Below are 576,716 nucleotides of genomic sequence, written 5' to 3'. Positions count from 1 at the left end.
CGAGAAAAAGATCCTGCGCCCCCAGGGTCTGCAACTTAGAACCCTCACTGCCAGCGTCCAAGGGGGAATTTATTCAGCTTCTGCACCCAGACCGAGGCTTCTCTCTGAGACGGAGATCAGGAAGTGATCCAGGGTGCACCTTGACTGCACCAGAGTTGATACATCCAGCTACATCTGTTCAGTCTTCTCCCACCAAAATGACTAGGAGGAGGAATGCCCAACAGAAGAAAAATACACAGGATGGACCTTCTGCAACAGAGCTAACGGCTATCAACATAGACAATATGTCGGAAAGAGAATTCAGGCTAACAATTATCCAGGCAATAGCTAGGTTGGAGAAAGCCATGGAGGACCAAAAGAATTGATTAGGGCCGAACTGAAAGTACCAGACAGGATGTTCACAATGTTAGGGCGGAGCTTAAAGCTACCAGGGAGGAGGTCCACAATGCTTTCAATGAGTTCCAATCTAATCTAAACTCTCTCAAAGCTAGGGTAACTGAGACAGAAGATAGAATTAGTGATCTGGAAGACAAACAGATAGGGAGAAAGGATCAGGAGGAAGCTTGGAACAAACAGCTTAGATCCCACGAAAGCAGAATCAGGGAAATAAATGATGCCATGAAGCGTTCCAACGTCAGAATTATTGGAATTCCTGAAGGGGAGGAGAAAGAAAGAAGTCTAGAAGATATCGTGGAACAAGTCCTTCACAAAAACATTCTGAATCTCGCGAATTCTGAATCTCACGAATGAAACCAGCGTTCATGTACTAGAGGCTGAACGGTCTCCACCCAAGATTATACATTCCAAAAAAACACCACGACACCTGATAGTCAAATTGAGGAATTATAATTGTAAGTATAATCTCTTGAAAGCCGCCAGGGCAAAGAGGCTCCTTACTTACAGAGGGAAGCCCATCAGAATAACGTCAGACCTGTCCACAGAGACCTGGCAAGCCAGAAGAGGCTGGCAAGATATATTCAGGGCACTAAATGAGAAGAACATGCAGCCAAGAATACTTTATCCAGCAAGACTGACATTCAAAATGGATGGAGAGATAAAGAGTTTCCAAGACCGGCAAGGCTTAAAAGACTATGCAACCACCAAGCCGACACTGCAGGAAATATGAAGGGGGGTTCTAGAAAAGAGGAAAAATCCCAAGAATAGCATTGAACAGAAATATAGAGACAGTCTACAGAACGAAAGACTTCAAAGGTAACTCGATGTCAATAAAAACGTATGTATCAATAATCACTCTCAATGTGAATGGCCCAAATGCACCCATAAAACGGCACAGGGTTGCAGATTGGATAAAACGACAGGACCCACCCATATGCTGTCTACAAGAGACCCATTTTGAACCTACAAGAGACCCACTTTCACGCAGACTGAAAGTGAAGGGGTGGAGAAGCATCTTTCATGCCAATGGGACTCAAAAGAAGGCTGGGGTAGCGATTCTCATATCAGATAAATTAGACTTCAAACTAAAGACTGTAGTCAGAGATACAGAAGGACACTACATAATCCTTAAAGGGACTATCCACCAAGATGATCTAACAATTGTAAATATCTATGCTCCCAATATGGGAGCAGCCAATTACTTAAGAAAACTGTTAATCAAGATAAAGAGTCATATTGATATGAATACACTAATCGTAGGAGATCTTAACATGCCTCTCTCAGAATTAGACAGATCATCGAAGCAGAAAATCAATAAAGAAACAAGAGCATTGAATGACACATTGGACCAGATGGACCTCATAGATATATACAGAACATTCCACCCTAAAACAACAAAATACTCATTCTTCTCAAGTGCACACAGAACCTTCTCCAGAATAGACCACATACTGGGTCACAAATCAGGACTCAACCGATATCAAGAGACTGAGATGATTCCCTGCATATTCTCAGATCACAATGCTTTGAAACTGGAGCTCAATCACAAGGAAAAGTTCCGAAGGAACTCAAACACCTGGAAGTGAAAGACCACCTTGCTTAAGAATGCTTGGATCAACCAGGAGATCAAAGAAGAACTGAAACAATTCATGGAAACCAATGAGAATGAAGACACTTTGGTCCAAAACCTATGGGATACAGCAAAGGCAGTCCTAAGGGGAAAATGTATAGCCATCCAAGCCTTGCTCAAAAAAATTGAAAAATCCAGAGCACACCAGCTGTCTCTACACCTTAAAGAACTGGAGGATCAACAACAAATCAAACCAACTCCACACATAAGAAGGGAAATCATCAAGATTAGAGCTGAGATCAATGAGGGAGAAACCAGAGATACAGTAGAACGTATCAATGAAACTAGAAGCTGGTTTTTTGAAAGAATCAATAAGATCGATAAGCCACTGGCTACACTAATCCAAAAGAAAAGAGAGAAAGCCCAAATTCATAAAATTATGAATGAAAAGGGAGAGATCACAACTAACACCAAGGAAGTAGAAACAATCATCAGAAGTTATTACGAACAGTTATATGCCAATAAGCTTAGCAACCTAGATGAAATGGATGCATTCCTGGAAAAATATAAACTACCAAAATTGAACCAGGAAGAAATCGACAACCTGAATAGACCGATATCTAATAACGAGATTGAACCAGTGATCAAAAACCTCCCATAAAACAAGAGCCCAGGACCTGACAGAATCCCTGGGGAATTCTACCAAACCTTCAAAGAAGAAATAACACCTATTCTCCTGAAGCTGTTTCAAAAAATTGAAGCAGAAGGAAAACTCCCAGACTCTTTCTATGAAGCCAGCATTACCCTGATCCCCAAACCAGGCAAGGACCATACCAAAAAGGAGAATTTCAGACCAATATCACTGATGAATATGGATGCTAAGATTCTCAACAAGATCCTAGCCAACAGGATCCAACAGCACATTAAAAAGATTATCCACCATGATCAGGTGGGATTCATCCCTGGGCTACAAGGATGGTTCACCATTCGCAAATCAATCAATGTGATACAACAAATTAATATGAGAAGAGAGAAGAACCACATGGTCCTCTCAATTGATGCATTAAAAGCATTTGACAAAATCCAGCATCTGTTCCTGATTAAAACGCTCAAAGTATAGGGATAGAGGGAACATTCCTGAACCTCATCAAATCTATCTATGAAAGACCCACAGCAAATATCATCCTCAATGGGAAAAAGCTTGCAGCCTTCCCATTGAGATCATGAAGAATACAAGGATGCCCACTTTCACCACTCTTGTTCAACATAGTATTAGAAGTCCTAGCAACAGCAATCAGACAACAGAGAGAAATAAAAGGTATCCAAATTGGTAATGAAGAAGTCAAACTCTCTCTCTTCGCAGATGACATGATTCTTTATATGGAAAACCCAAAAGACTCCACCCCCAAACTACTAGAACTCATACAGCAATTCAGCAACGTGGCAGGATACAAAGTCAATGTGCAGAAATCAGTGGCTTTCTTATACACTAACAATAAAAATACAGAAAGGGAAATTAGAGAATCGATTCCATTTACTATAGCACCAAGAACCATAAGATACCTGGGAATACACCTAACTAAAGAGGTAAAGGATCTGTACTTGAGGAACTACAGAACACTCATGAAAGAAATTGAAGAAGACACAAAAAGATGGAAGACCATTCCATGCTCTTGGATCAGAACAATAAACATTGTTAAAATGTCTATACTGCCTAGAGCAATCTATACTTTTAATGCCATTCCGATCAAAATTCCGCTGGCATTCTTCAAAGAGCTGGAGCAAATAATCCTGAAATTTGTATGGAATCAGAAGAGACCCTGAATCGCTAAGGAAATGTTGAAAAACAAAAATAAAGCTGGCGGCATCACCTTACCTGATTTCAAGCTTTATTACAAAGCTGTGATCACCAAGACAGCATGGTACTGGCATAAAAACAGACACATAGACCAGTGGAACAGAGTAGAGAGCCCTGATATGGACCCTCAACTCTATGGTCAATTAATCTTCGACAAAACAGGAAAAAATATACAGTGGAATAAAGACAGTCTCTTCAATAAATGGTGCTGGGAAAACTGGACAGCTATATGTAGAAAAATGAAACTCGACCATTCTCTTACACCATACACAAAGATCAACTCAAAATGGATAAAAGACCTCAACGTGAGACAGGAATTCATCAGAATCTTAGAGGAGAACATAGGCAGTCATCTCTGATATCAGCCACAGCAACGTCTTTCAAGATACGTCTCCAAAGGCAATGGAAACAAAAGCGAAAATAAACTTCTGGGACTTCATCAAAATCAAAAGCTTCTGCACAGCAAAGGAAACAGTCAAAAAAACAAAGATGCAACCCACGGAATGGGAGAAGATATTTGCAAATGACAGTACAGACAAAAGGTTGATATCCAGGATCTATAATGAACTCCTCAAACTCAACCCACACGAAACAGACAAACACATCAAAAAATGGGCAGAAGATATGAACAGACACTTCTCCAATCAAGAAATACAAATGGCTATCAGACACATGAAAAAATGCTCATCATCATTAGCCCTCAGGGAGATTCAAATTAAAACCACATTGAGATATCACCTTACACCAGTTAGAATGGCCAAAATTAACAAAACAGGAAACAACATGTGTTGGAGAGGATGTGGAGAAAGGGGAACCCTCTTACACTGCTGGTGGGAATGCAAGTTGGTGCAGCCTCTTTGGAGAACAGTGTGGAGATTCCTCAAGAAATTAAAAATAGAGCTTCCCTATGACCCTGCAATTGCACTCCTGGGTATTTACCCCAAAGATACAGATGTCGTGAAAAGAAGGGCCATCTGTACCCCAATGTTTATAGCAGCAACGGCCACAGTTGCCAAACTATGGAAAGAACCAAGATGCCCTTCAATGGATGAATGGATAAGGAAGATGTGGTCCATATACACTATGGAGTATTATGCCTCCATCAGAAAGGACGAATATCCAACTTTTGTAGCAACATGGATGGGGCTGGAAGAGATTATGCTGAGTGAAATCAGTCAAGCATAGAGAGTCAGTTATCATATGGTTTCACTCATTTGTGGAGCATAACCAATAGCATGGAGGACAAGGGGCGTTAGAGAGGAGTAGGGAATTTGGGTAAATTGGAAGGGGAGGTGAACCATGAGAGACTATGGACTCTGAACAACAGTCTGAGGGGTTTGAAGTGGCCGGGGGGTGGGAGGTTGGGGTAACAGGTGGTGGGTATTATAGAGGGCACAGCTTGCTTGGAGCACTGGGTGTGGTGAAAAAATAATGAATACTGTTTTTCTGAAAATAAATAAATTGGGGAAAAAAAAGACATACAAATGGCTATCAGACACATGAAAAAATGCTCATCATCATTAGCCCTCAGGGAGATTCCAATGAAAACCACATTGAGATATCACCTTACACCACTTAGAATGGCCAAAATTAACAAAACAGGAAACAACATGTGTTGGAGAGGATGTGGAGAAAGGGGAACCCTCTTACACTGTTGGTGGGAATGCAAGTTGGTGCAGCCTCTTTGGAGAACACTGTGGAGATTCCTCAAGAAATTATAAACAGAGCTTCCCTATGACCCTGCAATTGCGCTCCTGGGTATTTACCCCAAAGTTACAGATGTCGTGAAAAGAAGGGCCATCTGTACCCCAATGTTTATAGCAGCAATGGCCACAGTCGCCAAACTATGGAAAGAACCAAGATGCCCCTCAACGGATGAATGGATAAGGAAGATGTGGTCCATATACACTATGGAGTAATATGCCTCCATCAGAAAGGATGAATACCCAACTTTTGTAGCAACATGGACGGGACTGGAAGAGATTATGCTGAGTGAAATCAGTCAAGCAGAGAGAGTCATTTATCATATGGTTTCACTTATTTTTGGAGCATAACAAATATCATGGAGGACAAGGGGCGTTAGAGAGGAGTAGGGAATTTGGGTAAATTGGAAGGGGAGGTGAACCATGAGAGGCTATGGACTCTGAAAAACAGTCTGAGGAGTTTGAAGTGGCCGGGGGGTGGGAGTTTGGGGTACCAGGTGGTGGGTATTATAGAGGGCACGGCTTGCATGGAGCACTGGGTGTGGTGAAAAAATAATGAATACTGTTTTTCTGAAAATAAATAAATTGGAAAAAAACATAAAAAAAATTTAAAATGAAGAAGAAGAAGAGGAGGAGGAGGAGGAGGTGGAGGAGGAGGAGGAGGAATAATACCTTTCCTTCTCCTCTTCCTAGGGAACCCAGCCTCACCTCTCTGGCCATCTAAAGAGCCATTCATTTTGTTCAAAACCCATCTTTTCATCCCGGACTCTCACTCTCACTTATCTTTTCCCATTCATCCCCTAGGAATCACAATTGCTCCCTCATCTATGCTGCCACTGCCTCTCGCTCCAGCACTGAACGTAACACTATAAATTATTATTTATGAACAGTCTGAACATGTGAGCTCCTACAAAGCTGAGGCTGTGCTGTATTTTGTTTGACCCCCCCTATTCATGCCCGCACAGAAACTGCAAACAATAAGAATGTAACAATGTAACAGTTAATAACAGCTAACATTAAGTGTACTTAAATATATGCCAGACAATTGCTTTATGAGTACTTTGCTTTATCTTCCCCCAAACCCTATTATTTAAAAACTCTTTATTGTTTCTATTTAACAAATGAAAATTATTGCCACAGAGAGGCTAAATAACAGGCCCAAGATTCCCGAGTCTCTCCCCTATAGGGAGATACTATGGCATTATGGTCAAGAGTATGACACGGGTGAAATACATCTCATCATTTACTGTGTGACTGGGGCCTAGGTCACTAACACTTTCTAATACCTATCTCTTCTATAACCTGCAGCATCTCAAGTATATGAAGTGAAATTCCTGGGGCACCTGGGTGGTTCAGTGAGCATCTGACTCTGGATTTTGGCTCAGGTCATCATCTCAGGGTTGTGAGAACAAGCCCTGCTTTGGGCTCTACACCAACGGGGCGTCTGCTGGAGAGTCTCCCTCTCCATCTTCCTCTGCCCCTCCCCCTACTCAGGCTCTCTCCCTCTCTCTTTCTCTCAAATAAATAAATCTTTTCTTTAATTAAAAAAAAAAGTACTCATGAAAGAAATTGAAGAAGACACAAAGAAATGGAAAAATGTTCCATGCTCCTGGATTGGAAGAATAAATATTGTGAAAATGTCTATGCTACCTAAAGCAATCTACACATTTAATGCAATTCCTATCAAAGTACCATCCATCTTTTTCAAAGAATTGGAACAAATAATTTTAAAATTTATATGGAACCAGAAAAGACCTCGAATAGCCAAAGGGATATTGAAAAACAAAGCCAAAGTTGGTGGCATCACAATTCCGGACTTCAAGCTCTTTTACAAAGCTGTCATCATCAAGACAGCATGGTACTGGCACAAAAACAGACACATAGATCAATGGAACAGAATAGAGAGCCCAGAAATAGACCCTCAACTCTATGGTCAACTAATCTTTGACAAAGCAGGAAAGAATGTCCAATGGAAAAAAGACAGCCTCTTCAATAAATGGTGTTGGGAAAATTGGACAGCCACGTGCAGAAAAATGAAATTGGACCATTTACTTACACCACACACAAAAATAGACTCAAAATGGATTAAGGACCTCACTGTGAGAAAGGAATCCATCAAAATCCTTGAGGAGAACACAGGCAGCAACCTCTTCGACCTCAGCCGCAGCAACATCTTCCTAGGAACATCGCCAAAGGCAAGGGAAGCAAAGGCAAAAATGAACTTTTGGGATTTCATCAAAATAAAAGCTTTTGCACAGCACAGGAAACAGTTAACAAAATCAAAAGACAACTGACAGAATGGGAGAAGATATTTGCAAACGACATAGCAGATAAAGGACTAGTGTCCAAAATCTATAAAGAACTTAACAAACTCAACACCCAAAGAACAAATAATCCAATCAAGAAATGGGCAGAAGACATGAACAGACGTTTCTGCAAAGAAGACATCCAGATGGCCAACAGACACATGAAAAAGTGCTCCATATCACTCGGCATCAGGGAAATACAAATCAAAACCACAATGAGATATCACCTCACACCAGTCAGAATGGCTAAAATCAACAAGTCAGGAAATGACAGATGCTGGCGAGGATGCGGAGAAAGGGGAACCCTCCTACACTGTTGGTGGGAATGCAAGCTGGTGCAACCACTCTGGAAAACAGCATGGAGGTTCCTCAAAGTGTTGAAAATAGAACTGCCTTATGACCCAGCAATTGCACTACTGGGTATTTACCCTAAAGATACAAACGTAGTGATCCAAAGGGGCACGTGCGCCCGAATGTTTATAGCAGCAATGTCCACAATAGCCAAACTATGGAAAGAACCTACATGTCCATCAACAGATGAATGGATCAAGAAGATGTGGTATATATGCACAATGGAATACTATGCAGCCACAAAAGAAACGAAACCTTGCTATTTGCGACTACATGGATGGAAGTAGAGCATATCATGCTTAGCGAAATAAGTCAAGCGGAGAAAGACAATTATTATATGATCTCCCTGATATGAGGAAGTGGTGATGCAACATGGGGGCTTAAGTGGGTAGGAGAAGAATCCATGAAACAAGATGGGATAGGGAGGGAGACAAACCATAAGTGACTCTTAATCTCACGAAACAAACTGTGGGTTGCTGGGGGGAGGGGGGTTGGGAGAAGGGGGGTAGGGTTATGGACATTGGGGAGGGTATGTGCTTTTGGGTGAATTAGAGGGGGAGGTGAACCATGAGAGACTATGGACTCTGAAAAACAATCTGAGGGGTTTGAAGTGGCGGGGGGGGAGGTTGGGGTACCAGGTGGTGGGTATTATAGAGGGCACGGCTTGCATGGAGCACTGGGTGTGGTGAAAAAATAATGAATACTGTTTTTCTGAAAATAAATAAATTGGAAAAAATTAAGATATTACATAACTTTAAAACAAAAAAAAAAGAAAAGAAGAGTAAAAATAAAATAAAATAAACAATTTAAAAAAAAAAGTGCCAGCCATGGGCCTTAGACTTCCATAACATAGAAGGGCAGAGCACAACCTGTGTTCAATGCAACTTGTCTCCCTCTGTCAGTAAGGCTTCAAACGTGGTGAGAGAAGTTTGGTTTTGAATGGTCTCACAACAGTTTTGCGACCATAGCAATCTGGAAAGATTTGGAAGTGACTGTGCTGAAAACATGAAGAGTCGCATACAGGTGACCATGGGAAGTGCTGTGTTCAATGAAACATCTTCAGGTGGACACCCACTCATGGCAGTGATCCCAGTTCAGGAAAGATGTTAGAACAGGGACAGACTCAGGATAAGTTGTACACTCTGGGATAAGTGCAGACCAAGGCCCTTGGGCCTCCAATACATGGAATGGCAGAGCACGACCACAGGTCATCCAAACTGTTTTACCCCTGTATAAAAAGCTTCAAAGTGGTATGGGAAGTGTGGTTTAGGAAAGACTCGCTACTGTTTTAGTCAGTGGAAACATGGAATCTGCTCCAGGTGCCTGGGATGAAACCATGATGAGTCGTTTCCAGGGCCCTAATCTCGAACATCCATACCAGGGAGCTGAGCAGTTCTGTGACCAGTGAAACAACTTCAGGCAAACACCCATTTGTGGCAGTGTTTTCCCAGTAGAGGAAAGAAGATAGACGAAGGACGGATGCTGGGCAGATTGGAGACTGTGAGTAAAGAGCAGGCCATGGGCTCTCTACTCTGTTCCACTCGTCTATGTGTCTTTGTTTATGAAAGTATCATGCTGTCCTGGTGATCACATCTTTGAAATAAAGCTTGAAATCAGGTAACGTGATCTCTTCTTTTTTTTTCCCTCCAATTTATTTATTTTCAGAAAAACATTATTCATTATTTTTTCACCACACCCAGTGCTCCATGTAAGCCGTGCCCTCTATAATACCCACCACCTGGTACCCCAAACTCCCACCCCCCCCCCGCCACTTCAAACCCCTCAGATTGATTTTCAGAGTCCATAGTCTCTCATGGTTCACCTCCCCTTCCAATTTACCCAAATTCCCTACTCCTCTCTAATGCCCCTTGTCCTCCATGCTATTTGTTATGCTCCACAAATAAGTGAAACCATATGATAATTGACTCTCTCTGCTTGACTTATTTCACTAAGCATAATCTCTTCCAGTCCCGTCCATGTTGCTACAAAAGTTGGGTATTCATCCTTTCTGATGGAGGCATAATACTCCATAGTGTATATGGACCACATTTCCTTATCCATTCATCTGTTGAAGGGCATCTTTTTTTTTCTAAGATTTTATTTATTTATTTGAGAGAGAGATAGTGAGAGAGAACATGACGGAGGAGAAGGTCAGAGAGAGAAGCAGACTCCCCGTGGAGCTGGGAGCCCGATGCGGGACTCGATCCCGGGACTCCGGGATCATGACCCGAACCGAAGGCAGTCGTCCAACCAACTGAGCCACCCAGGCGTCCCAGTTGAAGGGCATCTTGATTCTTTCCACAGTTTGGCGACCGTGGCCATTGCTACTATAAACATTGGGGTACAGATGGCCCTTCTTTTCACGACATCTGTGTCTTTAGGGTAAATACCCAGGAGTGCAATTGCAGGGTCGTAGGGAAGCTCTATTTTTAATTTCTTGAGGAGTCTCCACACTGTTCTCCAAAGAGGCTGCACCAACTTGCATTCCCACCAACAGTGTAAGAGGGTTCCCCTTTCTCCACATCCTCTCCAACACATGTTGTTTCCTGTTCTGTTAATTTTGGCCATTCTAAGTGGTGTAAGGTGATATCTCAATGTGGTTTTCATTTGAATCTCCCTGAGGGCTAATGATGATGAACATTTTTTCATGTGTCTGATAGCCATTTGTATTTCTTGATTGGAGAAGTGTCTGTACATATCTTCTGCCCATTTTTGATGTGTTTGCCTGTTTCGTGTGTGTTGAGTTTGAGGAGTTCTTTATAGATCCTGGATATCAACCTTTTGTCTGTACTGTCATTTGCAAATATCTTCTCCCATTCCGTGGGTTGCCTCTTTGTTTTCTTGACTGTTTCCTTTGCTGTGCAGAAGCTTTTGATTTTGATGAAGTCCCAAAAGTTTATTTTTGCTTTTGTTTCCTTTGCCTTTGGAGACATATCTTGAAAGAAGTTGCTGTGGTTGATATCAAAGAGATTACTGCCTATGTTCTCCTGTAGGATTCTGATGGATTCCTGTCTCACGTTGAGGTCTTTTATTCATTTTGACTTGATCTTTGTGTACGGTGTAAGAGAATGGTCGAGTTTCATTCTTCTACATATAGCTGTCCAGTTTTCCCAGCACCATTTATTGAAGAGACTGTCTTTTTTCCACTGTATATTTTTTCCTGTTTTGTCAAAGATTAATTGCCCATAGAATTGAGGGTCCATATCAGGGCTCTCCACTCTGTTCCAATGGCCTATGTGTCTGTTTTTATGCCAGTACCATGCTGTCTTGGTGATCACAGCTTTGTAATAAAGCTTGAAATCAGGTAAGGTGATGCCGCCAGCTTTATTTTTGTTTTTCAACATTTCCTTAGCGATTCGGGGTCTCTTCTGATTCCATATAAATTTTAGGATTATTTGCTCCAGCTCTTTTAAGAATACTGGTGGAATTTTGATCAGAATGGAATTAAAAGTATAGATTGCCCTAGCAGTATAGACATTTTAACAATGTTTATTCTTCCGATCCAAGTGCATGGAATGGTCTTCCATCTTTTTGTGTCTTCAATTTCTTTCATGAGTGTTCTGTAGTTCCTCGAGTACAGATCCTTTACCTCTTTGGTTAAGTTTATTCCCAGGTATCTTATGGTTCTTGGTGCTATAGTGAATGGAATCGATTCTCTAATTTCCCTTTCTGTTTTCATTGTTAGTGTATAAGAAAGCCACTGATTTCTGCACATTGACTTTGTATCCTGCCACGTTGCTGAATTGCTGTATGAGTTCTAGTAGTTTGGGGGTGGAGTCTTTTGGGTTTTCCATATAAAGAATCATGTCATCTGTGAAGAGAGAGAGTTTGACTTCTTCATTGCCAATTTGGATACTTTTTATTTCTCTTTGTTGTCTGATTGCTGTTGCTAGGACTTCTAACAATATATTGAACAATAGTGGTGAAAGTGGGCATCCTTGTCTTGTTCCTGATCTCAACGGGAAGGCTGCAAACTTTTCCCCATTGAGGATGATATTTGCTGTGGGTCAGAGTAGAGAGCCCAGATATGGACCCTAAACTCTATGGTCAATTAATTCGACTAAACAGGAAAAAATACACAGTGGAAAAAAGACAGTCTCTTCAATAAACGGTGCTGGAAAAACTGGACAGCTATATGTAGAAGAATGAAACTCGACCCTTCTCTTATACCGTACACAAAAATAAACTCAAAATGGATAAAAGACCTCAACGTGAGACAGGAATCCATCAGAATCCTACAGGAGAACATAGGCAGTAATCTCTTTGATATCAGCCACAGCAACGTCTTTCAAGATACGTCTCCAAAGGCAAAGGAAACAAAAGCGAAAATAAACTTCTGGGACTTCATCAAAATCAAAAGCTGCTGCACAGCAAAGGAAACAGTCAAAAAAACAAAGAGGCAACCCACAGAATGGGAGAAGATATTTGCAAATGACAGTACAGACAAAAGGTTGATATCCAGGATCTATAAAGAACTCCTCAAACTCAACACACACGAAACAGGCAAACATATCAAAAAATGGGCAGAAGATATGTACAGACACTTCTCTAATCAAGAAATACAAATGGCTATCAGACACATGAAAAAATGCTCATCATCACTAGCCCTCAGGGAAATTCAAATGAAAACCACATTGAGATATCACCTTACAGCACTTAGAATGACCAAAATTAACAGAACAGGAAACAACATGTGTTGGGGAGGATGTGGATAAAGGGGAACCCTCTTATACTGTTGGTGGGAATGCAAGTTGGTGCAGCCTCTTTGGAGAACAGTGTGGAGATTCCTCAAGAAATTAAAAATGGAGCTTCCCTATGACCCTGCAATTGCACTACTGGGTATTTACCCCAAAGATACAGATGTTGTGAAAAGAAGGGCCATCTGTACCCCAATGTTTAAAGCAGCAATGGCCACGGTCGCCAACCTGTGGAAAGAACCAAGATGCCCCTCAACGGACTAATGGATGAGATAGATGTGGTCCATATACACTACGGAGTATTATGCCTCCATCAGAAAGGATGAATACCCAACTTTTGTAGCAACATGGATGGGACTGGAAGAGATTATGCTGAGTGAAATAAGTCAAGCAGAGAGAGTCAATTATCATATGGTTTCACTTATTTGTGAAGCATAACAAATATCATGGAGGACAAGGGGTGTTAGAGAGGAGAAGGGAGTTGGGGTAAATTGAAAGGGGAGGTGAATCATGAGAGACTATGGACTCTGAAAAACAATCTGAGGCATTTGAAATGGCAAGGGGGTGAGAGGGGGTACCAGGTGGTGGGTACTATAGAGGGCACGGTTGGCATGGAGCAATGGGTGTGGTGAAAAAATAATGAATACTGTTTTTCTGAACATAAATAAATTAATTTAAAAAAAGAGCAGGCCATGGGCCTTAGATTTCCAGAACATGGAATGGCAGAGCACAACCTGTGGTCAATGCCACCTGTCTACCTCTGTAACTAAGGCTTCAAACGTCATAAGGGAAGTGTGGTTTTGAAAGGACTTGCAACAGTACTGCAAACGTGGAAATCTGCAAGGTGTTGGAAGAGACTGTGCTGAAAACAAGAAGAGTCGGATACCCGTGACCATGGTAAGTGCTGTGTTCAATGAAACGTCTTCAAGTGGACACCCATTGATGACAGTGTTCCCAGTTCAGGAAAGAAGTTAGAACAGGAACAGACTCAGGAAAGTTGTATATTCTGGAGTAAGTGCAGACCAAGGCCCTTGGCCTCCAAAACATGGAATGGCAGAGCACAATCACAGGGCTTCCAAAGTGTTCTACCTCTGTCAAAAAAGCATCACTGTGGTATGGGAAGTGTGGTTTAGGAAAGAATCACGACTGTTTTAGTCAGTGGAAACATGGAATCTGCAGGAGGTGCCTGGAGTGAAACCATGATGATTTGCTTCCAGGGCTTTAATCTCGTACATCCATACCAGGGAGAAGAGAAGTTCTGTGTTCAGTGAAACAACTTCAGGCGAACACCCATTTTTGCCAATGTTTTTCCAGTAGAGGAAAGAAGATAGAAAAGGATGGAGTCTGGGCAAGTTGGATACTGTGAGTAAAGTGCAGGCCATGGGACTTAGAATTCCACAACATGGAATGGCAGAGCACGACCTGTGGTCAATGCAACCTGTCTCCCTCTGTCAGTAAGGCTTCAAACATGCTGAGAGCAGTCTGCTTTTGAATAGTCTCACAGCAGTTTTGGGACCGTGGCAATCTGAAAGGAGTTGGAAGTGACTGTGCTAAAAACATGAAGAGTCGCATACAGGCAACCATGGGAAGTGCTGTGTTCAATGAAACTTCTTCAAGTGGACACCCATTCATGGCAGTATTCCCAGTTCAAGAAAGAAGTAAGAACAGGGATGGACTCAGGATAAGTTGTATACTCTGGGGTAAGTGCAGACCAAGGCCCTTGGGCCTCCGATACATGGAATGGCAGAGCAGATGACCACAGGTCATCCAAACTGTTCTACCCCTGTATAAAATGCTTCAGAGTGGTATGGGAAGTGTGGTTTAGGAAAGACTCGCTACTGTTTTAGTCGGTGGAAACAAGGAATCTGCTGCAGGTGCCTGGGATGAAACCATGATGAGTCGTTTCCAGGGCCCTAATCTCGAACATCCATACCAGGGAGCTGAGAAGTTCTGTGTTCAGTGAGAGGACTTCAAGCGAACACCCATTCATGGCAGTGTTTTCCCAGTAGAGGAAAGAAGATAGACGAAGGACGGACTCTGGGCAGATTGGAGACTGTGCGTAAAGTGCAGGCCATGGGCCTTAGACTTCCAGAACATGGAATGGCAGAGCACAACCTGTGGTCAATGCCACCTGTCTACCTCTTTCACTAAGGCGTCAAATGAGGTAAGGGAAGTCTGGTTTTGAAAGGCCTTGCAGCAGTATTGCCACCGTGACCATCTTCAAGGTGTTTGAAGGGACTTTGCTGAAGACAAGAAGAGTCGCATACCTGTGAACATGGGATGTTCTGTGTTCAATGAAATGTCTTCAGGTGGACACCCATTCATGGCAGTGTCCCCAGTTCAGGAAAGAAGTTAGAACAGGAAGAGACTCAGGACAAGTTTTTTACTCTGGTGTAAGTACAGACCTAGGCCCTTGGGCCTCCAATACATGGAATGGCAGAGCACGATCATAGGGCTTCCAAAGTGTTCTACCTCTGTTGAAAGAGCAGCAATGTGGTATGGGGAGTGTGGTTTATGAAAGAATAGTGACTGTTTTAGTCGGTGGAAACACAGAATCTGCTGGAGGTACCTGGGGTGAAATCATAATGATTCGCCTCCAGGGCTTTAATCTCGAACATCCATAACAGGGAGCTGAGAAGTTCTGTGTTCAGTGAAACGACTTCAGGCAGACAGCCATTCATGCCAGTGTTTTCCCAGTAGAGGAAAGAGGATAGAAGAAGGACGGACTCTGGGCAGATATGAGACTGTGAGTAAAGTGCAGGCCCTGGGCCTCAGACTTCCATAACGTGGAATGGCAGAGCATGACCTGTGTTCAATTTAACCTGGCAATCTGGAAGGAGTTGGAAGTGACTGTGATGAAAACATGAAGAGTCGCATACAGGTGACCATGGGAAGTGCTGTGTTCAATGAAACTTCTTCAGGTGGACACCCATTCATGGCAGTGTTCCCACTTCAGGAAAGAAGTGAGTACAGGGACGGACTCAGGATAAGTTGTATACTCTGGGGTAAGTACAGACCAAGGCCCGTGGGCCTCTAATACATGGAATTGCAGAGCACGAACACAGGTCATCCCAACTGTTCTACCTCTGTATATTAAACTTCAAAGTGGTATGGGAAGTGTGCCTTAGAAAGAATCGTGACTCTTTTAGTCGGTGGAAACATGGAATCTGCAGGATGTGCCTGGGGTGAACCATGATGATTCGCTTCCAGGGCTTTAATCTCGAACTTCCACACCAGGGAGCTGAGAACTTCTGTGTTCAGTGAAGCGACTTCAGGAAGACACCCATTCGTGGCAGTATTTTCCCAGTAGAGGAAAGAAGATAGATGAAGGACAGACTCTGGGCAGATTGGATACTGTGAGTAAAGTGCAGGCCATGGGCCTTAGACTTCCAGAACATGGAATGGCAGAGCACGACCTGTGGTCAATGCAGCCTGTCTATCTCTGTCACAAAGGCTTCAAACGTGGTAAGGGAAGTCTGGTTTTGAAAGGACTCGCAGCAGTATTGCGACCGTGGCAATCTGCTAGGTGTCAAAGGGACTGTGCTGAAAACAAGAAGAGTCGCATACCAGTGACCATGGGATGTTCTGTGTTCAGTGAAACATCTTCAGGTGGACACCCATTCATGGCTGTGTCCCCAGTTCAGGAAAGAAGTTAGAACAGGCACAGATTCAGGACAAGTAGTATACCCTGGGTTAAGTGCAGACCAAGGCCCTTGGGCCTCCAATACAAGGAATGGCAGAGCACGACCACAGGTCATCCAAACTGTTTTACCCCTGTATAAAAAACTTCAAAGTGGTATGGGAAGTGTGGTTTAGGAAAGACTCACTACTGTTTTAGTCGGTGGAAACAAGGAATCTGCTGCAGGTGCCTGGGATAAAACCATGATGAGTCATTTCCAGGGCTCTAATCTCGAACATCCATACCAGGGAGCTGAGAAATTCTGTGTACAGTGAACAATTTCAGGCAAACATCCATTCGTTGCAGTGTTTTCCCAGTAGAGGAAAGAAGATATAAGAAGGTCGGACTCTGGGCAGGTTGGATATTGTGAGTAAAGTGAAGGCCACGGGCCTTAGACTTCCATAACATGGAATGGCAGAGCATGAACACAGGATATCCAAAGTGTTCTACCTCTGTGGAAAAAGCTTCAATGTGGTATGGGAAGTGTGGTATAGGAAAGACTGGTGACTGTTTTAGTCGGTGGAAGCATGGAATCTCCTGGAGGTGCCTGGGGTGAAACCATGATGATTCCCATCCAGGGCTTTAATCTTGACCATCCATAGCAGGGAGCTGAGAAGCTGTGTTCAGTGAAACGACTTCAGGCGGACACCCATTCTTGGCAGTGTTTTCCCAGTAGAGGAATGAAGAAAGAAGCAGGATGGATTCTGGGCAGGTTGGATATTTTTAGTAAAGTGCAGGCCAGGGGCCTTAGACATCCATTAAATAGTATGGCAGAGCACGACATGTGGTCAAAGCAACCTGTCTACCTCTGTCACAAAGGCTTCAAACATGGTAAGGGAAGTGTGGTTTTGAAAGGACTCACAGCAGTTTTGCTATCGTGGCTATCTGCCAGCTATTGGAAGTACTGTGCTGAAAACATGAAGAGATGCATACCAGAGACCATTGGAAGTTCTGTGTTCAAGAAACTTCTTCAGGTAGACACCTATTCATGGCAGTGTTCCCAGTTCAGGAAAGAAGTAGGAACAGGAACGGACTCAGGACAAGTTGAATTCTCGAGGGTAAGTGCAGACCAAGGCCCTTGGGCCTCCAATACATGGAATGGCAGAGCACGAACACAGGTCATCCAAAGTGTTCTACCTCTTTCGAAAAAGCTTCAAAGTGGTATGGGAAAGGTCATTTAGGAAAGACTCGCGACTGTTTTAGTTGGTGGAAACATGGAATCTGCTGGAGGTGTCTGGTTTGAGACCTTGATGAGTCACTTCCAGGGCCCTAATCTCGACCATCCATACCAGAGAGCTTAGAAGGTCTGTGTTCAATGAAACGACTTCCGAGGGACACCCATTCGTGGAAGTGCATTCCCAGTAGAGTAAAGAAGATAGAAGGACAGACCTTGGGCAGGTTGGATACATTGAGTAAAGTGCAGGCTATGGGCCTTAGACTCCATAACATGGAATGGCAGAGCACGACCTGTGGTCAATGCAACCTGTCTACCTCTGTCACAAAGGCTTCAAATGTGGTAAGGGAAGTCTGGTTTTGAAAGGACTCACAGTAGTTTTGCGACTGTGGCAATCTGGAAGGTGTTGGAATTGACTGTGCTGAAAACATGACGAGTTGCATTCCGGTGAACATTGGAAGCTCCGTGTTTAATGAAACTTCTTCAGATGGACACACATTCACGGCAGTGTTCCCAGTACAGGAAAGAAGCTAGAACGAAGACGCAATTAGGAAAAGTTGAATACTCTGGGGTAAGTGCAGGACTAGCCCCTTCGTCTCCAAAACATGGAATGTCAGAGTACACCTTCAGGTCATCCATACTGTCTACCTCTGTTGAAAAATCTTCAAACATAGTTTGGGAAGTGTGTTTAAAGAAAGACTCGCAGTTTGGGGGTGGAGTCTTTTGGGTTTTCCATATAAAGAATCATGTCATCTGTGAAGAGAGAGAGTTTGACTTCTTCATTACCAATTTGGATACCTTTTATTTCTCTCTGTTGTCTGATTGCTGTTGCTAGGACTTCTAATACTATGTTGAACAAGAGTGGTGAAAGTGGGCACCCTTGTCTTGTTCCTGATCTCAATGGGAAGGCTGCAAGCTTTTTCCCATTGAGGATGATATTTGCTGTGGGTCTTTCATAGATAGATTTGATGAGGTTCAGGAATGTTCCCTCTATCCCTATACTTTGAGCGTTTTAATCAGGAACAGATGCTGGATTTTGTCAAATGCTTTTAATGCATCAATTGAGAGGACCATGTGGTTCTTCTCTCTTCTCATATTAATTTGTTGTATCACATTGATTGATTTGCGAATGTTGAACCATCCTTGTAGCCCAGGGATGAATCCCACCTGATCATGGTGGAAAATCTTTTTAATGTGCTGTTGGATCCTGTTGGCTAGGATCTTGTTGAGAATCTTAGCATCCATATTCATCAGTGATATTGGTCTGAAACTAGAACTCATACAGCAATTCAGCAACGTGGCAGGATACAAAGTCAATGTGCAGAAATCAGTGGCTTTCTTATACACTAACAATAAAAATACAGAAAGGGAAATTAGAGAATCGATTCCATTTACTATAGCACCAAGAACCATAAGATACCTGGGAATACACCTAACTAAAGAGGTAAAGGATCTGTACTTGAGGAACTACAGAACACTCATGAAAGAAATTGAAGAAGACACAAAAAGATGGAAGACCATTCCATGCTCTTGGATCAGAACAATAAACATTGTTAAAATGTCTATACTGCCTAGAGCAATCTATACTTTTAATGCCATTCCGATCAAAATTCCACTGGCATTCTTCAAAGAGCTGGAGCAAATAATCCTGAAATTTGTATGGAATCAGAAGAGACCCCGAATCGCTAAGGAAATGTTGAAAAACAAAAATAAAGCTGGCGGCATCACCTTACCTGATTTCAAGCTTTATTACAAAGCTGTGATCACCAAGACAGCATGGTACTGGCATAAAAACAGACACATAGACCAGTGGAACAGAGTAGAGAGCCCTGATATGGACCCTCAACTCTATGGTCAATTAATCTTTGACAAAACAGGAAAAAATATACAGTGGAAAAAAGACAGTCTCTTCAATAAATGGTGCTGGGAAAACTGGACAGCTATATGTAGAAGAATGAAACTCGACCATTCTCTTACACCATACACAAAGATCAACTCAAAATGGATAAAAGACCTCAACGTGAGACAGGAATCCATCAGAATCTTAGAGGAGAACATAGGCAGTAATCTCTTTGATATCAGCCACAGCAACTTCTTTCAAGATATGTCTCCAAAGGCAAAGGAAACAAAAGCGAAAATAAACTTTTGGGACTTCATCAAAATCAAAAGCTTCTGCACAGCAAAGGAAACAGTCAAAAAAACAAAGACGCAACCCACGGAATGGGAGAAGATATTTGCAAATGACAGTACAGACAAAAGGTTGATATCCAGGATCTATAATAAACTCCTCAAACTCAACACACACGAAACAGACAATCATATCAAAAAATGGGCAGAAGATATGAACAGACACTTCTCCAATCAAGAAATACAAATGGCTATCAGACACATGAAAAAATGCTCATCATCATTAGCCCTCAGGGAGATTCAAATTAAAACCATATTGAGATATCACCTTACACCACTTAGAATGGCCAAAATTAACAAAACAGGAAACAACATGTGTTGGAGAGGATGTGGAGAAAGGGGAACCCTCTTACACTGTTGGTGGGAATGCAAGTTGGTGCAGCCTCTTTGGAGAACAGTGTGGAGATTCCTCAAGAAATTAAAAATAGAGCTTCCCTATGACCCTGCAATTGCACTCCTGGGTATTTACCCCAAAGACACAGATGTCGTGAAAAGAAGGGCCATCTGTACCCCAATGTTTATAGCAGCAATGGCCACAGTCGCCAAACTATGGAAAGAACCAAGATGCCCCTCAACGGATGAATGGATAAGGAAGATGTGGTCCATATACACTATGGAGTATTATGCCTCCATCAGAAAGGACGAATACCCAACTTTTGTAGCAAAATGGACGGGACTGGAAGAGATTATGCTGAGTGAAATCAGTCAAGCAGAGAGAGTCAATTATCATATGGTTTCACTTATTTGTGGAGCATAACAAATAGCATGGAGGACAAGGGGCATTAGAGAGGAGTAGGGAATTTGGGTAAATTGGAAGGGGAGGTGAACCATGAGAGACTATGGACTCTGAAAAACAGTCTGAGGGGTTTGAAGTGGCGGGGGGGTTGGTGGTTGGGGTACCAGGTGGTGGGTATTATAGAGGGCACGGCTTGCATGGAGCACTGGGTGTGGTGAAAAAATAATGAATAATGTTTTTGTGAAAATAAATCAATTGGAAAAAAAAGAAAAAAATAAAGACTCGCGACTGTTTTAGTCTGTAGAAACATGGAATCTGCTTGAGGTGCCTGGGTTGAAACCACGGTGAGTCACTTCCCGGGCCCTACGCTCCAACCTCCATACCAGGGAGATTAGAAATTCAGTGTTCAGTGAAACGACTTCAGAGGGACATCCATTCGTGGCAGTGTGTTTCCAGTAGAGGATAGAAGATAGAAGAAGGACGGACCTCAGAAGGTTGCATTCTTTTTGTAAAGTGCAGGCCTCGGGTCTTATACTTCCATAACATTGAATGGCAGAGCACTACCTGTGGTCAATGCAACTTGTCTACATCTGTCACAAAGGCGTCAAACGTGGTAAGGGAAGTCTGGTTTTGAAAGGACTCACAGCAGTTTTGCGACCGGGGAAATCTGGAAGTTGTTGGAAGTGACTGTGCTGAAAACAGTCGAATACCAGTGAACATTGGATGTTCTGTGTTTAATGAAACTTCTTCTGGTGGACAACCATTCATGACAGTGTTCACAGTTCAGAAAGAAGCTAGAACAGCACGGACTCAGGACAACTTGGATACTCTGGGGTAAGTAGACGAAGGCCCTTGGTCCTCCCATACATGGAATGGCAGAGCACGACCACAAGTCATCCAAACTGTTCTCCCTCTGTCAAAAAACTTCAAAGTGGTACGTGAAATGTGCTTTAGGAAAGATTCGCTACTGTTTTAGTCGGTGGAAACATAGAATATACTGGAGGTGCCTCAGTTGAAACTATGGTGTGTCGCTTCCAGGGCCCTAATCTCGAACATCCATACCAGGGAGCTTAGAAGTTCTGTGTTCAATGGAATGACTTCAGACAGACACCCATTCGTGGTAGTGCGTTCCCAGTAGAGGAATGAAGATAGAACAAGGACGGACTCTGGACAGTTTGGATACTTTGTGTAACGTGCAGGCTATGGGACTTAGACTTCCCTAACATGGAATGGCAGAGCCTGACCTGTGGTCAATGCAACCTGTCTACCTCTGTCACAAAGGCTTCAAACGTGATAAGGGAAGTCTGCTTTTGAAAGGACTCACAGCAGTTTTGCGACCGTGGAAATCTGTAAGGTTTTGGAAGTGACTATGCTGAAAACATGAAGAGTCACATACTGGTGACCATTGGAAGTTCTGTGTTCTATGAAACTTCTTCAGGTAGACACCCATTCATGGTAGTGTTCCCAGTTCAGGGAAGAAGTTAGAACAGGGAAGGACTCAGGACAAGTTGGATACTCTGGGGTAAAGGCAGGCCAAGAACTTGGAACTCCAACACATGGAATGGGAGAGCACGACCTCAGGTCACCCAAACTGTTCTACAACTGTCTAAAAAGCTTCAAAGTGGTATGGTAAGTGTGGTTTAGAAAAGACTCACGATGGTTTTAGTCGGAGGAAACATGGAATCTGCTGGAGGTGCCTGGGGTGAACCCATGGTGTGTCACTTCCAGGGCCCTAATCTTGAACATCCATACCAGGGAGCTTAGAAGTTCCGTGATCAGTGAAACTTCAGACGGACACCCATTAGTAGCAGTGCATTCCCTGTAGAGGAAAGAAGATAGAACAAGGACGAACACAGGGCAAGTTGGATACTTTGTGTAAAGTACAGGCCATGGGCCTTAGTTTCCATAACATGGAATGGCAGAGCACAACCTTTGGTCAATGCAACCTGTCTACCTCTGTCACAAAGGCTTCAAATGTGGTAAGGGAAGTGTGGTAGGACTCACAGAGGTTTTGCGACTGTGGAAATTTGGAAAGTGTTGGAAGTGACTGTGCTGAAAACATGAAGAGTCACATAGAGATGACCTTTGGAAGTCCTGTGTTCAATGAAACTTCTTCAAGTGGTCACCCAATGATGGCAGTGTTCCCAGATCAGGAAAGAAGTTAGAACAGGGATGGACTCAGGACAAATTGGATACTCTGAGGTAAGTGCAGACCAAGGCCCTTGGGCCTCCAAAGCATGGAATGGCAGAGCACGAACTCAGGTCATCCAAACTGTTCTACCTGTGATGAAAAAGCTTCAAAGTGGTATGGGAAGTGTGGTTTAGGAAAGATCGTGACTGTTTTAGTCAGTGGAAACATGGAATATGCTGGAGCTGCCTGGTTTCAAAACATGGTGAGTGGCTTTCAGAGCCCTAATCTCGATCATCCATACCAGTGAGCTTAGAAATTCTGTGTTAAGTGAAACAACTTCAGAGGGACACCCATTTGTGGCAGTGTGTTCCTTGTAGAAGAAGGAAGATACAACAAGGACGTACACAGGGCAGGTAGGATACTTTGAGTAAAGTGCAGGCCATGGGCCTTAGACTTCCATAACATGGAATGGCAGAGCACGACCTGTGGTCAATGTACCTGTCTAACTCTGTCATGAAGGCTTCAAACGCGGTAAGGGAAGACTGGTTTTTAAAGGACTTATAACACTTTTGTGCCCGTGGAAAACTGGAAGGTGTTGGAACTGACTGTGCTGAAAACATGTAGCATCACATTCCGGTGTCCACTGGAAGTTCTGTGTTCAATGAAACTTTTTCAGGTGGACACCCATTCATGGCAGTGTTCCCAGTTCAGGAAAGAAGCTAGAACAGGGACGGACTCAGGACAAGCGGATACTCTCGTGTAAGTACAGGCCAAAACCCTTGGGCCTCCAAAACATGGAATGGCTGAGCACGACCCCAGGTCATCCAAACTCTACCTCTGTCGAAAATGCATCAAACGTGGTTAGGGAAGTGTGGTTTAGGAAAAACTCATGACTGTGTTCGTCGGTGGAAACATGGAATCTGCTGGAGTTGCCTGGGTTGAAACCATGGTGAGTCGTTTCCAGGGCCCTAATCTCGAACATCCAACCAGGGAGCTTAGAAGTTCTGTGTTCAGTGAAACAACTTTGGAGGGACAGCCATTCGTGGCAGTGTGTTCCCAGTAGAGGAAAGAAGATAGAACAAGGACGTACACGGATCAGGTTGGACACTTTGAGTAAAGTGCAGGCCATGGGCCTTAGACTTCCAAAACATGGAATGGCAGAGGGCGACCTGTGGTCAATGCAACCTGTCTACCTCTGTCAAAAAGGCTTCAAACGTGGTATTGGAAGTCTGGTTTTGAATGGACTCACAGCAGTTTTCCGACCGTGGAAATCTGGAAGGTCTTAGAACTGAATGTTCTGAAAACATGAAGAGTTGCATACCGTTGACCATTGGAAGTTTTGTGTTCAATGAAACTTCTTCAGGTGGACACACTTCAAGGCAGTGTTCCCAGTTCAGGAAAGAACCTAGAACAGGGACAGACTCTGGACAAGTTGTATACTCTGTGGTAAGTGCAGGTCAAGGCCCTTGGGCCTCCAAAACATGGAATGGCAGAGCACGACCTCAGGTCATCCATACTGTCTACCTCTGTCGAAAAAGCTGCAAACGCGGTAAGGGAAGTGTGGTTTGGAAAGACTCGTGACTTTTTAGTCAGTGGAAGCATGGAATCTGCTGTAAGTGCTGGGTTGAAACCATGCTGAGTCACATCTAGGGCCCTAATCTCGAACATCCGTGCCAGGGAGCTTAGAAGTTCTGTGTTCAGTGAAACATCAGACGGACACCCATTCGTGGCAGTCTGTTCCCAGTACAGTTAAGAACATAGAACAAGGACAGACTCTGAGCAGGTTGGATACATTGAGTAAAGTATAGGTCCTGGGCCTCAGACTTCCATAACATGGAATGGTACAGCACGATCTGTGGTCAATGAATCCAGTCTACCTCTACCAAAAAGGCTTCAAACGTGGTAAGGGAAGTCTGGTTTTGAAAGGACTCACAGCAGTTTTGCGACCATGGAAATCTGGAAGCTATGGGAACTGACTGTGCTGAAATATGAAGAGTCGCATACCGGTGACCACTGGAAGTTCTGTATTCAATGAAACTTTTTCAGGTGGACACCCATTCATGTCAGTGTTACCATCAGGAAAGAAGCTAGACAAGGACAGACTCAGGACAAGTTGGATACTCGGGGGTAAGTGCAGGCCAAGGCCCTTGGCCTCCAAAACATGGAGAGCACGACAACAGGTCAACCAAACTCTCTACCTCTGTCGAAAAAGCGTCAAAGGTGTTATGGGAAGTGTGGTTTAGAAAAGACTCGTGACTGTTTTAGTCTGTGGAAACATGGAATCTGCTGGAGGTGCCTCAGTTGAAACTATGGTGAGTCGCATCCAGGGCCCTAATCTCGAACATCCATACCAGTGTGCTTAGAAGTTCTGTGTTCAATGAAATGACCTCAGACGGACACCTATTCATGGCAGTGTGTTCCCAGTAGAGGAAAGACGATAGAACAAGGACAGACTCTGGGAAGTTTGGGTACTGTGAGTAAAGTGCAGGCCATGGGCCTTAGACTCCCATAACATGGAATGGCACAGCATGATCTGTGGTCAATGAAACCAGTCTACCTCTTTCAAAAAGGCTTCAAACGTGGTAAGGGAAGTCAGGTTTTGAAAGGACTCACAGCAGTTTTGCGACCGTGGAAATCTGGGTGGTGTGGGAAGAGACTGTGCTGAAAACATGAAGAATCGCATAGCGGTTACCATTGGACGTTCTGTGTTCAATGAAACTTTTTCAGGTGGACACCCATTCATGGCAGTGTTCCCAGTTCAGGAAAGATGTTAGAACAGGAATGGACTCAGGACAAGTTGTATACTCTGGGGTAAGTGCAGGCCAAGGCCCTTGGGCCTCCAAAACATGGAATGGCAGAACACGACCTCAGGTCATCCAAACTGTCTACCTCATTCGAAAAAGCTTCAATCATGGTTAGGGAAGTGTGGTTTAGGAAAGACTCGCTACTGTTTTATTTGGTGGAAACATGGAATCTGCTGGAGGTGCCTGGGTTGAAACCATCGTGAGTCACTTCCAGATCCCTAATCTCGAACATCCATACCCATGAACTTAGAAGTTCTGTGTTTAGTGAAACGACTTTAGACAGACACCCATTCATGACTGTGTATTCCCAGTAGAGGAAAGAAGAGAGAACAAGAATGGACCCTGGGCAGGTTGGATACTTTGAGTAAAGTGCAGGCCATAGGCCTTAGACTTTTATAACATGGAATGGCAGAGCACGACCTGTGGTCAATGAAACTAGTCTACCTACCAAAAAGGCTTCAAACGTGGTAAGGGAAGTCTGGTTTTGAAAGGACTCACAGCAGTTTTGGGACTGTGGAAATCTGGAAGGTGTTGGAACTGATTGTGTTGAAAAAAGAAGAATCGCATACCAGTGACCATCAGAAGTTCTGTGTTCAATGAAACTTCATCAGGTCAACACCCATTCATGGCAGTGTTCCCATTCAGGAAAGAAGCTAGAACAAGGACAGATTCAGGACAAGTTGGATACTCTGAGGTAAGTGCAGGCCAAGGCCTTTGGGACTCCAAAACTTGGAAAGGCAGAGCACAACCTCAGGTCATCCAAACTTTCTACCTCTATCAAAAAAGCTTCAAACGTGGTAGGGAAGTGTGGTTTGGAAAGACTTGCAACTGTTTTAGTCTGTGGAAACATGGAATCTGCTGGAGGTGCCTGTGTTGAAACCATGGTGAGTTGCATCCAGGGCCCTAATTTCGAACATCCATGCCAGTGAGCTTAGAAATTCTGTGTTCAGTGAAATGACATCAGAAGGACACCCATTTGTGGCAGTGTGTTCCCAGTACAGGAAAGAAGATAGAACAAGGACAGACTCTGAGCAGGTTGGATACATTGAGTAAACTGCAGGCCATGGGCCTTAGACTTCCATAACATGGAATGGCATAGCAGGACCTGTGGTCAATGCAACCTGTCAACCTCTGTGCAAAAGGCTTCATACGTGGTAAAGAAAGTCTGGTTTTGAGTGGAATCACAGTAGTTTTCTGACCATGGAAATCTGGAAGCTGTTCGAACTGACTGTGCAGAAAACATGAAGAGTCACATACCGGTGACCTTTAGAAGTTCTGTTTTCAATGAAAGTTCTTCAGGTGGACACGCATTCATGGCAGTGTTCCCAGTTCAGTAAAGAAGCTAGAACAAGGATGGACTCAGGACAAGTTGGAAACTCCGGGGTAAGTGCAGGCCAGGGCCCTTGGGACTCCAAAACTTGGAATGGCAGAGCACGACCTCAGGTCATCCAAACTGTCTACCTCTATCAAAAAAGCTTCAAACGTGGTATGGGAAGTGTGGTTTATGAAAGACTCACGACTGTTTAGTTGGTGGAACATGGAATCTGCTGGAGGTGCCTGAATTGAAACCATGGTGAGTCGCCTCCAGGGCCCTAATCTTGAACATCCATTCGTGGCACCCATTCGTGGCAGTGTGTTCCCAGTAGAGGAAAGATGATAGAACAAGGATGGACTCTGAGCAGGTTGGATACATTGAGTAAAGTGCCTTAGACTTCCATAACATGAATGGCACAGCACAATCTGTGGTCAATGAAACCAGTCTACCTCTACCAAAAAGGCTTCAAACGTGGTAAGGGAAGTCTGGTTTTGAAAGGACTCACAGCAGATTTGTGACTGAAAATCTGGACGGTGCTGGAACTGACTGTGCTGAAAAATGAAGAGTCGCATAGTGGTTACCATTGGAAGTTCTGTGTTCAATGAAACTTCTTCAGGTGGACACGCATTCATGGCAGTGTTCCCAGTTCAGGAAAGAAACTAGAACAAGGACGGACTTAGGAGAAGTTGGATACTCTGGGGTAAGTTCAGGCCATGGCCCTTGGGCCTCCAAAACATGGAATGGCAGAGCATGACCTCAGGTCATCCAAACTGTCTACCTCTGTCGAAAAACCTTCAAACGTGGATGGGAAGTGTGGTTTAGGAAAGACTCGCAACTATTTTAGTCTGTGGAAACATAGAATCTGCTGGAGGTGCCTGGGATGAAACCATGGTGAGTTGCCTCCAGAGCCCTCATCTTGAACATCCATACCAGTGAGCTTAGAAACTCTGTGTTCAGTGAAACAACTTCAGATGGACACCCATTCATGGTAGTGTGTTTCCAGTAAAGGAAAGAAGAGAGAACAAGGACGAACTCTGGGCAGGTTGGATACTTTGAATCACGTGCTGGCCATGGGCCTTAGGCTTCGATAGCATGGAATGTCAGAGTTCGACCTGTGGTCATCCAACAGTCTACCTATGTTGAAAAGGCTTCAAATGTGGTAAGCGAAGTGTGGTTTAGAAAAGACTCATGAATGTTTTCAGACGGTGGAAACATGGAATCTGTTGGACGTGGCTGTGTCGAAACCATGGTCAGTCGCTTAAAGGGCCCTAGTCTCTAAAATCCATACTGGTGACCATAGGATGACCCGTGTTCAGTGAAACATCTTCTGGAGGGCACCCATTCATGGCAGTATGTTCCCAATGAGGAAAGATGCTAGAACAAGAATGGTCTCTGGGCAGGTTGGATATTCTGGGTAAATGCAAGCCAAGGCCCTTAGGCCTCCAAAACATGAAATGGCAGAGCACGACCTGTGGTTATTCAAAATGTCACCTCTGTTGAAAACACTTTAAACATGGTAAAGGAAGTGTAGTTTAGGAAGGACCCGTGACTGTTTTGAGACGGTTGACTCAGGGAAGCTGTTGTAACTAGGCGGACCCCCATTTGTGACAGTGTGTTCTCAGCTGAGGAAAGAAGATAGAACAAGGACGGACTCTGGGCAGGTTGGATACTCTGGGTTAAGTGCAGGCCAAGGCCCTTGGGCCTCCAAAACATGAAATGGCAGAGCACAACCTGTGGTCAACCAATCTGTCTACATCTGTCAAAAAGGCTTCGAACGTGGTAAGGGTAGTGTGGTTGAAAGCCAGTGTGGTTCTGCTGCCTAGGCCCCTGGTTCGGGTTGCGGCCGGGGAAAGGGTTGCAGCCGGATCTATGGAAGTGTGCCTGCCTCTTGCATGGGCTGGTAATCAGAGGGCTTTCTCGTAGATCCCCAGGCCTCAGCACCCGGCCTTTTCCTTAGGCTTCCCCATGCCACACACAAGCGGCTCTTCTTCTCCTCCTCAGGGAAGTGCAGTGCTTGCCAACGGCTGCTGGCCTTGGGCCTTGTTTCTCAGAGTGGAGGGCAGGGCGTTCTCATTGTGCTCCCAGGTGGAGGTTTCAGAAATCCTCCTTCCCCGTGTTGGCAGTGAGTGAAGGTACTTGTGGTCGCCTTCCGCACAGATGGCTTTCCTCACCGGGCAGCAGCTGGCCTTTTCTTCAAGCAGTTCCACACATTTCTGGGCAGCTTCTTTCCCCTTCAGGGCACCAGGTGGTGACCTGAGAGAGGGCAGCCTCAAAGCTTCATCATCCACCTTAAGGTACGCAAACCATTACCCGGGCATGGCGATGCTTGCCCCTTTATGGACGTGTTTGCAGGCAGGGGCTTTATCCCGAAGACAGTTGTTCCTCAGAGTTCAGGGCCAGCAAGCTCCCGACACTGCCAGGAAGCTGTGCACTCATAGTACCATCTCCCTAAAGGATGCAGTCAAGCCTGTGGTGCCTGCAGAAAAATATCTGGGGATGAATATCTGATGGAAAGAAGACAGTCTGTGAATAAACAGTGCTGGGAAAACTGGGCAGCTACATGCAGAAGAATGAAACTGAACCATTCTCTTAACCATATACACAGATAAACTCTAAATGGATGAAAGACCTCTATGTAAGACAGAAGTTCATCAAAATGCTATTGAAGAACATAGGCAGTAATCTCTCTGACACTGGCCACAGCAATGTCTTTTAAGACACATCTCTAAACACAAGGGAAACAAAAGCAAAAATGAACTTTTGGGACTTCAACAAGATACATAGCTTCCGCACAGCAATGGAAACAATGAACAAAACTAAAATACAGCCTATGGAATTAGAGAAGATATTTGTAAATGACATATCTGTTAATGGGCTAGTATCCAAAATCTATAAAGAACTTATCATACTCAACACCACCACCCCAAAAAAATAATCCTTAAGAAATGGACTGAGAAAATCCCCTCCAGCAGGTTGTGTTTTTGAGTTGGGATTATATCTTGCACACCTTTGGGCTTGAAATCTGGTCGAAGAAGGGCCGCTGGGTCTGTGGCTGTCTTTGTCTTGTCTTTTTGTTGTCTGTTGTGTTGTCTGTTGTGTTTAAAGAAATGGGGCAAGCAGAGAGTAAGGGGACTCTAACTTTCATCTCTCCACTCCTCATTTCTTGTGTTAATGGCTGGCTATAACTGGAGCCAACTGTGGTTAGTCTAACTCAAGACAGGGACTTTAAGGAATATTCCCAAGCAGCTGCCAAAACTTCCTTTGTTTCAGGGAAGTTCCTTGCCCTCTCTGGCCCAATGTGGACTGTTTAGGCCCCCCTCCCTTGCTGGTGGGAAAGCATGGCGTCTGCTCCTCTCTTGGAGCTGATGAGCTCTAAAACTGGGAACCCTTCCTCTGCCTTCTGGTGGCACTTTCTTCTGTTCTTCACTGTCGGGAAACAAGAAGAGCCACCCTGAGACCTAACACCCCCCAACTCTGGATCTTCCCACCCAGGTCTCAGGTAAACATTCAAAGTGGATTGGGCCCAGGTGGAACGTAAATCAGTATTTGAACTAAGTTTGTTGGGTTAACTAGGATGAACATGTCTTTTGAGTTAATAGCAGTAAATGTGAAACTCTGATCAAAGTTTAATTAAAATCAAATAAGCACATGTTATTTCTGTTAAAATCTATTCGCAAAGAGATGACTGAACTGGTGGTTAATTGTCTGTATCAAAGTTTTAATGGGTAATTTGTTAAAGTAACTTTTAAAGTCTTTGGTAACCTGAAACTTTAAAGTTTTGGTTGGATGACAAATGGTTTTAAATTATGGACATCTAGGTCTTAACCAAACAGGATGCTAAGTCATTAATTACTGGATGTAGGTTTGTGCTTTTGACGTCTTACTGCAAAGAAACTAAGAATATTTAAATCTGTTGGTAAACGTGTTTTGTGCTTAACTGATTGATAAATTTGCCATGTAAAAAATTCTGTTGTAACAATTCACAATTGGTTAATGTTTAGTTTTAGCTAGAGATTAAGGTGTTTCTAAGAGTACACAACTCTGCTAAGTATAACTAAGACTGATAAAAATAAGGAAAATCACTCTGTATGTGGAAAAGTAGAAGATATGTAAAAAAATAAGAAATGGGAATACATCTTGTTAAAAGTAAGAAAAGGATGCCCACTCCCACCACTCTTGTTCAACATAGTATTAGAAGTCCTAGCAAGAGCAATCAGACAACAAAGGGAAATAAAAGGTATCCAAATTGGTAATGAAGAAGTCAAACTCTCTCTCTTCACAGATGACATGATTCTTTATATGGAAAACCCAAAAGACTCCACCCCCAAACTACTAGAACTCATACAGCAATTCAGCAACGTGGCAGGATACAAAGTCAATGTGCAGAAATCAGTGGCTTTCTTATACATTAATAATGAAAATACAGAAAGGGAAATTAGAGAATCAATTCCATTTACTATAGCACCAAGAACCATAAGATACCTGGGAATAAATCTAACCAAAGAGGTAAAGGATCTGTACTCAAGGAACTACAGAACACTCATGAAAGAAATTGAAGAAGACACAAAAAGATGGAAGACCGTTCCATGCTCTTGGATCAGAACAATAAACATTGTTAAAATGTCTATACTGCCTAGAGCAATCTATACTTTTAATGCTATTCTGATCAAAATTCCACCAGTATTCTTCAAAGAGCTGGAGCAAATAATCCTAAAATTTGTAATCAGAAGAGACCCCGAATCGCTAAGGAAATGTTGAAAAACAAAAATAAAATGGGGGGCATCATGTTACCTGATTTCAAGCTTTACAACAAAACTGTGATCACCAAGACAGCATGGTACTGGCATAAAAACAGACACATAGACCAGTGGAACAGAGCAGAGAGCCCAGATATGGACCCTCAACTCTATGGTCAATTAATCTTCGACAAAACAGGAAAAAATATACAGTGGAAAAAAGACAGTCTCTTCAATAAATGGTGCTGGGAAAACTGGACAGCTATATGTAGAAGAATGAAACTCGACCATTCTCTTACACCGTACACAAAGATCAACTCAAAATGGATAAAAGACCTCAACATGATACAGGAATCCATCAGAATCCTAGAGGAGAACATAGGCAGTAATCTCTTCAATATCAGCCACAGCAACTTCTTTCAAGATATGTCTCCAAAGGCAAAGGAAACAAAAGCGAAAATAAACTTCTGGGACTTCATCAAAATCAAAAGCTTCTGCACAGCCAAGGAAACAGTCAAGAAAACAAAGAGGCAACCCACGGAATGGGAGAAGATATTTGCAAATGACAGAACAGACAAAAGGTTGACATCCAGGATCTATAATGAACTCCTCAAACTCAACACACACGAAACAGACAATCATATCAAAAAATGGGCAGAAGATATGGGCAGACACTTCTCCAATAAAGACATAAAAATGGCTATCAGGCACATGAAAAAATGTTCATCATCACTAGCCGTCAGGGAGATTCAAATTAAAACTACATTGAGATATCACCTTACACCAGTTAGAATAGCCAAAATTAGCAAGACAGGAAACAACATGTGTTGGAGAGGATGTGGAGAATGGGGAACCCTCTTCCACTGTTGGTGGGAATGCAAGTTGGTGCAGCCTCTTTGGAGAACAGTGTGGAGATTCCTCAAGAAATTAAAAATAGAGCTTCCCTATGACCCTGCAATTGCACTACTGGGTATTTATTTACCCCAAAGATAGAGATGTCGTGAAAAGAAGGGCCATCTGTACCCCAATGTTTATAGCAGCAATGGCCACGGTCGCCAAACTGTGGAAAGAACCAAGATGCCCTTCAACGGACGAATGGACAAGGAAGATGTGGTCCATATACACTATGGAGTATTATGCCTCCATCAGAAAGGATGAATACCCAACTTTTGTAGCAAAATGGACGGGATTGGAAGAGATTATGCTGAGTGAAATAAGTCAAGCAGAGAGTCAATTATCATATGGTTTCACTTATTTGTGGAGCATAACAAATATCATGGACAAGGGGTGTTAGGAGAAGGGAGTTGGGGTAAATTGGAAGAGGAGGTGAATCATGAGAGACTATGGACTCTGAAAAACAATCTGAGGGGTTTGAAGTGGCGGGGGGGGTGGGAGGTTGGGGTACCAGGTGGTGGGTATTATAGAGGACACAGATTGCATGGAGCACTGTGTGTGGTGAAAAAATAATGAATACTGTTTCTCTGAAAATAAATAAATTGAAAAATTTAAAAAATTTTTTTTAAAGTAATGAATACTGTTACGCTGAAAATAAAAAATAAATTTAAAAAAATTTTTTAAAAAGTAAGATAAAATAATTTTGTTCTAAATGAAATACTTGTTTAAAAGGAAATGGCTTGGAACAATACCTTCATGTAAAGAAAAATTATAGAAGGTTTGTGAAGGAAAATCTTCAGAAAAATACAAATTTAGATATGGTCAGGACAGACTAAGGAAAAAATAAAATAAGAGGAGAAAAAGACCAGATACGTGATCCTGCTTGAATAAGAAAGAAAAACAGCCCCCAAGGTGTTTTAACACTCTCCTGACATATCTCCACATAGATTATACTTCCAAGTGAAAGGGCCATTGGCCTTGAGAGATTGTAAAAACAGCCCAGCCTTGATAAACTGTGAAAAACACCCCATTACCATCCCCCATTGCCTGTAACCATAGGAATTCACCCTTATTCATATAGAATGGAAGGGGAAACTGATCACTTCCCACTAGCCAGGGATACGGAGAAGGGGGAGTACAATCTGTTTGAATCAGAAGAGTGCCTGACTGTATGAATCTGTCTGTACGGATCCACCATTCTACAGAGTCGAAGTGGGCTGCACCCTGAGTCTCGCGGGGCATCATATGGCATAACGGTCATCTACTCCACGGAGTAGCCTGGTCCGGGGCTTATACTAAGAGACCTTAGCTAAGATGCTCCTAAGTTCCCGCAAGGGATGAGAGCAGGACAGCATCTGAAAGATCCCCCTCCCTTTTGTCTGCAACATCATTCACAATGGGAGGGAAACCCAGAAAACCCATATCTTAAGACTGCATGCTTAAGAATTAAAAAAAAAAAAAAAAAGGAAAGACACTGTTATAGAAAGGCTGTTTTTCTCTCTGTTTAAAAGGGCAAAGTCTTCTTAGGTTAATTGATGTGTTATGGTTTTCTCTTTGCCTGCCCAGAAAACCCAGTTTCTATGTTTTGTTTTATCAGATGTTTAACATCTCTAATTATATTTAGGCATGTGTTTTAAAACTTTCTAAGGTTTTAGCAATTGTCGACAAGATTTAAATTGTAAATGAGATCTCTTTGACTCATAAGGCTTTTCCTTGGTCTACTAAGTTACTCAGTAAGTACTGCTAAACCAATAATAAACCTTGGGTTACATTTGGTTAAATGCTGTAACTAATCTAGAAATTCTATGCATTTCCTAAAGTTTTAATATTTTGATAAGGTCATCACCTGGTAATTTAACCATATCTATTCTGAGTTTTTGTCATTTATAACTGTTTTAATTTTCTTATAAGATGAATTCTGCCCTAAAAAAACTTCATATGGTAGACTTTCAGGACAAATACAGGTCTTTGATATGTTAAAATCCTGGGAACTGAAATGGGTAAAAATTTACAGAAGTAAGAGCTACATTTGGACTAAACCAGAATTAGTAACATGGGAGTAGATGAACTGAAAGGTTGTAATGTTGTGTCTCTTAATGTTTTAAGCATTACTGGTTCTGTAATGTTTACTCCTCTAGACTAGGGAAACTTTTTCTTAAGTTATCTGTAACTTACAGAAATGTAAAAGTACTCATTTGTGAATGAATCAAGGCATTCTACTTTTCTCTTTATCTGGACCCTCTGAAACCAAAAGGTCTCAGTAAGTATTCTTTCTTCCATGGCAATCAGTCATTTGCACAAGTTCAATAAGAATGCAAGTTGGTGCAGTCACTTTGGAAAACAATGTGGAGATTCCTCAAGAAATTAAAAATAGAGCTTCCCTATGACCCTGCAATTGCACTACTGGGTATTTACCCCAAAGATAAAGATGTAGTGAAAAGAAGGGCCATCTGTACCCCAATGTGTATAGCAGCAATGGCCACGGTCGCCAAACTGTGGAAAGAACCAAGATGCCCTTCAACGGACGAATGGATAAGGAAGATGTGGTCCATATACACTATGGAGTATTATGCCTCCATCAGAAAGGATGAATACCCAACTTTTGTAGCAACATGGACGGGACTGGAAGAGATGATGCTGAGTAAAATAAGTCAAGCAGAGAGAGTCAATTATCATATGGTTTCACTTATTTGTGGAGCATAACAAATAGCATGGAGTACAAGGGGAGATGGAGAGGAGAAGGGAGTTGAGGGAAATTGGAAGGGGAGATGAACCATGAGAGACTATGGACTCTGAAAAACAATCTGAGGGTTCTGAAGGGACGGCGGGGAGGTTGGGGGAATCAGGTGGTAGGTATTGGAGAGGGCACAGATTGCATGGAGCACTGGGTGTGGTGCAAAAAACAATGAATACTGTTACGCTGAAAAATAAAATTTTTAAAAAATCTGTTCTTTTTGTAACAGGATACCACTGGAAACACTGGTTATTTTACCCAAGCTTTGACTGGAATGTCATATTTGAAAGGACTCTGGTATGACCAGACAGCTTAAAGGAACTAAGGTTGACTTTATAAAACCTGGAGCCATAAAGCCCTTTGGAACTGTTGGCCTGATACCTTGCTTACAGAGTTCCCAGCAGCCTCACCAGGTGAGTAAAGAATGTCAATCCCTGGTAGGAGGAGGAGCCTCAGAATACTTTGGGTACCTCAGGGGGAGGAATTTGCCCAAGTCGACAGGTATTGCAGGCATGTCTGATGGCAACTACATGGCTTGGCTTCTGGTCCGGAGAGGCTACTAATAGTTCAACCTAGAGATTCTTTATAAGAAGTTACAGCAAAGCAGATTCTAAAAGATCTATATGATTACTTACTGTTCTTGCTGAGCTTATGTAAATAATTAAGACAAATTTGTTAAAACTGGACTTGTTTTCAAATGAATTAGTTCTGATTTGGATATCTCTGGGAATGATTATTTTAGAGAAAAAAATGTGTTTTTATAACATGCCTTTATGGGAGTTAAATTCTAGATTATATTATTATTAAATATTTGTTTACCTAAGCAAGACAGCTTAAGGTAAACTTCAGAGAAGTTGCACAATAACTCGTGTAAACAATCTTGCTTTTGCCAGTCAGTCAGCCCCAGATATAAGGAGGAAACTCCAGAGAATTTAAGGATTTGAAAGGAAGAATCTGAGTTAGTGGGAATAGTAGAAATAGCCACTGAAGACTAAGGGTCATGCTTGCAGGGGTGACTGAAAGAGTTTTGACTCAGACTCTGAGGCCTTGGCAAAGGCCAGTAACCTATCTTTGCAAGAAACCAGATCTAGTAGTGGCTGGGTTCCCCCTTGCCTCTGCATAATTGCTGCCATGGCCCTCCTGGTCAAGGATGTAGGTATATTTACAGAAATGGACTAAATTAGACTATAAAGGGGATTGGGCTAAGACTAGAACAGGAAACTTAATTCTTTCTCAGAAACTAGAAGAAATTAGTAAGCCAAATACATCAGGGCACTCATTTGGGGACACACAAGCTTAAGGAGATTATGGGAAAGCAGTTTCAGCTTTCTAAATTATGGTGTGTGGCTCAGGATGCGGTTTATAGATGTGCTCAATGTCAGGCAGTAAATGTGGAAAGAACTAGAATGGGAAGAGGGAAAAGAAAAAGAGATAAGGAGCCAAGAATTTATTGGGAAATGGCTTTTACAGAGATGAAACTGGGAAAATATGGACACAAGTATATGTTAGTTTTTGTAGATACCTTTTCAGGCTGGGTAGAGACATTTTCTGCCAAACATGACATGGCAGAAGTGGTAGCCAAAAAACTACTAGAGGTTTGGGTTACCTCTCGCAATTGGGTCAAACAATGGCCCTGCATTTGTGAGTTCAGCCTCACAGGTATTGGCCAAGGCCATGGGCACTAATTGAAAACTACATTATGCCTACCAGCCCCAGAGTTCCAGGCAAGTAGAGAGAATGAACTGGATTCTTAAAGAGACCTTGACAAAGCTAATTCTGGAGACTGGCGGTGGATGGGTGGATCTCCTTCCTTTAGCCCTCCCCAGGGCATGATGTACACCCTGCTTAAACAAGGTGACCCCATTTGAAATAATGTTCGGGAGACATTATTTCTTGTCTTGTATTTCTTGTAGCTCTGCCCTCAGCTACAAGAGGTAGCCCTAGCAAAAATGACTGGTCAGTCTGTACTCCAGTCACTGCAGACATTACAATCTGTCTAGCCCACACAGGGATCCGAACTGCCCACACTGAGACAGAGACAAAGCTGGAACCACATCTTTACCAACCTGGGGACTTGGTTTGGGTACGCCACCACCAAGTGGGAAACTTGGGGCCTCGCTGGAAGGGAGTTTTACTGTCATCCTGACCACCCTCACGGCAGTGAAAGTAGAAGGTATCCAGGCCTGGATTCATGCAGGTCACATCAAATGAGCCGAGGACAAGGATGCCCCCCTGACATGGAAGCTGCTGCCGATGGACCCCGCTGACCATGGACTAAAGCTAAGACTCAAAAGACTATGAGTTCATTGCTGCTCCTATTGTTACCTGTTTATGTAAGAGCTTCTAAGTCACCTCATAAGACAGGAAAGTATAGGTGGGAAATTAAACTAACAGAATTAGAAGTGGAAAAGGTTTTACAAAGGTGAATGGCTAACTCATCAGCCAACCATGCAATTTTATGTAACCTAATGCCAATTGGCACCCATTAACCCCTGTTTAGATGCGTTACAGTTTTACATGTGCCCTAACACTGGGCCTCCCCAATGCGGTGGGGGGAAGGGCCTGGGGGCCCACCAGATTACTATTGTGCACAATAGGGATGCTATAAAAGTTTGTTCAACTGGTCTCCATGGATGACTTCCCTAAAATCAGCAATTGCAGGCCCCCTGGTTTTATAATTACTAATGTTACTTTTTGGCCCCTGCATTATAAATGCCCTAATGTCATTTGTACAAAAAAATTTAGAGCAATAAACATGTTAATTTTACATGCTCAGTATAACCCCTTACAACAGAAGAACATAAAACTGGCTAAAAAGTTAAGGATTTGACTAATCTCCAAAGAAAAGGGGGGAATGTAAGGTCCTGCTTAGCCACAGCGAGCCATTTTGTTGTTTATGCAGTAAACTTAGATTGACCCTTCCCCCCGAGGAACTTACTTAGAAACAAGTCTGGGGAACCAGTAAAATATGACTGACCAGCCCCTGATAACAGAGCCCATATAACAGGATGTGTCAGGTCAGGGGGAAGTAACAGAGCCCAGAATACAAGGATGAGTCAAGACAGGTGGAGACATCCAATCAGGAAAGCACCTCCCTAACCACCCAAGAATGTGGGCCTTGCCTTTTGGGCACCAATTCTGACCAGAGTGATAGGCTAGTTCAAATAGCTACTATAGGATGAATTGTAATTCAATTGGTCACCTGTGTGTGCCCAGGCTCCACCACATGGCCTTTGCTTTATAAAAGTTAGTCTGTGAGGCTGGGAGGGGTCGCCTCTTTGCAAGAGATGGCCCTGGCTGGTCAGTTTGATTCTCGATGCTTGGTGCAAAATAAAGCTTTGCTTGACCTTTGCTTTGTATCAGTCTCACTCCTTTGACCTGGACCCAACACCTATCTATGGGTCAATATCGGCCACTTGGGAAATGTATAGGGGAGTTGTAAAAGACAGCATCAGCTGAGTACAGGATAGACTGCTCAAGTGATCTTCCCAAGTGTAAATGATCATCTGTGGAAGTTATGACAGTGAAGGAGTCAATACCAGGTGGGGAGACCTGGTAGAAAACAGAAAAACAAGATTAGTTTAACAAAAATAAAATGAAGCTCAAATAAGTTTTCTGCTAGTTGACAAGGGTTCTTTTCCAGTCCGGAGTTTAATCAATCATTAAAGGACAGAGGGACTGTTTAAAGTGCCAACTTGAGTATTCCAGAACCCCAGAAATATTTTGTGATAATCTGGAACATATACATAGTGTTTTGTTTTTGTGGTAGTGCAACTTCCACCTCGTGTAGCAGTTAAAACATCCAATGTTATTCTATTTTGCAAAGCTGCTTCACATTTGTATTACCATAGCATTTTAATAGAGAAATGCTACTTTGAGGATCATTTAGGGCGGACCATTTACTTATTAAGAGCTTTCATGTGTCAAACATCCTCCAGTCTCAAAGAGGAACAAGATGGATGCTAGGGGTCATACCAATGTAACAATATCCGTGTCCACCATTGTTTAAATTGGGGAAATTAACTGGAATAATGATGGTTTTAGAAATGCTTCCATGAATCCAGGCAAAACCTAAGGTGCAGCCACCTATCCATCAAGGCAGAGGAAGCCAGCACCACAGCAGGTTAGTTCCACATATCAATGGGTTCCATTTGGAGCTAGCCATCTGATGCCTGGTCACCTAACCCAATCTGGAGCAGACCACTATTACTTGGGAACATGTTTGAACCAACTGTTATTTGTATTTTTAATACAAATGCATTTATATTTAATACAAATACATCTAGTCAGCTAGGGAGTAAGCAAGATAAATAACCTCTGAACAGTTTTGCTCTATAGAGAAAGAAGTACAATGGTCAGGTTCAGACATACAGGTAACTAGGTTTAAAGTTTGACAAGTTTTAAGTATTATTTCTGGCATATCTGTAAGTGCAGCCGAGTATTTAGTAAGTCGACCTCCATCATCCACTGGTGGCTTTTGGTTTCGAAGACATTTTGGACCTGATGTGCAGTCTTTAGAGTCAGGGACTGTCCCATAATGAGATTTGAGGCTCCTTTTACCAAGAGCACTGTTATATGCTTAGCTAAAGCCTTTGTTTGCAATTGTGTTTCAGTAGAGGTGGCTTCTAGGATAAATATGACTAAATGAAGGAAACCACTAAGAAGCCCTTTTTGAGGAGTACTGGGGTGGTTCAATGGATTAAGCCTCTGCCTTCAGCTCGGGTCATGATCTTAGGGTCCTGGGATCAAGTCCCGAATCAGGCTCTCTGCTCAATGGGAGCCTGCTTTCCTCTCTCTCTCTCTCTCTCTCTCTCTCTCTCTCTGCCTGCCTCTCTGCCTACTTGTGATTTCTGTCTGTCAAATAAATAAATAAAATCTATTTTTTAAAAAGTCCTTTTTGAGTGATCCTGTTTTAACAATATCATAATTACAAAGTATAACTGGGAGAAATCTTGTCTCTGAGGATAAGGGCATCACCAAGTGCATCATCCAATCCAATCATAAAGAGGTAGAGCCCTCCATTATCTCCACAAGTTTGTAGTTAATCCTGGGGATTGGGGTATGCTCTGGCTTTTAGGAATGATGTCATCATCCCAACCACACAGAACTGGTCAAGGTGCTACTTGAGTTATATAATTGTTGGGGAATTAATCCCATTTTCCAGCTGTTTAAATAATTATGTGCCCATGGGGTTCTGTTATTATCCCCACGGAATAGTAAAAAGATTGTCTATATAAGAGTTACTGTGGCGGGGCGCCTGGGTGGCTCAGAGGGTTAAAGCCTCTGCCTTCAGCTCAGGTCATGATCTCAGGGTCCTGGGATCGAGTTCCACATCAGGCTCTCTGCTAAGCTGGGAGCCTGCTTCCCGCCCCCCCCCCCGCCTGACTCTCTGCCTACTTGTGATCTCTGTCAAATAAATAAATAAAATCTTTTAAAAAAGAATCTGCTTTGCTGGAACTTCTTCATAAGGAATCTCAGAAACCAAGCCAAATATTTGCCATCAGACATGCCTGCAATAGGTGTATATTGGACAAATTCCTCTTCCTGAGGTCCCCAGAGTATCCTGAGGTTCCTGCACCTGCCAGTAATTGACATATTTTAGTCACCTGGTGAGGCTGCTGGAAACTCTGTAAGCAAGGTACCAGGCCAACAGTCCCAAGGGGTTTATGGCTCCAATTTTCATAAAGTCCACCTTAGTTCCTTAAAGATGTCTGGTCATATCTGAGCCTATGCATGTCTTTCTCAAATATGACATTCCAGTCAAAGCCTTGTTATTTTAACCCATGTTTTCAATGCTGTCCTATTACAAGGAGAACAGATTCTTATTGAACTTATGGAAATGGCTAGGATTGCCATGGAAGAATACTTGCTGAGACCTTTTGAGTTTGAGGGTTCAGGTTGAGAGAAAAGTTGAATGTTTTGATTTATTTAGAAATGAGTATTTTTACATTTCTGTAAGTCACAGGTATCTTAAGAAAAATTTTCCTTAGTCTGGAAGAGCAAACATTAGAGAACCAGCAAAGTTTCAAACAAGAGTCACAACACTATAATCTTTTAGTTTATTTAGTCCCATGTTACTAATTCTGGTTTAGTCTGAATGCAGTTTTAGTTAGTTCTGGAAATTTCTACTCATTTCAGTTCTGCTCTTAAAGATATTGAATACCTGTGTTGTCCTAAAAGTCCTTTATATGAATCTCCATTAAGATGAAACTCATTTGGGGCACCTGGGTGGCTCAGTGGGTTAAAGCCTCTGCCTTCAGCTCAGGTCATGATCCCAGGGTCCTGGGATCTAGCCCCGCATCAGGCTCTCTGCTCCGTGGAAAGCCTGATTCCTCCTCTCTCTCTCTCTGCCTGCCTCTCCGCCTACTTGTGATATCTCTCTCTGTCAAATAAATAAATAAAATCTTTTAAAAAAATAAGATGAAACTCATTTTACAAAAGAATTATAACAATTATAAATGACAAAAACTCAGAATAGATATGGTTAAAGAGCTGATAAGATAAGAGTTTACAATAGAGCTGGCAAGGAAATCAGGTTATTTCTCTGACACATAACACTTCAATAATTAAAATATCAAGCAATGAACTTTTCAAAACACTAAAACTTTAGGAAATGCTTAGAGCCTCTAGAACAGTTATAGCATTTAACAAATGTAACCCCAGGTTTATCATTTGTTTAGCAGTACTTCCTGAGTAACTTAGCATACCAAGGAAACACTTAATAAGTTAAAGAGATTTCATTTACAGTTTAAATCTTGTCAACACTTGTTAAAATCTTAGAAAGTTTTAAAGCACATGCCCAAATATAATTAGGGATGTTAAAGATCTGACATGTGCAAAATGTGGAAAATGGTTTTTCTGGACAGGTAAAGAGGAAACAACTGTTTACATTTTCTTAACAGCAGATAAATTAATTTTAGAAAACTTTGTCTTTTTGAACAGAGAGAAATTCAACCTTATACCAGAACACTTTAAAACCCATTTGTTTTCATCTTAGTCTGTCCTGACCACACCTAAAATTCCTTTCCCAAGTTTTTCTGTCATAAACCTCCTACAACTCCTTTGCATTCAAATTTTGTCCCACGCCACTTCTTTCCAAACAACAATCTCATGTAGAACAAAATTACCGTCTTTTACCTTCAACAAAAATGCATTCCCATCAGTCATTCAGAATTTTGCATTCTTTTTTTTAAAGATTTTATTTATTTATTTGACAGAGAAAGATTACAAGTAGGCAGAGAGGCAGGCAGAGAGAGAGAGAATGAAGCAGGCTCCCTGCCGAGCAGAGAGCCCGATGCGGGACTCGATTCCAGGACCCTGAGATCATGACCTGAGCCGAAGGCAGCAGTTTAACCCACTGAGCCACCCAGGCGCCCCCAGAATTTTGCATTCTTTACAAACCTTAATTTCTAGTGAAGACTAAGTATTAACCAATTGTGAACTGTTACACCAGAATCCTTTAGATGGCAAATTTGTGAATCAGTTAAGCACAAAACATGTTTGCCAATAGATTTAAATACCCTTAGTTCCTTTGCAGTAAGTCAAAGCACAAACCTATGTCCAGTAATTAATGACTTAGCATTTTATCCTATTTGAAAGACCTAGATGTCCAATGAATTTAATTCCATTTATCCCCCAAGCAAAACATTAAAGTTTCAGGTTACCAAAGACTTTGAAAGCTATATTAACAATTACACATGAAAACTTTGAGATAATTAACCATCAATTTAGTCATCTTTTTGCTAACATATTGCAACAGAGATAACATGAGCTTATTTGACCTTCAGTATACCTTGATAGAATAAAAGTTTCACATTTACTGCTGTAACTTCAAAGACATGTCTATCTTAATTAAAACAACAAACTAATTTAGTTTAAATACTTATTTGTGTTCCACTGGGGCCCACAGCACTTTCAATTTTTACCTGAGACACAGGGAAATCTGGAGTGGAAGGTATTAGGTCCAGGGGGTGCTCTTCTTGCTCCTTGACAATGAAGGAAAAAGGAGCCATGGTGCAAGAAGCACCAACAATGGTATGCAGGCCATTTATGCAGGCCACACATGAGGTGACATAAACATAAGGGGGAGATAGAAGAGATAAAAGTGCTCCAGATGGCAGAGAAAGGGTTCCCGGTTTTAGAGCTTATCAACTCCAACAGAGGAGCAGACACCATGTTTTCCCACCAAGGGATGGGGGGGTGTTAGGCATTCCACGTCCAGCCAGAGAACACAGGGAATTTCCCCAAAACAAAGGGAGTTTCAGCAGCTATTTGAGAATATACCTTAAAGTCTCTATATCCAGTTAGTGGCTATACCTGGAGCCAACTGTGGTTAGTCTAGCTTGAGACAGAGACCTCTATTAGGAGGAACAGAGAGAGAGAGTCCCAGTCCCCTTTGCTAGGGATGGCCTGTGTATCCTCTGGCAACCTGGATTTACGAGGGGGAGGTTTATTTAGATAATTATCATCCAATACCTCAGGATGGGGTTTGCTAGACAGATATGTTCAGGCAAATGCATTCTGCAAGAGGCCCTTAGGTTGGGGTCTTGGTGTAGAGCAGTGAAGGTACCCTAGGTCCATTTGCCCTATTTCCTGTGGAGATCTAACTGATAGATCCCACTGAGGCCATAGAGTGTTCCAGGAGTTCAGTCCTTTCCTAAGTTTTGCAATGCAATTTGCTTCCAGTGGGTTAAAAGGCATTCCAAGGTAGAGTCCTTGGGAACTGAAGAAGCCTACTGAGGCCATGTTCCCATAAAAGTAAAGAAAGTCCATTACCAAATCCCCTGACTCCTGGGTGGCTTCCCACGCAGGATATGTCAGAGGTTCCCATGTGTCAAAAGCAACCGGAGGTGTTCCTCAAACAAGACATTGCTATTAAGCACAATCCTACCTTCTCATGAAGGCTTTCCTGCCATAAAAGGCCCCGGAGAAGTGCTGGCATCCCTCCCCTTCCCCAAAGCATCCTAGGCTACAGATAGGTGACTGGTGAGTGGACTGAAATACCGTGCTATGCCATGCCATGCCATCTTATGTCCTGAAGGTTTTGTACTGCCCTGCCATTTTAACCCATGGAAAATACTAGAAACGTTTTACAAGAGGAAATTACCCTATTTTACAGCTTTTAGTAGTTAGTAGAGGACACTGACAAGAAACAGTACAAGACTGAAATCCATTGTGGTTTAAGCGACATTCCAACACATGTGATCCTTACAGCCAACTTCCCTAGGAAATGGTTGCTGTTTTAATTCAATCAGGTACTGGTTTCCACTGGCTTCCAGTGGAGCTCCCGAGACCAGAAGTGGCTAGACCAGGAATATGGAGGGGATCACATTAGATCAATCAGGAGGAAAGCATACATACAAGTCTTAAGATTGGCAGCCCTCCTGGTGACTTAGGTGGCTGTCCTGTACCCAAGACAGACAACTTTGTATAAGAACAGGAACAGAGAGAGGGCATCAAGTTACTGGGTCTTATTACCATTCTGACCACAGCCAAACTTCCAGCCAAAAGTCAGACTTTCTCCTCCCTGTAGAATAGCCACGGACTAGAGGATTGCAGCCTGAACAATTGACATGAATGTGTTCCGATAAGACTGTACTCCTTGATGAGCCCCTGAAATAAGAGTAAAGGAAGAGGAGAGAAAGTACTCACCAATTTTGCACTGAAGCTCAGAGTCCAGATGTAAAGACTCAAAGCCCCATATTTGGCCACCAAATGATGAGGTTTTAGAATATAGGTGATGTTCAGTGGGGTGGAGTAGAGCCAAAGACCAAGAAAGAATTCTTGAGAAATCTTTGATGCAAAAATAGTGGTTTATTAAAGCATAGGACAAGACCCGTGGGCAGAGTTGCTGCCCCAGTTGTGAAGGGTGTACGATGGGGTTAGGGGGGGTAAGGAAAAATCTTTCAATAGAACTTTCATATGCTAAAAAGAACCAATGACAAAGAGGCCTTGGCACTGTCAGGGTTTTTCCCTTTAGCGAGGTATTAACGTTAAGATAGTTGGGAGATTCCTAAAGAATGTCACAATATGTCCACCCAGGAGTGGGGTGGGGGAAGGTTGCAGGATGTCAGCTTTTGTTTTGTCCTCAGCCAGCCTTCTGTTCCCTCATAAAAACCACGAAACAATGTCATACAGCAGGTCTCATTCACACACCACAATACAAAACACTGTCTTATATACATAATAAACAAAGTATCCACATGCACACACTCACACAACAGAACAGTGTCTCACACACATATCCCACTATACACAGCACCTCACAGTGTTGTGCAATGGCTATAATTACAGACCCATTGTCTGGATGTACATTTGGACAACAGGTATAGTACAGTTGATCCTTGAACAATATGGGCTTGAATCGTGTGGGTCCACTTATATGCAGATTTTTTTAAATAAAAACATTACAGAACTATAAATGTATCCTCCCTTGTGATTTTTTTTTTTGGCTGGACCCCAAGAGCTTTAGAGGTTTATATTTTGTTCACAATGGATGGAAATCCATGGACTGAAGGGTCAAATTTATGAAAGTCCTAGTGAAAAGATGTTGACAAGCACTAAAACCACTGTGGTTCCTCGGAGAGTTCTTAGAATTCTAGAAATAAGATCATAAACATTACTTAGGTCTTTTACATATCAATATCCAGTAAAGAGGTTCTCTACTAAACATTCCTCTAGTAGTATGAGACCTAGTCAAGGAAAACAATGATTCCCATCTTTTAACAGTTCAATCCAACATGGTAGGGCTGAATTGACCTCCCTGGCCACCCAAGGACAAAGCTTTACAGCAGAAAAGTATGTGCTTCAATACCAAAACACGAGTCTCATGTGGTTGGTCACTATTTTTAGGTTATTACCTTGGCTGTCTTTCTCCTTTAAAAAGGCTCTTCCATAAGTCTCTCTTCTCCAAGTTGGAGACACCTTATTTTTGAGTTATTTCAAATCACAAATTCAAAGACTTATAAACATGAGGCTTCAAGGGAAAGGATTCATTCTGATATTTATGGTTCAGAAAAAGTTGTAATATTATGGCTAGAACACACAGAACTGGTTATTAACCTCTTGCTACTATTACAAGAAATAATAGTTTAGTCCAGCTTACTGTGACCTCTGATAGATCAAGGAAGCTAGTTATTTTTTCCTGTTGTGATTATAGCACATTGCCAGACAAGCTTTTGCCTTTTAATAAATGTCCTGCTACTTTGAGCTCCCTTTCAATTCATTTAATTTCAACAATCTGTCAAAAAAGAGCCAATAATATTGAGTTATATTGTGTTGGGTTTTTTTAAACTCTCAAACTGCAGACTATAAAAACATCTTGTGACAAACGTAATGATCCAAAGGGACACATGCACGCCAATGTTTATGGCAACAATGTCCACAATAGCCAAACTATGAAAAGGGCCGAGATGTCCGTCAACAGATGAATGAATGGATAAAGAAGATGTGGTGTTACATTGAGATACCACCTTACACCAGTTAGAATGGCCAAAACTAACAAGACAGGAAACAACGTGTGTTGGAGAGGATGTGGAGAATGGGGAACACTCTTACACTGTTGGTGGAAATGCAAGTTGGTACAGCCACTTTTGGAAAGTGGCTGGAAAGCCACTTTGGAAAACGGTGTGGAGATTCCTTAAGAAATTAAAAATAGAGCTTCCCTATGACCCTGCAACTGCACCACTGGGTATTTACCCCAAAGATACAGATTTAGTGAAAAGAAAGGTCATCTTTACCCCAATGTTCATAGCAGCAATGGCCACAGTCGCCAAACTGTGGAAAGAACAAAGATGCCCTTCAACAGACAAATGGATTAAGAAGACATGGTCCAAGCTATATGTAGAAGAATGAAACTCGACCATTCTCTTACACCATACACAAAGATCAACTCAAAATGGATAAAAGACCTCAACATGAGACAGGAATCCATCAGAATCTTAGAGGAGAACATAGGCAGCAATCTCTTTGATATCAGCCACAGCAACTTCTTTCAAGATACGTCTCCAAAGGCAAAGGAAACAAAAGTGAAAATAAACTTTTGGGACTTCATCAAAATCAAAAGCTTCTGCACAGCAAAGGAAACAGTCAAAAAAACAAAGAGGCAACCCACAGAATGGGAGAAGATATTTGCAAATGACAGTACAGACAAAAGGTTGATATCCAGGATCTATAATGAACTCCTCAAACTCAACCCACATGAAACAGGCAAACACATCAAAAAATGGGCAGAAGATATGAACAGACACTTCTCCAATCAAGACATACAAAGGGCTATCAGACACATGAAAAAATTCTCATCATCATTAGCCCTCAGGGAGATTCAAATGAAAACCACATTGAGATATCACCTTACCACTTAGAATGGCCAAAATTAACAAAACAGGAAACAACATGTGTTGGAGAGGATGTGGAGAAAGGGGAACCCTCTTACACTGTTGGTGGGAATGCAAGTTGGTGCAGCCTCTTTGGAGAACACTGTGGAGATTCCTCAAGAAATTAAAAATAGAGCTTCCCTATGACCCTGCAATTGCACTCCTGGGTATTTACCCCAAAGACACAGATGTCGTGAAAAGAAGGGCCATCTGTACCCCAATGTTTATAGCAGCAATAGCCACAGTCGCCAAACTATGGAAAGAACCAAGATGCCCTTCAACGGATGAATGGATAAGGAAGATGTGGTCCATATACTCTATGGAGTATTATGCCTCCATCAGAAAGGATGAATACCCAACTTTTGTAGCAACATGGACGGGACTGGAAGAGATTATGCTGAGTGAAATAAGTCAAGCAGAGAGAGTCAATTATCATATGGTTTCACTTATTTGTGGAGCATAACAAATAGCATGGAGGACAAGGGGTGTTAGAGAGGAGTAGGGAATTTGGGTAAATTGGAAGGGGAGGTGAACCATGAGAGACTATGGACTCTGAAAAACAATCTGAGGGGTTTGATGTGGCGGTGGGGTGGGAGGTTGGGGTACCAGGTGGTGGGTATTATAGAGGGCACGGCTTGCATGGAGCACTGGGTGTGGTGAAAAAATAATGAATAATGTTTTTCTGAAAATAAATAAATTGGAAAAAATTTTAAAAATAAAAAATAGGGACGCCTGGGTGGCTCAGTTGGTTGGGCAGCTGCCTTCGGCTCAGGTCATGATCCCAGCGTCCTGGGATCGAGTCCCACATCGGGCTCCTTGCTCTGCAGGGAGCCTGCTTCTCCCTCTGCCTCTGCCTGCCACTCTGTCTGCCTGTGCTTGCTCTCTCGCCCTCTCTCTCTGATACATAAATAAATAAAATCTAAAAAATAAAATAAAAAATAAAAACAAAACAAAAACAAAAAGAAGACATGGTCCATATATACAGTGGAGTATTATGCCTCTATCAGAAAGGAAGAATACCAATTTTTGTATCAACATGGACAGGACTGGAGGAGATTGTGCTAAGTGAAATAAGTCAGGCAGAAAGAGTCCATTATCATATGGTTTCACTTATTTGTGGAGCATAAGGAATAACATGGAGGACATGGGGAGATGGAGAGGAGAAGGGAGTTGGGGAAAATTGGAGGGGGAGACTAACCATGAGAGACTATGGACTCTGAGAGAAAAACTGAGGGTTTTGGAGGGGAGAGGGGTGGAAGGTTGGGTGAGCCTGGTGGTGGGTATTATGGAGGTCACGTATTGCATCGAGTACTGGGTGTGGTGCATAAACAATGAATCTTGGAACACTGAAAAGAAATTTAAATAAATAAATAATTTTTAAAAAGATGTGATCTGTGTGTGTGTGTGTGTGTGTATACACACATATATACACAATGGAATATTATTCAGCCATCAAAAAAGATGAATATTTATTATTTACATCGAATTGAATGGAACTTGAGGGTATAATGCTGAGTAAAATAAGTCACTCAGACAGACAATTATCATGTTTTCACTCATATGTGGAATATAAGAAATAGCACCATGGATCAGAGAGTAAGGGAGGAAAAACTGAATGAAAGTCATCAAAGAGGGAGACAGACCATGAGAGACCCTTTTAACTATAGGAAACATACTTAGGATTGCTGTAGGGGAGGTGGGTTTGGGTAATGGGCATTAAGGAGGGCACATGATATGATGAGCACTGGGTGTTACGTATTATTGAACACTACATCTATATAGCATTGGGTGCTATATTTTTTTTCCAATTTATTTATTTTCAGAAAAACAGTATTCATTATTTTTTCACCACACCCAGTGCTCCATGCAAGCCGTGCCCTCTATAATACCCACCACCTGGTACCCCAACCTCCCACCCCCATATTTTTGAACACTACATTTGAAACTAATGATGTTGGATATGTTGGATAATTGATTTAAAGTTTAAAAATAATTAAGAAAATAAAAACATCTTCTGTGTCTCTCACCCTGACCACCCTGCTATTTTTCCATATACCACAGGCCACAAATAATTACAAATCCAGGGGGCAAAGCTGACATGTCCAATTTGGAGCCAGTAGGCAGGAGGGAAATGAGGACTGATGAAAGAGTTATGGACAAATATAGTCCACTGTGGGGTTGAAGTTCGTCACTATAAAGAAAGAAGCAACAATGACAAAGGCCAGAAATAGGAGGTTGTTATAGAGATGGAAAATGTTGTAGCTTCATAACTGGTAACTTTGTTCTTCTTCCACAAGATTCTTTCATCCTGTTTCTTTTGAGACATCTTTCTTTAATCATCTTCAGAAAGTTTTTGAGTCACTTCTTTGGAAACAGCATCCTTCCTCTTTTGTGCTACTTTGTGTTTGAGAATAAATTTCACATTTTTGTCTGCAAAGGCTACCAAATAAGTGCTTACTAGGATCATCACACTATAGAGAACAGCAGACTGACTAGGATCCATATGCCATGTTCACCAAGATAACTGGCCAGGGATGGTAGACATGATGAATGTATTCCCAAAAAAAGAGCACTGAGGACATGGCCAAATCCTGCAGGAGCAGGGCCTCCTTGGATTGATGCTTGGAACCACCTTTGGAAACCATGGTGCAGTTGAGGCATGAGCCTGGAAGCTCTTATGATTTTAGTAACATTTTCTTTTCTCCAATTTACCTTATTGTAGAATACAGTATACAATACATATAACATATGAAATATGATTAATCAACTATTTGTGTTATTTGCTAAGGCTTCTGATCAATAGTCAGCTATTAGTAGTTGTTGGGTAATCAAAAGTTATATTGGGATTTTCAATTGTGTGGGAACCAGAAACCCTAGCCTCCAGATTGTTCAAGGGTCAACTGTATGTGCTATTGGCATAATTTTATAGTATAGTTTTGCTGGGGAATACATAGAAGTTGAATAGCATTGGAGAAAATGGAATCCACTAGATGTGCAAGGAGTCAAGTTGAATAGTACATGTTGGCTGTGCAAGGAGTGATAGCTAAATGATACAGAATGGTTCTGAATAGAGTGGCTGAATCACAAGCAAGTTTGAGGGGCATGGTTTTTAGTTGGGAAATTGTTGATGAACAGTAATTGGAAGTCAATGGTACAGTCTACCTGGGTATAAGTCGAATAGCACAGAGGTGGGCATCAAAGGGAAATTGCAGTGAGTACAATGGGTGGGCAAGGAAAAGAGGGTTAAATGGCACCAACAAGGGTGTGCATGAAGTGTATGTTGGATAGTGCAGATGAATGAGCAAGAGGTGACTACTGAATCACACACAGTAGGAATGCAAGACTGATATCTGAATGAATGGCAGCAGGTGTGCAAGATGCAGACATCGGGGGGTGCCTGGGTGGTTCTGTCCTTAAGTGTCAGCCTTCAGCTCAAGTCATGATCCCAGGGTCCTAAGATCAAGTCCCACATCGGGCTCTCTGCTTGGCGGGAAGCCTGCTTCTCCCTCTCCCACTCCCCCTGCTTGTGTTGTCTTTCTCTGTCAAATAAATAAAATATTTAATAAATGCAGACATCGGTCATTGCCAATTGGTATTCAGACAGTGATTTTGAGTCAACATAGCACAGGTACTGAAAGTGAAAGTTGAGTCCAAGAAGCGGACTGTTTGAAGTAAATCTTCAAACAGCTAAAAGACAGTGTGCAATGGCTGGAAATGTGATGGCTCATAATGGGCATAAAGCATATAAACTGAATAACACAATTCATGAGCAAATTATTAGGTGCCTGGAACATCTATATGTGCAAGGAGTCAGGTTAGGATGATGTAGAATGGGTGAGCAAAGAGTTATTTCTCTGTAAATTGTAATTGAAAGGTACAGTGTGTAGGAAAAGTATGGAAATGGAGAAAACAGCCTGGCTGTGCAACAGGTGCAAGGTGAATTCTACAGAGGGGCTCCAGCAGGTGGGTCTTGGGGTGGAGGGTTTGGGATGTCATCCTAGGGATATAGCCTTATGCTGCAAAAAGCCATGCTAGAGTTTGGTCAAGTTTCTTAGTTCAGGGGTTTAGAGGGAATTGTTATGTGCTGAGAGTTCTGCAGTCTTCACCCCCCAGGGCCTCCCAAAATACTCTGTTTCTACCAACACAGAGGTGAGTGGGCCCCATGCAGGCATGTGATTGGGCTTGGAAATTCCATGACAAATTCCATGCTCACCCCTCCCTATCCAGATCATTCCAATGCTCTAGGAAATGTTTTTTGAGGTACGGCCAATCCTGGAAGTGGGAAGCTGGTACCCAGACACCCCTTCCAGGCCTCCCTGCCTGGTCCAGAAATGGACCTGGAAACATTTTCTAGATGGGCATGTGATGACAGGAGTCCATGCAGGACTATGGCCAGATTACTGACCACTCCACAGATGTCTCTGGCTGGACACTCCAGAGATCTGAAAAATATTTATTTTTTAAATTTTTATTTATTTTAAGATTTCTTTTCAGTATTCCAGAATTCATTGTTTATGCACCACACCCAGTGTTCCATGCCCTCCATAATACCCACCACCAGGCTCACCCAACCTCCCACACCCCCAACCCTCCAAAACCTTCAGATTGTTTTTCAGGGTCCACAGTCTCTCATGGTTTGCCTCCCCCTCCAATTTCCTCCAACTCCCTTCTCTCCATCTCTCCATGTCCTCTGTGTTATTTCTTATGCACCATAAATAAGGGAAACCATATGATAATTAATTCTCTCTGCTTGACTTATTTCACTCAGAATAATCTCTTCCAGTCCCATCTATGTTGATACAAAAGTTGGATATTCATCCTTTTTGATGGAGGCATAATACTCCACTGGATATATGGACCTCATCTTCCTTATCCATTCATCCATTGAAGGGCATCTTGGTTCTTTCCATAGTTCCACAGCTATGAACATTGGCCTTTCTTTTCACTATATCTGTATCTTTGTGGTAAATACCCAGTAGTGCAATTGCAGGGTCATAGAGAAGCTCTATTTTTAATTTCTTAAGGAATCTCCACACTGTTTTCCAAAGTGGCCGTACCAACTTGCATTCCCACCAAGAGTGTAAGAGGGTTCCCCTTTCTCCACATCCTCTCTGACACATGTTTCCTGTGTTGTTAATTATGGCTGTTCTAACTGGTGTTAGGTGGTATCTCAATGTGGTTTTGATTTGAATCTCCCTGATGGCTAGTGATGACGAACATTTTGAAAAATATTTAGAAGGCACATCAGACCACCTAAACACACCCAGGACTATGACCAAGACCATGCTATCACTGGGCCTCCTTGTCAATCCCAGGCTGATCTCTTCTTCAAAATGGGACTTAAAAAATATACAAGAGCCCTATCTGGTAGCCAGGCCTCTCAGAGGACTGTGTTTGGGTTCCTGCACCATCCCATGGCATCCCTACCCAGTGCAACCTACAGGACTCAGAAATGTTTTCCACAGGCACAATGAGTACCCACACTTGACCGTGGTCAGGACACTTTCACAAGGCTCTCTATGCACCGAAGCCAGGCTGGGTCTCCAAAGAGAGCTTAAGAAATGTGTTGTGTGGTACTTCCAATGACTGGCCCTACACAAGATCTCAGTAAGCCTGAAGGGCCATCTTAGAGTGTATCTGACCTGTCTGTAGTGCTCCCTTCTCTGGTGAAAGACATGAAAATATGTGGGGGGGCTACATGTGGCAAGTAGTCCCACATGGGAAACTGCCAGGCCTGGGATCCCCTTTTTGGTTCTCATTGGCTCCCCATCTTTCAGGTGGCACTTAGGAATGTTTTGGGAGTGCCTTATATGACTGGGTCCCATGCAGGGCCACAGCTGGGCCATAGGAACCCACTTAAATCCTCTCTGGCCAGCTTGGATCAATCTGTGTTTTCAAGGGGCACCTGGCAACCATGGCCAGGACCAAGATGCCCTGCTGTGGCCCCCATGTCAGTCACAGGCTCATGTCCACCTCGAGAGAGGACATAGATAATATTTCTGGGGGAACAACCTAGACTTCATATGAGGTACCCTCCCTGGACATCTCTTACTGGCCCAGCCAGTACCCATATCCTCCCAGAGGGATATCCAGATGCCATCCCATGACCACACAGGACCAGGGCATGATCCTCAGTGCCTTCTCAGACTTGAAAAAGTCTGAGTCTTGGTATGTTGTCAAGTCTACCTTCTTGGTAGGTTGTTTCCATCTCAGGCACTGGAAGTGGGTTGAGAAATATTCTTGGGAGGCATCTCTTTACTTTATAGGAATAAGCTCAAGCAGCTTATTTATTTATTCTAAATTCTCTAAGCTAGGGTAACTGGGACAGAAGATAGAATTAGTGATCTGGAGGACAAACAGATAGAGAGAAAGGATCAAGAGGAAGCCTAGAACAAACAGCATAGAAGCCATGAAAACAGAATCAGGGAAATAAATGATGCCATGAAACATTCCAACATCAGAACTATTGGAATCCCTGAAGAGGAGGAGAAAGAAAGAAGTCTAGAAGATATAGTGGAACAAGTTCTTCATGAAAAATTTTCCAATCTTGAGAATGGACCAGCATTCAGGTACTAGAGGCCGAAAGGTCTCCACCCAAGATTATACATTCCAAAAAAACATCAAGGTACTTGATAGTCAAATTGAGAAATCAAAATTGTAGGTATAATCTCTTGAAAGCCGCTAGGACAAAGAGGCTCCTTACCTACAGAGGAAAGCCCATCAGAATAATGTCAGACCTGTCCACAGAGACCTCGCAAGCCAGAAAGGGCTGGCAAGATATATTCAGGGCATTAAATGAGAAGAAGATGCAGCCAAGAATACTTAATCCAGCAAGACTGACATACAAAATGGATGGAGAGATAAAGAGTTTCCAAGACCAGCAAGGCTTAAAAGACTACGCAACCACCAAGCTGACACTGCAGGAAATATTAAGGAGGGTTCTATAAAAGAGGAAAAATCCTAAGAATAGCATTGAACAGAAATAAAGAGACAATCTAGAGAAAGAAAGACTTCAAAGGTAACACGATGTCAATAAAAACATATCTATCAGTAATCACTCTCAATGTGAATGGCCTAAATGTACCCATAAAACGGCACAGGGTTGCAGACTAGATAAAACGACAGGACCCATCCATATGTTGTCTACAAGAGACCAATTTTGAACCTAAAGATACACCCAAACTGAAAGTGAAGGGATGGAGAAGCATCTTTCAAGACAATGGGCCTCAAAAGAAGGCTGGGGTAGTGATTCTCATATCAGATAAGTTAGATTTTAAACTAAAGACTGTAGTCAGAGATACAGAAGGACACTACATCATTCTGAAGGGGACTATCTACCACGATGATCTAACAATTGTAAATATCTATGCCCCCAATATGGGAGCAGCCAATTACATAAGAAAACTGTTAATCAAGATAAAGAGTCATATTGATATGAATACACTAATAGTAGGAGATCTTAACACAGCTCTCAGAAATAGATCATCAAAGCAGAAAATCAATAAAGAAACAAGAGCCTGAATGACACATTGGACCAGGTGGACCACATAGATATATACAGAACATTCCACTCTAAAACAACAGAATACTCATACGTACATAGCCATCCAAGCCTCTCTCAAAAAAAGTGAAAAATCCAGAACACATCGGCTGTCTCTACACCTTAAAGAACTGGAGGAACAACAACAAATCAAACCTACTCCACACATAAGAAGAGAAATAATCAAGATTAGAGTTGAGATCAATGAGGTAGAAAGCACAGATACAGTAGAACATATCAATGAAACTAGAAGCTGGTTTTTTGAAAGAATCAATAAGATTGATAAACCACTGGCCACACTAATCTAAAAGAAAAGACAGAAAGCCCAAATTCATAAAATTATGAATGAAAAGGGAGAGATCACAATGAACACCAAGGAAGTAGACACAATCATCAGAAGTTATTATCAACAGTTATATGCCAATAAGCTTAGCAACCTAGATGAAATGGATGCATTCCTGGAAAACTATAAACTCCCCAAATTGAACGAGGAAGAAACTGACATCCTGAATAGACCGATATCTAATAACGAGATTGAAGCAGTGATCAAAAACCTCCCAAAAAACAAGAGCCCAGGACCTGACGGATTCCCTGGGGAATTCTACCAAACCTTCAAAGAAGAAATAACACCTATTCTCCTGAAGCTGTTTCAAAAAATTGAAGCAGAAGGAAAACTTCCTGACTCTTTCTATGAAGCCAGCATTACCCTGATCCCCAAACCAGGCAAAGACCCTACCAAAAAAAAAGAATTTCAGACCAATATCACTGATGGATATGGAGGCTAAGCTTCTCAACAAGATCCTAGCAAACAGGATCCAACAGCACATTAAAAGAATATCCACCATACCAGCTGGGATTCATCCCTGGGCTACAAGGATGGTTCAACATTCGCAAATCAATCAATCTGATAGAACAAATTAATAAGAAAAGAGAGAACAACCACATGGTCCTCTCAATTGATGCAGAAAAAACATTTGACAAAATCCAGCATCCGTTCCTGATTAAAACGCTTCAAAGTATAGAGATAGAGGGAACATTCCTGAACTTCATCAAATCTATCGATGAAAGACACACAGCAAATATCATCCTCAATGGGAAAAAGCTCGCAGCCTTCCCGTTGAGATCAGGAACAAGACAAGGATGCCCACTTTCACCACTCTTGTTCAACATAGTATTAGAAGTCCTAGCAACAGCAATCAGACAACAGAGAGAAATAAAAGGTATCCAAATTGGCAATGAAGAAGTCAAACTCTCTCTCTTCGCAGATGACATGATTCTTTATATGGAAAACCCAAAGACTCCACCCCCAAACTACTAGAACTCCTACAGCAATTCAGCAACGTGGCAGGATACAAAGTCAATGTGCAGAAATCAGTGACTTTCTTATACACTAACAATGAAAATACAGAAAGGGAAATTAGAGAATCGATTCCATTGACTACAGCACCAAGAACCATAAGATACCTGGGAATAAACCAAACCAAAGAGGTAAAGGATATGTACTCGAGGAACTACAAAACACTCATGAAAGAAATTGAAGAAGACACAAAAAGATGGAAGACCATTCCATGCTCTTGGATCGGAAGAATAAACATTGTTAAAATGTCTATACTGCCTAGAGCAATCTATACTTTTAATGCCATTCCGATCAAAATTCCACCGGCATTCTTCAAAGAGCTGGAGCAAATAATCCTAAAATTTGTATGGAATCAGAAGAGACCCCGAATCGCTAAGGAAATGTTGAAAAACAAAAATAAAGCTGGGGGCATCATGTTACCTGATTTCAAGCTTTATTACAAAGCTGTGATCACCAAGACAGCATGGTACTGGCATAAAAACAGACACATAGATCAGTGGAACAGAGTAGAGAGCCCAGATATGGACCCTCAACTCTATGGTCAATTAATCTTCGACAAAACAGGAAAAAATATACAGTGGAAAAAAGACAGTCTCTTCAATAAATGGTGCTGGGAAAACTGGACAGCTATATGTAGAAGAATGAAACTCGACCATTCTCTTACACCGTACACAAAGATCAACTCAAAATGGATAAAAGACCTCAACATGAGACAGGAATCCATCAGAATCCTAGAGGAGAACATAGGCAGTAATCTCTTTGATATCAGCCACAGAAACTTCTTTCAAGATATGTCTCCAAAGGCAAAGGAAACAAAAGCGAAGATGAACTTTTGGGACTTCATCAAAATCAAAAGGTTCTGCTCAGCAAAGGAAACAGTCAAGAAAACAAATAGGCAACCCAAGGAATGGGAGAAGATATTTGCAAATGACAGTACAGACAAAAGGTTGACATCCAGGATCTATAATGAACTCCTCAAACTCAACACACATGAAACAATCATATCAAAAAAATGGGCAGAAGATATGGACAGACACTTCTGCAATCAAGACATACAAATGGCTATCAGACACATGAGAAAATGTTCATCATCACTAGCCCTAAGGGAGATTCAATTAAAACTATATTGAGATATCACCTTACACCAGTTAGAATGGCCAAGATTAGCAAGACAGGAAACAACAGGTGTTGGAGGGGATGTGGAGAAAGGGGAACCCTCTTCCACTGTTGGTGGGAATGCAAGTTGGTGCAGCCTCTTTGGAGAACAGTGTGGAGATTCTTCAAGTAATTAAAAATAGAGCTTCCCTATGGCCCTGCAATTGCACTCCTGGGTATTTACCCCAAAGATACAGATGTTGTGAAAAGAAGGGCCATCTGTAGCCCAATGTTTATAGCAGCAATGGCCATGGTCGCCAAACTATGGAAAGAACCAAGATGCCCTTCAACGGACGAATGGATAAGGAAGATGTGGTCCATACACACTATGGAGTATTATGCCTCCATCAGAAAGGATGAATACACAACTTTTGTAGCAACATGGACGGGACTGGAAGAGATTATTCTGAGTGAAATAAGTCAAGCAGAGAGAGTCAATTACCATATGGTTTCACTTATTTGTGGAGCATAACAAATATCATGGAGGACAAGGGGTGTTAGAGAGGAGAAGGAAGTTGGGGTAAATTGAAAGGGGAGGTGAATCATGAGAGACTATGGACTCTGAAAAACAATCTGAGGGTTCTGAAGTGGCGGTGGGGTGGGATTTTGGGGTACCAGGTGGTGGGTATTATGGAGGACACGGATTGCATGGAGCACTTGGTGTGGTGAAATAATAACGAATACTGTTTTTCTGAAAATAAATAAATTGGAGAAAAAAATGGGCAGAAGATATGAACAGACACTTTTCCAATGAAGACATACAAATGGTTATCAGACACATGAAAAAATGTTCATCATCACAAGCCCTCAGGGAGATTCAAATGAAAACCACATTGAGATATCACTTTACACCACTTAGAATGGCCAAGATTAGCAAGACAGGAAACAACAGGTTTCGGAGGGGATGTGGAGAAAGGGGAACCCTCTTCCACTGCTGTTGGGAATGCAAGTTGGTGCAGCCTTTTGGAGAACAGTGCGGAGAATCCTCTAGAAATTAAAAACAGAGCTTCCCTATGACCCTGCAATTGCACTCCTGGGTATTTACCCCAAAGACACAGATGTCGTGAAAAGAAGGGCCATCTGTACCCCAATGTGTATAGCAGCAAAGGCCACAGTCGCCAAACTGTGGAAAGAACCAAGATGCCCTTCAACGGATGAATGGATAAGGAAGATGTGGTCCATATACACTATGGAGTATTATGCCTCCATCAGAAAGAATGAATACACAACTTTTGTAGCAACATGGACGGGACTGGAAGAGATTATGCTGAGTGAAATCAGTCAAGCAGAGAGAGTCAATTATCATATGGTTTCACTTATTTGTAGAGCATAACAAATAACATGGAGGACATAGGGAGTTAGGAGAATGGAGTTGGGGTAAATTGGAAGGGGAGGTGAATCATGAGAGACTATGGACTCTGAAAAACAATCTGAGGGTTTTGAAGGGACAGGGCTTGGGAGGTCGGGTTACCAGGTGGTGGGTATTAAGGATGGTCAGATTGCATGTAGCATTGGGTGTGGTGCAAAAATAATGAATACTGTTATGCTGAAAATAAATAAAAAATAAATTTAAAAAAAGGTTTCTAATTCCCCCTCCAAAGACCAGGACCAGCTCACTTACTACAGTCAGGCCTGGGGAGTGCACTGTCAGCTTCAATTCCCATATAACTCCAGGTCATTGACTCTGTCTCCCTAAACATTTCCAATTTCCCTTCCAGAGGGAGGCACTGCCTCAGGCTGGTCATGGATGAAGAGAAGGGGATTATATCTCTCCCAAATTTTGTAAGTCCCCTTCAGAAGCCAATACAGACTTGGGTGGGCACGCAGTTCTGTGATAGGTATCCCCTGACTGGCATAGTCTCAAATGCAGCATATTTGACAGAAACACCCTTTAAATATTTCTAAGAGCCTTTAAGCAAGCATGTGGTGGGAAGTATTGGGACAAGATGGACAAGTAGGGCGAGGATGGCTCTTTTGGCCAGGCTGTAGTCATGCATGGAGCCCAGATTTTTGAGTGCACTTCCAGAAACTTTATCTAAGTGCCATTCCAGAGGACAGCACTGATCCAGGTCAGAAGGAAAAGGTGGCAGTGTACTTGACTTGTTTGCTGTCCTATCTTCATCTGTACTTCCCAAAATTTCCATGTCCACTATAGAAGGGATGACCAGCAAGGGCCAGCCTAGAGGTCTACAGAAGGTATCGAGAGTCCTGTGGTATTTTGAATGGGGCTTAGTCATCCAGGGCACCTCTAAAAATTTTTCCAACTCCCTCTTCAGAAAGAAGATACTGACTCAGGCCAACCAGAAAAGTTCAGGAGAGGGGCTCAGTCTTTAAGAGGTCCAAATTACTGGGAGTAACCTGTGGAAAGTTTTCTAAGACTCCCTCCAAAAGCCAGGACCAACTATCTGGACAAGGAAATGGAGACACATGCAAGTGTGTGTACATACTTTGATTTTTAGAGATGTATGGTAAGCGATTATAGATTTGAGGAGCTAAGAAAAATGCAAACTTCTTACACAGATGTGAGAGTTATAAACATAGAGATGATAGGTGAAACTGGAGTAGAAAAGAATCCCCAGGAAAAGAGTAAAAATCCCCTTCCACAGAACCATTTCTAACACTAAGATTCTCTCCTTGTGAGATTTGTGCAATCGCCTGCAATCCACGTTTTAGGTAGTTGCTATGGTGTCCTGAATGGTACCCCCAAAAATTATATATTGAAATCTTTATGACCAATGTATTAGCAGATTGGGCATTTGGGAGGTGATCAGGTCATAAGTATGGAGCCCTCATGAATGGCACTAGTGCCCTTATAAAAGAGGCCTCAGTTAGCTCTCTTGCCCCTTTTACCACATTGAGGATACATCTAGAAGTCTGCTCCAGGAAGAAGGCCCTCACCAACTCCATGCTGACACATTCATCTTGAATTCCAGCCTCCAAAGCTGTGAGAACTATGAGCCACCCAGTTTGTGGTATTTTGTTTCAAGAGCCCCGAAGAATTGACAGTGGTGTATCAGCTATCCATTACTACAGTAATGCAATATGATAAACCACATGAAAGCCCAACAGATCACTAAAAGAAAAAACAGAGGTGTATGTAACAGGTTTCTGGAATGGTTATATACAATATTTAATAAAAAGTCAGTTCAAAGGTTTTAATTATGAACAACAAAGACAATACTCCATCTTTGATCAAGAGAGATTATAAAATCGCCTTAGGCTGCTCCCAATCGCAGTGGAGCAGCGCTCACTGTCTGCCTCTGCCAGACAAGTCTTTTTGCTGACATCTGCTGTAGTGTGGACCAGGTCGTGTGACATGAGTAGACAGAGTGAAACTGAGAGATCATTAGAGATCACCACTAGAAGGAGAAACTAAAGCTGGGATAAGAATGGTCACGGGATCTGAAAGCAGATGGTCACGGGATCTGAAAGGCAGATGCTAATAGGTGCACTGAATGAAAACTAACTGGCTTCTCTCGACATACCGCAAGTTAAACCACAACCAAGGTTTGCCAGAGATGATCGATTATTTTATTATTGTTGTTGTTATTATTATTATTAACCGAACGGCTAATTCTTTAAGCACGCTATTATTATTATCATCATCATCATCATTATTAATCTAACGGCTAACTCTTTCAACACGCTCCTAAACATACCGAGATGAAGCTGGAAAACGCCAATGGGAACCGCCAGCAAGGACCAGCGAGCACACTCAACGCAGCAGGAGCCCGAACTCTCGCGACAGCTTCCTGAGCCTCTCGGAGTCGCAAAGCACCGGGAGCGTGAACTCTCGCGAGAACGGGCACAACGCTGCCGAGGTGCTTTGCGGTGGGAGTTCCGGCAATATGTCGCGGCCGACAGTGCCTTGGGGCCAACTGGACCAGCAGCAGGAGCGCGACGTTCGCGAGCTCATTCGCCATGTGGCGGGCCTTCAGGACGAGGCGGACCCTAACTTCCAGCTCGCCCTGCACTTTGCTTGGTCCAACTTCAGGTGCGGGCGCGGCTCCCGGGCCGAGGCTAGGGACAGGAAGGGATCAAGCAGTATCCTGGGCGCGCGGCCGGGTTTCCCCACCCCCAGCAAAGCTTTCGCGGGCCCTGCTGCTCCCGTAGTAGCCGGGTGCCCTAATGCCTCCTGGATCCCTTTCGGTGTGAGACAAGCATACTGAAAGAGGAGGTTGTGGGTTATCGAGGTCCTTATCCTTAGAAGCGCGCTTCTGGAGAACGGGTCTGTGTTTGTCTGTTCCTTGCTCCACCAACACGCTTAGCACGTTACACTACAGATCATTTTTTGAATGGATTGGTAAGTGAAATTTTAGAGCAGGATAATGGTTACACTCTACTTAACACTGTATTCTTACTGATACCCTATCTCTTCTTGGGCCACTCCAGATTTCTCTTATCTTCGTCTTTTTTTCTTTTTCAAAAACACACAGCATAATACACTGGATAACTTATATGTTGTTTACTGTTTGTCTCCTTCACCGCTACCTCCAGCTAGAATCTAAGTTCCTCGAGGTTAGGGATCTTGGTCTGTTTTGTTTATTTCTTATCCCAACACGTAGAGCAGTTCCTGGCACATAGTCCTAAGCCACCCAATAATACAACTTCTAATATAGTTTCTCATGTAATTTTTCAAGATTTATCTGGTTTAGGTATTTAGGTGAAGTCAGAGCTCTTATTTTTATTTATGGAAGTTGTCTACTGTCATCATTATCTTTAATGGAAGTATGTCTAAAAGAATGTTCAGTGTTAATATTCTGCCTGTTTAATTTCAGTAGAAATCTTTTCTTTTTTTAAATAAAGATTTCATTTATTTATTTGTCAGAGAGAGAGCACAAATAGAGGGAGCAGCAAGCAGAGGGAGAAGCAGGCTTCCCCGAGCATGGAGCACAATGGGGAGGAATTTCATCCCAGAACCCTGAGATCATGACCTGAGCTGAAGGCAGGTGCTCAACTGAGAGCCATCTAGGCGTCACTTACAGTAGAAATCTTGAATAATAAACAGTTTTTCAGTATCTGTAATCTTGAATATCAGCCTTAACAATCATACATACAGCACCTACTTAGTTTATAATGAGAACAATTAGTCTAAAAGCTCACCAAGTTTCTGAAATAATAAGCTCAATTCTTAAGTGTAACCTATAACTGTCTGGATAGGTCATATAAGATGGAAATTTAAGTGCTATATCCCAAATAATTTCTCTTTTAATTAATTTCTCAATGGCATTAAGTAGATGGACGATTTCAGACTTGGAAGAGACATTAGAATTTACTATCTCCTTTTACACATTGAGAAACTAAAGATAAAAAAAAGAAACTAAATAATAATAGGTTGAAGTGGTGTTCTACTCAGCCATTTACTGTGAAAGAATTAAGTATATTATTTAGTATGTAAATTCTTTTAAATACAGATTGTTGTCTTTGGTACTAAAAAAGGAAAAGGAGAGTTGGTTGAGCTCTATTACAATTTTATAATGCTTTAATCCATCAGAAAAATGAACTATTCATGTTTGGTTTTATTTTTTAAAATTGTGGCCATGTTCTAGGCCCTAGAAATTCCGATAAGTGAGATCCAGCTTCTATCCTAAAGGCCTTAGAAATTCCGATAAGTGAGATCCAGCTTCTATCCTAAAGGAAAATAGAGACAAAAGTTCATTACATACGATGTATAATAGGAGTTTTAACCTGAGAGCCTGAAGATAGAATTCAGGTGTTATGAATTTGGACAAGAAAAAAATTCACACTAACCTCTAACTAAAAAATAGCATTTTCTTAAATTATGAATGAAAGCAACAAGCGATACTGGTTTACCTATGACTGTGTCAACTGTACAAATCACATAGTTCACATCACAAAGTTGTGGCAGATATTTCTAAATATTTTTTACTACTACTTTAATGATAGTTAAATATCTACTGCTAGATCTTGTTATTTAATGCTTTTATAAATATGTATCTTACTATATCAGCAAACTTTAAAAAATATTTCACAACTATATTTCAGTATACTTGGTTTTCTTTGTATCTCATTTTATGATTTAAAAACATTCTGAGAAGGGATCCCTAAACTTCTGTGGGCTTCACTGTGGCATAAAAAGATTAGGAACCCCTGCTATAGAATGTGCTGTGCTAGTCTTATATGCAGGGCATTAGGGGAAGATAAGGAAATCAGAGGACAAAGGAGGCTAAAGATGACATGTGCTTGAGCAGTCTGTAAGACCACTGAGTGGCTGTTTGCCTAGATGGTAGAGGTAATAGGAGGAGAGGGGCACTCCTGGAAGTAATATTGCTGAATATAGAATATCTGTAGGGATATGTAGGGCTCTGTGACTAGTCCACTTAGGTATATGACAAGATTCATATAAGAATTGCATTTTATCTTTTTTTTTTTTTTTTTTGCATTTTATCTTTTAGATTTCATCGTTTCTTGGATGTTAACAGCCACAAAGTGGAAAAGACAATAGAAGGGTAAGTTAGTTTCATATGTATATTTAGGAATATATGTATTTACTTGTAGATCTTTTTATTAATGTAAGTTTTTAACTATTGGTTTATTTTTTAATATATTTTAGAATTTATGAAAAATTCATCATTCATTCTGATCTCAGCAAAGCTGCTAGTTGGAAGAGATTAACTGAAGAATTTCTAAATGCATCACTTCTGAGCATAAAGGAAACAAAGGTATGCATAGATGTGACATCTATGTATTATACTGTTTCAAATCTATTATCATCACCTTTTTTCTGTTAACTATTTAAACATTCATTGTGTTTTACAATTATCTACTAATTGGAGCAGAACCTTCTGGAAATTGACTTAAGCATTGTCATCAAACCCAGTGTTGAAAAAGCATGTTTTTGTTTAATTCTCTCCTTAGCTGAACCTTCTTGGAAATTGAGATCAGAGATCAGCACAAATAATAGTACCATCTGGCTGTCTTAAAACTTTAAAATGGCTTTTCAGCACTTGGTAGTAATAACTACTTATGTAATGCTAACCAAATGCCATGTACTATCCTAAGCACATTCATGTTCAGTTTTGGGTCTCTAAGATCATCTCTCTTAGACGTGATGATTCAGTAGAAGGATTCACAGAACTTTAAAAATGCTGCTATCCTCACTGTTAGGTTTTTTTATAGTAAAAGGATATGAATTTAAAAATAATCAAAGGGACAAGATACATAGAATAAAGTTCAGAAGAAACCAGGTATAAGCTTCCAGGTGTGCCTTCCCCATAGAGTTGCATGAGGATGCACTTAATTCTCCCAGTGATAACATATGACAATATGTGCAAAGTGTGCAAACCAAGGAAGTTCATCTGAGCCTTGGTGTCTAGCATCTTGGTTGGGAGTCATTCACATGGATGTACAGTGCACATGTGGCTGACCATAGCTTTACGGTCTCCAGCCCCCCAGAGGTCAGGCATAAGAAAATACGTTCATGTAAGTCACATTGTTAGCATAAGCTAACTAGTCAAATTGATACTTCATGGCCCAAAGCTTCTGGCATACAGAAACACTCTCCTCAGGAGGATATTTCAAGAGCTCAAGAGGTTATCTCTCAGGAGCTAGTCAAGGGCCAGTCCTAACGACCTTTGAGATGTTCAGAGTTTGGGCAACTCAGGCATCCTGAGTAAACCCTTTATTGTACACATGTATTAACTCATCCTCACAATAAATATTTTTAAGTATTCTATAATCGTTAGGGTTTCCCTTTGTACTGTGGGACGTGGTAAAGAAGAGAGCTTCCTTCTTCATAAGGAAGAGAGCTTTAGATAATTTTTGAAACTGTCTGTCAATTTAGGGAAATGCTATAAAAATACTTCTGGAGGGGCGCCTGGGTGGTTCAGTGGGTTAAGCCGCTGCCTTCGGCTCAGGTCATGATCTCAGGGTCCTGGGATCAAGTCCCACATCGGGCTCTCTGCTCAGCAGGGAGCCTGCTTCCTCCTCTCTCTCTCTCTGCCTGCCTCTGCCTACTTGTGATCTCTCTCTGTCAAATAAATAAATAAAATCTTTAAAAAAAAAAAATACTTCTGGAAAAGAGAGCTGCATAGAGCTCTGAACCCATGCCCTAAAGATTAGAAATACACGTCTGTGTATTATTCCTGCAAGGACCACTTTTAAAGAGAAGGTAAATCTTTTTTAGATCTTTTCTTGATTTATTTTATATAGCTCCTTGGGTAGACTTTAGACTTTAGGATTTACTAATTTAAACCCTATGACACCATAATATTAATTTTTAAAAAATGGCAGGTCACCTGGGTGGCTCAGTCGATTAGGCATCCAACTTTTTTTTTTTTTTTTAATGTTCAGTTGACTACTGTGTAGTACATAATTAGTTTTTATGTAGTGATCATTGATTCGTTAGTTTAAGTATAACACGCAGTGCTCATCACAGCACATGCCCTCCTTAATACCCATCACCCTGTTATCCCCTCCTGCAACCCTGCTTCCCTCTGAAAACCGTGGATTGTTTCTTGGGCTCATAGTTTCTCATGGTTCATCTCCCTCTCTGATTTCTCCCCTTTTGGATTTTCCTCCCTTCCTCTATGGCCCTCTGTGCTATTGCTTATGTTCCATGTATGAATGAAACCATATGGTAATTGTCTTTCTCAGCTTGACTTACTTCATTTAACATAATCCTCTCCAGTTCCATCCATGTCGATGCAAATGATAGATATTCATAATTTCTAATGGCTAAGTAGTATTCTATTGTTTTATGTACCACATCTTCTTTATCCATTCATCTGTTAAAGGGCATCTCGGCTCCTTCAACAGTTTGGCTCTTGTGGACATTGCTGCTATGAACATTGGGGTGCAGGTGCCCCTTCTTTTCACTACATCTGTATCTTTAGGGTAAGTACCTACTAGTTCAACTAGTGGGTCATAGGGTAACTCTATTTGTAACATTTTGGGGAACCTCCATACTGTTTTCCAGAGTGGATGTACCAGCTTACACTCTCACCAACAGTGTAAAAGGGTTCCCCTTTCTCCACATCCTCGCCAACAGTTTGTATCCTGTTTTGTTAATTTTTGCCATTCTAACTGGTGTAAGGTGGTATCTCATTGTGGTTTTGATTTGTATTTGCCTGATGGCTAGTGATGTTGAAAATTTTTTCATGTGTCTGTATAGCCATTCATATCTTTTTTGGAGAAGTGTCTGTTCATGTCTTCTGCCCTTTTTTGACTGGGTTATTTATTTTTGAGTGTGAGTTTGAAAAGTTCATTATAGATCTTGGATATGAGCCCTTCATGTGTAATGTGATTTGCAAATATCTTCTCCCATTCCATGGGCTGCCTCTTAGTTTTGCTGAGTGTTTCCTTTGCTGGGCAGAAGCTTTTTTCTTCGTGAAGTCCCAACAGTTCATTTTTGCTTTTGTTTCCCTTGCCTTTGGAGACGTGTCTTGGAAGAAGTTACTGTGGCTGATGTCAAAGAGGTAACTGCCAGTGTTCTGTAGGATTTTGATGGATTCCTGTCTCACATTGAAGTCTTTCATCTATTTAGAGTTTATCTTTGTATATGGTGTGAGGCAGTGGTCCAATTTTATTCTTCTGTGTGTAGCTGTCCAATTTTCCCAGTACCATTTATTGAAGAGACTGTCTTTTTTCCATTGGATATTTTATCCTGATTTATCAAAGATTAGTTGACCATAGAGTTGAGGGTCCATATCTGGAGGCTCTGTTCTGTTCCCTTGGTCTGTGTGTCTGTTTTTGTGCCAATACCATGCTGTCTTTGTGATCACAGCTTTGTAATATAGTTTGAAGTCAGGCAACGTGATGCCCCCAGGTGTGGTTTTCTTTTTCATCTTTCCCTTGGTGATTCGGCATCTTTTTTGGTTTCATACAAACATTAGGCTTGTTTGTTCCAGCTATTTGAAAAATGCCAATGGTATTTTAATAGGGATGGCATTGGAAGTGTAAATTGCTTTGGGAAGGATAGATATTTTCACAAAGTTTATTCTTCCAATCCATGAGCATGGAATATTTTTCCATCATTTTGTGTCTTCCTCAATTTCTTTCATCAGTGTTCAGTATTTCTAGGGTACTGGCCCATATACAGAAACCTTTCTGGCTTTCCATGTGTCTGTGGACAGGTCTGACATTATTCTGACACTTCTTCCTCTGTACATAAGGAATCTCTTCCCCCTAACTGCGCTTAGGGCAGCTTCCTTGGTTCCAAGATTTGTGAGTTTTGGTATTACATGCAGGGGCATTGGTCTGTTCTTCCCAGTCTTAGGACACAAATGCTGTTTTCCTTCCCCAGATTAGGGAAGTTCTCAGCTACGATTTGCTCCAATATATCTTCTAGTCCTCTTTCTCTCTTCACCACCCCCCCAGGGATCCCCAAAATTGTGACATTGGAACGTTTAATGGTGTCATTGATTTCTCTAAGTCTGTTCTCATGGATTTTAAGGTTCCAGACCTCCTCCTGTTCCTTCCTATCAGTTTATCTTCTAGATCACTAATTTGTTCTTCTGCCTCATTTACTCTAGCAATTAGAGTATCTATTATAGACTCTTTCTCATTCATAGCATTTTTAAGTTCAGCCTGATTAGCTGTCATTTCTGCCCTTAGAGATTCTGTGTTGCCATCAGTGGTTTTCTCAATGCTAACTATCGTCTTCATAATTGTTACCATGAAGGCTATTTCAAACATTTTGCTTATATCCATATCCATTAGGTCTGCAGGAAAGGCCATTGTGTCTGTTTCTTTTTTTTTCCTTTCTTTTCTTTTTTTTGTTTGTCATTCTGTTGAGTGGTGGTTGAGGGGATATATGGAGTTGAAAATATCAACTACAATCCAGGCAAGGTGCACCCTGGGAAAATGTAGAGCAATCAGAAGCCTATCCAAAAAAACCCAGCCAAAATGAACTCAAGAATAAGATTTATAAAGTTCAAAAAAAGTGGGGGGGATGGTGAGGTGAAGGGGGCTATAATATCTCAGTTGAGGTAGGGTGTTTCAGTTCTTCCTGGGTGTATTTTTGTTCTCTTTGTTAGAGAGCACTACTTCCCAGAGTTACAGGGAGATTAAAAAAGGTAGTACTGAATAGGGAAAAAAGGACTACATGGAAGCTTATATCTCTATATATAAAAAAAGAAAAAGAAAAAAAAGTGTGGGTGTGAAAAAGTGCAAGTTAAAAATTACTCTGAAGTATGTTGTATTAAACATCTAGTTGGAATGATAAGTAGGTAAAAAGAAAAAAAAACACAGAAGAATCATGAGAAAGAATTTTTTAAAAATTGTGTCTAAGAAATACACAGGCTATGAGGCAAGACCAGTACTCAATATACTGTTCCCCTGGTGTTGGGGTTTTACAGGGTTTTTCTTCTTTCTTTTTTTTTTTTTTTTTTAATTTCTTTTCAGCGTAACAAAATTCATTGTTTTTGCACCACACCCAGTGCTCCATGCATCCGTGCCCTCCTTAATACCTACCACCTGTCTCCCCCAACCTCCCACCTCCTGCCCCTTCAAAACCCTCAGGTTGTTTTTCAGAGTCCATAATCTCTCATGGTTCACCTCCCCTTCCAATTTCTCTCAACTCTCTTCTCCTCTCCATCTCTCTATATCCTCCATGCTATTTGTTATGCTCCACAAATAAGTGAAACCATATGATAATTGACTCTCTCTGCTTAACTTATTTCACTCAGCATAATCTCTTCCAGTCCCGTCCATGGTTTTACAGTTTTGGAGGACCCTCAGGTTGTCTTCCTCTTGTTCTTCCAGCTTGTCTTCTGGGGGAGGGGCTTGCCACATTATTTTTCAGGTAACCCTGCTTGGGAGGAGTTGCTCTGCCCCCTATCAAGGGTTTGGGAAACTGGTGTTTTAGGCTTTTGTTCTCTGATGGCTTTTGTTCTCTGGCTTTTGTACCTTTTCAAGGGGTCAGAGCAAAGGAAAATATCTGCATCCAGACCTCTGCCCCAGAGGAGAGAAGCCACAGTCTGCTCCTCTCTGAATCCTCTGGAACACACAGTTTCTCCCTCTGTAAGCGCCGCTGGAAACTGCAGTCTCCCATAGGTGGTACACGTCTCCAATGATGCTCTCAGTGGTTGACCCAGGCCCCAGTAGTCTCTGCCCCTTGTGCCTCCAAAACCATGAGCGATCCCAGTCTGGCAGGTGGCAGCAGCTAGCCCCCAGGTCTGCACTGGGTCCTCTTGGGCATGGGCAGTCACAGAACTGGTGGTGGTGGTGGTGGGCCTCTTGGGTCTGCTGACACAGGTCCACACCTGCAGCTGCCCAGGTCTGACATTTTCCCCTTAAGCTCCTAGATTCTGTTTAGGTTCTGTTATCAAGCCCTTCCCATGCCTCTACCACTGCTCTGGAAGCTGTCACTGGTCCCCAGGCACAGGACGCTCTTATACTGGGGTATTGCTTTCCAGTGGCTAGCTTCTGGTAGCTCCCTCCCCTTTCTGTTTATCCTCTGACATCTGCCCATGCAGTCACAATTCTGTCCTTCATACCTCTTGACTCATCATCCCTCTGCCCTCGTAGAGATCCAGACACATAATCTTACGTCTCAGGCTAATTTCATGGATTTCAGAGTGGCTTGGTAGATAATCTAGCTAAATTCAGGGGACTGGTTGAAACGGAGTCCCTCACTCCTCTGCAGTCTTGCCTAGCTCAGGTAATGCATTTTTGACATGTTTTTTATGTGTACACATTTGAACTCTAAACAAGTTTTAGAGATTAGGATTTATTTAGATACAATTCACATTTTCTCAAGCTAGAAAAAATATTGGGGACATAATTGACAAGGGGTTATCTTTTCTTAAACTACTTTTGAAAGCTCTCACCAACCTCAGTGATTCATATCTTCATTTTTTGTTTTAAAGACAGATGCACATTATTCCATACTGTCACTTCTTCTGTGTCTATCTGATTCTCCTTCAAACAGCAATTATGTGGAAACACCAAGAGATAAAGAAGTGGGTATGTTGTCAAATGTTTAATATATAACAAAAGTGAAATTGTTTTTATTACTTATCAGACATTTTACAAAAACTTGTAAAAATTTCTCTTGCTTTGGATACATTTGCAAATTTTATTACAGATTTGTATTGCAAATAATTTATATTGCAAATTGTATCACAAATTGCATATTACAAATAATTTAAGATTTTAAGTTCTGACTTTAAACTAGTTTTGATTATATAAAGAGAAAAATCACTTTGAAGATAAAGTTAAATTTTGAAATGTATTAGAATATCAATTTATTGAGTGTTTCAGTATTTTTGAAATATTTTGAAACATTTTGTCATCTCCTGGGTGCATTTTATTTTGAGTTTTGTTAGACTTTTTTCCTATAGTTTGGGGGTCTTTTCCCCCACATATTTGTGATAATGCTGATAAAATTTTTCTGTTACATTTTAGAAAAGAAAGATGATTTTGACTGGGGAAAATACTTGATGGAAGGTGAAGAAATTGATCTTGGTCCAAATGTAGACACACCAGTAAGTGGCAATAGTTTTGTTATTGAAAATATAAATATATGCCAAGGGATACATTATTTTTGTGGCTCCTTCCACCCTAGAGCAACTTAATGAAAGCAAAAACACTCTTCACTAAATTAGTTTATTATCAAAGATTTATTAAGATTTTGCACTGAATCAATAGTACTAGGAAGCTGAATGGAATGAAAGTAAGTATCCTTGAAGGAGTATCTTTTAACCTTGGGGGTTTTGCCACCAAAAATAATTCCAGGCTATCATAGTAATTTTCAACACATTTTAGAAAGAAGTGTCATTAGGTGTAATTTTTGCTTTTTTTTTCTGAAATTTTGGTAATCTTTTCATCTAAATAGCTCCAGTCACCATACATTCTTAAGAGTAAGATGTATTCCCTTTTTAATCAGAATTGGTCTGAAGACAGCGAAGATGAAGATGGTCAACATCCCTTAAGTAGAGAAGACTCTGGGATTCAGGTGGACAGGACACCGTTAGAAGAACAAGATCAAAACAGAAAACTGGGGCCTTGTGTGAGCTGGAAAGGTACTGTGTATTCTCAGATGCATCATTTTCTTATGATAGTACAAGCACGCTTTGAGAATCAGTTCTGTGTGATTTAAGATATGAAAAGCTCTGCCATCATAAATCTTTTTAAACCATTAGTAGATCTGTAGTGTCTAAGAAGTGGCACTACAAAATTAATGTTGAAGTGATTTAGAGTGAAATTCTGTTTTGTTTTTTTTTTTATAGTTCCGAGAACTTTACTAATCCTAAATATTTCAGTTTGTTTTTTATTGGAGGAGGGTTGACTTTGCTAAAGTTAGTAACCAAATAAAAAGAAGAAGGATTGGTACAATTGAATTTCAAATTGCAATGTTTGAGTTTTAGTGAAGAACTATGAATGGGTAGACTCTGGAAAGAATTGGAAGCCACCTCAGAGATTAGATTATCTAATCCTACTCCTCCTTTTGTAGGTAAGGAAACAAAGCCCTAGTGACATTGGTATTTCTGTGATCATGTAGCTGTGAAACTAACCCCAGAAGGTGGGATATGTAACCGGACTGATCACTGAACTCGAACCTTGCTAAATAGACAAAGTATTTAAAGCTGATTTAGCATCCTAATGATTTTCTGGCTTGTTTTTTCTATCCTTTCCTTTTTAATTTTTATATCAGACCTTTATGGCAGAGTGTGGCCATTATTAGTCTATGCAGGAACTTTTAGTTTGGTTTATGTCATCTGTTCTGCTATTTCTGATTCTTGCTCCCCATTCCCTTTCTTGGCTAGCCCAGTTCTAGGTGCCTGTTGTAATGCATTTGATACCTGTGTTGTCACACAAGTCACATTCTTATAAAATACACTCTGTTCGTTGGTGCTTTCTGTTTTAAAATTATGTACTGGTATTATTCCATGTGCAGACTTTGTTCTATTATTTATCTCTGTTTTAAATCCGCCTCTGCCAACTCTATGAACATCTTTTCTGTTACCCTAACTGCTGTATAGGCTTCTGCAGTTTGCAGTACCACATTTAAATTATCACTTCCCTGTGGACAGTCCCTGAGCTGCTTTTGCCCCCTCTACCTAGTGCCATGCCCATTATGGACTTGGCCTACAGTCTACTCCCTACTTGGTAAGATCCACCTCTGATTTGGGCTGCTTTTGTTTTAATTTGCATTTGTCTGAGTGTTCAGTATAAGTACTTGTGGCACCTCAGGTCCTTTAGTCTTGCCCCTTCTGTGAAGTTCCCATTAATACCCTCTGCCTGTTTTCTTTTGGGTTTCATGATTTCCTTCCCAACCCCATCCTCCAGAGTTCGTTGTATGTCTAGATATTAATTCCTAGGTGTAGACATTGCAGTTATCTGGTCACCTTACTATTAACATTTTTCATGAGATACTTCAAACAAAATCTGTGATATTTTTCACTATTTTGTTGTACTCAGACCTGTAAATTTTTTCATGATACGGTAAACATTTAGGTCTTGATATTTTTTTCTACAAAAACATTCCCTTGTATTTTTCTTCTGTTTGCCTTTTTATAACTTATGTTTAGGTCTTTAGTAACCAGCAGGTCCATTTTTACATATGAACTGAGATTAAAGGGTCTAAATTACCTTTCTCTATTATCCAGAGGTACGATGGCAAGGGAGTAGGAGATCTTGGTTTCCCTCAGGGGCTCTTGGTCCCTTAAAAGCATCTAAATGGTTGTCAGATCATTCTGAAAACCTGCAACCAGAGATCTGAGGAAAGAAATGCACAATTCTACAAATAGAAAAACAACCACTTTGTAAGGTAGGAGGTGTGGAGACATGAATCTGAGGTGATATATGCCAAGATAAACCACTGGGGGAGAGACCCTCCATAAGCCAGGTACCAAAATGTCTTACAAGCAGCAGAGTTCAAAATTGGAACTTTTAGAAGTTTGCCTGAAAGGTGCTCAGGAGGCAGAGCAGGGTGGAATCCCAGGTGAGACAGCATGGTCTCAGGATCCCTGGGGTCACAAAAAAGAAAGGGAGTGCCTAAGTGCAGCAGAGATCCCAAGCTTTCCAGCAAAGAAACCGGTTACAAACAGTGAGTTCAGGTGCTGGCTTTCTGCTTGGTGTTGGCATAAACTGCAAACCGCTGCGTAGTCGTGCCACCACTTTCTGAGCAGGGGTCCAGCAAGAGGGAGAACCACAAGGAGACCCTCCTCTGTCTCCCAGGAGGTGTGGTATGGGTGCATGCCACAAAAGTCCATAAGTTTGGAAACTTGAATCAGGGTCATTTGTCTGAGAGAAAAATGTTCATCACAGGCTGGGTGAACACATAGTTTGGACAGAAGCCAGGGAGACATGAGTGATTGACTCCTCTTCTGTGAGGGCTCACTGACAAGTAGGAGGCATGAACTTTTAGCTCTGGGTCTAGAGATTGGGTCACTACCATTTTCATCCCCCACATCAGTGCAAAATGCCATCAAGGTGCAAAATAGCACTACAAAGTGCAGTCTGGATCTGTATACACTGAGCCTGGCCCCCTGGCAAGGGCGGTACAGTTCCACCCAGGCAAAGACACCAGGGAATATGCAACAGGCCCCTCGCCCAGAAGTCTATCAGTAACCTCTGGTAAATAGCAAGTTTACTGATAATACAGAACTGTAAAACTCCAGTTTATGTAGTATTTGTGGTTTATTCTTATTATTCCTTAGTCTTTGAGTTTTATATTTTATTTGCCTTTTCAGCTATTTTCTTATTTTATCAATGCTTTCTTTAAGTCATTTTTAATTTTTATTTTTACACTTATGGTTTATATATGTATTTTTTTATTTTTTGCTTCCTTTCATTGTATTCAACTAATTTTTTTTGTATATACATAAGTTTATCTTACCTATTTTAGGATCTAGTTTCTTCTAACAAACAGACCAAAATACACCCAGGATCTAGTTTAATATTCTGTTCAACTTCTTATCTGATTTTATTCCCATTTTTTTCCTTTTCTTTTCGGTTTCTGTTCTCTTCTGATTCATGTATGTTTTTCTGCTCTCATTCTTTAGTCCTTCAGTTTTATATTTTATCCTTTTCAGCTGTTTTCTTATATCAATTCTTCACTTGTGTCTTTTTTAATTTTCATTTTTTCACTTAAGGTTTATAAATATTTTTTTTTCATTTTTGGCTTCCTTTCATTGTATTCAACCACATTTTTGTGTGTATATAAGTTTTTCTTTCCCATTTTGGTATCTAGTTTCTTCTAACAAACAAAATACACCCACAATATAGTTTATTCTTCTGTTCAACTTTCTGTTTGATTTATTCTTATTTTTCTTTCTTTCCTTTTCTTTGGTTTCTGTTCTCTACTGATTTGTATAGTGTGTATTTTTCTGGTTTCATTGTTGCTGTTTTTGTATCTTCCCTCTCTTTCATCTTTAGTTCTCTGGACATAATGACAAGGTGGAAGAACTCATTCCAAAAAAGAGGACAAAAGGCATTACTCACTCCAGTTATTTATGGAGATAAGTAAGATGTCAGAACTAGAATTCAAACAATGAATATAAAGCTACTGCCTGGTTTGAAAAAAGCATAGAAGACAATAAAGAATCCCTTACTGGAGAAATAAAAGAACTAAAATATAATAAGGTCAAAATCAAAAAGGGTATTACTGAGATGCAATTAAAAAATGGAGATTCTAACTGCTAGGATAAATCAGGCAGAAGAGGGAATCAGTGATATAGAAGACAAAATGATGGAGAATAAGGAAACTGAGAGAGATAACTACTGAATCACCAGAGGAGGATTCAAGATATCAGCAATACTATAAAGGAAAATAATATTAGAATTATTGGGGTCCCAAAGGAAGGCGGGGAGGCAGAAGGTTTATTTGAATAAATTAAAGCAGAGATATTCCCTAATCTGGGGAAGGAAATAGGCTTTCAAGTCCAGGAAGCACAGAAAATCACCCTCAAAATCAATAACCTTGACATAAAATAGTGAAACTTAGAAGTTTCAGAAATAAAGAGAAAATCTTGAAAGCAACTCGGGACAAGAGGTTCTTAACCTCAAAGGGTAGAAACATAAGGTTGGCAGCAGACCTGGCCATTGAGTCCTGACAGGCCAGAAAGGACAGGCATGATATATTCAACATTCAACAATGCAGCCAAGAATACTTGATACAGCAAGGCTGTCATTCAGAATAGAAGGAGAGATAGAAAGCTGCCAAAACAAACAGAAACAAACAGAATTTGTGATCCCTAAACCAGCCCTGTAAGAAATATTAAAAGGGGTACTATAAGCATAGAGATAGCCCAAAAGTAACAAAGACCAGAAAGGAATAAAGGCATTACACTAAAACAGTGACATTACAGGTAATAACAATGGCACTAAATTCATATCTTTCAGTAATTACTCTGAATGTAAATAGGCTAAATGCTCCAATTGAAAGACATAGGGTAACAGAGTAGATTTAAAAAGAACCCTGATATGCTGTCTACAAGAGATTCATTTCAGACCCAGTGACACCCCCAGATTGGAGGGGGAGGGAGGCACCTGGGTGGCTCAGTCATTAAGTGTCTGCCTTTAGCTAAGGTCATGGTCCCAGGGTCCTAGGATCAAGCCCTAAATTGGGCTCCCTGCTCTGCAGGAAGCCTGCTTCTCCCTCCTCTCTCCCCCTGCTTGTGTTCCCTCTTTCTCTGTCAAATAAATAAAATCCTTAAAAATGAGGGGATAGAGAACCATTTATCATACTAATGTGCATCAAAGGAAGTTGGAGTAGCAGCCCTTATATCAACTTAGATTTTAAACCAAAGACTGTAATAAGAGAAGAATAGGGATACTGTATCATAATTAAAGGGTTTATCTAATAAGAAAATCTGTTATAAATATTCATACTGCTAAATTGGGAACAGCCAGTTATACAAACCAAATAAACTCATTGGAAATAATACAGTAATATTAGGGGACGTTAATACTCCACTCATAGCAAAGGACAGATCATCTAAGCAGAGATCAACAAGAAAAAAAGAGCCTTGAATGATACACTGGACCAGGTGGACTTCACAGATCTATTCAGAACATTTCATCCTAAAGCAACAGAATACACATTTTTCTTGAGTGCATATGGGACATTCTCCAGAATAATTAACATACAGGATCACAAATCAGGTCTCAGCTGGTACCAAAATATTGGGAATATTGCCTGCATATTTTCAAACTAGTGTGCTTTGAAACTTGAACTGAATCACAAGGAAAAATTTGGAGGAAACACAAATACATGGAGGATAAAGAGCATCCTACTAAGGAATGAACAGGTCAACCAGGAAATTAAAGAAGAATTTAAAAATTCATGGAAGCAAATGAAAATGAAAACGCAACAGTTCAGAACCTCTGAGAGGAAGCAAAGATTGTCCTAAGAGGGAAGTATATAGCAATGCAAGCCTTTCTCAAGAAACAAGAAAAGTCTCAAATACAAAACCTAATTTTATACCTGAAGGAACTAGAGAAAGACCAGCAAATGAAACCTGAATCCAGCAGGAGAAGAGAAATAATATAGATTAGAACAGAAGTCAATGAGAGACAAACAAAAAAATAAAAAAAGAAACCCAATAAATCAACAAAACAAGGAACTGGTTCTTTGAAGGAATTAACAAAATTGATAAACTCCTAGCCATACTTATCAAAAAGAAAGAGAAAGGACCCAAATAAATCATAAAGAGATCAGAACCAACACTGATAATACAAACAACAACAACAAAAGTTTAAGAGAATATTGTGAGCAACTGTGTTGCAACAAATGAGGTAATCCGGAAGAAATGGATGCATTCCTAGAAACATAAACTACCAAAACTGAAACAGGAAGAAATAGAAAACCTGAACAGATGCATAACCAGCAAGGAAATTGAAGCAGTAATAAAAAATCTCCCAACAAAGGAGTCCAGGTCCAGGGGGCCTCCCAGCGGAATTCCACCCATCATTTAAAGGATTAAAACATATTCTTCTGAAGATGTTTGAAAAAATAGAAATGGAAGGAAAACTTCCAGACTCAGTCTGTAACGCCAGCATTACCTTTTTTTTTAAAAAATATTTTATTTATTTATTTGAGAGTGTGAGTGAGAGAAAGTATGAGTAGGGGGTGGAGCAGAGGGAAAGGGAGAAGCAGACTCCCCACTGAGCAGGGAGCCCGATGTGGAGCTTGATTTCAGGACTCAGTCCTGGGACTTTGGGATCATACCCTCAGCCAAAGACAGACGCTTAATCAACTGAGCCATCCAGGTACCCCCCATTATCTTGGTCCCAAAACCAAAGACCCCACCAAAAGAATTACAGACCAAATCTCTGATGAAGATGGATAGAAAAATTCTCATCAAAATACTAGCTATTAGGATCCAATAATACATTAAAAGGATTTTTCACTAGGACCAAGTGGGATTTATTCCTATGCTGGTTCAACATCTACAGATCAAGCAATGTGCATACATCACACTAATAAAAGAAAGGACAAAAACCATATGATCCTCTAGATGCATAAAAAGCATTTGACAATATAACATCTGTTCTTGATAAAAAACTGCAGTGTAGGGTTCGAGAGAATACACCTCAGTATCATAAAAGCCATCTACAAATAGCCCACAGTGAATATCCTCAAGGGGGAAAAACTGAGAGCTTTCCCCCCCAAGGTCAGGAACATGACAGGGATGTCCACTTTCACCACTGTTGCTCAATATGGTGCTAGAAGTCCTAGCCTCAGCATCAGACAACAAAAAGAAATAAGAGGCATCCAAATCAGCAAAATAGATGTCAAAGTCTCACACTTCACAGATGGCATGACACTCTATGTTGAAAATCCAAAGGCTTCACCCCAAAATTGCTAGCTCTCATACAGGATTTCAGTCATGTGGCAGGATGTAAAATCAATACACAGAAATCAGTTGAATTTTGTACACCAACAATGAAGCAACAGAAAATGAAATCAAGGAATTGCTCCCATTTACACGTGCACCAAAAACCGTTAGATACATAGGAATAAACCTAACCAAAGGGGTAAAGGATCTGTACTCTGAAAACTATAGTACACTTATGAAAGAAATAGAGGAAGACACAAAAGAAATGGAAAAACTTCCTATGTTCATGTATTGGAACAACAAACATTGTTGAAATGTCTGTGCTACCCAGAGTGATCTGTACATTCAATGCAATCCTTATGGAAATATCATCAATATTTTTCACAGAAGTGAAACAGACAACCCTAAAATTTGTATGGACTGAGAAAACAACCCGAATAGCCAGAGGAAAGTTGTAAAAGCAAACCAAAGCTGGTGGCATCACAATTCTGGACCTTGAGCAAATTACAAAGATCTAATCATCAAGACAGAATAGTACTAGCACAAAAGCAGACATATAGATCAGTGGAACAGAATAGGTAACCCAGAAATGTGTGACCTCCTCTGTGTGGCTGGCTAATCTTCCTCAAAGCAGGAAAGAATATCTGATGAGAAAAGGACAGTCTCTTCAACAAATGGTACTGGGAAAACCGGAGAGCCATGTGTAGAAGAATGAAAGTGAACCACTGTCTTACACCTTCACAAAAATTAACTCAAAATAGATGAAAGACCTAAATGTGAGATAGGAATCTATCAAAATTCTAGAGGAGAACACAGTCAGCTCTTGACCTTGACCACAGCAACTTTTTGCTTGACACATCTTCAAAGGCAAGAGAAACAAAAGCAAAAATGAACTTTTGGGACTTCAACAAGAGAAAAGCTTTGCATAGCAAAGGACAAGTTGACCAAACCAAAGACAATCTACAAAATGGGAGAAGACATTTACAAATGTTCTATCAGATAACAGGCTGGTAATCTAATATCTGTAAAGAACTTTTCAAACTCATCACCCAAAAAACAATCCAGTCAAGAAATGAGAAGAAGGCATGAACAGATATTCTCCAAGGAAGACATGCAAATGGCAAACTGCCGCATGAAAAAGTGCTCCACATCATTTGGCATCAGGGAAATACAAATCAAAACCAGAGTGAGATACCAACTCACATAGAATGGCTAAAGTGAACAAGTCAGAAAACAGCAAATGTTGGCGAGGATGCAAAGAACAGGGAACCCTCTTACACTGCCTGTGGAAATGCAAGCCGGTACAGCCACACTGGAAAACAGTATGGACGTTCCTCAAAAAGATAAAAATAGAGCCACCATAGGACCCAGCAACTCCACCACTGAATATTTACCCGAAGGATACAAACTTAGTGATCTGAAGAGGCACCTGCACTCCAGTGTTTATAGCAACCACATACACACATATATACATACATACACACACACAGGAATACTACCTAACCATCAAAAAATTGAAATCTTGCCCTTCATAGTGATGTGGCTGGAATTGGAGAGTGTTATGCTAAGGGAAATAAGTCAATCAGATAAAGACAATTACATGATTTCACTCATAAATTTGGGATTTATGATACAAAACAAAGTATCATAGAGAAAGGGAGTTAAAAATAAAATAAGACTAAATCATAGAGGGAAGCAAACCATAATAGACTCTTAACTGTAGGAAGTAAATTGCAGGTGCTGGAGGTAAAGTGAGTGGAGGGATGTGATGAGCATTAAGGAAGGCATGTAATGTAATGAACCTGGGTATTATACACAACTGATGAATCACTAAATTCTACCTCTGAAACTAATAATGCACTGTATGTTAATTGAATATTTAAAAATTTGAAAAAATGTGGCACACTTACACACACACACGTACACACAATGGGATATTATTTAAGCATCGAAAGGAAAGCAGTCTACCATTTATAATAATATGCATAGAGCTAGAGTGTATTATGCTAAGTGAAATAAATCAGAGAAAGACAAATGCCATATGATCTAATTAATATGTGGAACTTAAGAAAGAAAATAGATAAGCGAGTGGGAAGGGGTAAAAGGAAAAAAAGGAGAGAGGAAATCAAGCCATTAAAGACTTTTTTTTATGTTCAGTTAACCAGCATACAGTTCATCATTGCTTTTTGATGCAGAGTTCAACAACTCATTAGTTGCATATAACACCTTTAAGAGACTCTTAATGACAGAGAACAATGAAGTTTGATGGAGGGAGGCAAGTGGGACTGAGCTAGATGGATAATGGGTATTAAGGAGGGTACTTCTTATGATGAGCACTGGGTGTTTCTTTTAGATAATGAATCACTGAATTCTAATCCAGAAACTAATATTGCACTATATGTTAACTATCAAAATTTAAGTTAAAAAAAAGGGAAAAAATTTATATACAGTATTTATATATCGTATATGTCATATATAATCTATACATGTATTTAAGTAATTTCAATGTATTAGAACAAAAATTTGACTTTATTTGTGAACTCTTTTTAAAAAAAAAAAAAACATTTTATTTATTTGACGGAGAAAAATCAGAAGTAGGCCAAGAGGCAGGCAGACAGAGAGAGAAGCAGGATCCCTGCTGAGCAGTGCCCAATGTGGGGCTCAATCCCAAGACCCTGAGATCATGACCTGAGCCGAAGGCAGCGGCTTAACCCACCGAGCCACTCAGGCACCCCTGACCTATTATTCTTCCATGACTTTTTAGAGGCAGTAAATTCTTCTTAAAAATCCAGCTGGAATTTAATGGGATTGCATTGAATTTACATATTTACCTAGGAGAGATTTGATATTTTTATTATGAGAATATCTACATTATTCTCATTTTTCATTTTAATAGATTTGGAAATTCTTTTTATAAAAATCGTAAGTATTTGTTAATTTTGATACCTGCTCATAGTTTTTTTTTTCCCCAATTTATTTATTTTCAGAAACAGTATTCATTATTTTTTCACCACACCCAGTGCTCCATGCAAGCTGTGCCCTCTATAATACCCACCACCTGGTACCCCAACCTCCCACCCCACCGCCACTTCAAACCCCTCAGACTGTTTTTCAGAGTCCATAGTCTCTCATGGTTCACCTCCCCTTCCAATTTACCCAAATTCCCTACTCCTCTCTAACGCCCCTTGTCCTCCATGCTATTGGTTATGCTCCACAAATGAGTGAAACCATATGATAATTGACTCTCTCTGCTTGACTGATTTCACTCAGCATAATCTCTTCCAGTCCCATCCATGTTGCTACAAAAGTTGTGTATTCATCCTTTCTGATGGAGGCATAATACTCCATAGTGTATATGGACCACATCTTCCTTATCCATTCATCCGTTGAAGGGCATCTTGGTTCTTTCCATAGTTTGGCGACTGTGGCCATTGCTGCTATAAACATTGGGGTACAGATGGCCCTTCTTTTCACAACATCTGTATCTTTGGGGTAAATACCCAGGAGTGCAATTGCAGGGTCATAGGGAAGCTCTATTTTTAATTTCTTGAGGAATCTCCACACTGTTCTCCAAAGAGGCTGCACCAACTTGCATTCCCACCAACAGTGTAAGAGGGTACCCCTTTCTCCACATCCTCTCCAACACATGTTGTTTCCTGTTTTGTTAATTTTGGCCATTCTAACTGGTGTAAGGTGATATCTCAATGTGGTTTTAATTTGAATCTCCCTGAGGGCTAATGATGATGAGCATTTTTTCATGTGTCTGATAGCCATTTGTATTTCTTGATTGGAGAAGTGTCTGTTCATATCTTCTGCCCATTTTTTGATGTGTTTGTCTGTTTCGTGTGTGTTGAGTTTGAGGAGTTCATAATAGATCCTGGATATCAACCTTTTGTCTGTACTGTCATTTGCAAATATCTTCTCCCATTCCGTGGGTTGCCTCTTTGTTTTGTTGACTGTTTCCTTTGCTGTGCAGAACCTTTTGATTTTGATGAAGTCCCAGAAGTTTATTTTCGCTTTTGTTTCCTTTGCCTTTGGAGACGTATCTTGAAAGAAGTTGCTGTGGCTGATATCAAAGAGATTGCTGCCTATGTTCTCCTCTAAGATTCTGATAGATTCCTGTCTCACGTTGAGGTCTTTTATCCATTTTGAGTTGATCTTTGTGTACGGTGTAAGAGAATGGTCGAGTTTCATTCTTCTACATATAGCTGTCCAGTTTTCCCAGCACCATTTATTGAAGAGACTGTCTTTTTTCCACTGTATATTTTTTCCTGTTTTGTCAAAGATTAATTGACCATAGAGTTGAGGGTCCATATCTGGGCTCTCTACTCTGTTCCACTGATCTATGTGTCTGTTTTTATGCCAGTACCATGCTGTCTTGGTGATCACAGCTTTGTAATAAAGCTTGAAATCAGGTAAGGTGATGCCGCCAGCTTTATTTTTGTTTTTCAACATTTCCTTAGCGATTCGGGGTCTCTTCCGATTCCATACAAATTTTAGGATTATTTGCTCCAGCTCTTTGAAGAATGCCAGTGGAATTTTGATCGGAATGGCATTAAGAGTATAGATTGCTCTAGGCAATATAGACATTTTAACAATGTTTATTCTTCCGATCCAAGAGCATGGAATGGTCTTCCATCTTTTTGTGTCTTCTTCAATTTCTTTCATGAGTGTTCTATAGTTCCTCAAGTATAGATCCTTTACCTCTTTAGTTAGGTTTATTCCCAGGTATCTTATGGTTCTTGGTGCTATAGTAAATGGAATCGATTCTCTAATTTCCCTTTCTGTATTTTCATTGTTAGTATAAGAAAGCCACTGATTTCTGCACATTGACTTTGTATCCTGCCACGTTGCTGAATTGCTGTATGAGTTCTAGTAGTTTGGGGGTGGAGTCTTTTGGGTTTTCCATATAAAGAATCATGTCATCTGCGAAGAGAGAGAGTTTGACTTCTTCATTACCAATTTGGATACCTTTTATTTCTCTCTGTTGTCTGATTGCTGTTGCTAGGACTTCTAATACTATGTTGAACAAGAGTGGTGAAAGTGGGCATCCTTGTCTTGTTCCTGATCTCAACGGGAAGGCTGCAAGCTTTTTCCCATTGAGGATGATATTTGCTGTGGGTCTTTCATAGATAGATTTGATGAGGTTCAGGAATGTTCCCTCTATCCCTATACTTTGAAGCGTTTTAATCAGGAACGGATGTTGGATTTTGTCAAATGCTTTTTCTGCATCAATTGAGAGAACCATGTGGTTCTTCTCTCTTCTCATATTAATTTGTTGTATCACATTGATTGATTTACGAATGTTGAACCATCCTTGTAGCCCAGGGATGAATGCCACCTGATCATGGTGGATAATCTTTTTAATGTGCTGTTGGATCCTGTTGGCTAGGATCTTGTTGAGAATCTTAGCATACATATTCATCAGTGATATTGGTCTGAAACTCTCCTTTTTGGTATGGTCCTTGCCTGGTTTGGGGAACAGGGTAATGCTGGCTTCATAGAAAGAGTCTGGAAGTTTTCCTTCTGTCAATTTTTTGAAACAGCTTCAGGAGAATAGGTGTTATTTCTTCTTGGAAGGTTTGGTAGAATTCCCCAGGGAATCCGTCAGGTCCTGGGCTCTTGTTTTTTGGGAGATTTTTGATCACTGCTTCAATCTCGTTATTAGATATCGTCTGTTCAGGTTGACGATTTCTTCCTGGTTCAGTTTTGGTAGTTTATAGTTTTTCAGGAATGCATCCATTTCATCTAGGTTGCTAAGCTTATTGGCATATAACTGTTGATAATAACTTCTGATGGTTTTTTCTACTTCATTGGTGTTTATTGTGATCTCTCCCTTTTCATTCATAATTTTATGAATTTGGGCTTTTTCTCTTTTCTTTTGGATTAGTGTGGCCAATGGTTTATCGACCTTATTGATTCTTCCAAAAAACCAACTTCTAGATTCATTGATACATTCTGCTGTATCTCTGGTTTCTACCTCATTGATCTCAGCTCTAATCTTGATGATTTCCCTTCGTATGTGGGGAGTTGGTTTGATTTGTTGTTCATTCTCCAGTTCCGTAAGGTGTAGAGACAGCTGGTGTATTCTGGATTTTTCCATTTTTTTGAGGAAGGCTTGGATGGCTATGTATTTCCCCCTTAGGACCACCTTTGCTGTATCCCATAGGTTTTGGACCGAAGTGTCTTCATTCTCATTGGTTTCCATGAATTGTATCAGTTCTTCTTTGCTCTCCTGGTTGATCCAAGCATTCTTTTTTTTTTTTTTTTAATTTTTTTTTAATTTTAATTTTTAATTTTTTTTTCCAATTTATTTATTTTCAGAAAAACAGTATTCATTATTTTTTCACCACACCTAGTGCTCCATGCAAGCTGTGCCCTCTATAATACCCACCACCTGGTACCCCAACCTCCCACCCCCCCCCACCACTTCAAACCCCTCAGATTGTTTTTTAGAGTCCATAGTCTCTCATGGTTCATCTTCCCTTCCAATTTGCCCAAAAGCACATACCCTCCCCAATAACCATAACACTACCCCCCTCCTCCCAACCCCCCTCCCCCCAGCAACCCACAGTTTGTTTCGTGAAATTAAGAGTCACTTATGGTTTATCTCCCTCCCTATCCCATCTTGTTTCATGGATTCTTCTCCTACCCACTTAAGCCCCCATGTTGCATCACCACTTCCTCATATCAGGGAGATCATATGATAGTTGTCTTTCTCCGCTTGACTTATTTCGCTAAGCATGATACGCTCTAGTTCCATCCATGTTGTCGCAAATGGCAAGATTTCGTTTCTTTTGATGGCTGCATAGTATTCCATTGTGTATATATACCACATCTTCTTGATCCATTCATCTGTTGATGGACATCTAGGTTCTTTCCATAGTTTGGCTATTGTGGACATTGCTGCTATAAACATTCGGGTGCACGTGCCCCTTTGGATCACTACGTTTGTATCTTTAGGGTAAATTCCCAGTAGTGCAATTGCTGGGTCATAGGGCAGTTCTATTTTCAACATTTTGAGGAACCTCCATGCTGTTTTCCAGAGTGGTTGCACCAGCTTGCATTCCCACCAACAGTGTAGGAGGGTTCCCCTTTCTCCGCATCCTCGCCAGCATCTGTCATTTCCTGACTTGTTGATTTTAGCCATTCTGACTGGTGTGAGGTGATATCTCATTGTGGTTTTGATTTGTATTTCCCTGATGCCGAGTGATATGGAGCACTTTTTCATGTGTCTGTTGGCCATCTGGATGTCTTCTTTGCAGAAACGTCTGTTCATGTCCTCTGCCCATTTCTTGATTGGATTATTTGTTCTTTGGGTGTTGAGTTTGTTAAGTTCTTTATAGATTTTGGACGCTAGTCCTTTATCTGATATGTCGTTTGCAAATATCTTCTCCCATTCTGTCAGTTGTCTTTTGGTTTTGTTAACTGTTTCCTTTGCTGTGCAAAAGCTTTTGATTTTGATGAAATCCCAAAAGTTCATTTTTGCCCTTGCTTCCCTTGCCTTTGGCGATGTTCCTAGGAAGATGTTGCTGCGGCTGAGGTCGAAGAGGTTGCTGCCTGTGTTCTCCTCAAGGATTTTGATGGATTCCTTTCTCACATTGAGGTCCTTAATCCATTTTGAATCTATTTTTGTGTGTGGTGTAAGGAAATGGTCCAATTTCATTTTTCTGAACGTGGCTATCCAATTTTCCCAACACCATTTATTGAAGAGGCTGTCTTTTTTCCATTGGACATTCTTTCCTGCTTTGTCAAAGATTAGTTGACCATAGAGTTGAGGGTCTATTTCTGGGCTCTCTATTCTGTTCCATTGGTCTATGTGTCTGTTTTTGTGCCAGTACCATGCTGTCTTGATGATGACAGCTTTGTAATAAAGCTTGAAGTCTGGAATTGTGATGCCACCAACTTTGCCTTTGTTTTTCAATATCCCTTTGGCTATTCGAGGTCTTTTCTGGTTCCATATAAATTTTAAAATTATTTGTTCCATTTCTTTGAAAAAGATGGATGGTACTTTGATAGGAATTGCATTAAATGTGTAGATTGCTTTAGGTAGCATAGACATTTTCACAATATTTATTCTTCCAATCTAGGAGCATGGAACATTTTTCCATGTCTTTGTGTCTTCCTCAATTTCTTTCATGAGTACTTTATAGTTTTCTGAGTATAGATTCTTAGCCTCTTTGGTTAGGTTTATTCCTAGGTATCTTATGGTTTGGGGTGCAATTGTAAATGGGATTGACTCCTTTATTTCTCTTTCTTCTGTCTTGTTGTTGGTGTAGAGAAATGCAACTGATTTCCTTGCATTGATCTTATATCCTGACACTTTACTGAATTCCTGTATAAGTTCTAGCAGTTTTGGAGTGGAGTCTTTTGGGTTTTCCACATAGAGTATCATATCATCTGCGAAGAGTGATAATTTGACTTCTTCTTTGCCGATTTGGATGCCTTTAATTTCCTTTTGTTGTCTGATGGCTGAGGCTAGGACTTCTAGTACTATGTTGAATAGCAGTGGTGATAATGGACATCCCTGCCGTGTTCCTGACCTTAGTGGAAAAGCTTTCAGTTTTTCTCCATTGAGAATGATATTTGCAATTGGTTTTTCATAGATGGCTTTGATGATATTGAGGTATGTGCCCTCTATCCCTACACTTTGAAGGGTTTTGATCAGGAAGGGATGCTGTACTTTGTCAAATGCTTTTTCAGCATCTATTGAGAGTATCATATGGTTCTTGTTCTTTCTTTTATTGATGTGTTGTATCACATTGACTGATTTGCGGATGTTGAACCAACCTTGCAGCCCTGGGATAAATCCCACTTGGTCGTGGTGAATAATCCTTTTAATGTACTGTTGAATCCTATTGGCTAGTATTTTGGTGAGAATTTTTGCATCTGTGTTCATCAAGGATATTGGTCTATAGCTCTCTTTTTTGATGGGATCCTTGTCTGGTTTTGGGATCAAGGTGATGCTGGCCTCATAAAATGAGTTTGGGAGTTTTCCTTCCATTTCTATTTTTTGGAACAGTTTCAGGAGAATAGGAATTAGTTCTTCTTTAAATGTTTGGTAGAATTCCCCCGGGAAGCCATCTGGCCCTGGGCTTTTGTTTGTTTGGAGATTTTTAATGACTGTTTCAATCTCCTTACTGGTTATGGGTCTGTTCAGGCTTTCTATTTCTTCCTGGTTCAATTTTGGTAGTTTATATGTTTCTAGGAATGCATCCATTTCTTCCAGATTGTCAAATTTGTTGGCGTAGAGTTGCTCATAGTATGTTCTTATAATAGTTTGTATTTCTTTGGTGTTAGTTGTGATCTCTCCTCTTTCATTCATGATTTTATTTATTTGGGTCCTTTCTCTTTTCTTTTTGATAAGTCTGGCCAAGGGTTTATCAATTTTATTAATTCTTTCAAAGAACCAGCTCCTAGTTTGGTTGATTTGTTCTATTGTTTTTTTGGTTTCTATTTCATTGATTTCTGCTCTGATCTTTATGATTTCTCTTCTCCTGCTGGGCTTAGGGTTTCTTTCTTGTTCTTTCTCCAGCTCCTTTAGGTGTAGGGTTAGGTTGTGTACCTGAGACCTTTCTTGTTTCTTGAGAAAAGCTTGTACCGCTATATATTTTCCTCTCAGGACTGCCTTTGTTGTGTCCCACAGATTTTGAACCGTTGTATTTTCATTATCATTGGTTTCCATGATTTTTTTCAATTCTTCTTTAATTTCTCGGTTGACCCATTCATTCTTTAGAAGGATGCTGTTTAGTCTCCATGTATTTGTGTTCTTTCCAAACTTCCTCTTGTGGTTGAGTTCTAGCTTCAGAGCATTGTGGTCTGAAAATATGCAGGGAATGATCCCAATCTTTTGATACTGGTTGAGTCCTGATTTAGGACCGAGGATGTGATCTATTCTGGAGAATGTTCCATGTGCACTAGAGAAGAATGTGTATTCTGTTCCTTTGGGATGAAATGTTCTGAATATATCTATGATATCCATCTCATCCAGTGTATCATTTAAGGCCTTTATTTCCCTGTTGATCTTTTGCTTGGATGATCTGTCCATTTCAGTGAGGGGAGTGTTAAAGTCCCCTACTATTATTGTATTATTGTTGATCTGTTTCTTTGATTTTGTTATTAATTGGTTTATATAGTTGGCTGCGCCCACGTTGGGGGCATAGATATTTAAAATTGTTAGATTTTCTTGTTGGACCGACCCTTTGAGTATGATATAGTGTCCTTCTTCATCTCTTATTATAGTCTTTGGCTTAAAATCTAATTGATCTGATATAAGGATTGCCACTCCTGCTTTTTTCTGATGTCCATTAGCATGGTAAATTCTTTTCCACCCCCTCACTTTAAGTCTGGAGGTGTCTTCGGGTTTAAAATGAGTTTCTTGGAGGCAACATATAGATGGGTTTTGTTTTCTTATCCATTCTGATACCCTGTGTCTTTTGATTGGGGCATTTAGCCCATTAACATTCAGGGTAACTATTGAGAGACATGATTTTAGTGCCATTGTATTGCCTGTAAGGTGACTGTTACTGTATATTGTCTCTGTTCCTTTCTGATCTACCACTTGTAGGCTCTCTCTTTGCTTAGAGGACCCCTTTCAGTATTTCCTGTAGAGCTGGTTTGGTGTTTGCAAATTCTTTCAGTTTTTGTTTGTCCTGGAAGCTTTTAATCTCTCCTTCTATTTTCAATGATAGCCTAGCTGGATATAGTATTCTTGGCTGCATGTTTTTCTCGTTTAGTGCTCTGAAAATGTCATGCCAGCTCTTTCTGGCCTGCCAGGTCTCTGTGGATAAGTCAGCTGCCAATCTAATACTTTTACCATTGTATGTTACAGACTTCTTTTCCCGGGCTGCTTTCAGGATTTGCTCTTTGTCACTAAGGCTTGTAAATTTTACTATTAGGTGACGGGGTGTGGGCCTATTCTTATTGATTTTGAGGGGCGTTCTCTGAACCTCCTGAATTTTGATGCTCGTTCCCTTTGCCATATTGGGGAAATTCTCCCCAATAATTCTCTCCAGTATACCTTCTGCTCCCCTCTCTCTTTCTTCTTCTTCTGGAATCCCAATTATTCTAATGTTGTTTCGTCTTATGGTGTCACTTATCTCTCGAATTCTCCCCTCATGGTCCAGTAGCTGTTTGTCCCTCTTTTGCTCAGCTTCTTTATTCTCTGTCATTTGGTCTTCTATATCGCTAATTCTTTCTTCTGCCTCATTTATCCTAGCAGTGAGAGCCTCCATTTTTTATTGAACTTCATTAATAGCTTGTTTGATTTCAACTTGGTTAGATTTTAGTTCTTTTATTTCTCCAGAAAGGGCTTTTATATCTCTGGAGAGGGTTTCTCTAATATCTTCCATGCCTTTTTCAAGCCCGGCTAGAACCTTGAGAATTGTCATTTTGAACTCTAGATCTGACATATTACCAATGTCTGTATTGATTAGGTCCCTAGCCTTCGGTACTGCCTCTTGTTCTTTTTTTTGTTGTGAATTTTTCCGCCTTGTCATTTTGTCCAGCTAAGAGTATATGAAGGAGCAAGTAAAATACTAAAAGGGTGGCAACAATCCCAGGAAAATATCCTTTAACCAAATCAGAAGGATCCCAAATCGTGAGGGGGGGATTTCTCCCCCCTCACGATTGGGTGAGGGATCTCCTCTGATTGGGATCTCCTTTGATTGGGATCTCCCAATATCTTCTGATTGGGATCTCTTCGATTTGGGGATAAAAAGAGGTTCAAAAAGAAAGAAAGAAAAAAAATTAAAAAAGAATTAAAAAAAAGAGATTGAATTAAAAATTCAATCAAGAATTTTAAAAAGAATTAAGAAAAAAAAAGATTGAAGAGATTAGAATCTCTTCTGATTTGGGGATAAAAAGAGGTTCAAAAAGAAAGAAAGAAAAAAAAAGAATTAAAAAAAAGAAAATGAATAAAGAAAAGTATAAAAAGAAAAAAATATATATATTAGATAATTTAGTTAAAAAACATTAAAAAAGAAAAGGGTAAAAGTTATAAAAAATTTTAGCAGAAGAAGAGAAAAAAAAATGAAAAAGAAAAAAATTAAATTAACTGCAAGACTAAAAAAATCACGGGCAGAAAGCCATGAGTTCCGTGGTTTGTTTTCTCCTCCTCTGGAATTCTGCTGCTCTCTCCTTGGTATTGAATCTGCACTCCTTGGTAGGTGAACTTGGTCTTGCCTGGATTTCTTGTTGATCTTCTGGGGGAGGGGCCTGTTGTAGTGATTCTCAAGTGTCTTTGCCCCAGGCGGAATTACACCGCCCTTACCAGGGGCCGGGCTGAGTGATCTGCTCGGCTTTGCTTTCAGGAGCTTTTTTTCCCTGAGCGCTTTCCGTAGAGTTCCGGAGGACGGGAATACAAATGGCGGCCTCCTGGTCTCTGGCCCGGAGGAGCCGAGAGCCCGGGGCCCTGCTCCCCTGTGCGCCCTCAGCGAACAGCTCCTAGTAACTCACGTCTGCCCAACCTCCGGCCGCGCTCCGAGCTCACCGAGCTTGCGACCGGTTCAAGGCAACTCCTAGCTGCGAGCTTACTGTCGGCTCTGTCTCTGCAGCCGGCTTTCCCGTTCCAATATCCGCAAGCTCTGCAACACTCACACACCCCCGATCCTTCTGTGACCCCGTGGGACCTGAGGTCACACCGACCCCGTGTGGGCTTCGCCCCGGTTTAGCCTCCGGAGCGATGTCCCTCAGCGGAGCAGACTTTTAAAAGTCCTGATTTTGTGCTCCGTTGCTCCGCTGCTTGCCGGGAGCCGGCCCCTCCCCCCGGGGTCTATCTTCCCATCGCTTTGGATTCACTTCTCCGCCAGTCCTACCTTTCAGAAAGTGGTTGTTTTTCTGTTTCTAGAATTGCTGTTCTTCTTCTCTTCGATCTGCCGATGGATTTGCAGGTGTTTGCAATCTTTAGATAAGCTCTCTAGCTGATCTCCTGCTAGCTGAGATAGTCTCAGCCTGCTACTTCTCCGCCATCTTGACTCCAATCCAAGCATTCTTAAGCAAGGTGGTCTTTAGCTTCCAGGTGTTTGAGTTCCTTCGGAACTTTTCCTTGTGATTGAGCTCCAGTTTCAAAGCATTGTGATCTGAGAATATGCAGGGAATCATCTCAGTCTTTTGGTATCGGTTGAGTCCTGGTTTGTGACCCAGTATGTGGTCTGTTCTGGAGAAGGTTCCGTGTGCACTTGAGAAGAATGAGTATTCTATTGCTTTAGGGTGGAATGTTCTGTATATATCTATGATGTCCATCTGGTCCAATGTGTCATTCAATGCTCTTGTTTCTTTATTGATTTTCTGCTTCGATGGTCTATTTCTGAGAGAGGCGTGTTAAGATCTCCTATGATTAGTGTATTCATATCAATATGACTCTTTATCTTGATTAACAGTTTACTTAAGTAATTGGCTGCTTCCATATTGGGGGCATAGATATTTACAATTGTTAGATCATCTGGGTGGATAGTCCCTTTAAGGATTATGTAGTGTCCTTCTGTATCTCTCACTACAGTCTTTAGTTTAAAATCTAATTTATCTGATATGAGAATCGCTACCCCAGCCTTCATTTGAGACCCATTGGCGTGAAAGATGCTTCTCCATCTTTCACGGGTGTATCTTTAGGTTCAAAATGGGTCTCTTGTAGACAACATATGGATGGGTCCTGTCGTTTTATCTAGTCTGCAGCCCTGTGCCATTTTATGGGTGCATTTAGGCCATTCACATTGAGAGTGATTATTGATAGATACATTTTTATTGACATCGAGTTACCTTTGAAGTCCTTCTTTCTGTAGACTGTCTCTATATTTCTGTTCAGTGCTATTCGTAGGATTTTTCCTCTTTTATGGAACCCCCCCTTAATATTTCCTGCAGTGTCGGCTTGGTGGTTGCATGGTCTTTTAAGCCTTGCCGGTCTTGGAAACTCTTTATCTCTCCATCCATTTTGAATGTCAGTCTTGCTGTATAAAGTATTCTTGGCTGCATGTTCTTCTCATTTAGTGCCCTGAATATATCTTGCCAGCCTCTTCTGGCTTGCCAGGTCTCTGTGGACTGGTCTGACGTTATTCTGGTGGGCTTCCCTCTGTAAGTAAGGAGCCTCTTTGCCCTGGCGGCTTTCAAGAGATTATACCTACAATTATAATTTCTCAATTTGACTATCAGGTGTCGTGATGTTTTTTTGGAATGTATAATCTTGGGTGGAGACCGTTCAGCCTCTAGTACATGAACGCTGGTTTCATTCGCGAGATTCCGAAAATTTTCATGAAGGACTTGTTCCACGATATCTTCTAGACTTCTTTCTCTCTCCTCCCCTTCAGGGATTCCAATAATTCTGACGTTGGAACGCTTCATGGCATCATTTATTTTCCTGATTCTGCTTTCGTGGGATCTAAGCTGTTTGTTCCAGGCTTCCTCCTGATCCTTTCTCTCTATCTGTTTGTCTTCCAGATCACTAATTCTATCTTCTGTCTCAGTTACCCTAGCTTTGAGAGAGTTTAGATTAGATTGGAACTCATTGAGAGCATTGTGGACCTCCTCCCTGGTAGCTTTAAGCTCCGCCCTAACATTGTGAACATCCTGTCTGGTCGCTTTCAGTTCGGCCCTAATCAATTCTGTTTGGTCTTCCATGGCTTTCTCCAACCTAGCTATTGCCTGGATAATTGTTAGCCTGAATTCTCTTTCCGACATATTGTCTATATTGATAGCCGTTAGCTCTGTTGCAGAAGGTCCATCCTGTGTATTTTTCTTCTGTTGGGCATTCCTCCTCCTAGTCATTTTGGTGGGAGATGACTGGACAGATGTAGCTGGATGTATCAACTGTGGTGCAGTCAAGGCGCACCCTGGAACACTTCTGAGCAATCAGGATTCCCCACCCAAATGAGAGACAAAAGAAAAGGAAAAAAAAGAGAGAGAGAGTGAGAGAGAGACAGGAAGGAAAGGGAAGATGAAAGAGAAGGTTCAGCTCAAATGGGCCCCAAGGTAAGATTTATGAAGTAGACAAACAAAAAGAGACAAAAAGACCGATACAAGTATATGGTAAGAGAAAAAAATATATATGCAAATAAAGGAAGAACCTCGTCAAAAAGAACCCCAAGTGTAAGATTTATATGCTATCAGGACAAACACAAAAACACAGAAACAATGGTGGAAGAAGATCGGAGAGTTCTTATAAATTCTCAGTGTGTGCGAGGAAGGTTGTTTTGATTCTTCCTGGATGTATCTTGATATCTTTGTTAAAGCACTCAACTTTCCTAAGATAAAGGGGATTAAAATTTGGTTTACCTATAGGGGTAGTATTGATTGGGGAAAGTGAATTACTTTGAAGTTTAACTCTATATGAATATTAGAGGATAAAAATAAAAAGGAATAAACTAGTCTAAACTAAACTAAAAATTAAAAAAAGGAATTAAAAAATGAAAATTCAAAAGAAAAACATAGGTGTATGTATCAAAAAGTTCATGTTAGAAGGGTATTATTGAATTATTGAATTTGATGTACTGTACAGCTCGCTGTGATGGTAAAAAGGTCAAAAAAATTACCTATGTGTAAAAAAAAAAAGGAACCGGAATAGTGGGAACAAGTGAACAATACAAGTTTTCCTATGAAGTAGTGGTTGTTCTCTCGTAGTCCTTTTTTTTTCTCTCTCTCTTTTTTTTTTTCTCTCTCTTTTTTTTTTTTTTTTTTCTTTCTTGGTTTATTTTCTGGAGGAGGGGCCTGCCACGTGGGTTGTCAGTGGTGTTTCCCGAGTTAAGTCCTCCTGCCCCCCTCAAGGGGGTGGGCTCTGAGGAAACTGGTTTTTTTTCAGGCTTTTGTTCTCTGGCAGTTTTTATGTTTGTTCACTTTTTTTCTCTCACCTTGACCGCCTTTGATGGTTTTTGTAGTTTTAGAGGAAAATAAACCGCACCCTGATCTCCCTCTCAGAGAGAAGCCTCAGTCTGGGTGCAGAGCCTAAATAAGTTCCCCCTTGGCCACTGACAGAGCAGGTTCCAAGTTGCAGACCCTGGGGGCGCAGGATCTTTTGCTCGTACCCAAAGCCAAGGCAGTGGCAGCTTTCTGGGAACTCCCGACCCCCAGAGAGGTTCCAAGCAGCAATCGCACACTGAGATTTTGCCCCCGGCCCGGGCTGGAGTGTCTGGTCTTGCTGGGTCAAAGAGTGCCCGGCTTGCGCGCACCTCTTTCAGGGGCAGCTGTTGGTCGCACGCGCTTCTCAGCCACTGAGAGCCGGGCGCAGGTCCGAAAGCACCAGCCTGGGCTTTTGCGCACCTCTCTCAGGGGAGAGTTTGGGGCGTGCGGCTTAGGCTTTGAAATAATGGCGCGGGTCAAAGCGCGCCGGCCGGGCCCTGGTAACTCTCTCAGTGGAGCATGAGGGACGTGCACGCGTATCTCAGGCTTTGTAGTAGGTTTCGCGCGCTCTGCCGACCGGCAAGGCTCCCATCATCCCCTCACAGGAGCTAGAACCCACTTATTCTCGGGTGCGCTGGCGGCTTAGGGACCAAGAGCTGGTTTCTCCGCTGCACTCTCTCTACCTCAGCGCCGGGGAGGCTGTCCTGGGACCAGGGACTTAAGCCCCTGTCCCTAGCCACCTCGATTCCCACAATTTCCCCCCGCGATCCTTTGCTCTTTTGGGTGCTTTCAACCAATCTCCAAGTTCATGCTGGTCCCCAGATGCAGGGCACTCTCGCTCGTATTGGGGTATTACTTTCCAACCGGTCACCTCTGGTGGCTCCCTCCCCCTTTTGTTTATCTTCTGATATCAGTCCGCCTTCCCACTCCACTTTGCCTGCCCACTGGCGTCTTCTGCCCCTGTAGAGATCCAGATGTGTATAATTCTGATCTCAGGCTGATTTCATGGGTGAATGGAGTACTTTGGTAGATAATCAGCTCATTTTGGGGTACCGACTGAAAAGGCGCCTCCTCCTACTCCCCCGCCATCTTGTCCCCCTATATCCAGCATTCTTACTAAACTTATTAATTATAGTTTGTTGGTTCCATGGGGCTTTTCTCTCTCTTTTTTTTTTCCCTTTTTTGAGAACTTAAGAAAGCTGAAGTTTTAAAGGAGTATCTAGAATTTTTAAACATTCTGTTTTCCTCACTACCCCTTCCCAAATTTTAACTGATTATTGGGTAGATTAATATTATGCTAATTTTATACCATTTGGGGTTGGAAATGGTAAGTTTTTTCATCCTAAGGACAAGTGAAAGTCACATGTTCTTTTTAGAACTGTGAATTTTCATGTATTTATCTATTCATTTAACCAGATTCATTGAGCTCTTCCTGTTCATCAGATGTTGTTGGGCTAAAGGTACAAAAACAAAAAGCATGATTACTTCCTATGAAGAACTCACAGTCTAGTGTGGGAAACTATATTGTTAACAAGTAAATTGTGATTCAGTGTGGTAAGTGCTATAAGTAAAGTGTAATAATTTAGAGAACCTAAAGGATGGAACACCTTTATCTGAGAGGCAGGAAAAGTTGACTAGAGTCAAGACAACTTAGGAGAATTTATATTTGTGGTCTTGAAAGTAATTATTTCTAAAGTTTTATTACGCATAAGAAGCCACCTGGAGAAACTTATAAAACACTGTATTTGGGGCTCCTAGGGGGTCTGATGTTTAGTAGGTTCAGCTTGAGGTATCTGTATGTTAAACTAACATTCCAGGTGATTATGAAGTCTGTCATAGATCACACTTTGGAAAACATTGAGATAGATGTTTATGAATTAGAATGCTACTTGAGATCCCAGAACTATTAGATCATTTAACTAAATGATTTTAGTTATTTTTGAAAGTAGTGTGGTTCTCAAAATGAGTATTTTGATATGTTAATAGCTTTTTACTATTTTTGCCTGAACTCTTCTTAATACTGATTCATATTTAATGCCTGCATATTTTGGACTCATAGAATTTACTGTTTGTAGAAGTATCCTAAAGTTAACCAGTTTTTCAGGTGAGCATAAGGGATTGAAAAATAAAATAAGAGGAAATCATAGAGAGAAACAAACCATAAGAGGCTCTTCAACTATAGGAAACAAAAAGGGTTACTGGCGGGGGGAGGTGATTGGAGGAATGGTGTAATTGAGTGATGGGCATTAGGGAGGGCACTTGATGTAATAAGCAGTTGCAAGTGATGGAACTCTTGAATCACTAAATTCTACGTCTGAAACTAAGAACACACTATATTTTATTTAATTCATTTTATGTTATAAAAATAAAGTCACTGTTGTTTGGTAATATTTAAATATTATTTGCACCAAAATTCAGTTTCACAGAAAGCCAACAATATGAAAAGTGATATTTTAAAGAATGAGTTTGTGGAACAGAGTAAAGAGCCCAGATATGGACCCTCAACTCTATGGTCAAATAATCTTTGACAAAACAGGAAAAAATATACAGTGGAAAAAAGACGGTCTCTTCAATAAATGGTGCATGGAAAACTGGGCAGCTATATGTAGAAGAATGAAACTGGACCATTCTCTTACACCGGACACAAAGATAAACTCAAATGGATAAAAGACCTCAATGTGATGGTCCTCTCAATTGATGAAGAAAAAGCATTTGACAAAATCCAGCATCCATTACTGATTAAAACGCTTCAAAGTATAGGGATACAGGGAACATTCCTGAACTTCATAAAATCTATCTATGAAGGACCCACAACAAATGTCATCCTCAATGGGAAAAGCTTGCGTCCTTCCCGTTGAGATCAGAAACACGACAAGGATGCCCACTCTCACAACTCTTGTTCAACATAGTATTAGAAGTCCTAGCAACAGCAGTCAGACAACAAAGAGAAATAAAAGGTATCCAAATTGGCAGTTAAGAAGTCAAACTCTCTCTCTTCACAAATGACATGATTCTTTATATGGAAAACCCAAAAGACTCCACCCCCAAACTACTAGAACTCATACAGCAATTCAGCAACATGGCAGGATACAAAGTCAATGTGCAGAAATCAGCGGCTTTCTTATACACTAACAATGAAAATACAGAAAAGGAAATTAGAGAATCAATTACATTTACTATAGCACCAAGAATCATAAGATACCTGGGAATAAGCCTAACCAAAGAGGTAAAGGATCTGTACTTGAGGAACTGCAGAACACTCATGAAAGAAATTGAAGAAGACACAAAAAGATGGAAGACCATTCCATGCTCTTGGATCGGAAGAATAAACATTGTTAAAATGTCTATACTGCCTAGAGCAATCTATACTTTTAAAGCTATTCCGATCAAAATTCCACTGGTATTCTTGAAAGAGCTGGAGCAAATAATCCAAAAATTTGTATGGAATCAGAAGAGACCCCGAATCGCTAAGGAAATGTTGAAAAACAAAAATAAAGCTGGCAGCATCACCTTACCTGATTTCAAGCTTTATTACAAAGCTGTGATCACCAAGACAGCATGGTACTGGCATAAAAACAGACACGTAGACCAGTGGAACAGAGTAGAGAGCCCTGATATGGACCCTCAACTCTATGGTCAATTAATCTTCGACAAAACAGGAAAAAATATACAGTGGAAAAAAGACAGTCTCTTCAATAAGTGGTGCTGGGAAAACTGGACAGCTATATGTAGAAGAATGAAACTCAACCATTCTCTTACACCGGACGCAAAGATAAACTCAAAATGGATAAAAGACCTCAGTCTGAGACAGTAATCCATCAGAATCTTAGAGGAGAACATAGGCAGTAATCTCTTCGATATCAGCCACAGAAACTTCTTTGAAGATATGTCTCCAAAGGCAAAGGAAACAAAAGCGAAGATGAACTTTTGGGACTTCATCAAAATCAAAAAGTTCTGCACAGCAAAGGAAACAGTCAAGAAAACAAAGAGGCAACCCAAGGAATGGGAGAAGGTATTTGCAAATGACAGTACAGACAAAAGGTTGATATCCAGGATCTATAATGAACTCCTCAAACTCAACACACATGAAACAGACAATCATATCAAAAAAATGGGCAGAAGATATGGACAGACACTTCTCCAATCAAGACATACAAATGGCTATCAGACACATGAGAAAATGTTCATCATCACTAGCCCTAAGGGAGATTCAAATTAAAACTACATTGAGATATCACCTTACACCAGTTAGAATGGCCAAAATTAGCAAGACAGGAAACAACATGTGTTGGAGGAGATGTGGAGAAAGGGGATCCCTCCTCCACTGTTGGTGGGAATGCAAGTTGGTGCAGCCTCTTTGGAGAACAGTGTGGAGATTCCTCAAAAAATTAAAAATAAAGCTTCCCTATGACCCTCCTATTGCACTCTTGGTATTTTGATAGGGATTGCATTGACTCAGTAGACTGCTTTGGGTGATATGGGCATTTTAGCAATATTCTTCCAGGAATGCCTGGCTCAGTCAGCTAAGCATCTACCTTTAGCTCAGGTCATGAAAGCAGGGTCATGGGTTGAGTCCTGCATCGGGCTTCTTACTTCTCAGTGAGCCTGCTTCTCCTGCTGCCTGCCTGCCATCCCCCTTGCTTGTGTTCTCTCTCTAACAAATAAATAAGTGAAATTTTAAAGAAACAACAACATAGTGTTCTTCCAATACATGAGCAGGGTATGTTTCTATTTCTTTGTGTCATCTTCAGATCCTTTTATCAGTATTTTATAGTTTTTAGAATACAGGTCTTTTACCTCATTGCTTAGTTTTATTCCTAAGTATTTTTATTATTTTTGGTGCTATTTTAAATGGGATTGTTTTCTTAAATTTTTTCTCTATAAAACACAATAGTTTTCTTTACATTAATTCTGTCTCTTGAAATGTTACTGAATTCATTTATTAGTTCTCTTTCTTTAATCTTTTTTTTATTTGGTTTAAATTCAAATAGCCAAGGTATAGTATGTCATTGTTCGATGACTCATCAGTTCAGTGTAACACCCAATGCTGATCACATCACGTGGCCTCCTTACTGCCCATCACCAAGTTACCACATCCCCCCACTGGCCTTCCTTTTTGCAACCCTGAATTTGTTTCCTAGTGTCTAGAGTCTCAAATGGTATTTTATTCTTATTTCTTCCCATTTAGTTCCCCCCAGCCCCTATTGTTCTCTGCATTAGTCTTTTATGTTCCCCAAGTGAGTGAAACTAAATGATAATTGTCATTCTCTGACTAATTTCATTTAGCATTATACTCTCTAGTTCCAGCCATGTCAGTGTAAATGGTAGCTGTTCATCCTTTTGATGGCTGAGTAATATTACATTGTATATATGAGTCATATCTTCTTATCTACTCATCCATTGAAGAACATCTTGACTCCTTCCACAGTTGGGCTGTTGTGGACATTGCTGCTATGAACATTGGGGTGCACGTGCTCCTCCTTTTCACTACATCTGTATCTTTGGGGTAAATACCTAATAGTGCAATTGCTGGGTCGAGGGTAGCTCTATTTTTTTTTTTTTAAGATTTTATTTATTTATTTATTTGACAGAGAGATCACAAGTAGGCATAGAGGCAGGCAGAGAGAAAGGAGGAATCAGACTCCCTGCTGAGCAGAGAGTCCGATGCGGGGCTCAATCCCAGGACCATGATATGATGATCTGAGCTAAAGGCAGAGGCGCTTAACCCACTGAGCCACCCAGGTGCCCCAAGGGTAGCTCTATTTTTTTACTTTTTTGAGGAAAACGCATAGTGTTTTCCAGAGTAGCTGTACCAGCTTGCATTCCCACCAACAGTGTAAGAGGGTTCCCCTTTTTCCATATCCTCACAACATTTGTTGTTTCCTGCCTTGTTAATTTTTGCCATTTTGAGTGGTGTAAAGTGGTATCTCATTGTGGTTTTGATTTGCATATGCCAAGTGATGTGGAACATTTTTTCATGTATCTGTTGGCCTTTTGTATGTCTTCTTTGGAGAGGTGTCTGTTCATGTGATGTCTCATGTGAGACATCCCTGTCATGTTCCTGACCTTAGAGGGAAAGGTCTCAGTTTTTCTCCATTGAGAATGATATTCTTTGTAGGCTTTTCATAGATGGCATTTAAAATATTGATGTATGTTCCTTCTATGCCTACACTGTGGAGAGTTTTATTCAAGAAAGCATGCTGTATTTTGTCAAATGCTTTCTCTGATGCAATGTTTTCTCTGATCAATTGAATCATATGGCTCTTTTCCTTTCTTTTATTAATGTATCACATTGATTAATACCTGAATGTTGAACCACCCTTACAGCCAAGGAATAAATTCCACTTGGCTGTGGGGAATAATCCTTTAATGTACTTTTGGTATTTGTTGAGAGTTAATAAGATTGATAAGCCTCTGGCCAGACTTATCCAAAAGAAAAGAGAAAGGACCCAGATTAATGAAATCATGGGTGAGAGGGGAGAGATCACAAACAACACCAAGGATACCGAAAAAATTGTTAGAAAATTTTTATCAGCAAGTGTATGCCAACAAATTAAGCTAGTATCTTGGTGAGTATGTTGGCATCCGTGTTCATCAGGGACATTGGTCTGTAATTCTCTTTTTTGATAGGGTCTTTGCCTGGTTTTGGAATCACGGTAATGCCGGCCTCATAGAACAAGTATAGGAGTTTTCCTTCCATTTCTGTTTTTTGAGACAGCTTCAGACCAATAGGTATTAATTTTTTCTATAAATGTTTGGTAGAATTCCCCTGGGAAGCCATCTGGCCCTGGACACTTGGTTTTTTTGGACATTTTATATTACTGTTTCAGTTTCCTTGCTGGTTATTGGTCTGTTCAGATTTTTCTTCTGTTTCAGTCTTGATAGTTTATAAGTTTCCAGGAATGCATCCATTTCTTCCATATTGCTTAATTTGTTGGCATATAGCTACTCATAATATGTTCCTAACATTGTTTCTTTAACCCTGGTGTTGGTCATGATCTCTCCCCTCTCATTCATGATTTTATTAATTTGGGTCATTTCTCTTTTCTTTGGGCTAAGTCTAGCCAGAGGTTTATCAATCTTATTAACACTTTCAAAGAACCAGTTTCTAGTTTTGTGGATCTTTTCTGTATTTCTGGCTTCTGTTATATTGATTTCTGTTTTAATCATTATTATTTCTCTTCTCCTACTTGGTTTAGGCTTTATTTGCTGTTCTTTCTCTATGTCCTTTAGGTATAAGATTAGCTGTGCACTTGGGATTTTTCTAACTTTTTGAAAGAGGCTTGGACAGCTATGTACTTTCCTCTTAGGATCACTTTTGCAGTATCCCACAGGTTTTGAACCAATAAGTTTTCATTCTCATTAGTTTCAATGAATTGTTTAAGTTCTTCTTTAAGTTCTGGTTGACCTTTTTGTTCTTTAGTAGGATGGTCTTTAGGCTCCAGGTGTTTGCATTCCTTCTAAATTTCTTCTTGTGATTGAGTTCCAGTTTCAAAGCACCATGGTTTGAAAATATGCAGGGAATAATCTGTTTTTTGCCTTTTGGTATCAGTTGAGACCTGATTTGTGACCCAGTATGTGGTCTGTTCTGGAGAAATTTCCCTGTGCACTTTAGAAGAATTTATATTCTGTCTTTTTGGATGGAATGTTCTGTATGTGTGTGTGAAGTCCCATCTTGTCCAATGTCTCATTCAAAGTTCTTGTTTCTTTATTGATCTGCTTGAATGATCTGTCCATTGCTGTGAGTAGGATGTTGAAGTCCCTTAGTATTAATGTATTATTATCAATATGTTTCTTTTCTTTGGTTATTAATTGGTTTATATAATTGGCTGCTCCCATGTTGGGGGCATAGATATTTACAATAATTAGATCATCTTGTTGGATAGACCCTTTAAGTAGGACACAGTGGCCCTCTACTCTCTTACTACTTTCTTTAGTTTGAAATCTTATTTGTTTGATAGGAGGATTATTATCCCAGGTTTCTTTTGAGGTCCATTAGCATGGTAAATGGTTCTGCATCCTCTCACTTTCAATCCAGAGGTGTCTTTAGGTTCAAAATGTGTCTCTTATAGACACATATTGATGAGTCCTGCCTTTTATCCAGTCTGATATCGGGGGGGGTTATTATCATTATTAGAGCATTCAGTCCATTTTCAATTTAGACTCACTGTTGGATATTTATTTAGTGCTATTGTATTGCCTGTAAAGTACCTGTTTTGTAGATTGTCTCTGACACTTTCTGGTCTATATTACTTTTGTTGTCTTTCTTTGCTTATAGTATTGCCCTTAATATTTCTTGTGGGGCTGTCTTGATGGTCCTATATTCTTCCAGTTCCTTTCTGTTGGGGAAACTCTTTATCTCTCCTTCCATTCTAAATGATACCCTTGTTGAATAAAGTATCCTTGGCTGCTATTTCTTCTCATTTAATACCCTGTATATATGTTGCCAGTCCTTTCTGGCCTGCCAGGTTTTTGTGGATAGGTCTGATGTTATTCTGATGTCCTCCCTCCATATGTGAGAAATCTCTTCCCCCTAGCTGCTCTCAGGATAGTTTCCCTGGCTCTAAGATTTGCAAGCTTCGCTAACATATATCAGGGTGTTGATCTATTTTTATTGATTTTGGCAGGAGTCCTTTCTGCCTCTTGGATGTGAACCCTTGTTTTCTTCCCCAGAGTAGGGACGTTCTCAGATGTGATTAGCTCAAATAGACCTAGCCCTCTCCACCCGCTCTTGGATCCCGATGACCTTGATATTGGTTCTTCTCAATGTATCATTAAATTCTCTTAAGTTTCTCTTCAGGTGCTATGAGTTGTTTTTATCTCTTTTCTTCAATTTCCTTCCTTTCCATCAGTCTGTCTTCTAGATCCCTTATTCTCTCTTCTGCCCTACTTACCGTATCCATTAGAGTATCTGGCTTAGACTACATCTCATTCATAGCATTTTTAAGTTTGCCTTGATTAAATCTCATTTCTGCCCTTAGAGAGTCTGTATTGTCATGTGTGCTTTTTTCAAGCCTAGCTATTAGCTTTATAATTACTATCCTGCATTCTGTCTCTGACATCTTGCTTATATCCATATCCCTTAGCTCTGTGGCAGAGGACATTGTCTCTGGTTCTTTTCTTTGTTGAGAGTTCCTCCTCCCTGTCATTCTGTTCAGGGGATGGTTGAGTGAATGAACAGCGTCCAACATATCAACCATGACCCAAACAAAATGCACCCTAGAAAAAAATTCAAAGTAGTCAGAAACTATCACAGAGCCGCATAACCAAGATGACCCAAAACAAAACAAAACCAAAAAAAAAAAAAGGAGGGAGGAAACTGGAAACTATAATCTCTTGGGGGGACAAAGCAGAGTGATCTGCCTGTTCTTGATTAATTTTTGGTCTCTGTGTTAGAAGACACTGTATCCCAAAATTGCAAAGAAATTAGAATTTATGTATATATCAAGATAAAATTGAATAGAGTGGACTTCTATGGGGAATAAATCTATAAAACATAGATGTGGTGGGGGGAGTTAAAAAGTACGTAAAAACATAAGTTGGGAAATAATCTATATGAAACCAGAAGAGGGTAAAAAAAGGGGGGGGAGACTAAAAAAAAAAAAAAAACTAAAAAAAAATGTAAAATCTAGCCTCAAATACAAATGAGTCATGAGGGAATACTTGAAGCTCAATATATTATTTTCTCCTGCACTGGAGTTTTATAGTCCTGTGGGAAATAAGCTTGTCATTCATCTGTTCTTCTAGTCTATCTTTTGGGGGAGGGGCCTACTGCTCAGCTGCTCTGTGTCTTTGCCTGGATGGAGTTGCCCCACCCCTTGTCAAGGGGATGGGCTGTCTGTGTGGCTTCTGTTCCCTGGCAGCTTTCCACTCCTTTTTAGAGAGTCAGAGAAAATATGGTCATGCAGGAGTGTCTGGCCCAGAGCTGCAGGGTTTCAGTCTCCTTTCTTCCGATAAAACCTCCAGGTCAAACAGTTTCCACATCTGTGTGTAACTCTCCATAGACTCGCGCTATTCACACCGCCACCGCTGCATCTTTCCCCGGGGGAGTTCCAGGGAACCATGAGTGTCTGTGTGCTTTGTACTTTTGCAATTGCAAGCAGCTGTGGGCTTGTACATGCAGTTCTCTTCCACAGCTCCCAGGTCATGGTTGGGTGCTGCCCCAGTGTCCTTTTGGGGCCACACCAACCTGTTGCCCTGTTGTGAGTGCAAGCCATTTCATATCTCCCTTAGGATATTAAACAGCCTGAACCTTCTAGTCCTTTTCAGGGTGCTCAGGCAGAGAGTGGTCTCCCTACCAGCCCGGCTCACAGTTTATGGTGACCAGACTAAGAGTCCCTTCTGGGCTCACTGACTGTAACCAGTCTCCCTGCTCCACTGCTTGGACACTCTCTCAGTTCAGGCACCTCATTCTTTCTGAGTCTCCTGGGATCCCGAGACCACAGAGATCCACTTAGAATTCTGCCCTGTTCTTCATACCCTATGCCCTTTTCAGAAAGGGATATCACTGGAGCAGATTTCTAAGGGTCCTGATTTTGTGCTCTCGTGTTTTATCATTTTCTGATGACCAGTTTATGGAGGCGCCCTCCCCGCTGTTTATCTTCCATTTCCTCCCAAAAATTCAAGGTTCTATACCTCCTACCATGCAAAAAGTGGTTTCTCTGCTTGTACAGATTCAGATAAACATATATCTCGGGTTGAATTTATATGTGTTCAGAATGGTTTGATAGATACCCAGCTAAATTTGAGGGATTAGATGAGACAAGGTCCCCTACTCTGTCAACATCTTGCCTCTTCATTTATTAGTTCTAATAGTTTTCTTTTGGTAGAGCCTTCAGAGTTTTCAATATATGGTATCATATCTGCAAATAGTGACAATTTTACTTCTTCCTCACCAATTTGGATGACTTTTAGCTCTCTCTCTTCTGGTTGCTATGGCTAGGACTTTCAGTATTATGTTGAATAAAAGGGGCAAGTCTTGTTCCTTATTTTAGAGGAAACACTTTCAGGAAATGGTAAGGGGAAAGGAAATGGCAAGATTTCATTTCTTTTGATGGCTGCATAGTATTCCATTGTGTATATATACCACATCTTCTTGATCCATTCATCTGTTGATGGACATCTAGGTTCTTTCCATAGTTTGGCTATTGTGGACATTGCTGCTATAAACATTTGGGTGCACGTGCCCCTTCGGATCACTACATTTGTATCTTTAGGGTAAATACCCAGTAGTGCAATTGCTGGGTCATAGGGTAGTTCTATTTTCAACATTTTGAGGAACCTCCATGCTGTTTTCCAGAGTGGTTGCACCAGTGTTCATTCCCACCAACAGTGTAGGAGGGTTCCCCTTTCTCCACATCCTCGCCAGCATCTGTCATTTCCTGACTTGTTAATTTTAGCCATTCTGACTGGTGTGAGGTGATATCTCATTGTGGTTTTGATTTGTATTTCCCTGATGCCGAGTGATAAGAACACTTTTTCATGTGTCTGTTGGCCATCTGGATGTCTTCTTTGGAGATGTTACTTCAGCTGATGTTACTTGTGGGGGTTTTTATATCCAGCCTTTATTATGTTGAGGTATGTTCCCTCTTAACTACTTTATTGAGAATTTTTATTATGAATGGATGTTGAATTTTATCACGTGCTTTTTCTGCTTCCACTGAGATGATCATAGGAGTTTTATCCTTCATTTTGTTAATGTGTATCATGTGGATTGATTTGCAAATACGTATCCATGCCTGAATTTCTGGGAAAAAATCTACTTGATGGTGGTGGGTGATCCTCTTAATGTATGCTGAATTTACCTTGCTAGTATTTTGATGAGGATTTTTGCATTTGTGTTCATCAGGGATGTTGGCCTGTAATTTTGCTTTGTAGTGTCTTTATCTGGTTTTGGTATCAGGGTAATACTGGCCTCATGGAATGTATTTGGTTTCTTTTTTTTTTTTTTTTCTATTTTGAAATAGTTTGAGAAGAATAATTATTCACTATTCTTTAAATGTTTGGCAAAATTACCTGGTAATTAGTTACCTAGTTATCTAGAAGTTATCTGGTACTAGACCTCTATTTATTTGGAGTTTTTGTATTACTGATTCAATTTTGTTACTAGTAATTAGTCCATCCAGATTTTCTATTTCTTCCTTATTCAATGTTGGAAAATTTTATGTTTCTAGGAATTTATTCATTTCTTCTAGGTTGTCCAGTTGGTTGGCATATAGTTGGCTTTTTTTAAGAATTTTATTTATTTATTCATGAGAGAAAGAGAGGCAGAGGGAGAAGCAGGCTCTACACTGAGCAGGGAACCTGATGCAGGACTTGATCCCAGGACCCCAGGATCATGACCTGAGCCGAAGGCAGACACTTAACCATCTGTGCCACCAAGGCGCCTGGCATATAATTTTTCTTTGTAGTCTCTTATAATCCTTTGTAGTTACGTGTTTTGATTGTAACTTCTCTTTCATTTCTGATTTTATGAATTTAAATTGTTTCTTCACTTTTTTTTTTTTTTTTGAGGATTCTGCCTGAAGGTTTATCGGTTTTTTTTATCTTTTCAAAAACCAGCTTCTAATTTCACTAATCTTTTCTGTTGTTTTTTTAGTCTCTATTTCACTTATTTCTGTTGTGATTTTTATTGGTGCTACTAACTGGGTTATATTTGTTCTTGGATTTTTGTTTTGTTTCGTTTTGTTTTGTTTTTAGTTCTTTAAATATAAGGTTCAATTGCTTATTTGAGATTTCCCTTTTTTCTTTAGGAAAGCCTGTACCATTATAAACTTCCCTCAGAGAACTACTTTTATGACATTCCACAGATTTTGAACTCTTATGTTTCCATTTTCTTTGTCTGCATGTATTTTTTAATTTTCTCCTTGATCTCTTCATTGACCCATTGGTTGTATAACTACATGTTGTTTATCCTGCATATGTGTGTGGGATGTTTTTCCAGTTTTCTTATAATTAATTTCTGGTTTCATACCATTGTGCTCAGAAAAGATACTTGATATGATTTCCATTGAGACATTTTTTGTGGCCTGACATGTGATCTGTCCTAGAGAATGTTCCATGTACCCTCAAGAACAAAGTATATTTTGCTGATTTGGGATGAAATGTTCTGCATGCATCTATTAAGCTCATCTGCTCTGTTGTGTGGTTCAAAGCTGCTGTTTCCATATTGATTTTTTGTCTGAATGATCTGTCCATTGATGTAAATATGGTGTTAAAGTCTCCTACTGTTATTGTATTATTGTCAGTTTCTCCCTTTATGTATGTTAATATTTGCTTTATATTAGGTGCATAAATATGTGTAATTGTTAAGTCCTTTTGTTAGCAATTGATCCCTTTATCATTACATCATGCCTTTTCTCTCTTATTACAGAATCTGTTTAAAAAGTGTTTTCCTTCGTGTACATATTGCTGCCCCAGCTTTTTTCCTTTTTATTTATTTATTTATTTATTTTGTCTTTTGTCCTTTGTCTTACATTTACATGGAATATCTTTTTCATCCTCTCATTTTTGGTAGTCTGAATGTGTCTTAGGATCTGAAGTGAATCTCTTGTAGGCAGTATATAGATGGGTCTTGTTTTTTATCCACTCAATTATCCTGTGTGGTTTTTTTTTTTTTTTTTTTTAGATTTTTAATCTTTATTATTTCTGTGTCTATATTAAAAGGAAATCAAGTTGGTGATGTGAATAAGTGAAATAAACATGTAAAAGTAGTCCTAAAACTTCTTTATATTCAGTCGGACTCTTCCGAATTAAATTTTTTTTTTTTGATTTTTTTTTCCCCAATTTATTTATTTTCAGAAAAACAGTATTCATTATTTTTTCACCACACCCAGTGCTCCATGCAAGCTGTGCCCTCCACAATACCCACCACCTGGTACCCCAACCTCCCACCCCCCCGCCACTTCAAACCCCTCAGATTGTTTTTCAGAGTCCATAGTCTCTCATGGTTCACCTCCCCTTCCAATTTACCCAAATTCCCTGCTACTCTCTAACGCCCCTTGTCCTCCATGCTATTGGTTATGCTCCACAAATGAGTGAAACCATATGATAATTGACTCTCTCTGCTTGACTGATTTCACTCAGCATAATCTCTTCCAGTCCCGTCCATGTTGCTACAAAAGTTGGATATTCGTCCTTTCTGATGGAGGCATAATACTCCATAGTGTATATGGACCACATCTTCCTTATCCACTCATCCGTTGAAGGGCATCTTGGTTCTTTCCACAGTTTGGCGACTGTGGCCATTGCTGCTATAAACATTGGGGTACAGATGGCCCTTCTTTTCACGACATCTGTATCTTTGGGGTAAATACCCAGGAGTGCAATTGCAGGGTCGTAGGGAAGCTCTATTTTTAATTTCTTGAGGAATCTCCACACTGTTCTCCAAAGAGGCTGCACCAACTTGCATTCCCACCAACAGTGTAAGAGGGCTCCCCTTTCTCCACATCCTCTCCAACACATGTTGTTTCCTGTTTTGTTAATTTTGGCCATTCTAACTGGTGTAAGGTGATATCTCAATGTGGTTTTAATTTGAATCTCCCTGAGGGCTAATGATGATGAGCATTTTTTCATGTGTCTGATAGCCATTTGTATTTCTTGATTGGAGAAGTGTCTGTTCATATCTTCTGCCCATTTTTTGATGTGTTTGTCTGTTTCGTGTGGGTTGAGTTTGAGGAGTTCATTATAGATCCTGGATATCAACCTTTTGTCTGTACTGTCATTTGCAAATATCTTCTCCCATTCCGTGGGTTGCCTCTTTGTTTTTTTGACTGTTTCCTTTGCTGTGCAGAAGCTTTTGATTTTGATGAAGTCCCAGAAGTTTATTTTCGCTTTTGTTTCCTTTGCCTTTGGAGACGTATCTTGAAAGAAGTTGCTGTGGCTGATATCGAAGAGATTACTGCCTATGTTCTCCTCTAAGATTCTGATAGATTCCTGTCTCACGTTGAGGTCTTTTATCCATTTTGAGTTGATCTTTGTGTACGGTGTAAGAGAATGGTCGAGTTTCATTCTTCTACATATAGCTGTCCAGTTTTCCCAGCACCATTTATTGAAGAGACTGTCTTTTTTCCACTGTATATTTTTTCCTGTTTTGTCGAAGATTAATTGACCATAGAGTTGAGGGTCCATATCAGGGCTCTCTACTCTGTTCCACTGGTCTATGTGTCTGTTTTTATGCCAGTACCATGCTGTCTTGGTGATCACAGCTTTGTAATAAAGCTTGAAATCAGGTAAGGTGATGCCGCCAGCTTTATTTTTGTTTTTCAACATTTCCTTAGCGATTCGGGGTCTCTTCTGATTCCATACAAATTTTAGGATTATTTGCTCCAGCTCTTTGAAGAATGCCGGTGGAATTTTGGTTGTTTTTTTTTTTTTTTTAGAAACAGACTCTTTAAGATTTTATTTATTTATTTGTCACAGAGAGAGAGCGAGCACAGGCAGACAGAGTGACAGAGGGAGAAACAGGCTCCCTACAGAACAGGGAGCCCGATGTGGGACTCCATCCCAGGATGCTGGGATCATGACCTGAGCCGAAGGCAGCCGCTTAACGAACTGAGCCACCCAGGCGCCCTATCCTGTGTTTTTTTTTGGAGGGGGGGTTTATATTGCTTTCTTTTTTTTTCTCCAAAATTAACAGAACAGGAAACAACATGTGTTGGAGAGGATGTGGAGAAAGGGGAGCCCTCTTACACTGTTGGTGGGAATGCAAGTTGGTGCAGCCTCTTTGGAGAACAGTGTGGAGATTCCTCAAGAAATTAAAAATAGAGCTTCCCTATGACCCTGCAATTGCACTCCTGGGTATTTACCCCAAAGATACAGATGTCGTGAAAAGAAGGGCCATCTGTACCCCAATGTTTATAGCAGCATGGCCACAGTCGCCAAACTATGGAAAGAACCAAGATGCCCTTCAACGGATGAATGGATAAGGAAGATGTGGTCCATATACACTATGGAGTATTATGCCTCCATCAGAAAGGATGAATACCCAACTTTTGTAGCAACATGGACGGGACTGGAAGAGATTATGCTGAGTGAAATCAGTCAAGCAGAGAGAGTCAATTATCATATGGTTTCACTTATTTGTGGAGCATAACAAATAGCATGGAGGACAAGGGGCATTAGAGAGGAGAAGGGAATTTGGGTAAATTGGAAGGGGAGGTGAACCATGAGAGACTATGGACTCTGAAAAACAGTCCGAGGGGTTTGAAGTGGCGGTGGGGTGGGAGGTTGGGGTACCAGGTGGTGGGTATTATAGAGGGCACGGCTTGCATGGAGCACTGGGTGTGGTGAAAAAATAATGAATAATGTTTTTCTGAAAATAAATAAATTAGGTATCCTATGTTTTTTGATTGGAGTATTGACTCCATTTTTATTTGAAGTAATTACTGACATGTATATATCACAAAATGATTTTGCCATTTTGTCAGTTGTTTTGTTTGTTCTTGTGGTTCTTTCCTGTTCCTTTCCTCTCTTGCTGTCTTCCCTCATGACTGATGTCTTTCTTTTGTTTTATGAAAGTTGGATTTTTTTGTGTGTATATCTTTTTTATATTTTTTTTTTGGTTTTTGGTTACCATGAGGTTCATATATAACATCCTAGGTATATAATTTTGTACTTAAATTGGTGGTTGCTTAAGTTTGAACACATTTGAAAGGCACATTTTTACTCCTTAATGTTTTATATATGTCATATTTTACATCTTTTTATTTTATGAGTCCTTAACATTTTTATGTAGTTTACTACTTTTGTCTTTTCAACTTTCATACTAGCTTTATAAGTGATTGATCTACCAACTTTACTGTTTGCTAGTGAAATTGTTTTCCTTTCATAATTTTCTTCTACTCATAGGCCAGTTTAGTCATGATGAACTACTTAACTTTTGTTTTAGATAATATCTCTCCATCAATTCTGAATGATAATCTTGTTAGGTAGAGTATTCTTGGTTGTATGTTTTTTTTCTTTCAGCACTTGGAATATATATATATGTATATAAATAAAATATGTTTATATATATAATGTTTATTTTATATATAATATGTTTATATGTGCTTTTAAATATATAATAAACATACTTAATATATTTATTATTAAACACATAATATGTTTAATATATATATATATATATATATATATATATATATAATGCCACTCTCTTCTTATCTGTAAGGTTTCTGCTGAAAAGTCAGCTGATAGTCTTATGGGGTTCCACTTGTACAAAACTAGTTGTTTTTCTCTTAATGCTTTTAAGAGCCTCTCTTAATCTTTAATTTTTGACGTTTTCCTTGTTATGTGACTTGGCGTGATCCTCCTTGGGTTCATCTTTTTTGGGGTTCTCTGTGCTTCTTGGACTTGAATGTCCATTTCCTTTCCCAGGTTAGGATAGTTTTCAACTATTATTTTTTCAAGGTTTTTTTTGCTCCTTTCCCTCTTTCTTCTCATTCTGAGATTACTATAATATTAATGTTAGTATGCTTATTGTTTCAGTGGTATTTTAACCTATCCTTGGTGGGCTTTATCTTAATTCTTTTTTTCTTTGTGCTGTTCAACTTAGATACTTTACAGTATTCTGTATTCTAGGTAGCTGCTCCATTATTATATGTCCTCTAATCTGCTGCTGATTCCTTATAATATGTATTTCATTTAAGTTATTGTATTCTTCAGCTCTGATTGGTTCTTTTTTATATTTTCTGCCTCTTTGTTTAAGTTCTGAGGTCCTCCAGTCCTCTCTCAAGTCCAGTGAGGCTCTTTATGATTATTACTTTCAACTCTATCAGCTAGATTGCGTATCTCTGTTTCATTTGGTTCTTTAGTCTTGTTCTCTCATTTACTTTTTTAAAGACTTATTTATTTTAGAGAGAGAGAGAGAGAATAGGAGGAGGAGGGGTAGAGGCAGAAGAAGAGAAGCAGACTCCCCACTGATCATGGAGGCTGATGCAGGGCTCAGTCTTATGATCCTGAAATCACGATCTGAGCCAAAATCAAGAGTTAGACACTTAACTGACTGGGCCACCCAGGGGGCCCTTTTTCTTTCATTTGGAGCATATTTCTTTGTCTCCTCATTCTGTTTTACTTTCTGTGTTTGATTCTATGAATTAAATGTAAGAGTTACATCTCCCAGTCTGGGAGGTATGGCCAAGTGTAGGAATATCCCCTGCATGGACTGTGTATGCCTGGCAACTTAGGCTGGCTGGCTGGAGCAGGTACAGGCTAGGGGCATGAGGGCACTCTACATCAGGGACACCCTGATGGACAGGTGAATAGCCACAAACCTGGTTGTGCCACATAGCGGGTGTCATTTCAGAAAAGCTGCTTCTGGACCAGGCACAGACCAGGGAGTCCCCGAGGTGCTCCACATCAGGGCTATTTTGGCAAGAGGGTTGGAACTATAATCAGTGCGGGCTAGGGTTGTTCCATTACCTACCACACTGGGATAGCCTTACTGGGAGACTAAAGCTGGGATGGTACTGGCAGGGGTACCACCTTGGGTATGCAGCTGGAGTTGGTGTAGACTGGGTGCCCAAGACTCACCAATGCAACAGGCTACCTGAAGCACCCAGACTCTGCTACCGTCTGAATATCAAGGTGGAGAAGGAACATAAACAATGGTGTTCACCAGCACCTCTGATCTAGAGAGAGTTCTAGCTATTCCTCTGCTGTTTGGTGGACACTCTGGGGTAGTAAAAAGGTTTCCATCAATTCTAATATAGTTGCCCTTTAATCTGCAGCTTTTTTCTGTGACCTAGGGTGGGCATCTCTTCTACTGGTCTCTTTTTTTTTTTTTTTAAAGATTATTTATTTATTTGACAGAGAGCGTGTGCACGCCAGAGAGCACGGCAGGGGAAGCAGCAGAGGGAGGGAAGCAGGCTCCCCGCTGAGCAGGGAGCCCGATGCGGGACTCGATTCCAGGACCCTGGGATGACCTGAGCCGAAGGCAGAGGCTTTAACCCACTGAGCCACCCAGGCGCCCCTCTGCTGGTCTCTTGGTACTTTCACCCCACTGCATTTCACAGCATCAAAGGTCAGATTCTTTTTTTTTTTTTTTTAAAGATTTTATTCATTTATTTGACAGAGAGAGATCACAGTAGGCAGAGAGAGGGGAAGGGAAGCAGGCCCCTGCTGAGCAGAGAGCCCAATGCGGGACTCGATCCCAGGACCCCGAGATCATGACCTGAGCCGAAGGCAGCGGCTTAACCCACTGAGCCACCCAGGCACCCCAAAGGTCAGATTCTTATCATTACTGTGTTTCTGTCTCTCCTATCCCTCTCTCCATGGTCCCTCTGTCTTTTGTTGTATAGAAGCTATTCAGTCAACCCTGTTCTTCAAGAGGAATTGCTCCATATACAGGTATACATTTGGTGTGTTTGTGGGAGGAAGGGAGTTCAGAGTCTTCCTACACTGCCATCTTGGACTTCTCTCCCATTAGGTTTTTAATATAATTGACGATTATCAGCTACAGTTTTGTCTCATGTAAATTCTTATATCTTGTATTTTCTTTGTGACACATTAATGGTGTCTGTTCTGGCCAGGCCTTTAGTCTGCAGAGGAAGCATCAGCAGTCAGAGCCGTTTTCCTGGAATGGGTCTCAGTCTAAGAAAGTTGCTCTTGAAATTCCTCTGTTAAGTGTGTTGGGTTTTGGTATAGGTTCTGGGTATGTGGTCTTTATCAAATTAAGATACTTTCCTTCTATTCCTCTTTTTCTAGGAGTCTTTAATCATAAATATTGAACTTTATTAAACGTTCTTTGTCTGTGAGATAATCCTATATATAATCTTTCTCTTTTGTTCTATTCCTACATAGATAGATTTTGATAGTGAATCATCCTTGAATTCCTGAGCTGAATTCACATAATGATTCTGTTACTTTTTACTACATTTTTTAAAAAATAAGCTCTATGCCCAATATGGGGCTCAATCAAACTCGAGACCCTGAAATCAAGAGTCACATGATCCACCAACTGAGCCACCCTGGTGCCCCTGGGTTAGCTATTCTTTAATTTAGGATTTTCCATTTTTATTCTATGAACTTTTTTTCTGTCTTTATCTGGTTTTAGAAGCAAGGTTATATTAGCCTTATAATATTAATAAGAGATTATAATTCTTTAAAGCTTACTACCAGTCCTGAGGGTTTGGGAGTTCTTGAGAATATCTTTGGTTACCATTTCAATTTCTTTCATGATTATTGAACTATTTGAATATACTGTTCATGTCTTCTTATTCATGGGGTCATTTAAAATTGAGTAATTTTTTTCTTTATAGCCAATGATACTTAATTGCATTTTTATATGTGCATTTCTATATATGTATATATAAAGAGCCTTTTTATTTTTTAATTTAAATTTTGTTAGTTAACATACAGTGCAATATTAATTTCTGGGGTAGAATTCAGTGATTCATCACTTTTATACAACACCCAGTGCTCACCACAAGTGCCCTTTTTAATTCTCATCTAACCCATCCCCCACCAATTTCCCTCAACCCTCAGTTTGTTCTCTGTTGTTAAGAGTCTCTTATGGCTTGTTTTCCTCCCTTTTTTTCTGTTTCCCCTTCCCATATGCTCATCTCTGTTCTTTTTAAAATTCCACATATGAGTGAGATCATATGGTATTTGTCTTTCTCTGACTTATTTCACTTAGCATAATACACACTAGTTCCATCCACCTGCTGCTAATGGCAAGATTTTATCCTTTTTATGGCTGAGTAATACTCCATTGTGTATAGATACCATATCTTCTTTATCCATCAGTTGATCAACATTTGGGTTCTCTCCATAGTTTGGCTGTTGTTGATAATGCTGCTATAAATGTCAGGGTGTAAAAAAAATAATAATAATAAATGTCAGGGTGTGTTATATACCCCTTTGAATCTGTATTTTTATATACTGGTAAATACCTAGTAGTGCAAGTACCAGATCATAGGGTGGTTCTATTCTTAACTTTATGAGGAACCTCCAAACTGTTCTCCAGAGTGGCTATACCAGTTTGCATTCCTACCAACAGTGCAAGAGGATTCCCCTTGTTTGTATCCTTGCCAACACCTATTGTTTCTTCTTCTGTTGTTAATTTTACCCCTTTCTGACAGGTATAATGTGGTATTCCATTATGGTTTTGATTTGTATTTCCCTGATGATGGTGATGTATCTTTTCATGTGTCTATTAGCCATCTGGGTGTCTTATTTGAAAACATGTCTATTCATGTCTTCGGCCCATTTAGTAACGTATTATTTGTTCCATAGATGTTGAGTTTGATAAGAAAAAGAGCCTTTCTCAATTGACTATTTGAATGGGTTCATAAATCCAGAATTGTGGCATAGTTGCTCAAGTGTTTTTTGTTAATTCTTATAATTTAAACTTTTTAAATATCCTTCCAGTAGATGAGACAGATGGCCGAAGCTGGCTGGAACAGCATGTGGTTCATCAGTACTGGACAGCCAGATCCTCAAGGTTTCCTCATAGTTTACATTTGCACTCCAATTTAGCTGCTGTCTGGTAAGAAGCTAAGTTTTTCATTTAATGTGTTAAGAAGCTTTTATATTTTAATATTTGCTTTTGATTTATGATTTAAATAAAAAACTTCCCTGAAATTTAAATAATTTTTTAGCAATTCTAATTTAACACATTTTCAGCTATTTATTTTTAAAATGAGATTATTATTTAATTATAGTCTTTTTTGATTTGTTACTTTCAAAGCTAATGGATTGGTAGCTAATGAATTAGGTCACCTATTTGAAATCTTTTTTAAAATCTAATGCACCTACTTAAAAATATAGTTACTCTTTTTCTAAAACAATACATAGTTTTAAACACTTGGCTAAATCAGCAAAGAATATAATAATTGGAATTATTCTGGGTTGCCTAGATGGCTCAGTTGGTTAAGCATCTGCCTTTACTTCCAGTCATGGTTCCAGCATTCTGGGATTGAGCCCCACATCAAGCTCCCTGCTCAGCAGAAAGCCTTCTTTTTTTTTTTTTTTTTTTTTTTTTTAAATTTTATTTATTTATTTGACAGAGAGAAATCACAAGTAGACAGAGAGGCAGGCAGAGAGAGAGAGAGGGAAGCAGGCTCCCCGCTGAGCAGAGAGCCCGATGCGGGACTCGATCCCAGGACTCTGAGATCATGACCTGAGCCGAAGGCAGCGGCCCAACCCACTGAGCCACCCAGGCGCCCAGCAGAAAGCCTTCTTCTCCCTCTCTCCCCATCTCACCACCCCTACCCCCAGCTTATGCCTTCTCTGCCTATTTCTCTCTCTCTGAAATAAATAAATATTATCTTTTTTTAAAAATTGGAATTTTTCTGAAAGTACTTCTCTGAGAATATTATGGTTGACATGTAGAAATGAGTATGTAAGGGCATTTAAAACATATTATTATGTGTATTTGCTTATTGATTACTGGTTAAATTACCACTAAATGCATGTATTCCTTAACGCATGTAATTTTACTTCATGAGAAACCATTTTATTGACATTTGATGTTTGCTCTCTAATAGGGACCAACACTTGTATAGCAGTGACCTGTTATATGTTCCAGATGACAGAGTTTTTGTTACTGAGACACAGATTATTCGAGAAACCTTATGGTAAGAGCTGTTAAGCCAATTACTAGTATAGAAGACTTTCTTACTAAGAGGCAGAATTTCGGTTTTTTAAGGAAAAGTCTTCATTTTTTAAGGAAAAGTATTCGTAAAGTATTCACATACATACTAGAAATAGGCCATTGGGTTTAACCCAAAACTGTTTCTAATGGGCACCTAAAGCATAAAATGTGGGACTGAGAAAACCTAAACTTCAAAGTCAATTGTAGAGATTGTGATAATTTGATATTTACTTCTTTTCTGTTTTAAATCATGTAGTATGCTATTTAATTAGGTTACGCCATTATTATTTTTTTTAATTACTCAGTCCGACTGAGTAAACAAAAGACTCCTAGTTTGCTAGGCAGAGTATATCAGTGAGAGCCTGTGTCCTATACCTGGAAACCAGGAATCTATGAATTTACATTGTGGAGAAAAAAAAATTTTTTTTCATTTAAATTGTGTTCACATAAAAATGAAAATGAGAAATGCAGCATGTAGTGCTAGTACTACTAAGATTTCCAGATTCTGGTGCTCTCAGCCACAAAGGATAATATTGACATTCTTTTTTTCTTTTTTTTCCCCCCCTGATACTTCTGCAACTTCTGCAGATTTATTTTTTTAATTCAGTTAGCCAACATATAGTACATACTTAGTTTCAGGTGTATTGTTCAGCAGTTCATCAGCTGCATGTAACACCCAGTGATCATCATATCACGTGCCCTCATTAATGCCCATCACCAAATCACCCCATCCTCCCACCCACCTTCCTTCCAGCAACCCTCAGTTTGCTTCTTATAGTCAAGAGTCTCTTATGGTTCTCCCTCTCTGATGACTTCCCATTCAGTTTTCACTCCCCTACCCCATGATCCTCTATGATGTTTCCTGTACTCCACATATGAGTGAAACCACATGATAATTGTCTTTCTCTGATTCATTTCGCTAGCATAATATCCTCCAGTTCATTCATGTTGATGTGAATAATGTGTTCATCCTTTCTTATGGCCAAGTAATATTCCATTGTATATACAAGCCACATCTCCTTTATCCATTATCCATTCAACTGTCGGGAGACATCTTGGCTCTTTCCACAGTTTGGCTATTGCTACCAGAACATTGGGGTGTAGTGCCCCTTCTTTTTACTCCGTCTGTAACTTTGGGGTAAATACCCAGTAGTGCAGTTGCAGGGTTGTAGGGTAGTTCTGTTTTTTACATCCTGAGGAGATAAGGTATCATGTCATCTGTGGAGAAAGAGTTTGACTTCTTTGCCAGTTTGAATGCCTTTTATTACTTTTTGTTGTCTGACTGCTGAGGCTAGAATTTACAGTACTATGTTAAACAACAGTGGTGAGAGTGGACATCCCTCTCATGCTCCTGATCTTAGAGGAAAAGGTCTCAGTTTTTCCCCATTGAGAATGATACTCTCTGTAGGCTTTTCATAGATGGCATTTAAAATATTGAGGTATGGTCCTTCTATCCCTACACTGTGGAGAGTTTTATTCAAGAAAGCATGTTGTATTTTGTCAAATGCTTTCTCTGATGCAATGTTTTCTCTGATCAATTGAATCATATGGCTCTTACCCTTTCTTTGGTTAATGTATCACATTGATTAATACCTGAATGTTGAACCACCCTTACAGCCAAGGAATAAATTCCACTTGGCTATGGGGAATAATCCTTTTAATGTACTTTTGGTATTTGTTGAGAGTATTAATAAGATTGATAAGCCTCTGGCCAGACTTACCCAAAAGAAAAGAGAAAGAACCCAGATTAATGAAATCATGGGTGAGAGGGGAGAGATCACAAACAACACCAAGGATACCGAAAAAATTGTTAGAAAATTTTTATCAGCAAGTGTATGCCAACAAATTAAGCTAGTATCCTGGTGAGTATGTTGGCATCCATGTTCATCAGGGACATTGGTCTGTAATTCTCTTTTTTGATAGGGTCTTTGCCTGGTTTTGGAATCACGGTAATGCCGGCCTCATAGAACAAGTATAGGAGTTTTCCTTCCATTTCTGTTTTTTGAGACAGCTTCAGACCAATAGGTATTAATTTTTTCTATAAATGTTTGGTAGAATTCCCCTGGGAAGCCATCTGGCCCTGGACACTTGGTTTTTTTGGACATTTTATATTACTGTTTCAGTTTCCTTGCTGGTTATTGGTCTGTTCAGATTTTTCTTCTGTTTCAGTCTTGGTAGTTTATAAGTTTCCAGGAATGCATCCATTTCTTCCATATTGCTTAATTTGTTGGCATATAGTTACTCATAATATGTTCCTAATATTGTTTCTGTATCCTTGGTGTTGGTCATGATCTCTCCTCTCTCATTCATGATTTTATTAATTTGGGTCCTTTCTCTTTTCTTTTTGATAAGGAGCTAGGGGCTTATTAATCTTATTAATTGTTTCAAAGAACCAGATTCTTTCTAATCTGTTCTACTGTTCTTCTGGTTTCTATTTCATTAATTTCTTCTCTAATCTTTATTATTTCTCTTCTCCTGCTTGTTTGGGGCTTTATTTGCTGTTCTTTTTCCAGCTTCTTTAGGTTCAGGGTTAGCTTGTGTATTTGAGATTTTTCTAATTTTGTGAGAAAGGTTTATATTGCAGTGTTCTCTTAGGACCACATTTGCTATATCCCAGAAGTTTTGAACTGTTATTTTCATTTTCGTACATTTTTACGAATTTTTTACATTGTTCTTTAATTTCCTGGTTGGCCCATTCATTCCTTAGTAGGATGCTCTATAACCTCCAGTTGTGTGCATTCCTTCCAAATTTCTGCTTGTGATTGAGTTTAAGGTTAAGGAATTGTGGTCTGAAAATATTAAGGGAATAATCCCAAACTTTTGTTATTGGTTGACACCTGATTTATGATCCTGTATATGATCTATTCTGGAGAATGTTTCGTGTGCACTCAAGAAGAATGCATTTTCTGTTACCTTAGGATGGAATTCTCTGAATATATCTGTGAAGTCCATCTGGTCTATTATGTCTTTCAAAGCCCTTGTTTCATTGGTGATCTCTGCTTAGATGATCTGTCCATTACTGTGAGTGGGGTGTTAAAGTCCCCTTCCATTATTGTATTATTATCAATGTGTCTCTTTAATTTTGTTATTAGTTCGTTTATATTATTAGCTGCTCCCAAGTTAGGAGCATAAATATTTATAATTGTTAGATCTTAAAGGGTTGAAAAGACCCTTTAAGTATGATATAGTATACCTCTTTATCCCATACTACAGTCTTTGCTTTAAAGTCTAATTTGTCTGATATGAGGATTGCTACCCCAGCTTTCTTTTGATGCCCATTAGAATGATAAATGGTTCTGCACCCCCTCATTTTCAATCTGAAGGTATCTTTAAGTTTAAAATGAGTCTCTTGTTGAAAGCATATCAATGGGTTTTTGCTTTTTTACCCAATCTGATACCCTGTGTCTTTTGATTGTAGCATTTAGCCCATTCACATTCAGAGTTATTGTTGAAAGATACAAACTTAGTGCCATTGTATTACCTGTAAAGTCCGTTTCTTTAGATTATCTCCATTTCTTTCTGGTCTTTTTACTTTTGGGCTCTGTCTTTGCTTACAGGATCCCCCCTAATATTTCTTGAACAGCTGATTTAGTGGTTCCATGTTCTTTCAGTTTCTCTCTGTCCTGGAAGCTCTTTATCTCTTTCCATTCTGAATGACAGCCTTCCTGGATAAAGTATTTTTGGCTGCATCTTTTTCTCACTTAGCACCCTGAATACATCATGCCAGTCCCTTTTGGCCTGCCAGGTCTTTGTAGATAGGTCTGTTGCCAGCCTAATGTTCCTACCAGTGTATGTTAAAAAGCTCTTGTCTTGAGCTGCTTTCAGGATTTTCTCTTTATCTCTGAAATTTGCAAGCTTCCCTTTACATGTTGGGGTGTTAATCTGTTTTTATGGATTTGGGGAGGGGCCCTCACTACCCCTTGGACTTGAATGCCTGTTTCCTTCCCCAAAGTAGGGAAGTTCTCAGCTATGATTTTTTCAAATATACCTTCTGTCCCTCTTTTTAATTTTATTTCATTTTTTTCAATGTTTCAAGATTCATTGTTTATGCATCACATCCAGTGCTCTATGCAATACGTTTCCTCCTCAATACCCACCACCAGGCTCACTTATCCGCCCCCACTGACTCCAAATCCCTCAGTTTGTTTCTCAGAGTCCACAGTCTCTCATGGTTCGTCTACCCCTCCAATTTACCCCAGTTTACTTTTCCTTTCATTCTTCTAATGTCCTCCTTTTTCTTTCTTTTCCCTCACGGACTCCAATAATTCTTTTTTGTTGTTGTTTGCTTTTTTCCCCTAAAATATCATTTATTGAGTACAAATTGCTTACATAGTATAATAAGAGCTCTTTACATGCTTTATAAATGTCTTAGAAACTATATAAGATCAAGTAAATAAGATCAAGTAAAACATTTATTTTTTTGTTTGTTAATCACTATACAGTACTTCATTTATTTTTGATGTAGTGTTCCATGAATCATTATTTGTGTGTAGCACCCAGTGCTCATTACAACATGTGCCTTCCTTAATACCCATCACCGGGCTACCCCATCCCTCCACCACCCTCTCCTCTGAAACCCTCAGATTGTTTCCCAGTGTCCATAGTCTCATGGTTTATCTCCCCCTCTGATTCCCCCTTTCGTTTTTCCCTACCTTCTCTTAATGTCCTCCATGCTATTCCTTACATGCCACATATGGAGACTTCAGTAATTCTAATATTATTTCATTTTATGGCATTGGTGATTTCTTGGTCCATTAGTTGTTTTTCCTCTCTTTTCCTTGGCTCATGGTCTCCTCATGGTCCATTAGTTGTTTTTCCTCTCTTTTCCTTGGCTTCCTTCCTTTCTGTCAGCTTGTCTTCTATATTACTCTTTCTTCTGCTTCATTTACCCTAGCTGTTAGAGCATCCAATTTAGACTGCATCACAGTTAGAGCATTTTTTATTTTGGCTTGATTAGATTTCATTTCTGCACTAAGATTCTCTTGTTTCTTTTATGTGATTTTCAAGCCTAGCTAGTAACTTCATAATTGTTATCCTGAATTCCATCTCTGCTGTCTTACTTATAGCCTTATTCATTAGATCTGTAGTAGAGAGTATTATTACCTCTTGTTCTTTCTTTTGTTGTTAATTCCTCCTTCTAGTCATTTTGCCCAGAGAAGAATGGATGAATGAATGAACAAAATAAAAAATATCAACCACAGCCCAGTAAAATACACACTAGACAATTCCCAGGAGGTCAGAAACCAAAACAAAAAAGAAAAAGAAGGGCAGAGGAAGAGAAAATATAATCTCAGGGTGGACAAGAGAGGCTGATCCACTTGGTCCTGAATATATTTTGGTCTGTGTGTTAGAAGACACTAGATCCCAAAACTGTAAAGAGAATTGTCTTACAGAGAGAACTTATATACATGAAAAATAGAAATGTGAGCAGAACCCAAAGTTGAAGAATATATCTCAAAAAAGCAAATGCAAAAAAATGAAAGGTAAGGCTTAAAAACAAAGAGTTTATAAAATAAGAAACTAGTTGAAAAGGGAAAAAGAGAGAAAAAATGGAAAATATTAAACTGAAAGATAAATGCATCATGAGAAAAAAACCTTAAATTCTATATACTATTTTCCCCTACCACTGGAGTTCTACATTCCTGTTTCATCCATAAACTTGCTCTTCACCTATTCTTCCAGCTGCTCCTCTGGGGGAGGGTCCTGCTGTGCTGACAGTCAGGTGTCTTTGCCTGGGTGGAATTTTACTGCCCCCTTAGCTGGTTCTCTGTGTGGCTTTTGTTCCCAGATGGCATTCCATTCACCTCTTTAGAGCATGAAAATAAAAATGGCTACACCCCCATCTGCAGCCCTAGAGCTGAAAAATTTCATTATGTGCCAAATTCTGCAGGCTTCTGCTGTGTGTGCCCACACTGATCCTTCTGGGGAAAGGCAGAGGGTTGCTGGGTCATTGTCCTTTGCGGGGCCCCCAAACGGAGAGCAGTCACCAGATTAGGCATTGGTTTGCAGTTTATGGTGAACTGAGCTGAGAGCACCCCCCCGTCGGGGCTCGCTGACCATAACTGGTTTCACAGCTCCAGTGCTTGGGAATTCTACCAGCTCAGGCACCCCCATTCTTCCTGTCACCCCGGAGATATTGAGCCCATCGTGCCCTACCTAGGATTCTGCCCCTTTTCATTACAGCACCTTTCAGGCAGGGATGTCTGTCACTGACGCAGATTTCTAAAAGTTCTGCTTTTTTGTGCTTGGGGGCTACTATATCACTTTCTAGTAGCTGACTTTCTGAGGCTCCCTGCCCTGCCATTTGTCTTCCAGTATATCCCATCAGTTTCATTTCTCCATACCCCTACCTTGCAAAAAGTGTTCACTTTTCTATTTGCAGGATTCCAGCAATTATTTTCTTATATCTCAGGTTGAATTAATAGACGCTTAGAATGATTTGATAGTTATCTAGCTTAATTCAGGGAACCAGATGAAATGAGGTCACTTACTTTTCCATCATCATTCCTCTCTGAGTACTGACATTTTTGAAAATGGGAAGATCTGTCCAACCCCCAGTTCTCAATCTTTCATTAAAATTTCTTAAGCATTGTTTGCAATCACAAGGATAGAGCTAAGAGTGTGTTATGCTAAGTGAATAAAATCAGAGAAAGACAAGTATCTTATGATTTCATTCATATGTGGAATTTGGGAAACAACAGATGAATGTGTGGGAAGGGTGAAAAAAAGAGGAGAGGTGGGGAGGGAAACCGTAAGAGCCTCATAACAATAGAGAACAAACAAGGTTATTGAGGGAGATGGGTGGGGGATGGGCTGATAAGGAAGTCAGTTGTTATGATGAGTGCTGTGTATTAGATGTAAGTAATGAATCACTAAATTCTACTCCTGAAACCAATATTACACTATATGTTAACTAACTAGAATTTAAATAAAAATTTATAAGAAAAGAATTTCTTAGGCATTACTGTAATATTTTTGTAAACTTAAAATACATTAATCTTTTTTATTTCATTTCAGGTTACTTTCGGGAGTAAAAAAGCTCTTTATATTTCAGTTGACAGATGGGAAGGTAACTGTGAGAAACAGTATTGTAGTAACTCATTTGACACATGTAAGTTATTTGTATTTATTGCAAATAATATTAAATAATAGGATTTATGTAAACTGTTCTGTAACTTTAAAACATTTTGCAATATTAAAATTAATTATGAAATACACTAAAGATCCAAAAGACAGAATTAAATTGTGCATCTTTACAGTGTTAAGAGAATTCTGAATATTTTTGTTATAGTTACATTTAGTTTCATTTTGTGTTTTCTCCTTTTTAATTCTGTCAGTTCTATATTGGGAAGCTCTGTACTATAAATTTTTTTTTATTGTAGTATATTTATTTACTTTATATGTGTTTTTTAAGCCAGAATTCTATATTCTGTAGAAATTAATGCTTAAATTATTTCCTTTGAGTATGAAACTATTTGTTTTCTTTTTTTTTTTTTTTTTAAGATTTTATTTATTTATTTGACAGACAGAGATCACAAGTAGGCAGAGAGGCAGGCAGAGAAAGAGAGAGGAAGAAGCAGGCTCTCTGCCGAGCAGAAAGCCCGATGCGGGGCTCGATCCCAGGACCCTGGGATCATGACCTGAGCCGAAGGCAGAGACTTAATCCACTGAGCCACCCAGGCGCCCCTGTTTTATTTGCTTATACTAAGCATACTATTTAAAACAGTCACAAAATAAATATTAGTGAAAGAGTATGTATATGAATGTTTATAGAAGGCTTCAAATGTTTGTGGTTTGCTTCTGTTACAGAGCTGTTTACAATCAGTGCTAGAACAAATGGCAGCATATGGCCAGGTTGTGTTTCGACTCCAGGAGTTCATCGATGAAGTTATGGGGCACAGCTCTGAAGGCATGTTACCTGGAAATGGTTCTCTTCCTAAGAAGTTAACTGAAGCTCCCTTTAGGACATACCAGGCTTTCATGTGGGCCCTATACAAATACTTCATTAGTTTCAAAAAGGAACTTACGGACATTGAGAAGTACATCATTAATAATGGTATTTAAATTTCCTTCCCTTTTTCTCATAGTACACATAAGTCATATTTTGAATGCCATCTATGTTATTAATTTATACAGTGTTTGTAAATAACAATGACAAGTAAGTAATACTAAGGATCATTTTAAATTTGTATTTTAAGCCATTCATTCTCTAAAAATGCAAATAGTACAGAAAGTTTACAGTGAAAATTATTCTTCCTATGTTTGTTCTCCATCCAGGTACTTGGTTCTTCTCCCCTGAGGCAACCAAGTCCTAAGTTTCTTTTGCATCCTTCCAGAAATAATGTAAACATATGCAAACAATGCATATTCATATATACATACCTAGTAGTCCGTTAACTTCTCCTTTCAAATTATTGTCTAATTTAAATTGTGAGGATTATACCATACAAAAATGGAAAGAGCCTCCTCGTTCTTTTTTACAAATTGAGTATTTAATTTTGTGAATATGTCATAGACCAGTCCTCTTTTGATGAACGTTTAAGTTGTTTCTAAACTTCAGTTGCCAACACTGCTATAGTGATAACCACTTACATGTAAGTAATTATATACATGTGCCGCAAGTTACAGCATGATTCTTCTTTTCAAGATATTTTTTTACTTTTTTTTTATTGTTGTGTTAGTCACTATATACAGTACTTCGCTTTTGATGTCGTGTTCCATGAACATTGTTTGCATATAACACCAAGTGCTCATTGCAGTACATGCCCTCCTTAATACCCATCACTGGGCTACCCCATCCTCCCAGCTCCCCTCCCCTCTGAAACCCTCATATTGTTTCCCAGAGTCCATAGTCTCCCATGGTTTTATCTCCCCCTCTGATTCCCCACCTTCTTTGTCCTTTCCTTCTCCTAATGTCCTCCATGCTATTCTTTATCTTCCACATATAAGTGAAACCATACTGTTTTTCTCTGCTTGACTTATTTCACTTAGCATAATCCCTTCCGGTTCTATCCGTGTCAGTGCACATGATGTGTATTCATCCTTTCGGATGGCTAAGTAATATACCATTGTGTACCACATCTTCTTTAGCCATTCACTGTTGAAGGGCATCTCAGCTCCTTCCATAGTTAGGCTATTATGGACATTGCTGCTATGAACATTGGAGTGCATGTGCCACTTCTTTTCACAATGCCTGTATCTTTGGGGTAAATACCCAGTAGTACCATTGCTGGGTATTTAGGGTAGCTCTATTTTTAGCTTTTTGAGGAAACTCCATAGTGTTTTCCAGAGTGGCTGTACCAGCTTGCAATCCCACCAACAGTGTAAGAGGGTTCCCCTTTCTCCACATCCTCTCGAATATTTGTTGTTTCCTGCCTTGTTAGTTTTTGACATTCTAACTGGTGTAAAGTGGTATCTCAATGTGGTTTTGATTTTAATTTCCTTGATGGCTAATGATGTCGAATATTTTTTCATGTGTCTGTTAGCCATTCGTATGTCTTCTCTGGAGAAGGGTCTGTTCATGTCTTCTACCCATTTATTGACTGGATTATTTGTTTTTTGGGGTGTTGAGTTTGAGATGTTCTTTATACATCTTGAATACTAGCCTGTTATCTGTAGGGTCATGTGCAAAGATCTTCTTCCATTCCATATGTTGCGTGTTTGTTTTGTTGACTGTTTCCTTTGCTGTGCAAAAGCTTTCTATCTTGATGAAGTCCCAGAAGTTCATCTCTGGTTTTGTTTCCCTTGCCATTGGAGACGTGTCTTGAATGAAGTTGCTGTGCCCAGTGTCAGAGAGGTTACTGCTCTGTTCTAATCTAGGATTTTGATGGATTCCTGGTACACATGGAGGTTTTTAATCCATTTAGTTTATCTCTGTATGGTATGAGAGGGGTCAAGTTTCATTCTTTTGTACATAGCTGTCAAATTTTCCCATCACATTTGTTAAAGAGGCGGTGTTTTTTCCATTGGATATTTTTTCCGGCTTTGTTGAAGGTTATTTGACCATAGAGTTGAGGGTCCATATCTGGTCTCTGTATTCTGTTCCATTGATCTGTATGTCTGTTTTTGTGCCAATACCGTGCTGTTACAGTGATTACAGTTTTGTAATACAGCTTGAAATCAGGCAATGGTTGAAACAGAGTATCCTAGTCCATCTTGCGTCTTCTTCAATTTCTTTCATAGTTTTTCTGAAGTTTCTAGAGTATAGGGTCCTTTACCTCTTTGATTAGGTTTATTCGTAGGTATCTCCTGAGTTTTGGTGCTATTATAAATGAAATTCATTCTCTAATTTCTCTTTGTACAGTTACGTTGTTAGTGTACAGAAGAGCAACTGATTTCTGTGCATTGGTTTTGTATCCTGCCACATTACTGTATTGCTGTATGATATCTAGTAAGTGGGGGGAAGAGTCTTTGAGTTTTCCACATAAAGTATCATGTCATCTATGAAAAGAGAGAGTTTGACTTCTTTACCAATATGAATACCTCTTACTAGACATCCTAGTACGGTGCTGAACAATAATGGTGAGAGTAGGCTTCCTTTTCATACTCCTGATCTTAACAGAAAGGCTCTCAGCTTTTCCCCACTTGAGAATAATGTTCACCGTGGGCTTTTCATTGATGGTTTTTATGATATTGAGAAATATTCCCTCTTTTCCTACACTCTGAAGAGTTTTAAATAGGAAAGGATACTCTATTTTGTCAAATGCTTTTTCTGCATCAATTGAAAGGACCATGTGATTCTTCTCTCTTCTTACTGATTTCTTCTGTCATAATGATTGATTTGTGAATGTTGAACCATTCTTGCATCCTAGGAATAAATCCCACTTGGTCATAGTGAATAATCTTTTTAATTTACTGTTGGATCCTGTTGGCTAGGATCTTGTTGAGTATTTTGGCGTCCATGTTCATCAGGAATATTAGTCTGTAAGTCTCCTTTTTGATGGTTCTTTGTCTGGTTTTGGGACCAAGGTAATGGAGGCATCATAGAACAAGTTTGGAGGTTTTCCTTCTGTTTCTATTTTTTAAAACAGGTTCATTAGAGTATGATTATTTCTTGTTTCAACATTTGGTAGAATTACCCAGGGTAATTATTAAAAATTATTATTAAATTATTAAAATTATTATTAAATATTAATTAATTAATATTAATTATTAAAAATTATCCATCAGGTACTGGACTCTTTTGTTTTTGGGGAGGTTTTTGATCACTGGTTCAATTTCATTACTGGTTATTGGTCTATTCAGATTGTCAGTTTTTTTCCTGTTTCAGTCTAGGTAGTCCATAGGTTTCAAAGAAGGCATCCATTTCTTCTAGGTTGCTTAATGTATTGGCGTATAGTTGTTGATAGTAATTTCTAAACATTGTTTCTGTTTCCTAGGTGTTAATTGTGATCTCTCCCCTCTCATTCATAATTTTATTAATTTGGGTCCTTTCTCTTTTGTATAAGTCTGGGCAGTGGTTTATCAATCTTACTGATCTTTCAAAGAATCAGCTTCTAGTTTCATTGATGTGTTCTATTGTATTTCTGGTTTCTAATTCATTTATCTCTGCTCTGATCTTAATTATATCTCTTTTTTATGGGTGGCTTGGGGTCTATTTGTTATTGTTCTTCTAGTTCTTTAAGGTGCAAGTTACTTTGTATATTTGGGATTTTTCTGTTTTGGGGGGTTGGGCTTATCTGTTTCCCCCTTAGGAACAACTTTGCCTTTACCCACAGGTTTTGGACTGATGTGTTTTTGTTCTCATTGGTTTCCTTGAATTGTTTGAGTTCTTCTTTAATTTCCTGGCAACCCAAACATTCTTAAGCATGATGGACTTTTAGGTTCCAATTGTTTTAATTCCTTCCATATTATCTCTTGTAGTTGAGTTCCAGTTTCAAAGCACTGTGGTCTGAGAATATGCAGGGAATAATCTCAATCTTTTGGTATCAGTAGAGACCAGATTTGTGACCCAGTATGTGTTCCATTCGGGAGAAAGTTCAATGTGCGTTTAAGAAGAATGAGTATTCTATTGTATTAGGATGGAATGTTCTATATATATATATCTATGAAGTCAATCTGGACCAGTGTGTCATTCAGAATTCTTGTTTCTTTGTTGATCTTAAGCTTAGATGATCTGTCTATTGCTGAGAGTGAAATGTTGAGGTCTTCTACTATAAAAGTATTATTATCAATATTTTTCTTTATTTTAGTTAACAGTTGGCATACATACATAAATAGTTGCCTGCGCCTGTGTTGGGGGTATAGAAATTTATAACTGTTAAATCTTCTTGTTGGATAGATCCTTTAAGAATGATACAGTGTCCTTCTGTATCTCTTTTTTTTTTTTTCATTTATTTATTTTCAGCATAACAGTATCACACCCAGTGCTCCATGCAATCGGTGCCCTCTATAACACCCATCACCTGGTACCCCGACCTCCCACCCCCCGCCACTTCAAACCCCTCAGATTGTTTTTCAGAGTCCATAATCTCTCATAATTCACATCCCCTTCAAATTTACCCCAACCCCCTTCTTTTTAACTCCCCATGTCTTCCATGCTTTTTGTTATGCTCCACAAATAAGTGAAACCATATGATAATTGACTCTCTCTGCTTGACTTATTTCACTCAGCATAATCTCTTCCAGTCCTGTCCATGTTGCTACAAAAGTTGGGTATTCGTCCTTTCTGATGGAGGCATAATACTCCATAGAGTATACGGACCACATCTTCCTTATCCATTCATCTGTTGAAGGGCATCTTGGATCTTTCCACAGTTTGCGACCATGGCCATTGCTGCTATAAAGATTGGGGTACAGATGGCCCTTCTTTTCACGACATCTGTATCTTTGGGGTAAATACCCAGGAGTGCAATTGCAGGGTCGTAGGGAAGCTTTATTTTTAATTTCTTGAGGAATCTCCACACTGTTCTCCAAAGAGGCTGCACCAACTGGCATTCCCATCAACAGTGGAAGAGGGTTCCCCTTTCTCCACATCCTCTCCAACACATGTTGTTTCCTGTCTTGCTAATTTTGGCCATTCTAACTGGTGTAAGGTGATAGCTCAATGTGGTTTTAATTTGAATCTCCCTGAGGGCTAGTGATGATGAACATTTTTCTCATGTGTCTGATAGCCATTTGTATGTATTTATTGGAGAAGTGTCTGTTCATATCTTCTGCCCATTTTTTGATATGTTTGCCTCTTTCGTGTGTGTTGAGTTTGAGGAGTTCATTATAGATCCTGGATATCAACCTTTTGTCTGTACTGTCATTTGCAAATACCTTCTCCCATTCCATGGGTTGCCTCTTTGTTTTCTTGACTGTTTCCTCTGCTGTGCAGAAGCTTTTGATTTTGATGAAGTCCCAAAAGTTCATCTACGCTTTTGTTTCCTTTGCCTTTGGAATCATATCTTGAAAGAAGTTGCTGTGGCTGATATCGAAGAGATTACTGCCTATGTTCTCCTCTAGGATTCTGATGGATTCCTGTCTCACATTGAGGTCTTTTATCCATTTTGAGTTGATCTTTGCGTCTGGTGTAAGAGAATGGTTGAGTTTCGTTCTTCTACATATAGCTGTACAGTTTTCCCAGCACCATTTATTGAAGAGACTGTCTTTTTTCCACTGTATATTTTTTCCTGTTTTGTCGAAGATTAATTGACCATAGAGTTGAGGGTCCATATCTGGGCTCTCTGCTCTGTTCCACTGGTCTATGTGTCTGTTTTTATGCCAGTACCATGCTGTCTTGGTGATCACAGCTTTGTAATAAAGCTTGAAATCAGGTAACGTGATGCCCCCAGTTTTATTTTTGTTTTTCAACATTTCCTTAGCGATTCGGGGTCTCTTCTGATTCCATACAAATTTTAGGATTATTTGCTCCTGCTCTTTGAAGAAGAACAGTGGAATTTTGATCGGAATGGCATTAAAAGTATAGATTGCTCTAGGCAATATAGACATCTTAACAATGTTTTTTCTTCCGATCCAAGAGCATGGAATGGTCTTCCATCTGTTTGTGTCTTCTTCAATTTCTTTCATGAGTATTCTGTAGTTCCTCGAGTACAGATCCTTTACCTCTTTGGTTAGGTTTATTCCCAGGTATCTTACGGTTCTTGGTGCTATAGTAAATGGAATCGATTCTCTAATTTCCCTTTCTGTCTTTTCATTGTTAGTGTATAAGAAAGCCACTGATTTCTGCACATTGACTTTGTATCCTGCCACGTTGCTGAATTGCTGTATGAGTTCTAGTAGTTTGGGGGTGGAGTCTTTTGGGTTTTCCATATAAAGGATCATGTCATCTGCGAAGAGAGAGAGTTTGACTTCTTCATTGCCAATTTGGATACCTTTTATTTCTCTTTGTTGTCTGATTGCTGTTGCTAGAACTTCTAATACTATGTTGAACAAGAGTGGTGAAAGTGGGCATCCTTGTCTTGTTCCTGATCTCAACGGGAAGGCTGCAAGCTTTTTCCCATTGAGGATGATATTTGCTGTGGGTCTTTCATAGATAGATTTGATGAAGTTCAGGAATGTCCCCTCTATCCCTAACTTTGAAGCGTTTTAATCAGGAACGGATGCTGGATTTTGTCAAATGCTTTTTCTGCATCAATTGAGAGGACCATGTGGTTCTTCTCTCTTCTCTTATTAATTTGTTCTACCACATTATTGATTTGCGAATGTTGAGCCATCCTTGTATCCCAGGGATGAATCCCACCCGGTCATGGTGGATAATCTTTTTGATGTGCTATTGCATCCTGTTTGCTAGGATCTTGTTGAGAATCTTAATATCCATATTCATTAGTGATATTGGTCAGAAATTCTCTTTTTTGGTAGGGTCTTTGCCTGGTTTGGGGATCAGGGTAATGCTGGCTTCATAGAAAGAGTCTGGAAGTTTTCCTTCTGCTTCAATTTTTTGAAACAGCTTCAGGAGAATAGGTGTTATTTCTTCTTTGAATGTTTGGTAGAAATCCCCAGGGAATCCATCAGGTCCTGGGCTCTTGTTTCTGGGGAGGTTTTTGATCACTGCTTCAATCTTGTTACTAGATACCGGTCTATTCAGGATGTCAGTTTCTTCCTGGTTCAATTTGGGGAGTTTATAGTTTTCCAGGAATGCATCCATTTCATCTAGGTTGCTTAGCTTACTGGCATATAACTGTTGATAATAACTTCTGGTGATTGTTTTACTTCCTTGGTGTTCGTTGTGATCTCTCCCTTTTCATTCATAGTTTTATGAATTTGAGTTTTCTCTCCTTTCTTTTGGATTAGTGTGGCCAATGGTTTATTGATCTTATTGATTCTTTCAAAAAACCAACTTCTAGTTTCATTGATACGTTCTACTCTATCTCTGGTTTCTACCTCATTGATCTCAGCTCTAATCTTGATTATTTCCCTTCTAATGTGTGGAGTTGTTTTTATTTGTTGTTGATTCTCCAGTTCTTTAAGGTGTAGAGACAGCTGCTGTGTTCTGAATTTTTCCATTTTTTTGAGGGAGCCTTGGATGGCTCTGTATTTCCCCCTCAGGACCGCCTTTGCTGTATCCCATAGGTTTTGGACCGAAGTGTCTTTATTCTCATTGGTTTCTATGTATTGTTTCAGTTCTTCTTTGATCAACTGGTTGATCCAAGCATTCTTAAGCAAGGTGGTCTTTAGCTTCCAGGTGTTTGAGTTCCTTCTGAACTTTTCTTGTGATTGAGCTCCAGTTTCCTGAGAATATGCTGGGAATCATCTCAGTCTTTTGGTATCGGCTGAGTCCTGATTTGTGACCCAGTATGTGGTCTATTCTGGAGAAGGTTCCGTGTGCACTTGAGAAGAAGGAGTATTCTGTTTTTTTGGGGTGGAGTGTTCTATATATATCTATGAGGTCCATCTGGTCCAATGTGTCATTCAATGCTCTTGTTTCTTTATTGATTTTCTGCTTTGATGATCTGTCTATTTCTGAGAGAGGCATGTTAAGATCTCCAACGATTACTGTATTCATAACATTATGACTCTTTATCTTGATTTACAGTTTTCTTATGTAATTGGCTGCTCCCATATTGGGAGCATAGATATTTACAATTGTTAGATCATCTTGGTGGATAGTCCCTTTCAGAATGATATAGTGTCCTTCTGTATCTCTCACTACAGTCTTTAGTTTAAAATCTAATTTATCTGATATGAGAATCGCTACCCCAGCCTTCTTTTAGTTCCATTGGCATGAAAGATGTTTCTCCATCCCTTCACTTTCAGTCTGGGTGTATCTTTAGGTTCAAAATGGGTCTCTCGTAGACAACATATGGATGGGTCCTGTCGTTTTATCCAATCTGCAACCCTGTGCCGTTTTATGGGCGCATTTAGGCCATTCACATTGAGAGTGATTATTGATAGATACGTTTTTATTGACATCGAGCTGCCTTTGAAGTCTTTCTTTCCGTAGACTGTCTCTATATTTCTGTTCAATGCTATTCTTGGGATTTTTCCTCTTTTATAGAACCCCCCTTAATATTTCCTGCAGTGTCGGGTTGGTGGTTGCATAGTCTTTTAAGCCTTGCCGGTCTTGGAAAGTCTTTATCTCTCCATCCATTTTGAGTGTCAGTCTTGCTGGATCAAGTATTCTTGGCTGCATGTTCTTCTCATTTAGTGCCCTGAATATATCTTGCCAGCCCTTTCTGGCTTGCCAGGTCTCTGTGGACAGGTCTGACGTTATTCTGATAGGCTTTCCTCTTTAAGTAAGGAGCCTCTTTGTCCTAGCGGCTTTCAAGAGATTATATCTACAATTATGATTCCTTAATTTGACTATCAGGTGTCTTGATGGTTTTTTGGGAATCTTTAATCTTGGGTGGAGACTGTTCGGCCTCTAGTACATGAACGCTGGTTCCATTTGCAAGATTGGGAAAATTTTCCTGAAGAATTTGCTCCACTATATCTTCTAGACTTCTTTCTTTCTCCTCCCCTTCCGGGATTCCAATAATTCTGACGTTGGAACGTGTCATGGCATCATTTATTTCCCTGATTCTGTTTTCGTGGTTTCTAAGCTGTTTTTTGGGTTTTTTTTTTCCAATTTATTTATTTTCAGAAAAACAGTATTCATTATTTTTTCACCACACCCAGTGCTCCATGCAAGCCGTGCCCTCTATAATACCCACCACCTGGTACCCCAACCTCCCACCCCTCCGCCACTTCAAATCCCTCAGATTGTTTTTCAGAGTCCATAGTCTCTCATGGTTCACCACCCCTTCCAATTTACCCAAAAGCACATACCCTCCCCAATGTCCATAACCCTACCCCCCTTCTCCCAACCCTCCTCCCCCCAGCAACCCACAGTTTGTTTCGTGAGATTAAGAGTCACTTATGGTTTGTCTCCCTCCCTATCCCATCTTGTTTCATGGATTCTTCTCCTACCCACTTAAGCCCCCATGTTGCATCACTACTTCCTCATATCAGGGAGATCATATGAAAGTTGTCTTTCTCCGCTTAACTTATTTCGCTAAGCATGATACGCTGTACTTCATCCATGTTGTCGCAAATGGCAAGATTTCGTTTCTTTTGATGGCTGCATAGTATTCCATTGTGTATATATACCACATCTTCTTGATCCATTCATCTGTTGATGGACATCTAGGTTCTTTCCATAGTTTGGCTATTGTCGACATTGCTGCTATAAACATTCGGGTGCACGTGCCCCTTTGGATTACTACGTTTGTATCTTTAGGGTAAATACCCAGTAGTGCAATTGCTGGGTCATAGGGCAGTTCTATTTTCAACATTTTGAGGAACCTCCATGCTGTTTTCCAGAGTGGTTGCACCAGCTTGCATTCCCACCAACAGTGTAGGAGGGTTCCCCTTTTTTCCAGGCTTCCTCCTGATCCTTTCTGTCTTATCTGTTTGTCCTCCAGATCACTAATTCTGTCTTCTCTCTCAGTTACCTTAGCTTTGAGAGAATTTAGATTAGATTGGAACTCATTGAGAGCATTGTGAACGTCATCCCTGGTAGCTTTCAGCTCTGCCCTAACATTGTGAACATCATCTCTGGTCGCTTTCAGTTCAGCCCTAATCAATTCCGTTTGGTCATCCATGGCTTTCTCCAACCTAGCTATTGCCTGGATAATTGTTGGCCTGAATTCTCTCCGACATACTGTCTATATTGATAGCCATTAGCTCTGTCGCAGAAGGTCCATCCTCTGTATTTTACTTCTGTTGGCCATTCCTCCTCCTAGTCATTTTGGTCAGAGATGACTGAACGGATATAGCTGGATGTATCGACCATGGTGCAGTCAAGGTGCACCCTGGAACGCTTCTGAGCAATCAGGATTCCCCACCCAAACGAGAAAAAAAAGAAAAGAAAAAAAGAGAGAGAGAGAGATAGGAAAAAAGGGAAGATAAAAAAGAAAGCCCGGCCCAAATGGGCCCCAAGGTAAGATTTATGAAGTAGACAAACAAAAAGACTGATAAAAGTATATGACAAGAGGGGAAAAAAAAAAAAAAACATATATATATATATGCAAATAAAGCATATATGTATATGTATATGTGTATATATATATATATATATATGCAAATAAAGGAAGAACCTCATCAAAAAGAACCCCAAGTGTAAGATTTATATACTATCAGGACAAACACAAAGACACGGAAACACTGGTGGAAGAAAAGTTGGGAGAGTGATTATAAATTCTCAGTGTGGGCGAGGAAGGTTGTTTTGATTTTCCTGGATGTATCTTGGTATCTTTGTTAAAGGACTCAACTTTCCTAAGATAAAGGGGAATTAAAAATTGGTTTACCTATAGGGATAGTATTGATTGGGGAAAGGGAATTACTTTGAAGTTTAACTCTATATGAATATTAGAAAATAAAAATAAAAACGCAATAAGCTCTACTAAACTAAAATAAAATAAAAAAAGAAATTTAAAAAATACAAATGCAAAAGAGAAACACAGGTGTATGTATCAAAAAGTTCGGGTTAGAAGGTTACTACGGAATTTGATGTACTGGACAGCTCACTGTGAAGGTAAATAGGTTAAAAAATTATCTATATATTAAAAAAAAAATGAGCCAGAATAGTTGGGATGAGTTAAAAATAAAAGTTGTCCTATGAAATAGTGGTGGTTGTTCTCTTGTAGTCTTTTTTTTTTCTTCTTTCCTTGTTGGTTTTTTGGGGGAGGGGCCTGCCACATGGGTTTTCAGTCAGAGATATTCCCTGAGTTAAGTCCTCCTGCCCTCCTCAAGGGGGTGGGCTCTGAGGAAACCAGTTTTTTCAGGCTTTTGTTCTCTGGAGGTTTTTATGTTTGTTTACTTTTTTTTTTTTTCCTCTCACCTTGACCGCTTTTGATGGTTTTTGTGTAGGTTTAGAGGAAAGCAAACTGCACCCTGACCTCCCTCTCAGAGAGAAGCCTCAGCCTGGTCCCCTGTGGGTGCTGCAGAGCCCATCTAAATTCCCCTTGGCCACTGGCAGAGCAGGTTCCAAGTCGCAGTCCCTGGGGACGCAGGATCTTCTACTTGTACCCAAAACCACGGCAGTGGCAGCGGTCCGGGCAGCTCCAGCCCGCCAGAGAGGTTCCAAGCAGCAATGGTACACTGAGATTTTCCTGCTGGCCCGGGCTGGGAGTGCCTGGTCTTTCTGGGTCTAAGAGCGCCTGGCTTGCATGCACCTCTCTCCAGGGAGGCTGTGGGTCATGCGCGTGTCTCAGGCTCTGGTAGCAGGGCACAGGTCTGAGAGCACCAGGCTGGGCTTTCGCGCACCTCTCTCAGGGGAGGGTGAGGGGCGCGCACGTCTCAGTCTCTGTAGCACAGCTCAGCGTTCTGCCATCTGTCTAGGCTCCCAGCCCCTCACAGGAGCCGGACCCCATGCGTTCTCGGGCAGGCTGGCAGCTCAGGGATCAAGACCTGGTTTCTCCGCCACACTCTCTCTGGCTCAGCACCAGGGGAGGCTGTCCTGGGACAGGGGACTTAAGCCCCTGTCCCTAGCTGCCCGATTCCCACAATTTCCCGCCCCCTGCGATCCTTTGCTCTTTCTGAGTGCTTTCAACCAGTCTCCAAGTTAATGCTGGTCCCCAGATGCAGGGCACTCTCTTATTAGGGGTATTACTTTCCAATCAGTCACCTCTGGTGGCTCCCTCCCCCTTTTATTTATCTTCTGATATCAGTTCACCGTTCCCACTCTGCTTTACCTGCCCACTGCTGTCTTCTGCCCCTGTAGAGATCCAGACGTGTATAATTCTGACCTCAGGTTGATTTCATGGGTGATCGGAGTTCTTTGGTAGGTAATCAGCTCACTTTAGGGTACAGGTTGAAACGGCGCCTCCTCCTACTTCCCCGCCATCTTGTCTTCAACCTTCTTCTCTATCTCTTATTACAGTCTTTAGCTTAAAATCTAATTTGTCTGATCTGAGAATTGCTACCCCAGCTTTCTTTTGCAGTCATTTGGCATGAAAGATGGTTCTCCATTCCTTCAGTCTGGATGTATCTTTAGGTTCAAAATTAGTTTCTTGTATAGAGCATATGGATGGGTTCTGTCTTTTTATCCAGTCTGCAACCCTGTGCCATTTCATTGGAGCATTGAGGCCATTCACATTGAGAGTGATTATTGAAAGATACGATTTTTTATTGCCATCATGTTGCCTGTGAAGTTCTTGTTTCTATAGATTGTCTCTGTAAATCGTCTATGTTATTCTGGGGGCATTTTTCTTCTTTTATAGAGCCCCCCCCCCTTAATATTTCTTACAGGGCCAGCTTGGTGGTCACATATGCTTTCGGTTTCTGCCAGTCTTGGAAGCTCCTTGTCGCTCCATCCATTCTGAATGGTAGCCTTGGTGGATAAAGTATTCTTGGCTGCATGTTCTTCTCATTTAGTACCCTGAATATGTCTTGCCACCCCTTTCTGGCCTGCGAGGTCTCTGTGGACAGGTGTGACATTATTCTGATGTTCCTCCCCCTGTACAGAAGAAGTCTCTAGGGGAACCTAGCCATTTTCAAGATTGTTTCCTTGGACCTAAGATTTCCAAATTGTACAATCATATGTCAGGGAGTCAGTCTGTTCTCATTGATCTTGGGAGGGGTCCTCTCTGCTTCATCGATAAGAATGCTCGTTTCCTTCTCCAGATTATAGAAGTTCTTAGCTATGATTTGCTCAAATATATTTTCTAGACCCCTCTAGAAAGACCCCTCTCTCCCCAGCCCTCAAGGATTCCAATACTTCTGACATTGAAATGATTCATTGCATTATTTATCCTAGCAGTCTGATTTCTTGGGCTTTAATCTGTTTTTCCCATGCCTCCTTGGTTTCCTTCTTTTCTATCATCTTATCTGCTAGCTCACTAATTCATTCTTCTGCCTCATTTATCTTGGCTGTCAGAATATCCAGTTTAGAGAGCATCTCATTCACAGCATTTTAAGTTCGGCCTGATTAGATCTCATTTCTGTCCTTAAAGATTCTATATTGTCACTAATATTTTTCTCAAGGCTAGATACAGACTTCATAATTGTTACTCTCAAGTCTATTTCTGACATCTTGCTTATATCCATATCCCTTCGGTCTGTGACAGAGGCCACAGTTTCTGATTCTTCTCTTTGTCGGGGGTTCCTCTTCTTAGTCATTCAGTTGGGGGGTGGTTGGGGGAATGTACAGAGTCCAAAGTATTAACCGTGACGCAAGCAAGATGCACCTGGTTTAAAGGAACCTTAGGGCTGTCATCGTTTTATTCTTCCAGCCTGTCTTCTGGGGTAGGGGCCTGCTGTACTGTTACTCAGGCAACCTTGCTTGGGCAGACTTACCTTGCCCCCTGGTGAGGGAGCAGGGGAAGGAGGCCCTCAGTGAAAACCATTTTTTGAGGGGCTTTTGTTCTCTGATGGCATCTCTTCCCAGAGCCAGAGCATAAGTGACTGATTACAAACCTCTGTCTCAGAACAGAGAAATCACAGTGTACTCTTCACTGAGCTCACCAGGCCACACTATCTCCCTTTCTGTCTGCGCTGCTAAAAACCACAGCCTCTCCAGTTGTGCATCCCACAGCAACCAGGCCTGGGCCCATCTCTGCCCTTTGTGTTTCTAAAACCACAGGCCAACCAGGTTCACACACACACACCCACGGCTCCTAGATCCTGTCTGGGGGCTCCTCTAAAGTCCTTCCCCACCACTACTGGTCTGCAAGTCTGTGCCCAGGCCCCAGCCCAGAAGTCTTTGTGCTCCAGTGTTATATCCCTCCCCCTTCTATTTATCTTCCAATATCTACATGCAGAATTGTGGCTCCCTGTATCATACCTCAAGACCGTGGGAGATATTCTGTTGTAGAGATCTAGATATATGTTCTTAGATGTGAGGCTGATTTTGTGGGTATTCAGAATCATTTGGTAGATATCCAACTAAATTCAGGGGACCAATTGAAATCAGATCCCCTAGTCCTCTCCATCTTTTCCCATCCCTATAGCATAAATTCTTAATGGAATTCCTATGTTATGTGATGGCATGTGATGTGTGTGTGTGATGGCATGTGTGATTTTGATACATATTGCCATGGCTCTCCATAGAGACTAGTTGCCAGCAATGTATATGAATATCTGTTTCCTCACCCTCTTGCGAATGAGCAGTGTGTTTTCAAAAGTATATTATCAAACAGGTATAAAATGTTAACCAGTGTCAGCTTTCCCTTGCCCTCTACTTTCATTTTCAACTACTACAAAAAATAGTACCCAGAAGTCCTGGGTTCCCATTACCTAACTTCTCAATAATTCTCACCCTAGCATAATCGTATTAGGTTATCCAAATTAGGAAATTGACATTGGCACAATACATTAATTAGTCTTCAGACCTGACATGAATTTCACCAGTTTTATAGGTATTTGCTGTTTTGTGGGGATGGGAGTAATATCTTCACGTATAGTTCTGTAACACTTTATCACATGTATATATTTGTATATCCTCTTCCATCTTCAGGATACAGAGTTCTGCCATCCCCATGAAAAAACTTATTCTTATTCCCCTGTGTAGTAACCACCCCCTCACTAATAAAGTAGCCCACTGAAGTCCATTTTTTATTTGCCCAGTATAGTTTTATTTTCTTTTCTTTTTTTATAATTGAGATTGAATATCTCTGTATGTTTAAGAATCACTTTTATTTCCTCTCCCCTTAACTGTCAGTTCCTTTACACATTATTTTTCTTCTGAGCTGTTTTTTCTTTCTTTAGGGAAATTAGCTCCTTATGATATGAGATTAAAACCCACCAGTTTGCCATGTCTTTCCATAAGTGACTTAGCATTTATATCACATTCTCAATACAGATATTCTTCCTTGCTAATGAGTTTGATTTCTTAATATTTTGCAGACACTACAATAACTCTTGCAATAGTGGTGGACAAGTTGGCACCTCGACTGGCTCAGCTCAAGGTTCTGCATAAAGTATTTAGTACTGGAGTAGCAGAAGTTCCACCTGACACTCGAAATGTTGTTCGGGCATCTCACCTACTCAACACACTGTACAAGGCCATTCTTGAATATGACAATGTTGGAGAAGCCTCTGAGCAAACAGTACGTAAAACCTTCATCCTAAGTTGTATGCTCCATTCTGTTCAGCCGAAGGAGTGGTGGATAGCCTATTATAGCTCTTTGTAAAAATTGGGCTTAAATCACGCTGTGTCAGACAGCTGTTCAGAGTTTTTAAACACTGAAAAAAGAAAAAGTTAGTTTAAAAATTAGCTTCTAAATTCAAGGCTACAAGAAACCAGCTTCTTGGCATTAATCACAGAGGTCATGGGGAGGGTGCAACAAGGACGAAGGAAAACATAAAAGCTAGATTTGAAAAATAGCTAGCTGACTTACATAGATATTTGCAACAGCTCTTTTTTCAATAAAAATACAAATCTATTATATAAGGTATCTAGAGTAGTCAAATTTCATAGAAATAGAAAGAATGGTTCTGCCACAGACTGGGGAGAGGAGAAAAGGGAAGATGTTTAATAGGTACAGAGTTTGGGTTTCTCAGCAGATCGCCAGAGATCTGTTTTCACAACAATATAAATATACTTAACACTACTGAATTGCACACTTAAAAATGCTTAAGATAGTGTATTTTTGTGTTACTTTTTTTGGTCACAATTTTTAAAAAATTCAAGAGAATATAATCTAGAAAGCTGCATGTTTGTTTGGATACACATTTTAGGTCTTTCCTAATTTATTGATATAACTTTTCTCACCATTTTGGTACTGCACTTCAGTGTAAAACAGGTTGATTTCTTTCAGCTATGCAGTTTTTTTCCTACTGGGAACTATATAAAATGAAATCATTTCCTTATTCTCTTTAAGATTTTATTTATTTGTCAGAGAGAGAGCAGAAGCAGAGGGAGAAGGCACCAGAGGGAGACGCAGACTCCCTAGCTGAGCAAGGAGCCTAATATGGGACTCGATCCCAGGACCCTGGGATCCCGACCTGAGCTAAAGGCAGCCGCTTAAGTGACTGAGCCACCCAGGCATCTCTCATTTCCTCATTCTTAATGGACATTTTGGTAATAGCGTACATTAGGTAGGGTAGCTGTATCTGATTTTGGATTATCCAGCTTAGAGCTGTTGTCCCTCTTTAACTTTCACTCTCAAGAGAATCCTGGTACGGACTACGGACAGTGTGGTCATCTCATATTAGTTGAGTTTTCATAAGGATTTTATAGGATATGTTTTGGATTTTTACTTTCTTTGTGTCAAAAAACAGAAATCCGGGGGCGCCTGGGTGGCTCAGTGGGTTAAAGCCTCTGCCCTCGGTTTGGGTCATGATCCCAGGGTCCTGGGATCAAGCCCTGCATCGGACTCTCTGCTCAGCGGGGAGCCTGCTTCCTCCTCCCTCTCTCCACCTGCCTCTGCCTACTTGTGATCTCTGTCAAATAAAAAAAAATAAAAAAAATAAACCAGAAATCCAATCACTTTTTAAAAGGTGTTTCAGAGTAGTGCCTGGATGGCTCATTTGGTTAAGCATCTGACTTGATTTTGGCTCAGGTCATAATCTCAGATTTGTTAAGATCAATCCCCCTCCCACTCCCATCAAGCCTCATGCTCTGCATGGAGCCTGCTCAGGATTCTCTCTCCCTCTCGGTATCTGCCCCCTCATGCACATGCTCTCTCTCTTTCTCTCCCTCTCTTTAAAAGAAAAAAAAAAAAAAGTGTATCAGAAATGTTTAAACTTCATTTTATCCAGAGACAAGGGAGTTCTAAGAATTGACTTTGTCCTCAGGTTTCACTGCTATTCTCTCTCTGGGTGGAAACAGTGCGGCCCTACCTGCAGATTGTGGATGAGTGGATCGTGCATGGGCACCTATGTGACTGCGCAAGGGAGTTCATCATCCAGAGGTCAGGTCCCATGCACAGCTTGGGAAGTGTGGGGTGCTGCTTGTACCTCTTTTCTCTCACAGGAAAATCATGCAATTTTGTTAGTTCAGGTAATACTGGGGGAATCCAGTGTGAGTGACAGAGCTGTGTTTTTCGTATAAACAAGTTCTTTTGCATTTTTATAGGAGATGTCAGGTACCAAAAAAAGTTTCCAAATTTTAATGTCCGTTTACAGCTTTTCTTAGCAAATTCTTTTTTTTTTAAGTGGTAATGTGTTTATGGTTCGCTGGTACTATAAAAGGCACATTGCTTTCCATAGAGTGAATTTAGGTGATATCAAATGGCTTCAACTAATTCCCATTATAAATTATCGATAGGATAAAAGATATGAAAATATTACAAAAAAAATTATTTCTCCAAATTGGCTATGTTTTTTTGTTAATCTTCTTAATATAATATTAAATAAAACAATTATGGAAAATCATAATTTATTTAATATGATTTCCCCTTCAGTTCATTGATTTTTCTGAACAGAATCATACAAACTACAATGTGTAGAACTCTCTTAACTCAGTTTTAAATTATGCAGTCTGTTTAGATATATGGTTTTTATGGATAGCTGTCCATTTAATTTATCAGGAAGGAGAACATTAAGTCCTTACAGCTCTGAAAAGGTAACCTTGTTTATGCACTGCTCATATAAATTAGCAGACCTTCTCTGAGTCATGTCTGTCATTATATTGTTTTTCATTGATTTTACATGATAATTTTTGTGAAAATGGGATTCTGGTTGTTCTTAAAGGGTGATGAGTGAGCACTGTTTCATTGTTAAAAGCAGTTCAGTTAAGAATCTATGTGGAGGGATGGCTGGGTGGTTCAGTTGGTTAAGCATCTGCCTTTGGCTGAGGTCATGATCCCAGGGTCCTGGGATGGAGTCCTACATCATGCTTCCTGCACAACTGGGAGTCTGCTTCTCTCTCTGACTTCTGCTCCCCTGCTTGTCCCCTCGCTGTCTCTCTGACAAATAAATAAAATCATTTTCTTAAAAAGAAATCTATGTTGAGGGCCACCTAGGTGGTTCAGTCAGTCAAATGTCCAACTCTTGATTTCAGCTCAGGTCTTTTTTTTTTTTTTTTTTTTTTTAAAGATTTTATTTTTTATTTATTTGAGAGAGAGAGACAGTGAGAGAGAGAATGAGCGAGGAGAAGGTCAGAGAGCGAAGCAGACTCCCCATGGAGCTGGGAGCCTGATGTGGGACTCGATCCCGGGACTCCAGGATCACGCCCTGAGCCGGAGGCAGTCGTCCAACCAACTGCGCCACCCAGGCGTCCCTCAGCTCAGGTCTTAATCTCAGGATCTTGAGATCAAGCCCCATGTTGGACTCCATGCTGGGTGTGGAGCCTACATTAAAAAAAAAAAAAAAATCTATGTAGAAAAAAAGAGCAGTGTAGAGATTATTTTTGTAAGAAATGACAAAATAGATAAATTTTTATTCCACCTGTGAAGAGAATCAAAGTAATCATATTTTGTTTAATTTCAATTCAGGAAACTTTCTACTTAGTTAAATTTTACCTGTGCCATTCAGAGTATTTATCCACTTCTCTGTATTGAACTGAAGTCAAATAAAACCTTTGCACCATTTGCCTGAAGATTGCTTCATTTTACTAATAATAGATATTACTGTGTTTTGGAAAGTCTGGGCAATGTTCTCAGCTAGAACAGACATGTTGTTTTTATGGCAGAAAAGTTGAATTTTATAATTCTTTTGAATCTCTATAGAAACAAAAATGTTCCAGTAAATCACAGAGACTTTTGGTATGCAACTTATACACTATACAGCGTATCAGAAAAGACAGAAAATGAAGAAAAAATGAGTGATAATGCTAGTGCAAGTTCTGGCAGTGACCAGGGGCCCTCCAGCAGGCAGCATACCATGGTGTCCTTCCTCAAACCTGTCCTTAAGCAGATAATTATGGCTGGCAAGTCAATGCAGCTGCTGAAGAACCTGCAGTGTGTGGAGAGCACCACATCCCAGGACACAGCCAGAGGTAGCAGTATCCTTCTTCCTATATCCCTCAGCATTCAGGCATCTGTTCTCTCTTTACTCTTGTCATCCTGAGATAGATAGTAATTATTTTGTAGTTTGAAAATTATCAAAGCCTTTTATTTTTGTGGAAATTGTGCCCTTGATCAAATTAGTGCTCCTGATTAAAAAGATTGTCCTCACTGGAAACTTCTAGCACTGTGTTTCAGAGGCAGTGATAATAAGTTCCACATACCAAATACCAAATTATACCAAAAATACTATATTAAGATAAAACTACTTAATATTTCTTAACATTACTTACTATTATATACCAGAACACAGTTCACTGTACATATTTTTTTATGTTCAGATGCAGAAAGAAAAAGCTTATATACCCTGTTTCTGGAATCTGTACAGTCACGTCTTCGACATGGAGAAGATTCTACTGCACAGGTCCTCAGTGAGCAGCAGGCAACCAAAGAGAACCTAATTAAGATGCAGTCCATTGCTGAAAGACATCTTGAACTGGATGATGTTCACGATCCACTCCTGGCAATTAACTTTGCAAGGTGATGCATACCTGCAAGATTTTGGATGATTGAAATAGAAATCTGTGCAGTTACTATTTAGTAACCATTTATTTCTGCCGGGTAGGGCTTTTCAACTAAAAATAAAAATCTTTGTAGCTTATCCTTTCTAATGAATGGAATGCAAGAAGACTTTGCATTCAATTTGGTCTCCTTGTTTGTTAAAGTCCACAGACTTTCATGTGCCCTATATCTGTTGGGAGTTGCCGTTGCTCAAACAGAATATATTTCTGAAAGTCTGGGTCGTGTGCAGGCATCAGATAAACACATACACACACACACACACACACACACACAGCCTGCTTAAAATGCATCTTGTCCCTTAGCTGCTTTTAGGTGTATAGCCTAGTGAAGTAAATCATTTATACCCACACAGCACCCTATTATCTAATGGCCATTTCACTGCCTGAGGCCAGAAGCTAAAAAAGACCTACCCAGTACTTGACCCTTAAGGCAGAAGTGGCTGAAAAACTTTCATTGAAGGATATTTTGGGGGGAAAAGCTTCTTTCTGTAATAGTTGGTACTTTTAACACTAAATATAAAATTGGGACTCTGAAGTTTTGATTAAGGGAATTCTGTTGACAGCAGCTCATAAAAAGAGTCTCACATTTTTTTCCTAAAGGTTGTATTTGGAACAGAGTGACTTTCATGAGAAGTTTGCTGGTGGAGATATATGTGTGGATAGATCATCAGAATCTGTGACGTGCCAGACTTTTGAGTTAACACTGAGATCTTGCCTCTATCCTCATATTGATAAGCAATACCTAGAGTGCTGTGGAAACCTCATGCGAACTCTAAAAAAAGATTACAGGTATAAGGGAGTAGTTTAAACTAGATAGCTTATTGTACTTTAAGAACAGTTGAAATTATTTTAAAACCTGTATTTCAAGTTAATCATTAATTTTAATTGAGTAGGAAATGGGTATTTAGTAAATGGTTTTCTTTTGAGAGAATCAACTAATCGTCAGTGTTTCACACCATTATATTGCAAAATTTAATCCTTTGTATCTGAGACTCTGTCCTGAAAGTAATGCAGAAAAAGCTTGTTGCACAAAAATACCCATCAGAAAGTTTGCTGTGAGAGGGAAGAACATGAAATTACTTAGTAATGGATGACTAGTTCTTTAAATAAAAGTATATCTATGTCATGTATGAACTTTATAAAGTTCATGTTATAAATTATGTTTATCCGGAGTTTTAAATAATGTAAAATGTTCTTAAAGCTTAAAAAGAAGAATATATAATATGGTGGGAACTATTTTTTTAATGCATAGAAAAAAAGACTGGAAAGAAATACCCCAATTTTAACAATAGAAATTCACTATGAATAGCAGGCTTTGGACTAACTTTAGTTTGTTTTACTTTTTTGACATTTCCTATCCTTCTACAATGTTATAGAAAAGTAATTTATTTCTTTCTCACTATTAAAGGCAGCCATATACTGTTTTTGTTATTTTATAACTTTAAAAGTTGTAATGTTTCTACTAAATGTTTTTACTAAAACATTTAATGTTTTAATATTAAATGTTTTACTAAAACAGTTACTGTTTTAGTAAACTAAAACAGTTTAATACTAAAACAGTTAATGTTTTTACTAAATGTAGAATGTAAACATATTTCAAAACTAGTTTACAAAAACAGTTTACAAAAACTGGTACTTGTCCAGAGTTCTGTCTCATGAGTATAAGATCTTTATGTCGTTTATTTTCTGGTACTTGTCCAGAGTTCTGTCTCATGAGTATAAGATCTTTCTGTCGCTTATTTTCTCTCCATTTAGGTTGGTTGAGTACTTGCAGGCCATGAGGAATTTTTTCTTAATGGAAGGTGGAGATACCATGTATGACTTCTATACATCAATTTTTGATAAAATAAGAGAAAAGGAAACCTGGCAGAATGTGTCTTTTCTTAATGTCCAGCTTCAAGAAGCAGTAGGACAACGGTATCCTGAAGATAGTTCACGGTAAAATATAGGAGGCACCTTTTTATTTTAAATAATATAAAAATATCCATGTACAACAGATTCTGGGTTTTTTTACATATGAATTTTTACATGTATGTATTTTCTTCTATGAATTTTTGTTCTATGAATTTTTACATATATTATTTAATCCTCACACTAACCCTATGAATTTTGCAGTATTATTTTTCATAAAACCGAAGCAGAAGATAGCTAAATGATTTACCCACTAAATAAAAGATGATAAGATGAGACCATGTAGGCTGTTAGGGTTTCATGGCCTCTCTCACAAGACTGGAGTCAGTGCTAGCCACTGGGTGTGGCACCTCTCTGTTCCACTGGCCTTGCCCTCCAGCCAGCTGTGCTGGCCTCCTTACATAGGAGTCTTAAGCAATGTTCTGAGACAATGAGAACAAAACCCTAAGGGCTTGCTGAGGCCTGAGCTCCAGGCTTTATAGACCTTCACTTCCACCACATGCTGTTGGTCAAACCGAGTCACAGGTCAGGCCAGGTTTAGGAGTGGAAATTAAATTCCACCACTTACTGGACAGAGTTGCATGTTTTCAGACTCTTAAGTCATCCTTAGTGGTCTAGTGGCTCTCTCTCAAGCTGTTATGTCAGCTTATGCCCAGCTGTGGAGCTTATCAGCCCTGTCTCCCTATCAGTCTGCCTGCTGAACATTCAATCACCCAGGTCTATGGGCTGGTACCACCAGATCTTTGTGAAGCAGACTCATCTTCTACACTGCCTGGCAATCCTTTTTCCTTATCCATGTCCCTGCTCAGCTCTCTTACCTGGCTTCCTTTCTCGGCTCCCTCACTGGTCCTTCAAAATAGTAGTCATAATAATTAACGTGACATGACGTTCTTTTCCTCACAGACATGCCAGGTTACCAAGCTACTACTTAGTGGATTTATTCCTTATTTATTATCTTTAATTCATGCGTAAAAGCAGAATTTTTATCAGTTATGTGGTTAGTAAAAGCAAACTAACAGCTGAAGGAATTGGTGCCCAGCAACCCCCTAGGAAAAATTGTTTTTCACTATCAGCTGAAACTCACGGATTTGTTATGTATAATGCCACTGTCTATTATAGTTTGGGGGGGGGGTTTGCTGCTCAGACTCGCATTTTTAGCCAGAGGGAACCCCTTCATATGACCCTAATAATTCCAGTCCTTACTTTCAGGACTAGACAGATGTACAGGCTTGTCCTGTGCACCTTCTGCCTTAGGCCTGTACACCTCTCCCAGGAGCACTGGGCCCATCTATTTGGTGGCTTACAAAGCCCTTTATCGGGTGCCAGAGTATTCATCAGTATTGGATTGTCAGTACTACTAGGTTTTCTCGGTGGAGAGTGAAGTGAAATGTGTAGGAAAAGTAAATTAATCATAATTTCATATTGATATTTCTAGTTTATATTAAAGATTAGTTTTCACTTCTTTGTATTTCTTTTTTTTTTTTTTTTTTAGATTTTATTTATTTATTTGACAGAGAGAGAGATTACAAGTAGGCAGAGAGACAGGCAGAGAGAGGAAGGGAAGCAGGCTTCCCGCTGAGCAGAGAGCCCGATGCGGGGCTCCATCCCAGGACCCTGAGATCATGACCTGAGCTGAAGGCAGAGGCTTAACCCACTGAGCCGCCCAGGTGCCCCTCTTTGTATTTCTTTTCTTGAGTGCTTATTAACACACTGACATAACTAATGGTTTTTTAAATTCTATAATATGTAATAGTTCCAAAATAACCATAATAGCAACAAGCCCACTGAGAGTTTAAATTATTGTTTGTGATTGTTTTCTCTTCCTATACTGTCAGATCATCAGAATATTCTATTTCAAGGTCACTTGGAATAATTCTCCATGTGATTATGCCACCAATTTAACATAGGGTCAAGTTCATTTGTTTTAGTTTATTTTCTACTTTTAGGAACTGCTTTGTTTTGTTTTATTTCTTGATTCAATTTTGTTTCTTAATTATGTAAGCAGCTGTGTATTTCCCAAGTTAAAATCATTGGTACAGTGGTACTTCTAGGAAGATCTGTCTTCTGTTTTTGTTTCTGCCCTTTTCCTCCCTTTCCTTTAGGCAACTGTTGCATGTAATACAAAAGGTAACATGCACTGCCCACTCTGGCATCTTTATTTTTCTTATGTTACTAATGTATCTCACACCCACTCCATTTATAAGCTAGAGAGCTTGTCCTTACTCCTTTACAGCTGACTGGCATTCCACTGTATTCTTTCAGTCAGTTGTTCTTTTGGTGGGCATTTGGGTTTCTGTTTTTCTGCTGTGCATACCTGCAATGACTGAGTAGTCTTGTACATCTCACTTCATATTTTTGCCAGTGTAACTTTGGAATATATTCCTAGAATGGGATTGCTGGGTAAAAGGGTAAGTGTGTATATAATTCTGCTAGCTATTCCCAAATTTCTCTTCATATGGACTGTCTTATTTCTGATTCCCACCAACAATGTGTAGAGTGGCTTTCTCCACAGCCTCACCAACAGAATAGGTTGTCAGACTTTTGGAATTTTACCAGTCTGATGAGAAACGGTATCTCAGTATAGTTTTCATTTTAATTGTTCTAATAAGAGTGAGCTTTATCATCTTTCCATTTATGTTTATTTTTGAATTTTTTAATGTAAACTATCCATATCTTTTGCCACCATTTCTGTTAGTATCAGGTTACTGGTCTCTTATTCTCTCCATTTTTAGAAGCTGTTTATATTATATATGTTTTCCCAGTTAGACATTTGTCCTTCCATTCTGCTTAAGGTATAATAATTTGTTGTTGTTTTGTGATACAGATTTTTTTGTTTTTGTTTTGTGAAACAGATACAGATTTTTGTGATACAGATTTTGTGATACAGATCACAGATTTGTGATACAGATAACTTGCCAGTCTTTTCTCTTACTACTTTTAGGGTTTGAGTTAAGAAAGTTTTATCTGCGGTACCTGGTGGCTCAGTTGGTTAGGCAGCATGACCTGCCTTCAGCTCAGGTCATGATCCTGGAGGTCCAGGATCGAGTCCCACATCAGGTTCCCTGCTCAGCGGGGAGTCTGCTTCTCCCTCTCACCTCTCCCGTCTCATGGTCTCTCTCTCATTCTCTCTCTCTCTCTCTCTCTCTCTCTCTCAAATAAATAAATAAAATCTTTTAAAAAAAAGTTTTCCTTTTCCCCAGGTTACAAAGAAATTCACCCATCTTTTCTTCTAATACTTGAATAGATTGTTTTTAACCCATTTGATATTGATCCATTTGGAATTTATCCAGCTAAAAACATGAGAAATAGATCTAGTTTTATCTTTTTCTAAATGACTGATTAGTTCCCATCACTTATTTCTTTTCTTTTCCCATCACTTATTTCTTTAAAAAAAACGATCCATCTTTCCTTCATTTATTTGACATGCCCCTTTATCATAAAATTTTCATATGTACTTGAATATCTTTCTAGATTTTCCATTCTATTTCCCTGTTTTATTTATTGATGTGCTGATAACATCCTGTTTTAATAATAGAGCTTTCTTGGCTATTCTTGTTTATTTTTCCAAATGTACTTTATTTTCAACTTGTCTGGCTCCACCAAAACAAAAACTCTGATGGTATTTTTATTGAGATTGCATTCTATTCCTAGATTAATTCAGGAGAAGTGAGCCACCCCTTCCGCTGTGGCTTGCGTATGTTGTAAGCAGCAGTCTGCATCCTCAGGCTTGCTGTCTGGCCCTCCAGTCTCCCTCTCAATTCCAGCATCAGTGCCATTGCTGCTCCTCTGCCCTGCCTAGAATCCCTGCCTTACAACCCTTCTACATCCCTCTTGCTCTTTCTGTAATCTCTCTCTGGGCCTTGTGCTTCCCACCTGGGCACAGCCTCAGTACTCCTGCCTGGGACTTCCAGTCCCTGTTAATGGCTTTAGTGACCCCTTACGCACCATTAGTACCTTTAGCCCAGGTGCCAGCACAGGCAGCAGCTTGTGGCTACACTCAGATGTCATGTTTCCAAAACTGAGCTCATCACTGTCAAGCAATATTGTTCATCCCAATACCCAAAAGCAGTGTGGCTCACCCTAGATTCCTTCCTCTGTCTTAGCTCCCACACCTCCCTGGTTGTTCAGTTCTGCCTCCTAGGTAACATTTCCCCTTACTGCTCAGTGCTCACTCAAGAGCTCCTCCCTGACATCTTCTGTCTCTGTGTCTCAGCTTCACTCCCTTCCATTTGACCCAGACAGGGCCACCAGAGTGACTACAGTGTTACAGCAAGTCATTCCACCAGCTGTATTCAGGCTCATTGGCTCCTTGTAACAGATGGGCTGAGCTGCTTCTCATGAGAGGGCAAGTTTTACTATCTGGTTCATTTCCCAGCCTCAATTCTAGTATGTGTACACATACAGACACATCATTCTCCTACCAAACTTTTCATTTCAGGAATTTGGAATATTTCTGGTTTGCTGAAGAGATTTACTTTCCCTGCTTCATAGCTTCCTCCAGTTTTATGCTCTTCTATTTGCATGGCCTGGCAACGGTCTGTTCTCCTACAAAGTCCTGTTTGGCCTGCATTGGTGCAGCACTGTGTGTCTGCTCTGGGATTTTTCTCTAGGGATTGACTTTCTTTCACCTGTTTGGCATGATGACTGACAAATAAGGTATTCTATAAGTGCCTACTAAGTATGCAGTGGAGGCACATAATAACAAGCTAAAAAAAATACCAGCTAGTGCCTGTGACATGGAATGAACTGACTAATTTATAAGTAACACGCTGTGCTTTCCATCTCTGGTTGTAAGGCTGTCTCCCCACCTCTGTGTTACACTTAAAACTTCCATAGTCCACATCCTGGTTTCATCACGTGTTATTGTGGGAAAGTTACATCATTTCCCAGTCCACTTACAGGACTACTGTGAGAATTAAATGAGTAAGGGCAGTTAAGTGCCCATGTGGCACCTGGTGCAAAGATGTTTCCATGCACATTTGTTGCTTCTTTCTTTTGAGAGTCACATTCAAACCAGTTTTAGTAAAGAGTAGGTAAAGCAGTGTGTATAATACACCTTTGCTTTAGGCCCCACTGCTGTCGACGGACTTGAACAACTGTCCAAGGCAACGAGAGCAGTCTCCCTCTACAGCCCTGTTGCCTGAATTTTATCTGAATTAAGCACCCAGCCTGTTACCATTATATATTTTTCCCTGAGGGCATCTTTTTTCCTAACTTACTACATATAAGTATCTCTTCTATTTCACAGCTAAACCCATTATTTAAAAACTTTGCTCCACTTTTTTTTATACTAACATAAATAGTACATTTTATTTTTTTTAAGTCACAGATTTTTTTTCCATTTTTTTAAATTTATTTTCAGCATAACAGTATTCATTATTTTTTCACTACACCCAGTGCTCCATGCAATCCATGCCCTCTATAATACGCACTACCTGGTACCCCAACCTCCCACCCACCCCCCCGCCACTTCAACCCCTCAGATTGTTTTTCAGAATCCATAGCATCTCATGGTTCACCTCCCCTTCCAATTTCCCCCAGCTCCCTTCTCCTCCCTAACTCCCTATGTTCTCCATGTTATTTGTTATGCTCCACAAATAAGTAAAACCATATGATAATTGACACTCTCTGCTTGACTTATTTTACTCAGCATAATCTCTTCCAGTCCCGTCCATGTTGCTACAAAAGTTGTGTATTCATCCTTTCTGATGGAGGCATAATACTCCATAGTGTATATGGACCACATCTTCCTTATCCATTCGTCCGTTGAAGGGCATCTTGGTTCTTTCCACAGTTTGGTGACCATTGCCTTTGCTGCTATAAACATTGGAGTACAGATGGCCCTTCTTTTCACGACATCTGTATCTTTGGGGTAAATACCCAGTAGTGCAATTGCAGGGTCATAGGGAAGTTCTCTTTTTAATTTCATGAGGAATCTCCACACTGTTCTCCAAAGAGGCTGCACCAACTTGCATTCCCACCAACAGTGGAAGAAGGTTCCCCTTTCTCCACATCCCCCCCAACATATGTTGTTTTCTGTCTTGCTAATTTTGGCCATTCTAACTGGTGTAAGGTGATATCTCAATGTGGTTTTAATTTGAATCTCCCTGAGGGCTAGTGATGATGAACATTTTTTCAAGTGTCTGATAGCCATTTGTATGTCTTCATTGGAGAAGTGTCTATTCATATCTTCTGCCCATTTTTTGATATGATTGTCTGTTTTGTGTGTGTTGAGTTTGAGGAGTTCATTATAGATCCTGGATATCAACCTTTTGTCTGTACTTGTCGCTCTCGACCCGCAAGAACGACACGTAGCCTGGTCTCTTGTTAATGTTGCTTTTTTTTTAATTCTCATACCACACTTGCTTAAATGCAGTAGGGCACCCTATCAGAAGACAGATATTCTCAAGACATCCAATCACAGACCTGCTGCTAGGCTTCCCCTAGTTAGTCTATCCAGGGTCTGTTTTTCCTCCCCCACATGGGCTGCCGCTGATATTGACTTGTTTACGTGGAGGTCTGTTTTGGCACCTGGCCAGGCACCATCTTGCAATGGTGGGAACTTCCTTGGCCACAGGCGGTCCCCAACATGTACTGTCATCTGCAAATATCTTCTCCCATTCCGTGGGTTGCCTCTTTTTTTCCTTGAAGTTTCCTTCGCTGTGCAGAAGCTTTTGATTTTGATGAAGTCCCAAAAGTTTATTTTCGCTTTTGTTTCCTTTGCCTTTGGAGACATATCTTGAAAGAAATTGCTGTGGCTCATATAAAAGAGATTACTGCCTATGTTCTCTAGGATTCTGATGGATTTCTGTCTCACATTGAGGTCCTTTATCCATTTTGAGTTTATCATTGTATACGGTGTAAGAGAATGGTCGAGTTTCATTCTTCTACATATAGCTGTCCAGTTTTCCCAGCACCATTTATTGAAGAGACTGTCTTTTTTCCACTGTATATTTTTTCCTGTTTTGTCGAAGATTAATTGACCATAGAGTTGAGGGTCCATATCTGGGCTCTCTGCTCTGTTGCACTGGTCTATGTGTCTGTTTTTATGCCAGTACCATGCTGTCTTGGTGATCACAGCTTTGTAGTAAAGCTTGAAATCAGGTAAGGTGATGCCCCCAGTTTTATTTTTGTTTTTCAACATTTCCTTAGTGATTCGGGGTCTCTTCTGATTCCATACAAATTTCAGGATTATTTGCTCCAGCTCTTTGAAGAATACTGGTGGAATTTTGATTGGAATGGCATTAAAAGTATAGATTGCTCTAGGCAGTATAGACATCTTAACAATGTTTATTCTTCCGATCCAATAGCATGGAATGGTCTTCTATCTTTCTGTGTCATCTTCAATTTCTTTCATGAGTGTTCTGTAGTTCCTCGAGTACAGTTCCTTTACCTCTTTGGTTAGGTTTATTCCCAGGTATCTTACAGTTCTTGGTGCTATAGTAAATGGAATCGATTCTCTAATTTCTCTTTCTATATTTTCATTGTTAGTGTATAAGAAAGCCACTGATTTCTGTACATTGACTTTGTATCCTGCCACGTTGCTGAATTGCTGTATGAGTTCTAGTAGTTTGGGGGTGGAGTCTTTTGGGTTTTCCATATAAAGAATCATGTCATCAGCGAAGAGAGTGAGTTTGACTTCTTCATTGCCAATTTGGATACCTTTTATTTCTCTTTGTTTTCTGATTACTGTTGCGAGGACTTCTAATACTATGTTGAACAAGAATGGTGAAAGTGGGCATCCTTGTCTTGTTCCAGACCTCAATGGGAAGGCTGCAAGCTTTTTCCCATTGAGAATGATATTTGCTGTGGGTCTTTCGTCGATAGATTTGATGAAGTTCAGGAATGTCCTCTCTATCCCTGTACTTTGAAGGGTTTTAACCAAGAACGGATGCTGGATTTTGTCAAATGCTTTTTCTGCATCAATTGGGAAGACCATGTGGTTCTTCTCTCTTCTCATATTAATCACATTGATTGATTTGCGAATGTTGAACCATCCTTGTAGCCCAGGGATGAATCCCACCTGGTCATGGTGGATAATCTTTTTTTTTGTTTGTTTCTTTTTTCCCAATTTATTTATTTTCAGAAAAACAGTATTCATTATTTTTTCACACACCCAGTGCTCCATGCAAGCCGTGCCCTCTATAATACCCACCACCTGGTACCCCAACCTCCAACCCCCCCGCCACTTCAAACCCCTCAGACTGTTTTTCAGAGTCCATAGTCTCTCATGGTTCGCCTCCCCTTCCAATTTACCCAAATTCCCTACTACTCTCTAACGCCCCTTGTCCTCCATGCCATTGGTTATGCTCCACAAATGAGTGAAACCATATGATAATTGACTCTCTCTGCTTGACTGATTTCACTCAGCATAATCTCCTCCAGTCCCGTCCATGTTGCTACAAAAGTTGGATATTTGTCCTTTCTGATGGAGGTATAATACTCCATAGTGTATATGGACCACATCTTCCTTATCCATTCATCCGTTGAAGGGCATCTTGGTTCTTTCCATAGTTTGGCGACTGTGGACATTGCTGCTATAAACATTGGGGTACAGATGGCCCTTCTTTTCACGACATCTGTATCTTTGGGGTAAATACCCAGGAGTGCAATTGCAGGGTCGTAGGGAAGCTCTATTTTTAATTTCTTGAGGAATCTCCACACTGTTCTCCAAAGAGGCTGCACCAACTTGCATTCCCACCAACAGTGGAAGAGGGTTCCCCTTTCTCCACATCCTCTCCAACACATGTTGTTTCCTGTTTTGTTAATTTTGGCCATTCTAACTGGTGTAAGGTGATATCTCAATGTGGTTTTAATTTGAATCTCCCTGAGGGCTAATGATGATGAGCATTTTTTCATGTGTCTGATAGCCATTTGTATCTCTTGATTGGAGAAGTGTCTGTTCATATCTTCTGCCCATTTTTTGATGTGTTTGTCTGTTTCGTGTGGGTTGAGTTTGAGGAGTTCATTATAGATCCTGGATATCTACCTTTTGTCAGTACTGTCATTTGCAAATATCTTCTCCCATTCCGTGGGTTGCCTCTTTGCAGAAATCAGTGGCTTTCTTATACACTAACAATGAAAATACAGAAAGGGAAATTAGAGAATCGATTCCATTTACTATAGCACCAAGAACCATAAGATACCTGGGAATAAACCTAACTAAAGAGGTAAAGGATCTATACTTGAGGAACTATAGAACACTCATGAAAGAAATTGAAGAAGACACAAAAAGATGGAAGACCATTCCATGCTCTTGGATCGGAAGAATAAACATTGTTAAAATGTCTATACTGCCTAGAGCAATCTATACTTTTAATGCCATTCCGATCAAAATTCCGCTGGCATTCTTCAAAGAGCTGGAGCAAATAATCCTGAAATTTGTATGGAATCAGAAGAGACCCCGAATCGCTAAGGAAATGTTGAAAAACAAAAATAAAGCTGGCGGCATCACCTTACCTGATTTCAAGCTTTATTACAAAGCTGTGATCACCAAGACAGCATGGTACTGGCATAAAAACAGACACATAGACCAGTGCAACAGAGCAGAGAGCCCAGATATGGACCCTCAACTCTATGGTCAATTAATCTTCGACAAAACAGGAAAAAATATACAGTGGAAAAAAGACAGTCTCTTCAATAAATGGTGCTGGGAAAACTGGACAGCTATATGTAGAAGAATGAAACTCGACCATTCTCTTACACCGTACACAAAGATCAACTCAAAATGGATAAAAGACCTCAACGTGAGATAGGAATCTATCAGAATCTTAGAGGAGAACATAGGCAGTAATCTCTTTGATATCAGCCACAGCAACTTCATTCAAGATACGTCTCCAAAGCCAAAGGAAACAAAAGCGAAAATAAACTTTTCGGACTTCATCAAAATCAAAAGCTTCTGCACAGCAAAGGAAACAGTCAGAAAAACAGAGACAACCCACGGAATGGATAATCTTTTTAATGTGCTGTTGGATCCTGTTTGCTAGGATCTTGTTGAGAATCTTAGCATCCATATTCATTAGTGATATTGGTCTGAAATTCTCCTTTTTGGTAGGGTCTTTGCCTGGTTTGGGGATCAGGGTAATGCTGGCTTCATAGAAAGAGTCTGGAAGTTTTCCTTTTGCTTCAATTTTTTGAAACAGCTTCAGGAGAATAGGTGTTATTTCTTCTTGGAAAGTTGGGTAGAATTCCCCAGGGAATCCATCAGGTCCTGGGCTCTTGTTTTTTGGGAGGTTTTTGATCACTGCTTCAATCTCGTTACTAGATATCGGTCTATTCAGGATGTCAGTTTCTTCCTGGTTCAGTTTTGGGAGTTTATAGTTTTCCTGGAATGCATCCATTTCATCTAGGTTGCTAAGCTTATTGGCATATAACTGTTGATAATAACTTCGGGTGATTGTTTTACTTCCTTGGTGTTCGTTGTGATCTCTCCCTTTTCATTCATAATTTTATGAATTTGGGCTTTTTCTCTTTTCTTTTGGATTAGTGTGGACAATGGTTTATCGACCTTATTGATTCTTTCAAAAAACCAGCTTCTATTTCATTGATAGGTTCTACTGTATCTCGTTTCTACCTCATTGATCTCTGCTCTAATCTTGATTATTTCCCTTCTAATGTGTGGAGTTGGTTTTATTTGTTGTTGATTCTCCAGTTCTTTAAGGTGTAGAGACAGCTGCTGTGTTCTGAATTTTTCCATTTTTTTGAGGGAGCCTTGGATGGCTCTGTATTTCCCCCTCAGGACCGCCTTTGCTGTATCCCATAGGTTTTGGACCGAAGTGTCTTTATTCTCATTGGTTTCTATGTATTGTTTCAGTTCTTCTTTGATCAACTGGTTGATCCAAGCATTCTTAAGCAAGGTGGTCTTTAGCTTCCAGGTGTTTGAGTTCCTTCTGAACTTTTCCTTGTGATTGAGCTCCAGTTTCAAAGCATTGTGATCTGAGAATATGCTGGGAATCATCTCAGTCTTTTGGTATCGGCTGAGTCCTGATTTGTGACCCAGTATGTGGTCTATTCTGGAGAAGGTTCCGTGTGCACTTGAGAAGAAGGATTATTCTGTTTTTTGGGGGTGGAGTGTTCTGTATATATCTATGAGGTCCAATGTGTCATTCAATGCTCTTGTTTCTTTATTGATTTTCTGCTTTGATGATCTGTCTATTTCTGAGAGAGGCATGTTAAGATCTCCAACGATTACTGTATTCATATCATTATGACTCTTTATCTTGATTTACAGTTTTCTTATGTAATTGGCTGCTCCCATATTGGGAGCATAGATATTTACAATTGTTAGATCATCTTGGTGGATAGTCCCTTTCAGAATGATATAGTGTCCTTCTGTATCTCTCACTACAGTCTTTAGTTTGAAGTCTAATTTATCTGATATGAGAATCGCTACCCCAGCCTTCTTTTGAGGCCCATTGGCATGAAAGATGCTTCTCCATCCCTTCACTTTCAGTCTGGGTGTATCTTTAGGTTCAAAATGGGTCTCTCGTAGACAACATATGGATGGGTCCTGTCGTTTTATCCAATCTGCAACCCTGTGCCGTTTTATGGGCGCATTTAGGCCATTCACATTGAGAGTGATTATTGATAGATACGTTTTTATTGACATCGAGCTGCCTTTGAAGTCTTTCTTTCCGTAGACTGTCTCTATATTTCTGTTCAATGCTATTCTTGGGATTTTTCCTCTTTTATAGAACCCCCCTTAATATTTCCTGCAGTGTCGGGTTGGTGGTTGCATAGTCTTTTAAGCCTTGCCGGTCTTGGAAAGTCTTTATCTCTCCATCCATTTTGAGTGTCAGTCTTGCTGGATCAAGTATTCTTGGCTGCATGTTCTTCTCATTTAGTGCCCTGAATATATCTTGCCAGCCCTTTCTGGCTTGCCAGGTCTCTGTGGACAGGTCTGACGTTATTCTGATAGGCTTTCCTCTTTAAGTAAGGAGCCTCTTTGTCCTAGTGGCTTTCAAGAGATTATATCTACAATTATGATTCCTTAATTTGACTATCAGGTTTCAGTTCTTCTTTGATCAACTGGTTGATCCAAGCATTCTTTTTGATGGTTTTTTGGGAATCTTTAATCTTGGGTGGAGACTGTTCGGCCTCTAGTACATGAACGCTGGTTCCATTTGCAAGATTGGGAAAATTTTCCTGAAGAACTTGCTCCACTATATCTTCTAGACTTCTTTCTTTCTCCTCCCCTTCAGGGATTCCAATAGTTCTGACGTTGGAACGTGTCATGGCATCATTTATTTCCCTGATTCTGTGTTCGTGGTTTCTAAGCTGTTTGTTCCAGGCTTCCTCCTGATCCTTACTCTCTATCTGTTTGTCCTCCAGATCACTAATTCTATCTTCTGTCTCAGTTACCCTAGCTTTGAGAGAATTTAGATTAGATTGGAACTCATTGAGAGCATTGTGAACCTCCTCCCTGGTAGCTTTAAGCTCTGCCCTAACATTGTCAACATCATCTCTCATCTCTTTCAGCTCAGCCCTAATCAATTCCGTTTGGTCATGCATGGCTTTCTCCAACCAATTATTGCCTGGATAATTGTTAGTCTGAATTCTCTTTCCGACATATTGTCTATATTGATAGCCGTTAGCTGTGTTGCAGAAGGTCCATCCTCTATTTTTCTTCTGTTGGGCCTTCCCCTCCTAGTCATTTTGGTCTGAGATGACTGAACAGATGTATCTGGATGTATTGACCGTGGTCAGTCAAGGTGCACCCTGGAACACTTCTGAGCAATCAAGATTCCCCACCCAAATGAGAGACAAAAGAAAAGAAAAAAAGAGAGAGAGAGACAGGAAAGAAAGGGAAGATGAAAGGGAAGGTTCAGCCCAAATGGGCCCCAAGGTAAGATTGATGAAGTAGACAAACAAAAAGACTGATAAAAGTATATGACAAGAGGGGAAAAAAAATATATATATATATATAAAGGAAGAACCTCATCAAAAAGAACCCCAAGTGTAAGATTTTTATGCTATCAGGACAAACACAAAAACACAGAAACACTGGTGGAAGAAAAAGATGGGAGAGTGGTTATAAATTCTCAGTGTGGGGTAGGAAGGTTTTTTTTTAATTCTTCCTGGATGTATCTTAATATCTTTGCTAAAGGACTCAACTTTCCTAAGATAAAGGGCGATTAAAAATTGGTTTACCTATTGGGGTAGTATTCATTGGGGAAAGGGGATTACTTTGAAGTTTATATGAATATTAGAAAATAAAAATAAAAAGGAATAAACTAGACTAAACTGAACTAAAATTTTTAAAAAAGGAATTCAAAAAATAGAAATGCAAAAGGAAAACCTAGGTGTATGTATCAAAAAGTTCAGGTTAGAAGGTTATTATGGAGTTTGAGGTACTGGACATCTCACTGTGATGGTAAATAGGTTAAAAAAATTATCTATATATTAAAAAAAAAAAAAAGAACCAGAATAGTGGGAACGAGTAAAAAGTAAAAGTTTTCCTATGAAGTAGTGTTTGTTCTCTTATAGTCCTTTTTTTTTCTTTTCTCTTTTTTTTTTTTCTTTCTTGTTTTGTTTTCTTGGGGAGGGGCCTGCCACGTGGGTTTTCAGTCAATGATGTTCCCTGAGTTAAGTCCTCCCGCCCCCCTCAAGGGGGTGGCTCTGAGGAAACTGTTTTTTTCCAGCTTTTGTTCTCTGGCGGTTTTTATGTTTGTTCACTTTTTTTTTTCTCTCACCTTGACCGCTTTTGATGGTTTTTGTAGTTTGAGGTAAACAAAGTGCACCCTGACCTCCCTCTCAGAGAGAAGCCTCAGTCTGGCTGCAGAGCCCAAATAAGTTCCCCCTTGGCTGCTGGCAGAGCAGGTTCCAAGTCACAGTCCCTGGGGACGCAGGATGTTTTGCTTGTACCCAAAGCCATGGCAGTGGCGGCTGTCTGGGCAGCTCCAGACCGCCAGAGAGGTTCCAAGCAGCGATCACCCACTGAAATTTTCCCGCTGGCCCGGGCTGGGAGTGCCCAGTCTTTCTGGGTCTAAGAGTGCCTGACTTCGCACCAATTTCAGGGGAGGCTGTGGGTCACGCGCAGTACTCGGGCTGTGAGAATGGGGCGCAGGTCCGAAAGCACCAGGCTGGGCCTTCGTGCACCTCTCTGGGGGGAGAGTTTGGTGCACACCTCTTAGGCTCTGAAACAATGGCGTGTATCAAAGGGCGCCAGCTGGACCTTTGTACCTTTCTCAGGGGAGGATGTGGGGCGCGAGTATCCCAGGCTCTATGGCAGGGCTCCCGTGTTCTGCCATCCCCTCACAGGAGCCGGACCCCATGCGTCCTTGGGCGCGCTAGTGGCTTAGGGACCAAGACCTGTTTCTCCACCGCACTCTCTCTGACTCAGCGCCAGGGGTGGCTGTCCTGGGACCTGGGACTTAAGCCCCTGTCCCTAGCCACCCCATTCCCACAATTTCCCCCCTGCGATCCCTTGCTCTTTTGCAGTGCTTTCAACCAGTCTCCAAGTTAATGCTGGTCCCCAGATGCAGGGCACTCTCACTCGTATTGGGGGTATTACTTTCCAACCGGTTGCCTCTGGTGGCTCCCTCCCCCTTTTGTTTATCTTCTGATATCAGTTCACCGTTCCCACTCCGCTTTACCTGCCCACTGGCGTCTTCTGCCCCTGTAGAGATCCAGACGTATAATTCTGATCTCAGGCTGATTTCATGGGTGAACGGAGTTCTTTGGTAGGTAATCAGCTCACTTTGGGGTACAGGTTGAAAAGGCGCCTCCTCCTACTTCCCGCCATCTTCGAAAAAAACAACTTTGCTCCTCTTACTTACTTCTAAAACCAAATTTCTGTTCTGGAATACATGATAGAAAACCTTTATTGGAATATTTGCATTCCTTTTATGAAATATGTCTTCTTTGAAATATGATATAAATGTTAAAATGCTGATGGTTTTTTAAAGAGTATTTTTATTTGAGCTTAGTACTTTCACAAACTAAAAGTGAAATTTCTTTGTCTAGTCTGTCTATATCTTATGAAAATGTTGACACAACCAAGAAGAAACTCCCTGTTCATATCTTAGATGGTCTGACCCTGAGCTATAAGGTATGTGCTGATACATTTTGTAAGAATATTGTTTTCTATTAAATTACACCATGCAAGTAATAGGTAGGTTACTTTCTACTCTAATTTTCTGTTTTTGTTTTTATAGATCCCATGGCCTGTGGATATTGTTATAAGTTTGGAATGTCAAAAAATTTATAATCAGGTGTTCCTTCTCTTATTGCAAATAAAATGGGCAAAATATAGTCTGGATGTTTTACTATTTGGTGGTAAGATTTGTTTTCAACAGATAAATTATAGTTGCATTTTAGCCCTGAAATAAAGAAATGGGTAATCTTTGGTCATTTTTTATGTATACCCAAGTGCCCAGATGACAAGTATTTATAGCAACAGTTTTGCAGTTGTCAAAATTAACTTCCCTGAATGAAATACCAGGGAATTATACTGCAGTCAGTCTGAAATATAACAGCTTGGTGAGGAATTTAGCCAGAATAAATACTCTTAAATTATGAAAAAAAAAATTTAATGACAGAGTATTGGAACTTGGCATTTAGTTGGGTTTTGTTTGTTTGTTTTTTTCTTAAGTTGGCATTTAGGTTTTAATGACAGTGATAAGGGGAACTTTTCACTACTTCCAGAGACACTGAAGGTAGGTCCTTAATGTGCTTCCTGTAGAGTACCCTTTGCAGGTGATGACCACATCAGAAGTCCCACCCCTGTGCAGTGGCACAGGTGCATTTGAGTAGATGTTCTTCTCACTTACTCTACTCTTTCAATCTTGCACAGGACTAGCTAGTACTGCTGGAAAACCACAACTCAGAGAAGGATTTTTATGTGAACAAGGCACAGCTGCTCAGTTTGGGTCACAAAAGGAACCAATAAGACAGCAGATTCATCGTATGTTCCTCTTGAGAGTAAAGCTCATGCACTTTGTGAACAGCTTACACAACTACATCATGACCAGGGTTTGTGTCTGAATTACTTGTGATATATTTATAAGAGCCCACAAAGTACTTGTAGACTGTAAGTGTAACAATAGTGCATATAAAATATTTGATCATAAAATAACATGATAGTGGGGGAAATTTTTTTTTAATATTTTTTAAAGATTTTTATTTATTTATTTGACAGGCAGAGATTACAAGTAGGCAGAGGAGATAGGCAGAGAAAGAGGAGGAAGCAGGCTCCCCGTCGAGCAGAGAGCCTGATGTGGGACTTGATCCCAGGATCTGGGACCCTGACCTGAGCCAAAGCAGAGGCTTTAACCCACTGAGCCACCCAGGCACCCCGGAAAATGCTTTTTTAAACATGCCAGAGCACATGCATCTGGAGACACCTGTCCCTCCTGTCCAGCAGCCTCTTAGGACGGGCATACCCAAAGCTCCTCTTCTGGAATTGCCTTCGGAACTTGCAATATAGTCTTTTAAACTTTATCAGTGGTGACAGATCTGTCCCTAGAAAATGGCTTCAAATTTTAGTAACTGCCAGTTACAGTCAGGCTAGTGTGGTATGTAAGAAGGAAGATGCAGCCAGATTATATAAATACATTTTTTTCCTACAAGCAAGAAGCAACTCATTACAAACTAAATGAAACTGCTTTTCTTATACATCTTAAAACCGGATCTAGAGGAGGTCTGAAAGAGAAGTTCAGATAATTGAACAATAGCAGAATTCTAAGAAGACATTTGGGATTTAAAATGATTGGTTTAAAAAGAAAAACTTATTTGTATACAAGTTCTAAAACTCGTTTTATTTGGAAGAAGTAGCCTGTGTTTTAGATGTGATACATATGGCAGAGGTGCTTTCTGATTACCATGCATTGGCTTTCAGAGACAGCCTTAAACCCTTATTATTGAGAGTATATGGTAGGAGTTTAAGTTTTTGCTTCTTATTTTCTAGTTAAATTACGTCATGCTCCTTATAAAGAAGCTTATTATAAAAACATTGCAACTTCTGAAAACATATAAGTTCAGTTTACCCAGTAATTTTTTTTAAAAATGCTTTTTGTATGTGATTTGATATACTTGGCCCTTCCCACCAGGAACAGTCTGTTAGTCCAGAGTAAGGCATTTGTTTACTCTATGAGTGGATTTCCTAAAGAACTGGCCCCCCATCATTATTCTAAGATAAGAATGTCAGCCTTTAAAGAAGGCATTTTGTAAATTTTACAGATGTAATTATTGAAAAAAGAATTTGAGAGGAGTAGAAGAGATTGATATAAAGTTTTGTGTCTAGCGTACACGTCTTCATAGAAGTCTGATGATTAATAAACTTTTCATCTTTCTCTTCAAGATTCTTCACAGTACAGGGCTGGAGTTTCAACATCAAGTCGAGGAAGCCAAGGATTTAGATCAGTTGATTAAGATTCACTATAGATACTTATCAACCATCCATGATCGTTGTTTGCTGAGAGAAAAGGTACGTGAGATGGTGTCTGTAGATTTGGCCATGAGGCAGGAATGAAGCTGGCCAAGGAAGATTGTCTCTCCACTTCAGAATTTTATACTTAATAAGCAAAATAGTCTATCAGGAATGACCAAATTAAGTTACAAATTTGTGCCATATTACGAGAAATTATATCTAAGAGAAACAGATAACTGTATTACAATCATCTGCACCCTGCACTGCACTTAGATTCAATTGGAAGATTGTGTCTGCAGTTGTGGAATAGTAGTGCTTTAGTCAGGAAGTGCAACCAGCTTAGTGAGAATATACAGAATTAAGTCAATTTATAGCCATTAGATTACTTGCTCCCTTTTGCTGGTGCATTTAAATGGCCATCCTAGGAAATAGTCACTTGCTCTGTTGGTCACACTTTGCTGCTAATACTCCCTATATCACAGGTGCATTAGATATGTGGCCTGATTCCAGGTGCACTTATTCACAAACAGCACCCTTCCATATAATATTGAAGGCTGTCATTGCATTGATGAACTTTTTCTTTGACTCATGTAGATTAAATAAAACTGTTGGTGTCAGTTTCCAAACATAGTTACAGAGCCGATATTCTGTCTGTGGCTTTAATCTCTAGGTCAGTTTTGTGAAGGAAGCCATCATGAAGGTATTGAATTTGGCTCTCATGTTTGCAGATGGTTGGCAAGCAGGTCTGGGAGCATGGCAGTAAGTATGTAGCTTGTGGAACCTCTGCGTTTTGACCATTCAGTTTCCCTTTTAAAACTGGCTTATGAATGACTGCTTTTCTTTGACGGCTCACTGAAGAGTGAGCAGCACAAACTTTCAGTTCTGGGGCTAGAGAGTGGGGCGCCGCCATTTTCATCCCCTGCCCCCAGTGGTGCTGAAACCCTTCAAGGAGCAAAACAGCACCACAAAGTGGAATCCAGAACCACTAACACTGAGCTTGGCCCCCTAGCAAGGGAAGTGCAATTTCACCACCACAGGGGCACCTGAGAATCAGCACAATTGGCCTCTCCCCAAGATGACCAACAGGAACATCCAACCAGCACCAAATTCACTGATCATACAGAACTGCACAACTTCAGCTTGTGGGGAAAACCTTATATAACATTTGCAGTTTATTATTCTTTAGTCTTTCAGTTTTATTTTTTCTATGCTGTTTTCTTATTTTTTCAATTATTTTAACTTTTACATGTATGTTTTATATACATATATTTACTTTCTATACATTGTATATTTTATCTTACTTTTATTTTACTTTTTTATTTTACTTTATTTTCATATATATATATTTTTTTTCCTTTCTTTCCTATTTAGGAATCTCATTTCTTTTAATAAGCAGACCAAAATAAACCCAGGACCTAGTATTTTGTTTCATTCAGTTTATTTGTGGGGTTTTTTTTTTTTTTTTCTTATTTTGTCTTGTTTTTATTTTCTTCTGGTTTGTTCTGTTATTTTTTTTTTCTGTTGTTCTTATTGGTATGTTGTCTTTTCTCTTTCTTTTATTCTTTTCTGGACATAATGACCAGATGGAGAAATACAACATGAAAGAAAGAACAGGGGTAGCACTCAATGCCAGGGATTTAAATATGGATATAAGTAAGATGTCTGAACTAGAGTTTGAAGTGATTAAAAAGATACTGGCTGGGCTTGAAAAAACCATAGGAGACACTATAAAATCCCTTACTGGAGAAATAAAATTAAAATTTAATCAGGCCAAAACTAAAAATGCTATTACTGGGATGCAGTCAAAACTGGAGTCTCTAATGCCAAGGATGAATGAGGCAGAGGAGATGTCAGTGATACAGAAGACAAAATGATGGAAAATAAGGAAGCTGAAAAGAAGAGAGAAAAATAAGTACTGGATCACAAAGGGAGACTGCAAGAAATTAGCAATTCCTGAAAGCAAAATAATATGCAGATAATAGGGGTCCCCAAAAATGAAGAGAGAGAGGGGCAGAAGGTTTATAGGTTGAATTAAGGTTGAACAAATTATAGCTGAGAACTTCCCTAATCTGGGGAAGAAAACAAGCATTCAAATCCAGGAACCACAGAGAACTCCACCCTCAAAAAACAATAAAAATAGGTCAACCCCTTGACATATAATAGTGAAGCTTGCAGATTTCAGAAATATAGAGAGAATCTTGAAAGCCTCTCGGGAAAAGAGGTCCTGAATCTGCAAGGATACAAATATAAGGCTGGTGGCAGACCTGGGCACAGAGAACTGGCAGTCCAAAAGGACTGGCATGTTATATAATCAGTGTACTAAATGGGAGAAATATGCAGCCAAGAATATCCAGCAAGGCTGTCATTCAGAAGAGGAGAGATAAAGAGTATCCAGGAAAACAAAAACCAAAGGAATTTGTGAACAATAAACGAGCCCTGCAAGAAATATTAAAGAGAATCCTTTGAGCAAAGACGGAGCCCAAAACTTATCAAAGACCAAGAAATAATAGGCAGTCTACAAGTACAGTGACTTTGCAAGTAATACAATGACACTAAATTCATATCTTTAAATAATAATGTAAATGGACTAAATAATCGTAAGACAGAGGGTATTAGTATATAAAAGAACAAGACCCGTCAATATGCTGATTACAAGAGACTCATTTTAGATCCATCAACACCTCCAGATTGAAAGGGAAGGGGTGGAGAACCATTTATCATGTTAATGGGCATCAAAAGAAAGCCAGAGTTATCTAAGGATGACTTAGATAAACTTAGATAAACTAGATCCTTAGATAAACTAGATTTTCAATCTAAGACTGTAATAAGAGATGAAGGATACTATATCATAATTAAAGGGTCTATCCAATAAGAAGATCTAACAGTTGTAAGTATTTATCTCCTAACATGGGTACAGCCAAATATATAAACCAATTAATAACAAAATTGAGGAAATACATTGATAATAATATAAAAATAGTAGGGGACTTTAACACTCCACTCAAAGCAATGGACAGATCATCTAAGCAGAAAATCAGCAAGGAAACAAGGGCTTTGAAAGACATAATGGACCAAATGGACTTCACAGATATATTCAGAGCATTTCATCCTAAAGCAACAGAATACACATTCTTGTCAAGTACACATGGAACATTCTCCAGAATAGATGACATACTGGGTCACAAATCAGGTCTCAGCTGGTACTAGAAGACGGAGATTATGCCATGCCTACTTCAGACCATAGTGCTTTAAAATTTGAATTTAATCACCAGAGAAAATTTGGAAGGAACACAAACATTTGGAGGTTAAAGAGCATCCTACTAAGGAATGAATGGGTCAATCATGAAATTAAGAAGAATTTTAAAAACATGTGGAAGAAAATGAAAACATGACAGTTCAAAAACACTTCAGATACAGCAAAACTGATTATAAGAGGGAAGTATATAGCAATACAAGCCTTCCTCAAGTAGCAAGAAAAGTTTCAAATTCAGAACCTAACCTTACACCTAAAGGATCTGGGAAAAGAATAGCAAAGCCTAACCAGCAGGAGATGAGAAATAATAAAGATTATAGCAGAAATCAATGACATAGAAATAAAAATATAATAAATCAATGAAACTAGTAGCTGTTTCCTTCAAAGAATTAATAAGATTGATAACCCACTAGCCAGATGATCAAAAAGAAAAGAGAAAGGACCCAAAGCAATAAAACCATGAATGAAAGAGGAGAAATCAGAACCAACACTAGGAAAAAACCGAACAATTATAAGAGAATATTATGAACAACTATATGGCAACAAATTGGGCCATCTGGAAGAAATGGATGCGTTCCCAGAAACTTATAATTACCAAAACTAAAACAGGAAGAAATAGAAAACCTGAATAGACCCATAACCAGCAAAGAAATTGAAGCAGTAGTCAAAAATCTCCCAACAAGCAAGAGTCCAGGACCAGATAGCCTCCCAGCAGAATTCTACCAAAAATTTAAAGAGTTAATATCTATTCTTCTGAAGCTGTGTGAAAAAACAGAAATGAAAGGAAAACTTCCATACTCACTCTATGAGGCCAGCATTACCTTGATCCCAAAAACTAAAGACCCCACCAAAAGAGAATTACCAACCAAATCTCTGATGAAGATGGATGCAAAAATTCTCACCAAGATACTAGCTAATAGAATCTAACCATACAAATAATATATTATATGTTAATAAAAAATATAAGAAAAAGAAGTCAACAATACATCAAAAAGATTATTTAGCAGGACCAAGTGGGATTTATTCCTGGTCTGCGGATGTTGTTCAACATTCACAAATCAATCAAGATCATGTACCACATTAATAAAAGAAAAGACAACCACATGATTCTCTCAATTGATGCAGAAAAAGCATTTGACAAAATAGAGCATCCTTTCTATATTAAAATCTTCAAAAAGTATGGATAGAGAGAACATTCCTCAACATTCAGAAGACCCACAGCAAATGTCATCCTCAAGGGGGAAAAACTCAGAGTTTGTCCCCTAGGGTCAGAAACATAACAGGGATGCCCATTCTCACCACTGTTGTTCAACATTGTACTGGCAGTTCTAGCCTCAACAGTCAGAAAACAAAAAGAAATAAGAGGTATCCAAATTGGCAAAGAAGTCAAACTTTGTCTCATGATGACATGATAATCTATGTTGAAAACCTAAAAGACTCCACCCAGAAACTGTTAGGACTCATACAGGAATTCAGCAAAGTGGCCGATATAAAATCAATGTACAGAAGTTGATCACATTTCTGTATACCAACAATGAGACATAAGAAAGAAAAATCAAGGAATTGATCCCATTTACAATTGCACCAAAAACCATAAGATACTTAGGAATAAACCTAATCAGAGAGGAAAAAGATCTGTACTCTGAAAACTATAGAACACTTAAGAAAAAAATAGAAAAACAATCCATGCTTATGTATTAGAAGAACAAATACTGTTAAAATGTCTGCTACCCAGAGCAATCATCCCTACCGAAACACCACTCGCATTTTTCACAGAGCTATAGCAAACAATCCTAGAATTTGTATGGAAGCTAGAAAAGACCCTGAGTAGCCAAAGGAATGTTGAAAAAGAAAGCCAGAGCTGGAGGCATCCCAGTTCCAGATTTCACACTGTATTACAAACTGTAATCATCAAGACAATATGGTACTGCCATAAGAATAGACACAAAGATCATGGAACAGAGTAGATAACCCAGAAATGGACCCTCAACTGCATGGTCAACTAATCAACAAAGCAGGAAAGAATATCCAGTGGAGAAAAGACAGTCTCTTCAACAGATGGTATTGGGAAAATAGGACAGCCACATGCAGAATGAAACTGGACCACTTTCTTACCCCATACACAAAAATAAACTCAAAATGAATGAAAGACCTAAATGTGAAACAGGAATCCATTAAATTCCTAAAAGAGAACACAAGCAGCAACTTCTTGCTAGACACATCTCCAAAGGCAGGGGAAAGAAAAGCAAAAATTAACTGTTGGGAGTTCATCAAGATAAAAAGCTTTTCTGCACAGCAAAACTAAAGGCAGCCTATGGAATGGGAGAAGATATTCACAAATGACATCAGATAAAGGGCTAGTATCCAAACTTAAAAGGGACACCTGGGTGCCTCGGTCATTAAGTGTCTGGCTTCAGCTCAGGTCAGGATCCCAGGACCCTGCTTCTCCACTGCCTGCCACTCCCCCTACTTGTGCGCTCTCACTCTCTCAGTCTGTCTCTGACAAATAAAATCTTATTAAAAAAAAAAAAGAAGAAGAACTTATCAAACTCAACACCCAAAAAACAACCCAGTCAAGAAATGTGCAGAAAACATGAAAGAGATTTCTCCAAAGAAGACATACAAATGGCCAGTAGTCACAGGAAAAAATTCTCAGTATCACTCAGTATCAGGGAAATAGAAATCAAAACCACAATGAGATACCACCTCATACCAGGCAGAATGGCTAAAAATTAACCAGTCAGGAAGGAACAGATGTTGGCAAGGATGTGGAGAAAGGGGAATCCTCTTACATTGTTGGTGGGAATGTAAATTGGTGCAGTCACTCTGGAAAACAGTATGGAAGTTCCTCAAAATGTTAAAATAGGGGCACCTGGGTGGCTCAGTGGGTTGAGCCACTGCCTTCAGCTCAGGTCATGATCTTAGGGTCCTGGGATCGAGCTCTGCATTGGGCTTTCTGCTCAGTGGGGAGCCTGCTTCCTCCTCTCTCTCTGCCTGCCTCTCTGCCTACTTGTGATCTCTTTCAAATAAATAAAATCTTTAAAAAAAAAAAAGTTAAAATAGAGCTACCCTACAGTCCAGCAGTTGTACCACTACATATTTATCCAAAGGGTACAGACATAGTGATTTAAAAGGACACATGCACCCCCATGTTCATACTAGCAATGTCCACAATAGCCAAAATATGGAAAGAGCCCAGATGTCCATCAACAGATAAATGAGCAAAGAAGATGTGGTGTATACACACACACACACACACACACAATGGTATATTACTCAAACATCAAAAAGAATGAAATCTTGCCATTTGCAACAACATGTGGATGGAACTAGAGGGTATCATGCTAAGCAAAATAAAAATAAGAGCAAAAGAGGGAGACAAACCATAACGAACAACTATAGGGAACAAACTGAGGGTGGCTGGTGGGGAGGTGGGTTTAGGGATGGGGTAACTAGGTGATGGACATTAAGGAAAGGACTTGAAGTTAAGAGCAGTGGATGTTGAATGCAATTGAGGAATCACTGATTCTACCACAGAAACTAATAATACAGGATATGTTAATTAAATTGAATTTAAATTAAAAAAATTTTTTAACTGGCTTTATTCTCAACTTTTTTGTAAAGTACATTCTGGGAGTCTTTTTACATCTTGGTGCAATATATTACATATCACTTATATCACATATCCCGTGTCACATATCACATATCATGTATTACATATACAAAAGTAAGAGTTGAACTTTTTCATTTTAACTAGGCAGCATCAAAAGTGTGCAGTTTTTTTATGAGTTGTAAAACAATTACCTGAAAATTTTAATTGGAACAAGTAGATATTCTTAGATTGCATTCATGTTTACTTGTAAAAGTTTTGTTAATTATGAATACTTTGAAACATATACACAATTAGAGCAAACTGCCTAACAAACTCTCGGTGCCCAACTCCATTCATAACTTGCTGAATTATTTTAAAGCAAATTCTGCATGTCTTGATAGAGTATTGTCCAGAATCATACAGAAAGACAGATGCCATAAAGTCAAAGGACAGTTGTGGAGCCAGGAACTTGCTTTTCATATCTAAAGTACCATCCTCTACTGTTAATGTACAGTTCAGTAGTTTGTCCCTGTCTTGTTCATAAAATTCATGATAATGCCTCAGTTACTTCCCTAAAATGAAAGTGCAAGTCTGATTGACCAGACTGTTGGAATAATAGCTTGCTTGTACATGTCAGTAAGGAGGTAAGAATTCATGATAGTGCTAATCAAAATTAAACCTTAATCTACGCTGTTTCAGAATGCTCTGAATAAGGAAACTAAGTGTAGTTTAGAATTCTTAATTGCAGGATGAAAATAAAATTCTTACTTGCTTTGTTATGGCTGTCTCAAAGTATGTACACACATTTTTCTTTCCATATCACTGGGACGTAGAGGTGGAAATAATAACACTGCTGCATTTGCTTGGCTAAAATTGAATTGTTTCAGTTTCTTCAAAAAGTAAATTGTGAGAACAACAACACAGAGTGAGGAAGACTTTAGAAGCATTATGAGCCGTTATAGTTTATGGAAATTAATTGATCCTGATTCAAATGTAGAGTAGAAGAGTGAAAAATTTCAAAAGCAATGTGAATTTTGAGCACTGGTTATTTGGTGATATTAAAAAATCATTGTTAAATATTTTCAAGCAAACGGTATTATGGCTGTTGGTTTGGTTTTTTTTTTTAATATCTTTTCAGCATAACAGTATTCATTGTATTGTGGCTGTTTTAAAAGGAGTCTGTATCTTTAATGTATACACACTGAAATATTTATGGCCAAAGGGCTATGAGGTCTCAAATTTGTTTCTAAATGTGGTGGATATGGGTTGTGCACAGAGCCTCTTTGCAGTAGATGACTGCTGAGGCTGGATGTGCAGTAGATGACTGCTGAGGCTGGATGTGGGTATGTGAGTGTCCTCTGCACTCTCTCCTATGTACGTTCCATATTGTCCATAATAAAGTTTTTATTTTTTTAAAGATTTTATTTTTTATAACATTTTATTTAAATTCAATTTGTTAACATATAGTGTATCATTAGTTTCAGTTAGAGTTCAGTAATTCATTAGTTGCATATAACACCCAGTACTCATTTCATCATGCAGCCTCCTTAATGCCCATCACTCAATTACCCTATCCTCCCACCCGCCCCCGCCCAGAATTCTGTTTGTTCTCTATAGTTAAGAGTCTCTGATGGTTTGTCTCCTTCTCTGATTTCGTCTTACTTGATTTTTACTTCCCATTTTTTAATAACTTTAAAATGTAGGGTTTTATATCTTTAATGTATTTGTTGTTTTATAAAGAAGATATGCAAATGAAAAATACAGAAATGTGTAATGGAAAACAGAACATCCCCAGTCATCCCAGCTTCAGAACTCAGTACCACCCAAAAAGAACATAGTTATATGTCATAACGACTTTTTCCTTCAAATATTTGGAAAATTTATATTTTAAAGTGGGGGAGGAAATTTTATATTTCATAATCTTTAGACTTAGGAAATTAAACTGAAGTACATTTGAAATTAATCCAAAGGCATTTTGTAGCCTACCCTTAACCCTTTATATACTTACTAAATTGCAATCTACTTTCTTTCCTAGAATGGAATCTATAGAGAAAATGGAGTCCGATTTTAAAAACTGCCATATGTTTCTTGTAACCATTTTAAACAAAGCTGTCTGTAGAGGATCCTTTCCCCATCGTGAGTATACCATGTTAAATTATTAACCGCTTTTATATTTTCTTGTACCTAAGGCTAATGTTACTATTTTGGTACTAATCTCATGAAGAATTAGAAAATTTCACCATTTCCAACATAAAAAAGTCCCTCAGCAGTTGTGCCATGCTTTGACTTGTTTTTTCAGAATCACAACGTGGTGAGTGAATATCGGATGTAAAACGCTGGGACTAGAGATACTGCTTTTTAGTATATGATATGTTACACTAGTGGATTTCTAGAACTATTTTTTTTTTAAGATTTTATTTATTTATTTATGTGACAGACAGAGATAACAAGTAGGCAGAGAGGTGGGCAGAGAGAGAGGAAGGGAAGCAGGCTCCCCGCTGAGCAGAGAGCCTGATGTGGGGCTGGATCCCAGGACTCTGGGATCATGACCTGAGCCGAGGGCTGAGGCTTTAACCCACTGAGCCACCCAGGCATCTCTCTAGAACTATTATTAAGTAAAGCAGATGGCAGATCTCAGTCATATTTTACTATTATGCATAGATTTTATAATTATTTCTTTTCAAAAAATAAGAATTGAGGTTTTTGTTTTGTTTTGGCGATTTGGAAAACTCCAGGAAAGTACAGGTGTAATAGTTCAAAATACCATGTGAGGAGACAGGTCTGTGGATTGAGTCACAGGGAGGAGAGAGCTGTTTCACTTAAGAAACAGAAGACTAAGTAATCTCTCTTTGCATAGCTTTTTTTTTAAGCATGCAGGGTTAATCTCTTTCCTTTTTCTGCATATTCTAATCATGATGTACTAGTTAAGAATAGCTGAACATTTTTTAAAATTCTGTTAGAAACATGTTAGAGGAAACACTGACTTATTCGCCCATTTTTGCTCTGGATGATTGTTACGCAAATAGGATCCATTCGTAGGTTAGAACATAGCATTTTGTTATGAACTGACTCCAGATTCTATAACATAGGGGACAACTGTGATTTGTTCAGTGAAATGCCAGGTGTTTTGTTTTCAACATTAATTTGAAATATGAAATAAATGCTACTTTTTCAATTTGTATTTAATAAGCCAATTATCATCTTTATTTACATTTAAAATAATAATTAAAAATTGGAAAGTCAAATACTTTCAGTTCTGAAATTATTAAAGCCTTATTTTCAGATATTTAAACCTATTTTTTAACCTTATTTTTATTCTTTCCACAGTGGAGTCTCTCGCACTGTCACTCATGGCTGGCATGGAACAAAGTTAAATCTCTTTAATGTAGTAAATACCTAAGATTTGATCTTTATACATAAATAATTCCACCACATGCAGCTGAGAAATCAGAATCTCTATTTTGGTTCATTTTTAAAAAGTTGTCTATACTGTCTAGACAAGTACATTTATAGGTGTTTTCTTTGGAGATTATTGGATAATATATAAGCTTATGTGTATAAAATTATATCAATAAAGCAAAATGTATATAAGTTGTTTATACTTATATGTCCTACTGTAAAATACATTTATGTGTATTTAAGTGTGAATTATGTCATATTTGGAAATGCAGCCTAAAAAGAAAGCATTTTAGATTCTATTCTCCTTTTGCCTAGCCACAGAAACTTTTGTATAGTTTTTCTTTGATTCTGTTTTTTTTAGGTCTTATTTAAATTCAAGTAGGTTAACATGTACTCTATTATTAATTTCAGGGGTAGAATTTAGTGATTCATCACCGACAGCTCTACTTCAAGCGCTTTCCTTAATTCCAATCACCCAGTTACCCATCCCTAAAACCCACCTCCCTTCCAGCAACCCTCAATTTGTTCCCTATAGATAAGAGTCTCTTATGATCCCTCTCTGATTTTGTTTTATTTTTCCTTCCCTTCCCCTATGTTCATCTGTTTTGTTTCCTAAATTCCACGTAGGAATGAAATCATATGGTATTTGTCTTTCTCTGACTGACTTATGTCCCTTGGCATAATATCCTCTAGTTCCGTCCACATGTCATTGAAAATGGCAAGATTTCATTCCTTTTGATGGCTGAGTATATACCACTCTCTATATATATATCACATCTTTATTCATTCATCTATTGATGGACATTTGTGCTCTTTCCATATTTTGGCTATTGTGGATATTGCTGTAAACATTGGGGTGCATGTGCCCCCTTTGAATCACCATGTCTGTACCCTTTAGATAAATATGTAGTGGTGCAATTGCTGAGTCATAGGGTAGATCTATTTTAACTTTTTGAGGAACCTCCATACTGTTTTCCAGAGTGACTGCACCAATTTGCATTCACGCCAACAATGTAAGGGGATTCCCCTTTTTCCACATTCTTGCCAACATCTGTTCTTTCCTGAGTTGTGATTTTACCCATCCTGACCAGCTCATAGTTTCATTGATCTGTTTTATTGGTGTTTGTTGTTGCTTCTATTTTTTTTTAACATTTATTTATTTATTTATTTATTTTAGAGAGAAGGCACAGTGGGCAGGGGCAGAGAGTGAGGGAGAGAGAGTCTTAAGCAGACTGCACACTGAGCACAAATCCCAATGCAGCGCTCAATCTCAAAATCCCAAGATCACAATCTTTGCCTAAACCAGGTGTCGAACATTTAACTGACTGTGCCACCCAGGCAGCCTTCTGTATCATTATTTCTGTTCTATATTATTTTCCTTCTCCTGACTTTAGGCTTTATTTGCTGTTCTTTTTATAGCTCCTTAAGGTGTAAGTTTAGGTAGCGTTTGAGACTCTTCTTGCCTCTTGAGGAAGGCCTGTATTACAATATACTTACCTCTTAGGGCCACCTTTGCTGCATCGCAAAGGTTTTGGACTGTCGTGTTTTCATTCTGATTTGCTTCCATGTGTTTTTTTTAATTTCTTTTATTTCCTGTTTTACCCATTCTTCATTAGTATGATGTTATTTCATCTTCATGCATTTGTAGTCTTTCAATTTTTTCTTGTGGTTGACCTCAAGTTTCATAGTGTTGTGATCTGAAAATATGCATGGTATAATCTTGATCTTTTTATACTTGTGGAGTCCTGATTTATGACCCATTATGTGATCTGTTCTGGAGAATGTTCCATGTGCACTTGAAAAGAATGTGTTTTCCTCTGCTTGAGGATGAAATGTTCTGAATATATCTGTTAGGACCATCTCGTTCAGTATCACTCAAAGCCGTTGTCCTTGTTGATTTTCTGCCTAGGTGATCTGTCTATTGCTGTGAGTGGGGTGTTAAAATCCTCTGTTATCACTGTATTATCAGTGAGTTTCTTTATGTTTGTTATTAATTGATTTATATGTTTGAGTGCTCCCAAGTTGGGGGCATAAATATTTACAATTACTAGATATACTTGTTTGATAGACCCCTTAATTATAATATAGTGCCCTTATTCATCTCTTATTATAGTCTTTGGTTTAAAATGTAGTCTGGGGGCACCTGGGTGGCTCAGTCATTAAGCATCTGCCTTTGGCTCAGGTCATGATCCCAGGGTCCTGGGATTGAACCCAACATTGGGCTCCCTGCTCAGCAGGAGACCTGCTTCTCCCTCTCCTACTCCCCCTGCTTGTGTTCCCTCGCTGTGTCAAATGAATAAAATCTTTAAAAAGTAAAAAAATGTAGTCTGTTATAAACATGGCTACTCTGGCTTTCTTTTGATATCCAGTAACGATAAATGGTTCTCCTACCCCTCACCTTAAATCTGTAGGTATCTTTAGGTCTAAAATGAGTCTCTTGTAGGCAGCATATAGACGGTCTTGTTTTTTATTCCTTCTAATACTCTGTGTCTTTTGATTGGAGCATTTAGTCCATTTTACATTCAAAGTGACTATTTAAAGATACTAATTCAGTGCTGATGGGCAGGGGTTGGAAGGCAGTAGGGGGAATGGGGTTGCCATCTTCTCTTGATCCCTGAGTTCATACCCACTACTCTTCAGGAAACTCCCACAAAAGATCAATCACCTTTCTTGTGTCCCCAGCTTCCTTCAGATCCCTGCCTTCACCCGGCCTGCCTCCGAGCTGTCCGCCTGCTAGGTGGTACAGTACTCCTGTGTTTTATCTCAGGCACGGAGCTGAGTTTCAAAACTCCAATTTTTAGAGATCCCTGAGGCGCAATGCTGATTCTTTGGGTGAGGTTGGCCCACGCTTTTGCCATTTGCCAGTTTGTCCCAGAAGTCAGTAGTTTGATAGCACAGCAGTTTGGAGTTTATGGTAAAGATCGGCAAAAAGACAGCACTGTGGTTTGCTGCCCTCACCTGGTGTCTTTGTCCCTATGCAAGGGAACAGGGCAGCTCAGTAGTGCTTATGAGGTCTTTTGTCCCCAGAGCAATTGTGTCCCCTCTCCCAAATGCACTGTAAGCAGGTAAATTGTTTCTCCCTCTGGGACTATGGGGATCCTGAGACCACACGGCGTGCTCCCAGGCTTCCACCCTCCTTTCCCACCAGAGCACTGCCAAACCTACCAGGCAAAACCTCCAAAACTTCAGACTTTGTGCTCCACTGCTTATCAGTGTTTGTGGTAGTAAGCCCCTTTCCTTTTCCCAGGCAGTAGTTTTGGGGAAGAGTTTTTCTTGTGATAACACTCTTGTTTTTGTTTGTTTGCTTTTACAAATCAGGTCAGATTCTTTGCATTGAGTTAGTTAGAACTTCAGTTTGAATTAAGTTTTCCATTTACTGGTTTGTAAATTGACTTTCTCTTTTTATTTTTTCTATTTTTAAAACTTTTATTTTTAATAATCTTTATACCCAACATGGGGCTCAAACTTAAAACTCCAAGATCAAGAGTCACATGCTCTACTAACTGAGCCAGACAGGTTCCTCTACTTTCTACCTTAAAGTCAAGTTTATTGAGGTAAAACTTGGGTTAAAGTTAATCTTTTTAGATATGCAGCTCTGTGAAAAGAGCTGCATATCTATTTTTCCAGTCAAAATAGAGAAGTTTTATAATCTCCAGAAGTTCTCACATGCCCTTTTGTGTCAGTCTTCCCCCAACCCCTGGCAACAACTTAATCTGTTCTCTGTCCTGTGGTGTTGTCTCTTCCAGAGTATCATATAAAAGAAACCATATATTTCTGTGTAGCCATTTGAGGATGGGTTAACATAACACTGCTTTTGAGATTCATCCAGGTTGTTAATTTATGCCTTCTTATTGCTGAACAGTATTGTGTTGTATGAATTGGTATTATTTATTCATAGACCAAGTCATGGACATGTGGATGGGCTCTTGGTTTGGGCCCTCATTAATAGAGCTGCTGTAAACATTTGTGTCAGGTTTTCATGTGAACATAATTTTACTTTCTCTTGGGTAAATGCCTGGGACTGGGCTTGGTAGGCCATGATAAGTATTTGTTTAATATTATAGAAAACCTTTTTCCAAAGTGGTTATACCATTCTATATTCCCACCAGCAAAGTATGAAAATTCCAGTTGTTCTGAATTCACATCAGGTCTCCATATTGTCAGTTTCTTGTTTTATTTTGCCACTTTAATAGGTGTGTAAATGGTGTGTAATTGTGCCGAATTTTTTAAATTTATTTTTTAGTAATCTCTACACCCATTGTGGGGCTTGAACTCACAACCCTGAGATTAAGAGTTGCATGCTCTTCGGGCTCTTCTGAGCCAAGCAGGTGCCCCTAATTATGTTGAATTTTCTAAAAATTTACTTTTTAGGGCACTTACGTGGCTCAGTCAGTTAAGTGTCTGCCTTTGACTCAGGTCATGATCCCAGAGGCCTAGGTTCGAGGGCCACATTAGGCTCCCCACTCAGCAAGGTGTCTGCTTCTCCCTCTACCCTTCCCCTGCTTGTGCTTGCTCTTTTTCTCTTCAAATTCATAAATAAAAGCTTATAAATAAATAAAAATTAAAATTTACTTTTTAGAATTGAGATATAACATCTATAGTAAAATGTACAGATCTTACAGCTGTAGTTTGATAAGTTTTGACAAATGTGGATAGCTGTGTAACCAAAAAAGCTATAGAACATTTCCATTACCCTAGAAAGCTGCCTCTTGCCCCTTTGGCACGATGCCCTACCCAGAGGCAACCACTGCTCCAGTTTACATCAATATACATTAGTTTTGCTTATTGTTAACTTTATATAAATGGAATCATATCCCATGAATCCTCTTAAGTCTGGTTTCTTTTTCATCAACATAAAGATCTTGAGATGGCTGTTGTGTGTGTCAGCAATGTGTTACTTTTTTAGAAATGCACTTTATTTTGGGGGACAGTTCTGGGTTCACAGCAAAATTCACTGAGGAAGGTAGAGATTTCCCATATACCCGCTCTCCTTGCACATCCTCCCATACTATCAACATCTTGTACCAGAGCTATACATTTACTTATTTATTATAGTCAGTGAACCTACATTATTAACACATTCTCACCCAAAGTCCATTCTTTACATTAGGATTAATTTTTGGTGTTACACATTCTGTGGTTTTTGACAAATGTATAATGACTTGTACCTACCACTATAGTGTCCTATAGAGTAGTTTTACTGCCCTAAAAATCCTTTACTGTTCCATCTATTCATTCTTCTATCCCTCCAGCCCTGACCTTTTTACTTTCTCTGGTTTTGCCTTTTCCAGAATGTCATATAATTTAAATAGTCCAGTTCTAGCACCATTTGTTTAAAAACAGTTCTTTCTCCATTAACTTTTTTGGCATTTTAGTTTAAAAAAATCAATCTATAAGTCTATTTCTGGACTCTGTTTCATTAATCTCTTTGTCTTTTTGCCAGTACCACACTAATCTTGATTAGTGTGGCTTTATAGAAAGGCTTGAAATGAGGTAATGAAGTCCTCTAATACTGTCCTTCGAGATTACTTTGATTATTCCAGGTCTTGTGCATATTCATAAAAATTTTAGAATCAGACTGTCATTGACAAAATGCCTGCTGGAATTAATTTGGGTTCTGCTGATTTTGTACATCATTTGGAAAGAAATGGCATCCACATGGAATCTTCTACTTCATAAATATGGTATATCTTTTCATTTTGATATTTAATCTCTCTGAATAATGCTTTATAGTTGCTCTGAGCAACTTTTATAGTTGTCAATGTAAAGATCTTGTATATCTTGTATTAAATACATCCCTATAAGTTAATATTTTCAATGTTATATTTTATGATCTTTGGCTTCTAGTATTTTATTATAAAAATTTCAATCATACAGGAAGGTTGAAAGAATTTTACAATGAACCCATCACCTAGTTTTATCCTTTAAATACCACTTTATTATATTTGCTTATTTAAAATTTTTGAGGATGTTGCTCTAATATAGAAATACTTTTTATATTGACTATTAGGGCCCGTGATCAAAGGAACGAGACTGATACAAAGCGAAGGTCAAGCAAAACTTTATTTTGCGCCAAGCATCAGGAATCAAACGACCAGTCAGAGCTACCTCTTACGAAAAGGCGGTGACGATGATCCCAACAAGGTCACTTCCAAGAAGGCCACTCTGGACGAGGCCGCTCTAGATGACGCTGCTCTGCAGATGAGGCCGCTCCATGATTGGAGCCGCTCCCAAGAAGAGGCCACTCCCAAGACAAGGCCACTGCTCAATGAAGTTGCTCCCCGGACAAGGCCGCTCCCAAGAAGAGGCCGTTCTGGACAAGACCACTTCCTGGATGAGGCCACTCCCAACGACGAAGAAGCAACGATGATAGCAACAATGACAAGGACGACAACCCGGATGACACAGACTCTGCTCTCCACGATGCTACTCTGACCAGGCTTCCACCCGGAGGAAACCACCACTGCTGACAAGGCCACTTGTGGTTCGGGGTGGCGAGGCATTTTGCGGCGAGGCTGCTGGTGTCTAGGGGCCGTTGGCATCTCAAGGCTGCTTGTGCTTCGGGACCGCTGGCATCTAGGGGCTGTAGGCGTTGGGACCGCTGACCACTGGACCGCTGGCGTCCAGGAGCTGCAGGTGTCAGGACCACCGACCACTGGACGGCTGGCGTCCAGGGGCCGTAGGCGTCAGGACCGCTGACTGCTGGACCGCTGGTGTCTCAGCAGCTTGGGGCTGCTGAAGGCAGGGCCGCTGGAGGCTGCAGGCTGCAGGCGGCAGCTCAGGGCTGCCGGAGGCTGGAAGCTGTGGGCCGCGGCCGCCAGAGGCTGGAAGCTGCGGGCGGAGGCTAGAAACTGCGGGCGGCGGCTGGGGGCCGCCGGAGGCGCGACCGCTGGAAGTTGGAAGCTGCAGGCGGCTGGAGACTGCAGGCGGCGGCTCGGGGCCGCGGGAGGCGGGACCGCGGGAGGCGGGGCCTCAGGCAGCCGCTCGAAGCTGCAGGCGGTGGCTTGGGGCCGCCGGAGGCTGGAAGCTGCGGGCAGCGGCTCGGGGCCACCAGAGGCGGTTATACTCTTTCAAGAACTGTTACAGCTCTTCTATTCACCGTTGACTCCACCGCTCTCCGCCGAATCTCCGCTGACTCTCCTGCAGCCCAGCTGTGACAGCCTGGCAGAGTAACCTTTATGGGGGTGGTTGAGCCCTGCCCCTACACAGGTGGCCAATTGAATTCCAATTTCCCCAGTGGATATACATACACCTCACTGATTGGATGTCTCCACTCAGTCTGCCCCACCCTTACATTCAGGGTCCACAAGCAAGTTCCTCTGGGAGGGGCCGACCCTTACATTGACCTTGAATCTTACGAACTTATTAAATTCACTTATTTGTTTTAGTAGTATGAGATTCCTTTATATTTTCAACATACACAATTATGTCACTTATGAATAAAGACAGTTTTTACTTATTTTCCAATCTTTATGCCTTTTATTTCTTTTTCCTCTTTATTGCACTGGCTAGAACCTCCAGTATAATATTGCAGAAGTGTCGGGAGCAAATAGGTTTACCTTGTTCCTGACCTTAGAAGTAAAAGCATTTGATCTACCATTAAGTATGGCATTTTTTTACAGGTGTTTTTTTATTAGGTTGAGAAAGTATTTTTCTATTCCTAGTTTATTGAGAGTTTTTAATCATGAATGGTTGTTGGATTTTTTTCAAATATACTTCCACATCTATTAAGATGATTAGATGGTTTCTGTCCCTTCTGTTCTTAATATGTGATTACATTGTTTGATTTTCAAATGTTGAATCAACCCTGCATTTATGAGATAAATCCTCTCGTAAATTTGATTTACTTAAATACTTGATATCATTAGGGAATTTGGGGTCCATCTAATGAGGGATTTTTTTCTGTAATTTTCTTTTCTTGCAGTACCCTATAAATTTGTTAGCAGGGTTATGTCGTACTCATAAAATGTTTTATCCCTTTTATCGCCTTATGCCTTAATTGTTCTCATTATTTAGCCTCAAGTAAAATACTAAAAGGGTGGCAACAATCCCAGGAAAATATGCTTTAACCAAATCAGAAGAGATCCCAAATCGTGAGGGGGGAGAAATCCCCCCTCACGGTTGGGTGAGGGATCTCCTCTGATTGGGATCTCCTTTGATTGGGATCTCCCAATCTCTTCTGATTGGGATCTCTTCTGATTTGGGGATAAAAAGAGGTTCAAAAAGAAAGAAAAAAAGAATTAAAAAAAAGAGATTGAATTAAAAATTCAATCAAGAATTTAAAAAAGAATTAAGAAAAAAAAAGATTGAAGAGATTAGGATCTCTTCTGATATGGGGATAAAAAGAGGTTCAAAAATAAAGAAAGAACAAAAAGAAAAACAAAAGAATTAAAAAAAAGAAAATGAATAAAGAAAAGTATAAAAAAGAAAAATATATATATTAGATAATCTAGTTTAAAAACGTTAAGAAAGAAAAGGGTAAAAGTTATAAAAAATTTTAGCAGAAGAGAAAAAAAATGAAAAAGAAAAAAATTAAATTAACTGCAAGACTAAAAAATCACAGGCAGAAAGCCATGAGTCCCGTTGTTTGTTTTCTCCTCCTCTGGAATTCTGCTGCTCTCTCCTTGGTATTGAAACTGCACTCCTTAGTAGGTGAACTTGGTCTTGCCTGGATTTCTTGTTGATCTTCTGGGGGAGGGGCCTGTTGCAGTGATTCTCAAGTGTCTTTGCCCCAGGCGGAATTGCACCGCCCTTACCAATGGCCAGGCTGATTGACCCGCTCGGCTTTGCTTTCAGGGGCTTTTGTTCCCTGAGCGCTTTCCGTAGAGTTCCGGAGGACGGGAATACAAATGGCGGCCTCCTGGTCTCCGGCCTGGAGGAGCCGAGAGCCCGGGGCCCTGATCCCCAGTGCGCCCTCAGCGAACAGCTCCTAGTAACTCGCGTCTGCCTAACCTCTGGCCGCGCTCCGAGCTCACCGAGCTTGCGACCGGTTCAGGCAACTCCGAGCTGCGAGCTTACTGTCGGCTCTGTCTCTGCAGCCGGCTTTCTTGTTCCAATATCCACAAGCTCTGCGACACTCAGACACCCCCGATCCTTCTGTGACCCCGCGGGACCTGAGGTCACGCCGACTCCGCGTGGGCTTCGCCCCGGATTAGCCTCCGGAGCGATGTCCCTCAGTGGAACAGACTTTTAAAAGTCCTGATTTTGTGCTCCGTTGCTCCGCCGCTTGCCGGGAGCCGGCCCCTCCCCCCGGGGTCTATCTTCCCGTCGCTTTGGATTCACTTCTCCGCCAGTCCTACCTTTCAGAAAGTGGTTGTTTTTCTGTTTCTAGAATTGCTGTTCTTCCTCTCTTCGATCTGCTAATGGATTTGCAGGTGTTTGCAATCTTTAGATAAGCTCTCTACCTGATCTCCTGCTAGCTGAGGTAGTCTCAGCCTGCTACTTCTCCGCCATCTTGACTCCTCCCTCGCAAGACTGACATTCAAAATGGATGGAGAGATAAAGAGTTTTCAAGACCGGCAAGGCTTAAAAGACTATGCAACCACCAAGCCGACACTGCAGGAAATATTAAGGGGGGTTCTATAAAAGAGGAAAAATCCCAAGAATAGCATTGAACAGAAATATAGAGACAGTCTACGGAAAGAAAGACTTCAAAGGCAGCTCGATGTCAATAAAAACGTATCTATCAATAATCACTCTTTGTGAATGGCCTAAATGCGCCCATAAAAAGGTACAGGGTTGCAGATTGGATAAAACGACAGGACCCATCCATATGTTGTCTACAAGAGACCCATTTTGAACCTAAAGATACACGCAGACTGAAAGTGAAGGGATGGAGAAGCATCTTTCATGCCAATGGGACTCAAAAGAAGGCTGGGGTAGCAATTCTCATATCAGATAAATCAGACTTCAAACTAAAGACTGTAGTCAGAGATAAAGAAGGACACTACATAATCCTTAAAGGGACTATCCACCAAGATGATCTAACAATTGTAAATATCTATGCTCCCAATATGGGAGCAGCCAATTACATAAGAAAACTGTAAATCAAGATAAAGAGTCATAATGATATGAATACAGTAATCGTTGGAGATCTTAACATGCCTCTCTCAGAAATAGACAGATCATCAAAGCAGAAAATCAATAAAGAAACAAGAGCATTGAATGACACATTGGACCAGATGGACCTCATAGATATATACAGAACACTCCACCCCCAAAAAACAGAATACTCCTTCTTCTCAAGTGCACACGGAACCTTCTCCAGAATAGACCACATACTGGGTCACAAATCAGGACTCAGCCGATACCAAAAGACTGAGATGATTCCCAGCATATTCTCAGATCACAATGCTTTGAAACTGGAGCTCAATCACAAGGAAAAGTTCAGAAGGAACTCAAACACCTGGAAGCTAAAGACCACCTTGCTTAAGAATGCTTGGATCAACCAGGAGATCAAAGAAGAACTGAAACAATTCATGGAAACCAATGAGAATGAAGACACTTCGGTCCAAAACCTATGGGATACAGCAAAGGCGGTCCTAAGGGGAAAATATATAGCCATCCAAGCCTTGCTCAAAAAAATTGAAAAATCCAGAACACACCAGCTGTCTCTACACCTTAAAGAACTGGAGGATCAACGACAAATCAAACCAACTCCACACATAAGAAGGGAAATCATCAAGATTAGAGCTGAGATCAATGAGGGAGAAACCAGAGATACAGTAGAACGTATCAATGAAACTAGAAGCTGGTTTTTTGAAAGAATCAATAAGATCGATAAGCCACTGGCTACACTAATCCGAAAGAAAAGAGAGAAATCCCAAATTCATAAAATTATGAATGAAAAGGGAGAGATCACAATGAACGCCAAGGAAGTAGAAACAATCATCAGAAGTTATTACGAACAGTTATATGCCAATAAGCTTAGCAACCTAGATGAAATGGATGCATTCCTGGAAAAATATAAAACTACCAAAATTGAACCAGGAAGAAATCGACAACCTGAATAGACCGATATCTAATAACGAGATTGAATCAGTGATCAAAAACCTCCCAAAAAACAAGAGCCCAGGACCTGACGGATTCCCTGGGGAATTCTACCAAACCTTCCAAGAAGAAATAACACCTATTCTCCTGAAGCTGTTTCAAAAAATTGAAACAGAAGGAAAACTTCCAGACTCTTTCTATGAAGCCAGCATTACCCTGATCCCCAAACCAGGCAAGGACCATACCAAAAAGGAGAATTTCAGACCAATATCACTGATTAATATGGATGCTAAGATTCTCAACAAGATCCTAGCCAACAGGATCCAACAACACATTAAAAAGATTATCCACCATGATCAGGTGGGATTCATCCCTGGGCTACAAGGACGGTTCAACATTCGTAAATCAATCAATGTGATACAACAAATTAATATGAGAAGAGAGAAGAACCACATGGTCCTCTCAATTGATGCAGAAAAAGCATTTGACAAAATCCAGCATCCGTTCCTGATTAAAACGCTTCAAAGTATAGGGATAGAGGGAACATTCCTGAACCTCATCAAATCTATCTATGAAAGACCCACAGCAAAGATCAGGAACAAGACAAGGATGCCCACTTTCACCACTCTTGTTCAACATAGTATTAGAAGTCCTAGCAACAGCAATCAGACAACAGAGAGAAATAAAAGGTATCCAAATTGGTAATGAAGAAGTCAAACTCTCTCTCTTCGCAGATGACATGATTCTTTATATGGAAAACCCAAAAGACTCCACCCCCAAACTACTAGAACTCATACAGCAATTCAGCAACGTGGCAGGATACAAAGTCAATGTGCAGAAATCAGTGGCTTTCTTATACACTAACAATGAAAATACAGAAAGGGAAATTAGAGAATCGATTCCATTTACTATAGCACCAAGAACCATAAGATACCTGGGAATAAACCTAACTAAAGAGGTAAAGGATCTATACTTGAGGAACTATAGAACACTCATGAAAGAAATTGAAGAAGACACAAAAAGATGGAAGACCATTCCATGCTCTTGGATCGGAAGAATAAACATTGTTAAAATGTCTATACTGCCTAGAGCAATCTATACTTTTAATGCCATTCCGATCAAAATTCCACCGGCATTCTTCAAAGAGCTGGAGCAAATAATCCTAAAATTTATATGGAATCAGAAGAGACCCCGAATCGCTAAGGAAATGTTGAAAAACAAAAATAAAGCTGGCGGCATCACCTTACCTGATTTCAAGCTTTATTACAAAGCTGTGATCACCAAGACAGCATGGTACTGGCATAAAAACAGACACATAGACCAGTGGAACAGAGTAGAGAGCCCTGATATGGACCCTCAACTCTATGGTCAATTAATCTTTGACAAAACAGGAAAAAATATACAGTGGAAAAAAGACAGTCTCTTCAATAAATGGTGCTGGGAAAACTGGACAGCTATATGTAGAATAATGAAACTCGACCTTTCTCTTACACCGTATACAATGATAAACTCAAAATGGATAAAGGACCTCAACGTGAGACAGAAATCCATCAGAATCCTAGAGGAGAACATAGGCAGTAATCTCTTTGATATGAGCCACAGCAATTTCTTTCAAGATATGTCTCCAAAGGCAAAGGAAACAAAAGCGAAAATAAACTTTTGGGACTTCATCAAAATCAAAAGCTTCTGCACAGCAAAGGAAACAGTCAAAAAAACAAAGAGGCAACCCACGGAATGGGAGAAGATATTTGCAAATGACAGTACAGACAAAAGGTTGATATCCAGGATCTATAATGAACTCCTCAAACTCAACCCACACGAAACAGACAAACACATCAAAAAATGGGCAGAAGATATGAACAGACACTTCTCCAATCAAGAAATACAAATGGCTATCAGACACATGAAAAAATGCTCATCATCATTAGCCCTCAGGGAGATTCAAATTAAAACCACATTGAGATATCACCTTACACCAGTTAGAATGGCCAAAATTAACAAAACGGGAAACAACATGTGTTGGAGAGGATGTGGAGAAAGGGGAACCCTCTTCCACTGTTGGTGGGAATGCAAGTTGGTGCAGCCTCTTTGGAGAACAGTGTGGAGATTCCTCAAGAAATTAAAAATAGAGCTTCCCTACGACCCTGCAATTGCACTCCTGGGTATTTTCCCCAAAGATACAGATGTCGTGAAAAGAAGGGCCATCTGTACCCCAATGTTTATAGCAGCAATGGCCACAGTCGCCAAACTATGGAAAGAACCAAGATGCCCTTCAACGGATGAATGGATAAGGAAGATGTGGTCCATATACACTATGGAGTATTATGCCTCCATCAGAAAGGATGAATACCCAACTTTTGTAGCAACATGGACGGGACTGGAAGAGATTATGCTGAGTGAAATAAGTCAAGCAGAGAGAGTCAATTATCATATGGTTTCACTCATCTGTGGAGCATAACCAATAGCATGGAGGACAAGGGGCGTTAGAGAGGAGTAGGGAATTTGGGTAAATTGGAAGGGGAGGTGAACCATGAGAGACTATGGACTCTGAAAAACAGTCTGAGGGGTTTGAAGTGGCGGGGGGGTGGGAGGTTGGGGTACCAGAGGTGGGTATTATAGAGGGCACGGATTGCATGGAGCACTGGGTGTGGTGAAAAAATAATGAATACTGTTTTTCTGAAAATAAATAAATTGGGGGAAAAAATAGAAATTGGTTGGAAATGAAAAAAAAACAAAAGAAAAAAAAATGCACCAATGGGCCCATGCTCTTGGATTTAACTGGTTCTATCATCATCCTGGAGAAGCTGCCTTAATAGAATTTACTTAGATTATTTTTAATTCATTTCCTCAACATTTTATAGTTTTCAGTATACAAGTCTTTAACCTCCTTGGTTTCATTTACTCCTAATAATTTTATTCATCTTGATATTATTGTGAATGGAATTGTTTTATTTCCTTCCCAGATTGTTCATTGCAAGTACATACAAATACAATTAATTTTTAGATACTGATCTTGTATCTTGCAACCTTGCTAAACTCATATATTGGTTCTTGTAGTTTTTTAGTGGACTCTTAAAGATTTTCTACACACAAAATTATGTCATTTGCTAGTAGGGATAGTTTTTACTTTTTCTTTTCCTATACAGATACTTTTCATTTTTTTCTAATTGTCTTAGGTAGAATTTAAGTACCATGTTCCGTGGAAGTAGTCTTATGGGAAAAGTATCCAGTCTGTGTGTGAGATGTCTATAGATGCCTTTCCTATGTTGCAGAATTTCACTTCCATTCATAGTTTATTAAATGTTTTTATCATGAAAGGTTACTGGGTTTGATCAAAAGCGTTTTCTGTATCATTGAGTTGTTTGTGTGATTTTTGTTATTAATCTATTGATAATGATGTTAATTAATTTTTTATGTTTAATAACTGATTTCCTAGGATAAATCCCATTGTACATATGTACACATTATGGTGTAAAACTTTTTTTGTATTTTGTGGAATTCCATTTGCTAGAATTTAATTGAGGATTTTTCTGTTATTTTTTAAAAATTATGATCAAACCCCTCAGACTGTTTTTCAGGTGGTGGGTATTATAGAGGGCACGGCTTGCATGGAGCACTGGGTGTGGTGAAAAAATAATGAATAATGTTTTTCTGAAAATAAATAAATTGGGAAAAAAATTATGATCAAGGTGATGTCTCAGTGGCTCAGTCAGTTGAGCATCTGCCTTCGGCTTGAGTCATGATCCCAGGATCCTGGGACTGAGTACCACATTTGGCTCCCTTGCTCAGTGGGGAGCCACTTCTTCCTCTGCCTCTCACTTCCCCTGCTTGTGCTCTTGCTCTCTTTCTATCAAATAAAATCTTTTAAAAATTTATGATCAGGGTTCATCCACATAGCATGCATCAGAATTTCTTTTTAAGACTGAATATCATTTCCTGGTATGTATATATCACATTTTGTTTATCCCTTCATCTGTTGGTGGATAGTTGGGTTATTTCCACTTTTTGACCATAGTGAAAAAAGCTAATACAAATATGGTTGTACAAATAGCCCTTTAAGACCCTATTTTCAGTTGTTTTACATATATACCCAGAAATGAAATTTCTAGATCATATGGTGATTCTATGTTTCATTTTTTCGAGGAGAGAGCATACTGTTTTTATAGCATCTTCACCATTTTGCATTCCCACTTGTGACACATAAGGGTTCCAATTTTTCCACATCCACATCAACAATGGATATTTTCTGTTTTTTTGGTGGCGGGGTGGGAGGGTGGTTATTTCACTTCTAGTAACCATCTTAATGTGGGTGAGGTATGATTTCATTGTTGTTTTGATTTGCAGTTCTCTAATAATTAGTGATGTTGAACATCTTTCCCTGTGCTTATTAGGCATTTGCATATCTTCTTTGGAGAATATTTATTCAAGTCCTTTGCTGGTTCCTCAATTTAGCTGGTTTTTAATTTTTTAATTTAAATTCAATTTGAAATAACATATACTGTATTATTAGTTCCAGAGGTAGAATTTAGTGATTCATCAGGTGCATAAAACACCATGCTCATTAGTTCAAGTGCCCTCTTTAATGCCCACCACAAGATTATGCCTTCCTCCCACCCACCTCCCCTACAGAAACCCTCAGTATGTTTCCTATAGTTAAGAGTCTCTTATGGTTTGTTACCCTTTCCATTTCATCTTGTTTTATTTTTTCTTCCCTTTCCGTGTGTTCATATATTTTGTTTCCTAAATTCCACATATGATCACTGCAAAAGAAAGAACAGGAAGTAGTATTCTCTGCCAGGAATTTAATCAATATGGAAATAAGTAACATGTCTGAACTGGAATTTAAAACAATGATTATGAAGATGTTACTGGCTGGGCTTGAAAAAAGCATAGAAGACACTAGATAATCCCTTCCTGTAGAACCAAAAGAACTAAAATCTAATCAGGCTGAAATTAAAACTATTTCTGAGATGCAGTCAATAATAGAGGCTTTAACAGAAAGGAAAATGAGGTAGAAGAGAAGTCAGTGATAAGAAGATAAAGTAATGGAAATTTAAAAAGCTGAAAAGAAGAAAGAAAAACAACTACTGGATCACAAAGGGAGGCTTCAAGAAGTAAGTGATTCCATAAAGCAAAATAATATCCCAATAATAAGAATCTCAGAAAATGAAGAGAGAGAGGGCCAGAGGTTTATTTGAACAAATTATAGCTGAGAACTTTCCTAATCTTGGGAAGGAAACAACAAGCATTCAAATCCATGAAGCAGAGGGAACACCTACACCTTAAAATCAATAAAAAATAGATCAACCCCTTGACATATAATAGTGAAGCTTACAAGTGTCAGAGATAAAGAGAAAATCCTGAAAGAAGCTGGGGATGAGAGGTCTTTGACCTTCAAGGGTAGACACTAGGGCTGGTGACAGACCTGTCCACAGAGACCTGATAATCCAGAAAGGACTGGAATGATATATTCAAGGTGCTAAATGGGAAAAATATGCTGCCAAGAACACTTTATCCAGCAAGGCTGCCATTCAGAATAGAAGGAGAGATAAAGAGTTTCTCAGAGAAACAAAAACTAAAGGAATTTGTGAACATCAAACCAGTCCTGCAAGAAATACTAAAGAGTCTCTCAAATAAATAAAATAAAATCTTAAAAAAAAAAAAAAGAAAGAAATACTAAAGAGGATCCTTTGAATGAAGAGAGAGTCCAAAGGTAACATAGACCAGAAAGGAACAGAGACAATCTACAGGAACAGTGACTTCATAGGCACTATAACAGCACTAAATTCATAACTTTCAATAATTACTCTGAATGCAAATGGGCTAAATGCTCCAATCAAAAGACATAAGGTATCAGAATGGATTTTTTAAAAAGACCCATAAATATGCTATCTATAAGAGACCTATTTTATACCCAAAGACACCTCCAGGTTGAAAGTGGGGAGATAGAGAACAATTTATCATACTAATGGAGATCAAAAGAATCTGGAATAGCAACCTTTATCTCAGATAAATTAGCTTTTAAACCAAAGACTGTAATAAGAGATAAAAAAGACATTATATCACAATAAAGGGCTCTATCCAATAAGAAGATCTAAGTTATAAATATTTATACTTCTAACCAGGGAGCAGCTAATTATATAAACCAACTAATAACCAAATTAAAGAAACACATTAATAATAATACAATAGTAGGGCACTTTAATACCCCACTCACAATAATGGACAGATCATCTTAGCAGATCAATGAAGAAACAAGGGCTTTGAATGACACAAAGGACCAGATGGACTTTATAGTCATATTTAGAACATTTCCTCCTAACAGAATACACATTCTTGTCAAGTGCACATAGAAAATCCTTCAGAATAGATAATATACTGGGCTACAAATCAGGTCTCAGCTGGTACCAAAAGATTGTAATTATTCCATGTGTATTCAAACTACAACATTTTAAAACCTGAACTCAATTACAGGAGAAAATTTGGAAGGAACACAAATACATGGAGGTTAAAGAACATCCTACTAAGAAATGAATGGGTCAAGCAGGAACTTAAAGAAGAATTTTAAAAATAAATAAAACTGAGGGGAGCCTGGGTAGCTCAGTGGGTTGGGCCTCTGCCTTTGGCTCGGGTCATGGTCTTCGGGTCCTGGGATCGAGCCCCCCCATTGGGCTCTCTGCTCAGCGGGGAGCGTGCTTCCCCCTCTCTCTCTGCCTGCCTCTCTGCCTGCTTGTGATCTGTGTCTGTCAAAGAAATAAATAAAATCTTTAAAAAAGTACGTGAAAATGAAAACACGACAGTTTAGGACATTTGGGATGCAGCAATGGTGGTCCTAAGAGGGAAGTACATAACAATATAGTCCTTTCTCAAAAAAAAAACAAGAAAAACCTCAAATACACAATCTAACCTTACATCTAAAGGAGACAAAAGAGGAATAGCAAATAAAGCCAAAATCCAGCAGGATAAGGGAAATAATAAAGATTAGAGCATGAATCAATGACAGAAATTTTTTAAAAAATCAACAGCACTAAAATTAGAATCTGGTTCTTTGAAAGAATTAGTAAGATTGATAAACCCCTAGCCAGATTTGTCCAAAAGAAAAGAGAAATCACCCAAAACAATAAAATAATGAATGAAAAAGGAGATCAGAGCCAATACCAAAGAAACACAATTATAAGAGAATATTATGAGCAATTATACTGGCAACAAATTAGGCAATTTGGAAGAAATGGAGGCATTCCTAGAAACATAAACTACCAAAACTGACACAGGCAGAAATAGAAAACCTGAGCAGACCCATAATCAGCAAAGACATTGAATAAGTAATCAAAAATCTCCCAACAAACAAGAATCCAGGGCCAGATGACCTGCTAATCGAATTCTACCAAACATTTAAAGAAGAATTTAATACTTAATCTTCTGAAACTGTCTCAAAAAATAGAAATGGAAGGAAAACCTCCAAACTCATTCTACGAAGCCAGAATTACCTTGATTCCCAAACCAGAAAAAGACCCTCACCAAAAAGGAGAATCACAGACCAAATTTCTGATGAAGATGGATGGAAAAATTCTTACCAAGATACTAGCTAATAAGATCCAACAGTACATTAAAAAGATTATTCACCATAACCAAGTCAGATTTATTCCTGGGGTGCAAGGTTGGTTCAACATCCACAAATCAAACAATGTGATACAGCACATTAATAAAAGAAAAGACAAGAAACATATGGTCTTCTCAATAGATGCAGAAAAACATTTGACAGAACACAGCTCTATCCTTTTTTTAAAAAAAAATATTTTTTATTTATTTTCGGCATAACAGTATTCATTATTTTTTCACCACACCCAGTGCTCCATGCAATCCGTGCCCTCTATAATACCCACCACCTGGTACCCCAACCTCCCACCCACCCACTAATTCAAACCCCTCAGATTATTTTTTAGAGTCCATAGTCTCTCATTAAGAAACAAAACAGATGAACATAAGGGAAGAGAAGGAAAAGTAAAATAAGATAAAAACAGAGATGAAGGCAAATCACAGGAGACTATGGTTAAGAGGACAAACTGCAGGTTGCTGGAGGGGTGGCAGGTGGGGCGATGGGCTAAATGGGTTATGGGTTTCAAGGAAGGCACTATTGGGGGTGAGCAATGGGTGTTATATGTGGGTGATGAATCGCTAGATTCTATTCCTGAAATGGGAACTGCTTCTTACAAGTTTTGGTATGATGTGTTTTCATTTTCTTTTTTTTTTTTCAACAAAAGAAAGAGAATTACATTTTAATTTTGCATAGGTATACCATTGACACTAAACCTTATTTTTAAAACCCAACAATAAATTCATTCATGTTTTTAAATTTATTTTTTATTTATTTTCAGCATAACAGTATTTATTATTTCTGCACCACACCCAGTGCTCCATGCAATCCATGCCCTCTATAATACCCACCACCTGTCCCTTCAAAACCCTCATATTGTTTTTCAGAGTCCATAGTCTTTCATGGTTCACCTCCCCTTCCAATTTTCCTCAACTCCCTTCTCCTCTCTAACTCCCCATGTCCTCCATGTTATTTGTTATGCTCTACAAATAAGTGAAACCATATGATAATTGACTCTCTCTGCTTGACTTATTTCACTCAGCATAATCTCTTCCAGTCCTGTCCATGTTGCTACAAAAGTTGGGTATTTGTCCTTTCTGATGGAGGCATAATACTCCATAGTGTATATGGACCACATCTTCCTTATCCATTTGTCCGTTGAAAGGCATCTGGGTTCTTCCCACAGTTTGGCGACCATGGCCATTGCTGTATACACATTGGGGTACAGATGGCCCTTCTTTTCACTACATCTGTATCTTTGGGCTAAATACCCAGTAGTGCAATTGCAGGGCCATAGGGAAGCTTTATTTTTAATTTCTTGAGGAATCTCCACACTGTTCTCCAAAGTGGTTGCACCAACTTGCATTTCAACCAACAGTGGAAGAGGGTTCCCCTTTCTCCACATCCCCCCCAACACATGTTGTTTCCCGTTTTGTTAATTTTGGCCATTCTAACTGGTGTAAGGTGATAGCTCAATGTGGTTTTAATTTGAATCTCCCTGAGGGCTAGTGATGATGAACATTTTTTCAAGTGTCTGATAGCCATTTGTATGTCTTGATTGGAGAAGTGTCTGTTCATATCTTCTGCCCATTTTTTGATGTGTTTGTCTGTTTTGTGTGTGTTGAGTTTGAGGAGTTCTTTATAGATCCTGGATATCAACCTTTTGTCTGTACTGTCATTTGCAATTATCTTCTCCCATTCCGTGGGTTGCCTCTTTGTTTTGTTGACTGTTTCCTTTGCTGTGCAGAAGCTTTTGATTTTGATGAAGTCCCAAAAGCCAAAGAGGAGAATTTCAGACCAATATCACTGATGAATATGGATGCTAAGATTCTCAAAAAGATCCTAGCAAACAGGATCTAACAGCATATTAAAAAGATTATCCACCATGACCAGGTGGGATTCATCCCTGGGCTACAAGGATGGTTCAACATTCGCAAATCAATCAATGTGATAAAACAAATTAATATGAGAAGAGAGAAGAACCACATGGTCCTCTCAATCGATGCAGAAAAAGCATTTGACAAAATCCAGCATCCGTTCCTGATTAAAATGCTTCAAAGTATAGGGATAGAGGGATATTCCTGAACTTCATCAAATCTATCTATGAAAGACCCACAGCAAATATAATCTTCAATGGGAAAAAGCTTGCAGCTTTCCCATTGAGATCAGGAACAAGACAAGGATGTGTTTTCATTTTCATTTGTTTCAAAATATTTTCTAATTTCTCTCTTTTTTAAAGATTTTATTTATTTATTTGACAGACAGAGATCACAAGTAGGCTGAGAGGCAGGCAGAGAGAGAGGAGGAAGCAGGCTCCCTGCTGAGCAGAAAGCCCAATGTGGGGCTTGATCCCAGGACCCTGGGATCATGACCTGAAGGCAGAGGCTTTAAACCACTGAGCCACCCAGGTACCCCATAATTTCTCTCTCTTTCTCTTTTTTTTAAAGATTCATTTATTTATTTTAGAGAGGGAGAGGAGAAGTGGGAGGGCAGAGGGAGAGGGAGAGAGAATCTCAAGCAAACTCTGCCCTGAGTGTAGAGCCCAACCCAGGGTTCAATCCTAGGACCCTGGTTTCATGACTTGAGCTGAAACCAAGAGTTGGATGCCCAACAAATTGTACCACCCAGCTGCCTCTCTAATTTCTCTTCTGATTTCTTCATTGGTATTTGAGTGTATTTTTTATTTTCATATATTTGTGGGTATTTCCATTTTCCTTCTGCTATTTTTTTTAGAGGGAGGGCTTTGTACAATATACTTTATATTGATGGTATTGATAGTATATGACAAGGTAGAGCTCCCCAAGTCCCTCCCCTTCTTCAGAGGGTCTAGGATGGAAACTATGCAGGACTGGGGAGATTCTCAGGGTGTTGGGGGATGAATTGGGGCCAAGACTCTCCAGCAGCTGAGGACCTCTCTCTTCCTCTTGCTCTCGGTGGGACAGGTGGTCCAGAGCACTCTTATTCTTTAGAGGTCATGTGGACTGTAAGGTCTACAATCCATTTGATGTAGCCAAATTCATTGTCATACTAGGAAATGAGCTTGACACAGTGGTCATTGAGAGCAATGCCAGCCCTGGCATTGAAAGTGGAAGAGTGGGTGTCACTGTTGAAGTTGTAGGAGACACCTTGGTCTTCAGTGTAGCCCAGAATGCCCTTGAAGGGACCCTATGATGCCTGCTTCACCACTTTCTTGATATCATCATATTTGGCAGCTTTCTCCAGGAAGCAGGTCAGATCCATGACCGACACATTGATTATGGGGACATTGAAGACCATGACATTAAGCTTCTCATTCATTTCAGGGATGACCTTGTTTATAACCTTGGCAGTGCCAGTAGAAGCAGGGATGGTGTTCTGTACAGGCCCTCAGCCATCATGCCACAGTTTCCCAGAGGGGCCATCCATGGTCTTCTGGGTGGCAGTGTTGGCATGGACTGTGGTCATCAGTCCCTCCATGACACCAAAGCTATCATGAATGACCAGGGCCAGAAGGGTCAAATAGTTGATGGTGCAGGAGACATTGTGGATAATCTTGAATAAGTGGTCATACTTATGGTTCACACCCATCACAAACATAGGGACATAAGCAGAGAGGGCAGAGATGATGACCTTGTTGGCCCTACCCATCAAGGGAGCCCCAGCCTTCTCCATGGTGGGGAAGAGACTCCATAACATACTCAGCACCAGCATCACCCTATTTGATGTTGGCAGGATATCATTCGTGGAAGATGGAGATGGGGTTTTCATTGACAATAAGTTTCCCATTCTCAGTCTTAATCATGCTGTTGAATTTGCAGTGGGTGGACTCATACTGGAACATGAAGACCACGTAGTTGAGGTCAGTGAAGGGATCATTAGTGGTCCACTTTGCCAGACTTAAAAGCAGCCCTGGTAAACAGGTGCCCAATATGGCCAAAATTATTTTATTCCAACCTTCACCATCATGTGTCAGGGACATGGCTGGCATTGCACCAGAAGATGCCCCTATGTATTAAACAGAGCAGAGAGCTCCTTCTGGTGTTGATTTCCAGTTTCATCATTATGAAAAAAGATGTTTTGTATGATTGCAGTCTTTTAAATTTTCTAAAGACTTATTTTGTAGCCTAACATCTGGTCTATTATGGAGAATGTTCCTTATACACTTAAGAAAAATGTGTATTCTGCTGTTGTTGAGTAGTGTTCTTTATGTGTTTTTTAGGTCAGGTTGATTTTTTAAAAACTTACTACAAAGCTATAATGATTATAACATACAGTAATCATAACCATGTGGTACTGGCACAAAGACAGACATGTAGACCAATGAAATAGAATAGAAATCTCATAAAGAAACCCTCAGATAAGTGGTCAAATGATTTTTGACCAAATAAGGAAATAGAATACTTGGACAATATGTCCTTAGCATTTTAATAATAGTTTTTAAAAATCGTACTCTGATAATTCCAACATCCCTGCCATATGTGAGTCTGGTTCTTTTGCTTGCTCTACCACTTTAAACTGTTTTTTTTCCTGTTAGTATGCTTGTAATTTTTGTTTAAACATGTATATGATGTAGTGGTGATGCTGGCAGGCTGGCTCCAGGGTCCCAGAGAGAGTCCTGCAGGACCAGTCAGCAGGGCTACGCATATGGAAATCAAACTTGAGATAGCAGGAGGTAAAAGTGGAGTTTACTAAAAATATAGAGGGAGTGCAGATAGAGACAGAGTGTCTGGGAGACTCAGAAAGGAAAGGAGGGAGTCTTGTCTTTCATCAGCCTCCAACCTGATATCCAAACTAATCCACCATTTCTGTCACCACTCTGAGCCAGGCAAGACAAAAACCAGTTCCCCCAACAACCCCCAAACGAGTCATAACACTGTAGACAACTCCCACTTTCTTCCTTTCACCCTAAGGGAGGGACCAGAAATTAAGCAGCTTCCTCTTAAATCTATGCCAGGGAGGAAGTCGGCAAGGGTGATAAAAAATGCGATGAAATTTTTGTTTAGAATGTTTTGAGTTCAACTTTTTCTTGATTGTGTATTTGTTTGTTGCTACAGATTCTTCTCCTTCTTCTTCTCCTCCTTCTTCTTCTTCTCTTCCTCCTCTTCCTCCTCTTTCTTTTTCTTTTTTTAGAGAGAGTCAGGGAGAGGGGTGAGAAGGGCAGAAGGAGAGGGAGAGAGAGAATGTTAAGCAGACTCTGATCCCAGTGTAGAGCACTGACCTGAGCAGAAATTAAGATTCAGATGCTTAGTCAGCTAAGCCACCCAGGTGACGTGTGCATTCCCCATCCCACCCCCACTTTTTTTTTTTTTAAGTAGGCTCTCTATTCGGTGTGGACCCCAACAAGGGGCTTGAATTCACTCATGACTCTGAGATCAAGACCTGAGCTGAGATCAAGAGTCAGACACCCAGGTGTCCTATGTTGCTGTGGGTTCCTAACTGGTTTATAGAATACTCACAAAGCTACTTTGGTCAGTATGATGTTTACTCGGTATTTCTGTGGAAGAACAAGGGCCTAGGGTTTCCTATTCTGCCATCTTGCTCACACCAACCAATATTTATCTTTTCTGGGGCGCCTGGGTGGCTCAGTGGGTTAGGCTGCTGCCTTCAGCTCAGGTCATGATCTCAGGGTCCTGCGATCGAGTCCCGCATCGGGCTCTCTGCTCAGCGGGGAGCCTGCTTCCCTCTCTCTTTCTGCCTGCCTCTCCATCTACTTGTGATTTCTCTCTGTCAAATAAATAAATAAAATCTTTAAAAAAAATAAAAATAAATTATCTTTTCTATGTGGTAAAATTATGTAATAATTTTGAGATTCATCCATTTTGTGATAAAACTTGGACCAGTCATTTTCTCCTTTTAAATAATTAGTAATACTCCATTGTCTGAATATAGCACAATTTATTTATCCATTTTTACCAGTTATGTACTTTGAGTTGTATCTAGTTTTCACTATCATGAATGTTCACTATCATAAGAACGTTCATGTACAAATCTTTGTGTAGAGGTAAATCTTCATTTCCCTTGGGTAAATACATACAAATAGAATTACTATACCATAGTGTGTGTGTGTGTGTGTGTGTGTGTAAATAAGATAAAACTTGGATCATTCTTTCCTTTATATAAATATAAATACATAAATATAAATATAAATACATAAACACACATGCACATATATATATAAATTAGGAAAAATATATAACACTGTTTTTGATAAGAGGTTTTACAATTTTGATAGAATCTCAATTTATCATTTTTTAAAAAAATATTTACTAAAGAGGTTAGTACTTTTTTTGTCTTAAGAAGTTTTAGCTACATCTACTCTAAGATTATGAAATTATGCTCCTATGTTTTCTTCTGGAAGCTTTCTTTATATCTTGAGGTTTCACATTTAGGTCTATATCCATATTGAGTTAATTTCTTTTTTTTAAAAGATTTTATTTATTTATTTGACAGAGGGATCACAAGTAGGCAGAGAGGCAGGCAGAGAGAGAGGGGGAAGTAGGATTCCCGCCGAACAGAGAGCCTGATGCAGAGCCCAATGCGGGGCTCAATCCCAAGACCCTGGGATCAGGACCTGAGCGAAGGCAGAGGCTCAATCCACTGAGTCACCCAGGTGCCCCCGTATTGAGCTAATTTCTATAGATGGTGTGTGAAAGGAGAAGCTTCAGGTTTTTCCCCATGGTTATGGCATTATTTAGAAGCACATTTTTTTTTTAAAGACCCTTTCTATTTCTCCTTTCATTGAATTATTTTAGCAACTTTACAGAGTATCAACTGACCATGGAGGAGGGCTTGTCTTTGTCCATTTGGGCTGCTATAACAGAATATCGTAGACTGGGTGGCTAATAAACAACAGTTCTGAAGTTCTCAACAGTTCTCAAAGTTCTGAAGGCTGGGAAGCCCAAGATCAAGGTGCTGGTAGATACGGTGTCTGGTAAGAGCCTACTTCTTGGCTCATAGACCTATAACCTCACATAAGTGGAAGAGATGAAGGAACCTTTTGGGATCTCTTTTCTAAGGACACAAATCCTATTAATGAAGACTCCACCATCACGACCTATCAACTTGCAAAGCAACCAACATAAATTTCAAGATAGGAATTTTGAGGGGCATCTGCCTGGCTCAGGTGGTAGAGCATGCAACTCTTGATCTCAGCATTTTGAGTCCAAACCCAACATTGGGTGTAGAAGTTACTTAAAAATTTAAAAAAATATATGAATTTGGGGGGACCAAAGATTCAGTTTATAGCAGGATTTATTTCTCACTATTCTTCTTCATTAATCTATTTGTACATCCTTATTCCAGACCACACTTTTAATTACTGTGGTTTTATAAAACTGGTATTGTGTCTTCATTGGACGTTTTATAGAATTCACCAGTGAATCTAAATAGAGATTCTCTTTGAAGGAAGGTTTTATATTACAGATTCAATTATTTTCTCCTACCAATATGGAATTATTCAGATTTTCTACCTTTTTTTTTCTTTCATCTGTTTGGAAAGTCATGTTTCTAAGAAATTTATGTTTCTTTTGAATTTTTAAATTTACTGCCATGAAGTTTTTCATACAATTCTTTTTAACATCCTTTTATTTGATAAGAAATCACTGGTGTCTCCCTTTTTATTTTTGCAGTTGGTAATTTATATTTTTCTAAAATCAGTTTTACTAGGATATAACAACTCTATTAATTTTTTTAAAGTAAGCTTTATGCCCAATGTGGGGCTTGAACCCATGACCCCAAGATTAAGAGTTGCATACTCCACTGCCTGAGCTAGCCAAGAGCCCCTTTATCATTTTTTAAAAGGCAGCTTTTTGTTCGATCATCTGTTTTCTAATTCACTGATACTTGTCCTTAACTTTATTGTTTCTTTCACTTCTATTTTCTTCGGATTTCATTTGCTTTTTTTTCCCCTAATGTTTTTTAGATAATTGATTTTAACCCTTTCCTATTTTATAATATACGCATTTCATATATAAACTTTCCCTCTGAGCATTCATTTAGATGCATCTTGCAAATTTGGGTGTTGCTTTTTCGTTATTAATTCAGCATATTTAAAATTTTCCATTTTGATTTCTCCTTTTATCAAAAGGTTATTTAGAGGTACATTATTTTATTCTATAATATTGGAGCATTTGCCAAGTTGTGCTTTTATTATTGTTTCTAGTTTAATTCCATCGTGGTCAGAGAAGGTACTTTATGATTTCAACCCTTTGAAATCTGTTGAGATTTGTTTTACTTCCTAGCATATGGTACATTTTGTGACTGTTATGTACATATTTGAAAACTTTGATTCTTCTTAGTAATATCTTGAAGATTCAGTATAAAGGTTTTGAACATCTTTTATTAAATACAATGTATTCTGTACTCTGTTTTGTGAGGATACTATTTGGGTCAAATAGATCAATTGTTTTTTATTTTATTTATTTAAAAAATATTTTTTAATTTAAGTAATCTCTGCCCCCAATGTGGGGCTCAAACTCACAACCCAAAGATCAAGAATCCCATAGCTCTTTCAACTGAGCCAGCCAGGCACTCCAGCTAATTGCTTCTTAAAGTTTTCTGTATCATTACTTATTTTTGTGTCCGCCTGTTCTATCTATTACTAAAAGAGGATTAGGATCTCTAATTATGACTATGCACTTCCTCTTTTGATTCTTTTTCCCAAGCATTCCACAGCTTATTTTGTGTACACATACTTAACATTTTTTCTTAATTAGTTGATCCATTTATCTTTATCAAATGTCCCTTTTAATTTCTTTTTTTAAAGATTGATTTATTAGAGAGAGAGAGAGAGAGAGCAGGTGGGGAGGTGCAGAGGGAGAGGGAGAGAGAGTCCTTTAAACAAATTCCTCACTTGAGTGAAGAACCCAATACAGGGCCCCCGCCAAGCCAAGGTTGGGGGCTGGAGGGGGAGCCCTGGGTAGGGAACTCCATCTCACAACTGTGAAAACAGAACCAGAGCTGAAACCAAGAGTGTGACACTTAACCTACCGCACCACCCAGGAGCCCCTGTCCTTTTTATTTCTGGTGACACTTTGATATTAATAGAGTCACTCCAACTTTCTTATGATTATTATGTAAAAGGTATATTGTTTTCCATCTTTTTTACTTTTTATTTTTTAAAAGATTTTATTTATTTATTTGACAGACAGAGATCACAAGTAGGCAGAGAGGGAGGCAGAGAGAGAGGAGGAAGCAGGCTCCCTGCTGAACAGAGAGCCCGACGCAGGGCTGGATCCCAGGATCCTGGGGTCATGACCTGAGCCGAAGGCAGAGGCTTCAACCCACTGAGCCACCCAGGCACCCTTATTTTTAATTTTTTAAAAATATTTTATTTATTTATTTGACACAGAGAGAGAGAGAGAGAGATCACAAGCAGGTAGAGAGACAGAGAGAAGGGAAGCAGGCTCCCCGCTGAGCAAAGACCCCGATGTGGGGCTCGATCCGAGGACTCTGGGATCATAACCCAAGTCGAAGGCAGAGGCTTTAACACACTGAGCCATACAGGCGCCCCTCCATCTTTTTTTTTTTTTTAAGATTTTATTTATTTATTTGACAGAGATCATAAGTAGGCAGAGAGAGAGAGAGAGAGGAGGAGGAGGAAGCGGGCTCCCTGCTGAGCAGAGAGCCCAATGGGGGACTCGATTCCAGGACCCTGAGATCATGACCTGAGTTGAAGGCAGAGGCTTTACCCACTGAGCCACCCAGGCGCCCCTGTTTTCCATCTTTTTAATGTCAATTTCTTTGTGTCCTTATAAAGCATCTCTCTCTCTCTCTTTTTTTTTTCAAGATTTTATTTGACTTTTTGAGAGAGAGAGAGAGCATGATGAGTGAGGGCAGGGGCAGAGGGAGATGGAGAAGGAGAAGCAGACCCTGCTGAGCGGGAGTCCAGTTAAGGCTGGATCCCAGGACCTGGGGATCACCACCTGAGCTGAAGGCAGACCCTTACCTGCTTAACCTACAGAATCCCCCCACCCCCGTCCATACCTCAAAAGTATGTCTCTTTTAAATAGCATATAACTGGGATTTGTTTTATTCAATGTGACAATTTATCTTTAATTGGAGTGTTTAGTCCATGTATATTTAATATAATTGCTAATATGGTTGGATTTAAGCCTAACAGCTTGCTATTTGTTACTGCTTATCCTATGTGCTTTTTGCTTCTTTGCTGCCTTCTTTGGATTGCGTATATTTCAGCACTCTATTTTATTTCTTCTCTTGGATTTTTAGCTGTGCCTCTTATTTTTTTAATTAGTTGTTTTAGGAATTACAATATTTTTAAAATATCACAATACACCTTGAATTTGTATTCTATCACTTCACCTGCAGTGTAAAACAAAATAAAACAAAACAAAACCCTTTGGAACCTAACGTTGAGGCTCAGCCCTGGGCAGAGAGAAACAGTAATCTGACTGAAAATGTGTGGGCTGGGAACCAGAAAGTCACTCAAAACGCATGCTTTGTAGGAGTGTCAGGGACCTCCAGGAACTTCTTTAAAAAAAATGTTCTCTGAAAATTTAGACAACCGGTAGATTCTGGTCTAGTCAGGATCCATTTGCTGTGGCTTTCTGCATTATCCAGAGGACAGTCGGAAGTAAGCAAACCTCTTGTGGTTTTCATAGTCTAGTGGCCGGATTAGAATACTTGATGCCCATCATTATTGTTCTTCATTAGAACCAGGGTGCCTGGGTGGCTCAGTGGGTAAAGCCGCTGCCTTCGGCTCAGGTCATGATCTTAGGATCCTGGGATCGAGTCCCGCATCAGGCTCCCTGCTTCCTCTTCACTCTCTCTGCCTGCTTGTGATCTCTCTCTGTCAAATAAATCAATAAAATCTTAAAAAAAAATGTTTAAAAAAAAAAAAAAAAGAACCAGAATGCCAGTGGGTGGGTGAAGGGGAAGTGGATAGGTGGTGGTCGGTGCGGAGTTTAGGCAAATTTTTCTCATAACCATGCTTGTGACAAGCTTACTCCATTCACTGTTTTCATATAATTTGTTACTGAATTGATCTGTCTCAGGCTTGTTCTGGGGGACTTGTCAAATCAAGTTTTCTTCTGTCAGTCATTCCCACAGGTCTGCACGCGGGTTTACCCCTGGCTCAGAGAGAGATGGCGTTGTACAGATGGGATCACTGCAGGGGCCCGTCGAAGTCATATTCTCCTAGTTGGCTGAGCTCTGGCGGTTTGTACCTGTCGCACCCAGTACCTCACCGCCTGCCACACTACGGCCTGCGAAGCGCAGGTGTGCGCACCTCCTACCTGGCAGTGGCGCCCGGTGGGAGCGCGCTGGTGCTCGCCCACCGCCCCCGGCTCCCGCCAAGTCTCTTCAGCAGCCCATGCACCCACAACCCTGATCCCGGAGAGACCCGGTGCAGGGTGCAGATCTCCGCTCCTTTTCCTCCACGAGCCCAACGGCTGCCCTGGGGGGGCGGGGGAGTCCCATGGCAGTGCTGCCCAGCAGTCCTACGCAGAGCTGAGGTCGTCTAAGCCGGCAGGTGGCTCTCCGAGATCTCTCCAGAGAGCATCTTAGGCAGCCAGAGGAGAGCACGGCCAGGGCCTCTCCGTCGCCTCCTTCCAAAGGATAGGCATAAGGCGTGCACTGCCGGCCAGGATCTGCGGGGCTGTGAGAACTCACCCGGCAAAGGAGGGCGCAGCCTGGCCGCGGCCGGAGCGCGGAGGGAGGAGCGCCAGGAGGAAGAGGCCGAGCCGGGAGAGCCCCCGCCCCAGGAGGAAGGGGAGGAGGCCGGGTGTTTCCTGGCGCATTCCCGGCCCGCCTGAGTGACTCACTCAGCCAGGAAACTCCCAGAGCCTGACTGGGACCCCGGAGCCACCGCCGCCCCGACCCAGGTGAGCAAAGCTGCTGACCCTGCCCAGCCCTGCAACTTCTGTGGGGTACGGGCGGACCCTGGAACCCAATCGGGCATTACGGCAAAGGGGCCGCACCCCGACCCCGCGGGCGGCCAGGACTTGGTTCTCCGCGGCGCGGCCTCCCCGCCGGCGCGGCCTCCCGGGAATCGCCCCGGCGGCCCCGGCACGCCAGTTCCCGAGCCTCCGAACCCCCAGTTGCAGCTCATCCCGGTCTGTGCGCCCGTGGACACCCTCACATTCCCTGCCCCAAAGCCTTTCGACCCTTGACCCCTGACCCCGCGCCCCCGGCCGCTGCGCCGGCTTTTCGCATCCGTAGCCCCTGGCACGTGGCAGAGCTCCAGTGGGGAGGGTATGTATACTGGTGTTTTGTAGTTATTGTTGGAAAGTAAGGCGCAGACAGCTGGGACTGATACCGTAGGACTAGACCCGAGCCAGTTTTTGCTTCTTTGTGCCCCTCTCTGAGGGAAGGAGGGAGACTGGCCAAGCGAAACCATTTAACAGATTCTTGGAGATGAGTTTTGGGCTTTGTTAAGGCGCCAGGATTGTTAACGTGGGCAGCGCTGTTCACACAGCCATACTGAATTGTGTATTTTAAGCCTGAAATGCATGCGTTTAGTTTGCAGCATGTTGCGGGTGTGAGAAGAATGGTGAGAGTAATTTGGAAATGGGGTTTAAGGAATGATTTTTAAGCTGGGGGTGGCGTGCAGACCATGTCCACTCGTGTTATGTCTGAACAGTACAGATAGCAATTGCTTATTAAACCCAGGGTTGGATGATCTGCGCTTCTGTGGGTAACTGAGACTTTGGAGTGTTTCTTTTCTAGTAGTAGAGGGTACTGTGTGCTGCATTGGACAGTTTTTGCTGCTTCTTGAGCCCAGGGGAATTTCTTGTCCTTTTTCTAATACTGTTCCTTAAATGATTCGTGGTTGAAGCAGCAGTGGTACCTGGTGCCATATATCAGATTGCTGTGCTTGACACTCCATCACTAACTCAGAGTAGCTTAGTGATTGTGCCAGAAAATCTCCAGGTTCAGCAGCCAGAGGCTGCAGTTTCTGATTGCTGTGCGCTGGGGTGCCTTTACCACTGAGAGCCCCACTTTTGCTGTTCTTATCCCTGAATGTCATAGTGGTTTTCCATGTGAAGTGTCAATGTGCAGGCACAGAGCTGAAAAGAAGTCACTATTATTTAAACTTGGACCACAGCAAGTATGCATTTGTAGGAATTCAGTAGGAATTTGGTGCTAATATTTTGATTCCTTGCTGCCTTCTTCCCCTGCAGCATCATCTCCGTGACAGAGGCAAACAGAATTGTGGTGGAAAACATTTCCTGTGTTAACATGTATGTTCCTATGCTGATAGGTCGCTCAAAGAAAAATTTTCTGGTTTTTTTTGTATGTGTGTTTATTTGAATTTATTTTTAAATTTCAATGTAGTAAAGTTTTTTTTTCGGTGTATGATCACAAGTTTTGACAAATACACGGTCATAGGACTTCCATCGCAATCAAGATACAGAACAGAAAAAAGAAAAAAAGATACAGAACAGTTCTGTCACCCCCAAAATTCCTTCAGCTGTCTCTTTATAAGCAGCCTCTCTCCACTTTCACAACTCTTGGCAACACCTGAGTTGTTTTCCACTCCTACATTTTGCTTTTTCCAGAATATGTGGCCTTTGAGTGTGGCTTAGTTTGTTTACCGTAAAGCATTTGAGATTAATCTATTTTCTAGTTTGTCCCTGAGGGTGAAGACATAAAGTTTTGATAAGTATACATTTAGGATACAACCTGAGAGATTGAAATAATATATTTCTTTAAAGATTTATCTATTTCTTAGAAAGAGAGAGAGAGAGAGAGAGAGCAGGCCTTCCTATGTGAGTGGGGGTAGGAGAAGAGGGAGGAAATCTCAAGCCTACTCCCACCAACCCAGAGCCCCTGGTTGGCTGGATCTCACCACCGGAGATCACCGCCAGAGGAGAAACCAAGAGGCTGTCGATCCACTCACTGACTGAGCCATCCAGGTGCCCCTCAAATAGTATTTTTAGGTCATGAGAAAAATTATAAAATGCCCACTTATTAAAAAATAGAAAAGCACAGAACCATGTATGTTAAAAGTGAAATTCCTTCAGTACTTCCGTGGTACTATATAGCCTTTTCTGTGCATACATGTAGTTTTTAGTTTTTTTAGTCCTTTAGTAACATAATGAGATTATATTGCATATATCATCATACCTTTCCACCTAATGATTTTGACTCATTTTAAGATCTTGGAGATCCTTTCGTGTTGGCATATACGGTATGTATACACAGATTTTTCTTCACTCTTTTTTTTTTTTTTTAAGATTTTATTTATTTGAAAGAGAGTGAGCAAGAGAGCTCACATGTGCATGAGCAGGTGGAGGGGCAGAGGGAGAGGGAGAAGCAGACTCCCTACTGAGCAGGGATCCCAGTACCCAAGATCAAGATCTGAGCCGAAGGCAGATGTTTAATCCACTGAGCCACACAGGTGCCCCTCCTTTATTCTTTTTTTTTTTTTTTTTAAGATTTTATGTATTTATTTGACAGAGAGAAATCACAAGTAGATGGAGAGGCAGGCAGAGAGAGAGAGAGGGAAGCAGGCTCCCTGCTGAGCAGAGAGCCCGATGCGGGACTCGATCCCAGGACCCTGAGATCATGACCTGAGCGGAAGGCAGTTGCTTAACCCACTGAGCCACACAGGCGCCCCTCCTTCATTCTTTTTAATGGTTGTATAGTGTTGCATGGTGTGGGTATATTTATTTAATCAGCCTCTTGTTATTTGACATTGTTCTTTCATATTTGTCACCACCATAGTCAGTGCTTTTGCTTATAACTTTGTGCACATACTCAAGCCTACTATTCTGGAAGTGAGTTTGGGTTAAAATAATGCTAATATTTCTTGAGCACCTATGCGCCAACATTGTTCTAAGCCAGGGCTATTTTTCCTGTAAAGGTCCAGATGGAGAATATTTATGCCTTTTGGGGCCATATGGTCTTTATTACAACTATCTCATTCTACTGCTGTAACATCAAAGCAGCATAGACAATATGTGATGAGAGCGTGGCTGTGTTTTAATAAACCCTTAGTTCCAGAAACAGGCATTGTTGCTAATTCTTGTTCTAAGTACTTTACATACTAATTATTCTCACAACCATCAAAGGTAGGTGCAGTTATTGGATGAGGAAATTGACAAAGAGAAATGGAGTATATGTCCAAGATTATATGCCTGATAAGTAGCAGAGCCAGACTTTGAATCCAGTCACCTGACTCACATACTTCAGTTTAAAAATTAGAAAGAATCTGCCCAATATACCTTGCCCCAGATGTTACAATCTACGATCTGACCCTCACACACTTACTGAATCACCTGTGATTCTTTTAAGGCACCGTGCTTGCTCAGGTACCACTCCAGAAGCATTTGCCTCCCCACTCCCCTGTTGTTCTCTCACTCTTTGACTGTGTTCTGGCTTTTGGTTTGCGTTGCACTAGCACTGCCTTATAGAGAGATCAGGTCAATGCCTAGAAGACAGAGACTTGAGCCGGTGAGATCAGGTTGGGTCCTGGCAAGTCTTCTGCTTTGCTTGTTGATTCTGTCTGCTCCAGTGTGATTATCTGAGGTCAAATGGGCACATTGCTTGGCCTACCTTGACACATTTTCCTTCTTTGGTAACATGGGAAAAGTACCTCTTAGATGCTCATGAAGATCAAATGAGACGATATAGGAAAATACTATAGAAGGAACAGTTATTATGTGCTATGTTTTCTGAAGTTTTTATACTAGAAAAATGTATTTTATAAAGGTGAACTTTTAAGTAACCCGTTGAAGCTATTTTTATTGTTTTTGCTACTAAAATTTAACCATCTCTTAGCAGTCATGGGATAGTATGGATTAATAACACCTACATAATTTAAGAATTTTATTTTAGGCACTTCAATAAGGACAGAGAAAAAAAGCATGCAAGTAGGCAGGGGAAATGAAACTCTTATTTGCAGACAACGTGATAATCTACATAAAAATCCAAGGCATTTATGAAAATGCTATTAGAACTAGTAAGTGAGATTATAGTAAGATCACAAAATACAAAGTCAACACGTGTCAGTCAGTCACTCTACATACTAGCAATGTATGATTAGAAGGTGAAACTTTAAAATACCATTTTCAGTAGCTTCAAAAAAATTAAATACTTAGATATAAATCTAAAACCACAGGATCTATGTCCTGAAAACAACAGAACACTGATGAATGAAAACAAAGGTGATATAAATAAATAGAGAAGTCAGGGTTTGGAACACTCACCATAGTAAAGATATCAGTTCTCTCCAAATTGATCTCTATATTTAACATAATTCTAATCAAATATCTCAGCAAAGAGATATTTTTAACCTCCTTTTTGAGGTATAACGTACATAATTCACCTACTTGAGTCATGCAGTGATTTACAGTAGATTTATAGGGTTGTACAACCATCACCATAACCAGTTTTAGAACATACTTTTTAGCCCAGTAAGATTCCACATGACCCAAAAGGGAAATCCCCATTTCTAACCCTACTCTAGCTAATCACTAATTTATTTTCTGTCTTCTGCCTTTTTTGACCATTTAACATAAAGGAAAGTATACAATTTGTATTCTTTTTTTTTTTTTTAAAGATTTTATTTATTTGACAGAGAGAGAGAAATCACAAGTAGTTAGAGAGGCAGGCAGAGAGAGAGAGGGGAGGAAGCAGGCTCCCTGCGGAGCAGAGAGCCCGATGCGGGGCTCGATGCAGGGCTGGATCCCAGGACCCTGGGATCATGACCTGAGCCGAAGGCAGAGGCTTTAACCCGTTGAGCCACCCAGGCGCCCCTACAGTTTGTATTCTTTATGTGTGGCTTCTTTCACTGAAAATACCATTTTTGGAGTTCATTTCTGTTGTAGCATGTAATTCATTCCTTTTTGGTACATTGTATTCCATTGTATGGATATATCACCCTTTCCTTTATCCTTTTGCCAGATGATGAACTATTGGTTGTTTTCACTTTTTTACCTGTTACGAATAATGCTGCTGTAAAGACCCATGTGCAAGTCTTTATATGGATATATGTTTTATTTTCTTTTAGGTAGAAACCTAGTAGTGTTATTGGAGGGTCATAAGAAAATTTGTTTAATTAAAAGAATTTTTTTAAAGATTTGCTTATTTACTTGAGAGAAAGAGAGAACACACAAGGTGGGGAAGGGCAGAGGGAGAGAGAGAGTCTCAAGCAGACCCTTTGCTGAGTGCAGAGCCTGATGCTGGGCTTAATCTCGTGACCATGAGATCAGGACCTGAGCTGAAATCAAGAGTTGAACACTCAACTAACTGAGCCATCCAGGTACCCCTATGTTTAATTTTTTAAAAAAGAAACCTCAACAGGATGTTTTTATAAATAAAAGACAAGCTGAGGCGCCTGGGTGGCTCAGTGGGTTAAAGCCTCTGCCTTCGGCTCAGGTCATGGTCCCAGGGTCCTGGGATCAAGCCCCACATCAGGTTCTCTGCTCAGTGAGGAACCTGCTTCCTCCCCTCTTTCTCTGCCTGCCTCTCTGCCTGCTTGTAATCTCTGTCAAGTAAATTAAAAAAAAAAAAAAGCTGGTTTTACACTTTATATTCTGAAGGGGGAAATAAGCTAGAATAGCTTTAAAAATGTTTAAAAACAAAAATAAATTAGAGGAATCACTCTATCTGATTTTATTTTACTAAGAAAAATGTTAACATTTACCCTATTGACCATTTCAAGTGTACAGTTTAGGAGAATTAAGTACATTTACATTGTTGTGCAACTATCACCACTATTCATCTCCAGCACTTTTTCATCATCCCAAACTGAAATTCTGGCCCATTAAAAAAAAAATCTCCATTCGTGTATTTCCCCAGTACCTGGCAACTACCATTCTACTCTCTATGAACTTGACTATTACAGCCATATATAAAAATGCAGTTGTACATTATTTGTCCTTTTGTTTCTGGCTTATTTCATTTGGTATGTCATTTGGTATGACCATTTGGTATGGTCATCCATTTGTATCATGTATCGCAGTTTAATCCCTTTTTAAGCTCAAATAATATTCCATTGTATGTATATACTGTATTTTCTTTGTCCATTCATTTGTTGATGGACATTTGGGTTGTTCTCACCTTTTGCTACTGTAGAGTGCTACTACGAACATGGGTGTACAATTAACCTCTTGTAGATGCTGTTTTCAAGTGGAATTGCTGGATCATATGGTAATGCTGTGTTTAGTTTTTGTTTTTTGGTTTTGTTTTAGGAATTGACATACTGTTTTCCACAGCAGCTGCACCAACATTCCCAACAGTGTACAGGGGTTCCAATTTCTTCACATCCTTACCAACACTTTTTTCTGGTTTGTTGGTTTTTTTGGTTTTGATAACACCATCCTGATGGGTGTGAAATGGTATCTCATTCTGGTTTTGATTTGCATTTTCCTAATGATTAGTAATGTTGAGCATCTTTTCCTGTACATATTTGCCATTCATATATCTTTGAAGAAGGATATTCTGTTTCAAGTCCTTGGTACACTCTTTAATCATGTTGTTTGTCTTTTTGCTGTTGAGTTGGAGGAATTCTTTATGTATTTTGGATACCAGTCTCTCATCAAATATATGATTTGCAGATATTTTCTCCCATTCTGCAAGTTGTCTTTTCACTCATTGACATCATCCTTGGGTGGGTGTGCTCGTTTTTAATTTTCACGTCTAGTTTATCTATTTTTTTTCTTTGTTTCTGGTGTTTTGGTGACGTATTTAAGAAATTGTTCCCAAATCCAGTGTCATGAAGTTTTTCCTATATATTTCCTTACAAGAGTTTTATAGTTTTACCTCTTATGTTTAGCTTGTTATTTATTTGAGTTAACTTTTATAGGTAGTGTAAGCTAATGGCCCAGTTTAATACTTTGCATGCAAATATCCAGTTTTCCCAGCACTATCTGTTTTTTTAAGATTTTGTTTATTTATTTGACAGACAGAGATCACAAGTAGGCAGAGAAGCAGGCAGTTAGAGAGGGGGAAGCAGGCTCCCTGCTGAGCAGAGATCCCGATGTGGGGCTTGATCCCAGGACCCCGAGATCATGACCCAAGCTGAAAAGCAGAGGCTTTAACCCACTGAGCCACCCAGGCGCCCCTCCCAGCACTATTTGTTAAAAAGACTGTCCTTTTTCCATGCAATGGTCTTGACACCCTTGTTGAAATCAGTGACTTATAAACAAGGGTTTATTTCTGGGCTCTCTGTTCTGTGTCATCAGTCAGTGTGTCAGTCTTTATGCCAGTACCACATTTTTTTGTTTACTGTTGCTTTATAGTAAGTTTTGAATTCAGTAAGTGTCATACCTTCAACTTTGTTGTTCTTTTTCAAAATTCTTTTGGCTATTTTGGGTACCTTGCAATTCCATATTAATTTGGGGTGTGATTTTCTATTTTTGCAAAAAATACTGTTGGAATTTTGAAAGACATCACATCAAATCTGTAGACAGCTTTGGGGTTTATGTTGTCATCTTAGCAATATTAGGCCTTCCAGTCCAGGGATGTGAAATAGATTTATTTGTGTCTTTAATTACTTTCAGCAGTGTTTTGTATTTTTAGTGTACAAATCTTTCACCTCTTGGTTAAATCTATTCTTAAATATATTTTTCTTTCTTGTTTTAAATTTTATTTTAATTCTGGTGTAGTTGGCATTCAGTGTAGTTAGCATACAGTGTTCTATTAGTTTTAGGTGTATAATATAGTGATTCAGCAATTCTGTACATTATTCACTGCTCATCAAGTTAAGTGTACTCTTAATCTCCTTCATCTATTTCGCCCATCCCTCCTCTCCTCTGGCAACCAGCAGTTTGTTTGTAGTTAAGAGTCTGTTTTTTGGTTTGTCTTGTTTTTTCTTTTTTTGTTTATTTTGTTTCTTAAATTCTATACATGGGTGAAATCATATAGTATTTGTCTTTCTCTAACTGACATATTTCAGTTAACATAGATCCATCCATGTTGTTGTAAATGGCAAGATTTCATTCTTTTCTTTAATGGCTGAATAATATTGTATCATATATACATATGTATATATATACACACACACACATATATATAGCTATATATATATATATATATATATATATATATATATATAATCTTTTTTATCTATTTATCTATTGACAAACGCTTGAGTTGCTTCCACAATTTAGCTATTGAAAAAATAATGCTGTAATAAACATAGGGGTGCATCCATCTTTCCAAAGTAGTGTTTTGCTCTTCATTGTAGTGAAGTATACCCAGTGAAGTATACCAGTGAAGAATACCCAGTAGTGGGATTACTGGATCATAGGGTAATTCTATTTTTAACTTTTTGAGGAGTGTGTTTATTGTTTTCCAGATTGGCTGCACCGGTTTGATGCCCAGCAACAGTGCACAAGGGTTCTTTTTTCTCCACATTCTTACCAACATTTGTTTCTTGTGTTTTTCATTTTAGCCGTTCTAACAGGTGTGAGGTGATATTTCATTGTAGTTTTGATTTGCGTTTGATTTTCCCAGATGTTGAGTGATGTGTCTCTTGGCCATCTGTATGTCTTCTTTAGAGAAATGTCTGTTCATGTCTTCCGCTTATCTCTTAATTGGATTATTTGGTTTTTGGGTGTTGAGTTTTATTGGTTCTTTACGTATTTGGAATACTAACCCTTGATATGTCATTTGCAAATAACTTCTCCCAATCCATAGGTTGCCTTTTAGTTTATTTGATTCTTTCCTTTGCTATGCAGAAGCTATTCTGATGTAGTCCATAGTTTATTTTTGCTTTTATTTCCCTCGGAGACCCATCTAGAAAAATACTGCTGTGTACAATGTCAAAGAAATTACTGCCTGTGTTCTTATCTCGGATTTTGATGGTTTCATGTCTCACATTTGGGTCTTTAATCCATTTTGAGTTTGTTTTTATGTATGGTACAAGAAAGTGGTCCAGTTTCATTCTTTTACTTGTAGCTGACCAGTTTTCCCCAAACTCTTTGTTGAAGAGACTATATTTTTTCCATTGCATATTCTTTCCTGCTTTGTCAAAGATTAGTTTACCATATAGTTGTGGGTTTACTTCTAGGTTGTCTGTTCTGTTCCATTGATTTATGTGTCTGTTTTTGTGCCAGTACCATGCTGTTTTAATTACTACAGCTTTGTAATATAATGTGAAGTCTGGAATAATGATACTTCCAGTTTTCCTCTTCTTTTCCAAAATTGCTTTGACTCTTTGGTGACTTTTGTGGTTATGTATAAATTTAAGGTTGTTCTAGTTCTGTGAAAAATTCTGTTGGTGTTTGGATGGGATTGTATTAAATCTGTCCAATTGTTTTGGGTAGTATAGACATTGTAACAATATTCTAATCCGTGAGCATGGAATGTCTTTCCATTTCTTTATGTCATCTTCATTTCTTTCATCAGTGTTTTATAGTTTTCAGAGTATAGGTCTTTCACCTCCTGGGTTAGGTTAATTCTCAGGTATCTTACTACTTTGGTATAAGTGTAAATGGGAATTTTTAAAAATTCTCTTTCTGCTGCTTCATTGATCATGTATAAAAATGAAACATATATCTGCATATTGATTTCTGTATCTGGGCCTTTACTGAATTTATGAGTTTTAATAGTTTTTTGACGAGTCTTCCAGGTGTCTATGCATTATATCATGTCATCTCCAAATAGTGAAAGTTTTACTGCTTCCTTACCAATTTGGATGCCTTTTATTTGTTTTTATATTGCTATAACAAGTGCTTCTAGTGCTGTGTTGGGAAAAGGTGGTGAGAGTGGACGTCTTCATCTTGTTCCTGATCTTAGGGGAAAAGCTCTATTTTTTCCCATTGAGTATGATATTCACTGTGGGTTTTTCACATAAGGCCTTTATTAAGTTATATGTTCCCTCTAACTCTACTTTGTTGAGTTTTTATCATGAATGCATGATAAAATGCATGTTGCATTTTTTTTTTTAAAGATTTTATTTATTTATTTGACAGAGAGAAATCACAAGTAGATGGAGAGGCAGGCAGAGAGAGAGAGAGAGGGAAGCAGGCTCCCTACTGAGCAGAGAGCCCGATGCGGGACTCGATCCCAGGACCCTGAGATCATGACCTGAGCTGAAGGCAGCGGTTTAACCCACTGAGCCACCCAGGCGCCCAATGCATGTTGCATTTTATCAAATGCTTTTTGTGCATTTGGTGAAAACATCATATGGTTTTTACCCTTTCTTTTATTGATATGATATATCCCATTGATTGATTTGCAAATATTGAGCCACCTTTGCATCCTGGCAATAATCCTACTTGATCGTGGCAAATTATTATTTTTAGTGCATAGTTGGTTGATTTGCTAGTATTTTGCTGATTTTTATTTTTATTTACTTACTATTTTGGTTTCTGGAGTAGAATTCAGTGATTCACCACTTACATACAACACCCAGTGCTCATCACAACAAGTGACTTCTTATTTATTTATTTATTTATTTATTATTAACATATAATGTATTGTTAGTTTCAGGGGTGCAGGTCTGTGAGTCATCAGTCTTACACAATTCACAGCACTCGCCATAGCACATATCCTCCCCAATGTCCATCACCCAGCCATCCTATCCCTCCCATGCAACCAGCAGCCCTCAGTTTGTTTCCAGGGTCTCTTATGTGACTTCTTTAATACCCATCACCCATCTAGCCCACCCCACACCCTCCTCCCTCCATCAACCCTGTTTGTTCTCTATTGTTAAGAGTCTCTTATGGTTCTTTCCTTTTCTCCTTTTTTCTTTTCCCCTTTCCTGTACATGTTCATCTGTTTCCTTTCTTAAATTCCAAATATGAGTGAGCTCATATGGTATTTGTCTTTCTCAACTGACTTATTTCACTTAGCATAATATAGTGTAGCTCCATCCACATTTTGGCAAATGGCAAGACTTCCTTTTTCTTGATGACTTAGTAATATGTATACACACACACATGCACATGCACACACATATGCACACATACCTCACATCTTCTTTGTCCATTCACCAATTGTTGGACATTTGGGTTCTGTCCATAGTTAGGTTATTGTTGATAATGTTGCTATAAGCATCTGGGTGCACATACCCTTCTGAATCTGTATTTTTATATCCTTTCAATAAATACCTGGTGGTGTAAGTTCTTTATAGAATTTAGATACTAACCCTTTATCAGATATGTTGTTTGCAGGGGTGCCTGTGGAGTTCAGTTGGTTGAATGTGGATGTTTCATAAATGGCCTTTAAGATGTTGAGGTATGTTCCATCTATACATACTTTATTGAGGGATCTGATCCAGAAAGGATACTGTATTTTGTCAAATGTTTTTTCTGCATCTGTTGAGAAGATTATGTGATTCTTACCCTTTCTTTTATTAATGTGGTGTATCACATTGATTGATTTGTGAATATCAAATTCCAGGCTTGCAGCCCAGGAATAAATCCTACCATCCATTCGCACAACAGGGGTTTCTCTCTTCCTTCACTTTCAGTATGAAGGTGTCTGCCCAAATTGAGTCTCTTGAGACAGCATGTAGATGGATCTTTTTAATCTATTCAGATATCCTATGTATTTTAATTGGAGCATTTAGTCCATTTATATTCGGAGATGTTTTTGAAAGTTGTGAATTTGGTGCCATAGTGCTACCTATAGAGTTGGTGTTTCTGGTGATATTCTCTGGTCCTTTCTAGTCTTTGTTGCTTTTGGGTTTTTTTCTCCACTCAAGGAGTCCCTCTTCAAATTTCTTGCAGAGCTGGTCTGTGGTTATGAACTCCTTTAGTTTTTGTTTGGGAAACTCTATCTCTCCTTCTATTCTGAATGGCAGCCTTTCGGGGAAGGAAATCTTGGCTGCATATTTTTTCCATTCAGCCCATTAAATATTTCCTGTCATTCCTGAATTTGTCTGTTATATACCTTAACAGTGGTTGACTTTTGTTGAATTTAGTGGGAATTCTCTGTACTTCTTGGATTTCGATTTCTATGTCCTTCTCAGATTAGGGAAGTTTTCAGCTATTTTTCTCTCTTCATTTTCTGGGACTCTATAATATAAATATGATTATGTTTGTTGTTGTTTAGGGTTTTTTTTTTTTTTTTAGATTTTATTTATATGAGAGAGAGAGAATTAACGTGCACATGACCAGAGCATGAGTGCAGGAGGGGCAGAGAGAGGGGGAGAAGCAGACTCCTTGCTGAGCAGGGGGTGGGGGGCTTGATCACAGGACCCTGGGATCATGACCTGAGCCAAAGGCAGATGTTTAACCAGCTGAGCCACCCAGCTTCTACATGTAGATTTACAGTTTTGTTTTTTCAGATCTCTGAATGATTTATTGGGTTTTTCAGAATGATTTGATAGCAGTCTACCCGTGTTCAAGAGACAAGACACACTTAGGGTCCCCTACTCCTCCAACACTTAACTCTTAAACTGTTGAGGATTTTTCCATGTGTGTTCCAGAGATTTTTTTTTTTTTTAGTGGTGTCTTTATCTGCTTTTGATATCATGGTAATGCTGGCCTCATGGAATGAATTTGGAAGTTTTCCTTCCTCTTCTATATTTTGGAATAGTTTGAGAAGAATAGGTATTAAGTCTTTAAATGTTTGGTAGAATTCACCTGTGAAGCTATCTATTCCTAGACTTTTGCTTTTTGGTTTTTTGATTACTGATTCAGTTTCATTGCTGTTAATCAGCCTGTTCAGATCTTCTCTTTTTCTTGCTTCAATTTTAGAGGTTATGTGTTTCTAGGAATTTATCCATTTCTTCTAGGTTTTCCAATTTGTTGACATAGTTTTTCTTAATAGTCTCTTAAAATCATTTGTATTTCTGTGGTGTCAGTTGTTATTTCTCCTCTTTAATTTGTGATTTTGTTTATTTGAGTCCTCTCTCTGCCTCCCCCCCACCTTTTTTTTTTTAAATGAGTCTTGCTGGAAGTTTATCAGTTTTGTTGATCTTTTCAAAGAACCAGCTCCTGGTTTCATTGATGTGTTCTATTGTGGGTTTTTGTTGTTGTTTCTTTATCATATATATTTATTCTAATCTTTACTATTTTCTTCTTTCTGCTGATTTTGGGATTTGTTTGTTATTCTTTTACTAGCTCTTCTAGATGTTAGGGCAGGTTATTTGAGATTTTTCTTGCTTCTGGAAGCAGACCTGCATTGCTGTGAACTTACCTCTTAGAACTGCTTTTGCAGCATCCCAAAGATTTTGGATTGTTGTGTTTTCATTTTCATTTGTCTCCAGGTATTTTTGTATTTTCTCTTTGATTTCCTGGTTGACCCACTCATTATTTAGTAGCATGTTGCTTAACCTCCGTATATTTGTGCTCTCCAGATTTTTTCTTGTGGTCAGTGTCTCATTTTATAGCATCATGGTCAGAAAAGGTGCATGGTATGACTTTAGTCTTTTTGAAGTTGTTGAGATTTGTTTTTGTGGTATCGTGTGATCTGTTCTGGAGAATGTTCTGTGTATACTTGAAAAGAATGTGTAACCTGGTGTTTTAGAATGGAATATTCTGAATGTATCTGTTAAATTCATTTAATCCATTTAGTCAATCAAAGCCACTGTTCCCTTGTTGGCTTTCTGTGTGGATGATCTGTCCACTGATTAAAGCAGGTCATTAGGGGTGCCTGGGTGGCTCAGTGGGTTAAAGCCTCTGCCTTTGGCTCAGGTCATGATCTCAGGGTCCTGGGATCGAGCTCCGCATAGGACTCTCTGCTCCGTGGGGAACCTGCTTCCTCCTCTCTCTCTGCCTGCCTCTCTGCCTACTTGTGATCTCTGTCTGTCAAATAAATAAAATATTAAAAAAAAAAAAAAAGAAAGCAGGGCGTTAAAGTCCCCTACTTTTATTATATTACTCTTGTTTATTTCCTTTATGTTTGTTATGAATTGTTGTATGTATTTGGGTGCTTCCAAGTTGGGGGCATAAATATTAACAATTGTTGGATTTTTCCCCTTTGTTATTATATAGTGTCCTTTTTTGTCTCTTGTTACCATCTTTGTTTTAATGTCTGTTTTGTGCCATGTATGGGTTGATAACCTGTTTTTCTTTTCACTCTAATTTCCTTGATAAATACTTTTCCATCTCTTCCCTTTCAATCTGCATGTCTTTAGGTCTGAAATAAGTCTCTTGTTGGAACCATATAAATGAATCTTTTTTTTATCCATTCTGTTACACTTTGATTGAAGATTTAGTCCACTTACATTCAATTATTGATAAATATGAGTTTATTGCCATTTTGTTACTTGTTTTACACTTGTTTTTATAGTTCTCTGTTCCTTTCTTCTCTTAATGTCTTACATGGTTTGCTGGCTTTCTTTAAGCATTTACTTAGATTCCTTTCTCTTTATTTTATACATATCACTTGTTTTTGATTTGTAGTTATCATTAGGTTTATATATGATATCTTAGGCATATAGCTATGTTAAGTTGATGGTTGCTTAAGTTTGAACCCTTTCTTTACTCCTCTCCCCTTGACATTTATGTATATGGTATCAACTTTACATCCATTTGTGAATCCCTTGCCATCAGTATCATTGTATAGATATATTTAATTGTATTACCTTTATGGTTCCTGCTTTTCTTATTCCTACTTATGGCCTTCCCTTTCCAGTCAGAGAGAGTCTCCTTGAACGTTTCTTGTAGGGCTGGTTTAATGGTGATGAATTCCTTTATCTTTTGTCTGGGAAACTCTGTCTTTTCTTCCGTCTTGCAGGATAGAATATTCCTGGCTGCAGGTTTTTTTTCTTTCAGCATTTAAATGTATTATGTAAATTACATTCCAATAAACTTTTGTAAAAAATACAAGATAATAAAGTAAAAATGCAAATTAAAAAAAAATAAATGTATTATGCTACTCTTCTTCTGGCCTGCAGTGTTTCTCCTGAAAAATCCACTGATAGCCTTATGGGGTTTTCCTTGTATGTAACTGTCTCCTTTTCTTTTGCTGCATTAACTTTTTTTCTTTATCACTACTTTTTACCATTTTAATTACTGTGTCTGTCTGTGGACCTTCCTGGGTGGTTTTGTTGGTGGCTATCTGTGCCTCCTGGATGTAGATTTCTTCACCAAATTTAGGAAGTTTTCAGCTGTTATTTCTTAAAATAAATTTTCTGTTCCTTTTCTCTTTTCCTTCTTGGATACCTATAACGAGAATTTTATCATGCTTGATGATATTGCTGAGTTCCCTTAGTCTGTTCTCATTTTTTAATTATTATTTCTCTCTCTCCTGTTCAGCTTGGTTGTTCTTCATTACTGTATCCTACAGGTCACTGATCCATTGTTCTGTTTCCTCTAGTTTATTTTTAATTTCATTTATTGAGTTCTTCATCTCTGATTGATTCTTTTTTATGTCTTCTCTTTTTTGAGAGTCTCCTTGAAATCCTCCACTTCTTTCTCAAGTCCACCAAGTATCTTTTCTTTTCTTTCTTTCTTTCTTTCTCTCTTTTTTTTTTTAAGTCTGGTATCTTTATGATCATTACCTTAAATTCTCTATAAGGCATATTGCTTGTCTCTATTTTGTTTAGGTCTCGTGCCATGATTTTTCTGTTCTTTCATTTGGGACATATTCCTTTGTCTTCTCATTTAGTCTAACTTTCTGTGTCTGTTTCTGTGTGTTAGGAGAGCTATGTTTCCTGCTCCTGAAAATAATGGCCTTATGAAAAAAGAGGTTTTTTTTTTTTTTTTCTTAAGATTTTATTTATTTATTTGACAGAGAGAGATCACAAGCAGGCAGAGAGGCAGGCAGAGAGAGAGGAAGGGAAGCAGGCTCCCCGCTGAGCAGAGAGCCCGATGCGGGACTCGATCCCAGGACCCTGAGATCATGACCTGAGCCGAAGGCAGCGGCTTAACCCACTGAGCCACCCAGGCGCCCGAAAAAAGAGGTCTTGAAGTGCCTTATGGTGCAATGTCTCCTATTCACCAGAACCTGGCATTTCAGAAATGTCTTCTATGTATATTGCATTTTCCCTGCTTTTGTGGCTGAGCTGCATTTGCCTTCAGTCCAGTTATGTGCGGTGGCTCTCTTTGCCTGTTGTGGTTAAGTTTTGGTCCTTTTGTTGTTAGGGGGTTAGTCTAGGGCTCTCTTGGTCTTGAGTTGAGTCAGATCATGCATTTGCCAAAACTCTAGTAGCACTGAACTGAAGGGTGCTTCCCTTGTGTTGTCTGCCGAGGATCTTTCATTGGTGGGTGGGCCAGCGGTCAGACCAAATATCTGTGCCACACAGCTGGGGCTGCTGTCTAACTGGTGTGTATGGTTATCTTCTCCTCTCCCTGCGCAGGGTCACTTTGAAGTGGTGCTGGCCTCTATTGGGGCAGCTTGTATACTGCCAGCCTTGTGGCACCTCTTTGGGTGAGCCAGGAGTGTATTGGATGAGGCAGTCCCTAGGAGAATGCCAGAATGGGGCTCCACAGTGCCTGCAGAGTCTGAGCTGGCCCAGTGCAGGACCTGCTACTGCCTGGGTAAACTGCCTAGGCTGGCTGATTTGGTGGAGGTGTACATGGGGGTTAGGTGTGCTATAAGCAAGCTAGGTGTGGAGTGTTGGTGCTGCACTGGCTTCCGAAGCTGTCCTTATATCTATGCTGTGGGGAGTTGGTTGGGGGGGGCGTAGGGAATGGCACCCACCAGTTCTTTTGTTCCTGGAGAAGTCTCCCAAAGATCCATGTCATTCTAGCATATGTCCCAAATTAGTAAACAAATCTCCTTCTCATACACCGCAGGCATTTCAAAATGTTGCTTTAGTGGCACTTCAGTTTGTTGTGAGGTCTCTTGAAGGCTGAGGACTCAGTTTCCTGTCACCCTTAGGCTCTCTCAAAGCTGAGCTTCCTGGTTTTTATAGTTCCTGGTATTAAGTCCCACTGATTGTAAGAACTTGCTAAGTTAGGCCCCTCTGGTTTTCAGAGCTAAATGTTATGGGCAGTTGTCTGCCCTGTGCCGGTGCATTGTACAGGGGTCTGTTTCACCTTTCCATGCCCACAGTGTACCTCCTTCTGGAGGACAGTCCCATGGGTCCATGTGGCTCTCAACCATTTCTCTTCTCTTCCTACCTTTTCTGTGGCCTCTTCTCTACATTTAGCTGTGGAAAGTCTGTTCTGCCAGTCGTCAGGTCATTTTCTGGGTTATTCACACTGATGTGGGTGTTACCTAGTTGTATCCACTAGATGAGGTAAACTCAGGATCCTCCTTTTTACGTTTGATCTTAGCCAAAAGGCCAAGAAATGATAGGATCCTACTGTAAATGGAATGTTCATTCCCTCCCTCCCTCCCTTCTTTCCTCCTTCCTCCCTTCCTTCTTTCCTTTTTTAAGGTTTTATTTATTTATTTATTTGAGAGAGAGCAAGCATGTGTGTGAGAGAGTGGGTATGACTGGGGGGAGGGGCAGAGGGAGAGAGAGAAGCAGACTCCCCATTGAGCATAGAGTCCAAACCAGGTCTTGATCCCAGTACTTGACCTGAGCTAAAGGCAGCTGCCCACCTGAGCCACTCATACACCCCTAGAATGTTTTCTTAATACATTTTCTGGTTGTTCACCGGATTTTTATGTGTTCCTTTTGTATCTTGAAGCTTTGCTGAATTCATTTATTAGTTCTAACTTTTTTTTTGGTAGAATCTTTGGGATATTGTACATAAAAGATTATATTCATGTATTATAAAGCTGTGTTGTTAGATGCATATGTGTTTATAATTGTTAAATCTTGCTGAGAGATTGGATCTTTTATTATGTTTTTAGTATTGATTTTTATCCTCAAGTCTATGTTGTCTTATTTTATCTTAATATTAGTAAAACTACTTTTGCCCACTTTTGGTTTCTCCTTATGTGTTGTATCTTTTTCTGTGCATTTAGCTTCACCTTGTTTTTAACTTTGAATTAAAATATGTCTCTGTCAAATAAAAAAATAAAATAAAATATGTCTCTGATAGCATATAATTGGTTCATTTTTAAAAATTCAAGGTGTCGGTGTCTGCCTTTGGATTGTCTAGTCCATTTATATTTCATATAAATACTTACTTAGTAGGATTTATAGCTGCCATTTTGTTATTTGTCTTCCTTATATCTGGAGAACCTTTGGCTGCAAGTGGGGACCCTAAGCACAGGAACTCTGCAAGCCCTGTTGGAGAACCTGGGCCATGAGTGGGGTGTAAACATGTCAGCTCTGGCCTAATTTTAGGTTATCTAATAGGATTTCCGAACATTCCAGGGATAAGATTTGCATTTGTATCAATTTTCTGCATTGAGCATGGTCTCAAGGAAATAGGGATGTGTTTTTTATCTCTGTTGGTTTAAGCCTGGTGTGCATTTGTACTGTTCAGCAGAAGCTCATTAAGCATTCATTTAACTGGTTGCTCCCCCACCCAGTTTTATCATGACTGCCTCCTCTCTATGCGTGGTTGTGGGGATAGAAATGATGGATCTTGAACATGGCTTTCAGAATTTTTAGTTGTGAATAAGACAGATGGATAGTGATAACTACTATGATCTAGAAACCAGAATATTTGTGATTTATATTTGTATCTCAGAAATTTCACTAGCCAAACTTGTTAGATCCAGTTCTTTGCCCTCCTTTGGGTATGTTTTACTCCACAGTGGAAAAGAACCAGTGCTTAGAGAGCACTCAGTTCCCTTCTTGGATCCTGATTCTATACCCAGAATTTTGTGCCCAGAGCTAGCATGATGATTCCTTGTGCACATGTTGTCTTGGCCAGAACGGTGGGAATGGGCATTTATTTATCCTTCAAGATAATCTTCAGAAGAAGGGACACTTTGCTCTAAAAAATCTTGTAGCCTCATGTCAGAAGTACTGATGAGGATTTGCGTTGTATTTAAATCCCTACTCCAGCTTCTTATTTTAAATAATTTTCTTCTTTTTCCACAAATAAGGACCAGTCTTCACAAAACCAATAAGCTCTAAAATTGCCTGGACTCTTGATTCCTTGTGGTAAGCTGTCCCCAGAGATCATTGAATAACTTAAGTGTGCTAAATCAAGCAAATTTATGCGTGTGCATGATAATTTCACACTCTGGAAAGTCAGCCTTCCTGCTGCTGTGGAGACCACACTGGTAATGTTTTTGTACACATGAATTCTATTTTTTCCTTTGTTTTGATGGACACGGGGTGTGTATTAGGATTCTCCAGAGAAACAGAACCTATAAAATGTGTGTGTGTGTGTGTGTGTATGTGTGTGTGTGTGTGTGTGTGTGTAGAGAGAGAGAGAGGAAGAGAGATGAAGTTATCTTAAGGAGTTGGCTCACATGATGTGGAGGCTGGCAAGTCTAAATTCACAGTAGATAGGTTGGAGATTCAGAGAAGAGTTAATGTGGTTACTTGAGTCCAAAGGCAGGCTGGAGGCAGAATTCCCACCTTTTTAGAGGACCTCAGTCATCTTATGTTTTCTTTCATGGCTGTCAACTGTCAACCCCCCAACAGTGGGGGGGGTAATCTGCTTTACTCAAAATCTGCTGATTTAAATATTAATCACATCTAAAAAATACCTTTATAGCAACATCTAAACTGGCATTTGACAAAAATGGAGTAATACCATAGCATAGCCAAGTTACCACATAAAGTTAGCCATCACATTTTCCCATTGAATTAATAATATTTAACTTTTTAATTTTTTAATTTAAAGATTAATTTTCATTTAACTTTTCTTTTGTGTTTTAATAATTTGCCTCTTAAAGAAATGCCTCTTCCAAATAAGACTGGCTGAGTGCATCCTGCAAGGTAAGCCCATGCAAAGGGTGCACATGTTGAGGTGGGGAGCTCCTTGCCTTCCAGAACTGCCAGCTGAGTAAAGGGAGAATCAGCAGTCCCCCACTGCCCTCCACCAGAGAAAGGGAACACATCCTTTCACATATGTTGCTGGCAGACCATACACATGAGATGTGGGGAGCTATAACCTTTTCCATGTCCACATACAGCACACCCCACACCAGAGATGAACAGAGTAGGGTGAGCCCACTTTGGGATGTGTCTGCCAGGATGGCCAAGGACTGGGACAGCTGCCATAGAGGATATGACTTCCTGACTTGCACTTCTGTGAGACCCTGTGCTGGGTTTTTTATATATCATTTATATTCCAGTCATACATTTTGGGCTTACCCCATAGGTTGTGTGGAATTAGTTGTGATTCTGGAAGGGCTTTTGAGAAGCTTTTGGATCTCTCTGTTGCCCTGATTCTGCTACAGGGTCAAGGCAGGAAGGGAGATGTGCTATATTGTCTGATCTCTAGGTGTGACTCAACCTCGGGGTCCCCCTCAGATGGGTAAGGGTGGCCTTGTGCACCTTGGTCACGCATGCCCTTCCTGCAGACTGTAAGTGTGAAAGTCTGAAGTTCCCTTTGAATTCTCCCTTTTTACATAGGTCGTGTGGCTTTCTTCATAGTTAGCCAAGATGATGTATTTGAGAATGTGCTTAGAACTTGTGTGCCTCAGGAGCTTCTTGATTTCATTTATAGTAATTGGAGAGCATGCCCCCACGAGACAGCCCTGCCAGCTCTCCTAGAAGATCCTGTTATCACATATTAGCCACAGGAGGGGATATGCATGCCTGAAAGCCATGTCACCTCTTCCAAGTTCCTTAGCTGGCCAGCTCAGCCAAGATCTGTCCAGGCCATCTTCACACTCTTGCACTGCTCTCCAAGCTTAAGAACTGATTGGTTCTTGCTGATTGTAGCCCCATGCTGGTTCCCAGCCTCTGCCTTCAGCTGGCAGTTCCCATGAAGGAGTGATGGGGTAGTGCCATCTCATCCCATATCTCTACCCATATCCCAAGTCGATGCATCTGAGTTCCTTATGTTGCCTGAAAATTTAGTTTAAATAAATTATACACACTTACTCGGTATTTCTCCTTTTATCTTTTATCTGCTTTATTAGCTCCTCCTGCAAAAAAAAAAAAAAAAAGTGATTTTGGCAAGCACAGCATTTCATATCCCTGTCCTCTCATCTGCTTGCTCCATCCCTAAAATGACTCTAAGCATGAATTCCAGTTGGTGGTTTATAAGCATGAACAGTGTCTGTGTCCGGTTTGGTGGGTGAATCATAGAGTATGTCTAGTTGATAATACATAGTAGTTTGAAAAGGACATGGCGAAGATGTAGGAGATGGTGTTGTGTGTGCTTGTTGGTTTTGGTGGCCTTTGCTAGCTATTCAGTACTTCCCGTGCCTACAACTTGGAGTGAGGCCAGTTGTTAACTGTAGAAGGTGCCAGGGGCTGCCAGTACACCTGATTTCCTCCCATCTCCAGTATCTTTCCAGGAATGAAACCTTGCCACAGGGTTTGTGTGTTAGTCCTTTAGGGCTCTTGTAACAAAGTCCTGCAGATTGGGTGTCTTAAACAACAAGAATTTATTTCCTCACAGTTATGGAGGCTGAAAGTCTAAGATCAAGGCGTCAGCAAGGGTGGTTTATCCTGACAAAGCCTCTCCTTGGCTTATAAATGGTCACCTTTTCTGTCTTCACATGGCTTTTTCTCTGTATCTGTCTGTGTCCTAATGCCTTTTTATAAGGAAACTAGCCATATTGCATTAGGGCCACACCTTGGCCTTATTTTACCTTAATTAGTCCTATAAAATCCACTCCCCTGAGGTCTTAGGGCTTAAACATATGGGTTTGGGGTGGGGGGGAACATTTCAGCCCATTGCAGTTCATTTAGTTAAAACTCAGTGTTAGCAGTGGCAATTCTCTATTCCCTGGGCCAGGCCCTCAGTGATGGGGCACCTATGAGGTCTCAGACTTGTGGGCGCTCACTGCTTCTTGAGGAGACAGGGCAAGGGAGGGCTGAGGCCAGGTGAGTAGCTCTTAGAGTGGCTTAATTCCTTGTCCTTGTTAGGTAAAAATACAGTTGTTCCACTGTTTTCTTACACCATTTCAGAGTATGATATGGTACACCTCATATGGGAGACCAGAAACAGTTTCTCAAAGTGTGGAACAGAGACTCTTTGCTTAAATCAAGGTGGGGGTGAGGGGATGGCGAACAGGAGATGTTGGCAGGGGGAGGTGGTGGGGGGAGATGTGGGCGAGCTCTAAAACCACAGGTGACCAGAGCCACTGTACCCCTAAAGAATTGGGGTGAGGTCTGAGATTTGTCATTTGTGCTCAGCCTCCCTGGTGATTTTCTGCAGTGTTTAGTCACAGCCAGCTCATACCCCAACTCCCTGGAGACCCTTGGGGCATTGGGTGGGAGGAGTCCACTCAGGGTTTTATGTTTTTCTGAATAAAGTATTCACCTAATGTAAGGTATTCACCTTAGTAGCCTGAAAATGGCTGTTTGCAAAAACTCTTACCTCTGAAAGACTTTTAAATTACCACAGGAGAAAAAAAAGATGTGGACAATTAAAACTAAGCTGGAAGGAACTTAAGGTTTTTTTTTTTTTTTTTAAAGATTTTATGTATTTATTTGACAGAAATCACAAATAGATGGAGAGGCAGGCAGAGAGAGAGAGGGAAGCAGGCTCCCTGCTGAGCAGAGAGCCTGATGCGGGACTCGATCCCAGGACCCTGAGATCATGACCTGAGCTGAAGGCAGCGGCTTAACCCACTGAGCCACCCAGGCGCCCCGGAACTTAAGAGTTTTAATTAGGTGGGAGTGGTTGCCAGACTATCTGCCTGGCTTGAGTGATAAAGTTTTAGAATATAAGTAGAGGTCCAGAGCCGACAACCAAGAAAGAATTTTTAAGACATCTCTGGTGCAAAAAAAGTGATTTTATTAAAGTCCGGGCACAGAACCCATGGGCAGGAAGAGCTGCTGCCCTGATATCCTGAGGAGTGGCTGATTATATACAAGGAGTTGGGTAGGTGAAGACAAAGCGGGTGTTCAGAAGGGCTGTCATTGTAAAGAAGACTGTCAGGATACTGGAGGCCTGGTTATTGTTAAGACAAGACTGTTTTTTCCTCTAATGAGGCATTAACATGAAGACAGCTGGAAGTTTCCTGGTGGAATGTCACACCCCTCCTATCACACATCCTTGTCAATGAGTTTAGGTTTAGAAGAAATTCAACTTTATTTACATTTCCTTCCACCGCAGCCTTCTTCAGTTTTATGGAGGGGAGGGCAGTGTTAGGGCTTCAGGAACTGAGTTACTGTCTCTGGAAGTTAGGCTATTGGTAAGATAGCGTCTTTGTTGTAAATCACTAGGACATTTGTAAACCGCGGGAGACTCCTGTCTTGCAGGATGATGATCTCTGCAAGTTAACTATTTATTTTTCTTTTAGCGCAGCCAGGAGTGCCTGAGGAATGTCACACATGTCACCAAGGTGGGGGGAGAGGGGGTGTAAGGTGCCAGCTTCTGCTTTGTCCTCAGCTAGCCTTCTGTTCCCTTTCATGAGGACCCTTCATGTCTGTAGACAAAGCCACTAGCTACTGCCTCATCACTCACAGGGACGAGGGATTTGAACTGTCATATACATGTGTATTAAACTGTTCATTGCTGGCAATTACAAAATGTACAGAGACATAGAAAACAGTGTTATGAACCCTCAACAGTGATCTCCGTTTGTCTGACATATGCAGTGTTCTGAAGCAAATCCCAGATGCAGCATTTCATCTCATTTATGAATGCTTCAGTACATATTCCAAAAGATAGAGTTCTTTTTAAGCGCATAGATAGTATAGGGAGTTTTGTTCCTTTTTTCTGGGTCAGAAGTGGAAATGGTTTTGCACTTTCAAGATCTTTCACTGTTTTCTATAAACTATTTTTTTTTTCTGATCCAGAATATCTGGGAAGTATAAAATTATTAAGTAACTGAAACTCAAAATTTGGAGCACTGTGTATTTTTAAACAAAGCCGAGCATTTTGCAGTGGTCTGAAGCATTTTGATTAAAGTACTAAAATGATCACTCCTGGGGACTGACTTGTGTGGAGGAGTCCTTTTTTTTTAAGATTTTTTTTAAAGATTTTATTTAGCTGAGAAAGTGCACCCGTGGAGGGGAGGGGAGAGAACGTGAGCATGTGTGTGCATGAACAGGGGGGAGGGGCAGAGGGGGAAGGAGAAGCAGACTCCCCACTGAGCAGGGAGCCCAATGCAGGATTCAGTCCCAGGACCCTGGGATCATGACCTGAGCTGAAGGCAGACACTTATCCAACTGAGCCACCCAGGCAACCTGGAAGAGCCTTTCTAAAAGCTCTACCTGAGGATGTGTGGCTTACCAGGCCCAATTCTCCTGGCTCTATTAGAAGCTTTCTTCTAGGAGTGTAGGACCCTGGGCAAAACTCCTCTCTTCCCAGACACAGGGATTTCCAAAACAGGTGCTGTAGTTGGAAAGATGCATTTTACTCTGAAGTGGATGCAAGTGTGTTAACTTGCCATGCGTCATAGCAGTGAGGAACTACGGAAACATGCCTCCATTCAAACACTTAGGACAGATCTGTTTTAATATATATATATATTTTAAAGATTTTATTTATTTGACAGAGAGAGAGAGAGAAATCACAAGTAGGCAGAGAGAGAGAGGGGAGGAAACAGGCTCCCTGCAGAGCAGAGAGCCCGACTCGGGGTTTGATCCCAGGACCCTGGGATCATGACCTGAGCCAAAGGCAGAGGCTTGAGCCACCCAGGCGCCCCTTGAATATTTTTAATTCCTTTCCTCAGAACTATTGTGTATCTGAGGTCCAATAAAAATGCTACCATTAATTAGTTCACCAAACTTTCTGTGAATCTCAGCATTACTTTCAAGTTAATGCTTAGGGATTAACTGTTGCCTCAAAACTGCTTCTCAGATGGGCAGTGTTTGACTTATGCTAGTGGGTCAGCAGTTTGCTGAGGTGTAGGCCAAGGATTAGAAACTACTTCCTTCTTGGGGTGGGGCTGGCAGAGTTCTTCTGGGTAAATTTAGAAGTGAAAGAGGAAATTCCAATGGGAAAAGGCTGAAAAAGATCAATATGATAAAAATTTAAAACTGAAGTTTCAAAGGAAAATGTGGCATAGAAAGAAAGGCAAGTAGCCTGATCTGGAAAAAAATGTTTGCAGCAACTTTCCCATGGCTTTAATGTCTTTAATCAGTGCTATAGTGAATGCCTTATAAATTGGTAAAGAATATGCCAACATTTCCAAGGACAAAGTAACAGGAAAACAAACGGTCAAGTCACACAAGGAAAAAAGAAAAAAAACTCAGTGGATTTCTGTATAGGGATGTATTCAACCTTAATAACAACACATCTGCATATTAAAAGAACATTTAGATATGGTTTCACTTACTAAATTATAAAAATGAAAGTGATCTCTAGATGCTGTGCTGAGGCGCCAGTCTGTTGTCTGTGGGACCCTGTGGGAGAGCACCTCACATGAATCTACTTGCAGCTTTTTAAAATTGAGATATAATTGACATGCAACATTATATGTACAGCGTAATAATTTGTTACATACATATACTGCAAAATGGTCACCACAGTAAGTGTAAGCAATATCCATCTACTTCACATAGTTACAGAAAATTTTTATCCTGTGATGAGAACTTTTTTTAAAAATTAATTTATTTATTTGACAGAGAACACCATTAGGCAGAGAGGCAGGCAGAGAGAGGGGGGGAAGCAGGCTCCCTGCCGAAGCAGAGAGCCAGACTCGATCCCAGGACCCCAGGATCATGACCTGAGCCGAAGGCAGTGGATTAACCCACTGAGCCACCCAGGTGCCCTGTGTTGAGAACTTTTAAGGTCTACTACCTTAGGGACCTTCAAATACGCAATACATTATTAACTGTAGTCACTGTGCTGTATATTACAGCCCCAGGATTTATTTATTTTGTAACTGGAAGTTTGTATCTTTTGACTACCTTACCTGTGTCATGCATCTCCCAGTCCCTGCTTCTGAAAACTACTGATCTTTTATGCTCTACCTTTGCACTTGTTTTTTTCTTTGCTTTTTTAGATTCCACACATAAGTGAGATTTTATGGTATTTATCTTACTCTGGTTTTTTTTTTTTTTTTTTTTTTTTGGCTCACCATAATGCCCTCAGGATCCATTCATGTTGTTGAAAATGACAGGATTTCCTTTTTTTATGGCTGAATAACATGCCATAATATATATGCACCACATCTTCATTCTTCTGTCCGTGGACACTTAGGTGGCTTCTATGTCTTGGCTATTATGAATGATGTTGCAGTGAAGATAGGCTGCATATATCTTTCTGAGGCAGTGATTTTGTTTCCTTTGTTTCCTTCTACTCGAGGGATTCTTGGATCATCACTTGCAGCACTGAAGACAGTAGTTCTATTTAAGAATCTCTTCCGGGGATGTTCTGCTAGGAAAATCATCTGAAAGCATGAAAAAAAAAATGAAAAAAAAGTCAACAGACTTTTTTGCCTAGGCAAGGTTAATTTAGGCTTTTTTCTAGAAGAGAAAATTTATTAACTTAAATGGTTAACAAGAAGGGTCCATGTCCTTGGCAAGCATTTATGAGGCTGTGTATATGAGGATGAGACTGCCATCTATCACAGATGGTTCTTGGTGTTGTAACCTGGGCAGGAAGCATCTAGGTTCCCATTTATGGGGACTGAGCTTGAGACAGGCTAGGAGGACAGGCCTCTTCTGTGCATTCCTAGGGTGTTTCCTTCCTAAGTTTCTTTTCTTTTTCTTTCTTTCTTTTTTTTTTTTTTTTAGGTTTTATTTATTTGACACATAGATAGAGAGTACAAGTAGGCAGAGCAGCAGGAGAGGGAAAGGGAGAAGCAGGCTCCCCACTGAGCAAGGAGCCCAATGTGGGGTTCAATCTCAGGACCCCGGGATCATGACCCAAGCCGAAGGTAGCCACTTAACCGACTGGGCCACCCAGGCGCCCCCTTCCTAAGTTTCTTAAGTTTCTGGCTGTGCAGATGTTTCAGTGATGGTGCAGAAGAAATGCATGAGCTCGGTGAAAGAACTGCTCTCTGTCTTTGTCCCCCTGAGACTAAGAGTCAGTTGATCACTTCATTGGCCTGGACAGATTTCCTGCAGTTCTGGAGAGGGCTAAGAGTTAGTTAGTTGTAAGAATCAGGATTTTGGTTTCCAGAAAGCTAGATCTCCTCTGAGTTCCCTCCCAGCTTGCAGAGTTGGCATCTCTGTGGGAAAGCCTCGTGTCTGTCCCAGGACCCCTTGGCATACCTGCTCCATGGGAACAGTGGCGTCACAGGGCACGGAGGAAGACAGCAGGCTGATGTGAATACCTTTAGCCTGAATGGCTTGAACAGCAGTATCCTTGGTAGAAATTGGGGAGTGGGGTGTAGGTAAGGTAACCAAGGTCAGGGTCTTGACCTCAAGCTACATGCCATTGAGGAGCTCAGAGGGTACCAGGTGGAGTCTGGCCCAGGGCCACTGCCGGTCTGAAGCCCCTAAAAGGTTGCTCCTGGAGTGGGATGAGGTTGGATTGCTATCAGGCTGCTCCAGAACCACTGGAGAGCTTTTCCGAATCCTTGTTTGTGCCCATCTACACCCAGAGAGCTAGATGGCGATGTGGGAGGCCACAGTCCTTGCTGGATCAGGGAAAGGACAAGGAGAGAAGAAAGAGCACATTCAAGTGATGTGGGGTCCCTGGTGAAGGTTAACCCTGCAACTTCTATGCCTCTTGGTCATAGTCCTGTGGTTTCCTCTGCCCTCGGAGGAGAACTTAGGAAGCTGTCCCAGCACTTGTAGGTAATGCCAGGGAGAAGCAGACCTCATGGGTTTGATCCTCATGAGATATGTTCCTGAGGTGCCTGCAGGATCTGGCCCCACAGAGCATGTCACATATTAAGGCGGGGCGGGGGTGTGTGTGTGTCAGGAATTGAGAAGGCTAAGAACGCCCAGCCACAGTGGTGAGTATTCCTCACCAATTAACACAGTGCCCAAGCTCTTGTGATGCTTGGCTTCTGGATGTGGCCCCTACTCTGAGCACCAGAGACTGCCACAGCAGGCTATATTCTACGAGAAAAAGTGTCCTGAGCTGTACAAATTCTTGTTTTCCTTTGGTGTCTCTTAAACATCTACTGGATTCTGTGTGAAAGATGAAGGACCACCACATTCACACAAGGAAACATCCAGTAATTAATTAGTAGACCATGATGTCTCCCTAGATCCCAAACCATGGAGAAAGACAACCACCCCACCAAGGAGAGTTTGCCCAGTCTGAGCATGTGTCAAATGGCACTGTATCAGGTTCTGTGGTGCTCACCCATGTGCCTGCATTTGTCTGGGGGGATGCATTTTTAGCATTTCCATTTTCCCAAGAGACCCACATGGGGCCCTGGGTGTAGGAGAGTACAGTATAGGCATGTCAGGCTGAGCCTGGGTTTTAGGGAGCTGAGGAAGGGCAGCTGCAGGCTGTGAGGAGGGCCCCTGACTTTACCTCAGGGATTAAGACTTTATTCTGAAATACTGGGCCCATTCTGCCTTTTATTGATTGATTAGTTTAGCATAAGAGTAGTTTCTTCATAGAAATCTCAGGAGGTGTACCAGTATATAATAGCTAAAAGCAGGGCTGCTTTCCTTTGGTTTCATAGAACATGGTTTGAATGCCACAGCTGTAGGTAGTACAAATGTGAGAAGAGTAACATGATCAGCGTTGTGCTTTGTACAGTTAAAAGAAGTGAAAAAGAGGGGCAGACATGAGTACAGCTTTGAAGTACTCCAGACTAGAGAGGAGCTGGTCCAACAGAGTGAGACAGTAGCCAGAAATTGTAGAGGGGGCGAGAGTGCTCAGGAGACTGACAGACAGCTCTTGTCTTGGGAAGACCCCATGGCACTGGAGAGCAGTGTCCTGGAAGGAAGAAACCAGAGATACAAGATTCCCAAGCGGACTCCATCTCAGACTTCACCTTATTGTGATTTTCAAGCAAACTTGATTGTTTCTCTGTCAGTGCAAACAGTTCTTTTGAGGTGATTATAAAAGAGACTAGTGCTGCTTTTGAGAATGAATTTGAAGTTTTTGTGCATTAAAACAATAGAGTTTCTTTAGTGCTCAAGCTTGGCTAGAAAATGATGTTTGGTTTTTAATTAGGAATGTTTTGCCTGGTTATCACAGCAGCCCCATCCCCACACTCCTCCATTAACCTGGAGAAATAAGTTGTATTCCATGCTAGTTGGTGATACAGAAAAGCACATTGTTTTATTTTTTTTTTCTTTCCAAGTTTTTATTTAAATTCCAGTTAACATACTGTTAACTGTAAATTTAGTTTCAGGTACATAGTTTAGTGATTCAACACTCATCACAAGTGCCCTCCTTAATCCCCATCACCTATTTAACCCAGCCAACCACCTCCCCCCCCCCCAGCAATCCTCATTCTGTTCTTTATAGTTAACAGAGTGTTTCTTGGTTTGCCTCTCTTCCCCCAACCGCCTTGTTTCATTTCCTAAATTCCACATATGAATAAAGTCATATGGTATTTGTCTTTCTCTAACTGCCTTATTTCACTTGGCTTAATACCTTCTAGCTCTATCTATATGTTGTCACAAATGGCAAGATTTCATTCTTTTTCATGGCTGAATAATACCCCTCTGTATGTTTGTGGGTGAGTGTGTGAGCGTGTATACATCATGTATATACATGATTTATTTTACATGTGAGCAGATTACACAAAAATATTGGACATTTCTATCTTTCTGGGAAGTACCTTTATTTGCATATAGAAGAGGAAGAAAATCAGTGTTCATTTTAGACATGTTAGCAGAATCATTTCATAGTTTCTTATTTGGTTATGTTGTGGAATTTGATGAGCAAAATACTTTTCAGTTTTTAAAATAAAAGCTTAAAAATACTTAGAAGACTCCACTTGGTCACGTTGACTCAGGGTGGAATCAACACATGCACAGCACTCCCACTGTGGGGACCACAGGCAGGAAGCTTGAATGGGCACCAGAGTGATCAGTCCCGCATTTTACTGCCTGTGGTTTCACCATGTTTTGTAATCTTGGTGTTGATCTTCCCTGACAGTTTCTTTTTTTTTTTTCTTCTCTCTCTCTCTCTCTCTTTTTTTTTTTTTTTTTTTTTAAATTTTAGTTACTCATTTGAGAGAGAGACAGAGAGAGCACAAGCAGGGGGAGAGGCAGAGGGAGAAGGAGAAGTGGACTCCCTGCTGAGCTGGGAGCCCAATGTGGGGCCCGATCCCAGGAACCAGAGATCATGACCTGAGCTGAAGGTAGATGCTTAACCATTTGAGCCACCTAGGCTCCCCTAACAGTTTCTATTTTAAACAAAGATTATTCCTTTCATTGCCTATGCGGAGCTCCCGCTTGTTTACTCTTGGATACCTACCAAAATATCAACACCAGTTTTCACTCAACCAGAACAAAGAATACTACAGAACAGAAAAGTCCCTGAGTGGCCAAAGAGATCTTGAAAAAGAAGAACAAAACTGGAAGTACCAAAATTCCAGATTTCAAGGTGTACTACAATGCTGTAGTAATCAAAACAATAAGGCCTGGTACAAAAATATACACACACATCAATGAACACAACAGACAGTCCAGAAATAACCCCATTCTTGTATGGTCAATTCATCCCTGACAAAGGAGATCAGAAATGCACAATGGGGAAAAGATCTGTCTCTTCCACAAATGATGTGGAAAGACAGGAGAGCCACCCACAAACAATGAAATTGCACTGCTTCCTTACACCATGCCTAAGAAAGACTCAAAACAGATTAAAGACTTACATGTGAGACCTGAAGTCATAAAATTCCTCAAAGAATATAGGCTGTAATGTCTTTAACATTGACCAGACATGCCCAGGAATTGGGCCCAGACAAGGAGAAACAATTTTGCAAATCTAATGACATAAAAATAAAATAAATGATAAAAAATATTGAACCAGAAAGAAATCGACAACCTGAATAGACCGATATCAAATAACGAGATTGAATCAGTGATCAAAAACCTCCCAAAAAACAAGAGCCCAGGACCTGACGGATTCCCTGGGGAATTCTACCAAACCTTCAAAGAAGAAATAACACCTATTCTCCTGAAGCTGTTTCAAAAAATTGAAACAGAAGGAAAACTTCCAGACTCTTTCTATGAAGCCAGCATTACCCTGATCCCCAAACCAGGCAAGGACCATACCAAAAAGGAGAATTTCAGACCAATATCACTGATTAATATGGATGCTAAGATTCTCAACAAGATCCTGGCCAACAGGATCCAACAGCACATTAAAAAGATTATCCACCATGATCAGGTGGGATTCATCCCTGGGCTACAAGGATGGTTCAACATTCGCAAATCAATCAATGTGATACAACAAATTAATATGAGAAGAGAGAAGAACCACATGGTCCTCTCAATTGATGCAGAAAAAGCATTTGACAAAATCCAGCATCCGTTCCTGATGAAAACGCTTCAAAGTATAGGGATAGAGGGAACATTCCTGAACCTCATCAAATCTGTCTATGAAAGACCCACAGCAAATATCATCCTCAATGGGAAAAAGCTTGCAGCCTTCCCATTGAGATCAGGAACAAGACAAGGATGCCCACTTTCACCACTCTTGTTCAACATAGTATTAGAAGTCCTAGCAACAGCAATCAGACAACAGAGAGAAATAAAAGGTATCCAAATTGGTAATGAAGAAGTCAAACTCTCTCTCTTTGCAGATGACATGATTCTTTATATGGAAAACCCAAAAGACTCCACCCCCAAACTACTAGAACTCATACAGCAATTCAGCAACGTGGCAGGATGCAAAGTCAATGTGCAGAAATCAGTGGCTTTCTTATACACTAACAATGAAAATACAGAAAGGGAAATTAGAGAATCGATTCCATTTACTATAGCACCAAGAACCATAAGATACCTTGGAATAAACCTAACTAAAGACTTGAGGAACTACAAAACACTCATCAAAGAAATTGAAGAAGACACAAATAGATAGAAGGCCATTCCATGCTCTTGGATCGGAAGAATAAACATTGTTAAAATGTCTATACTGCCTAGAGCAATCTATACTTTTAATGCTATTCCGATCAAAATTCCAGCGGCATTCTTCAAAGAGCTGGAGCAAATAATCCTAAAATTTGTATGGAATCAGAAGAGACCCCGAATCGCTAAGGAAATGTTGAAAAACAAAAATAAAGCTGGCGGCATCACCTTACCTGATTTCAAGCTTTATTACAAAGCTGTGATCACCAAGACAGCATGGTACTGGCATAAAAACAGACACATAGACCAGTGGGACAGAGTAGAGAGCCCAGATATGGACCCTCAACTCTACGGTCAATTAATCTTTGACAAAACAGGAAAAAATATACAGTGGAAAAAAGACAGTCTCTTCAATAAATGGTGCTGGGAAAACTGGACAGCTATATGTAGAAGAATGAAACTCGACCATTCTCTTACACCGTACACAAAGATCAACTCAAAATGGATAAAAGACCTCAACGTGAGACAGGAATCTATCAGAATCTTAGAGGAGAACATAGGCAGTAATCTCTTTGATATCAGCCACAGCAACTTCTTTCAAGATACGTCTCCAAAGGCAAAGGAAACAAAAGCGAAAATAAACTTCTGGGACTTCATCAAAATCAAAAGCTTCTGCACAGCAAAGGAAACAGTCAAAAAAACAAAGAGGCAACCCACGGAATGGGAGAAGATATTTGCAAATGACAGTACAGACAAAAGGTTGATATCCAGGATCTATAATGAACTCCTCAAACTCAACCCACACGAAACAGACAAACACATCAAAAAATGGACAGAAGATATGAACAGACACTTCTCCAATCAAGACATACAAATGGCTATCAGACACATGAAAAAATGCTCATCATCATTAGCCCTCAGGGAGATTCAAATTAAAACCACATTGAGATATCACCTTACACCAGTTAGAATGGCCAAAATTAACAAAACGGGAAACAACATGTGTTGGAGAGGATGTGGAGAAAGGGGAACCCTCTTCCACTGTTGGTGGGAATGCAAGTTGGTGCAGCCTCTTTGGAGAACAGTGTGGAGATTCCTCAAGAAATTAAAAATAGAGCTTCCCTATGACCCTGCAATTGCACTCCTGGGTATTTACCCCAAAGACACAGATGTCGTGAAAAGAAGGGCCATCTGTACCCCAATGTTTATAGCAGCAATGGCCACGGTCGCCAAACTATGGAAAGAACCAAGATGCCCTTTAACGGATGAATGGATAAGGAAGATGTGGTCCATATACACTATGGAGTATTATGCCTCCATCAGAAAGGATGAATACCCAACTTTTGTAGCAACATGGACGGGACTGGAAGAGATTATGCTGAGTGAAATCAGTCAAGCAGAGAGAGTCAATTATCATATGGTTTCACTTATTTGTGGAGCATAACAAATAGCATGGAGGACAAGGGGCGTTAGAGAGGAGTAGGGAATTTGGGTAAATTGGAAGGGGAGGTGAACCATGAGAGACTATGAACTCTGAAAAACAGTCTGAGGGGTTTGAAGTGGCGGGGGGGTGGGAGGTTGGGGTACCAGGTGGTGGGTATTATAGAGGGCACGGCTTGCATGGAGCACTGGGTGTGGTGAAAAAATAATGAATAATGTTTTTCTGAAAATAAATAAATTGAAAAAAAAATTAAACTAATGGGATAAAAACTTTAGAGAAAAAATGATGTAATGTTTCTGTTTGCTTTATAAAAGCTTCTTTGTATATTCATAAAAAAATTTAGTTACTCATTTGAGAGAGAGACAGAGAGAGCACAAGCAGGAGGAGAGGCAGAGGGAGAAGGAGAAGTGGACTCCCTGCTGAGCTGGGAGCCCAATGTGGGGCTCTATCCCAGGAACCAGAGATCATGACCTGAGCTGAAGGTAGATGCTTAACCATTTGAGCCACCTAGGCTCCCCTAACAGTTTCTATTTTAAACAAAGATTATTCCTTTCATTGCCTATGCGGAGCTCCCGCTTGTTTACTCTTGGATAAGATGCACCCACACTTGGCTTGTGTCTGTTGCTGGGCTACACTCCTTCCGGATGCCCCCAGAGGGAGCCTCTGGATCTAAGACTGTGCTGACTGAGCCTGTAGATCTAAGACTCTGACCACACGTGTACATGGTGCTAGTGTTGTGCCCACCTCTCAGCTTACCCCGAAGTCCCCAACTTCTGCCTGAGTTGGTGTCCCAGTACCTCATTCCTTCCTTGGTGCATCTAGTGCTAGCTATTGCTACACATACTACCACCCGCCCCTCCAGGGCTTTGGGGTCAATTTTTAGTCCTGACTGTGAATTGAGTTAGCTGCCACCGTATCTTATTGATAGTGCGACCCAACCCAGTCTAGTTCCTGGCCCTTGGAAGCTTAATATTTATTAATAGGCATGTACCTAGTGTAACAGTTTTATAATTTCATTTCTGTTTTTCTGGACAGCAGTTCATCTAAGTAAGACCTTGCCTTGATAAAAGTTACAGATCTGTGGAACTTGTGCTGAATTCCTTTGTGAATATGTGAGACCTACTGGAGTTAAATGTTTGATTTAATAAAGATTTAAATTTAGAGGCTGTATTAGAAACAGAAGTAACCAGAATCAGTTTACTTATGTTTACATTTTGAGCTGTTTCTCTTCGTGTTTTTGAGCCATCCTTCTAAATGAGTCACCTTCTCAAGCTGATGTCCATTGTCTCTAGGTTCAAACTTCATTGATATTTATTTCCTTTTGCTTTCCATTGCTGCTATAAACATTCGGGTGCACGTGCCCCTTCGGATCACTACATTTGTATCTTCAGGGTAAATACCCAGTAGTGCAATTGCTGGGTTGTAGGGGAGCTTTATTTTCAACTTTTTAAGGAACCTCCATGCTGTTTTCCAGAGTGGTTGCACCAGCTTGCATTCCCACCAACAGTGTAGGAGGGTTCCTCTTTCTCCGCATCCTCGCCAGCATCTGTCATTTCCTGACTTGTTAATTTTAGCTATTCTGACTGGTGTGAGGTGGTATCTCATTGTGGTTTTTATTTGTATTTCCCTGATGCCGAGTGATGTGGAGCACTTTTTCATGTGTCTTTTGGCCATCTGAGTGCCTTCTTTGCAGAAATGTCTGTTCATGTCCTCTGCCCATTTCTTGATTGGATTATTGGTTTTTTGGGTGTTGAGTTTGATAAGTTCTTTATAGATTTTTGATATTAGCCCTTTATCTGATATGTCATTTGCAAATATCTTCTCCCATTCTGTCAGTTGTCTTTTGGTTTTGTTGACTATTTCTTTTGCTGTGCAAAAGTTTTTGATCTTGATGAAGTCCCAATAGTTCATTTTTGCCCTTGCTTCCCTTGCCTTTGGCGATGTTCCTAGGAAGAAGTTGCTTAGGCTGAGGTCGAAGAGGTTGCTGCCTGTGTTCTCCTCAAGGATTTTGATGGATTCCTTTCCCACATTGAGGTCCTTCATCCATTTTGAGTCTATTCTCATGTGTGGTGTAAGGAAATTGTCCAGTTTCATTTTTCTGCATGTGGCTGTCCAATTTTCCCAACACCATTTGTTGAAGAGATTTTTTTCCATTGGACATTCTTTCCTGCTTTGTCGAAGATTAGTTGACCATAGAGTTAAGAGTCTATTTCTGGGCTCTCTAATCTGTTGCATTGATCTATGTGTCTGTTTTTATGCCAGTACCAAACTATCTTGATGATGGCAGCTTTGTACTAGAGCTTGATGTCTGGAATTGTGATGCCACCAACTCTGGCTTTCATTCTCAATATTCCTCTATTTGGGATCTTTTCTGGTTCCATATAAATTTTAGGATTATTTATTCCATTTCTTTGAAAAAAATGGGTGGGATTTTGATAGAGATGGCATTAAATGTGTAGATTGCTTTAGGTAGCATAGACATTTTCACAATATTTATTCTTCCAATCCATGAGCATGGAATATTTTTCCATTTCTTTGTGTCTTCCTCAATTTCTTTCATGAGTACTTTATACTTTTCTGAGTATAGATTCTTTGCCTCTTTGGTTAGGATTGTTCCTAGGTATCTTGTGGTTTTGGGTGCAATTGTAAATGGCATTGACTCCTTAATTTTCTTTCTTCTGTCTTGTTGTAAAGAAATGCAACTGGTTTTTGTGCATTGATTTTATATCCTGACACTTTACTGAATTCCTGTACAAGTTCTAGCAGATTTGAAGTGGAGTCTTTTGGGTTTTCCACATAGAGTATCATATCATCTGCAGCGAGTGATAGTTTGACTTCTTTGCTGATTTGGATGCCTTTAATTTCTTTTTGTTGTCTGATTGCTGAGGCTAGAACTTCTAATACTATGTTGAATAGCAGTGGTGATAATAGACATCCCTGCCATGTTCCCAACCTTAGCGGAAAAGCTCTGTTTTTCTCATTGAGAATGATATTAGCAGTGGGTTTTTCATAGATGGCTTTGATGATATTGAGGTATGTACCATCTACCTCTACACTTTGCAGAGTTTTGATCAGGAAAGGATGCTGTACTTTGTCAAAAGCTTTTCCAGCATCTATTGAGAATATCATATAGTTCTTGTTCTTTCTTTTATTAATGTATTGTATCACATTGACTGATTTACAGATGTTGAACTAACCTTGCAGCCCTGGAATAAACCCCACTTGGTCATGGTGAATAATCCTTTTAATGTACTGTTGGATCCTATTGGCTAGTATTTTGGTGAGAATTTTCGCATCTGTGTTCATCAAGGATATTGGTCTGTAATTCTCTTTTTTCATGGGATCCTTGTCTGGTTTTGGGATCAAGGTAATGCTGCCCTCATAAAATGAGTTTGGAAGTTTTCCTTCCATTTCTATTTTTTGGAACAGTTTCAGGAGAATAGGAATTAATTCTTCTTTAAAAGTTTGGTAGCATTCCCCTGGGAAGCCGTCTGGTTCTGGGCTCTTGTTTGTTGGGAGATTTTTGATGACGGCTTCAATCTCCTTACTGGTTATGGGTCTCTTCAGGTTTTCTATTTCTTCCTGGTTCAGTTGTGGTAGTTTATAAGTCTCTAGGAATGCATCCATTTCTTCCAGATTGTCAAATTTGCTGTAGTATAGCTGCTCATAATATGTTCTTGTAATTGTTTGTATTTCTTTGGTGTTGGTTGTGATCTCTCCTCTTGCATTCATGATTTTATTTATTTGGGTCATTTCTCTTTTCTTTTTGATAATTCTGGGGAGGGGTTTACCAGTCTTATTAATTCTTTCAAAGAACCAGCTCCTAGTTTCGTTGATTTGTTCTATTGTTTTTTTTTATTTCTATTTCATTGATTTCTGCTCTGATTTTTATTATTTCTCTTCTCTTGCAGGGTTTAGGCTTTCTTTGTTGTTCTTTCTCCAGCTCCTTTAGATGTAGGGTTAGGTTGTGTATTTATGACCTTTCTTGTTTCTTGAGAAAGGCTTGTACCGCTATATATTTTCCTCTCAGGACTGCCTTTGCTGTGTCCCACAGATTTTGAACCGTTGTGTTTTCATTATCATTTGTTTCCATGAATTTTTTCAATTCTTCTTTAATTTCCTAGTTAACCCATTCATGCCTTAGAAGGATGCTCTTTTTTTTTGTTTTGTTTTTAAAGATTTTATTTATTTATTTGTCAGAGAGAGAGAGAGAGAGAGAGAGAGCACAGGCAGAGTGGCAGGTAGAGTCAGAGGGAGAGGCAGGCTCCCCGCGGAGCAAGGAGCCCGATGTGGGACTCGATCCCAGGACGCTGGGATCATGACCTGAGCCGAAGGCAGCTGCTTAACCAACTGAGCCACCCAGGCGTCCCAGAAGGATGCTCTTTAGTCTCCATGTATTTCAATTCTTTCCCAATTTCCTCTTGTTCTAGCTTCAGAGCATTGTGGTCTGAAAATATGCAGGGAATGATCCCTGTCTTTTGATACTGGTTGAGACCTGACTTATGACCCCAGATGTGATCTATTCTGGATAATGTTCCATGTGTACTAGAGAAGAATGTATATTCTGTTGCTTTGGGATGAAATGTTCTAAATATATCTGTGATGCCCATCTGGTCCAGTGTGTCATTTAAGACCTTTGTTTCCTAGTTGATGTTTTGCTTGATGATCTGTCCATTTCAGTGAGGGGAGTGTCAAAGTCCCTTACTATTATTGTATTATTGTTGATGTGTTTCTTTGATTTTGTTCTATTTTTTTTTAAGGTTTTATTTATTTGACAGACAGAGATCACAAGTAGGCAGAGAGGCAGGCAGAGATGGAAGGGAGAGCAGGCTCCCTGCTGAGCAGAGAGCCTGATGTGGGGCTCGATCCCAGGACCCTGAGATACTGACCTGAGCCGAAGGCAGAGGCTTAATCCACTGAGCCACCCAGGCGACCCTTTGATTTTGTTCTTAATTGATTTATATAGTTGGTTGCTCCCATTTTGGGGTCATAGATATTTAAAATTGTTAGATCTTCTTGTTGGACAGACCCTTTGAGTATGAATAGTGTCCTGCCTTTTCTCTTATTATAGTCTTTGGCTTAAAGTCTAATTGATCTGATACAAGGATTGCCACGCCAGCGTCCTTTTGATGTCCATTAGCATGGGAAATTGTTTTCCACCCCCTCACTTTAAATCTGGTGGTGTCTTTGGGTCTAAAATGAGTTTCTATTAGACAGCATATTGATGGGTCTTGTTTTTTTTTATCCATTCTGATACCCTGTGTCTTTTGATTGGGGCATTTAGCTCATTAACATTCAGGGTAACTATTGAGAGATATGAATTTAGTGCCATTGTATCGCCTGCAAGGTGACTATTAACTGTATGTCTCTGTTCCTTTGTGATCTACTACTTTTAGCCTCTCTCTTTGCTTAGAGGCCCCCTTTCAATATTTCCTGTAGAGCTGATTTGGTGTTTACAAATTCTTTTAGTTGTTTTTGTTTTTTTGGGTTTTTTTTGTCCTGGAAATTTTTTTAAATCTCTCCTTGTATTTTCAATGATAGCCTAGCTGGATATAGTATTCTTGGCTGCATAGCCTAGCTGGGTATAATATTCTTGACTGCATGTTTTTCTCTCGTTTAGTGCTCTGAATATATCATGCCAGTTCTTTCTGGCCTGCCAGGTCTTTGTGGATAACTCTGCGCCAGTCTAATAATTTTACCATTTTATGTTACAGACTTCTTGACCCGGGCTGCTTTCAGGATTTTCTCTTTGTTGCTAAAACTTGTAAATTTTACTATTAGATGACAGTGTATAGACCTATTCTTATTGATTTTGAGGGGGGTTCTCTGCACCTCCTGGATTTTGATGATTGTTCCCTTTGCACTATTAGGGAAATCTCTACAGTAATTCTCTCCAATATACCTTCTGCTCCCGTCTTTCTTCTTCTTCTGGAATCCCAGTTATTCTAATGTTGTTTCATATTATAGTTTCACTTATCTCTTGAATTCTCCCCCATGATCCAGTAGTTGTTTGTCTCTCTTTGCCCAGCTTCTTTATTGTCTGTCATTTGGTCTTCTATGTCACTTATTCTCTCTTCTGCCTCATTTATCCTAGCAGTAAGAGCCTCCATTTTTGATTGCACCTCATTAATAGCTTTTTTGATTTTAACTTGCTTAGGTTTTAGTTCTTTTATTTCTCCAGAAAGGGCTTTTATTTTTCCAGACAGTGTTTCTCTAATATCTTCCATGCCTTCTTTGAGCCTGGCTGGCACCTTGAGAATCATCATTTTGAACACTAGATCTGACATATTACCAGTGTCCATATTGATTAGGTCCCTAGCCTTCGGTAGTGCAAAGCCTGCGTTTTTTTGTTTGTTTTTTGTTTTGTTTTGTTTTTTTTGTGGTGAGTTTTTCCACCTTGTCATTTTATCCAGATAAGAATATATGAAGGAGCAAATAAAATACTAAAAGGGTGGCAAAGACCCCAGGAAAATATGCTTTAACCAAATCAGAAGAGACCCCAAATCGTGGGGGGCAGTAAGGGGGTGATAAGAAATTAAAAAAAAATTTTTTTAAAGAAAATATATTTTTAAAATATATATATATAAATAATATAATAAATAATATAATAAATATATTTATATAAATATAATATTTATATATTTTAAATATATATTTTTTATATATTTAAAAAAAAATATATATATATATATTAGACTGGTGAGTAGAACTGGGTCACCCACCTAATTTGGGGAGTATTTTAGTCTCTTAGAAGAAACTGCCTCCCAAAATTTTAAAGAATGAAAAACATATATAAGGGTAAACCTGATGAAGGGATGGAATATGACTATAAACATGAAAAAATTTTTTTTTAATTTCTAAAAAAGGAGTTGGTAAGGTAAGTTGGTTGGGAGAATAAAGAAAAAGAAAGTAGAGAGAATTTGCTCAGGCTGGATACTAGAACAAAGCCCTGTGTTAGATTTAGGATATAATTTGCTCTATTAGAAGAAGTTGTATCCCAGATTTTTTTAGAAGAAAAAAACCCTATGTGTATACAAAAAGTAAAATTAGATACAATGAGGGATAAAATATGACTATAATAAGGAAGGTTCAAGAAAGATTTTTTTTTATGGAAGTTATTGTTAAGATAAACTCATTAAAAATGCTAACAGAGGAAAGAGTAAAAGTTAAAAAAATTTTAGCAGAAGGAGAAAATAAAATTAAAAAAAAATTAACTTTGCAAGAGTGAAGAATCGTGGGAAGAAAGCCATGAATTCCATGCTTTGCTTTCTCCTCCTCTGGAATTCCACTGTTCTCCTTGGTAAGTGAACTTGGTCTTGGCTGGATTTCTTGCTGATCTTTTGTTGGGGAGGCTTGTTGTAGTGACTCTCAAGTGTCTTTGCCCATGGCAGAATTGCACCACTCTTACGAGGGGCTAGGTAAGTAATCCGCTAGGGTTCGCTTTCAGGAGCTTTTGTTCCCTGAACGCTTTCCGTAGAGTTCTGGAGGATGGGAATGAAAATGGCAGCCTCCCAATCTCCAGTCCGGAGGAGCCGAGAGCTCGGGGCCCCACTCCTCAGTGCACCCTGGGAGAAAAGCGCTTAATCACGCCAGTCTCCCTGGCCTCTGGCTGCGCTCCGAGCTCACAGCCTGTGACCAGGCATCTCTCTCTCTGGCACACAGCCCCGCCGGGAGTCTCCAAACCCTGCGGATCCCTGTGCCCTTCCAGGGGGGTCTCCCCGGATCGTGTGGGGTCCCTGCTCATAGAGCAGTGTCCTGTGCCGCAGATCACAATTTAAGGTAACCCCACGTTAAGAGCTCACTCCTCAGCTCCGTCTTCCCTGCTCTAATACCTGTGAGTTCTGCAACACTCGGACACCCCCAATCCTTCTGTGACCCCACGGGACCTGAGACCACGCTGTCCCTGCGTGGGTTTCACCCCGGCTTAGCCTCTGGAGCGATGTCCCTCAGTGGAGCAGACTTTTTAAAGTTCTGATTTTGTGCTCCATTGCTCTGCTGTCTGCCGGGAGCCGGCCCCTCCCCCGTGGTCTATCGTCCCCTTGCTTTGGGTTCACTTTTCCACCGGTCCTACTTTCAGAAAGTGGTCGATTTTCTGTTTCTAGAATTGCTGCTCTTCTTCTCTTCGGTCTCCTGTTGGATTTGTAAGTGTTCGGAATGGTTTGATAAGCTGTCTAGCTGATCTCCTGCTACCTGAGGTCATCTCAGCCTGCTACTTCTCCACCCTCCTGACTCCTCTCCTGTTGGGGCAATTCTTGACTCATTCTCAGCTCTGTGTTAGTTTTCTTGGCCTGCTGGAACAAATGCCACAGACCAGGTGGCTTAAGCAACAGAAATGTATTGTCTCACAGTTAATGGAAGCTGAAAGTTTGAGATCAAGGTGTCAGCAGGGTTGATTCCTTCCAAGGTCCTAGGCTTGCAGATGGCTGCCTTCACTCTGTGCTCCCACATGTTCTTCCCTTTGTACTTGGGGTCACAAGCCATCCTGCGGTGACCAGACCCCCAACTGGTGTACACCTCTGTACATGTTCATGTGAGCTGAATTGGTGAAGACAGAAATGTGATGGAGTTGTTAAACTGTAAATTCCCACCTGGCAGCGCTGGCAGGGTTGAGTACCATTCCAGATGAGTCATTTAATTATGGTTTGGGGTTTTGGCATTGTGGAAGCTGGTTAGAAAGTCTCATCACTCCTTCAGGTGCAGTTGGAGGTTCTGCCTCATGGGTCATGTGATAGCTAGGGAGATGGGGTCCCTTGTCTTGGGGACACAACACAAGCTTTGTGGGGGCTGGCAGCAGCATTGGCAGTGAGCAGGGAAGGGGACTAGCAGCCACGAGGCAGATGTCACACTGGGAGAAAACTCCAGTGGGCCTGAGGGGATGAGACAGGAAGGGCGAGTTCCTGTGGCCAGAGTGGTTGCACTGAGTGTGCACTTTTTTTCTAGAGTAGTGTGATACCCATGATAAGGATAGAATTTGTTGGGGGCAATTAGAGATGGAGAAAGTAAATGGATTTAAAAGAAATCTTGGAGGTAGAATTGTGAGGTGTCAAAGAATAAGTCAGGACCAAGACTTTGGAAGCTTGGACCCAGAGCTGACTGTTCCCACCTTTCCTTACTGTGGTTGAGGCAGAAGCCATGCAGAAATGCATTTGTGGAAGAGGAACAGGATGGAGAGACATGGGAGTGTTTGTGCGGTCCTGGGTTTGTGGGTATGTGCGCGCGTGTGTGTGCATGTGTGTTCATGGCAACTACAGGGTTCCACATGGCAGAGTGTTTGTTAGGGAAATGTTTATGGCTGAAAAAGATGAAATATGAAAATGTCACAGATGGGAAAGAGCAGCAGTGACCTATAGCAGGTCCTTGGCTGGTGGTCCACAGAAAGTGCAAAAGGTGCTGCAGATAAATGTTCAACAACTTGGACATTTTTATGGAAGTGGGAAGAAAAAAGCAGCTTACAAAACAGCTTGTATCATATTATCTTCTCTTTGGGGCGGATGGGGAGATTATGGCTTTTTTTTTTCCCTTTTCCATATTTCCTGATTTATGTACAATAAGTATTGCTACTTTTTTTGGTCTTGATTTTTAAAAATTGTAAGGTCAAATTTACCATTTTGACCATTTTTAAGCGTACACTTCAGTGGCATTGAGTGCATTCACAGTATTGTGCAATCATCACCACTATCTTCTCCGGAATTTTTCCCATCTTTCCAGATGGGAACTTTCTGCATATTAAATGCTAACTCCCCATTTCCAACCCTTGACAACCACCATTCTACTTTCTCTCTGTGACTTTGACTACTCTAGGTAGTAACATAAGTGGAATCATACATTATTTGTCCTTTTGTGACAGATTTATTTCACTTGGCATGATGTCATCAAGGTTCATCCATGTTGTAGCCTTTGTGAAAATTTCCTTCCTTATTAATTATATCTCATTGTGTGTATGTACCACACAAATACTGCTATTTTTATATGAGAAAAGTGTCCTTAAGTACTTATTTGGATTAAGTTGAACATTTATGTTTTTCCTTGGATGTGACCTAAGTGTGTCACTGACCCTGTCTGTGAGCCTCCTGCACTACCTCTTCCCCTACTAAGGGTGGTCTCTCTTGGGCAGAGGAGGGGGAGGAGGAAGGGTCCTATGCATTTTGGGCAGGAGGCCAAGGTGACTGGTCACATGGGCAGTGTAGCTGCCGTAGGTGGTTGGCCTGACTAGTTTTCTCAGTGACCGCATGGGTGGCGTGAGGGTATGGAAGGTTTGCAGGAGCCCCCAGGCCTCTCCTGGGACAGCATGGTTTCCAGTTATGCCAAGGGCCGTAAGTGGGACTCAGGGCTGGATCCATAGGAGGCATGTCGTTTGGCAGCCTGGTGCCTCAAAAGCCATCACTGGGACTCCCCACACTGATTCTGCAAGGGCAGTGGCAAGGGCGATGACCAGCCCTTGCTACTCAGTGCTTTGCTATCCTGGGCGTCTTCTTTTTTAAGTATGCGGAACGGGAAGTCCTGATAATAGAAGGAAGTGGATCATGGAAGTTTTTAAAAGGCTGCTTTCCTTGTCTGTAAAAGGACCAGATATTTTGAAAAATTACCTGCTACATTTTAAATTTATAGTTAGAAACATACAGAGTAGCAATCTTTTGTCAAGAGGAGTTTTGTGTAAATGCCAATTTAGGCCCCCTAGCTCCCAGTATTCAGTTCCTCTGTGTTCTGGCTGATTTCCTGTCAAAGACAGAATTGTTGCTGTCACTAGTGCACTTATGGATTTACTTCTCCTTTCAGTCCTGTTGGTGTTGGCTTGATGTAGTCTGAAGCTCTTTCTCCTATTAGATGCATCCACATTGAGCCTTGTTCTGTCTCCCTGGTGAATGACCTTCTGTCATTGCGCAGTCCATCTCGTTATCCTTGGTTGTCTTCTCGGCTCTGAAGTTTACTACTTACATGGCCACTCCAGCTTCCTTTGGACTGGTACTTGCATGGTTTGTCTTTTCCCCTTTCACTTTCAACATATGTCATTATATTTGAGGTGAGTTTCTTATAGCTGGCATATAGTTAAGGATTTTTGCATCCTTTCTGACAATCTCTGGCTTTTAGTTTGTTCAGATTTTTTTTTTAAGTCTCCTTTTCTGAGATCCCAATTATTCTAATACTGTTTCATTTTATGGTATCATTTATCTCTTGAATTCTCCTCTTGTGATCAGTAGTTGTCTTTTTTTTTTCTCAGCTTTATTTTCCATTATTTTGTGTTCTATATCAAATTCTCTCTTCTGCCTTATTTATCCTAGCAGTTAGAGCCTTCATTTTTTTTATTGCGTCTCATTAATAGCCTTTCTGATTTTGACTTGATTAGATTTTAGTTCTTTTGTTTCTCCGGAAAGGGATTCTCTGGTGTCTTCTATGCTTTTTTCAAGCCCAGCTGGTATCTTTATAATCATTATTCTGAGCTCTAGTTCTGACATCTTACTTATGTCCATATTGATTAGGTCCCTGGCAGTTAGTACTACCTCTTGTTCTCTTTTTTGAGGTGAGTTTTTCCATCTTGTCATTCTTGTATAAAGTGGTCGCTAACTATTTGTAGAGTTGCAGCTATTCTTTTTTTAGTTCTCCAGTTGAGTTCAGAATGATTTGATAGCTATCTAGCTGAATTCCTGGGATTAGATGAAACTAAGGTCTCCTACTCTTCTGCCAGCTATATATATATAATCAGTGTAATTCCTGATATGTTTGGACAACACACACACACACACACATTTTTTTTTTTAAAGTAGAAATTTATTTCTCACAGTTCTGGAGGCTTAGAAGTCTCAGATCAGGGTGTCCCAGCATGGTCTTGTCTGGTGAGGGTCTATAACATTCTGATTTTTAATAGGAAATATGTATTTGGTCTTTATCTGTTTCTGACAGAGAGCTCCTAAAACCCTAATAGTTTCTTAAGTGGTAATGAAGATATTGATATTCATAACAAACGCCTTTCAGCCACACCTGAGTTTATGGTAATGAAGTGACTTTTGGAAAGCTCCTTAAGAGGGGGCTGATTGTCAGGAGATGCAGCATGTGATTAGAGGATGGAACTTTTCCACCTTCCTGACCTTGGAGGTTAAATCCTTTGCCAACCACTAGTGATTTAATCAGTCATTTTACTCATGTAAGGAAGCCCACAAGGACAGAGTTGAGAGAATTTCTGGATTGATGAAATATGTGGACATTTAAGAAGAGTGTACAGCACTCAGAGAGGGCATAGAAATTCAGCACCCTTTCCTCATAACTTACCCTCTGTCTGTCTTCCATCTGGCTTTTCCTGAATTACATCATTTATAATAAACTGGTGATCTAGTAGGTAGAACATTTTCCTGAGTCATGTGAGCTACTCAGGCAAATTAATTGAACCCAAGGAGGGGGGTCATGGGAACCTCTGGTTTATGGCTGGTTGATCAGAAGCACACTAGAGAACCCAGACTTTTGATTGGTATCTGACGTGGAGGAGGGAGCAGCCTTATAGGACTGAGTCCTTAACTTCTGGGATCTGATGCTGTCTGCATGTAGATAGTGTCAGAATTAAGCTGAATTGTAGGACACCCAGTTGGTATTCAAGAATTACTTGGTGGTGTGGGGGAAAAAAGCCACATATTGGAATTGGTCACAGACTTAGAGGACCTTTTCTATGTTGCAACTTCTCATTATGTCCTTAAATAGCAAAGAGAGGATCCCTATTTTTTTCATTGCTCTGCTTCCTTTTCTGCCTTCTATTCGATTGTCTGAACATTTTTAGTATTCCATTACAATTTATTACATATGATCGTTTCATAAGTTATATTGCTTTTCATTTTTTTTTTTGTTGGTGGTGTTTTTTGTTGTTGTTGTTTGGTTTTTGCTTGCTCTGGGGATTATAAAGCACAAGCTTAACCTTTTGGTGTACTTCAAATCAGTATTTCACTTGTTCAAGTGGAATGTAAAAATCTTATACCATGTAGGTCCTTTTGCCTCCCCTCTAATGTCATAGTTCTCTTACATACTACATTTATAATCAGTGAAACCCTATTAGTGTTTTAATTTTTTATTTCAACCCCTAAACATTGTTTAAAGAACTGTGGAGGAAACAGTCTGTTCTCTTTGCTCCCTGTTTAACCTTTGGATTGCTTTTGCTTTGTTCTGTGTCCCAAGTCCTTCTGATATTACTTCCCTTTTATCTAGAAGAACTTTGATTAACCTGTTGCCTATGAATCCTTTTTATTTTCTTTCATCTGGGAATATTCTTATTTGTTGTAGAATTCTGTGTTGACACTTCTTGCAGACTTAAAAAGTGTCGTTCTACTTTCTCAGGTCTCCTTGGTGTCTGAGGAGAAAACCTCATTCAAATTGTTCTTCTCTAGGTAATAAAGCATTTTTTTTCTGTTTCCAAAATATTCTTTCTTTTTTTCACCAGTCATTTTTTTTTTTTTTAATTTGAGTATAGTTGACACACAACGTTACACTGGTTTCAGGTGTACAACTTAGTGATTTGGCAAGTTTTTACATTATTCTGTGTTCACGGCAAGTATAGCTACCATCTGTCCCGATACATCAGTATTATAATATTGTTGACTATTCCTTATGCTGTGCCTTGTAGCCCTGTGATTATTCATTCAAGATGGTTTTTTTTCTTTACTTTAGTTTATAACAGTTGACTATGATGTGTCTGGTATGGATTTCTTCCTTTTTTTTTTTAATTAAGATTTTTTATTAGAGTGAAAGTGAGTGAGTGGGGCGGGGGAAGGAAAAGCAGTCTCTCTGCTGGGCGGGGAGCCCCATACAGGGCTTGATTTCAGAACCCTGGGATCATGACCTGAGCTAAAGGCAGATGCTTAAGTGACTACCAGGTGCCCTTGGTATGGATTCCTTTAGGTTTATCCTTTTTGGAATCCATTAAGTTTCTTGAATTCATACATGGGTGTTCTGCCAAATGTAGGAGGTTTTTGGCCATTGTTTTCACCCACTTTCTGCACCCCTTGCACTCTAATGACACAAGTATTAGGCCATTTCTCTTGTACCAAAGGTCCCCCAAGTCGCCTCATGTTTTTCCAACCTTTTTTCTATTGTTCATATTAGATAATTTCTACTGTTCTGTCTTCAAGTTCATGGAATCTTTTTTTGCCTTGAGCTTGTGTAGGGGGTTTTTAAAATTTTCACATGGTACTTTTTAGTTTTTAAATTTCTGTTAATTTTTTTTATATGGTATCTTTTTTTCCTTTGCTTTTGATTGTTTTTTCTTTCAGTTTGAGAGTGTTATCATTATTTGTCAGAACATTTTCATAGTCATTGCTTTAAACTCTGCTAAATAATTGTAATATCTGTGTTCTTTCATTGTTAGTATATGTTAATCATCTTTTCCTATAGGAGTTAAGACATTCTTGGTTTTTTGTGTGCTGAGTAGTTTGGACTGCAACTGGACATTGTGGATATTATGAAATGGGACTCTGCATCTTAAGTCCTGGGAAAATGCTGATTTTTTATTTTAGCAGGCAGACTACTTGGCTCAATTTAGGCTATGGTTCTGACCTGCCTTCTCTGGGGTATGATTTGGTGTCCGTTCTGTTTCAGAGCCTCTGCAGTGCCATTTGTGTCTCTCCCATGAGTGACGCCTGTCGCCATCTGGGAGCCAGCTGTGGTCTCAGGGGTTGTGGTGTGAGAGGATCAGATTCATACACATACAGCTTGGGGGTGGGCCCAAAGTTCATGAGCAACTTTATGGACTTGCTGTTTTGAAATTTCTTCCTCTCCACATTGTCCCTGGGGCTTTCCAGTGGCCTGGGGTTCCCTTTTTGGTTCTTTAGCCAATAGCTCGGTGTTTAGTAACTAGTTCCACCATGCACTTCTACACCCACACCTTCTCTGGCGCCCAGTGTTGGGAGGAACAATTGGGTACCTCTTCCATTTAGTGTTCTCGCCAACCTGCCTGCTACTCTTTCCTTACAATACATATAGTGGCTCCACATGTCCCATCTGGTGTCAGAGTTGCCCCACATGTCCCATCTGGGGTCAGAGCTTCTTGCTGTGTTGCCTCTGGGGATGGAGCTACTACTCCCTGTATCCCATCCAGGGTCAGAGCAGCATTCAGCAGGAGGCAGGCTGGTGTGTGCTGTTTCTTCTCCCCTGGAGCTGGCACAGATGTGTTTAGATGACATCCACCTCCATTTCTGTGCTTCCCTGCACGGGGCCTTGTTTGTGCTTTCAGTCCTTTGCCAACAGCCCCCTCCCTTTTTCATGTTGACCCTCGTCACTCACCTTAGTAGTCCCTACTGTCTGTCCCTGGAGGAAGAGCTCTGACCTTTACCATCTTTATCATTAGTGTGTAACCTTGCTTAGAGGAACCATCTGGGAAGTGTCTGTAGGCAGGGAAGCACTGTTGTCCCCTTGGAGGCTGTGCTGGCTTCATTGGGGCAGACAAACTGTTGAAGAAGACATTCCCTCCTCTGGTCCATGAGGGGTTGTCAGACCCTCCCAGAGATCCTACTAGGGACAATGGCTCCAAGGTGGGAAGGGTGACAGGAAGCAACAGTATATGTAGTGGTCCATTCCTGGAGGCCAGAAGAGGCTACATCATGACTCCTTTGTGAGCAAGCCTAGGAGAGATTGGCCATGATCACTTCAGCCATCTCCATTGCCCTCAAGAGAGGGGTCAGGCGAGTGGGGGTCTGATTTCCCCACTTTGGAATGATTGTCAGAGTATCTCCACCCTTCCTCACAGCTCAGGTAGCTTTGTGTTTTGTTCTAGGCCAAGATGGCGGCCCAGGTGACGCTGGAGGATGCACTGTCCAACGTGGACCTCCTGGAAGAGCTGCCTTTGCCTGACCAGCAGCCCTGCATTGAGCCCCCACCATCCTCACTGCTCTACCAGGTTTGTGCTGGGTAGGAGTGGGGTGTACTACCTACAATGCTGACCTCTACATGATGGTTTTTCTCTTCCTTTCAGCCAAATTTCAACACTAACTTTGAAGACAGAAATGCATTTGTTACTGGTATTGCACGATATATTGAACAGGCGACTGTCCATTCTAGCATGGTAATTCCTTCTGCATGTTTTTGTTTTCCTTGGGGGAAGAGTACCTGTGATGGCAAATGTACACTTTTTGGTGTTATCCTGATATGGTATATAGTAAGGAAAAAGAGAAGAAAGTGGATGAAAATGCCTTCTGTTTTTAGAGAAGGCTTTGTTTTTCTTATTATAAAAATAATAAATGTTCTTTCTGAATATTGAGCATCTGTAGATGAAACAAAGAGAAAAAACCTTTGTCAGCATTTAGAGGGAATCCGTTCTCTCTAATTATTTATATCTGTACTCCTAAAAGCAGTAATACACTCAGATGTGATTCAGATTGCATGAATGAATTACACTGTTGGTAGATATTTTAATGATTTCATAAACTTTTCATATGTCATGAAAATGTGCCAGATAAAGTAATTTTTAATAGCTGTCAAGTCCCATTTTGTAAACTTCCTCAGTTTAATTATTTTTGCATGTTTACTTAGTTTCTCTTTTTTCTTTGTAATAAAAAATGTAGTGGTGAATACTGTTCCAAACACATTCCCATTGGCTAGATTTGTCAAAGTGAAGTTACTGGGTCAAATGTTGTAAACATTTATTTTTTATTTTTTTTATTTTTTAAGATTTTATTTATTTGACAGAGAGAGAGAAATCACAAGTAGGCAGAGAGGCAGGCAGAGAGAGAGGAGGAAGCAGGCTCCCTGCAGAGCAGAGAGCCCGATGTGGGGCTTGATCCCAGGACCCTGGGATCATGACCTGAGCCGAAGGCAGCGGCTTTAAGCCACTGAGCCATCCAGGCGCCCCAGTTGTAAACATTTGAAAGGATCTCAAGAACATGATGAAATATAGTTGACATGTTTAGAATATCTCTGCACCTTTTACCATTTTGCCAAAGAAAACAATGTGGAAGGAGTAGACACGAAAGCAGTTTTTTAAATAATGGCAGTCTTTGCATGGATACTCTCTCTGGATTTTAAGTGCTGCAGAAATACTTGTAGCTTTTCCTCCCCTGCACTAGGGATGACAGAGTTGCCTCAGTCTTATGAGCCCAGAGGCTCTCTGTAGCCTGGTGGTAAGGCCTTGAAGACCCTGTGCAAATCTACCCTATACTGTTCTCAACTTCAGGTCTGCAGTGCCAGCAGGTTGTTTAGGGGTGAGTGGAGTTGAGGAATAGTGTCTGTAGCAGGTACCCTGGGGCATGCTGGCTCCTCTCCAGCCAAGGGAAGCCACGGGAGCATTTTGGGCGGGTGTTATGGCTTCAGTGCTGCACTGCAGCATCATCAGCTTCTTACCAACTGTCTGGTGGTGTACAGTTCTTGGTACTTGTCTATCCCTCAAAGTGAGAGTCAGGATAGTTTATGCCTCTGGACTTAAGCAAAATGGCATCTTCTTTTTTACGATTGTTTTCCTGCTTACCTTTAATTTGCCCTGTGTAAATTTCATTCTCTTGCAGAATGAAATGCTGGAGGAGGGCCAAGAGTACGCGGTCATGCTGTACACCTGGAGAAGCTGCTCTCGGGCCATCCCACAGGTGTCCCCATCCCAGCCATGCCTCACTCCATCCCTGATGGCTGTGCAGCCCCCCTCTCCCACTACAGACAATGCTCCTACCCTTCTGGTTCCCCCCATCTCAGCCAGACCACACCCCCACTCCACCAGCCCTGTCCCCCACCCCACCCCACTCCACCGTACAGTGGGTTGGCACTGCTGGCTCTAACCTAACAGTGCCCTGCCCTCTCACTTCTAGCAAAGTTGAAGCCTCTTTATGTCATACTTGTTTATTCCTAGGTGAAATGTAACGAGCAGCCTAATAGAGTGGAAATTTATGAGAAAACCGTAGAGGTCCTGGAGCCTGAGGTCACAAAACTGATGAATTTTATGTACTTCCAGGTAAAACAGTGAAATAATCCTAGGAGTTTAATGCAGAGAAGTAGGAATCTGGCCCACTCTCACCCATCACCATGACTTACTAAACAAAGTGCATGTGAATTAAAGCAACCATAACAGCTTCTGAGACAAAAAGGAACAAAGCCTTTGTCAGTCTAAAGCTTTACTGACCCTTCTAGAATAAATACCTCTTTTGTGTTTCACTTCTCTTGTCTCTTTGCGAGTAAATTTGTATTTCCTCCATGAAGACTGTTTTCTGTTAGTTCTAAATGCGTTTGTCATTCTGTTAATTCATACTTTTTATTCATCTTGTTTTTCAGGTCTTTTCTTTCTCTCAGCTTCTCCTAACTGTCCACTTAGTGGTCCTTGCTCTGCCTTGGCTCCTTTGGCCCACTGGTTAGGCAGAGTAGCCACAGGAAGGAGATTTGATAGTTTTTTAAAGATTTATTTTGGACATGTATGAAGTTTTTATTATAGATTCTTCAGGAAAGGAAGAAAATAGAACTTACTAGAAGAATTTTTGTTTTATCTTCAGGGTTGTCAAGAGGAAAAATTTCCCTAACACCCCTTTTCACCTCTCAGTGCTAAAACGTCTATTTGTAGACCTTCTATTGGAGCATTTTTCTCAGTAACTTTGCTTGTATAATCAACCTGATTCTTTTGTTTTAGAATGTAGTTTGTAAAGTAGAAAATAAATGATGATTGTCACTGAGCAAAGGCATGTGGAAATTACTTTATAGAAACAAGTCTCTTTAACTGAGCTGTAAAATCCACTCATTTGGGGGGTATTTCATCAAAAAGGAATAGTGAGTCCAGATAACATGCTTGTAGCTGGGCATGGAGTTAGACCGTCACTGATAACAGCCTTTACGCCCTCCACTCCTCTGCTCAGAGAAATGCCATTGAGCGATTCTGTGGGGAGGTGAGGCGCCTGTGCCATGCGGAGAGAAGGAAGGACTTCGTGTCTGAAGCCTACTTGATCACACTGGGCAAGTTCATTAACATGTTTGCTGTGTTGGATGAACTGAAGAACATGAAGTGCAGCGTGAAGAACGACCACTCGGCATACAAGAGGTGAGCTTTGACTTCATTCCCCCAGGTCCTTGCAGAGAGTGCTCTGGCAGGCAGGGTGATTCCTGGTGAGATGCACGCTCTGCACACAGTAGGTGTGCATCTCATGTGCTGAAATAATGCAGCTGGTTGTTAGCAATTATTTGGCAGCCTCGGGATAGTTTGAATACACAAACCTAGGTATGTGAGGGGATGTGAGGTAGCTGGTAGTTTATGTGTGTGGCGATGCATCAAGGTATGTCCTCACAGGTGTGTGTACGTTGTAGTTTCATGACACTAGAGTGGGATCTGGTAATCCTTAAAGGTTTGTTGAGAACCTGTGGGTGCTCACCTTGTTTGGGAACACAGAAGTACAAGACCCTGTTAAAGAGGCTTAGGGCCACTGCAAGGCTTTTGGCTCAGTAGGCATCTTGATAAGGGCATAGGCAGGTTCTACAGCCTGAGGGCGCCACCTGTGTATGTCATTTCCTGGCTACATGTCCCTGGAAGGTACACACCATCACAGCAGTGGGCAGAGCTGGCCTGTGGACTGTCATGGAGTCATACTGAGCTTTCAGGTCCCTGAGACTAGCTCTTTTCCAGAGCTGGAAAGATCTTCCTGCCACCATCTGCCCCTCACAATTTTCTAGAAGCACACTACCACGCCACACCCACCTTTCCAATTCTCTTCTCCAAAAGGTCTCTCTAGCTCTGGAAAATCCCATCAACATGGGATATGGTGCCAAACTGAGATTTGAGGATGAGGTTTTGGTGGGAGTTGGGCTAGATCACCCAGGGTTTAAGCTTGATCCATAATGAAGTTAAGTGTATGTATCCATCACCTAGAGTTAGCTCTGGTGATCTTGATCTGTTAACCTCTCTTGAACAGGAAAGCCTGGAGTTGACGTTATCTGATTTGTTTGTGAGATTGTAAGTAAGCTTGACTGTGGGTGGAGCATGGGGGCTTCTGAGGGTAGAGGATAGAACCCTGCCCAGGAGAGCAGCTTCTTCTCCTGGCTACACAAGTCCCTTGCCACATGATTTTGAGCAGCTGTTTCAACCTTTCTGACTTAGGAAAGTAGAGGAGGTAGACAGCATCAGTGGTTTTCAATTTCAAAAAAGCTTTTTTTTTTTTTTTTTCCTTAGTAGCAGCAACTTTATTCTGAAAGCCCAGTCTATAAAATAGTATAAAGATGGGACTGCTCTCTGGAAAGGTATGTGTGTGGGGGCCAGCACCCCCTCCAAGAGTCACCCAGGCTCTCCTGAGCACAGAGGGGGCTTGGGGCACCCCTCCTGCCTTCCAGTGGCTTCTTCCTGTGACCTCTGTTTGGGACCCCCTATCATCCTATCCTCACTTCTCTCAGCCCTCACATATTTGCACTCGAACTTTTTTTTTGCACCTAGCAATAGCTAATCTAATGAGTATAAATGCCAGGGTAACCCATGGGGTTATGGTGAGGCTTGAGGAAAATAGAAAACAGTATTTTTGACCCCTTCATTAGTCTTAGCAACTACTCAAATCAGTAAAGTGAACATTTTAAAAAAGAATGTTAATGGTTTCACTTATTTATGGAGCATAACAAATAACATGGAGGACATAGGGAGATGGAGAGGAGAAGGGAGTTGAGGGAAATTGGAAGGGGAGGTGAACCATGAAAGACAATGGACTCTGAAAAACAATCTGAGGGTTTTGATGGGGCGGGGTGGGGGGGGGGCGGAGGTTGAGGGAGCCAGGTGGTGGGTATTAAGGAGGGCACGTATTGCATGGAGCACTGGGTGTGGTGCAAAAAACAATGAATTCTGTTACGCTAAAAAAAATAAAAATAAAAAATATATATATGTATAAAATAAATAACAAAGAATGTTATCATTATCAGAGTTCAAGTTAGGTTTAAGTCTATAATTTTTCAAAAACCTGCAGAAATAACAGTGGCTTGAACAAGGTTGCAGATCATGTCTCTCTCACCTGAAAGTCCTGAGGTAGATGGTCTGCAGCTAATGAGAGGATTCCTCAGTGTTCACACCAGGGCTCCTGCTGTCTTGCTGCTCTGTGGTCTTCGTGTGTTATCTCATGGTCCAGGATGGTGACTTGAGCTCCAGCTATCATTTCTGCATTCCAGTCTACAGGGAGGAAGGAGAATAGAAGGGGTTATACTATCTTTTATAAGTAAAATTCCAAGTGCCTTGCAGTGTTTTTCGTTATATCTCATGGCTCAACCATTGGTCATGTGGACATGATGCACATTGCTGTAGCATGGAAATTTCTAAAGAGGCACAGAGTAAATGACTGTTGGTGTAGGTTATCAGTCTTTACCATGAGAATTCTTCATTAAAACTCCCAAGTTTTTAGGTTGCAGACATGTTCTTATGTGGCCAGTTTCCACTAAACTTTTTGGGGGGCTCCCCAGATGAGCACAATGCTCATACCCACCTTTGCATTGCTTTGCAAGACCCAGGGAGAGACTCATGTGTACCCTGCAGTCTTATTGGACCTGAATGTATAGGTAATTATGTGTATGCTGTTCCCTCTCCCCTCACATCTGCCCTGTGAGTAGGACAGATGGACACTTGTTCTTATAGATGTGGTAAGTGAGGTTCAGGAGAGTTCAGGAGGTTAATCCAAGATTGAGCAGCATATTGGTGGAGGAAACTGGGATTCTATCTCTGAGGTTTGGCACCAAAACTATGTGTGGTCCCTGACTTTTGAGAGGCATGGTAGCCTGGAGGATTCTTGGCAGAGAACCTGGACTGTGCTGACCATCTTCATTACCACATTGTGGGAGACACTGTGGCGGAGGCAGTCTTTCTCAGAGTTGGGAACAGATAGCCATGGGGAAAGGCCAGTATACAGGGACCCTTCAGGAAGGCCTGTGGCCAACACTGCCAGATCTCTGAGGAGGTCCATCAACTATGGACATTGAAGTGGTGAGCTGTCTAGGCTAGCAAAAGAGTGACCTGGATTCCAGGATAGACAAGCTCGAGGAGGCTGAAATTATAACTAGCTACTAAGACCCACATTTTTACAGGTAACTATCTCCAGATAAAGTAATCTGTATTTTCCCTGCCTTTTTTTTTTTTTTTTTTTTTAAGTCATTAAGCACACTGGTTATTTAACTCTTTTTTTGCTTTCAAAGGGCTGCTCAGTTTTTACGGAAAATGGCAGACCCACAGTCCATCCAGGAATCACAAAATCTGTCCATGTTCCTGGCCAACCACAACAAAATCACACAAGTAAGGCTCGCACTCTTGCTGCTCTGTCTGATGGGACGCATTGCTGGGGTCTAGGGTCCCGGGAACAGTTCCTGCCATGGATCTCACACTGTGTTTCAGTCGTTGCAGCAACAGCTTGAAGTGATTTCTGGCTATGAAGAGCTTCTCGCCGATATTGTGAATCTGTGTGTGGATTACTACGAGAATAGGATGTACCTGACACCCAGCGAGAAACACATGCTTCTCAAAGTACGTGTGTGGGCATGACTGCTTACATAACTGTAGAGAGAGGAGGCTGTGCTTTGATTATGATCCTTTTGCCAACCTTTTTTTATTCTCATGCTTGCCGTGTGTGTGTGTGTATGTGTGTGTGTGTGTACACAGTATCTTCTCTGGTGCCCACAGCATACACTACAGGCTCTCAACACATTCCTATGACCGTGTCTCAGGCTTGACCCCCAGTGCCAGTTGGGATCATATGCCACCCTCTGGAAAATGTGCCCATGGGTAAGGAGGTCTGGGGTCAAGGGCTTTTCTCAGCATTAGCTTCTTATAGCAGAGGTTCTGCTTGTTAAGGATATGATTCTTAGGAATTAAGAATACTATGTCTCCATGATTATAGTAGACTCTTTTTGGTCAAGAACATGGCTATTCACCATATTGGTGAATTTCTTTTCTTTTCTTTCTTTTTCTTTTCTCTTCTTTTCAAGATTTTACCTATTTATTTGAGTGAGATAGAGGGAGAGAGAGAGAGATCACATGCAGGGGAGAAGGATAGAGGGAGAAGCAGACTCCCCACTGAGCAGGGAGTTAGATGTGGGACTCAATCCCAGGACCCTGGGATCATGACCCGAGTTGAAGGCAGGTGCTTTAACTGACTGAGCCACCCTGGTGTTCTGGGGAGGTTTTCAGTGACCTTTCTTACTGGAAAGAGGAGAAGCCAGTTCTGCCATTGCATTTGTTCTGCTTTCCACCTTTGGGGAGAATAGCCCTGAAGGACCTTGTGCTAGGTGTCCTGTCAGCCCCAAACCTTCCTGCAGGAGAGCACCGTGCTGGAGGGCTCTGTCTAGTGGAGCAGACAGCATGAATGTTTATGAAATCCACATTTAGTATTGCATTTGCTTGATGAGAGGTGGAGGTGGTGTTTGTGCCCGGGGAGGACTTTAAAATAGCCGCAAGAAATGACACGCAGAAAAGAATAGCTTCATATGAAGGGGTAGCTATTTATTTATAAGGAACTTGTGAGAAAGTGCTTTTTGAAAGAAGAGTAAACTCTCCATTTATGATCTTAGGGGTAGTTAAACTTGCAGGACTGAGTATTTTTGTGCCGTTTTGTGATTTTCAGGTCATGGGGTTCGGTCTATACTTGATGGATGGGAGTGTCAGCAACATCTATAAACTTGATGCCAAGAAAAGAATAAACTTATCCAAAATCGATAAGTACTTCAAGGTGAGTTACCATTTTTTTAGATAAGCCTTTTTATCAAGTGTAAATAATTTGAATTTTGGGAGGTAAATTCTGTGACTCGCATCTGGAAATGTGGGCATAGGCAGCGGGAATGGGGGATGTCACTGGCTTCTGCTGCAAAGGTGGCTACCCTCCCTCCTGTTCTGCATCAGATTTGCCTGGGTTTGAGCCTTGTGTAAAAGGAATCATGGCTATGTGTATTCTTTTGCATCCGGCTGCTTTCACTCATTCGTTAAATTCATCCTTGTGAGATCCCACAGCTATAGATAGTCCTTAGGTTTTCTTCGTGGTGTCCACTTTATGATAAAACCTCAACTTATTTATCCATTCTGTTCTGATGAACATGAGGTCATTTCTGAGTTTGGCTGGCACAAACAATGCAGCTTTGATTTAGTGCACGTCTGTGCATGTTTCTGTTGAACATATGTATATCCAGGGCTAGGATTAGGGGCCACAGGCATATATATTTTCAGTGTTAGATACAGCCTAATGGCTGCTCATTTGCATTCTCACCACTCTACATCCTCACCAACACTTGGCACTGTCACTCTTTTGGGAAAGAACATCCTGAAATGTGGTACATCATTGTGATATTTTTGGCTGGTATTTCCTCATGTTTTAGTTGATATTTCCCTGGTGACTTTAAACTCTATTAGTGTTTTGTGTGTTGTCTTGTGAAGTGTCATTTTAAGTTTCTTTATGTATGTGGGTACGTGTTATTTGTTGGGTTCATGTGTTCTAAAATACATGCATTCTGCCCTATGTGACTCTCCTTTTCACTTTCTTAAGAGTGTCTTAAGTGAACAAAAGTTCTTAATTTTATTGTAGTCTAGTATATCAATCTTTAATATCTACTTTTTTTAAAAGATTGATTTATTTTAGTAAGGAGCACATGAGAGCAGGAGGAGGGACAGAGAGAGAGGGAGACAAGCAGACTCCCTGCTGAGTGGGGAGCCCAAGGTGGGGCTTGATCCCAGGACCCTAAGATCATGACATGAGCCGAAACCAAGAGTCAGATGCTTGACTGACTGAGCCACCCAGACATCCCTTTAATATCCACTATTAGAAATCTTTGTATAGGGCAGGCTTATGAGAATTTCCTTCTTATTACCTTCTAGAAACAGCACCATTTCCTTTTCTATCTAGATCTATATTCCTTCTCCACCTGGCCTCTATGTATGATGTGAGGAATAGGGGTTGACATTTTTAGATCTTTTTCTTTTCCCCCTTATGGGCATCCAGGTGACTTAATGTATACATGTTCTCTGGTAACAGAACAGATCTGCTTCTCATTATCAGAAAGCCTTCAAGTTACATTCTTCAAGATTGTCTTGGGTGTCATCCCTTTACTGTTCAAATAAATTGGCTTGCTGATTTCCATATACACACTACCCATAAAACCATTTTTCTTCTTAGAATATTGTTTGGGCTTCCATAGATCAATTCCATAGCTCAATTTAGGGAGTAGAATACCAAGTCTTCTAATCCATGAACCTGATATATTTCTCCATTCACTTAAAACTTCAAAACTTTCTCTAGAATTTTTGGTAGTATTTTTGTTTAGAGATCTTGGCCATATTTTGTTAGATTTATTCATACACATTTATAGGATTTTTTTTAATTCAATTATAAATTGTTTCTCTCTCTCCTTTTTTTTTTTAAAAGATTATTTATTTATTTATTTATTTGAGAGCGAGAGAGAGAGAGAGAGAGAGAGAGAGAAGGACCAGGGGAAAGGGACAGAGGGAGAAGCAGACTCCCCACTGAGCAGTGAGCCTGACCTGGGGCTTGATCCCAGGACTCTGGGATCATGATTTGAACCAAAGGCAGCCACTTAACTGACTGAGCCACCCAGGTGCCCCAAATTGTTTCTTTTTAGATTTTTGTTTTCTATTTGGTACTAGTATATAGAAATGCACTTGATTTTTTTTTTTTTAATGACCATGGGTTTAGCAGCAAGTTAAGTTAATTTTAATATTTGAATTGGTTTTATGAATATTGGTTCTACAGTTGTATATGGTCCTTCTTAAAGTGAATATGTAAGTTCCTTACAATTTTTTTCTAGTAAATGATTTACAGAGATCGTATTCAGCACATAGTAATTACCAGCATTACTCATTCTTGTGATTGTATTTGGTGACTAAACATACCTAGTGACCTTCGTTTTTTTTTGTTCTTTAAATATAGCAGCTCCAGGTGGTTCCACTGTTCGGGGACATGCAAATAGAACTAGCAAGATACATCAAGACCAGCGCCCACTATGAGGAAAATAAATCTCGGTAGGAGGAGAGTGAGCTGTCCAGTTGGAACATTCTGCAATGTTCTCATTGTGGTTTTATAACACTTATCTAGAGAGAACACCTTTGATGTTTTTAACCATCTGGAACCAAATGCCCCATATGATAGCCCTTGTCACTGGTGACTACTTACATTTAAATTCATTAAAATTTTTTTCTTAATTTTCTTGGTTAAAACATCCACATTTCAAATGTTCGGTAGTGTCTACTATGTTGGACAGCACAGATAGAGAGCTTTTTCCATCATCTTAGAGAGTTCTGTTGGGTAGAATGACTTGAGAATATACAAGCTCAAAAGTAGTGTGCTGGTAAATGCCTAACAACTATCCCTGCTGGGGGCATGAGGACATTTGCATTTATATCACAGAGATTATAAAACTATTACCTAAGGGCCAAATCCAGCCCAGGGCTGTTTTTGTAAGATCTCAGTTGCTTTGAATGGTGTTTATATTTTTAAGGGGTTTTTTAAAAATAAATAAATAAATAAAATGAAGACAATGGCTGTGTGACTGAGACATATAGCCTGGAAATTCTGAAGTATTTATTTACCTTCTGGTCCTGTAGAGAGAGAGCTAGCCCGTCATTGTCATAAAGGATCCTTGGCTCACAATTGCAGATGATAAACAACGTACTATATTTTTCTGGAGATTCTACATAGCCAGCTGAGTCTTCCAGGGTGCTTTTGTTGACCCTTGCCAAACACGTGTACCTGTAGCCAACCAAGAGTTGCAGTTCATCCATGATTTTGGAAAAATGCAGTTACATCTCAGTCTGCCTACTCAGATGTCAGTCACATTTTTTTTTTTTTTTAAATAAACTGAATTGTAAACACTTTAAGCCTTTGCAGGCCACATTTGGTATCTGTCATATAGTCTTCTTTGCTGTTGTTGTGGTTTTCTTTTTTTAAACAATGAAAATATAAGTACCATTTTACATGACTATAGGGCCATACGAATACAGGTTGTATTTGGCCTGTGCTGTAGTTTGCTGAGCTCTGTCCTAGCTTATTTCTTAATAAATCTGCCTTTAATCCAGTTAGGTGGTTTCTCATTCTCCTCTAAGTTACATTCATTAAACTGAAACCTCTTTCTGCTTCAGCACCAATTTAAGCTCTGCTTTCCGGGGTGTAAATACCCCTGCTGTGACTGACTGCAAGCTAACAATGTGACAACTCTAGTAACATGTCCTTACACAGTGCTTCTAGCCTAACACAGATGAGCTCTAGATGATAGGTAATGGCAAAACCAGTAAGAGAATCAGGAAACCATGAGTTTTGCATTCTTATTTGGACGTTTTTGATATGAGTCAATAGCATTTAATTGGTGGTAATGGGTATGTTTAACAGCCACCTTGGACGCGCCTGAGCATGTAGCAGTCAGCTTTGAGAGCCCAGCCCAGCAGCCCTGCACCAGCATCTGGGTCCAGAAGGGGTGGTCAGAGGGTGCCGTGTCAGCAGTCAAGTTCTGGGCTACAGGGTCTTGCTGGAGGTAGACATGCTTTTGGGGGCCTGCATGGGTGGCAGGTATATGGAGGGCGGAATCCAGTATAGAGCCTGGGCCTCAGATGCTCATCGTAGACTCGGAGCCACATTGGATGATGCCGACATAATCATTGCATCATCCTACAGTTGAATCAGAAAGTAAGAAAGGGATGCGGCTTGAGACAATGTACCCATTATTTTGACAAGGGATAACCTGCATCCCTTCTCTTCAAGCAAAGAGGACCAGCTCATTAAAAACATGGCGAGAGTGTTGATGTTGAGTGTGAGGGAGCAGTGGTCAGAGCCCCAAAGCCCATGCTTTCTGCCTGAGACCTCCAGCGGCTTTAATTGTTAATAAGCTTTTTTTTTTTTTTTTTTAAGATTTTATTTATTTGACACAGAGAGAGAGATCACCAGCAGGCAGAGAGGCAGGCAGAGAGAGGGGGGAAGCAGGTTCCCCACTGAGCAGAGAGCACGACGCAGGCCTCGATCCCAGGATGCTGAGACCATGACCTGAGCCGAAGGCAGAGGCTTTAACCCACTGAGCCACCCAGGCGCCCTGTTAATAAGTTTCTTTTCTACTAAATTGACTATCTGTTTGCTGCTGAAGTGGTATGTTGTGCATATAAGTAGTTATGGCAACACTGTCTAACTTCCAAGTAATGTCAGTTTTCAGTTCCCTGTAAGGGTAACTTTTCTGAGTCTTTGGCAGACTTGTTTTCTCCTATAGCTTATGTTTTCATATGTGATTAATAAAGATAGGAGTTAAGGGGCCCTTCCTTGCAAGGGTGATGTAGCAACAACTCCTAGCTTTTTTGAAAGTAGTTGGCTGATTAAGGAGAAATTATAATTCCTTTTCCAAAACACAGATGTGAGAAGGTAGGACAGTGGCTCTGACATAGGGGAATGGGGCTGGTCCAGCTGTTTCTTTGCTGAGAATTCATGTTCTCTCCAAGCCTCTGTGTCCTGGCCAGCATGCAGTGGCCATCCTGTGTGCCTGCTATGCCTGTGTCCCCAGGCACCCTGCATTGTGGAGCATGAATCTTCTGCAGGCACCTCTTCAGGTAACACACATTTCCCCTTCACTGACAGGTGGACGTGCACATCATCCAGCAGCAGCCCACAGTACAACATCTGTGAGCAGATGATCCAGATCCGGGAGGACCATATGCGCTTCATCTCAGAGTTGGCACGCTACAGCAATAGTGAGGTAAGTGGGCCTTCAGTGCCCATCTGTGCCAGTACCTAAGGCCAGAGATGTGCGAGAACCTTTGGCTGGATGGGTGGGTATATCCTAGGTTCCCAGGGGAGGAGGGCCTGGAGTTGGGGCTAGGAGGAAGCACTATCTCTTAGCTATGGGTCATTTTAACTCCTTCCAGCTTGGCAGCTGGGTTTTCTGTGCCCTTGCTTGGGCTGGTCACATTCTCTCTACCTGCCAAACACAGCTCCAGGCCAGCCCTGCCAGCGTGTGGGGTGGACAGGAAGGGGTAGTTCTGAGTGCAGAGGAGCAATGGGAATGTCATTTCTCACATGTGAGCGGGCAGGGCAGTGAGGTCAGGGATGTGGCAATGGTCCACAGTATGTGTGCTACACAGAGTCTTAGAGGGACCTGGAGACCTTGAGACCACATACACACCTCTCTGGTCTTTGAGAATCTGATACCTCAAGATTCTCAGTAATATCATTAACATTTGGAGGGAAAAGTTCTGTGTATTGGCCCCATCCATTTCAGGATGATGAGCTCCCCATCCCCCAGCCAGCAAACACTAGCCATCATGTAACCAGAATGACTGGAAGACAGTCCAAATGGTTCAGAGCACTCGCTAGCTCCAAGCATACCTCTGGTACCCCCAGGAGGAGGTGCTGTCTCACGGTATCCCCAGCTGACAGCTCAGCCCACAGGGTGGAGACAGAGGCAGGTGCTGTGCTGATGTAATTGAAAACCAAATTTGTGGGAAGCTCTCAGACGACATGTAGAGTTGATTGCTACCCTTAAAATAGGTGTGTCTGACAGCACATATGGCTCCTGTCTATTTTCCCTCTGATGTCTGCTATAGTACCTTTATCATTAAGATAATGATACCTTTATCATTAAGATAATAGTTTTAATAAGAAAAAAGATCTTTGAATGCTCTGCTCAGTTTACTTTTAAACAGGTTTATGGGGATTTAATCCACATACCATACAGTTTGCCCATTTAAAATGTATAATTCAAAGGTTTTTGTTTATTCCCTGAATTGTTTACCACTACAGTCCATTATTGGAACATTTTCATTACACCCAAAAGCAACTCTGTACTCATGTGCTTCTGATCTCTATATAGATCAGAGGTTCTAACCACCCTCTTTGGGTTTTCCATGTGTCTTATGGAGATCACGGCTTTTTTTTTTTTTTTTCCAAAAGCTACATTTTACTAGGACTCTTTTTAAACATGACTGGAAGGCAGCTATGCTCACCACTATACCACCAATGCTAAACATGACTGTAATAGCATTATCATACCTAAAAATAAAAATTCAAATATTCCTTAATATCAGAGTCATTGTTCAGTTTCCTCTGTTGAGTCACGGATGGTTTTATTTTTCCAACTTGATTTGTCTCAGGATCCACATGAGTATTATACACTGTAGTTGATTGGTGACACATCTTTGAAGATGTGTCCCTTCTCCATCCCTCTTGCTCCCTGTGGGGTTCTTTGGCGTGACTTCTGTCCTCTGTGCTTCTTCTGCATGGGTGATGAGATCTGGAGGCCTGCTCAGACTCTGCTTCCTTCCTCTCAGTGAAGCTGGGCCTTCGTTGGCGGTGCTGCAAACTACTAGAGTGTCTGGCTGTCTCTCTTTGGAGTTTGGATAGCCATCGTCCAGTGCCAAGTATATGATTCATTAGGGATGCAACATGATGGCCTTCTAGTCCTTTCATTCCTCAACTCCTCCTCTAACAGCTGAGCCTTTCTCTGCAGTATGATTCCTTCAGGAGAGAGAGTCAGAGCTGGATTCTATTGCTGTGTGTATCAGTTTTTCAAATAATTGATTCTCGAGCATTATCTAAGGTAAACTTTTTGGAGTACTGTTTTAAAATTCATCTACTTTGTTTCTTTCTCCCTTCCCCCCACTCTCTCCACCTGCTTTCATGCTGAGAATCCTGGTTCCTAATGACTACAGCATATTTTGACTTGATATCTTAGTATACACTTAGAAGTCTTAAAATAGAGGGGCACCTGGGTGGCTCAGTGGGTTAAGCCCCTGCCTTCAGCTCAGGTCATGATCTCAGGGTCCTGGGATCGAGCCCCACATCAGGCTCTCTGCTTGGCAAGGAGCCTGCCTCCCCCTCTTTCTCTTCCTGCCTCTCTGCCTACTTGAGATCTCTCTCTATCTAAAAGGAAAAAAAAAAAACCTTTAAAAAAAAAAGAAGTCTTAAAATAGGTAATACCAACGCTAATAACAATATAATTACTAGAAACTATAATTATATATTGTAATATATAACATTACAATTATGATGACAATATAATTACTAAAAGTTGCTTTTAAATTTATTTTGTAAGTTAATTTTGCTTTTAGATTTGCTCCCTCTAGGGATGGAGAACAAATCATTGGTTCCTTTCTCTCTTTCTTTCTTTTCTTCCTTCCTTCCTTCCTACTTTTAAATCATTGTTTTTCAAAGTCCCTTGAAGTGGTTTGTTTTGTGTTGATCTCAGCCTGCTGATAGTGATGCCTGAAGGACTTATCTATCTTTGGCAGCCCCCATAGATATTTCCCTAAGCAGAGCCAATATTGTGGCTGGACAGGTCCCTGTGGTTCTTATTGTGCTTGCAAGATGTACCTCAGCAGCAACCATCAGGGCATTTTGAAAAAAAGAAGGATCATTACTTAAAAATTCTGGAAGGCACGTGGCATGCCTAGAGCCACAAAGTGAAGTGGTGCTAGAGAAGGCATGTTGATCTGGGACTCCGCCCTTACTGGGGCTCAGGGTGGGGTACGTAGGATTTCATGGGCTTATTCTTCATTGGCACATTTCAAACATAAGAGCAGGAATTAGGGCACTAAAGTGGGGTCATTCAAGTGATCAGTTTTCTAGGTCAACCAGAGCTTTCTAAGAGGGGAGCTTCATAGATAGGGCTGCCTGGCTCTTTATTTGTTTGTATAGCTGGCACTCTGTTTATTCTAGATGGATGTCCTTGAATTGGATGCCTCAGCAATAAAAAGCTTAATGCCAGGCACTTACTGTATTCACAAAAGCTGGTTGTTAGGTACCTGTACTACATTGTTCTTCAGCACAGTCATGAACCCAATTTAGTACACACTTTCATTTTGCTTCTGAGTTTTAGGGATTGCTTGTGTCCCATAATTTAATTTTATATCATAATTATATTAAATATTTATGTGGTTCCAAACTCAGATGTACAATAGGAGGTATATTCAAAGAAATCTGCTTTCCTCTCTACCCTACACCTTCCTACCCTTTAGGTAACAATTCTTAAATATAAGTTTTGCATTTTTTGATATAAGCAAATGCACATGATGTGGCATGTTTTCCTTTATTAGCTAAGTAGAAGAATAACTATGCACATGGTTCTCTTAACACCATGTCCTAGAGATCCCTCCAGCACAGTCTGCAGAGACATTCTCAGAGAACTACAGAATGTCCATTGCCAAGGCTCTGCTGTTACCAGCCTTTTGCTATGGTAAAGGCTCCTATGCCCCTGTCATTTCATAATTTTGCAGATGCGCCTTTCCGGCAGATTCCTAGTGGATTTGCTAGGTCATGGGGTAAATGCCTACCTGGTTTTTCTAGATATAAGGTGACTTCTCGATGCTCCTCTGGTGCTCTAGGTTGTCACAGGGTCGGGCCGCCAGGAGACTCAGAAGACAGACACTGAGTACCGGAAGCTGTTTGACCTGGCACTTCAGGGCCTGCAGCTACTGTCGCAGTGGAGTGCTCATGTGATGGAAGTGGTAGGCACTCTGTACTTTTTTTTCTTTGGAAATGTGGAGATCTGGAAGAAACCTACCCTGGTTGATTAGAAGTGCTTTTCCCAAAATCATCCAAGAAATTGACTGGTATTTTTTCTGCATTAACTTCAGTTTGGATCAAGAACAAATTGACTTTTTTTAATCTTTGATCCCAGGAACAAAAAATTCTGTATCACTATAAATGTTTCTTAGGTGGCTCAAAGTATATTTCATTTATGTGTGTTACAAATAAAGGGCCTCATCTTTTAAACCATATAGATAGAATTTGTACCATTATGATGATTTTTAATTCTCAGTTTTAAAAAATATTTTCTCTATAGAGTTCCAGCCATTGGTTTCTTTTGTTTAGCTTTAGTAAAGTAGTTTCTTGGAGATTTGGATACCTCTAAGTCATAGAAGATTTTTCCTTTTGTTGTTTATTTTGACCAGATAAAAATTACTAAGCTGGATGAGTATGTGATCATAGGAAAGGATGATTTTTTTTAATGATTTTTTTTTTTTATTCTTTAGATATGCAACACAAAATATCCAGGACATTTTATCCTACGTATTTCTTTTTTTTTTTTTTTTTAAGATTTTATTTTATTTATTTATTTGTCAGAGAGAGAGGGAGAGAGAGCGAGCACAGGCAGACAGAGAGGCAGGCAGAGGCAGAGGGAGAAGCAGGCTCCCTGCCGAGCAAGGAGCCCGATGTGGGACTCAATCCCAGGACGCTGGGATCATGACCTGAGCCGAAGGCAGCTGCTTAACCAACTGAGCCACCCAGGCGTCCCTATCCTACGTATTTCTTAAGGCTGAAGTCATGGTGCCAGACTGTCTTGTGGTTTTATGGAGATGGACTTACTGTGTGAATGTGTGTGTGTGTCGTGTATGTGTGAGCATGCATGTATGTGTGTGATATTCAGATGCAGCTAATATTAGAAGGCTGAGCTTTGGTCACTTTGGTGATAGTCATGTCAGTATGACCAGAATGTAAGCATTTTGCATTCAGTGTGCCTGTCTCCCCCTTTTTGATCATAACAGTATTCATGGAAACTTGTGCACCCAACGGACAAGTACTCCAACAAGGACTGTCCCGACAATGCTGAGGAGTATGAGCGTGCCACCCGCTACAACTACACCAGTGAGGAAAAGTTTGCCCTGGTAGAGGTATGGTTTGCTTTCTTTTCCTCCTTTTGCTCTCACCTCAGACTCTCTTCCCATTCAAAGCAAAGGCAAAAACTTCAGTGCACAGTTTCATGTTGTCGTTTCTGTGTAAGGCAGCCCTCTGCATCTTTCTTAGTTGCCAGCAGAACAATGAAATAGAATGTAGGTTCCTGGTCTCTGCACTGATGACTCCTCTGGGTAGATCAGGGGTGCACTCACAAGTGTCCGGGAGTGGGGCATATCTTCTTGATTGGGAGAGAAGAGGAACAAGATGTAACCCTGGTACCCTGAGAGAAAGGAGCCCCCATATTTCCAGCTGTTACCACCAAGCTCTTTGCTCTCACATATGTTGGCTCTGGCTCCCTCAGCTCTGTACTGTCTTCATGAGCCTTTTTTATGAATAGATAATTTCCATGCCATTGAGTTTCTTTTCTTTTATAGTTGGACTTTTTTTGTCTTGTTTAAGAAAACTTTGCATACCCTAAAGTTATAAGATGTTCTTCTCTATCACCTTCTGAATGTTTCCTTTTTCTGGATTTCACATTTAGATCTGAAGTGCACCTGAAGTTAGTTTTTCTTTTTCTTTTTTCTTTTTTTTTAAGTTTATTTATTTAAATAATCTCTACACCCAATGTGGGGCTTGAATTCACAACCTCAAGATCGAGAGTCATGCCCTCTTCTAACCAAGCCATCCAAGTGTCCCCCGAAGTTAGTTTTTAAAACACTCTGCCTCCACCGCTCTCTCTCACCTTTGTTGTCAATTAAGTAACCATTCATGTATGGATGTGTTTTTCTCACTGTTCTAATCTGTGGGTCAGTTGGTCAATCCTTGTTCTCATGCCCCTTTGTCTTAATTACTATAGCTGATTCTGTGTCTGGTAAAGTAAGCTTTTCTGTCTTTAAGAGTTCCTTGGTTATTCTTGCTGTTTGTATTTTCATATACATTTTAGAATGATTTTTTCATATCTCAAGTGAAATCTGTTGAAATTTTTAATGGGAATATGAATAAATATATAGGTCATGTTAGGGAGAATTGATAAATATAGAATATTAAGCCTTTTATGAACATGGTATATCCCTCCGTTTATTTAGATTCTCTTTAATTTCTCTTTTGTAATCTGTAAAACTCGTAAACATCTTTTGTTAGCTTTATTTCTAGGCATTTGGGTATTAGACGATAATGTTTTAAGTTTTTTCTAAATGTTTGTCATTGGTATTTAGAATGAAAATTATTTTTTGTATTTTTTTCTTTTTTTTGTTTTTTTGTTTTTTTTTTCAGTTATCTACCAACCTGTCTAAAGTATTTGTTAATTGTAACAAATTATCCATTGGATTTTCTACCAATATAATCATCACCTAAAAATGATGGCAGTTTTATTTGTCCCAACTTTCCATTTTTATGTTTTTAATCACAAGGGGTCAGACCCCTATTTGTTAAATAGGAGGCACCAGCCATCCTTGTCTTGTTCTTCATCTCAAAGGGAAGGCTTTCAACCTTTCACCTAATGTGTTTGCTATAGGGTTGTTGTTGTTGTTTTTTTTTAATTTGAGAGAGAGAGCACAAGCAGGGGGAGGGTCAGAGGAGGAAGAGGGAAAAGCAGACAACCCTCTAAGCAGGGAGAGCCTGATGAAGGGCTTGATCCCTGAACACCAGGATCATGATTTGAGCCCAAGGCAGATGTGTCACCGACTGAACCACCCAGGCGCACCTTGCCGTAGGTTTCTTATAGCCAACTCTCATGAGATAAAGAAACTTGCCTTCCATTCCTTGTGTGCTAAGAGATTTTGAGCTGATATTAATTCTATTAAACACTTTGTAAAGTACTTCTGTGACTTTTCTCTTTTATTCCGTTAATGTGGTGAATTTACATTGATTGTGGGTTTTCTTTTTCTCCCCATTTTTTTTTTTTTTAAATCAGGTTTGTTGTTAAGGTCGCCTTGCATTCCTGGTCTAAACTCAACTCAATCATGGCAGATTATCCTCTTTATATATTGTTGGATATAGTTTGCTAGTATTTTGCTTAGGATTTTTATATCAAACTTGATGACTGAGAGTGTCTTTTACTGTCACTTTTTTAAATAAACCTTCTATTTTAAAACATTTTTAGATTTACAGAAAAATTGCAAGGATGGCACAGTGAGTTCCTATATATCCCATAGCCGTTTTTCTTTATTGTTAACAATTCACATTAGTGTCGTTATAATTAATAAACCAGTATTGTACATTATTATTAACCAAAGTCCATACTTTATTTGTATTTCCTCAGTCTTTCCATAATGTCTTAGTTCTGATCTAAGATCCCACATTACATTAAGGCATCATATCTCCTTAGGCTCATCTGGGTTGTGAGTTTTTCAGACTTCCTTTGTTTTGGATGACCTTGACAGTTTTCAGGAGCACTGGTCAGGTATTTTGTCAAATGTTTCTCAGTTGGTATTTTTGTGACTTTTTCTCATAATTAGATTGGAGTTACAGGTTTGAGAAAGTGGGACCATGGAGGTGTGAAGCATTATTTACATCACATCACATCAAGAGTACATACTGTTAACAAACTCATCACAGTTGGTATCGACCTTGCTTATCTGGCCAAGGATGTATTGTCAGGTTTCTCTATTAGGAAGTTCCCTTACATCTTCCTCTCTCCTTTCCCCTTTTCATAGTGTACTTCAGAGAAGGAAATTACTGCACACAGCCCACACCTGTGTAGAGTAACATTACTTTTTTTTTTTACTTCTATTTGCTATTTATTTATTCATTTATTTATTTTTGTTTAAGTATAATTAACATACACTGTCATTAGTTATAACTTTCCATTCTAGTTTTCTGGTTGCTGGCTTCATAAAATAATTCATAGGGTGCTCCCTTTTTGTATTGTCTGAAGGGGTTTGTATAAGGTTCATGTTACTTCTTCTTTCAGTGTTTGCTAGTATTTACTAGTAAAGTTTTCCCTTTATGAGATGGTTTTTGAAACATTCAGTTTCTTTACCATGTACATTTTCTCTTTCTATTTGTATCAGCTTTGTTAAGTTGTATTTTCAGGCATGGTAAGTTACATTTTCAGGGAATTTTCTGAGAATCTTAAAATTTTCTAACATTTGTCATAAAGTTTTTCAAAATACTCATCTTATTTTAGTAACAGGTTTTTTTTTTTCTACACAATATGCAATTAACCTGCTGAAGTATAAAAATTCAGTGCCTTTTTAAAATATATATTCACAGAGTTGTACAGTCACAATCAAATTTAGGACATTTTTGTTATGTCACAAAGAAACTTCACACCCTTCACCCCCAGTTCTCCTCTCCCTTCAGCCCTAGGCAGCTGCCAGTCTGCTTTGCGACTGTAGATTTGCTTATTCTGAACACCTCATATAAATGAAATTCTACAGTACGTGGCTAATTGTGATTGGCTTCTTTCACTGAACATCATGTTTTTAGGGTTCTCACATGTATCAGTATTTTATTCTTTCTATTGCTGGATCCCATTCCATTTTATTTACTTTTTATTTACCTTTTAGCTGATTTTTTAGTTTGGTTGTTTCTACTTTTTTTTTTTTAATTTTTTTTTTACTTATTTTCGGCATAACAGTATTTATTATTTTTGCACCACACCCAGTGCTCCATGCAATCCATGCCCTCTATAACACCCACCACCTGGTACCCCAACCTCCCACCTACCCGCCAATTCAAACCCCTCAGATTGTTTTTTAGAGTCCATAGTCTCTCATGGTTCACCTCCCTTCCAATTTCCCCCAACTCCCTTCTCCTCTCTAACTCCCCATGACCTCCATGCTATTTGTTATGCTCCACAAATAAGTGAAACCATATGATAATTGACTCTCTCTGCTTGACTGATTTCACTCAGCATAATCTCTTCCAGTCCCGTCCATGTTGCTGCAAAAGTTGCGTATTCATCCTTTCTGATGGAGGCATAATACTCCATAGTGTATATGGACCACATCTTCCTTATCCATTCATCCGTTGAAGGGCATCTTGGTTCTTTCCACAGTTTGGCGACCGTGGCCATTGCTGCTATAAACATTGGGGTACAGATGGCCCTTCTTTTCACTACATCTGTATCTTTGGGGAAAATACCCAGGAGTGCAATTGCAGGGTCATAGGGAAGCTCTATTTTTAATTTCTTGAGGAATCTCCACACTGTTCTCCAAAGAGGCTGCACCAACTTGCATTCCCACCAACAGTGTAAGAGGGTTCCCCTTTCTCCACATCCCCTCCAACACTGTTTCTACTTTTCTATTAAGACTAATGCTTCTGGGACGCCTGGGTGGCTCAGTTGGTTAAGCAGCTGCCTTTGGCTCAGGTCATGATCCCAGCGTCCTGGGATCGAGTCCCACATCGGGTTCCTTGCTCGGCAGGAAGCCTGCTTCTTGTTAGGGTCCATAATCAAAGGAGCGAGACTGATACAAAGTGAAGGTCAAGCAAAGCTTTATTTCGCGCCAAGCATCGAGAATCAAACTGACCGGTCAGGGCCGTCTCTTGCAAAGAGGCGACCCCTCCCAGCCTCACAGACTAACTTTTATAGAGATAGTTTAGCCGGGCTATACACAGGTGGCTAATGAGATTGCAATACACAGAGAACACTGCACAGTCATGCTAAATCTGCCACACACAGAAAAAAAACTGCTAGGTAACACACGGGTGCCCAATTGAACTTCAGTTTACCCTAGTAGATATATGCGTGCCCCACTGATTGGACATCTTCACCTGTCCTGGCCTCACCTGCCCTTGTATCTAGGCTTTGCAAGTAAGTTCCTCTGGGAGGGGTGGGGTCAGTCTAAGTTTACTGCATAGGGTCAATCTAAGTTCACTACATAAACAGAAAATGACTCCCTCTGGCCAACCAGGCCCTTAACACTTCTGCCTCTGCCTCTGCCTGCCACTCTGTCTGCCTGTGCTTGCTCTCTTCCTCTTTCTCTCTGACAAATAAATAAATAAAATCTTAAAAAAAAAAAAAAAAGACCAATGCTTCTATTAACTTTTGTATACAGTTTTTATGAATGCATGTTTTTATTTCTTTTCAAGATACATCCAGTAGTAGAAGTGCTGGGTCATATGGTAACTCTATTTATTTAACATTTTGAAAAACTACCAGATGGGTTTTCCCAAGTGGCAGCACTATTTTATATTCCTACCAATAGTGTATGAGGCTTCTACTTGCTCTGAATCTTCAGCAACACTTGTTATTGTCTGTCTGATTGATTCTAGCCATCCTATCACATGTGAAATGTATCTCATTATGATTTTATTCACATTTTCCTAAAAACTATGATGCTGAGTATATTTTCATATGCTTATTGGCAATTTATATATCTTCTTTGGAGAAATGTTTATTCAGATTTTTTGTCCATTTTTTAATTGGATTATTTATCTTATTAAGTTCTCTATGTATTCTAGATAAGAGTTTGTTTCTTTTCAGACATATGATTTATATTCTTCCATTCTTTGGTTGTCTTTTTACTTTATTAATGGGGTCTTTTGAAGCATAAAGTCTTTAATTTTTATTATGTTCAGTTTACCTGTTTTTTTCTTTTGCTGCTTGTGCTTTTGATATCATATCTAAGAAGCCATTTCCCAACCCAGGTAATGAAGATTTACTCTTATGTTTTCTTCTAAGAATTTTACAGTTTTGCCTCTTCAGTTTAAATGTGTGATTCATTCTGAGTTAATTTTTTTTATTTTTTTTTAAAAGATTTTATTTATTTATTTGACAGAGAGAGATCACAAGTAGGCAGAGAGGGAGGAAGGGAAGCAGGCTCCCTGCTGAGCAGAGAGCCCGATGCGGGACTCGATCCCAGGACCCCGAGATCATGACCTGAGCCGAAGGCAGCGGCTTAACCCACTGAGCCACCCAGGCGCCCCTGAGTTAATTTTTTAGTATGGTGTGAGGTAGGGGCTATGTTAGAGATTTCCAAAACTGCTCTCGGGCTTGATTTGCTAGAGGGACTCACAGGACTGAGTAGCTGTTTTACTCGAGGTTATAATTTATTACAGTGAAAGGAGACAGATTTGAATCTGCAAAAGGTACATGGGCGAAGTCCAGGAGAAACCAGGTGCAAACTTCTGGGAATCCCGTACTAGGGCAGTTATGCAGGATGTGCTTAATTTTTCCAGCAGAGAGGGGTGGCAACTTGTGGAAAGTGTTGCCATCTAGGGAAGCTTACCCAAGATCTTAGAGTCCAGGTTTTTTATTGCGGGTCAGTACTGTTGGCTTGCAGCACAACTTCGTGATTGATTTGGACTACTCAGACTCCAGACTCCCAGTGCAAATATAGCTGTTCACCCTAAATTAAATTATTGTCATAAACACTGGTACTGCAATGGTCCAGAGCCTTGGGTGTACGCAGACACTTTATTTAGGCAGGATAGTCCCAGGGCTGAGAGCTCAATCCCTTGGAGCTGGCCAAGGGCCAGTCCTGAAAATGGGCCTTTCCTGGGTATATGGAGGGTTTCATCATCCCAGGCCTCAGCAGTTAACCCGGTCCTGCATAGGAGACCAACTTCATTGTTTGCATGTCGATACTGTTTGTTGAAAAAAATAATATTTCTCTGTTGAATTGTTTTCACATAGTTGTTGAAAATCAGTTGACTGTAAATGTCTGTTTCTATTCCATTGATCTGTATGTTTATCCTATGCTGATATAGTCACATAATCTCTTACTATCTGTAAACTCTATGACAATGCCCCCCTTTTTATTCTTAATGCTCGTAGTTTGTGCCTTTGCCTGTGTTTTTCTTGATTAGTCCTTCGGGAAATTTGTCAATTCTATTATTTACTTATTTTTTTAAATAGCTTTATCTTTATTGATCAACTTTTTTTTTTTTTTTAAGATTTTTTATTTATTTCTTTGACAGAGAGAAAGAGAGACAGCAAGAGAGGCAACACAAACGGGGAGTGGGAGAGGGAGAAGCAGACTTCCCACTGAGCAGGGAGCCCAATCTGGGGCTTGATCCCAGGACCCTGGGATGGTGACCTGAGCCACCCAGATGCCCTTGTTGATCACCTTCTATGATATGCTTGTTTTCTGTTTCGTTAATTTTTACTTGTCAGTATTTATTTCCCTCTAGTTTGGGGAAGGTGTATTTTCCTGTTCTTTTTACAGGTTTATGATGACTATTAGATTATTATTGTCAGACTTTTTGTTTCCTAATGTATGCCTCTAGAGTTCAAAATTTACTTTTTTAGCATACCTTTTCCTACATCCCATAAATTTGAATATATAGTATTTTTTTCAAGTTGATTTGAATTTGAATTCAGTTCAGTTTGAATTTGATTTGGGGTATTTGCTTTTTTTTTTTTTTTTTTCTTTCATAAAAATGCCTCTTTTTTTCCTTATTAGAGAACCACCTAACAAATCCCTAAAGCAAATGAATGGAACACCTGAGGACATTATAGTGTCTGTGATGCTATCACAGAGATGAAGTTTAAGCATTTTAGTATATATGTTCTTCCAGGCCTTTATATGCCTATTAATTCAGCATACTGTTACTGTTTAATAGATGGGATTTGGGCTACCAACTCTAAAAAACTTCTTTCTTTTCCAGCTAATAACATACTTGCTTTCATGAATCTTTTTTATTCTTTTTCCTTTAAAGTTCTTCACAGGGATATACCCTTATGCATTTGGGAGTATTCTGAGTGAGTTACTAAATGCTCCTGTTAGCTCCATGCCAAGCTAAGCAGATCCATCACTGTCCTTAAGGCACTCATGGTCTAATGGTGTCAGACCCAGGCACATGGACAGCTGCTGATATAGAGCTAAGCTCACAGCTCTTGGGAAGAGTTACTGGCAGCAGCTTCTGAGCAGAAACATTGGAAGCCAGGCAGAGGTGCTGTGTATGAGGGAGAGGCAGCTTCCAGGTGCAACTTGGCATCCCCTGAGAAGGAGCCATTTCCTGTCACCATCCACCACACTGACAGTTATGTCTCCCTCTGCAGGTGATTGCCATGATCAAAGGTCTGCAGGTGCTGATGGGCAGGATGGAGAGTGTTTTCAACCATGCCATCAGGCACACCGTCTATGCTGCACTGCAGGACTTTTCCCAGGTTACCCTTCGGGAACCACTCAGACAGGCCATCAAGAAGAAGAAGAACGTCATCCAGAGGTCAGCCTCAGTGTAATACCTCCCTGTGAGCTCAGAGTATGAAGCTGTAGAATCAGTTTAAGATTAAACAACTATATAGTTAGATTTTCATAAATATGCTCAGTGCATTTATCTTCAACCTCCTCCAGAAGATGCCCTTCCGGTGATTTTTCTCTAAATGTGATGTGATAGGTCCAACTATTCACCTGAGCAATGTGTAATAAATCAACTACAGAATGTCTGAGCAGTGGGGATGCAGGGTCAAGGGTGTGTTTATCTTGGGGCAGGAGAGTGTCTCAATATCTGTTTAGTGATTCTTATCACCAGGCTTGTGGGGACAGGAAGCCCAGTATCAGATTTCCCATCTCAATACATCTTTAGTATTTTTGCCTCTGTTCCTTTTGACCTATCCTACAAATTGGTCAGAGACTAACACAGATATCGCAGAGATCCTGTAGTGATCTTGAGCTAGTTTACTCTTAATACATAGCCTTTTATGAAATAGTCAATCAGAGAAAGACAGTTATCATATGATCTCACTGATTTGAGGAATTTGAGAAATAAGACAGAGGATCATAGGGGAAGGGAGGGAAAAATGAAACAAGATGAAACCAGAGAGGGAGATGAACCCTAAGAGACTCTTAATCTCAGGAAACAAACTGAAGGTTGCTGGAGGGAAGGAGAGCCTAAGAGATGGAGTGCGTGGGTGATGGACATTGGGGAGGGTATGTGTTATGGTGAGCGCTGTGAATTGTATAAGACTGATGATTCATAGACCTGTACTCCTGAAACAAGTAATACATTATATGTTAATTAAAAAAAAATACAGCCTTTTCAAGTTGTCTTTCAGAGACATCTATGTAAAATGAAGTTTACTGGGGCTCACAAATATATTGATTTCATTTTGTTGCTTTACAATTGACGTTTGACACCTGGCTTGGTATGACTTTTTGCACTAATAAAATTTGATACTGTTAGTCTTCCCATTTTGCTCATATTTGCCATAATGGGAAGCTCACCACGTGGGAAATGTGAAGTGTAGTCTAAGAGTAACTCAGATTTTAGCCAGAGCTTTCCCCATGAGGTGATAGGATAGGCACATAGGTACATCTACCCCTGCTTGTGGTGGGGGTTGGGGGACTCTCCATATGGTAGAGCCCTGGTGGGAATGGGAACATGTTTCAAATGTGTCTGAGACATAGACCCAGTTAGTACAGTTGTGTTGGTGACATGTTCCTGTTAGAAATCAGGGAATCAGCCAGGAGAAGTTGAGTTTCGGCTCCCTGGGTGGATATTTGTGGTTTGTCTCCTGCCACTTTTTGCATGACTCGGTGTTCAGGAAATAAAACATCACTTTCAGATTAATTGATGCAAACTGCAGCTAAGTCCGATCTTTTGGAGCTAGTAATATCCCCCAGAAAATGATCTATCCAAAGTTTTGCTTTGAATTGGTCCATTACCATGTCCTCCACCGCCCCCAGAGGAAATCATGTTTGAGAATTGGCTGTCCTGAGAGTTATGTGTTAGGTGAGGCAATGCTGTGATTTTTAAAGTGGTGAGGGTGTCAGCACTCTGTACCTCACTGATGACTTGATGGGACTGTTTAGTGTCCTGCAGGCCATCAGGAAGACTGTGTGCGACTGGGAGACGGGGCATGAGCCCTTCAACGATCCAGCCCTGCGAGGCGAGAAGGACCCCAAGAGCGGCTTTGACATCAAAGTACCCCGGCGCGCTGTAGGACCCTCCAGCACTCAGGTTCTCATCCTCCCTGCTTCCCTGTTCCATCTGTTCCCCTAAGTGGGCTAACCCTGACCTGAGGGTTGATAAGCAAGGTCGGGAGTGAAATGACATAACCACTCTCTGCTCAAGATGATCAAGTACTGCCTGTACCTTTTCTGCTCCTCTGTTCCCTGCCCATGTGAATCTGGAGCATTAGCCAAGATGTTCTTGTGATTCTCAGATTTGATCATTTGCACGCAGAATTTAATTTGACTGCATCAACTCCCATTTCCAAAATGTGGGTGAAAGTCTATGTGTCCATATTTACGCTGTGTTTCCTCGTGGGTGTTTAAATGTATGGTTATACTTTCTATGTTGGGACCAAAAATGATCGTTTCTGAAGATAAACTTTTGGAAATTTAAGAATGTAGCTTTTTTGTGTCCCTGGTCTTAAGCCACCACTGCTGTTTTCTCTTCTGGCATGCTCAGCCCCCTCACCCCCAAAAGCAGCTTTCTTCTGACTCTCACACCTGATTTAAAACGTCCTTCTGCTTTTTTCTTCCCATTTTGGGACTTAGTACTTCTTACTCATTGTTCTTCTGTTGGGGGCTTTTATAATCTCTTCTGCCAGCCTTTCAGAGAACTACCAGCAAAGCACATTTATGGCTTTATATGAAACCTCTCAAATATCTGGGAGGAAGGCATTTGGCCTTAAGGAGGCCTTAAGGAGGATGCTTGTCCTGGGTCTGTCCAATGTGCATGCAGCCTCCTCACCCTCTGTTCCCATGTGTGTCTCCCCATCCCATGATGTGTGTGTCCTGTGACTAATGGCTCTCTCCCACCTCTCCCCCCCCATCTGTCTGTGTCTAGCTCTACCTGGTGCGCACCATGGCGGAGTCCTTGAGCTCTGCTGAGCTGCTGAGGCAGCTCAAGTCTTTGGGCATGGAAAGACTCTTGCATGTGGTAAACGCGTTTCTGAGGCAGTCCTACACCTATCCGCCTCTTTTAACCTTTGGTGGTAAGACATCATTTGTTTTTCTTGTTGATGTTTATGGCACGGAGGTGAACTGCTCTGCTACAAATTCTTTCTCCCAAGCAGCACCAACTTGGGCACTTAGATGGGTGCCCAGACTTACTTTTAGGGGCTGGTATAGTGGTAGGCTTACCACTCCAGGCTGGCTCTGGTCAGGGCATAGCGGAGTAGTCTTCCTCTTGTGGTTTATCTAAATTTGGTGTAACTAATGTACCATGTATATTTTCTCCCCCTACAAATGTTTCCTTGGATAATGCAGCTTTACATGGTGAGAACCATGCTAGAGTCCCTCATTGCAGACAAAAGTGGTTCCAAGAAAACCTTGAGAAGTAGCCTTGAGGGGCCCACCATATTGGACATAGAAAAATTTCATCGAGAGTCCTTCTTCTACACTCACTTGATAAATTTCAGTGGTAAGAGATACTGCTGACCAGCATCTGGCCCAGCATGTTCTAACACTGCTAACACCGTCTAGAATGCTTCTGCTGACCTTCCCCTGCTGTGGTCCCCTCACACACCCAGACGGTGACCTGTGTTGTAACCTTCATGATACTCCCTCACCTGTCGCTTTAAATGCACAGCCAGCCAGGGGTCCCCTCCATGTGGCATAGCCCTTAGAAGAATGAGGGCCATGGGCCTGTGGCTGGCTCTGTGACTTGAATGTGGTCTTTGTAACCCATATGAGGTCAGAAGCATAGGTGAATGTAATCTGTCACCTGGCTTGAGAACAAAATAGTGATAAATATCAGAAACAGTCCCCATGAGTAGTGACATGTGGAAGGTGGCAGTCACATTGAGCAGGACACTGGGTGGATACCCTTTGTCATTGTGGAGTCCATGTTTCCTCTGGTGCTGCGTGCTGCAGCTCGCTCAGAGCAGGAAGCCTCTATCTTGGCTGTGAGTGCTGCAGGTTTGGAGTAAAGACCAAAGCTTTTGTTGTTCACTTGTCAAATGATGGACACATTTTTTTTTTCATTTGTTTCTATTTTACATTAGATAAACTTGTACTGAATATGCATGTAATACTATATCTTTATTCTAAGTGAAATAAAATAATGTGGTCTTTATTACTCCTTTTAAAAAGGACATTTTTCTCCCCTCACAGTCCCTCAGAGAAGCTCACAGGGTTGACAAGTTCCCATTGATGGGTGGTGTTGTCCATGCCAGACCAGCAGGGGCCAGATGCTGACTCTGCTCTTTTTATGACCGAGAATGTGCACAGTCTAGGGTGGCTTTGCTTGCAGCCACATCATGGTTGTCTCATCTCTAGTGTGAGACGCTGTCACCCCTCCCTGCTCACATCTACTCCCGCATGGCTCAGGGCTGAGATTGAAGGAGCCGGACCTTGCACATGCCCCTCCCTGTCCTAGATCGTCTTGCCGACTTCTTCTGCTTGCAGAAGATTAACATGGTATCATTTGAATCCTTCAAGAAACACTCCAGCAGTGCTGTGACCTTTCACAGTTGTGGTTCCGAGAGTTCTTTCTGGAACTGACAATGGGCAGGAGGATCCAGTTCCCCATCGAGATGTCCATGCCCTGGATCCTGACAGACCACATCCTGGAGACCAAGGAGGCGTCAATGATGGAGTGAGTACCCTCTGGGCATTTCTTAGTTCTTTGTGATGACCGGGGTCCTTCGTGGCATTTGGGAGCTGGGAGATGGAGAAGGGGGCTGGGCTGTTTTCAGCACTTCATTTGAAGTTGTCATACTTGGGGTAAGACTTCAGAGATTAATACAGGTAACAGGCTTCTTGCTTTAGACTAAAATCAAGAACTCAGGCAGCAAGAATCAGTAAGTCCCACCATGTTAGGTGATACCCTGTCAGCAAGAGTTGAGGTGGCCTGGCCTCTCATGAGGCATAGCTTCTGAGACAGATGAATTTGGGAGAGAAAGTATTAATTGAAAACGTTCTTTTGAGGTCAGGGCTCAAGGCCAGGGTACGGGGTTGGAGACTTTCAAAATAGAAGGTCCACGAAGGTAAAGTAGTAGGAAAGGGAGATGTCTTATGAACAGACTGGGAACTGACCCAGCAGGTTCTTCAGCATACAGAGCAAATGTATAGCACCTCGTCTTTTCCCATGCACGTCAGTTCTTATGTGGCCAGGAGGATGGCCTTTTATTTTCTCTGGAGTGGCCGTAACATCCATTCAGCAGTACCAGAGAGGGGAGGAGGAGCATGGAGATCTAACACAAAGGCCTTGGCATGCCTCTGTGTTGTGTCTTTGGGGTTTAGCTTGGCCCCACTCCTTACACAGCCTTCCTGCTGTGAAGTGGTCTTGTACCCTCAGAAGGACCTTACTGCTGGAGACTACTGGCTGCTGCCTTTTGTCCAGATACGGGACTAGGTAGGGGAGAGGGGCTTTTGGCCATGCTGGACATGATGGTGATCAGCTCTGGACCCAGGATCTTCATATGTTTTTCTTACTAAGTTCGACACTTTATTCTTAGAAATAAGAAAATAACTTGTTTTTGTGATTATAAAAAATACTATATTCTGTGGTGAAAGTTTTTGAAACATACATAAGTGAGAAGATGCCATTACAGGAGGCCCTTGTGAACTCTCCAGGGGTCTGGGCATGGCCTAAGTAAATGCGTCCCATTTGTGGGATCATCTGCCGTGGTCCATTAGGGTCCTTGATAGGAACCCCATTTGGTGTCCGAAGTAAGAGATTGTTTCTCCTCGTATGAGAGGTCAACAACGAATGTTAAATTTCATCTAGAGTGTGGGATGTGAGAACTGACGGGCCCTATGTGGAAGGCTGGGCTGACCATTTGCCCCTTCTGCAGGTATGTCCTCTACTCCTTGGACCTGTACAATGACAGCGCACACTATGCCCTCACCAGGTTCAACAAGCAGTTTCTCTACGACGAAATTGAGGCAGAGGTGAAGGCGCCGGCACTTTCAACAAACTTTAATTTCCCTTTTCTCTGAGTATTAAAGGAAGCAAATTTTCTTTATAATACAAGGAGATTTAAACAATAGAATGAACTTCTGAAAAAACATTTTGGAGTAAATCCTTCTATCTGTATTTTTCTCTCTGCATCTATGCATGTGTTATTGGGGTCTTAACAACATAATACTTGACTACATGTCATAAGCACCTCTGTATCCTCACCTGTCTTCTTTCATGAACACAGCTTAAGCCAGCCCCTATTTTATTTCTTCATTTTAGCTTTTTAATTTTGTGTATTGTAAGTAATGCTTTGAAGAACTTTCTTGCACCTAATTTTTTAGCTGTGTTCAATTATTTTTTGAGGACAAATTCCTACAAGTGGAATTATTTTGCAGCTCAGGAGATAAATTTTATTTTGTACCTTAAGATTTAAGAGCATTTAACCTCAACAAATTGCATTGTGCATCTAGATGTCCTTCTCTGCCTCCTCACAGAGATATTAGAAAGTGCTTCTTCAGGGAGATGTCATAGGCTCCTGGGCCATGTAGGGTGGGCATATAGCAGAGACCTGCAGGTCCTGGGGTTGGTTTCCCTTTGAGCATGTGGTATCCTTATCAGAGTTCTGCATGGAGAGGCTAACTTCATTTGCAAGGAAAATTCAGTTTTGGGGGTGGAGTCACAAGGCTGTATCCATCCTATGTCTCCTCCCTGACCCACTGCCCAGAGCAGTCAGCCGTGTTCCAGGGGAGGCCACATGCAGTTCCTGGGATGCACAGTCTGGTGGCAGGAGCAGAACCCAAATCCAGTGCACATTAGTCAGTGGGAACACATGATGAAGGGAGACTTTTTCATATTCCTTTGCCTTTAAGAGTCAGGGAGCATTTTTCTCCATTAGTAAGAGATGTTCTGATACAGTTTTCAGTGGCTACACGTAGTGGTCACTCCTGGCCACACTGTGATATATTTAATCTGTTGTTTTGGACAATGAGGTTGTTTCCTGTTTTTCTTTTCTAATAAAGGAGACTTTGTTAATTGCATTAACAAAAATTTTGCTTTTAACTTTATATTCCCAGAACTTACTCATTTTTTAACTGGAAATTTGTACCATTTTGCTCATCTCTACCTCTGGAACCACCAGTCTGTTCTCTATGCATTCATTCATTCGTTTGTTTGTTTGTTTGTTTGTTTTTAAGATTCCACATATAATTGAGATTGTACAGTATTTGTATTTGTCTGATTTAGTTCAATGAATGTAATGTCCTCAGGGTCCATCCATACAGTTGCAAATGGCAGGATTTCCTTTTTTATGACTGAAGAGCATTCCTGTGGGGGGGGTGTGAGAGAGAGAGAGATGGAGAGAGAGAGAGACAATTCTGTATGTGTTCATCCATCAGTGGACACTTAGGCTGTTTCCATGTCTTGACTATTGTAAATGATGCTGTAAACATGGGGGTGCATATATCTTTTCAAGTTAGTATTTTCAGTCTTTCTGGTTAAATACCTAGAAATGGAATTTGCTGGATCAAAAGGTTTGTTTTTTGTGTTTTTTTTAAGTTGTCTTGTTTGATCTTTAGGAAGTAAAACTCTATATATGCTTTATTTTTCTTCAGGTGAATCTGTGCTTTGACCAATTTGTTTATAAGCTGGCAGACCAGATATTTGCATATTATAAGGTTATGGCAGGAAGGTGAGTATATGGTTTATGATTTGGACATGAAATCTAGGATAACTTGCTCTGACATTTCCATTAAAATTCACAGAATATGAGAAATGCCTTCTCTTCTTCCATACTAGTTTGCTTCTTGATAAACGTTTACGATCAGAATGCAAGAATCAGGGGGCAACAATCCATCTCCCACCATCTAACCGCTATGAGACCTTACTTAAGCAGAGGCATGTGCAGGTGAGTCACCTTTCTGGGTCATGGTTGGGGGTGGAGCTGGCATTGGAATGGTGAGGTTTTCTTAGAGCTGACTGAGTTTTACTAGATGTCAGTATGTTCTGTGACTGCAGCTACATACATCCTTATAAAGTGTGGAGATTTTAAAGACAGTTTCTTTTGGATACCCTGAAACCCAAGGGAAGGCTTGCAGCACTCTGCACCCTGCTCTGCTCTGGCTCCCAGGGTGAAGGCATGGCCCTAGAGGGCTTGGGTCCTCTCCAAGAGCCCAAAAGTTAGAACTGTTTTTTAAAAAGAATGAAGGTGAGGGCGCCTGGGTGGCTCAGTGGGTTAAGCCGCTGCCTTCAGCTCAGGTCATGGTCTCAGGGTCCTGGGATCGAGTCCCACGTCGGGCTCTCTGCTCAGCAGGGAGCCTGCTTCCCTCTGTCTCTCTCTGCCTGCCTCTCCATCTACTTGTGATTTCTCTCTGTCAAATAAATAAATAAAATCTTTAAAAAAAAAAAAAAAAAAGAATGAAGGTGAGAAACACTTGTCAGCTGTGTGTTGAAGAGGAGCTTTTTCTTGGCCAGCACAAAGAATAAAAAATACAGTTCTTATTTTTTGTTTCCTTACAAATATGTGTGTGTATATATGTGTCATAAATTGGGAAAGTACAGAAAACTGTAGTGAAAATTCCATTTAATTCTGCAGATAATCACCATGCAGGTTTTGAGACATTTGCACCAGGATTTTGTCCATATTTTTGTTACTCAAATGATATTGAGGCACAGATACTTTGTTAGGACTCTGAAATAGGAATAATTTTCTCCTACTCATCGTACCACTGTGGAGTTTCCGCCAGCTCAGGCTGCTGCGTGCTGGCAGATGGTCCTGAACAGCAGCATGAGGTGTCCTCACTGCAAACCCAAGGTCTCCAGGGTGTTTGGTGAAACTTAGGGTTTCTGTCCATGACATAAGTGTAAGTTCAATGCAAAGGATGATAATACAAAAGTGCTTTATGGTTTTGACTTGCAGAATTTCAGCACCAGGAAGGTAGGCTATTTGATCATCACATCTGTATAAGTCATTCGATCTAAAATGTTTACATTTTGTATGTTGTTTGTTTGCTCTTTCTCTTAGAATTTGATTCTGAGAGAATATATACGTTTTTTGTTTCTTGGGTTTTTTAAAAAAAATTTTATTTATTTATTTGAGAGAGAGAGCAGGAGCAAGGAGAGGGACAGAGGAGCAAACTCCCTGTGAGCAGGGAGCCCAACATGGGACTCAATCTCAGAACTCTGGGACTGTGACCTGAGCCGAAGGCAGATACTTAACCAACTGAGCCACCCAGGTGCCCTTGTTTGTTTTTATTGTTAGCTTTTTTTTTTTTTTTTTCCTTTTTCCATCTTCCAGCTCCTAGGAAGATCCATTGACCTTAATCGCCTGATTACTCAGCGTGTCTCAGCAGCCATGTATAAGTCTCTGGAACTGGCTATTGGACGATTTGAAAGTGAAGACTTGACATCAATAGTTGTAAGTGCTCTTCCTTTTGTCCGGCTCAGCAGATTTGTAGAAAACTAGTTACAAAGATTGGAGCTAATTTTAATTTTGTCCTTAGTTTTTGCATAGGACTCAAAAGGTATGCACTGATCAAGCGTGACCTATCCAATCGCTTTTTTAGTGTCTGCTCTTAGTAGTCACAATTCTAAATTGACTTCAAAGAACAAGTAATCTGAACCCTGAGTAAATTACATGTAACTATGGCAAGAGAATGAAGAAGAATTTTTAAAATCAAAAAGAAGTGAACACAGAAGAAGTACTTGAAAAAAATGATACAGAAGATATAATAATAATATATAATATATATAATATGTTCTATATTGTACATAATAAATAATAATAATATAATAGTAATGAAGATCTAACATACATACAGGGAACATACATATTATAAAGAAAAACCGAAGCAACAGGATGGAATAAATATTAAAAGTTGTATTTCAAGAAAACATTGATAGAATTTAAGACTTGTGCTGTTATCAACAATAGCCAAACTATGGAGAGAGCTCAAATGTCCATTGACTGATGAATGTGGATAAAGAAGATGTAGTCTGTATACACAATGGAATATTACTCAGCCATCAAAGAAATAGGAAATCATGTCATTTACAGCGATGTGGATGGAGCTAGAGTATATTATGCTAAGTGAAGTAACTCAGAGAAAGACAAATGCCATATGATCTCACTCCTATGTGGAATTTAAAGCAGAAAACAGATGAACATATGGGAAAGGGGAAAAGAAAAAAGGAGAGAGGAAACCAAACCATAAGAGCCTCAATGATAGAGAACAAACTGAGGGTTAATGGAGGGAGGTGGGTGGGGTTGGGCTAGATAGGTGTTGGGTATTAAAGAGGACCCTTGTTAGGATGAGCACTGGGGGTTGAATGTAGGTGATGAATCACTGAATTCTACTCCAGAAGCCAATATTGCATTGTATGTTAACTACCTAAAATTTGAATGAAAAAAATGTATATATTAACAAAATTAAGACATGATATAAAATACCTATTAAAAGCTTACGGCATGTGCCTGGGAAAACCGACTCAAAGTGGCCAACACTAAGGAATATTGCAGTAAAAGTATTAGACTTTAAAGGAAAAGAAAAAATCCTCTGGATATCTGAGCAGAGTGATCAGAGAAAGAAAATTTGTCCTCAGGGCTTTGTCCTTAGCAATTCCTGCTAAAAGCCAAGGAAAGGAAGTATGAATTAAGGATTTCATGCAAAGCCAAATAGATTTCCCAGGAATGAAGCCTGCAGGCAAATGGTAGTGAAGATGCAAGAACTTAGGGAAGATTGTTCATTTCTAGAGATGCAGTTCTGGGTAGACCGAGAGAGGCTTCAGTAAGCAGTGGGCACGACAAACTCAGGTTCGAGCATCTCCAACATAGGATGAGCTGTGCTCCTCATATTCTTCCACAGAATTAAAATGTTGACATGGATATCTTACATTCTTTATCTTCATACTTGATTTTTAAAATCTGGTGTGTAACTCACATGCACAGTGTACCTCCATTTGGACCAGCCACATTCTCATTGCCATCTGTGGCCCATGGCTGCTGGAATGTATAGTACAGACCTAGGCATGCTTATGAGCAAACTCGGAAAGCTTGGAAGGCCATCTGTGAATGTGCTTGCTGACTCTGCTACACAGCTGTGCTTTTGAGTAATTCCAGGCACGTTAGGCTGACTCAGGCTAATGCCTGAGGACTCAGTGCTGCAGCAAGGGTGGGGGTGGACACATCCCAATGGTCTGTACCCTGTGGGTGGTTGGAGGCTGGGGGGGGTGCAATGCAGAAGTGATGTCAGTGGAGAAAGAATGATGACTCTGGGTGTGACCACAGTAAAAAGGTATGTTTCAGAGGCAGTGGAGAGGACATAATGAATTTAGGTGTAAGAAGCAAGCTCCTGCAGGCTACTAGACCCCCACTGTGTGTATTCTTCGCCTCGCTCACCAGCCTCACCTCCGTGTGGCCCACTATCTTCTGCCCATTCTGCTCTGCCCCCAGCCATGGCACTGCCCATGCGAGGAATCAAGGCCACTGTGCTGGGCCCATTTCTGTCCTCACACCCTGTCTTTGTGGTCCTGTAGGAGTTGGATGGCCTTTTGGAAATCAACCGCATGACCCACAAGCTGCTAAGCAAGTACCTGACACTGGACAGCTTTGACGCCATGTTCCGGGAGGCCAACCACAATGTGTCCGCGCCCTATGGGAGAATCACCCTCCATGTCTTCTGGGAGCTCAACTATGACTTCCTGCCCAACTACTGCTACAATGGCTCCACCAACCGGTGAGCATGCCACCTCATGGATGTTTTTGCTAAAGGGTTCCTAAATGGGATGATCTCAGAGCCTCTACATTATTTACTAGGTTGCTGTCTCCTCCACTGTTCCCTATCATTTCTCATGTCCATGTATTCAGGCTCTTCCAGTCTCCTCTTTTTACAAGTGTAGTCCTGGGCATGTCTTACAGCTTTCCATGTGGAGACTGTACAGCAGGCTGGAGTTCCCATCTGGGGCACTTGCTTGTAGCTCAGGGCTTGATCTCAAGATGCATGTGGACAGCAGTTACCGGTTCTATACCTGATGTTGGGAAGTAGTCACTGACTCTATTTTTCATCCGTTCTGGAATGTTGGGGTATATAAAGATCTGTCAGTTAGCCACTCTCTCACCCACCTATGCTTTGCTACTGTGTTGAAGAACACAGTGGCCAGTGAGGTGAGTGGCATGGTTGACAGCAGCAGTTTCATGTGATTCAGCCTCATGATAACGGTCCAAATCCTGGAACAGCCCTGTCTTGGCCTCTGTGCACTGGGTAGTCGTCTATTTGAGGTTTGTTCCATGTGCCCTTAGCTTCTGCTCCCTGTGAGCACATGCTCGGGATGTATGTGTATGTGTGTGTGTGCCTGTGTGTGTATGACCACTTTTTAAAAATCATTGTCATTTCTGTGTCCTATTAGCTATCCCCATCATTTTTTTAAAAAAGATTTTATTTATTTGTTTACAGACAGAGATCACAAGTAGGAAGAGAGGCAGGCAGAGAGAGAGGGGGAAGCAGGCTTCCCACTGAACAGAGAGCCCAATATGGGGCCCAATCCCAGGACCCTGAGATCATGACCTAAGCTGAAGGCAGAGGCTTTAACCCACGGAGCCACCCAGGCACCCCTATCCCCATCATTTTGAAGTACTTCTTGTACCTCAAGAAGTTCCATGTTTATCTTGTACTTCTCAGGCCCTGTTGTTGCAACTTGTCACTTCCACAGAATTCCTTCTAGTGGAGAATATTTTAGAACTAGGCTTAATATTAAAAAGTAAGCCTGGGTATGATCATTGTTAGTGGGATATCATTGTTTCTAGACCCTTTTGATGTTCAGAGCTAGGAAGTTCCTGACTATGTACCATATTAGGGTTCTCTGACAAATTATCATAAACCATGGGGCTTCAAACAACAAAAATTTCTTTTCTCATAGTTCTGGAGGCTAAATGTCCAAAATCAGTGTGTCAGCATGGCTGTGCTGCTTTCTCCGAGACTCTGGGTAGAATCTTCTCTTGCCTCTTCCCAGCTTCAGGTGGTGGCCAACAATTCTTGGCCTTTGTTAATGTGTAGCTGTATCATTCCAGTCTCTGCCTCTTTAGACATGTGGTGTTTTTCCCTGTGTGTGTCTCTCCTCTTAGAAGGACCTGAGTCATATTGACTCATTAAGGGCCTGCTATACCTCAGTGTGACCTCATCTTAACTAATTACATCTGCAATGTCCCTGTTTCTGAATAAGATCACATTCTGAGGTACTGGTAGTTAAGACTCCAAATTATCTTTCTGGGGATACAAACCCATGAAGCATGTATAAGCAGGGCTTCTCTGTAGCTGTCTACATATTTTATCTATGAATCCACACTGATATCTTCAGTTCCAGTTCAGCCCTGGGGGGTCTTATTCTTGTTTTCTCCCTCCCTTTCCATTTTTGTAACTCCCTTCTACACTGGGAATCCTGTTTCATTATTCTTGGTATATTAACTCACTTGCTCAGTTCTAGAAAATGCAGAAAATAGTTTCAAAATTACTGATCCTTCCTACCATGAAACACAAGCCTACTAACTGGGATTCAATATTTGTTTGCAGTGTTTTTGTCTATACATTGAGAACATATATGTGCATATATATATATATATATATATATATATATATATATATGAAAGTTGTTTGGAATAATGGAGTAACAGATTTTGGATTTACTCTTTTGCCTTAAACAAGTGAAAAATTAGACAAAATTTATGAAACCACTGTTCTCAGGCTTTGCGTTTCCTTGAGGGAAAGGAAACAAAGGCGGTGAACCCTTTTATTTCCCTGCTTCCTGCATGGAAGCACTTTCTGGGCCTCATTGTGAAGGGGGATATCCCAAATACAGCTTGGAAGTCTTGTTTGGTGGAGGAGGCAGATTCAAAGCTGAGGAAGCTGGAGCAGCTGGGATTTGCATGGCAGATCTGCAGTATGGGAGAGGAGAGAGCTACATAGTGAAGCAGCTCCTGAGACCAAGTTACAGGCCCTTTAGTCTTTGCTTGAATATTAAACTGTATGTGCATTGGATGGAACTCCACAAGAATAGTCAAAGAGCAACTTTTTGGGAGCTGTGAGCCAAATAATTCCCAGAGCTGACATAGAGTTAGGAGCCATTTGATGCCCTTCCAGCAAGAATGGGGAAACCTCCCTGAGTACCTGCACATTCAACACAATTGCCAGAGGCCCTGCCTTAGTAGTATTCGTCAGGTGCTGACTACTGTGCCACCCTAATTATGAAAGGTTCCAGCTGACTTGAAATCAGTTAACAGCCTGCCCAAAATAACTTAGCACTTTAAAGGATAACAACAAAATCCAGACACCTGTTGCTATGGGCCACTGGCCTCCCCTCAGATGTTCATGTTCATTTCATGCACTGGTGATATTTTGCCAGTTAGGTCCCTCTTTATTTATTGAAGTGTAATATGTGTCAATTAGATTCTTTGAATTTAATAATTAGCAAATCCGTATATTTTTCTTAACGATGCTTCTTTATAAAAGTTTTATATTTTAGGGGCACCGGGGTGGCTCAGTCAGCTAAGTATCTATCTGCCTTCTGCTCAGGTCATGATCCTGGGGTTCTGAGATCAAGCCCCACATCGGGCTCCTTGCTTCATGGGGAGCATACTTCTTCTGCCCCTCCTCCCTACTTTTGCTCTCTCTGTCAAAAGATAAGTAAAATCTTAAAAAAAAAAAGTTTCATATGTTTAAATGAACCCTTATGATTTGAAAGTCAGCCAAATTTGACAGGTTTGCTTTAGATTCCAAGCATTTGATTTTCAGTGTCTCCTAATCCTTTATTAAGCCACAGTCTCATGGTTTTGTGAGTGTGGTTATAAGTACTTAGGTTGCTCATTCTTCCTGCTAACTCAAAACTTCCTGTTTTGAGTTTTAAAAACTCAAAAACTTTTGGAGTTTTAAATCCTCAAAACTAGTGATTTGAGTAACTGGACATGACTGACTGTATCTGCCTTCCCACTCCTATTCATGAGGTCACTGGTGTGGCCAGATGCCCAACAAGACCTGAGTGCTTGGTCATTATCACTTGTTAAAGGACTGCATTGGGCATGAAATGGCCCTGGTGCCAATAAACCAGACCATCTCCCGGAGTTTGGAGACTGCATATACATGGTGAAAGGACACCGGGGTTCTCATTCTTTTGATGAACTCTGGATACTTGTATTATACTTGGGAGTGTTTATATCTCATGGTATTTGATTTCTTAGAATTTTCCTATTGATGATTAGATTAGTTAACTGGGAGAAGATGTAACTGATGGGTAATGTAAAAGTTCTGAATTTTAAAGAACTACCATTAAATTTCTTTTCTTTTTTCTTTTTATCCTTTTTGTTTAGATTTGTTCGGACAGTATTACCATTTTCTCAAGAATTTCAAAGAGATAAACAGCCTAATGCACAACCCCAGTATTTGCATGGATCAAAAGTAGGTTCTTTTGTGTTTGTGTTATGATTTTTTAAGTTCATAATGAAGCATGTTTTCAAGTTTAGTTTAAATTAGGTGAGTTGTAATGATTTAAATATATCATGCTATGTGTGAAATGTTGTTGTCTTCTTCCATTAGCAACTTCCTAAAAAGGAATGTAGTGTTGGGACAGCCCTCTGACCGTGTGTTGGGTATCAGGCTAGGCCTGGCCTCATTCCTGGCCCTAAAATAAGTGAGATTGTCAGCACAGTTAAAGGTTTAAAAATATCAAACAAGGAAAGGATGTGTAATAGGCTCAGAGGCTCATCTTTGATAGAGGGACCAGAATATCTTGTCCAGGTGTGATGCCGCGAAAGGAGGGATGAGGTGAGAAGGAGCATGCAGAAGAGAATTGATATCCAGAAACCAGAGGCAAGCAGACAAAAGGCACAGAACACCTGCTATCTGTCTAGTAAGGTGAGACAAATGTCCAGGCTGAGGGTGGCTGGATTTGCAACAAGTTGAGAGTATTATTAAAGAATAGTATTGTTAATGTTTAAAGCACTCTTACACTTTCATAAGGAATAAACACTCTAGTAAAAAGGAAGCAAGTGATGAGCTGGCATTTCCCAAAAATGTAGTAAAAAATAGAAATAGAGGGGCGCCTGTGTGGCTCAGTGGGTTAAAGCCTCTATCTTTGGCTCAGGTCATGGTCCCAGGGTCCTGGGATCGAGCCCCGCATCAGGCTCTCTGCTCAGCAGGGAGCCTGCTTCCCTTCCTTGCTCTCTGGCTGCCTCTCTGCCTACCTGTGATCTCTGTCTGTCAAATAGATAAATAAAATATTTTTTTAAAAAATAGAAATAGATATCTAGCCTCACTAGTAGTTAAAGAAAAATGAGTGCACATGGGACTGTATGATTCTAGGGGACCACCTGAAATATTTCTAATATTTAAATGTTCTCGGGGTACTAAACAAGAAAAATATGCAGCCAAGAATACTTTATCCAGCTAGGCTGTCATTGAAGATAGGAGGAGAAATAAAAAGCTTCCAGGACAAACAAAAACTAACAGAATTTGCAGTCATCAAACCAACCCTGCAAAAAATACTGAAAGGGGTTCTCCAAGCAAAGTCAGAGCCCAAAAGTAACATAGACCAGAAAGGAATAGAGACAATACACGGTAACAGTTACCTTACAGATAATACAATGGCACTAAATTCCTATGTTTCAGTAGTTATGCTGAATATAAATAGGCTAAAATGCCCCAATCAAAAGACACAGGGTATTGGATTGAATAAAAAAAAAAGACCCATCTTTATGCTGACTCATTTTAGACCCAAAGACACCTCCAGATTTAATATGAGGGGGTGAAAACCATTTATCATGCTAATGGACATCAAAAGAAAGCTGGGGTGGCAATCCTTATATCAGACAAATTAGATTTTAAGCCAAACATTGTAATAAGAGATGAGGAAGGATACTATAATATACTTAAAGGATCTGTCCAACAAGAGTATCTAACAGTTGTAAATATTTATGCCCCTTACATGGGAGCAGCCAATTATATAAGCCAATTAATAACAAAATCAAAGAAACACATCAACAATTATACAATAATAGTAGGGGACTTTAACACCCTCTCGCTGAAATGGACAGATTATCTAACCAAAAGATCAACAAGGAAATAAGGGCTTTATTTTTTTTTTTTTAATTTATTTTTTTTATTTGACAGACAGAGATCACAAGTAGGCAGAGAGGCAGGCAGAGAGAGAGAGAGGAGGAAGCAGGCTCCCCGCAGAGCAGAGAGCCTGATGCGGGGCTCGATCCCAGGACGCTGGGATCATGACCTGAGCCAAAGGCAGAGGCTTTAACCCACTGAGCCACCCAGGCGCCCCAAAATAAGGGCTTTAAATGACACACTGGACCAGAAGAACTTCACAGATATATCCAGAACTTTCCATTCCAAAGCTGCAGAATACACATTGTTCGTGAGTGCATATGGGACATTCTCCAAAATATTAACATACAAGATCACAAATCGGGTCTCTACCAGTACCAAAAGATTGGGATCATTCCCTGCATATTTTCAGACCACAGTTCTTTGAAACTGGAACTTAATCACAAGAGGAAAGTTGGAAAGAACTCAAATATGTGGATCTTGAAGGGCATCTTACTAAAAAATGAATGGATCAACCAGGAAATCAAAGGAGAATTTAAAAATTAATGAAAATGAAAACACAACTGTTCAAAATCTTGGGATGCAGCAAAGGCAGTCCTAAGAGGGAATTATATAGCAATACAAGCCTTTCTCAAGAAACAAAAGAAGTCTCAAATACACAACCTAACGTTATGCCTAAAGGAGCTAGAGAAAGAACAGCCGATGAAGCTGAAACCCAACAGGAGAAGAATAATAAAGATCAGAGTCAAAATCAATGAAATAGAAATGAACAATAGAACAGATAAACAAAACTAGGAGCTGAAAGAATTAATATGATTGATAAAACCCTGGCCAGACTTACCAAAAAGAAAAGAGAAAGGACCTAAATAAATAGAGTGAGTGAAAGAGGAGATATCACAACTAACACTGAAGAAATACAAACAATTATAAGAACATATGAGCAACTGTATGCCAAGAAATTAGACAATCCGGAAGAAATAAATGCATTCCTAGAGATGTATAAACTACCAAAACTGAATCAGGAAGAAACTGAAAACCTCAGCAAACCCATAATCAGCAAGGAAATTGAAGCAATAATCAAAAGTCTTCCAACAAATCGGAGCCCAGAGCCAGTTGACTTCCCAGGGGAATTTTACCAAACATTTAAAAAAGAACGAATACCTATTCTCCTGAAACTGTTCCAAAAAGTAGAAATGGAAGGAAAACTTCCAAACTCATTTTATGAGGCCAGCATTACCTTGATCCCAAAACCAGACAGAGACCCCACCAAAAAGGAGAATTACAGGCCAATATCCCTGATGAACATGGATGCAAAAATTCTCACTAAAATACTAGCCAGTATGATCCAACAGTACATTAAAAGGATTATTCACCTCAACCAAGTGGGATTTATTCCTGGTCTGCAAGGTTGGTTCAGTATCCACAAATCAATCAATGTGATACACTACATTAATAAAAGAAAGGACAAGAACCATTTGATACTCTCAGTAGATATGGAAAAAGCATTTGACAAAGTACAGCATTCTTTATTGATTAAAACTTCATAGTATAGGGATAGAGGGTACATACCTCAATATCATAAAAACCATTTATGAACAACCCACAGTGAATATCATTCTTAATGGGTAAAAACAGAGCTTTTCCCCTAAGGTCAGGAACTCAGCAAGACTGTACACCATCATCACTGCTGTTCAACATAGTACTAGAAGTTAAAGACAACAAAAAGAAAAGGTATCCAAAATCAGCAAAGAAGAAGTCAAACTCTCACTCTTTCCAGATGATATGATACTTCATGTGGAAAACCCAAAAGACTCCACCCCAAAACTGTTAGAACTCATACAAGGATTCAGTAAAATGGAAGGATATAAAATCAATGCCAGAAATCAGTTCATTTCTATACACCAACAATGAGACAGAAGAAAAAGAAATTAAGGAGTTGATCCCATTTACATTTGCACCAAAAACATCAAGATACTTAGGAACAAATCTAACCAAAGAGACAAAGAATCTGTACTCAGAAAACTATAGAATACTCATAAAAGTTATTGAGGAAGACCCAAAGAAGTGGAAAAACGTTCCATGCTCATGGATTGGAAGAGCAAATACTGTGAAAATACCTGTGCTACCTAGAGCAGTAAACAAATTCAATGCAATCCCTATCAAAATACCGTCAACTTTTTTCACAGAAATGGAACATATAGCCCCCAAATTTATACGAAACCAGGAAAGACCTCGAATGGCCTGAGGAATGTTGAAAAAGAAAACCAAAACTGTCACAGTTCCGGACTTCAAGTTCTATTACAAAGCTGTAGTCATTAAGACAGTATGGTACCAGCACAAAAACAAACACACAGATCAGAAAACCCAGATTAGAAAATCCAGAAATGGACCCTCAACTCTGTGGTCAACTATTCTTTGAGAAAGCAGGAAAGAATGTCCAGTGGAAAAAAAGATGGTCTCTTCAACAAATGATGTTAGGGAAATTGGACAGCCACATGCAGAAGAATGGAACTGGACCATTCGTTACTCCATACACAAAAATAACCTCAAAATTGATGTGAGTTAGGAATCCATCAAAATCTTAAAGGAGAACACAGGCAGCAACCTTTTCAACCTCAACCGCAGCAACTTCTTCCTAGACACATCGCCAAAGGCAAGGGAAACAAGGGCAAAAATGAACTATTGGGACTTCATCAAGATAAAAAGCACAGCAAAGGAAACAGTCAACAAAACCAAAAGACAACTGAGAGAATGTGAGAAGATATTTGTAAATGGCATATCAGATAAAGGAAAAATCTATAAAGAAATTATCAAACTCAGCACCTAACAAACAAATAATCCAGTCAAGAAATGGGCAGAAGACATGAACAGACATTTCGGCAAAGAAGACATCCAAATGGCCAGCGACACATGAAAAAGTACTCAACATCACTTGGCATCAGGGAAGTACAAATCAAAACCTCAGTGAGATACCACCTCACACCAGGCAGAATGACTAAGATTAACAAATTAGGAAACAACAGATGTTGGCAAGGATGGAGAGAAAGGGGAGCTCTCCTACACTGTTGATGGGAATGCAGGATGGTACAGTCACTCTGGAAAATAATATGGAGATTCCTCAAAGAGTTGAAAACAGAACTACCCTGTGACCTAGCAATTGCACTGCTGGGTACTTACCCCAATGTTTTTTTATAGCAGCAGTGTCCATAATAGCAAAACTATGGAAAGAGCCCAAGTGACCATCAGCAGATAAATGGATAACGAAGACATGGTGTGTGTGTGTGTGTGTGTGTGTGTGTGTGTATACATACACACTCACACACATATACATACAGTGGAATAGTATGCCGTCATCAAAAAATGAAATCTTGTCATTTGCAATGGCGATGTGGATGGAACTAGATGGTATTATGCTAAGCAAAGTAAGTGAATCAGAGAAAGACAATTATCATATGATCTCACTGCCATGTAGAATTTGAGAAACAAGGCAGAGGATTATATGGGAAGAGAGGAAAATAATGAAATAAGAAGAAACCAGAGAGCTCTGGAGACAAACCATAAGAGATTCTTAATCTCAGGGAACAAACTGAGGTTGCTGGAGTGGAGGGGCGTGGGAGGGATGGGGTGACCGGGTGATGGACATTGGGTAGAGTATGTGTTATCGTGAGCACTGTTTATTAGATAAGATGAATCACAGACCTGTCCCCCTGAAACGAATAATACATTATATATTAATAATAATTTTTTAAAAAGAAAAAATATTTAAATGTTCTCACTTGTAGAAAGTGGACAGCTAAGGAATAAGACAAGTATAAAGTAAAGTCTGTTATGGGGGTGGTCATACAACATTGTGATAAAAAATATGGAAGCAGCCTAACTAACCATCAAGAATATTAGAATATCTTATTGTTTAGTGGAATACAATATACCCATTACAAATACTTACGTAAATCTTGTGACATCTTGTGGGATCTGTATTTTATTAACTTAAATCATACTCCAAATAGAATGACCCTAATTACAAAAAGATATATGCAGAGCAAAGATTATTGGAATGCTAAACAGTGGCTGTCTCTGGGAGGGCTAAGGCTGAGAAAGGTTTTCTTTTTCTGAACTCTGTTTGTACTCTTCTCACTAGGATTTTAAACTGCTCCCTCCAGTGTTGGTTTTGGTCTCGGTCTTTACACGGCCCAGCCTGTGGGCTGTGTAGGGAAGTGGGGGCTCGTCCCCTTTCCCAGCTATACACACTAGGCCCTGCAGCCTCTGAGCCTTTAGCACTGAGCAGCTGCTGCTCATTCTGCTCTGAAGCTCTGAGGGACTGAGGTTTGAGCAGTATCTTCTCTGTATTTTCTGCATGTTATTCTCAAAGGTGCAGAAATGAGCCTATTAACATAATTACATAAAAGGACTACCTTCAGGTCTCTTGTGGTGGCTCTCAGGAGGGTGTCAACATGTCAGTCTTCCCTTATGACAGGTCTTTGAAGAGACAGGCCCTTGGCTCAGTCTTCGTCTCTCCTCCAACTTCTCCAGGCTTGTGATGTCATCTCCCTTTAGCTGCCCGCTCTGTCTTAATCACAACCTCACAACACTTTACAAACTAATGTGTCCATTTAAAGTTTTCAACCTGTCAGCCAAGAAGAATAGATGTCTTAGTGGGACAAGCCAGAGGGTTAAGTAGAGGATATATTTGGGATGAAGGGGAAACAAGCATTGGCATTAATAGAAGCCACCTGTGTTTTGCAAGGATATGTGGGATTGCAAGCTGAAATTGATGCTATCCCTGTGTTCTGCATTTAGCTGGTACCACGTGCTTTGCATGTACCTGGAAAGGGGGATGGGCATGTCCTTATGAGAAGGTGTGCTCCTAGGATGTTGTGACAGAGCTGGTTTTTTGAGAGGTCTTGCTCTGGCAAGGTCTGGATCCTGAGGAGGAACCAATCCTGCAGGGGGCCCTGAGGGCCAAGGTTCTGTCATGAGATGGGGTGGGTAGGGGTTTATGGTAGGCAACTTAGGGCCGGGGGGATGGGGCATCAGGAGGTAAATGGAGAATGATGGCTGGTGGAGAGATGTTACCCTAGTCCAAGCAGGAGGTGGTGCTTTGGACTAAGTGGCATTGACAGAGGTGAAGAGAAGTAGATGGGTTCAGGGGATATTTTGGAAGTGGACTTGATGGGACTTGCTTATGCACTGAAGATGGAGGGTGACAGAAAAGGAAGACCCAAGATGTTTTTCCTAGGTTTCTGGCAGTTGGTGAGTCAAGATACCAGTTTTTGAAGTCAGGGAGGGCTAGATTTAGAGAGGTTAAAGGGAAGAGGCCTTTATCCCGAGAGCCTGTGTCCACTCCTCTTCCCAGGTCTGTTTGTGCCACATGTCACAGACCTTGCTGTGAGTGGGGGATAATGCTGCCCTGCTGAGTGTTCTGGCCATAGCCAGGCTGGCTTCAAACGTCCCTCAGCGGAGGTGAGGACATTTAGTCCACTTATATTCAGAGTAATTACTTATAGATATGTATTTAGTACCTTGTTTTTACTTGTTTTGTCATTGTTTTTGGAGATTTTTTCTGTTCTTTTCTAGTGTTCCTTTCTAGTCTTTGTTGCTTTTTTGTCTTTCCTTCCACTCACAGAATCTCTTTTAATATTTCTTTCAGGGCTGGATTAGTGGTCATGAACTCCTTGTTTTTGTTTTCTGGGAAACTCTTTTATCTCCTTCTATTTTGAATGCCAGCCTAGCTGGATAGAGTATTCCTGGCTGCAGATTTTTCCCACTCAGCACATTGAATTTATCATGCCAGTCCCTTCTGGTTTGCCACATTTCTACAAAGAGATTTGCTGCTAACCTTATGGGGTCTTCCTTGTAAGTTAGGGACTTCCTTTGTCTTGCTGTTTTTAGGATTTTTTTCTTTATCACTATATTTTGCAAATTTAACTATAATAAAAAAAAACTTGCTTTTGATTTTGATGCAGCTCCTCTGGTTTTTAAAGCCAAAAGTTACGGAGATTAGTCCTCCCTATGTGAGCTTCCTGGTGCAAGGTCCTATTTCTTTGCCCTCTTTGGACACATAGCTCCCTCCTCTTGTGGGCAGCCTCCCTCTGCCTTTCTGATCTTCCTAATATTTCAGATATAGCTTCTTCTCTGGAGTTTGTTCTTCCAGGATTCAGATTGCTCTCCAAGTTACTGACTTGGAGATATATGCTATCTTGGAGATGAGATGGGGGTAAGCTAAGGGTCCTCCTCCAGCACCTTCCCAAGCTCCTGAGGCCATCAGATATCACTGATATTTCTCATGGTTTTCTTTTTAAACATTACAATTTATTATCAAGCAAAAACCTCACACTGAATCCTAGCATTTAAATACACATTGTGGTGCTTTAAGGAGTAATTGGGAAGAGGAAAGTATATCTAAGTTGTTGATCAAAATATGCCCCCTTTCAAGTGGGACTATGGTTGTTAGTGGGGTTGTAGGCTTGGGCACAGGATGGGCACCTAGCGGAGCTTCCAACCTGGTCATTGTTGTGTTTGATAATTGTTTAGTCCCATACTTCTATTTTTGAGTTCTAGGACCACCCATACATTCTGATTGTCCAGAAGGACTCACAGACTCAGTCAGTTATACTCACAGCTGTAGTCCTTATTGCAGAAGGATGCAAAGCAGAACCAGTAAGGGAAAAAGACACGTCAGATGGTGGTCGAACCAGGGACAGGCTACCAACATTGTCCCTTATGGGAATTGCATGGTTCATGCAGTTTTTCTGCCTGGAGAATAGGAGCCCACTCAATTGCTCAGGTCCAAGGCTTTCACTAGGGCTGGGTACATAGGCACATGCTTCCTGTCTTGACTGTTCACAGCTACTAAAAACTCCAGAACCCCCAGAAGGAAAGGAGCCCCCATAAATTACTATTTATACATCCAGCCTAGACAAGTTGTAGCATGGTTAAATGTCCCAGTAGTAGAAAACAACCTTATCAGTTGGTAACATTTTACAGGCTAAATTCCCAGAAATTGGAAGCAGGGCTTCTGAGGATACTCAAGAGCTGAGCATCCAGGTCTGCTCTGCTGATTCTTCAGAATCAGCTTTTTGATGTGGTTTTTAGTGTATGTAGAGGAAATATTTAAGACAATGATAAAGGGGGCAGGGGAGGATTCAGGGAACCTAAATGAAGAGGAGGTTGATATACTTAAATCCAAGTGGTAAAATATTGATAACAGTGGATTGTGATAACTCATAGTGTAAGACCTAGAACAACAACTAACACATCTGGGTGAAGAGATCCTCTTGAAATTACTATAGATCATTCACAGTGGAATTCTAGAAATGTTTAAGTGACCCAGAAGAAGTCAGGAAGAATGAAGCAGACCCTACTTAATTATCTATCAATAATTACATTATGTATAATTACTAAATATAAATGTACTAAATGTAAGTGATCTAAATACAGTTAAAATACTGAAATTTGGCAGAGTGAATTGAAAAAACATGATTGAACAAGAAATGCAGTTCGAATAAATTATATTGGTGGGTTGAAAGTAAAAGGATGGATAAAAATACATCATGCAAACATTAATCAGAAGAAAGGAGTGACTATATTAATATAACATAAAGTAGATTTTAAAGCAAAGATAGTTGGAAACCCGAGAGGGACATCGTATTATAGGGTTAAGCTACCAAGAAAATATGGCAATCCTAAATGTTTGTGTACCAAGCAACAGAACTTCAAAATACTTGAAGCAAGTACTGACATGAGTGAAAGGAGCAATGAACAAGTCCACAATTATAGTTGGGGAATTCAGCATTCTTCTTAGTCATCGATAAAGTCAGTAGACAGAAAATCAGCAACAATAAAGAACTTTAGGTGTTTACAGCATCAACCAAAAGGGTATTATTGACATGTCTAGAACACTCAACCCAACAACAGCAAAACGTACATTGTTTTCAAGTGCCCAGGGAGCATTCCCCCACATAGACCATATTCTGGGCCATAAAACAAACCTCAAGGAAATTTTAAAAGAGTTGAAGTCATACAGAGTGTGTTTTCTGACCATAGTGGATTCAACTAGAAGTCAGTAATAGTAAGATGACAAGATAATCTCCAAAGGCTTGGAAACTACTGCGTTTCTGTATGATCCATGGGTCAAGAGGAAGTCTCAAGGGAAATTTTTAAAAAGACACCTAAGGAAATGAAATCTAAATCTATCAGAATTTGTGGGATGCAGCTGAAGAAGTGCCCATAGGGAAACACACAGCACTGAATACTTGTGAGGCATTCTCCTGCTGAGTGTGCACCATGTCCTTAGATAAGCTTGGAGGCCGCCCTCCTACCGGAAACCACCCTGATTGCCTTTGTCACCTGCTCACCTTGTGGGAGCCTCTGTCTCCAGCTCCATGTGTGTCCCTGAGAAGACAGTTTCCACTGCTCTGTTGTTCTCTGTCCTCTGGAGACTGGGAGCAGCTCTGAGGAGGCAGCAGTGAGGATGCACTTGTCTCTCATTCCAGGATCTCAAAATGGCTTCTGTAGAACTGGCAGTTTGATAAATCTTTGAAATTGGTTTTCTTTCTGTTTTAACAAGCTTGCTAGTCATGTCTTTATGTTGAAGACATAAATACCAGTAAGGGAGAGTCTAACAAATTCCCTGGTGTTCTCTGCCTTAAGGGTATGTATAGTGACTGGATCTTGGGTGCAGCAGTTCTTTATCTTATGGGCACAGTAAGTATATGGAGAACACTGGAGACTTCATGAAGCACTTACATTCTTTATCCCCCAGGCTTTGAACTTGGCGTACTCTAGCATTTATGGCAGCTACCGGAACTTCGTGGGGCCTCCTCACTTCCAGGTCATCTGCCGGCTGCTCGGCTACCAGGGCATTGCCGTGGTCATGGAGGAGCTACTGAAGGTCGTGAAGAGCCTGGTACGTTTCCTTCCATGGACTTCCTTTACATGGTGAAGGGTTCTGCACCCAAATGTCCTGTGAGGAGGGGAATAAAGGATTCAAACACTCCACTGAGCAATTCTTGGATACCAGTTGGGTGTCCTGCAGTTCAACTCAATTTTAGCACTGTCTACCTGGAGTTGGCATCAGATCGCACAGTTCAAGGGCTTTTACCCACACTGCCCCACATCCACCCTCATTCAATCTCTTAATATAATTTGTCACCTGTGCCTCTGACCCACTGGCTATAAATCAGAGGTTTCTGCAGCCCCCTTCTTGGGTTCAGTTAACTGCTAGGGCAGCTCACAAAACTCAGGAGACCAGTTTACTCACTAGATTACCAGTTTATTACAAAGCATACAAATCAACAGCCAGGTGAAGACCTACATAGCTAGAGGTCCCGAAGAAAAGAACTTTTGTCCTTGTGCAGTTTGGGTACCCTCAAGGTGACTTTTGGAACTGTTCTGGTTCCCCAACTTGTAAGCTCTCCAAACCCCACCCTATTAGGTTTTTAAGGGAGTTTCACTACATAGGCAGGACTGATTAAATCATTGGCCTTTGGTGACTGAATGAACCTCTAGCCCCTTCCCCATCCCCAGAGGTCTAGGGGTGGGACTAAAAGTCCCAAATCTTACCATGGGGTTGGTTCTTCTGGCAACCAGCCCCCATGGGTAGGTGCTTTCCGAAAGTCACCTCATTAACATAACAAGAGACACCTTTAAGAAGCTCTTTTAGGATAATTTGAAGGGTTTTAGGAGCTCTATGCTAGGAACAGGTAAGACCATATATGAAGCTTTTATTACAAAAAAAACAGCATCTCACACAGCCTTGAATTCACTGGGGTGGAAAAGCCCGGTCCATTTTAAGTAATTCATAGAAAAAGCTAAGTGCCCAAATTACATTTCCTTATAAGAAAATGTGGCCTTTATATGAAGAAGTAGCCTTCAGGGTATATGCCCCTTTCCTGGGTGCCAGGGATTAAACTGTGAATAAAGGATTAGACATTCATCTCTATAACTTGAGGTCAGAAGTTATGTTTACAAGTCTTTTATTTAAGTCTTTTTGGAAAGAGAGTGAGAAAATGATGTTTGTAGACTACATAGATTTAGTTTTCTATGTATTATTTCTGTTAACTGAGAAAGAACTTCATAAAATCTTAATCTTTAATCTTTTTCCATTAATTTAGTCATTTTTAAAAAGATTTTATTTATTTATTTGAGAAAGACATGAGCAGGGGGAGGGTCAAAGGGAAAGGGAGAAGCAGACTCCTGCTGAGCAGGGAGCCCAGTGCAGGACTTGATCCCAGGACCCCAAGATCCTGAGCCAAAGGCAGATGCTTAACTGACTGAGCCACCCAGGTGCCCCTATTTTAATTGTCTTTCTGTGGTTGAGCCCATTTCTTTAAGATTCTTCAGGTCTTTTCCATACTTAAAGCTGAATTTTTGGCCACATAGATAAAACTGGCAATCCTCAAGGAGATAATATGATTATTAACAATGTAAAGCAAAAGTTGACAGAATTCTCAGAAGTTGACAAAATATACGATCGTTTTGGATCAAAAATCAATTAGAATATATAAAAGTTGAGCTGGGGCGCCTGGGTGGCTCAGTGGGTTAAAGCCTCTGCCTTCGGCTCAGGTCGTGATCCCAGGGTCCTGGGATCGAGCCCCACGTCGGGCTCTCTGCTCAGCGGGGAGCCTGCTTCCTCCTCTCTCTCTGCCTGCCTCTCTGCCTACTTGTGATCTCTGCCTGTCAAATAAATAAATAAATCTAAAAAAAATTAAAAAATAAAAAAAATAAAAATAAATAAAAAAGAATATATAAAAGTTGGGTCTTTTGACACAGCCATGACTGCATGACCCACTCAGTCTCTAGAGCCTTTGCCCCAAAACACATAACTTGGAAGCTGTTAGGCACATGAGGTGACAGAGTCCAGTGTTAGAGCTGCACCAAATCGATGAGAAGAATACAGGAACCACCCCATGAGGATGTTGCTGCCCCAGAGCCACTGTGCTCACCAAAGTTGGAGTCCCTTGCCTTCCCACTGTCACAGCTCACACCATTTGCCTCCTGAAAGGGGAATTGTGTTTTATTTTTTTAAGATTTTATTTATTTATTTGATAGACAGAGATCACAAGTAGGCAGAGAGGCAGGCAGAGAGAGAGGAGGAAGCAGGCTCCATGCTGAGCAGAGAGCCCGATGTGGGGCTCTGTCCCAGGACCCTGGGATCATAACCTGAGCCAAAGGCAGAGGCCCCAACCTACTGAGTCACCCAGGCGCGCCCTGGGGAATCATGTTTTAGAACATGCATTTAGTTAGACTTGTTAAGTCACCCTGGTGGCAGTTGTTTTCGTTCTGTGGATAGGATTTCCTTTCCCAGCCAACGTGATTTTCGGTCCTGCTCATTGCTGTGTGTTTTACAAACAGACTCCTTTTTACAAGCCCCATGCACCACTCACAACTTCTGGGACAATGATGTCAGCCTCTCTCTCCTGCAGCTGCAAGGCACAATCCTGCAGTACGTGAAGACACTGATGGAGGTGATGCCCAAGATCTGCCGCCTGCCCCGGCATGAGTATGGCTCTCCTGGTGAGTGTGGCACCTCCATGGGGGTGCAGCATGGAGGGAACAGCATGAGAGGTCAAACCCCAATGTAGGAAATCAAGTCGAAATTTACTGGTAAGGATAGGATCTGCTTTGCCCGGGTGGGAGGAAGCCAGGAAGCTAATCAAAGTCTGATTAATCAGTTTCCAGTAGAAGAAACAAACCAGCCTTCCATCAGGGAGCAGGTGGGTGGGCAGGTGTGCTGGAATTACCACATTTGAGGGAGGAAGCTCGTAGTGGGGAGGCAGCACCCTTGGTCGGCTACATGATGGGGCTCTGAACACTGGGAGACCTTGACTCCTGGACAGCACCGGGACCTTGAAGATCACCAACCAGAGAGGGCAGGAAACTCATCTGCTGGGTCAACTGCCCTGGTTGTCCTTGCAAAATGGCAGTTGGGACCAGGCATGTTGACCTGAGGAGTTTGAAACCTGTTAAGTCTCTAACTTTGAGACTTTGAGTTGTTTTGGCTATTCTAGGTCTTTTGCATGACCACATAAATTCTGGGGTCAGTTTGTGGATTTTTGACTGGGTCAGCATTTGAATGTATAGATCAAAATTAAGGAATATTAACTTTCTTTCCAGCTTTTATGCCTGGTCTTTTTGTGCCCTTTACAATGTGCAGGGTCTCTAGAACAGTGAAGAAAATGTGTTGTCTTGCTCTGGAGCTCAGGGAGAAAGTATGCAGGTTTTACCACTATGACATTAGTTGCAGGTTTTTTATAGATGCCGTGTATCAGATTAAGTATGTTCCCTTCTGTGCCTGTGAGGGGATACTGAATTTTTCAAAACCCTTTCTGTTTCTGCTGGAGATGTGGTCTTTTTCCTTTATTCTTGTGATGTCGTGCTTCCTCCGAAGATACAGGGTTGATAGAGATGGAGGCTTTGGAGCCAAGGCCCAAGGCCTAGGTGATGGACAAACAAGAAAGATGTTGGGGTCAGGGGACGTGTGGCCATCTTCATAGCAGTGTCTGAGGATGTTTCATGGCCAGCACGAGTGCTCCTAGTTGTAGACCCCAGACTGTGCCTCCAACCCCCTCAGTCTCTCTACTCACTCTCTGATACCACAGGCATCCTAGAGTTCTTCCACCACCAGCTGAAGGACATTGTTGAGTATGCGGAGCTGAAGACAGTGTGCTTCCAAAACCTGCGGGAAGTGGGCAATGCTGTCCTCTTCTGCCTGCTCATCGAGCAAAGCCTGGTGAGTGCTCAGCCCAGCCAAACCCCAGGCCATGCAGAGTCATTCCCTACAGGTGCCTAAAAAAGGCATTTTTCTAGAGGCCAGATTTATTAGGGTTATTTAATGAGGGTAAAGCACCATTCTTTTTGTGTGTGTGACTATTTAGATTTTAATTTGAATTTGTTTCCTATAACTAAAAAACAAAAATGCAAGATAATTCATCGTTTAAGAATGTTTTACTATGTGAGCCCTGTGGAATGTTTTATTATATACTATTTGCTCCAGCTAAAAAACATGTGACATATAGCTCTAACTTAAGTCTTACTCACTGACAGGACACGTTTCCTTACCATATTCTTCAAGAGTATATTGTATCTTCATATATCTTTGCTCTGCTCTGAAAGTTCAGAGTATCAGTATCAGCTTGCCAAATGTATTGAAGAAGCATATTGGCATTTCAGTGTTAATTGGTTATGTCTTTAAACCTATTTGGGAAAATCTTCTGCTGTGTTGCTTCTTAACGCACTCTCCTTTCTTCAAGGCCCTGGGAGCTTGACGGGGACAGGGTCATGTTTTGCAGTGACTGGGACCATGGTGCCCATATGCCTATCAGGGCATGGCATTCAGACTGCCATGTTTCTAGGGGCCAAGCTACTGGATTGGCCACCTTACATCCAATTACAAAAATATAGATATAGATATAGATATGTAGATATATGTTGTCAGGTAGTCCAAGGTTGGATGTGGATACCTCTGGGAGCTCATGGCCTCCCATCGGGACCTATATCTTTTGGCTTTCCCTTCTGTCGCTGTGGTCCTGGGTAGACCCTTTCCACATGGTAACAATGAGAGGGCACCCTAGGCCATCTGCAAGTCAGCATGGTCTCTGAGTGAACAGCCCCTCATGTGCCACCCTCTCCCACAGCAGGAGTGACAGCATGAGGTGGAGGACCCACCAAAGTCACAGGGTGGGCTGGGCAGTCCTGCAAAGAGCAGGCAGGCTGGCTGTGGGGCCAGCAAGCAGCTGACATCCAGGCCAGCCTTGCTCCAGGAACATTAGGGAGAACTGAATCTTCTATTGCACTATCTGTGAATTTTTTAAAAAAGATTTATTTATTTTAGAGAGAGAGAGAGCACATGTGACTAGGGGGAGGCACAGAAAGAGAGAGAGAGAAGCAGACTCCCTGCTGAGAGCAGAGTCCAACACAGGGCTCAGTCCCATGGTTCTGAGATCATGACCTGAGCCAAAACTAAATTGGAGGCTTAACCAACTGAGCCTGCCAGGTGCCCCAATATTTGTGAATTCTTAACAACCAGAAAAGTTAGGAAGAGTTGCCTTTTTTTTTTTTTTTTGATGTTATTTATTTATTTGAGAGGGGAGGAGTAGGGCATGATCAGGGTGGAAGGGCAGAGGGAGAGGGAGAAGCAGATTCACTGAGCAGGGATCCTGATGTGGGGCTTGATCCCAGGACTCCAGGATCATGACCTGAGCTGAAGCTAGACACTTAACTGACTGAGCCACCCAAGCACCCCATGAAGAATTACTTTAAATCATAATCTCTTATCATGAATTTTAGATATTTATTATAGGAAGATTCCCTTAATGTACTGACTTTTCCTGAACACGCAACATAAAGTGAAATTTTTCTTGTCCATATGTGTCTAAGTCTAAAGGTGCCTTTTAGTCCCTGGTTTTGGGTTATGGCAGGAAGCCCCAAGTTTTACTGAGGGAGGACTGGCTTATGGAATTCACTTAATGGCAGGGAACCATAGAAGGCTGGTTTTTCCTCTGGTTTAGCTGTGCTTTTAGGAAATAAACTATCAAAAGCTTTTCTTCACCTACAAAATAGAAGATGTCAAGGATCCTTGTATGGACATAAATGAATCATAGAACCATAGAGGTTCGATGCTGGAAGGGCAGCACTTCTCTCTCATCAGCTCAGAGGAACAGTGTACACCCATTGTCAGGTCAACAATTGGACACTCACTGGCTTTAGGGTGGAGTGTGATGCTGTATTAGACACTTAGAAAAAGAGGGATCTTGAACCAGCGTGATCCTTGCTATCTGGTTCCTTCAATTATGCCTGTTACATATCTCTCAAGAAAAGCAAATCCCTTGTGAGAGTCGTGTAGTACTCTTAAAGACCTCACCACCATTCAGTGGGAATTGGTCTCATCAGTGAAGGGATCCTCTAGGCCTTGGGGGCCTGGTGAGTATTGGGTCTCTAGCACACAGTTGACACAGATCCCCCTCATCTTCTCCCTTCTGGAACCAGGCTTGTGTCTTAGGTGAATACTCTTGTGCTTGGCTCCTTTGAGTGGTAAGAACAGTACTGGGAACCTAGGAAAAATGTTATAAAATGTTACAAATTTTTTGGGACACCTGAGTGGCTCAGTTGGCTAAGCTGCTGCCTTCGGCTCAGGTCATGATTCCAGGGTCCTGGGATCGAGTCCCGTATCGGGCTTCTTGCTCGGCAGGGAGCCTGCTTCTCTCTCCGCCTATGCCTGCCTTCTCTGCCTGCTTGTGTGCTCTCACTCTCTCTCTCTCTCTGACAAAAAAATAAATTAACAAAATCTTTTTAAAAAATGTTATAAATTTGTCAATTGATTTGAGAGCAAACTTTGGCTTATGAGTGTGTGAATATTTCTGAAACTGAATGAAAAGAGCGTCATCTACATCCGAGTTGAGTGCAGCAGATTCCAGGGCCCATGCCTGAGGCATAGTGAGCATCATGCATTACTCTCTTATGGAAGCAGTGGCCCTGCTTCAAAGGGATGCCTGTCACCACCCCTCCTCACGCCCTCTGCTCACTGTCACTCCTTCACTTCTCCTTTCTCTGGATTCCCTTGTCCATGCATCTTGTGCAAGTGGTGAGAAGCCAAACTTTCTGTGTTGGGCAGCAGACCTGGCCCCAGATTGGAATTCTATGGTGTTGCTTTTGTCCTTTTGGAAGTAGGAGGTGCTATTTCCTATAGACCCATCAGTGTGAAACTCCCCAAGGTTGAAGACGGCATGGCTATTCTCACTCCATCTCATGTGGTTATGCCCAAATCCCATCAAACCCAAGTACAGTTTTGAAGACTCCAGACATTGATCTGTTCTTGGTGCTTATTTTGGACTCTCTGAGGAAGGTGGTAGTATGTTTTGGTATTTGTGTGGGTTCGCACTATTATGACTGGAGATAATCGGGGTAAATCAGATTGTCACGTTAGAAAAGTGTGGTAACTGTGACCCAGCTGCCAGGGCAGCAACCATGTGGGGCCCATGGGCCTGACCATGCTATTGCGCAGTAGTGGCCCCAGCCAGTGCCAGGATTGGATTCAGTAGCCAAAAATGTTGATCTTACCAAATCTGTGCATTGTGCGGAATACATTTAACTTTCTGAAGAAATTTGTTTAATTTTGCTTTTCAAATTCTGCTCCCTACAAACCTAGCCTGGTATAAAAAAGTACACACACACACACACACACACACACAGGAATATTATATTATGCAGCCAACAAAAAGAATGAAATCTTGCCATTTGAAATGACATGGATGGAACTAGAGGGTATTATACTGAGCGAAACAAGTCAGTCAGAGAAAGACAAATATCAGATGATTTCACTCATATGTGGAGTTTAAGGAACAAAAGAGATAAGGGAAGGGAAGGAAAAATAAGATAAGAACAAGAGGGAGGCAAACCATAAGAGACTTTTAACTCTAGAAAGCAAACAGGGTTGCTGGAAAGGAGGTGGGGGAATTGGGTAACTGGGTGATGGACATTGGAGGGCACTTGATATAATGAGCACGGGTGTTAGATGCAACTGCTGAATCACTAAATTCTACCCCTGAAATGAGTAATACACTGTATGTCCCCTAAATTGGATTTATTTATTTATTTTTAAGATGTTATTTATGAGACAGAAAGTGAGAGAACAAGTAGAGGAGGGGCAGAGGGAGAGAGGGAGGGAAAAGCAGACTCCCTGTTGAGCAGGGAGCCTGATGCGGGGCTCAATCCCAGGACCCCGGGATCATGACCTGAGCCAAAGGCAGACGTTTAACCAACTGAGCCACCCAGGCATCCCTAACTAAATGGGATTTAAATTTAAAAACTTCTAAAAACCAAAAATAACCTAGCCCAGAAAGTTTGATAATGTAGTTGGGGTTTTTTGTTTGTTTGTTTGGGTTTTAGGGTTGGTTTGTTTGCTTGTTTTTAGTTTATGTATGTGTGTGTTTAATAAACTTTTTATTTTAGTATAGTGTCAATTGCTTGTTTTAAATGCTGGTTTTTGTAACTATTCTCAATTTTTCTGGTTTGGTTTGGGGGCAAAAATTTGAGCTCATTGGTAATAGAACCTGGAAGCAGCACAGCTGGATGCGCCCTTCCCCACTTGAGTGGTTTTGCTGGCCTGTAGGCTCCTTGAACTGCCTGCAGAGCTCTCTTGTGTGCTCTGCCCCAGCATTCCTGCTTGGCAGCTGTCATTCCTTAACCAAGTCTCCCACCTGCCATCCATTTGCCTGACCAATTTCTGGCAGTCAGTCACCCACCTTCCACACTCTGTTGGTGCAGGCCAGCATTCATTCCTCTCCATGTTGCTTTTTTCACTCAACAGTAAATACATCCTGGAGATCATTGTACATTAGGAAGTGGTGACATTCCTTATCCTTTTTGTAGCTGCATAGAATTCCATTGATATCGCCCTCTAATGTGTTTGCATAACACAGAATCATCATCTCATCTTGTCCCCTTTTTTAGCTTGTTCCTCTCTCCTCCCCCAACATCATCCTCACCTAGAATAGAAGGCCCAGAGGAACAGGTTCTGGGTACACTGGTCCAGAGGTAGCTTCTACTACATATATTCTGCATGGGGGAGTTCATGCTTTGCTGCTGGCCTCAGGAACAGAGACATGGTATGGAGGGATAAATCTCCTTCTGGAGGTGGAACAAGGGGCACCTACACTAGATTTATGTTTTGTGACAATAGGAGCCTCACTTGATAAGTACAAAAAGTCTTCTCTTCCCCTTCTTGGTCTTAGCTTTGCTATCATTCAGGGAAATTTTCAGAAGGAAAAATACCATCATTTGATATATGTCTTGACTTTCTGAAAACAGTTTCTTTGTTTAGAAATTTGTCTTATTGGGGTGCCTGGGTGGCTCAGTGGGTTAAAGCCTCTGCCTTCAGCTCAGGTCATGATCCTAGGATCCTGGGATCGAGCCCTGCATTGGGCTCTCTGCTTGGTGGGGAGCCTGCTTCACCCCCTTTCTCTCTGCCTGTCTCTGCCTACTTGTCTCTGTCTGTCAAATGAATAAATAAAATCTTTAAAAAAAATTGTCTTATTACTGTGGGATTATAAGATTTCAGGATGGCTGTAGAGTAGGAGGTGTGAGAGAACTCATTCGTATCTTCTACCGGCCCCATGGGGAACACACCAATCTTCAGGGCCCTTCTCTATAGTTTAAGAGCCTCTGAGTCTGGAAAATACCCTGTTCTTGACTACATTTGGGTTTTTGGTAAGTTTTTAGGAGTTCTGTAACCCCTGTGGTATCAGAGGTAAACTTGCCCTTTACACAGCAATATTCTGGAGAATGGGTCTTCTGCAGGGTTTTTATTACCAAGTCTTTAGAGGTGTTGTGATCCAAAAGCAGGTTCAGAGTGACTGCTCAGAACTTCGTTTGTGTACAAAGGTGATGCTGCCTTTCCTTCTGCGTCTAGTGCTGTTCACAGAGGAATTACCCTTCCTCCTGTCTATGTAGTAGTATATTGTTACAAACTGTTATAACTAAGTTACAAACTTCTTAAGATGCTAGTAGCAAATTAGCAGAGCAGGGCTGCCAGACTGGTAAATCCTGGAAAACAAAGGCCATTGTTTTCAGTATTCAACACTGGTTTTTACTCATGTCTACATTTAAATTAATTAAAAGTAAATACAATTTAAATTCAGTTATTCAGGTATACTAGTCATATGTGGCTGGTAACATTTCAGTGTATAACACAAACAAAACATTTCCATCATCCCAGAGAATTCTACTGCATGGTGCCACTTAGAGTATTTGTTTTACACTAAATGGCAAATATAGATCTTGTTTTCAGCACAACTTTTCTGTCTTTGGATGAGGTAAATGTTCCTAATGCAGTCCTCTTCTTTTGGTCTAGTCTTTAGAAGAAGTGTGTGATCTCTTGCACGCCGCCCCATTTCAGAACATCCTGCCGAGAGTCCACGTAAAAGGTAAGTCTGTGTATCTCTTACCAGGGAGTGCAGACTAACCTTTGTAGTGGTGACACTTAGTCCTTGTGACCAGAGAACTTAGTGCCAGTTTTGTTTGAGTTTCAGTGCCTGTTTCATCATAACTGGAGGTAATTGGTAAGTAACATGGTTAGATTAATACTGAATAATTGAAGTATTAAAGGCTGAAAAGATAAGTCTTGGATGTGCTTCAGAATAGCTACTATCCTGTTGTTTCATAACGGTTGAGTATCTATGAAACAAGAATGTCATGAGTTGATACTCATGTAGCAGATGGGTACAGAGGGTTTTGTACTATTCTCTGATTTTGATTACATTTGGAATTTTTATGTTTCAAAAAATGAATATTGAACAATGAATATTTATCTTTTTGAATTAAAATAAGCCAATTCTGTAATGTTCAGAGAGAATCTCTATGTATAATGTTAACTTAAGAAATCTTTCATTTGTTTCTTTGACAAAATTAAACTTCAGCAATCATTTTTCATGCAAAAAATTAAAATAAAAATGCAGAAATTAAAATATTTTTTCCACTGCAGAGGGAGAGAGACTTGATGCTAAAATGAAAAGACTGGAATCAAAGTATGCACCACTGCATCTTGTCCCTCTGATTGAAAGACTGGGGACCCCTCAGGTAATGCATACTGTGACAACTGTCACTGCTGCAAGTTTGTTGTCCACATCAGGCCTGGGGCTGAAGCTTCAGATTACAGGCTCTGCGTGACCCTCCCTGGAAGGCATCATGAAGTTCGGTGGGCCTTCTTGGGCCTCAGTGTCTCCAGTGGGGTTCATAACAAGACCTTGTCACAGGGTGGCTGGGAATTTTGAATGCGCTAACATGTACAAAGGGCTTAGGATATTATCTGGCACAGAAGACATACACAATAGATGTTACTTGTTTTTGTTGTCTATCTCTTCATGAAGAAGACTTTCTCATAGTTTTTTTTTTTTTTTTAATATTGTTTTTATTTATTTATTTATTTGACAGACAGAGATCACAAGTAGGTAGAGAGGCATGCAGAGAGGAAAGGGGAAGCAGGCTCCCTGCTGAGCAGAGAGCCCAATGCAGAGCTCGATCCCAGGACCCTGGGATCACAACCCGAGCCGAAGGCAGAGGCTTTAACCCACTGAGCCACCCAGGCACCCCCACAGTTTTTTAATAACAGAAAAAAGTGGGAGTCTCATACAGGAGGCAAGGTATCAGGGTACATTTCCATGATTTTATATCAAATTAAGCTAGATCAGGGTTTCTCAGATGCAGTACTATCCTCAGTTTGGACCAGTTATTTTTTATTGTGGGGATTTCCTATGAATTGTAGGGTGATTAGCAGTGTCTTTGGTACAGCAGCCTTATGGAGATATAACTTAGAAGCAGCAGTTTGAAAAACGCCTGGGGCAAATGAAAGGGAGAGTAGTTTACTTATTTCAGAATGGTCATGCAAAACAGAAATCCTTGAGAGACTTCTCCAGGAACAAAGGAGCAGCAGGTGCCATGTCCATCCCCTGCCCCCCAGCATAAACACATGGCCTCCTGAAATAACCAGCACCATGCTGACACTCAACTACCTCACTTGCTAACACTGCTGCCCCACTCCCCTGTGCTATGCTACAACAGATCTGCACCCTTTAGACAAATATGCCTCACTCCTGTCTCAGGAAGAACCATCCTGCAGAGGATTGGTGCTGCACAAACTTTGCTAACACCACCATACCATGGTCCTCCACTGCTCACCATTACAGCTCTGCCCCTCAGTACACCTTGGCCAGAGCTCATCTGGGGGGCGCCACAGCCTGGCAGTATGCAAGCGCCTTAACGGGCCAGCACCACTTCCAAGTGACTCTTATCCTGTAGAGGGGAAAAGATAACCACACACATCAGTCAGACAGGGCCCAGCAGTGGGTTGGGGCAGACAACTGGTCTGTCTGCAAGCTCTGCCCACCAACAAAAGTTCAGGGGACAACACAGGGAAAGTTTGGTGCTACTGCATCTCTGGCAAACGCCTAGTCTGACTCAATTCAATCTGTAGGTGGTGCAAGACTAGCCCACTAACAACACAGGAACCAACTACTCCCCATAACAGACAGAGCCACTGAAGACAATTAGACTGAAGGAAAAAGCAGCTCAGCCACAACAGCAGGACATACACAACACATAGAGGAGATACCCCTGAAGTGCTAGGTTCTAGTGAACAGGGGACACTGCATAGCAGAGACCTTCTTCATAAGGCCACTACTTTCAAGAGCAGGAGACATAGCTGAATTTCCAAGCACATAGAAACAGACACAGAGAGTTAAAGAAAATGGAGAGAGAGGGGAATATGTCCCAAATGAAAGAATAGGGGGAAAAAAACCCACGAGAGACCTAAGCAAATGGAGATCAGTAATGTGCCTGATAGAGAATTTAAAGTAACCTTATAAAGGTACTCATTGGGTTTAAAAAAAGAGTGGAACACATCAATGAGACCCTTAACAACAGCAAAGAGAACCGATCAGAGATAAAGAACACAATAAATAAAATTAAAAATACACTAGCTGGAATAAATAGAAGGTTAGAAGAGCAGAAGAACGTATCAGTGACCTGCAGGACAGAGAAATATAAAATAGTCAAGCTGAGCAGGTGAGAGAAATAAAATTATGCAGAATGAGATTTGATGTAGGGAACACAGGAACATGATCAAGTATAACAACATTTGTATTATTAGGGATCCCAGAAGAAGGGAGAGAAGGGGGGCAGAAAATTTATTTGAAGAAATAATAGATGAAAACTTCCCAAATCTGGGAAAGGAAAGAGAAGTCCAGATCCAGGAGTCACGGAGAGCCACCAATGAAATCTACCCAAGTAGGTCCACACCAAGACACATAGTAATTAAAATGGCAAAAAGTAGTGATAGAGAATTTTAAAAGCAGAAAGTGAAAACTGTTATGTACAAGGGAAACCAAATGAAACTATCAAGATTCCTCAGCAGAAATTTCGAAGAACAGAAAGGAGTGGCATGATCTATAGATTCATCATACTGAAAGGAAAAAAATCAGCCAAGAATACCCTGTTCATAAGGCTATCATTCAGAATAGAAGGAGAGAATAAAAGTTTCTCACAAAAACACAAGTTAAAGGAATTTATGACCACTAAACCAGCCCTACTAGAAATGTTAAAGGGGATTCTTTGAGTAGGAAGGAAAAACCATAATTAAGACTAAGAAAAATTGGAAGCACAAAAACAATAAAAATAAACATATCCATAAAAGTCCCAGGATTTACAAAACAAAAGGATGTCAAGTATGATACCATATACCTAAAATGTGGGGGGAAGGAGTAAAGAATGGGTTCAAACTTAAGCAAACATCATCTTAATATAGACTGCAATATGCAGAAGGTGTTAAATACAAACCTAATGTTAACCACAAATCAAAAACCAGTATCACACAGGCAAAAAAAATAAAGAGAAGTGAATCAAAGTAAATTACTAAAGAAAGCTGGCAAACTGAGAGAAGAGAGCAAGAGAAGAAAGGTACAGAGATAAACTACAAAAACAACCACAAGACAAGTACCAAATTGGCAATAATACACATATATGAATGATTACTTTGAATGTAAATGTATAAAGTCTCCAGTCAAAAGATATAGGGTGTGGGGCGCCTGGGTGGCTCGGTGGGTTAGGCCGCTGCCTTCGGCTCGGGTCATGATCTCAGGGTCCTGGGATCGAGCCCCGCATCGGGCTCTCTGCTCAGCAGGGGGCCTGCTTCCCTTCCTCTCTCTCTGCCTGCCTCTCTGCCTACTTGTGACCTCTCTCTGTCAAATAAATAAATAAAATCTTTAAAAAAAAAAAAAAGATATAGGGTGATAAAAATCTTAAAAAAATTTGTAAACCACATCGGGCTCTCTGCTCAGCAGGGAGCCTGCTTCCCCCCACCCCCTTTCTGCCTACCCCTCTGCCTACTTGTGATCTCTGTCAAATAAATAAATAAAAATATTTTTTAAAAAATTTATAAAAAGATATAGGGCGATGGAATGGATTAAAAAAAAAAACAAGACCCATCTATGTGCTGCCTACAAGAGACTCATTTCAGACCTAAAGACACATGTAGATTGAAAGTGAGGGCATGGAGAAACATTTATCCTGCAAATGGATGTGAGGGTAAAGCCAGGGTAGCAATACTTGTAGTGGACAAAACAGACACTAAAACAAAGACTGTCACAAGTTATAAAGAAAGGCACTGTATAAATCATAAAAAGAACAATCCAGCAAGAAGATAAAACAATTGTAAATACTTATGCCCCTAATATGAAAGCACCCAAATACATAAAGGAGTTAATAACAAACATGAAGTTAGTAACTGGCAGTAATACAATAATATTAGGGGAATTTAACACCCCACTTATCAGTGGACATCAAACAAAATCAACAAGGAAGCAGTGGCTTTGAATAACACACTAAAGTATATAACATATATTCAGAACATCCCTCCTAAAACAGCAGCATACACACTCTTCAAGTGCACACAAAACATCCTCCAGAATAGATCACATATTAGCCCACAAAACAGGTCTCAACAAATTATAAAAGACTGAAGTCATGCCATACATCTTTTCTGACCACAACACTATGAAACTAGAAGTCAGCCATAGGAGAAAATCTGGAAAGATCACAAATAACATGCTACTAAACAATAAATGGGTCAAACAAGAAATCAAAAAGGAAATAAAAAATTACATGGTAACAAATGAAAATGAAAACAATAGTTCAAAGTCTTAGGGATACAACAAGGGTGGTTCTAAGAAGGAAGTTTATAGCAATGTAGGCTTACCTCAAGAAGCAAAAACAGTCCCAGACAACCTAACCTTACATCTAAAGGAGCTAGGAAAAGAACAGCTATCAAAACCCAAAACCAGCAGAAGGAAGGAAGGAATGAATATTAGAGCAGAAATAAATGAGATTGAATCTAAAATATATATAATGTAATAAATCTGAAACCAGGAACTTGTTCCTTGAAAAAACCAAAATTGATAAACCTTTAGCCTTTCATTTTAAAACCTTTCATTTTTAAAAAAGAAGAGAGGGAATACTCAAATCAATATTAGAAATGAAAGGGGCTCCTGGGTGGCTCAGTGGGTTAAAGCCTCTGCCTTTAGCTCAGGTCATGATCCCAGGGCCTGGGATCAGACTCTGTGCTCTGCAGGGAGCCTGCTTCCTCCTCTCTCTGTGCCTGCCTCTCTGCCTACTTGTGATCTCTGTCTGTCAAATAAATAAAATCTTTTTTAAAAAATGAGAAAAGAGAAATCACAACCAATACCACAGAAAGACAGTTATAAGAGAATATTATGAAAAATTATATTCTAACAAATGGACAACCTTGAAGAAATAGATAAATTGCTAGAAATATTTAACTTCCCAACCCTGAAGCAGGAAGAAACAGAAAATTTGAACAGACCAATTACCAGCAATGAAATTGAATCAGTAATCAAAAACCCAACAAACAGAAGTCCAAGAACAGACAACTTTACAGGTAAATTTTACCAAAGTCTATTCTTCTCAAACTATTCCAAAAAAACAGGAAAAAAAAGGAAACTTCCAGATTTATTGCATGAGGATAGCATCACCCTGATACCAAAACTAGATAAAGAAACCACCAAAAAAAAAAAGGAACTACAGGCCAAGATCTCTGATGAATATAGATGCAAAAGTCCTCAACAAAATACTAGCAAACCGAATCCAACAAATACATTAGAAGTCATTCACAATCATGTGGGATTCATTCCTGGGATGAAAGAGTGTTTCAGTATCCACAGGTCAGTCAATGTGATACATCGATAAGAAAATTGGATAAAAACCATATGATCATTGGGGCACCTTGGGTGGCTTAGTCCATTAAGCATCAACTCTTGATTTCAGATCAGGTTATGATCTTAGGGTTGTGAGATCAAGCCCCATGTCAAGCTCCGTGTTTTGTGGAGCCTGCTTAAGATTCTCTCTCCTTCTTCCTCTGCCCCTCCCTGTGCCCCAGCCCCCCCAATAAAAGAAAAAGAAAAAACATGATTGTTCGATAGATGCAGAAAAAGGATTTGATAAAGTACAACATCCATTCATGATAAAAACCTTCAAGAAAGTATGTTTAGAGGGAACATACTTCAGTATAATACAGGTCTTACATGGAAAAACCCACAGTGAACATCATACTCAGTTGTAAAAAACAGACCTTTTCCCCTAAGGTTAGGAGTAAGATAGGATGTATACTCTGATCACTTTTATTCAACATAGTTACTGTCGGTTCTAGCCACAGCACTCAAAACAACAAGAAGATAGGACATCCAGATTGGTAAGGAAGAAGTAAAACTTTCATTGTTTGCAGCGGACATGATAACTATATATACAAAACCCTGAAGACACCCACCAAAAAATGACTAGAACTGATAAAGGAATTCAGTATAGTCCCAGGATTCAAAATCAGTGCACAAAAATCCATTGCATTCTTTACACTAATGAAGCTGCAGAAAGAGAAATTTAGACAACAGTCCCATTTACAGTTGTACCAAAAATAGTAAGATATCTAGTAGTAAACTTAACCAAGGAGTTGAAAAACCTGTACTCTGAGAACTATAAAATATTGCTGAAAGAAATTGAAGATGATACAAACAAATGGATAGGTATTTCATGCTCATGGATTGGGAGAATAAATATTGTTAAATATCCTTTATCCAAAGCTACCTACAGATTTAATGCAATCCCTGTCAAAGTACCAAGAGAATTTTCCCAACTAGAACAAATAGTCCTAAAATTTGTATGGAACCACAAAAAACTCCCAAGAAGCCAAAGCAATCTTGAGAAAGCAAAACCAGGTTGGAGGTATCACAGTTCTAGATTACAAGTTAGGCTGCAAAGCTGTACTAATCAAAAAGTATGGTACCGGCAGAAAAATGGTGATCAGTGGAACCGAATAGGAAGACGAGAAGCAATCCCACAATTATGTGGTTAATTAATCTTTGACAGAGGAGGAAAGAATATGAAATGCGAAAAAGTCTCTTCAACAAATGGTGTTGGGAAAACCTGATAACTACATGCAAACATAGAGACTTCACCTTGAGACCTCAATCCATAAATATCCTAGAAGAGAACACAGTAATTTCTCTAACGTTGCCCATAACAATATCTTTCTAGATATGTCTTTTGAAGCAAGGAAAACAAAACAGATAATCTGTTAGGACTTCATCGAAGTAAAAACTTCCATGTAACAGAGGATACAACCAACAAAACCAAAAGACAACTGGTTAAATTGGAGGAGATATTTGCAAGTGACATCTGATAAAGGTTTATTCTCGAATATATATAACTTATACAACTCAACCCCAAAAAACAATCCAATTAAAAATGGGCAGAAGACATGAACATACATTTCTCTATAGAAGACATCCAGATAGACACATGAAAAGATGCTCAACATCACTCCTCATCAGGGAAATGCAAATCAAAACTATAATCAGGTATCATCTCACACCTGTCAGAATGGCTAAAAGCCCCAAACACAAGAAACAAGTGTTCCTGTAGATGCCCAGGAAAAGGAACACTTTGCACTGTTGGTGGGAATGCATACTCGTGGATCCACTCTGGAAAACATTATGGAGGTTCCTCAATAAATTAAAAAGTAGGATTATCATATGATCCAGTAATCATACTACTGGATATTTACCCAAAGAATACAAAACACTAATTTGAAAGGTTATATGCACCCCTGTGTTTATTGCAACGTTATTTATATAAAAGGTAGATTATGGAAACAACCCACATGCCCATTGATAAATGCGCCTGGGTGGCTCAGTGGATTGGGCCGCTGCCTTCGGCTCGGGTCGTGATCTCGGGGTCCTGGGATCGAGTCCCGCATGGGGCTCTCTGCTCGGCAGGGAGCCTGCTTCCTCCTCTCTCTCTCTCTGCCTGCCTCTCTGCCTGCTTGTGATCTCTCTCTGTCAAATAAATAAATAAAATCTAAAAAAAAAAAAAAAAAGATAAATGAATGGATAAAGAAAATGTGGTTACACAGATACACACACATAAAATGGAATATTACTCAGTCATGGAAAATGAAATATTGCCATTTCCAACAATGTGGATTGTGCTCGAGCGTATAATGTCAAATGAAATAAGCCAGTCAAAAAGACAAATACCATATGATTTCACTCATACGTGGAATTTAAGAAAAAAACAAATGAATACAGGAACAAAAAAATTAAAAAACCAGATTCTTTAACTACAACAAACAAATGGATGGTTACTGGATGTGGTGATGTGTGAAGTAAGTAAAGGGTATTAGGAGTATACTTGATGAGCACTGAGTAGTACATGGAATTTTTGGATCACTGTATTGTACACCTGAAATGAATATAACACTATATGTTATCTATATTGGAATTAAAATTTAAGAAAAAATTTTGAAAAAAAAAAAAAACCATAATATCTCTGGCCTCTACCAACTAGATGCCACTCACCTGACCCCAAGCTATGATAACCAAAAAATGTCTCCACACCTTGCCACATGTCCTTTGGAGGCAAAAGCACTCCCAGTTAAGAATAACTTTACTAGACAGTTCTCCTTGACTGAAATATATTTAAGCTACAAAGACCTTTATGTAATAGCTGATATATTTATGTTGTTGATGCTTATTTTTTTTTAAAGATTTTATTTATTTATTTGACAGGCAGATCACAAGTGGGCAGAGAGGCAGGCAGAGAGAGAGGGGGGGAAGCAGGTTCCCCGCCAAGCAGAGAGCCCGATGCAGGACTCGATCCCAGGAGCCTGGGATCATGACCCGAGCAGAAGGCAGAGGCTTTAACCCACTGAGCCACCCAGGTGCCCCTTGTTGATGCTTATTTATAAAAATCCTCTTCTGCAAATTAAGATAGTTTTCCAGTAAGTCAGAAACAAATCTGGGTAGTTTGGTTTCAGCAGCCCTCCTACCCTGGCACATAACGTTCTGTCCTTTGTGCAGCAAATTGCAATAGCAAGAGAGGGGGACTTGCTGACAAAGGAGCGTCTCTGCTGTGGCCTGTCTATGTTCGAAGTCATCCTGACTCGGATCCGGACCTTTCTGGATGACCCCATCTGGCGTGGGCCTCTGCCCAGCAATGGAGTCATGCATGTGGATGAGTGTGTTGAGTTTCACAGACTCTGGAGTGCCATGCAGTTTGTCTATTGTATTCCTGTGGGAACCCACGAGTTTACAGTCGAGTAAGTATGTGTTCAGTGGATGGGGAAGTGGGAGCAGGCTAACACAAAAGACTGCATTCCTCTGGAAGTTCACTAAAAGTTTGCTGAGCTGCTTTAAAGCCATTAAGTGGAAGTATTTACTTCATGCTCAGGAGGTGACTCAGGGTGTTCTCTGAACCCATGGAAACTTGGGCAAGTTGGGTATGCATTTTTCTAGGGGGAGGAAGCGAGGAGTGTCCATGATCTTAAAAAATGGTTAAGAATGTGCCAGAGGAACCCAAAAGAGATGTTTATCAAAAAGAAAGACACATCTCCTGCTGCTCACCGTTCCTTTGCTGGCCTGTTGCAAGCCGTAGATTCCTTGGTCATTGACCTCTGGACACAAACTTATAGAAGAGTTTATTATATTTTTTTGTTGATTACCCATTGTACTTGTTCCTTCTTGTTTCTAGGCAGTGCTTTGGTGACGGGCTCCACTGGGCTGGCTGTATGATCATTGTACTTCTTGGGCAACAGCGGCGCTTTGCTGTCCTGGATTTCTGCTACCATCTACTTAAAGTCCAGAAACATGATGGCAAAGATGAGATTATAAAAAATGTGGTATGTGAAAGAGACTTCTACCATATGTGGAAGTTTCACAAAATAATCATACTTTGTACTTATTAAAAGGCCTTTTTGCAGAATGCTTTTCATCCCGGTACATAAGGTGACACCAACTGAAGCAGCTTTCTTTTCATTTCCAAAATAAATCTAAATATATTTGATAAGTAAAGCAGTCAGGTAGTTAAAGTGCTAGTTTTTCCATTTTCTTTCTCTTTTTAGGGTATTTAGATCTGCTTCATATTATACAGCCTTATAGGATCTGCCTTTTCAGATTATTGGCGTACCATTCCAGTTTCTTTTTTTGTGGCCAAAGGGTGTGTGGTTTTTGTTTGATTTGTTGGTTTGTTTGCTTGTTTTGGCTGCCTTTAGATCATTTTCTCTTTGTCATTTTATGGATTCTTTGTAATTGAATTCTAAAAGTACTCAGCCATTATCTTTTCAAATATTTTAGTTTTTTCTCCTATACTCTCTATTCTCCTCTTTTAGGACTGCAGTTATGTACTTGTTAGACATTCTTCTGGTTCCCTTACCCCTTACCATGTTAGTTTTCAAATTAGTTTCCTAATCCACAAAAGACTGCCAGAGACTTAGTGGTTTAAAATGACACCCATTCTCTCAGTTCTCTCAGTCAGAAATCTGGGTACAGCGTGACTCATCTGGGTCCTTTATCATCTATCTCAAGGCCAAAATTAATGTATCTGTAGGGCTGTGCTCCTTTCTGGAGCATCTAAGGATGAATTTGCTTCCAGGCTCATTCAGGTGGTTGGCTGGACACAGTCCCATGAAGTTGGGAGGACTGAGGTCCCCATTTCCTTGCTGACCATTAGCCCACATCTCAAGTCCCTCCCTCTCTTTCCAGTCTTTCAACTTTTCTTTCTGCCATATCTCCTGCCTCCACCTAGAGAAAGTTCTTTTCTCATTTTATTAGATTGGGGGCTCACCTGGAAAATCTAGAGTACTTTCCCCATTTTAAAGTCTATTATCTTAACTACATTCTCAAAGTCTCTTTTGCCTTGGAAGGCAACATGTCTATAGGTTCTGGGGATTGGGGCGTGGAGGTCTTTGAGGGGCCATTCTAACTCCCATATCTTCATTTTCTTATCTCTCTGGTCTGTTCCCAGAAAAGTGTATTATTTAGTTAACTGATATACTTCAGCTCTACTGTTTTTAATTTTGAATGAATTTATATTTAGAAGTTTGATTTGGTTCTTCAAATCTTGGTGATTGATAATTTTGTCTTCGATGAATTTTTTTTTTTTACAAATTTTATGTATATCTTGTAATTCTAGTATCTTTTTATTATTTTATTTATTTGACAGAGATAACAAGTAAGCAGAGACACAGGCAGAGAGAGAGAGGGGAAGCAGCCCCCCCCCCCAGCTGAGCAGAGTCCAATGCGGGGCTTTCACTCACTGAACCACCCAGGTGCCCCTGTAATTCTAGTATCTGAAGCCTCAAAGGTTATCTAAAACTCTGAAATGTTTTGTGTGCTGGGTTTATTTGCCAGCTCTTGTCTAGTTGAACTTAGATTGCTTTTCTTTTCTTTAAAATTTACTTTATTTGAGGGAGAGGAAAATTCAAGCAGATTGCACGATGTGTGGAGCCTCACGTGGGGCTCAATCTCATGACCTTGAGATTACAACCGAAGCCAAAACCAAGAGTCAGACGCTCAACTGACTTCACCTCCCAGGCATCCCATGGATTGCTTTTCTCCCTAGATTTTTTTTTTCCTCCCTGGATTTTTATTTGCTTCTCATCTCCACAGACTGTTAACAAAATTGGAGTCACTTTAGAGGGGCCTAGCATTATTGGGAGTTTCTAGGTGTAATCCCACTTGCTTATACCTCAGGTCATCTCATCCCATTGCCACTGGTGCCATTTGTCCCTTAGGAGGTCTTGTCTTCCGCTTTACCTCCTGCATAGACAAAACCTGCAATGCTGCTTTTTTTTTTTTTTTTTTTTTTTAAGATTTTATTTATTTGTCAGAGAGAGGGAGAGAGAGCGAGCACAGGCAGACAGAGAGGCAGGCAGAGGCAGAGGGAGAAGCAGGCTCCCTGCCAAGCAAGGAGCCCGATGTGGGACTCGATCCCAGGACGCTGGGATCATGACCTGAGCCGAAGGCAGCTGCTTAACCAACTGAGCCACCCAGGGGTCCCCCTGCAATGCTTTTTAAAGTGTCATCTTGTGTATGTGTGTGGACATGCGTGTGTTCTTTATCCAATTCTGTTGTACTAGCAATCTTATCAAAGTATCCTGTTGACAAGAACTGGAATCTAAGACTTATAGTGGCTTTTCTCCACTGACATTCTTTACATTGCAAGTTTTTAGTACACAGCAGGTTAATACCTATGTGTTGAATGAATAGGTCTATCAGATGTACAGGTAATATAGTTAGTAGCATGAAACCAATGGAGATGTGCTTAAATTCAAAATATATTCATTGTTCCAATAGGTACATTAGAGAGATAAATATGTGTGCTAGTTTGCTGTAATTTTTATGAGAAAATGTGAAAATCCTGCCATTTTGAAACATGAATAAATGTACATGTTTTGATAATAAAACATCCTAATTTTAATTGTTACAGCCATTAAAGAAGATGGTAGAGAGAATTCGCAAGTTCCAGATTCTAAATGATGAAATAATTACTATCTTGGACAAGTACTTGAAGTCTGGTGATGGAGAAAGCACCCCTGTGGAACATGTTCGCTGCTTTCAGCCACCTATCCACCAGTCCCTGGCCAGCAGCTGAGGACATGTACATCATGTTTTTGAAGAGTCTCAGTACTGATTGCATTTAATAACTTTTAAGGGCATGTTTTCCTTTCCATAAACTATTTAGTGAGATTTTTAGGGACTATTTTTCCTTATCTCTGTGCCTGTTAAAGGGGGTACTTTTCAATTTAAAAAAGTTAAATTTTATAAAATTGACTTATTTTTCTAGACTAAAATTGTATATGCCTTTGGTAATTAGAAAGTCTGAGAATATTGGCTGCTGATTGTTGCCATCATGTTCTTACAGAGTAATTTTCCATTTTTTCTATGGAATGTTCCAACAGCTAGCTATGTCAAATTGCTGCTGAGGTCATCCATTTATTCCTTAGCAAAGGATCGATAATGTTTGGGGAAAAATTTACGGACTTAAGAAACATACTACCAGCTCATTGTAATAAAATGCACTACCAATTAGAATTAAACTTAATTATTTAGCTTTTGTTCGGGGATTTTTCCTGATGGGTCTTTTATGAGTAACCTTTTCTAAGTCATTGTTCCCTTCCCTTTTTTGTGTCAGTGTTTCAGAAAAATAGTGAACTTGATTCCTCTGCTTCTACTCAATCCAGTTGTGACAGAATCTAATTTGTAGGGTATGATTTAAAGGTTACAGAAATAAAGCTAATAAAACTTATTTGTGTTTATTCATTTAGTATTGTGACCTGGTGCCTTGGTTGGGGCAAGATACTTATCTGTACAGACTTGGCCCAGGAGATCTAGTCTAGGTCACCTGCCACCTTGAAAGAAGGGACAAGATCATGATAGGGAGTAATTGCCTTATGGCTTTGGAAACAGAACACTAAAACCCATCATACAGCTACTGAAGATAAAGTCTGTGAACTACTCCATTGGACTCTTTAACCTTGACTCTTACTATGAAACAGAACTGTTCATTACGAACTTACCTAAAAATGTTGCTTTAGGTAATATGACTAACACTGGGACCAGCATTCTGCCACAGACTGAGGATAGTATCTGCTCACCCTATACTTTAGTATAGACTATGAGGAATTATGATTAATGCCTAAAATTAAGTGATTCATATTACTAAATCTCTAAGACTCCATTATAAACCAAAATTAAACATTTTTAAACATTAATGCAATTTCCAGTGCTATTAAGATGTTGAATTAAGGGGGCACCTGGGTGGCTCAGTGGGTTAAAGTCTCTGCCTTCAGCTCAGGTCATGATCCCAGGGTCCTGGGATCGAGCCCCACACTGGGCTCTCTGCTCAGTGGGGAGCCTGCTTCCCCCTCTCTGTCTGCCTGCTCTCTGCCTACTTGTGATCTGTCTGCCAAGTAAACAAATAAAATCTTTAAAAAAATTTTTTTTAAATGTTGAATTAAGAATTTATATTAATCTGCATTCTGAGTGCCATATCACAGCCATGGGGGTGAAAATTGGTTCTTACTCTATTTACTATATATCTGTACAAAGTACAGATATACAGTAAATAACATAGTGTATCTGTGATATTAAGATTACATGGGGGAGCAGTTAGAAAAAAAATGTCTACAAAGGCTCCTTAGAGGATTAAAAAATGCTGGGGAAAGGGATTTTATTTCGTGAAACCTGGAGACCATTAACTCTGCCCCAATAAAGCCGGGGGAGAGCTGTGTGGCAGGACACCATCACTATAGTGAGGCTCTGGCAATCCCCTGGCAAGGACAGTGAGGCACCAGTGGTGACTGGTTACACAGTAGGGATCAAGCTGTAGGACCCTGGGCAGGAGCAGCACAATGGGAGCAAGCCCATGTTCTTCCTGCAACCTAGGTGGAAATGGTTTACTTTTTTAAACCCAGTTGATGACTATGATGATAGGTTCTGAAGCTGGATGGAGTTCATTATACTAGTCTACCTTTTTTGCATACATTTGAAATTTTCCATAAACATCTTTTCATGGACATTTTTAAAAGACCAAAATATACAATGGTCTGAACAAACACTAAAGCAAAGTAAAATACTGGGTACAAAGAAACCATTATTTTATAACCACCTTGTTTGTTCTAAGCATTCAGACTTAGAAAAGAACTGTTTCAATTTGTCTTTTTATTATAACATGAGCTAAATTTAAGAAATTAGTCTTTTGACTTTATTTCCCAGAGTTGTTAGAAGATCTAAATGACAATATAACTCATTATGAAAATACACGATGTAAAATGGTAAATCAAGATTCCAAGTATCAAGGAATTAGAGTAAGTCAAGAATGAAACCAGTCAGGCTGCAGCCTGACATATGTAGGATGCACTGGTTTAGCAAGGTGCCATCAAGGAATAGGAAGACCATCAAATGTGGGGTGATTAAGTCACAGTGTGAGAAACATCTCCCATGGGGCAAGTTCCTACCCTTTATTGTTTGGTAAATTTGAGTTTTTCTTCATTTCATAACTTAGGATTCTCTTAAACTAATATTTCAAAATTTAAAAAAATTCATCAAACAGGAGTCATTCTTATAGGTAAGGTAAATCACAGGATAAGGTATTAGGAAAATTTTGTTCCTTTTTAAATCAAAAAGCCTTCAAATGGTCAGGGATTGATGGACTGGGTATGACAAATGTACATTTCAGATTTTAATCACCAATGAAAAAATAAAGCATTTTTGTCAACTTAAAACTGTAAGTGCATTTAGATTGTGGTGAAAGAAAAATTTAAAATACCTCTATAATAATAGAATGTTAATAGAAATTGGCCATGTACTGAGGTCATTTTAGTGAGCTACCATCATGTAAATATAATAATTTCTTGGTCCAAATCAGTGAAACTTGTAAAAGATTGTCTCCAGAGAACATTTTTTGAGAACAATGCTTTTTCAGACACATTCTGATATTCAAATTCACTTGATAACACAATTACAGATTAACCTTTTAATTACATTTTTCTTAAAAAGCTGTGAGATTTCCATTTCTTCGCGAGATATTTTCACTACTGTGTTGTTCAATTCCACAGGTCAAGTTTTCTTCATTATTATTAAGAACTTCATACATGTTACAGAGATTGCCATTCATTGCTTTTTCGTCTTTTCGAAAAGACACAGGGAGACTTGCTAGACTAAAGCTGACGTCTTTAAAGGCATGCAACAAAAATATTCCCACAATGATTGTAAAGAAGCCACTCAAAGTACCAATGACATCATCAATAGGCATATCTTGCCATTCCTTAAAAAGGATAGCTGAACAAGTTAAAACTGATGTTGTAAAGAATACATAATATATTGGAGTCACAATGGAAGTGTTGAATATATCCAGGGCCCTGTTCAGGTAATTAATCTGTGTGCTCACACAGACTATAAGGCTCAGCAGCAGAATCCAGGCTAGGGGATGTCTTAGCACAGGTTTTCCAGCAAACAGCTCTTTGATAGCAATGCCCAGGCCCTTAACACAGGAGACTGAAAATGCTCCAATTACAGAGCAGATTGTTATGTACACAAGAATGTTTGTCTGTCCATGGCGAGGTCCCACCACGAAGATTAGTATCAATAACACAATGACCACAAGTGTTGCAAAGACCACAAAACCTGGGGGAGGCAAAGAAAAGTTGTATTTAGTCAAATGCGTAAGTACTAAATAAAACCTCTGAGAATCCAAAACAAATATTAACTCAATAGGAAGGAGAAAAGTTGTGACCTTAAAATAAATATTTTCTTCCTTTTGCTGCCCCAGCAAAAGTATACCCATAAACATTTAGTTAGATGTATATACTGGAAGATTACACTATGCTTCATATTCATAAACTGTTACTAACATTTTTAACATAGCATTTTAGGGCTCATGATAATTAGATCACAGAAAATGGAGATGAGGCTGATTTGCAGCCATCCACTCTAGAATAGCTCACTACTTCCCACCCATTGGAATGCCCTAACTCGAAGAATGGAAACAATCAAACTAATGGAGAGAAATCACAAGATGACCTTGAACACTCAAAAATTTACAGATGGTAGGGGCGCCTGGGTGGCTCAGTGGGTTAAGCCCCTGCCTTCAGCTCAGGTCTCAGGGTCCTGGGATCTCTCCTCAGCAGGGAGTCAGCTTCCCTTCCTCTCTCTGCCTGCCTTTCTGCCTGCCTACTCGTGATCTCTGTCTGTCAAATAAATAAATAAATAACAAATCATTAAAAAAAAATTTACAGATGCTAAAAAGAACAGCAGTTAAAATTCAAGTTTGTCCTAAAAGGAGTACATTTTTCAAATACTTAGAGACAACCACTGGGGTAAATAGCAAATCAAGAAGAGAATCAAAAATACTGTTAGATTCTGGTTGAATGTGGAGAACTGAACCCAGCATAGTAATAGTGAACAACTGTGTAGCACCATGGCCCAGCCACTTTTCTCAGCAATTTGCACAGATTAACTCATTTAATCCTCACATCCACTCTATAATACAGATACCATCATATGCATTTTGAGATGAGGAAACTGAGCCACAGAAGTCATGAATTTACTCTGTTCCCTCCTTAAACTCTGCCAATAAAATAAGGAGTAATAGGATTCTTAAAGAAGCAAATATACAAAAACAAGAACAGGTAGAGGAGGTGATAGTAACAATATTATGGAAGCCAGAAAGCAGAAGATGAACTCGTAACTGTACAACACATCCAAGAAAGCCGAATCCCACATCAACAATGATGAAAGATGGGAAAGTAACTCAGCTTGCAGCACGGAACACTCCGAAGATATAATGGATCTCTGGAAGCGGGGTAAAGGAGAAACAAAACAGGAGACCTGGCTTCAAGTCTATCAAAGAAGCATTAAAATCCAGGAACTCTGCTCAGTTCTGAACATCTAAGGGACTGCCACAGCAAAGTGGAGTACTCTGGCCAGCTGAGTGCGTAGGTAATACACTAAAACAGGGGTTTGGGGTAAGGTCTATGTCTATGTTCATGTTCTTTCCCACTCAACTCCTAGGGCTCGGGCAGGAGGCTTTGCTGGGGATCTGACAAGTCTGATTTCAGAAGACACCCAAGGTTCACCAAGAGAAGCACAAAAGAAAAACACAAAACCTTTGTTTACTCGGTGTAGACAGAGGAAAACTTGGGAACACATAAATTGCCATGCCACAAAAACAATAAAAACTACTATTAATAAATCTTCAGAAAGATACTGATGAAATACCAGAGCAATAAAAGCAGCTGGAACTTGAAAGGTGAAAATCTGGAGAAAGCACCTCTGCTTTCTCCCTTGTGATGACTGCAGGGATAAAGACAGGCATAAACTCCAGCAGAAAGTGGTGACCTAGAGCTCGTGGAAGTGTCAGTAGACTAGGTAAAAATAAAAACAGCATTTTGGGCTGCCTAAGCAGCTGGGACACAAGGGGCCAAGATTCCAGAAAGGAAGGAACTGAAGTGAAGTGGAGCCCAAATTTCTGTATGCAACTCCCCTTAAGGCATTTGTGGGAAGAGAAGCTATATATGCCTAGGTTTTTAGAAACCAAATAGACAGCCTGGTAAAAATGCCAGAGAGCGGAGTGAAGACACCTGCAGTCTTGGAATGCTGACACAGACACTGCCATTAAAAGTTCATCCAGGTGGATGGTCCAAGTAAACCTCCCAGGGTATCAGCTGAGAGTCTATGATTAAGAAATACAGGCAAAATGGAAAGAAACCAGCCTCAACAAAGAGTGAAACAACACTTCAAGTTAAAGGTGATCTGCAGGGCGCCTGGGTGGATCACTGGGTTACCCTGTATCGGGATCCCTGCTCAGTGAGAAGCCTACTTCCCCTTCTCTCTGCCTGCCTCTCTACTTGTAATCTCTGTAAAATAAAAAAATATTAAAAAAAAAAAAAAGAAAGAAAGAAAAAGTGTCTAACCAAAAAAAAAATTGGGTTTTTTCTGAAGGAATAAAACATCACTTAGAGCCTTTACACTTTTTAATATTCTATGTCCAACATTTAATCAAAACTGCCTAAAAACAAAACTAAATGACTAAAGAAAAAACAGAGCCCACAAACAATCCCAATATTGAAGTTTGCAGAAATACTTTTAAATAACCAGGTCTCTTTGGGGACTTGCTGCATAACACAACACATGTGGGTAACAATAGTGTACTGTACATCTGCAAAATGTTGAAGGTGAATTTCACGTTTGGTTTGGTTTTTTGGACACATACACAACTAAAGAGCAAAAGCAAGCTCTTGGAAATTAAAAATGTAATAGCAGAAATAAAAACTCAAAAGGGCTGTGAAGATAAAACTGAGGAAATCTCCCTGGAGGCAGAGCTAAAAAGAAAAAGCAGTAAAAACAGGAAGATGAAAAAAAAATTATGTATAATATATATATTAAAATTATTATATATTTATATAATTATAAAATATATAAATATATAATGTAAATACACACGTACACACATACACAAACATATATACATATATATGTATACGTATATGTGTACGTGTGTATTTATATATGTGTGTATACGTATATATGTACATATGTGTGTATATGTTCGCGCATGCACGCGTCTATATGAAAAGTCACTGTATATTGCAGGAGGTCCAATCAACAGAAGAGTAAGAAGAATTTCATAAAGAGAAGAGAAAGAATATCAAAGAACAAATTTGATTTCCTAGAATAAGATAGGCATTTCCAAATTTTAAAAAATCCATCAAATACCTAGCACAATGGATAAAAACTAGCCCACATCTAAGTACCTCAGTGGAAAATTTCAGATGATTAGGGCAAAGAGGACATCCTAAAGGTTGCTAAAGACAAAATATGGTAACATATAAAAGATAAAGAATTGACTGTCATTTCTTAGCAACACTGGAAGTGAGAAGACAATGAGGTTACATGGATTAAAGACATTTTTATATATACAAGGACTTAAAAAGTCTCATCTCTTCTGTGCCTTTCTTGTCTCCTGCAATAGTGGCTCCAACCAAAATGAAGGCGCAAACCCAGGATTTAGAGCCAAGAAAAAAGTGAAGGGGATCCCTTCAGGATGCTAATGAAGAAAAGTCCACAATAACAAATGTGCCGGCAGCTCAAGATACCAGCCTGGACTAAGGCCAAGTAAGATTTTGGGAGAAATTTCCAGAAGAGATGAAACTGCAGAATACCTAATGTGTTTGAAATTACTGAGGGTAGAATTAAGACCCTGGAGTAGAGTTTTAAGACAGAATGATAAATTCATAGAAAAGTGATCAAAAAAGATCATTATCCATTAAGAAAAAAAAGTACAAAGAAAGAAAAGTAGTTGTCTATGTCTAAGCTGGGATTAAAAGTTATATAATGACTATAATGTAAATAAATCATTTAAACAAAACCAGGCAGATACACAGATGATGCCTAAAGCCAAGAGTAGCAGCACTTTAAGCATGTTAACTTAGAAACACAGAGTTAAAGAACAAAATAAACAAGGCATCTGGGGCTGGTAGGAGAAGAAAATGACCATTATTTTTCATAATAAGACATGAAGAACAATTTGCCTCTTTATATGCACATAAAATTTTGGTTAAAATAAAAACTAAATTAAAAAGTGAAATAGTGGGACGCCTGGGTGGCTCAGTTGGTTAGACGACTGCTTTAGGCTCAGGTCATGATCCTGGAGTCCCAGGATCGAGTCCCGCATCGGGCTCCCAGTTCCATGGGTAGTCTGCTTCTCCCTCTGACCTTCTCACTCATGCTCTCTCTCACTACCTCTCTCTCAAATAAATAAATAAAATATTTTTTTAAAAAAAGTAAAATAGTGAGACTAATAAAGCTTTTCTTGTTTCTTACCTGGATCTCCCAGCTTGTGAGACATTTCATTTAAAGTCTCAATCTCTTCTTCTTTTGGAGCATGAATAACCATAACTGTAGACCCTAAAATACTTAGCAAACATCCAATTTTCCCATGAAGATTAAGTCTTTCATTTAGAAAGTATGAAGAAAGAATGGCACTAAAATGGGGGAGCGGAGTGAACATTAAAATTATGAACTACTTCAATCATTTTTAAAAATCAACATAACACAGAATTTAAATTATTAAAAAACTAAAACACTACGAACTTGTGAAGGTTCTCTGGCTTTCAGAAAAGGCACATTGAATCATAAAATGGAAGTTTCCAGCAAAACAATGGCACACTAAACCAGTATAGTTCCCATATTTCTACTATAGAAAATCAGTATGAAATTCACAATAAATGGAGGTGTAATATAAATTTATAATCTATAACTCTATGTCCAAACCAGTGCTTAAAATTTGCTCAACTTTAATTTATCCATACTCGTTGATGCAGCCTTTCTATGTGTTCGTGTCATTCTATATAATTTGCCTACTAAATGAAAAAGTTTTAATACTTAAAAGCCAGTTTTAACCAAATCTAAAAAACATATAATGTAAACCTATAAATATGACATAACATACAGAAAATTAAGGGTAAAAGACATGTACCACAATGCATCTTTATATACTAGATTATACAGTATCTTGAAAAATTATGTAACTTAAATATAATACTGACTTATACACAAACACACTACCCTGGGGGAAATAAAGACTTAAAAAAAAACCTATCAAAAACTTTGAGAATAGTAACCAAAATCCAAACTTCAATATGGGCTTTGCTGTTTGGGCTAATCATTAAAATAATAGAAAAAGGACAAGTTTTGGACTGCTCCTTTGAAAGGGGTACCCCCAGAGCAGTCTTCAGAGGTACACAACCTTGTACCAATCATTGGTTTACTGTAGGTATGGAAACTGACTTATCACCAACCACTATTTTACCAAAGTGTCTATGTCTCAAATGTTAAGTGCTGTGACAAGTCAAACTTGAAATTTTAAAAAATTTTAATAAAAGCGAGACAAAGCATGGGAGCATAATTTCTGCTACAAATTGACAGCACGCCTGTGCACAAAAGAGAACCCTTTAAAAGCAATTACTACACAGCTTTAAAAAAAAGTTCTCAAGATTGTTTAAATGTCAATTATGCTGAGCATGTGCAATTAGAATGCTTTATGGACTAATATACTGACTACTGTCCCTACACAAGAAGCATAGCATCCTTACCTTACTAGGACGCTGAGAGCTCCTAATGGAGTCACTAGGGTGGCTGGTGCAAAGGCATATGCAGCAAAGTTAGCCACCTCACCGGCTCCCACTTGGAGATAGACAACAAAAGAAAACGGTCAGAACAAATCACTCAAAATGAAAAGGTCTATATGTTATTTTCATATACAGGTGACCCTTGAACTTACCAGGAGTTTAAACTTTCAGGATCCACTCAAGGGTATTTTGTATGATTTTCTTTCCTCTAGTTTATTGTTTGGAATACAGTATATAATACTTATACAAAGTATGTGTTAACAGAAGCCTTTACTAAGGCTTCTGGTCAATAGTATGCTAACAGTAAAGCTTCTGGGAGTCAAAAGTTATATGCAGCTTTTTAACTGCACAGGTCACTGCCCCAACTACCATGCTGCTGAAGGGTCAAAGGTACATTTATATTTTTTATATGCTATTTCAATTGTATTTAGTAATTTCTTTATTTTTTCCCATCTACTCATAGGGGTTCTCCTGTAAATTATCAACATCAGAATAGAATCCAAACCAATTAGAAAAAATAATAATCTGAGGCACCTGGGTGGCTCAGTGGGTTAAAGCCTCTGCCTTTGGCTCAGGTCATGATCCCAGCGTCCTGGGATCGGGCCCCGCATCGGGCTTTCTGCTCTGTGGGGAGCCTGCTTCCTCCTCTCTCTCTGCCTGCCTCTCTGCCTACTAGTGATCTCTGTCTGTCAAATAAATAAAATCTTAAAAAAAAAAAAAAAAAAGAAAAAATAATAATCTGTAATTTTAATTGAAGAGATCCAATTTATCTTACATATAATTTTTTTTTAATTTAATAAATACTTATACCCTATCACAACAAACAGAAATCAATTAAAAGCAGCTAAAACTGCATGAAAACATCTCTCCTAAGTCTTTTTCATTAGTTTGGTTTTTTTTTTAACCCAACTCATTTAAAGACATCCTTAGGTACCTATAATGGGCCAGATGCTGTTCTAGGATCAGGAAACAGAGCAGTAAACAACAAAAATACTGTTCTCCTGGCGCCTGGGTGGCTCAGTCAGCTAGGCATCTGCCTTTGGCCGAGGTCATGATCCCAGAGTCCTGGGATGGAGTCCTGCCTCCAGGTTCTGCTTGTCCCTCTCCCTCTGCCCCTCCCCCCTGCTTCTGCTCACTCTCTCACTCTATCTCGTGCTCTCTCAAATATTTTTAAAATGAAAATACTGTTCTCCTAAAAACTTACATTTTAGTGAAGGAAAACAGGCAAAATACATGTCAAATACTTAACATGAAGTGTACAAAGGAATTGAGTGTTGGTGAAGGCAGCCCTGGGGTCAGAGATAGCCAGGGCCTCATGGTACACAACCTTTGTGAATCCTGATACAAATTTCATCTGAATTGAAAAGCCACTAGGGAATCTTATGCAGGGGATGTAATCTTACAGAAAGATCACTTAGGCTACTGTATTTTCCAAAACGGTTATATCAAGTTTCACTGAGCAGAATATGATAGCTCCTTTCATCCCACTTGGAAGCAAAAAGTTGCTAATCTGTTAATGGGAAATGGAATTATTTTATTATTCTTTCAATTTGCATTTCCCCTTTTCATGTGTTCACTGGCCAAGTAAAATCTTTTAGTGAAGCAGCTGGTAAACTATTTTTCCTGTTGGGCTCTTAAGCTATTTGTTTTCTCTTACCGATATGAAGTAATTCGTTACATATTTTGGACATGAAACTTACGTGGGTTAAAAACATCAGTCATTTTCTTTTCTTTTTTTTTTTACTTTCAGTAATTTGCCTTTTCGTTCTTTTATACTCTTGACAAAAAGTTCTTAATTTTAACATCAAATTTTAAAATATTTTCCTTTGTGGTAGGTGCTTCATACAAGTTGTATGAGAATAATTTTTTTAAAGATTTTATTTATTTGAGAGAGAGAGAGATCACAAGTAGGCAGAGAGAGAGAGAGAGAGAGAGAGAGGGAAGCAGGCTCCCTTCTGAGCAGAGAGCCTGATGCAAGAATCGATCCTGAGACCCTGAGATCATGACCTGAGCCAAAGGCAGAGGCTTAACCCACTGAGCCACTTAGGTGCCCAAGAAATCATTCTTACTTAATTATTCTTTCAGTATAGTTAATATACAGTGCTATTAGTTTCAGTGTACAATATAGTGATTAGACAATTCAATACATTATTCAGTGCTTAAGTGTACTTCTAATCCCCTATCTTACCCATTTCTTGTAATGAGAGATCTTTCTCGAAATTCTTTTAGTGTTCTACCTTTCACATTTAAGCTTATGAACCACCAGGAGTTGATCTTTACGTATGGAGTGCAGTAGAAATCAAACTGTAATTTTTCCATATGGATTGTTACAGCAATATTTATTGTGAAGCACATTTCCCTATTTCAATACCACCTTTGCAATAAACACAGTGTGTGGGTGTTTTAGGGTTCTCCATTCTTTTCTACTGGTTTATGTATTTTGACATGCTACCATACTGACTTAATTAGTGCAGCTTCATAATAAAGCTCGATGGCCCAGTATAGCAAATACTTTGACCTTTACGAATATCTGCTTAGGGAAACAAAAGCAAAACTGAACTTTTAGGACTTTATCAAGATAAAAAACTTCTGCACAGCAAAGAAAACAATCACAAAATAAAAGGCATGGGACGCCTGTGTGGCTCAGTTGGTTAAGCAGCTGCCTTCAGCTCAGGTCATGATCCCAGCGTCCTGGGATTAAGTCCCACATCGGGCTCCTTGCTCGGCGGAAAGCCTGCTTCTCCCTCTGCCTCTGCCTACCACTCTGTCAGCCTGTGCTCGCGCTCTCTCTCCCCCCCCCTCATTCTCTCTCTAACAAATAAATAAAATCTTTAAAGAAAAAAAGGTGGGGGGACAAGATGGCGGGGAAGTAGGAGGAGGCTTTTCAACCTGTACCCTAAAGTGAGCTGATTACCTACCAAAGAATTCCGATCACCCATGAAATCAGTCTGAGATCAGAATTATACACGTCTGGATCTCTACAGGGGCAGAAGACACCAATGAGCAGGTAAAGCGGAGTGGGAACTTCGGACTGATATCAGAAGATAAACAAAAGGGGGAGGGAGCCACCAGAGGCAACGTATTGGAAAGTAATATCCCTAATACAAGAGTGCCCTGCATCTGGGGACCAGCATTAACTTGGAGACTGGTTGAAAGCACTCAAAAAGAGCAAAGGATCACGTGGGGGGGGGGGGCGGATTTTGTGGGAATGGGAGTGGGTAGGGACAGGGGCTTAAGTCCTCGGACCCAGGACAGCCTCCCCTGGTGCTGAGCCAGAGAGTGCAGCAGAGAAACCAGGTCTTGGTCCCTGAGTCGCCAGCGCACCCAAGAACGCGTGGGGTCCGGCTCCTGTGAGGGGCTGGGAGCCTCACCAGACGACAGAATGCAGAGCCTGAGATGCACACGCCCCTCACCCTCCCCTGAGAAAGGTACTCGAAGTCCCAGCCTGGTGCTCTCAGACCTGCGCCCTGCTCTCAGAGCCTGAGACATGCGCTCGACCCACAGCGCCTCCCCTGAGAGAGGTGCGCGCCAAGCCCTGCGCTCTTAAGACACAGAGAAACCAGGCAATCCGAGCCCGGGTCCAGCAGGAAAATCTCAGTGTGCTATCACTGCTTGGAACCTCTCTGGGGGTCTGGAGCTGCCCAGACAACCGCCGCTGCCGTGGTTTTGGGTACAAGCAGAAGATCCTGCGACCCCAGGGACTGCGACTCGGAACCTGCTCTGCCAGCGGCCAAGGGGGAATTTAGATGGGCTCTGCAGCACCCACAGGAGAGCAGACGGAGGCTTCTCTCTGAGAGGGAAGTCAGGGTGCAGTTTGCTTTCCTCTAAACCTACAAAACCTACAAAAACCATCAAAAGGGGTCAAGGCGAGAGAGAGAAAAAAAAAAGTGAACAAACATAAAAAATTCCAGAGAACAAAAGCCTGAAGAAAACCCGTTTCCTCAGAGCCCACCTCCTTGAGGGGGGCAGGAGGACTTAACTCAGGGAACATCATTGACTAAAAACCCACGTGGCAGGCCCCTCCCCCAGAAAACCAAACAGAAAAGAAAAAAAAGACTAGAAGAAAACCACCACCACTACTTCATAGGACAACTTTTATTTTTAACTTGTTCCCACTATTCTGGCTCTATTTTTTTTTAAATAGACAATTTTTTAACCTATTTACCATCACAGTGAGATGTCCAGTACATCAAATTCCATAATAACCTTCTAACCTGAACTTTTTGATACATACACCTGTGTTTTTCTTTTGCATTTCTATTTTTTCAATTTCAGGTTAGTTTATTCCTTTTTTATTTTTATTTTCTAATATTCATATGGAGTTAAACTTCAAGGTAATCCCCTTTCCCCAATCAATACTACCCCATAGGTAAATGAAATTTTTTTTTTTTTAAGATTTCATTCATTTATTTGACGAAGGGAGAGAGATCACAAGTAGGCAGAGAGGCGGCAAATAGGAAGGGAAGCAGGCTCCCCACTGAGCAGAGAGCCCGATGCGGACTCGATCCCAGGACCCTGAGATCATAACCTGAGCTGAAGGCAGAGGCTTAACCCACTGAGCCACCCAGGCACCCGGTAAACCAATTTTTAATCCCCCTTTATCTTAGGAAAGCTGAGTCCTTTAACAAAGATATCAATATACATCCAGGAAGAATCAAAAAAACCTTACACGCCCACATTCAGAATTTATAACCACTCTCCCAACTTTTTCTTCCACCAGTGTTTCTGTGTTTTTGTGTTTGTCCTGATACTATATAAATCTTACACTTGGGGTTCTTTTTGATGAGGTTCTTCCTTTATTTGCATATATATAAAAATATATACAAATATTTATATATATAAATATATATAAATATTTTTTTCTCTTGTCATAGACTTTCATCAGTCTTTTTGTTTGTATACTTCATCAATCTTACCTTGGGGCCCATTTGGGCTGAACCTTCTCTTTTATCTTCCCTTTCTTTCCTGTCTCGCTCTCTCTCTCTTTTTCTTTTCTTTTTCCTCTCATTGGGGTGGGGAATCCTGATTGCTTAGAAGTGTTCCAGGGTGCACCTTGACTGCACCAGGGTCGATACATCCAGCTACATCTGTTCAGTCATCTCTCACCAAAATGACTAGGAGGAGGAATGCCCAACAGAAGAAAAATACAGAGGATGGGCCTTCTGCAACAGAGCTAATAGCTATCAACATAGACAATACGTCGGAGAGAGAATTCAGTCCAACAATTATCCAGGCAATAGTTAGGTTGGAGAAAGCCATGGATGACCAAACGGAATTGATTAGGGTCAAACTGAAAGCGACCAGACAGGATGTTCACAATGTTAGGGCAGAGCTAAAAGCTACCAGGGATGAGGTTCACAAAGCTCTCAATGAGTTCCAATCCAATCTAAATTCTCTCAAAGCTAGGGTAACTGAGGCAGAAGATAGAATTAGTGATCTGGAGGACAAACAGACAGAGAGAAAGGATCAGGAGGAAGTCTGGAATAAACAGCTTAGAAGCCACGAAAACAGAATCAGGAAAATAAATGATGCCATGAAACGTTCCAACGTCAAAATTATTAGAATCCCTGAAGGGGAGGAGAAAGAAAGAAGTCTAGAAGATATAGTGGAACAAGTTCTTCATGAAAATTATCCCAATCTCCCGAATGGAACCAGCGTATATTAACTAGAGGCCAAACAGTCTCCACCCAAGACTGTAGATTTCAAAAAAAAAAAACATCAAGGCACCTGATACTCAAATTGAGGAATCATAATTGTAGGTATAATCCCTTGAAAGCCACTAGGACAAAGAGGCTCCTAACTTAAAGAGGAAAGCCCATCAGAATAATGTCAGACCTGTCCACAGAGACCTGGCAAGCCAGAAGAGGCTGGAAAGATATATTCAGAGCACTAAATGAGAAGACCATGCAGCCAAGAATACTTTATCCAGCAAGACTGACATTCAAAATGGATGGAGAGATAAAGAGTTTCCAAGAAGGGCAAGGCTTAAAAGACTATGCAACTACCAAGCCGACACTGCAGGGAAATATTAAAGGGGGTTCTATAAAAGAGGAAAAATCCTAAGAATAGCATTGAACAGAAATATAGAGACAATCTACAGAAAGAAAGACTTCAAAGGTAATATGTCAATAAAAACGTATCTATCAACAATCACTCTCAATGTGAATGGCCTAAATGCGCCCATAAAATGACACAGGGTTGCACATTGGATAAAACAACAGGACCCATCCATATGTTGTCTACGAGAGACCCATTCTGAACCTAAAGATACACCCAGACTGAAAGTGAAGGGATGGAGAAGCATCTTTCACGCCAGTGGGCCTCAAAGGAAGGCTGGGGTAGCGATTCTCATATCAGATAAATTAGATTTTAAACTAAAGACTGTAGTGAGAGATACAGAAGGACACTATATCATTCTGAAAGGGACTATCCACCAAGATGATCTAACAATTGTAAATATCTATGCTCCCAATATGGGAGCAGCCAATTACATAAGAAAACTGTAAATCAAGATAAAGAGTCATAATGATATGAATACAGTAATCGTTGGAGATCTTAACATGCCTCTCTCAGAAATAGACAGATCATCAAAGCAGAAAATCAATAAAGAAACAAGAGCATTGAATGACACATTGGACCAGATGGACCTCATAGATATATACAGAACACTCCACCCCCAAAAAACAGAATACTCCTTCTTCTCAAGTGCACACGGAACCTTCTCCAGAATAGACCACATACTGGGTCACAAATCAGGACTCAGCCGATACCAAAAGACTGAGATGATTCCCAGCATATTCTCAGATCACAATGCTTTGAAACTGGAGCTCAATCACAAGGAAAAGTTCAGAAGGAACTCAAACACCTGGAAGCTAAAGACCACCTTGCTTAAGAATGCTTGGATCAACCAGGAGATCAAAGAAGAACTGAAACAATACATAGAAACCAATGAGAATAAAGACACTTCGGTCCAAAACCTATGGGATACAGCAAAGGCGGTCCTGAGGGGGAAATACAGAGCCATCCAAGCCTCCCTCAAAAAAATGGAAAAATTCAGAACACAGCAGCTATCTCTACACCTTAAAGAACTGGAGAATCAACAACAAATAAAAACAACTCCACACATTAGAAGGGAAATAATCAAGATTAGAGCTGCAATCAATGAGGTAGAAACCAGAGATAGAGTAGAAGGTATCAATGAAACTAGAAGTTGGTTTTTTGAAAGAATCAATAAGATCAATAAACCATTGGCCACACTAATCCAAAAGAAAAGAGAGAAAACTCAAATTCATAAAACTATGAATGAAAAGGGAGAGATCACAACGAACACCAAGGAAGTAGACACAATCATAAGAAGTTATTATCAACAGTTATATGCCAGTAAGCTAAGCAACCTAGATGAAATGGATGCATTCCTGGAAAACTATAAACTCCCCAAATTGAACCAGGAAGAAACTGACATCCTGAATAGACCGGTATCTAGTAACAAGATTGAAGCAGTGATCAAAAACCTCCCCAGAAACAAGAGCCCAGGACCTGACGGATTCCCTGGGGATTTCTACCAAACATTCAAAGAAGAAATAACACCTATTCTCCTGAAGCTGTTTCAAAAAATTGAAGCAGAAGGAAAACTTCCAGACTCTATGAGCCAGCAATACCCTGATCCCCAAACCAGACAAAGACCCTACCAAAAAGGAGAATTTCAGACCAGTATCACTGATGAATATGGATGCTAAGATTCTCAACAAGATACTAGCAAACAGGATCCAACAGAACATCAAAAAGATTATCTACCATGACCAGGTGGGATTCATCCCTGGGTTACAAGGATGGTTAACATTCGCAAATCAATGTGATAGAACAAATTAATAAGAGAAGAGAGAAGAACCACATGGTCCTCTCAATTGATGCAGAAAAAGCATTTGACAAAATCCAGCATCCGTTCCTGATTAAAACACTTCAAAGTACAGGGATAGAGGGAACATTCCTGAACTTCATCAAATCTATCTATGAAAGACCCACAGCAAATATCATCCTCAATGGGAAAAAGCTTGCGTCCTTCCCGTTGAGATCAGGAACACAACAAGGATGCCCACTCTCACCACTCTTGTTCAACATAGTATGAGAAGTCCTAGCAACAGCAATCAGACAACAGAGAGAAATAAAAGGTATCCAAATTGGTAATGAAGAAGTCAAACTCTCTCTATTTGCAGATGACATGATTCTTTATATGGAAAACCCAAAAGACTCCACCCCCAAACTACTAGAACTCATACAGCAATTCAGCAACGTGGCAGGATACAAAGTCAATGTACAGAAATCAGTGGCTTTCTTATACACTAACAATGAAAATACAGAAAGGGAAATTAAGAGAATCGATTCCATTTACTATAGCACCAAGAACCATAAGATACCTAGGAATAAAACTAACCAAAGAGGTAAAGGATCTGTACTCAACGAACTACAGAATACTCATAAAAGAAATTGAAGAAGACACAAAAAGATGGAAGACCATTCCATGCTCTTGATTGAAAGAATAAACATTGTTAAAATGTCCATACTGCCCAGAGCAATCTATACTTTTAAAGCTATTCCGATCAAAATTCCACTGGTATTCTTCAAAGAGCTGGAGCAAATAATCCAAAAATTTGTATGGAATCAGAAGAGACCCCGAATCTCTAAGGAAATGCTGAAAAACAAAAATAAAACGGGGGGGCATCACGTTACCTGATTTCAAGCTTTACTACAAAGCTGTGATCACCAAGACAGCACGATACTGGCATAAAAACAGACACACAAACCAGTGGAACAGAGTAAAGAGCCCAGATAGGGACCCTCAACTCTATGGTCAAATAATCTTCGACAAAACAGGAAAAAATATACAGTGGAAAAAAGACAGTCTCTTCAATAAATGGTGCTGGGAAAACTGGACAGCTATATGAAGAAGAATGAAACTCGACCATTCACTTACACCGTACACAAAGATAAACTCAAAATGGATAAAAGACCTCAACATGAGACAGGAATCCATCAGAATCCTAGAGGAGAACATAGGCAGTAACCTCTTTGATATCAGCCACAGCAACTTCTTTCAAGATATGTCTCCAAAGGCAAAGGAAACAAAAGCGAAAATGAACTTTTGGAACTTCATCAAAAGCAAAAGCTTCTGCACAGCAAAGGAAACAGTCAAAAAAACAACGAGGCAACCCACGGAATGGGAGAAGATATTTGCAAATGACAGTATAGACAAAAGGTTGATATCCAGGATCTATCAAGAACTCCTCAAACTCAACACACACAAAACAGATAATCATATCAAAAAAAAAAAAAAATGGCCAAAAGACATGAACAGACACTTCTCCAATGAAGACATACAAATGACTATCAGACACATGAAAAACGTTCATCATCACTAGCCATCAGGGAGATTCAAATTAAAACCACATTGAGATACCACCTTACACCAGTTAGAATGGCCAAAATTAGCAAGACAGGAAACAACATGTGTTGGAGGGGATGTGGAGAAAGGGGAACCCTCTTCCACTGTTGGTGGGAATACAAGTTGGTTCAGCCACTTTGGAGAACTGTGTGGAGATTCCTTAAGAAATTAAAAATAGAGCTTCCCTATGACCCTGCAATTGCACTACTGGGTATTTACTCCAAAGATACAGATGTTGTGAAAAGAAGAGCCATCTGTACCCCAATGTGTATAGCAGCAATGGCCACAGTCACCAAACTGTGGAAAGAACCAAGATGCCCTTCAACGGACGAATGGATAAGGAAGATGTGATCCATATACACTATGGAGTATTATGCCTCCATCAGAAAGGATATATACCCAACTTTTGTAGCAACATGGACGGGGCTGGAAGAGATTATGTTGAGTGAAATAAGTCAGGCAGAGAGAGTCAATTATCATATGATTTCACTTATTTGTGGAGCATAACAAAGAGCATGGAGGACAAGGGGAGTTAGAGAGGAGAAGGGAGTTGAGGGAAATTGGAAGGGGAGGTGAACCATGAGAGACTATGGATTCTGAAAAACAATCTCAGGGTTTTGAAGGGGCGGGGGGTGGGACGTGGGGGGAACCCGGTGGTGGGTATTGGAGAGGGCACGGATTTCATGGAGCACTGGGTGTGGTGCAAAAACAATGAATACTGTTACGCTGAAACAAATTAAAAAAAAAAAAAAAAAAGGTAGCCCACAGAACAGTAAAAGATACTCTGTAAATCACATACTAACAAAGGGTTAGTATCCAAAATCTCTAAGAAACATACCAAACTCAACACCCAAAAAACAAATAATCTAGTTAATAAATGGGCAAGAGACATGAATAGACACTTTTCTAAAGAAGACATCCAGATGGTTAAGAGACACGTGAAAAGATACTCAACATTACTCATCATCAGGGAAATATACCACAAGACAATACCACCTCAAACCTGTATGATCTAAAATTAACAACACAAGAAACAAGAGATGCTACTGAGGATGTGGAAAAAGGGGAACCCTTTTGCCTGTCGGTGGGAAAGTAAACTGGTGTAGTTACTCTGGAGAACAGGTTACAGGTTCTTCAAAAAGTTAAAAAGAGAACCATCCTACAATCCAGCAATTGCACTTCTAAGTATTTATCCAAAGGATACAAAAATACAGATTCAAAGGTGTACATACACCCCCCCCTCTTTTACTGCAGCATTATCAACAATAGCCAATCTGTGGAGAGAGCCTAAATGTCCATCAACTGATGAATGGATAATGAAGATGTGGTATGTATATACAATGGAATAGTATTTTCAACCATCAAAAAGAATGAAATCTTGTCATTTGCAATGACATGGATGGAGCAAGAGTGCATTATGCTAAGTGAAATAAATCAGAGAAAGACAAATACCTTTTCTCACTCATATGTGGGATTTAAGAAAGAAAACAGATGAGCATAAGGGAAGGAGGAAAAGAAAGAAAGGAGAATAGCTTAATGGTAGAGAGCTGAGGGCTGACCAAGGGAGGTGGGTGGGGAATGAGCTAGATGGTGAATGGGTATTAAAGAGGGTATTTGTGATGATCCCTAGGTGTTGTATATAAGTGATGGATCATTGAGTTCTACTCCTGAAACCAATATTGCACTGCATGTTAACTATCAAAATTTAAATTAAAAAAAGAGTTCGCTTTACTTAGACTTCTGTACTACCATACAAATTTTACTTATTTTTTTAAAATGTGTTTTCAATTTTAGGGTCTTCCCCCCCACCCAATTTATTTGAGATAGAGAACATAAGCGGGCAGGAGGGGCAGAAAGAGAGGAAAAAGCAGACTCCAAGCTGAGCAAGACTCTATCCCAGGACCCCAGGATCATGACCTGAACCGAAGGCAGATGCTTGACTGAGCCACCCAGGTGCCCTACTGCACAAATTTTAAATCAACTTACCATCTACCACATGACCACCTACAGTTTTAAATGGAATAGCATTTAACCTGTCACTATGGAAATGATGACTTTCCAATAATGAATCTTTCAACTCATGAAAATAATATATCCCTCTATTTGTCGTCTTTATCTCAGTAATGATTTCATTTTTCCATAGGTATCTTTCCCACCTTTTGTTACATTTATAATTAAATAACTCCTATTTTTAAAAATTATATGAAAACGGTACCATTTTAACATTTTTTAAAAGATATTTATTTATTTGAAAGAGAGAGAGAGAAGGAGAGCAGAGAGAGAGAAGGAGAGGGAGAAGCAGACTCCCCACTAAGCAGAGAGTACAATGTGAGACTCAATCTCAGGACCCTGAAATCATGACCTGAGCCAAAGGCAAATGCTTAACCCATTGAGCCACCCAAGTGCCCCAACATTTCATTTTCTAATTGCTGCTCATAATGCAGCTTAGTTTTATATGTTGACTTTATATCCAACACTTAATTAAATTTTAATTTATCTGTATATTCTTTGGAATTTTTATACAGGATATAAATATACAGGATATACAGGATATTTTAATACAGGATATTTTAAACAGGATATTTTACTAACAAAGTTACCTCTTAAACTGAGAATCTTAAACACATAGGTATATCACACATATTTCAATCGGACAGGTAAAAGAAAGTCTTCTCATTCAAATTAAATAAACTATTAAACTCCTAAATGACTTTTACTGGCTTCAATTTTATGCATTTTGAGTACTATTCATTAAAAAAGCAAGGATTTATTTAAAAATTGTAAAAGTGCTAGGGGCACCTGGGTGGCTCAGTCGGTTAAGCAGCAGACTCTTGACAGACTCAGGTTGTGATCTTGGGGTGCTGGATTCCAGTCCAGCATCAGGCTCTGTGCTCAGCAGGTAGGCTGCTTCAGGATTCTCTGCCCCTCCCCGCCCTCACTTGCTCTGTCTCTTTCTCTAGAATAGATAAATCTTTAAAAATTAAATAAACAAACAACAATGTGCTAGTAAGAGGCAGTATTAGTATGTGCAAATATTTTAATATACAACTATAAAATATCCTTGAAATGTTCTCTATACATACTTGATAGCAATCCAGCCCACCACAACCATTCTTTAAGATATGCATGGCCACCTTGACCTGCAAATGAAAAAGTAAAATTTAGCTTTTTTGGAAGATTACCAGACTCTTGTAATTTATGACAACTATTATCAATTATAGATTTTGAAATACCTCATTTGTTATTATTATTATGAATAAAGGTTCCACCATGACTGTGTAAGCGGATTTCTAAAATAATCTTTTTATGATTATCTTAGAAAAGGGGATCAGGATCACGAAAATGTTAAAAATTTTTAGGTTTGCACTATACTGTTCAGTAAAAGAATTAAAATCAATCCTTATTTTCAGTCTATGCATCATTCTTTTGTTTTGTAAACTCGGCTTCAATAAACAAAGAAAAAGAACCAGTAAGAAGTAACCCAACTTCAAATAAATTAGTCTGAATGTGGATAAGCCATATAGGTGTGGGTTAGTCCCACTTATGAGGAAGTAACCTTGTAGAAGGGGTTTTATATTGACCATACATAAAAAGACTGAGACTTCATCACAGTCTGGAGCTGCCAGGATCCTCATCTTCCTATTTGACTTTCCTCCCCCCAAAATTAATAAAATCAGGAAGCAACTGGTACTTAAGCCATTGTCCAAAAGAAAAGCCAATGTAAATGAACCCTCTGACAAGCGTATCTATCATGGACAATGAGAGTACCTGCCTTAAGACAAGAATGAGGAATATACTTATTCAAGCAGCATATGCTAATACTTTCTTCTCTTCCCACTAACAGAGGCTACTATTTTAAAACTGATTAGCTCTGGCCATAAAGATGGCACAGGAAAGAGGAAGAAGTTCAATGTTTGTTTGTTTGTTTTTTTTAACTGCCAAAGCAGGTCTTCCTGTGAGGTCAGAATCGGGTTTGGAACTAAAGCAGAGGCTGAATGATAGAACATGACCAGAAAGCAACATAATGCTGTCATGAATGCACCAAATGAAGCCAGAGTGGGGTTTTATCACACTGAGTCTCCCCCAAGGTCTCATGACTTGTCAGCAGGACAAGTCTGGGGGAAATAACCTATATCACCCTTCAGAAAAATCACTGAACAGAATACTCTTTAACCGTAGTAAGCCTTCTCTTTCCTTCATGTCAATTTAAGATCATCAGCTAAAATGTCTTAAGGTAAAAGTAAAACTTCAGTATCCTAGATTAAAAAAATACTAGGCTTCAGTAATATTCTGATTCTGTTCATAAACCCTTATCTCCTTCACTACAGCCATAACAAAATTTAAAGATAAGGCTGGATGCTAATTGGGCCTTGGTCCTTATTTCCACTTTGATAATAACTGCAGAAGTTATGCTTATTTTGACATCCTCTCACTTTTAATTTTTCTCATCACAAAACTGATGTCTGATTCTCTATAAACATTTACAAGGCTTGCAAAGTTCAAAGTTTCAAATATACTAAGTAGGAACAAAGATATGGTTGTCTATCAACAAAGAACCTCAGTACACAAGCACACACTGATGTCATTTCACAGTCACATAAGACACAGCCTACCTGCTCTCATGGAGCCTTTCCTGGCAAGTCGAAGAAGACCTTTTTTTTTCAAAATGAAACTCCCGCCAATGAAAATGCTGGAGCTCATAGCCAATCCCAGACCAATGTAAAAATCATATTTTCCACGGCCCTGGATCATTTCGTTTGTTACTAAAGAAGTTCTTGTGAATCACATTGATCACAAAACAGAGAAACCACTGGTGCCAGACGCAGGACTATGCAATCTTCAAATCTAAAAAATGCAAAACAAAACAAAACTTGATTTTTAAACAGAATGATGATAATCTATATGTAACTCAAAAATTTTACTCCACTTCTCCATTCATAAAGGAGTATTTTCATTACTACCATGGAAAATATATTTATCATTTATAACTTACCACCAATGTAAAATTATTTCTCATACTTATGGCAAAAGATAGGATTGTGATGTAAGGCCATACTTAAAAACCAAAATCATAAAATCAGAGAACAGACTGGTGGTTACCAGAGGCAGGGGTAAAAGGGTGACTAAAATGGGTGAGGGGGTAGAGAGGTGACAGAAATGGGTGAAGGTGGTAAAAAGATATAGTTATAAGTTTGGGGATGTTAATGTACAGCATGGTGACTACAGCTAACAATACTGTATTACATATTTGAAAGTGGCTAAGAGAGATCTTAAAAGTTCTCATCACAGGAAAATAAATTTGTATGTGTGATGTTAACTAAACTTACTGTGGTTATCATTTTACAATACACATATAATCACTATATTGCATACCTTAGCTAATACAATGTTATATGTCAACAATAACTCAGTAAAACTGAAAAAAAATAAAAATACAACTACTTTTATATGCCAATACTGTTTAAAATTTAAATTGGTTTTATGAACTCTAGTTTCATATTTAAATGTCTCCCATCTTAGTTGACAGTTCCTAGTAACAAAACTTTGCTGTTAAGAAAAAAATTTCCAGGGACGCCTGGGTGGCTCAGTTGGTTGAGGTCATGATCCTGATGAGGGAGTAGGAGACTGGCTGAGAACGGAGCAGGGGCTGGCGCCTTGCACCCCCTCTCCACCCATTCCCCTTGGTAATATGTGTGGCATTCCACAGGCATCCCTGACTGCCCTAAAAGAAGAGCAAATGGTTATCTTGCAGAGATCACAGTCCTGCAAGGCAGGAGTCTCTCTTGGTTTACAAATGTCCTTGAGATTTACAACAAAGAAGTTACCTTATCAATAGCCCAATTTCCAAAGACACATAACTCAGTTCCTCAAGCCCTAACGTCACCCTCCCCTCCATAAAAAAACCGAAGGAGAAGGAGGTAGAAGGAAAAGTAAATAAAGTTAAATTTCTTTTAAAACCTAAATCTCACTAACAAGGACGCTTGATAGCAGGAATGTAACATTCCACCAGGAGACTCCCAACTGTCTTTATGTTAGTGCCTCATTAGAGGGAAAGTGGCCTTGGCTTGATAGTAACCAGGACTTCAATATCCTGACAGTCTTCTTTTACCCCAATAGCCCTTCTGAACACCCCTTTGTCCTCACCTACCCAACTCCTGTGTATATAACCAGACACTCCTCACAGGCTCGGGGCAGCCGCATCTCTGCCTGCCCACGGGTCCTGTCCCCGTGCTCTAATAAACCACCTTTTTGCACCAGAGACGTCTTAAGAATTCTTTCTTTAGCCGTCGGCTCCGAACCTCACCCCACTGAACCTCACCTAGGTTCGAGAACTTCATCAATCCCAGCGTCCTGGAATCAAGTCCCACATCGGGCTCCTTGCTTGGCAGGGAGCCCGCCTCTCCCTCTGCCTCTGCCTGCCATTCTGTCTGCCTGTGCTCGCTCTCTCTCTCTGATAAATAAATTAAAAAAAAAAAAAACTTGGAAAAAAAAAAAAGAGAAAAAAAGAAAAAAGAAAAAAATTTCCATAGATTGAAAATCAGGCATGAGAATATACAAATCTAGTTTATCAATACATTTACCAATTTCATGTGTCCTTTTTGAATAATGTATACAGAGAAGCTCGGAGTTTTCTCATGAATACACCTTCTTCTTAGAAATCTACGTAAACAAAGTCCTTCTATGAGGCCAGTATTACCCTGATCCCAAAACCAGGCAAAGAGCTCATCAAAATACAGAATTACAGACCAACAGCCCTGATGAACACGGATGTCAAAATCCTCAACAAGATCCTAGTCAATAGGACCCAACAGAAATTAAAAGGATTATCCACCACAACCAAGTCGGATTTATTCCTGGGATGCAAGGGTGGTTCAACATTCGCAAATCAATCAACATGATAGAGCATATTAATAAAAGAAAAGACAAGAACAGTATGATTCTCTCAACTGATGCAGAAAAAGCATTTGACAAAATACAACATCCTTTCCTGATTAAAACTCTTCAGGGTGTAGAGCTAGAGGGAGTATTTCTCAATTTCATAAAAATCATCTACAAAAAGCCCACAGGAAATACCATTCTCAATGTGGAAAAGCTCTTCCCTTAAGGTCAGGAACATGACAGAAATGCCCACTCTCACCACTATTGTTCAACATAGTACTAAAGTCCTAACATCAACAATCAGACAACAAAAAGAAAATGCATCCAAATTGCCAAAGAAGAAGTCAAACTCTCTCTCTTCACAGATGACATGATACTTTGGGTGGAAAACCCAAAAGACTCCAACCCCAAATTACTAGAACTCATACAGCAATTCAGCAATGTGGCAGGATATAAAATCAATGCACAGAAATCAGTTGCTTTACTATACATTAACAATGTAACTGCAGAAAGAGAAATAAAGGAATTAATTCCATTCACAACAGCAACAAAAACCGTAAGATACCTAGGAATAAATCTAACCAAAGAAGTTAATACACTCTAGTAATTACAGAAGATTTATAAAAGAAATTGAGGAAGACACGAAAAGATGGAAAAACATTCCATGCCCACAGATTGGAAGACTGAATATTGTGAAAATGTCTATCCTGCCCAGAACAATCTACAATTTCAATAGTACCCCTATTAAAATACCATTGGCATTTTTCTTTTTTTTTTTTTTTTAAGATTTTATTTATTTATTTATTTATTTGAGAGAGAGAGACAGTGAGAGAGAGCATGAGCGAGGAGAAGGTCAGAGAGCGAAGCAGACTCCCCATGGAGCTGGGAGCCTGATGTGGGACTCGATCCCGGGACTCCAGGATCACGCCCTGAGCCGAAGGCAGTCGTCCAACCAACTGAGCCACCCAGGCGTCCCTACCATTGGCATTTTTCAAGGAGCTGGAACAAACAATTCTAAAATTTGTATGGAACCAGAAAAGACCCCCAAATCACCAAGGGAATGTTGAAAAAGAAAATCAAAGCTGGGGGCCTCATGCTGCCTGACTTCAAGCTATATTACAAACCTGTGATCACCAAGACAGTATGCTATTGGCACAAAAACAGACATATAAATCAAGGGAACAGAATAGAGAGCCCAGAAATGGACCCTTAACTCTATGGTCAAGAATCTTCGACAATATCCAATGGAAAAAAAGTCTCTTCAATAAGTGGTGCTGGGAGGGCGCCTGGGTGGCTCAGTGGGTTAAGCCGCTGCCTTCGGCTCGGGTCATGATCTCAGGGTCCTCGGATGGAGTCCCACGTCGGGCTCTCTGCTCAGCAGGGAGCCTGCTTCCTCCTCTCTCTCTCTCTGCCTGCCTCTCTGCCTACTTGTGATCTCTCTCTGTCAAATAAAAAAATAAAATCTTTAAAAAAAAAAAGTGGTGCTGGGAAAACAGCTACATACAGAAAAATTAAACTGGAGCATCTTCTCACACCATACACAAACATAAATTCTAAATTGATGAAAGACGTCAATGTGAGAAAGGAATCCATCAAAATTCTAGAGGAGAACATAGGCAGTAACCTTTCCTACATCATCAGTTGCAGCAACTTCTTTTAAGACATGCATGTCTCCAGGGGCACCTGGGTGGCTCAGTGGGTTAAAAGCCTCTGCCTTCAGCTCAGGTCATGATCTCAGGGTCCTGGGATCAAGCCCCACATCGGACTCTCTGCTCAGCAGGGAGCCTGCTTCCTCCTCTCTCTCTGCCTGACTCTCTGCCTACTTGTGATCTCTGTCAAATAAATAAATAAACAAAACCTTTAAAAAAAAAAAGACATGCATGTCTCCAAAGGCAAAGGAAACAAAAGTGAAAATGAACTACTGGGACTTCATCAAGATAAAATCTTCTGCACAGCAAAGGAAACAGTCAACAAAACTAAGAGGCAACCCATGGAATGGGAGAAAATATTTGCAAATCACATTACACATAAAGGGCTGATATCTAAGATCTATAAAGAACTTCTCAAACTCAACACTCAAAACACAAATAACCCAGTCAAAAAATGGGCAGAAGACGCAACAGACACTTCTCCAAAAAACACATACAAATGGCTAACAGACACACGTAAGAATGTTCAACATCACCAGCCATGAGGGAAATACAAATCTAAACCATAAATAAGATTCCATCTTGCACCAGTTACAATGGCAAAAATTAAAAAAACAGGGAACAAATGTTGATGAGGACAGGGACAAAGGGGATCCCTCTGACACTCTTGGTGGGAAGGCAAGCTGGTACAGCCACTCTGAAAAACAGTAGGGAGCTTCCTCCTCAAGATAGTTAAAACTAGAGGTACCCTATAACCCAGCAATTACCCTACTAGGTATTTACCCCAAAGATACAGATGCTTTGATAAGAAGGGGCACAAGCACCCCCAATGTTATAGCAGCAATGTTCACAATAGCCAAACTGTGGAAACCAAAATGCCCTTCAACAGATGAACAGATAAAGAAGCTGTGGTACATAAATACAATGGAGTATTATTCAGCCATCAGAAAAGATGAATACCCATCATTTGCATCAAAATGGATGGAACTGGAGGGGATTATACCAAGTAAAATAAGTCAAGCACAGAAAGACAATTATACTATGGTTTCACTCATATTCCTTATGCAGAACATAAGGAATACCAGGAGGACCATAGAGAAAAGGAGGGAAAACTGAAGAGGGGAGAGATCAGAGGGAGACACACCCTGACAGACTATGGATCCTGGGAAACAAAGAGAGGGTTTCTGATGGGGGGAGCATGGGAGGATAGCTAACAGGATGATGGGTAATAAGGAGGGGACATGGGGGGATGCCTGGGTGGCTCAGTCCCTTAAGCTGCTGCCTTCAGCTCAGGTCATGATCCCAGGGTCCTGGGATCAAGTTCTCTATTAGGCACCTTGCTCGGCAGGGAGCCTGCTTCTCTCTCTGCCTCTGCCTGCCTGCCACTCTGCCTGCTTGTGTGCTCTCTCTGTCTCTCTGACAAATAAATAAATAAAATACTTTAAAAAAAAAAAAAAAAAAGAGGTGACCATGGGTCATGATGAGCACCAGGTGTTATACACAACTAATGAATCACTGAACACTAAACAAAAACTAATGATATATTATACAGTGGCTAACTGAACATTATTTAAAAAATAAATAAAAAATTCTCTTGCACTCATTAAAAAAAATCTATGTAGATAAAAGCAAATGGTAATTTATTTCTTATTTAGCCTATTTGGAGGTATGCAGATTTATCATTTGTCATTATCATTTTGTTAGCAGAGGATGATGAATCTAGCAGACAGAAATGTGTCAAGGTTCAAGTGTGATACTGACGGACTTTTCAGAGAACGTGACGATTATGGACCTAGAAGGCTCGAGCCACAAGACCAGATAAGAAGCAGAGGCTTACCAAAGACTGCAATTTTTTTTTTTTTTTTTTCCAAACGGCCAACTCATGAACACTGCTAACAAATGAACTAAAGCAAAGTGCAGAAAGCAGAGGGAAAAACCTTACTCAGCAACAAGGTTTAGGATTGGTTATAACTGACTACCAGCTCAACTTTCTGGTATTTTTAGTACAACTACTGAGTTCCAGAACTAATCTGCAATTCAGTAGGATCCTCACACATTAACCCTTGCTGACCAGACAAGTTTTTCTGTTCTTCAGAGGTTATGAGGTTCTGGCCTTTAGCAAAAGCAACTTCCTATTCACCTAGCCCCTCAATTATGTTATCCATTTACTCAAATAGTATTTACCAAACAAATGCTGTGTATATTAAACGTGCTAAGCTCTATGGATAAAATAGTGATAGCTAAATTTTAGTCTTCAGTGGGGAGACAGACAAAAGGCAGTTAAATAATGGGGATAATGTTCTATAATAATGGAAAATGTATTCACACTGAGATGACACTGACAATGGGACCAGTGTTTAGATTTGCCTGTTGAGTCACATTATGGTTCCTGGAACACTTCCTAAGAACAGTCCTTCCCACCCCCACTGACTTGGTGTGTGGTCCCGTGGTTTACTTTGGCCAATAGGAGGTAGGTGTGACAGGACTGCCAGTACTGAGTATACATATAAAGAGAACCTTTGTATTTTTGTTTGCCCCTTGGCACCCTTCCATTACGTGCAGAGCAAAACACAGAGTCATCCCTGCTGACCTAAAGACCTGTGAACACAATCACAAATGCTTATTGCTAAATGCTATTGGAATAGCTAACTTACATACCTGAACAGGCTTATTACGGGGTAAATGTAAAATTCCCATCAGATTTTTGAAAAGCCAAAACTTGTCTGCAGAAATGGGGATCAGTGGTAAAGATGGGTTGTAGGCACACCCAGGGTTCACTGTATCATTCTATTCTCTCTATTGCATGTACTATGTATGTCTGGACATTTCCATATTAAGGTTTTTAAAACACAGGCTGTTTCCCAAGAGTTGCAGGGACGTCAGGACAGAACTGACTAACAAGGGGCACCTATGTGGCTCAGTCCATTGGAGGGCCAACTCGTTTGATCATGAGTTCAGGCCCTGTGCTGGTGTGGAGCCCACAGGAAGGGAGGAGGGAAGGAGGAAAGAAAAAAGAAACCCTACCAATCTGAAAAGCAAAGTCACCTTACAATCTGGAACAAGATAATACTGAAACGTGGAAAGAACTCAAGTCAGGGAGGTGCTCTGAGCTTTTTAACTATCAGTCACATACAGTATGGATGAGATTAGCTGTCTACTTGACACCTTTCCAGAATCAATCCCTCTTACAAGGTATTTGGAGAAGTACTCCCAATCTTCTTAATGCCACTCTTTTTTTTTTTTTTTTTCTTAATGCCACTCTTAAATCAAGAATATGCATTCAGGAAGTCCTACGTGGAAAATTTGGAGACTTAGTCCTACCTCTAGCTGGGTGCATGACCTTGAATGAGTCACAATCTTAACATACACACTAACAAAAGAAACTAAACAATCTATAAAGTTACTACTGATTTTTAAATTTAAAATAAAATAAACTATGGTCTCTTTATGTGCCAAACTTTGGTAACCTCAAGCCTCAACAGCCTGCCTCTGGAATAATTCTGGACTGTGACAATCAGTATGGATGAAGACATAAACTTGCAGTGATAGTGGGAGGCAGATAATTTGGGAACAAAATGGTTAGCAGCAAGAATTACTTCTATAGACTATAAAAAGACTATTACAACAACAAGGAAGTGTGTTTACAGTGTTCCCAAAACATCTAAATGACTGGCTTAACAGTGTTTATGACCCAGTTTCCCTCACCAGACTGCCAGCCCCTAGACTCCTACCAGTCACCTTTATAATCCTGTGCACCTAGCTATCTGGCAGTCTCAAAAATGTATCTTAATATATGTTTTCTGGGTTAATATAGATAAATGGAAATAATTATAACTAGCCCTAAAAATAAAGCTGTGTCATTTAGATGAGCATCCTAAGATTTAGAAACTTTCTTACAGCTCATAAAACTTCTTAAATCAAGAAGTTGCTCAAGTATGCTGGGAAGTGACAGCACTATATACAAGTGAAAATGCAAAGGTAATAATAATAAAATCTGGGAAAATGGGAGTAAAACAGCTACAAAACACTGCAGCCCACTCTGTATTCCAATGACCATGGGTCACCGTAAGATTCTTTAAAGCACACCTTAATGTAAAATCAACCCCTTTAACTATTATCATCATCAAAGCAATGTTAATTATCATGTGAATTCTACTGAGGAAGTGACTACTACTTAAAGTTCCCTGGTCTATAAAATTCCCCTTTTGAAGGTCTGAAGAAAATGAACTGAAGTGTAAGTCTGAATATTCTGGAATCAATAAAATGTAACATTATCTGCAAAAATGATACCCAGAAACAAGTCAGGTTTATCTACAATTGCAATCCCAGTATAATGATAGCCTCACAAATCCAAATTTAGACTGCACTCACATAAACCTTTCAAATACCAAATGAGTAACTATTAATTTAGTAATGTGTAACTATTACTTTAGTAATATTTAATTTATTAACACTTAATGTTAACTTGCACTATATGCCAATTACATACATGCAGTATAAGGTCAAAAATTAAGATTCAAGCTACTGGCAGACTCAGTCAGCAGAGCATGCCACTCTTGATCTTAGGGTTTTGAGTTCAAGCCCCATGTTAGGTGTGAACCTACTTAAATAAATCACTCCCTTTAAAAAAAATTAAAAAATAAAGATCCAATATTTTGTGCTGCCTTGACATCTGGTAAAATGGGGAGGGCTTTTAATGGCTTAACTATATGTTCCCCTCCCCATTCTGCTCCTGTAGATAAGGTCCCAAAGTCAAATCCCTTCTTGAGGTACCTGGCTAGCTCAGTCAGTAGAGCCTATGACTCTTGCTCTTGGAATCATGAGTTCGAGTCCCACTCTGGGTGTAGAGATTACTTTTTATAGAGGCTAAATAACCCTTCTTATTGCAGAGACTTGGCATATTTCCTGCTTATATCGAAGTACTAGGCTTCACTGCCCTCCCAGACTATAGAATTATTTTAAAGCAAGTCAATCACACTCTCCTGCAGGATCCAAGGGGTGCACCTCAAACACTTGTTACTCAAGGTCTACATTCCACAGCAACTCATTATTCACTCTGCAGTCCCCCACCACCACCCCTTGTGGCCCTGTGCAATGTACCATGTCCTTCTGCCTGGGCTGAGTGAGATTAATAAACCACCTCACTCTCATGTACCCAGTGTCATGTGCCATGGGGAGGGAATTCTAGCCCTATGAATAAGATGAAAAGAGGTGATTAAAACAATACATTATAATAGAATCTCATTCATTTTATCTTAAAGCCACTGAAAGTTCATATTCTTAACACGTACCTATGTATCCCTATATACGAATTTTCTCCATATTGATTTTACATAGAATTTCATGATGCTATTTAAAATCTATTTTCTGGGACGCCTGGGTGGCTCAGTTGGTTGGACGACTGCCTTCGGCTCAGGTCATGATCCTTGGAGTCCCGGGATCGAGTCCCGTATCAGGCTCCCAGCTCCACGGGGAGTCTGCTTCTCTTTCTGACCTTCTCCTCGCTCATGTTCTCTCTCACTGTCTCTCTCTCAAATAAATAAATAAAATCTTTAAAAAAAATAAAATAAAATAAAATAAAATCTATTTTCTTCTTTTTACCTATTCAATTTATTTATTTATTTGTTCGACAGAGAGCAAGAGAGAGATCACAAGTAGGCAGAGAGGCAGGCAGGGGTGGGTGGTATCAGGCTCATGACCTGAGCCAAAAGCAGAGGCTTAACCCACTGAGCCACCCAGGCGCCCCTTCCTTTTACCTATTTATTATAGAAATTTTTGAACACACAAAAGTAGACAGAAAGCCTTTTTTGACAGGTTGGTCAATGTATGCCAGTTTCGGAGAGTTGCAACTCTCCCTCTCACTTACAACAGGACCAAGGCTCCCTTCAGACAAGTGTCATCACTGCCCAGATACACCACAGCCCTCCTGTCCTCTTCCCAATACTTAAAGCCTGCTCTTCACTCAACACCAGTTCACAAGTCAAGCTGTACTACAAAGACTTCTTCATTAGCCCAAAGGCATCTCTTTCCTTTGCACTTATTTTCAGTCAGCCTTATAAAATTAAAGTCTCAATTACTCTCCTATCTTTGAAGATAAAAGGTACTTAAAGACAATGACTTTGGTTCATAGTGGTGGTTTTCCTACTCCACAAAAGGCACTCATTTAAGTGGCAAATCTGATTTATAAGCCTTTATATAATTAAGGTTATCTGTTTGTTCACTCATGGAACTATAGCAGTGTGGTGGTGGGCAAAAGGGGGTGGGGGTGGGGACAAACAACATAGAACCTGCAAACCCTCAAATTATAAAGCAGTCTTCACCACTAAGTAAATTAATTTTCTCATTTGTTTGAAAATAGGACATCAGTGTGAATGTCCCAAAAGGAATGAGTTTGCTTCACTATTCTCAGATCTGCTCCCACTCTACAACTATAAAGGTCAATCACAGCTGGGAGAGCCTAAAACAGATTATCTTTTATTCTTAAGGATTAACTATTAAGTAGAGCCAGGTTTAAGGGCAGCTAAACAAGAAAACTTGCTAAGTTTCACTTCAACTATTTTCCTAACCCAGAGAGAACAAGCTCCAGATGGTAACCTGCCCATCTTACCTCTGAGGGGGACATAGGTGGAAGGACCCATCCCACACTCCTCCCCTCCAAGCTGTTGTTATTACTTACATGTGGCCATCTGTTCAATATGCCTATATGGGGCAGCTCTAATGTGCCAAACTTTGTAAGTCATAAAGATGACCACAAGTTCCTCTCCTCAAGGATTCCACAGCTGAGTGAACTGAAAACTCTTAAAATGACCCATTTTAATTTTAAGCAAACTTTTAAAGGCTTAGAATTTCCAGCTTGTTCTAAATTTTAATATTAGTTGTTAATTAGCTGTGAAATTTTAATATTAGCTGTAAAATTAGCTGTGAATTCTCACAGCTTATTTTACTAATATTTATGAATATTTATGTTAATTTTCATTAAATACAAGTTACATTGAAAATGAAATAAGGGACGCCTGGGTGGCGCAGTTGGTTGGACGACTGCCTTCGGCTCAGGGCGTGATCCTGGAGTCCCGGGATCGAGTCCCACATCGGGCTCCCAGCTCCATGGGGAGTCTGCTTTGCTCTCTGACCTTCTCCTCGCTCATGCTCTCTCTCACTGTCTCTCTCTCAAATAAATAAATAAAATCTTTAAAAAGAAAAAAAAGAAAATGAAATAAATAAATTTTAAAATAAAATTCTGAAATTGGTCTACTTCTAAAGCACAGAGAACACATAACTTAAGGAACAGGAAAAAATAAACTAGTATTCTAACATCTATAAGGTAAGCTGAAAATTAAGATTTGCTTTGCAAAATGACTAACAGTAGGCAACACAATCACCAAAATTAGATAATTTTTAAGAATATACCAACAGAAGTACACTTATAGCTTTAAACTTGTTGCAGCATTTTTACCATTTCATTTTCACAAAAACTTGAAAAAGATACATGGTGAGGGCCCCATGATTAGAAAACAGGCACAAAGGTATTAAGCAACTTCTCCAGCAGCTGGATTCTCCTTATTTGCCTTGCCCCCTGGAGTCTCCATTTAGTCTCAGAAGTGGAACACAAGCAAGTGGCAGCTCCAACCAGGCTCTCCGTGTAGGTCATCATCTTCCTCCCCAATCTGTTCCTCCTTGTATTGTGACCATGGCTTCTCCATCCTCATTACCCAAACTGGACACAAGGGCCAAGAGTGCCAGATGGAGTCTACCTTTGTGAAATACAGCCTTGCACCTCCATGTCTCTCCCAATGCTCATCCAGCTTCAATGATGCTGTCACACTGCTCTATAAAACACATCTGTGCCATCTCATTCTCTGGCTACCCTTTGTTTAAAGAAAGAAACTCAAATTTTGTAATCCACTAAGATCTTTCATATTTGTTCCAAATCTAACTTTTCAATCTTATTTCCCAATACTATATTTCATATACCTTGTATTCCACCCGAGGTCAACACACCACTCCCATTCTTACTTACTCCTATTTATCCTCCCTATCTTTGTTTACATTATTTCTTTCATCTTTAAGGAGCCAATTCAAAAGGCACCTCCACAATGAAGCCCTGCTTGAATTCTGCAAGCCAGATTAACCAACCTTTTCTGAATTTCCTGGCCTTCAACCTACACTTCTCTTTGGACATTTTCCTAGCCTGTATTACAGTTTTTTATATATATTACTTATATCCCTTTCACTGTGGGCAGGTGCTTATCTCATTTACTCAGCCAACATTTACATGAATACATACTATGCACTGGGAATGGGGATACAGCAGTAAATAAAACAAACCAAACCACTGCTTTCATGGAGTTTACCTTGTGTTGGAGGTAGGGCAAGACAAAATAAATGAGAACATTATTTTAGAAGGTGGTAAATGCTATGGTTAAGGGCACTGGGGAGTTGGGTTAGGGGACTTCTATTTAACCAGAGAACTAGGTTGGTTAAGAGGCCTAGTGGAGAAGGTACATTGAGCAAAGGCTTCAAAGAGAGAGGAAAAAGAACAAAGCAGAGAAAAAAATGCAAAGGCAGAGAGGTATGAACTGGTATGCAGTTTTCTAGGAAAATAAAGGCCACTGTGGCTGAAACTGAGTGAACAAGGGTAAGTAGGATACCACTGCAGGGTATTTTTATATAAAACAAATATCCTAAAAATAAGTATAATTCTTTTAATATTTCTAATAGTAATATTTACCACTTACTGCACACACCTGTGAAGCACTGTTCCAGGTTACTGAATCACGTTATTTCTAATACATGCAATGAGAAGAAGGTATCATTATCCCCACCTTACAATTAAAACAAAACTGCCAAGAGGTTAAATCACATGCAAAGGAACACAGAGAAACTTACACAGCCTGAAACAGAACCTAAATGTCTTGGCTCTATTTCTATATGGGCAGCCCACACTGAAGCAAAACTTTAAGAGCTCTTAATCTTTACTTCTTTTTGGTTTCCACTACTTCAATATTTCCAATCTCTTATTTAGTTCATTATTTTTAAAAGCAGTACTTATAAATACTACAGAATCTAAATCTCTAAACCTAATTTAACAACATTAGTTATAAATTAAAATTTTAACTTACATGTAACTTTAATATGGTCTCTTAGGAAAAAAAGTCTGGAAGCAGTTAGAGATGACTTACTCACTTTCATTTCCTTGTGTTATTTAATACTCTTTATTCTCATTTAAAGTTTTAAACCCTGACAGAGTAGCTCCGGCCTGGAAAGAAGAAAATACAGGAGTAGGCAAAAGGACTACATAGTTAATAAATACTTACAAAAATTTGGCTACTAGCCTGCATACTCCTTTTACTTACCAACGTGAAACCTACTCATCCAAGGACAACACACTGCTTCAACAGATAACTTACTCCAATGAAACAAAGATCTCTATTCTTTCATATGTCCTTTTATTGCTTTTAATATTACCTTTATTACTAGTTAGCCATACGGCATATAGAGGATTTCTAGAAATATAACTAAAACATAATCCTGTATTAAACGAACTGAAAAATCTAGTGAAGAAACTAAACAGACACAAATACAAAACTAATAAAAGTTTTGTACAGTTGTAGGGAGAGGAAGACAAGATTAAGTGACTTTATAAAAGTTGGGAATTAAAACAGTTATGTTCAAAACGTTACGGCCGACTCCTAAGGCTTGTTCAGTTGTCAGTTAATTATCTCCGCAGTAGCTCAAACAATCTAAAACTCACCACAACAAAACGGAACTATTTGAATGAGCTTAATGAACACGCGCCCGATACGGCCAAGTCAGGCTTCCAAGGGATTTAACAGCAATCCAATTCACGGCGGGATTACTAGATGCAGGATGAGAAAAAGCCCTTCCATTTCTGAACACACGTGTCCCCAGGGCAGAGAAAAGCGCCCCTGAAGGGCCCCTATCAACCCAAGACCGGCAGAGTCGCCCAGTTAGCCCCTTCGCGCTTGCCTGAAAAAAAAAAAAAGAAAGAAAGAGTGGCCACCTCACCCCAGCTGGAGGCCGGCCATGCGGCTTCCCCTCCACTATTTGGCCCTGGTCACCTCCGCTTACACGCCCACAGAGGCCGCACGGGCCGCCGCCTCTTGAGCTCGCGCGGCCAGCGCCTTCGTCGCCGTACAGAAGGAGGTGAGAGCATCCGGTGCTGCAACCGTGAGCGCCGCCTCCTCCATGGGGGAGCGACGAGAAGAGCTGCCCCGGACGACCTGCGACCCCCGCTGCGGTCAGGACCAAGGGCCGTCGCGGAGAGCCTGGGCGCGGCCCAGTGACGCAAGAGACAGCGCGCGCACGCGCAGTGCAACTCAGCAAAGGCCCGCCTCCGGGGCTCCTTCCCGTAGATTTCCGGTTTCTTTAGCTGGCCCTGTGTAGCGGGGAGCGAAAAGAGGAGGGTGGAGGGCGGGACAAGGGAGAAGAATTGGAGGCAGTATTTTGCAAAGTAGGTTCGCCGACCAGGCGATCAAAATCCGAGTGACTGCCGCTTTCTTAAAATGCGAATTCCCAGGCGCATTTAGCATGTGGAGCTGCATTTTAAGCAGTTGTCCCTAGCGATCCCCTAGAGAAAAGGCGCCCCGAAAGGGGCAAGCGGTGGACTAGAGCTGGGCCAGGAGGCTGGGAGTGGGTCGGGAACGCGGAGTGGCGGGGCTCAGTGTAGGGCGCTTTCCTAACTAACCGAAACCCAGAAAGATGCGTTCTTTGGGCGAGTTACGTGGTTTGGTGAAAGCGCGTCTGGAGACACTTGGAGCAGAGATGTGTTTTTCATGAGATGCATAGGAAACTTACTGTTAGGCTATCCTGCCTTGGCTTCTCCATTGGAAAACTTCCCTAGGACCCACCATCATGGTTTTCTCTAAAGATTTATTTTAGAAACAGAGCGCCTACACATGCCAGGCAGGCAGAAGGGTAGGGAAAGAGAAAATCACATGCACTAAGCCTGTCCTGGGGCTCAGTTTCAGGATCCTGAGATCATGAGTTGAGCTGAAATAAGAGTCTGAAGCCCAACTGATAGAGCCTTCCAGGCACCCTAGTTTTCTCTAAAATGGCAGAGAGAGGGGTGCCTGGGTGGCTCAATTGGTTGAGCATCCAACTCTTTTTCTATCAGATCATGATCTCAGGGTCCTGGGATCCATCCCGGCCTTGGGCTTTGCACTCAGCTGGGAGCCTGCTTGAGAATTTTCTCCCTCTCCTTCTGCCACTCCTGCAGCTGGCTTGCTCTCTCTCTGAAAAGAAGTAAATAAATCTTTTTTTTTTTTTAAGTAATAAAATGGACATTTTAAATTAAAAATGAGGGCTCATTTTTAAGAAGGCGGGTAGGGAAAGGGGAGGATATGTGGGGGCGAAGAAGAAGCCAGATCAGGAGTGAGACCTGTTAATAATATCTCAGTTACAGGTGCCAAGGTCCTTTGGGTATGTTGTTCCAGTTTCTGAGTAGATACAAAAACACTAGAAATGTAAATCATGTTAGGTGGGAATATTAGTTAAGTGAATGCTTGTTGAACCAGAAAATAACAAATACAGTTTGCTTTTCAGACTAAATTGGAGTAGGCACCAACCTCCAGTTTCATTATAGGTGACTGTGCACCTACTTATTTATTTATTGCAGTTACTAATTTAAAAGCTTTTAATCCGTGAGTTTGGTAACCAGCCAACCTTGCATTTCGAACTGGCTCAGAGGACTTTTTTTTGCTTAATTCTTTGGTCTCAGCCAAATCCTAGCTAGATTACATAGTCAAATAAGGAATTACATTAAATATTGAAAGATGGTTGACATGTTGGTCTCTGATGCTATAGTAAATTGATGAAAAATGGCTACATTTCTCTACCCATCCATGTGTCCACACATCTTGCAGAGGTACTTTGCAGCTCCACCCCATCCTGATTCTGCCTTGGCCACGGGATTGGTTTTGGCCAAGAAGATGTGGTGGTTCCCAGCCTAAATTATGCTAAGAAACCTGGACTAGTTTGCTGGGGGAGACGACATAGAACAGACTACTTGCAAAGCTACCCAGATGAAGCATACTATGTCTAGGCACCAGAGACTGATCCAACAACAGACTGATTTGATTGGTTGAGGTCCACAAATGTGCACTGTTGATCCACAGACATATGAAAAAGACTAAATGATGGTTGTTCTAAGCCACCAGTTTTGATAGAGATGGTATGTAGCAATAACTAACAAGTGCCATTAGATACATGTAGGACGCAGATGACTGCAATGAAAGTAGTGGTTAGTTTGTGTGAACAAGAATGCTTAGAAACTGGGCATCTGGGTGGCTCAGTTGGTTAAGCGTCTGCCTTTGGCTTGGGTCGTGATGGAGTTCTGGGAAGGAGTCCTATGTCAGGCTCTCTGCTCAGCAGGCAGCCTGCTTCTCCCTCTCTCTCTCAAATAGATAGACTCTTTTTTTTCTTTTTTAAGATTTATTTATTTATTTGACAGACAGAGATCACAAGTAGGCAGAGAGGCAGGCAGAGAGAGAGGAAGGGAAGCAGGCTCTCTGCTAAGCAGAGAGCCTGATGTGGGGCTCGATCCCAGGACCCCAGGATCATGACCTGAGCTGAAGGCAGAGGCTTTAACCCACTGAGCCACTCAGGCACCCCTCAAATAGATAGACTCTTAAAAAAAAGAAAATGCTTACAAATTATGTTAACCTAAGGAATTTGCTTGCGGGTCTTTTCTGCCAGTATTCTAATCATCCCGGCAAAGCCCTGTCTCATCTAATCAGCTTTCTTTCTTTGTTGTAGCTCACAGTCTCCTTTCACATTTATTTGGACCTCCCACTTAAGAGTCACATTACACAGTACATTGTTTTTATAAGTGTATATAATATACCTGCTAACATTATGCACGCTCCTTCAATGTCCAGACCACTTCTCCAGCACCCGATGTTACACAATTTACATAGTGTTCAAGCATTGACCATAAATATTTTTACATTTTTAAAAATCAATTTCCTTTACATATACTGCTGTTGGGATTATAAAACAGTGCCCTTGGAAAAAAGTTTGGCAGTTCCTTAAAAAGTTAAACATATATCAACCATATGACCCAGCTTTTCTATTCCTAGATATTTACCCAAGAGAAATGAAAGCATATATCCATTAAAAGACTTGTAAATGAACATTCAATAGCAGCTTTATTTGTAATGTCTAAAAAAATGGAAACAACTCAAATATCCTATAACAAAGCAAATGTGGTATATCCATATAATAGAATACCACTGAACAATAAAAGGAATGAACTGTCAATACATGCTATAACATGACTAATTCTCAAAATAATTTTGGTAAGTGAAAGAAGTCGGTCTGAAAGTATATAATGAACAATTATATGCTTCTATAAAATTCTAGGAAATGGAAGGTAATATGTAGCAACAGAAAGTAGATGGTTGACTGGGAGTAAAGGAGACAGTAAGAGCAGAAGGATTACAATGTGGCAAAAAGAAACTTTGAGGTGATGGATATGTTCAGTTTTACTCATGGTGATGCTTTCATCCTATAATACAACATGTATTAAAACCTACCAAATGTATATTTTACATATGTGCAGTTTAGAGTATGTTGATTACACCTCAATAAAGCTATGAAAATCTTTGTTATAGAAGTATAAGCAAGACTTCTTTAATAAACAGTGTTTTTAAAAATCATGTAAATCAAATAGTTTCTCATATATAAATTGTTCTTTAGTTGCTCTTCTGTGTTTTGGTTTTGTTACCACAGAGGTCAGCCAGGAGCATAACAGCAAAATAGATCATTATTTTTTCTTTAGCTCAACTCCCTCAATGAATTTGCCTTTTGTCCTTCCAAAGTAGATAGTGGCATTTTACGTACATATGTATGTATGTGTGTATTTAATTTATTTTTTAAAAGTTTTTACTCAAATTCCAGTTAGTTCACATACAGTGTAATAATAGTTTCAGGTGTACAATATAGTGATTCAATACTTCTACACATCACTATGTGCTCATCACAATAAGGGCCCTCTTTAATCCCCACCACCTATTTAACCCATCTCCTCCCCTATCACCCACTTCCCCTCTGGTATCTCTTGTATTTTAAAAGGTTAGTATTATATAAATGTTTTCCAATTAATATTATTAAGTTTACTCAAGACCATAGATGACTTAGAAATGTAGTAGGGCATTTTCCAAAATATTTGTTGGGAGGAGAGAGGAAATTTCTATGAAAAAGACAGTAATAACTTGAAGTAAATTTAGGTCAAGTACTAGGATGTTCATTAAAAGCCAGGAATTGCTTTTAATAATTGCCTAATTTAATAAAATGGTGAGCGGATATGGTAGGCAGAATTATGCCCCACCTCCTAAAGATGTCCACAGTCCTAACCTTCAGAACATGTGACTTTTACCTTATAGGCCAAAGGAACTTTGCAGGCATCATTAAATTAAGGGTCTCAAGAAGGGGAGATAATCCTTGATGTCTAAGTTGGTCCAAAATAATCACAAAGGTCTTTGTAAGAAGAAGGTAGAAGTGTCAGAGTCAGAGAATGAGATATGAATGGAAGAAGGGTCAGAGAGGTGCAACATTGCTGGCTTTGGAGATGGAGAAAGGAGAATGGACCAAAGAATATGCAAGGCCTCTTCTGAAAAAGGCAGAGAACAGATTCTTACTAAGAGCTTCCAGGAGGAATATAATCTTGCCCACACCTTGATTTTAGCCCAAATTTGTGTTGGATTTCTGACCTTTGGAACTGTAAGATAGTAAATTTGTGTTGTTTTAAGCCAAAAAGTTGGTGGTAATTTGTTGGTGCAGCAATAGAAAAACAATACAGTGAATAAGCATACCAAATTAGAGTAAGGAGGACACTAAGATCCCCCAAACATCATCATTAAAAATAAAAGGATTCCATTTTATAGACAGGTAACTATGGTTTGAATTCTTCTCCATCTTCTGTTCCTTCATCTCAGTTATTTCATATGGATTTGTTGTGTTACTTGATTGACATCCCTCCTATCCTGTTTGCCATGGTGCAATTCCAATCCCAACTTTCAAATTTTCTCAGCTAAAATAACTCCTTCCCTTCTCAACTGCTAATACAGATAAAAAATATCTTTTTACTTATTTCTTGACTGTGCCTCAGCTCTCCAACATAAAAAACCTTTATGAAACTACCACATGAGGTTGGAAATACAGTGTACCAGTGTGATTACCATTACAACGAAGTTGTCAATAAATGTCATGCTTCAGGGTCATCAGACAGGCACATGATTTAGCAACAGAGGAACTAGAACATAAGCTCTTTGGAGGGCAGGGAGCATGCCTGATTTTATATAAACCTCAGAACTAGATACAGAGCTACTAGCTACTACTGTTCTTGGCTAGAAGCTAGAACTAACAGTTCCGTGCTAGTAACCAATCAGGGCAGGTCTTTGTGGAATTTGGCACTTATCCATTTCACAACCCGAAAAACCTGTGTGGAAAGAGGTATCCATAGAAACATTTGATGGTTTTTAAAAATGTTTTTTTCCCAATTTCTATATATACTTTGATCAAAATATAAGTTATTAGAAGTGCCTGCCTGGCTCAGCTGATGGTGCATGCAACTCTTGTTTGTGGGGTTTAAGTTGGAGCCCTACATTGGGTGTAGAGATTAAGTAAAAATAAAGTCCATCTTATGGGGTGCCAGGGTGGCTCAATTGGTTAAGCAACTGCCTTCAGCTCATTTATAATCCTGAAGTCCTCGGATCAAGTCCCACATCAGGCTCCCTGCTCAGCAGGGAGTCTCCTTCTCCCTCTAACCCTCCCGTCTCATGCTGTCTCTCTCATTCTCTCTCTCTTTCAAATAAATAAATAAAATATTTTAAAAATAAATACATAAATAAAATCTGCTTTTAAAAGTGTGAGTAATTAAATCCTCCTGGACAGAGCCTCAAAAATACATATTTTTGTTCAAATAAAACTTTTTTCCTTTTTTTATTTGTGGGGGTGCAAAAGGAGAAGAAGTGACAGAATTAAGCAAGCTCCACACCCAGAGTGGAGACTCGATCTCATGACCCTGAGATCCTGACCTGACCCAAAATGAGACTGAGCCACCCAGGCATCCAATATTTTTCCACTTAATAAAGTGACTTACAGGACACTAATAAAGGTTAATAACAAGATTTCCGAAGACCCTTATAGTTTTAAAATATGTTATGATTCTCTAGTTTTCTATGTGCTTAAAATATGATAAAATGTCAGGTTCCATGCTCCCAAACATGTAAAATGCATTAACATGTTAAAATATAGCTGCTTTTCTTTAATACCATCATTTCATTTTATCAGAAGGTAATCACTAGATGATAAATTCCTTCACATATCGTGGATTTTCTCCCTAAGATATTCACAAGTAGACATTTTCTATATCATGATGGGGACCTGGGCTATTTGTTTCTATAAAGAAAATGGGAAACATTTAATTGAGGAATTCATTAGAATGATAGGGAACCTGAGACTGCATGAACATTTCAAGTAGTGGGTAAAAAAAAGTAACGAGTGTTCAGCTAGAAATAAGTTATTTTATTTTAAAACACATACAGGTTAATAAATATTATTGGAAAACTTAATAAATAGCCTTTCATATTTACATAAGGCAATTACAACATGCTGTGACTACTTCTATAAAGCAAAATATAAGCAAGTCTTAGCCATTGACAATGTGTGTATGTATGCTAATTGGAAGCTCCCCTGATACATTTACAGGAAAAAAAAACTTATGCAAACAATCAACATGTTACATTTTTTTTTAAATCTTGTCATCATCTCCTTCACGGTTATATTCCATTTTACAAGAAAGAAATGTTTATTATTTAAAAAGAATGCTACTGAAAAACAGTACCCTTAAATTATTCCAAAGTGCAAGAACACTGACATGGGGGTGGGGGTCAAATTATCATATTTTGACAAATAAAAGAAAGAGTCTGAACTTTTCAACGTGACCTTTTGGCACTAGTGGTTTGGGAGCTCCTGACATTTACCTGGTATCAGGTAGTTCATGGTCAGGGTTGAGTTGCTTGGAAGCAGGAAGTTCAGCATCATTCATTATAAATCTAACACAACAGAATCGATCTGGTTCACAGGTCACTGAATCTTCTGCAGAACATAAACCTATGCAGAATGTCAGAAAATCTCATCACACCAACAGAATGTGATCTTTCAGTGCAGCTTTTTAAAGTCCCTGTTTAATTTCCATATTTTATAATAGAATATAAAAAAACCCTTCCTTTTAAAATAAAAAAAAAGGAAAATTAAAGCTTCATGGAATCGTGCAAACTTTACACCCAGCACTTCCTTTGCTTACTCAGTGCTTGAAGCTGCATGTCAGTAACACAGTCCTGAGCAAACAGGATGCCCAGTGCAAGCTGAGCTTCCACTGTATCACTCCAGAGCAATCCTGCACAGAACACTCTTGTCTGAAGCTATCAACACACGCTGAAAGTGTGAGCACTCTAAAACAGGTGATTTGGAGAACCATCTCACCCCTTTAGAGGTAGAGAAACTGAGGCACAGAAAGGTTAAGTGACTCACCTAGAATTGCACAATTCAAGGAAAAATAGAGAAAAGAACAAATAAATCCTTCTCCCTGGCTCATGCTCTGGGCCCTAGACTATGCTTTTTATCACATTGGGTACATTTGAAATAGATTTATTTACATGATCATTGTTCTACGGAGTATCAATTTTTTACTAGACAACATTTTTTTATGTAACATAAAGTTACATTTTCTTAAAATATAATTCTCTTGTTGCATTTAATAGCATGTGAGAAATGTGTATGAAAATAAACAGGTAGTCATACTGGGCCAAATTCTCATTCTCATTCCTCTAATTCTTAATCTTTTCAAGTATATGAAGGAGGTATAAGAATCTGGCCAGATGTGAAAAATCACCTCAAAGCTAAAGGACAGACCCTTAAAATTCATCACCAGTACAACTGTGAGGTGGAAATGAGGAATACAGAAAACTGAGGTATTTTATATGATAAACTGTTTTATGGTGTGTGACTCGTGTGTAACTAGATCTTTTCTCTTTCCAACTCAGGTTAACAGACCTCCAGCTATGAATACGAGTAAAACATATGAAAACTAACATGGACATGTCCTTGGGAAGAAGGTCGATGCTAAGTTGTTAATGTTACATTTTTGGTCCCTGAGAAGGTGGAACACCAAGATTCCATCTAATCCTGTTTGATGGGTGAACTACTACTTCCTTGGTGTCTCAAACACAGTGAGAAGGACAAATCCTTCAGACCACTGGAACCAATCAGACAGTTGTGAACAGGTCTAAACTAAAGCATTTTTCTCTCTCTGGTTTCCTACTCTGTACAAGAGGCCTAAATCAGGATCAAGTAGGCATCAAAGAAGAGCAATGGGCATGGCTCTGTAAACAATTGGAGCACTTTCTCCCCTCTTCTAGATTAGTTGAGCAGCTTGGAAAAGAGAGGTATCATCTTCCAACAAGAACTACGCAGCTCATCAACATCTTGGTCTCCATGAACCAAAGTGTTTGTCCATACCTGGGAGATCCTGCATCTCAGTGCTTTATAAATGCCTAGGGAACTAGCTTCTAGAACTGAGCACAGTATTTACAAAGAGAGGAGCTGTCAAGGAAGGAGGAGGGGGAGGGGTAATTGCACATGTTAATAGTGTTCTCTTCCATCAGACATGAAACCCAAAGAAAAAGAACAAAACTCAACCTACTACAGCTGGAATGAACTTCTGGAAATAAAACTGAGTATAACTAATTGACTTGAAAATTAGGAAGTGAAAGAATATGTCTTATTGCTGAACCAAAAACAGGAAAGTATATTTCACTAACATTCTAGTATGAAAATATCATAGTGACATTCTTGCTGTATGTGTGGCAAGGAGGAGAATGCCCTTCCTCTTATGAACCTTCTCTACACACATGGAATGGTCCTCCCAAACAGCGAAATGCCCAGGGTGGTCTCAGTGCTAACTCCGAATGAGCAAAACAAGAAAGCAATCTTTTTAAGTATAAAGATTGAGATAAGAAAACAAAGCATTGATTGAACAGTAGAGGAAAGAAATGGCTTATTTAAGTATCTATCCAGAATAAATTTGCAAATTGTGATCAGAAACATAAGATTTTAGAGGAGGCTTGAAAACAAATAGACAGTAGGTATTTTTTTTTCTTACTTTATCAGAGATAAAACCCAAGGAATGTAATAATAATGGAAATGTTTTATATGTATTTACTTTTGGAGAGACCAATGAGACCCATTCCCATTGTAGGCCCTCCCCTAAACTCTCCCTTGAGGCTTTTTTCTTTGCAATTCCAAATTATGGAAATGTGAATTTGTAAAAATAATAATAATTTCAAGTCAAGTTATATGCTCTATGTCAAAATTGAAAATTAGGTCATTAGACTGCTGGTCATGTCAACTATTTGAGGCTAGAGTCACACACTTGAAATACAATCATAAGAACTTTGTTTACTGGAAGGAAAGCTGTGCATCCTACCAAAATAATCTGCTAAAACTAGGAGAGTCTAACTGTTCCAGAACAAGTCACCCTGAAGAAGAGACCCGCTATTACTACTTTCAGATTTTGTTATACTCTAAAAAAATCATAGGGGTAATCATCCAGAAAATATCACCCCTGAATACCCATGGTATAACTGTGAATTAAAATATAATGAGAAACACTAATAAATGAATTTAAACTAATCTTCACCTGCAAATTATAACAAAATAAATAAGATAATTTCTATAAAACACATGTACTTTCTCAGTATACTTGTGTTATCACATGTATTCTTTTAATATCTCAAACTCCTTATCTAGGAAACTATTTTCATGCCTAAAAGTATACTGATACAACTACATGACATTTTCCAAAGTTCAGTTCAATAAATTAAGGCTTGCATTCCTAAAAATACCACGTAATAAAAAAACCTTCAAGAGCTGATAAAAAGAGTGAGGGACTTTTGAATATTTATTAACTATCAGTGAATATAAGATGTAAAAAATTTTAAAACAATTTTGTTGCTGCTCTCAGTTCATTCAGCCCTGACAACCCACAATCATCAGATTTACTTTTAATTCATAAAGGTGTTCTTCACTTTATGTTAAATTATCCTCATTTCATTTAGCTTTTTCGTTCAACACTCTGGGGAACAATTTCTTTGGTCTTTAGAAATGTTCTTTTAGCCTGAAAATAATATTTTTTTCCCTTAGTAACTTCAATTGGGTATTATTAAATTTGATATTCCAGTTCTCCAACTCTACCTTACCCAATCCCATCTTCCAACTTGACACAGTTCCCTATTTAGATAAAACACTGCACATGAAGTACATTATATCTTAATGAAATAATTTGCATCACTTTGTGCTTTGCTCCCATTTAATATACATACAAGGTTACTATAAACAGATGAATGATCTGTTTGATCTGAATACTGGCATAGTTAGTGGCTATTTTGCATTTCAGAAGCTTAATGAGAGGTTGGGTGATGAACTGTAGAATGCTCTGCCATCTCAAACAACAGGGAGATAGATATGTTAATTGTTTTCATTTTTGATAGAAATTCTTTTGAAAATTTACTATATGTGTTCCAATTTGCAGAAATTAGACTGAGCTTCACTGTGTCCTTTAATCTGTTCCTGTATTATAGGGAACTTGATATATATGCTATTAAACAGTTACTCTCTCATCTAACAGTGTTATTATCAAGTTAAATAATTTATTTCTTCTGAATGGCCACTGAAAGAGAACATGGATATATGTGATACTGGGTCCCAGGTGCATAGACCGAATGCAAATAAAATCTTATGCTATTTAAGTCAATTGTCTTTAATTGGATAATAACTACATGCTAAAAGGATCAATTTGCTCTTACGTGTCTTTCGCCTTGACTTTCTTCCAACAAATGAATATATTGTTATTTCTAAATGCTTTACATATTTATATTTGGATTAGTGAAATATTAAAGTATAATCAAAGAGTTATTCTAATCTAAGAGAACATACACATAGTAATCAAATTAAGTGAAGAGTTCAAGTGATAAAGGCACTGAAATTGACTTGAGCTATTGAAAGTCATCCTGTGAATGGAACTCTGTATCATGTTCATGTATTCTCTCTCTATTTTCAATTAAAATGTCTTGGAGTCTGGAGTGGGAGAGTCAGCTCATTAGAGGATTAAAAAAAATTAAATGTATATACTTCTCATTTGGATGAGGTACCTGAATGTTATACATGCTTAATGCAAAATAACACAACTACGGACACATTTACTGTATAGTCATAGTCATACTTCAAGACAACAACTTCTCCCATTTCCAAAGTAATCTTCTAAATAAGAATATCTACTCCCTGCAAAGACTAATCAGAAAGAGCCCAACTTTATTTTCTATTAAATAATGTTAAAATATTTTAAAAGGAAAGGGTATTCATGAAAGCTTCCAGGTTAATGGCAATGAACATGAGATTCCTCTCATCAGAGAGAGATGATGCCCAGGCAACCATTTAGCAACTTCAGACTGCAAAGGGCTGGGCCCCCGCCCTGGTGCTGAGTGATGCTCCCCACTGTCCATCAAACCACCCATTAACATGCAAGCAACTTTAATACCATTGATTAGGGTCTCTTCCACTTCACATCAAATGAGAGCCAGAAACCACATTCATTTCCTATTCCTTGAGCCACCCAAACCCCTGTTGCATCCTAGTCTGTTTTCATATTAGATTTGTTCATCTCCCCAAGGTTGAAATTGAACTCCTTGAACACCTGTATAAGGACAATCCCAACAGAGACAGTGGTAAACCCACAGGCCATACCCAAGAAGTCCACCAGGCCCACGTTGCTCCATTCCCGAAAGAGGATGGCCGAGGCTAGCAGGACAAGGGTGGTGAACACGACGTAGTAGATGGCCCCAAACACAGAGGAGTCGAAGCACTCAAGCGCCTTGTTGATGTACCTGAACTGGACGATGATGCTGCAACCGAGCACAGCCAGAAGCACCAGGCACAGGCAGAGGGCCCGCTGACTGGATGGGTTGTTGTGGAAGATGTCTTGGGCCGCCAGCCCGATGCCCTTGGTGGAAGGCACGGTGAAACTCCCTAGCAAGGAGCAGATACTGATGTAGACCATGATGTTGGTGGGCCCATGGGCTGGTGCAATCCAAAAGATGAGCAGCAGCAGCATAAGCAGCACAATGCACAGATAGCCCACAAACACTGGAAAACAGATGATTGTACTTTAGAGTCAATTCAAAAAACCTAGGCAGACGGTGCTCCAGTGTGTGTGGCCACAGTGGGAGGTTTCTTAAGGAACATGTGAAAAAACTGTAGGAGTATCTGTGGCTGTTGCAGTGATCAAAGGCTACATATAGTAGATAAAGGCCATGGAGCCTAGGATATGGAGATAGTTTCACACAATCAAAAATCATCCCATTCTCCTCACAACTTCTGATTGTCTCCTTGGACTTGTAAGTGAAAAATATGCTTAAAATTACCACAGCCTAGGGGCACCTGGGTGGCTCAGTGGGTTAAGCCTCTGCCTTCAGCTCAGGTCATGATCTCAGGGTCCTGGGATCGAGGCCCGCATCGAGCTCTCTGCTCAGCAGGGAGCCTGCTTCCCCCTCTCTCTCTGCCTCCCTCTCTGCCTACTTGTGATTTCTGTCAAATAAATAAATAAAATATTTTTTTTAAATTGCCACAGTCTAGGACCCAGTTTATGTATAAAATAAAATAATTTTTGCATATATCTAATAAGCACTGCATTTTTCAGAACTTCATCAAGAGTTATTCTCCATTTCAGAGGATTCCACTGCTGATGGCAATATCCGCTGAGTGTTTTAATTAATAGCATGACACCCCCTATGTGTCTGTATTTGTAGCTGCCAGGGTGTCAGCAACTCCACACACATGGCATGGGGTCTGCTGGCTTTAGTATGTCTTCTATAGTCATACCTGAGCATTGTTTTATTATAAAGTACCAACCTGCAATTTCCCCTTCATATTAGTTACGGCATCATATTGAAAATCTGCTTTGAAATTACATGAACAAAGAGGTTGTAATTTCCACTTCAATCTGAGATTGTAAAGGAGGTACTAGGAGCTGGACCTGACAGGGATAGGAAGAGCATGGCCATGCACCACACAGGCTGTGGGAGTCCCCTATCAAACAAAGGTAAGAAAAAGGAACTATGGAGTTCTGTTCTGGGGGAGGATCCAGGAAAATGACCTTAAAATATCTTCTCAGGCAATTATTTGACAAAAAATTCATTCTGGGGGTGCCTGGATGGCTCAGTTGGTTAAGTGACTGCCTTCGGCTCAGATCATGATTTCAGGGTCCTGGGATCGAGCCCCATGTCGGTCTCCCTGCTCAGTGGAGAGAGCCTGCTTCTCTCTCTCCCTCTGCCTGCTGCTCTACTTAGATGTGCGCGCTCTCTCTCTCTCTGTCAAATAGATAAATAAAATCTTTTTTTAAAAAAAATTAATTCTGGTTTTCCACCCTTAGAAAAAAATTTTTAAAAACTAGAAACCTTGGGTGCCTGGGTGGCTCAGTGGGCTGAGCCTCTGCCTTCAGCTCAAGTCATGATCTCAGGGTCCTGGGATCGAGACCCGCATCGGGCTCTCTGCTCAGCAGGGAGCCTGCTTCCCCCACCCCTTCTGCCTGCCTCTCTGCCTACTTGTGATCTCTCTCTTTGTGTCAAATAAATAAATAAAATCTTTAAAAAATATATATTTAAAAATAATTTTAAAAACTAGAAACCTCTTTAACTTAATACATTAAGTGGATAAGATAATATCAATTTATATTCCAGGTTAAAACAAAGTTATTCATGTTAAAAACAAAAATCCTTTTACTGGCATTGTATCTTCACATCAAATTGTTATGGTAGTATTCAAATTAGACTTTTTTTTTAAAAAGTTAGGACCTGAATATACTGGTAACATCCAGATTTATCAAAAAGTAAGAGGCCGTTGGGCACCTGGGTGGCCCAGTCTGTTAAGCATCTGATTCTGTTTCAGCTCAGGTCATGATCTCAGGGTTGTGAGATCAAGCCTGGAGTCAGGCTCCAGGCTCAGAGAAATATCTGCTTGAGATTCTCTCTCCTTCTCCCTCTGCAGCCCCCACTCAAAGAAAACAAAACAAAACAAGATACATCGTTCTGAAAATTACATAAAGTAAATTCGGCAGGACATCCATATCCAGTTTTCTGATTTTTTTTCATGTATTTGTACTCTCATTTCTCACAGTTTTGGAAATATTTTGGCTTTTATAGGATGAAGTAAATAAAATAATACTAAATATTTACAGATCATAGAAAAATAGCCTTGGCTAATTTCATTATGAAATTTTTATTATTTTAAAGAAATTTTATATTTTATAGAAATTTCTGCTGCAAACTCAGTCATGGCCAGTTGAGAGATGTAAAAGAATGGTCATATTTTTTGTGGCTAGAGATGTCTGGATTTGGGATATTCGTGTGGATGCAGTTTTGTGCTGGTACCTGTCTAAAACTGTTGGTAAACAACATTAAGATGGTCTACTGGGAATAATTTAAAAGAATCTATACTTTAGGCTGGTATAATTTTGTAGACTGTTGCTTTTTTTTATATAGCATTTGTCAAGAAATATATAGTATGTCAAAAAAAAACAGAGAGATTTCTATGGGATATCTAAAGATAAATCAAACTGGCTCTCAGCTCCAAGTGCAGAGGCTTGGACACAAAGTGGACCTGAAAGGAACATGACCCAACCAGACCCCAGAAGGAATAACACCAAGAAACAGTGATAGCAGGAATGCAAGAAAGAGGTAGGGTAGGAAAACTGGGAAGTGGGGAGAAGTGGGAGGCTGTAGGGGGAGATATGCGGGGAATGTGAGTCATGGGAGGTAGGGGAATGGGAAGGCCACGGTAAACAGGAGTTGGGTGGGAGTGGAAGGGAGGCTGGAATGGATGAGACTGTTGTGGAGGGGGCCAGATGATGCAGTGACCCGCACCAGGCCTCCAAGGTCCAGAAGAAAGCAGAAGAGGTCCTGAACATCGTGTAGTGCATATGCAAGATCTGGAACACAGGGACCACCAGGCCTATTCCCATACCTGGGGCAGCAGGAGTGAGGGATGCTATAGCCTGCAGGACACAGCTGAGGGCCACTCATAGGCAAAGTCAAACAGAGGGTCTAGGAGAACAGACCATAGGTAAGTCAATTCCAGCCTATGCCTGGAAGGATCATACTGACAAGCAGGTTCTCTTGGCAGTATTGCTACAAAGGAGTTACCTGGATTAGTCAGCTTCTCTTCCAGTTCAGCCTGAGTAGTGACACTCTCGGATTTTGGGGAGTGGATAATCAGCACAACAGAACCTGCACAGCTTAGCAGACACCCCAACTTGCCCAAGATGTTGAGCTTCTCCTTCAGAAGATAAGAAGCTAAAATGGACCTTTGTTTAAAAAAAGAGAAAAATCTTTAAAATGTAAACCATATATTTGACCTGTATCTACTAATTATACATATTTTGGAAAAGCTGTGTTTTCTTGATAGTCATATTTGTTTTTAATTCAGTTTTTAAGAGTAGAAAACATTAGAAATTTATTGAAATTTTACTTAAACATGAAGGATTTTCATACCAATTCCATGCAGTCAGTATATAGTTAATGACTCTTAACCCATACTGCTATATATTTCAGTAAATATGAAATATACCAGAATAGGAAAGTAAATTTATCATTCATAAAAATGAAGTTTTATTATTAAATAAAAATACTGTTTCTTTATTTTTTTATTAACATATAATGTATTACTTGTTTCAGGGGTACAGGTCTGTGATTCATCAGTCTTACACAATTCACAGCATTCACCATACCACATAACCTCCTCAATGTCCATCACCCAGCCACCCCATTCCTTGCACTCCCCTTCCCTTCAGCAACCCTCAGTTTGTTTCCTGACATTAAGAGTGTCTTAAGGTTTGTCTCCCTCTCTGGTTTTGTCTTGTTTCATTTTTCCTTCCCTTCTCCTATGATCCGATCTCTTGTTTCTCAAATTCCTCAAATCAGTGAGAATCATATAATGGTAATTCTCTAATTGACTTACTTCTCATAGCAAAATACCCTCTAGTTCCATCAATGCCATTGCAAATAGCAAGATTTCGGGGTTCTGATGGCTGCATAGTATTCCATTGTATATATATATACCACACCTTCTCTATCCATACACCTGCTAATGGACATCAAGGCTCTTTCCATAGTTTGGCTATTGCGGACATTGCTGCTATAAACATTGGGGTGCATGTGCCCCTTCAGGTCACTACATTTGTATCTTTAGGGTAGTGTGACTGCTGGGTCTTAGGGTAGCAACTTTTTGAGGGCCCTCCATACTGTTTCCCAGAGTGGCTACACCAGCTTGCATTCCCACCAATGGTGTAGAAGAGTTCCCCTTTCTCCGCATCCTTGCCAACACCTGTCATTTCCCGACTTGTTAATTTTAGCCATTCTGACTGGTGTGAGGTGGTATGTCAATATAGTCTTGATTTCTTCTTCCCAGATGCTGAGGGATACTGAGCACTTTTTCATGTGTTTGTTGGCCATTTGGATGTCTTCTTTGCCGAAATGTCTGTTCATGTCTTCTGCCCATTTCTTGATGGAATTATTTGTTCTTTGGGTATTCAGTTTGATAAGTTCTTTATAGATTTTGGATACCAGCCCTTTATCTGATATGTCATTTGCAAATATCTTCTCCCATCCTGTCAGTTGTCTATTGGTTTTGTTTTCCTTTGCCGTGAAAAAGAGTTTTATCTTGATGAAGTCCCAATAGTTCACTTTTGCCCTTGCTTCCCTTGCCTTTGGCAATGTGTCCAGGAAGAAGTTGCTGCAGCTTAGGTTGTTGCCTGTGTTCTGCTCAAGGATTTTGATGGACTCCTGTCTCACACTGAGGTCTTTCATTCACTTTGAGTCTATTTTTGCATGTGGTGTAAGGAAATTCCCCAGTTTCGTTCTTCTGCAAGTGGCTGTCCAATTTTCCCAGCACCATTTGTTGAAGAGACTGTCTTTTTTTCATTGGACATTCTTTCCTGCCTGTCGAAGATTAGTTGACCATAGAGCTAAGGATCCATTTCTGGGCTCTCTAGTCTGTTCCATTGACCTATGTGTTTGTTTTCAAGCCAGTACCAAACTGTCTTGATGATGACAGCTTTGTAATATAGCTTGAAGTCTGGAATTGTGATTCCGCCAGCTTTGGTTTTCTTTTTCAAAATTCCTCTGGCTAGGTGGCGGCTTTTCTGGTTCTATATAAATTTAGGATTATTTGTGAAATTTCTTTGAAAAAAGTTGATGGTATTTTGATAGGGATTGCCTTAAATGTGTAGACTGCTCTAGGTAGTACAGACATTTTCACAATATTTGTTCTTTCAACCCATGAGCTTGGAACATTTTTCCATTTCTTTGTTTCTTCCTCAAATTCTTTCATGAGTATTCTATAGCTTTTTGAGTATAGATTCGTTCCCTCGTTGGTTAGATTTATTTCTAGGTATTATAGTTTTGGGTGCAACTGTAAATGGGATCGACTCCTTAATTTCTCTGTCTTCTATCTTGTTGTAGGTATATAAAAATGCAACTGATTTTTGTGTATTGATATTGTATATTGACACTTTACTGAATTCCTGTATGAGTTCTAGCAGTTTTGGGATAGGGTCTTCTGGGTTTTCCACATAAAGGATATGTCATCTGCAAAGAGTGAGAGTTTGACTTCTTCTTTGCCGATACAGATGCCTTTTATTTCTTTTTATTGCCTGGTTGCTGAGGCTAGGACTTCTAGTCCTATGTTGAACAGTAGTGGTGATAGTAGACATCCCTGTGTTTCTGACCTTAGGGAAAAAGCTCTCAGTTTTTTTCCCCATTGAGAATGATATTTGCTGTGAGTTTTTCATAAATGGCTTTTATGATATTGAGGTATGTACCCTCCATCACTACACTGTGAAGAGTTTTAATCAAGAAAGGATGCTGTATTTTGTCAAATGCTTTTTTGCATCTACTGAGACTATCATAAATTCTTGTTCTTTCTGGGACGCCTGGGTGGCTCAGTTGGTTAAGCAGCTGCCTTTGGCTCGGGTCATGATCCCGGCGTCCTGGGATCGAGTCCCACATCGGGCTCCTTGCTCGGCAGGGATCCTGCTTCTCCTTCTGCCTCTGCCTGCCTCTCTGTCTGCATGTGCTCGCTCTCTCTCCCTCTCTCTCTGACAAATAAATAAATAAAATCTTTTAAAAAATTCTTTTATTAATGTATTGTATGACATAGATTGTTTTGCGGATGTTGAGCCAACTTTGCAGATCTTGAACCAAGCCTGCAACCCAGAATAAATCCCACAACCTTTTAATGTACTGTTGTATCCTATTGGCTAGTATTTTGGTGAGAATTTTTGCATCCATATTCATCAGGGATATTAGTATATACGGGTATTAGTATACAGGGATATTATGTAATTCTCCTTTTTGATGGGGTCTTTGTCTGGTTTTGGGATCAAGGTACTCCTGGCCTCATAAAATGAGTTTAGGAGCTTTCCTTCCATTTCTGCTTTCTATTTTAGAAGAGTTTCAGGAAAATAGGTATTAATTCTTTAAATGTTTGGTAGAATTTCACTGGGAAGCCATCTAGCCCTGAGCATTTTGTTGGGAGACTTTTGATTACTGCTTCAATTTCCTTGCTGGTTATAGGTCTGTTCAGGTTTTCTACTTCTTCCTGGTTCAGTTTTGGTAGTTTATATGTCTCTAGGAATGCATCCATTTCTACTAATTTCTTCTAATTTGCTGGTGTATACTTGTCTATAACATGTTCTTATAATTGTTTTTATTTCCTTGGTGTTGGTTGTGATCTCTTCTCTTTCATTCATGAGTTTATTACTTTAGGTCCTTTCTCTTCTCTTTTTGATAAATCTGGCTATGGGTTTATCAATCTTATTAATGTTAGGGTCCGTAATCAAAGGAGCAAGACTGATACAAAGCGAAGGTCAAGCAAAGCTTTATTTCGCACCAAGCATCGAGAATCAAACTGACCGATAGGGCATCTCTTGCAAAGAGGTGACCCCTCCCAGCCTCACAAACCAACTTTTATAGAGGTAGTTTAGCCAGGCTATACACAGGTGGCCAATGAGATTGCAATACACAGAGAAAACTACACAGTCATGCTAAGTCTGCCACACACAGAAAAAAACTTCTAGGTAACACACGGGTGGCCAACTGAATTTCAATTTACCCTAGTAGATATATGCGTGCCCAACTGATTGGACGTCTTCACCTGGCCTGACCGGCCCCTGTATCTAGGCTTTGCAAGTAAGTTTCTCTGGGAAGGGCGGGGTTAATCTAAATTTACTGCATAGGGTCAATCAGTTCACTACATAAACACAAAATGACTCCCTCTGGCCAACCAGGCCCTTACAATTAATTCTTTCAAAGAACAAGCTCCTGGTTTTGTCGATCTGTCCTATTGTTCTTTTGGTTTCTATTGAATTTATTTCTGCTCCAATCTATAATATTTCTCTTCTCCTGCTGAGCTTAGGCTTTATTTGCTATTCTTTCCCCAACTCCTTTCAGTGTAGGGTTAGGTTGTGTATCTGAGACCTTTCTTGTCTCTTGAGAAAGCCTTTTATTACTATGTACTTCCCTCTTAGGACTGCTATTCCTGCAGCCCAAAGATTTTGGACAGTTTAGTTTTCGTTTTCATTTGTTTCCATGAATTATTTCAAATCTTCTTTAATTTCCTGGTTGACCCATTCATTCTTTAGTAGGATGCTCTTTAGCCTCCGTGTATTTGAGTAACTTCCAATTTTCCTCTTGTGACTGAGTTCTAGTTTCGAAGCATTGTGGTCTAAAAATATTCAGGGAATGATCCCAGTCTTTTGGTACCAGTTGAGACTTGAATTGTGACCCAGGATGTGATCTATTCTGGAGAATGTCCATGTGCACTAGAGAAGAATGTGTATTCTGTTGCTTTGGAATGGAATGTTCTATGTCTGTAATGACCATCTGCTCCACTGTGTTATCTATTTACTTATTTTAAAACATTTTATTTATTTATTTGACAGACAGAGATCACAAGTAGGCAGAGAGGCAGGCAGAGAGAGAGGAGGAAGCAGGCCCCCTGCTGAGCAGAGAGCCCGATGTGGGGCCCGATCCCAGGACCCTGGGATCATGTCCTGGGCCGAAGGCAGAGGCTTTAACCCACTGAGCCACCCAGGGGCCCCCCACTGTGTTATTTAAAGCCTTTATTTCCTTGTTGATGTTTTGCTTAGAAGATCTGTCCATTCAGGGAGGGGAGTGTTAAAGTCCCCTACTATTATCATATTACTGTCGATGTTTTTCTTTGCTTTTGTTATTAATTGGCTTATATAATTAGCTGTCCTAGTGTTAGGAGCATAGATATTTAAAATTGTTAGACCTTCTTTTTTTTTTTTTAAAGATTTTATTTATTTATTTGACAGAGAGAGATCACAAGTAGGCAGAGAGGCAGGCAGAGAGAGAGGAGGAAGCAGGCTCCCTGCTGAGCAGAGAGCCCAATGCGGGACTCGATCCCAGGACCCTGAGATCATGACCTGAGCCGAAGGCAGTGGCTTAACCCACTGAGCCACCCAGGCGCCCCAAATTGTTAGACCTTCTTGTTGGACACTCCCTTTAAGTATGTTATAGTGTCCTTCCTCATCTCTTATTATAGTTTTTGGCTTAAAATCTAATTTGTCTGATATAAGGATTGCCACGTCAGCTTTCTTTTGATGTCCATTAGCATGGTAATTTGTTTTCCACCCCCTCACTTTAAATCTGAAAGTGTCTTTGGGTCTAAAATGAGTCTCCTGCACACAGCATACCGATGGGTCTTGTTTTTTTGTTTTTTTTTTAATCGAATCTGATACCCTGTGTCTTATGACTAGGGCATTTTAGCCCACTTACATTCAGGGTAACTATTGAAAGATATGGATTTAGTGCCATTGTATTGTTTGTAAGGTGACTGTTACTGTATATTGTCTCTGTTCTTTCCTGGTCTTTGTTACTTTTAGGCTCTTTCCTTAGAGGGCCCCTTTCAATATTTCCTGTAGGGCTGGTTTGGTGTTTGCAAATTCTTTCGTTTTTGTTTGTCCTGCTTTTTATTTATTAAATTTATTTATTAAAGCTTTTTATTTCTCCTATTTTCAGCAACAGGCTAGCTGGATATAGTATTCTTGGCTGCATATTTTTCTCATTTAGTGGTCTGATTATATCATGACAGTCCCTTCCAGCCTGCCAGATCTCTGTTAATAAGTCTGCTGTCAATCTAATATTTCTACCATTGTAGGTTACAGACCTCTTGTCCCAAGCTACTTTCCAGATTTTCTCTTTGTCTCTGAAGATTGTAAATTTTACTGTTATATGACAGGGTGATGACCTATTTTTATTGATTTTGATGGGGGTTCTCTGTGCCTCCTGGATTTTGATGCCTATTTACTTCCCCCAGTTAGGGATGTTTTCCACTATAATTTGGTCCAATATATCTTCTGCCCCTCTCTCTCTTTCTTATTCTGGGATCCCAATTATTCTAATATTGTTTCATCTTAGGGTATCACTTATCTCTCAAATTCTACCCTCATGATCCAGTAGTTGTCTTTCTCTTTCTCAGCTTCTTTATTCTCCATCATTTGGTCTTTCTGTATCACTAATTCTTTCTTCTACCTCATTTATCCAAGCAGTGAGAGCCTCCATTTTTTATTGCACCTCATAAATAGATTTTTTTTATTTCAACTTGGTTAGATTTAAGTTATTTTGTTTCTCCAGAAAGGAATTTTATTTCTCCAGAAAAGGATTCTCTATTTTCTATGCTTTTTTCAAGCCCAGCTAGCATCTTTATAATCATTGTTCTGAACTCTGTTCTAATATCTTACTAATATCCGTATTGATTAGGTCCATCGCAGTCAGTACTACCTCTTGTTCTTTTTTTTTTTTTTTTTTAGTATATGTGCTGCCGAAGCGAGCACTTGTTCTTTTTTTTTGACGTGAGTTGCTCCACCTTGTCATTTTGTCTAGAGAAGAACAGACGAATGAGAGAACCAAATGCTGAAAGGGTAACAATAACCCCAGAAAAATATACACTAACCAAATCAGAAGAGGCATGAAACTAGGGAGAAGGGGGAAAAAAAAGAAATATAAATATACATATATTTATATTTATATATATTATATTACAATGTTATCTATTATATTATATATTATCATACATGAATATCTGTCATATATTCGTTTATATGAATATATGATTAGGCTGATGAATAGGACAGAGCCACACAGTTGATTTTAGGTGTATTTTGGTCTGTTAGAACAAACTGCCTCCCAAAATTGTAAAGAAAGAAAAACTTACATATATACAAAAATAAGGGTAAACATGAAGGGATGGAATATGACTATAAAGATGAAAATTTTAAACACGAAGGGATGGAATATGACTATAAAGATGAAAATTTTAAAAAGATTTTAAAAGAGTAATTGATAAGAAGTTGGTTGAAAAAAGAAAAAAAAAAAAAAAAAAACGAGAGAGGCTGTGATCAGGCTGGAGACCAGAACAAAGCCATATGCTAGATTTAAGGCATATTTTGGCCTTAACAGACCAAAATTCTTCTTAACAGACAAAACTGCATCCCAAAATTTTAAAGAAAGAAAAACTTATATATATATAGAAAAAATAAGGTTAAATACAATGAAGGGATAGAATATGACTATAAAAATGAAAATTGAAAAATATTTTTAAAAAGGTATTGATAAGATAGTTAAAATAGGAAGGAGGAAAAATTAAACAAAATAGAAAAAGAAGAAAAAATAATGAATATTTTAAAAATTTAACTTTGAAAGACTAAAGAATCATGGGGGGAAAAACCATGAATTCTATGTTCTATATTCCCCTAGCATTGATGTATTGCAGTTCTCATTGATCAATAAACTTGGTCTTGGCTGGATGTTCTTGCTCATCTTCTGGGGGAGGGCCCTGTTGCAGTGATTCTCAAATGTCTCTGCCACCCAAATGAGATGGAATTGCATCACCCTTGCCAGGGGCCAGGCTAAGTAATCGGCTCAGTTTTGCTCTTGATAGCATTTGTTCCCTGAACGCTTTCTGTACAGCTTTGGAGGACAAGAATGAAAATGGCAGCCTCCCAATCTCCAGCCCTACAGGAGCCAAGAGCTCGAGGCCCCCTCTTCAGTGAGCTCTGAGAGAAAAGCAGTCAATCAGGCCTATCTCCCTGGTCTCCAGCTGTGTTCCTGCATTCCATGTTCACCTGGCCTGTGACCAAGAGTTTCTGAGATTCTGGCAGTGCGCTCTCACACCACTCCTCCTGGTGGAGGAAGGGGGAGTGTCCCTGGATCTGCCACTTGTGGGTTAACTGCTCAAAAAGCAGTGGCACAACTGTGCTGGGGTTCACGGTTTATGGCAACTCTGAGCTGAGAGCCCACTCCTTGGTTCTATCTCTGCAGCCAGCTTCCCTGCTCCAATACCTGGGAACTGTGCTGCATTCAGGGACCTTTCTCAGCTTTCTTCTTAAATCTTCTTTAAGATTTAAAAATCTTGGGACGCCTGGGTGGCTCAGTTGGTTGGGCGGCTGCCTTCGGCTCAGGTCATGATCCCAGCGTCCTGGGATAGAGACCCACATCGGGCTCCTTGCTTGGCAGGGAGCCTGCTTCTCCCTCTGCCTCTGCCTGCCATTCTGTCTGCCTGTGCTCACTCTCTCTGACAAATAAATAAAAATCTTTTTAAAAAATTTAAAAAATAATTTTAAAAAAAGATTTAAAAATATTAAAATCTTTCTGTGACCCCCAAGGGACCTGAGACCACACTGTCTCAGCAAGGGCACCACCCTCTGCTGAGCCTCTGGAGCAATGTCCCTGAGTGGAGCAGACTTATAAAAGTTCCGATTTTGTGCTGCACTGTTCTATCACTTGCTGGAAGCTGGCTAAGGGAGGTTCCCTCCTCACCTCCATCTATCTTCCTGTATATTGCCTCGGATTCACTTCTCCACGTGTCCTACCTGACAGACAGTGGTCGCTTTCCTGTTCATAGAATTGTTGCTATTCTTTTCTTCAATCTCCTGTTGAGTTTGTCGGTGTTCAGAATGGTTTGGTAACGATCTAGCTGAGTTTCTGGGACCAGAAACAATTAAGGTCTTCTACTCCTCTATCACCCTACTCCAATCTGCCCTTCCTTATTTTTATTTTTATTTTTTTTAAAGATTTTATTTATTTATTTGACAGAGAGAGATCACCGTAGACAGAGAGGCAGGCAGAGAGAGAGGGAAGCAGGCTCCCTGCTGAGCAGAGAGCCCCATGCGGGACTCGATCCCAGGACCCTGAGATCATGACCTGAGCGGAAGGCAGCGGCTTAACCCACTGAGCCACCCAGGCGCCCACCCTTCCTTATTTTTAAAAGCAAACACTTGGGGTGCCTGGGTGGCAGAGCTGGTTGAGCATCCACCTATTGGTTTCGACTCAGGTCATGATCTCAGGGTTGTTTGATCAAGCCCTCCCTCAGGCTCCCCATTCAGTGCAGTTTTGTTGAGATTCTCTCTCCCTCTGTTCCTCTCTCTACTCTCCTGCTTTTTTCTATAATAAATAAAGTATTTTTTAAAATAAAAAAATGAAAGCAAACAATCAAACTATGTTAAGTGGGCAAGTAGATATAAAAACTTAAAATAATTACAAGCCATTCATGATAAAAACACAAGTTAAAATAAATTGATAAAATGCACACACAAAAAGGGAAAAAACCAAAATGCTAATAGTAATTGTATTATGTGTGAGTCATTGATAATTTTTCTCTTATATAATACTTTTTTTAAAGAGAGAGGTGGGGGAGCAGAAAGGGAGGGAAGGAAGGGGAAAAGGAAGGAGGGAGGAAGGGACAGAGAGAGAGAGAGAGAGAGAGAATCTAAGAAGGCTCCACACCCGGTGCAGAGCCCACATTGGGGATTGATCTCACAATGCTGAGGTCATGACCTGAGCCAAAATCAAGCATTGGACATTTAACTGACTGAGTCACCTGGGTGCCCCAATATCCCAATCCTTATAAATGTGGTCACATTACTTTTATAATTCAAAAAAAGTATTCCTATTAAAACTTCTATAATCTTTTTTTTTAAGATTTTATTTATTTATTTGACAGACAGAGATCACAAGTAGGCAGAGAGGCAGGCAGAGAGAGAGAGCGAGAGGAGGAAGCAGGCTCCCTGCCAAGCAGAGAGCCCAATGTGGGGCTCAATCCCAGGACCCTGGATCATGACCAGAGCCGAAGGCAGAAGCTTTAACCTACTGAGCCACCCAGGTGCCCCAAAACTTCTAAAATCTTAAGATTCATAATATGGGGATGCCTGCGTGGCTCAGTGGGTTAAGTCGCTGCCTTCAGCTCAGGTCATTATCTCAGTGTCCGGGGATCGAGCTCCACATCGGCCTCTCTGCTCAGCAGGGAGCCTGCTTCCCTCTATCTCTCTGCCTGCCTCTCTGCCTACTTGTGATCTCTGTCAAATAAATAAATGAAATCTTTTTTAAAAAATAAAATAAATTCTCTTTAGAAAAAAGATTCATAATATGTTTCTTAATTCCCCATGTAACATCAGTATGCAGTATGAATTGGAAATTCTAGATTTTTAGTAATCATGGGACTAGTAACTGTCACTTTGTTGTGTTTGCCAAAGGCACACAGGGAACACAAATATCCACCATATGGGATTATTTCCTTTTTAATCCTCATTTTACAGATAAAGAGACAGCCTCGAAAAGGATAAGCACTGAACCCAACGCCACAAGGCTAAGAAGAGATGAAATCATGGTAATGATACAACATAAAGCCAAAGTTCCTTTTACTTATACCATTTTGTGTCTATCTCTAGATAGCCTGGTCCTCAAGGAAACCTTGCCAATGTACTTGGAGAAATAAACAACATCCCTAAAAGAACCAATAAAATATATCAGAATACACAACTGGGTGTTTATTTGAGGGGTTACACATAACGGCACATAGGTGGAAACCACAGGAGTGGGAGGCTCTCAGAGAGAGAAAGAGGAGAGCCTGGGTTGATGGGAAGGCTATGCAATAGTGGTAATTGGCTGCCATGAGTGAAAGAAGAGAGGCAAGAATGTTGAAAAAGAAAATCAAAGGTGGAAGCGTCATAAATCCAGACTTTAAACTGTATTACAAAGCTACTACTATAGCTTTAATAATAAAAGCAGTATGGTACTGGCACAAAAACAGACTTCTAGATCAGTGGAACAGAATAGAAAACCCAGAAATGGACCCTCAGCTCTATGGTTAACTTATCTTTGACAAAGCAGGAAAGAATATCCAATGGAAAAAAAAGACAGTTTCTTTAACAAATGGTGTTGAGAAAATTAGACAGCCATGTACAGAAGAATGAAACTGGACCACTCTCTTACACCATACACAAAAATAAACTCAAAATGGATGGCTAAATGTGAGACAAGCAACCTTCAAAATACTAGAGAACATAGGCAGCAACTTCTTTGATCTCGGCTATAGCAATGTCTTGCTAGATACATCTTCAAAGGCAAGGGAAACAAAAGCAAAAATGAACTGGGACTCCACCAAGATAAAAAGCTTTTGCATAGCAAAGGAAACAGTTGACAAAACTAAAAGGCAACCTACAAAATGGGAGAAGATATTTTCCTTGTCTTATCAGATAAAGGACTAGTATCCAAAATCTGTAACTTATTAACCTCAACACTTCCCCCACAAAAAACCAACCAACAAACAACAGCAATAACAACAACAACAACAACAAAAAAAACCCAAATAAAAACAAAACAAAACAAAACAAAAAGGCAGAATATCCAGTGAAGAAATGGGCAGAAGACATGAAGAAAACACATTTCTCCAAAATGTGTTTTGGAGACCAAATGGTCGACAAATACAGGAAATTTTTTAGAATTTTTTTAAAGGATTTTTATTATTTATTAATTTGACAGAGAGAGATCACAAGTAGGCAGAGAGGCAGGCAGAGAGAGAGGAGGAAGCAGGCTCCCTGCTGAGCAGAGAGCCCGATGCGGGACTCGATCCCAGGACCCTGAGATCATGACTTGAGCCGAAGGCAGCGGCTTAACCCACTAAGCCACCCAGGGACAAATACAGGAAATTTGACCAAACGGTCAATATATACAGGAAAAAATGCTCAATATCACCCAACATCAGGGAAATAAAAATCAAAACCAGAATGAGATACATCACATTAGTCAGCATGGCTAAAATTAACAACTCAGAAAACAACAGATGCCGGTGAGGATGTGGAGAAAAGGGAACCCTATCACACTGTTGTTGGGAATGCAACCTGGTGCAGCCACTCTGGAAAACAGTATAGAGCTTCTTCAAAAAGTTAAAAATAGAGCCACCCTATGACCCAGCAACTGCACTACTAGATATTTATCCAAAGGATACAAACATAGTGATTCAAAGGGGCACACACACCCCAATGTTTATAGCAGAAATGTCCACAATTGCGAAAACATGGGAAGAGACCAGATGTCCACCAATAAAAAATGGATAAAGAAGATGTGGTGTATATATATACACTGAAATTATATTAGTCATCAAAAAGACTGAAATCTTGCCATTTGCAATAACGTGGGTGAAACTAGAAGGTATGCTATTTGAAATAAGTGAGAGAAAGACAAATATCAGATGATTTCACTCATGTGTGGAATTTAAGGAATAAAACAGATGAACATAAGGGAAGGGAAGGAAAAATAAAATAAGACAAAATTAGAAAGGGACCATAAGAGACTCTTAACTATAGGAAACAAATGGAGGGTTGCTGGAGGAAAGGCAGGTGGAGGAATGGGATAAATGGGTGATGGGCATTAAGGAGGGCACTTGTCATAATGAGCATTGGGTGTTATATGCAAGTGATGAATCACTGAACTCTACCTCTGAAACTAAGAATACACCATAAGTTATTTAATTGATTTTAAATTTTAAAAAAAGACAAGAAAAACTTAGTGTTCATAAGGAGAAAGGGGAACTCTTCATGCACTTTTGGTGGAATGTAAATTGGTGCAGGCACTATGGAAAACAGTTTGGAGGTTCCTCAAAAATGAGAAATAGAACTATCTTATGATTCAATAATTCCACTGCTGGGTATTCACCCAAATAAAAGGAAAACACTAATTCAAAAGATATGTGTACTTCAATGTTTCAAAGACACAGTGTCTTTGGGGTAAATACCCAGTAGTGCAATTGCAGGGTCATAACCTAGCTCTACTTTTAATTTCTTGAGGAATCTCCACACTGTTTTCCAAAGTGGCTGCCCCAGCTTGCATTCCCACCAACAATGTAAGAGGGTTCCCTTCTCCACATCCTCTCCAACACTTGTTGTTTACTGTCTTGATGATTTTGGCCATTCTAACTGGTGTAAGGTGGTATTTCAATGTGGTTTTGATTTGAATCTCCCTGATGGCTAGTGATGATGAACATTTTTTCATGTGTCTGTTAGCCATTAGTATGTCTTCTTTGGAGAAGTGTGTGTTCATGTCTTCTGCCCATTTTTTTAACATGATTATCTGTTTGTGTGTGTTGAGTTTGAGGAGTTCTTTATAGATCTTGGATATTAGCCCTTTGTCTGTAGTGTCATTTGCGAATATCTTCTCCAATTCTGTGGGATGCCTCTTTGTTTTGTTGACTGTTTCCTTTGTGGTGCAGAAGCTTTTGATCTTGAGGAAGTCCCAAAAGTTCATTTTCACTTTTGTTTCCTTTGCCTTTTGGAGACATATCTTGAAAGAAGTTGCTGTGGCCGATGTTGAAGAGGTTATTGCCTATGTTCTCCTCTAGGATTTTGAAAGATTTCTGCCTCACATTGAGGTCTTTTATCCATTTCGAGTTTGTATTTGTGTATGGTGTAAGAGAATGGTCATGTTTCATTCTTCTACACATAGCTGTCCAATTTTCCCAGCACCATTTATTGAAGAGACTGTTTTCCACTGTCTATGTTTTCCTGCTTTGTCAAAGATTATTTGACCACAGAGTTGAGGGTCCATATCTGGGCTCTCTACTCTATTCCACTGGTCTATGTGTCTGTTTTTGTGCCAGTACCATTCTGTCTTGGTGATCACAGCTTTGTAGTAAAGCTTGAAATCAGGCAACGTGATGCCCCAGTTTTGTTTTTCTTTTTCAACATTCCCTTAGCAATTTGGGGTCTCTTCCGGTTCCAAACAGATTTTAGGATTGTTTGTTCCAGCTCTTTGAGAAATGCTGGTGGAATTTTGATCAGGATGGCATTGAAAGTATAGATTGCTCTAGGAAGTATAGACATTTTAACAATGTTTATTCTTCCAATCCTTGAGCATGGAATGCTCTTTCATCTTTTTGTGTCTTCTTCAATTTCTTTCATGAGTGTTCTGTAGTTTCTCGAGTACAGATCCTTTACCTATTTGGTTAGGTTTATTCCCAGGTATCTTATGATTCTTGGTGCTATTAGTAAGTGGAATCGATTCTCTAATTTCACTTTCTCTATTTTCATTGTTAGTGTATAAGAAAACAACTGATGTCTGTACATTGATTTTGTATCCTGCCACGTTGCTGAATTGCTCTATGAGTTCTAGTAGTTTGGGGGTGGAGTATTTTGGGTTTTCCATATAAAGTATCATGTCATTGCAGAATTATTATTATTTTCTTAGATTTTTATTTATTTATTTGACAGACAGAAATCACAAGCAGGCAGAGAGGCAGGCAGGGAGATAGAGAGGAGGAAGCAGGCTCCCCACTGAGCAGAGAGCCCAATGTGAGGCTCAGTCCCAAGACCCCAAGATCATGATCTGAGCCCAAGGCAGAGGCTTTAACCCATTGAGCCACCCAGGCGCCCCTGCAGAATTATTTTTAAGAGTCAAGATATGGAAGGAACCTAAGTCCTTATGGATAGATGAATGGATAAAGAAGGAATGGTATGTGTATGTACACATACATACACACACAATAGAATATTACCCAGCCACAAGAAGAACAAAATCTTGCCATTTTTGACAACATAGATGGACTTAAGAGCATACTATGCCAAGTGAAAAAGTCAGACAAAGAAAGACAAATACTGTATGATGTCATTTACATGTGGAATCTAAATCACAAAATGAACAAACACACAAAACAAAACAAGCACACAAAACCCTGGGGGCTCATAAACACAGAGAACAATCTGGTGGTTGCCAGAGGGGCAGGGGTGTGGAGAGATAGGTGAAATAGGTGAAGGGGATTAAGATTAAAATTCCAGTTATAAAATAAACCACGGAGTTGAAAAGTAGAGCACAGGAAATACGGTCTTAAGACTGTAATAACTGGTGACAGAGGGTAACTACATTTATTGTGATGAGCACTGTGTAATTTATAGAAATGTTGAATCATTTATGTTGTGTACTTGGAACTAATATAACATTGCAGGTCAATTTTAATTTTAAAAAACTCTTGAGATGCCTGGGTGGCCCAGTCAGTTAAGCACCTGCCTTTGGCTTGGGTCATGATCCCAGAGTCCTGGGATCAAATCCCGCATCAAGCTTCTTGCTCAGTGGGAAGCCCACTTCTCCCTCTGCCTGACACTCACCCTGCTTGTGTTCTCTCAGTCTCTCTCTCTCTCTCTCTGACGAACAAATAATCTTAAAAAAAATTCCTGTAGCCCTTAGTGCACAGATCACCTCCTTGATGAAATTGATTCCTCAGGATTTTATTGATGTTACTGTGAACAGAATTGTTTTATTTGTTTTTCAGGTATTTTGTTGTTAATGTAGAGAAACACAACTGATTTCTCTATCCTGAAGCTCTACTGAATTTTTAAAGTCTGTTCTTATAGTGTTTTGGTGGAGTCTTTAGGATTTTCTGTATATAAGATCATGTCGTGTTCAAACAAAGAAAATTTTAATTCTCATTTTCTGAGTCAGGTGCCTTTTCTTTCTTTTTTCTTGCCCAAGTCCACTGACTAGGACTTCTAGTTCTAATGTTTAATAGGAGTGGTGAGAGTAGGCACACTTGTCTTAGATTTTAGAGGAAAGTTTTCAAACACTCACTGCTGATTATGTTAGCTGTAAACTTGTCATATATGGCCCTTACTAAGTTGAGATATGTTACCTCTATACCCAGTTTAAGAGTTTCTTACCATGAAATGATGTTGATTTTTATCAAGATTTTTTGCATATACTGAGATAAAATTTAATTTTGATCTTTCACTGTATTAGTGTGGTATATGACATGTATTAGTATTCATATGTTGAACCATGCTTGCATCACACAGCTAAATCCCAACCTGATGATACTGTATGATCCTTTTAATATACTACTAAATTTGGCTTGCTAATATTTTGTTGAGAATTTTTGTTCATGAATTGAGAATAAATGCATCAGGGATATTGGTAGTTAGTTTTCTTTTCTTGTAGTGTCTTTATCTGGCCTTGGTATCAGGGCAATGCCAGCTCATAAAATGAGCTTAGGAGTATTCTCTCCTCTTCAGTTTTTTGGAAGAATTTGAAAAGGACTGGCATTAATTCTTCTTCAAACATTTGGCAGAATTCACTCACAAAGCCATGTGGTCCTGGGCTTTTATTTTTTCTTTTTTTCTTTTTTTTAGATTTTATTTACTTATATGACAGACAGGGGTCACAAGTAGGTAAAGTAGGCAGAGAGAGAGGAGGAAGCAGGCTCCCTGCCGAGCAGAGAGCCTGATGCAGGGCTTGATCCCAGAACCCTGGGATCATGACCTGAGCCAAAGGCAGAGGCCCTAACCCACTGAGCCACCCAGGTGCCCCTGGGCTTTTCTTTATTAGTTTTTTATTACTGACTCCATCTCCTTACTTATTATTGGTCTATTCTGATTTTGTTTCTTCATTATTCAGTCTTTGGTAGGTTGTATATTTTTAGGAATTTATCCATTTCTTCTAGGTTGTTCAATTTGTTGCCATATAATTGTTCATAGTAGTGCTTTATGATCCTTTGTAGTTCTGTGGTATCACTTGTAAGGTCTCTTTCATTCCTAATTTTGAGTCTTCTTTCCTTTTTCTTAATCTAACTAAAGCTATGTCCATGTTATCTTTTTTTTTTTCTTTTCATAACTATTTTTTTCAATTTATTTATTTTCAGAAAAACATTATTCATTATTTTTTCACCACACCTAGTGCTCCATGCAAGCCATGCCCTCTATAATACCCACCACCTGGTACCCCAACCTCCCACCCCCGCCCCGCCACTTCAAACCCCTCAGATTGTTTTTCAGAGTCCATAGTCTCTCATGGTTCACCTCCCCTTCCAATTTACCCAAATTCATGTTATCTTTTTAAAAAGCTGCTCCTAATTTCATTAATCTTCTCTATTGTTTTTCTGGTCTCTATTTCTGATCTTTTTTATTTCCTACCTTTTGACTGTACTGGGTTTACCTTGTTCTTTTTCTTCATTCCTTGAGGTGTAAAGTTAGGTTTAGGTAATTTTTTTCTTAAAACATGCATTCATCACTATAAACTTCCCTTTTAGGGATGCTTTTGCAGCATCCCACAGGTTTTAATATGTTGAATTTCCATTTTTATTTGTTTCAAGATCAATTTATTTCCCTTTAGATTTCTTCTTTGACCCTTGGTTGTTTAGGTGTTATTTCATCTTCACATATTTGTGAATTTTCCTGCTCCTTTCCCATTATTGATTTCTAATTCAATACCATTATAGTCAGATACTTGGCATGATCTCAACCTTCTTAAATTTGCTAAGACTTCTTCAGTGACCTATGACTATCTATTCTGGAGAATGTTCCATGTGTACTTGAGAAGAATGTGTACTCTCCTGTTGTTGGATAGAATGTTCTGTATATGTCTCTTAGGTCCATTTGGTCTAAAGTGTATTTCAAGTCTCACATTTCCCTTTTGATTTTCTACCGGAATGATCTATCCATTACTGAAAGTTTGACATCAAAGTCCCCTACTATTACTGTATTGCTGTATTGTCTCCCATTGTATCTGTTAATATCTGCTTAATATATTTAGGTGCTCTGAGCTGGGTGCATATATGACTGTTATATCTTCTTGACAAATTGATCATTACGTCTTTGTCCTTTATTACCATATTTCATTTAAAGTCTATTTTGTCCTTTGTCCATTATTGCCATATTTCACTTAAAGTTTATTTTGCCCAAGTACAGCTATCCCTGTTCCCTTTTGGCTTCTTCTTGCTTGGAATAGCTTTTTCCATCTCTTTGCTTTGAGCCTATGTGTGTCCTTAAAGATGAATTGAGTTTATTGTAGGCAGTATATTGTAGGGTCCTGTTTTTTTTGCCCACCCAGCTAATCTTTGTCTTTTGATTGGAAAACTCACACCACATGCACTTAGAGTAATTATTGATAGGTGAGGACTTACTAATGTCATCTAATTCATTGTTTTCTGGCTGTTTGTGGTTCTCTTGTTCCTAACTTAAATTTTTTCTATCTTCCTTCATGAACTGAACTGATGGTTTGCTGTAATGATATACTTTGATTCCCTTGTCTTTATCTTGTGTGAATCCACTGTAGGCTTTCACTTCATGTTTACCATGAGGCACAAAGGAAACAGTTTATACTTTTAACAGTCTATTTTATAACGATAGCAATTTGACTTTAATCCCATACAAAAACTCTACCCTTTTACTACCCGTGTTTTGTTTTTGCTGGCACAATTTACAACTTTTTATACTGTGTATCAACTAACAAATCATTGTAGTTATGGTTATTTTTAATATTTTTGTCCTTTAACCAGTTACTGAAGTTAGTATTAACACACCACCATATTTACAGTAGTAGAATATTCTGAATCCGACTATCTGCTTACCTTTACCCACATGTTATATATCTTCATGTTACTAACTAACACCATTTTATTTCAGGCTGAAGAACTTTCAGCATTTCTTATAAGGCAGGTCTAGTAGTGATGAACTCCTTTACCTATTGTTCATCAGGTAAAGTCTTTACCTCTTTTTGAAAAATTTTAATTCCAGTATAGTTAACATACAGTGTTATATTAGCTTCAGGTGTACAATATATTTGTTCAACAATTCCATGCATTGCTCAGTGCTCATCACAAGTACACTCCTTAATATACACCACCAATTTAAGTCATTCCCCCACCCACATTCCCTCTGGTAGCCATCAGTTTGTTCTTTATGGAAAAACTGATCAGGGGCACCTGGGTGGCTCAGTCATTAAGCATCTGCCTTTGGCTCAGGTCATGATCCCAGGATCCTGGGATCAAGCCCTGCATCAGGATCCCTGCTCAGCGGGAAGCCTGCTTCTCTCTCTCCCACTCCCCCTGCCTGTGTTCCCTCCCTTGCCCTCTCTGTGAAATAAATAAATAAAATCTTTTTTAAAATGATCAGCTCTATGCAAAGAAAGAAAGAAAGAAACTGGACAACTTTCTTACACCATACACAAAAATAAACTCAAAATGGATTAAAGACCTAATGTGCAACCTGAAACCATTTATGAAACCATAAACATCCTAAAAGAGAGCATAGGCAATAACATTTCTGACCTTGGCCATAGCAACATTTTTTTAGATATGTCTCCTGAGACAAAGGTAACAAAAGCAAAAATAAACTATTGGTATCCAAATAAAAAGCTTCTGCACAGTCTTTATCTCTTTTTCATTTTGAAGGAAACGTTGCTGGGTAAAGTATTCTTGCTATACAGTTTCCTTCTTTCAACACTTCAAATATACCATCCCATTACCTCCTGGCTTACAAGGTCTTTTGTAAGAAATCTGATGATAATATGGGAGTTTCCTTGTGTGAAAGAATCTTTTTTCTCTTGCTGGTTTTTTTTCTTTTCTTTCTTCTTATTTATTTTTGTTTTATTTATTTATTTCAAGATTTTTATTTATTTATTTGAGAGAGAAGTGAGAGAGAGAGAGTGCACAAGAGTAGGGAGGAGGGACACCTGGGTGGCTCAGTTGGTTAAGCAGCTGCCTTCGGCTCAGGTCATGATCCCAGCGTCCTGGGATCGAGTCACGTATCAGGCTCCTTGCTCGGCAGGGAGCCTGCTTCTCCCTCTGCCTCTGCCTGCCTCTCTGTCTGCCTGTGCTCGCTCTCTCTCCCTCTCTCTGACAAATAAATAAATAAATAATTTAAAAAAAAAAAAAAAGAGTAGGGAGGAAAAGGGAGAAGCAGTCTCTTCTGCTGAGCAGGGAGCCCAACATGGGGCTTGATCCCAGGACCCTGGGATCATAGCCTGAGTGGAAGGCAGATGCTTAACCAACTGAGCCATCCAGGCACCCCCTTCTTGCTGTTCTTAAAGTAGTTTTATTATAATAATACTTTTATTATAATAATAACTATATAATTATATAATAATAAATACAGTTTTATTATAATATGTCTTGGTGAAGATCATTTTGGATTGAAAATTTAGGGTGACTTATGAGCTTCAAAAACCTGGATGTCCAAAATCTCTCCCCAGATTTAGGAAGCTCTCAACCACTATTTATTTATTTATTTATGTGTGTGTTTGTTTATTTTTAAATTCTTTTTTCTTAAGACTTTATTTATTTATTTGACAGAGATCACAAGTAGGCAGAGAGGCAGGCAGAGAGAGAGAAGGGGAAGCAGGCTCGCTGCTGAGCAGTGAGCCTGATGTGGGGCTCAATCCCAGGACCCTGAGATCAGGACCTGAGCCAAAGGCAGAGGCTTTAACCCACTGAGCCACCAGATGCCCCATCAACCACTATTTATTTAAATAGGCTTTCTAAGTCCTTTCCCTCTCTCTCTTTTTCCAACAATGGTACTGTTTCCATATAGGTGCCTCATTAGTCCTATAGCCTTTCGTCATTCTTTTTGCTTTTTGCTCCTCTGAGTAGATGATTTCAACTGATCTGTCTTCTAGCTAACTAATTCTTTCTTCTATTGGTCAAGGGTGCTGTTGAGGTTCTTTATTGAATTCTTCAGTACATCAATTTTATTCTTCAGCTCCAAAATTGGTTTGGATCTTTTTTAGGTTGCCACTTTTTTGAACTTCTCATTTTGTTCTTGAGTTACTTTCCAAATGTCTTTAAATTGTTTATATGTATTCTCATAGCATCTTTAAGGGAACTATTTTTGAATTCTTGGTCAGGCAATTCCTGGATCTGTATTTCTTTGGAGCCAGTAACCAGAAGTTTCTGTATTGTTTAGAGGAGTCCCTGTAGCCTTGTGTAGGTGTCTGTGCATTTGAAAATGTTGTCACCTCTTCCAGAACTTAGAAAATGGTATAAGCTTTACTGAAGCTTTACTGAAGACTTTTTTTTCCAATTTATTTATTTTCAGAAAAACAGTATTCATTATTTTTTCACCACACCCAGTGCTCCATGCAAGCCGTGCCCTCTATAATACCCACCACCTGGTACCCCAACCTCCCACCCCCCCGCCAGTGAAGACTTTTACTTGTGGATGAGAGCACACAGGGAAGGCAGTGGTGATGGCCAGGGCTGGTGTGCACATGGCTGGCTGCAGGGGCCAGCTGCATATGCCTGTGTAGTCATAGGATCCAGTTGCAGACACATATATAGTGCTCAGGCCTAACACAGGCAGTAAAGGCCAGGGCCATCTACAAGCTCATTGACAGCTACAAGGGCCCTGGCTATTGGTGTGCCTATATTGTATGCCAGTCATAGGGGTCAGGCTGGAGGTGTGCAGGTGCAAAAGTGGAGGATCTAGCTTCAGGTGAACATAATGGTGCAGGGCAGTGACAGATGGTAAGGACTAATCAGGCCAACAGGCTGCTGCAAAGACTCCAGTTGTCAGCATATTTTGTCATGGCTGCACAGTAGTACCCCTGCTTACATGCAGACTGAAGTGGAAGTTGGTGATAGATTTCAGACTTACAGTATGGAAGGGCACAAATGGACAGGCTAGCCCCAAACTCACACATGGCACCCTATAGTATGGAAGGGCACAGCTGGAAAGGCTAACCCTGAACACACACTTGGTCAGTTGGAGGAGTCTAGGGTGATGTACTCATATAGCTACAGAGTTCTGGGATGGATGCTCAAGCGGTTCCTGGGAGTTGGCAACGGTGGGGTTGGAATTGAATGAGGAGGGATTCTGATGGCTAGTATCACTGAATGTGAATCTGGGGTATAAGCTGATGAAAGCTTCAGGTGTCCGTGGCAACTGAGCTTGCCATTGGCTTCTTCAGCAGCAAAATCTACTGGGTTTGTCTGCAGAGCAGGTGAGTGAGCCACAACCATTCTCACTGCATGGCTGCTACTGGTATCCCTTTCTGCTTTGTTCCTCCTAGCCACCTCTGTCTGTCTCAGCTTTTGCAGTGAAACCAAAGCAGAACCTTGTGGCAAGTCCTGAAAGGCTGGGAAAGCTGGTTGCTCACTCTGCTCCTCCTTTCCTGGCAAGGGAAACTCTTTCCAGTTGAGAAGTTCCCTCCTGGTGCTGTGCAATGTCAGCTTGGGGGAAGGAAAGATGCAGGCAAAATGAAGTTTTCTTTCTATTCTTTTGTGGCTATTCTCACGTTTTTTGTTCTAAAGTATTGCTGAAGTTTCTTAAACAGATTCCAGACCTCTCCCAGAGCTCTCCCAGAAATGTTTCTCTTCATGGATAACTGTCTAATCATTAATCTTTCTTTTTTTTTTTTTAAAGATTTTATTTATTTATTTGACAGAGAGAAATCACAAGTAGACAGAGAGGCAGGGAGAGAGAGAGAGAGAGAGAGAAGCAGGCTCCCTGCTGAGCAGAGAACCCGATGCGGGACTCGATCCCAGGACCCTGAGATCATGACCTGAGCCGAAGGCAGCGGCTTAACCCACTGAGCCACCCAGGCGCCCCTAATCATTAATCTTTCTGAGGGGACAGAGAGTGGGTTCCCACATACAACCATTTTGGTGACACTGTGTTTTTTCCTGACTTTTCACTTTCTTGATGGGATTTTTTAAAGCAGAAAAATTTTAAATTTATATAATGCCAAATTTATCTATTTTAGATAAATTTGTGCTTGTGCTTTAGGTGTCAAATCTAGGAAAATATTGCCTAATCCAATGTCACAAAAATTTATACCTTTCCTTCAAGAGTTTTATAGTTTACGCTTTTAAATTTAGGTACTTGGGATGCCTGGGTGGCTCAGTTGGTTAAGCAGTTGCCTTCAGCTCAGGTCATGATCCCAGCGTCCTGGGATAGAGTCCCACATCGGGCTCCTTGCTCCGCAGGGAGCCTGCTTCTCCCTCTTCCACTCTGTCTGCCTGTGTGCTCTCTCTCTCTCTCTGACAAATAAATAAATAAAATATTTAAAAATAAATAAATAAATTTAGGTACTTGACCTCCTTTGAGTTAATTTTTGTATATATTGTGAGGTAGGAGTATAACTTCATTCATTTGAATTTGGATGCCCAGTTATATCAGCACCACTTATTGAAAAGACTATTCTTTCCTTACTGAATTGTCATTAACCACCTGTAAAAATCTGTTGACTATAACTGTTAGCGTTTATTTCTGTAATCTCAGTTTTGTGTGTGTGTGTGTGTGTGTGTGTGTGTATCTCCTTAACTCAGTACCACATTGTTCTGATTACTGTAGTTTTATAAAATGTTTTGAAATTAAGAAATGTGAGTCCTCCAACTGTGTATTTACTTATCATGACTGGGCTATTCTTGGTCTCTTGCATTTCTATATGAATTTTAAGATCAGCTTGTCAATTTCAAATAAGCCCCCTAAGATTGATTGCACTGAATCTGTAGATGAGGCAGTATCATCATCTTAACAATATTAATTCTTGTTAATACTGGAATATGGAATATGTGAATATGGACCATTTATTTAGGATTAATTTATTTTAAAAATGTTTTTATGGCTTCAGAGTACAAGTTCTGTGCTTCTTTTTAAAAATATGTCCTTAAGTATTTTGTTTGTTTTGGTACTATTCTATAACCGAATTGCTTTCTTAATTTCATTTTTGGCTTGCTCACGGCTATTGTATACAGATACAATTGCATCCTTGTTGAACTTATCAGTTCCAATAGTTTCTTAGAATTTCCCATATATAAGATCATGTCAGCTCTGCTAACAGAGATAGTTTGACTCCTTCCTTTCCGATCAAGAAGTCTTTTTTTTTTTTACATTTCTTTTCAGAGTAACAGAATTCATTGTTTTTGCACCACACCCAGTGCTCCATGCAATACGTGCCCTCCTTAATACCCACCACCTGGCTCCCCCAACCTCCCACCCCCCCACCCCTTCAAAACCCTCAGGTTGTTTTTCAGAGTCCATAGTCTCTCATGGTTCACCTCCCCTACCAATTTCCCTCAACTCCCTTCTCCTCTCCACCTCCCTATGTCCTCCATGTTATTTGTTACGCTCCACAAATAAGTGAAACCATATGATAATTGACTCTCTCTGCCTGACTTATTTCACTCAGCATAATCTCTTCCAGTTCCATCCATGTTGATACAAAAGTTGGGTATTCATCCTTCGATCAAGATGTCTTTTAATTCATTCTCATTCATTCAATTTGCTAGCCCAACTATATTGGCTTGAACCTTTGATACAAAGGTACAAAGCTGAATACAAGTGGCAAAAGTGTATGTGTTGTTCCTGATCCCCTGGGGGAAATCATCCACTCCTTAACCATTCAGTATGATGTTAGCTGGGGTGTTTTCATAGAGATACTCTGCCAGTTTAGGAAGTTACCCTTTATTTCTAGCACTTTTTAAAGTAGTCTCCGTGCCCAGTGTGGAACCCAATGCAGGGATTAAATTCACAGCTCTGAGCTGAGATAAAGACCTGAGCTGAGGTGAAGAGTTGGATGCTTAAACTAAGCCACCTAGGGGTCCCTCTATGTCTAGCATATTGATTGTTTTCATCATGAAGTGGTGTTGAATTTTATAAAATGACTTTTCTGTGTCTGTTGAGATATGTTTAACCTTTATTCTATCAATGAGGTATATTAAATAATTTACTCTGATGCTAAATCTACCTTGCATTCTTGAGATAAATCCCACTTGGTCAGGGTGTATAATCCTTTTTATATATGGCTGAATTCAATTGGCTAGTATTTTGTTGAGGATCCCTCCATCTGTATTAATAAGAGAACTGGTTTGTAGTTTTCCTTTCTGGTGATTTCATTGGTTTTATTACAAGATAGTATTACCTCATGGAGTTGGGAAGAGTTCCCATCTCTCCTATTTTTTGGGAAGAGTTTGTGAAGAATTTTATTAATTCTTCTTTAAACGTCTGAAAGAATTCATTAGTGAAATCCCCTCTACCTGAACCTCTCTTTGCTGGAAGTTGTTTTGTTTTTTTACCAATTCAGTCTCTTTACTTTCTCTAAGTCTGTTCAGATTTTCTATTCTTAAAACATTTTCATTAGTTTGAGTCTTTCTAGGAATATGGTCATTTCATCTAAGTTATCTAATTTGTTGGTATACTGTTGTTCATCGTATTTCCTTATAATTCCGATTTCTGTAGAAGTGGTGGCAATATCCCCTTTTTGATCTTGATTTTAGTAATTTGTCTTCTCTGTCAGTCTAACTGAAGTGTTATCAATTTTGTTAATTTTTTCTAAGGACAATCGTTGGGTTTTTCTGTTTTTCAGTATTTATTTTTAATCTCTATTTCATTTATTTACTCTGACTTTTATTTTTTTCCTTCCTTCTTCCTCCTTTGGGTTTAGTTGGCCCTCTAAAGGTTGTTGATTTCAGATTTTTCCTTTTAATGCAGGCATTTACAGATATAAATTTCCCTATGGGTATGGCTTTACCTGAGTCACGTGAACTTTGACATGTGTCTCTGATTTTTATTCATCTCAAAGTGTCCTCTAACTTCCCTTGTGAGGTTCTTTCTGACTGACTGGTCATTTAGTAATAAGTTGTTTAATTTCCACTATTTGTAAACTTCACAAATTTCACTGGTTTTGCTTTCTGATTTCATTAATGGCCTAGTATATGGTCTATCCAGGAAAATGTTCCATATACACTTGGGAAGAATGTGAATTCCACTGTTTGATGGGTGGAGTGTTCTACAGATGTCTATTTTGTCTGGTTGACTTATAGTGTCATTCAAGTCTTCTATATCCTTCTTGATATTTTGCCTAGTTTTTCTATCCATTATTGAAAGTAGGGTATTGAAAGTCATAACTATTATTCTTGAATTGTCTGTTACTCTTTATTTGTTCAGGTATGTCTCACATATATATATATACTTATATATATATATATATTTTAAGATTTTATTTATTTGAGAAAGAGACAATGAGAGAGAGCATGAGTGAGGAGAAGGTCAGAGGGAGAAGCAGACTCCCCGTGGAGTTGGGAGCATAATGTGGGATTCGATCCGGGAACTCCGGGATCATGACCTGAGCCGAAGGCAGTTGTCCAACCAACTGAGCCACCCAGGCATCCTTGTTTCATATATTTTGAAGCTCTGTTTTTAGGTGCATATTTGTTTATAATTGTTACGCCTTTCTGATGGACTGACCTTTTGTCATTACAAGATGTCTCTATCAGGAATAATGTTTTTTGTTTTACAATCTACTTTGATAGATAGCCTCTCCAACTCTCTTATGGGATTGTTTGCATAATATATTTTCTTTCCTTCCTTTTACCTTCAATTCATTTACATCTTTGAATCTAAAATGTCTTGCGTAGAAGCATAAGTTGGATCTTTATCCGCCTGACAATCTTTGCTTTAAAAAAAAATTATTTATTTCAGAGAGAGAAAGTGAGAGAGAGAGTAGGGGGAGGAGCAGAGAGAGAGTTAGAGAGAGAATCCCAACCAGACTCCACACTGAGTGCAAAGTCTGATTCCAGGCTCAATCCCACCTCCAAGATCATGACTTGAGCCAAAATCAAGAGTCAGACTGAGACATCCAGGTGCTCCTAATCTCTGCCTTTTTACTGGATTGTTTTATTCACCGACATTAAATGTTTTTATTAATACTGTTAGTTGTGTGTTTGCCATTTTACTTTTTATTTTTTACATTTTGTTCCTGATTCTTCATTTACTGCCTTCTCCTACATTAAATGAATTTTTCCAGCATAACATTTTAGTTCCTTACTGGTTTTTTTCACCACACTTCTTTGTTATTTTTTTAGTGGTTTCTCTAGGGCTTTTCAGAATACCTTTCAAAATGATGCTAAATTAACCTCAGTGTTATTCCTACAGTGTTATTCCTCTATAGCTCAACTCCTACTTCTTTCTTTTTGCGCTTTTTTTTTTTTGTGCTACTTGGATCTTTCACAAACCCAATAATAAATTATTGTAATTATTATTTTGTAAAATTTATGTCTATTTTCAAAAAGCTGAGAAAAAAAGGAGAACAAATATGTATTTATAGTTTGTTATAGTTAGCAGGTATCTTTTCAAATATTCTTATTAGTTTTGAAATATTTATTAAATACACAAGTATTTATTACACTATATCAGGTTGCTTATGTGCATTTTATTGAAAATGAGGGTAAACGTTACTGAAATAAATGTGTTTTCTTGTGAACAAATTGTCAGTTTTGCCCTTTGTCATTTAATCTACTGGGATTTTCATATTATTCTGACCAATTTAAGAAACTCCTTATGTCATACTAATTACTGTCATATTTGATTTAAATTATTTCCCCATTTTACTTTTCTACTGTAGTAAGTTAAATTTTTCATTTCTATTACTTCAAACTTTAGAAATTTCTTATCCTTTTAAGATCTAAAAGACTTCTGTTTTTTCAAGTTGTAAAAATATTTTTCTTATACATAGGCCATAAACCATGGAAACATAGCTAAGTTTTTTTTCCTCTTCCTTTACAGATTAAACCTCTGTAATATATATTCTGGGTTATGTTAGAGATGCAGTCTTTATCAGTGAAAATCAGAGACTTGTCAGAAAATGTCTACAACTGTATGCAACAGATAATTGGGCACATTAATTTATTGGGCTTACCACAGCTTTACACAGAATACTGAACTCTGCATTACTGAGCAGGACAACATACTTCAATACACCACTTCAGTCATGCACTGGAATAGTATCAACAAACCATTCAAGGTTATATTTGCCTCTATTTCCACATTTGATGGCCATTCTGTATATAATACTTAATTCACTTAGGTCATATTTTGACAGTGCTTCAATTGATGTTCCTATAAATTGCTTACCAGTTCTCCCAATATTATTTATTTAAAGAAAAAAATCTCTCTTTTAGATTGCAGACATGACAATTAAATGCAGCTCCCAATAATAGACTGGATCTTTTAATAGAAGGAAAAATGATGGTACAAAGGAAAAAATAAAAAATAATGGTATAAAAGTAATGGCATATTATAAAAATAAAGGCATAAAGGATAATGGCATAAAATAAGGGTAGAATGGATCAATTAACAAAACTGGAATACAGAAGCAGATTAGATACATGTACTATAATGTTAAATTTATTGAAATTGATTATTGTACTGTGGTTATTAAAAGCATATTTGTAGTGTTAGGAAACACAATCAACCTATTTAAGGGTGAAGAAACATGACAGAAGTAGTCTAAAAGAATAAGAAACAAAGGAACAAAAAAAAACCCAAAGCAAATACCACATTTATGGTTCTCAACTGGGGGTGATTTGTCCCCTCCCAGGACATTTGCCATGTCTGGACACATTTTTGCAGGGATTACTCCTGGTATCTGGTTGGTGGAGTCTAGGGATGCAAAACACCCTACAATGCAAAAATCAGTCCTCACAACAAAGAATGATCTGGCCTCTAATGTCAACAGTGTTGAGGCAGAGAAACCTTGATACAGAGAAAGCAAATAATGGAGTAAGTGAGATAAAATATCAACAGAAGGTGTGCATAGGTGAAGGATATACAGGTGTTGTTGTGATTATTCTTTTTATTTTCCAGTTTTCATTTTAACTCCAATTAGTTAATATATAGTGTAATATTAGTTTCAGGGGTACAATATAGTGTTTCAACACTTACATAATGCAGTCAGTGCTCATCACAATATGTGCACTCCTTAATCCCCACCACCCATTTAACCACCCCATTTCGATTATTCTTAATCTTGTAACTTTTCTGTAATTTGGAAATTACTTCCAAATAAGGTGTTTTTAAACTTCTTTTAAAAGTACCGTGCTGTAAGGTTTACTCTGTCATACAAGGAATCATCACAGAGAAAAGTGGACCTATTTTGGGGCTTCCTAGTCTATTTCTAGTCTATTTTATTTCTCTATTTCTCTTCTCTATTCCTAGTCTGTCTCCTGAAGACTTGCAGCATTGAACATTTCTGGTGAGGTGACTTAATTTTCAAAGGCATGAGAATAGTTCTTGCCTATTCTAGGCAAGATATTTTAATATATGCATATTAAATGTGCAATGTGCAAAGACCCTAGGGTCAGATTACTTATTTGCTTGATGTTTTTTCAGGAGAACAAATCAAAGAGTGAGGCTGGTCTGTGAGAAGCTAGAGTAGTTATTCCCTGAAGTGAGTACCACTCACACAATCCAAACTCTTCAGGATCATCCAAACACAAAGTGACATGAAGCTACATATTATGTTAGTCTTTTGTTTGGATAAGAAAAACATTCTAGGGGCGCCTGGGTGGCTCAGTGGGTTAAAGCCTCTGCCTTCGGCTCAGGTCATGTCCCAGGGTCCTGGGATCGAGCCCCGCATCGGGCCCTCTGCTCAGCAGGGAGCCTGCTTCCTCCTCCCTCTCTCTCTGCCTGCCTCTCTGCCTACTTGTGATCTCTATCTGTCCAATAAAATAAATAAAATCTTAAAAAAAAAAAGAAAAAGAAAAACATTCTATAAACACATTTCTAAAGGTTAACCTGTATAAAACATATTTATGCTTTTTAGGCTATAGAATCTTAAAGCCTAATTGACTTGAAGTATAATTTAAATATATCCATCATAGACACACTTCTCTGAAAGAATCTGGAAATCTGTCTAGAATACAGCAGAGTATTGCTATATAAATGAGTTAGAAACTGGGATTTTATTTCTCTTCTATTATATCTGTTTCTTAGTAATTTCTTCAAAGGTAAAACAGAATATAAATAGGTTCATGAGAGGATATGTGTTGAGCTATTCAATAAATGTCTCATAAAATCACTTAGTAAGTAAGCCAAAGGTAATATAAAGACTTCACTTGTAATGCATGGTGGCTGGCAGCCATCAAGTCCCCAGTTCTACTTTACTCTCTTTGCCCCACATCTGGGCGACCTTATAAAAAAGCATGCTCAGACCCTGGTGTCCTCCAGCCCTTGGCAATGGCAAAAATTTCAAACCATCCAAGTCCCTCCTGAGTGTGTGAAACTTCACCCCACTCCCTTTTGAACTACAATAAAAACCCAAAGCTCCACCTTCCTCCTTCCTCTCTGGACCACACAGAAGCCCTTCCCCTGGGCATGGGGATCCATCTAAGTTAACTGCTAGGAGTTATAGATTCTATTTTATACCCATCGGTGCCCACATGTCATCTGTCCCACTTCCATAATTTCCTAGGGTGGAGTGAGTGGGAGAATTGTTCAGTGTCTGGTAGGGGATGCCAGGCACACAAATAAAACACCAAGAGACTAGTTTTGCTTAATGAGTTCTCAGAATCACTTGCCAAGGTACCAGGAAGACTCCAGTATCTTGGAAGTCTTTCAGGGCAAAGACTAGGAGAATGACAGAATCACATCCATTGATGTCCTCTCATAAGTTAGGATCTGAAATATACTAAAGCAAATTTCTAAAATAATGGTTAACTCAAAAAAATAAATTTTAGGGGCGCCTGAGTAGCTCAGTGGGTTAAAGCCTCTGTCTTGGGATCAAGCCCTGTATCGGGCTCTCTGCTCTGCAGGGAGCCTGCTTCCTCCTCTCTCTCTCTCTGCCTACCTCTCTGCCTACTTGTAATCTCTGTCAAATAAATAAATAAAATCTTAAAAACAACAACAACTAAATTTGAAGTTAAAATTAAACCACATAGAGTAGAATACTGAAAACCTACCTTCAGTTATAATTTTGCTTTTATTATTTGAACAGAAACATTTAAATGGAAAGTTTGTTTAAAACTCAAACTACACATTAAAAACCAAAACACATTTTTCTACACAAAGCTGTCCAATTTTCCCAGCACCATTTATTGAAGAGATCATCTTTTTTCCACTGGATATTTTTTCCTGCTTTGTCGAAGATTATTTGACCATAGAGTTGAGGGTCCATATCCAGACCCTCTACTCTATTCCATCAGTTTATGTGTCTGTTTTTGTGCCAGTACCATGTTGTCTTGGTGATCACAGAGAAGCATGAGAGACTGTGGACTCTGAGAAACGAACCGAGGGTTTTGGAGGGGAGGAGAGGGGAGCTGGATGAGCCTGGTGGTGGGTACTAAGGAGATGTATTGCATGGAGCACTGGGTGTGGTGCATAAACAATGAACCTTGGAACAATGAAACAATAAAATTAAATTTTAAAAATAATAAAAAATTTTAAAAAATAAAAACGAAAACACGGAATCCCAGTTCTTACCCAAATGGCACTCCGAGGGCACCCAGTGGAGTCACCAGGACCGTGGGGACTGCAGTGTAAGCCAGAAAGTTTCCAATCTGGCCAACAGCCACTGTCAAGAGAATCACAAGGATACCACTTGCAATTACAGCTCTCTTTTAGCAATGATCACAGAGTTTAATTTGGCAAGGCTCTGTTCTGAAAGGGCTACTTCTTTTCATTACTTGTGAGGAAGCAAATGTGGGGCATCATTTGCATAATTAAGGGTCCTGAAGGCAGAGAGAGCAGGCCCCACAGCATCACAGACCCAATCAGTCAGGAGTAGTTTCAGCCCTCTGTGGAAATTCCCAAACTAAATGGCCGTGATTGACAGTGCAACAAAGTATATTTCCACTCTCTCCTTAACACATCCTTGTTTTAACACTAATCACGTATTCCTTTCAATGGTCTGGGATCTACTCCAGTAGAGTCTACTGGCCATAGTGACATGCTGCAGGCACATCAACTGGAAAAACTACTGCCTGCACAGGACTGCACCCAGAGCTATCCTGAGACAGAGCTTAAAGATGAGCTCCTCAATGAAAGGAAACAACATCTGCTAGACAACAGCTTGCCTAAAAGATAATGTGTGACAAATAAACCTCATGATATTTCTGAATTTTCTAATATAATTTTTCTTTATATATTTAGGGTTCTGAACTTCAATTTTATTATTTATTTTTATATGATACTACATAACCTCTGCACATGACCTCTTTTATACAATAGCATATGATCCTGTACTGAAGTCTAAGTGAAGAAACTCTCCTTTGTAAAACAATTATGTTTAACAAAGCATAATTTCACCAAATATCAACAGCATGATTACAGATGAGTAAGAAGGAGCATTTCAATTTCTTTGGGCCCCAGACAGTCTGACCTGGACTAAATTCAGAGCTAACTGCAGGCAATAGGAACCTCTATTTCCTCCCTTCAATTCCTCCTAGCCTAGTCCTCAGTCCAAAGAATGGAGCCAGAAGAATGACCTCCTCCAGTTCTGCCAGAAGAATGACTGATCTTAAGAAAGCAAGCAAACCAAGCACTTCACCACACTGGGTACTTACTTGCAATTGTGCCTGCCCACCACACAATGTCTGTTAAATAGGAGGTACCTATGAGAGAGTGAGATAAAAATGTGAGAAAAGTACAAAGCAAGAGGTTTGCAAACTATATACTTGAAGAGGAGTTTTTACATGAAAATAAAATTGAGGGGTGCCTGGGTGGCTCAGTGGGTTAAGCCGCTGCCTTCGGCTCGGGTCATGATCTCAGGGTCCTGGGATCGAGTCCCGCATCGGGCTCTCTGCTCAGCAGGGAGCCTGCTTCCTCCTCTCTCTCCCTCTGCCTGCCTCTCTGCCTACTTGTGATCTCTCTCTTTCAAAATAAATAAATAAATAAATCTTTAAAAAAAAAAAAAAGAAAAGAAAAGAAAATTGAGAAGAATAATGAATGCTATACTGCTTATTTGCCCTTTAAAGAATCGTTTAGTCTATAGATAGCAGCATGAGAAACCACTACAAGTGGCAAATACAGATATTTTTTGCAATGAAAACAAGCTAACCCAAACAACAAGTGAAACCTTTATTAAAAAAATATTTTTTGGCTCATCATGCCACCCAGAGATACAAATATTCTTTGGCATGAAGTTTTATATTGAAGTCCAGTTCTTTCATACATTAGAGCAACCCATTTATATGATAATTATGAGCATAGGATTCAATGACTTAGTGCCTGAACAAGTTACTCAAATTTCATAAAGTAGAAACCTTTATGATATGGCTCTTTCTTCAATCATATGGGCAGCAGACTTTTCACTCACTCAGTGATTTGACATTACATAGATATGACATTACACAGTCAACCATATTCTCTTAGGTTACCCTCATGTATCCCCATGTATAGTCAGACAGAAACATGGGCAGGGGCCCGGGTCTCCCCATCAGATGGGTCCCTCTTCCTGCCTATATGACAGGAACCTGCAGCAAGATAGTCTCACAATCTTTGAGACACACAGCTGTACTACTTCAGATAGGTCAAAATGCTCATCTGACAGGTTTCTTCACTTCAGATTAAAATAGCTAATTCTAGATTTCAGCCATTCTAACAGATGTGAGGTGATGTCTTATTGTGGTTTTGATTTATATTTCTTGATGATGAGTGATGCTGAAACTCTTTCCATGTGTCTGTTGGCCACCAGTATGTCTTCTTTTGAAAAATGTCTGTTTAGGTCCTCAACCCATTCTTTCAACCATATTGTTTGGGTTTTTTTGGTATTATTTAAGTTCTTGATATACTTTGGATATTAACCCTTATGAGATATATCATTTGCAAATATGTTCTCCCATTCAGTAGCTGATGATATTATAATAGTAATGTGATTGGGACAGATGGTAGCTATACTTATGATGTACATAGCATAATGTATAAACTTATCAAATCACTAAGCTGTACACCTGAAACTAATGTAACATTCTGTGTCAACTACACTCAAAAAAAAGTAACTCTGTAGTTACTTTTGTAGAGAAATTATTTTTAAAAAAATAAAATAAATCTAATCGGACATTTTAATTCATAGTAATTTTGTATAATGAACACAGGAATTCAGCCTGCTTCATGGAGGAACAGAGCTACAAATATTACAATAAGTACTTGAAAAAAATAAAATTGGGCTAATAAGTAATGACACAGTAGGAAGAATGGTGAGTTAGAATATCACCATTTGGCAACATCACCATAAAAACCAATTTAGGCAAGAATCATCAATGGAAATGAAAGCAAGTGGATAAAAGTTTGTTGAGGAAGAATGCAGGATTGCCACATAGTCTCCATTAATCACCTTTACCAGTTTCTTATTAATTATGAAGAGAAAAATTTATCTTTACAGTACTCTGTAGAACCTGATAGACATCACCTTAACCAAGCGGTCAAAGTAGACATCAGCAATGGGACAAACCAACATCACATGCCTCCTGACAGGATGCACTGAAAAGGATACAACATCACATCTTTGGTATTCCTGCCAAAATGCATCACTTGAATCTAATCATAAAACTATTAAACAGGCTATAAATTTGCTGGCTTCCCCTCTTCAAAAAAAGGCAAGGTCCTAAAGACAACGAAAGGCTAAATGACTGTTGCAGACAAAAGAAAACTAAGAAGATATGATGACTCAACACAAAGATGCTAAATGTTAAAAAAAAAAAAAAGATGCTATAAAGGACAGTATTGGGGCAACTGGCAAAATATGAATAGGGACTGTTGTAAATAAAAGACGTCCCAAACCCCTTCTCTTTCTGCGTGAGAATGTGACTCTAGGTTCACTTTCTGGCTAGGAACCTGATAGCTATGTGGCCAGAGGATAGCACCTAGAAATGACTTTTGATGGACAAATAACTGGGAGTCTGGTGAACATCTGAAAGAGATCCTATTACTCGGACTGCCCAGAGAGCAATGTCTCTGGGAACAGGTATGTCTTGTCAGGCTTGGGAGTTCTGCCTCTGTGACTTTAACAGGGTTCATAAGGCAGGGCTGCTATAGCAATGCCTGCTGCAGCTCTGCCTCCAGGCCTGAGACAAAGTCTGCCTCTGCTGCCAACCTCCAGCAGGAAAGGAAGTGACATTGCTTCTCTCCTGTGTCCCTCAGAGTGTGTCTGAGGTAAATGTGGACCACGTCATCCTATAAGTAGGAAAGTAGAGCTAAGCCTAAGAAAGCCACCTCCCAGTAAGTACTGTAGAGCAGTTATCAGCTATTAGTACAAAATTCATGTCGAATTTCCTGAATGTACTAATCACAGTGTCTATTTAAGAGAATGTCCCAGTATCCCAAAAATGCATGCTGAATTTTTTAATTTTTTTTAAATTTTTATTTTAAGTAGGCTCCACATCCAATGTGAGGCTTGAATTCATGACCCTGAGATCAAGAGTCACATGCTCTATCAACTGAGCTAGCCAGGAGTCCCTGTATGCTGAATTTTAAGTGTGCAAGTTCATTAAACTTCTTGCAGGGCTGGCTTGGTGGCTAAGTGAACATAATAATAATAAGAAAAAAAAAGCTGAAGGATGCAAGTTCATAAAGTTTACTTCCAGAATGTTGGTGTGAACACCCCATGGACGAGTTGCCCAGTGAAACAACAACTGGAGAATAAAATATTAAAAATATTTTTCAAGGCTCTGAAATTGTTCTAAGAGTATATAGCAAATGAAGAAACATGTACTAAAGAAAAATCTATTATATTTCAGTGAAAACACTGTAAGTCCTTAGCACATTAGCTACAACCCACTCCCCTTCTCTCCCCCACTGCAATTCAGTTTCACAGAAGCTGTACTCCAGAATGGTGACAAACAAAATGGCGTCTCCTCTCCTCTTAGTTCTCCATCACCAGGAAGAGCAGTCCTTCAACATTTCTCATCCCTCTTCCCCACACTGAAGAGGCTAAATATCTGGTTAGTGCATCCAAGAATTTGGGGGCTTCTTTCCCCAACTCAATGCCTACCCAGAGGCTCTACCCCTGCTAGGACAGGCCCTGATCATCCTGCTCCAAGCTTGAAAGTAGAGTACAGATCTCATACCTGGAGAGGCAAGCAAGATCAGATGTTACCAACCACTCCCAATAACTAGTATCAATGAATATACCAACCTGGAGTCAACTGAACAAGACTCTAAGGCAATTTATACACCAGAACATTGTCAAAGTAACAGACTAATCATCCAGCAATTAGTAGAGCCTAACAGCTGGATAATACCCAATGAGACAGATAAGAGAAAAACAGGGAAGAGAAATAGTCAAAGATAGCCCAGCTAGTCATCCCAAATAAAGATGTACATAGCCAAGACTGTAACCTTTGAGGTATACCATTACAGGCTTCACACTGCAGGGGAAAGGGACTACCAAAATACTCCACTCAGGCCACTAAACAAACAAACAAGCAAACAACAATCCACAGAGAGAGGAAGGGGAATCAGATTCCAGAGTTGATATCACATATTACCTAAAATGCCCAGATAGCAACAAAATTCATCAGATGACAACAACAAAACAACCCAATTCAAAAATAGCCAAAAGACATGAATAGACACGTCTCCAAAAAAGATACACAAATGGCTAATAAGCACATGAATAGATGCTCAACATTACTAATCATTAGGGAAACACAAAAATCAAATTCCCATCACTTCACACTTATTACAGGGACTACTGAAAAACAAACAAGTGTTGGTGAGAATATGGAGAAACTGGAAACCTTGTGCATTGATGGTAAGAATGGAAAATGGTATAGCCACAGTGGAAAACAGAACAGCAGTTCCTCAAAGAGTTACATATAGGATCACCATAAGATCCAGCAATTCCACTTCTGGGTATATATCCAAAAAACTGAAAGCAGGGACTTGAGGATATATTTATTTGTAAACCATGTTCATACCAGCTTTAATCACAATAGACAAAAGGTGGAAACAACCCAAGTGTCCTTCAACAGATGAATGGACAAACAAATGGATAGACAAAATAAAAGGGACATGGTACTTTTTGTTATACTTGAAAGAGCAGTAAGCAGCAGCATAAAAAGGACTGTTATTCAGCCTTAAAAAGGAATGAAACTCTGATATATACCTGAACACAGATGAACCTGGGAGACAGTAATGCTAAGTGAAATAAACCAGTCAAAAAATGGCAAATAGGGGCACCTGGGGGGCTCAGTGGGTTAAGCCTCTGCCTTCGGCTCAGGTCATGATCTCAGGGTCCTGGGATAGCACCCCGCATCGGGCTCTCTGCTAAGCGGCGAGCCTGCTTCCTCCCCTCTCTCTGCCTGCCTCTCTGCCTACTTGTGATCTCTGCCCGTCAAATAAATATTTTTTTAAAAAGGCAAATATTTTATGAATGTACTTATGTATGGTACTTAGAGTAATTACATTCATAGAGACAGAATGGCGAGCAGTGGTTACCAGGGATTGGGAGTGGGAATGGGAGTTACTGTTAAATGGGTAGTGTTTCATAAAGGGATTATGAAAGAGTTCTAGAGATAGATACTGATGATATTTTGTACAACATAAATATATATATATTTATTTATTTAAAGATTTTATTTATTTATTTGACAGACAGAGATCACAAGCAGGCAGAGAGGCAGGCAGAGAGAGGAGGAAGCAGGCTCTCTGCTCAGCAGGGAGCTCGATCCCAGTACCCTGGGATCATGACCTGAGCCAAAGGCAGAGGCTTTAACCCACTGAGCCACCCAGGCGCCCCCAACATAAATATATTTAATACTACTGAATTGTACAATCAAAAGTGGTTAAAATAGTAAATGTTATGGCATGAATAGAATATATATATTTTACCCCAACAAAAAAAATAGCTGGAGGAACAGAGGCCTGAAAATGTTAAGCCCCATGACTCCCCTTTCGTCTTAAGGTAGGAACTGATTTAAGAGCTTTCAACATTCTAAGTCATAAAGCAGAATGCCCATAGTAGGAGTGCCTGGAACCTTCATATCTGCAGTCCATCTTACACTGATACTATTGACATCTAGTGGTCCTTGAACCCTATATCACTGGGTCTCCTATAACCTAGATGCTATTTAACTTCAGGAGGAGCAGATGCAGGCTGTGCTTCTTGATGTGAAAACTGTGTCTTTCAAAATTTCTTTCTGGTGTTCAAATGTACCAAGAAGATGGGTAAAAGGACCATTCTGCAAACATTCTGTGCCTTTGTGTTATGCACAATCTGTCTTCATCTTTTTCCTTGTAGGTCTCTCAGAGGTTAAGTAGTATCAGGAAGAAACAAGGCAAGTTTTTCTGCTTATTTTGCATGTTGGGAATGAGGAACATTTTATACTTATGTGAAAGCTATTGTTTACTGATGTCATGATTATATATTTTTTAAAGATTTTATTCATTTATTTGACACAGAGAGAGAGAGAGATCACAAGTAGACAGAGAGGCAGGCGGTGGGGGGGAGAAGCAGGCTCCCCGCTGAGCAGAGAGCCCCACGTGGGGCTCGATCCCAGGACCTTGAGATCATGACCTGAGCAGAAGGCAGAGGCTTAACCCACTGAGCCACTCAGGTGCCCCGATGTCATGATTATAGATAAAATACTCTTGTTCCTTTTGTTACACATGAAACAGAAGCAAAGAATACAAGATAAAACTATAATTAACTGCTTGAATGATGTTGGTTTCCATTGTATTAGGTGTAAAAGTTGAGAGGAAAAAGTGCTGCGAGAGGACATGTAATAATAAAAATAAGAACTAAAAAAAGTCCCAGAAAGACCCCCAAAACCAAGACATGCGAAAAACCCAGAAAAATGTGACCTATATCACATATACTATACACATAGGGAAAGTGCAAGCAACAAAAACTGCCTGTAAGAAGGCCTAGACATTAGACTTAACAAAAACTTCAAACCATCCATTAAAAATATATTCAAACTGGAATTAAAATAAAAACTTTATAAGATCAAATAACTAATGAAAGTATGCTTAAAGAAGTAAAGGAACAACTTATCAAATAGAGACTATTAATAAAGAAATAGAAGCAATTTTTTTAAAAAGCCCAAGCTAAAATTCTGGAGTTGAAATGTGTAACTAGAATGAAAAAAGAAATCAATACCACATTTCAATATTTCTGGCAGAAGAAAGAGTCAGTGAATTTGAAGATAGATTGATAAAGATCATACATTCTAAAGAAAAAGGAAAAAAGAATAAGGAAAAATGAACAGAACCTTAGAGAAATGTGACACCATCACACAAATCAGCAGACTCATAATGTTACTAATAGAAGGAGAGAAAAGAGTAACAGAAAAAAAATTCAAGAAAAAAAAAGGGCTGAAATTTACCAAATGTGATGAAAATCCAAAAAGCTAAACAAGCTATGAAGAGCTCCATACACAAGTCACGTGTTAATAAAAGTGCTCAAAGATGAAGAGAGAATTTTAAAAGAATAGAAAAATGACTGATAATATGCAAGAGAATCTAAGTAAGATTAATAACAGATATCTCAACAAATTTTAACTAAAACTTAAATTTAAGATGTTTAATTATAGGGCGCCTGGGTGGCTCAGTGGGTTAAGCCGCTGCCTTCAGCTCAGGTCATGACCTCAGGGTCCTGGGATCAAGTCCCGCATCGGGCTCTCTGCTTAGCAGGGAGCCTGCTTTCTCCTCTCTCTCTCTCTGCCTCTCTGTCTACTTATGATCTCTGTCTGTCAAATAAATAAATAAAATCTTAAAATAAAATGTTTAATTACAAAACACAAATTTGTTCTCCTTTCTCAGCTTATCTGATTTGAAAAACTATGGGGTAAATATGCATATAAATGTGTTGTTGGATCTATAACATAAAACTGTAATATACTTTACAATAACAACACAAAGGATACAGGAGTGAGCAGTTTTATGGCTCACATAAAGTAAGTGAACATGATAAGAGTTAAGAACATGGTAATTGATACCCTAGATGCCATAAAAATAAAGAAAACAAGGAATGGTAAATAAGCAGGTTAACATACAGAACTCTATAAATCTGTATTTGCTTTTCTTTGTAAGCTTTTTAGTAATTTTTTATTTAAATTTAAATTAACATATAGTGTATAATTACATTCAGAGATAGAATATAGTAATTCATCAGTTGCATATAACACCCAGTGCTCATTACACCAACTGTCCTCCTTAATGCCCATCACCCAGTTACTCCATCCCTCCACCTACCCCTCCACAAGCAGTCCTCAGTTCATTTCCTATAGTTAAGACTTTCTTATGGTTTGTCTCTATCTCTGAATTTGTCTTATTTTATTTTTCATTCCTTCTCCCTATGTTCATTTGTTTTGTTCCTTAAATTTCACACGAGTGAAATCATCATATTTGTCTTTCTCTGACTTAATGTGCTTAGCATACTATCCTCTAGTTCCATCCACCTCATTGCAAATGGCAGGATTTCATTCTTTTTGATGGAGTAACATTCCAATGTGTGTGTGTGTGTGTGTGTGTGAGAGAGAGAGAGAGAGAGAGAGAGAGACAGACAGACATCTGGGCTTTTTCCACAGTTTGCCTATTGTGGATATTACTGCTATAAACACTGGGGGGCATATGCCCCACTGAATCACTGTAACCTCTGAATAAATACCTAGTAGTGCAATTACTCGGTCCTAGGTTACCTCTATTTTTAACTTTTTGAGGAACCTCCATACTGTTTTCTGGAGTGGCTGTATCAGTTTGCATTCCCACCAACGGTGTAAGAGGATTCCCCTTTCTTCATATCCCCACCAGCATCTGTTGTTTCCCGAGTTAATTTTACCCATGACTGGCGTGACATGGTATCTCACTGGAATTTTCATCTGTATTTCCCTGATGCTGAGTGATGTTGAGCATTTTTCATGTGTCTGTTGACCATTTGTTATGTCTTCTATATGGAGAAATGTGTTTCATGTCATGTTTGTATGTATTTGTATGGAGAAATGTTTTCATGTTGTCTGCCCATTTCTGGATGGATTTTCTAGGTTTTTTGGGCATTGAGGTTAATAAGTTATAGATTTTGAATACTAGTCCTTTATCTGATAAGACACTTGCAAATATCTTCTCCCATTTTGTAGGTTGCCTTTTAGTTTTGTCAACTGTTTCCTTTGCTGTGCAAAAGATTTTTATCTTGATGGAGTCCCAATAGTTCATTTTTGCTTTTGTTTCCCTTGCCTTTGAAGATGTATGTAGCAAGATGTGGCAGTGGCTGAGGTTGAAGAGGTTACTGCTTGTGTTTTAAAGCATTTTAAAGGATGCTTGTCTCACATTTATGTCTTTCATCTATTATGAATTTATTCTTGTGTATGGTGTAAGAGAGTGGTCCAGTTTCATCTGCCTGTGGTTGTCCAATTTTCCCAACACCATTTGTTAAAGAGACAGTCTCTTTTTTTCCATTGGATATTCTTTCCGGCTTTCTTGAAGATTAGTTAACCATAGAGTTGAGTGCCCATTTCTGGGTTTTCTATTCTGTTCCACTGATCTATAGGCCTGTTTTTCTGCCAGAACCATTATGTTTTTACAACTACAGCTTTGTAATGCAGCTTAAAGTCTGGAATTGTCATGCCTCCAGCTTTGGTGGTCTTTTTCAACATTCTTGGCTTCGGGGTGTTTTTGTTTTTTTTTTTTTTTAATCCTGATTCCACACAAATTTAAGGATTGTTTGTTCCAGCTCTGTGAAAAATGCTGGTGGTGTTTTTTTTAATTTATTTTCAGCGTAATAGTATTCATTGTTTTTGCACAATACCCAGTGTTCCATGCAATCCGTGCCCTCTCCAATACCCACCACCTGGTTCCCCCAACCTTCCACCCTACGCCCCTTCAAACCCCTCAGATTGTTTTTCAGAGTCCATAGTCTCTCATGGTTCACATCCTCTTCCAATTTCCCTCAACTCCTTTCTCCTCTCTAACTCCCCTTGTCCTCCATGCTATTTGTTATGCTCCACAAATCAGTGAAACCATATGATAATTGACTCTCTCTGCTTGACTTATTTCACGCTGATGGTGTTTTGATAAGGATTACATTGAATGTATAGATTGCTTTTGGATAGCATAGACATTTTAATAATATTTGTTCTTCCAATCCATGAGCATGGAATGATTTCCATTTCTTTGTATCTTCCTCAATTTCTTTCATAAGCATTCTATAGTTTTCAGAGTACAGATCTTTTACCTCTTCGGCTAGGTTTATTCCTAGGTATCTTATGGTTTTTGGTACAATTGGGCTGATTCCTAGATTTCTCTTTCTTCTGTCTCATAGTTAGTGTATTGAAATGGAACTGATTTCTGTGCATTGATTTTATACCCTGTGACTTTGCTGAATTCCTGTATCAGCTCTAGCAATTTGGGGGTGGAGTCTTTTGGGTTTTCTACAAAGAGTATCATGTCCTCTGTGAAGAGTAAAAGTTTGACTTCTTTGCCAATTCAGGGGCCTTTTAGTTCCTTTTCTTCTCTGATTGCTGAGGTAGAATACCCAGTACTATGTTAAGCAACAGTGGTGAGAATGGACATTCCTGTCATGTTCCTGAACTTAGGGGAAAAGTTCTCAATTTTTCCCCATTGAGTATGATACTTGCTGTGAGTCTTTTGCCATGGCTTTTAAGATATTGAGGTATGTTCCCACTATCTCTATATGGGGGATGATTTTTATCAATAAAGAATGCTGTATTTTGTCATATACTTTTTCTGCATCTACTAAGAGGATCAAACAGTTCTTACCCTTTCTTTTATTAATGTGGAGTATCACATTGAATGATTTCTGGGTTTGAACCACCACTGCAGCCCAAGAATAAATAATCCTTTCAATGTACTACTGGATCCTATTAGCTAGTATCTTGGTGAGAATTTCTGGATCCATGCTCACCAGGGATATTGGTCTGTAATTCTCTTTCTTAGTGGGATCTTTGTCTAGTTTGGGGATCAAGATAAAGCTGCCGTCAGAGAATAAGTCTGAAGTTTTCCTTCCATTTCTATTTTTTGGAAGTGTCAGAAAATAGGTATTACTTTCTCATTAAATATTTGATAGAATAATCCTAGGAAGCCATCTGGCACTGGACTCCTGTTTGTTAGATTTTTGATTACTGCTTCAATTTCTTTGCTGGTTATGAGCCTGTTCAGGTTTTCTATTTCTTTTGGTTTCCGTTTTGGTAGTTCATATGTTTCTAGGAATGCATCCATTTCTTCCAAATTGCCTAATGTTGGCATATAATTGCTCATAATACTCTAATTGTTTGTATTCCTTTGGTATTGGTTATGATCTCTCCTCTTTCATTTATGATTTTATTTATTTGGGTCCTTTCTGTTTTCTTTTTGGTAAGTCTGGCTAGTAGTTTATCAATCTTACTAAATCATTCAAAGAACTAGCTCCTAGTTTTGTTGATCTGTTCTCCTAGAGTCTTTAATTTCTGTATCATTGATTTCTGCTCTTATCTTTATTATTTCCCTTCTCCTGTTGGATTTAGGCTTTATTTGCTGTTCTTTTCCTTAGATATAAGGTCAGGTTATATATTTGAGACTTTTCTTGCTTCTTGAGGAAAGCCTGTATTGCTATATACTTCCCTCTTAGGACTGCTTTTGATGCATCCCAAAGATTTTGAACTGTCGTGTTTTCATTTTCATTTGTTTCCATGTATTTTTTTTTTTTAAAGAAAAGGGTGGAATTTAATCTTTATTTACAGGACACTGCAAGAGAGGAGAGTCCACATAGAAATAAGAAACCCACTGGCAGGAGGAGCTTCATACAGTTTTTACAGTTTGGAACTGGTCAAGTAGAGTTTTGTTGTAAAAAGTGCTACAATAACAAAACACATTTAAAAAGAGTTCTTAGTAGAGAAACAGTAAGACAAACTTCTACCAAACAAAGCAAACCACAAACAACTTTCTGCGTCGGCTGTACAAGCTAAAAGTTAAAGGTCCCAGCAGTGCCATCCTGAACCTGGAATGTATAGCCTTCAGAGGTAGTTTCTGGCACAACATTCTGATCTTCCTCTTCCTCTACAGAGAAATATTTTTCAATCAAGTTTAATGAAGCTTTGTACACAGACTCATTTTCATGGTTCTGCAGAGCCTCGATTTTGTCCAAACCTCCACATTCTTCAATCATTATACTAAGTTTCTCAGTTTCACCTAGTTTCTCAGCAGCCTGAAAGATGTTGGAAATGGCATCCAGAATGACCAGAATAATTTTGGTATCCTTCGCAGTTAAGAGGTTCATCAGTGGTTCTATTATGCCACAATGGATGAGGTATACTATCTGTTCAACTGTCCCACCACTTGTATAGTTGGTCACAGCCCAGACAGCTTCCTTTTGTGTCTTAAAGTCTGCCTTAGAGAGAACACCAACGAGGAACGGGACTAATCCGTGATTCACAACTTGCTGTATCTGGTCCTGGCGGCCAGCTGTGATGTTTGACATGGTCCACGTGGCTTCCTTCTGAATATTAGTTTTGGGGTTCGTTAGCAGGCTGGGAAAGATAGCAAGCGCTCCTGCGTCTATTACAACCTGAATCTGTTCATCTGTCCCAGTGACAATATTTCCTATGGCTCTTAGCGCAGGAGTCACAATGGGCAACTCAGTAGCTCCTAGAAGCTTCACAAGCTGGGGCACAACTCCTGTTTTCACGACCATTTCAATCCATTCGTTTGGACCATCCGTCAAGTAGGAGATGGCCCAGCAGGTATCTGCCAAGACCTCTGGATCATCGTGATGCAGGAGACGAACTAAGGTAGGAAGAATCTGCTCGACGGCATCTAGCGGGGGTGCGGGGTTCTTGTTGCGACAAAGGTTTGAAAGTGTCCAAGTCAGGTTACGTAAGTAGCCACATGCTAACGATGACATATCCAGAACCGCGAGGAGAGCCAGAAGCGGATCAACCGCACCGTACTTGATAACCAAGTCTCGAAAAATGGAACCGTCCCCTGCAATGTTTCCTAGCGCCCACACAGCCTGTTCGCTGATGTGGGCATGGGAAGATGCCAACAGGGAAATGAAGGCTGGGATCGCGCCTCCGTCGACCACAGCCTTGGTCTGTTCGGAGGTCCCGGAAGCAATGTTGGTGAGAGCCCAAGCGGATTCAAACTGAATGGGACTACAATCAGTTCTGCCCAAGAAGGACACAAATTTTGGAATCAAACCAGCCCGGATTATGTTGTCTATGGGGGGCTGCTTTTCCCGAGAAAGCAGTTTCCTAGCAGCTTGAGTAGCCTGGAGCTGGCTTTCCAAATTGTTGCTATTTATGCCCTTGACAATGTCATCAACTGACCAATTTACAGTGCCCTGGTTGTTGCGGTTTTCCTGCAGTGGAGAGGTAGCATCATCGGGAAACGAGCTTACGTTTCTCCTTTTCAGCATCTGGTCATCCTTCTTCGCTTTCCTCAGCTCCACATTAACTTCTATTCGACGCCGCCTCATTTCTGTACTGTCTTTCCCCTTGTTCTTGAATCTGTTAAGGCGGGCAGCTGGTGAATTAGCATTCTCGTTGGTGGACATGGTTATGAGACAAAGGGAGAAAGACGGCCGGCTCAGGCTTCCACGAGAGGCGGTCCAGGACGCGCAGGCTGCAGGTCAGCTGCCCTCAAAACGTCCACCACGGATCACCCCAAAGACGGTGTCTGTTTCCATGTACTTTTTAAAAAAGATTTTATTTATTCATTTGACAGAGAGAGATCACAAGTAAGCAGAGAGGCAGGCAGAGAGAGAGGAAGGGAAGCAGGCTCCCTGCTGAGCAGAGAGCCCGATGCGGGACTCGATTCCAGGATCCTGAGATCATGACCTGAGCTGAAGGCAGCGGCCCAACCCACTGAGCCACCCAGGCGCCCCTGTTTCCGTGTATTTTTTAAATTCTTTAATTTCCTGGTTGACCCATTAGTTCCTCAGTAGAATGTTCTTTAACCACCAAATATTTGGGGTCCTCCCAAATATCTTCTTGTGGTTGGCTTCAAGTTTCATAGCATTGTGGTCTTAAAATATGCATGGTATGATCTCAGTGTTTCTGTACTGGTTGAGATCTGATTTGTGACCCAGTATGTGATCAATTCTAGAGAATGTTCTATATGCATTCGAGAAGACTGTGTATTCTGCTTTAGAATGAAATGCTCTGAATATATCCGTAGAGTCCATCTGGTCGAGCATGTCATTCAAAGCCTTCATTTCTCTGTTCATCTGCTTAGATATCTGTTCATTGCTGAGTGGGGTGTTAACATCCCCTACTGTTGTATTTCTTCAACAAGTTTCTTTAAGTGTGTTATTAATTGATTTGTATATTTGATTGCTTCCAAGTTAGGGGCATAAATATTTAAATTGTTAGATCTTCTTGTTGGATAAGCCCCTTTATGATATAGTGTCCTTCTTCATCTCTTATTATAGTCTCTGGCTTAAAATCTAGTTTGTCTGGGGCATCTGGGTGGCTCAGCGGGTTAAAGCCCCTGCCTTCAGCTCGGGTCATGATCCCAGGGTCCTGATATCAAGTCTCACGTCGGGATCTCTGCTCAGCAGGGAACCTGCTTCCCTTCCTCTCTCTCTGCCTGCCTCTCTGCCTACTTGTGATCTCTGTCTGTCAAATAAATAAATAAAATCTTTTTTAAAAAATTCAGTTTGTCTGATATAAGGACTGCTACTCCGGTTTTCTTTTGATGTCCATTAGCATGATAAGTGGTTCTCTATCCCCTCACTTTCATCTAGAGGTATCTCTGGGTCTAAAAATAGTCTCGGGACACCTGGGTGGCTCAGTGGGTTAAAGCCTCTGCCTTTGGCTGGGGTCATAATCCCAGGGTCCTAGGATTGAGCCCCATGTGGGGCTCTCTGCTCAGCGGGAAGCCTGCTTTCCCTCCTCTCTCTCTGTCTGCCTCTCTGCCTACTTGTAATCTCTGTCAAATAAATAAATAAAATCTTTGAAAAAAATTAAAATAGTCTCTTGTAGATAGCATATCAATTGATCTTGTTTTTTTAATCCATTCTGATACCTGATGTCTTTTGATTGATATATTTAGTCCATTTACATTCAGAGTAATTACTGAAAGATTAATTTAGTGCTATTGTATTACCTATAAAGTCACTGCTTCTGTAGATTATTTCTCTTCTTTCTAGTCTATGTTACTTTTGGGCTCTCTCTTTGCTCAAAGGATCCCCTTTAATATTTCTTGCATGGCTGGTTTAGTGTTCATAATTTCCTTTAGTTTCTGTCTGTCCTGGAAACTCTTTCTCTCTCTATTCTGAAGACAGCCTTACTGGATGATGTACTTTGGGCTGCATATTTTTCCCATTTACACTTTGAATATATTATGCCTGTTCTTTGTGGCCTGCCAAGTCACCATGGATATGTCTGCTGCCAGACTTATGTGTCTAACATTTAGGTTAAGGACCTGCTGTCTTAAGCTGCTTTCAGGATTTTCTCTTTGTCTTTGAAACCTGCAAGCTTTGATCTATTATTATTGATTTTGAGGGGGGTTCTCTGTGCTTCCTGGACTTGAACGCCTGTTTCCTTCCCCAGATCAGGAAAGTTCTCAGCTATAATTTGTTCAAATAAACTTTCCACCCATTTTTTCCACTCTTCATCTTCTAAGACTCCTATAACATGGATATTATTTTGCTTTATGGAATCACTTAGTTCCCTAAGTCTACCTTTGTGATCTAACAGTTTTCTTTCCCTCTTCTTTTCAACTTCATTGTTTTCCATCATTTTATGTTCCATATCGCTGATCGGCTCCACTGATCCATTCATCCTCATTTTTATGGCCTCCACTTGGGATTGCCTCCATGGAACAGCATTTTTAATTTCGGTCTGGCCAGATTTTAGTTCTTTTACATCTACAGAAGGGATTTTCTAGGTCCTCTATGTGTTTCTCAAGCCCAGCTAGTATCTTTATAATCATTGTTTTAAATTCTAGTTCAGAGGGGTGTCAGGTGGCTCAGTCAGTTAAGTATCTGCTTTCAGCTCAGGTCATAATCCTAGAGTCCTGGGATTGAGCCCCACATTGGGCTCCCCCTACTTCTCCCTTTCTCACTACCCCTGCTTGTGTTCTCTCTTTCTCTGTCAGATAAATAAAATCTTTAAAAATAAATAAATTCTTGGGGTGCCTGGGTGGCTCAGTGGGTTAAAGCCTCTCTGTCTTCAGCTCAGGTCATGATCCCAGGGTCCTGGGATTGAGTCCTGCATCAAGCTCTCTGCTCAGCAAGGAGGCTGCTTCCTCCTCTTTCTCTGCCTGCCCTTCCATCTACTTGTGATCTCTATCAAATAAATAAATAAAATCTTCTTTAAAAAATTTAAAAAACAAAAATAAATAAATTCTAGTTCAGACATCTTACTTACATCCGTATTGATTAAGTCCCTGCTAGTGTGTACTACCTCCTGTTTTGGGGGGTAAGCTTCCCATCTCCTCATTTTTTTCCAGAAAAGAAAAGAAGAGAGAAAAAAAAAACAATAACAACAATAACCTAAAAATCCTAGCTCTTAGGTGTGTTTTTGTCTGCTTGTTAAAAGAAACTAGATCCTAAAATAAGAAAAATATATACATTACAATGAAAGGAAACAAAAAGAGTCACTTATGGTTTGTCTCCCTCCCTATCCCATCTTGTTTCATGGATTCTTCTCCTACCCACTTAAGCCCCCATGTTGCATCACCACTTCCTCATATCAGGGAGATCATATGATAGTTGTCTTTCTCCGCTTGACTTATTTCGCTAAGCATGATACGCTCTAGTTCCATCCATGTTGTCGCAAATGGCAAGATTTCGTTTCTTTTGATGGCTGCATAGTATTCCATTGTGTATATATACCACATCTTCTTGATCCATTCATCTGTTGATGGACATCTAGGTTCTTTCCATAGTTTGGCTATTGTGGACATTGCTGCTGTGGGTTGCTGGGGGGAGGGGGGTTGGGAGAAGGTGGGTAGCGTTATGGACATTGGGGAGGGTATGTGCTTTGGGTAAATTGGAAGGGGTGGTGAACCATGAGAGACTATGGACTCTGAAAAACAATCTGAGGGGTTTGAAGTGGCGGAGGGGTGGGAGGTTGGGGTACCAGGTGGTGGGTATTATAGAGGGCGTGGCTTGCATGGAGCACTGGGTGTGGTGAAAAAATAATGAATACTGTTTTTCTGAAAATAAATAAATTGGAAAAAAAAGAAAGGAAACAAAAACTTAAAAAATATGTGAAGTATATATAAAAATAAAAATTAAAAAGAGTAAAAAAAATTGAGAAAGAAAGAAAATAACTAAAAGAATAAAGAATAAAAACACAAAGAATGTTATATACTGTTTCCCACAAGAGCTGAAGGTTTGCAGCATTCTATGATCAGTAAAATCGGCGAGAACAAGTTGTTTGCGCTGGTTTTCTAGGGGATGGGTCTGTTGCACTTGCAAAAGACCTGCCCTAATAAAAATGCTTTTCCAGGGCATAGGGAGGCAGGGCTTGTTGTAAGCAGCTTCAGACTCTACTAGGTGGCACTGTTTTGCTCCCTGAAGGCTTTCAGCACCTCTCTCTAGCCCCAGAGCTGAAAATTCACACACACGCCCTCCCCACCACTCTTCAGTGAGCTCTCAGAGAAAAACAATCAATCACTCTGTCTCTGCTGTTACCATCAGAACTCTATGCTTATCCAGCCTGTGATCCAGCGTTTTTATCTCAGACATGTCACTGAGTTTCAAAACTCCAAATTTTAGGGATTCCCACAGCACAGACCTGCACCTTTCCTCCCGGGGGAGGGAGAGCCTCTCTACACTTCTGTCCTTTGCTGGACCACTCCCAGAAAATAGTCCTATGACTGCATAGCAGTTTGCAGTTTATGTCAACACAGAGCATAAAGTCAGCACATAGACACACTGTTCTCAGCCAGTTTCTAAGCGCCTATACCTGGGAACTCTGTTAAACTCGGGCACCACCTGTTCTTCTTGTAACCCCCAGGATCCTGAGGTTACATCATACCTGGGATTCCACCCCACTTACCACCTAAACACCTTTAAGCCAGGCACGTACCCCAGTATAGCAGACTTCTAAAAGTTCCAACTTGGGGCGCCTGGGTGTCTCAGTGGGTTAAGCCGCTGCCTTCCGCTCAGGTCATGATCCCAGGGTCCTGGGATTGAGTCCCGCATTGGGCTCTCTGCTGAGCGGAGGGCCTGCTTTCCTCTCTCTCTCTCTCTGCCTGCCTCTCTGCCTACTTGTGATCTCTGTCTGTCAAATAAATAAATAAAATCTTTAAAAAAATAAAAATAAAAAAAAAGTAAGCTGTTTACAATACTTTGTATAGCCTCCTTAAACAGGCTCTCTCCCCACTGACATATCCTAAGCTATCACACGTATCACACTGGATTCAAGTCTCCGCACCTCTTACCTTCGAAACAGTGGTTGCTTTTCTACTTGTAGACTTTCAGCATATGTTTTCTCAGATCTCTAATTGATTTCTTGGTTGTTCAGAAATATCTGGTAACTATCTGTTTGTATTTGAGGAATGAGACAAACTTAAAAGTCCCCTACTCTTCTGCCATCTTAACTCCTCTGTTGTGTTTCTATACACTAATAATGAACTAGCAGAAAGAGAAATTAAGGAAATAATCCCTTTTACAGCTACATCATAAAGAATAAAATATCTAAGAATAAATTTAACCAAGGAGGTGAAAGAAAACTATAAGACACTGCTGAAAACTATGACACTGCTGAAAGATATTAAAGATGACACATACAAATAGAAGACATACCCTGCTCATGGACTGGAATAATTAATAGTTAAAATGTGCATACTCAAAGCAATCTATAGATTCAATATAATCTCGATCAAAAATATTAATGGCAGGGTGCCTGGGTGGCTCAGTGGGTTAAAGCCTCTGCCTTCAGCTCAGGTCATGATCCCAGAGTCCTTGGATCGAGCCCCGCATCAGGCTCTCTGCTCAGCAGGGAGCCTGCTTCCTCCTCTCTCTCTGCCTGCCTCTCTGCCTACTTGTGTCTGTCAAATAAATAAATACAATCTTTTAAAAATATATATTAATGGCATTTTTCACAGAAATATTACAAAGAATCTTAAAATTTTTATGGAACCACAAAAGACCCCCAAAGAGCCAAAGTGTTCTTGAGAAAGAGCAAAACTGGAGGTATCATGTTCCCTGATTTCAAACTATACTTCAAAGCTATAGCAATCAAAACAGACAGTACTGGTGTGCAGGCACACACACGCACATGCACGCGCACACACACACACACACACAGATCAAAAGAATACAGAGCAAGTTATAAACCCATGCTTGCATAGTCAATCTATAACATAGAAGACAAGAGCATACAATGGAGAAAAATAATGGAGAAAATAACTGATATTCAGAAAAATGGTCAGCTAAATGTAGAAGAATGTAACTAGACCACTTTTTTATACCATATACAGAAGTTAACTCAAAATGGGTTAAACTCCGAAATGTAAGACCTGAAATCGTAAAATTCCTAAAAGAAAAAATATGCAGTAATTTTGTGGACATAAGGCTCCACACCATTTTTCTGGATACATCTCCTCAGGCAAGGGAAACATAAGAAAAAAACAAACTACTGGGACTATATCAAACTAAAAATCTTCTGTACAGCAAAAAATCAACAAAACAAAGGGCACCATGATGACTGGGATATTTACAAATGAAATACCTGATAAGGGATTAACATCTAAAATATATATATAAAGAACTCACACAACTCAACACCAAAAATCTCCAAACAATCTGATTAAAAAATGCACAGAGGACTTGAAATAGATATATCTCCAAAGACATACAGATGGCCAACAGATACATGAAAAGATGTTCAACATCAATAGTCATCAAGGAAATGCAAATCTAAACCACAGTGAGGTATCATATCACATTTGTCAGAATAGCTATTAATAAAAAGACCAGAAATGACAAGTGTCAATAAAGATACAGATATAGGGAACCCTTGTGCACTGCTGGTGGGAATGTAAACTTGTGTAGCCACTAGGAAAAACTATATGAAGCTTCCTCAAAAAATTAAAAATAGAACTACCATGTGATTCAATAACTCCTCTGCTAGGTATTTACCTAAAGAAAACAAAAATACTAATTTCAAAAGCTATATACACCCATGTTTACTGCAGCATTATTTACCATAGCCAAACTATGGAAGCAACTAAAGTGCCCACTGACAGATGAGTGGATGAAAATGTGGGGTGTGGGGGGGAATGTAGATAGATATAGACACAGATACATAGATATATACATACAGTAGAATACTACTCAGCCATAAGAATGAAATCTTGCCATTTGTGACAACATGGATAGACTAGAAGGTATTATGCCAAATGAAGTCAGACAAAAAAGACAAATATACTGTGATCTCACTTACATGTGGAATCTAGAAAACAAAACAAATGAGCAAAGAAAACAAAATAGAAGCAGATTCTTAAAAAGAACTACTGCCAGAGAGCAGAAGTGTGGGGAGATGGGCAAAACAGGTGAAGAGGATTAAGAAGTCTAAACTTCCAGTTATAAAATAAGTCATGGGAACATAAAGAACAGCAAAGAAAACATAGTCAGTTATACTTTAATAACTGTATGGTGACAGATGGTAACTAGACTCGTCATGATCATTTTGTAATGTATGTCAATATCAAATCACTACGTTATACAGCTGAAACTAATATGTTGAATGTCATCTTCAATAAAATACTTCAATAACAAAAATACATATAGTGAAAAATGACTAAAGGAATTAAAAAACATTAGGAAATTTCATTTTATGCAAATAAAATAATGAGTATACAAACAGAAAGTACAAGACAAATACAACAGAGAAAATGGCATGCATAAATCCAACTATAATAATTAAAATACTAAAATCAGTTAGTTTATAGTGTCATCAAAGTCTTCTATTCCTTGTTGATCTTCTGCCTAGTTTTTCTATAAGATTTTTTAAAACAAATTTTTTAAATAGGGTACTGATTCTTCCAACTATTATTATTTAATTTCCTATTTCTTTATTATGTTAATTTTGTTTAATGTATTTTGAGACTGTTGTTAGGCACATATTGATTTATAATTGTTATATCATCCTGATAGACCATTTCATTGTTATAAAATGTCCTTTGTTTCTGATAACAATTTTTGTCTCAAAAATCTATTTTGTTTGACCTTAGTATAATGTGTATAACCCCAGTTCTATACTATAATATTAGTATAATTAGTATAACCCCAGTTCTATACTATAATATTAGTATAATTAGTATAACCCCAGTTCTCTTTTGTGTATAAGTAAATATTCTTATTCAATAATTTTTTCACTTCTTGGCCTTTTGGCTAAGATAAAAAAGTGTAGCATCTGTTCTTATCAGTTTAGTATCTTATTCATTAATTCAAATAATTATAAATGTATTATCATTCTATAACATCTTGAAGTTCATTTTTATGGCAGATGCACACAATCATGTACTCAACAACTTTTTAAAGTTCTGTATATGATATAAAAAGATTTTAGGGTCTTAAATTCTAAGAATCACAAATAATCTTTCCTAGTGAGGTACACAGAACGTTGGGGGAAGGGAACACCAACTGCTTTTATTGTAATGGTTATAGTTTGGTCATCAGTGCTTATGAAGCCAGGGACTGCTGCCACAGCAGTAGCTGGAGTGTGAGTGACCATCCTGAAGTGAAAACTGGTCCAAGGATGCCAGTGGCCAATGCAATGGGAACCATGGGCTCTCCTATTTCATTGTCACATTTCCCAGCACCACTGACCACCATATAGCACATGCATTTGGAGGTTTGAAAAAAAATATGTTACTAAAATGGAGAGATACTTGGGATACCAGGTACTAAGAGATTGGAAAATGACAAGCTTCTGGTCACCCTTTTATCAAAGGGTACAAATCAGCTCCAAATCTTTCAGTCCTTCCATTCACACACTCCAGGAAGAGCTTGTATTTGCTGAAATCTAAAAGCTGTTTAGATCACCTCACATTTTAAGCCATTAGGCAAAATTTTTCTGCTTCTATGAATACTTACTACGTCAGATTTTCTATCTGGATACGTGTCCCACCACCCCTTTGCTACAGACCAATGTGAAGCTCCTCCAGGTTGTCCCCAAAGGCCTCAAACCAGTGGCATCCCTTGCGCTCTGCCCTGAAGGAGGTCCATGGCTCTGCTTACCAATCCACCTGTGCACAGCCTCCTCACTGAGCTGGCTGCCTCAGGTTTCTTCCTACTTCTGCAGCCGTGAGTTCCTGGGTGCTTGCATTCCATAATACCCTTCAGCCCATCATAGACATTTTTCTCTTGTGTTCTAATCTCGGTTGGTCTCTACAGCTTCATCTTCAAACATCACTGTACCTAAAGATCCTAAAGTCACTCACCTGATAACCTCAGGAGGCACTCATTCAAGCCTATACCCACACTCCTCTTCCCAGATGATGCCCAAGACACCTCAAAAGTCCTCTGGACTCCGCAAGAACAGAGAACCACAGAATTGTAGAACACTGAAGATTTTCTGTCTGTTTGATTACACTTATGGGTCCTCTACGTTCCACTCCGAGGTATGGGCTGCAGAGGTACCAATACCTAAGTTGTACAGGTTTTTGTCTCACATTGGAAAATGTGGGTGCTAACTGGGGGTTGAATGGAAGTTTATAACAGTTGAAGGATAAAACAAAGAAATGTTGTGCAAATACAAAAGAGACTTGTCAGGATGATAACATCAATTGGCAGGGACACTGTCCAACCATGGACTTGTGGCTTCTAAAACCTTCCATTTAGTTATGTAAGTGCATCAGAAATATCCTTAAGATATGATTCTCTAGCTTAAAAATACAGATAGCCATCTAGTTTATTTACCTTCTGGATTATACTACAGAAAAATTGCTTGAATTCATGTGCTCTTTCAGCAACAAATAGAAGTTGCTGCAAACAGCAAAACTAGAGTCCATCACTATGTCCTTTACTAATGAAATTACACCTTGACTTCAAAAAAAGTGTAAAAACATCAAAAAGATTATCCACCATGATCAGGTGGCATTCATCCCTGGGCTACAAGGATGGTTCAACATTCGCAAATCAATCAATGTGATACAATGAATTAATATGAGAAGAGAGAAGAACCACATGGTCCTCTCAATTGATGCAGAAAAAGCATTTGACAAAATCCAGCATCCGTTCCTGATTAAAACGCTTCAAAGTATAGGGATAGAGGGAACATTCCTGAACCTCATCAAATCTATCTATGAAAGACCCACAGCAAATATCCTCAATGGGAAAAAGCTTGCAGCCTTCCCATTGAGATCAGGAACAAGACAAGGATGCCCACTTTCACCACTCTTGTTCAACATAGTATTAGAAGTCCTAGCAACAGCAATCAGACAATAGAGAGAAATAAAAGGTATCCAAATTGGTAATGAAGAAGTCAAACTCTCTCTCTTTGCAGATGACAGGATTCTTTATATGGAAAACCCAAAAGACTCTACCCACAAACTACTAGAACTCATACAGCAATTCAGCAACGTGGCAGGATACAAAGTCAATGTGCAGAAATCAGTGGCTTTCTTATACACTAACAATGAAAATACAGAAAGGGAAATTAGAGAATCGATTCCATTTACTATAGCACCAAGAACCATAAGACAACTGGGAATAAACCTAACCAAAGAGGTAAAGGATCTGTACTTGAGGAACTACAGAACACTCATGAAAGAAATTGAAGACACAAATAGATGGAAGACCATTCCATGCTCTTGGATCGGAAGAATAAACATTGTTAAAATGTCTATACTGCCTAGAGCAATCTATACTTTTAATGCCATTCCGATCAAAATTCCACCGGCATTCTTCAAAGAGCTGGAGCAAATAATCCTAAAATTTGTATGGAATCAGAAGAGACCCCGAATCGCTAAGGAAATGTTGAAAAACAAAAATAAAGCTGGCGGCATCACGTTACCTGATTTCAAGCTTTATTACAAAGCTGTGATCACCAAGACAGCATGGTACTGGCATAAAAACAGACACATAGACCAGTGGAACAGAGTAGAGAGCCCAGATAGGGACCCTCAACTCTATGGTCAATTAATCTTTGACAAAACAGGAAAAAATATACAGTGGAAAAAAGTCAGTCTCTTCAATAAATGGTGCTGGGAAAACTGGACAGCTATATGTAGAGGAATGAAACTCGACCATTCTCTTACACCGTACACAAAGATCAACTCAAAATGGATAAAAGACCTCAATGTGAGAGAGGAATCCATCAGAATCTTAGAGGAGAACATAGACAGTAATCTCTTTGATATCAGCCACAGCGACTTCTTTCAAGATATGGCTACAAAGGCAAAGGAAACAAAAGTGAAAATAAACTTTTGGGACTTCATCAAAATCAAAAGCTTCTGCACAGCAAAGGAAACAGTCAAAAAAACAAAGAGGCAACCCACGGATGGGAGAAGATATTTGCAAATGACAGTACAGACAAAAGGTTGATATCCAGGATCTATAATGAACCCCTCAAACTCAACACACACAAAACAGGCAACACATCAAAAAATGGGCAGAAGATATGAACAGACACTTCTCCAATCAAGACATACAAATGGCTATCAGACACATGAAAAAATGCTCATCATCATTAGCCCTCAGGGAGATTCAAATGAAAACCACATTGAGATATCACCTCACACCACTTAGAATGGCCAAAATTAACAAAACAGGAAACAACATGTGTTGGAGAGGATGTGGAGAAAGGGGAACCCTCTTACACTGTTGGTGGGAATGCAAGTTGGTGCAGCCTCTTTGGAGAACAGTGTGGAGATTCCTCAAGAAATTAAAAATAGAGCTTCCCTACGACCCTGCAATTGCACTCCTGGGTATTTACCCCAAAGACACAGATGTCGTGAAAAGAAGGGCCATCTGTACCCCAATGTTTATAGCAGCAATGGCCACAGTCGCCAAACTATGGAAAGAACCAAGATGCCCTTCAACAGATGAATGGATAAGGAAGATGTGGTCCATATGCACTATGGAGTATTATGCCTCCATCAGAAAGGATGAATACCCAACTTTTGTAGCAACATGGACGGGACTGGAAGAGATTATGCTGAGTGAAATAAGTCAAGCAGAGGGAGTCAATTATCATATGGTTTCACTTATTTGTGGAGCATAACAAATAGCATGGAGGACAAGAGGCGTTAGAGAGGAGAAGGGAATTTGGGTAAATTGGAAGGGGAGGTGAACCATGAGAGACTATGGACTCTGAAAAACAATCTGAGGGGTTTGAAGTGGTGGGGGGGTGGGAGGTTGGGGTACCAGGTGGTGGGTATTATAGAGGGCACGGCTTGCATGGAGCACTGGGTGTGGTGAAAAAATAATGAATAATGTTTTTCTGAAAATAAATAAATTGGAAAAAAAATAAAGCAGAGAGCATGCAGAAAAAAAAATGTGTAAAAAGAATTCTGTAAAAAGTACTAAGAATAAAGAAACTTTATTTCCAAACACCAACATACCTAGATAAAGGTATGCATTAAAATAAATTTGAGCACTAGTATTCACTTATACAGGGATTTAGTACTCAAAGTCCTTTTGTACTTTAATGATTAAATATGTAGAATTTATTTTCCTAAAGAAATAGTTTCACAGTCTTGAAAAAGAGAAACAAAGTTGTAAGACTTACACTATTTGACTTTAAGATTTACTATAAAACTACAGAATCAAGACTGTGGCGCTAGCATAAGGATAGATATATACAAAGAAACAGAACAAACTTCTGAAATAGACCCACACATACAGTCAAATCATAGTGTGAAGCAGCAGTATAACTCAATGGGGAAGTCTCTTTAACAAATGGTACTGCATCAACTGGATATTGGTAAGGAAAATACTGAACCTTGAATCATGCCTCACCTATACACAAAAGTTAACTCAAGATAGCTTACAGACCTAAAGGTAAAAACTATGAAATACAGAAGGATGCCACCATGACCCGAGAAGAAACAATAAGTTCTTGGGCAGAAATCAAATCTAAAAGCACCAATGACATAGAAGAAATTAAAAAAAAAATACAGAGGTTAGAAGATGGTGGCAGAGTAGGACCCTAGGTTCTCCTCATCCCTCAAATACAACTAGATAACTATCCCATCATCCTAAATACCCCCAGAAATCCACCTGAAGCCTGGCAGAACAAACTCCACAACTAAACATAGAGAAGACGCCACATCACTGAAGGTAGGAAGTGCAGAGACTTCTCTTCCTTTTGGGAGAGAAATCATGGCAACTGTGGTGGAGAGGTAGCCACAGTCACGGAGAAGGGTGAGAGACAGGCTAACATATAGGGAAGCCCTCAGGGAAAACAAATCCCCATAGCAATCAGCTTAGAAAACAAGAGGGGCCAAATTTCTTGAATTGTGGCAATCAGCCAGGCTCAAAACCTGGAGTTTTAAAGGTCATCAGACTTGGCTGGGCTAGAGACCAGAGGGCATTCTGCTGGTCTTAGAGAGAAGGCAGGCAATAATCCAGGGGCATACAATGTGGAAATAAGCAATCCGAAGAGCGCCTAGGACACACAGTGAGAAGGTCATTCACTCCTCTCAGAGCTCATCCCAGAAAGACAGCGTCCACAGAGAGAGATCCCTCCAAAAACAAAGGAACAGGCTGGTGCCATATCCCTCCCCTGCCTCTCATATCCCTCCCCTGCCTCTCATATCCCCTAGTCACCTGCAGGTACCAGCACAGCACTGAAATTACCTAACTTGCTTACAACAAGCCTCACCCCCGTATACACACTCTGGTGGAATGACCCCTCTCGGCCACCCCTGCCTTAGTCCCAGCACATCAGGCCCCCACCCTCAGAAGACCAGCACAAACCCCTGTTCACACTGTGCCTCCTCGACATTGGAGGTTTTGCAGAGCCTTGGTTTAGGTGGTAGTGGTGACAGGTCTCCTTTCACAAACAGACCAAAGCAAACCTCCCACAAAAGACAAAGACAACCTCTGCAAATGACTGGCCTGAACAATAAAGCAGCTAGGACAAAACAGCAGAACATATGCAGCACACACTGGAGATACTCTCTGAAGTGCCAGGCCCTGGGCAACAGAGGACACAACACTGCAGGGCACTACATGGCCTACTCTTCATAAGATCATTACTCTCTAGACCAAGAGATGCACAGAGACTGACAAAATGAGAACACAGAGAAATTTATCCCAAATAAAAGAACAGGACAAGTCATGGCCAGAGATCTAGTAAAACAGATATAAGTAGCCTGATAAGAGAATTTAAAATAACCGTCATAAGGATATTCACTGGACTTGAGCAAAGAGTGGAAGACATGAGTGAGACCCTTAACACAGAAATAAGGCATAACATAGCTATCTATGAAATAAGTGAGTTGGAGAAAGACAAATCCCTATATGAGCTCAAGGATATGTGGAATTTAAGAAAAAAAAAAGATAAACATATTGGAAGGGGGAAGAAAAAAGGGAAAGAGGAAAAGAAGCCATAAGTGACTCTTAATAACATGGAACAAACTTTGGGTTGATGGAGAGAGGTGGGGGATGGACTAGAGAGAATACTTGCTGTGATGAGCACTGGGTGTTGTATATAAGTGATGAAACACTGAATTCTCCTCCAGAAACCAATATTGCACTATATGTTACCTAACAAAATTTAAATTGAAAAAATATAACATAGTAGAGATAAAGAGCTCAATAAACAAAATGAGAAACAAGCTTAATGGAATGAATTAGTGATCTAGGAGACAGAATAATGGAAAGTAATCAAGATGGAAAAAGAAGAAAGAATTAAATAAAACGAGGCTAGACTTAGGGAACTCAGTGACTCCATCAAACACTAAGATTTGTATTATGTCAGTGCCAGAAGAAGAGAGTAAAAAGGGAGCAGAAAATGTAATTGGAAGAAATAATGGCTGAAAACTTTCCTAATCTGGGGAAGGAAACAGCCAGATTCAGGAGGCACAGAGAAACACCTACAAAATCAACAAAATATCCACACCAAGACATATTGTAATTAAGATCCACACCAAGACATATTGTAATTAAACTGGTAAAATATAGTTGGGGGGGGGGATTTTAAGTGTAAAACAAAAGACAGTAACTTACATGGGAAAACCTATAATGCTAGCAGGAGATTTTTCAGCAAAAACCCCACAAGTCAAAAGGGAGTGGCGTAATATAGTCAAAGTAATGAATGGGGAAAATCTGCAACCAAGAATATTCTTTTTTTTTTTTTTAAGATTTTATTTATTTATTTATTTATTTATTTGACAGACAGACAGAGATCACAAGTAGGAAGAGAGGCAGGCAGAGAGAGAGGGGAGGAAGCCGGCTCCCCGCCAAGCACAGAGCCCGACATGGGGCTCGATCCCAGGACTCCGGGACCATGACCCGAGCAGAAGCCAGAGGCTTCAACCCACTGAGCCACCCAGGCGCCCCTGCAACCAAGAATATTCTAACCAGAAAGGCTATCATTCACAATAGAGGAGGGATAAAGATTTTCCCATACACACAAAAACTAAAGGAGTTTGTGATCATTAAACTAGCTCTCCAAGATATATTAAAGGGGATTCTGAGTGGAAAGGAGAGACCAAAAGTAACAGTATAGATATAAAAAACACAAAAGCAGTAAAAAATGAATGTTTCTGTAAAAAGTCAGTCAAGGAACTCACAAAGAAAAAATACAAAATACAACAACATATAGCTAAAATGTGGGAGGAGAAGAGTAAAGAATGGGTTCAAACTTAACCATCAACTTAATATACACTGCTATAACCATAAAAGGAGATTATATATATATATATTTATGTATATGTACATATATATATCATAATATATCAAAACCATTAATAAACATGGAAAAAATCGAGAGAAAGAAAATGTATCACTAAAGAAAATCAGCAAACTTTAAAAAAGAAAAAGAAGAGATCAGAGAAATTCTTCAGAAACAACCACAAAACAAATAATAAAATAATAAATACATATCTATCAATAATTACTTTGAATGTAAATGAACTAAATGCTTCAATCAAAGACACAGTGTGGTATAATGCATAAAAACAAGACCGATCTATAAGGGAGAGCAACTCATTTCAGATGTAGACACCTGCAGATGGAAAGTGAGGGAATGGAAAAACATCTATCATGCAAATAGATGTCAAAAGAAAGTGTGCAGGCAGGCTCGGGGGCCGGGGCGCAGCTGGTGCAGCTTTCGCCGGAGCCAAGCCAAGCCGAGCGCCCGCCACTGCCCGCCGCCCGCTGCGTGCGCCTCCGCGCCCCCGCGCCCCCGCGCCATGGCCGGCCTCAACTCCCTGGAGGCGGTGAAACGCAAGATCCAGGCCTTGCAGCAGCAGGCGGACAAGGCGGAGTACCGCGCGCAGGGCCTGCAGCGGGAGATGGACGGCGAGCGCAAGAGGCGCGAGAAAGCCGAAGGGGATGTGGCAGCTCTCAATCGACGCGTCCAGCTTGTTGAGGAGGAGCTGGACAGGGCCCAGGAGCAACTGGCCACGGCCCAGCAGAAGCTGGAGGAGGCCGAAAAGGCCGCGGATGAGAGCGAGAGGGGAATGAAGGTGATAGAAAACCGGGCCATGAAAGACGAGAAGATGGAGATACAGGAGATGCAGCTCAAAGAGGCCAAGCACATCGCTGAGGAGGCCGACCGCAAATACGAGGAGGTGGCTCGTAAATTGGTCATCCTGGAGGGCGAGCTGGAGCGGGCGGAGGAGCGTGCTGAGGTGTCTGAACTGAAATGTGGTGACCTAAGAGAAGAGCTCAAAAATGTCAGCAACAATCTGAAGTCACTCGAGGCCGCATCTGAAAAGTATTCTGAAAAGGAGGATAAATATGAAGAAGAAATCAAACTTTTGTCCGACAAACTGAAAGAGGCTGAGAGCCGGGCTGAATTTGCAGAAAGAACAGTTGCAAAACTAGAAAAGACAATTGATGACCTGGAAGAAAAACTTGCCCAGGCCAAAGAAGAGAATGTGGGCTTACATCAGACACTGAATCAGACACTAAACGAACTTAACTGTATATAACCAAAACAGAAGAGTCTTGTTCCAACAGAAACTCCAGAGCTCCGTGTCTTTCTCTTCTCTTGAAAGAAGTTTCTTTTGCCATTGAAATCTTCGCTTTGCTGGAAATGTCAAGCAAATTATGAATATATGACCAAATATTTTGTATCAGAGAAGCTTTGTGCACCAGTTAAATCTAATTCCTTCCTTTTTTCAAAAGGCACCAGCTTTTTCAGCTCTATTTTTATCCTTAAGTTGCATTTATTCATAAGGTAGGCAGGGTATTTTATATTGAGCATACTCTCTTAAGACTGAGGGCATTTGGTTCCTAGGAAAATAGACAGCCCTATACTTTTCAAAAACAACTCCAGTATCTAGTCATGGGTCAGCTTAGAAGGCTGAAGAATGTATAACTTTCTGGGCCACTGTTGGTCACATGACAGGTAACCAGGGACCATCACATTAAAATATGGGTAGGGATTTTCCATCCAGAGGGGAAAAAAAAAGGCCAGGAGGAGGGGGCTGGCTTTGTGGAGGTCTTAAACCATAGACAGATTAACCTAATCATCTTGGCTCTTTCCCACACTTTACCATGCAGAACAAACATCTTCTGAGCAGTCAGCATGAGAATGCTCAGGACATAATCATATTATCCAAATATTTTCTGGATACATCCTTGATGTTAGGCTCTTCTTCATGTTCCTTTCATTCTAAAGTTGTTCTCTGAGGAGCAGATAGCTTATTCCAGTAATGACCTGTGCTTGTCTGCTGTGATCTGAGACCACCTCCTCAGCAGGAATGAATGTGGTAGAATTCAGTCTTATTCAGAGAAGTCCTATCAAGAAGACCACTAGCCATCAATAACTGAGCAGTTGTTAACAAATACTGGACAGAAGGGGCCTCTCTGACAGCAAAGTAGAGATAAAGTAATCAGCCTAGCTTCATCTCCTTTATACTTCAGGGAATGGCAAACTGAAGATTTACTTATGTAGGACTTTAATTCCTTCTTCACGGGGCGCCTGGGTGGCTCAGTAGGTTAAGCCGCTGCCTTCAGCTCAGGTCATGATCTCAGGGTCCTGGGATCGAGTCCCGCATCGGGCTCTCTGCTCAGCAGGGAGCCTGCTTCCCTCTCTCTCTCTCTGCCTGCCTCTCCATCTACTTGTGATTTCTCTCTGTCAAATAAATAAATAAAATCTTTAAAAAAAAAAAATCTTTTAATTCCTTCTTCAGGACCAAGTTAATAAAAGACCAAGAAACTCCTGATTAAACTGGATACGGAGTATTTTGTAGGCAGGGCTGCATATTTTGGCTTTGTTATATTTCTGCTTTCTTGGTTAACATCTCAGAGCTGAAACATTCCACATTCCCCGGCAGTGTGGGGGCCAACTCAAGTTTACAATTCTGATAAAATCACCCTGCTTCTCGCTTATCCAAGTCCTTTACCCCTCACTATTTATTAAGCATCACACTACCCAGAAGGTACACTAGCAAATTGTGCAATTGAATAAAACCCACACTTTCCATTTAGATTCTTGCAACTGTATCATATGTAATAGTATCACTTTTTCTACATTTTGGTCAAATAAATTTTTACATAAACTATAAAAAAAAGTGTGCAAAGAATACTTATATTGGACGAAATAGACTAAAACAAAGTCTGTAACAAGAGACAAAGAAAGACACTATATAACACTAAAGAAAGCAATCAACAAGAATATACAACAATTGTAAATATTTATGCACCCCACATGACAGCACCCAAATATATAAAACAGTTAATAACAAACATAATGGAACTAATTGATACTAATTGATACAATAGTAGGGGACATTAACATCCCACTTACATCAATAGACAGATCATCTAAAGAGAAAATCAAGGGGAAAATGGTGTGAATGACATACTGGAAGGTTTGGATTTAATAGGTATATTCAGAATACTGCATCCTAGAACAGCAGAATACACATTCTTTTCAAGTGCATATGGAATATTCTCCATAATAAATCACATATTAGCCAACAAAACAAACTGCAACAAATTCAAGAAGACCAAAATCCTACTATGCATCTTTTCTGACCACAATGCTATAAAACCAGAAGTCAACAACAAGAAAAAATTTGGAAACACCTAAGATACACGGAAGTTAAGTAACATGCTATGAAACAATGAAAGGGTCAGCCAGGAAATCAAAGAAGAAACTAAAAAGTATGTGGAAACAAATGAAAATGAAAACGAAAACACAACAGTCCAAAACCTTTGAGATGCAGCAAGCAGTTCTAACAGGGGAAGTTTATAGCAATACAGGCCTATCTTAAGGAGCAAGAAAAATCCCAAAAACAAAAACAAAAACAATACAACCTACCCTTTCTAGCACCTAAGGAAGTTAGAAAAAGAATGACAAACAAAACCCAAAACCAGAAGGAAGGAAATAATAAAGATCAGAGCAGAAATAAATGATATAGAAAATAAAACTAAAAAACAAACAAACAAACAAAAAAATAGAACTGATCAATGAAACCAAATCAATGAAAACAACAGACACAGATGACTGAGCTGGTTCTTTGATAAAAAAATTAATACAATTGATAAACTTCTACCTAGACTTATTAAAAAAAAACAAAGACTAAAAAAAAACAAAAATTACAAATGAGAGAAGAGAAGTAACAACCAACATATAGAAATACAAACAATCATAAGAAAATATTATGAAGGGGTACCTGGGTGGCTCAGTGGGTTAAGCCTCTGCCTTCACCAGAGTTCATGATCTCAAGGGTCCTGGGTCTGAACTCTCTGCTCAGCAGTTCCCCCCCCCCCAACCTGACTCTCTGCCTACTTGTGATCTCTGTCTGTCAAATAAATAAGTAAAATCTTAAAAAAAATTATGAAGAACTATATGCGACTACCTAGAAGAAAACGATAAATTCCTAGGAACATATAAACTACCAAAACTGCAACAAGAAGAAACAGAAAATTTGAACTAACTGATAACCAAGAAGGAAAGTGAACTACTAATCAACAATCTCCCAACAAACAAAAGCACAGGGCCAGATGTCTTCACAAACAAAATCTACCAAGAATTAAAGAGGAGTTAATACGAATTCTTCTCAAACTGTTCCAAAAAAGGAAAAGGAAAGAAAACTTTCAAATTCATTATATGAGGCCAGCATTACCTTGAGACCAACACAGGATAAAAATAACACTGAAAAAGAGAAGTACAGGGGCGCCCGGGTGGCTCAGTGGGTTAAAGCCTCTGCCTTCAGCTCAGGTCATGATCTCAGGGTTCTGGGATCAAGCCCCGCATCAGGGATCTCTGCTCAGCAGGGAGCCTGCTTCCTCCTCTCTGCCTGCCTCTCTGCCTACTTGTGGTCTCTCTCTCTCTGTCAAATGAACAAATAAAATCTTTTAAAAAAATTAAAAAATAAGAATAAAATTTTTAAAAAAAGATAAGTACAGGCTAATATTCCTGATGAGCATGGATGCAAAAATCCTCAACAAAACGCTAGCAAACCCAATCCAACAATACATTAAAAAAATTACTCAACACAATCGGTGAGATTTATTCCAGTGTTGTAAGGGTGGTTCAATATTCCGAAATCAAAGCGATACACCACATTAATAAAAGAAAGGATATGATCCTTTCAATAGATGCAGAAAAAGCATTTGACAAAGTACAACATCCATCCATAATAAATACCTACAACAAAGTAGGAATACAGGGAACATACCTCAATATAATAAAGGCCATCTATGGATCAATAGATGAATGGATAAAGAGGATGTGGTATGTATATATGTAATGGATTATTATTTAGCCATTAAAAGGAATTAAATCTTGCCATTTGCAAGGACATGAATAGAGCTAGAAATTATAAGTGAAATAAGTCAGTCGGAAAAAGACAAATACCACATGATTTCATTCATATGTGGAACATAAGAAACAAAATAAACAAGCAAAGTGGGGGGCGGGGGGGGGTGCAGAAGCAGGTGAGACAAACCAAGAAAAAGGACTCTTAATTACAGAGATCAAACTGATGGTTACTAGAGGGGAATAGGGTAGGCATAAGTTAAATAGGGGTTGGGGAATAAGTACTTACCACTTGTGATGAGTACCAGGTGATTTTTGGAATTGCTGTATCACTATATTGTATATCCGAAAGTAATATAACACTGTATGTTAACTAACTAGAATTTTTAAAAAAATTTTTTTAAAAGTTACACTTTATAACACTTAAATTTTCTGTTCTTCCAAATGCATTATTAAGAAAATGAAAGGCAAGCCACAGAAAAAGATTTTCAATTCCTAAATCTGACAAAGGACTTGTATCCAGAATATATGTATGTACACATACATATATATGGTGCATGTGTATATACACAAACAATAAATAATAAAAAGATACAATCCAATAAAACATAGGCAAAACTCCTTAAAAGACACCTCACTAAAGAGCATATACAAATGGCCAATAAACTCATTAAAAGATACTCAATATTGGGGCACCTGGATGGTACAGTTGGTTAAGCAACCCACTCTTGCTTTTGGTTCAAGTCGTGATCTCAGGGCTGTGGGATCAAGCCCCATGTCAGGGTCCACGCTGAGTGTGGAATCTGCTTGAGATTCTCTCTCCCTCTGCCCTTCTAGCTTGTGTGCACACACACGTTCAATTTCTCTCTCTCTCCCTCTCTAATAAATCTTTGAAAAAAAGACACTCAATATCATATGGTATCAGGGAAATGCAAATGAAAGTCACGAGATTCCACTATACACTCACCAGAAAGGCTCAAGTTAAACAGGTGAGGTCACAAAATGTTGAAGAGAATGTGGAACACCTGAAACCCTCATACACTGCTAATGAGAACATAAAATGGTACAATTATACTGGGGAAATGCTTAGTAGTTTCTTAAAATTTAATTAAATACCTACTCCATGATCCAACATTATTACTCCAAGGCACTTACTGGAAAGAAATGAAAACATTTTGCTTTAAAAAGAATTATGTAAGAATTGTCATTGCAGCTTTATTCAAATAGTAAATATTTGGAAACAACCAAAATGTACATCACAGGAAAATGAATAAACAAATTATGGTATATTCAAACAACGGTACACTATTAAGCAATATAAGAAATGTACTATTGATAAACACATCATGATGAATCTTCAAACCATGCTGAACCAAAAAAAAAAAAAAGTAGATGTAAGAAAATACATACTGTATGAATCCACTTATACGAAGTTCAAGAATAAGCAAAACTAATTCACACAGGTAGGTATCAGAAGAGTGGGGAGGATAGAATGAAAAAGGACATGAGGGAACTTTCTAGTGTTATGGCAGTAATCATTACTGAGGTGTTGGTTACACAAGTATATTTGTCAACACTCATCAAACTGTACCCTTATGATATGTGCAGTTTACTCTATGTAATTATACTCCAATATTTTTAAAAAATAGTTTATAAACAATACTTAAACTTTTAGGTTGTCCCACACAATGTTGACTATAATGCATTAACTTCTGTGATAAAGATTCTCTGTTTCTTCAGAAAATGACATTCTGTGTTTCCAAAGGAGAATTAATGTGGTATATATCAACACATTCTCCTTTCTCATCCTACTCCCTCCAGGAAGCTCACTGCAATAGTTGTAATCTATTTCCTTGCTCTGCCCATCTATTAAGTATTTACTAGAACCATCAGGTACACAGTCCTTAGTGAATACCAGACTTAAAAGGATTCCCAAGGCATGGTTTCTACCCTTAAAGAGCATGCACTTTCTCCTTGCCATAACTGCAGAGCTTTCTCTCCCAGTTTTTTCCTCACACAGATGGAGGCTGCCCCCGACACACCTTGAGGGCAGAGAAGCCAAGGTAGTTGATTCCTGCATTCATGAAGGTAGATGTCAGATATTTATACCTGTACTAGTGTGCTCTACTGATGTGAACAGAACAATCTAGGATAATGAGCTCTCAGTCATGACTACTAGAATGGAACTATAACAGAGATAAGCCAAAATTGTGGAAAATGAAATTTGGGCATACATGTTTTCATTTCTACTACTTTTAAACATGAGCATTCCTCTCAAGCACTGCCAGTGGGAATGGAATAGATATCATGTATTTTTTTCATGGAAATTAATTTAGCTTATAAGAACATCACTTTCAAAATTCTATTGCAAGGGAGCTACCCAAAGGAACTAACCCACAAAGATTTAGATGTAAGGATATTCAATATAACATATTACACAAACAAAGAAACTAGAAACACCCATGTCCTACAAAAGGAGAATGGTAACATTTATACAGCCACTGAATATTTTTTCAAAGAATATTTAACAACATGGGATGAATTCATGACAGATGGAGCATAACCACAGGATATAAAGTGACACACAGAGCACAGACTCGTGTATGTTCTGTCTCATTTTTAAAAGTACATGTGATGGTGTCTGTTGGTGGGTATTAAGGAGGGCATGTATTGCATGGAGCACTGGGTGTGGTGCATAAACAATGAATCTTGGAACACTGAAAAAATAAAATTAAATTTTAAAAAAAGACTACAGAAAAAGTACATTTGATGGACATTAAGGAGGACACATGATATGATGAGCACCGGGTGTTATACACAACTGATGAATTACTGAAGACTACATTTGAAACTAATTATGTACTAAATGTTGTCTAATTGAATTTAAATTTTTTAAAAAGTACATGAAGAGATGTACTACCTAAGAGCAATATATGGGCCAAAATTGGATCTTGATTCTTTTTTTGGATCTTGATTCTAAAGATAAAGTGAGGGAAAACTTGAGATAATCACAGAATATTAAACACTGATCATGACAGTATTAAACAAAGATTGTTAAATTTTAAGTTCAATAAATATATTATGTTTTTATTTAAGAAAGAGATACTTAGTGAAATATCTAGATGAAATAGTATTCCACCTGAAATTTGGGTAAAAAATTCTACTGGGGTGGGGGTGAGGGGATGGCCCTTGAGGTGTAGATCAAATAAGAATGGCCAAACTGATGATTGTTGAAGCTGAGTGTTAGGTACCCTTGGGGTCTACTACACTATTTTTTCTATGTATGTGTTTGATATTTTCCAAAATAAAAAATGGGGTTTTTTGAGATTTTAAGGGTACATATATTTTTGGACTATCTGATGGGTGGTGTTTATTACTCTATACCCTAAATCAGTGTTAGATATATTTTGTATGTTGAAATTTTTCATTAAAATTCTATTTTGAAAGATAATTATTGAAAGTGACTAAGAAGAGGGGCACCTTGGTTGGCTCAGGTAGTTGAGTGTCTGCCTTCGGCTCAGGTAATGATCCCAGGGTTCTGGGATAGAGCCCCACATTGGGATTCTTGCTCGGAGGGGAGCCTGCTTCTCTCTCTCCCTGCTGCTCCCTCTGCTTCTGCTCTCTCTCTACCAAATGAATGAATAAAATCTTTAAAGAAAAAAAAAAAAGAAAGAAAGTGACGAGGTATAAGTACACCCTAAATATAACAGCAGTTATCTCAAGTTGAGGAGGTGATACTTTTTACACTCCTATTCATAGTTTTATGTACTTCCCAGATTTTAAACAATGACCAAAAACTCTACAGTCAGGAATAAGATGCTTTTTTAAAATAACATGACTATGCCCAGGTTCTGGGAATTCATGATACACTCTGCTGAATAATTACATCACCCTAAAGAGCTCTGATTGGGCATGAACAAGCAAGGTAAACCCTCTGCCTGCCTGCTGTCTCCTGGGTCAAGGGCAATGTCTAAATGGGATCAATTCACAGTCACAAGTTCCTGGCACAGAAGTATTAGGTTGTGTGGGCCTAGGGCGTGTGAGATTGTGCATATTACTTTTTGAAAAGTGGTACTTTAGTTTGTATTCAAATTCCAATTATACAACGTTGTATGAGTCTCAGGTGTAGAATAGAATAGAACATTAGAACACCTCCATACATCAACTAGTGCTCATCACAAATGAACTGCTTAATCTCCATTAGCTATTTAATGTGAAGCGTAGTCTTTTCTAGTGCCTCGGGGTCAAAAAAAAATTTTTTAAGGACTGTTTACTCCCTAAGGACTTAATTAAAAGATTAAAATATAAATAACATATTTTATACTATATTTATAAATATTTTTGAGGGAAAAATATACTCTGTCCAACACGAGTCAATAAGACCAAGGGTATTTTGCTTCTATGAAAATAAAAATAAATTATTTTTCTAAGATTTAATTTATTTATTTAAAGAGAGAGAGAGAGAAAGGGAGAGAGACCACGAAGCAAAGGGAGGGGCAGAGGGAGAAAGAAAATCCCAAACAGACTCTGTGCTGAGCGTCCACTCCAGACTTGATCCCACAACCATGAGAGCATGACCCATGCCAAAATCAAGAGTTGGACACTTAACCAACTGAGCTACCCAGGTGCCCCAAGAATAAATTATTTGCCCTCGTGTCTTTGGGTATTACCCACACTTATAACTCAGTATCATATTACCAAATAAACTGTGAAGACCCTTAAAAGAAAAGCCTTATCCTCTGCAGGTGAAATTTGTCTGTCTTCCCCCTTATCTTCCCTACAGTGACCGGGGTAAAATAGATGATCTTCATAATCAGCATGAGCTGGGTTCAAATCCTGACACCAGCAGTCCCCACATCAGGTGCAAGCCTCAACTTTGTCTTCTGTATCACACCTCATTCTCTCATATATTCCCCTCCCACACTGAACCTGGCTAGGCCCTGAGTAAGCTAATAAAATGTGGCAAGACTTCTCAGATCAGGCCACAAATATCTACACAGCTTCCACTATGGTCCTGGAAGTTTGGTCTAGGAGAAACTACCCACTGTGTAAGGGGTCTGACATCTCTGAGATCACCATAGTGTAAGGAAGCCCAAGGTGGCAACATGTGAAGAGAATACATGGAGAGATGGAGGACAGGAGAAAGGAGGAAGGGGCAGAAAGAGAGAGGGGGGCTCAGCAAGCTGATGGATACATGAGTCTGGGACACCATGGGTCTTCTGTCAGTCTTCTTTATCTTCTCTTCTTATGCAAACAGTATCAGTTAAACCAGGGACAGGCTGCAGAGCTGCTCTCCTGCTACCTCTCACCATATTCCTTATCAATGCTCTCTCCTCAGGACTAGACAGAGATCAGATAGGTGTAGATGTTCAGATCTAGCGATAACTCTGGCCTCCTTTACTTAGTAGGGGCCACAGATAAATGAGGTTAGATTTAAGTAGACTGAAGAACATGCTGCAATTTTGTCAGGAAATATAAGGTTCAGTTTTACCCTCTTCACTCCACAGTTACTCATGGCCAGTCAGATAGCATTACTGAGTGTCCACCACATGCATCCCAAGTGGACAGGAGCTGTGCCCTGCCTGGACCAGCCAAGATCCAGGGGAACACAGACAAGTAAACAGGCCATCAACCCATGGGTTTCAGGGGCAGAAGGGTGTTGAGGACTAGTGCTAAGGAAGCACAGGGAAGAGACAACTGACCTCATTTGTCAAGATCTGGAGGGTTCACAGAAGCAGTGGACACTAACCACAGACCAAAGAGCTACATGAAGACAACATGTGCTTGTCTTGTCTTTGGGTGTAGAGGCACATGTGCTTAATTGTGTCTCTGGAGATGGCTGAAGAGGCAAGGAGAAAGCACACATATATACCATAGCCAGGGAAAATGCGCCCTTTAGAAATGAGGTATAGAAGGCTTGGGGTAACAGGTGGAACACCTGAATTACCAGTTTCCACTCTCACAAGACAACTCACTCAACTTCTGAATGTCTTAACAGTGTTACTATACCTCTAGGCTGTACTCCTCAGCAAGGAGACTTTGAAATCTGAAATGGATTTTTTCATTATGGTAAAATATACGTAACATAAAATTAAACATTTTTAAGTATGTGATTCTATGACATTAAGTACAATCACATTGTTGTGCAACCATTACCACCACTGATCTCCAGAACTTTCTCATCTTCCCAAACAGAAACAATGTACCCAATAAACACTAACTCTCCATTCCCTGCTTCCTGCAGTCCCTGCAACCTCCATCCTACTTTCTGTGTCTGTGAATTTGACTACCTACCTCATATGAGTGAAATCATAAAGTATTTGCCCTTTTCTAACTGGCTTATTTCACACAGCATATTGTCCTCAGTTTGATCTATGTTGTAGCATGTGTTAGAATTACCATGCCTTTTTTTTTTTTTTTTTTTTTTTTGGTGCAAAAAGGTGGTTTATTAGAGCACGGCGACAGGACCCATGGGCAGGCGGAGATGCGGCTGCCCCCAGTTGTTAGGGTAGGCGTGTTATACACCTTGCGGTTGGGGGGGAGGTGGTGAAGGGATGGGAGATTTCGACAGAGCTCTCACGTGCTAAGGTGGGCCTACAAGGTGCCGGGGGCGGGGGGGGGGGGGGAGTCCTTGCCCTCATGGCTTGATCAATGTCGTTTTAGGTCAGGCATTAACATCAAGATAGTTGGGAGATTCTTAGTGGGGTATTATGACCCTGCTATCATTTACATTCCCTTCTACCTCAGTCTCCTCCAGTTTATAGTGAGGAGGGGGACATTAGGGCTTCAGGAAATGAGAGTTATTTGCCTCTGGAAATTTGTGCTATTGATAAGGTAACCTCCCTGTTTAGATCTCTAGGATACCTGTAGAGCAAGGGAGATTCCTGTTCTGCCATAAAACGATAAATAGTTAACTTGCAGGGATCGCAATCCTGCAGAATAGAATTACCATGCTTTTTAAGCTAAATAACATTCTCTTGAATGTATATACCACAATTTGTTTAGCCATTCATCATCTGGATATTTGGGTTGTTTTTACCTTTTGCCTATGCTATATCCTTTTGTTCCCACTATAAATATGGGTGTACAAATATTTCTTTTTTTTTTTAGATTTTTTATTTATTTATTTGACAGAGAGAGATCACAGTAGGCAGAGAGGCAGGCAGAGAGAGAGGACGGGAAGCAGGCCCCCCGCTGAGCAGAGAGCCCGATGCGGGATTCGATCCCAGGACCCTGAGATCATGACCTGAGCCAAAGGCAGCGGCTTAACCCACTGAGCCACCCAGGCGCCCCACAAATATTTCTTCAAGACCCTGCTTCCATTTCTTTTGGATCTATACCCAGAAGTAGATTGGTGGATCATATAATAATTCTATATTTAATTTTTTGAGGACTCTCCATACTGTTTTTCATAGCAATTGCATCATTTTACATTCCCATGAATAGTGCACAAGAGTTCCAATTTCTCCACATCCTCACCTGTATTTGTGATTTTATGTTTTATTTTTACAATAACTGTGCTACATCTCTCTCACTTTCTAATGGGCATGAAATGGCATCTCTGGGTTTTTATGAAGATTTTAATTAATTTATTTATTTGACAGAGAGAGAAATCACAAGTAGGCAGAGAGGCAGGCAGAGAGAGAGGGAAGCAGACTCCCTGCTGAGCAGAGAGCCTAATGCAGGCCTCGATCCCAGGATCCTGAGATCATAACCTGACCGAAGGCACAGGCTTAACCCACTGAGCCACCCAAGCGCCCGATGAAAGGGATTTTAAAAAGATCAGCTGATTCATCCTGGTCTAGGGCATTCTATATACAATAACTTACTATGCACTTCTCCAAAGCCTGCAGCAAATTCAAGCACATGACTTTCCCGAGATTGCTTCCACAAAGCCTGTCTGAGGGCAGGATACCAGCCTCATGCCATCAGTCTCTTTGGGCATCCTCACCTATGCGCACAGAAATTCTAAAAGTTGTAACTGGCTTTCCACAAGTGCTTTCACACCCAATGATTACCTTGTTTCTCTCACTTAAGTCCTGCTTTAAATGGGTTCTAACACTGTAAACAATCTGTGTGTCCTCTTCCTTCTTCCCACGCAGAGTCCTTCCCAGGAGTCAGGCAGTCCCCCATGAGCTTGTATTGTGGAGAGTGCTCCTGGACTATCTGCAAACTCCATTCACTGGGAAGGGCCTTTCAAAAGTGTGTGAAAGCCTGTAACAGAGAAAGCCTTCCCCTAAAACCCCCAGTAGAAGGGCTGAGACTAGAACTTATCTCTCCTGAAGTTAAAACTCCAAAGAAATGCTCTCTTGTGGCAATTTGTTTAAAGTTGAAACTTTCAGGGGACACCTGGGTGCTCAGTCTGCCTTCGGTTCAGGTCATGATTCCAGGGTCTGGGATGGAGCCCCACCTCTGGCTCTCTGCTCAGTGTGGAGCCTGCTTCTCCCTTTCTCTCTCTCCCTGCTTCTCCTTCTCCCTCTGCCTGCCACTCCCCTGCTGTGTACTCTCTCTCACTCTCTCTGTCAAATACAGAAATAAAATTTTTAAAGAAAATAAAGGGGAAATTTTCAGTGAGACAGGTTTTTATAGTATAAGAAACTGACCAATCTCCTTTAATGCAGGAACTTGACCTCCTAGTACTTAGCTACCTCTTCATTCCTATCTTCTCCATTTCAGACATTTCATAATGGTCAACTCTGCTGCTTGTTAGCAGAGGTAGGAAAAGATTTTAGGGAGAGTAGATTCTAAAACTGCATATCCTCAGTACCTACAGTACCTGGCACATAATAAAAGCTTCATGAATATTTATTGAACAAATCAACACTAAATTTATCAAAACAAATGTATATGTCTGCCTTCCATCACTATGAGCAACCAACCTAACTTGAATCTGTGGCAGTGGGGGTAAGTGGCAAAGTATGAAATTAGCAAATATCACATTTTCACTTTTATTCATTTAAAGGCATAGTATGTAGTTATAAATAACAGAATCAGGGGCACCTGGGTGGCTCAGTGGGTTAAGCCTCTGCCTCCGGCTCGGGTCATGATCCCAGGGTCCTGCTCGGCAGGGAGCCTGCTTCCCTTCCTCTCTCTGCCTACTTGTGATCTCTATCAAATAAATAAATTAAAAATCTTTAAAAAATAAAAAAAAATAACAGACTCAATCATGGCTGGGTTTTTTTCTGGTTGATTTGTTTTTTATTTTCTTATTCACAATTCCCTCAAACACATAAGCTGAGCTGAAATAAAACTTAAGTTTTATTCAAAAAAATTTTTTTAATTAACTAAAGTCTATATTAAGGTTTCCTTAGATTTTCCCTAATATTGTCATGTGTCCTCATACTCCTCCTGTGACAGTCCCTCAGACTTTACAACCTTGGCAAAGGACTGGTCAGACATTTTGCAGGCTGTTCCTCAATCCATGTTCGTCTGATGTTTTTCTCATGGTGAGACTGGGGTTGTAGGTTTTTGGAAGGACCACCATAGAGGTGGAATTCTCCTCTCACACATCTTACCAGTAGGCACATGTGTTGCTTAGTTTTGAGTCACTGCAAACACTTAACACACACCTGAAGCCAATCAAATTGATACGTGCTCCCTGTGAAGTTACCACTGACAGATGAGTCTTCACATCTGCATCCTAAGGAAGTCATACTTGCTTTTATTTAGATTTTATGTAAACTTCAGTGTTTTCACTTCAAAGTTTAATTCTTTAAATGAATATCCCTGATTTTACATTGTCCTTTGAGATTACAGGCCCCTTTATCTCTTTCCTGAAGGGACTCCTGGCTCACCATTCAGGACACTCTGAGAAAGTTTCACCTATGATCTGGAATCAGAACTATCAAATGCATGACCTGGTGGTCTCGTTTTCCCCCAGAGAACTCTTAACACCATTCTTGTGAAAATACAGCTAACAACCACAAGTTTCTCTGTCCTTCTGGGAGCAGCATTTCTTTTCAGTTTCAAAGCATGCTACATTTTGCATTCAGTAAAGTGTCTCAGGCCTCTCTTAAAACAGAGGGACACTGGCAAAGAACTGTGCTACATCTCTCTCACTTTCCACATTACTAAGGAGTGGGGTTTGGTGGTGTATCCACCAGAGGAATACTAACTTGGTCCATTTTTTTGCTTTTAAAAAAAAAAAATCTGCCCTGCGCTTTCTTCACAGTAAAAGATCACTTGTAATCAGATGGCTCAAGTCTAAACTAGAGTGGCTCCATCAAGGACTCCAGGAACAGAAGCTAAAGCAAAGCACAGACCTCTTCCTTGACCCTGAGAGTGAGCCCCTCCTTGGCCCACCGGTCCCGCCCTGGCCTGCCCTAGTGCACAGTACTTATTTGGGCACTGGCGAGGCCACTGCGGGGGGGGGGTGGGGCCCAAATGAGCAGGTCTTGCTCTCCCAAGTGCACACGAGGCCAGGGCCACAGCCAAGGCTAAAGGGTCGTCTCTCCTTCTGGGCAAGCACTGCCCTTCGACCATTTCGGAAATAGATAAACGAGAAGGTTTCCCTAGCAGCGGGTGGATGCGGGTGACAGGGACACCTGGCTCCAATCGGAGGGCAGGTTGGTCGGCTGCGCGGCTGCAGAAGGAGTGGGAGGGTCTGGGAAGGAAGAAAGAAGTCAGCTAGACAAACCCTATCAGACTGAACAAGGCCTCTCCAGCCGCTAGGGAGGGAGAAAAAGCGTGGGGGACACACAACTACCAGGGCGCAGGCCGCTTCTGGAACTGCGGGTGGGCAAAACACGCCAGCCACTGTTACGCTTCTGGGGCGCAGGGCCGCGACCGTGCCTGCGTGCAGGTGGGCGAGGAGTCTCCCGCCCGCGCAGCGCGCCCCTCCGAGATGCTCCGCCTTCTCCCTGTGCCCGGCCCCAATTGGCGACCCAAACGCCCCCCAACTTGCGGCCGCTCCCCTTCCCACCGCCCGGCCGCTCTTCCCTCCACCCCCACCCGAACTCAGAGCACAGCCCGCGCGGCCCGCCCTACCTCGCCGCTTGGCGCGCACGATGCCCTTTTTCTGAAGCACGAACGTGGACCCATTCACCAGGCTCGACACGACGGCCACGCCCAGGCCAAGCGACACGGCGGCGGGGCTCGGGCTGCGCGCCCCCTCCCCGGCCGCCGCCGCTGCCGCAGCTGCAGTCCCCATTCCGCCCGCGCCCGCCCTCCGCGCCTGCGCCTGCGCGCCGCGTGCGCCCGGTCCGGAGGTGGGGGGGGGGGTGTGGACCCGGGGATCCGCTGGCACCGGACAAAGTGGAGGTTGGGGCTGGGATCTGAGCATCTGCGGGGCAGCGACGGAGTGGGGGGTGGAGAGATTTCCGAGTTCCGCCGAGGCGGAAAAGAGGAGGCGGGGAACTTGGGCTCCGCGACAAGGTTGCGGTGAGGGGACCCGGGGCTCGGCTAGTGGGGTTGGAGCCCGGGTTCCGCGGACCCGGAGATGGAAGATGGATCCGGAGCTCCGGGAGGACAGTGGGAGTGGAGAGGAGAGGAGTTGACAGTGAGAAAGGAATTGAGAGAGGGGAGTGATAGAAGGGGCGGTGTTGAGGAAAGGGAAAGGCGGTAGGAGGATGGGTGCAGGTAGCGTTCCCAGATTTGGCAAATGAAAACACAGGAAGCCCACTAAGTTTTATCTCAGATAAATAATTTTTTAGTATGTCTCCCATGCAATACTTGGGACCACCCCGGACCGGCAGGACGCAGCCTTTGCTGGGATCCCGATTCCCACAAAGCCTCTCGGCGGAGGCCAATGAGGAAATCTCTAGTAGGGCATGAGATACCTGGACGACTCAGCTGTAGACGCTCAAATGGATGACTGACCAGGGTGAAATCAAGCTGCTTCCACAATGGAGCAGTGAGCTTGTAACCGTACTAACTTCCCAATTTATTTTTAATAAAATATATCAAATTTCGGGAATGAGGTAATAGTTATTTAGAAATTACACAGTCCCACAACCCTAGCCTAATGACTATTTAGGTTTTTTCCCTTAGGTACACAATTTTACATATTTACAATTACAATATATAAAATATCCATTTTATTTAATGTTATAGTCAGTTTCCATGTTGCTACATAATTATTATTTTAATGACAGTATAATTTCCCATAAAGTTAATTACCATAATTTGTCTAACTATTTAGCAATTGTTGGTTGTTTTGGCTACCAGTTTTTTCTCTACTATAAATGATGCTGTAATAAACATCTTCCTAAATTTTTAAATACTAGGTTAAAGTGTGTAAATCTATACAGCATTATTAGCTTGTGGAGCAATATGAAATCATACACTATTCTGTATGAAAACTTTTATGCTGAATGAGTGTAGCCCATTGTTTATTCTTTTTTGTTGTAACAGTTGACTCTTAACAACCCAAGGTTTGAACTACTTGGGTCTACTTATACTCGTGTTTTTAACAATATAGTACTATAGGGGTGCCTGGGTGGCTCAGTGGGTTAAAGCCTCTGCCTTGGCCTCCAGTCATGATCCCAGAGTCCTGGGATCAACCCCCAAATACGGCTCTCTGCTCAGCAAGGAGCCTGCCTCCCCCCCCTCTCTCTGCCTGCCTCTCTGCCTATTTGTGATCTCTGTCAGTCAAATAAATAAATGCAATCTTAAAAATATATATATAGGACTATAAATGTATTTTTCCTTATGATTTTGATGTTTTCTGTAACTTTATTGTAAGACTACAGTATATAATACATATAAAATATGTGTTCATCTGCTGTTTATGTTATTGATAAGGCTTCTAGTCAACAGTAAGTTATTAGTAGTAGTTAAGTTTTTAGGGTATCAAAAGGAATACACAGGTTTTCCTGTGTAGGGAAGGGGTCTGGCCCTTAACCCCTACTTTGTTCAAAAGTCAGTTATGTAAAACATAAAACTTGCCATTTTAACCATTTTTAAATGTACAGTTCACTGGCATTAATTATGTTGACGATGTGCAACTCTCACCACTATTTCTAAAACTTGTTCATTATCTGAAATAGAAGCTCTGTAGCCATTAAGCAGTCATCTCCATTTCTCCTTCTTTCTATTCCTTGATAATTTATAATCTACTTTCAGTCTCTATGAATTGGCCCATTTTAGATATTTTGTTTAAATGGCATTATACAAATATTTGTCCTTCTGCGGCTGGCTTATTTCACTTAGCTTGATTTTCCCTTGGTTCTCAGATTCATCCATATTGTAGCATCTGTCAGAACTTGATTCCTTTTTATAGCTGAGTATTATTCCATTGTACATATACACAACATTTTATCTGTTATTTGTTGGTGGACATTTGGTTTGTTCCCACCCTTTGCCTTTTGTGAATGACGCTGCAAAGACCATGAGCATGAAAGTATCTCTTTGAGTACCTGACTTAAAATATTTTGGGTATAGTGTACTTAAGAGTGTAACTGCTGAGTCATGTGGTAATTCTATGTTTATGTTTTTGAGGAACTGCCAAACTTTATCATAGTCTCTGCACCATTTTCCTACCAGCAGGATATAAGGGTTCCAATTTCTCCACATTCTCACCAATTTTGTTGTTTTCTAGTTGTCTTTTTTTAATAGTTATCCTAGTAGGTGTGAAGTGATTCCTTTTCTTTTTAATTATACCTGTGAGCATAAGTGATGTTTCCTGAAATAAATACTAACTTCTACCATAAATCTTAGCAGAAGCAAGCAAATGAAAGCAGCAGCAACAGCATTGCCAACATAATCACAATTATTTACTTTTCTAATAGTGCCAGTATTATTTAATACATGTATATATGTAAATTTTAAATAATGCCATGAGAGCTCTTGGCAAAAATAGTCATGCTCATTAAAAAAACAAAAACAAAAACTCAGTGAATTCAATAAATGCCAGAGAATATAAAACCTCACTCCAAATTCTATCACCCTAAAATAACTATTACAACCATTAAGAACTCCACTCCAAACATTTTTCCGCATGAGTATATGAGAAAAATGATAGACATTTATCAAATGGGAAGGCACATGTGGTATTTTAATTTGAAAGCAAACACTATATATTATCTGGATTTAACATTTTTTTTAAAGATTTTATTTATTTATTTGACAGACAGAGATCACAAGTAGGCAGAGAGGCAGGCAGAGAGAGAGAGGAGGAAGCAGGCTCCCTGCTGAGCAGAGAGCCCGATGCGGGACTCGATCCCAGGACCCTGAGATCATGACCTGAGCTGAAGGCAGCGGCTTAACCCACTGAGCCACCCAGGCACCCTGGATTTGACATTTAAAAAGCTGGTATAAAAATAGAGTGACCGCCAAAGCTGAAATAAGTACTATTCTACCACAAGAGATTCTGGTTCCTAAAAGATGCCTCTAAAATTAAGGTGAGTGAAAAACACTATGAGATGGGAGTTACTATGTTTCTCTTAACTCTTAACTTTAAGACAGTATGACTTAACTCCTTGCAATGACAAATGAGGAAATCTGCTCACTTACCAGCTCCGTGTGTGTGTTTTTTTTTTTAAATTTTGTCAAGGTATATAACATTTGCAGACTACCCTGTATTCATAATTCTGTATTTTTATAATCTTACATATACATTTAACTGGGTTCATATTCACATCATCCTTTAACCAATTTTCTCCCTTTTAATTCCCTAGAAAATTTTCAATGAGCATATATTAAAAATAAACAACCATGGGTGTTGTAATCTTTGAGTTCTTTTGTTATGGAATGTTTGCCTGAACAACAAAATGGAAAACATAATATTTTCAAACTGTACTTTTTTTCCCTAAAACATTGTAGGCATTATCTCATCTTCTGGCATTAAATGTTATGTTAAGAGCCTGAAGTCACATTGAATACAAATGGGGTTAATGTTAAAGAATGTTAATGTTAATGTTAAAAAATGATTGTTAATTTTGTTGGGTGTGCTAATGAAATTGTAGTTGTATTAATATCTTTATTACAGAATACTACTGAAGTATTTACATATGAAATGATTACATTGGGGATTTGCTTTTTAAAATTTCATGAGGAGGGGCACCTGTGTGGCTCAGAGGGTTAAGCCTCTGCCTTTGGCTCAGGTCATGATCTCAGGGTCCTGGGATGGAGTCCCGCGTTGGGCTCTCTGCTCAGCAGGGAGCCTACTTCCCTTCCTCTCTCTGCCTGCCTTTCTGCCTACTTGTGATCTCTGTCTGTCAAATAAATAAAATCTTAAAAAAAAAATTTCATGAGGAGATAAAATGAGTGTGTAAGCATATGTGCAAATGGATTTATCAAGCAAATGACACCTGTTACCATCTCCCCACAAGAAGATTCCTACTGCAGGGAGGATAGCAAAATAGGATATGGATACTTGCCACCAAGAGCAGTAGTCACAAGATGTCTACTCACCCTATAGTTTATAAATGCCAGGGTCACCAAGAGAGACATGATTCACATTGGCACTGGATAGAATAACACTTAACTCTCACACATAGGAAACAAAGCAAGATCAGCTTCAACAATGGGTTTTAGTCCGTCATGGTCATCAAGTCCCAGCCTGTGGCCAATGCAGGGCAATGGCCTGCATTCATCCCTCTTTGGCTACAAACTAAGGACCCCACATCTTAAGCGGAACAAATGACTGCATAAAATCTGAGGCAGGGAAAGATATTGTCATACAAGGTGATAAACCCAGCACAGGCTGCCAAGGCTCTATATGTCTTGAAAAAAAATCAAAAGCTTCTGCACAACAAAGGAAACAGTCAAAAAAACAAAGAGGCAACCCACGGAATGGGAGAAGATATTTGCAAATGACAGTACAGACAAAAGGTTGATATCCAGGATCTATAATGAACTCCTCAAACTCAACCCACACGAAACAGACAAACACATCAAAAAATGGGCGGAAGAGATGAACAGACACTTCTCCAATCAAGACATACAAATGGCTATCAGACACATGAAAAAATGCTCATCATCATTAGCCCTCAGGTAGATTCAAATTAAAACCACATTGAGGGGCGCCTGGGTGGCTCAGTGGGTTGGGCCGCTGCCTTTGGCTCAGGTCATGATCTCGGGGTCCTGGGATCGAGTCCCGCATCGGGCTCTCTGCTCGGCAGGGAGCCTGCTTCCTCCTCTCTCTCCCTCTGCCTGCCTCTCTACCTACTTGTGATCTCTCTCTGTCAAATAAATAAATAAAATCTTTAAAAAAAAAAAAAAAAAACCACATTGAGATATCACCTTACACCAGTTAGAATGGCCAAAATTAACAAAACAGGAAACAACATGTGCTGGAGAGGATGTGGAGAAAGGGGAACCCTCTTACACTGTTGGTGGGAATGCAAGTTGGTGCAGCCTCTTTGGAGAACAGTGTGGAGATTCCTCAAGAAATTAAAAATAGAGCTTCCCTATGACCCTGCAATTGCACTCCCAATCTTTTGGGTAAATACCCCAAAGTTACAGATGTCGTGAAAAGAAGGGCCATCTGTACCCCAATGTTTATAGCAGCAATGGCCACAGTCGCCAAACTATGGAAAGAACCAAGATGCCCTTCAACGGATGAATGGATAAGGAAGATGTGGTCCATATACACTATGGAGTATTATGCCTCCATCAGAAAGGATGAATACACAACTTTTGTAGCAACATGGACGGGACTGGAAGAGATTATGCTGAGTGAAATCAGTCAAGCAGAGAGAGTCAATTATCATATGGTTTCACTTATTTGTGGAGCATAACAAATAGCATGGAGGACAAGAGGCGTTAGAGAGGAGAAGGGAATTTGGGTAAATTGGAAGGGGAGGTGAACCATGAGAGACTATGGACTCTGAAAAACAGTCTGAGGGGTTTGAAGTGGTGGGGGGGGTGGGAGGTTGGGGTACCAGGTGGTGGGTATTATAGAGGGCACAGCTTGCATGGAGCACTGGGTGTGGTGAAAAAATAATGAATACTGTCTTTCTGAAAATAAATAAATTGGGAAAAAAAAAAAAGAATTCTAGGCCCCACACCCATTCTCATTCAGCCAAACAGGGGCCAGAAGACTGCACACGTGTAATTGCCTTTCCCCTCCAGATTGAAAGAGTAAAAACACCAGAAAATTGCTAATTAAGTTGGGCGACAAGTACAAAAGATTGTATGCTATGAGCATGAGGATTGCATGGTATTTTCTCTTTACGTGTTTGAAAAAATTCTTTTTTTCTTTTTAAGTAGGCTCCATGGCCAGCATGGAAGTTAATGTGGGGCCTGAACTCACATCCCTGAGATCAAAACCTGACTGAGCCACCCAGACACCCCTGCAAACATTCTTTTATTTTTTTTCCATTTTATTTTATTTTTATTTTATTTTATTTTATTTTATTTTATTTTATTTCTTCTCAGTGTTCCAGCATTCATTGTTAATGCACCACACCCAGTGCTCCATGCAATATGTGCCCTCCATAATACCCACCATCAGGCTCACCCAGTCCCCAACCCAGCTCCCTTCCAAAACCTTCAGCTTGTTTCTCAGAGTCCACAGTGTCTCTCATGGTTGGTCCCCCCCTCCAATTTCCCCCAACTCACTTTTCCTCTCCATCTTCTAATGTCCTCTGGGTTATTTTTTATGCTCCACAGGTAAGTGAAACCATATAATACTTGACTCTTTCTACCTGACTTATTTCACTCAGCATAATCTCTTCCGGTCCTGTCCATGTTGATACAAAAGTTGAGGAATACACAATAGCCATCGCGGCTATGAATATTGGGGTACAGATGGCCCTTCTTTTTACTACATCAGTATCTTTGGGGTAAATACCCAGTAATGCAATTGCAGGGTCATAGGGAAGCTCTATTTTTCTTAAGGAATCTCCACACTGTTTTCCAAAGTGGCTGCCCAACTTGCATTCCCACCAACAGTGTAAGAGGGTTCCCCTTTCTCCACATCCTCTCCAACACATGTCGTTTGCTGTCTTGTTAATTGTGGCCAGTCTAACTGGTATAAGGTGATATCTCAACGTGGTTTTGATTTGAATCTCCCTGATGGCTAATGTGATGAACATTTTTTCATGTGTCTGTTAGCCATTTGTATGTCTTCATTGGAGAAGTGTGTGTTCATGTCTTCTGCTTTTCTTGACATGTTTTTGACATTTTTTTACATGTTTATCTGTTTTGTGTGTGTTGAGTTTGAGGAGTACTTTATAGATTTTCGGTATCAGCCCTTTGTCTGTAGTGTCAGTTGTGAATATCTTCTCCCATTCTATGGGTTGCCTCTTTGTTTTGTTGACTGTTTCCTTTGATGTCCCTGCAAAAATTCTTAATAGAAGTATTTGTGGGTTTGTATATTTTTTTAACTTTGAAGTCAGCCTGATTGTCAAAAAAAATTTTTTTTATTTCTATGAGAAGGGTTTAAATACAAATAAGGAATCAGGAAAGATTGAATAATCTGCTTTTTTCCCTTCATTATAAAATATTTCAAATGTATATCAAAGTGCAGAGGATAACATTTTTAAAAAGCCATGTACTCATCCCTTCAAATCTATCTAATCTTATTATTTTAATGTATTTTCTTCAAAATTTTAAAGGCAATATACAATAGCAAAGGCTCTCTTTTATTCCATCTCTCTTTTTTCTGCCTGGCATCTGCAGAATTAGTTATTATCCTTGAAGCTCAATAACTCATTTAGGATATATCACAGTATTAACCAATCTGTACCATTTCTCCTAGTACAAAGTATATCCTTTCTTTTGTAGATTGTTTTTCTTTCTTTCAGCAATTTTTTAAAAAAGATCTTATCTATTTCTTTGAGGGAAAGAACGAGCACGAGTGGGGAAGGGGCAGAGGGGGAGGGTGAATGTGGGTGGGGCATCATCTCAGGACCCCAAGATCGTGACCTGACCTGAAGGCAGATGCTTATGTTAACTGGCTAAGCTATCCAGGGGCCTCCAGCAATTTTCTACCACTGTATTTTTAAATATCTCCGAGATAACCCTCCCCTTCTTATGTCCTATAAGGTGAGTTTCCTATTTTAAGAACGTGGGTTATCCCTGTGTTGGATAGTCTTTTGTTACATTTGCTTTCTTCTTAACAATCTCGATATTTATCCTCTATGCCTATAATCACTAATAGAGTAACGGTGATATTCTATTTGTTTCATTAGCTCTGAAATTTCATTTTTAATTAAATCTGTGGTTGTGTACAGCTTGGTCTACCCGTATCTATATATCTATATCTATATCTATCACCTCTCCTACCCAAATCAAAATACAGCAGATTTCTAAGACCCCCAAAAGTTTCTGCCTGAAAACTTCCAAATTCATTCTATGAGGTCAGAATTACCTTTATCCCAAAACCAGACAAAGATCCCACCATTATAATTGGAAAATTACAGACCAATATCTCTAATGGACATGGATGCCAAAATTCTCACCAAGATTCTAGCTAATAGCATGAAGAGTAAGTTAAAAGGATTATTCACCAACACAAAGTGGGATTTATTCCTGGGCTGCAAGGGTGGTTAGACATCTGCAAATCAGTCAATGTGATACATTACATTAACAAAAGAGAGGAGAAGATCTATATGATCCTCTCAATTGATGCAGAAAAAGCATTTGACAAAAATACAGCATTCTTTCTTTTTTTTTTTTTTAAGATTTTATTTATTTACTTGACAAAAGATCACAAGTAGGCAGAGAGGCAGAGAGAAAGGGAAGCAGGCTAGCCGCTTAGCAGAGAGCCCGATGCGGGGCTCAATCCCAGGACCCTGAGATCATGACCTGAGCCCAAGGCAGAGACTTAACCCACTGAGCCACCCAGGCGCCTCGATCCTTAATTGTTCTTTTTAAACTTTTAGTTTTGTTTTTAGTATAACATATTTAATAAGTAGTGGTGACCATTAAAATACTACTTTATAAGAAACTGTTGACTTTGAAAGTAATGATGAATTGATTTTTAAAATCAGGAATGGTAGAGGCACCTGGTGGCTCAGTTGGTTAAGCATCTGCCTTTAGTTTGGATCATGATCCAAGGGTCTTAGGATCAAGCCTCCTTCTCCCTCTCACCTCCCCACCCCAATAGTGTTCTCTCTCTCTTCCTCTCAAATACATAAACAAAATCCTTTTTTCTTTCTTTTTTTTTTTGTATTTTTTTTTCTTTTTTTTCCAATTTATTTATTTTCAGAAAAACAGTATTCATTATTTTTTCACCACACCCAGTGCTCCATGCAAGCTGTGCCCTCTATAATACCCACCACCTGGTACCCCAACCTCCCACCCCCCCGCCACTTCAAACCCCTCAGATTGTTTTTCAGAGTCCATAGTCTCTCATGGTTCATCTCCCCTTCCAATTTACCCAAAAGCACATACCCTCCCCAATGTCCATAACCCTACCCCCCTTCTCCCAACCCCCCTCCCCCCAGCAACCCACAGTTTGTTTCGTGAGATTAAGAGTCACTTATGGTTTGTCTCCCTCCCTATCCCATCTTGTTTCATGGATTCTTCTCCTACCCACTTAAGCCCCCATGTTGCATCACCACTCCCTCATATCAGGGAGATCATATGATAGTTGTCTTTCTCCGCTTGACTTATTTCGCTAAGCATGATACGCTCTAGTTCCATCCATGTTGTCGCAAATGGCAAGATTTCGTTTCTTTTGATGGCTGCATAGTATTCCATTGTGTATATATACCACATCTTCTTGATCCATTCATCTGTTGATGGACATCTAGGTTCTTTCCATAGTTTGGCTATTGTGGACATTGTACAGCATTCTTTCTTGATTGAAACTTCACAGTGTAGGGATTGAAAGAACATACTTCAATATCATAAAAGTCATATTACAAAGAGCCCACAATGAATATCATTCTCAGTGGGGAAAAACTAAGAGTCTTCCTAAGGTCAGGAACATGACAGGGATGTTCACTCTCACCACTCCTGTTCAACACAGTACTGGAAGTCCTACCTCAGCAATCAGACAATAAAAAGAAATAAAAGGCATCCTGCAACTGTCCTTCAGAACAATGTATTATTTAAAATATAACCCCTGGGAAATTTTACTAGTTACCAAGCACATTTAGATATAGCCTTAAGAAAAACACATACTAGCAACAGGCCGATATATAGAGGACGATATACGATATACAGCCTTTAAGCTGAGCAGTAGGGGATGCCCAGCTAGCTCAGGGCAGAACGTCACCTGCTTCATTTTTCCGTTATCTCCCCTTTCTCCCCCCAAAAGCACCTGTGTCTAGTTAGATAAGTCCTTTGAATATGCTTTGAATATAAACTTTATACTGCTTATACAGACATATTTTGCCCTCCTTCTCGTTTATCTACAGGGCATATGACTAATGTTTGGCCTTCTTTGGCTCTTCTATGGGTTACTGTTTCTATCTAATAAAAGCGAGACTGAGGCGTTGTTTGGGGCAGCAGTCTTTTCTACTGTTGTCCCCTGCGCCCTTTCTCTTGCAGCTGACTTGTTTGTGCCTCATTCTTCTCCTGTTCCCCGACAGGAAGCAACAGCATCCAAATCAGCAAAGAAGTCAACTCTCACTCTTCACAGATGACATGGTACTCTATGTGGAAAACCCAAAAGACTCCACTCCAAAATTGCTAGATCTTATACAGTAATTCAGCAAAGTGGTGGGATATGAAATCAATGCACAGAAGTCAGTTGCTTTTCTATACACTAACAATGAGACAGAAGAAAGAAAAATTAAGGAATCAATCCCATTTACAAGTGTACCAAAAACCATAAGATATCTAGGAACAAACCTAACCAAAGAAGTAAAGAATCTGTACTCTGAAAACTATAGAACGCTTATGAAAAAAATTGAGGGAGACACAAAGAAATGGAAAAACATTCCATGCTCATGGATTAGAAGAACAACTATGGTTAAAATCTCTATGCTAACCAGAGCAATCTATACATTCAATCCAATCCCTATCAAAATACCATCAACATTTTTCACAGAGCTGGAACAAACAATCCTAAAATTTATATGGAACCAGAAAAACCCCCACATAACCAGAGGAATTTGAAAAAGAAAACCAAAGCTGGTGGCATCACAATTCCAGACTTCAAGCTATATTACAAAACTGTAATCATCAAGACTGTATGATACTGGTGCAAAAATAAATGCATAGAATAGAGAGCCCAGAAATGGACCCTCAACTCTATGGTCAACTAATCTTCAGCAAAGCAGGAAAGAATATCCAATGGAAAAAAAAAAGACAGTCTCTTTAACAAATGTTGGGAAAATTGGACAGCCATGGCGGAAGAATGAAACTGAACCCCTGTTTTACACCATACACAAAAAGAAACTCAAAATGGATGAAAGACGTAAATGTGAGACAGGAATCCAACAAAATCCTAGAGGAGAACAGAGGCAACCACCTCTGTGATCTCGGCCACAGTAACTTCTTGCTAGGCATGTCTCCAATGACAAGGGAAACAAAGGCAAAAGTAAACTATTGAGACTACATCAAGATAATAAGCTTCTGCACTGCAAAGGAAACAGCTGACAAAACCGAAAGACATCAACAGAATGGGAGAAAATATTTGCAAATGTCTTATTGATAAAGGGCTACTATCCAAGATCTATAAAGAATTTATGAAACTCAACACCCCCAAAAAACAAAGAACCCAGTCAAGAAGTCATGAACAGACATTTCTACAAAGAAGACCTACAAATGGCCAATAGACATATGAAAAGGTATTCCACATTCCTTGGAATCAGGGAAATGTCATTCAAAACCATAATGAGATACCACCTCACACCAGTAGGAATGGCTAAAATTAAAAGGCAGGAAACAACAAATGTTAGAGAGGATGTGGAGAAAAGGGAACTCTCAGACATTGTTTGTGAGAATGCAAACTGGTGCAGCCACTCTGGAAAACAGTATGGAGATTCCTCAAAAAGTTGAAAATAGAGCTGCTTTAGTCCCCAGCAATACTAGGTATTTAACTCCAAAGATACAAATGTAATGATTGAAGGGGCATATGCACCCCAATGTTTATAGCAGCAATGTCCACAATAGCCAAATTATGGAAAGAGCCCAGATGTCCACCCATAGATGAATGGATAAAGAAGATGTGGTATATATATATATGCAAGAGAATATTACTCTGTCATCAAAAAATGAAATCTTACTGTTTGCAACCATACGAATAGAACATACTAGAGGGTAGGAGGGTAAGTGAAATAAGTCAGAGAAAGACAATTATCATTCGATTTCACTCCTATGTGGAATTCAAGAAACAAAACAGAGAGTCATAGGGGAAGTGAGGGAAAAATAAAATGAGATGAAATCAGAGGAGACAAATTATAGGAGACTTTTAACTATAGGAAACAGAATGAGGGTTCCTGGAGGGGAGGTGGGGGGGATGGGGTAACTGGGTGATGGGCATTAAGAAGGGCACATGATGTAATGATCACTGGATGTTGTATGTGACTGCTGAATCACTAAACTCTGCCTCTGAAACAAATAATACACTATATGTTAATTAATGGAATTTAAATAAAGTACAATTTTTAAAAAAGAAAATAAAAGAAGTTACCTCCTAATCTACACCTTTCCTCAATAAAATTATTATTCTGACTTCTATCATTATTATTTAGATTTGCCTTCTTGAACTTCACAAGTGAAATACAGTACATTCTCTCTTATAGCTGGTTTATTTCACTCAACCTAGTATGTGAAATCCAACCATGTTGTTTAATGCTCCACTACTTTATTCTTTTGTGTGTGGGGTTGTATTCCATTAGGTGAATATAACACAATTTATCTGGGCACCTGGATAGCTCAGTCAGCTAAGCGTCTGCCTTTGGCTCAGGTCATGATCCCAGGGTCCTGGGACCTGCATCAGGCTTTCTGCTCTTCTGCTTCTCCCTCCCTTCTCCTGCCACTCCCCCTGCTTGTGCTCTATTTCTCTTTCAAATAACTCTCTCTCAATAGTGAATACCATCTTTAAACACACACACACACAATTTATCCTTTCTCTTATTGATGGACATTTAGGTTGTATCCATTTGGGGATTATTATGAATGGAAACAGCTATGCACATTCTTATACAAGTCTCTCTGTGAACATATGCAGTCATATGTACATACCTAGGAGTGGAATTTCAGAAGGTAAGCATATGTTTAGTCTTAATAGAAAACACCAGTTTTCCAATGTGATTATACCACTCTATACTCCCACCAGCATTGATTGACAGTTCTGGTACCACCACAACTTTCTGATATTCACATTTAATCACTTTTAACTCCCAGCAGAGATAAAATAATGGGAAGATCCAGAATAGTATGCATGTTCCTGAAGAAACCTCAGTAAAACATTGATTTTGTTCACCTAATTCTGGTACCAAAAACCATGATGTGGCCAGAATGGGGAAAGAAGCCTAACAAAACCCTCCCAATGAAGCACATGTTGCTTTGATATGTATCCAAACCCTCAAGTCCAAAGTGGATGAGAAGGGATTGAGAAGCTTCCTTCTGGGCATGCTGTCTCCTCTGGTCTTTTTCACCCTTGGGCTTCTGAGACAGGAAGAGGGAGAGAGAGAGAATGAGACAGAGAGAGGAAGAGGGAGAGAAAGAGAGAAAGAAAGCTCTGACACCCAGTGGCCAGAGAGTAGTGTCTCCTGCCTCACCTGCTATGAGAGGCCAGTCCTCTGGCTCCTCTTTCAGGAATTCTGAAATCCATAGGTCTTTCATATGTTCATTTATTAAGCGCGGTTTAAAGCAAAGTCTCCCAGCTCTGTTTGAGGGGTCCCCATGAGGGGAGCCAGGACCATCAAGGGGTCCTTTCTTGAAGGTGCCAGCCCTTTGTTCAGAGTCTTTGAGCCTCCAGGTCTTGTGATTGGAGTAATGTTCCCCAGAAAAATCTTTCTGGGCAAGTGATGGAGCCAAGTGGCCTTGAGAAGGCAGTGTTTGTCTCCATCCTAAAGAACACTCGTACAGGTTCAAGAGGTAGGCTTGAGGTTGTGGCATTCTGGGCTGAGTCAACTAGGTATAAGCAGAGCAGAACGGAGCACAGGGAGGTCCAGCAGCTCTGAGCTTGAAAGAAACAAAGCCATCCCACGTGCAGGTCTAGATGAGCCTTGGGCACCTACTCTATAATTTCTAACAATATCTAGAAATACTGGCCCACGTACCAACTAGTGAATAATAGATTTCTAGAGCTAAAAAAGGCCTTGAGAAGATCTGTTCTAAATCAACACATGCATTATGCATGATATACAAATTGGAGGTTCCATAAGGGGCTAGCAACAGCCTATTCAGAGGTCTTGGCAAATGGATTGGATTTTAAGTGCAATGGGAGTAATGGGGTGTGGGCTTTAAGATTTTAGGAAAGAAAGATGTATATATTTTAGGGTGATATGGGTAAATTGAAAATAAGATTTTGAGTTAGACCCATTAAAAATTTTTTTTTTAAAAATCTCTCACCTCTGAAACTCTCTCAGCATTTCTGCAGAGGGAACTATCTAGTGAGAAGAAAGAATTCTTCATGAGGAATGACTGTGCATAGCTATCAGTTATTTTTTTTTATCTTTTTTATTATAAAATATAACACATTTGGAAAAGTTCATAAAACAAATGTACAGTGAAACAAAGTATTATAAAGTCAATTCCCAGGTAATCATCAACTGGGCCATGATCTACATGGTTGACCACAGAAGAACCTGACTGCTCCTGTCTCAGAGCCACCTCCTCCCATACTAGAAGGAACTACTCTCTTGTTTTTCTTTAGAGCTTTACATCCTAAGGGTAGTTCAAGGATTGGAAAACTATGGCCTCCCAAATCTGGAACTTAGTCTGTTTTTAAATTAAGTTTTGATAGAATATAATCACACCTATTCCTTTATGTACTATACTATTTATAACTACTTTCAGGCTACAAGAGCAGCGTTGAGTAGTTGCTGCAGAGACCCAGATGGCCAGCTAAGCCTAAAATATTTCCCACTTGATTCTTCAGAAAAAAATTGGGGTTCCCAGGTGTAGTTCGTAGTTTGTAGTTTGTAGTGAGAGCTTTACCGACTTCCTCCAGCTGCAGGGAGGATTGGCAACTGGGAATTCACTGCTGCCTACTTCTCTGACAGTTAGGTGGGGGAAAACCTGGTGACAGTCTCTTGGCACAACCCTCAGTCAACTGATGGTTTTATAAGTGTAAATGTCTTTTAATTTCATTTTTAAATTGTTTATAACTAATGTAGAGAAATGCAATTGATTATTAAATATTGGTCTTATATCCTGTAACCTTGCTGAAATTGTTTCTTCTTACCTCTAATAAATTTTTAGTAGACTCCTTAAGGTTTTCAATATAAAGCTCATGTCATCTGCAAAAAAATTGTATATCTTCCTTTCCCATCAGGTTGCCTTTCATTCTTTTTCATGCATAATTACACTACCTAGAACCTCATGTTGAATTTGTTGAATAGATGTAGCAAGAGCAGACATCCTATCTTATTCTTGATTTTAGGGAGAAAGATTTCAGTCTTGCAGTGTTAACTATGATGTTAGCAAATTTTTTTAGATGCTCTTTGTCAGATTAAGGAAGTTCCCTTGTACTTCTTTTTTTTTTTTTAAGATTTTATTTATTTATTTGAAAGAGAGATATCACAAGCAGGCAGAGAGGCAGGCAGAGAGAGAGAGAGAGGAGGAAGCAGGCTCCCTGCTGAGCAGAGAGCCCGATGCGGGCCTCGATCCCAGGACCCTGAGATCATGACCCGAGCCGAAGGCAGTGGCCTAACCCACTGAGATTTTATTTATTTATTTGACACAGAGAGAGAGAGAGAGAGATCACAAGTAGGCAGAGGGGGAAGCAGGCTCCCTGCTCAGCAGACAGCCCGATGAGGGGTTTTATCCCAGGACCCTGAGACCATGACCTGAGCTGAAGGCAGAGACTTAACCCTCTGAACCACTCAGGCGCCCCTCTCTTATATTTCTAACTTGTTGAGAGATTTTTTTTTTAAATCATGAATGGATGCTAGCTTTTGTCAAATTCTTTTTCTGAATCTATTGAGATGATTATGTGTTTCCTTTTTTTCCCTATTAATATGATGTTTTACAAAGGTTATCATATGTTGAAACAACCAAATCCCACTTGCTCAAAATGTATAGTCATATATATATATATATATATATATATATATATATATATATATATAGTTATAGTTATATATATAGTTATATATATAATATATAGCTGGGTTTGGTTTGCTGGTATTTTGTTGAGAATTTTTGCATCTACATTTATAAGGGATACTGGTTTATTGTTTGTTTGTTTGTGATATCCTTGTCTGGTCTTGGTATTGGGATAATATTGAACTCATAGAATGAGTTGGGAAATGTTACCTCTTCTATTTTTTGAAAGAATTTGTGAAAAGTTGATGTTAATTTTTCAAATGTTTGGTAGAATTCACCAATGAAGGCATCTAGTTTTGAGTTTATCTCTGTGGAATGTTTTTTGAATGTTAATCAATATCTTTCCTTTTTATAGGTCCATTCAGATTTTCCATTTCTTCTCAAGTCAGTTTTTGTCTTTCTAGGAATTTCTTCATTCCATCTAGGTTATCTAATTTGTTGATAGATAATTTTTTATAGTATTCCCTTATATTTCCATTTCTTCTCAAGTCAGTTTTTGTCTTTCTAGGAATTTCTTCATTCCATCTAGGTTATCTAATTTGTTGATAGATAATTTTTTATAGTATTCCCTTATATTTCCATTTCTTCTCAAGTCAGTTTTTGTCTTTCTAGGAATTTCTTCATTCCATCTAGGTTATCTAATTTGTTGATAGATAATTTTTTATAGTATTCCCTTATATTTCTGTAAAGTTGGCAAATAATATCCCCAGATATTTTCTTGATTTTAGTGAGTTGAGTCATCTCTCTTTTTTACTGGTCTGACAAAAGACTTGTCAATTTTGTTTGATTCTTTCAAAGACCAAATTTTTGGTTTTGTGAGCTTTTCTATTGATTTTCTATTCTGTAACTTATTTCCACTCTAATCTTTATTATTCATTCCTTCTGCTTCCTTTGGGTTTTGTTTGGTCTACTTCAGTTTGCTCTTCTAGTTTTTAAGTTGGAATCTTAGATTATTTATTTGAGGTCTTCTTCTTTTATAAAAATAGGCATTCACAGCTATAAATTTCCCTTTCTTCTCATTCCTTTTCCTGGATGCTGTAAGTTTTGGTATTCTGTGTTTTCATTTTCATTCATCTCAAAAGTATTTCGTAATTTTCCATCTGGTTTCTTCTTTGACTCATTTATTAAAAGTATGTTTTAAACAAGTGTTGGAGAGGTGTGGAGAAAGGGGAACCCTCTTACACTGTTGGTGGGAATGCAAGTTGGGCAGCCACTTTGGAAAACAGTGTGGAGATTCCTTAAGAAAAATAGAGCTTCCCTATGATCCTACAATTGCACTACTGGGTATTTACCCCAAAGAAACTAATGTAGTGAAAAGAAGGACCATCTGTACCCCAGTGTTCATAGCAGCAATGGCCACAGTCGCCAAACTGTGGGAAGAGCTAAGATGCCCTTCAATGGACTAATGGATAAAGAAGATATGGTCCATATATACAATGGAGTATTATGCCTCCATCAGAAAGGAAGAATACCCAACTTTTTAACAACATGGATGGAACTGGAAGAGATTATGCTAAGGGAAATAAGTCAAGCAGAGAGAGTCAAGTATCATATGGTTTCATTTACCTGTGGAGCATAAGGAATAACCTGAAGGACACTGGAAGATGGACAGAAGTGAGCTGGGGAAAATTGGAGGGGGAGGCCAACCATGAGAGACTGTGGACTCTGAGAAACAAACAGTGTTTTGGAGGGGAGAGAGGTGGGGAATGGGTGAAACTGGTGGTGGGTATTATGGAGGGCACATATTGTATGGAGCAACTGGGTGTAGTGCATAAACAATGAATCTTGGAACACTGAAAAAATAAAATTAAATTAAAAAATAAAAAAAATTTTTAAGTTTCTGCATGCTTTTGACTTACCAGATTTCTTTCTATTAATTTATAATTTCAGTAGAATTGAAATTACTTTGTTTAATTTCAATCATTTTCATTTTATTGCTGCTTGTTTCATGACCTAACATATGGTCTATCCAGGAGAATGTGCCATGTACACCAAAGAGGAATATCTGTTATGCTATTGTTGTGGGATGGAATGTTCAAAGGATGTCTGTTAAGTCTATTTGGTTATAGCGTTGTTTAAGTCTTCTGTTTCCTTGTTGATTTTCTGCCCAGTTCTTCTCTCCATTATTGAAAGTGGTGTACTGACATCTCCAACAATTAATTTGAGTTATCTATTTCTTTCTTCAATTCTGTTCATTTTTGCTTTATTTTGATGGTCTCTTATTATGTAATATTTATAACTACTATATCTTTTTATCATAGTTGATATTTTATTAGTATATAAGGTCCTTCTTTATCTCTTGGAAATTTTTTGATTTAAAGTTAATTTTGGGGGCACCTGGGTGGCTCAGTGGGTTAAAGCCTCTGCCTTCGGCTCAGGTCATGATCCCAGGGTCCTGGGATCGAGCCTCACATCGGGCTCTCTGCTCAGCAGGGAGCCCGCTTCTCCATCTCTCTCTGCCTGCCTCTGCCTACTTGTGATCTCTGTCGGTCAAATAAATAAATAAAATCTTTAAAAAAAAAACAAAGTTAATTTTGTCTGATATTAGTATGGTCACTTCAGCTTTTTTTGTTTACTATTTGCATGTGTATCTTTCTGCATGCTTTTAGTTTCAACCCATTCTTGTCTTTGAATCTAAAGTGTGTCTCTTACAGATAATATATTGCTGGATCAGCAGGCTAGGTTTTTTTTTTTTTTTAAATCCATTCAGCTATTGTTTGCCTTTAGGTTGAAGAGTTTAATCTGTTTTTATTTAGTGCAATCACTGAGAAGATAATTTTGCTGTCTTTAATTTTGCTGTTTTTTGATATGTCTTATGTCCTTTTTTTTATTCTATTCCTCAGTTATTGCCATTTTATGTTAAATAAGTATTTTCTAGAGTGTCATTATAATTTTCTTGTTGTTTCTTTTTTTTTTCAAAGATTTTATTTATTTATTTGACAGAGAGAGATCACAAGTAGGTAGAGAGGCAGGCAGGGAGAGAGGGAAGCAGGCTCCCCGCTGAGCAGAGAGCCCGATATGGGACTCGATCCCAGGACCCTGAGATCATGACCTGAGCCAAAGGAAGCGGCTTAACCCACTGAGCCACCCAGGCGCCCTTCTTATTGTTTCTTTACCATATAATTTTTTGTTATTTTTTTTAGTTGATACCTTGGTAGTCACAGTTAGGTTTTGCTACTTTAATCCCTTAGGTTTTGGTAAGGGCAATTATCCCCATGACAAAAAGTCCTTGTTTCCTCTGTTTGTTCACTAGTTGTAGGTTCTGCATATGAGCAAGTATTCCTAGGATAACAAATTTTATCTCCTTTCCTTGTTATTTCTCTTATCTCTGGGATCTGACTATTGGCAACTCTTCACTGGACAGCAAGGTCTTATCTACTTTTTTGTTAGAACTAATGTTTCCAGGTTCTAAGGAAAAGCAATTTCTGTTACCATGCTATGGGTTTGTACCTTTGGTTCTTGGATCCAAGTTCTGTAGGTTTCGTGGGGTTTTTTCTTCCAAATTTTTATTTAAAACCTAGTTAGTGGGCGCCTGGTGGCTCAGTGGGTTAAGCCGCTGTCTTCGGCTCAGGTCATGATCTCGGGGTCCTGGGATCGAGTCCCGCGTCGGGCTCTCTGCTCAGCACGGAGCCTGCTTCTCTCTCTCTCCCTCTTTCTCTGCCTGCCTCTCTGTCTACTTGTGATCTCTCTGTCAAATAAATAAATAAATAAATCTTTTAAAAAAATAAATAAAACCTAGTTAGTTAACAAATAGTGTAATATTTGTTCCAGGAGTAGAATTTAGAGATTCATCACTTACATGTAACATTCAGCGTTCATCACAAGTGCCTTCCTTGATAACCAGCACCCATTTAGCCCATCTCCCATCCACTTTCCTCCATCAATCCTCTGCTCTTTGTCATTAAGAGTCTCTTATGATTTGCTTCCCTTTCTCTCTCTTCCTTTTGCATGTGTACGCTTTTTCTTTCTCTTCCTATGTGTTCAACTGTTTTGTTTCCTAAATTCCACACATGAATGAAATCATATGGTATTTGTCTTTCTCTGACTTATTTCACTTAGCATACTATACTCTACTTCCATCCATGTTGTTGTAAATTGCAAGAGTTCATTCTTTTTGATGGCTGACTAATATTCCATTGTATGTGTGGAATACATCTTCCCCATCTTCTTGATCATTCTTCAGTTGATGGACACCTGGGCTCTTTTCATACTTTGACTATTGTTGATAATGCTGTCATAAACATCATGGTACATGTACCCCTTTGCAAGTTCTGTAGGTTTTGAATATGAGCACAAGTGTGTCTTTGTCTGGGATGCTGTAACAAAAAACATCCTCTCTTTGTATAAACTGGATGGTTTATAGACAACAGAAATTTATTCCTCATATTTTTAGAGGCTAGAATTTGAAGACCATGGTACTGGCAGATTTAATGTATGGTGAAGGTCCACTTCCTCATATCTGGCTGTCTTTTCACTGTGCCCTCACATGGTGGAAAAGGCAAGGGAGCTCTGTGGGGTCTCTTTTATTAGAGTACTCCATGAGGACTCCACCCTCAACCTACGCATCTCCCAAATGCTCCATCTCCTAATAACATCACATTGAGTAATGGGAAATCTTGCTCATACTCAGAACCTTTAACTTGGGATTTGGCACACAGAGAAAACAAGGCATTGATGTTTTGGGAGTAATTGCTGTTACCAAAAACCTGAGATTGAATTAATTTCAACATATGAATTTTGGGAGATATCAATATTTAGTCTACAGCAAACATGGAGGATTCTTTCACTTTTATATTCTTCTTGCAAATTTCTGTGTCTAAGATTTGATCCTGGACAAGTATTCCTTAGGTAAGAAAGCTTTATCTCCTCTTTGTATAGATTTTGAGAATGGGCAACTGTACTCAGGACATCAAGACATTGAATCTTCTGTTTGGTAGAAAAACTAATATATATGTTGTGAGAATGGGTAACTACTTTTAGTTGCTCTGGACTTTCCCTCACTGCTTCATCACTCAAAGGTCCTTTGGACATGAATAAGTGGACCCACTTCTGGGAGCGACAGAACATGCCCTTTTAAATTTTTTTCCATCTCAGATTTCAGAACTAGGTTCCAAGAATGGGCAACAATTCCCACTATGATTGACTTGCTCCTTCTTTGTTGGTTTATACATTTCTAGTTTCTGAATACGTATAACTCTTTCAAGAGTTCCAAAGCCATCTCTCCACAGTTTGCTATGTCTTAAATTGGTGGGATTCAATTATGGATACTAACACCTCAGGGTACTAAGTCCTCATTTCCTCTAACTGTTGGACACAAGAGAGGCTAACTAGTTTCAGGGCACCAAGGTCTTTTCCCTTCTATTTGTTATATAACAGTTTTTTCTGTTCCAAGTATGACTAACTCCTTGTCTTCTCTGCTTGTTTGATCCCAGGTCTTGGTTCTGAATATAGGAAACAACTTCCAGGTCAGCAAGGTCACTGCCTGTTGGATTAAACATCTTTAGTTTTCCAATATATGTACCTACTTTCAGGGCTTTAAAGCTTGTTTCCACTGCTTGTTAGGTCCCAGATATGTAGTCTAAGTGCCTGACAATTAGGATTTTTTTTCTAATTGTAAGTGCCTAACATTAAGCTTTCAGTTGCTAAGGCATCCATTTCGAAGATATACATTTTATTTTTTATTTTTTTCGCAGTGAGACAATTTATTTTTTTCCCAATTTATTTATTTTCAGAAAAACAGTATTCATTATTTTTTCACCACACCCAGTGCTCCATGCAAGCTGTGCCCTCTATAATACCCACCACCTGGTACCCCAACCTCCCACCCCCCCGCCACTTCAAACCCCTCAGATTGTTTTTCAGAGTCCATAGTCTCTCATGGTTCACCTCCCCTTCCAATTTACCCAAATTCCCTACTCCTCTCTAACGCCCCTTGTCCTCCATGCTATTGGTTATGCTCCACAAATAAGTGAAACCATATGATAATTGACTCTCTCTGCTTGACTGATTTCACTCAGCATAATCTCTTCCAGTCCCGTCCATGTTGCTACAAAAGTTGGATATTCGTCCTTTCTGATGGAGGCATAATACTCCATAGTGTATATGGACCACATCTTCCTTATCCATTCATCTGTTGAAGGGTATCTTGGTTCTTTCCATAGTTTGGTGACTGTGGCCATTGCTGCTATAAACATTGGGGTACAGATGGCCCTTCTTTTCACGACATCTGTATCTTTGGGGTAAATACCCAGGAGTGCAATTGCAGGGTCGTAGGGAAGCTCTATTTTTAATTTCTTTTTATTTTTTTAAAATATTTTATTTATTTATTTGACAGAGAGAGATCATAAGTAGGCAGACAGGCAGGCAGGCAGAGAGAGAGGAGGAAGCAGGCTCCCTGCTGAGCAGAGAGCCCGATGTGGGACTCGATCCCAGGACCCTGAGATCATGACCTGAGCCGAAGGCAGCGGCTTAACCCACTGAGCCACCCAGGCGCCCTCTATTTTTAATTTCTTGAGGAATCTCCACACTGTTCTCCAAAGAGGCTGCACCAACTTGCATTCCCACCAACAGTGGAAGAGGGTTCCCCTTTCTCCACATCCTCTCCAACACATGTTGTTTCCTGTCTTGTTAATTTTGGCCATTCTAACTGGTGTAAGGTGATATCTCAATGTGGTTTTAATTTGAATCTCCCTGAGGGCTAATGATGATGAGCATTTTTTCATGTGTCTGATAGCCATTTGTATTTCTTGATTGGAGAAGTGTCTGTACATATCTTCTGCCCATTTTTTGATGTGTTTGTCTGTTTCGTGTGGGTTGAGTTTGAGGAGTTCATTATAGATCCTGGATATCAACCTTTTGTCTGTACTGTCATTTGCAAATATCTTCTCCCATTCCGTGGGTTGCCTCTTTGTTTTTTTGACTGTTTCCTTTGCTGTGCAGAAGCTTTTGATTTTGATGAAGTCCCAGAAGTTTATTTTCGCTTTTGTTTCCTTTGCCTTTGGAGACGTATCTTGAAAGAAGTTGCTGTGGCTGATATCAAAGAGATTACTGCCTATGTTCTCCTCTAAGATTCTGATAGATTCCTGTCTCACGTTGAAGATATACATTTTAAATAGACATATTGCCAGCTCTGTGACACAGTACCAGCTACACAACTAGATAAAGAGCCCGGCTGTCTTACTCATGAAGTTCCCCTTTAAGAAATCCCATAGTGACATAGATAACTGAATGATTGAGTAACCCTGCTTTTCTTTTCCCACACTTTAATTCCTGCTCTTATGCTTTAAATAGTGAACTTGTGAAACCCCAGACACCCCACCCTCAATTCCAATAAAGTCAGTACCCCAGGTCTGCTTTCTCTATATCTCTACCTTGACCTGACTATAAAGGTCTGGGCATGCAGTTTACCTTCTAGGGCCTATGAATAATAAAACTTGTTCTTACAAAGTTCCCCAATTGCTGTTGCTGAAGTGTGTTTAACAATCATAATAAAAACCACAAGGGTTTGTCCAGCCACAACATTGGCTGCAGTTGGAGAATTGTCTGTGGGGGCTGCCACAGGTAATACAGGTCCAGATGAGTGACCCAAGCATTCCTAGCTGAGAGTATCACTATTCTATAGCTGAGACAAACACAAAACAAAATGTCTAGGTTTCAAGTATGAGAACACACTTCCTAGGCACCCAGACCTTGTACTACATACTTGTTGGATCCAAAGTCTCTAGGTTCATAATATTGACAGGTACTCACAGGGTAGTTACTGTGTTTGTACCAAGTATAGACAGATACTTACAGGGCTGACCTTCTCTCTCATTGGTACCAAAGTCTATGTTTACACGGAAGGTACAAACCCCAGTATGCAAAGACCTGAATTCTGTCTGTTGAATCTTAGGGGTGTGGGTTAAAAATATTTGCCGTAATTTAAGACTAAGGCCTTTTTGTGTTTTTGTGTAGCAGGAATTTAGGTTCCCAATATGGGCTACTACTGCCAGCTCAACAAGGCCTATTCTACTCTGCTTGTTGGATCTCTGGTGTGTAGGAATCAATCTGAGCAACAACGCCTGTGTCCTTTGTGTTGCATCCCAGGTGTCTATTCAAGTTTGGGAAAATACTCCCAGGGCACTAAGATCTGGTCAAATCTCTTTGCTAAAAATGAGCTTCTAGAGCTTCTGAGTATGAGCCGCTAATCTTTAAACATAGAAACTTTAAAAAAAAAGTCAATTTATTGTATGTGAAGTCTTCTGAGTTTGACTAAGAGAAACCATGTCCAAGGCATGAAACTAGGTATTCTTTTCCTCATTAGACTCTAGGTCTCTAGGTTCTGAATACAGGCAGTGACTTTGAGGACATCATGCCTTTTCTCCTCAGTTTATGGGATTCCTGGTAACTACGTCCCAAGCATGGGTAACTATATTCAGGGCATCAGGACCGCACCTTCTTTGCTTGATAGATTCTGGATATTTATGTTCTGAGAATATTTATATTCTCAGGGTGCTAAGAGTACATCTCCTCTGCTAGTTGGAATCCTGGTCTCTAAATTCAGATTATGAGAAACTATTTACACAACACCAGTAAGTTGCATCCTTTGCTATTTTTTCCAGGTCTCTAAGTCTTGATTACATATATCTTCCAGGGCACAGAAGCTTGTCTCCTTTCTTTATGGTCCCAGTTTTCTAGGAAGCAGCAGAAGAACTATTCCCAAGGCACAATATTCTTGTGTTTCCCCACTTGTTGGATTCCAGGTATCTGTGTTTGGGGTTGGGGTAAGTTCTTTCCTGGCGACGAGGTCTCACATATTTTGCTTCTTGGACTCCAGGTCTCTAGATTGCAAAAATTGTAACATGCCCTTAGAGCACTAGATCTATTTTCCTCTGCTTGTCAGATATCATATCTTTAAGTTTTGATTACAAGCAAATAATCTCTAGACACAGAGGCATAGTTTCCTCTGCTTGTTGAAGTCTAAATATCTAGGATTCCAGAAGGAACGACAATACCAAGGGCACCCATGACTTTGTTTTTTCTCCTTAACAGACTTTGAAATTCTATGATCTGAGCATAAACAACTGTTCCCAGGGCACAAAGCCTCTGACTCCTCTGCTTGAAGGAATTCAGGACTTTAGGTTCAGATAATTATTTTGCTTAAAGATTTTATTTATTTATTTGAGAAAGAGAGCACGTGTGTGAGAAAGAGAGAGCAAGAGAGAGTAAGCATGAGGGAGGTGGGCGGAGGGTAGAGGGAGAAGTAGACTCCCCACTGAGCAGGGAGCCTGATACAAGGTTCAATTCCAGGACCCTGAGATCATGACCTGAGCCAGAGGCAGATGCTTAACTGACTGAGCCACCCAGGTGCCCTCCAGGTTCAGATTATGAACCTGGGCACCAAAAGCTATATCCTCTCTGTGTTCTCTAATTTTTTCTTCCTAAGTATGAGAACCTATTCTCAGGGCATCAAAGCCTTGTCTCTTTTTCTTGATGGATCTCATTTCTATGATTCAGAAAACTCTTTTAAGGGCATCAAGGTATCTTCGTTGTTTCTCACACTCTGGATCTCTGACCTGAGTATGGACAACCGCTCCCAGGGTACCAAGACCTGTGTCCTCTCCTTGTTGGATTCCAGGTCCATATGTTTTCAATACATATTTTTTCAATAGTGGCAACTCCTCCCCATGCAAGAAAATCTGACATTTTCTGTTTTGTGGGTCCCAGGTCTCTAGAGTCTGAGAGTTGGCAAGTATTCCCAGGACACAGAGTTTTCTTCTTTGCTTGTTGGATCTCATGTTCTAATTATGGGAAAATATCCCGGCACTAAGGCATTGGCCCCTCTGCCTTTTGGATTCCTAGTATATATTCTGGTTGTTGACTACTACTTGTAGGACTCTGAATCTTTGTCTCCACTGCTAGTTTGATTTTATGAGCTGAGGTTCCAAGTATGGGTACCTATTTTCAGGGTACTAAAACCTTATCTCTGGTTATCGAATCAAGGCTTTTCTGCCCAGGGCTGAGCCTTAAGGCTTTGTCTCCTCTGCTTGATGGAAATCAGTCCCCAGGTTCTAATATGGTCTAATACCCAGAAACACAAAGGCCATCTGCTGGTTAGATCTCAGGTCTTTTTTCCAACTATGGATAACTATTATCAGGGCATTATAGCTATCTCTACTGCTTGTTTGAATCAAGTTATTCAGGTTCAGATTATAAGGATTCTAGATATCTATGTTCCAAATAGGGTTACCTACCCTTAGGTTGTCGAGGTCCTGTCTCTTCTGCTTGTTGCATCCCTGGCCTCTGATTTCTGGGAATGAGCTTCTACTCTATGGGCAACAAGGCCATGTTTCTCTCCTTGGTAGATTTCAGACATCTAGGTTCTGAGTATGGCTAACTTCACCAAGGTACACAGCCTTGTCTCCTCTGCTTGCTGGTCCTAGACTTAGGGTCCCAGGATAAGCAACTTTTCTCTGTGCTCCAAATCTTGTCAGATTTGGGTTCCCAGGTGTCTACATTTCAAATATGGCCAACTACCTTTATGTCACAGACACTTTCTCCCTCTATCATTGCTTTAGCTCTCATTTCTATTTGCATTTGATCCTAGAAATATTCTTGAGATTTTTGAACTTGGCTATATTGAACATGCAATATTGTTTCCATTATGTCTAGGTGTTTTTTGTGGTAGGGTTTTCTTTTCCTCAGAATATCTATTTCATCATACTTCCAGTAGTTAAATTTTGTTAGATAACTAAAATAAACGTCTACCCTCCAATTTTTTCTTTTGAAGTTTTAATTATTTTTAAGAATATAATATTATCTTTGTATGTTTGAAGAATTAGAAAAGACAGACAAGCATAACTAAGAGAATAATAACATCATTTCCCACTGCCCAAAATTTATCACTATTAATCCCTTAGAATATACATTTCCAGAGCTTTTTCTATGTATGAACACACACATACATATACTCCTTGCTAAAATATTTCCATTCTATACATTCTGTTTTGAAACTTATTTTTTCCCCATCAGTGATATCTACCTATTCAATGTTGGTATATATTCACATAATTTAAAATCCAGATTTTATTCAGATTTCTCCCTTTTTCCAAACAGGCCTGACATACAAATAGTCAAATGTATCTAAGCCAGGATTCTGCATCTATATTTGGTCTCTTAAATTGCTTAACTATCTCTTAATTTTCTTTTTATCTGAGAACTTTTATTCACACCATTGACTTGTAGATGAGACTAGGTCATGTTCTTTTCTTTTATTGACTTTAGCATATACCTCTGCTTTCTGTGTTTCTAATTACTCAAATTTATAAGAGCCTAAAGATTTGGGTTAATGAAAACACTTTTTAAAAAACTAGTATGTATCACGGTAATATTGTGCATTAAATATTGTGTCAGAAGACTCAAAATATATAGTTGACTCTTCATATGTGATGCTAAGAGTGGCCACTGAATTAGGATGATGTCAGTCAGGACCATTAAGGCTTTCCCCTTATGACAAGGAAACCATTTGGGTGGTGTTGCTGTAGGAATGCCCAGTTCCTTATTAACCATTTACCCAATGGTTTAGCAGGCATTGCCCGAGTCAATGTTTTTAGAATTTACCAAAGAGTGAATGATTTCTTAAGTATGTCACTATGTCTATATTTATTATCTGACTTGTTCTGGAAAGCATATCATCAGAATAGGTAGGGATATGTTGCAGTGACAAACAAATCGTTAAATTCAGGGACTAAAACTAAAGTTTAGCTCTTGGTCAGACTTTATGTCAAACATGGGTTGGTGGTGAGACACTCACAAACACTGAGGGACTCAGGTTGATGGAGGCTCAAATTCAACACCTGCTCCCATGATTCTAGAAGGTTTCACATTAGCAACTTACTGTTCCAGCCTGGAAACAACACACATCACTTCTAGACACAACCACTGATACTACCTCACTTCAAGGGGAAATACAATCTTCCCATGTGCCTGGAAAGGAAGTAGAACTATTGTTGGTACTACTACTGGCTATTGAACAAGTTACTTTTTGCCTGCCACTTACCATACATTGTCTCCAACTGGCTGAACATTCCAATAGGTAAGTAGTGATATCCCTGTTCCATAAACAAAGAAAATGAAGTTAAAAGATTTCCACAAGGTCACATAGAAAATATCAAGCTCAGAATTCAAGTCCAGGTCTTTGTGGCTCTACAGCTTATGGAGGAATCTTTTGCGGGGGGGATAGTGGGATGAAAATATCTTCTTTTCTCTTATCTTTCCCTTAGGGTCAGTCTTGGAGTTTGGGGTCTCCTTAGGGTCTGGATAACCCTAAGTATAACTGAAATTAGGATGAGGCCAAGGAAAATGATGGTGATAATGTTGATGGTGATGATGATGATGACAATGATGATAACATATATTAAGATATTGCTAGGCGTCAGTTGCTTCAATCTCTGAAGTAGCTCTATGAGATAAATTAATTTATTGTCCTCATTTTAGAAGGAGGCTAAATAACTTGCAAAAACTCACATAGCTAGTAAGTATAGAAACAAGATTTGACACAGGCAGTCTGATTGCAAGGATTTTCCTCTTAATCACTACAAATGCAATCAATCAGTTCTGGCTTTGCCTTAGACTTTATTATGAGAGAGAAATAAATTTGAACAGGTACGTTATAAGTGCGTACCCAGCTCACACATTTATTTGAAAGTGCATCAAACCTGATGCTGAAGGACTGGGTCCAAGTAGGAATTTTGCACCATACGACTTTCTTCCTGGCTCTGGTGACTGGCCCAAGGAAGGACACTTTCCTCAAGAGAGAGGGAATAGCTCTGGAATAGCCAAAGAGATTCTCCTGGAAATCAGGAGTTGAGGTATGGGGTCAGGCAGATAGTAGTGGGCCTTTGAGCCATGTACAAACAGATGACAGCCAGACAAATTTCTAAGGAAAAATCATTCCAGGTAGAGAGAATAACAATGCAAAGGTCCTGAGACAGAAGCATGTTTGGCATGTTGGAGAAGTAGGAAGAAGACCAATGTATTTGAAGTGAATTGGGTGAAGAGGAAAGCGGAGGTCAGAACAGAGAAGGAGCCAGAAGTAGATCATGTAAGGCCTCACCCTGTATATAATTTAAAGTATTATGAGAAGACAGTGAAGGGTTTTGGTCAGTAAGAGAGATAATCTGAAACATATCTGAAAAGTATCCTATTGGTTTCTGGGTGGATAATGGAGGATAGAGCACAGTTATGGAAGCAGGGGTTGCAGTTAGAAGGCTCTTGCATAGGTCCAGTTGAAGGATGAAGGTGTTTTGGTTCACATTATTGTAGAGGTGATGGGAACTGGTCTAATTCAAGATAGAGCCAATAGGGTTTATTGTTGGATTGGATCTTGGATGTGAAAGAAAGAAAGGAGTCAAGGATGATTAAAAAATTTTTGTCCTGAGTAACTGGGTGAATGGTGTCTATTTACTGAGAGGAATAGACAATGTGGAGGGGAGATTCTACATTTGGCTTTGGATTTATTAAATTTTGAGATACATATTATTCTTCCAAGTGGGTCACTGAATGTAGGACTATGGAATTTAGAACTGGAGAGCTTGGGGCGCCTGGGTGGCTCAGTGGGTTAAGCCGCTGCCTTCAGCTCAGGTCATGATCTCAGGGTCCTGGGATCGAGTCCCATATCAGGCTCTCTGCTCGGTGGGGAGCCTGCTTCCTCCTCTCTCTCTCTGCCTGCCTCTCTGCCTACTTGTAATCTCTCTCTGTTGAATAAATAAATAAAATCTTTTAAAAAAACAAATCCCCATTCTTAAAAAAAAAAAGAACTGGAGAGCTATATATCTTATGTCTTCAATTTTGAGGTACACATTTTCTGTATATTATTATCTCTGAAATCAGGGTACATCCCATTATCATGGGCTGTCAGACAAGTGGCAGTTGTGACATAGTTATGACATTTTATTTGACATATTTTAGTAAAATAAAGAAAATAATGGCATCAGTGCATCTGGATTTAATGAAAGATGTCAAACTTGGGAGTTATTAGTATATTGAACTCATGAGATTAGATGACATTACCTGGGAAGTGTTGATAAAGAAGAGAGCTGAGGAATAAGCTTGGGTCATTCCAACAGAGCAAGGTCAGGAAAATAAACAACCTGATGAGGGATTTCCATCACATAGGAGGAATCTGGAAAATGTGAAGAAAATGTTTCATTTATGAAGTTGTGAGCAACCATGAACATACTACTGGGAGCATACATATGGTGAGGACTGATATGAAATTTGGCCAACTGATTGTCATTAGTAACCTCAGTAAGAGAATTCCAGTGAAGTGATAGGACCAAAGCCTGTCTGTTGTGCTTTAAGTAAGAGTGAGGTGAAGTAGAAGTAGAAAGTGAGACCATTTGAAAAGGAATTTTTCTGTTAAAAAAATCAGAGATGTAGGATGGCTTCTGGAAAGATACATGGAGTTCAAAGGAAGGTCTTTAAAATTAGTATCTTAGGCATATTTGTAAGTTGATAGAACCAATGCAGCAGAGAAGGAGATGCTCATGGAAGGGTGGAGGGAGGCAAGGCAGAGTCTAATACCTGAGTGGCATCCTTGATAGGTGAAGGGGTGGACCCAGAGCACTAGTGGGGAGATTGTCTATCCATAAGATATAGAAAGATTTATTCACAGTAACAGAAGGGAAGGGGGAAACTGCAGACAGTTATTGTGGCAATTTTAATGGTGAGAACTGTTTCATCAGTTAGGGTGTTCCTGGCTGTGATAATATCTGCTTGTTATCTACTTCTAACCTCAGTAAGTCTTGGGGTGAATGGACCTAAGATTGGGCCAATAGTGCATGTATGATTTCCAGGGCATTCTTCCATTTTTCCACTTTGTTGCCACCCCAGCTGGCTGACTTTTCTTTCTTAGGCCTGTTGTATCCTTGGTACCAGATGGCTGTGCAGCACAAGGGGAAGGGAAGAGTCTGTGGTGTAGATACGCAGATGTGTGTCTCAGGAGTTCAGCCACATACTAAGTGAGTGGAATGGATGCTGTTTGCCAGGGTGGAGAGAAAGAGGAATAAGTGATTAGAGATTATGGGCATATGCTGGGCTGTAAAATCTAACTTGGCAAAAAAGGAAAGTGAGGTTGTGGGCCAGACTTCTAGAAGGGTTGAAGTTTGTTTGCATAGTTACTAGAAGAATTGAACTAGAAAGATAAGATGCAGTGATTTAAGAGTCAGAGGCTCACAATTGTGATCTTCAAGGTGATTTCATGAATGGAACAGATCAGAGTGGTGAGTGGTGCAGGTGGAGCAGGAAGCAGGAGGTTTAAAAGTGAGGCCACGAGGAACAGAGCGGCAGGGACACTGAGCGAGTGACACCTGTGTTAGGAAAGGCCCTGAGAATGGACCAGTGGTAGCAGTGATATAAAGATCATGAGTGGAGTGCTTAAATCTTCAGTGAACATGGAAACTGATGGATAGTAGCATGTTTTATTGCAATCAGGATCTGAGAGTGATATAATCTGATATCAAGTGTTTCAAAGAGGTTGTTTTGTTTTAAGTGAAGCAGATGGAATAATGGTCTAAAAGTGGCAGGGATCCACTTAAGCCCTAAGATGTATGCATGTGGAAGAACAAAAAGCCACTGCTTCACACAGAAGACTATACATCTTAGAACAGTAACATGATAAGAACATGCATGTAAACAGTCAACAAAACTAAAAGGTAACTTACCAGATGGGAGAAGATATTTGCAAATGATATATCAGATAAAGAGCTAGTATCCAAGATCTATTAAAGAACTTATCAAACTCGGGGCACCTGGGTGGCTCAGTGGGTTAAAGCCTCTGCTTTCGGCTCAGGTCATGATCTCAGGGTCCTGAGATTGAGCCCCGCGTTGGGCTCTCTGCTCAGCGGGGAGCCTGCTTCCTCCTCTCTCTCTGCCTGCCTCTCCGTATGCTTGTGATCTCTGTCTGTCAAATGAATAAATAAAATATTAAAAAAAAGAACTTATCAAACTCAACATCCAAAAAACAAAGAATCCAGTCAAGAAATGGGCAGAAGACATGAACAGACATTTCTCCAAAGACGTGCAAATGGCCAACAGACACATGAAAAAATGCTCCCCTTCCCTTGGCATCAGGGAAATACAAATCAAAACCATAATGAGATAACATCTCAGACAAGTCAGAATGGCTAAAATTAACAAGACAGAAAACAACAAATGTTGGTGAGGATGGGGAGAAAAGGGAACCCTCTTACACAGTTGGTGGGAATGCAAGCTGGTACAGCCACTCTGGAAAACAGTTTTGAGATTCTTCAAAAAGTTAAAAATAGAGCTACCTTATGACCAAGCAATTGCACTACTAGGTATTTACACCAAAGATACAAATGTAGTGAACTTGCACCCCAATGTTCATAGCAGTAATGTCCACAATAGCCAAACTATGGAAAGAGTCCAAATGTCCACCAACAGATGAATCGATAAAGAAGATGTGCTATATACAATGGAATATTACTCAACCATAAGGAAGGATGAATATTTACCACTTACATTGACATAGATGGAATGGGAGGGTATTATGTGGAGTGCAAGAAGTCAAACTGAGAAAGACAATTACCATATGGTTTCGCTCATATGTGTAATATAAGAAACAGCACAGAGGATCACAAGGGAAGGGAAGGAAAACTAAATGGGAAGGGTTGGGGTAATTGGGTGATGTGCATTAAGGAGGGCACATGATGTGATGAGCACTGGGTGTTACACAACTGATAAATTATTGAATACTACATCTGAAACTAATCACGTACTATATGATGGCTAATTGAATTTATTTATTTATTTTTGGGGGGCTAATTGAATTTAAATAAAAAAATTAAAAAAAAAATATGCCTGTAAATTCCACAGGGTTCTGGGGTGGGGGTTAAGGAATAGATGAGAAATAGGGACCTAAAGAAAGAGATAAGAGTAGGGATAAGAAATAAGATTAGTAATATACAAATCTTTAAATATACTCATCCTTTTTGGGTTGTTGTTGCCAGTGCTTTTGGTGCCATATGTACAAAATCATTGCCAAATCCAATGTCATAAAACTTGCTCTCCATGTATTCTTCTAATAATTTTATACTTGTAGGTCTTACATTTAAGTTTGACCCATTTTGAGTTAATTTTTACATATGGTGAAAGGTAAGCATCCACCTTCATTCTTTTGCATGTGAAAATCCAGCTTCCCAAGTACCATTTTTTGAAAAGACTACTCTTTCACAATTGTATGGTCTTGGCACCCTTGAAAGAAATCAATTGACTACTCTGGTGAATGCTGTGAATTGTGTAAGACTGAGGATTCACAGACTGGTACCCCTGAAAAAAATAATATGTTACATGTTAATTAAAACAGCAATGACAACAAAAACAAAACAAACAAAGAACCAAAAAAGTCAATTGATCAGATATATGAGCGTTGATTTCTGGGTTCTGGGTTTTATTCCGTTGATCTACATATCTATCCTTATGGAAATACCACACTAATTTGTTTACCATAGTTTTGTAGTAAATTTTATTATCAGAAAATGTGAGTCCTCCAACTTTGTACTTTTTCAAGACTGTTTTGGCTTGGACGTAGGTTTTCATAGATGTTCATTAGCAGGTTGAGGAGTTTCCTTCTCTTACTAGTTTGTGCAGAGTTTTTACGAGATGTTGATTTTTGCTAAAAGCATTTTCTTCATTTATTGAGATGATATCATGATGAATTACACTTAGCTTTGAATGTTAAACCAATCTTGAACTCTTGTGATAAACCCCAGTTATGATGTATTATCCTTTCTAATGTTGCTGGAACCCATTTGCAAAAACTTGGCTAAGAAATTTTATATATAATATTCATGAAAGGTACTGGTTCTAAGTTTTCTTGCAATGTCTTTTTCTGGTTTTGTTATCAGGGTAATGCTGTGGTTATATAATGGAAGTTTTTACTTCTCTTCAATTTTTTGGGAGAGTTTATATAGAATTGATGCTCTTTCTTTATTAAATATTTGGTAGAACCAGAATCCACCATGGAAACTATCTGGGCCTGGAGATTTCTTTTTTTGGAAAGTTTTTAATTGTGAATTCAAATTTTAAAGTGGGTATAGTACTGTTCAGGTTATCTTTTTCATTTTGGTAGTGTACGACTTCTGTGGAATTAGTCCATTTCATATAAATAATCAGATTTGTATGTGTAGAATTTTCCTAGTATTCTCTTACTCTCTTTTGATGATTTTGTTTTTAAGTAATGTCTGCACCCAGCGGAGGAATGATATTTACAACCCTGAAGTCAACAATCACACCTCTTCTGACCTAGTCAGCCAGGTGCCCCTCCCTTACCCTCTTTTTTAATCCTGTGGGGGTCTTTAGTGATATCTTCTCTGATATTCCTGATATTGGTAACCTGTATGTTTCCTTTCTCTCTCTCTCTTTCTTTTTGGCAGCCTTATCAGATATCTTTTGTCTTTTTTATTTTAAAGGATTTATTCATTTTAGAGAGAGAGAGCTCGGGGAGGCACAGAGAAAGGGGGAGAAGGAGATAATCCCAAACTGACTTTGCTGAGCGGTGAGCCTGATATGGGGGGTTCTATCTCTGGACCCTGAGATCTTGACTTGAGCCAAAAATCAATAGTGCGATGTGTAACCACTGAGCCACCCAGGCGTCCTCGGCCTTTTATCTTTTCAAAGTACCAGCGTTTAGTTTTAACGATTTTCTCTGCTGTTTTTTCATTTTCCTTTATTTCTGTTCCTGTCTCATTTCCTCCCTCTTCTTGCTTTGGATGTACTGTTACTTTTATTTTTCTAGTTTCTTGAAATGGAAGATTAGATCCTTGATTTTAGACCTTTCTTTTCAAAGAAAAGCAGTTAATGTTATAATGTTAATGTTTATCACTGTTTTAATTGCATCCCATAAATCGTTATCTTTTTACTTTTGTTCTGTTAAAATAGTTCTACTTCCTTTGAGATTTCTTCTTTGACCTGTGGATTACCTAAAGTGTATTGCTTAATTTCCAAGTGTTTGGAGATAGTCCTGTTAATTTTTTATTTTTATTTTTGAGTGTGGAGCCCAAGGCGGGGCTTGAACTCAATACCCTGCGTTCAACACCTGAGCCAAGATCGAGAGTCGGAGGCTTAATCCACTGAGCCACCCAAGCGCCCCGTTATCTTTTACTGATTTGTAATTTAATTCCATTATGGTCAGAGTACATAAGTATGACTTCAATTGTTTGAAATTTCTTAAGATTTGTATTATGGTGGTATTATGGTGTATAACTGCAGTTATGTGTAAGTGCAAAAAACTCTGATTTTCTTCTCCAAGTCCCCTGTTACCAGCCATTCCATAAATTCAGCCTAGGATTTTAGCGGCTTTCAGTGGGACAGACAGGAGGAGGCTCTAGCCGACTGGAGGCAGCTTCGGGTCTCTTCTGCCCGGTACGTGCGTCCACCGCACACACCCTCGCCCCTCCAGGCTGAAGCTCCTCAGTCACCTCACGTTCTACCGCGCCCTCAGATTTTTCGCGAGCGCTGTGCGGAACCCAGGACAGTAGTGCCTGCGTACGGCGGAAATCCCGCCCCCCGGCGCCTGCGGTTGGCCATGACCGCAAGGAATGAACCCCAAGGAGGAAGATGAGCCGGATTGAAGGAAACAAGGGAGTAAGGAGGCAGGGCGAGAGGGCTCCTCTTTCTCATTGGCTGGTCCAACGCAACAACCTCGCTGTGATTGGCTGGCCTGCGGGGGCGGTAGTCCGGAGTTGGTCCGCCCCTCGGGTCGCGAGAGATACCGGGATCACCAGGGCCGGCGGAGCCAGTGGCGGCTTGGAGGCTCTCTCCGCACGCCGCCGAAAAGAGGCGGTGGGGCCTTTGCGCTTCAGGTCCTCTTACTCGGGGGCGGCGAGGGCGGCCAGCCGCTAGGGTGGTGCGGGTCGGAACCCAGGGTACGGTCGAGCTGGGGCGCCGCGGGCGTTGGCGCGGCCGCCCGACCTGGGCCTGCGCGGACTGCCTGTGGCGCGCGTCTCGGGCTGTCTTTCCATTTTCAAAGTGATTATTGTTTTGGATTTTTCCACCGACGTGTCTTTTGATTAATTTGTTTCACGCACCACTTACTGGTATGGGATAAAGCGGCAGATGCATGCTACTGTCATTTGTCGTTGAAATGTGGGCTTCCTCTCTCGTCTGTGTTTACCTTTTGGATTTAAGGGAAGGGGATGACATTGTGATTTAGTCTCCGGTGACCGTCTATTCTCAAGGTCTCGCCAACGTAGTACAGAAACCAGCGAATCCCGTGTGTGGCTCTTACTTGTATAGGAAGTAGGCTTTATCTTCCATCCTTCTCCTTGTCTCTCTCCATCTTTCTCTTCCTTTCTCCTCCCCTCCCCCACCTGTTCTCCTCTCCCATCTTTCTGTTCTTTTTGCCGCATTAAATCTTGCGGGAGGGTCTTGGTACAATTTTGAAAAGCTTTAGGTCTTCCGACATTTATGTTTTACTTGCAGGACTGACAACTGGGAGGGAACTGGAGGAAAGATGCCCTCTGATTCTTTCTGTTTGGCTGCCCAGACTCGACTTGACTCCAAATGGTTGAAAACAGATATACAGGTGGGGTTTTGACATGCTTTTTTTCTTGGTGTGTTCCTTCCTCCATATTTAAATTTCTGGTTAAGGTTTTGTATAGGATAAGTAAGGGGATGCAGATCGTATCTTGCATATTAGAGAAGCAAGTTTATTTCCTATAATTTAAAATGCACCTTTATTGTATCAGTTTTTATAGATTGTGTGTGGCTACATTTTAATTGCAGTTATGTGTAAGTGTAAGAAACTTGAGATCTGGTTATGCAAACATTTTTCGTATTATTATTTTTAACAGGTCTGTAGTATTCTTAACCATACCTTGTTGACTGTTTAGTGATAGTTTTGAGATGTTCAATTAATGAGGGAAGGAACATGTAGTAATGTATTATGTCCTGAAGAAACTCATTTCATGGGACCCTGTGTTTGTCTTTCTGGGGAGACAAGAGTGCAGTTGAGCTCTTTATTTTTGTGACTGGTCTTATTAAGAGGAGTGCTCAGTTTTTCACATAAAGAATGTGTGGAAACACAGTGTTGGCAATAGACTGCCTAATGTTTTAATAATGTAATTGTAAGCTTGTCCAGAAATTATCAAGTAAATAATAGCAGTAATGTTTCTATAGACTTTAAAAAAAATTTTTTTTTTACCCCAACTTAGTTTTCTTTGCAGATGGTTTGGAAAACTACTTTTGTAACTCCATATTGACAGCAAAAAAAAAAAAAAAATGTTTGAATTATTTCATAGTATATATGGCTTTTCTTTCTCTTTCCTAAGGTTAACCATTTTAAGTATTTCTCAAGTAACTTACATTTTTCAATACAATCTTACATAGTGCATCGCAATTTATCAAGACTCATATATTCTATAAGCACTTGATCATAGATACCTGTAATGAAGTATTGTTACCTTTATTTATTTATTTATTTATTTATTTATTTTTAAGTGTTGCATCCTAGTAGGTGTGAGAGCCAAGTGCTTAGAACTATGTTGTGGATTTTGGGATAGTTATTAATAATGGGGTAAATGTTAGATTAAAGCACAAAGAATTGGGGCAAGAATTGGCATAGTAGTGACTGTTTGGTTTTTGTTTGCACGTTGCTTTTTACTTAGCAGTTACTGTTTGTTTTCCTTTGTCATTTTTTTTTTTTTTAAAGTGTGGTCGGTGGGGAGGTGAGATGAGTAATTTCTTATTTCTGAAATCTTGAGATTCAAGCAAACTGACTTCAAGACTTCATTTTTTTTTATTAGTGTTTGTGTATTTTGTAGAACTTGTTGAGGTAAAGAACTTTATCCAGTGAAGTTTTTCTTTCTAATCATAATTGAACAACTCCTTCATAGGAGTTTTAGCATCTTGATCTAAAACCAGTTTAATACTGAGTTGAGTGCCTATGATGAGTTAGGCAGACATAAATAAAAAGAAACACTGCTTATGCCTTAGAGTTCTTACTATTTTACTTTTGATTTATTTAGTGTAATACACAGTGCTTAACTCTTAGACATTTCAAATATTAGTCAAAAGTCATCCAAGCTCATCTTAGGAATACATGAAGAAGACCTAGGTTTTGTTTTTTTTTTTTTTTTAAAGATTTTATTTATTTATTTAACAGAGATCACAAGTAGGCAGAGAGGCAGGCAGAGAGAGAGAAGGGGAAGCAGGCTCCCTGCTAAGCAGAGAGCCTGATGTGGGACTTGATCCCAGGACCCTGAGATCATGACCTGAGCCGAAGGCAGTGGCTTAACCCACTGAGCCACCCATATGCCCCAAGACCTAGGTTTTGGAGTGTGCCCCAGCGGGAAAATGTATTGTAGGTATTGAAGCTATTTAATGTGAAAAAAGTGATCGCTGACCTTGTTTTTATATAGTTTTTCCAGCATTGCTAATTAAATGCAAGGAACAAATCTTGTTTTACCCTAACAAATGACTTTAGACTTATTTTCACTATTTGGAATCCTTCTTGCAGGTATGCATTGCAGATGCAAGCCTTATACTAACAGCTTTTACTCTTACCCTATTGGGGATCTCTCTCCCAACTGGAGTGGGATGTGTCCCATTCCTTAGGTAGGGCTTTTGTATTGGGAACAGAATTGACACCTTAATTATATTTTGTGGGGTAGAAACATGTTTCTTAGCCACAGGATTTAGCAAACTATTTTCTATGGCTACTTTTGTTTGAAATGCCTAAAAAGAAAAAAAAAAAAGAAATGCCTATGAAAGTTTTAGTGACTTTAGAAAGGAAATATTTTTGGAGGCTGTGACAACTTTTAATATGTGTATATTATAAAGAACACAAATACTAATCCTAGGCTTTCTTGTTGATAGATGTTTAGATCTATGATGTATCAGGTCTACAATGTTGCAACAAGCTGCCTTAAATGGAGTGGCAGTTGTATGGCAGTCATATAAGTGGTTTTTACATATATAATACTTTTTACTTTTTTAGCAGTCTTTTCTGATTGTTTTGTGGAGTACCTTGAGTTGTCATTTCCTTTGCAACTCTCTTGAACAGGCAATAAAATAGAGCTAAGAGATGTTAGCTACATAATCACTACCATTACCATTCTTATATTTATTTATTTATTTATTTAAAGATTTTATTTATTTATTTGACAGAGAGAAATCGCAAGTAGTAGGAGAGGCAGGCAGAGAGAGAGGGAAGCAGGCTCCCTGCTGAGCAGAGAGCCCGATGCGGTACTCGATCCCAGGACCCTGAGATCATGACCTGAGCCGAAGGCAGCAGCTTAACCCACTCAGCCACCGAGGCGCCCATCATTCTTATATTTAAAGTAAAAGTCCTGTCTGATGTGATTGCTTGCTTCTCAATGGACCGAAAAGTCAATTAAGCAAAGAACCTATAAAAAATGGTATCTGATACCTTAAAAGCTTTTAAATTCTTAAATCATATATGCACATTTATTTGCTAGTTTTGATATAAGTCTAAGGGTGTGTCTTTGAGCGTGGATCCAAGAATGGTGTTTTCTTTTTCTTGCATAATCAGTACTCAGATGAATCTCCTACAGTTTCTATTTTTGGATTCTTTGAAGTAGAGCATGATATTAGATATGTATGATGCAATTTTTTTAACTTTTTATTTTGAAATAATTTATAGATTCAGATGAAGTTGCAAAGAAAGTAGAGAGGTCACTGTATATTCTTCAGATTCTCCCAGTGGTTACATCTTATGTAACTATCAGTACAATATCAAAATCAGGAAATTGATATAGAGTGTGTGCAGAGTTCTGTGCCAATTGTGTAATCACACCACAAAGATTTCCTTCTTCTTGCCCCTCTATAGGTCACACCATCCTTCCCCCATCATCTCTGACTCCTGGCAGTCACTAATCTGTTTTCCATCTCTTTCATTTTGCCATTTTGAGAATGTCATATGGTATGTGACCTTTTTTTTTTTTTTAAAAGATTTTATTTATTTATTTGACAGAGAGAGAGAGAGATCACAAGTAGGCAGAGAGGCAGTCTCCCTGCGGAGCAGAGAGCCTGATGTGGGGCTCAGTCTCCAAACCCCAAGACTATGACCTGAGCCGAAGGCAGAGGCTTAACCTTCTGAGCCACCCAGGCACCCGTTGTATGGTTTTGTTCACAGTGTAAGTGCCCTTGCAGTTCATCAGAGTTGTTGAGTATACTAATAATTAAATTCGAATCATTTATTTGTCTCTTCTTCTAATCACTTTACAATGAGTAAAGATAAAAGTTAAATTTTAAAATTAAAATTGTTAAATGTATATATTGTTACTTTATGCTTAGGATATCAGTAGATTAAAGAACATAAACGTGATCATCTTGGTAAATTCCATTCTCAGGTTTTCCAGTTGACAGATGAGATGTAGAAATTAAAGAATTTTATAAATACAGGTAACTTAATATTCATAATGACGTCTTCTGATTACTTTCTTATCTGTAGGATAGGTAGCATAGCTCACATTTTTATTCATGATTTTGGTTATTTGTATTTTCTCTATATTTTGGATTAATCTTGTCAGGGATTTATACATTTTGTTAGTCTTTTTTAAAAAATTTACATTTGCGGGGCACCTGGGTGGTTCAGTGGGTTAAGCCTCTGCCTTCGGCTCAGGTCATGATCTCAGGATCCTGGGAATGAGCCCCGCATTGGGCTCTGCTCATCAGGGAGTCTGCTTCCCTCTCTCTCTCTGCCTGCCTCTCTGCCTATTATGATCTCTGCATGTCAAATAAATAAAATCTTTAAAAAAAAATTAAAAAAAATTAACTTTTGGTTTTTAGAAAAGACTAATAATATTTATAAGGGAAAGATAATGAGGTTACCATCAGATCTAATCAGAAGACTCTTTTGGAGAAGAAAATTCGGTAACATATATGTGACTCCCAAGAAAAGTAAATGTGAGGCAAGGATGTTATGTTCTAGCAAAACTGACTTTTCAGGTAAAAAGGACACAACTTTATCAATTAATAAATACTGTTCCCATGAGCTCTTCCTAGAGAAGGATTCTAGAGAAGGATCTTTAGATCACTGAATGACTGTAGATTAACATGAAGTCTGATGGTGGTCATTACACCTGCAGTTATGTTTGGAACCTAGAATAAATGAATTTTAAAAGGGAGATAACATATAATAGCTGTCTGCTTAGACATGGTACATTATAGTATATCTGTTTTGCAGTACCGAATCTATTAATCCTGTGCATTGAAGTTTTCACTTCAGTTGTATTTTTCATCTCTAGGTGTTCCATATGGGTCCTTTTCATATCTTCCATTTCACTTGTTACCAGGTTCATAGTTTCCTATTTGTGAGCATCTGGATGTATCTATAATGAGCTTTTAATGTTCTTGTCTGCTAATTCCATCATCTCTATCACATCTGGATTTATTTCTCTTGATTGCTTCTGTCATTTGATTGATTGCTTTGGTCATGGGGTGTGTTTGCATGCTAGGTAATTTTTTTACTGAATGTTGGACTTTGTATATATTATGTTGTTCTGTGCTGGATTTTGCTTTATTTCTTTAAAGAACATTAGTTTTGTTTGGGATTCATGTAAGTTAGTTGGGATCAATTTAATTTTTTCGAAGCTTGATCCTCAGGTTTATTCAGGCTGATCTAGCACAACCTCTAGTCATGCACTAATTTATCTGCTTTCTTAGGACTCTTTCAAGTGGTGTGATAGGGGTCTTTTTCATTCTGGTTGATGGAAACAAGTTTTTCTCAGACTGGAAATCATGGGTTTTCTGCCTTCTACTTTCTAGTGCTTCTTTACCCAGCCTTGGTAGTTTTCTCAGCCCATGCCCAAATCAGTATTTATCCCAAGACTGAAGGGGTCCCCTCTGCCCATCTTTTTTTTTTTTTTTTACTATATATATATTATTTATTTATTTATTTGACAGAGAGAGAGAGATCACAAGTAGGCAGAGAGGCAGGCAGAGAGAGAGAGGAGGAAGCAGGCTCCCCGCTGAGCAGAGAGCCCGATGAGGGGCTTGATCCCAGGACCCTGGGATCATGACCTGAGCCGAAAGCAGAGGCTTTAACCCACTGAGCCACCCAGGCGCCCCCCACTGCCCATCTTTGGAGTTCACTTTTTCTCTGCAGATCCCCCTTCACCTGTTCCCTTGTCATTTTAACCTAGTTCTAGCTGATCTGTCTCCTTGGCTCTCGGCTCTATTTGGGTTCCCCTTTTCCGTGATGGATCCTGGAAGCTGCTTCTAGGCAGTAAGCTTGGGCAGTTGTAGGGCTTCATTCATTGCCCTTCTTAGGGATCATAGCTCTGGGATGCAGTATATTTTGTTTGATTTTCTAGTTCATTTTAGTGGAGAAGTAATTCATAAAGAAGTTAATCCCCCATAGGCAGAAGCAGCACAGGACTTCCTAGTCTGCTTTTCATCTCATTCAGTGTTCTTAATTATAGTTAATGTATTTTTTGGTTCTCAAATTTCCGTGGTTTCGTTTAAATGAATTTTAATAATGTATAGTTACTTATAGTTATTATAAGGTATAGTTTAGTGAGATGCATCTATTTTAAATGTTTCGTTTCAAGCGTTTTGTATTATTATTATTTTTTTAACTTACCATGTTCTAGTTTCATTGACTATGTCTCTCTTCCCTCTGGGTTGACACCTAGTATGCCCATCAGTGACCCTTCCACTTCAGTCTTGAATGTAATGTTACACAACAGGGTGTGGGTTACCGCATCCCAGCTGCCTACCATGGAGCCAATGATATAGGCTACAACGTGCTGGGGAGTAGGAGTTAGCTCCCCATTGACTGAATATTCACCTCTTTGCAAGGACTGATAAGGGCACTGGTATTTTAATTCTTTTTTTTTTCTTCCCCCCTTGGACTATTCCTTGATTTCTTCTTATAAAACTTGTATAAGAGTCCCACGTGCTTAGTGAATGTACCTAGTAGACAACCTTCTGTATCTTCTGCTCACTGTGGAGTAGCGGCCAGTGCAGTAAAATAGGAGTCAGCAAACTTTCTGTAAAGAGCTAGATAGCAAATATTTCTGTGAGTCCTCTGTTCTTTGTAACAATTACTTAACTCTGCTGTTGTCATGCCACAGACAATACATAAACAACTGTGTCTGAGTTCTAGTAAAGCTTTATAAATACTGAACTTTGAATGTCATAATTTTCATGTGTCACAAAATATTTTCCTTGATTATTTTTCAACCATTGAAAAATTCAACAACCATTCTTAGCTCAGGGGCCATATGAAATTAGATGGTGGGCCAGATTTGGCCTGTAGTCTAGGCCTTAGTTTGCTTACCCATGTAACATGTTGTGTCTTGTGCTTCGTGTGTTCTCTTGTCCCCCCTTCCCTGCCTCCCACCGCTCTGGGCTGGTGTCTGCTAAGTAAATCCATTGCTCAGGCTCTCCTTTTGAGGACAAGTCCGTTTCTGTATTTCTGTTTTCTGCATCTACTCTTGATCTGTTTTTGTTGTCTTCTATATATTTTTTTCATTTTTCTGTCATATCATTTTGCCTTACCCATTATTACTTTTGTTTGAGTTTCAGATACTATATATGACGAATTACTGTGATCATTTGAGGCCCTGGGTGACAGTTTCCTCCTCTGGAGGAGATCTACCAATAAAACAGCACTAATAGTCCCAGGTCACTGCAGTGCAGTTGGGGGCTGAGATGATTAAAAACTGGGCTCCTTCCCTAGGAAGGCCATCTCCTTCTACCTCACCCCTACCTACTTCTGGTATGTGGCCCTTTGAAGTTTCATTTTCAAAGCATGGTGTGTTTAACAGGCCTTTCCCCCATGAGGACCCTGTCTGATGCCTGTCCCTCAGCAGCTCTGCTCAGTTCTTGGTCTTAGCTATGCTCACAGAATTGTCAGGTGCCTCTCAGGAAAGCAACCTTAGGTTCTTTGTGCTATAACTCCTCTCTTGGGTCTCAGGCTTTCTATTCCTAACCGCCCTATGTCTTAAAACAGAGGTAGTTTATGTTTCTGTCTGACTTCCCCAGTTGCTTAAGAAACCTGTTCTTGGGACGCCTGGGTGGGTGGCGCAGTTGGTTGGGCGGCTGCCTTTGGCTCAGGTCATGATCCCGGCGTCCTGGGATCGAGTCCCGCATCGGGCTCCTTGCTTGGCAGGGAGCCTGCTTCTCCATCTGCCTCTGCCTGCCTCTCTGTCTGCCTGTGCTCACTCTCGCTCCTCTCTCTGTGACAAATAAATAAATAGGGCGCCTGGGTGGCTCAGTGGGTTAAGCCGCTGCCTTCCGCTCAGGTCATGATCTCAGGGTCCTGGGATCGAGTACCGCATTGGGCTCTCTGCTCAGCAGGGAGCCTGCTTCCCTTCCTCTCTCTATGCCTGCCTCTCTGCCTACTGGTGATCTCTCTCTGTCAAATAAATAAATAAAATCTTTAAAAATGAATAAATAAATAAATAAAATCTTTAAAAAAAAAAAAGAAAAAGAAACCCGTTCTTAAAATTTTTTTGGAGTTGATATGTTGTCCTGTGTTTAAGAGATACTTGTTAATTTTCTGCTAGGCTGGGAAAAAAAGGCAGATATCTTTACTTTAGTATCTGTAAGTATTTGAACAGATTATATATCAGGCATGTTTTAAAGATAAGTAAAATATGTGGAACATAAGGAATAACATGGAGGACATTAGGAGAAGAAAAGGAAAAATGAATTGGGGGAAATTGGAGTGGGAAATGAGCCATGAGAGACTGTGGACTCTGAGAAGCAAACTGAGGGTTTTAAGAGAGGAGGCTGGTGGGATGTGTGAGCCTGGTGGTGGGTATGAAGGAGGGCACGTATTGCATGGAGCACTGGATGTGGTACATAAACAATGAATCTTGGAACACTGAAAAAATAAAATAAAATAAAATAAAGTAAAACATTTTCTAACCTATAAGTTAATCAAAATGTCATTTAAGCATTTGGTATATTCTGTTTTGGATTCTGTTACATAATTATACAGTTCTGAAGTAATCATTTTGTCTATTTTTAAAAAATATTTTATTTTTGGGCATCTGGGTGGCTCATTGGGTTAAAGCCTCTGCCTTCGGCTCATGTCATGGTCCCAGGGTCCCAGGATCGAGCCCCACATCGGGCTCTCCGCTCAGTGGGGAGCCTGCTTCCTCCTCTTTCTCTGCTGGCTTCTCTGTCTACTTGTGATCTCTCTCTGTCAAATAAATAAATTAAAAAAATATTTTATTTTTAAGTAATTTCTACAGCCAACATGGGGCTTGAACTTACAACCCCAAGACCAAGAATTGCACACTCTACTGACTGAGCCAGGCAGGCACCCTCTGAAGTAGTCATTTTAATAGACTAACCCTTGCCCAATCCTGTTTAGTGTTTAAGTGTCAGTAGCACCAGCAGTAGTAGTGGGGGATTCATTGGCTCTCCCAGGCCTTTTTCGTGCATGTGTGGGTGAATGTTATGGTGTTGGTGAGAGAAGAACAAGCTTGGGCATAAGGCCTTTTTACAAATCCTACTTCTGATAGCCTCAGTATTGTGTGATCCTGGTGAAATAATTGAGCCTCTGAGTTAGAGTTTACTGTCCCTTAGAACTGGGCCTGTTAATACTCCTCTTATTATCTGCTTTACAGGATGAAAATGACTTTATCTGCTATGTCATTTTAGAGGTATAAAGTAAGACTGTGAGAAGAAATTGGAAAATGAACCTAAGACCAAGTAAACTAATTAGAAGCATCTTGATTCTGTCTAAAAACAGTGAAAATTTAATACCCATTGGCTATTTTTAAATGTAACTTAGCTATTAAAGAAGACAAGTTTGGGGTGCCAGGGTGGGTCAGTCTTTAAGCATCTGCCTTCAGCTCAGGTCTTGATCTCAGGGTCCTGGGATCGAGCCCCACAACAGGCTTCCTGCTCTGCTGGAAGCCTGCTTCTCACTCTCCCTCTCCCACTCCCCCGCTTCTCCCTCTCCCACTCCGCTCTCTTGCTCTCTCTCTCTCTATCAAATAAATAAATAAAATCTTAAAAAAAAAAAAGAGGACAAGTTAATAATTGTTGTACAGATACTCTTAAATTCATAGATTGCTAATTTTTATTTCCTGTACAGGCTGTTCTTACAGTGCTGTGTATATTTTTGATTTCCTGGCTTTCTCTTTGGGATTCTGTGCTTTCTTCCATTGCTCTGAATGCTTTCCCCTAAGCTTCATCTTTGCCTTCCTCATCCTAGCTCTTTCATTCCCTCCTCCAGGGAGCCTTGCTTTGTTGCCTTAGTAATGTTCCTCTTTACTCAAATCCTTAAGATGCCCAGACCATTGTGCTTTAAATGGTGTTTATTCAGGTTCATGGCTCATTTACATCTTTGTGTCCTCAATTCCTAGGAGGCTTCTACAATATGTGTCCCTCCAGATACCCAGGCTCCACCTTCCACACAGCTTCTGCTCTACTTTTCTTCCTCTTGACATGATAGTAACAATTCTTGTTTCCACATAAACTGGGCTTCTTCCTTGGCTTATTCTTTAATTCATATTTGTTTTTCTTTTTTCTAGCTCTAAACACCAATGTTATTCATCCTGGACTGTATACAAAACACTGATAGAGGCACCTCATGGGTAATCCCAATGTGCATTCAGGGTTGAGGATGTTGGTTACTCCAACATCCTCACTTTTATCCAAAGCACGTGTAGTAAATAAAACTCTTAAGACAGCCCTTAAGATCCTCATCCCCTGGATGTTGGTCACATTGGCATTTCCACCAGGTCACGGTCTATATCCCATTTGCTGATGACTCCAGATTTGAATCTCTAATTCCTAATTAGTGTCTTTAATTCCTAATTAGTGTCCTAATTCCTGACACTAAGAACTGGATTTGTATTTGCAGTGGTGTGTGTGTGTGTGTGTGTGTGTACACATATGTATATACATATGTGGCTGTGTGTATGAGTGTATGCAGGTGTGAGTGGGGAGAGGTTCTCCAAGCTCATGTTCATAGTGCAAATCTGAATCGTTAACACTGAGCTGGTTCTTTTTTTATCTGATTGTGTTCCCTGTCTCCTTTCTTTTCACATCTGATCTGTCTCATTTGATCTGAAATGTCTTAGGTACTTTCCTTATCTTGGCTTAGGCTGTCACCCTTTTTTGGGGAGACTCTTGGCAGAGGCTGCCTAAATTCTTTTCTGTTTCTAGTTTCTTCTCTGTCTCCATCTGTTGCACTGATACTGAATTATGCTTTACGTTATGCTCATTTATTCCCTGGACCATCTAAAGATGGCATATAACTGCCAGGGCACACATGGGGCTGTTTAGTCTGGTTCCTATTTGCCTCCCATCCTTATGTGGTTGTGTGGGAACTGGACTGAACCCTAGCAGTATTAGCTCTCCTCTTACCTGAATGAGCAAACGAGCCAAGCTTTTCCATTCCCTCACTAAAACACAAGGGGTGATGAACGTTTGTGCCTCACTCTTTACTTTTTCCCTGCCAGTTGATACTTTTATCAAGAGTCGATGTTTAGTTCTAAGTGTGTTTATGGCAATTATCTTATTAGTGAGGTGAACAAATAAAATATGTGTGCTGAAAGAAAGCGGTTGCTTTTATGAAAACTAAGTTGGATGCTGAATTGGTTTTTTTGCTATGTTAAAAGCTACTGGCCATAAATTTAGCAGCTTAAAAGAACTCATGTTTATTCTCTTTCCCAGTTTCTGTGGGTCAGGAGTCTGGCCAAGGCTTAGCAGGGTCCTCTGCTTTGAGTCTAACCGGCTACATGTAGTCAGGGTGTCAGCCGTGCTGTGCTCTTATCTGGGGTCTCATTGGGTGCTCCTTGGCAGAATTTAGTCCCTTGCAGTTTGGGAACTGAAGTCATGGGCTCCTAGATGCTACCCCTCTGCATAGGTAGCCCATGGCAGCTCACCTCTTTGTGACTGTAGAAAATGTCTCTTCTGGATGGCCCCTATATTTTAAGGGCTTTCACCTGATTAAGTAAGTCCCCAGGATAATCTTCCTTTTGATAACTAGAAATCAACAGTTGTGGGACGCTAATTATATATGAGAAGTTCCTTTACCTTTGCCGTAGATGGAAACAAAACCTGGTCACAGGTGTGATGTCCCATTTTATTCTCCATGAGTCTTACCCACACTCAGAGGGCATTACACAGAGTATGTGTGAACCAGGGGATGAGGATCTTAAGGGCTGTCTTAGAGTTTTATTTACTACACGTGCTTTGGATAAAAGTGAGATGCTAAAAAAGTTACTTGAACAGGTTAGGTAAAAGAGAACTATAAAGGATTGGGGAAAATGTCTTAAAAGTCTAGAGGAATTCTATATTGAAATTACTGACAGAGTGCCCTTTAATTCTTGCTACATTTAAAGAACTGGAGGAGTGTCTGGGTGGCTTACTAGGTTAAGTATCTGCCTCTGGCTGAGGTCATGATTTTGGGGTCCAGGGATTGAGTCCAACGTTGGGCTTTCTACTCTGCAGGGAGTCTGCTTCTTCCTCTCCTCTGCTTGTGCTTGCATGCTCTCTTTTTCTCAAACAAATAAAATCTTAAAAAAAAAAAAAGTAAAGAAATGGAGACTGGAAATAGTGGATGGTTCATAAGGGTGGTGCATGCTGGAATGATAACAAGGAATGAGTTAGTGGACTTACAAATAAAGGAAAGGTGCTGGCCTTGCGTTAAAAGATGGCCAAACAGATGTGCCTATTTTAGTGAAAAGTGTTTTATATTTCTGATAAGAGGGCTTCTGTTGTACCTACACTTTTCAGAATGGATGCCTCATCTGGGTGTCTACCGTGCCCCTGCCCTCGTTGGCTGCTTGCTCTGGGGAGCCTTTTCTGACTCCTAATACTGACAAGTGAGAGTACTTCTGTTTTATGTTTTTTTCTTTGAATATCAGTGTGGACTTATGTTTTTATTTACTTCTGCAGTCCACTGCAGTTATGTATTTTGATGCTCAAATTGTTTTAATTTTGGCCAGTAGAGTTCCCATAAGGCCTTACATAGCTTTTTTTGGGGTGGGGGTGCAAACACAAAATATTCTAGGCTCATCTTGTTTGCCCTGACCATGACATCAGCCTTTTTTCTCCAAGAGCCCAGGTTTTGTTTACTAGAAAGTGAGACTTAAAAACTGATGTCTGGGGGGGGGCGCCTGGGTGGCTCAGTGGTTTAAGCCTCTGCCTTCGGCTCAGGTCATGATCTCAGGGTCCTGGGATCAAGCCCTGCATCAGACTGTCTGTTCAGCAGGGAGTCTGCTCCCCCCCCCAACCTGCTTCTCTGCCTACTTCTGATTTCTTTCTGTCAAATAAATAAATAAAATCTTTAAAAAAACCAAAAAACTGATGTCTGGATTCTGGGTGTACTCATTACTCTCAGAGTGTCTGTCATTCATTCTGGGTCCTTCCCAAGCAGGTATGTTCAAATGTAAATTTGTAATGATATTTCCAGTCCAATTTGTTCTTAAAAAAATGTCCTTGAGGGACACCTGGGTGGCTCAGTTGGTTAAGCAGCTGCCTTCAGCTCGGGTCATAATCCCAGCGTCCTGGGATCGAGTCCCACGTCGGGCTCCTTGCTCGGCAGGGAGCCTGCTTCTCCCTCTGCCTCTGCCTGCCTCTCTGTCTGCCTGTGCTCACTCTCTCTCCCTCTCTCTCTGACAAATAAATAAAAAAAAATCTTTAAAAAAAAAGGTCCTTGGTTTTTTATCTCTTTTACTATTAAAACCTTTGTTTCTAATAACACTAACATAACTATTATAAACATATGTTTTATTTTGTTAACATTGCTATATCACACAATATGTATGAGATAGTTCTAAGATTTTAATATCAATACTATGATTATCAGTAAGACCAGTGAATAATGTTGAAGATATTTTTCCCTTAGAGTATATTTGACTGAAGATGTATAATTGAAAAGATCCCTGAAATACTTTTCTCTGTGATAAACATAGGTTAATTTGCTTGTTGCCAGTTGTAGATTTTTCCTTTATATGATTTAATTTGAATTTTTGAAGATGAAAATTATTTATATGTTTTAGAAGTAAAAATACATAAAGTTTACTCAAAATCTTTTGTTAATCTCTGGTGCCCATGTTCCTCTGTCACAGGTGCCTCTCTATAGGTAATCATTATTATTTGTTTCTGGTTTATCTTTCTAGGGCACATGTGCATGTCTTTTTTCTTGTATCTATGCAAAGCTAGCATTGTTTATATACTATTATGCACTGTGCCTTTTTCACTTAATTATATTTTTTGGGATGATTTTTATTAAACGTTAATGATTGAATAAATGAGAGGAAATGAGTTGTTTTTTTAATATATCATTCTTTAAGAATTGCACTCTATGATTGTTCTGTAAGTTTTTGTTATTTGTCATTACCAGCTTGCCTTCACAAGAGATGGGCTCTGTGGCTTGTGGAATGAAATGGTTAAAGATGGAGAAATTGTATATACGGGAACAGAATTAAACCAGAATGGAGAGCTTCCTCCTAGAAAAGGTAAGTACCTTTTAATTAGCAGTTTTCATTTTGTAAAGACCTGTATAAGTTATGTTTTATAGAAATTTTGGAATATGCAATAGGAATAGGAGTGTCTAAGCATAATTCTGAAATTTTGTTTTCACTTTGGAGATTGTTGTCTACATTGTAGTTAACATTATGAGCCACTTGGATTTCATTGCTCTTTGTGAATGAGGGTCTTCCTGTTGCAAAGCTACTTTGGTGTGGTGTCCTTCCCAGTTAATATTTTTTCTTTTAAGTTTTATAATATATCTTGTCTTGACTAATTATAAATAGTGATTATTTTAAGATTCAGTGGAAATAGTTATTCTTGAAATTTGTATCACTCTCCTGTGGCAACATAGAAAACACTTTTTGGAAGCCTTTGGCTTGTGGACTGCACTTTGCCCCTTATTTTATTTAATCTTATATTTTTCACAGGGAAATACCAGTAAATACTCTTGTGTAGGTGAAGTCAGCAAGACTCTTTTTTTTTTTTTTTTTTTTAAATTTCTTTTCGGCATAACAGAATTCATTGTTTTTGCACCACACCCAGTGCTCCATGCAATTCGGGCCCTCCTTAATACCCACCACCTGGCTCCCCCAACAGCAAGACTTTCAATGACAATTCATTTGCTCTTGATTTTGGCCATGAGACAGAAACTGTTGAGCTTTTAAAAAGAAATGGATGCTTGTACCCACCCTGGACCTGCCTCACAAAAAACAGACTGGATTATAGTCTTAGACTTTTTCAAGTGACTGTTTCTTATTAACACCTCATTTAGGGATTTTATATTTATTATTTTGAGGGAATGTAGTATATAAAAAAAGGAAAGCTAAAGAGGCTACTCAAAGATACGCTAAGGTTATTTTTTGTTTTTGTCTAGGTCAGCGTTATATGAAGAATTAAGCATGAACTTTTTAATTTATTATAAACCTTTTCAGTCTATGCAGATAGTAGAAATGATAATACTCAGTACTTTGCTTAGCTGTTACATGTTTTCTTGAAAGTATTTTCTCATTAGTTCCTTTAATCCTCACCTCTACCAAGAAACAGAACCCACAGTTTGCACAAATAACGGGAGCAGAGCTGGAAATTGAAGCCAGGCCTCTTGAGAAAATGTCACTGCTATTTCTGTTATACTATAACTGTAATTTATTGACATTAGGATCAACATTTTATAGTTCCATGGAGCTTATGACTTCATATTATATATAAATATGGTAATTGTTTGGAGGTTTTTGTATGTGTGTGGCATCTGGTCAGTACTCTTTATGTGTTTTAATTTTAAGAGCTCAAAGATAAGTTTTTGATTTTTTTTCTTTTGGAACAGGAATGTTTCCATTATATTCTATGCTGATTGGCAGCTTCCCTGCTGGTTTTATAGCTTTCTTTGGAGGTTGTAAAAAAGCATTAAATGTGGACTTTCTCCCGTAATAAGTCATGATTATGGGCAAAAAAAGGCATCCATATACCAGGATGTGTAACGGAGGACAAAGATCCTGTGAGTCACCTATATGCAGGGTGGGAGCATCTTAGGTGTGGAGTGTTGGTTGAAGTTTGAGCAACAGTTACAGAGACCTGGTTTGTGCTTGACGGATAGTGTTGTTTGGGGTCACAGAAGAGAAGTGGGCACTGGCCTCCAAGTGGAGAACTGTGGAAATCAGAACAGGCAATGGGTGCGTAGGGGTGACAGAAAAGAGAGCAGGGAGCAAGAAACGGCAGAAGTGGGTTGTGCCATACTGGAGTGAAATGTATTCTTTTACATTTCCTGTTGCATCTAAATCCTGGGAAGTATGTATGTTCATGCAGTGGACACATTCTCCAAGTTGCATATTTATACCCTCAAGTTTGAAAGCCACTGCACGGAGGCCCACAAGTATTAGGAAAATTAATCAAGACTCTCTCCTGCAGTGGGAATTCCAAAGAATTAAGTCTTGAATCCCTAGCCCAAGGCTTCTTAGCTTTTGTTGTTCTTTAGAGTCACCTGGAGGGATTGGTTAGATTCCCATGGCTGGCGCCACCTCCAGAGTCTCTGATTCCTTAGAGTTGTGATGGGGCCTGGGAATTTGCATTTCTAGCACATTTCCAAGTCCCTCTGATGAGGCCTGCTTTTCAAAGGCTGTGTCATGCTGTTTGTATAGGCACAGTCTATTGCATTAGGAGTTAGAGACATACAGGAAAGGAAAAAAGTCTCCTGAGCGGCTTCAGAAATAAGACTATTAAGAAACCCAACAATATTCTGAAGCAAATTAGATTTCCCTGATAATTTTATTCCGTCCTCCATAATTGATTCTTTTTTATTTATTTTATTCTTATTTTTTAAATTTTATTTTTTTCAGTGTTCCAAGATTCATTATTTATGCACCCCCCCTTTTTTTAAAAAGAATTTTGTTTTATTTATTTGACAGAGAGACAAAGCGAGAGAGGGAATACAAGCACGGGGAGTGGAAGAGGGAGAAGCAGGCTTCCCGCCGAGCAGGGAGCCTCATGGTGGGGCTTGATCCCAGGACCCTGGGTTCATGACCTGAGCTGAAGGCAGACATTTAACGAATGAGCCACCCAGGTGCCTCTCCATAATTAATTCTTGTTGCTTTGGATCTTGAGTCCTTGATGGAAGGCTTAAACCACTTCTGGGAGTTTGCCTAGTGTCTACTGGAAGGGGTGATGTCAGCTTCTGCGGGAGTCTGTTCCCTACAGGATTGTTAATTCCACTGAGGCTCTGTGTTTGTTCTTGTTTGTTGAAGACCCATTTTTGGCCTTTAACTTTGAAGGAAACAGGTAATACATAAAGCTCTGGTTAATTAATTATACGTAGCACCAGTATCAGAATGGATAGGACTAAAATTCTTGGCAGGGTGGGCTTCATGGCTGTGTGTGAGGATTTGGTTATTGTCCACCCCGGTGGTTAGAACATAGCAAGGGCAGTGAGGCATGGTTGCATCTCTAGGGCCTCTCACTGTACTGGGAACTGTAGAGTGTTTGTTTGCATAACATTATACTTGTATGAAATTAATCTAGGTACCTTAATTTTCTTTTTTTGATTTACTAGCTCTTCCCATATTTAGAGACCTGGAACACAGGGAAACTTTAATGATAGTGGTGAGCTAATAGAGAAATAAGGAACATCCCAGCTCTACCTAATTTTATGTTCAGCCTTCCTCCTGCTTGTGAGCATTTCATCATGAATTCTGTGATGTGGGAACCCATGTTTGTTATTCTGGTGATCTGGAAAGTGCCAAAGACCATTTGGATATAAAAACACCTTGATGATTTTTTAGTTCAGAATTTAGTATCTGATCCTGGGAAGATGGTATCAAACAGCTTCCAGGATAGGCTGACCTGGGCTTGAGAGAAAATGGCGTACTCTGACTTTTCCACGCTGACATGGGAGAGAGGAAGAGAGGAAGCCCAGTCTGTTAGTCAGTAAAAGGCTCACAGTTTTGTTTATTGATCAGCTCTGTGAATTCTGACACATTTTTGCTGGTTTTGTAAACCAAGGCAGATAAAATTCATTTTCCCTGGAATCTTGTACATTTTATTGTATCTGCTCACTTGGCCCTTACCATCATCTTTCATATTCTGGTATAACTAGACATTTTTCTTAAGACAAAAATGCTATCTTTTTTCCTTGGTTCCTTCATTCATCATTTGCATATATATTTATATTTTTCTGCCGCATTCTTTCTGGTTTAATCTCAATCATCCGTATTACTTTTATCCAAATTAATAACTTCTAATTTAGATAATTTTTTTTTTCTGATATCAGATACATGTTTTTCCATACCAGTCCTGTAATTCTCCTGCACCAACTGGGTGTCAAGCAATTCAGTTCAATTTTAGAGTTAGCACAGGCCCTGTGAATTTAAGTCTCAGTCCTACAAGATTGCGTTCACTTTCGGTGCCAGCCACAAATGGGATTCCCAGATTTCTCACACTTTTACCTGGCTGACTACAAATTCAGGGGTTCCATGACTCTTTAAAGGATCCATAATGCTCTAGAACCACTCAGAATGGAGGAAAACACTTTACTTATGTTTATTGGGTTATTATAAAGGATACAACTCAGGAACAGGCAAATGGAAAAGATGCATAGAGCAAGGAATAGGGGAAGCTAATAGTTTATTTATGATCCACTTATACGTAGAATCTAGAAAAGGTAAACTTACTTGTATACTATCGGTGGGAATGTAAACTGGGGAAGGGGCTTGGAGCTTCTCTGCCCTCTCTTGGTCCCTCTACTTCTCAGCACATCCGAGTGTCCCCAACCTGGAAACTCCCCAATCTGATAGTGCAGGAGTTTCTATAATTTAATCCCCAGCCCTTGTCAGGAGGTAAGGCTGACAGCTCTTACTCTCTAATCACTTCTCCTTCCGGTGACTAGCCCACACTGAGGCTGTCTAGTGGCTCTACCCTGAGTCAGCTCATTAGTATAAACTCTGGTGTGGTGGAAAGGGGTTTGTTAAGAATAACCAAAAACATGCCTATCCAGTAAATTCCAAGGGTTTTAGGAGCTCTGAGACTAAATATATATTTTTATTATACCACAGATTTAAAAAGGCAGGAAGTAGGTGTTAGAGCATTTTAGCAGAGCTCTGAAGTCCACATTATAAGACCCCTCATCTTGCATGTTTAATGAGCAAAAAGAATATGCTTATTAAGAATTGCAAAGTGGGAGGTGCTTCGGGTGACTCAGTCAAGTAGCTGACTCTTGATTTCAGCATAGGTCATGATCTCAGGGTCCTGGGATTGAACCCTGTATGAGGCTCAGCACTAGGCCGGGAGTCTGCTTGAGGATTCTGTCTCCCTCTGCCCCTCTTCCTGGGCTTGTGCTCTCTCTGTCTCTCTAACTCTTTCACATATCTCAATAAATCTTAAAAAAAAAAAAAAAGAGTTGCAGAGTTGTTTTTGCATCCTGCAATTGTAGTAACAATCTGAGAGAAAAATATATGTGCTTCTATTTATTAACCTGGTGGCTGATAAGCTAGAATTCTCTCTTAGCTTTAGTTCAGGGGTTCACAGATTAGCTATTGATTTAATCAATTTAATATTAGGACAAGTGTCTTCAAGTTAATGAAAGACTTGAATATTGTTTTTAAGCTAATACACTTTAGAACAGCATAATTCTTGCTGTTATAAAAAAGTTTCTCAGGGGGTGCCTGGGTGGCTCAGTTGTTAAGCATCTGCCTTTGGCTCAGGTCATGATCCTGGGGTCCTGGGATCGAACCCTGCATTGGGATCCCTGCTCAGTGGGAAGCCTGCTTCTCCCTCTCCCACTCTCTTTGCTTGTATTTCTTCTCTTTCTGTTTCTCTCTGTCAAATAAATAAATAAAATCTTTAAAAAAAATAAAGAATAAAAAATAAAATGTACATTTAGGGCACCTGGGTGGCTCAGTTGTTAAGTGTCTGCCTTCAGCTCACGTCATGATCCCAGGGTCCCAGGATTGAGTCCCATATCAAGCTCCCTGCTCAGCCGGAACCCTGCTTCTCCCTCTCCCACTCCCCTTGCTTGTATTCCTTGTCTTGCTGTTTCTCTCTCTGTCAAATAAATAAGTAAAATCTTTTTAAAAAAAAGTTTGTCAGAATTTTATATTCAATTAGAGTGAGCCTATAATCTTACATTTTCACCCTCTTACACATATGGAAGTCATGTCATGTTACTTGATGAGTAAAACTCATGTAGAAGGTTTAGAAAAGTCCCTTGAGTAAACAAACCCAAGGTTTAGAAAACTTACATGCTCTGTTGTGTGCCGTTGTGGTAGCACATCAGGGAATGGAATTAGAGCTGTTTTTAATCAGTATTATCTAGTCAGTCTAATTTCTGCAGAGAAATCAGGATTATGTGAATCCTGGGAATTAATGTGAATTCTGGGAAATCTGGATTATGTGAATCTGAATTCTATGTATAAAGGTGCTTCTGATTTAGCAGTTTCTAAGAGATTTTTTTCCCTAAGAGATTTTTTTCTTTTCCTTAGTTATGTTGAAATATAATGATACATTAAAATTTTGTAAGTTTAAGCTGTAGAGTGTGATGATTTGAATGCCCACATACATTGTGAAATGATTACCCTAGTAAGGTTGCTTAACACCTCGATCACATAATTATTATTTTTTGTGTGTGTGGTGAGGACATTTAAGCATTATGTTCTTGGCAGATTTCAAGTAAACAAAACTCTATTGTTAGCCATTGTCACTATAAGATACATTAGATCTCTGGAACTGATTCCTATTGTAATTGCAAGTTTATATCCTTTGACTAATATCTTCCCATTTCCCCCACTCCTGCAGCCCCCGGCTACCACCAATCTATTCCTTGTGAATTTACCTTTTCTAGATGCTACATATAAGTGGATCATACAGTGCTTGTCTTCCTCTGACTTATTTCACTTAGCATAATGTTCTAATCATCCATTGTTGTAAATGGCAGGATTTCCTTTTTTATGGCTGAGATAATATTCCATTCCACACCACATCTATCTTTATCCATTCATCTGTTGACACACTCCTAGCTTGTTTCCATTTCTTGGCTATTGGGAATAATGCTGCAATGAAATAAGGGGGTACAGATACCTGTTTGAATTTGTTCATTTCCTTCAGATATACACCCAGGAGTGGTATTGCCAGATCATATGGTAGTTCTGTTTTTAGTTTTTTTGAGGAACTTCCATGCTGTTTTCCACAGTGGCTGTACCAGTTTACCTTCCCACCGATAGTGCACAATGTTTTCATTTCTGAGAGATTTTTTTCCCCCTCCTTAAAAGGCTGGCTACTGTTTAAGTATTAGAAGTTTCTTTGTTTTCTGGGCATTCTTGATTTCCATTTTATTAGATTGTGTAAGCCTTTATTATTCCTTTTAAAAGAATCAGAATAGGAGTACCAGTAGATTTAATAGACTTCATGGTTAATAATTCCTTGCAAAGGTAAGAAAATACATACTTGCATAGTGAAGGGTACTTGCAGTGGTATTTGATATCAAGGGTCTGTTTGACTATATAGGGTTTTCCATTGAATGAGTCTGAAATATTTTTGTCCGATGTTTCACCATAGTCTCATCCACCCAAAACAAATCTGGTCAGCATATTAGTATCTGACCTTGCAGTGGCTATGAGGTGGGGAGGTACACAGACCCGGGGGCCTGCGGTGGGGTGGTGCTGCTCTTACCAGTCCAGGGCTCTGGGTGAGATATATGCTCTGTGCACTGTCTGGGTGGTAAGAAGTACTGTATGCTTCAACAGTAAGATGTGTTGTTATTTATCACCAGGAGAGAATTTCACTGCCTATGAATCTGACTCATCCCATTTGGCATGCTGACTTTTGGGAAAGGTGCATCTCGGGATTGGTGAAAGACAGACCTACTTCATGGGGTTGAAATTGGTTATTGAATTGATTTATGGTGTGCATAGAACAGTACCTGGCTCCCAGTCTGTGCTGCTTAATAGTTTGTGATTCTCATAGTGGTGTATAAGTGCAGGCAGAAGTGTCAGTGTCCTGTCTGTTCATTAGTTCTTTTGTCTCTCTGAATCCCCTGTGCTGAGTACCTAGGGTGAATGATGTCCATGTTCCCATGTTAAATAAGTCAGCTGGTGAAGGGACATGTCTGCCTGAGAAACTGAAACTCCTGTTTTTTTTTTTTTTTTTTTTAAAGATTTTATTTATTTATTTGACAGAGAGAGATCACAAGTAGACAGAGAGGCAGGCAGAGAGAGAGGAAGGGAAGCAGGCTCCCTGCTGAGCAGAGAGCCCGATGCAGGACTCGATCCCAGGACCCTGAGATCATGACCTGAGCGGAAGGCAGCGGCTTAACCCACTGAGCCACCTAGGAGCCTCTGAAACTCCTGTTTTTGATTAGAGGAGGTGCAGCAAGAATGAATTCAAATCTTTTATATTACATATTTATTTCTAAGTTTAGTGTTAGACCTTTTAAACATTTTTATCTTATTAAAAGTATTTACACTGATGCCCAGATTATAGCCAGAATTTTTAGTAGAGTGAGTTCCTTCCCAATCTTGTTCTCCAGACACCACTTTTTTCCTGCTTCTTAGTAGTAGTATTACTAGTTTTAGAATATTTCCAGAGATGATATATGGACATATAAGTATATATATGTAACATGTACTTCATTTTAATAAAAATTAAAGTATTCCAGGATATGAGGTATATCAGAATTTAGGAGAAATGTACAAAAATTTATCAGAGAGTCTCTCAATCTCTGTCCTTGACTTTAGTTTATCTTTCTTTGAAATCAGTAATTTACTCCTCCTGAGCCCATCTGCATTGAGTCAAGGAGAGATGAGTGTGTGGGTGAGAAGCACAACCCATATTGCAGTGGTCCTGTGGACTGTGGGTGGACTGCCTAGGATCATGGATCATCCTGAGCTGTGCTGTGGAATTGTAGCTTCTTCTTTGCTCCTTGTGTTAGCCATTCAGATCCTTCTCCACACCACAGTCTGTGGAACTTCTTTAAAAAGTACTCTCCTTCTGGGAGATGCGGTGAATTGTGCAACATGTGGGTCGTTCATTCATTTGGTCATTAAGTCACAGTCTCATCCAGCTTGTCGGGTTTCCTCTTCTGTCAGTGAGGGTGATTGTAGGTGCTAGGATCTGGTGGTGAATGAGCCAGGTATGTCCCCTGCTTTCCGGGAGCTTACATTGAAAGTGCGACAACCAATAAAAATGTGTCAGCAGGAAGAAAAGAGATATGAAGAAAACAGAACATGGAGATTCCAGAAGCTCCCAGGGAAGGTCTCAGATGACATGCCATGGCCCTGTGCCTTGTTCTCATCCCCTCACCCTGCTGTGCCTTGACATTGATGTCCCTCACCCTGCCTGTAACAACTTTATAATGGCCATGACCTGTGAGGATAGGCTCTGTTTTTTCACTGTAGTACCCCCCCAGCACTGAGCAGAGTACCATCCAAGAGGGATCCAGTAAGTAATTTGTGTTGTGAGTTAGTGTGTGCTCTCAGCTTTAGGCCGACTAGGGGCATACAAATTACCTGAGGAGGATGGGACATTGATGGTAAATGCCCTTTCTTTTATGTCATTCATGTGGATACTTTAAGCTTTTCTTACTCTGTTATCCATTCTACTGAGTATTCTTCCTTAATTTTATTTCTCTGTCTTTTAAAACTCCATTATTGATTTGATGGATCACTTTTTCTCTTTCACTTGACAATTAAAATTTCCTGTCAATTGAACACATGCATCTTTGTATTTAATCTGCTGCTAAAACCTTCAAGGGTGCCATGTTACATGTATTATGTTACTAATAATGAGATAGACAGTAGATATTACATTGTATCTTTATAATGGAGTAGAATCTCAAGGGAAATTTGAATGGCCACTTCTATGTTTGTATTCTGTTAGAAAGTTTTCATAGCTAAAATCTCTTAAAATTGTACTTCCTTATAAACAGAAAAAAATTTCAATGTCATACAAAAACATACAATATATCTCTTTTTAACTAGTATTTGCAGTCAAATGCTCTACCATTGAGCTATACCCCCTCTTTTTAACTAGTATTTGATTAATTGGGACTCTTAGTGTGATAATTATGTATCAAGTTTGCTGGGCCATGGTTCGAAGATATTTGATCAAATATTATTCTGGATATTTCCAGGTGAAGGTGTGTTTTAGATGAGATTCATATATAAATCCATGGACTTTGAGTAAAGCAGATTATTCTTCATAGTGTTGGTGTGCTTTATCCAGTCAGTTGAAGAACCTGAATAGCATAAAGACTGACCTCCTCCAACAAGAAGGAATTCTGCCTACAGATTGCCTTTGGATTCAAACTGTAGCGTAACTGTTTCCTGGGTCTTGAGCCTGCCACAGACTTGTACTTCTATAATTGTATGAGCCAATTCCTTAAAATAAATGCCTTCTCTCTCCATCTCTCCCTTTCTCTCTTTCCCCCTACACATTCTGTTGGTTCTCTTTCTGTGGAGAACACTGACTAATATGCTTAGTTAACCAAACTTTTCTTCTACAGTCTATTTTTGAGAAGTAAATGATAGTGAACAAGCTTTCTTAATGGTAGTGATTAAGGTAAAAACAAAACATAAGTGAACCTTCTCCAACATTGAGATGCTGGTCTTCGTGATTGTTGGCCAGGGCTGTCGCAGCTATGCCTTTCCTGCCAGCCCTGGGGGAGCCTCACAGCCTCTCCTACCTCTAGGCTGCTGCTGCCCTTGGGTCCCAAGCCTTGACCAAGCCTTTGCACCCTGAAACTCCTTCTGTAGGTCCTAGACACAGCGATTTGAATGGAAATCACTTTGGATGGTTTGTAAAAAACCTCCTCACGTAATTGGACAGGAATGTCTTAAAAGTCCTGAGGTCATCTACTTCTAGTTCCATTTTCAGGGACCAGGTGGCAGAGCAGTCTCCCATCAGTGGCCCCTCAGGGTTTATTGTCCTGGGTTCATAGGAAGGTCAGCTTCCCCACTTCCCCCTTCTGAGCTTTCCATGATCTGTGATTTGTTTGGGCAGTTTGTGTTCTATTAATTCTCTCTCTATAAACTATGAACCCTACATCCATAAAAAAGAGAGCAAATACTGAAATGTTGTCTCTGAACTGGTCATCCTAATTCTTCTAATTATTTTTCATTATTATTCTGTGTTGTTTTTTTAACCTCCAGTGGTGTTATCCTGCCTTTGCTGTTGTGGATGTTCTCATTTATGTTCCTGAGAGTAAAATGTTATGGGTGCTTAGTGTTGCTTCTTGTCTGCTTCCTGGTGACTGTCAAACAAAGCTTTTCATCCTGGACAAGAGATTACATGACCAGTATATCAACTTTAAAATGAGAATTTTGGGGGCGCCTGAATGGCTCAGTTGGTTAGGTGTCTGCCCTCAGCTCGGGTCATGATCCCAGGGTCCTGGGATTAAGTCCCACATTGGGCTCCTTGCTCAATGGGGAGCTTGCTTCTTCCTTTGCTGCTCCCCATGATTGTGCGTGCTCTCTCTCTCTCTCTCTCTCTCTGTCAAATGAGTGAAATCTTAAAAAAAATAAAATGAGAATTTTGTATTGTTATTTGTAACATTTGTAGAATGGTGCAGATCAGGGGTTTTCAAAGTTTCTGTAAAGGGTCAGGTAGCAAATATTTTAAGCCTTGTGAGCCATAATGATGTGGTAACTATGGGACCCTGCAGTTGTTGTGCCAGAGCAGCCATATATAAAACTAATAAGCAAATGGATGTGGCAGCATGCCAATAAAACTTTATTAACAAACACTAACATGTGAAGTTCATATAATGTTCATAGTACAAACTATTATAGTTCTTTGATTATTTTTCAGTCATTTAAAATCGTAAAATCTTCGCTTTTGGGTCAGACACAAAGCAAGCCTTGAATTAGAATTGGCCCCTGGTTCTGTCAGTGGACCCTCACCCTGCAGAAAATAGATCCTTATAGTTAGAGCCAGCACTGTGTTCTATCCCAGCTTTGTTTCCCTGGCTAGGACCTACTCTGTGAAGCACAGTTTCTACATCTGTGAACCAGAGACAGGAAAGCCTATCTCCTTGAAGGGTCATTTGTAAAGATTAAAAAGTATAATGTTGTTTTGCTAGGGTGTGCTCACGAGTAGAGGGGTGGGGCAGAAGCAGAGGAGAGGGAGGAACAGACTCCCCACTGAGCAGGGAGTCTGATGCAGGATGCAATCCCAGGACCCTGGGATTGTGACCTGAGCTAAAGGCAGGCAATTAACTGACTGAGGCACCCAGATGCCCGTATATCTCACTGAAGATTCTACTTTGTTGTCACACTTTCCATGTTATTAGTTTAAAATAAGGGACTTAATAAATCAGACTTATTTAGATTTGTGTTTAGTTTCTGTGGCCAAGATAGCTGATTATTGGGGTGCTTGGGTGGTTCAGTGGGTTAAGCCTCTGCGTTCGGCTCAGGTCATGATCTCAGGGTTCTGGGATCAAGCCCCATATCTGGCTCTCCGCTCAGTGGGGAGCCTGCTCCCCCCCACCCCCATCTGCCTCTCTGCTTGTGATCTCTGTCTGTCAAATAAATAAATAAAATCTTTAAAAAATAAAAAGATAGCTGATTATCTATTGCAGGTGCAGACTAGTTCTCCCCTCACCCTTAATACATTTCCTCATGTCTTACTGGCCCAAGGCTATGTCCTGCTCCAGCTTTTAGGACCAGCTCTTTGACTGAAAATACTTCTTCCAGACTGTCTTCCAGCTATCCTCCCTGCTCCTTGATACTTGACGCAGGACCCTTGCCAAATCCAGATTTGTACTGATTATGTGCTATGTCTTTTCTAGAGGTTCATTTGGGCTATAGAAGTCGTCTTACTTTTGTATCAAAGTGTTTACCATGGTGCTTTGATGTGCTGGGTGGTAAATACATGTTTGAACTTAATTGAAATTTATTGTAATTTTAGGGAAAAGCAGTTAAACAGTTTCTGTTTTTAAAATTAATAGGGTATAGTTTATTTCTTTTAGGTATTTAGTTCAGTGAATTTGAACAGATATATAGGTTCACATAACCACCACTGTGATCATGATTCAGAACAGTTTCATCATCCTTAGAAAACTCTTTCCTGTTGCTCCTTGAGTCACACAGTCCCCCAACTCCTGATTTCTGGCAACCACTCATCTGTTGTCCATCATTGTGGTTTTGCCATTTTAAGAACTGTCATATAAATGGAATGATACATATATATATGACATTGATTTTTTTTTACTTTTAATTTTTTCAAGTTTTTTTGAAATGTAAATTTAACTAATTAACATATAGTTTATTTTTAGTTTCAGAGGTAGAGTTTAGTGACTGATCAGTCTTATATCATACCCAATGCTTAGTACATCCCGGGCCCTCCTTATTGTCTCTCACCCAGTTACCCCATCCCTCTCCCTTTCTCCCCTTCCCTCAGCTTGTTTCATATAGTGAAGAATCTCTTATGGTTTCCCCCCCACTCTGGTTTTGTGTTTTTTTTTCCCTCCCTTCCCCTCTGATGCTGTTTTGTTTCTTAAATTTCACATATGAGTGAAATCATATGATAATTGTCTTTCTCTGATTGGCTTATTTGCTTAGCAAATAAGAACCCTCTAGTTCTGTTCATTTCATTGCAAATGGCAAGATTTATTTATTTTTTGATGGCTGAGTAATATTCCATTTCATACACACACACACACACACCAGTTCTTTTTTATCTCTTCATCTATTGGTGGACATCTTGGCTCTTCCCATAGTTTGGCTGTTTTGGACATTGCTGCTATGAACATTGGGGTGCAGGTTCCCCTTTGGATCACTGCATTTGTATCTTCAGGTAAATACCTAGTAGTGTAATTGCTGGGTCCTAGGATAGCTTTGTTTTTAACTTTTTGAGAAACCTCCATACTGTTTTTCAGAGTGGCTATACCAGCCTGCATGCCTACCAACTGTGTAAGAGTTCTCTGGATCCTCAGCAACAACTATCGTTTCCGGACTTAATTTTAGCCATTCTGATTGGTGTGAGGTGGTATTTTGTAGTTTTCATTTGGATTTCCCTGATGTTGAGAATTTTTTCATGTGTCTTTTGGCCATTTGTATGTCTTCTTTGGAGAAATATCTGTTCATGTCTTCTGCCCATTTCTTGATTGGATTATTCGTTTTTTGGGTGTTGAGTGTTGAGTGTGAGTTCTTTATAGATCTTGGATACTATACTAGCTCTTTATTAGTAAGATGTTTGCAAGTATCTGCTCCCATTCTGTTGATGTGTTTTGGTTTTGTCGACTGTTTCCTTTGAAGTGCAGAAGCTTTTTATCTTGATGAAGTCCCAATAGTTTACTTTTGCCTTTGCTTCCCTTGCCTTTGGAGACATGTCTAGCAAGATGTTGCTGTGGATGAGGTCACAGAGGTGGTTGCCTGTGTTCTCCTCTAGGGTTTTGATGAATTCCTCTCTCACATTTTCAGTCTTTCATCCATTTTGAGTCTGTTTTTGTGTATGGTGAAAGGAAATGGTCCAGTTTCATTCTTCTGCATGTGGCTGTCCAATTTTCCCAACACCTTTTGTTGGTGAGACTGTCTTTTTTCCATTGGATATTATTTCTTGCTTTGTTGAAGATTAGACCATAGAGGTGAGGGTCCATTTCTTGGTTCTCTATTCTGTCCCACTGATATGTGTGTCTTTTTTTGTGCCTGTACTATACTATCTTGATGATGACAGCTTGAAGTCTGGAATTGTGATGCCACCAGCTTTGGTTTTCTTTTTCAACTTTCTTTTGGCTATTCAGGGTCTTTTCTGGTAACACACAGATTTTTAGGATTGTTTGTTCCAGCTCTGTGAAAAGTGTTGATGGTGTTTTGATAGGAATTGCATTGAATGTGTAGATTGCTCTAGGTAGCATAGATATTTTAACCATATTTAACCATATTTGTTCTTCCAATCCATGAGCATGGAATGTTTTTCCATTTCTTTGTGTCTTCTCAGTTTCTTTCATAGGTGTTCTATAATTTTCAGAGTACAGATCTTTTACCTCTTTGGTTAGGTTTATTCCTAGGTACCTAGTGATTTTTGGTGTAATTGTTAATGGGATCGATTCCTTAATTTCTCTTTCTTTAGTTAACATTGTTAGTGTATAGAAATGCAACTGATTTCTGTGCATTGATTTTATATCCTGCTGCTTTGCTGGATTCCTGTATGGGATCTAGCAATTTTGGGATGGAGTCTTTAGTGTTTTTCACATAGAGTATCATGTAACCTATGAAGAGTGAGAGTTTGACTTCTTCTGATTGGATATCTTTTATTATTATTATTATTATTATTATTATTATTATTATGTTTTATTGTGTGGTTGAGGTGGCTAGGACTTCCAGGACTATGTTGAACAGAAGTGGTGAGAGTGGATATCCCTGTCATGTTCCTGATCTTAGAGAAAAAAGCTCTTAGTTTTTATACCCCCCTCACTTTCAATCTGGAGGTGTCTTTGGCTCCAAGTGTATCTCTTATAGACCACATAGTGATGGGTCTTGCTTTTTTATTCAGTCTGATACCTTTGTCTTTTGAATGAGCATTTAACACATTTACACTCAGTGTAACCATTGAAGGATATAAATTTAGTGCCGTTGTATTACATATAAAATTACTTTCTGTATATTGTCTCTGGTTTTTTTTTTTCTGGTGCATTTTACTTTTGAGCCCTCTCTTCAAATAACAGAGTTCCTTTAATATTTCTTGCAGGGCTGGTTTGGTGTTCACAAATTCCTTTAGTTTCTCTTTGTCCTGGAAGCTCTTTATCTCTCCTTTTATTCTGAATGACAGGCTGGCTGGATAAAGTATTTTGGCTGTGTATTTTTCCTATTTACACATCGAATAATTACATCATGGCAGTCCTTTCTGGCCCCTCTGTGGATAGTTATATTACCAGTCTTATGTTTCTACCCTTGTAGGTTAAGAGTCTCTTTTCCCAAGCTGCTTTCATGATTTTCTTTGTCTCTGAAATTTGCAAGATTTTATACGTTCCTATTATATGTCTAGTTGTTCACCTATTTGTATTGATTTTGAGGGTGGTTCTCTGTGCCTCCTGGACTTGAATGCCTGTTTTCTTTCCCAGATTAGGGAAGTTCTCAGCTATATTTTGCTCAAATATACCTTCTATTCATCTCTCTCGCTCTCTTTCCCTTCTTCTGGGACCCAAATTATTCTAAAATGGTTTCGCTTTATGGTTCACTTATCTTTTGAATTATCCCCTTGTGCTCCATTGGTTGTTTATCTCTCCTTTTCTCAACTTTTTATTCTCCATCTTTTGTCTTCTGTATACCTTATTCTCTCTTCTGCCTCACTTATCCTAGCACCTAGAGCTTCCATTTTTTATTGCATTTCATTAACAGCCTTTTTAAATTTCAACCTGATTAGATTTTAGTTCTTTTATTTTTCCAGGAAGGATTCTCTAATTGTATGGCTTTTTTCAAGACCAGCTAGTATCTTTATAATTGTTATTCTGAACCCTGGTTCTGTCATCTTACTTCTATCCACTCTGATTAGGTCCCTGGCAGTCAGTATGGCCTCTTTTCTTTTTTTGAGGTGATTTTTTTTTTTAAAAAGATTTTATTTATTCATTTGACAGAGAGAAATCACAAGTAGATGGAGAGGCAGGCAGAGAGAGAGAGAGAGAGAGAGAGGGAAGCAGGCTCCCTGCCGAGCAGAGAGCCCAATGCGGGACTCAATCCCAGGACCCTGAGATCATGACCTGAGCCGAAGGCAGCGGCTTTCCCCACTGAGCCACCCAGGCGCCCCTTGAGGTGATTTTTTTGTCTTGTTATTCTGTCCAGATAAGAATAGAGGAATGAGAGATCAAAACACTGAAATAGAAATGACTCCAGAGAATTACACACTAAACAAATCACGAGAGACCAGAAACCAGTAACAACAACAAAAAAGGCAATATACATATATATGTTATACAAAAGAATGTGTGTGTGTATACATATGTGTATATATATGTATACACACATATATATTTATGTGTATATTATTTAAATGTGTATGTATATATTATTATATATGTGCATATTATGTGTATAAAATACATGTATCATGTAAATATATGTATATATTTATATATAAACTTACAATTTTATATAAATTTATATAAACATATTTATATATTTATAAGTAAATATATAAAAATATATGTATTTATATACCTAAATTTAAATACAGTGAAAGGATAGAATGTAACTATAAAATGAAAATTAAAAAAGACATAAAAGAAAGAATGTAGTCAGGTGAACAGAACAGAGCAATTATGTTTTTATGTTTTGGTCTGTCAGAAGAAACTACATCCTTAAATTGTAAAGGAAAACACACACATATATACAGAAATAAAATTAAATGCAATGAATGTAACTGTAAAAATGAAAATTAATAAAGTTAAGAGAGTTGATAAGAAATCCATTGAAAAGTTAAAAGAAGAAAGTTAAAATTGAAACAAAGAATCATGAGGAAAAAAGCTATAATTCTATATACCGTTTTCCCTTAGCACTGGAGTTTTGTAGTTTTCAGTTCCGTGTGTAATCAGTAAATTTGGTCTTAGCCAGATTTTCTTGCTGATATTCTGGGGGAAGGACCTGTTGCTTTGATTCTCAGTTGTCTTTGCTGGGGCATAATTGCTTCCCTCTTGCCAGGGGGCTGGGCTCTGTATAAGCACCTCCAGATTGCTCTGTGTAACTTTTGTTCCCTGAAGGCTTTTCCCACCACTTTAAAGGATGAAAATAAAAATGGCAGCACCTCATCTCCAGGAGTTGAAAGCCCCCACTCTTCAGTGCACCCTCAAGGAAAAGCAGTCAATCACTTTTGTCTCCATGATTTTCCCTCCACACTCTGGGTTCACCGAGTTTGTGACAGTGTTTTTTTAATCATAGGTATGGGCCTCTGGTTTGAATCTCCAAACTTAGCAGACTCCTTTGGCATGCACCTCACCACTCCTGTCCGGGGAAGGAGGAAGGTCTCCCCTTGGTTCTGTCACTTGCTGGGCTCCTGCTCAGAGAGCAGTTGCCCAGCTGTGCTGCAGTTCAGGATTTATGCCCACTCCTGGGCTCCCTGACTGTAGCTGGCTTCTCTACTCTGATGTTTCGGAACTCTGCCACACTCAGGTCCCCCATTCTTTTATGACCCCAGGGATCCTGAGACCGCATTCTCCCACCTAGAGTTCTGTCAGTTTTGCCACCTGAGCACTTTTCAGGCAGGGACGTCTCTCACCCAATACGACTTTTGTTAAGTTCTGGTTTTGTGCTCCACTCCTCTATCACTTTCTGGTAGTGGGCTTGCAGAGGGTCCTCCCCGTATGGTTTACTCTTGTGATTTATTGCATCAGATTGACTTCTCAGCACCTCCTACCTTGTAAAATGTGATCACTTTTCTATTTGTAGAATTAAAACAATTCTTTTCTTAGACGTCCAGTTCAGTTCACAGGTGTTTAGAATGATAGCTATCTAGCTGAATTCCAGGAATCAGGTGAAGCTAGGGTCCCCTACTCCTCTATCATCTTCCTCTAAATCCACATTATGTAACATTTTAAAGTTGACTTCCTTTACTCACTAGTTGTATCTTTACAATTCATCCATATTGTTGTATCAGCAGTTCTTTTTATTACTGAGTAATATTCCATAATTTGAATATATGACACTGTATTAATCCATTTATCTACTAAAGGACATTTTGGTTGTTACCATTTTTTTTGTAATTATAATAATGGTGCTATTAACATTTCTGTACACATTTTTCATGGATATAGTCTCCATTTCTCTAGGATAAATACCTAGTAGTGTGATTGTTGGTCTATATGGTAAGGGCAGTTTTCATTTTATACAAAACTGCCCTTTTGTTTTTCAAAGTGGCTTTATCATTTTGCCTTCCCTCTAGCACTGTGTGTTTAGTGCCTGTTGCTCTGTATTCTTGTCAGCCCTTGCACTTCTAATTTTAGCTGTTCTTATAATTATGTAGTATGAGCTCATCGTGTAGTATGAGCTCATCACCTTAATGGCAAATGACATTGAATACCCTTTCATGTGGTTATTTTTCATCCTTATATCCTTTTTGGTGAAGTTTCTCTTTACATCTTTTTATTAATTGGTGAATTAGGTTGTTTGTTTTCTTTTTGTTTGGTTTTGAGAATATTTTATGGATTGTATTTTCATTCTAGGTTCTTTCTCAGATACATCATTTATAAATATTTTCTCTCAAGTCTAGTACCTAATTTTTCATTCTCTTAATATGTATTTTATAATTTTTTCTTTTATGAATTATGTTTTTGGTCTCATGTATAAGAATTTTTTTGATTAGTGTTTGGTAACAAAGATATTCTCCTATGTTCTCTTCTAAGAGTTTTATAGTTTTTCATTTTGTTATTAGATCTTTGGTTCATTTTGAGTTAACTTTTGTATAAAGTATAAGGTTTGGGTTGAAGCTATTTTTTATTTTTCATACGGATATCCAGTTTTTCTAATACTGTCCTTTTCCCATTGAGTTGCTTTTGTATTTTGTCAAAATTAATTGACTCCTTTTGTATGTGATTATTCCTGGACTTTCCAGTTATTGATATGTTTCTTTATTAATGGCACACTGATTACTGTGGCTTTATAGTATTAAAATTGGTTTTGTTACTGCGGCTTTATAGTATTAAATTGCTTCTTCCAACTTTATTGTTAGTTTTTGTAGTTGTTTTATTTATTCTAGTTTTTGCTCTTAAATGTACATTTTAAAATGGTGATTCTCAGTTGTCTGGGTGGCTCACTTAGTTAAGCATCTGCTTTCAGCTCAGGTGATGATCCCAGCCTGGGTGGCTCACTTAGTTAAGCATCTGCTTTCAGCTCAGGTCATGATCCCAGAGTCCCAGTATCGAGCCCTACATCAGACTCCCTGCTCAGCAGGGGAGTCTGCTTCTACCGCTGTCCTTTACCCTGCTTGTGCTCCCTGCCTTGCTCTCAAATAAATAAGATCTTTAAGAAAAATCAGCTTATCTAATATCAGCAAAAAAATTCTTGCTTGGTTTTTGCTTGGTATTGTGCTAGATCTATAGATCAGTTTGGGGAGAGTTAACATCATTGCTGTATTTTGTTTTTTAATTCATGAACATAGTATATCTTCATTTATTTAGGTAGTGTTTTATTTCTTTCATCAGGATTTTATACTATACAACATACATTTCCTAAGTGGGCTATGTTTTTGATAGTGTGTACCCAAGTATTTACTTCTTTTGGAGCTATTATAAATGTTAAATTTTTTTTGGTTTCCAACTGTATGGTGATATTATGTGGTGTAATTTCTGCATTATATCTGTTACATAGAAAACAGCATGTAGCTGGTACTATTTATTACATTTTTTTGTGTTGATTTTGTCGCCTATGATCTTGCTAAACTCATAAGGCAGTATTTTTTTGTTTGTTTGTTTGTAGATTTCTTGGGATTTTCTTGAAGACAATCATGTAGTTTGTGAAGAGGAACAGTTTTTATCTTCTTTTATCTTACTGCTTTAACTAGGACTTCCAGTACAGTATCAAATAGGGATAAAGAGAATGGACATCCTTACCTTACTCCTTATCTTAAGGGAAAAGGATTCTTTTTTTTTTTTTTAAATTATAAAGTGTGATGAACTATAGAGTTCTGTAGATGTTCTTTATCAGGTTGAGGAATTTCTCATCTCTTCCTAATTTGTTGAGAACTTTTGTCCTGAATGAATGATACATATTGTCAAAAGCTTTTTATACATCACTAGTATCAAGTGATTCTTATTTCTGTTGGGGATTACATTGATTGATTTACAAACATTGAACCAGCATTGTATTCCTGGGATATACTTCTCTTGGTTATAGTGTATTATTCTTTATATGTATTGTTGGATTCAGTTTACTAATAGTCTGTTGAGAATTTTGCATGTATGTTCATTAGGGATATTTATTTATAGCTGCGTTTTCTGTATGATTGACCTTGAACAATATGGGTTTGAACTGTGTCTGTTCACTTCTATGCACATAATTTATAGTACTATAAATGTATTTTCTCTTCCTTATGGTTTTCCTGATATTTTCTTTTCAGTAGCTGACTTTATTGTAATGGTACAGTATAGAATACATATACAAAACGTGTGTTAATTGGCGATTTATGTCATCAGTAAGGCTTATGGTCAACAGTAGGCTATATTTGTAGTTAAGTTTTTAGGGAGTCCAAAGTTATGTGCAGATTTTCAATAGGCATGGAATTGGTACCCCAACCCCCTTGTTGTTCAAAGGTTAACTGTACTCTTGTTTGTCTACTTTTGGTGTTAGAGTAATACTGGTTTTGTAAAACGAGTTGGGAATGTTCCTCCTCCCGTTTTCTGAGAGAGATTGTGTAGAATTGGTATAAATTTCTTATGTAAGTATTTAGTTGAATTCTCCATTGAAATCTGCTAGGTCTTGGGCACCTGGGTGGCTCAGTGGGTTAAGCTGCTGCCTTCGGCTCAGGTAATGATCTCAGGGTCCTGGGATCGAGTCCCGCATCAGGCTCTCTGCTCAGCAGGGAGCCTGCTTCCTCCTCTCTCTCTCTCTGCCTGCCTCTCTGCCTACTTGTGATCTCTCTCTGTCAAATAAATAAAATCTTAAAAAAAAAAAAAAAGAAATCTGCTAGGTCTTGAGGTTTCTATTTCAAAAGGTTTTAAATTCGGAAGTAGATTTCTTGAATAGTTATCATACTATTTAGCTTATGTAGTTTGTCTTGGATGAGTTTCTATGGTTTGTTTTTGAGGAACTGGTCAATGTCTACTAAATTGTTTAATTTATGTGTTTAGAGTTTATGTAGTATTCTTTTTTCCTTTTAGTATCCTCACAGGCTGTAGAGATAGCCTTTGTTTGTTCGTGATTTATTTTATTTTTTTTAAGATTTTATTTTATTTATTTGAGAGAGAGAGACAGTGAAAGAGAGCATGAGCGAGGAGAAGGTCAGAGAGCGAAGCAGACTCCCCATGGAGCTGGGAGCCTGATGTGGGACTCGATCCCGGGACTCCAGAATCACGCCCTGAGCCGGAGTCAGTCGTTTAACCAACTGCGCCACTCAGGCGTCCCCGTGATTTTTTTTTTTAAAGATTTTATTTATTTATTCGACAGAGAGAGAGAGAGGAGGAAGCAGGCTCCCCGCTGAGCAGAGAGCCCGATGTGGGACTCAATCCCAGGACCCTGGGATCATGACCTGAGCCGAAGGCAGCGGCCTAACCCACTGAGCCACCTAGGCGCCCCGTTCGTGATGTTTTAATTACTGTGTTTCTCTCCCCCACCACCAGTAGTCTTATGCAAGGTTTATCAATTTTATTGATCTTTTCAACAAATCAACTTAGTTTCATTGATTTATTTTCTGTTTTTCTGTTTTCAGTTTTATTTGTTTATGTTCTTATTCCCCTCTTACTGCTTGCTTTTGGTTTCTTTTGCTTTTCTCTTTCTAGTTTCTTAAGGTAGAAGTTTTGATTGTTGACTTCAGACCTTTTTCTCTTTGCTAACATAAACTTTTAATAATACAAATTCTCCCTGTAAGCAGTATTTTAAGTGCACCCTACGTATTTTGATGTATTTTCGTTCAATTAAAAACATTTATTTATTTATTTAATATTTAATTACATTTCTGTTGAGACCTGTGCATTACTTTGAAATGTGTTGTTTAATTCCCAGGTCTTTTGACATTGTCTAGTTGTCTTTCTGTCATTGATTTCTAGTTTAATGGCATATTGAGAGGACATAGGTTTAATATGGTTGATTTCAACTCATTTAAATTTGTTAAGATTTGTTTTATGACCTAAGATGTGGTGTTGTCTTGGTGAATAGTCAATATGTGTACTTCACCATTCTAGAGGATACAAATCTTGAAATCAAGGTGTCACTTTTTTTAGAATGATACTCTTGGGATGCTTGGGTGACTCAGTTGTTATGCATCTACCTTTGGCTTGGGTCATGATCCCAGAGTCCTGGGATTGAGCCCCACATTAGGCTCCCTGCTCAGCAGGGAGCTTGCTTCTCCCTCTCCTACTCTCTCTGCTTGTGTTCCCTCTCATGCTGTCTCTTTCTCTGTCAAATAAATAAAATCTCTTAGGAAAAAAAAAAGGAATGATATTCTACTGTAGTTGGGTGGCTCAATGTGTAAAATGTTGATTGCATCCTTTTGATTGATGATCATGATGTTCAGTTCCTTAATTTTGCTGGTTTTCTTTCTACTTGTTCTGTTACTGAGAGGGTAGTGTTGATATCTCTAATATAATTGTGGATTTGTCCATCTTTCTATTCAGTTCTCAGTTTGTGTTTTGAGGTGTTACTGTTGACTTCATACACATGTTTTTTTCTTGGTGAATTTACCCCTTTATTATTATGTGTTACTCCTGTTTATCTCTGGTAATTTTCTTTGCTGTGGAATTTGTTTTGTCTCATTAATATAGCCGTTTCAACTTTCTTTCATTAGTGTTTCTTGTTATTTTTTCCACTCATTTACATTTAATTGCTTTGTATCATTATATATAAATGAGTTTTTTATTTTTATTTTTAAAAATTTATTTATTTATTTATTTATTTGACAGAGGGAGAGAGAGCGCACAAGTAGGCAGAGCGAGAACATGAGCAGGCATAGTGGCAGGCAGAGGGAAAGGGAGAAGCAGGCTCCCCACTGAGCAGGGAGCCTGATACAGGGTTCAATTCCGGGACCCTGGGATCATGACCTGAGCCGAAGGCAGACGCTTAATTGACTGAGCCACTGAGGCGCCCCTATTAATGAGTTTTTTAAAGATAGCTTGTGATTGGGTCTTTTTTTTTTTTTAAATCAAGCTTGTAGGATGCTGCTTTCATGACCCAAAGTGTAGTGGGGAGCTGGGTGTGTGGAGGGTTATAGGCTCAGGGTCTTTGAGAGCCTCTGTTTCCCGGAAAGCTGAGTATATGGTTACCATTTTCCACTAATGATAAATAGCATCTGTCTGGGAAGGGCAGTTTTTTTTTCTGCATCTGAATCCTGTAGGTAGCATGTTGTCATCACAGGTGGTCCAGAGACTCCAGGGTGCATGAGATGAACTTCCTAAAGCCTCTTGGTGAAGATGTCTCTGAGGGTGCTAAGAAGGAGTATTTGTATTAGTTTCCTAGGGCTGTTGTAACAGAGTGCTACAGGCTGGGAAATCTTAAACAACAGAAACATATTGTCTCACAGTTCTGGGGACTACAGGTCTAAAATCAAGGTGTCAGCAGGATTGCATCCTTTTGAAGGTTATGAGAAAAGGCTGTGTTCCAAGCCTTTGTCCTTCTCGATGGCTGCCTTTTCCCCGTGTCTTCACATTGTCTTTCCTTTGTGTATGTCTGTCTGTGTTCAAATTCATTCTTTTTGTAAGGACACTGGTCATATTGGATTAGGGCCTACCCTTATGACTTCTTAATTTGATCATCTGAAGATCCCCTATTTGCAAATAAGGTCACACTCATAGGTACAGGAAGTTAGGACTTGAACATATTACCAAAAAATCTGTATTTAATGCCCAGTTGGATATTTCTGTGAATAATAGAGGTATTGTTAGTCATAGGAAGTTGAAAGAATGGGACACCTGATGTGTACCAGTGGCAGAGGTCCTTTCTTCAGCTTCAGGAACTGCAGATTAAGTTAATCAACTTCATAGTTCCTGGCACACCATTTCAACTCCATCTTTTAAAATGTTTTCCTTTCTTTTTGGGTGCCTGGGTGGCTCAGTTGGTTGGGCGACTGCCTTTGGCTCAGGTCATGATCCTGGAGTCCCGGGATCGAGTCCCACATCAGACTCCCTGCTTGGCGGGGAGTCTGCTTCTCTCTCTGACCCTCCCCATCTCGTGCTCTGTCTCTCTCTTATTCTCTGTCTTTCAAATACATAAATACATAAATAAAATCTTTAAAAAAATGTTTTCCTTTCTAATGTGTTTATGTATCATTATGAAACATTCTAGTGTTAAATGCATGCATTTTTAGGTTGCATTAATGGAATGTATGGTTCCTTAGCCCGAGTTTGTTCCCTAGTACTGTTTTTTTTTTTTTTTTTTTTTGATGGAGAGAGAGAGAATACAAGTAGGCAGAGAGGCAGGCAGAGAGAGAGAGTGGGGAAGCAAGCTCCCCACTGAGCAGAGAGCCCAACGTGGGGCTCGATCCCAGGACCCTGAGATCATGACCCGAGCTGTAGGCAGAGGTTTAACCCACTGAGCCACCCAGGCGCCCCTAGTACTGTATTTAAAGTCATATTCATATAGTACATTGGATTGCTGTGGGTTTCTGCCCTCTGCATTCTTCTAATTGTGGGCCTGTATGGAAGCTTTGTGAGCATAGCCCCTGGAAGGGATTAGAGGACCTTGTATGTAACTCAGTTGATTGCTGTCCAGTCTAGTTACATGGGGTCCACCCCTTTGGCCAGTTGTGCCTGAAGGTTTATGTCCCTGGCTCCAATTATTTGACATTATTTAATTATCAAACAGATCATTGAAAGCTTACTTCTGGGCATGTGTTGTTCTAGGCACTTGGGTTTTATCAGTGAATAAAACCAGATGAAATGGGAAAAAATTCCTGTTTTGGAGCCAACAATTGTCTATTTGGTGAATGTAAAGTAATATTTCATTGTTTTAATTTAAATTTTTTAAACAGAATTTGAGTATCTCTTCATAGCATTAGTTATTTGGGATTCCTTCTGTTTGATATCTGGTATTTTTCTCTTATAAATTGCAGGAGTTCCTTAATATTTGTTACTTGTTGGTTTCAGTTAATTTTAGATACTTCTTACTGTTTGTAATATGATATAATCCCTTTCACAGATTTAGATGTTTATTTCTTTCATTTAGAAAATAATTCATTTAGTAAGGGCATTCTAGGATAGGACACATTTATACTTCAAGGTTAGGTTCTGTCTTTATTTGCTGTGCGTAGGAGTTTCATGACATTTGTTCTTGACTGAAACTTTAAATTGTCAGTGGCCCAAAGTCCTGATGTTCAGCCTTTTTGTGTGTCTGAATGCTCTGAATTATATTTTGTCGATGGCAGTGATTCTGTGTAGCAGTGGTTCTCAGTTGGTGGAACCAACCAATATAGAGTTAAAAATGGTTTTTGAATCATGCTACCATTTCATATCCTCCTTTCTTTTGGACACAGCAATTGGCGATCACTGGATAAAAGCAGTTCATATGAAATTCAGTTAGGTAATATCAAAGACTAAGTTTGTTAGTTGTGAAATGTAATAGGAAATTAATGGAATACTTTAGGAGACCTGCTTCAAAGAAGAATTTGAATGATATATTGATTTCTTTATTAAAGGGCCACTAAACTATTCATTACTTCATAAATCACACTGTACCTTTGTGGTGATGACTCATATTATTTTCTTTTAATCATCATATTCAACGAATAATGTATATTGTAACTTAACCTTTCCATTTCTGGGAGGGACATTTGCAAAGAGACTGATGAGTGGATGTTACATTCTGAAAAGGAATTTAATAGTTTTTAAAATTTTTGATTTTCCAGATGATGGTGTTGATACTCAAAGTGGAACAAAGAAAGAAGATCTGAATGACAAAGAGAAAAAAGATGAAGAAGAAACTCCTGTACCTGCATGTAGGGCCAAATTAATCCTAGAGAGCTGGGTATGGGGCAAGCAACCAGGTATTGCAAACTGAGATTCTAATACTTTGGAAAGCTTGATCTGGCACTTCTTTTCTAGATACCATAAATAGATTTTTTTTGTTGTTGTTATGGAATTCTTAAAAGTTTAACTGAAAATCTTTTGATATTATGGTAAACTCTACATGACCTACAATTTACCATTTCAATTATTTTTATGTATACAGTTCAAGGACATTTAAGATGTTCACCTTGTTTTGTAATCACCACCACCATCCACTTCCAAAACCTTTTCATCTTTCCAAAATGAAACTCTGTACTTACTAAATGGTAACTCCTCTTTCTTCTCTACTCTCAGCCCCTGGAGACTACAATTTTACTCTCTGTTTTTAGAATTCTCACTAGTCTAGTTACTTGGTGTAAGTGCAGTGATATAGAATTTGTCTTTTTATGTCTGGCTGATTTCATTATTTAGCCTAATATCTTCAAGTCTTGTCCATATTGTAGTATGTGTCAGAATTTCCTTCCTTTTAAAAACTGAATAGTAAAAAAACAAAAAACAAAAAACAAAAAAACTGAATAGTATTCCGTAATATGTATATATTGCATTTTGTTTATCCATTCATCCATGGATGGGCATTTATGTTGCTTCCACCTTTTAGCTATTTTTTTTTTTTAAAGATTTTATTTATTTATTTGACAGAGAGAGATCACAAGTAGACAGAGAGGCAGGCAGAGAGAGAGGGAAGCAGGCTCCCTGCCGAGCAGAGAGCCCGATGCGGAACTCGATCCCAGGACCCTGAGATCACGACCTGAGCTGAAGGCAGCGGCTTAACCCACTGAGCCACCCAGGCGCCCCTTAGCTAATTTTTTAAAAAGATTTTATTTATTTATTTGACAGACAGAGTTCAGAAGTAGGCAGAGAGGCAGGCAGAGACAGAGGAAGGGAAGCAGGCTTCCCACTGACCCACTGAGCAGAGAGCCTGTTGTGGGGCTCAATCCCAGGACCCTGGGATCATGACCTGAGCCGAAGGCAGAGGCTTTAACCCACTGAGTCACCCAGGTGTCCCCACCTTTTAGCTATTTTGAATAATGCTGCTATGAGTGTATGTATACACAAGTTCTTCTTTCAGTTATTTGTGTATATACCCAGGTGTAGAGTTGCTGGATCATGTGGTAGTTCTCTGTTTAAGTTTTTAAGGACCTGGTGAACTTATCCACAGTGACTACACCAGATTATATCCCTACTGGGAACTTATGAATGATTCTGTTTCTCTGTGTCCATATCATCATTTGGCGTTGTCACTTTTTAAAAAATTCTAGCCATTCTGTTAAGTGTGTGGTGATACCTCATTGTGGTTTTAATTTGGGGTATATCCTGTGGCTCTTTACCTCTGTATCTCTTCAGTGGAATACTTGTTCATGTCTTTTGCCCATTTTCTGGTTAGATTTTTCTTTTTCTTTATCTTGTGTTTTGGGGGTTCTGCATATATTCCAGATAGTAGTCCTTTGTCTTGGATATGGTTTGCAAATAATTTCTCTCAGTTTATAGCCTATATTTTCATCCTCTCAGCAGTGTCTTAAGTGCAGCAATTGTAAAATTTTGATAAACTTCAGTGTGGACTTTGCTTCTTCCTCCTCCTCCTTCTTTTTCTTCTTCCTCCCCTTCCCCTGCTTCTTCCTCCTCCTCTTTGCCTAGCCCTAGAGCCTGAAGATTTTGCCCTATGCTTTTTCCTAAAAGTTTGTAGTTTTATGTTTTTCATATATGTTCCTGTTCATTTGAGTTAAATTTTGTGTGCAATGTAAGGTTTAGGTCAAGGTTTTTTTTGTTTTTGTTTTTTAATGCTTACAATAACTACTCCAACACCATTTTTTTTTTTTTTGAATCAGGCTAACTTTCTACTATGGAATTACTTCTGCACCTTTGTCAAGAATAAGTTGGGTATACTTGTGTGTTCTATTTCTCATTTCTTGTTTCTGTTCTAGTAATCCACGTATCTCTCTGCCCATACCACAGTCTTTATTATTATAGCTAAGAGTAAATCTTGAAATTGGATAGATTGGTTCTTCCCATTTTCTTCTTTTTACATTATTGTTCTAGCAATTCTAGTTCCTTTGCCTTTCCATATAAATTGTTAAATTAAAAAATATTTCGGGGCGCCTGGGTGGCTCAGAGGGTTGAAGCTTCTGCCTTCGGCTCAGGTCATGATCCCAGGGTCTTGGGATAGAGCCCCACATCAGGCTCTCTGCTCAGCAGGGAGCCTGCTTCCCTTCCTTTCTCTCTCTGTCCACCTCTCTGCCTGCTTGTGATTTCTGCCTGTCAAAAAAATAAATAAAATCTTTAAAAAAAAAATTTAAATCACTTTTTGGTAATTTAATACCTGTGTTCATTTCTAGTATATAGAAATACAGTTTTTTTTTTTATGTTTGTCTTGTGTCCTGCAACCTTGCTGAATTGACTAGGAAATTTTTAAAAAATTTTCTACCATAGACAGTTTATTTCTCCCTTTTCAATCCATTTGCCTTCCATTACATTTTTTTGCCTTACTGCTCTGGCTAGAACTTCTTTACTATGTTCTTTAAGAGTGGGGAGAATAACCTTACTTTATTCCTATCTTAGGGGGAAAACAGTCAGTCTTTTCATTGTTAAGTATAACATTAATGTAAGTTTTTGTAGATGCTTTTTATAAAGGTGAGGAAGTTCGTATCTATTCTGGTTTCCTGAGAGATTTTATCAAGAGTAAGTGTTGAACTTTGTCAAATGCTTTTTGTACATCTCTTGATGTACACTTGAGAATTTTTTTTTCCATTTAGTTTATTAATATGAAGGGTCTGGTTTTTGACTGTTAAATCAGCTTTGCAATCCTGGAATAAACCTCTTGGTCATGATGTATAATTCTTTTTATATGTTGCTTAATTCTACTTATGAATATTTTGATAAGGATTTTGTGCCTATATTCATGAGAACAATATTCCGTACTTTTTTTTTTGTTGTACTGTCTCTGGTTTTGATATCATGCTAATACTAGTCTCTTAAAATGAATTGTGAAGTAGCTCTTTTTCTTTTTTCCAGAAGCATTTGTTTAGAATCTGTATTAATTCTATTTTAATGTTTGGTAGCATTCTCCGGTGAAGCAATACGGACCTTGTGATTTACCTTTTGGGATTCTTAAAATTATGAATTCAGGTTTCTCAATAGTTGTAGAGCAAATTAAATGATCTGTTTCATATTTGCTGAATTGAGGTAGTTTGTATTTTTTAAGGAATCAGTCCATTTTGTCTAAGTTGTATAATTTATATGTGTAGAGTTTTTCCCTAGTATCTTCTAATTATATGTAGATCCTGTTTCTTTCTTGATATTGGTAATTTATGTTTATTCTTTTTTTGTGTTTTATCAGTCCTGCGTAGAGGTATAACAGTTCTATTGATCTTTTGCAGGAACCAGTTCTTTGTCTTATTGATTTTTCTCTATTTTTCCATTTTCATTCTCATAGTTTCTGCTCTGAATTATTTCCATCTTTCTGCTTACTTTTTGGTTTATTTTGCTAGTTTTTTTTCGTAGGTTGCTGAGATGGGAGCTTATATTTATTGATTTGAAAGTTTCCCACTTTTCAAGTGACCCATTTAGTACTATGCATTTCTCTCATGATTGCTTTAGCTTCCCCTGCCACACACATTCTAATGTATTCTATTTTCCTTTTTATTCAGGTCCGTATTTTTTGATCTCCCTCTTTCTCTGACCCATGGATTATTTAAGAGTGTGTTGTTTAGTTCCCAAGAGTTTGGTAATTTTCTCAGTGTTTTCTGTTACTGAGTTCTAGTTTCTTTTCTTTTTTTTTTTTTAAAGATTTTATTTATTTATTTGACAGAGAGAGATTACAAGTAGGCAGAGAGGCAGGCAGAGAGAGAGAGAGGAGGAAGCAGGCTTCCTGCTGAGCAGAGAGCCCGATGCGGGACTCGATCCCAGGACCCTGAGATCATGACCTGAGCCGAAGGCAGCGGCTTAACCCACTGAGCCACCCAGGTGCCCCTCTAGTTTCTTTTCATTGTTTCGGAGAACATACTCTGTATGATTTCACTTCTTTTAAATTTTTTGAGGTTTGTTGTGTGCCCAGGATATGATCTGTTTTGATATTTGTGTATTTGTGTATATACAATCTGAATGGTTGTATATTCTGCTGTTGGCTGGAGTGTTCTAAATGTTGATTAGATCCTGTTGGTTATGGTGTTGTGTTTTTTTATAACCTTGCTAATTTTCTGTCTCCTTATTCTCTTGTTCTGTCAGCTGTTGAGAGAAATGTTAGGTCTCCAACTCTAAGACTATCTAGTTGCTGTTTTTTTTTGTCACATCTTTTGCTTTTTGGTGCATGTACATTTAGAGTTGTTATGTCTTATTGGTGGATTGACCATTTTCTTATTTTTAATATTGCTTTATATTCCTGGTAATTATCTTTGCTCTGACATCTGCTTTATTTGACATTAATATACCCATTCTTGCTTTCCTTTGATTTTTGCTTGTATGCTTTTTGTTAATTCTATCCATTTACTTTTTATTTTTTTTTAAAGTAGGCTCCGCACCCAGCATGGAGCTTAATTAGCACAAGGCTTGAAACTCATGACCCTGAAATCAAGACCTGAACTGAGATCAAGAGTCCGTGCTTAACCAACTGAGCCACCCAGGCACCCCTTTATGCATTTACTTTTATTTTGCCTATTTGAAGTCACTTTCTTGTAGATAGCATATAGTTGGGTCATATGTTTTTAGTCCACTCTACCAATGTCTGTCTTTTAATTGGAATATTTAGACTGTTTGCATTGAATTTCATGTAATTTTTGATAAATTAGAGTTTAAGCCTGCTGTTTTGTTTTCTGTTTGCTCTGTTTTTTCATTTTTGTGTTGTTTATACTGCCTCCCTCTGGTTTACTTGACTATTTTTAGAATTCCATTTTGATTTATCTGTAGTGTTTTTAAGTTTATTTTTTTGATGTAGCCTTTTTAGTGATTTGTCTAATACATTATATATACATAACTAAGCACATTTTGCTGGTTGTGTCATTTGACCAGTTTGGTTGACACATGAAAATCTTACTTCCCTCTATTCTTTTCTGTTCAAGAGATTTCCCTAAATATTTTTGTTGCATATGTTTATAACCACATTTAGCATTTTTTGCTAAAGCTTCAGATATAATTTAGAAAAGTCAAGGGATGAAGAAAAGCCTATTGTATTCACCCCTGTGTTACTTACAGTGTTCTTCCTTCCTGAGCTCCAAGGTTTTCCTTTTATTGTTGCCATTCTGTTTAGAGAACTTCCTTTAGCCATTCTTTTAGTGTGGGTCTGCTGATGATGTATTTTCTTAGTTTTCCTTTACTTGAGAATATTTGATTTTCCTTTCATTCCTGAGGGACATTTTTTATGATTTAGGATTCTAGGTTGATGATTCTTTTTTCATCACTTCAAAAATATTTTGTTGCTTTCAGCAGTCCTCCAGGGTTTCTGATGAAAAATTTGCTGTTACATGAATTGTTATTCTACCATATTTAAAATGTTTTTCTCTGGCTGCTTTTAAGATATTTTCTTTGTTTTTAGTTTAATTATGCTGTGTCTTTATTTGGATTTCTTTGATTTCATCTTGTTCAGATTTGCTCACCTTCTTGGATACAAATCCAAGATTTACATCTTGTTGAATTTGGGAAGTTTTCAACCCCACCCCTTCTTTAACAACCCAAAATTCAAAGGGAAGAATGTTAGATCTTTTGTTACATTACACAGATGCCTGTGACTCTCATTTTTCCTTTTTTAAAAATGAGGTATAGTAGATATAGGTACAGATATATAGTATCTTAGTTTATTTAGTTCCTCTTCTTTTTAAAAAAATTTTTAAAAATATTTTACTTATTTATTTATTTGAGAGAGAGCATAAGAGTGGGGTAGGGTCAGAGGGAGAAGCAGATTCCCCACTGAGCAGGGAGCCTGACCTGGACTTGATCCCGGGATTCCAGGTTCATGACCTGAGCCAAAGGCTCAGGAGGCTTAACCAATTGAGCCACTCAGGTGCCCTTCCCTTCTCATTTTTAATTGGATTTTTTTTTTTTTTTTTTGCTATTGAGTTTTAGAATTTTTTTTTAAATGTATTTTGGATGTTAACTTTTTATCCCTTATCAGGTGCATCATTTGCAAATATTTTCTCCCATTTGGTAGGTTGCCTTTTTGTTTTATTGATGGTTTCCTTTGCTCTGCAGAAGCTTTTTAGTTTGTTGAGTCCCTCTTGTTTACATTTGCTTTTGGTATCAGAATGAAAAAAATCATTGCTAAGATTTGTGTCAGGAAGCTTACCATCAATGTTGAATTGTAGGATTTTTGTGGTTTCAGGTCTTATGTTCAAGTTTTTAATCCATTTGAGTCAATTTTTGTGTGTGATATAAGATAGTGGTCCAGTTTCATTCTTTTGGATGTGTCTGTCCAGTTTTTCCAATAAGATTTACTAAAGAGACTATCCTTTACCCATTGTATATTCTTGGCTCCTTTGTTGTAAATTAATTGACCATACATGTGTGGGTTTATTTCTGGACTTTCTGTTCTGTTCCATTGATTTGTGTGTTTTTATGCCAGTGCCACACTGTTTTGATTACCATAGTATTATAGTTTGAAATTAGGGGGTGTGATACCTCTAGCTTTGTTCTTTTTTCTCAAGATAGCTTTGGCTGTTTGGTCTTTTATGGTTCCATATAAATATTAGGATCATTCTATTTCTGTGAAAAATGCCACTGAAATTTTGATAGGGATTTTGAATCTGTAGATTGCTTTGAGTAGTGTGGACATTTTGACAGTATTAATTCTTCCAGTCCATGAGCATGGATTATCTTTCCATGTCACCATCTTTAATTTTTTTCATCCTTGTCTTAGACTTTTTACAGGTCTTTGACCTTCATTGTTCAATTTATTCCTAGGTATTTTGTTCTTCTTGTTGTAGTTATAAATGGGATTGTTTTCTGTGATAGTTCATTATTAGTTTATAGAAGTGACTAGGATTTTTGTGTATTGATAATTGTATTCTGCTTTTCTAAAATTAATTTTTTAAAAAGTCAAAGCCAATTAATTAGCATAAAATGTATTATTAATTTCAGAGGTAGAATTTAGTGATACATCAGTTGCATATAATTTAACACCCAGTGCTCGTTACATTAAGTGCCCTCCTTAATGTGTATCCTGCTGCTTTACTGAATTTATTAACTCTAACAGTTTTTCTTTCTTTTCTTTCTTTTTTTTTTGTGGTCTTTAGGATTTTCTATGTATCATGTCATTTGCAAATAATGACAGTTTTATTTTTTTCTTTCCAGTTTGGATACCTTTGTTTTTTTTCCTTGTCTAAATGTTCTGGTTAGGATTTCTAATACTATGTTGAATAAAAGTGGTCAGAGTGAGCATCCTTGTCTTGTTCCTAATTTTCGAAGGAAAGCTTCCAGCTTTTCAGTGTTAAGTCAGTGTTAGCTGTGAGCTTGTCATATATGGCCTTTATTATCTTGGAAGTGCATTCTGTCTATACCTGCTTTGTTGAGAGCTTTTATCTTAAATGGATGTTGAATTTTGTCAGATGCTTTTTCTGCATCTATTGAAATTATCATATGATTTTTATTTTATTTTATATTATGATTTTTATTTTAATTTTATTTTATATTATTTTATTTTTTCTTTTTATTTTATATTATTATTTTATTTTTCATTTTGTTAATGTATATTATATTGATTGGTTTTTAGGTATTGAACTATCCTTGTGTCCCTGGGACTAAATCCCAGTTGATCATGAAGTAGCATCCTTTTAACGTATTGACAAAATCAGTTTGCTAATTTCTGAGGATTTTGGTGTATATGTTAGGGAAATTGGCCTGTAACTATTTTTTTTCCCTCTTCTGGTGTCATTATCTTGCTTTGAGATCAGTAATTCTGGTCTCATAAAATGAATTAGGAAGTGTTCTCTCTTCCTCACTTTTTTGGTAGAGTTTGAGAAGGGTTGGTATTAATTCTCCTTTGAATGTTTAGCAGAATTCAACAGTGAAGCCATCTGTTTCTGAATTTTTTTTTTTATGGTTTTATTTATTTATTTGACAGAGCGCAAAGGGGGAGTGACAGGCAGAAGGAGAGGGACTGAGTAAGGAGTCTGAAGTGGTGCTTGATCCTAGGACCCTGGGATCATGACCTGAGCTGAAGAGAGATGCTTAACCGACTGAATCACCCAGGCAGGGAGGTTTTTATTACTGATTAAATCTCCTTTTCATATTTTCTGTTTCTTTCTCATTCAGTTTTGGAAAGTTGTATGTTTCTAGGAATTTGTCCATTTCTTCTGGGTTGTATAGTTTGTTGGTGTATAATTGTTCATAGTAGTTTCTTACAATTTTTTTTATTTCTGTAGTATCAGTTGTAACAGCTCTTCTTTCATTTCTTTTTTTTAAATTTTGTATTTATTTATTTTTAAAATTTTTTATTTTTTATAAACATATAATATATTTTTATCCCCAGGGGTACAGATCTGTGAATCGCCAGGTTTACACACTTCACAGCACTCACCATAGCTCATACCTTCCCCATTGTCCATAACCCCACCCCCCTTCTCCCAACTCCCCTCCCCCCAGCAACCCTCAGTTTGTTTTGTGAGATTAAGAGTCATTTATGGTTTGTCTCCCTCCCAATCCCATCTTGTTTCTTTATTCTTCTCCTACCCACTTAACCCCCCATGTTGCATCACCACTTCCTCATATCAGGGAGATCATATGATAGTTGTCTTTCTCCACTTGACTTACTTCGATAAGCATGATACCCTCTAGTTCCATCCACGTCATTGCAAATGGCAAGATTTCATTTTTTTGATGACTGCATAGTATTCCATTGTGTATATATACCACATCTTCTTTATCCATTCATCTGTTGATGGACATCTAGGTTCTTTCCATAGTTTGGCTATTGTGGACATTGCTGCTATAAACATTCGGGTGCACGTGTCCCTTCAGAGCACCATGTTTGTATCTTTAGGATATATACCCAGTAGTGCAATTGCTGGGTCATAGGTTAGCTCTATTTTCAGTTTTTTGGGGAGCCTCCACAGTGTATTCCAGAATGGTTGCACCAGCTTGCATTCCCACCAACAGTGTAGGAGGGTTCCCCTTTCTCTGCATCCTCGCTAACATCTGAAAGTTTTTCCGCTAAGGTCAGGAACACGGCAGGGATGTCCATTATCACCACTGCTATTCAACATAGTACTAGAAGTCCTAGCCTCAGGATTTCTATGTGGAAAACCCAAAAGACTCCACTCCAAAACTGCTAGAACTTGTACAGGAATTCAGTAAAGTGTCAGGGTATAAAATCAATGCACAGAAATCAGTTGCATTTCTCTACACCAACAACAAGACAGAAGAAAGAGAAATTAAGGAGTCAATCCCATTTACAATTGCACCCAAAACCATAAGATACCTAGGAATAAACCTAGCTAAAGAGGCAAAGAATCTATACTCAGAAAACTATAAAGTACTCATGAAAGAAATTGAGTAAGACACAAAGAAACGGAAAAATGTTCCATGCTCCTGGATTGGAAGAATAAATATTGTGAAAATGTCTGTGCTACCTAAAGCAATCTACACATTTAATGCAATTCCTATCAAAGTACCATCCATCTTTTTCAAAAAAAATGGAACAAATAATCCTAACATTTATATGGAACCCAAAAAGACCTCGAATAGCCAAAGGAATATTGAAAAAGAAAGCCAAAGTTGGTGGCATCACAATTCTGGATTTCAAGCTCTATTACAAAGCTGTCATCATCAAGACAGCATGGTACTGGCACAAAAACAGACACATAGATCAGTGGAACAGATTAGAAAGCCCAGAAATAGACCCTCAGCTCTATGGTCAACTAATCTTCGACAAAGCAGGAAAGAATGTCCAATGGAAAAAAGACAGCCTCTTCAATAAATGGTGTTGGGAAAATTGGACAGCCACATGCAGAAAAATGAAATTGGACCATTTCCTTACATCACACACGAAAATAGACTCAAAATGGATGAAGGACCTCAATGTGAGAAAGGAATCCATCAAAATCCTTGAAGAGAACACAGCAATCTCTTCGACCTCAGCCGCAGCAACATCTTCCTAGGAACATCGCCAAAGGCAAGGGAAGCAAGGGCAAAAATGAACTATCAGGATTTCATCAAGATCAAAAGCTTTTGCACAGCAAAGGAAACAGTTAACAAAATCAAAAGACAACTGACAGAATGGGAGAAGATATTTGCAAACGACATATCAGATAAAGGGCTAGTGTCCAAAATCTATAAAGAACTTAGCAAACTCAACACCCAAAGAACAAATAATCCAGTCAAGAAATAGGCAGAAGACATGAACAGACATTTCTGCAAAAAAGATATCCAGATGCCAACAGACACATGAAAAAGTGCTGCTCCATATCACTCGGCATCAGGGAAATACAAATCAAAACCACAATGAGATATCACCTCACACCAGTCAGAATGGCTAAAATTAACAAGTCTTCTTTCATTTCTTATTTTATTTGAGTTCTCTCTTTTTTTTCTTGGTGACTTTAGCTACCTGTTTGTCAATTTCATTTTTCTTATCAAAGAACCGGCTCTTGATTTCATTGATATTTTCTATTGTCTTTTTATTACCTTTTTCATTATTCTTGTTTTTTTTTCCTTCTACTAACTTTATCCTTCATTTGTTCTTTTTGTAGTTCCTTGAGGTGTGAAGTTAGATTATTTGATATGTATCTTGTTTCTTGATGTAGGCATTTATCTCTGTGACCTTCCCTTTTAGAACTGCTTTTGCTGTATCCTGTAAGTTTTGGTAGGCTGTATTTTTCTTTTCATTTGTCTCAAGGTATTTTCTGTTTCCTCTTGATTTCTTGATTGACCCATTGGTTGCCAAGTACCATGTTGTTTAATCTTCACATATTTGTGAATTTTCCAGTTTTCTTGTAATTGATTTCTAGTTTGGTTGGAACAGTTGCTTGATGTGATTTTGGTATCCTTAAATTTATTAAGACTTTTCTTATGCTCTAATATGTGATCTGTCCTAGAGAATTTCCATGTTGTCATGACAAGAAAGTATATTCTTTTTTTATTTTTTTCTGTATACATCTGTTAAGTCCATCTAGTCTGATACATAGTTTAAGGTGGTATTTCCTTATTAATTTTATGGCTGGATCATCTATTCATTGATGAAAGTAGAATATTAAAGTCCCCTGCTATTACTGTACTGATATTTTTTTTCTCCCTTATGTTTGTTTAGGTGTGCTTTTATATATTTATTTTTTCCTATATTGGGTGCCTAAATATTTATAAATGTTATATTTTCTGTTGGGTGGACTATTTTTTTATTACTTTTTATCATTATGTAATGCTTTTCTTTTTCTTTGGCTTTTCATACAGTCTTTATTTTAAGTCTGTGTTGTCTGATAAAAGCATAACTATGCCCACTTAGCTTTGGTTGTCCTTTGTATGGAATATCTTTTTTCATCCCTTCACTTTCAGTCTGTGTTCTTATGTCTGTAGGTGAATCTCTTGTAGACAGCTTATTCAGCCATTCCGTGTCTTTTAATTGGAGAATTCTCTGTATTTACATGTATACTGATTATTGATAGGTATGTGCTTATTGCCGTTTTGTTAATTGTTTTCTGGCTGATTTGTAGTTCCTTTGTTCCTTTTTTCTCCTCTTGCTTTCCTCCTTGGTGGTTTGATGGCTTCCTTTATTGTTATGCTTAGATTTCCTTATCATTATATTTTATGTATCTGCTATAGGTTTTTGTTTTATGGTTAGCATGAGGTTATATATTTATAACGGTCTATTTTAAGTTGATAACAGCATAAGTTTGAAAGTATTCTAAAGCTCTGAATTTTTACCCTCACCCTCAGGCTTTATGTTTTGATGTCATAATTTACATCTTTTTATCCTGTGTATCTTTTAGATATTGTAGTTGTAGTTATTTTTACTAATCTTGTCTTTTATCCTTTATGCGAGGTTTTATAAGTGATTAATCACTTACCTTTACTATGTATTTATCTTTCCAGTGAGATTTGTACTTTCAAATGTTTTCTTGTTACTACTAATTAGTTCCCTTTCTTTTCCAGAAAAAGGGTTCTCATCCAGGCCTCTTGATGGACAACTAAAAAACTGGCAGTTGGTGTTTATCTTGGCCCTTCAAGGGTCGGGGGTTAGGAGCTTTATAGATAAGGGCAGTCCTGATTGTAAACCTACTGCATTTGTACAAAACAGTGTAATTCATCTATCCCTGCCTGCTTTAAGTCCTGGTGCTCACTTCTCTCAGTAATAAATGCTGTTTGTGGAATTTTTTTTTTCCCCCCAAAATAGGACACTTTCATCTGCATCAAAAACCTGTGCAGGCATGTTTTCTTTCTCCTCAATGACTTTCTGAATGGCATCTGGGAACTTGTCTACTTCCTCTTGATTGGCAGAAGCTGCTTCTCCTGTTGACATTTTTTAAGCCAAATCTCTTTCTGAAATTACCAAACCAACTTACTGGCATCAAATTTTCCAGCTTTTGAATTTCATCTTCCTTTTGCTTTAGGTTGTCATCATATAATGACTTTGCTTTTTCTCAAATCACATTAGAGTCTCTACAGGTATTCCTTTCTTACAGCAATTCTGAACCCACATAAAAGCTGCATTTTTGGGGTGCCTGGGTGGCTCGGTGGGTTAGGCCTCTGCCTTTGGCTCAGGTCATGATTTCAGGGTCCTGTGGTTGAGCTCACATCGGGCTCTCAGCTCAGCAGGGAGTCTGCTTCCTCCTCTCTCTCTGCCTGCCTCTCTGCCTACTTGTGATCTCTGTCTCTGTGTCAAATAAATAAATAAAATCTTTAAAAAAAAAGCTGCAATTTTAGTACTGCATGAAAAGGTATTTTGTAGAAAGTACAATGTTTTTGTGTCTGCTGGTGTGACTACTTTGTCAGCTTCATGAATTTCCTCTTCTTTTTTTTAAAAAAATATTTATTTATTTGACAGAGAGAGACAGTGAGAGAGGGAACACCAGTAGGGGGAGTGGCAGAAGGAGAAGCGGTCTTCCTGCTGAGCAGGGAGGCTGATGTGGGTCTTGATCTGGGCCACCCAAGTGCCTCTTAACATTGGTTCTTATACCGGCTTCATTTATCTTGATATGGCAGGCAACCTGCAGACCTCCATCTATAGTACTTATCAAACAATTCAACCTTTTCTTGTAATGTTGTGACTTTTCTCTGCTTCTTGGGTGCACATCCGGCATCATTAGTGGCACTACGTGGATCCCATGGTGTTATTCAAGGTTTACAGTATTGCACTAAACAAAGTGAAAGATACATCAGAACTACTAGAGATCACTTTTTACTGTAATACACAATTTACTGGAGACAGCTGCTCATGTGGAGATGATTAGCATTTAGTGTTGTTTTAAACGGATACTTGGAACACTTGACTCACTGAAATAGCAACAGGAGTGGTTATGAAATTATTAGAGTAGTACATTACATTATGTACTGTGGTTAATTTTATGCTGTTTTGATTTAATACTGCATCTTTAGGTTTGTTTACATTTCTCTTAACCTTGTTTTGTAAGTATTTTTGTGTGTAAGCTGATAACTTTTAACTTTATAATAGATTTGTGTATATTTTATGGTGGTAAATGATAGAATAGTAGTTACACATATATTTGCATTTATGGCATACCTTTTAAGTTTTTTTGATATTTCTAGGCTTTGTGATTTGTTTGTGAGTTTTTAAAAATTGTTGCAAATCTTCAAAAAATTTTCCAATGTATTTATTGAAAAAAAGTGTGTATAAGTGGATCTGTGTAGCTTAAGACTGTGTTGTTTAAGCATCAATTGTAATTATTTTATCTTCCTCCAAAATATTCCTGTAAATGTATTACCTTTCATGAATCATATATGCTAGACAATTTTATTGAAACATTTTTATTTTGAGTTTGGTTATATAACATGAATATAATGGATAGAGTTCTTTTGTGTGTGTAGAAAATGTGCTGCCAAGAAGTATTGACTTTATAATTTTGTATTAAAAGCTTTATTACAGTGCTTCAGAGAGGCAGCATACCATGGTGACTAAGAGTGGTCTGTCTCATGTGCCCTAAAACTCTGGGTCACCTTGAGCAAATTCTCTGTGCCTCAGTTTCCTGCTCCTTAAAATCATGTACAGTATTACCTCTTGATGGTGACTATGAGAATTACTTAATTCTCATAGGTAAGTTGTAAGGTGCTTAAGGTGTAAGGTGTGTAAGGTGCTTAAAACTGTTTATTAGCACGTATTAAGTACTCAGGTGTTATATATTATTGCTATTATCCATTTTATCAGCATTGTAGCAAACTATAGGCAAGATATTGAGAGGTTGGGTATTTTCTTCTCTTATTTTCTAGATGTGAATGAATTGAAGGAATGTCTTTCTGTGTTGGTTAAAGAGCAGCAAGCTCTGGCCATCCAGTCAGCCACTACTACTCTTTCAGCCCTGAGACTCAAGCAGAGGCTGGTCATCTTGGAACGGTATTTCATTGCCTTGAATAGAACTGTTTTCCAGGAGAATGTTAAAGTTAAGTGGAAAAGTAGCAGCATTTCTTTGCCTCCTGTGGACAAAAAAAGGTAATAACATAATGAAGAAGGAATCTTAATACCAGCTGAATATAAAATGTAGGCTGTTTTGTTTAAGAAAGTTTAAGTACAGCTTGCATTATAGTTCCGTTTTTCATCTTAAGATATTTTGTTCTTGTATTTTTTTTGTATGTTTCGTGTAATATGGAGAATGGGTTTGCTAATTTGCTCAGATTAACAGACTATGCTTCATAATTTGTGCCCCTATTTTAAAATCCTTTCCTGTCAGTAACTGGAAGCCAGCAAGAATGTAGATAAGCATGTCTAGATTTTTGCAAATGGGGTCTGAATATTATATTCTTTTTTTTTAAATTTTACTACTGGATAGGGAATATTTATGTAGTTTAGATGCTTATTTTTTTCTTCCTAATGTGATATTCTTTTATTATAAGAGATTCTTTCAGGCAAATCTTTTTTAATATATTGGTATACATCAGCACATTTTCTGAGACATTAACTGAATGGTTAAGGCTTGTATGAAGTTTTATTTTTTTAAAATGTAGCTGTCTAGGGACGCCTGGGTGGCGCAGTTGGTTGGACGACTGCCTCCGGCTCAGGGCGTGATCCTGGAGTCCCGGGATCGAGTCCCACATCAGGCTCCAGCTCCATGGGGAGTCTGCTTCGCTCTCTGACCTTCTCCTCGCTCATGCTCTCTCTCACTGTCTCTCTCTCTCAAATAAATAAATAAAATCTTTTAAAAAAAAAAATGTAGCTGTCTACCACAGTTTTGTTTGCTAAATTTAACATGTTTCACTTTTTTAAAAATCTAGTTGAAATCACTTACATGTGATATATTTGATAGTAGTTTTAAGGTAAATTAAACCAAGCGACAGATGATTCCTACCTTTGTGGTGTTAGTGAGCAGCACAGTCTTTTCTTTCCTTCTTGACTGGGAAGTGAGTGATCCTTTGATGATCATGGAGATCATTGATCAGAGAGGGGTTCTGCATCTGCGGGTGGTAGATTCTGAGACTGTCTAAGCAGTCCTGTGTGTTTGTTGAATGAGACTGAATACTCTAAGATGCAGAAGTGGCTGAAACTCCAACTGACTTTTCTCTGTGTTTTTTCCTTTGTGGTTACAAAAGTATTGATGGATTAATTGTAATCTGCCTTTCACTAAATCAGCCAAATTCCTAAAATTTAAAAAAAAATGTATTTTGAGATAATTGTGGGTTCACATGGAATTGTAAGAAATAGTGCAGATTCTTTATACCCTTCATCTACTTTTCCCCAATGGTAGCCACTTGCAAAACTGTGGTATATATACTATCACAATGACAATATTGACTTTGATACAGATTACCTCTCTCACTCAGATTTCCTTAGTTGTACATGTTCTTACCTCTTTTTGTGTGTACATGCATATTTGCATGTGTTTCCATATGTTTTTATCAGAGGTGTGGATTTCTGTTACCACTGAGGCAGAGTACAGGACCAGGATTCTTTTTATATCACACTTACCTCCTTTTCCCCTCCCCTCTGCCTTATCCTCTGGCAGCCCCTAATCTATTCTTTATGTCTAGTATGTAACCTTGGCTTTTTTCAATCAGCATTATCTCCTTGGGATTTTTCCAAGTAGTTGCATGTATCATCATCGCATAGTAGAATTCTGTGTCATAGGTGATCCTCATTTTGTTTGGCCATTCGTCAACTGAAGGACAGCTCAGTTATTAACAGTTGTTGAGCATTATGAATAAAGCTGCTGAGAGTATTTGTGGACAGGTATTTGTGTGAACCTGTTTCATTTCTCTGGAATAAATGCCCTAGAGTTCAATTCTTATGTCTTATAGGTTTGTAGGACATTGCTATATACTCTTTCCAAAATAGCTGTACGGTTTTACAGTCTCATCAGTATGTATCAGTGGTCTAGTTGTTTTACATCTTTGTCAGCATTTGGTGTTGTTGCTTCTTTGTTTTAGCTATTCTGTTAGATGTGTAGCGATATCTTCTAGGTTTTTGTAGATTTCTTTTCCTCATTTCTCAACTTAATTGGATAGTGATGGGTTTTACCAAAGAGCAGTGGGTTGGATAGTTGACTGCTGTGGATGGGTGTGGGACCAAGCTTTTTGAATGTTTGTTTGTTTGTTTTCCTTGAGTATCTGTAAAATAGAGAGTGACTTACTGAAGTTATAGCAGTTCTTACACTGTACAGATTTAGGACTGTTGGGCTCTTTCTCTAGGGCCAAGGTTACAACTGCCTGAGGGGGAACCCCAGTTTCATGTTTCTTCTGAAGCAGTTTTCTCCTGGTGAGGGCTCCTCCTACCTCATCTGAATAGACTCAGCATGTGTTCTTTCTGTTTCAAAGACCACTGTATTTCTCATTCAGAAATAAAGTTTAAATTTCATTATTCCTGTCTCTCAGACACTCAGTCCCCTTATTAGAGGCAGTCACTCATTAAGGTTTTTTGTGTCTCCTCATGAGCCCCCCTCCTAAAGCTCAGGATTCATAGATATGTGCATACTAGCTGCCTTTCTGGGGTCCCCACATTCTTCACTGCTAATTTTACTTGCTGTTGTATCTTGGGACAGTGACTCCATATCATTACCCATTTTTAATAGCATTTCCCCCAATAGTGAAAGCGAGTTTTAGTAAGTTTGAAGAATACAGTCTATAGTAGAAATATTCAACAGTGTAAAGTTGAAAATAAAATTACTTGCTAGGCATGATTGAGTTTATAGTGTACACTTTTTTTTTTTTTAAAGATTTTATTTATTTATTTGAGAGAGAGAGAGACAGTGAGAGAGAGCACGAGCGAGGAGAAGGTCAGAGAGTGAAGCAGACTCCCCATGGAGCTGGGAGCCCGATGCGGGACTCGATCCCGGGACTCCAGGATCACGCCCTGAGCCGAAGGCAGTCGTCCAACCAACTGAGCCACCCACGCGTCCCTATAGTGTACACTTTTTATATTCTAGTTTTTCTTAGAATGATTTCTATGGTATGCCATTTGTATAGGTTTTTTAAACAAGCGTATCTTGTTAACTTTACAATATAAGTAATAAAAAACTTAAAAAACATGAGAATGATAAGCACTAAATTCAGGAGAGGATAAGCTCAGCAGGATGGGGGTGAAAGAGAATAGGATGTATACATGGGTCTCTAATCTGGTCATCATACAGACCTAAGAGAGTCCAAAGCAAATACAGATTGCATATTTCTGGGTGCAGTCTCAGGCATTTGTCGTATTGTTCTCTGTGTGTTCCTCAATCCCCTCACTGCCTTTTCATTACTTCATGACCTTTAACCTCCCATTTATGTATTTATCAGTTTATTTTCTGTTTATCATGTGTCTCTCCCTGACTCATAATATCAGTTCCCAGAGATCATTTTGTGAACATTTCAGCAGGTCATTTAAAATTCTTTCTAAATATCTTTTTCTTAAAGAAAAAACTTCCTTTACAAAGGACATTTGATAAAAGTTTTTATATATGAAACTAAAAGTCACACATTGACATTCTGCTGTCTAAAGAAATCTATTCATCACATTTTTTTATACACATCCTTACATGTTACTTATTTTATTTTAGTATTTGCACATTCCTCTGACTGACCAGTTATCACATCTCCCATGTGTGTTGTCCACAGTTCCCGGCCCACAGGCAAAGGAGTGGAAGGTCTTGCAAGAGTCGGATCCCGAGCAGCTCTTTCCTTTGCCTTTGCCTTTTTACGCAGGGCCTGGCGGTCAGGTATGTGGGCCCAGAGTGTTCAGTTCCCCACATCGGGAGACTTGGATTGTCTTCTCAGTTCTGCCACCACATGCCCTTGGGCTGATCCTGTATGCTCTCTGTGCCTCATTTTTCTTGTTTGTAGAATGAGAGGCTTCAGTCTGTCTGATTTTCTAGGACTGTTCTCTTAAAAAAAAAAAAAAAAGAAAGAAAAAGTATGTATGTGCATACATCCCAGGTAAACCACTACAGTGTACAATGCTGATTTATTTTCTAGAACAAGAAGTTAGGATTGCACATGGCAGAGTCATAAAATAAAGAACTGACTTTGGGGCACTTGTATTAAGTTCTAATCTCCCGAGTTCTTGGAGTATCTCATTGAGAGGAAAGTGAGAGATTGAAAATGGAACAGTGGCTTCCTCTCACATGATGGGGTAGGAAGCCCCTCTGAGAAAGTGGGGAGGGCTTTACTTGTCAGTGTTGCCTGAGGAGTTGGTGGCCTCTGATGCATGTGTGTGCCCAGGGGAGGATGCGGATCTCTGCAGCGAGCTGTTGCAGGAGTCCCTGGATGCCTTGAGAGCCCTGCCTGAGGCTTCACTCTTCGATGAGAGCACCGTGTCTTCTGTGTGGCTGGAAGTGGTAGAGAGAGCAACCAGGTTCCTCAGATCTGTCGTGACAGGGTGAGTTTTTTTGTTTTTATATCTTACTACATGAATGGTTCTAACATGCTTCAAAGTCTCGTCTCACTTTCTTCTCTTTAGAGCAGAAGGTTTGTGGTATGTGTTTCCAGGCCATCCTCAGCTCTGTGATTCTAGATCTTGGTTTTTAGGTTTTCAAAGATTTGATTTTGATATTCTGATTAGACCCAGGAGGCTGTCATATTGAATCAGGTGGAAAATGAAAGATGCTTTTGTAATATATTTTTTTCAGATATTTTATGATTTGGAAATTAGTCATTCATAAAGTGTTTGAGCACCTATTATGGGCCTCTCATTGAGAATGTGGATGTTACCATTCTGAGTGAGGGGTATTGTCTTGATGGACGATGTGGGATTAAACAACTACTCAAGATCAAAATGTTTAAACCTGCATCTATTCATGTTAGTGTTAAAAATTTTTTGAATGTGAATCATTTTTTGGTAAGGAAAGCCATGAACTCTGGTCTTGGGTGCTATGTATTTTTGTTAAGAGTTTTTAAATATAAAGTCAGGTGGAGGGTATGTATTGCATGGAGCATTGGCTGTGGTGCATAAACAATGAATCTTGGAACATTGAAAAAAATAAAAGAAGAAAATGTATGTACTCAAGACATAATTCAGCAGTAAGGACATAATTAAAGGAAAAGTGAGTGTTTTCTCATTCCTTTGCCAGAGGTCACTGCTGTGTCCTGTCTAGTATGCAGGGACACCTCTGGTCTCTATGCCAATAGGCTGTGAGTTCAGCACCCTAGCGTGCTGATGAGGGCATTTCAACAAGGTTTAAGGCTAGGGGCCCTGAAAATAGCCTTGGAATTACAGTTGATCCTTGAACAATATGGGGCCTAGGGGTACCAGTCTCCACACAGGTAAAAATCCACATATAACATTTGACTCCCCCAAACTAAACTAATAGCATACTGTGGATCGGAAGCCTGACTGGTAACCTGAACAGTGGATTAACACATATTTTATATCTATTATTTACTGTATTCTTATTATACTACCTTTTTCTTAAAAGTTTTGGTATTTCTAGGCTACATGGTTCATCTGTGAGTTTTTTCAAATTATTGCAAATCTCCAAAAATTTTTTCAACATACGTATTGAAAAATATCTGTGTATAAATGAACCAGTACAGTTCAAACCTGTTCAAGGGTCAACTGTAATTTCAAAATTCAACCGTAATGGTGATGTTGGAAGGTCCTCCCTTCCTATCTTGGTTAACCCAAGAAGACTTGTTATTTTTTATTGGGAGAAAGTTGAAATATTCCTTTGATCAGAGATAAAAATAAGCATAGGCATTTTGCCTATATTTGCCAGGTAGTTTTAGAAGTTAATGTTTCTCCATTTCCATTGAGGAATGTGGATATTCTAATAGCCATACATGTTCTTGAAAGTGGAGACATATCTAAACATTTTTCTACTCATGACTTGAATAATGATAAAAATAATTTTATGCTGTGGAAACTGGAATATGTTTTCTAATGTAGTCATCTTATAGTATCTGAATTAATTCTTTTAATAAGAAAATATCTTTTTTTATAAGAAAATATCTTTACAAATTAATTATATGCTTTAAAATCTCTTATTAAATTCGAATAATAAGTCTCAGAAACTTGATTTTAAATATTAAAAATATACATGCTATCTTTAAGCTCTCATGTTACTTTGTTCTTTCATTTCAGGGATGTTCATGGAACGCCTGGTACCAAAGGACCAGGAACCATCCCCCTGCAGGACCAGCACCTGGCCCTGGCCATCCTGTTAGAGCTGGCTGTGCAGAGAGGCACTCTTAGGTGAGGGGTGCCTCAGGCTGAGAGCATTTCAGGGAAATGTCTCTATTTGAACATCTGTTTCATTTTATGGGATTTCACTAAATCATTTGTAATTGTATAAAGCTTGTGGTGGTCTTCTATAATCAAAGAGCCATATCCCAGGACTTCCTCTTCTTTCAGACGTGGGTATGCTTAGGTTTTCTTTATTTCCTTTTGTATGTTTTTAACTTTTTAGTAGTGTTTAACTTTTTAGTGGTGTAGGAGCTGTTTTTTTTTTTTTTCTTTTAATTTTTCTCACAAGTGATTTTTATTCCATTAATTAAGGTCCTAGGATTTCCCTTTAGAAAGCTGTTTGAGGGGTGCCTGGGTGGCTTAATAGGCTAAGCATCTGACGTAATTTTGGCTCAGTGTTGTAATTTCAAGCCCTGGGTTGGGCTCTATGCTTGGTGTGGAGCTTCCTTTAACATAGAAAAAATTCTTGTTTGAGTTTCTTAACTGATTTTATATTTCTTATCCTTTAAGTGTGGATATCTTGTGTATGGATATCTTCGAGTGTGCTAAAATCTTGACATTGATTCAGTGATTTTACTGCCAAGAATTGGTTTCATGGGATTATTTTAGTGGTATCCTTTCAAATATAAAGTATTTCTTCTATTTTAGTTAGTTAACCTGCCTTTTATTTTTGACAGACCATGGCAATAAAAGCTAATTTGTTTTTGCTAGAGAATAAAGATATTTTCTCTTTCAGCCAAATGTTATCAGCCATCCTGTTGTTGCTTCAACTGTGGGACAGTGGGACCCAGGAAACTGACAATGAGCGGTCTGCCCAGGGCACCAGTGCCCCCCTTCTCCCTTTGCTGCAAAGATTCCAGAGCATCATCTGCAGTAAAGATGCCCCTCATACAGAGGGTGATATTCACGTAAGTATCATAACCAGATTTTGCATTTAAATAGCTGTCTTGATTCAGTTATCCTAAAAGAGTTAGACTTTTATAAATAAGACCAGAATGCATGTCTTTGGCAGTGGTTGTCTTTAGGGGAGAGAGTGAGTCAGATGTGGGACAGGTGTGGAATGTCATAGGGTGAATTTCAGATGGTGTGGCCTCTGTGTGTGTGTTCTGGATTGTGTGTACTCAGTAGGAAGAATGTACTTCTTGGCATTTATCAACTTGTACTTTTAGAGAGATTCCTCTGCTCCTTTTTGACCTTGCAGTTTTCTTTCTGCTGAACTGGAGCCATTGAGCCCTTTGTGTTTGTAGGTTTAGTGCTTGTGGTTTCTAGCAGCCCAGAAACTTGCTTTGGCTGTGCTTTGTCTGTGATGGGGAATTAAATTTAAGATGCTCTGGAAGATGTAAAGAAGGCATGCTCACCTCCATGAAGGAGTTAGTTAGTAGGGTAAACACTCTGACAATATTTCAGAAACAAAGTCAAGCACATCCTTATGGTCACTTGCATTGATAATGTAGGGAGGCGGCACGAGGACTTGAGGCTCAGCTGTGTGGGATGGAGTGTGCCTGGGTCAGAGGATGTGCTTTACTGTGAGGTCATGTAGTTGCCTAGTGGTTAATGTTTATTTGTTTTGACCCTGCTTAGTGAAGTCCGGTACATCTTCCTCCATGTTCCTCCATATGCCATTTATGGAGAAGACCTCAGATCAGTAAGTGCCAGCTGCACTTCAGCACAGAACGAAATCTGAGATGCACACTTTTTTTTCTTTTTAAGATTTATTTCTTTATTAATGAGAGAAAATGTGCATGCCCAGGGGGAGGGCAGAGAGAGAGAAGGAGAGAGTCTCAAGCAGACTCCCCACTGAGCGCAGAGCCCAGTTGGGGGGCTCGATCTCACAACTCTGAGATCATGACTTGAGCTGAAATCAAGATTTGGACATTTAACTGAGCTACTCAGTAGGTGCCCCTGACACACACACTTTTAAGTATATATTAGAAAAAGAGCATTAAAAATAGTGACTTACTTTGTTGGCCCTTCCTATATGTAGAGCGCTGTGTGGAGCATGTCACCTAAGTCATCACTGTGTTTAGTCCTAGAACAGTGAGACTGGTGGCAGAGGAGGGCCTGCTTAGTTCCTGGGTCTGAATTCCTGGTGTTGTTTCTATTTAGAGGTACAAGTTTGATCTTGTAGGTCTTTCCTGGAAAGGCAGCCTTTCCATTAAAATTAATTTTTCTATCACTTGGTAGTCTTTAATGGGAGTAAGTTTATTCTGCCTTTAGAAGAATGAAATTTGTTACTTAATGTGCAGGTAGCATTAGGTTTTCTCCAGGGTAGGTGGCATTTAAGTTTAAACAAGTGGTTTGGTTTTCAGTTTGCAAAGCCAGTTTGAGGTGCATTGCTGTGTTCCTAAGAAGCTTGCTGTGTATTCTGAGGGCTGTTGGAGGGGTGAGTTTGCAGGGTGACTGGGCCATGTCATTGACCTGTGTGGAGTATGCATGTATAAATATGCAGGCACTGCTCTGTGTAGTTATGTAGCAAGTGTGTAAACATGTGGATATGTAGAGTCACTGCATCATTAACACTTCTCATTTAATGGCCAAAAGGAGTAGATTTACAGATAATGCATAACTGTGGCTACCAAAATATAAAGAGTGGTTAAGGGCTAATTGTGTTACTTTAATTTTTCCACAATTCTCACGAAGTCTACTTACTTTTCTTCCCAGCTTTTGTCTGGTCCTTTGAGCCCCAACGAGAGTTTCCTGAGGTACCTTACTCTTCCACAAGACAATGAGCTTGCCATTGACTTAAGACAAACTGCAGTTGTTGTCATGGCCCATTTAGACCGCCTCGCTACTCCCTGTATGCCGCCTCTGTGTAGCTCACCGACATCTCATAAGGTATGTGAGAAACCAGTGTTTGTTCTTTGTGTGTTCTACAGTTAGTAGCACTCCTAGATTCTCACCCTGTGCCAATATGGAGACTTTTTCTGGTATTGGGGGTGGAGCTGGTTACAGCTTTTAAACATGTATACAGTTTAAAGTGTTGTCAGTGGTCAGAGTGAGTGATGAGCAAGCTGAGGTGCACAAGGGTGTAGGACCCAATCCACTGTCCCAGGTTTTACTGTCAGGGGATGTGTCCCCATAGAGCTCTCCTTTAGCCAAACAACCACATGACTTCCTGCCTTCCTCAGGGAGGTTCCAGTGCCTTTTTTGTACACTAGGAGCTTAGACCATGGACTGTCTTGATGCTACTCAGAGCAGTGGTAGCACTAATCTATATGTGTGAAGAGCCTGCCAATGTAGGCCCCCTGAGGACTTCACATACATAGTTACATCTGTTTATCACAGTACTGTCCCATTATATTGACGAGAAGATTTCCATTTGTAGTGGCAGTGAATTTTGCCAGGATCACGAAGAATAATCCTGGATTTGTATCCAGGTCTAACTTTTTATTTTTAAGATGATTTATATATGATTTCAGAGTCTTTTTTTTTTTTTTTTTCCCAAATAAGTATATTCACATGATTCAAAAGTCAAAATTAAGTGCAAGGACACTGTTAGATTCTTTTTCCTGTCCCCTCGTCTGCCTGGTTTTGCACCTGCTGCTTTTCACTTGTCTCTTACATATCCTTTTAATATCTCTGGTATTAGCAATAGTGGTAGCCTGTCGTAGCTTGTTTTTTTCACTACACAGTATATACTGAGGAGCATTATCTATTAATAAATAGAACTTCTTTGTTTATTTTAAAGCAACTCAGTATTCTATGTATGGATCTATCATGATTTTTTTGGTGGACACTGTGTTGCCAGAAGTTTGCTGCTCAAATACTGCTGCAATGATTAGCCTTGTACATTTGTTCTGTTTGCACATATGCATACACCAGTGGTGATGTACTTGATGTGGGTGGACACATTAGCTGATTATCACAAAACTGCTCACATACAACTTGATCCTTCTCACCCACACCCAACATTAGGATTACTTGTTTCTCAGCCTCGTGCTTAGGCTTTCAGGTTTCTTCCTGTTATGACAAAAATGGTAACCTGATACAGTCCAAGCATTTAAAAGTATGTTTAAGTTCTACTTATATTACTTTTTAGTGGTTTCTGTTAAAATGAAATGCTGTGGAAGAATAGCCTGTTCAGTTTCTTCATCATCTTACCTGTTAAATGAGGTAATATGGAATGTTATAACTTATTTTGATGTTTTAGATCAGCTTTATTTTTATTTTTTATTTTTATTCTATGATACCTCAGTGTTACTCTTAGCATAAATTTTTCTTTGTTTTGAAGTAAGAAAGAAATACTCTTTTGTTTTGTTCTTAGTTTCTCAAAACACTTTATGTAGATACCTGAAGTTTTCATTGCTTTTGCTTTTATAAAGTGCAATATAACTTTTTTTTATTAACATATAATGTATTATTTGTTTCAGGGGTATAGGTTTGTGAATCGTCAGTCTTACACAATTCACAGTACTCACTATAGCATATACCCTCTCCAATGTTTATCACTCAGCCACCCCATTCTTCCTACTCCACTCCCCTCCAGCAACCCTCAGTTTGTTTCCTGAGATTAAGAGTCTCTTATGGTTGGCTCCCTCTCTGGTTTCGTCGTGAAGAAAGAAGTATTTTTGCCACTATAAGAAAATGTTTCCTTATCTTGTTATCTTACAGGGATCATTGCAAGAAGTCATAGGATGGGGGTTAATAGGATGGAAATACTATGCCAATGTGATTGGTCCAATTCAGTGTGAAGGACTTGCCAACTTGGGGGTCACGCAGATTGCCTGTGCAGAGAAGCGCTTCCTGATCTTGTCCAGGAATGGCCGTGTGTACACTCAGGCCTACAACAGTGACACGCTGGTGGGTGTTCTGGGGCCTAGATCACTTCCCTTTGTGGGCACTTTTCTCTTACAGGTGCTACAGAATTCTAGTCTGTAAGTCATTTTGATTTCTGAAGATTTAGAAACATCTTTTCAGGGACGCCTGGGTGGCTCAGTTGGTTGGATGACTGCCTTCGGCTCAGGTCATGATCCCGGAGTCCCGGGATCGAGTCCTGCATCAGGCTCCCAGCTCCATGGGGAGTCTGCTTCGCTCTCTGATCTTCTCCTCGCTCATGCTCTCTCTCACTGTCTCTCTCTCAAATAAATAAATAAAATCTTTAAAAAAAAAAAAAAAAGAAACATCTTTTCATTGTGTTTTACTAGTTGTACTTAATAATCTTAAATAATTAAGATCATTTGGGGAAGAATTTCTTAGTTGTTAAAGATCAGGAGCTCTTTACAGTAACATGCATTGCCCATCATGATTCCCATTTGTAAATTAATTTTCCATGTGTAAACTCAGTATACTTTGGGGTCCAGATAGTAACAAATGAGGGAATTGGGCCTTCTGGGGATAGAGCATGTTCCTGTTAAAGGAAGGTGCTGTTTACCTTGAGTTGTGAATTTCACTTCTGTGGAGGTAGCCTAATCATGTCACAGAGCACTTGGAGGCTGCCTGCTCTTCTGTTGGTAGTAGGCAAGGCATCTGGATGATTGGATGGCAGCCTCTAGAAGCTCATGTTTTTTAGTTTGAGGAGACTTTGTTAAAATGAGATGCATAACTGAGAAGAGTCATGCTGTTTTCATTGTCCTTGGACTGCTTAGTAATTTTCTTCCCATTTTTACCCTTTTAGGCCCCACAGCTGGTCCAGGGTCTTGCCTCCAGAAACATTGTAAAGATCGCTGCCCATTCTGATGGTCACCACTACTTGGCTCTGGCAGCGACGGGAGAAGTGTACTCCTGGGGTTGTGGGGATGGTGGACGACTGGGCCATGGGGATACTGTGTACGTATGGTTGATTCTTATAATTGACTTGCTTTCCCTTTGAATTGCTGTATTCAAAATAGGATGGAAAAGAAAATTGTGGCTTGTTGTTTTCCAGCTGCTCGAACATGTAGGGCTAGGGTGGAAAGGCTGTCAAGATATGTCAGCCCCTGAGTTACGCTATGGGAGTTCTGCCCAGAGCACAGAGGATGACATCAGTTGGCCATCCTGTTCTTCTCTCCCAGATTCATGGCTTCCAGCTTTTGCTATTCCCGTTTTAACTGCACATATCAACACCCCACACTGTGGAGTTTCCTAAGGCAAATCCCATACTACTTTTTTCTTCATTCACAAACACTTCTCTGTCAGATAAGGTCCTCCTTTCCTTAAGCCATTCCATTTTCATAGGTACAAAACTCACTAATTTCTTAGTGTCCTATTTTGTGGGAGCTTTTGATTATTGTGAGAGACCAGGAATAAAACAAAATGGTTGTTCTAAGTGCAGGGTTGTAAAAATGGAGAGTTCCCACAGCTGCCACAGAGTGGTGGGAACCATTTAATACGTTGCTGACTTGAGTGGGGAGCCTGGTAGAGAAAAACTTTGGCCTTAGATTAAAATTGAAGATGCATCCCTACTTCAAGGGGGAAAGAGGCATGAACAGCAGAGTTGAGAGGAGTCTGAGCCCCTTATCACTATGGTGGTATGGAAGTGGATATCCCTGGGTAGACTCTCAGACTGTGAAAAAAGCTGAGCAATGTGTATTGTGTATTAATATTCAGGAGAAATATTCCAAACTTGGTAGTGCTGTAAGGGATTCAGACAAATGTGATAAAATGATTGTGAGAAACAGAGGAATGGAAATTGTAGAATTTAGAATTGTTATTCTCAGGCTCTTTTTTATTTTTATTTACTTATTTTTTAAAAAATATTTTATTTATTTATTTGACAGAGATCACAAGTAGGCAGAGAGGCAGTAAGAGAGTGAAGGGGAATCAGGCTCCCTGATGAGCAGAGAGCCAGATGAGGGGCTCTATCTCAGGACCCTGAGATCATGGCCTAAGCCGAAGGCAGAGGCTTAACGCCTTGAACCACCCAGGTGCCCCTATTCTCAGACTCTTAAAGGGGGTTAGATGTGTGGGACACATAGAACTTGAAAGGATGGAGATACAAACTGGAGACCTTAGTTTTTTGCTTCTTTTATGTTATTTGTAATTTGTACTAAACTACAAAAAACTAGTAACAATATAATACTCAGTTGAGATTAAGTGCTAGATGCTAAATTAAATTATTTGTCCATTGTTCGAGAAATTGAGGGAAGAAAAAGAGATCAGTGAAGATGGTAGGAGTTGGAAGGAAACTTTGGAGGATTGAAACTTGAGCTGATCAGGAGGGAGAAGTATCAGATTGGGGTTGTTCAGCACTCCCTGTGCCTATGTGTGCCCATGCATTTATTAATATTTGTATTATTTTATTTATATTTATAAACAGGTGCATTTATTTATTTTGCAGAATAGTGGTTCACAAAGCTAGTAAACCATGTCTTTGGAGAGGGTAGAGTTGCGTGTTGCCAATCACAGTACACATATTCTGGATTATAAATATGTGGCATTTTGCTAGTTCTGAAAGTGAAGAGCCAACTACTAAGACTTCAATCTAATTAATCCTTACTGCCTCCTACTTTTCATTTATAAAATATAGATTGGAATGTGATTAGTAAGCCTTGTTCCTTCATTCCTTCCTCATTTTTTTTAACAAATGTATGAATTTTAACTGTCAGTATGAGGTTTACAGTCCATTTGTTTTGAGTAAAATTTGATGAGTTTCAGCAAATGCACACAGTTGGGGAACCACCACAACTGAGAAAACATTTCTGATGCCCCTGCTACTTTCTTTGGACCCCTTTGCAATCAACCCCTGCTCTCTACTTCCAGTTCCTGATCTGCCTTCTCTCACTATGTGGTATTTTGTTCCTGGCTCTGTTACTTAGCAGAGTTCCTGAGCTTCAGCCAAGTTGTTAGATATGTCAGTAGTTGCTTTGTTCCTGTTGCTGAGTGGTCTATGGATGGGTCACTGTTTTGGACCACTATGAACAAAGCTGCTCGAGACTTGATTGTATGAGTCTTTAACAAACCTGTTTTGATATTCCTGCTGGATGCCATGCTTGGCATTAGGTGCCCAGTAAACATTTAATCATGGAAGTGTTGGGTGTTTGAATTCTGTGTTTCTTAATTATTTCATAAGGTGCCTGGAAGGACAAACTGTCTTGGAACCCTGATAGTTATTTTCTTTGCTAACACCAATAGGGCATGTGTAGAAGGACATTCACATTTGTTTCCTTTCTCTCCGCAGGCCTTTGGAAGAGCCTAAGGTGATATCTGCTTTCTCTGGAAAACAGGCTGGGAAGCATGTGGTGCATATCGCATGTGGAAGCACATATAGTGCGGCTATCACTGCCGAGGGGGAACTGTATACCTGGGGCCGAGGGAACTACGGCCGACTAGGCCACGGTACATTTGCCTTGAGCCAGCTCAAGCTTGCAGTGGGAGGTTACCTCTCTTGTGGATTTTGCAGTAACAATTGTCCTATCTGTTTGAAGGCTCCAGTGAAGATGAAGCCATCCCAATGCTGGTAGCTGGGCTTAAAGGATTGAAGGTCATTGATGTGGCATGCGGGAGCGGGGATGCTCAAACCCTGGCGGTGACGGAGAATGGTATGCAAGGCATATGCTGCCTGGGCTGGTCTTTAGGATGGGGAGTGCCGCTTTCCTTAAGGGAGTGAGCGTTGAAGTAGAGTTCACTCCATGGCTGCCCTTTTGTCCATCTTTAAGTGATGTGCACCTCTGGGTCTATGGCAGAGGTTAAGAAGTTGCAGGACTTTTTTTTTTAAGATTTTATTTATTTATTTGACAGAGAAAGACATAGTGAGAGAGGGAACACAAGCATGGGGAGTGGGAGAGGGAGAAGCACGCTTCCCACAGAGTGGGGAACCCCATTTGGGGTTCGATCCCAGGACGCTGGGATCATGAGCTGAGCTGAAGGCAGATGCTTATTGACTGAGCCACCCAGGCACTCCAAGAAATTACAGGACTTTAAACATCTGTTGCCCACACTCAGAGAACTAGTTAACAGCTGTATCCTTCCCATTTTGCATTTTATTTTTTAATAAAAAAATGAGAGTTACAGTGAAATAATTGACATTCTGAATTGTTTCTGGTTATTCTTATTATATTTCCTAATGTTCAGCTACCTTTGATTTGCTGTGGTAAGTCCTGCTTAGTCTGTGTGGATTCTAGTATGATGTTACATTGTTGGCTTATTTTTAATTTCACTTTTATATTTGTGTTTATTACTGAGATTATACTCATTTTGCTTTTCTTTTGAGGGTACATTTACTAGTTTTGTTGGTTAGAATCTTACTGAATTTTAAAACTGTTTATTTGTTAGTATTGTGGGGGTTTGTCACAATCAGCTGGGGAACTTCTCTCTCTGCCCTGCTGCAGAAGTTGAATATCAGATTGGGAACTGACTGACTTCTGGGGATTACTTTTTTTTTTTTTTTTTAATATTTATTTATTTACTCATTTCAGAGATTGAACTTTGTGATTCATCAGTTGCATATAACACCCAGAGCTCATTACATCTAGTACCCTCCTTTTTTTTTTTTTTTTTAAAAAGATTTTATTTATTTATTTGACAGAGAGAGATCACAAGTAGGCAGAGAGGCAGGCAGAGAGAGAGGAAGGGAAGCAGGCTCCCTGCTGAGCAGAGAGCCCGATGCGGGACTCGATCCCAGGACCCTGAGATCATGACCTGAGCCGAAGGCAGCGGCTTAACCCACTGAGCCACCCAGGCGCCCATCCAGTACCCTCCTTAATGCCCATCACCAATTACTCCATTCCCCCACCCACCTCCCCTCCAACAAACTTTAGTTTGTTTCCTATAGTTAAGAGTCTTTTATGGTTTGTCTCCATCTCTGATTTCCTCTTATTTTTTCTTCCCTTTGCTATGTTCATCTGTTTTGTTTCTTAAATTCCATGTATGAGTGAAATAATCCAGTATTTGTTCATCTCTGACTGACTTATTTTGCTTAGCATAATATCCTCAAGTTCCATCTTGCAACATCTTTGCAAATGGCAAGATTTCATTCTTTTTGATGGTGGAGTAATAATTCTATTGCATATGTATACACCACATCTTCTTTATCCATTCATCTCTTGATAGACATATGGGCTCTTTCCATAGTTTGGCTATTGTGGACGTTGCTGCTATAAACATTGGGGTGCATGTGCCCCTTCCAGTGACTATGTATCCTCTGAATAAATACCTAGTAGTGTGATTGCTGGATTGTAGCGTAGCTGTACTTTTAACTTTTTGAGGAACCTCCAGTATGTTTTCCAGAGTGGCTGCACAGTTCGCATTCCCACCAATAGTGTAAAACTGTTCCCCTTTCTCCGTATTTTCACCAACATCTGTTGTTTCCTGAGTTGTTAATTTTAGCCATTCTGACTGGTATGAGGTGGTTCTTATTATGGTTTTGATCAGTATTTCCCTGATACCAAGTGATGTTAAGTGTTTTTTACATGCATCTATTGGCCATTTGTATGTCTTCTTTGGAGAAATGTCTGTTCACTTCTTCTACCCATTTCTTGATTGGATTATTTGTTCTTTGGGTATTGGTTTGATAAGTTACAGATTTTGGATACCAGCCTTTTATCTAATATGTCATTTGCAAATATCTTCTCCCTTTCTGTAGGTTGCCTTTTAGTTTTGTCGACTGTTTACTTTGCTGTGCAAAAGCTTTTTATCCTGATGAAGTCTCAATAGTTAATTCTTGCTTTTGTTTCCCTTGCCTTTGTACATGTGTCTAGCAAGAATTTGCTGAGACTGAGGTAAAAAATGTTGCTGCCTATGTTCTCCTCTACAATTTTGATGGGTCTCACATTTAGGTCTTTCATTCATTTTGAGTTTATTTTTGTGTGTGGTTTAAGACAGTGGTCCAGTTTCATTCTCCTGCCTGTGGCTAATTTTCCCAACACCAGTTGTTGAAGAGACTGCCTTTTTCCTTTGTTAACCTTTCCTGCTTTGTCAGAGATTAGTTGACTATAAAGTTAAGGGTCCAGTTCTTGGTTTTCTGTTCTGTTCAGCTGATCTATGTGTCTGTTTTTGTGCCATACTGTTTTTATGATTATAGCTTTGTAATTCAGCTTGAAGTCTGGATTTGTGATGCCACCAGCTTTGGTCTTCTTTTTCAACATTCCTTTGGCTTATTTGGGGTCTTTTTAGGTTCCATATAAGGTTTAGGATTGTTTGTTCCAGGTCTGTGAAAAATGCTGATGATAGTATTTTGATAGGGATGGCATTAAATGTGTAGATTGCTTTCAGCTAGCATGGGTATTTTCATAATATTTTGTTCTTCCAATCCATGAGCATGGAATGTTTTTCCATTTCTTTGTGTCTTCCGCAGTTTCTTTTATGAATATTCTATAGTTTTCAGCATACAGATACTTTACCTCTGGTTAGGCTTATTCCTAGGGATCTTAGGGTTTTTGGTGCAATTGTGGGATTGATTCCTTGATTTCTTTTTCTTCTCCTTCATTGTTAGTGCATAGAAAAGCAACTGACTTCTGTACATTGGTTTTATATCCTGCTACTCTCTGCTGAATTCCTGTATAAGTTCTGGCAATTTTTGGGTAGAGTCTTTTGTGTTTTCTACATAGAGTATCATGTCATCTGTGAAGAGTAAGAGTTTGACTTCATTGCTGATTTGGATGCCTTTTATTTCTTTCTGTTGTCTGATTGTTGTGGCTAGACTTCCAGTACTGTGTTGAACAGAAGTGGTGAGAGTGAACATCCCTGTCAGTTTTTCCCCATTGAGAATGGTATTCTCTGTGGCCTTTTCATAGATGGCTTTTATGATACTGAGGTTTGTTCCCTCTATTCCTACATTGCAGAGAGTTTTTATCAAGAAAGGATGATATATTTTTGTCAAATACTTTTTCTGCATCAGTTGAGAGGATCGCATGATTCTTGTCCTTTTTTTTGTTGATGTGGTATATCAAATTGATTTATTTGTGGATGTTGAACCTCCCTTGCAGCCCAGGAATAAATCCCACTTGGTTGTGGTGAATATCCTTTTGATGTATTGTTGAATCCTATTAGCTAGTATCTTGATGAGAATTTTTGCATCCCTATTCATCAAGGATCTTGGTTCGTAATTCTCCTTTTTGGAGGGGTCTTTGGTTTTGAGATCAAGGTAATACTGGCCTCATAGAATGAGTTTAGAAGTTTTCCTTCCATTTCTGTTTTCTTCAGCTTCAGAAGAATAGGTATTAATCTTTCTTAAATGATTGGTAGAATCCCCTGTGAGGCCACCTGGACTTGGACTCTTCCTTGTTGGGAGATTTTTGATTGCTGCTTGGGTTTCTTTCCTGGTTACAGGTGTGTTCAGGTTTTCTATTTCTTCCTGTTTCAGTTTTGGTAGTTTTCATGTTTAGGAGTGCATCCGTTTCTTCCAGATCGCCAAATTTGTCGGCATGTATTTGCCCGTGATATGCTTTTACAATTGTATGTTTTCGGTGTTGGTTGTGATCTCTCCTCTTTCATTTATGATTTTATTTATTTGGGTCTTTTCTCTTTTCTTATTGATAAGGCTCGCCAGGGGTTTATCGATCTTACTAATTCTTTCAAAAAACCAGCACTTAGTTTCGTTGATCTCTTCTACTGTTCTTGACTTATATTTCATTGATTTCTGCTCTGGTCTTATTATTTTTTTCCTCCTGCTGGATTTATTTCATTTGCTGTTCTTTTTCCAGCTCCTTTAGGCTAAAGTTAGATTGTGTGTATAAGACTTATCTTGTTTCTTGAGAAAGACCTGTTTTGCTATATCCTTTCCTCTTAGGACTGCCTTTGCTGCATCCCAGAATATGTGAACTATTGTGTTTTCATTTTCATTTGCTTCAATGTATTTTTTAATTGTTCTTTAGTTTCCTGGTTGTCCCATTCATTCTTTAGTAGGTTGCTCTTAACCTCTGTGTATCTGTGTTCCTTCTAAATCTTACCTTGTGATTGAGTTCAAGTTTTAAAGCATGTGGTTTGAAAATATGCGTGGTATAATCTCAGTCTTTTGGTTCTAGTTGAGACCCAATTTGTGATGCAGTATGTGATCTATTCTGGAGAATGTTCCATGTGCTCTTGAGAGGAATGTGTATTCTGTTGCTTTAGGATGAAATCCTCTGAATATTTCTGTTAAGTCCCTCTGGTCCAGTGTGTCATTCAAAGCTCTTGTTTCCTTATTGATCTACTTAGATGATCTTTCCTCTCTGTGAGTGGGGGAGTTAAAGTCCCTTACTTTTATTGTATTATTATTATCATGAAAGTGTTTCTTTAATTTTGTTATTAATTGGCTTATATCTTTGCCTGCTCCCAATGTAGGGGCATAAATATTTACAACTGTCAGATCTTCTTGTTGGATAGACCCTTTTATTATGACTCATTGTCCTTCCTCATCTCTTATTATAGTCTTCGGTTTAAAATCTAGTTTGTGTGGTATAAGGATGGCTACTCCAGCTTTCTTTTGATGTTCATTAGCATGATAAATGATTCTCCAACCTCTCACTTTCAATTTGAATGTGTCTTTGGGTCTAAGATGAATCTCTTATAGACAGCATATTGATGGGTCTTTTTTTTTTTTAATCCATTCTGTTACCTTCTATTTTTTGATTGGAGCAGTTAGTCTTTTTTAATATTCAGAGTAATTTTTTTTTTTTTAAGATTTTATTTATTTATTTGACAGAGAGAGATCACAAGTAGGCAGAGAGGCAGGCAGAGAGAGAGAGAGGAGGAAGCAGGCTCCCTGCTGAGCAGAGAGCCCGATGCGGGACTCGATCCCAGGACCCTGAGATCATGACCCGAGCCGAAGGCAGTGGCTCAACCCACTGAGCCACCCAGGCGCCCCAGAGTAATTATTGAAGGATATGAATTTAGTGCCTTTGTATTACCTATGAAGTCGCTGTTTCTGTATATTGTTTCTGTTCCTTTCTGGCCTTTGTTACTTTTGGGTTCTCTCTTTGCTCAAGAATCCCCTTTAATATCTCTTGTGGAGCTGGTTTAGTGTTCACAAATTCCTTTAGTTTCTCTTTGTCCTGGTATCTCTTTCTCTCTCTTTCTATTCTGAATGAGAGCCCTGCTGGATAAAGTATTCTTGGCTGCATATTTTTCCCATTTAGCATGCATGTTGAATATATTATGTCAGTCCTTTCCAGCCTGCCTGGCCTCTGTGGACAGGTCTGCTCTCAGCTTTTTTAAAAAAATTTTATTTATTTGAGAGAGTGACAGTGAGAGAGCATGAGCAAGGAGAAGGTGAGAAGAGAAGCAGATTTCCCATGGAGTTGGGAGCCCGGTGCAGGACTCGATCCCAGGACTCCGGGATCATGACCTGAGCTGAAGGCAGTCACTTAACCGACTGAGCCACCCAGGCGCCCCTGCTCTCAGCTTTTTGTGTCTGCCTTTGTATGTTCAGGACCTCTTGTCCTGAGCTGCTTTCAGGATTTTCTCTTCATCTCTGAAATTTGCAAGCATCACTGTTAATATGTCAAGGTATTTACCTGTTTTTATTGATCTTGAAGGGGTTTTCTGGGCATTCTGGACTTGAGTGCCCATTTCCTTCCCCAAATTAGTACTTAGCTCTAATTTGTTCAAATGAATTTTTCTGCTCATCTCCCCTCCCCCTATCTTCTGGGACTGCCCCCATTATCTGGATATTATTTTGCTTTATGGTATTTGAGTTCTTGAAGTCATCCTTCATGATCCTGTAGTTTCCCCCCACCCCCCACCTCAGGTTCCTTATTTTACATGATTTTTCTTATGAATCAGTGACTCACTCTTTTGCCTACTTTATCTTTGCTGTTTGAGCCTCCAATTGTGACTGCATCTGAGTAATAGCATTTTAAATTTTGGCCTGAGTAGATTTTACTCTTCTATTTATACAGTAAGGGATTCTCTGTTGTCTTCTTTGATTTTTTTCAAGCCCATACCAGTATCTTTATAATCATTGTTTTAAATTCTAGTTCAGACATCTTATTTATATCTGTTATTGATAAAATCCCTGGCAGTGAGTATTACCTCCTGTTCTTTCTTTTGGTGTGAGTTTCTCCATCTTATTGTTATGTTGAGGAAAAAATAGAAGAAGATGAGAGAATAGACAAAAATAACAAAGGAAAAAACAAAACAAACCAGAAGAAACAAAAACAAAGCAAAATAAGAAAAAAATCAAACAAGAAGTAAAACAAAACAAAACAATAAACTAGATCTTGGGTGTGTTTTGGTCTGTTTGTTAAAAGAAACTATATCCAATTAAAAAAAAAAAAGAAACTATATCCTACAATGGAATATCATGCAACCATCAAAAGAAATGAAATCTTGCCATTTGTAATGACGTGGGTGAAAATAGAGGGTATTATACTGAGTGAAATAAGTCAATCAGAGAAAGACAATTATCATATGATCTCTGATATGAGGAATTTGAGAGGCAGGACGGGGGGTTTGGAGGGTAGGGAAGAAAAAAAATGAAACAAGATGAGATCAGGAGGGAGACAAACTGTAAGAGACTCTTAATCTCACAAAACAAACTGAGGGTTGCTGGGGGTAGGGGGGTAGGGAGAGGGTGGTTGGGTTATGCACATTGGGGAGGGTATGTGATAATGGTGAATGCTGTGAAATGTGTAAGCCTGATGATCCACAGACCTGTACCCCTGGGGCAAATAATACATTATATGTTAATTAAAAAAAAGGAAACTATATCCCAAAATAGTGAAGAAAGATAATTGTATATATATAGAAAAATAAAATACAATGAAAGTAAACAAAAAAAAATATATATATACTATATATATAGTATATATATAAAAATTATTCATTCATCTGTTAAAGGGTAGTAGTTAAAGAAGATGTGGTTGATATATACAATGGAATATTACTCAGTCATCATAAAGGATGAATACCCGCCATTTGATTGACATGGATGGAACTGGAGGAGATTATGCTAAGTGAAATAAGTAGAGAAAGACAATTAGCATATAGTTTCACTTATATGTGGAACATAAGGAATATCACAGAGGACATTAGGGGAAGAAAAACTCCAGGGGGGGAATCAGAGAGGGAGACGAACCATGAGAGACTTTGGACTCTGGGAAACAATCTGAGAGTTTCAGGGGGAGGGAATGAAGGGATGGGTTAATCTTGTGGTGGGTATTAAGGAGGGCACAGCACTGGGTGTTATACACAAATAACGATCATGGAACACTGCATCAAAAATTAATGATGTACTCTATGGTGACTAACAATAAAAAAAAATAAAAATTGAGAAAGAATAAAAGAATTGAAAAAATAAAATAACTGAATGAAAATAAAGCTGGAAGATGAAAGAACTGAAAAACCCCCACCAATGCTATATACTCTTTTCCCTAAGAACCAAAGTTTTGCAGTTCTCTATCTAATCTGTAGACGTGGTGCTATTCAGTTTTTCCTGCTGGTCATTTGGTAGAAGGGCCTTTTGCACCGATACTCAGGTTCTCTTGTCCTGGTGAAATTGCGCCTCCCTTGCCAGGGTGCTGGGCTCTGTTTAAGTAGCTCTGATTGCGCTTTGTTTAAGTGGCTCTGATTGCACTGTGTGACCCTGTTTTGCTCCTTGAACGCTTTCAGCACTGATGGCTGGATGAAAATCATGGTGCCCGAATCTTTATCCCTAGAGCTGAAAGTTTGTACCTCTCCTCTTCAGTGAACCCTCACAGAAAAGCTGTCAGTGACTCTGTCTCCCTGGTTTCTGTCCAAACTCTGTTCACTCAGCCTATGACGGAGTGTTTTTATCTCAGGTATGTGCTGAAGTTTCCGGTCTCCACAAACTTTTATGGACTTTTGAGACTTGGTCCCATGCTGTTCCTCCTGGAAGTTTGTGGGATGTCTTGCTGAGCTTCTGCCTTTTGCCGAGACCCTGTCCAGAGCGTGGTTGTGTGACTATGCAGTAGTTCATAGTTTACTGTTTACAGTTTACAGCAACACACAGCAGAAAGCTGGCATCTAGACTTGTTGTTTTCATTCTGCTTCCCCACTCCGCTGCCTTGGAACTCTGTCACACTCAGCTACTCCCATTCTTCTTGTGGCCCCGGGGATCCTGAGACTATGCTGTCCCACCTGGGATTCCAATCTGCTTTGCCATCTGAGTGCCTTTAATCCAGGGATGTCCCCCATTGTAGCAGACTCCTAAAATTTCCAATTTTGTATCCTACTGCTTTTAATACTTTGCAGTAGCCTTCTTAAGTAGGCTCCTTCCTCTCTGCAGCTTTCTCAAATATATCATCCTGGATACCAAGTCTCCGCACCGCCTACCTTCCAAAAAGTGGTTGCTTTTCTATTTGTAGAATTGTAGCATTTCTTTTCTCAGATTTCCTCTTTTCACAGGTGTTCAGAATGATTTGATAACTATCTAGCTGAATTCCAGGGACCAGACAAACTTAGGGTCCGCTACTCCTCCACCATCTTAACTCCCCTCCCTGGGGATTTCTTTAGTGAGAGGAGAAAGGATATTTTGAGCATTTTCATACCCACATAGGACTCCTCGCCTAAAAGGATAGACATAGAGGCATCTTCTGCTATTGTAAGTGTTTGAGAAAAGATGGTCTTTTTTTTTTTTCCAATTTATTTATTTTCAGAAAAACAGTATTCATTATTTTTTCACCACACCCAGTGCTCCATGCAAGCTGTGCCCTCTATAATACCCACCACCTGGTACCCCAACCTCCCACCCCCCCGCCACTTCAAACCCCTCAGATTGTTTTTCAGAGTCCATAGTCTCTCATGGTTCATCTCCCCTTCCAATTTACCCAAAAGCACATACCCTCCCCAATGTCCATAACCCTACCCCTCTTCTACCAACCCCCCTCCCCCCAGCAACCCACAGTTTGTTTCGTGAGATTAAGAGTCACTTATGGTTTGTCTCCCTCCCTATCCCATCTTGTTTCATGGATTCTTCTCCTACCCACTTAAGCCCCCATGTTGCATCACCACTTCCTCATATCAGGGAGAACATATGATAGTTGTCTTTCTCTGCTTGACTTATTTCGCTAAGCATGATACGCTCTAGTTCCATCCATGTTGTCGTAAATGGCAGGATTTCGTTTCTTTTGATGGCTGCATAGTATTCCATTGTGTATATATACCACATCTTCTTGATCCATTCATCTGTTGATGGACATCTAGGTTCTTTCCATAGTTTGGCTATTGTGGACATTGCTGCTATAAACATTCGGGTGCACGTGCCCCTTTGGATCACTACGTTTGTATCTTTAGGGTAAATTCCCAGTAGTGCAATTGCTGGGTCATAGGGCAGTTCTATGAGAAAAGATGGTCTTATCAGTCATCTTGAAGTTCTCTTCTTCTGACATGAAGCTTTCAATTTGACATCTTACTGTTTTTAAATCTCCATGTTGAGTGATTGGTAGATTTTATAAACCTCTTAACCAGAAGGTCTTTCCTTAAATAAGCCTTATTATTGTTCTTGAATTCTTCGTGTGAAACTGCTATGTAAATAAAGCTGTGTGAAGTTTTGACTAAGTCGTTGTGATTGGTAACTATGCATGCTGTTTACCTCACATTGGTGTTTGGACATTTAGGGAAAGGTCCCTGCTACATTACTGTATTTTGTATTTGCATTACTGTATTATTGATATAGTAGAAGCATCCTGACCTGTGAGATCTGGTTCTGGGGTGACAGGGTCATTGAAAACATTGGAGGAAGTGGGAATTGCCAGCTGAGCTATGTGAACAACAGGCATTTTGCAAGACATAAAAGTGTATGCACATTCTCTGATGTTTGTGTGTGGGTTTGTTGCATTGAGCATTGGTGTGTTTATGTCAAAATGACCACCCACTAGTGTATAATCTACAATTTTAGATTAGGGATTGGCTCTTTTTGCAAATAGATTTGTATTGGAATGCCACCTTGCTTACTAATTGTCTGTGGCTGCTTTCCTTTGACAGTGGAACGCTTGGATACTTGTGACAGAGATCACATTGCCCACAAAGCCTAAAAAAATATTTACCATCTGAACTTTAACAAAAAAGTTTGTTGATCTTTAGTTTAGATTATTTAAAATAGAATTTCTTTTTTCTTACTTTACAATTTTTAGCAGTTTTTTTAGTAATTCACATTTATTACATTTTTGCAGAGTTTTTAGCTTAGTTATCAGAGTTGAAAGAATATAACCACACTTCTGTAATTTGTTTTATCCCTTTATGTAATATTTAACTAGATTATGCTAACAAATGTTATTGGAAATAAATGCTGTCATGCAGTTAACTTGTGGTGAGCATAACAGGAACAGTGTGTGGGGCAGACCTGGGAGACAGTGGTCAAGGAGCTGTAACTTTTTGTGGTGGGCCAAGTTAAGGTATTTTATGGAGGCAGTGGAGTTTTTGTTCTGTTTTCACTACTAGCTTGAACTGAACCCACTCGTTGAGCCCAAACTAGTAAGGGTCAGGAGTTTGTTATTCTTTTAACTAAAACAAAAAGAAAACCCAGCTATCCTTTTCTTAATTGCTTCTGTATCAACCTGAAGTATCAACTAGATTTCATTTGGTAGAAGTCACCTGTGTAGTGTTAACTAAATATATTAGTGGTCTAGGTTTGTTATGGGTTATATTGAGTATTTTCAGCCATTTAAAAGTTGCATTAAGATATACAGTTACTTTTACTGAAATATATTTGTGTTTTTTTTAGGTCAAGTGTGGTCTTGGGGAGATGGTGACTATGGGAAATTGGGCAGAGGTGGTAGTGATGGCTGCAAAACACCGAAGCTTATTGAAAAGCTTCAGGATTTGGATGTCGTGAAGGTTCGATGTGGAAGTCAATTTTCTATAGCTCTGACGAAAGATGGCCAAGTTTATTCATGGGGAAAAGGTGACAACCAGAGACTTGGGCATGGAACAGAAGAACATGTTCGTTATCCCAAACTCTTGGAAGGCTTGCAAGGTGAGTGCAAAATGTAAACTTTTAAAACTCTTTGAAGCTTTTTCTTTAGTAATCTTTTAAAGTTTTCAGGTTTTTCTTTTTTTTTTTAACCTAATATTTCATGAATGATTTACATTAGAAGGCTTTTACCCACATTTTCGTAGGTATGAATAATAATGGAAAGTAGTTTATCTCTATTAAAAAATGGTGTAGGGCATGTCAGTGGCTCAGTCCGTTTAGTGTCTGCCTTTGGCTCAGGTCATGATCCCAGAGTCCTGCGATTAAGTCCCACATCGGGCTCCCTGCTCTGCAGGAAGCCTGCTTCTCCCTCTGCCTCTACCTCTCTCTCTCTGTCTCTCCTGAATAAAATATATTTTAAAAAATGGTGTAGAATTATTCTCACCAGATTTCATTTGAAACTCATTCAATTATACTAATATTGGTAAGTCCTTTTTGTGGCAGGCATCTTTTCATCATTAAGTAAGCTAGCCTTAGTGAAGTTAACTTCTATCGGTGAGGTTACAAGTAGTTATACTGGAGGTATGGCTAAGATGATAGATACGCATGGTGCTGTGGGAGCATAGTAGGAGATAAGATTGGTGTGTGGAGGGGGCGCCTGGGTGGCTCAGTGGGTTAAAGCCTCTGCCTTCGGCTCGGGTCATGATCCCAGGGTCCTGGGATCGAGCCCCGCATCGGGCTCTCTGCTCAACAGGGAGCCTGCTTCCCTCACCCCTCCTCTTTCTGCCTGTCTCTTTGCCTACTTCTGATCTCTGTCTGTCGAATAAATAAATAAAATCTTAAAAAAAATAAAAAAAAGATTGGTGTGTGGAGGGGTCTCATTTGAACTTATGATGGGTAAATCCTGCTTGTTTGGTTTCAAGGGCAGCCAGGATGCATTCCAGATAGAATGGGAGCCAAGGCATGTAGGTGTACTTTGAAGATGCCTTCTTAAGTATGGGACAGGTTGGTGATAGGTGTATCAGGTAGCCTGTAGTGCTAAACGGGGTGGCCAGACTGTTTTTTAAAGGAGTAAATGGTAAATATTTTAGGTTTGAGTATCATACATTGTATGTCTCAACTACTGTTTCTGGTGTTGTAGCCCAAAAGAATCCATAGATAATATATAAATTTAAACACATTGGGCCTGGCTGTGTTGTAGTACAACTTCATTCATAAAAACAGCCCTTGACCTTATTTGCATGAGGGACGGAGTTTGTTGAATCCCTGAACTAGATTCTACTTTGTTTATGTTTTTGCTTTTTTGTCAAGGGAATTTGGAATTGAGACTTTTACATGGGACTTGCTTGTTTCTTTCACCATCATCATTATTTTAAAATATATTAATACCTTGGGGTACCTGGGTTAGTTAAGTGTCTGACTCTTGGTTTTGGTTCAGGTCGTGATCTCAGGGTCATGAGATTGGAGCCCCCACATTGGGCTCTGTGCTTGACAAGGAGTCTCTTTGAGATTCCCTCTCTTCCTCTCTCTGCCTCTCCCTGCTTGCACATGCATGTGCTTTCTCCTTTTCTCTAAAAAAAAAAAAAAAAATCGTAAAATCTTTAAAACATATTAATACCAAGAAGATATTATAGTATTTGTCATTTTCTAAGTTTCTGAGATAAGTTGTAGGGTAATACAGTTGGTTGTATGTTATGGAGCTGTGATTGAATTTTGTTAGCCTTCTTGTTCATACATTTTTTTCACTTAGTAAAGGAAATCTGCTTCCTCAGCTACACTTATTAGATACAGAGATGAAATATGTTAATATGAAAGCATTTAAATGATTGATGGTACAGTCATTTTGGTCATCACTTATGTCAGCGTATGATAAGCTCAAGATAAAATTGTTCTCCTTACTCTGGTAGAGTTTTGTAGCTGAATTACTTTTGATGTTGACATTTTTGAAAACATCTCTTGTGTTGGTAATGTTAGATTTACTTTTAAGCAAAAATACAATGCTTTAATACTATTTAAATAGGAAAAAATATACTTGTATCATTTTGCTGTGGAGAAAAAGATTTTGTTTTAAAAGCTTTGTTAGTGAAGATAGCCCACAACCTGGGCTATAAAGCACATGTTAACATATTTAAAAGAAGAGAGATCAAACAATGTCTGGTTTCAGACTATAAGGGAATTAAACTAAAAATTGTATCAGAAAGATACTTGGAAAATCCCCAAATATGTGGAGATTAAAAAACAAACTTCCAAATAACACATGGTCAAACCAAAATCTTAAGAGAAATTTTAAAATATTTTGAACTAAATGAAAATGAGAACAACTTACCAAAATTTGTGGGATGCAGTGAAAGTAGTGCTTAGAAGGAAATTAATAACATTGAAAGCATATGTTAGAAAAGAAGAAAAATCTAAAGTAAGTAATCTTTGTGTACAGGAAAGAAAACCATAAATAAAATGTAAAGCCTGGATGGCTCAGTTGGTTAAGCATTTGAATCTTGATATTGGCTTAGGTCATGATCTCAGGCTTGTGAGATTGAGCCCCCACTGGGCTCTACACTGGGCATGGAGCCTGCTTAAGATTCTCTCTCTTCCTCTCTCTCTGCATCCCTCCTCTCTCAAAACAACAACAACAACTACAACAATGAAAACAAACCACCAAAATGTAAAAGCAACCTATAGAACATAGAATGGGAGAAAATATTTATAAATCATATATCTGATAAGGGATTAACATCCAAAATATATAAAGAACTCTTAAAATTCAGTGGCAAAACAAAAACCTACCCCATAGCCAATTTTATTAAAAATTAGGAAGAGGATCTGCGTAGACATTTTTCCAAAGATGAGTTCTAGATGGCTAGCAGGTACATGAAAAAGGTGCTCAACATCATTAATCTTCAGAGAAATGCACATCAAAACTACAGGTGAGAGAACACTTCAAACCTATTTGAATGGCTATTATCAAAAAGACAAAGTGTTGGTGAAGATGTGGAGAAAAAGAAACTGTTGTGCAATGTTGATGGAAATGTGAATTGGTATAGCAACTGTAGAAAACAGTAAGGAGGCTTCACAAAAAATTAAAAAG

General features: G+C 39.7%; 7 protein-coding genes and 3 pseudogenes across 16 annotated transcripts in view; 5 read left to right on the top strand and 5 right to left on the bottom strand.

Moving 5' to 3' along the window:
• Positions 1-49,685: 49,685 nt before the first annotated feature.
• LOC122894673 lies at positions 49,686-50,290 on the bottom strand (annotated as a pseudogene).
• Positions 50,291-61,517: 11,227 nt separating this feature from the next.
• On the top strand, positions 61,518-174,807 carry TUBGCP5 (tubulin gamma complex associated protein 5). 3 transcript variants are annotated; one of them, XM_044232479.1, is made up of 23 exons: positions 61,518-61,691; positions 64,114-64,167; positions 64,272-64,380; positions 70,528-70,624; positions 71,066-71,145; positions 71,547-71,682; positions 115,639-115,753; positions 116,754-116,843; positions 123,878-123,971; positions 124,670-124,916; positions 140,126-140,328; positions 142,019-142,134; positions 143,893-144,161; positions 144,510-144,708; positions 145,350-145,538; positions 146,505-146,687; positions 161,625-161,709; positions 161,816-161,936; positions 162,454-162,632; positions 163,960-164,085; positions 164,699-164,787; positions 172,909-173,009; positions 174,201-174,807. In XM_044232479.1, the coding sequence occupies exons 1-23, from the start codon at positions 61,546-61,548 to the stop codon at positions 174,245-174,247; spliced, it is 3,075 nt and encodes a 1,024-aa protein (XP_044088414.1). In that variant the 5' UTR covers positions 61,518-61,545; the 3' UTR covers positions 174,248-174,807. The 3 variants fall into 3 exon arrangements, with proteins under 3 accessions (XP_044088414.1, XP_044088413.1, XP_044088416.1); XM_044232478.1 differs by having other exon boundaries at positions 115,636-115,753; XM_044232481.1 differs by lacking the exon at positions 174,201-174,807 and having other exon boundaries at positions 172,909-173,340.
• A 21,006-nt stretch (positions 174,808-195,813) lies between these two features.
• LOC122893385 lies at positions 195,814-196,800 on the bottom strand (annotated as a pseudogene).
• A 7,773-nt stretch (positions 196,801-204,573) lies between these two features.
• On the top strand, positions 204,574-328,461 carry CYFIP1 (cytoplasmic FMR1 interacting protein 1). 2 transcript variants are annotated; one of them, XM_044231286.1, is made up of 31 exons: positions 204,574-204,674; positions 253,699-253,821; positions 253,897-253,986; positions 255,422-255,499; positions 255,757-255,858; positions 256,748-256,929; positions 260,040-260,136; positions 260,236-260,364; positions 261,461-261,565; positions 263,774-263,862; positions 266,453-266,570; positions 270,193-270,315; positions 271,357-271,482; positions 279,435-279,601; positions 281,188-281,335; positions 282,592-282,745; positions 283,765-283,921; positions 285,123-285,219; positions 286,840-286,916; positions 287,024-287,132; positions 288,522-288,641; positions 290,759-290,958; positions 294,579-294,666; positions 305,084-305,227; positions 307,746-307,836; positions 308,922-309,052; positions 315,170-315,242; positions 315,800-315,894; positions 324,237-324,475; positions 324,907-325,054; positions 327,643-328,461. In XM_044231286.1, the coding sequence occupies exons 2-31, from the start codon at positions 253,705-253,707 to the stop codon at positions 327,805-327,807; spliced, it is 3,759 nt and encodes a 1,252-aa protein (XP_044087221.1). In that variant the 5' UTR covers positions 204,574-204,674; positions 253,699-253,704; the 3' UTR covers positions 327,808-328,461. The 2 variants fall into 2 exon arrangements, with proteins under 2 accessions (XP_044087221.1, XP_044087219.1); XM_044231284.1 differs by having other exon boundaries at positions 263,771-263,862.
• Positions 328,462-329,861: 1,400 nt separating this feature from the next.
• On the bottom strand, positions 329,862-365,098 carry NIPA2 (NIPA magnesium transporter 2). Of its 3 annotated transcripts, XM_044232174.1 has the most exons (8): positions 364,838-365,098; positions 363,931-364,067; positions 363,556-363,594; positions 350,897-351,128; positions 349,367-349,423; positions 336,809-336,899; positions 335,538-335,698; positions 329,862-331,340 (listed from the first exon to the last, which is right to left on the bottom strand). In XM_044232174.1, exons 4-8 carry the CDS (start codon positions 351,033-351,035, stop codon positions 330,706-330,708), a joined length of 1,083 nt encoding a protein of 360 aa, XP_044088109.1. In that variant the 5' UTR covers positions 351,036-351,128; positions 363,556-363,594; positions 363,931-364,067; positions 364,838-365,098; the 3' UTR covers positions 329,862-330,705. The 3 variants fall into 3 exon arrangements, with proteins under 3 accessions (XP_044088109.1, XP_044088108.1, XP_044088110.1); XM_044232173.1 differs by lacking the exon at positions 363,556-363,594; XM_044232175.1 differs by lacking the exons at positions 363,556-363,594; positions 363,931-364,067.
• A 6,237-nt stretch (positions 365,099-371,335) lies between these two features.
• Positions 371,336-456,701, bottom strand: NIPA1 (NIPA magnesium transporter 1). The gene is made up of 5 exons (XM_044232190.1): positions 456,539-456,701; positions 412,337-412,384; positions 411,255-411,345; positions 380,086-380,246; positions 371,336-377,032 (listed from the first exon to the last, which is right to left on the bottom strand). The coding sequence occupies exons 1-5, from the start codon at positions 456,699-456,701 to the stop codon at positions 376,521-376,523; spliced, it is 975 nt and encodes a 324-aa protein (XP_044088125.1). The 3' UTR covers positions 371,336-376,520.
• Positions 423,400-425,371, bottom strand: LOC122894419 (importin subunit alpha-1-like). Its single transcript, XM_044232189.1, has one exon. The coding sequence runs from the start codon at positions 425,254-425,256 to the stop codon at positions 423,667-423,669; it is 1,590 nt and encodes a 529-aa protein (XP_044088124.1). The 5' UTR covers positions 425,257-425,371; the 3' UTR covers positions 423,400-423,666.
• LOC122894782 lies at positions 433,034-433,137 on the top strand (annotated as a pseudogene).
• On the top strand, positions 441,012-442,243 carry LOC122894421 (tropomyosin alpha-4 chain-like). The gene has a single exon (XM_044232191.1). It carries the CDS (start codon positions 441,027-441,029, stop codon positions 441,768-441,770), a length of 744 nt encoding a protein of 247 aa, XP_044088126.1. The 5' UTR covers positions 441,012-441,026; the 3' UTR covers positions 441,771-442,243.
• Positions 456,702-492,413: 35,712 nt separating the features above from the next.
• HERC2 (HECT and RLD domain containing E3 ubiquitin protein ligase 2) overlaps positions 492,414-576,716 on the top strand; it is a 250,796-nt gene continuing 166,493 nt past the window's right edge. For 3 of the 5 annotated variants that reach the window (XM_044232144.1, XM_044232143.1, XM_044232140.1), the window contains exons 1-15: positions 492,414-492,474; positions 493,094-493,196; positions 506,955-507,069; positions 533,033-533,170; positions 547,551-547,770; positions 551,364-551,464; positions 551,967-552,123; positions 553,825-553,935; positions 554,663-554,834; positions 556,588-556,761; positions 558,538-558,726; positions 559,541-559,692; positions 562,022-562,179; positions 562,269-562,382; positions 573,443-573,694. In XM_044232144.1, coding sequence (XP_044088079.1) covers positions 493,125-493,196; positions 506,955-507,069; positions 533,033-533,170; positions 547,551-547,770; positions 551,364-551,464; positions 551,967-552,123; positions 553,825-553,935; positions 554,663-554,834; positions 556,588-556,761; positions 558,538-558,726; positions 559,541-559,692; positions 562,022-562,179; positions 562,269-562,382; positions 573,443-573,694 — 2,125 coding nt within the window. In that variant the 5' untranslated portion in view covers positions 492,414-492,474; positions 493,094-493,124. Of the gene's footprint in view, positions 492,475-492,629; positions 492,709-493,093; positions 493,197-506,954; positions 507,070-533,032; positions 533,171-547,550; positions 547,771-551,363; positions 551,465-551,966; positions 552,124-553,824; positions 553,936-554,662; positions 554,835-556,587; positions 556,762-558,537; positions 558,727-559,540; positions 559,693-562,021; positions 562,180-562,268; positions 562,383-573,442; positions 573,695-576,716 lie in introns of those variants that run through there. The other 2 variants (XM_044232142.1, XM_044232141.1) reach the window with 2 other exon arrangements.

Source organism: Neovison vison, chromosome 13, assembly GCF_020171115.1.
Source record: "Neovison vison isolate M4711 chromosome 13, ASM_NN_V1, whole genome shotgun sequence".
NCBI lineage: Eukaryota > Metazoa > Chordata > Mammalia > Carnivora > Mustelidae > Neogale > Neogale vison.
The sequence above is the reverse complement of the archived record's forward strand: the minus strand, read 5'-3'. Positions and strand labels throughout refer to the sequence as shown.

Coding starts and splice junctions, on each gene's coding strand:
- LOC122894419 (XM_044232189.1), bottom strand. CDS start 425,256: ATGTCCACCAACGAGAATGCTAATTCACCAGCTGCCCGCCTTAACAGA.
- NIPA1 (XM_044232190.1), bottom strand. CDS start 456,701: ATGGGGACTGCAGCTGCGGCAGCGGCGGCGGCCGGGGAGGGGGCGCGC. Junction 412,385..456,538: donor CGTGCGCGCCAAGCGGCGAG/GTAGGGCGGGCC, acceptor ACTCTCTCATAG/GTACCTCCTATTTAACAGAC. Junction 380,247..411,254: donor GCCCTCGGAGTGCCATTTGG/GTAAGAACTGGG, acceptor TTTTAAACAAAG/GTCCATTTTAGCTTCTTATC.
- CYFIP1 (XM_044231284.1), top strand. CDS start 253,705: ATGGCGGCCCAGGTGACGCTGGAGGATGCACTGTCCAACGTGGACCTC. Junction 270,316..271,356: donor GTGCTCATGTGATGGAAGTG/GTAGGCACTCTG, acceptor TGATCATAACAG/TATTCATGGAAACTTGTGCA. Junction 287,133..288,521: donor TTAAGCAGAGGCATGTGCAG/GTGAGTCACCTT, acceptor TCCATCTTCCAG/CTCCTAGGAAGATCCATTGA.
- LOC122894421 (XM_044232191.1), top strand. CDS start 441,027: ATGGCCGGCCTCAACTCCCTGGAGGCGGTGAAACGCAAGATCCAGGCC.
- TUBGCP5 (XM_044232478.1), top strand. CDS start 61,546: ATGTCGCGGCCGACAGTGCCTTGGGGCCAACTGGACCAGCAGCAGGAG. Junction 116,844..123,877: donor ATTATTCGAGAAACCTTATG/GTAAGAGCTGTT, acceptor ATTTCATTTCAG/GTTACTTTCGGGAGTAAAAA. Junction 144,709..145,349: donor CTGGCAATTAACTTTGCAAG/GTGATGCATACC, acceptor TTTTTCCTAAAG/GTTGTATTTGGAACAGAGTG.
- NIPA2 (XM_044232174.1), bottom strand. CDS start 351,035: ATGATCCAGGGCCGTGGAAAATATGATTTTTACATTGGTCTGGGATTG. Junction 349,424..350,896: donor GAAAGGCTCCATGAGAGCAG/GTAGGCTGTGTC, acceptor TTTCATTTGCAG/GTCAAGGTGGCCATGCATAT. Junction 335,699..336,808: donor GCTCTCAGCGTCCTAGTAAG/GTAAGGATGCTA, acceptor CCCCCATTTTAG/TGCCATTCTTTCTTCATACT.